Consider the following 576,716-nt stretch of genomic DNA (forward strand, 5'->3'; position numbering starts at 1 on the left):
CCTTCACCTAGAAGGACAAGGCAGAAGCAACAAGCTATGAGATCTCCGGTCAGAAAGGTCACACCTAAAAAGAAGCTGACCCCTAAGAAAAAGAAAAAGGCAAAAACTGACTTGGCACCTCTAGACATTTTGTTAAATGAGATCACAAAGGAAGGAAAACTAAAGAACATAGGAAAAATTTATGACACCCTATCGGCTGATGAGAAAGGGCAAGTTGAGGAGAGTGTAATATTACACATGGACATGTTTAAAAAGTTTTTGATGCAAGTCTTAAATGAAATTCCTGATGACTTATACAAAAGACTTGAGGCCAGAAGGCAAGGAGTAATTGAACTGGACAAGAAAATAAAAATAGAAAAACTACTTGCAATATATCCAGTAAACTCCCCAAAAGAAATTGATGATCTGATAGCTCAGGCTAACCGGACAGTTTTTTCCACTGCACACTGGCAAATTTCACTGATGGCCGGTAGAGTTATAGAGGTTTCAGAGGAAACAGAAGTTGGTTGGGACATATTTTTGGTTGAAAAAGAAAAACAAGAAGAATATAGGAATCCCAAGCCTATTAAGGTATATCAAAAGGACAAAGGGAAAGGGAAAGTTGGTGGACCTCTAAGCATAAAGATTAAAGATAACCTACCTCCACCTGTAAAAATTACAATCCCTGAAAACCAACCGGCAACTGAAAGCATGGATGCAGAGGATAGCAAAACAAATCCTGAAGTCCTATTCACTATAAATGTTGATACCCAAAAGATCAACATAACAATTGATAAAGACCCAAGTGAAAAATCAGATTACGGCAAAGAGCCTCCGGTAACAGGAAATACAGAGCAACTGGCAGCGGATACAAGGAAAAAGATGGAATCTGAAGCATAAACAGAGAAACCGACAGAGCTAAAGGCTCCAGAACAGATGCCAACGGTAAGAAATGAAGCAGGAAAACCAGTATTAAAGGAAATGCAAACACAAACTAACCTACCAGAGGTCAATACAAGCATGGTCACTTCCACCAGTACTCAGTTTGTTGGGTCACCATCAAAGTCAACAAATGTGACTGAGGTATTACTTGAATCCATCAAGAAAATAACTGACTATAGCTCACAAGCTTACAAAGCAATAGATGATTCAATACCAATTTTGAAAACAATAGCTCCTAATTGTAATATAGATAATAAAGATTCTTTAGGACAGTTGGATACACTATGTAAATACATTTCTGGAAATATTGAGCAAATAAAGGTAGAATCTGTAAAGGACATTGTAGAAAAGGAGAAACAGAATTCTTTGAGGAAGAAATTAAGAAGTGTAACAGAGATTTTGACACACTTCTACTGGAACTGTGTAGTTTGTTAAAAGAATACAAAAACCTGTACAAAGACACATGCAAAACAAACTTCCTGACTATAGATATAGACAAGAAGATAAGCAAGATACAAGAAGAAATAAACAAGCTTGCAGACAATTTTGTCAACTCACCAGATTCATTATCTGTTTTTGAAGGTAAGTTAGCAAATTTTGAGGCAGAATTACTTAAACAGGAGAAAGAGAAAGAGACAATAATAAATAAGGCAAAATACTTGAGATCTAAACTGAGTCCAAGATTGGATTATCTAGCATCTCTACATAAGGAAATCTCAAAGGCATTAACACTGGGAAGTAAAACACCGGCAGAGCAATTGCAGCATCTCACCGGCACTGTGAAGAGAACTGAAACAGCAATAAAAGATAGCAAAAAGTTTATGGATAGTATAAACTTAATTTTGGGCGATCTTTTTCAGATAATAACTACCCAACTACAAGGTTGAGGTCATGGACCGGTATAACTACAAAATCTACTAACATCTTGACAACCTTTGTCATTGATGCCAAAGGGGGAGTAGTAGGATGAGAAAATTCAAAACACAGGGATCATATGCTCAGGGGGAGTCACTCATTTTTTTGGTAAATTTTTGGTCTACACATTTTTGGACATCTTTTTGAAATTTCTCATGAGTGTTGCCATCAATGCCAAAGGGGGAGATTGTTGGCATATGAACACTCCAATGAGACATTGTGTGTGATTGAAGGTTTTGTCATTGATGGCAACCTTGCAATCCTATGGCACCGGCAAGACATTCTACCGGCAAAGCATTATTCAAGCAAGACAGTGCACCGACATCAACAAGACCACTCTACACCGGCACTGGCACCGGCACAGAAGAAAAGATGTATACCGGCACAGAGGCCGACAGGATTTTTGATATGTAATATTTTGTTTATTATTGTAAGCTGACTTGGCAAATTGTAAAATGACTCTTGTATATAAAAGAGATCATTGTAGACATTTGTAGGATAGAGAAAAGTAGCATAAAGAAAATTATTAGATAGACCTAATGTGCGAATTATAGGTCAAGGGTATATGTAAAGAACAGAGCAAGAACCGGTACTGAATCTGGCATTGGAGATGCTATTATAAAGCAGTACAGATCATTGGATTAGTTTAATCCTTATTGTAAGTCAGTGTGACTTCTCATTGAGCAGTGTGCTCTAGGCAGTTGGCCTTCCTGCATGTGCAGGCCCCTATTGTAAGTAATATTCTCTTATTGGCCAGTAAGTGAATATTGTGGGTCACAAATCCCACCGAGGTTTTTCCCACACCGGGTTTCCTTGTTAAACATCTTGTGTTATGGTGTTCTTTTCATGTGGATGTTTTTTATTTTGTTTATTACATTAATTCTTGCATACTGGTACATGGTTACTTTATGTTATGCATGTTTTATTTTAAGAAAACTTATTACTGGTTAGATACTGATTCACCCCCCCCCTCTCAGTATCTGTGGGAACCCTAACACATTTTATGTTATTTGGTGTTAAAATGATAAGTTAGGGCTCATTCCTCTTTATTTAATTATTTTTCCTTGAGGAATGAGACCCTATAAATGTATTTTTTACTAACCCAATGACAAGAATGCAGGGAAAAGAGATTGAATAGGTGATCATCAAGAAAAGTGACTGTTTATGTGAGAAAAAGCATGAAAATGGAGGCATGGGTATAGCAGTAGAAGAAGTAGCTTAACAAGGTGGTGTTTTTATGTTGGAATATGTTTTTTGGGGTTTAATAAAAGGTGAAATGACCCTTGGTTGATTCTAGAAATGAATGGAGGAGTGGTTTTGAGAAAGCCCTAGGCTAGAAGGCCTAAAAAGGAGGGTTTAGTATCTAACCTATCAAATGAGTGTTTCTTGTCTTGAAACTTGGAAAATCCATTATTTTAAAACATTTATCAAGATATTTTTTTGGTTTGAATTTGTGGTCGTACCATTTGTCGGTACTTGCTTTGGAAAAAAGGCTAATTGGGCCTAGTTGGTATGTAGCAGGGTGTTGGTCTACGTATTTCATCTAAAGGACCCATAGTTGATTTTCACATATATTATGTAACTTCCAAAAGGGTATCTGGAAGTCCAATTTTTTTTTTAATTGTTTTGGCAAAAATTGAATTAAGTCTGAAAAACTGGTCTGGCAGGGCTACTAGGATTAAGCCTAGGTTGCACCCAGGTAAGAGAGTTTTGTGTAAACCAAGCAAATGGGTATGTGTTGGTTGTTGATCCAATATTTTTTGGGAATGTGAAGACCCTAGGTGGTATTACATTGGGTTTTTTGAGTTGGTAACACCATTTGAGTCCATTGGTGAAAAGGGAAGACTTGAGAACCTTGAAAGTTTCAAAGGTCAAGCTGTGTAAACAACAAATATTGCCTAATAAAGTATCTGTAGACCAGTATCCTCTACATCAAAGATTCTTAGAACCAAGGGGAAACCTCTTAGAGAAATATGTCATCACTTTTCTCTTGTACAGTGGTTCATTCTTGGAACCAGAGCACGGTCTCTTGGAGTGAGATGATGCCACTTTTCTCTTATGCGGGGTGATTATTCTCAAAACTAGAGCAAGGTCTCTTATAGTGAGATATCACACCTTTCTTGACACTTGTACTATACATTCTATACAGGTTGTAGCGTACTCTAGCATAGACTTCTATGAGGCACTTTGAACCTCACTTGCACACACGCGCATGAGGTTGAGTGGAACCAATGGAGTTATCACTCTCTCTCTTTACATGGATCACCTAGGAAAGCTCTAGGGGCAAGATTTTCCATGTCCTTCTCTCCATGGATCACCTAATTTTAGGGGCAAGATACCCATGGTTTCTCTCTTCTTTGCTTTTCTTCTCATGGATCACCAAAGTTTGTATTCATGTTCTCTCTCTTCTTCCTCTGATGAACTCATAGTTTTAATATTGATAGTTCATGGATGATATCAGCTTTACTCTTTTATGTGGTTGCTTGTGTTTATGTGATGGCATTGGTCTTTGTGTCCTGATTAGTTTTTGATACATCTAAGCTTGAGATCTCTTTGGCTAGTTAGTTTGTCGTATTGTGTCTTGTTCTTGCTATGTGTCTTTTTGTGTTTTGTCTTTCTTTTGTGTGTCTTGTGCCTTTTTGTTTGTTGTACTCTTGCATATGGTGGCATGAGTTGAGACCCTAAGATTGGGGGATTTTTGCTCCTCAATATTAGTGGTGTCTTATACTCCTTGTGGTTTTACTCCACATCTCTCATCTTTCTCTCTTTCTTCTACTTTACCGGCAGTAGTGGTGTAATCCATACTCCCGCTAAGGCGGGGGCTAAATGTAGTGTCATAAAATTGTGACCGCTGCAAATTTAACCACATTTGGGGTTCTCACCTTGGTGACAATATCTACTTCCTTAAACGAGACCTATTTCTGCATTTCTAACCCTTCTCCCTTCCTCCTTCATGTCTTGTACTTTCTCTAGACCCTATTCGGGCCCCAAAATAGGGCAGGACAGGGGCGTGGTGCCCCTATCCCTACCTCCTAGGGTGGTCCTATTTGTGGGTTGCCCGATCTTCTATGCACTTCTTGTCTTCGAGGTTTGTTATTCCACTTTGTCGCCCTTCGGTGATTGAAAGTTAATCCTTAAGGCATGTATAAAAGGGAATTCAATACCCTCATTCAATGGGGGGAGGACAACGGATGGATAGCGCATAGATGGATAGAGAGCATAAGGAGAAGATACAAGATTTCAAGGTCATCATCAAGCATTCAAGTCTTCTTAATTCATCCATTGGAGCAACATTACAAAATTCATTTGCAAGTATGTGTGTGTGTTAGGGTTTTGTCATGTTACATGCCATTTCATACAACATTTATGATTACATTCAAGAAGCAAATCAATCATCATCAACAAGTTGCAGATCTACAAGGTATACATCTCCATTGTTTACATTCAAGCATTTGCAATTACTTTCTTTCTAGGTTGATTCCTCAACTAGGGTTTGACTAAGGCAAACCCCTATGCACAGCCCCCTTTTCTTCTCTTTTTGTGTGTAGGTTGTAGGTGTGCAACTATAATTGTAAGTTTGGGCTTCATTTGCAGAGACGAAAGAACCCTTTTCGTTTCACGGATTTTGTGGCGGACCATGTACATTCCCACCACGGTCCCGACGAATTTTCTCCAAATTTGCAAGGCAAATTTGCATCAGTTTAATTAGCTCATATCCAAAGTTATAGTGCGATCCCAAACTGGTAGCTCCTCATTTCACTCATTTTCTCTCTATTTTCCACATGGTCAACAAGTCAACTTTCTCATTTACAAAAGAGGGTAATCACACTTCAACCACTTGCAATCCACTCAAAATTCATATCCTTGTTTCCCTCGGATTTGGATCTAGTGGATTCAAGCCCCTCTTTTGAATGTAAATTGTATTCCCAAGTGAAAATCATCCTAGTGGGTTCCTTTCTCTCTCCTAGGTGGGGAGTCACTAGGATCCAATTTTCCACTTTACAATGCAATACCATATTTCATCAATGAGTAACAAATTCTTCCACTTAATATCAATAAACTCCTAAGCACTATGAGTCTTTTACCCAAATAGAGACAAGATGGAGGAAGAACACTACCAAAACATTAATGTATGCACACAAAAATTATGCATGAACAATTTGAATTTCCTAGACATGCCACATTTATCGCACCATGCAGCTACTTACATCATTTTCTAAGATGCAAATTCAACCTTTCATGAGGTCTCCTAACATCACAAATGTAGAATTGTACACATATATAAACACCTGATAGTTCTATTTAGTATCCATACTTCACTAGTTAACTTCCTTATATTTTACATAGGAGAATAAAGGGAAGAGAAGGACATAATTAAACTAGTTATTTACTTATATATAGATGCATCCCATACAAGTTCTTCAATTTAGCATCATGATCTACTTTATAACATTTCATCTTGCTATTCATTAGGAATTCAATGTATCAAGCTAATCTGATAAACATAACATTAGTGAAGAGAATACATGCAGTTTTCTCTCATTCTATAGCATAGTCATTTGTATAGGGAAAACAACCTCTAATATTCATATAAGCACCAAAAATTACAAAGCAACCAAGATCGCACAAAATCATATAGACATCTCTCGCATCTAGAGGCATGTGTTAGGAATGAGTAAACATATTGCTCACAATTATAATTTTTTAAAATAATTAGGGAGAAAACACAAAGCATAGACATATAAGATCTCTAAGATTCTAATGACCTTTTCTCAAACACAAATCTCAAAAATGACTCAGGCCAAGAGGACATCATAGCGCACCACAAAAGACTAAGAGCAACAACCATAACCAAAGATCCCAGTATTTGCAACATGTGCTCAGATACCAAATGTAATGCCTGCCAAAATACCCTAGGGAAAATAACTAAACTAACTAACAAATAGAGATTTTTTTTTTTGAATCATCTACTAATGCAACATAGTAAACTATCATAAGACCCAAACATATATTATCTCCATAAAAATGCATAAAACACCATGAACATAACCATAGAAAAATACAACATTTAATGCAAGCAGAATTAACATCCAAACCATAAACATATATCCATTCATTCTTCTCTAGGGTATCTCAACGTCACTACTTACTATTGCATCATAATAAAACAACTATAACATGAAATCATTAAAAATCATTTCATCTAAGATCTTCCCAAATACTTTTCCTATCGCGCGATTATGAACTACCAATGCATGTCCTCATATCCCATCAACTATCTAAGTTCATTTTAAATGACCAAATCAAATGTTCCTAATACCCATAATAATACATCATGAAACTTCCTACACCTTTCTCCTACAAATGGAGCTAGTTAATTTCCTTAAGGTTATCCTTTACTTAATGCTTCAAGATTACTAACCATACACATATATAAGATTATAATAGCAAGCACTATATACTATCCAATTAGGAACTTATGCCATTAAACCAAAATGAATCATATGATATAACAAGAATTAATATAATCCTAACATCCAATTCCTTAATCCATCTTAAGATCTCATTCCTAGCATAATGAACATTTATACAACATGATCCATATAATAATACATCATCTTATTCCATTACAAGATCATAGACTCCACATCATCAAGTCCTATTACATAAGAATACATGATACATTTACAAAGTCTTCTTACATATAGAAGTCATCATGATACAATGTTATCTCTAATACATAGAAATCAGCTACATAGAACATTCGCATAATGAAGAACCATAGAATCCATAGCCACACATGCTAGAATCCAATGAAGAACATCCCAATGGAAGAAGGCATCAAACCACCTGACCTTGTGGAACCAAATAGGATCCACCCCCGTGCTAGGAGATGACATGGGGTTCCAACTCACACTAAAGACCTAGGATGACACCTAAAAACCAAGGGACTCAACGTGACCACTACAAGGTAACATCAAGAATCAAAGATCAAATCACCTCACATGGCTAAATGATAAATCAATAAACTCCTAGAGGCAAAATCAACAAGAAAGGCATAAGGATAATGGACACGTGTAGGGAAGAGTGTCATCACATGCTATCCTCACAAAGAAGGGGCCAAGACACACCCTGATAGACATGTGGAACCATCTCCACCTTGGAGCCAATCAAGGGAGATCGGATTACCGCTCCAATGGTCTTCCCAAGCTCATCCCAAGTCATCACTCAAGGGCTATGAGTGGGGCACAAAATAACATATTCATTATCTTGTTTATGTGAACTCCTAATTACCCAAACTAACTAATCAATTGTTAAGGTTATCACTTGCAATTACAAAGGAAAACTCTTCGTGTGGCTCCATGACAGGTTTAGATCCTAAGCATCCTCTCTAGGAACCTCTTAGAAGCCTATTTCTAACGACCCCAGTCCTACACATGCAAGAGACCACTCTCCCTATCCATGGACCAAGACTTTAGGGTAGACATAACAATAGAATCACATGAAAATTTAATCTAAAGCACAAAAGATAGCCATAAACGTCCACAAAGAACTATGCATCAATAATCAAGCCATCTATCTCACAATGCCAAATCACAACAATAGTCAAGAGCCTCAAGAAGGAAAAATAAACACAAATAGGGGAAAAACATAATGCCAGTAGCACCACATAATCCTCTATAGTGAGGCACAACAAATCCTCTCGCTGGAGCAACAATAGTCCATCCACAAACAACAAGTATTCACTCATCTTGTTGGAGCTACAATACATCATAAATGATCAAGCAAGTGATAGAGAATCACAACGTCATATCATTTTTCCAATGAGTGGTATGACATCGTCTCTAATCACGAAGACACTAGAAGACAATCACAATCATCGAAGCATCAACTCAGTCATCCTAAACATAGAGTAGGGTTAGTGTAATCATAATATCATCAAAATCCCATAGGCAATATGATCCATCATGAAAAAACGAACACATATAAAATTTAGGTTCATCATCAATATAGTCCAAGATGTATCAATCATCCTCGTAAGTCATCAAATAGCATATGTCCATATAAAGTATCTAGCATCATCAATATAATCTGAGATAGAAATCAAAGCATCACATAAGAGTCTATATATGTCTATCAATGCATAAATTAAAATGCAAGTCTAGGATAGACTAATGTCAAAGAGACTATCACAACACAAATCCAAAAGTGTTTATCTCTCACAAAGGATAAGTCAAGGAGGGGCACTACAATAACTACTAAACCATTGAGAACTTGAAGATGATGTAAACTAGCGATTTGTGACATTTTGTCTGCAGATTTTAAATATATTTTTTTCAAAAAAATTGAATCAATTTGTATTCAATTTTCCATCTCCTTCGATAACTAGTGTTTAACAACAAACAACACTTTTAAAGAGTGATGTGCATTTTGTGACACATAATTTTTTTTATAAATGATAAAAGCTTGATTCTTTCGAAATTAGGTTTGTAACATCGATACCTAAGGCGTGCAGTTAGTTTCATAACAATATGTTGAATATTTTTTATTTGATTAAGTTTTGAAGTCAAACTAATTATAATTTAGACATAGGTGTACGTTTGAACTCATAGCTTGTTATGTCTATATCAAAATTCAAATTTTTTTTTGGTTGGAAATGAAACATTAATACCTAGGGCATATATATTTTTATGAATTAGTTTACTAATTTTCCAAATTCATTGAACAAAGAAGTTGATGTTCAGTGAAAAACCTATGTTTAGTAAAATTTAAAAAACAAGTTCATAATAAAATCAATATGTAATAAAATTATAGTCATTGGAATGCTTTCTTCGAGGGCTACCATCCTACATTGTGGATTGTCAATATTTTTCCATTTGAGCCTTTAACCAAAGGTTTGAAGGCTAAAAATCTACAGAAATTTGCAAAAATTGGGGGAGAGATGCATAGAAAGGGTGTTCAATCGAATTTGACCCATGTTTATCTTTTCCTAAATCATACGAATTGGCCAAATGAAACATTTATGACTCTATTGAACCAATTTGACCTTTTATGTTTTTTGTGGAGTCCAACCACCTCAAACAAAATTGGTACAATATTGCATCTTCATCAATACTTAGTCTTAAATATAGCATTAAATAAATAATCTAAGATCCATAGTGAAAAGGGTACTTAGTATCCTTGGACATTTGCAAATTCCCCATTCATTATTGTGTCAAAAATTTACATAGATTAAAATGTTTTCCTTCCTTGACCATTTGGTACATGGTGTGTATTATAGTAGAAAAGGTAGAACCTTGTTCGTTGCTTAAATAAATCTTATATGTGATGCCCATAGAGGCATACCAAACACACAAATTAACAATGTCATTAAAGGTAAGTTTCCTCTTATCAAACTATGCTTTGGGAATCTAGTAACCACATCATTCTTCATGGATTTCAGTGCAGGGACATCTCTAATAGAACACAATCTTTTCATTGCCCTAATTGCCTCATTCATTATCGTGTAGGGATGGTTTAACCAAATGAAGTGTTCATGTATACGGATCTATACAATTTTCATCATCTCCTCTTCATAGAACATGGGGAAATAACTCTATGCATCCAATTTATCTTCTTCTAGATGGACATACCCTAGTTTTAGCATGAAGTCATCATCCAACAAATTTTTGTCTCTCAAATTTGTCATTTTTGTGTGATTGTACTCTTCCATGTGGCCATGAATGTAAATCTTGACATCCTTAGTGTGAATAACATTGATTGCTATGTGATAAAAAGCCCCAACAGTGTCATTCATAGTGGATTTGAATGGCCATTTATTGAATGGGAGTCTTGGCTTATCTACAATGTCTATAACCCTAGGAGTAGCTATTTTCATTTTTTGAATTTAGGGTTTGTAGAAACTAATAAGAAATACCTAGATTTCTAATAGCTTGGGTTTGCACGAACGCACTTGGAAGTTCTCATTGCTCGTCAACTACTCAATTACTCTAGAATGCTTTGCTTGAGGTAAAAAATGACAAAGTGTGACATATATATTGTCCCTTCTACTACATCAATTCTTCATTAGGTTTTAGCATTTTTTAACCCTTCTATCATAATAGTGATCAATCAAACTCTCTACAATGAAATCATTTTCTCTAAAAATCAAACCAAATGACTCAACATCACTTCACCAATATGCCCCAATCACCTTTTACTAATATGTTGAATTTTTCAACATCTACACTTCACAGGGGTTTGGAAAAATATAAAAGTACAACTCCCCCTGAACTAATTATAATTCTTTGATTTAGTTTCTGGACAAACCATTTGCACCATCTTGCGGTACATATCCGTCCTTCACCTCATTGTCAATCTTTTATTCTAAATTATTAACACATATCTTTTTCATCTCTTTCTTCATTTGAATCGGATCAACCTTCTTTTGTGGAACAAAAGACTTGATATTCTTTCCTCTGTAAAATTTAGCAATATGTCCCTATATGTTGTAGTTATAACTGTTACCTATTTTTTACGTTCAAGTTAAAAATAACCCCCCAATGAGCCTTAGGTTTCATTTAAAAGTTTTGAAGAGACTTTAAAATCAATAAAAGAAGATAAAAGTTACTTCAAATACTTTGATCTATGTTGTTAATGTTTGAAAAGGGACAACTAATATCTCCTTAGTTTGTGTTCCAACTCTAAAAGGCTTCAAAAGATTACTCCATGTTGCATATTCATAAAGGGGGGTCAAAAGAGGGTCAAAGCCTTATTAAACTCAAAAAATTTATGTTGCATGAAGAATTAGAATGGTAAGGTTGTGTCTTGTACATGGGATAATATTAACATGAGGCAACTCTCCATCGAACATGAGTTGGGTTAGGGTTTTGCTAAGAGTGTTTGAGTTATCTTGTAAAGAAATCATACTCTTTCTACGAGTTTTCTTGCCATAACATATTCATCAGGGAAGCTAAAATTATTCCAAGATTTCATGGAGGTTTTTGAGGAAGAAATCATGCAGATCTCATTACTTCACATGCAGTCTATCTAAGGAAAGGGAACATCTTCAAAGATCTTCTCGTCTTCATGAACACCAATGAGTTGTCATAGTAGTTTCTAACGTGAAGAACTTCAGCAAGGGTAAATAGATAATTGTGAAGCTCAAGTGCATTTATTAAAGATCAAAATCAAGCCATGCAACAATATGATTTACATCATTTGTCACAGTTCCACCTTATTCCTATGGTTATTTCACCTTTTAATGAGAAATGAGGTCATTTGATGCATCTGAAAAGTTCTTTCCTATTTTTTTATTAAGTTTAGTCATAGTATGTGTAATGGGTGGAAATATTAGGGTTTCCACCATTAGAGGAATGAAACCACTAATTTGTCATTACATTCAAAACAGGGCAGAATCCAAAAGATCCAATCCCAAATCAAGAATGATAAGGACTGAATATTGATTGGATTTAAGGATGGTGGGAATGAATTGACCCTCTTTTGTGAGTTGAAATGTTAAAATTAGGGAAAAGTACTGGAAATGAAGATAAAAATGCAAAAATAGTGAGCTACAGTTGTTAAACTTTCACACGCACCTGGATCTAAGTAGTATATGTAAATTTGGATCTGACCCCCGAAAAAGCTCCAAAAATGTCGGGACCAATGTGCTCGTCATCCTGGTCCTCCTACTTTTTTGCATGCCAAAGAGGGTTGATTCATCTTTGCAAATAATGCCTATTCTAAAGAGTACAACTGTGTAATTGTTTCCTACACATAGAAAAGAAGGGAAATAGATTGGGAATAGGGGCTTGCCTAAGTTAAACCCCGATTTAGGAATTAACCTTGATTGAAATATTGCAAATACTGAAATAAATGATGGAAAGATATACCTCAGATCTACAATGACATAATGATTCTCTGCTTCTTGAATGTAATCACGGATGTTTTATGAAATGGCATGAACATGACAAAACCCTAATCACACACACATGCTTGCATAGGAATGATGTAAAGTTGCTCCACAATTGGTGAATGAAGAATATGCAACCTTTAAGACCTCTAGAAATGCTTGATGATAAATACTTGAATGCTTGATGATAATTTCATGCTTCTCTTATGATCTCTTGTATATCTCTATTGTTATGCAAATGAGAGGGGAAAACCTCCTTATATACTTGCCCATTGCAAAATGCATTAATTTTCCGACATAGGCCGCCACAGGAAGAGATTTCCTGTTCATTTTTTAAGATGCAAGAGGGGACGAAAATAGGGCCCAATTAAGGAGGACCAGGGCATGACACCTTGGTCCCAATGAGGACCAAAGCGCCACGCCCTAGTCCTACCCTATTTTGGGTCCAGATCAAAGGGTTATGTAGGTGATAAAGTGGAAACAAGGCCAAATTTGCATGGTATAAGCATAATCAGGCCTTACTAAGGCATAGGGATGCGAACACTAAGGTGAGGCCCCTAAATGCTGTCAAAATTGCAAAGGGGTGCGGTTTTAGGATGCTACATTTAGCCCCCAATTTAGTGGGAGGATAAGCTTACGCAAATACTCATGGTAAAGTAGACGAAAAAAAGATGAAGAGGAGGAATGTAGAGAAAAATCACAAGGAGTATAAGATGTCACTAATTTCAGGGAACCAAGCCCTCAATCTTAGGATCTTAACTCACTCAAACATATGAAAAAGAACACAAGAAAAGACAAAAAACCAAAAAGACAAACAAAGACAAAAAGGCAAATAACGAAAAAAGACTCACAATCAAAAGCTAAAGACCAAAAACAAGACCTCGAGATAAAAATGTCTCACAACTAATATCATTCTTAAAAAAATGCCATCTCACAGACACAAAAAATCACATAAAAGAGCAAAGCAAGCATCATCCATGAACTATCAATAGTAAAGCTATGAGTTCATGAGAAGAAGAAGAGAGAGAACATGAATGCATGCTAGATGTTCTTTTCCAGGTGATCCATGAGAAGAATGACAAGAGGGAACATAGATACCTCACCACTCGATGTTTGCATCTAGGTGATCCATGTTGGGGAGGAGAGTAGGAATAGTCTAGCCCTATTTCGCTAGTTCCACTCATCTTTATGCATGTGTGAAAGTGATGTCTAGTTTCAAGTATGAAACACCCTATTTTTTAGTTTGCATCAACCTATTTAATACATGTAATGTAAATACAAACGCAAGAGGAAACTGTGTGTGCAAATTCCAAGAGGCGAATGTGTGTGCAAATGTCAAGAGGCGAATGTATAAATGCCAAGAGGTGAATGCCAGATACATGCCTGGTTTCAAGGACATGTCGTGTAAGAGTTTTTCTTAGGTTTCAGTGATGTGTAACCCCGTCTAATACATATATCAATGTTGTGTCTGGTTTTGGGCATGAAGCATCTCGTGTAAGAGTTTGTTTCCTTTGGTTTCAAGAATGAACAACTCGTTTAAGACATGCAAAAATGATATGCAAAAATATAGTACAATATAGTACAAAGGGAGTGATATGAGTGCCCCTCCTTAAGATGTCAACATAGCCCTATGTTGATGTCTTAAGGAAGCTAAAAACAAGGATACCAACCATCAAAACCAAGGAGATATCCTTTAGGAAACAATGCCATAAATCCAACCTAGAGAGGGAATACTTCTTCAAGTAAGGATAAGATCGTTGAAAAAGAGATATCTTGCAACAAGTATAAAGGAGATCCTTGGAGGGGAAGATATCTTTTATCAAAAGAAATCTACCTCCAAGAAGAGTTTCTTAAAAAAATATAACATCTTCTACCAAAAGAAAGGAAGAAGAACAATAATTCATACCTTTCCCCTATTGCTAGGTGAAAGAGATTCTTGATGAAGGATGAAAAAATTTTGAGCCAATGTGAGGGGATAAGTTTATGATAGGTGTACATCACCTAGTGATAAAGAGGTTGTAGACAAGGACATACACCTCCTTTATAAGAGAGAATCATTGAGTAAACAACAACTTCACACAAGTAAATGACACCAAATCATAAAAAAAACCTAACTCAACAAAGGAGAAGTAGATACTTAGAGAGGGAGAGGGAAAGAAATCATTGCCCCCCAAGTGTAAGGACGATGAGAATAAATACACAGCCTTTAAGGAGAGATTAAATATAAGCAAATGTAATGTACTCACATGAATAAATATCCCATGCAAGAAAAGACATTAGTATATGTAAAATACAACTCTAAAGAAGTGGTAATCTTCAAGTACTAGAGAGAGAGAAAAAAGAAAGATCATTGATTCCCCTAAAGAGGGCTTAGTTATAGGAGATATACCATAATGCAAGAAAGGATATCAACACATGAAAAATGCAACCCCTAAAGGGAATAGAGATATTTTAGATACAAAGAGAGAGGGAAAAGCCATCCTTGCACCTCCAAGCAAGAAGACAAGGATAGATTAGGGGGAAGAATCACGAATTTCCTTAGGAGAAATTATCCATAAGAGATGTACCATTTCAAGCAAATAATAGATCCTAAAAAGGGACACATATGCATCCACATGAAGGATAACTCTATGCAAGAAAGGACATCAAGTGATGAAGAATGCAATACCTAAAGGAAATCGAGAATCATTTCTACCTCAAGATATCTGAAATTGAAAAAGCACCACCTCTAATGATAAAGAGTCCCCAATTTGATAGTTCTGATACTTAATATAAGTACAGATCTAATAGCCAACAAGATGAGAGCGGGGGGGGGGGGGGTGAATCATACAAACTTAATCATCCATAAAAACATCAGATTCAACCTCAGTAACATATATATTAGTCTTATAACCAAAACTGTCAAACATGCAAACTTAAAAGCATATGAACAATATAAACCTCATAACACTAGATTTAACGTGGAAACCCAAATAGGGAAAAAACCACTGTGGGATTTTGGACCCACAAAGAAATATACTCTTCTAGAGTATGCTCGGTTAAAAGCAAATCCTGTTAAAGATTACAAACACATTGCTAGATGTGACCCGGTTAAGGGATTTCCCTCAGATCTGTTAGGATCTTCACCTTGTTAGAAGTGACCTTGTTAAAGGATTTCAAACACTCAATAAGAATGTCACCTTGCTAGAGGATTTTACAAATAAGACTGTTAAGTCCACTCGGTTAAGAGATTTTCTACTACTTCTTCAAAATAACAGTAATAAAAATATGTCTGCAACTTCACATCTAAAAATGTTGAAGTAGATTCTTATTTGCTCAATACAATCAATTCATAGGACTTATCTTGTCCCTCTGTTGGGCTCTATACTCTGTTATCAAAATAGGTCTTCAAGCTTCTGTGCTCGGTAATCACTATGTAGCATCCCTATGCATACACTTGCCCGCATACATTGTTTATCAACAGTTTCCTATTTATAAACAATCTTCCAACCGCTTAATCTCCTTGATCACATTTCCCATGATCAATCATAGCCATCAGATCTTCAATCTTGTCCAGGTTCAATGTATCCTTCAATCTAAAAATGTTTTACCCCGCCTTGGAACTTGCATTTTCACCTTGGACTTGTGTTAGGGTATTGCGGTTCAATCTGAGCTATAGATCTTCCTGCCGATCTTTCTTTACCATAGATTCTTTAACAATCTTCATACACGGCTTACCAATCATTTAATCCACTCCAACTCATCAGCTTCCTTCATTAAATATCACATGTAAACATTTAATGCATTCTGTTATAGCTTGGTTACAACTCGGTGAATACTAAACTTCACTCGGTAGACATTCTGCCTTCATTAACCGATAGCGATAACCTTAGGGTTTACCAACTAGGTTCCTTAGGGTTTATCGACTAGGTTCTTTACTCGATAACATAGTATAGTATTAACCTTTCAAACAATAGCATATGTAGGATATCAAAACAATCTAAACATCATGATCTCATCATTGTCTAACTCGGTAATAGTTGCCCATTGAATAACTTATCCCCTTATTCATCATATTCTTTCTGCGTCTTTTACCAACATCTTTATACTCATCAAATCATACTTCTTAAGATATGGCAACATCATACTGAATTAGAAAATCAATTTCTTGAAATCAATGACAAAATAATAATATCAAGATAGTAAAACATCTTTAATCAGTTATATCCATAATCATCAACAACCTTCTCAATATCCTTATTGAAATGCCAACAATCTCTCATTGTCTGTTATAATGCAATATTGCCAACAATCTCCCCCTTTGGCATTGATGGCAAAACCAATTGATTTGACTTTATTGATTCAGATTCAGATTGCTGTGAAATTCTGAAATGCTCTCCCTCTATCATTAGTCTTCTCCCGGTTCTGAAATGTAGTCTTCTCCTTCGGTCAGTAGACTTCTCCCCCATACATTAGTCTTCTCCCCCTTTGACAACAATGCCAAAAATGAAAAGAACTAAAAACATAATTTCTTCCTCTGAGAAGTGAATTCCATGTTGTTGTGTATCAATTCAGTCTCGGTCAGAGCATTTTGTCTTCAATTCCTGTTCCCTATTTATTAGTTCTTGCACACCTTTAGAAAACCTCCTAAAGTGTGTAAATCAGCATCAACTCCTAAAAGATATTCCGTAGAGTCATCGAATTGATGCTTTCACCGAACTCGGTTAGTGAATGGAAGATAGGGGTAGGACCCCTAACTAACTTCTGAGATACTCAAAAGTGTCCTTTGGCAATGGCTTGGTGAAGATGTCTGTAATTTGTTCCTTTGTGCTAACAAACTCCAAAACCACTTTCTTCTCTTGAACTTCTTCTCTAAGATAATGATATTTGATAGAGATGTGCTTTGTCTTAGAGTGCATAACAAGATTCTTTGAAATGTTAATGGCACTAGTGTTATCACAGAATATAGTTACTGGCTTGGTAACTTGCTCATTTATACCTTCCAACAGTTGTTTGATCCATGCTATATTGGTGCAATTCAGTGCTGCACCAACATATTCAGCTTTTGTTGTTGACTGAGAAACACATCATTGTTTCTTGCTAAGCCAACTCACTAGTCTTTCTCCTAAAAAGAAAGCTCCTCCACTTGTGCTTTTCCTATCATCAATGTTGCCTGCCCAATCAGCATCAGTATAAACTTTTAAATCAAAAACATTTCCTTTCCAATATACTAAGCCATAATCTCCAGTGCCTTTTAAGTATCTAAAAATTCTTTTGATTGCCATCATGTGTGTTTCCTTAGGATCTGCAAAAAATCTTGCAACAATACCTACTGCATGTGCTATATCTGGCCTGTTGTGAACAACATATTGCAACTTTCCAATCATAGATCGGTAAAGTGTCTCATCAACAGATGCAAATTCATCATTCTTTGATAGTTTATAGTTGGTAGTCATAGGAGTACTTACTGGTTTTGAATCCTCCATTCCAAATTTCTTCAAGATTTCCTTTATGTACTTGGATTGTGTAATGAAAATCTCATCTTTCATTTGCAGTATCTACAGACCTATAAAATATTTTATCTCACCGATTAATGACATCTCAAATTCTTTACTCATTTCATTTCCAAAGTTCTTGCATAGAGAGTCATTTCCACTAAAGATAATATCATCAACAAAAATGGTTGAGATCAGTATTCCATTTTCATCATTCTTCATGTACATATTGTTGTTTTCACTTGTTCTTATAAAACCAATTTTGATCAAATATGAGTGCAATCTCTCATACCATGCTCTAGGTGCTTGTTTCAGACCATATAAAGCTTTGTTCAATTTACATACCTGATCATTATTTTCTCCTTTAACAAATCCTTTAGGTTGTTAAATGAAAACTTCTTCTTCTAATATACCATTCAAAAATGCAGATTTGACATCCATTTGATATACCTTGAAATTCTTGTAAGCAGCATATGCCAACAATGTTCTTACTCCTTCAAGTCTTGCCACAGGTGCGAAAGTCTCACCATAATCAATTCCTTCTTCTTGGGCATAACCTTTGCAAACTAGTCTTGCTTTATTCCGAATGACCTCACCTTTTTCATTTAGCTTGTTTCTGAAGATCCACTTTGTACCAATTACATTTTTGTCCTTCGGTCTTCGGACCAGTGTCCATGTGTCATTCTTCTTGATTTGATCAATCTCTTCTGTCATAGCATTTATCCAATCTTCACTGTTAAATGCCTCTTTCACTATTCTTAGTTCAAATTCAGATATTAGACATGTGTTCTGTCTCAGTTTGTTCCTTGTCATCACTGGATCATTCTTATCTCCTATAATCTGACTTGATGCTTGATTCCTTCTGACATACTTGGCTAATACAGGCTCAGTAGGCTCTGTATGATCTTCTTCATCACTCAGTAACTAGATATTCTCTTCATTTACTTCAACAGTCTTCTCGGTAGGACTTCTCGGTTGAACATAGACAAATCCTTCATAGTCTTCTGGTTCTTTGGAGTTTCCTTCATCATTTCTTTCTACAAATTCATCAATTTTCACATTTGCACTTTCTACTATTTTGTTAGATGATTTGATCAGACATTTAAATGCTTTGCTTCTAGAAGAATAACCTAGAAATGTTCCTTCTTCACTTTTCTGATCAAACTTACCATTTCTATCATCTTTGTGAACATAGCATCTACTCCCAAAGATTTTAAAATAACTCACATTAGGTTTCTTGTCATACCAAATTTCATAAGGTGTCTTCAAAGTACCTTTCTTCAATTGAACTCAATTCAAGGTGTAAACAGTTGTGCATATTGCTTCTCTCCAAAATGTTTGTGGCACCTTCTTCTCAATCATCAGTGTTCTAGCACAATCCACAACAGATCTGTTTCTTCTTTCAGCTATTCCATTCTGCTGTGGAGTTCTCGATGTAGAGACTTGTCTTTTTATACCATGATCATTGCAAAATAAGTTGAACTCATCAGAAGTAAACTCTCCTCCTCTATCCGATCTGAGACATTTCAGTTGTCTTCCTGTTTCATTTTCAACTCTAGCCTTGTACCATTTAAACATTTGAAAAGCTTCTGATTTTTCTTTTAAAAACATTACTGACATCATCCTTGAGTAATCATCCACAAATAATATGAAATATTTATCACCATAATAACTCTAAACTTTCATAGGACCACAAAGATCAGTATGCACAAGATCTAAAATTCCCTTAGAAGTGTAGGACTTACTTGTAAAGCTTGATCTTGTCATCTTACCCATCTGGCATCCTCGACACATAGCATTCTCAGGTTTTTCAAGACTCGGTAGACCTCTTACTCGGTGCTTCTTACTTATTTTGATCAGATTATCAAAATTAACATGACAAAACCTTTTATGCCATAACCAGGTATCATCTATCCTTGCATATAGACATTTATTCTGAGTTGAGTCAAGATGAACTGTATTACCTCTTGTTTGTGTCCCGGTAGCAGCTAACTTTCCATGCTTGTCATGAACTTTGACAATTCCTTTTTCAAACTCTATTTGGCAACCTGTGTTGTTTAGCTATGCTACACTCAACAAATTGTATTTCAAACCTTCAACCCAATAAACATCATTACATTTAGCATTGTCAAGAAGTGTTATGGATCCTTTACCTCTTACCGGACATGGTGCATCATTACCCAATCTTACATAGCCTCCATCATAATCATCTAATTTAATAAACTTGTGTTTATCACCTGTCATGTGATGTGAGCAACCACTATCTATGATCCAAGAATCATTAGTATTTATATGAGATATTAAAGCTTTTTCTTCATACCTTTCTTCATCTGATCCATCTTTGATAGCCACATAAACAACTTCCTCTATATCAGTTTCATCTGATTTATCACCATTAGATTCCTCATCGGCTATTAGGCATGTCTTTTTATCTCTTCTCCTGAAGTCTCGGTGGGTGTCCTCTGTAATGATTATCTTTCTGTCTGTCATCTTGGTAATCTCTCTTTTCACTAGATTCTTTGTCAGGACAGTTAGAAGCCATATGTCCTATCTTATCACAATTGAAACATTTTAAAGGTAGCTTTCCTTTATACTTACCTTTTCCTCTCGGTAGCCTTCTGGCTAATAGTGCTTCAAACTCTTCTTGCTTTCTGATTTCCTCATACAGTTTGTGTACCTCCTCCATGTTTTTGTGAAATCTTTCACTTGCTCCACTGTGATTCCCTTCAGAGTACTTATACTTTCTATCATTGTAATCATTAGTTTCATCAATATGAAAAGAACTGAATGCAAATTCAACGTTATTTACCGATGACCCACTGTTATCAGAGTTACTTAACTCAAATGCATGTAGCTTACCAATAGTAGCATCTAAAGAAACTGGCATATTGGATACAGACCTCAATTCATTGATTGCAGAGACTCAGATTGCATAGGCAGGTAGAAGGGTTCTCAGCATCTTATTTGTTACATCCTTTTCTTCAATAGTTCCTCATGCTCCTTTGATTTGATTGACAATCTCCTTTAGTCTTGTACTATACTGGGTTATGTTCTCACCTTCATTCATCCTCATAGATTCAAGTTGTCCTCTTAGACTATCCACTTTTGCTCTTTGAACATGTTCATCTCCACCATACACAGATATGAGCTTGGTCCACATTGCCTTTGCATCAGTACATCCTTCTAGATCATTAAACTCTCAGTCGGTCAATGTAGATGTTATTTCAATCATTTCTTGAATATGTTCTTGCTTTGCCTTTATCTCTTCCATTGTCAATGGATAGGTGCTCGATGTGACAAAATCATTCTCTAGATAGTAGACAGCATATTCTCTAATTCCTGATAGATGCAACTTCATCCTTTTCTGCCATGTAGAGAAACTTGACTTATTCAGCATTGGTGCATCCCTCTTATACATCTTTGGATATTTAACTCAAGTGCTTTTAAACTTTTCTTCCGAAGTCCAAAGCTCTGATACCAATTGATAGTTCTGATATTTAATATAAGTACAGATCCAAAAGCCAACAAGATGAGAGGGGGGGGTGAATCATACAAACTTAATCATCCATAAAAACATCAGATTTAACCTCGGTAACATATATATCAATCATATAACCAAAACTGTCAAACATGCAAACTTAAAAGCATATGAACAATATAAACCTCATAACACCAGATTTAATGTGGAAAACCAAATAGGCAAAAAACCACTGTGGGATTTCAGACCCACTAAGAAATATACTCTTCTAGAGTATGCTCAGTTAAAAGCAAATCATGTTAAAGATTACAAACACATTGCCAGATGTGACCCGGTTAAGGGATTTCCCTCAGATCTGTTAGGATCTTCACCTTGTTAGAAGTGACCTTGTTAAAGGATTTCAAACACTCAATAAGAATGTCACCTTGCTAGAGGATTTTACAAATAAGATTGTTAAGTCAGCTCGGTTAAGAGATTTTCTACTACTTCTTCAAAATAACAGTAATAAAAATATGTCTGCAACTTCACATCTAAAAATGTTGAAGCAGATTCTTATTTTCTCAATACAATCAATTCATAGGACTTATCTTGTCCCTCTGCTGGGCTCTATACTCTGTTATCAAAACAGGTCTTCAAGCTTCTATGCTCGGTAATCACTATGTAGCATCCCCGTGCATACACTTGCCCGCATACATTGTTTATCAATAGTTTCCTATTTATAAATAATCTTCCAACCGCTTAATCTCCTTGATCACATTTCCCATGATCAATCATAGCCATAAGATCTTCAATCTTGTCCAGGTTCAATGTATCCTTCGATCTAAAAATGTTTTACCCTGCCTTGGAACTTGCATTTTCACCTTGGAACTTGTGTTAGGGTATTGCGGTTCAATCTGAGCTATAGATCTTCCTGTCGATCTTTCTTTACTATAGATTCTTTAACAATCTTCATACACGGCTTACCAATCATTTAATCCACTCTAGCTCATCAGCTTCCTTCATTAAATATCACATGTAAACATTTAATGCATTCTGTTATAGCTTGGTTACAACTCGGTGAATACTAAACTTCACTCGGTAGACATTCTGCCTTCATTAACCGATAGCGATAACCTTAGGGTTTACCGACTAGGTTCCTTAGGGTTTACTGACTAGGTTCTTTACTCGGTAACATAGTATAGTATTAACCTTTCAAACAATAGCATATGTAGGATATCAAAACAATCTAAACATCATGATCTCATCATTGTCTAACTCGGTAATAGTTGCCCATTGAATAACTTATCCCCTTATTCATCATATTCTTTCTGTGTCTTTTACCAACATCTTTATACTCATCAAATCATACTTCTTAAGATATGGCAACATCATACTAAATTAGAAAACCAATTTCTTGACATCAATGACAAAATAATAATATCAAGATAGTAAAACATCTTTAATCAGTTATATCCATAATCATCAACAACCTTCTCAATATCCTTATTGAAATGCCAACAATCTCTCATTGTCTATTATAATGCAATATTGCCAACACAATTAAGTTAACTACTTGTGTCATAGGGTGAGGAGCCACATGGGAATGAAGGAAGTACTAAGGCACTGCCTTTTCACCGAGAAAGAGAGCAAGATTTGTTGAAAGACGTATAAGAGCACGATCATATTGTTCTTGAACAAATTCCTTAAATGATTTACATTTTCCAAGAGAATGAGAACCACCATGACGAAAAAGACAATATCCACTTCCTTCTTTATGCTTAGTGCTAAATTTCACAAAAGGAAAAACTACGTTCTTATTATACTTCAATTTTTAAAAGATTCTAGTTGCCATTTTTTCTTGATCGTCAATAGGTGTAGGCTTATTAGTTTGAGATTGAAGACAAGCATTATTACTAGAAGAAGAAAGATTGTTATCAATGATTTTAACTTTGCCACTATCAATAAGTTCTTTCATTGAATTTTGGAAATCGGGATAATCATTAGCATGATGATCATGAGTTTGATGAAATGAACAAAAAGGAGTTTTTCAAGAAGAAGCACTTTTACAAGAACGAATGGCTTGTTGTCTTACAAGATGATCTTTTAAGTATTTAATCCTAAGAATGTCATCAATAGGATATTTATTATCATGTCCTAGGCCTTATGTACTAATTTGTGTAGGAGGGTTATAGGGACTCAAATTCCTTGTTCAAATTTTCCTAGTCCTCATCCTCTAAAACCTTGTTTTGATATTACATGTTAAAGCCACTCCTATAAGAATCTTTTAATTGATAAGGTGGGGGAGAATTATAATAAATATCTTTGAAGTTTGTAGTGTAAGGATGTCTAGAAGGAATGAAGGGATTAGTATATGAAGAAGGAATATGCTTTGAAGGAAGACTTTCCTTTCTTGCATCATGCATATCCTCTCGTGTAGATTAGGATGGGAGATCCTTATCATCTAAAGCCTCATCCATAGTTAATGTTATGTGGGGAGAGAGATCATGAATAAAATGCATGGCATTATCTTCTCTACAAATTTTTTGATGTTTAAGATAGGCTCCAGGAGAATAAGGAGGATGTAGAGAGATGGAAACACCAATATTTTGATCTTGCCCCCCTTGTGCAAGGGTATGTGTATGAGAAGAATATGGGACCATGTTTCTCTTCAATTCTTGATCTCCATTACAAAGATCATTGATAGGAGTATTATCTCTTTCTTCATTTACACTAGATACCCTAGGAGAGGTACAAGTATTAGGTTTCCCATTAACATCTCTAGGATTGGGATCTACAAAAACTTTGAGGTGATCAACATATGAAATGCATTTTCCCAAAAATATCACCATAATACAATGTACATCATAAATAAAATCTTTGAGATTTAACTGATGAAAGGGAAGCAACTTGGAAACCCTAAAAATGCAATATGTCCAAGTGTTGTGCATGAAAAGAAGTAACATGATGTGAAAGAAGTCATTATTTGACACGTGATTATAATAAATGTATGTAAAAGCAATGTAATCATATGTGAAATAGCAAATAAATCAAATTCATTAATTGCCAGGATGAATATTTAAATTTAGATCCAAGCAAATTAATCAAAATAAAGTAGGGTTTTATAAATAAAACCTCTTAATTTGTGTAAATTGATAAAACCCACAAATTTATTTTTTTTTAAATTAAGATTTAGATTTTGAAAAATGTGAAATGAAAATTTGAAACTTGGAATTTGAAATTTGAAATAATTAAACAATGCAATTTTTTTATAAAATGATTGTTCAATTAATTTAACACATTGATTTGTGAAAGATAAAGAATAAATGTGAAAAATTGTGCAACCCCCTAGGAAATTCAAATTTAAAATTAGGGCTTTGCTAAAATAACCTCTTAATTTAAATTTAACATTACCCATTGGGAGATTTGAATTTAAAATTACCCAATAGAAATTTAAATTTAAAATTAGGGCTTTGTGAAAATAACCTCTTAATTTTAAAATTTAAATTTAAAATTTGATCCAAGATTGCAATTTTGAATTTGAGTTTGAATTAGATCTTAAATAATTAATTCAAAATTTAGACAACCCACAAACTCAATTTTAATTTTTTTTTTAAATTAGGGTTTTTGAAATTAACCACTTAATTTTATAATTTGAATTGGAATCTAACCTGTAGGTGAAAATTTGAATTTTGAAATTGAAAAACACTCAAATCTCAAAACATAAATCAGAATTAAAGGTGTAAGGAGTCGGGTTCACCAAAATATAATGGGTGGAAATATTAGGGTTTCCACCATTAGAGGAATGAAAACCACTAATTTGCCATTACATTCAAAAGAGGGAGAAATCCGTTAGATCCAATCCCAAATCAAGAATGATAAGGACTGAATACTTATTGGATTTAAGGATGGTGTGAATATATTGACCCTCTTTTGTGAATTGAAATGCTAAAATTAGGGAAAAGTGTTGGAAATGAAGATAAAAATGCAGAAACAGTGAGCTGCAATCGTCAAACTTTTGCACACACCTAGCTATGAGAAATATATATAGATTCAGATCTGATCCCTAAAAAAGCTCCAAAATATTGGGACCGATATGCCCGTCACCCTAGTCCTCCTACTTTTTCGCACCCCAAAGAGGGTTGATTCATCTCTGCAAATAATGCCCACTCTAAAGAATACAACTTTGTACATGTTTCCTACACATAGAAAAGAAGGGAAATAGGTTGGGAATAGGGGCTTGCCTATGTCAAACCCCACTTTAGGAATTAACCTTGATTGAAATATTGTAAATATTGAAATAAATGATGGAAGGATATACCTCGGATATAGAATGACTAATAATGATGCTTTGCTTCTTGAATGTAATCACATATGTTGTATGAAATGACATGAACATGACAAAACCCTAATCACACACATGCTTGCATAAGAATGATGTAAAGTTGTTCCACAATTGGTGAATGAAGAATATGCAACCTTCAAGACCTCTAGAAATGTTTGATAATAAATACTTTAATGCTTGAATGATTGATGATAATTTTGTCCTTCTCTTATGATCTCTTGTATATCCGTGTTGTTATGCAAATGAGAGGGGCAAACCCCCTTATATACTTTCCTATCGAAAAAAGCATTAATTTTTTGACATAGACCGACACAGGAAGAGATTTCCCTTTCATTTTTTAAGATGCAAGAGGGGACCAAAATAGGGCCTAATTAAGGAGAACTAGAGTGCCACGCCCTAGTCCTACCCTATTTTGGGGCCAGACCAAGGGGTTATGCAGGGGATAAAGTAGAAACAAGGCCAAATCTGCATGGTATAAGATAATCATGCCTTAATTAGGCATATGGATGCGAACACTAAGGTGAGGGCCCCAAATGCAATCAAATTTTCAAAGGGGTGCAATTTTAGGATACTACAATATGAAAGATATGCTATATCATTATTTCATGAGGATGTTGAGATAGCTATGATTGAAAAAGGGGCTTTGATATTGTTACTATTGTCATAAGGATTCTCTCTGTAAAACTTACATAGTTATCTCTTAGATATTTGAGAATATATAAAAAAAAAGGTAAAGAGGGAGATAGCACATAAACCCTCAATGGCAATACATAAAGAAATTCTCTTTATGACAATTATAGCAAATCCAAATAGTATTCATAGTGCTCATGAGCTTCTCGGGGATTGTAAGAATGAGTGTTTAGATCTATAATCCAAGGAGTAGTTTACAATCCCCCAAAACATAGAAAATCAGTTAATACAATCATCAATAATAATTTGAAAAGAGGAAAGCCTACAAGAACAGTGATCCATGTCCAGGGATAACTTTAAGAAAGCACCCCCTAAGCAAAAGTGTAAAACCCTTGTGAATCAAGCGTTATTTTGGGGGGCAAATTTTCATATTGATGGCGAAATGTTTTTTCAAAGTAGGGAAAAAAATTAATTTGTATTGGCGATTTTTTTCTAGGGTACGAAAATTCTAAAAAATTATGGCGAATAATACCTTGTTTTGTGGGCAAACTATATATTGTAGGAGGAAAATGTTTTTCATTTAAAAGAATAAATATATAAGTGTATGGGCGAAAATTTTTACTTCGATGGAGATTTTTATCCACCATTTGAAAATTATTTAATTTGTTTGGCTAAGATTTTGTTATTTATGAAAAATATTTTATTGGTGATGTCATGAATTCATTGTCATTAATAGACAAGGCACATCACATCACATTGAGTCTAGACTCAGCACAATGTATCGATAAGCGTGACCTAATTGACACATCACACGTACCTAAAATCCATCAATGATTTTAAATTGTTTGATGATCGTAGATCAATGACTGAAGTTTTATTTTGGTCCAAATTTCTGAAGAGAACGTAGTTCTCCAAAAAGTGCCCATAATGGAATTGGATTCAATAGAAACGTATCAAATATCACGATTGATAATGTTGGTCATTTAATACATGTCTTGTCACTAACTACAATCCACTCTGCCCCCACGACTTCCAATATGGTATTTGGTACTGATTTAGAGTTGTTTCCAATTTCGCACACTGGTGAAATTATGGGAAATATTTGCAAAGATATACGAAAGATTTAAATTTTTTTTAAGGAATTAATATAGTTAGAGAAGGAATGATTACAATCAAGAGCTTCAGCTATTTATAGACGATCTCTTCTTCTTTCATCTTCAATTAGCCTTTGGTAGATAAATCATCGAAGCTCACGGTAGTTAAATTTTTCCTCTTGTTTAGGTCTATAGGCTCAGACTGTATAATTTGGTATTCTGATTTCTCAAGATGGACACTCCTATCTGCTTAAGAAGCATGTCTACGGAGGACCAGAGTTTGTATGGGTTGACCACTTGGCACTGACGGGTCCCCACTGAATAAGAATGAACTCAACAGTGCAAACAAATATAGATAAATTCGGAATAATATTATAACACTTGAAAAATATGATCGCTCACCTTTAGGTCACTAGCAGTCGCCAATGTAGTTAACAACAATAATTTTCCTTGGTCTGAAACTTCGCTATTGATCCAAATTCAGAGCCTAGAACCCACCAGATTGTGTAGAGATAGATCTGATCTTTGAATGTATTTATACCAATCCTTATATGATGAATTCCATGGGAATTTTATATGGTATACAAATATTTGGCGAATCTCGCTTAACTATAACACGACTTATGTAATTTTTGAGGTGATTATGCATACTCAAATTAATTGGCAAATACAATAGAGTTGGCAAAAATTAAGGTCAATGGAGACACATGTCGGCAAAATATCATGCGAATTGGGTCCTCCTGGCCAACAAATCTTCATATGCCTATAGGCAAATTATGGTTGTCTATCAAGGCAACCTCAGAGAGTGTAGGCAGAAAAATTAAATTTACCGTGTGTCCACCGTATAGTGTATTGGTGAAATCCTTTCATAGAAACAATTAATTACATAAAGCATATTGCAATCGGGCCATGAATTTGATGGAAATTGATAATGTTATGGTGACATGGCCACCTCCAGTTGGTACAATATATTCGCCATTTCCCAGGTCGTCGACGTGAAAAATTTGCCATTGACGAATATTCGCCACTAAAGTAAACTCTGTCCATCTCTATGTTATGAGACTACAAAGTGTTAATACAAATAGCATCCCTCTGTCACAATGAAAGCAAGGAAAATCTATTATGTTTTTGATATTTTTTGGTATAAGAATGAGGGAACACAAAGCATTGAAATTTTTTAAAGACATAGCAGTCCTTAGGAGGCTAAAGAAACCAAGACATCAATGTGGTTGTCACAGTTTAAAGGAAGCAATAACCCTTTTCAAATGTTTTGAGAAGCATATGTTAAATATCAAATCACCAATATATGCCTAAACAACAAAGAACAAAGACGAATATAAGGAGTCTCAGTCACAAGACTCAAAGAACTAAATGAAGTCATAGTCCTAGACACTTTTGGCTCAAGCTACATAACACACAATGAACACTATGAAGAAGACCTCAAGCATTCAAAATGCAACCACAAGAGTAATGATAGAATACCAACGAAGGTCTTGAAGACATAAAAAAGGACAGTCATGAGCAACTACAATAAGAACATGAGAAAGCAAAAAGAATAGCTCATCATTTCAGTCATAAGGACCTCAAGACAGTGGAAATGAAATGTCTCACCTCAAGACAGTGGAAATGAAATGTCTCTCAATTTATTAATGTCTCAAAATGTTTCAGACTTAAGTATGAAACAATCCAAGTTTACAGTCCCCAAGGTCATCTAATAACAGTATCTTGATGTTATCAAGAAAAGAGTTTATTAATAGTTGATAAGGCTTAAAAAATAGTATGAGATCATGAGCAGGATATAACAATCAATCAAGGTCATTGTCCTAAGGACAAGGTCATAGTCTCAGAGATTGCTGCAGTCTATGGAAATAGAGAATAAACATGGCTACTATCCAATAAGACAAAGGTTTCAATATAAAGAGAAATCAATCAAGGTCATTGTCCTAAAGAAAAGATACAGTCACAGGCAAGGATAAAAATACTATCAAAGAGATCACTATCAAAAAAGAAGATTAAGATCTAATATAGTGAGTATGAGTTCAAAAATAGTGATAATCTTCATAATTAGAGTAGAAAAAAGGCCTAGGATTGTCTTAGCAGATAAAAGAAAGTTTGGAGTAGCCTATAGTGAATAAAGAACAAGTCACATGCATAAGCATCAAGAAGGAAAAGTGATACATGATTTTAGGTCACCCTGAATGCAATCACTATTATGTTCAATTCATAACATGGAGTTAAAGCATATAATAAGATATGGTCGCCATGAAAATGATAATTTCCAATAACAATATCAATCACATACTTTTATTGAACAATCTTTATGAAGGACAACATGTTTACGAAAGGTCCAAAGGATGATGAACAATGAAGTAACTAGAAAATGTTATTATGTCTAAAGTTCATGAGAAGTTGTGACTGTCACAGAGAAGAAGAAGATGACGTAAAGGATAGTTTTAGACCTACTATAAGACTGATAACCCAAGGTGTTTTAAGAGCATTCAAAGTCATAGTAAAGATGACAATTCTGATCACAATAAACAATGCAATGAAGGAGTGATGACAACTTATTAATTAAGTGATCAAGGAAGATTGTAATGAAAAAACTCCTTTATTACAGTCTGTTTAGATAGTACTATCATTGGAAACATGAAATCTCAGCCCCATAATGATAAAATCAATCAAAAGGATCAACATATGGCCCGATGACAATGTTGAGGCATTAGTTTTACAATCATTTGGAAGCCATGTTTTGTGATAGTTATCAAAGGATCACAAATATAGTAGTCCACAGCATGAATAAAGTGAAATGATGAAGGTTCATGGTCATTCAAGGAAAACTTAGGGTTAAGAAAAAGCCTTAAAGAGCAATAAACATAGTTATATTGTTCTTTTAGATAGAGCCATGATAGTCCTAAGCAGTCAAACTTTCAAAAGCTACAACAGTCCTTCACAAGTTTTTGGAGGATGTTATTCCAGTTTGAGCACTCAAGAAGCTAGAGGTTAGAGAAGTCATACTTACAAGTCTAAAAGGATACCTAAAGGTTTCACTATCAAATCAAGACCATATATGTTGTTAATGATAGAGTGTTTGATGTAGAGATAGAATAGATCTAAAGGAAGTTCCCTACCATAGAAGTGGGTGGCAGACTTATAGGGTTATATAAGACATTCATGATCATATCAAGAGGGTAAAACAAATATAGCAATGATGAAGGTGTAACTTGTCATAAGAAGTAAAAAATCAACAAAGAGACATGGCATGTCTGAGACAAGGCATTGTTATGGAGAATGCACAATTGATGTAGGAAGATATTGATTGAATTCTTATATTTATGAGCAATCATAGAAGTTTTATTTCTATGAAACATTGGTAATTCAGAGGCATTGTTGCAACACCTATGATCAAACCCTTCAAAAAGTCCTCAAATCAAGGACACATCATCAAGAGCTTCTTCAAAGAGGATAGTCATTCATGAAGGTAGGAGGAATAATCAAGACTTCAAATGTAAAACCCACGCATAATGAGTGGCTAGTTAAACTTCGGGTTCAAAACACAAACCTTCAATCACTTGACTCACCTGAGAGGGCACATGGAGGACACACAAATAGTAGCAAGATCATGCACTTAGGTTAAATATCAGTTCAAGGAGCAGTCATATAGGTATCAGGTGGGTTTTTTATTTATCATCAATAAAGGACCTGAAAAGAAAGATTTTAACAATAGATTCATGAGTTTATCTTCAGCTAATGACTCCACACGTGTATCTTATAACTCAAGACAACTCTTTAAGCAGTCAATCTTCAATCTTTGGCAATTATGACCCTCTATTTTCATGATTCTTGATCAAATTCGACCCAAAAATAATCAATCATGCAAGATGAAGATAGAAATAAGAAAGACGAGCAATAGTTCAAGTTGAGTTCTAGGAGTTCAAGCTTGGTTCCTTCTTTCAATCAGGAAAGAAGCCTCTTTCTATTTATTCTTCTATCTTCTTCTTTTCTTGGGAGTTCTTTTCTTTCTCTAAGCTTGCATTGTAACTTTTACAAAGCTCTTTCAAGTAGAAGAATGCAATTATAACTCAGCATTTCAATTCTAGAAGCATTGTTATAGAATTCTTTTCAGTATTCAATAAAGAAGCAACATTCTTTCTCAAATATTTTTGGTTTTAATTATTATTATGAATGATTTGATATGTTTTCTATGTTGTCTCTTCAAGAAACCTCTAAATATGTCTCATTTATGCAATGATAAGGTTAGGGATTTCATGTAAATGCAATTTACAAGTTGTGTTAGATTTTTTAAAGTAGTTTTAAGTTGTGAAACTTGGGTTTCCTTCACAAAAACGCTGAAACCAGAGGCCTTCTTGTGAAATATTTATGTATTTCTTGATTTTTCTAAGTTGTGAACATTAAAGCCTCTTCCATTGAGTTTGGTTGTGTGTTTATGCTAGCTAATAGAATTAGAATGTTTGGTGCATCACCTCCTAGGATAGGTTTCTATTCCATGTTAACTTTCTATCCCTTTACCCAAAAAGTTAGTTTTAGGAGGTTCATCAAGGGGAACTAGCTTTCTTTGAAGATTCACTTTCAATTTGAGAAACCCATAGGCTCAAAGGTGTTCCCATGTTTAACAATATTTCTAAGCTTTCAGCTTAAGTATTACGGGTACAATCTTCATGACAACAATAACATATATAGTGCGATGTTGTGAAGAATTTTCACTCCTCACCTTAGATTTACAGTTAGCAACATAATGGCCAAACATGTTCCATGTGTAACAGTAACCATTGAAATATTGAGAATTCCTAGCATTGTTCACATTCATGAAATCATTTCACATCACTCTACTTCTGTATTCATTTTCCTTATGACCAAATTTGTTGCAATGATAGAACTAACCATTAAATGGTTGAGGCCTAGAGGGCCTAAATATATTCGTGTTCATCCTGCTATATTTTATAGCCTTATGTCCAATCTTATTGTAGGAAAAATAATTGCCATTAAAAAGTTGAGAGTACCTAGTTTGAGCAGCTTGATTAGGAACTGACCTTTTGAAGTTCTTCCTCTTGTTCTGGACATGAATGATTTTGTTCTAATCTCCTTTGTATTCTTTGATTAATCTTGAAACTCTTATTTACCTTTCTCATTCATGCCATTTGCCTTAGATATTTCTCCCTTTTCAAAACCAAGGCCACCCTTATTCTTCTATGAATTATGATAACTAAGCATCTCATCAAGCATGACTTGTTTTACTTGGTTGTTGTTATTTGCATGTTGATCGGGGCAATTACTATGGTGAGGTGTGGGGAGAATATTATTTGCTTCATCAGCCCCTCTTCACAAGTTTGGTGAATTCAAGTGCTTGTGTTCAAATTTTTGGCAATCCACATTAAGATTTTTGTTATTGGCCTTTGCACATGCAAGGTATCTTCCTTGGTTAGTTTTCCACCTTTCATCAATGCTTGTACAACTCATAGGCTATTGTACATATTGTAATATATCTCAACTCAATATAAAATTTCCTAGCGAATCATATCATTTACCTATTTTTGTGGAAGTGTTTGTGTTCATGATCCTAGCTTGAGAGCATTGCTCCAACATGGTATCACCTTTAGGCTTAAATTAGCATTTTTCATCAAATGGCCATAACTTGGGTGTCCATCATCTATTTTTGACAAATGAGGTATTGTTGGAAAGGTGGCTTCATGCACTTTCCATTGGTGGAAGTAGTTTCTTCTTTTTTCTTTTTTTTTTATTACGGATCATTTAACATCTTTTCTTACCAGTTTCTCTTGTAGACACATTGAGATATAGTGTCACATTTTGTTAATGTATATTAAGGGATTTTGCACAGATATTGTGTCAAATTATTACACTTGCATTATATTATATAGTGTCATCCGGGTTGTATACTACCTTTTTTATTTGACAATCACAACTTTATCAAGTGAGTGTCCCTCCACTAAAACCATAGGATCTTCAAGATTCTTGCCTCATGCGTATGTGTAGCCTTGGTGAACACCCATTTCTTTAGTTGCATGTACTTTATCTTGGTCATTTTAGATGTTGTATGATCTATCTATTGATTCATGACACACAATTTTATTGGATTTTTCATATCCTTTGTGTGGTTAGCATTATGGGGGGCTATCATACTATTCATGCCAATGCTTCCTTGTATTTTCTTGGAGTGAATTGAGACACTCTTGCATTCCTAATTTGTGGAGGCAATTTTTATCCTTAGTTGATCATGGCTCTTCATACTATTGGACCTATATTTTCAAATTTATTGGTTGAGTAGCGATGACGAGATCACTCTTGTAGATTCATGTTTCATCTTTTTTTGAATTGGCAGATGTTTTTTCCAATTGTTATAATCTAATCATTGTTTGAGTAGTGTCATTTGGGGCACTCATACGGATTGTTTTCTTCTTGATCCTGATTATCATCTTGGAGGTTCTTCAGTTGTAGCACCATATCAGTCTTCTTTTGAAAGTTGTCTGCAACTTCTTCATGCTTCAATGATGTTCTTCATGTTAATAATTTTAGGACATCATTTTCGAGGATTCTTTGTCCTTCATGTTCTCTCTTTTGGAGAGGAGTTTTCTCCCACATTATTTTACCATTTTTCTCCATTTGTGAGAGATTTCTTTTTCATTGCATTGTAGTTGTATATGAGTACCTAATGTGGTTTTTTTGTTGGGATCTATAATGCACATCATATTGCATATTTTTACTCCCTAAGTTGCACTTAAGCTTGGGTGTTGGTATGTGTGGTTTAATCCCACTTACAATTACTTAAGTTTCACTTAGGTAACCAACATTTGATATTTGTTATCGAATAGTTGTTGAGTGGTGGTTGGACTCTACATACTCTCCTTTATGATTGTGACACATGTCCATATCTAGTGATTTGTTCTCTCATGCCTCTTACCTTTATAAGAAAGACTAATGTACATTTGTACTCACCTTTGATCTAAATGCAATTCATTGACTAGTGAAATATCATCTCTATTGTTGGTTCTCTCTTTGTTGTGAAGGATGATATGCAGATTGGCTCTTTGGGTTGGGTGAAAACCCTAACAATGCATACATAGTAATTTAATGTGGAGGCATACACTTTGCTATATGCTATACTTTGTGCACACACCATGAGGTTTGGTTTGTACACTTTGATCACAAACCATGATATGTCTGGTGCATAATACAACACCCATTTTGCAGTCAATTTTTATTCGGATTACTTTGCAAGCGAAGACTTTGTTTTGTAATCTTTGTGTTTTATGCACGCGGCAACATCCATTTTGCAGTCAAATTTTGTTAGATTATTTTGCAAACCAAGGTTTTGCTTTGTAATATCTCTTTTTCTAACATGACTCATAGTAAGTAGTTCCTTACTAGACCAAGAAGTCATGTCTCTTCTCTTTCTCTCTTCTAATATGGCTAATAGTAAGTAGTTCCTTACTAGACCTAGAAGCCATATCTCTTCTTCATTCTTTCATGCTCCATGTGATGATCATTTTCCTCTTTTTATCTTTATGTTTTCTAAGAATAATAAGATCCTATGCCCTTGGGGGCTTGGTGTTTCTTGTCTCTTTAATGTCTTTGTGAAACTATTTCAATGCTACCTTGTACTTTACCAAGAGTATGAGTGTAATATCACACTCCCACTAAATTGGGGGATAAATCTAGTGTCATATATTATATCCCCAAAAAATATTATACTCATTTGGGCCTCATTTGATGTTTCTCCTTCCTTGCCCCTAAGATTGCCCGATTATGCTCAAACAATGTCTAATTTTGGAAGATTAGTGCCCTATCTTTGTTTTGTGACTTAATTTCATCCTAGGAAGAATTGGACTAGGCTACCTAGTTCCATTGTCCAGCTAAAACAGGCCCAAATTTGAACCCTCTAATGGTTGAAAAATGTTAAGCAAGAAAATATTCCTGAAGTTGGCCTTCATAATTTTGCACATATTTCGTGAGATTGCGTATAAAATAAAGTCTTATCCCCTCGTTTGAAACATCTCTCATTAGGGAATTCAATTCACACCAATCAATACAATTGAACAAGCAATCAAACATCTTCAAGTAAGTGAAGGAGAGGTCAAGTATTCAATTTTTAAAGCATTCATCATCAAGTTTATATAAAAGCATGCATGATCTTCCACCTAGAAACATCAAACTATAATGAAGACTTGAAGGCAAGGATATTCATAAGAAAAGCTTACAGGTTTGGTAGAGAAGAATTGCAGAATCATAAAGTACAAACTAAGACAAATAGGTCCAGAATTTGAAGAAGTAGAAAACCCTGGACATTTTTTAAAGTCTAAAGTGTTTGACACATTTTTGACAAAATTTTGAGAAAATAATCTTAGCGACATCCTAATCCTGAATCTATTCCTGATATCTACATCAAACACCTCAATGACTAGGATGCATAGCCACATAGACTAGCACTTTCAAGCTCAAATTGCATCTACAAGGGTTTCATTTTTTATCCGTGTTTCTAGATCTATAGTCAAAGTCTACAAATTTATTCTATAGCTTACTATTTATGTTGATTACTATCAAATTTTTCATCTTTAGACCTAGTTCTTGCATTTAATCATTTTATCTTATCAATTCATATCGAAGCACAAAAATAAAATAAATCAGTCATTTTTCCCAATTCTCCCAACGATTTGAAGTTAGGCCTATTGGTTAATTCCCCAATGTAAGTTGACGTGAATGGGTTTAATTCCTAATTTGCATGTTTAGACTAGTGAACCCCTTTCCACCACTCTGCAAGAGGATATCATCAATTTCATATTTCCTTATACATCTTCCCATGATATTATCGAACCTTGTATAAAATAGGTAATTGGATATCCAATAGTAAATAAATCTCCTTTCAACAATTCAATGCTTCTCTATTAGTGAGAAGTGTGCATGTGTATTACTTTACACACGCTAATTGACAATGTTAGCATTCCATGGAGTCTAGACTATTAAGGCAAACATAATTCTTATTGAGAAAAGAATCATTAATAAAAGATTCAAATTATGTAGTTGTTAGTCTAGAAAATAAATCTACCACGACATTGGCCTTACCAAGTTTGTCCACTATGGTGGTATCAAACTCTTGCAATAATAATAACCATCTAACCAACCTACCACTAGCAACAGACATGTTCATTAAATATTGAATGGATGCATGATCTGGATGCAAAAAAAAATGATCGTCTGTTATGTAGTACATAAAATTTATTAATAGCATAGATAATTAATTTCATTTCTTTATCAATGATTGTATTTGTAGACGTCTAAAATTAATTAAATTAAATATTTAATTAATTTAAGCATGTCAACATAATTAATTAATTTAATTGTGTTGGTCCCTTTCTTCTTAAAATTAATTAAATCAAATTTATTTAATTTTATCACTATAGTCATATAATTAATTTATCAAAATTAATTATTCCCTCATTCTTCTAAATTCGTCTCAATAATTAATTCTTCTAAATCCCCTTTAAGTTAATTAATTTCAATTGACTAACTTAAGTCATGTGATTCCTACAAATCACTTCTTCTAATCCTCACTTAGCCTAATTAATTCTTCTAGAAGCATGCTTAGCATTATTCCTCAATTTTAAATTTCTCCACTCATTCTCTCTCCTCATGTCACATCCTCCTAACTTTCCCACTTGCACTCTAATCACTCATTAAGCCACCTAATCAATCTCCTTAATCATTTTCACATCCCTAATCACCTTGATCCTTTCAAAGAAATTCAAATTCTTTGAATCTTCCCATGCATTCTCTTCCCAAGGAATTTTTAATTCCTTTATCCATTTAGTCTTCCCACACATCCTCTTATTTTGGAATTTTTAATTCCTCTCCCCTTTCTCCAAGGAATTTTTAACTCTTTTTTCTCTTTCCAATGTACTTGGGAACTCTTTCCCATGTACCTTGAGGGGTGTGGAGACAAGAAATGCCTTTATGACATATCTCTTGAATCCCACACCTTGTCCTCTCAATCCTCTCCTCCATTTCAAATCAATCTCAACCCTTCATTTTGAAATCAATCTTGAATCTCTATTTTGGCTTCCTCCAATCTATAAATTGGAGTCTCCTCTTCTCACAAATTATCCACCTTTCATCTAATCTTATGTTGTCCATTTGAAATCCAAAATCATCCATCATGCCATCATATAAAAAAAATCTTGCCTCATAATCCAATCCATCACACCCGTGCTCATCATTTGAATCCAATCCCACCTTGTTGTGTAGTGGAGAGCATTCCACAATCCTATCAAAGAGTCAATCCAATCAAGTGGAGAAGGGGCACATTCTTCACTTCACCTAAGGCTCAATCTGAGGGAGGAGAAGAAGGTATAAGAGTATCATTTGCATTTTCATGATTTATTTGTGTTTTTATGATTAATATATGCATGTGAGCACCTTAACCGTTTTCTCATCTCTATTATTGTTAAGTTCACCTACTCGCAAGTTCTCACTAACATGATAGATGGCATATTCAATCATTCCTTTTTTTGTCCTAGGACTACACCAACTACATGATCAAAAGCATTAAAGTGAATATGGAAAGGGAGGTTCCAATTTGGTATTCTTAGAATAGGTGTATTGCTCAATGAATCCTTATGTATTTGGAAGGCCTCTTAGGATGCACTAACATTCAAACTCTGCATTTTTTTGTTAGCAAAACAAATAGTGGAGGTGCAAGTTTACTAAAATCCTTAATAAACTGCCTATAGTAGCCTGCATGGCCTAAGAAGCTTCTAACATATTCTTCCTTAACATGTTTTGGTATATTTTTAACTACTTCAATTTTGGTAGGATCTCCCTGAATGCCTTGTTTAGAGACATGATCCCCCAAAAGTTACCCCTTTTTCCACCATCGTGTACTACTTCTCATTGTTGAGTGATAAATTATAGTCCTACCAACTCTATAACTGTTTTTCCAAATTTTCTAATGTTTCTTCATAAGTATTACCATATATATGTGTTGAAGTCATCCATATAGACTTCCATGCAATCATGGGCTAGATCTAAGAATACGTTGAGCACTACTCTCTAGAATGTAGCTAGAACATTGTAGAGACCAAAAGGTAGGATTGCGTAGGCATAAGTACCCCAAGGACAAGTAAATGTTTTCTCCTAACATTCATGTGCAATCCTAATCTGATTCTATCCATTAATCCCATCCAAAAAGGAGAAATATTTATGGCTTTCTAAAGACTCCAATATTTTATCTATGAAATGAAGAGGAAACTAAATATTTTCTTGCTACTTAATTTAGCTATCTATAGTCCACATAGGCACTCCACTTGCTCCCCTTTTTTTTGTAGCATCATAAATTATGCACCTTTGTTTGGGTATGCTTTCTTAGCACCTGTTTTAGTAGGTCTCACTCTAGAATGCATTATATAGGACTTCATTATGCATTTATTTAATAAATATAGGTCCTTCTTCAATCCCAATATCAATAAAAAATTGCATGGGCCCTTAAATTGTAGGTGTGCCCTTTAATTCATTCATCACTTAATTAGGCCCTATTTTAACATGTGTGGTCTTTCATATTTGACCCTAATCTCAAAACCCAATTTACATTCAATCCTAACCTGTTCTCAGTATTCCAAATCTTTGGTTTAAATTTTGAACCGCATTGGAGAGAGCAAGGCACCTAGGTCACCCCGCTCCTCAATGTTTTGGCTCAAATTTGAACCAAACAGTGGTCAGCTAGATTGAAGAAGAAATATTTTCCCATGTCGGTTTGCTTCGTATTTTTCACCCCAAAATGCTTAGTGAGGTATAAAGACAAGTTATCTCATTTTAAGGAGGGAGCAATTGTGAAAGATTTAACTCTGCAATTTGAAAACATCCTATGAGTTGAAGATCTACAAATCAAAGGAAGAATCAACAAACATCAAGTTTTCAATCTATTTTTCATCATCAACATGGAATTATCAACTGATGATTCTCTAGCACCTCTCCCTTTGGGTGTGGTATTATTTCATGTTATTCTCATGTTTCTATTGATGAGCTTCAAGATCTAAATTTCATCATTTCAAGTTATGTGATTCATGCAAATTTAATTCAATATCATTTAGGGTTTTTCTCTAACACACTTGAGTAGATCTCTAGGTTACTTTATGCATTTTATCTCATAGCAATCTTAGACACACTTAAGATTCAAGAGCGTACACAGTTCCAATTTTCAATATTGGCTCTTTGTTGAGGTGGAAATCACCAAAACAGGGGGTTGAGTAAACCCCTATATAGCCACACACATACCCTCTTTCTATCTTGCAACTTCAGATATAGGTTTGGACTCAATTTCAGTAGAAGAATCTATCTTTTGACACTACCACAAGCTCAAATTTCAAGTTTCAAGAAAAGGCACAAGGAGGCAGTTGCCTAGGGTGCCCCAATCTTGGGACCAAAGTGCCTTGGGCACCATAGTCCCTCCAGAAACAATTCAAATTTTATATGTGAGTAATGTAGACCATCACAAACCCAGATCCAAAATCTCAGTTAGTTTTGTAGTCTCAAGAACCAGCCACCTACATTGGCTCAGTGCCTGCAAAAATAACTCAAATTTGGTCTATAGGTGCACTATCATTTCCTGCCTTGTTTCCAAATTTGATTTGTAGTTGGAAAAATTCAGTTACAGTGATTTTTAGATTAAAGTTTAGAAACCCTAGCTTTTTGCATTATTCCAATTCTCATCTCTAAGCAACAAAGTCCAATAGAAACCCTTTAAAGAGCATAGATACTGAATTGACTCCCTTGTAAAAAATGGGTTAGTCAATCATATTCATCTTTTGGTGGTTTTGTATTCTAATGTGATTGCAAAATGGGATTCCCCACTTAGTTTGGCCTATCCCATTTTCACCTAATTACACTTTCGAATAATATCGAGGAGTAAAACCCACTAGCTACCAGATATTGGAGAAAACCAACATCAAGTAACTTTTTTAACTTAGTCTTAAGAATTTTTCTAACAACAAGATTCATCTTCCTCTGGGGTTGTCCCACTGACCTAAAATCCTCCTTGATATATATTTGTGTGTAAAGGTTGGGATTTAGACATTTCATATCATGTTAATCCCAAGAAAAATATGTCTTATGATTCTGGAGCATTGGAACCAACTCTATTTGTTGTTGCTTATTCAGTTGGCCCTATATATTAAGATTTTTGTTTGGTGTTATTTCAATTTGAGTAGTCAAATCCATATAGGTAGCATTCATGCATGTAATATTCAAGCCAAAACTATGGGGAAACAACCTATGAGGTAAATGTGTAGTAGATAGATAATTTGCAGTTTATGTTATGGGAAGTATAACATGTAATGGACAAAAAAAGTAGACTAGGTAAGATTCTTGTTCTTGGTCCCTATCATAGTCATTTTTAATTCTTGATCTGGGAAAGTATTGTGTCCTCATATTGCAATTGAAGTATAGAGCTTCTACCAATAGTCATTAGACATTGCAACGTAATTTCATCATTGTCTCCAAGGTATGGCCAAACTCATTGGTCAACCTTATTGTGGAGTTGTACAGGTGAGTATAGGACTAACTTCTTAGTGATATTGTCACTCAAAATTATTATATTACCAAATTTGTATCCTAACATCTATAGTAGCAAGCCAAGGTCAGCCTAGGATAAGTGGATATGCCCCAAGTTGGCCTTAGGTTAAAGTATCATGAAAGTGATAGGATATTCCCATTAATCCAATGTAGTGACCAGGTTTTCTATTATACCTTTTGGTTTGACCATATAACTATCTACTAACTAAAGAACTGTGTGAGTGGGAATTAAATCATATAGTTACAAATTTTTAATAGTTTCTCTTGTCATAATATTAATGGCTACCCCTAAGTCAATCAATGTATTGAGTATCAGGATACCATCGATGGTTACATTAACTACGAGACTATCAGGATCATTATATTTGGGAATAATGACTTTCCCTAACATTGTATCTACTAGCCAACCTACAACATGGACAGTAGGAGGATCCTTTCTCTTCCTCCCAAGTTTTTTTCAAGCATAGCTCCTTAATGTTTTTTCTATAGATGGGCACATCCTTGATATCTTGGATAAGAGGAATCTTCACACTCACATTTTTTAATTGATCCAAGAAATCAAATGCTTGTTTGGGTTCGTATTTGTGAGTAGTTAACCTCTAGCTAGAAATGGAGGGGCTTGAGTAGCAACATGCTTTTTCTCGCACATTACTAATATTAAGATTATTGTGGTTTTGTGTGTATATAATACATTACACATACACACTTTCACATAGTGGTTTTTTGTGTGTGGGAATAATGGTCTAGCATGGACATATTTTACTGTAGAGCTTTACCAATGTTGAGTCTGGAGTGTCTATGTTGACATGTACTTATATTTTATTGTAGAGGTTTTTTCGAGTTTTGAGTTTAGGTTAGGTATCAACATGTTAGTGAAGTGTTGACACAAGACTACTATTAGTGGAGGTTCTAATCTATTGTAATTTTTTTTTAAGTAATATGTTAAGTTTACTATTAGAAGAGGTAAATAGTTTTCCCATAAATATATTATGTTAAATATGTTTTTTCCTTGCATTTTAGATTTACAAATTTCTTTACTTTTCATTGCTCCAAATTCAAAATTGGCAAAGCTCTACAATAGAACATAAATTTATTAGAAGAGGGTCGATATATTTGCATATGGGATGTGCAGGTGAATACATATGAAGCCCACAAAGCTCTCCAAATGCAACGGCTGAAATTACTTCCCTATGTTAGAAGTATGACTGCTGCCATCCATGAAATGGTATTTAGCGGCCAATTAGCTACCAAAAAATATAACAGAAACTAAACAAAGGTTGATATAGAATTTACTTTATAAAGTCAGATTTGATTTTATCCTTTTCTCTTGAAAATAGTTCTGGCCGTTATCAACCAAGAATATGGTTAAAACCAACTACAGATCCAAATTTACCAAATTTACGAGCTCAAAGGATAGACAAACGCATCCTGATATTTTTGGATTCTCTGTTTCATCTATAAAATTTTATTGTATGATTGAGTGATACTTATACTGCACTTCTTTGAGTCTTTGTTTCATCTATAAAATTTTATTCTCTGAGTGCTAATTTTCTTGTAAAGAAGATGGCAAAGAAAGTTAATACCAGCAGCTTGGTTGTTGTTTCCATCCTAATTTTCTTCCTCTTAACTGCAACTGCTGCAGAAGTAGAAATATCTGAAGGACCTGGTACTCAAGTTTAATTAGTTACTGAATAACATTTATTTGTTTGGGTTTCAATGTTTGAATGGTTATCTTAAAGTAATTGTAATATTATTGTCCATGATTTATGATTCATCATGTCACGTTCTATGATTTATGATGTTCATGATCTGTGATCTATCATTAGGATAAGAGAGCTGTTGAGAGGAAAAAAAATCATAGAATGTGATCCGAAACATTTATGCAAACAAATTATACGCAACTGAATCTAAAAATGTAACACAATAATCATAATGAACTGTAAAACATTTGTCTTGAATTATAATATTGTTTTTGTTTTTTTGCATGCAGGAACTTTCCATTCAGGTAGTGAACTGTCTGACTGTTGGAAAGTAGCTTCCTGCCATGAATGCCCCAAGTCCGAATATTGTCAATGTGTAGACAATGTGTGCTGCGTCATCGGAGCTGCTTGCGAAGATTGCAAATAAATTTTTTAGGTCTATTTGCAGGGAGAGTTTGTAATGACAATAAATGTTGATGAGGAAACATTGACAAGGGATAATATATATTATCGTATCTCTAATATCAATATTTACAAGGCATCTTTGAGAACCTGGTGAGATTTAGAGTAATAGGCGGAAGAAAAACATAACAATTTGTGATGGATTATAAAATTTTATTTTTATTTTATATCATTTTGAACAAATATTGTTGTGTTTCATTTGATTTATTAAGTACATAACTAGTTTTTAGAATTCATTAGTTATATCTTTTTAGAATTTATTTGTAAGGGATCTAAACGTGATATTATTGGAAATGTTTTTTTTTTTTAATATCATTTTAACAAATATTGTTGTGTTTGATTTTATTTTAGAACTCATTCATTATATCCTTCTACATACACATTTAGTTCAGATGAATCCACACTTAGATTCTCTTATAGCCTAGGCTGGGATAAATGATGCAATCTAATGCATAACACTCAAGTTTCATGTTTTATGCCCCAAAGCCAGCCCTTTTGGAATATAGACTCACTATCCCATTAGTCCACACACCAAATATTGAATTGAGTGATTAAGGACATGTATTTACAAGCATTCCTGCTTCATTATCAATCATTTGGAAATAAAGTGTAGACAAGGACCACTCTAATAACATATTTGACTAAAGAGTATCTAAAGCCACTCCTCTACATCATACACCAATCCATCAAGTTCTCTGTATGTTCATCATTTGTGTGACATGATTACAATATCGTACGTCATTATCTAGAGGCTTGAGTTTTGAACCAAACAAGTCTAGGTCTTCTCTTGCCTTGAAAGCAAGCTCCATTGTGCTTTTCAGAACAAACATGTTTTTAAAATAGACCAGGATGCAATAAATTGTAAAGGTTTAGTTGCTGTCTTAGAGTAGGTCACACCATGGAGACTAAGTTGCATGACACAACCCTATCCAAGACTACTTTATCTAGTGGAGCCATGTTGAGTATTGAGTTGCATGATGTGGCTTTACATCCATTAACTCAAATCATATTAAAGTTTTATCATAGTGTTTCAAATCAATTGGCTAACCATCACAACATATCAATAACTCAATTACAAATCCAAAGTTGTCATAGCACTAAAAACAACAAAGCACTAGATTATCCCTCTATAACTACTTAATCTTCAACTATTTGATTAGATATAATTGTTATTTATTATTTGGTTACTTTAATTAAATTTAAATCATATTCGAAGAACATAAATGCATATCCCAAAGCTTGGGGCTAACAAATTATTTCCTCTCAATATTGGTGAACCTTGCCATTTCTTACACCACCTAAAGTTTAATTGTTTTTGTAAACTTTTAAATATGTTATAGTGTGTTTCTTCTGATAAAATTATTCTAATTGTAATACCATTTTAGTTCAATATTTAACATAGATTCTATATTTAATTATTTAGTTATACTTGTGATTCTCATGTTGATTTGATTGAAAATCAAAAGAAGAGTAACATACTTGAAAACTTACAAGTTCTCAAGAAGGATGTTTTAGCCTTACATGATTATCAATATTCATCCTTTGTATTTAATAGGATTCAATGTCTCTTCATTATAAAATTGTATTATATATACTTTCTTGAATATATTGGACAAGTTGTTGAGGGTACCAACCAAGCACAAACCTAATGTCAATCTAAGTGCAAATATTTTTTACCAAAACATTTTAATCATAAATATTAAATCATTTTACCAACTATTATAACATTGACACCTATTTCCCTCCAATGCGAAAACATATTTAATGACTATCATTCGATAGTTGATCTCAATTCCTAATATATATAAAAATATCCAAGCCTGAGATTGACAATAAAATGATTCATGCAAGGAGGTTGACAATGGGGGCGATAAATCCTTGCTTCCCAAACTTAAAAGTAACCATCCTATATTAACCCCTTTTTGCCCAATCAAATAGAAGTCATTAATGAGCAATATCATCAATAGAACACCATGGTATTGTAGGCAACAACATTGAAGGAAGACTGAGAGGGGGGGGTGAATCAGTCTCCATCATATCAGCAAACTTAATCACAAAAATAGATCTGATAAACTGCAGTACTAACAAAGATGACCAAATTGAAAGCACAACACACAACACCAATATTTTGACGTGGAAAGCCCAGTTAAGGGGGAAAAAAATGATGGGAGCCTACCCATAGTAAGATGATACTTTGCAGTAGTATGTGAAAATATTACAATGGGGAATGCACATGCATTCAGGAACACTTCCTAGAGCTCACTGCTCAAAAGATAATGACCCAGAAGGCTACAACCCTAAGGGAAGTCTCACTAACTTACATCAAGATTCAGACTACAATTGGGAAGAAATGAACTGAAAGAATAGCATCTCAAAATGCCTGATTACAGTTTTGGTTAAGCATAATTGTCTGCTCTACAACACCAATCTCTCCTCAATCACAACACTGAAAGATGAATCACTTGATCACACATACACCACTGTCTAATAATACAAACATAACCTCTAACTCTAAATGACATGACAATATCACCTATATATACAAATCATCAACCTTGATAACAAGGTCGACTAAACCCTCAACTCACAAATACAAAATTACATCACACAATACAAAGATCGACCACTAGACCAATATAATTATTTACATGACATAGCATGGACCTAATTCAAATTCCCAAATTCTCAACTCCATTGAAAATCATGCCACGGTCAACCGCAACACACTACACCACCAAAAAAACTGCATAACATGAAAATCATCATCGGTTCATGAAAACCACCAATAACTCACACAACGATCAACATGGATCACCAAAACAAATAGGACACAATTAGGAAACACTAGCAAGTATGTTAGAATCGTCAGTAAGAGTTACACCAACACCACTTATCAAATATTCATTTGTCAACGTTTGAAAACTCAAGAACACAACCAACCAACAACTGTCACGAAGAAAGATAACTTATAGAGCACCGACTCATGATCCATCTGAAAAGAAGATACACAATACCATCCCAAACAATCTCCCAAAATCTCAACTCAAGATTTGATCACACCAGAATATACCAGAGGAAATACTAAACTCTGCAAAGCACAGATCAACAATACAAAACTGTAAACCGGATCATAAGATCTTCCCAATCTACAAACACCAGAGAAAATCATAGGAATATGTTGACATCAATGACAACAACATATCCTAGTAGCAACAATTTCCAATAATCTCAAACAATCTCCCCCTTTGGCATTGATGGCAACATATGAATGTGAAAAATAATCAATGCAAAGAAAGAAGATATCTCCAACAAACTCCCCCTAAGATCAAGACAGATAAAACAATTTTTCACATGATCTCTCTCCCCCTTTGATAGCAATGCCAAAGATCTCAAAATAGAAACATGAATCTCAGGAATCTCTCCCCCTAAAACACAAACTACTCCACCAAAGGAGCAACGTCAACTCATCAATCCAGATAAAGAGATAAGGCTCTGAAGTCCACCATATTGATACAATTCAATGTATCTAGTTCTCATCAGGAGGGGTAGATACCCTTAACTTGTCTCTTAAATAGACAAATTTCTTTGCAGGCAAAGGCTTAGTGAAAATAACAACTATTTGTTCCTTTGTAGATACATACTCCAACTTCACTTTCTCGTCACTCACTTGCTCTCTCAAGTAATGATATTTAATTGACACATGATTAGTCTTTGAATGTTGCACTGGATTATTTGACATATTAATAGCACTGGAATTATCACAATATATGATGGTAGGCTCATCATAAATAACTTTGATATCCTTCAACATTTGCTTCATCTAGACTACCCGAGTGCAATTACTAGCAACAACAATGTACTCAACTTTAGCAGTAGATAAAGACATTGAATCTTGTTTCTTACTACCCCATGAAACCAGTTTCTTCCCCAAAAAGAATGCTCCACCAGTAGTGCTCTTCTGGTCATCAACATCACCAGCCCAATTAGCATCAGTGTAAGCACATAGCATGGAATCATCATTCCTCGCATACCACAAACCATAATCCACAATTCCCTTCAAGTATCTGAATATCCTCTTAACAACAGTGACATGACTCTCTTTTAGATCAGCTTGATATCTAGCAGTCATACACATAGCATGCATAATGTTCGGCCTAGTCTGAGTAAGATATAGTAGTCCACCAACCATAGATCTGTAAAACCTCTTATTAGCTTTCAGAGATTCATCATTCTTAGACAATTTACAGCCATTCACCATAAGAGTTCCAACATGTTTGGAGTCATCTAACCCAAACTTCCTTAGCAATTCCTTCACATATTTAGTTTGAGATATAAATATACCTTTTCCAGTCTGTGAAATCTACAAACTTAAGAAAATTTTCATCTCACCAATCATAGACATCTCAAATTCTTTCTACATATCGCCAACAAACTTCATGCTCAAGTCATCATCTCCTCCAAAGATAACGTCATCAACAAAGACTTCAACAATCAAGATGTTATCATTCTCAATCTTAAAGTACAGATTAATGTCAGCAACACCTTTATTAAATCTCAATTTTAATAAATACTTATCTAGTCTAGCATATCAGGCTCTAGGGGCTTGTTTCAATCCATAAAGGGCTTTCTTCAATTTACATACCATGTCTCCATCATTTGATAATGAAATTCCATTAGGTTGCTCTATGTAGACTTCTTCCTTAAGATCACCATTCAAAAAGGCGGATTTAAATCCATCTGATATACCTTGAAATCCTTATAAGCAACATATGCAAGCAATAGTCTAACAGTTTAAAGTATGGCTACCGGAGGAAAAGTATCATCATAATCAATTCCTTCTTTCTGAGAATATCCTTTGCAAACCAGTCTAGCTTTGTTTCTGAAAACTTCACCGGCTTCATTCAATTTGTTCCTGAATACCCATTTACTACCAATAACATTCTTATCCTTAGGTCTAGGCACAAGCTCCCATGTGTTATTCTTTTCAATCTAATCTAGTTCTTCTTCCATAGCTCTCATCCAATTTTCATCTTTGCAAGCTTCAACAACATCTTTAGGTTCAACTTTAGAAATCAAACATACTTCTTCAGCGGCTAGCCTTCTTCTAGTCATCACACCTTTGTTTTTATCTCCAATAATCTGATTTTTTGAATGATTCAATCTTACATACCTCAGAGTCTTATGATTGTTCCGATTCTCAGGTTCCTGCACTTCTTCACCGGTAGCAACAACATCCAGGTTAATTGTCTCAACCAAATCAGTCTGCTTCGGTTCTTCAGTCAAAATAGGGGTTAGAACAATATGTTTTCCATCATCATATCCACATGCTTTGATCTCTTTTCCAAGGTTCTCATCCACCTTCACATTTGCATTTTCCACTATCTTTCTCAGTCTTTTATTGTAGCATCGGTAGGCTTTGCTCTTTGTTGAATATTTCAAGAAAATTCCTTGATCACTTCTAGCATCAAACTTTCCTATATCATTGTCTCTCTTTATATAATAGTTGCTACCAAATACTTTGAAATATCTCATAGTAGGAACATGACCAAACCATAGCTCATAAGGAGTCTTACCATTATTACCTTTAATATGAACTATGTTGAATGTGTAAACGACAGTGCTAATAGCTTCTCTCCAATAGATCTTCAAAACATTTCCTTCAAGCAGCACAGTCCTTGCAAAATCCAAGATAATTTTGTTCTTCCTTTCAACAACTCCATTCTGTTGAGGGGTTCTAAGAGCAGATAATTGTCTTCTAATCCCATGCTTCTCACATAATGAATTGAATTCACTGGAATAGAATTCTCAACCTTTGTCAGATCTCAAACATTTCACCTTCAATCCAAACTCAATTTCCATCTTTGCTTTGAATATATTGAATTTATCCAATGCTTCTAATTTCTCCTTCAAAAAGACAACCCACATCATCCTAGAATAATCATCAATTAGCAACATAAAGTATATGTCACCCTACACACTTCTAACATTTGTAGGTCCACATAGGTTAGTATGCACGAGATCTAGCAATCTATCTTATGTATATTGTTTGCTTTTGAAATAAATTCTTGTTTGCTTACCCAAATGACATTCCTTACATACCAGATTAACAGGCTTAACAATCTTAGGCAGATCTCTAACAACTTGTGTAGAACTTATCTTAATCTTTGAATCAAAGTTAACATGACACATTCTCCCATGCCACAACCAACTCTCATCTATCTGAGCAATCAAACAACTTTTCTCACTGGCATTCAAATGAAAAATGTTACCTTTAGTCATAGTTCTAGATCCAATCTCTATACCAGAGGCATTTAGGATATTGCATTTTCCATTCTTGAATTGTAGATCATAACCTTTATCATCCATCTGTCCAACACTCAAAATATTATGCTTCAAAACTTCAACATAAAAGACATCATCAGTATTATGCTTACCATCAAAAGAAATAGAACCTCTACCACAAATCACATAGGCTTTGTCATCTCCAAATCTTACTATTCCACCATCATACCTATCCATGCTCACAAATTTACTTTTATCACTGGTCATATGATGTGAACAACCGTTGTGAATCACCCATTCATCTTTCTCTTTAACTTTAGCAACTAAAGCTTTCTCCTCGATAATACAGCTAGTGGAATCAATAGGTACAGGTCCATCTTCCTTAATGGAAAGAAATACAACTTCATCCCCTTCAGATTTATCATTTGTAACACCTTCATCAGCAACATAATAATAGTTCTTCTGATTTCTATACTTTTGGTTAGGCTTGTAAGGCTTGTCATACTTGTCATACTTCTCATATCTATCATTCCTATCATTCTTATCAAACTTATCATGCCTATCATATTTAGCCATTCTCTTTGGGCATCTAGACGAAAAATGTCCTATCTTATTGCAAGCAAAACATTTCAAAGATAATTTTCCATCATAATTACTGGCTCCTTTAGGCAATCTTCGAGCAATCAATGCTTCAAGCTCTTCCAACTCTCTTTCTTGCTCTTCCATCTCTCTTCTCTCTCTTTCATATCTGGATATTTTGCATTCATCAATATCATACTTCTTCTCTCTGGATATAGATACTGATGTTGTAAATGTTGTCTCAAACTTTCCATGTGATTCTCCAAATTCACTTAGCTCAAATGCAGCAATCTTTCCAACCAACATATCTCTTGTCACTGTAGTGACACTTCAGATCTCATCAATAGAAGTTGCCTTGTGTTTATAAGTAGGAGGCAATGATCTCGATACCTTAGCAACAATTTTATCTTCTTCAAGGGTTCCACTGACACATCTGATACCTAGGACAAGGTCATTCACATTAGCCATAAAAGATTGTATGTTCTCATCTTCTCCCATCTTCAACATCTCATACTTTCTTTTTAAACTCTGCAACTTAGCAACTTTCACTTGTTTACCTCCTTCATACAAGGTCTCAATCTTCTCCTAGATCTCATGTGCGGTCTAAAGTCCCATTGCGTTGTCATCTCTGAATCAGTTAAGACACTAAGCAATGATTCCTTCACTCTGATGTGACATTCAACATCCTTGATCTTAGCAGCAATAACCTATCTATTTTGAGGAACATAATAGACATCCTTAGTAATCTTCCAATTATCTCCTCCAAGACATCTCAAATGCACCTCCATCCAGTTCTTCCATATAGCATAGTTACTTCCATCAAATCTCAGACCGTCCTTAAAGATAGTTGCCATCCTGGATCACCTCAAGTGGTTAAGCTTCTTCTGGAGGATCTAGCTCTGATACCAATTGTAGGAAACAACATTGAAGGAAGACTGAGAGGGGGGGTGAATCAGTCTTCATCGGATCAACAAACTTAATCACAAAAATGGACCCGATAAACTGCAACAATAACAAAGATACGAAAATTGAAAGCACAACACAAAACACCAATATTTTGACGTGGAAAACCCAGTTAAGGGAAAAACCACGGTGGTAACTTACCCACAGCAAGATGATACTATGCAGTAGTATGTGAAAATATTACAATGGGGAATGCACATACATTTAGGCACACTTCCTAGAGATCACTGCTCAAAAGATAATGACACGAAAGGCTACAACCCTCAGGGAAGTCTCACTGACTTACAACAAGATTCAGACTACAATCCGAAAGAAATGAACTGAAAGAATAACATCTCCAAATGCTTGATTACAGTTCCGGTTAAGCACAATATTCTGCTCTGCAACACCAATCTCTCCTCAATCACAACACTGAAAGATGAATCACTTGATCACACATACACCACTCTCTGATAATGCAGACACAACCTCTAACTCTAAATTACATGACAATACCACCTATATATACAAATCATCAACCTTGATAACAAGGTCGGCTAAACCCTCAACTCACAAATACAAAATTATATCACACGATACAAATATTGACCACCATACCAATATAATGATTTACATGACATAACATAGACCTAATTCAAATTCCCAAATGCTCAACTCCACCAAAAATCATGCCACGATCAATCGCAACACGCTACACCACCAGAAAAACCGCATAATGAAAACCACCAATAACTGGCACAATGATCAATGTGGATCACCAAAACAAATAGGACTCAATTAGGAAACACCAATAAGTACATTAGAATGATAAGTAACAACTACACCAACACCACTTATCAAATCTTCATCTGTCAACATCTGAAAACTCAAGAACACAACTAATCAGCAACTGTCACGAAGAAAGATAACTTGCGGAGCACTAAATCACGACCTATCTAAAATAAAGATACACAAGACCATCCCAAACAATCTCCCAAAATCTGATCTCACTTGATCTAATCACACTGGAATATACCGGAGGAAATACCAAACTCTGCAAAGCACTGATCAACAATACAAAACTACAAACCAGATCATAAGATCTTCCCAATCTGCAAACACTGGAGCAAATCATAGGAATATGTTGACATCAATGACAATAACATATCTTAGCAGCAACAATGTCCAACAATTTCCAACAGACATCTCCATTTAGTACATATAATGATTGTGTTAGTTTTTTAATCAAAGAGCAATCCAGCATAAATGATTTTCTTACCATCATGTTTGTTAACTTTCATATCCTAAATCGTTGTTATCACGAGTTATTATAACTTAAAGAATTTATTCAACATAATACTTCACATGAAATTATTGTAGATCAAGGGTTTTTATTTAATGTGGATGAAATATCTGCTTTTTAAAATTATTATTTACATAGGAAAATATAATCTCACCCTGATATAAGCATAAAGTGTTTTAATGGTCAAATACAATACACACACTAGTGTACAATATTAAACTTGAAACTAGATACAATGGAAGAGCCAACATTTTTCCATTATATTCCAATATCAAGCTTAATTAGCATGATACTATGTCATTGGATTGATCTATATGAATAATTTCCCTTGATATTTCATTAATTCAAAAATTATTGATAAGATAAAAGTAACCATAATTCCAAGACATAATTATCAACATCTTTTAGATAATGCAAATTTCATAATAGATAAATTTAATGACAAAAGAGGCATTGAAAGGAATAACATGATATACAAACTATATAATGTATCTAAGGAACAACAAATCCAAGAGCATCAATGTTTGACTACTAATTTATCAAATATTATCAAAAGAACGTAGAACTTGATTTCAATATTTCGTTTTCTCTTTTCATTTTGGATATTACAAAACGTCAATTGCACTCTTCTAAAATGAAATGAAAAATTGTGTGTAGTATAAAATAAGTATCATTTTATTTAATGGCTAAAATCTTGACACAAACTTCTCATTGTTAAATTAGGGGATGACATTGTCTCTTGCCCTATCGAAATTCTAGGAGGAGTCAATGCTTGCTTCCTCTTCAGAAAATAGGTGCATATTCGAAAGAATTGTCCCATTATTAATCAGAAAAAGGTGTGGAGAAACCCCAAAAGGGTGCTCACGACTCCTCGTCTGCCTCCAAGAATCATTTGCCCTTATCGGCCTCCATGCCTATCATGGATAAACTTCACTTTTTAAGTAAAAATGTTAAAAATGCTATGAGTGGAGCTAATAAAATGCTTCCCAAGTTTGACACAAACATAGATTTTGGGAAATTCAATGAAGTTCCCCCACCCCACTCTGCAATTGCAAAAGCCCTAGAACAAATGAATAAAGATCAACAAGAGGGTTATTAAATGGTTGGCAAAAACCCTAGAAAGAGGAGGAGGAAAAATGCCCAACAGTTGGCGCTCAAAAAAATTAGAGTGGCTAACCCCAATAGCAGTGAGCATGGTAAAGATAAAATTGTTGGGGAGAACAATTCTGGTTCTCCTATGGAAGATGATGCACAAGAGATGTCCCCCGAGAGGGGATTCTCAAGTATGAATACAAAATCTTTGGTTAAGAATTTTGAAGGGAGATACATAAACAATAGTGAACCGGGTAAGGGAGGGAGCTCTAGTAGGGCACTCATCAATCCTGTTGCTCGTAGAGACTCTGCAGATATGGATGTATCCAATGAGATCTCTCCGTCTAGTGACCCTAGATTGGATGAGGGAGCCCCTCCTCTTACAAAATTCACTACTGAGTCATCTATATCCCTTCCCCCTAAGAAGTTTATTGAGATTACAGATAATTGCGTTATAGAGGCCATTGTTGCTGACCCTAATAGAGGTGACCCCTGTTGGAAGTAACGAGTACTCTGAGAGGGGGAGGGGTGAATCAGAGTACACTAAATCTTTAATTACAAAAGAACAATACTAAGATGGCCACAAAAAACTGAAAACTAAGAGTCCATTTGAAAAGCTTGCATCAACATGTGACTGTGAAAAGAACTTAAGAGAAAATGAAATAAGTGTATCAGAGAACTAAACATAACTAAGAAACCAACACAATGACACAGTTTTTGTGCTGAGTGAAAACCCTCAAAATCCAACCAGATTTCATCATAGGAAAAAAAACACTCCAATCCTTTTATTAATCTTAACCACCAACCAATACATCCAATTTAGCAGCCCTGCTGCAAGGAGCTTCAACCCCTATCCTTTTCAATAATTTATGAGTGGATTCATGATGACATATTTTCAATCTGTTCTGCAACTATTGTATCATGAACCTTTATTACAAAACAAAAATATGATATCCAGTAAGTCCGCCAACAACAGAGATCTCAAAATAAATAATACAACTTTTCTTTTTTTTCCACCAAAGAACACACTTTGGCTTCTCCTACATTTACATATATATATCCCTTTCTTTTGAAAGTGACACATACATGTAAATGCACCCGAAGCATTAACTGAACCAGACAGTTAACCACTGCCCTAAAAAAAAAAAACTGATTTTGATTTAATTTATCAGACCACAACCCATGTAGGGTTTAATTTAAAAGTCAACTTCTCAATAAAACCTTGTTTAAAAAACTGGAGGGTGAATAATAAGATCTTCTAAAGTAACCATCGTATAGGGTAACCAACTGAAACAGTCTTTAAAACTGCTTTGATAAATCTCTAAAAAAATTCTGAAACATCCTGTAAAAACACTTGATATAATCATAGTAACAAACCCATAAAGGGTTAACAAGAATCTGCAACATGATTTCAATAACTACCTTAGAAACTGTAACAAACCCTTAACCTTTTGTCAAATCGATTAAACAAAAAAAAATGGTAACTATGCTTTTACAATGCCGGAAGATGAGGGAAGGACAAATAGTTATCTGCAACTAAAACATTAAAAAAAAACTTGCCTCATATTTCCTTTTGACACTCAACATTTCTCCTCAAAATAAATTTACTGTGCATGCCTGTAATTAAAGTGGACGATAAGATTACCAGCAATGAGCATGAGTAGAGATCTAACCGAAACAGTATGTATTGTTGACAAGAAGCCCATCAATGTCCAGAGCAAAGACGGGAGCAAGAAATAGAAGAAACCCATAATCATAAAGCATTCTCCCAGTTCCAAATCACAGAGCAAGTTCAGCTGAGAGTGGTAAAACAACACGGGCTTCAACAAAATAAACTGGTGCTTTCTTTGAAGTCCGGAATATCCCAAAACATAATAGATTTCTTTTTGACATCCGGAATGAACTCATAATGCCAGTCACATGAGTAAACTGACTCAAGTCAAACTCAACCATAACAATACATACGTGAGTTAAAAGTATGTAGTGATTAACATGACGTGGCAACTAAAACCCACCTACTACCACCGAAGATGCCTTGTCATCAAGGACAAATAGAAAAGTCAACAAACTCCCCCTTTGTCCTTGATGGCAAAAACATAGCCACCATTGAACAGAGGGATAGAAGTATATCAACCATATCGTGTAATCCAGACTTGGGAATCAAATAATCATCAAATTATTAAGTGAACCAGAAGCACTTCTGACATGCTCAAGCAGTTTAACGTACAAGTGCAAACTATATTGCCGAAAGAACTGAAAGTCAAACTGATAACCAAAATATCATTGTCAAGAATATGAATCAAAGAACCAAGATATCATTGTCAAGAATCAGAATCAGAGAACCAAGATATCATTGTAACCGTGTAAATCTGAAACTCATAATGCCAGTCACGTGAGTAAACTGACTCAAGTCAAACTCAACCATAACAATACATACGTGAGTTAAAAGTATGTAGTGATTAACATGATGTGGCAAATAAAACCCACATACTACCACCAAAGATGCCTTGTCATCAAGGACAAATAGAAAAGTCAACAAACTCCCCCTTTGTCCTTGATGGCAAAAACATAGCCACCATTGAACAGAGGGATAGAAGTATATCAACCATATCATGTAATCCAGACTTGGGAATCAAATACTCATCAAATTATTAAGTGAACCAGAAGCACTTCTGACATGCTGAAGAAGTTTAACGTACAAGTTCAAACTATATTGCCGAAAGAACTGAAAGTCAAACTGATAACCAAAATATCATTGTCAAGAATCAGAATCAGAGAACCAAGATATCATTGTAACTGTGTAAATCTGAAACAGATCAGCATGAAAAACATTACTGAACCAAAACACCTGTGTATAATATCTGAAACAATAGAAATAAGCAATAGAACCATCATGAACCAAAGCACAATAGAACCATCATGAACCAAAGCATTCTCCCCCTTTTTGTCAGCAAGGACAAAGAGGGCCTGGGTGGGAGCATGGTGAGAAGCTCCCCCATACTGAAGAAATCAGGTTGAAATAAAGGATTGAGAGTAAACTCCCAATCGATCACGCAACCGCATGAATGTATCCTTTGGTAAAGCTTTGGTAAAAATGTCTGCAACTTGTGCCTGGGAGGACACATGAACAAGAATGATTTCATTTGCAGTCACTTGATCACGTAAAAATTGTAATTTAAGTGCAACATGTTTGGTACGGGAATGCATCACAGGATTTTTTGAAATTTGAATAGCACTGGTATTGTCACAGAATATAGTCATAGGTTTTGATATCACAACACCCAGATCTGCCAACTGATAAGACATCCAAAGCATTTGAGTACAGCAAGCTGTGGCAGCAATGTACTCAGATTCAGCTGTGGACAAAGTGACACAGTCTTGCTTCTTGTTGTGCCAAGAAACCAGCCGGTCACCAAGGAAGAAAGCTGCACCACTAGTACTACGTTGATCATCAACACAACCTCCCCAGTCAGCATCAGTATACCCTATCAATGTAAAATCACCATGTTTTGGATACCATAAACCAAAATCCAGAGTACCTTGGATGTATTTAAAAATTCTTGTTACGGCATTTAAATGAGATTGTCTAGGGGCAGACTGATAGCGTGAGACCAAACAAACTGCTTGCATTAAGTCAGGTCTAGAAGTAGTTAGATAGAGCAAGCTTCCTACCATAGACCGATATTTACTTTGATCAACAAGTGGAGAATCATCAACCTTAACCAACTTACACCCAGTTTCCATAGGTGTACCAACATGAGTACACCGGTCCATCTGAAACCTTTTTAACATCTCTTTTGCATATTTAGTTTGTGAAATAAAAAGTCCATGTTCTAGTTGTGATACTTGGATACCCAAGAAAAAAGATAAAGGTCCCAGCATTGACATTTCAAATTCAGATTCCATAATAGTTGAAAAACTTTGTGATAATTCATCGTTTGTAGATCCAAATATGATATCATCTACGTAGATTTCAATAGCTAGAAGATCATCGCTAACAACTTTAGTATATAATGTACTGTCAACATTGCCTTTAGTAAAACCTTTAGAAATCAAATGTGAATCAAGTCTAGAATACCAAGCACGTGGTGCTTGTTTCAGGCCATAAAGTGCTTTCTTTAATCTGTAAACATGATCTGTATAATCAGAAGATTCAAAACCTTCCGGTTGCTCCATATAAACCTCTTCTTCTAGATATCCATTCAGAAATGTGGTTTTAACATCCATCTGGTACACTATAAATTCCTTAAATGAGGCATAAGCAAGAAACATTCTAATGGATTATAAATGAGCTACAGGAGCAAACGTTTCCCCAAAATCTATCCCTTCTTGTTGAGCATACCCTTTGCACACAAATCTAGCTTTGTTTCTAATAACTTTTCCTGATTCATCTAACTTATTCCTGAAAATGCATTTTCCTCCAATTACATTTTTGTCATCTGGACGAGGAACAAGTTCCCATGTTTTATTTTTCTCAATTTGATTAATTTCATCTTTCATTGCATTTAACCAGGATTGATCATTTAAGGCTTCAGAAACATTTTGTGGTTCAAAATCTGTTAAAAGACAAAAGTGCTCAGCCATCTGAGCTTGTTCTATTTGTTTTGCCTTTCTACGAGTTATTATACCAGCATCTTTATCACCAATCACAAGTGTTTCAGGATGTCGTTTAGCAATTATCTTGGAAGGTGTTTTCTGAGGTATATCTTCCTTAAAGTTAGGAACTTCCTCTTGTTTACTTGAGCTAGTTTCATCTACTTTGGTAATGACTGGTTCCTTTGATGTTGAGACATTGCCAACTTCTAAATTAGATTCCTCATCAACATCTTGAATCTGATTTTTCATCACATTCCGATTTTCATTGAAAACTACATTAACAGATTCAACAATTTTATTCAAGCGTTTATTAAAACACTTGTATGCTTTGTTGTTTGAAGAATAACCTAAGAAAATTCCTTCATCAGATTTAGCATGAAAACTATCAAGATTTTCAAAATCATTCTTGATAAAACACTGACAACCAAAGATTCTAAAATGCTTAACAGATGTTGTTTTTCCATACCAAAGTTCATAAGGAGTGCAAGTTGTTCTTATTCTGATTTGTACTTTGTTTAAAATATATACAGCTGTATGAACAGCTTCTTTCCAATATTTATCAGACAGATTAGATTCATTAAGCATAGTTCTTGCCATTTCTTTTACAGTTCTGTTTTTTCTTTCAACTACCCCATTTTGTTGGGGAGTCTGAGCAGCAGAGTACTGTCTTTTAATCCCATGATTTTCACAATACTCAACAAAATCTTGAGAAGTGAACTCACCTCCCTTATCTGATCTTAGGCATTTTAGTTTCAAATCAGACTCTTTTTCAACCATTTTTCTAAATATTTTAAACCTATCAAAAGCCTCTGACTTATGCTTGAGAAAGGTTACCCATACCATTCTGGTGTAGTCATCTACGAACAACATAAAATATTTTTCACCATTCAGTGACTGTGTTTTCGTAGGACCACACAAATCTATGTGAACTAATTCTAGTGGCCTTGAGGATAGAAACTCCTTAGATTTGAAAGATGACTTAGTTTGTTTGCCTTTTACACATTCACTACAAACAGAGTTTGTAAGTTTACTGATCAGAGGTAGACCTCGAACATTTTCATTTTTGCTGATTCTGACCATATTATCGAAATTAACATGACCAAATCTCCTATACCATAACCAATTTTCATCTATATAACTCATAAGACACATGTCTGCACTTTGTTCTTGATATTTGGAGTCTGACAAATGATACAAATTACCATGTGTTTTGAAACCATTTGCAATTATTTTCCCTGACTTTTCTTTAATCACACATCCGTAAGAATTAAATACAACTTGACGTCCACTATCACAAATCTGACTAATGCTTAGCAAGTTATACTTTAATCCTTCAACATAATAGACATCATTTATAGGAGTGTCTTTGTTTATCATGACTATTCCCATTCCAGTAATGTATAGACCTGTATTATCACCAAATTTAACAAAACCTCCTAGATGATTTTCTAAGGCTGAAAACTTGTTTTTGTCTCCTGTCATATGATGAGAACATCCGCTGTCCAAAACCCAAATAGAAGAATTGGTAGATATTAGAGCTGTTTGAACAAGCATAGATTGTTCAAGTTTTGGTCTCCACATTTTTGCAGGTTTTTGTAACTTTTTACAGTACTTAGAAGTGTGACCATATTGATAACATGTAAAACATCTTATGTCTCTGACAAAACCAAAAGACTGTTTATGACCAAAAATAGGATCTCTAGCAAATCTGCAAGTATTTACTTTATGCCCAAACAGATTACAAAAATGACAATAGCCATGGAAAAATCTGTTATTTGGAAACTAATTTTTGTTTGCTATTACAGAATTATGATGTGAAGTTTCTCCTTTTTCAGTAGAATGTTGTTGTTTTTCAAGAGTGTATACTTGTTTTTGTAGAGTACTAATTTCTTGTTCTTTTCTTTCAATAAGACTTCTCTGAGTTTCAATAACCTTGTTTGCATTTACTATATCAAGTTGTAAGATCTGATTGGAATCTTCATAAGAAATTACAAGTTTCTTAAATCTTTTTACTTCTTGAAGAGCACAAAGAAGTTCTTCTTCAAGATTTACATCTTCTATTTCAACTTCAGAATCTGATTCAGATTTTATTGCAACTGGTTTTTCAAATTCAACTTTCGTCATGAATAGTGTTTCACAACCATCAACATTTGACTCATCAGATTCGTCTTCAGTCTCTTCTTTTGACACAAGACTCTTCTTTTTAAAATTGTTCAACCTTTTATTAGGATTCCAAGGTTTTTTAAACGATTTTTCAGATTTATCTTCATCTTTACTTAGATCTAAATACGGACATTTTGCTGCAAAGTGACCGGTTTTACCACAGCCAAAACATTTAAACTTTCCTTGAAACTTCTTCCTAAGTTTCCTAACCAGTAAAGTTTCAAAAACATCAGATAATTCAGACTCACTCTCTTCCTGTTTCTCAATTTTAAAAGTTGTTTCCTTAGAGGTAGAAGGGGTATTACCAATTCTCATTTCATAAGCAGTAAGAGTACTTTGAAGCTGATGCACAGTCATTTTAGAGAAAATTTTCTTCTCTTCAAGAGCAGATATTTTAGTTTCAAATTTTGGTAATAATGTTCTAATTACTTTTGCAACCACATCATGTTCATCAATTTCTTCACCAAGACCCTTTCGGGCATTTACAACTTCATCAATACGAAGAAAATAACTTGCCACTGTCTCATCATTATTCATTTTCAAATCATCAAACTGAGTTTTTAACGTAATCAATTTTGATTCTTTAACCTTTTCATTACCTTGATAAATGGATTCAAGATTTGTCCATACCTCATTGGCTGATTTGAAGTACATTACTTTAACAAATACTTCTTTTGATAACCCACAAAGAATTGCAAAGCGAGCTCTCTTATCCAGTTCATATTTTGTCCTTTCATCTGCATCAGTAGGTACAATAGATGGTATATCATACTTGTTAGATACAACTTCCCACATTCTGACATCCAGAGAATGAATAAATGCTTCCATTCTAACTTGCCAAAAAATGTAATCTGTGCCATCAAATAAAGGAGCTCTAGTGAGCGAGGCACCTTCGGCTTGTGACATGACAACTTCCAAAATAACCAGGATCAATCCTAGGACAAACCTATGAGGACCCTACGCTCTGATACCAATTGTTGGAAGTAACGAGTACTCTGAGAGGGGGAGGGGGTGAATCAGAGTACACTAAATCTTTAATTACAAAAGAACAATACTAAGATGGCCACAAAAAACTGAAAACTAAGAGTCCATTTGAAAAGCTTGCATCAACATGTGACTGTGAAAAGAACTTAAGAGAAAATGAAATAAGTGTATCAGAGAACTAAACATAACTAAGAAACCAACACAATGACACAGTTTTTGTGCTGAGTGAAAACCCTCAAAATCCAACTAGATTTCATCATAGGGAAAAAAACACTCCAATCCTTTTATTAATCTTAACCACCAACCAATACATCCAATTTAGCAGCCCTGCTGCAAGGAGCTTCAACCCCTATCCTTTTCAATAATTTCTGAGTGGATTCATGATGACATATTTTCAATCTGTTCTGCAACTATTGTATCATGAACCTTTATTACAAAACAAAAATATGATATCCAGTAAGTCCGCCAACAACAGAGATCTCAAAATAAATAATACAACTTTTCTTTTCTTTCCACCAAAGAACACACTTTGGCTTCTCCTACATTTACATATATATATCCCTTTCTTTTGAAAGTGACACATACATGTAAATGTACCCGAAGCATTAACTGAACCAGACAGTTAACCACTGCCCTAAAAAAAAAAAACTGATTTTGATTTAATTTATTAGACCACAACCCATGTAGGGTTTAATTTAAAAATCAACTTCTCAATAAAACCTTGTTTAAAAAACTGGAGGGTGAATAATAAGATCTTCTAAAGTAACCCTCGTATAGGGTAACCAACTGAAACAATCTTTAAAACTGCTTTGATAAATCTCTAAAAAATTTCCGAAACATCCTGTAAAAACACTTGATATAATCATAGTAACAAACCCATAAAGGGTTAACAAGAATCTACAACATGATTTCAATAACTACCTTAGAAACTGTAACAAACCCTTAACCTTTTGTCAAATCGATTAAACAAAAAAAAATGGTAACTATGCTTTTACAATGTCGGAAGATGAGGGAAGGACAAATAGTTATCTGCAACTAAAACATTAAAAAAAAACTTGCCTCATATTTCCTTTCGACACTCAACATTTCTCCTCAAAATAAATTTACTGTGCATACCTGTAATTAAAGTGGACGATAAGATTACCAGCAGTGAGCATGAGTAGAGATCTAACCGAAACAGTATGTATTGTTGACAAGAAGCCCATCAATGTCTAGAGCAAAGACGGGAGCAAGAAATAGAAGAAACCCATAATCATAAAGCATTCTCCCAGTTCCAAATCACCGAGCAAGTTCAGCTAAGAGCGGTAAAACAACACGGGCTTCAACAAAATAAACTGGTGCTTTCTTTGAAGTCCGGAATATCCCAAAACATAATAGATTTCTTTTTGACATCCGGAATGAACTCATAATGCCAGTCACGTGAGTAAACTGACTCAAGTCAAACTTAACCATAACAATACATACGTGAGTTAAAAGTATGTAGTGATTAACATGACGTGGCAAATAAAACCCACATACTACCACCGAAGATGCCTTGTCATCAAGGACAAATAGAAAAGTCAACAACCCCAACCCTAGTGAGCCATCAGCAGATGGTTTGATGTCATAGGCAGTAGTGATAGTTTAAACACAAATGAACCCTGTATTGGGGATGAGGTGGCCCCAAGTTAACCTGAACCCAACAAGGTTTCAGACTGTGGGGATGACTCCCAATACGATGAAGACTTTGTCGAAGAAGGTGATGAGATGGTTGATAGTGAGAACACTGATCATAAACCCATAAGAAGGAGGGGTAGACCATTACAGTCCAAAAATAAATGATCTTCCAATAAAAGGAAGGCATAAGAGAAAAAAGATCTCCCCAAATGCTTCAGCAGTTTTAAGACTTCCAAAGAGTTACAACAATTCTCCTAGATATGATGAATTGCATTTCATGGAACATTAGAGGTCTGGAGTCGCCAGATAGGAAGCAGATTATTAGGAGGTTTCTTAACCAACATAGAGATTCAGATTTTGTGATGCTACAAGAATTGAAGGCAACTAAATTTACTTTGGAGGTCAATCTTGATTTCATTTGGAGAGACTCTATTAAGATTTGCTCGGATCATGATAAAGGGGGAGGGGGAGTTCTGCTACTCATCAAATCTAAGAGAAAAGATCACATTATTAGTCAGGGACACTCTCTACGTAATAGAGCAGTTTGGGCTTCATTCAACTTGAATAATTCTATCATAGGTGTTTGCTCAATTTATGCAGCCAATGATTATAGGGAGAGGACTGAAGTATGGGACTGGATTGCCTCTCTTCCTGACATTCCTTGGATTATTGGGGGTGACTTCAACATGATTAAAAACCATGGGGATAAGGCCGGAGGTATTTCTATGGAGCGGAAAGGGGCTGAGAAACTACATTGGGAAAGGATGAAGAATTGTAAGAAGGTCTTTGACCCCTTACTTGGTAATAAGCAATTTGCAAGAGGGATATGGTACACTTGGTGCAATTACCTGAAAGGAAAACACCGAATATATTGTAGGTTGGATAGATTTTATGTAGACAAAGATCATTTCTCCTTTACACCGGATGATTAGGGCAATGCAATAACAGTCTGGTCAGTTTCCCTCTTTGACCATCACCCTGTTGGTTCTCTCATTAGGCTTGAAGACACACCAGCCAAGAAGGGGAAAGGTGGAGACAAATTCATCCTCAACACCCATCTCCTTAAGGATCAGGATGTGTTGGCTACCATTAAAATTATTAGGTTTCTCAATAAAAGAAATAAGAATGTGCAATCTCATATCAGCAGATGGAATCAAAATGTTAAGAGTTGGCAAAACTTGCTTAAGAGTATTGGAAAGAAAAGAGCTAAGGATAGTAGATTTTAGGAAAGAGCACTTGCTGATGAGTTGCACTGGATTGAAGAGGATAAACAAAGCAATCCTAGTAGCCTTGAGTTATCTAGCAGAGTTGCATGGGCTAGGGATGCTTTGAGGAGGCACCAACAAGTTAAGATTAGAGGTGCAATGATTAGGGCCCGAAGTCAGTGGATGCAATTTGGTGACAAAGGGTCTAAGTTCTTTTTCAATTTGCTTAGATAGAAGCAGAAGAAAGAAAAAAATGATAGACTATGGGTTGATAACAAGGAGGTAGTGGAGGTAGAAGATATTAAAGAGGCATTTGCCCTATTCTACAAGGAGCTCTTCTCCTCTAAAGATTATCCCAATTCACAAAGAGCTAGAGAAAGATGTAGAGAAATTATTCCTTGTAGAATAACTGATGAAGACTCCCCCTTGAAATAAGCTATATCTGTGGACGAAGTGAAAAGTGCCATTAGAGCCCTTAATAATGATAAAGCATCGAGCCCAGATGGATTGCCTGTTGAGTTTTATAAAGCTAATGAGGAATGGATTAGCCAAGATCTCCATGAGTTGTATGTTGAGGCACTTGAGAAAGGATCCCTAGGAGACATCATCAACAAAGGGATTATCAAGTTGTTACCCAAAGAGGGGGATACGACACTTATAAAAAAATTGGAGACCTATTATGTATCTTAATGTGTGATATACCATCTTGGCCAAAGTTCTTTCTCTCAGACTAGAAAATGTGCTGCCCAAGTTTATCTGTCCTACTCAAACAGGTTTCATTAAGGGAAGATTCATTCTCGAAAACCTAATAACCAGTTGGGAAGTGATAGATTGGGCTCATGCTTCCAGGCAAAATATTGCTATGTTCCTCTTAGATTTCGAGAAAGCTTGTGATAGGGTTGAATGGGATTTTATATTGATGATGTTAGAAGCCTTCAGATTCCCTACAGAATTCTGTCAATTTGTGAGGGTTCTTCTCAAAGATGCTTCCACACAGGTTGAGGTTGATGGCTCACTCACTCAGGTCATTAAACTTGGAAGGTCCATTAGGAAGGGATGCCCCCTTTCCTTGGACCTATTTGTCATTGCTTATGATGCATTGTACTACATATTGAGAGATTGCACCATTTCCCCTAAAATCGAAGGTGTTGTGCTTCCTGATGGGTGAGATTTGGTTAATATTCAGTTTGCAAATAATACTGCATTATTTGTAGAACTCACCAAGCAGAATATGGAAACCCTTGAAAACAAAATCAAGTTCTTTGGTGAGATCTCAGGGGCCAAAATCTCTCAAACTAAATCTACCTTGCTTGGGTGGAGAGAGGACCCTCCGGATTGGTTACAACAATTGGGGTTCCAGTGGGGGGGTCCTAACAAGATTGTCAGATACCTGGGGATACCCTTCTCTATCTCCCCTTCTCTAAAGGAAATGTGGATATGGGTTAGAGGTAAACTATGAAAGAAATTAAATAAGTGGAACAATAGATATCTGTCGCTTGCTGGCAGTGTGCAAGTTTGTCAAAAGATTCTATCTTCATACAGCATTTATTATTCATCTCTCTGGATATTTTGTAACTATCAGATCCTTGAAATCCAGAAAGTTATAAGGAAGTTCTTATGGTTTGATGGGAAAGGAAACAATAAGTTACATTCAGTTAAATGGGATTGGTGTCATATTGAGAAGAGATTGGGAGGGCTTAGACTAAAGGATTTGAGACTCCAAGGGATTGCACTTGCTGCAAAATGGATCTTTCAGGTGTTTGAAGGCAGTGAACCATGGAAAGCCTTGGTCAGAAGCAACATTATGAGGGTTGTACCTAAGGGGGTTTGTGACCTGGTGGCTGGAGGTTTCCCAGTCTCAGTACAAGGTTCGTGTGTCTTTAAATCTATCTGGAGGGCCTGGGAATTAGTTAGACCATTCATCAGCAATAGTAGGGCCAACAACAATGATCACATTCGTGGAGAGAGATCTATCTAGCGGAACCTGTTCCACTCCTCCAAAACTCTTGCGCTTACACAAGGCTATTCTACCAGAGCATGGGCTAACAAAGGTATTTGTTGCTTTAAAGACATTATTGACAGTGACGTGCTTATGAGTTGGGAAGCACTTAGTGCTAAGTATGATCTTCTGACTTCCCCAAAAAGAACTTACAATATGGTTACAAATGCTTGTGTTGTTCTTCAGTTGCCTAAAAATTATAATGTGGATAATACCATATTTACTCATTATAAATGAAATAATGATATCCTTATTTCTAATGTTAAGTCTATCATTGTTTATAATACTCTCTCTTATGATGATTTTATTATGAATCATGCTAATACTTTGTGGTATGCAGATTTATCTTTAAAGCAATGGCAAAAAGTACTCACAGGATTATGGAACAGTCCTATCGTTCCTACTGAAAAATGTTTTAAACGACTAATGTTAATTAATAGGCTTCCTTTCAGGAAAGATCAATCCATTATTGATATGTGCAATATATGTAGAGTGCATGAATATGTTAGACACATCTTCTTTGAATGCATTATTGCTAAAGAAATATGGTTGATGTTTGGTATTTCTATTCCTAACCAGGTTAATAATATGGAATTTCTTACTGGTTGCAACCATGGTTTGAAAAAAGATACTAATCTATTTTGGCATATTCTTTCTACTGATATCTTATGGGACATTTGGAAAATTAGAAATGAAGATAAATTCCAAGGTAAAACTGAGGCCCCTACCTGAGTCATTTCGTGGACTCACTCTTCATTACATTATTTTGCAGGTCTTTGTAACTATGAGGATAGAGAAGAACAAACTTCTGCGGTTTCTCAAAGATGGTCATGCTACTATGTCAATATATGAGCTGGAGAATGGATTTGAATGGAAGCGAACTGCAAGAGACCACGCCTCTTTTGCCACTGCAATGGAGAATCTTGTTGCTGAGATTCGAAAAGCCATAAACCTAATAATGGAACAGATCCAGATGTTGACTCAGCCACATGAGGGAAGGAAGACAATCTAGATGGAAGGCCCTTTGGGGTGGACAACTTGGATGGAGCCCTGTCAGGATCATCTTCATGAGTGTTGAGATGCTTTTTGGTTCTTTTTATTCGAACATGATCATTATCTATGTATGCTCTTTTTGCTTGGACACATCATATAATAGGCTATGTATAGGATTATGATGTTTATAATGTACATGCAAAACTGTTAGTAGTCATTGATCAGATCTATGTAAGCTAGGATTGTTGGTTTTGTGGCATGACCTCACGTTATTGCTGAAGCTATACTTTTTGTAAGTTTACTCTCTATATTTAATATATAAAAAAATTGGCTAAAGTCTCGACACAAAATCCATGAAACATAATTCATGCCAATACTATTTCCAAGAAAAAACAACAGACCAAACAATAATGGGTTTATCAAACTAAAATATAAATGTCTCCTATAAATCAAGGACCTTATCACATGTGTAATGCCTCAAGCCATGCACCTAAGGAATTAGCCAAGCGATTTATTTTGAAGAATGTGAATGACTCCATTGTTCATGATATAACAAATACATGACATGCTACACACACATATGCACACAAGTACCATGTTCATCACAACAAGCCAAAGACACTGATGATACAACGATACACCTATGAGAGGGTGGAACAACACCGAAATCTTGGTTCATTTATTTACCCCGTGTGTTTCTTTAATTTCACTTGATTAATAACTCTATGTTCATTATAGTCAATCACTTCCAAGTTTAAAATAACATCTAGAGCCACTTCTTCCCACCCCTGTATCTCAATTTTAGGTTTCTTAAGCTCCAAATAGTCATTTAGATATGACACAAAAAGTAATGCACAAAAGTGTACTATCACATTTTTTACATAAGTTATAAAGATTATAAATAAAAAAACTATTGAGGAGACTTCTTTTCTTTCATTAAAATTCATCACAAGTCTTTCCCAATTTGAAATTTCAAAAATTATTTTGCAATGTAACAATCATAAAATCCCAAAACCACCATTAATGAATGTTTGAAGTTTTCAACTTTTTAAAAAGTAAAATTAAAAAAAATTTAAATATACCCTTTGGGTTCAAATATATATAACTACACTCTTTTGAAATAAAATTTCCATTTCCTAATTTTAGGAAAATGTTTCTGAAGCGGTGGAAATAGGAGTCTTAGCCTATTGATGTATACTAAGAACTTAATCAGTCACTATTTCCACTTTTCATTGGAGGAAGATAATCAATAAGATTCAACTTGAGCCCCAAAGGAGTGTTGGATTTTGTATGTGATTATTTTCCTCTTTTTTGTTTGTTGGATGTTGACATGCTTAGAAATTAGGTAAGAACTAGATGAAATATTAGGAAATTAAAAAAATTTAGCATAAATAGACAAAAATAAATAAAAAACAAACACAAGTATATACACAGTGTTAGAGTAATTGGGTCTTTATTTGATTAATTAAACAATATTTGTTTAATTCTTTAAGCTCCCTATTATCTTTTTACACTTAAGCTAACATTAGGTGCACAATAATTATGTGCAAGCCTAGGGTTTTCCCTTTTAGGGTTTCTTGACCTATTAGAGGTTAATTTTCTTTTCTTTGTATCATTATCTCATTACACTTTTGATGAATATTGAGCTCTCATCTTTTGAGCATATTTTCTGCGTTCTTTGATTTTCAGTTATTTTGCTTCCTTGCTTCTCCTTGTAACAGATTGTTTAGCTTGCAGAAGATCTTTAGGCTCTGGTGGTGTTGTGTTTCTCAGCTCTCGCATGGTATCAGAGCTTCAGATCTGCAGCTATTTGTTCTTGTTTTAATTTTTTTTGCATTGGAAGCAGATTTGGGGTTTTAGGAAGTTTTTTTGTACTTAGGGATAGGCCTCTTTTTCTTAGCACTTTTAGGCCTAAACAGACCTCACCATTGTGCTCAAAAGGCCCAAAAACCCCTATAGTCATATAAAACTTGCCTAGTTTTGACTCCTGAGCATCTGGGGGTATTTTTTCTCCAAAACCAGGTCGTACGACCCTAGCACGCAAATCGAGAAAAAATTCAAAAAATTTATTTTTGCCTTTTTACAGCATGTAGGCCGAATTTTTTATTTAAAAAAAAATCATCAAAAAAATCAAAAGTTAAAAAAAAGGTGAAAAAAAGCAAGGGTTACAACATTTTTTTTTGGAGTTTGGGTATTACGTAGGTACTGAAGACCTAACAGTCAGGTCGCCGTACAACGACCGAACCTATCAGTCCAAACCCCCTGCAGGCCCCACCTGTAGGTTCTCGCCAGTCCGACCTCCGGCGGCACACCCTCCAGTACCCACCGGCCAGGCCCCCTCCAGCCCGCTTAGCTCCACCCGACCCAGCTCACTCAGCTCCGCCCGACCTAGCCCGCTCAGCTCCGCCCGACCCAGCCCACCACCGTCATCGTCGCACGACCCAACTGGCCACCGCCGATCCGCCCGACCTCCTCCTCTTGCGCCCACCACTTCGCTGCTCCTCCCCAGAGTGCCACAGGAGTGCCGCCAGAGCGCCACCGAAGCGCCACTCGTGTGCCACCTCCTCCTGGCTCCTCCACCAGACCACCACCCTCTAGCCTTTTTGAGGGGGTGGTCATTTTTTTTCCATATCCTGAGCATCTGGAGTCATTTTTTGGAAAACGAATAGGCGTCGAAAAGCTAGTTTCGAGCCGGACGTCGTGGTGTTGGATTTTTTTTGACTCTGTTGTTTGACTGTACTTTTTTCCAGTCAAAGTCGGGCCTCCTTCCTACACTTTTGGGGCCATCGAATGGGCAAACAGACTCCATTTTTCAAAAACGAATAGGCGTTGGAAAGCTCTTAGCAAGATCTATTCAGATTTGTGATATTCTTTCTCATAATTTTCATCAGGTACATGAGATATCAATTTGAAGTTTTTTTGCTTATGCACTACTTCCTTCTCATTGGTATGTACTGAGGTTTGGGTTTATCTATTGTGGGGGGGTGTGTTTTTTCTCGCTTTCTATCATTTATATCAGAAATCAAGAACACCAAAACTCTCAAAACAAACAAACCCTTCTCCATTTTCTGTCTATTCTGAAAGATCGCATAATAAAAAAAAAAAACCAACAAGCAGAGATGCAGAGTTTTATTTTCATGGTAGATCCTTCAATTGAGTTGTTGACTTCACACAACTATCACACCTAGAAGCCCCGCATCACGAGGCTTCTCTGGGCACGAGGGTTGTGGTCTTGTTTGGATGAGGTTCAGCCTGTATTGCAGCGTCCTTATGAGTTTCTTCAACACATAAACAAGATGGATGAGGTCATGGGTTTTCTCTCGTTGCATGTCTCCAACAGTCTTTTATTTCACCTTGATGAGTTGCTCACTCCTCAGGCTATGTGGTTGAAGTTTGATCCTCTCTTCGGGAGGGTTAATGAGATTCAGGCATTACAGATTGAGTAAGAGTTGGTTTCTTTGTCACTTGATTCCTTTCCCACCATTGAGGATTTTTTGAACAAGTTCAAGACTACCAGATCTATTCTTCAGAGATGTGGCAAGATCAAGACAGACACAAAGTGCATTCATTTGATTCTTTTGAAGCTTTGGGGTCATTTTCAGTTTTTTGCCTTTGCTTTCTACTCCACCATGGATGGCTTGGGTGCTCATTTCAACATGCCTACCTTTGATGTCTTTTGTGAGCATTTGTCTCATGAGCAGTCTCATCTTTCTCAGTTGGATAAGCTCTCAGGCTCCAAGAACAAAGCATTTATTGCTTAGTCCTCTAAGGAGAAGCAAAAGCAGACACCGAAGCCCAAGAAGAATTTTGTATGCAGTGAGTCTTCCTCCAAGCCACCTCCTAAGTCTGATTCTAAACCTCCATTTCCTCCAAAACAAGGGAAATCTTCGTAGTCAAGTGAGTCTTCCTCCAAGACTAAGAAGAAATCAAGAGACACTTGCAGTTTTTGTGGCAAGGAAGGACATCCTGTTTCCCAGTGTTGGAAATGTTTAGAGGCTTTAGAGGAAGCCATGCAACAACATCACATCTCCTCACCTCAGGCATCTTCTCCTTCCACAGGGAAAGGTCATACTCTCACTGCTCGAGCTTCGACTTGTGGGTCCACATGGATACTAGATTCTGGTGCTTCTCACCATATGGCACACACTCAATAGTTGGTTACTTCTCTTGCCTCTTGTGGTATTTCATAGATTGCAGTGGGTGACTCAGTTCAGCTTTCAGTCTTGGGTTCAGCTTCTATCTCTTTGGATGGGGGTACTCTCCAGGATGTTCTAGTTGTCCCTGACATCTCAACGAACCTCCTGTCCATTTATCAGATTTTCCACTATGGCTCTGGTAGGACAGTTGAGTTCTCACCACATGATGTGGTTATTCGGGACCTCCATGACCCTGATTTGGTTGTGGCTACTGGGAGTGTTGATACTGCATCTCGTCTCTACAGATTTGGCTGTTCTATTCGACAGATACGTACAGATAATGGGGGGGAGCATGGTTTGCAGCATCAGTTTATTGTTCCCTACACCCCTCAGCAGAATGGTGTTGCTGAACGTAAGAACAAAATTTTATGGGAGATGGTGAATTATATGATTCAGTCCAGGTCCATGGATTTGTCTTTTTGGGTTGAGGCAGTCAATTGTGCCAGCTATATTTAGAATCAGATGCCTCAGAAGGTGATTCGACATATGACTCCTGAGGAGGCTTGGTCTCATGACAAGCCTGATGTTTTTTTTTTTCTGAGTGTTTGGCAGTCAGGCATGAGCTTTTATTCCCGATGCTCAGAGGAAAGCCATGGAGCGAAAGAGCCGACCACTCATTTTTGTTGGCTACTGTGAGGATGTTAAGGGGTACAGGTTGTTTGATCTTGATTCCAGAGAGGTCCTGTTTCGACAGGATGTTCAGTTTGATGAGCGCCTTCCCACAGTGGATACCCCGACTCCAGTGTCTACTCCTCTGCCTACTCCTTCCACTGCATCTCTTCAAGATATTTTTTAGGATGATTCTAATGATGGTGTTGATGATCCACCATCCCCACCTCCACCTGCTCCACCTCAGATGCCCAAGTGGGCTTGCCTTACTATTGAGGCGACAGGTCCTATGGCTGGTGATCCTTCAGATACTCGTCGCACCCGTTCTCATTCTGTGGGTTCTAGTCTTTTGAATCATACTACTTCAGATGATCCTCAGAAGTTTTTCAGAGGCTGCCAGACACCCTGAGTGGGATTGTGCTATGGCGGAGGAGTATTCTTCTTTGATGAGGAATCGTACTTGGGATCTCTGTCCTCTTCCTAAGGGCAGAAAGATGGTTAGGTGCCGTTGGTTGTATTGCACTAAGTATGTGGTTGATGGTTCCATTGATAAGTACAAAGTTCATCTTGTTGTGAAGGGTTTCTCACAGGTTGAGGGTATTGATTTCTCTGAGACTTTTGCCCCTGTCGCCAAGATGAACTCTATTCACTTTGTACTATCTCTTGCAACTTCTAGGGGATGGCCCATTTTTCATATGGATGTGAAGAGTGCCTTCTTGCATGGGGACCTACAGGAGGAAATCTGCATGGAGCGGCCTCAGGGATTTGTGCAGGACAGTTCTTTGGTTTGCAAACTTCGGCGTTCATTGTATGGTCTCAAACAAGCCCCTCGGGCTTGGTATGAGAAGATAGATTCTTTCTTGCTCTCCACTGGGTTCACCCGCAGTCATTCTGATCACACAGTGTACATTCATTTTCTTGAGGGTGAGATCTCGATTCTTGTGTTGTATGTTGATGATCTCCTCATCACAGGTGGCTCATCCTCTATGATTCAGCATATTCAGCGAGCCTTGATGGACCAGTTTGAGATGACAGATCTCGGTCTTCTACACTATTTCCTTGGTCTTCAGGTGATTCAACATTATGATGGGCTCTCCATTTACCAATAGAAGTATGCTCTAGACTTGCTTCAACGCTTTGGTATGCTTGATTGCAAGCCTGCTCCCACTCCTTTTCAGTAAGGGGTTGTTTTGATTACTGCTTGTCCCACTCCTTCAATAGATTCTACACTTTACAGGCAGTTGGTTGGTAGTTTGTTGTACCTCACTCACACCCATCCTGATATTTCCTTTGCGGTTGGCCTTGTCTCTCGATTCTCCCATGATCCTCATGAGAGTCATTGGCAAGCTGCCAAACGTATTTTGAGGTACATTCGGGACTCTAGTTCTCATGGCATTCACTACACATCAAGGGAACCTCACATTGTTAGCTACACTGACTCAGATTGGGCTTCTGATGTCACTGATCGGAGGTCTACTTTTGGCTTTATTTTCTATCTTGGCTCTACTCCTATCGCATGGTCTTGCAAGAAGTAGACTGCTCATGCATTATCATCTACAGAGGCTGAGTACCGCACTGCTGTGCTCGATAGTCATGAGATCTTATGGCTATGACAGTTGATGACTGAGTTGGTTTTTCCTCCTGATAGTCCCAGTGTTCTTTGGTGTGACAATCAGAGTGCTATTCATATTTCCCGCAACCCGATAGAGCATCAGCGGGCGAAGCACATTGAGCTTCACATGCATTTCATCTGCCAGTTGATTTAGGATGGTGTTCTCATTCTGGAGTACATTCCCACTTCCGAGCAGGTTGCAGACATCTTCACGAAACCTTTTGCATCGCCACACTATCTTCAGTTGCGCTCTATGCTTGGGGTGAAGGAAGTTGTCCTTGGGGGGTCTTTATAAGGCCTTCCTTCCTTGCTTCTCCTTGTAACAGATTGTTTAGCTTGCAGAAGATCTTTAGGCTCCTGTGGTGTTGTGTTTCTCAACTCTCACATATAGAAATGAGATACATAAAGGAACCTATCACTGAAATTTGAGCCTGAAAATGACAGACCAGTGTGCTAGTTGCCCTAGTCATGGAGGTGCCTCTGTTAGCTTAAATTTCAGATTAGGATGCTTTGTAGATTAATCTTAGAAAATCAGCCAAAAAGTGATGGACATGTCTACTAATCGACATAATCCATGAGTTTTCACTTGTTCAAAATTTGGAACTATATGTGTTAGTCTACTCTACACAAATCTGTAACTTTCAACGGTCCAACCTGTAACCTACACATAGAAAGAAGGAAAATGTTGTGTTGAATAGGTGCCCCAATGTGCTAGGTACTTGAAAATGACATACCAGTGTGCGAGGTGCCCTAGTCATCGAGGTGCTTCTATGAGCTTAAAATTCAAACTATAAATTAGGATGCTCTATAGATTAATCCCTCTAAAAATCAGCCAAAAAGTGATGAACATGTCTATTAAACAACATAATCCATGAGTTTTCACCTGTTCAAAATTTGGAATTGTATGTGTTAGTCTACTCTAAACAAATTTGAAACTTTGAAAGGTCCAACTTGTAACCTACGCATAGATAGAAGGGAAAAGTTGTGTTGTATAGGGACTTGCCTAATTAGAACCCCACATAGAAATTAACCTCAACTATGATTGATTAGAAAAAGAGAGCTTACACCTAGTAGGACAAGGACTACATTTGAAAGGAAATGTTAAATTGAAATGATATTACCAAGTAGGCTTGATAATGGTGGTGATGCAATGCTCTTTGGATAAGTCCCTTAATGTTTAATGCAATAAAATGGCATGACAACACACAATAAGGTCAATCATGAAAGCACATTTCCATGTAGGTTGTTGTACGTATGTTGATGCTCCATAATAATCAAGTATGAAGATACTTGCTAAAAAATGCTTGCTTAAGGGAATGCTAGGAGTGTGATAGGAGGTAAATGAATTAGAAATTATGCCTTTATATAGGGATCTCAAGGTATTTCCTATTTTAGGATGACTTCCAACAATCTTATCCAAATATTCAGACCATATAACAAATGACAAGAATGAACACTACGATATGTTTGATTTTGGGCCCTTTTTAAAGGGACTATGGTGGTAGGTTTCCTAGTCACCTAGAAAAGGAGTAGAGAAGGATGAGTACAAAGTACATAGCCCCGAGAAATAGCAAGTAGTCACCACATGAGTGTATGACTACAATTTGGTTGTGACAAGGCCAAAAATAGGCTTGAAATGAGCTATGAGAGAGCACACTAAATCAAAGGCCCTAAAAGGAGTGTGAAATTGTAAAGGGTTGTAATTTACAACACTAACATTTAGCCCTCACTTTAGTGGGAGTATTAACTTTTGCTCATACTCACAATAAAGCAGAGAGAGAAAGATAGAGAAACTATGTGCAAAACTAACAAGAGATAAGATGTCACCAAGTCAAGGGAAACAATCCCCCAATATTAGGATATTAACTCACAAAACAACAAACAAGACAATTGAAGATAAAAAAAAAAAGAAAAAGAAAAAAAGGCAAACAAAAAGACACACACATGAAAGGGGTTGGTAATAAAACAAAGGCTCCAAGTCAACTAGTTGAAGAGACCTCAATAATCAAAATGTCTCAACCACTAATATCATTCTCAAAATGTTATTGCAATAGCACAATCGAACTTATATAAAGACAAAGAACATACACCAACTGAAGAGAGAAGAAACCATGATCTAACAACTAGTGATGTATGTTATGTTAGGGCTCCATGGAAAATTTTGAATCATGAATTCTAGTAGCCCACCAAGTATGTTATGTCAATTGGGTGATTCATGATTACACAATGGATTCTAATGGCTAGCAAGTTGTGTTATGCTAGGCTATCCATAAAAAAGAGAGAAAGACATATACTTTATTGGACAATAAAGTGTGTTATATTGTACATGATCCATGTTAAAGAAGATTACCTAACAAAACCTTTTTTTCCTAGGTAATTTGAAAATGTGATTACAAAATAAGTGTTACAATTTGCATTAAGAACTAAGATTATAAAACAAAACCTTATTTGTTAGAAAATCTAAAAAATGTGACTACAAAAAGGGTGCTATTGTATGCACTAAAATATGAGATTGCAAAATAGGTGTTGCAATGTGCACCAAAATATAAGATTGCAAAATGGGTGTTGTAGTGTGCAACAAAATATGAGATTGCCAAATGGGTGTTGCAATGTGCACCAAAATATGAGAGTATGAAATGTGTGTTGCAATGACACCAAGTACAATCAACAAGGAGGCCTTATATTCCCCCCTGAAGATGTCAACTTATTACCATGTTGATATCTTAAGGAAGATAGAGATCTACATCAAGGATATAACACCTTCATCACCACTTAGGAGATATCTTCAACACAAATGCATTCTTTCCAAGCAAGGAAGAAGATCCTTCTAAAGAATACAAATCTTCAAGCCAAGAAGAGATAGTTGTAAAGCTATCTTACAAGCATAAAGGTATCCTATTGAAGGATACTATAATATCATAAATTGCACCCCGTGAAATTCCATGTCACATAAGCATATTCACTTCAAGCCGATTGGGAACATTCATCACTTGTTTGTCCTCTTGTCCACATGGTCTGCCTTGTAAGATAAGAACTTGGCTTCTACTGACCATGTTGACTAATTGACCAATGGACTCTAGTGCACCATGGAGATGTCCGCACGCCATGCTAGCATCTCGCGAATTTGTTAGTCCGCATGTGGCCATTTGAGCGTTATATCTGTGCCTGGAAGAGTTCGTAATGCCTCTGTTCGCGGCCACTGACATCGGGATTCCTTCAAATGCCTATATCTCTTGCATTTTGAGACTTTATAAGGACTTTTTGATCATTTAGCAAGTTTCCAAGCTATCAACATATTTTCCTACAACTTTACAGGTTTCTCCAATGATTATCGTCGACCGTTGTTGTAACTTTAAGAGCTTCTTGGTTGTTTATTTTCAATCCTTCAAACATCAAATTCTTAGGCGTTGAAGGGGAGTCCTCATTATCTTGTAATCTTATTGCCTTTCTTTATCATTTATCTCTCTATTGTTGCTACTATTTGGGTTGTCCATGGAGGTGGAAACATCAAAACGAGGTTTGACTGAGGTAGGCCTCTAAACACAACCCCCAATATTTTCCTTCCAAAGATAAATCCTATAGATCAAAAGAGATTACTATTTTTTTAGCAACCTCAATAAGCATACCTCAAACATAGAATTTAGGTAGTCAATGTTGTAGTAGCCATTAGAGGTCAACGAGCATTATGTGAGCTAAAATATCATGGCCTTGTACTGAATGACAATACTTCAATATGTTGAGAGAGGAACAAAGGTAATAAAGTAAAGATTGCTTGGATGTAGTTGGATTGAAGGCCATAATATGGTATATATTCCTTGTGTAAGTTATAGTTACAAAGCTTATAAGAGCTCCTACACTCTTAAGGCTTTCAATCACATGTCCTATAGATATGGAAGGCGGGTTTTTGATAGTTTGAAGGATTTGTGAATAGGTGCAAAGTTATAAGAACCAACTAAAATGAGTTGGAAGACAAATGAAGATACTATATGATAGTTTGAGGCCATTCACAAGTATCTAGGTGCTCATTAATATGGTCTTCATAAAGGAAATTCAAGGCCCCAATCTTTGACCTTTATCACATAGCAATTAAAGAGATGGAAAAAGCAAGAGCAATAGTTTGGTACCCACAAGTAGAGATAACTAGGTCATAAAAGATGTATGACATATGTCATTTCATCAATTTTCCCACGTTACAATGTTTTTGGAATTCAATCCTAGGTAAAAGACAATGCCTAGAAGCAAAAAAAAGTTAGTTAAATTTTTTCAGTTTTGTAGGCACTATAGCTTTTTTTAAGTTTCTCTTTAGTAAAACCTTGATTTGTAACTAAAAAAAATCATTCATTATGTGACTAAAAAGTAATATAATATTCAATTTTGAATGCAAAATCAGATGATATTGAGATTGATACTACTTTATAAGCACTTTCTACATCAATGAAATCAACATTTTGTCTCCTTTACATGTTGTTTAATTGTGTGTAAGCAAATGATCAATATATCATTTTAAGATTTGTATGCAAATCTTCCATTATAAGTCCCATTTTTAACATCTATAGGTAGAAAACACTTACTTAGTACAGGTTATAGGTTGTTTACTAGTTCAAATAGACATTAGATGTGAAAAAAAACTCATTTCCTTTTAAGAACTGTAAAAAATTAAACCTTCCTATGAAATAATGATGCATTAGTATGTAAAACATTTGAGTTGTGCAAGGAAAAGTTGGTCATTGAGCAACTATGTGTGAAGATAGTAGTATAGGTCTATAAAAAGCAATTTGGTGCATCATCACATTAGGAGATAGTTTTAGTTAAGTAATCCTTCTACCTATTTTCCTTAGCGATATCAATAATCTAGGTTAGTTTTAGGTGATAACAACACGAGAACCAACCTTTTATTTGAAGATTCACTTCAACTTGAGGTAATCCACAACCTTGAAGTTTGTCCATGCTTGTCAACTGGTGAGAGAGTCATTCTAAACGCTTTCTTAAGGGGGCAATAAATCATCAACAAAGTACTAAAGTCACTCATCTATTGTGAAGAATTTTTTTTTTTTTTGATTTTTCTACTGATATGTATAAAAAGTGGGAGGATTTTGCTATTCGATAAAGTTTAATCACTTTGTTTGGAATGGGCTCAAAAGGTGCTTTGAAGTTCTCTACTAGCAACTAGGATTGGATGTTGAAATGATATTGTGTTCCAATGAATAAGTGTCTTTGTTAAAGCATATAATAGTCCTTTAACATATTATGCGATTTGTTAAATAATTGTTGAACATTATTCTATTCAGTGATAACTTATAAAGATTGTGAACACTAATATGTCAATACATTTGAGATGAAAAATTCATATTCTTATGTCATAATTCTTTTTTGAAAACCATAAATCTAAAATTATAATCACAATCCTTTTGATTTTGGTAATCATAACATTTAGATATTTCAAATGAAATCAAAAAAATATTTCAAACATACATGAATTTCCTCATTTTACAAACTAAAAACTAGATACATATTTAATTTAATTTGTCAAATTGAAACATAATTTGAACCCTGAAGACATGCTCACCTCAATGTAATGGCACGCTTGCATGATCTCCTTTCAGCTAGATGTAGGGCTCAACGGTCTATATAGGCATCACCTATAGACAGATTGACTTATGGAAATTTGAAATGGTTGTGGTGTGATAGCCGTTTTATCCCAATTGACCATGTGCATTTTATGTTATAGTGACGAACCTCTTTAAATAGCATTGCCGAAACTAGGGACCACGATGTTAACGGTAAAACGATGTTAAAAATTGACCACGTGCATTTTATCCTAATTATAGCCTAATGAAGGCCACGATATTAACGGTAAAACAATGTTAAAAAGAGAAAGCAAATAAAAAGGGGACCATGTGCATTTTATCCTAATTATAGCCTAATGAAGGCCACGATATTAACGATAAAACAATGTTAAAAAGAGAAAGCAAATAAAAAGGGACCCACATGCCATAACACCAATAAACATTAGAATGTCTGAAGTAGCACTAAATTCCCGTCAGAATTATTGTACGGGACGGTGCACCTGCACTCCGAGCTTTCTGGATTGAATCTGCACGAAAATTAGGGCGTGTAATGAGTTGATTTTCAGGCGAAAAGAGACGGCGGAAAGGTTCAATACAAAGAAGAATAGTTTCTCAATTCCGTCATTTTTTGTCGTAGTATTATTATCTCGTCCTTTGGCGCGCTTGAGCCGCTCATTCAAAGGGTTTAAGCAGGTTACCCAGTTCAGTACATGAATACAAATCTCTGCGCTAAATATATGTAATGAACGAAAATGTACGGTGCATAATGTCAGTCTTTCAGTCTTTCATCTTTCAAAGACCTGCAGATTTAGTAAAATTAGCGCATTTCAGTTAATTTTGGAGAAGACGCTTTTCTTCTCTTTTGCTGGCCACCTATGGCGCTGTCCCTTCGCCAGGGACGTTTCTGTGCACCAAAATTTGATAGGAATTTAGTCTGCCAAATGTTGCAGTGGAAATGCAAATACGAGTCCAAGAAGTTTGCAAGGGACAAATTTAGTGGAGGAGATTTAGGGTATTTTTTGAGCAGAGCACTAACGACGATAAACTTAGAGAAGGCTATAGTGAAGCCTAGGGTTTCAACAGCTCAGTCGGTTGCCGTGCTTGAAAGTAAGGATGTTAAAAGGGAAATGGGAAGTTGCGGTTTAAATGAAGAGCAGGCGAGCGTGGTGGAAACGAATGACAAGTATGTGAGGGTTGTGGCGGGCCCCGGTTCTGGTAAAACAAGAGTGTTGACTCATCGCATTGCTTATATGGTTACATGCTGCAATGTGTCGCCATCCAGCGTACTGGTACACACTCTAATTGCCCCGTTTTTAACTAAACTTTCTTGGCAAACGGTGTTATTTTGGCAAATTGTGTTAATTTTCCTCTCAAATTGTGTGAGTTTTCTACGTTAATTGTGTGATTTTTTTTGACAATTTGTGTTAGTTTTCCTGCAAGCTGTGCTAATTTTCCATTTTATTTTTCTTTATATATTGTGTCAATTTTATATTTGATTCTTCTTTGTAGCTGTGTTGATTTTTACATTTGGTTTTCTTTGTAAATTTGTTAATTTTCCATTTTATATTTTCTTCGCAAGTTACATTGATTTTCCATTTGATTTTTCTTGGTAAAATCGTGTTGAATTTCCGTATGCTTTTTCTTTGTAAATCGTGTTAATTTGCCATTTGATCTTTGTTTAAAATTTATTGATCTGTCATTTGGTTTTTCTCCATATTAGCAAATTATGTTGATTTCTTGGCGAGCTGTGTTAGTTTTCTTCTTAAGTTGTGTTAGTTTTCCCTCAAGTTTTGTTAATTATTTTCCTTTTGATATTCGTCATAGACGTCATAGACGGTGGTACCTTTTGAAATTTTCTGTAATAGGCTGAGCTATCTGCCAATTTTTCCTTAACAATCTAGCTGTTGGTTTTTTGTCAAACAGTTGGTTGTCTATCGTTCAGGACTGATTTTTGTTTAACTGATACCTGGTGCGTTTTTGGTTTTACATTGAATCATCCAGGAACAACAAATACGCATATATAAATTTAAATATAAATGGCAGTAAGCTTCAAATTATACAACAAGTTCCTTTTGCAGACTAGCTAATTCGTAGTTTTCAGATAGCTAGGAAATATTCAACTAAGTCCACCAATCAGTTTAAAAAAAAAAATGATACTGTTAAAAGATGACAATATAATCCCAGTACAAAGCGACTAGAACCTGATTTGGCAGCACCATATAGCATTCTCTGTCCAGTCGCTGGAAAGTGTATGCACACTAGCTATGCCTTGCTGTTGGAAAAAGCCCACGACTTCTTACTTCCCTCTCACGTCTCAGCAAGCAAGCTACAGGTTAATGCTGGCGTTTTTCCCTAACGTGTACAGATTTCTTCAACCACGATATTGCTGGTAAAACCTTAAGGTGTCACGTCTTTATTAAGCTGGACTGAATGGATTTTCTGTGAACTGCGACAGGTAATGTGGTTGCTGTAATCACTGTGAGTGTATCCAGGGTTTGTCTAGTAGTGGCGTGGCTCTCTGGTACTTTCCCAAAGGTCTGCGAACTGATTAATGATCAACGCCTTCACTCCCAATATTTCTGCGATTAACTTAAGCCCCCCCAAAATGATAATCTTCAGAACTGAAAGGTTCGATTAACTTACAGCAAATGCCACAGCTCGTACCTTCCTCACAATGATCTTATACCTTCAGTGCATTCTTTAATCGATTGATGAGCTTTTGCAGTTCTTCCAACCCTGATACCACTATATTCCATCTCTGCCATTTAACTTCAAGATTTCCCAGGACTGATTTTCATAGGTGTAGGAAATGATACCCAAGAGGGATTTCGTCCTCAAGAGCCCAAGTTTTTCCAGAACTGAATCCAGAAATACAATTTCCAGGAAAATCAATTGCCAAGACACAATTCCCCAGATGTCCATTTCCAGCATTAAATGCCTTCATTTATTACTCCATCTTGGCTCTATTTCCAATGCATCACCAATGTGGGATAATAGAAATTTATAATAATACAAAATAACTTATGTCTCCCCTTTTTGAATGGGTACTTTTAATTTTTCCCACTTAAACTATAGTCTCCCACATTTAAAAGGTATTAAAGTTAAATATTTGAATTTAACTTTAGAACTTTTTCAACAATAGCCCAAATAAATTAATGGCACATTAAAATTGCAATCTAGGAGAGGAATAATATGCATCAAAATATCGCCTACCAAAATTGCATCAAAATTTAGCTGACACTGCGCCAAAAAAGATTTACTATTAATAGTAAGTTCCAGAAAACCCTGTCAAATCAACTCCGTTTGGCCCGAAACTGAATTTGCCTAGGTCAAAACCATCACGGATCCCTGCAAAGTCCTGGTTAGCCCTTGGGACCATGACAAAAATGGCTAACGACAAATCGCTAGACAACTGCTAAAAAGGGGAGATTACAGTCCGCCCCCCTTGAAATTGCTTGTCCTCAAGCAATCTCAGCTCTGGATGCTGTAAGATCTGCTCACTCTCCCAAGTAGCATCCTCTACCGACAGATTCCTCCACTTCACCAAATATTCCTTGGTGACCCGTCTCCGTAAGGTGCGCTCCCTAGTCTCCAAAATAGCCTTAGGAACCAAAATAAGTTTCCCCTCATCATCAAGAGGAGGTAACTCTGTTGAAGGTACTATATTATGACCCAACGCCTTTTTGAGGCGTGACACATTAAAAACATTGTGTACCTTACTGTCTGCCGACAACTCAAGCTCATAGGCCACCTCTCCAACCCTCCTGATAACTCTGAATGGGGCCGTAATAACGTGGCTTCAACTTTTCTGCACCACTCTTTTTGAGAGTGGACTGGGGGTAGGGCTGCAGCATGAGGTAATTCATGTCACCCACCTCAAAAGATCTCTCTATTCTATGGTGATCTGCATATTGTTTTTGCTGATTTTGAGCCTTCTGTATATTTTCCTTCAATTATCTCATGATATTTTGACTCTGTTGTAAGAGATCCTTAGCCTTTTGTACTCGGATGTCCCCAAAAAGCAAATCTAGGAAGCTCAGAGCCTCATTACCATATAGGGCCATAAAAGGTGACATCTGAATGGACATATGATAAGTGGTGTTATAACAATACTTCCCTAGATGCAACCACTTAACCCACGCCTTCTGCTGCCCTGCAATATAATTGTGGAGGTATCCTTCCACCCACTTATTCACAATCTTTGATTGACCATCTGTTTGTGGGTGATAACTGGTGCTCGGAGTAAGCTCTGTCCCACACAACCTGAAGAGCTCTTGCCAAAAATTACTCATAAACCTGCTGTCTCGGCCACTCACTATGCTTTGTGACAATCCATGCAACCTGAATACCTCTCTAAAAAACAATTCCGTTGTCTGCACTGTTGTATAGGTGGATGAAATAGCGAAAAAATGAGCAAACTTCATCAACCGATCCACCACCACATATATGCAATCCCTGCTTTGGACCTTGGGTAGTCCCGTAATGAAATCCATCGACACACTGTCCCGCTTCCTCTCAGGAATGGGTAGGGGCTGCAATAAACCACCAGGGAAAGAGTGCTCATGCTTATTTTGCTGACACACTGGGCACTCCCTCACATATTGTAATACTTTTGACTTGAGCCCTTTCCAAGTAAAGTGCTCTCTCACCTACCTGTAGGTTTTGAAATACCCTGGATGTCCTGCTAATGGCGAGTCATGGAAAGCTCTCAAAATATTTTGCTTCATAGTAGATCCTGACACTAAATAAATTCTCTCCTTGTAAATGATCAAATCATTTTCCACTGTATATCTGTCATCCTGGATAGTGCCATCAATGATACCAGTAGCCCACCTGTCTTTTGCATACTCTGCTGAAATCAATTCCCTCCAGTCATCCTCCAACACTCGCAAAGCACACAAATGTGGTCTCCTGGATAAGGCATCAACAACTATGTTTTTCTTGCCTTTGATGAAGACTATATCAAAGTCATAAGCTTGCAGTTTGCTGACCCATTTCTGCTGCCTGTCATTCAAATCCTTCTGCCCAAGGAAATGCCTCAAATTGTTATGATCTGTCTTGACGGTAAACTTATTGCCCACCAGATATTGTCTGAATTTCGCTAAGGCATGCATGATCGCTAACATTTCCTTGTCATAAATGCTGTAACTCTTCTCAAGCCCCCTCAATTCCCTGCTCTCAAAAGTGATGGGGTGTCTATCCTACATCAATACCGCACCAAGGCCCTCACCCGAGGCATCACAATGCAACTCACAAGGCTTGCTGAAATCTGGAATAGCCAACAATGGACATGTGCTCATCAACTCCGTAAATCTATCAAAACACTGCTGAGCGCTATCTATCCACTTAAATCCATCTTTCCTAGTCAAATCTGTAAGGGGTGCAGCAGTCTGAGAAAAACCCCTCACAAAGCGGCGGTAGAATTCACACAACCCAAGGAATCCCTTTAGCTGAGAAACATTCTTCGCTGGCGGCCAATCCATAATAGCCTTGATCTTATCTGGATCCACAGGATCACCCTCAACACTGATGATGTGCCCCAAGTACAACAACTCTGTCATCCCAAAAGCACATTTAGACATCTTCGCATACAGGGATTCACTCTCAAGGATACTCAACACAATATCTATGTGTTTCAAATGCTCCTCCCAAGTCTTACTATAAATCAGTATGTCATCAAAGAATATCAACATGAACCTCCTCAACTGATCTCTAAGTGTCCTGTTCATTCAAGACTAGAATGTGGCTGGCGCATTAGTCAAGCCAAAGGGCATGACCCAGAACTCAAAGTGTCCATAGTGACCCCTGAAAGCTGTCTTCTCCACGTCATCCTCCTTGACTCAAATTTGATGATAACCGGATCTCAAATCTATTTTGGAGAAGTAACGGGCACCATGCAACTCATCTATGAGTTCATCAATACGGCGAATCGGATATTTGTTTTTTTATCGTTTTATTGTTTAATTCCTTGTAATCAATGCACATCCTGAAAGTATCGTCCTTTTTAACCAACACCACTAAAGAAGCAAATGGACTTTTACTAGGTCTTGTTGATGTGTCTAAAGTTGCGGAACTACGACTTCATTCGGCCAACGCATAATAGAATTCTAAGTATCCTATCCTCTCTTGAGATAAGGAAATCCCTAATGCTGTGTTAAATTGATCAATGGGGATGAGCTCAATGTTTCGGTTGTCAGGTCTTGACTGCAGGATAGCTTAGTAGTTGATGTGTTTTGTTGGAAACACAAAGGGGACTTACGGTTAAATGGAATTGGTTTCACACAGGCTCCCTAAAATCTTAGAGTCCTATTTCATTTGATTTGCTTTTAATTGATGCTACTTCAGCTTGACTTGCGGGCTTCTTTTAATAAAAAAGGGAAAAAATGGGGGGATAAGGATAAAGAGTAAATAAGAACAACTAGCTAATTTAACTAAGACAACATATTTGAACACATAGACGGAAGTCTTAAAATAACTAGAAATTACTTTGCCAGCTAATTAGCACAACTAGGTAAAAACCAATGCAATCATCTAAGGATTTTGAATTTTCAAGCTGCTAAATACAAATGATGGACTCTTAAATACAAATGATGGACTCTTACACCCACTCATTCAAATCTAACAACCGAACTTAGCACAAAAGGGGCTCAGACTAACCATGCAGAGGGAATAATAATCAACTATTTCCTAATGGTATGAACCAACATTTACATCAAATACATGCATAAATAAACTGTCTGAAAATAAATACAGTTGCAGAAATATAAAATAGATGGAGAAGAGGACCATGCACTCATAGTAAAAAGACACAACTTTAACATCCATTAAATTCTGTATATATTTTGCCAGAGTTTTTGCAACAATCTTTTTTTCTGCCTAAAATAAAGGAGAAACTAACTCCTTTATATAGAGTTCTCAAAATGGATGAATGGCCAAGATTAAACTTAGATAAATGGGCCAGATTCATCCTCTATCAAAACTGCCCATACCCATAAATGGGAGGCAAAATATCAACAACAACAAAAGGGGAAACAATAACTACCAAAAAGGTAATCAATAACTACCCAAAAAGCTGCTCCAAAAAATGCACACGCACGGAGCTCAAAATTTACAACAGCTTTGGTAGTTAGGAATGAACTTTATGTTTGAAAAAGTGCATTTTAAGATTTAAAAAGGAACATATACTTTAGGAAAGCACTTTTTCCTTCTCTGCTGTGGACCCTTTTTCCAAAAATTCAGCCTCCCTGTGCAAATACTCCTTCCAGATGTCCCGATTTGTTGTACACTGTGCTTGAACGTAATCCTGAAATTTGATGCATAGTTGGAACAACACCTTGCTTGGAGGCATAGGAGGATGGCGAATTTTGTATTTGCATACCCTCCAGGTGGCGATCTACATGCTTCAATCCATCCTTCCAGTCGAACCGATGAGCCTGAAAATTTAATATGTCCGCATGCAGCCCACTGGCAAATTCCAGGTCCTTTATGGAGTATGCTACCTTATCAATTCTCAGCCTATCCTCCCATCTTGGTTGTACTTCATTCTCGGACATACTATTCTTCCAACCAAGGACCATTGATCTGAGGATCCTTCCACCAAGATCCCTCATGTTTGACAAAATTTCCTCGCACTCCTCTTGCTCTTTATTAATGGTATCTTTCGTATCATTTTTCATGTTGGCAGTCTAGTACCACTCCTTGAAAGTGCTGATGTCATATGGATCCGGGATGGTAGGCAATGTGGGAATCTGCATGTGGGTCCAGAAAAGAGCCCTTATGAGGGGAAGAATCACACCAACCACCTCATGGACCTTGAAACATTCCCTCTTCACTTCAAACATCTTGACGTGAATGGTCTCTCGATGGTGGGCCATTTCCTTCACATCTTCAATGATGTGCTCTCCCTTTTCTTTAATGTCCCAAATCCACTCCCTGACGACCTTGGCGGTATCACGCACCCCTTAAAACTCGATTGTAGTCCTTTGTGCCAATGGTAATGGAGGAACATGGGATTCAACGGCATGTTGCAGTGGTTTCAGCAGGTGATCAATGTACCCCTCAGCTTGCTCAACACGAACTCGGTACATGTCTCTCTTAGCAGTCATTTCGTCGAGCTGTCTGAGCATATTCTGCACGGAATCTTTGAACTCTTCCCCTTCCTGCTCTTTGGTGGCTCGCCCTATTGGGATGGTCGCAATACTATAATCAGCTAATGCAATTTGATCCGCTGGTTTATCTGCAGGTGGGGTGGCAATGTGAATGGCATGGTTCCTTTGCTCATCCTTAGTGATCCTGGAGTAGGTCTTGGGCTTTTTCTTACCTTTGAATTTGATTTCTCCTATGCGAGAGAAGATATCCTCCAGGTTAATAGGTGGCTTGACGACTGCCTTTCGCTATGCACGAGCAATTAGCCAGTCTTGAGGGATGGTCTGTCCAGATGTAATTGCCAAATTCCCACTCTGTTCCTTGGAGGCTTCAGCTGGCTCACTGCCTACCTGCAATTGATTGGTCATAGAAGGAACAAATGCAGTATCCAATCCCTTACTCATGGCTGAGTTCTCTCCTACCTCGCTGAACAACTGCCAGGTATCCTCCTGTGATGGTTGCTTTTCAGTTTTGTCGGGTTCCTGAGTCTCATCCTCCTTTTGTTCTCCCTCAACGGTGGTGTCATCCTTGCCGCCGCTATTCCATTGCAATTCATGCCTACTTCCCTGAGTGAGCTCATGCTTACCAGCCTCTTGATTTGGTGCAATCTCTCTCTCCTCAACTTGATTTCCAGGTTCATCTGGGCCAACGACCCTTACCTCTGCATCTTGTGCCTGAGGATTATTTGCCTCAAATGCATCAACATCACTCTATGAAGGCGGAGCGGGTATGTAGTCAAGTTCAACTACATCATCCTCCGAATTGGGGTCTCTGGATGATGAACTAACTTCCGGCCTCCTGATAGGGATCTTTTCTCTCCTTGTTCTTTTTGATGTCCGAGTCCCTCTATTGTCTCTTGCTTTCTTCCTCTTTTTTCCAGGTTTCTCAACCTCTTCTTTTGGTGCGCTTGAGGTTCCTTCATCCTCCGAAGGCTGGGAATCGAGATTGCCCATCAGATTGTATGTGAATTGGGTCCCTTCATGGGTCAGTTTCTCAATTTGTTGGGATAGCCAGTAATCGGTATACCTCCTTGGAGCTTCCATGACTGCCTCAAAATCAGTGATTGGGTCCTGAGTCCAATCAATGCCTGGCAAGAGGTTCTTAATTGCTTCAAATTCTCGGACCTGCAAGCAATTACCATAATCCGTTACTTGATCTGGGACCTAGCGGTACTCATAAAGCCGCATCTGCTGGACACTTAATCTAGAATACTCACGTCGTCGGACCTCAAAGTCATCGGAACAGTTGCTCCAATAATCCTCAATTGATGCCTTTGCCCTGTAGCGCCTGCCATAGGCTCTCTTTGCCAAATTATCATGATTGAAGCACTTCTTAGGGAAATGTTCCTGTAGGCCATATGACGCCAATTCAGCAAATGACTCCTCAGCTTGCACCGAATTTTTGAAATGCACATCAAGGGTACCCAAAATCATGGGGAAGGTGAACCCAGACTGCTTCTTATCTCTGAGTAGACTCCCTGCTGGGTGCGCCTGTCTTGCAACTTCCATGAGGACTATTTTGTCTGATGGATAGCGTGAAAGCCAGAATAGTGTTCCCTCAAAGCCTGCTATTCTGATGTAAGTGAACCTAGGGAATTGGATAAACCATGCACCATATTTTTGGATCAAAATGATAGCCTGTTCTGAAAGCCTTATGTGCAATCCTCCTTGCATTAATTTGACTAGGCGCATTGTAACGACATCATTAACACGCTCATACTGACCAATTGTGTAGGCAATGTTATTCTTTTCTCTTTGAACAATGTCATAATAATGCAGTTGAGGGTAGCATTCATACGCCTTTACCTGATTCGGCTCGTTCCTGATCTCACCTTTCTTGATTAACCCTGTCAGTAGTTGGTGTCGGACAAACATGTAAATCAAGTAGGAAGTCATGGTAAAGTACCTCTTTTCTTCAAGCTCGATCAGCTGTGTATGGATATTGTCGTTGATGATTTGAGCCCAGTCGAACTTGGACTTCCTAGCGAAGACCTGCTCAATAAAGTAGAACATCCATTCCTCAAAAAAATTAGAGTGAGGGAGTCCCATAACCCGGCTGAGTAAGGTGACCATATCACCATACTCGTTATGAAAATCACTTCTAGGGGTCTTTTTACTGATCCTAATGCTTGGGGGTCTTCTTTCTTTGTACCATTCTTCGTTTATCAACGTCTTGCATTTAGCAAGATTCATGTCATAAGCGACTTGCGCCTCATCAATAGTTGTAGCAATAGAATTATCGGGAAATGGGATATCAAATGCCTCCCCAATGGCCTCAGGTGGGAAATAAAATCCAACTGTGTATCTCGATAATGCATATTTGGTAGCATTTTGTGTTCTTGGTCTTCAATCCTGTTGGTGGATTTCAACTTGTCGTCCGATGGTGTGCTTCCTCGTGCTTTGCCGCTTCGACCCTGCGCAACACGCTCTTCAGCTTTAATCGCGATCTTCAGCTTTAATCGCGATCAGGTCTTCAATCTGAGCTTTCAGCCGTCACCTTAGTTCCTTTCGACGTCAATCTTCAAACAACCAATTTCAACCTGGATTAATTACTTCGAAAAATTAAATAAATTAATTTAACAAATATCAAATTTTACGCAATGCCGGGCTTTGTCTTGACGAAGAACGAAGACGAAAGATGTTTGTTTTAAAACAATATAAGTCCCCTCCTTTGTGAATTTAGGGTTTCTAGCCTAAACGTGAGATTTTAGCTCAAGTCGAAGCACCTTTGCTCACGATTTTCGACCAAATTCGGTCTTTTGCAAGACTTTCTTCTCAATGTTTATTTGCCTTTCAAGAGATTTGCTTTTAAGTTGAAATGCCTTGCACCTTAGTTTTCGGCCGATAGAGGTGAAATGTGAGATTTTATTTTAAATGCTCATTTGCCTCCCTTTTGTTTTTCAGCCGAATTTGGTCCTTTGAGAGATGTTAACTGTTAATTTAAATGTCTCTCTTGCAACCAAATTCAGACCTTTTCCCCTAAGTGAGAGATTTTAAAGAACCCCAAACGCCTACCCTATCTTAGTGAAATTTGGGCCTATGGTGGGAGTGTGCGATTTTCCTTTTGATCGCTCAAGTGATGATGCAACCTTTTCTCCTTTCGGGCCTATTGGGCATTTTAGAGGTTTCCTTTTAACGCATTTGCTCTTAACTTCGAGTCTTTTAAGCCCCTTGTGCGATTTTGGCTTGGGAAATGATTTGTTTTAAACTTCGCACATTTTACCCTACTCGCGCGATTTTGGCTTCTGAAGTCGAAATGCGACTTGGAGCTCCTTTGTTTATTTTCGGCTTGATTGGACTTCTTGCGCAAATATGTCTTGCTCTCCTTTTCGGCCTATGAGCCGACTTTGTGAACTTGAACTTGCTTTTGGTGTTTTATGCTCAATGAGTGAGATCGGGTGACTTAGAGCTTTCGGCTGAATGGGGGGGGAAGTTGCGTGGTTCGATTTTTACCTTCTTTAATATTTTTTTGGGCAAATGGGTCATTTTGCGTGAATTTAGATGGTTTTATTTTTCGGCTGAATGAGGTGAGACTGCACAAATATGAATCCTTTCAATTTTGGCTTTGAAGCTGATTTTGCGAGCTTGAACTCTTTTCGGCCTGTGGAGCTATTTTGTGAGTTTCTTTTTTTGCGGTTTTACAAATTTCGGCCATCTCAGGGGGTGTGCACGATTTTGGTTCATACTAGGCTGAACAAGGAGGATGATAAGCGATGGCCTTGTTCACAGAGACTCTTGATCTTCCCCTCTTCTACAAGGGTAGGGAAACACGAGGGGGGGGGTCCCTGTCAAAAGGACGGGGATGGTGTGTAGAACACACAACAAGTTGTTATTCCTATTGAAATCTCCGGTGCAGTCTTCAAGAGTTAGTTTATTTTCGACGAGCTGAAAGTTTGACTAGTTTTGGGAACAATCAAAACTGTTAACAAGGTTCCAATTCTCACAAAGCCGTGGATGAGTATTTGGACTTAGCTTTTTGGCGAAGTTTGAGGTTCAACCAGTTTTTGGAACCACCAAAACCGTTGGCAAGTTATGGTTCTTGGTGATTTTGTTGACAAAAGTGAGGGTATGCTTGGTGCTTGTTCCCAATCAAAGTCTTGACAAAGGCAAAGATGTATAACATTTTGGGAGTTCCAAACATGGTTAGATTCCCTACAAAGGATGAGTTCATTGGATTTTCAAGAGTTCCTATGGAGTTGGGAACCATCAACAAGGAGTAAGCATGAGTTCTTGAAGGGATGAAAACCCTCAACAAGATGATAAAGTGACAAAAAATTATAGAAGGGGACTTGAAATGGTTATAATGGCCTTTGGAGTGGATCAAGTGCTCGAATGAAAGCGTGACACATGTTATGACATGTCAAGATGTGGGTGGCCAATTTTCTTCTCTAGTTTCGACACACTATAGAGGTGGATCTTGTCTGATTTAGAAGAATCTTTTTGGGGGAAGTTGAGAAGAGGTGGGTCAAAGAGTCTCTCGTAGAATGTGCCATAGGGAAAGGCAAATTTCCTAGGGAAGTGGCATAGGTGAAAGGGTAAGGGTGTCAAAGAAAAAGTGACGAAGGAACGAGAGAGAGACTAAGAGAGAGGCCATGAGAGAAGGCCTAATTTGTAATGTAATGAATGTGTATTCCTAAAGCATGAATAAATAAAATATTTTAAATATTGTTGCATGTGTTGTTTTGTTTTGTTGCTTCCATTGTGTTGTGTGTGGGCTGCATGAATGGGTTTCGTCATAGGGCCCCCTAGTCACGATTTCATCATCAAACAACCAATGAGGTTTAATAAGAAAGAGAAAGAGCATATGGTTGTTGAAATTGCCATTCTTTTTGTGGATAATAATGTCCAAGATTTGCAAGTTGTCGATTTCTAGTGAATAGGAGAGGTAACATTTTAGTTGTTACACCTTGGCACAAAAAATGCAAAAGATGCTAGAAAAAGATGGTAGAGCATAGGCAAGGTTAAAGGCTTAAGAGAGCTTGGGCTAGTTGAATTTTTTATGTTGGGGGACCTTGTTAGGCCTCCTTTTTAAGTTTAGAGTTAAGGTATGTTTGTTTTTTAATTAAGTGTTTAAATTTTTTTATTTTTTATTTTCTCATTTTTTTTGGCACAAGTGAGGCCTTAATGTCCTTGGGATGGTTAAGGAATGCCTAGTTATCTCTTGGGATGTATCTCCCCTTCTTGTGGCCTGCATGCTATGGATGGTGAGTGATGCTTCATTCTTGTTTTGTTGCCTCCGAGACATAGGTCATGGTGCCGGGGAGATGTCCCCACGAATCCCTAGAATATATCCAATGCAAGATTGGAATTGGAGAAATACAACAAAATTTAGTTCCGTAATGATTTATTGTTCTTCATAGGTGACCTAAACAAGATAACTTTAGCAAACCAGTTTGTTTGTTTGTTGTCCTCATTTTGGATTTTCAAAAATGTGACAACCCCTACAAATTTTTGCTTAAATGTGTTGTTTTTGTCTCCAAGGCACGTTTTACGAGGTGCAAAAATCACATTTGTTAGTGTCAAATCATTGGGGGGTGTCTTTGCCATCATTGTCCAAGTTTTGGTCTTCTTTTTCCTAGCTTTTTGTGCAATTTCAGGTTTCAGAGCAGTCACTGTAGGTTGAAGATTTTACTCTTAAGGCATGCTTCCCGAGGCAAATTTTTTGCTTCTTGTTGAACTGGACCGATCTTTGGTTATCCTGAATCCGCGTTTCAAATTTCATCGCGTTTTGAGTTCGTTTGCTATGTTTTTCCTTCAAAATTGGGTTTTATTCTCTGGACTGCAAGTGGAAAATTTTCTTTCCTTTGCAAATTTAGAGTTTCCTTTATGTTTTAGTGTTGTAGGGGTTTTTTCTAGCAATTACAAGTGAACTTTTTTTTAAAAGATTTGTAACTTGTAACTTGCTTTTTATTTCCCCTTTCCCCTTTTTGTCTTTTAAGTTGTTTGTAGGAACTTTTTAGACAAATTACTTTTTTTAAAAAGATTTGTAACTTGTAACTTGCTTTTTATTTCCCCTTTCCCCTTTTTGTCTTTTAAGTTGTTTGTAGGAACTTTTTAGACAAATTACAAGTTAAATTAAATATACAAGTTTAATGAGAACTTGTAAGTTCTCATAAAAGTTTCGACTTTGTGCTTTTAGTTGTAATAGGGATTTTATTTCCCTATGACAAGTCTTTTTAAGTTTTTAAGTCTTTTATGTTTTTAGTTGTAATGGGAATTTTATTTCCCTATTACAAGTTTTTATGTTTTTATTCCTTTTAGTTTTAGGGGTTTTATTTTCCCATTGCATGTCGATTTGTTCTTTATTTTTGTGCTCTTCTTTCTTAGAAACCCCAAATTGGTCAAGTGAAGGAAAAGTAATGCAATTTAAAACTTGTAAAGGGGTTTTAAAAACCCGATTGCATCTTTGGAGGGCACATTTGCTTGTAGTTGGAGAGGAAAAATCGATCTGCATTCTTGTTCTCAAAAATCTGATTTTTGTGGCATTATTCCCTTGAATCCATCCCACATTCTTGCTATGTTGCTGGAGATTGATGGTTGGTGCCACGTTTTTGGGATTCAACAGTTTTGGCAAACATGTTGTGCGTAAATGTGGGGATTTTTGGCTTCGTTTTTTGTTGTGTAAGCTCCATGTTTTGGGTGCCCATATTCTGCCATTGTTGCCACATTTGCAACACGTTTTGCATCCTTCATTCATTGAAGAGTGTTTGACAACAAACGTATCTCTCCTTCCAAGTTGTTTTTTGTGGAGTTGGATGAATGGAAATCCATTTTTAGCTGCCAAGGAATATCAACGTGGTGGTTTCTCAATGTATTTATAGAGCATTTCGGTTCTTCCTAAGCTCATTTGTTTTGGTCTAGGGCATTCTTCAAGCAAGGTTCATTGAATGCAAGTTGTAAATGTGCATGATTTTCCCCTCTTTCATTTTTCCTATTTACTTGTATTCGGGTTTTCGAAACCCGATTACAAGTAACTGTGGTAATGTTGACCTTCCCCCTTTGGTAAAAAGAGTTAATCTTCTTTTTACAAAATTTACAAATGTTGAAGAATTGCCATTAGACTCATTCATTTGATTTCGGGATTTACAAATCTGATTACAAGTTGAAGTTTTTCCCATTTTCCAAGTTGTCAAGCTGATAATATTCCTTCCCATACATGGACATGGTCATAAGCTTCATTCCCATCATTTCCCACATATCAAAATCCCTATCCCACCATTTCATCGACTCATTTCACACCTTCATTGGTTTTTCCCATTTAAAGTCTACTTGTAGTCAAAATTTTAAAACCCGATTGCAGTTGTGACTTCACTTGCGGTCAGCCTTCCAGAACCCGAAATTGGTCCAAAATACACTCAAAAAACACTTGACAATGTGTCTTAAAGGTCCAATTACAAGTGCAAACTTGTGGTTACCCATTACACATATGAAGTTGCATGTTTGTTCTCCACAATTGCAAGTTAATGCTCTTGTTTTTCCACACGTGTAATGCAGCTTCCAGAACCCAAAACTCACTTGTGAGCCCATTTTTGCATCAATTTATCCCTTCCCTTGTTAGTCTTGTTTGCACACACGACCTACCAAATCAATAAATTAAGGCATGGGTCTTATTTTGCAAGCAGATTCCAAGATTGTAGGATGATACAAAGAAAGAACAACAAGATGATGGAGCCACAAAAGGAGATGGATAAGTGATGTGAATGATTGAAAGCATAGAATGCTTTCAAGACAGAGATAGGTTTCTTACTTCAGCCTTGCAAAGAACTTCCCTCTTGAAAAGCCAGTACTACCCCAAGCAAGAAGATAAGATTGAAGTTCGTTCGCCAAGGACACAAAGATCATTAAGGATGCAAATTCCTGTTCCGGTTCGAGATGTCTTCACCAATCTTGAATACTTCAAGTTCTAGCATCCTGAAGCAACATGAAGATTTTCAAAACAAAGGATGATGTAATTAAAGTCGTGTCTTCAGACACATACAATAGTTTCAATTGTGTATTTGTAATTTTGTTTTGACAAGTTTACCTGTAAAAAACAATTTTGTAACTGCAAGTTTATCACTTGCACTTTTGTAATTACAAGTAAGTTGATTACAAGTCAATTTAGAATAGGACTTGTAATTTTGAATAAGTCTTAGTTAGTAGTTGGAATAAGTCATGGTGGTTGAGAGAATTTCTCAAGTTAGTTAGGATCCTCCCACCTTTTTCTCAAGGCTCGTCTCCTATAAATACTTGAGGGGGTCTATTGTAATGGATATCTTTTGGCAATGCAACAAAACTCTGCCAATTTGTATGTACACCCTAAGACTTTGAGCTTAGTTGTAAATCAGATTGGAGTCAATTTGTAATGTCCCCTTCTCAGTAAGGAGTAATCAGAGGTCCATTGGCCTATTCCGGAGACCTGTAGGCCGATTGGAATGATGAATTAGTGTTTCCTATTTTCTAGGAGGATTCTTCGCAATTTTCAGGGATGTTCTGATTGGAGTTTGGCAAAATGAATCAAAGTTTCCTTCTGGGTTTTTTGTAAGCTTCGCAGTGGTATGACATGCAATCAGTTCAGGGGAGTTTGCAGAACTTACTATTTTTAGTAAGTTGATGTTAGTTGTCATGATTAATGGGTTTTTCTGGGTTTCTCGAGCTGAACTACAGGGTTCGAAGAATAGTCTTTTTGGAGTTGTTTTTAAGACTTACTATTTTTAGTAAGTGTCATTTCAGGTAGTTTTATTTTTAGTAGCTCAGTTGTGAGTTCAGACCCAGCTCAGTTTGATGGTTTTCAACACTTCAGTCCATAGCTCAATTTGGTACTGATCAGTATTTGTTTTGCTAGTGATTTATTAAATATTAATACTTTACTCTAAAGTTTAATATTTAATTATATTGCTTGACGTTTTAGAAAATGAAAGGAGCATTTTATTCAAAATTTATTTGTTCTCCTAAGTCAAGCGCCCAAGGATGGAATATACACTCATGTATAATGTTCTTTTATGTTGCAAGTTGAGACCTAGGAAAAGTTCGAATTTTGTGCCTAGGAAAAGCGGACGCCAAGACAAAGTCATGTTTGAGATGAAATGCAAATGAGGAAGTGTAATTTGGACACCATTTGGAGGTGAATTTGGGGTCTTAGAATCTATAAATATGAGAGCTTGGTCTCTAATTTGTGATCTTTGAACATTTTCATAACGAAGTGTTGCCAAAATTGTGCCAGACCTTTGCTTCAAAGTTGCGTGCTTTCTAGCTTGTACTAGGTTCATGCTTGAGAGATAGCACCTAGCTGTGAGAGAGCCTATTTCTCTTTCAGAGGAGTAGATTGAGCTTCAAAGTGATGGAGTTTGCTATTACATTTTTAGTTTTCTAATTGCTACTGTGTTTTTGGTGTGTGCTGGGCGTATAGTGGCTGAAGCAATATTTTGTTCGTACCTCCTTGTCTGCTGAGTGTATCAACATGGGTATTGGCTTTGATTTTCTCCATCCCATAGGCGATGATGTCCTACAAAGGGGAGATGATAGTTTGCTGATTTGAATTCTATATTGCTGATCGCGGACTTCAGAGTTGCAGGTTTGAGGTTTTGAAATGGTCTCGTATGCCATATTTGTCATTTGCTTTTGATTTGGTGCGATTTCGAGTAGATTTGTGTTAGTTATGAGCATTTTGGTGTTGCCGATAGTGGCTGGTCTGCGTGTTATTCTCTTTCAAAATTAAGAACAACAATAGTTGCTTAATGTTTGAGTTGGTTTTAGAGGTAGCTTTCATTTGTGATCACATTGTTCTTCTATTCTAATCATTTCTCTCTATATTGTAAGGTTGAATAGTAGTATTGTCAACCACTTCTGGACTATAAAGCATACCCCACTGAAAAGTGGAAGAGGTTGGCTTGCCGCCTACATTTGATATTTGTAATTCTGTCCTCCCGTTGCATAAGCGGTAGAGTTGAGCTTTGTTGTAAGCATTTAGTTTTCCCGCTGAAATATTGCGGTAGAGTGATTCGTGCTTGGTTTTGTTCTTGTTCTTCTTGGCTAGTTTACCGCCAAGCTTTCTAGTTTTCTATTCCCGCTGGAAAGTGGAAGGGACTGGCTTGCCGCCCATTACTGTAATCAGTACTTTCAGCAGTTAACATCTAACGACCCTCTGCTACCGTATGCTCTCACCCTCCCAGCTTGGGCTCTCGGTGATCAAAAGGTGCAAGGTTCCTTTCAGCTGGTTTAGTTTTCTTATTCTAATCCCTAACAGGTGTTGGTGTGATTGTAATCTTGTTTAAAAATAAAAATAAAATTGTGGGGATATTACACAATTAAAAGAGGCAAATTGCTTTCAAACTTTGTGTTGATTCAAGGTGTTATGTGACGACATTTTCTAGAGATTGATTGTGAGTTTTGGGCGTTATACAAGAGGGATTCAAGCTCAATGTTGTAGACTTTGAGCTGCTTATTGTGTTTGGAGTTTTAGATTGGTTTTAAGATTTGATACTGCAGACCTTGAGCTGCTTGTCACGTCTGAAACTATTGTAGGACGCTCAAGCAAAGGGGCAACTTGCAGACTTTGTGCTGCTTTTATTTTCTATGTTTGTGCATAAGAGGTGCATCATGTGGTTAGACTTTGAATTGCTACATATTGTGCTTAGTTACCAGAAAATCATCTACAAATGTTGATAGGACAGTAGAAGTGCTGAAGACTTTGTGATTTCATTTCTGTTTTCCCGTCCCGGGGAAGTGACAAAGGTCTTTGTGCTTTCATGGAAACTTTGCTTCCTTTTATGTTCCAAAAATCTTACAAAAAAGTCTCATTTCTGTATTTGCTATTATTTATTTCCAATTGCTATTACTTTTTTGTGAAGAGAAAACAATATAGTTTTTCTTGAAAGAAGAAGAAAGACTGCTGTCCCACCCATATTAGATTAGTTTAGTTTATAGATAGGGGGAGCCTTCCCTAAATTAGGAGAGTATCATACTCACACACTGTGGCTGAAACCACAATTTTGCACATCCCGTGGTTGTACAAAATTTTTAACCAACATTGTTGATGGCTACTTCATCTTTCTTTACATTTAGAGACTATGACATGTTGAACATAGCCATTAGTGTCAAGTGGAGTGGCTTAAGTTACTTATTGTCCAAGGTAGGGAGACCAGAATCATTACATCTCACTTGGTTCACATTTTGACTTAGCTATGTTTGCATGATGTGGAGAAGCTGGTTGAACTTTTGGGGATCAAACTAGTAGGATGACTTGGGCTTGGCAGGCTGATATTGAACTCAGTCTTCACAAAACCTGACAATTGTGAAGAAAAACATAATATATAACAAATTTTTGTATTTTACTGATTTAAAAGAACATGTAATCCACTCCATAAACAACTTCAAAGATGTAGAAAACTAATTGATTACGTGCTACTTTGTTAGCAAAACAAGTGTACATAAAAAAATAAGTAAACAAAACAGTTTGAGATAGAAAGAAAAAAATCATTTACATATTAACATTACTTCTACAATATATAATGGATTTGCATAACCATGGCATGAAAAAGCATAACATAAAATGGTGCAGGAGCACCCTTGTGCTCACAATGGTCAAAGTTGGGTTTTTATTTCATTTTTTGTTGTTTCATGTTAATAAGGCCATTTTGGGCCATTATTGTTCATTTAGACCCATTTGTGCAAGTTTGGGATCAATTGGTTCAAAATTGTAAAAGCTGTCAAATATTGTCAAAGTTATCTTAACAACTTTTTCAATTTTTTGTCGACTTTTCAAAAGGTTGTTAAAAGTTAGTTTGGGGTCCATTGGATGATGGAAACAACCTGTATGAGCATAAATAGGCCTCTTCAACACGACCCAAGGGTTGAGAAACTTGTATTGAAGTTTTGAATGAAGTTGGAATAAATTTGGAGACTATTTCTGTGTATTTTCCTGCAATATTGCTGCTCTTTCACATGGTACGGATTGTAAGGATCAAATAAAGACCTGAGACCTATTGGGAATGTTAGATATGTGAATCTAGTTTCATTTGCACTTGGTTTCATCATTTTCCACCCAGTACTTTAGGAGATATTGCAATTTTGGTAAAAAATGTCCAAAACTGTCTCAAACCTTAGGTAGGGTAACCAGCAGCAATAAAAATGCATATTTGGCTTTTCCGATGGTGAAAACTCACACAAATGGGTGGGAATACCTGTACTTATGTATTCTACCATTTCCCAAGTTTGCAGGTCTCCAACTTGAGGTTTGCAAGTGTTTTTGAAGGACTGTAGGTCTGATATCTTCATGTATCAGACAGAGAAGGACAGCAAGGTTGAAGAGTTTTCTTTGTAAAGGCCAAGAGATTGATTTGACTTGTGATTGGTGACAAGGAGGATGTGTGAGGACCCTACTCACCCAATTAAAATGTTTGGATGTCATAGTATCGAGGGATAAGCATTGTAGTGATGACTGTTCCAAGAGGACTGCTTGTCACAGTTTGTCTTACCAGTGCAATATGCCTTAAGTCACAGTCCTAGTGGGAAGTTTTGATGTTGTAAGTCTAAAGGACTGATCATAAGCCTTGTTTAGGGTCCTCCAAATCAGGTTAAGAGGGTTTTGTGTAGAGATGCATTAATTTGGCCTTTGGCCACCAATGATTTTCAATCATAATTGTGAAAGACAAGTGGTCATCAACTTTGTGAAGTGTGGCATTGTTGAGAGCCAACACTTTAGTGTTAATCCTGATTCTACAAGCCAAGGCCATTAGCCATGATGTTCATATTGTCCTTATAATGTTGGTTCAAACCCTCATTGAATGTGTATGCCTAGAAGCCCAAGTGGTGCATCCAAGAGCCTTTAAGAGGATGGGTTGTGTAAGCATGGTCCTTGTATGTTGATGCTCATTGTCTATACCCTTACCTCTGCATCATAAACTAAGGTTGAGAAGATTCTACATCAGTTGTGCCAACATCAGTTATTCCTTGGTGGCCTTTGCAAGTGCACTTCATTTACATCATCAGAGTTGCAGAGTCATGTTACCTAAACCTAAGGTGGTGACACCCTTCACGCTTTTTTTTCATCTCCTCTCCTTTTATCCCATTGCTATCGTCTTCACTTTATGATCAACAAGATTTACCCATGCCTGGATCTTATCTAAAAACACAGTCTCCCCAATAGCTATTTTGGGTTTTTATTTGTATTATAGTTCATTACTCCAGTGGACTCTCTCTCTCTCTCTCTCTCTCTCTCTCTCACACACACACAGTTTTCAAATAAGTGCAGGAGATTTTGTTGTTATAATATATTTTATAATTAATTCAGTGCTTTTTGGGCATAGTTTCAATATTGCTTTATCAAATTCCTATGTTTTTGTTGGTCATGAATGGAAGGATAGGCTTGAGACTTATACTCATTGTTGCAGTTCCCAATTAAGGTGAAAAGTAGATTCATATGGTACTTAAATTAATTTGTGAATATTTAGTCCATGCCATTGGTTCACATCATCTTGGTTTTTGATTATTTATGCTTTATTTGAGTTGAAAGGTTGCATTTTAACTCTTAACTTGTTTTGTATAGTGCATAACATTCACAAACAAGGCAGCTCGAGAGCTTTTTGAGAGGCTGAACAACTTGCTAGACAAAAATGTTTCACGCAAGCTTACGGTATTCCATGGACTCCCCTCTTTCATGCGTTTTTATAGTTAGTTTTGATGTTAAATGAGAGAGAACCTCCTTAAATATAGGATGAAGGGTGGCAACATAGTCACACCTTTTCAATAATCCCCATTCATCATTAATTAATAATCTAATATTTATTAGATTATAATTATTTCAAATTTGATATGCTTAATAAAGCATTTAACACATAAGGTTTTATCATCTTATATTAGAACAATATATAAATGTTATAAAAGTAATGACCCCGATTTGTAATAACATTATGTTCTAACAATATATAACCATGATTTCTCATCTTCTCAAATCATGGAGTCCCTTCTTTTTTGACACCAAATTTGATTCTATGGGAGAATTTTGTTGAGTCTGTTTTAGTCCTTTCACAACTCCCTTTCTAGAAGTTTAACCTGCTTCCTAAATCTAAGCTCTTCTTGCTCAATATTGTTCATATTTACTCATCCAGCATAAAGAACAAAGTTGGGAGCCATGGTTCCTCTTTTTTCCACTCATCTCATTGGTAGGATTTGATAGAGCAGAGACAAAGCAAAGCATGCTTCCTTTGGTTCCACAGGATCTTACCAAATGCTACTGAGCCACAACAGTCAATGCAAAATTCTATAATTGATCTCCAAGGGATTGTGTGATTTGTTTATAATATTTGGAATATTACAACTACTGATAAGAAGTTTTGAAAGGGTTTGTCAATGTTTGTGTTAAAACTGCTAGTGGATTGATGAATCAATATTGAATTTACGTCAAAGAGAAGTGATAAATTCACACAATCTTCTATTGAAGGCTCAATTTTTCACTTTGTTATCTTGCTGTACTTGTTTGATTTGTAGTATTGGATCTACTGTATGCTATGCATTTAGATTCTTTCTTTCAAGTAAAGCTTTAATTCTCCAATTAGAGCTAGTAACTCAACATTATTATTACAAATTGCTACCCCATATATAACATAGATTATTGATGTCATATTCTTGTTATTGTTAATATCAATTCTTCAATTCTACCTTGATTAGTCATAGAAGGAGCAACATGCTGTTTAGTGAGTTTAAAATTTTATGAATCATTTGCTTTACATTGTAAAGTTGTTTGATTTGTGTTCCTTTACACTGTTATTGAATTTAGATTTTTTTAAAACTCTTTGAAATTTGACTTTTCCACTGTGCCTGCAGGTAGGGACAATACATAGTTTATGTGCAAAGATTTTGAGGTCTGAACAAGTTTCTGATTATCACATAGATAATGACTACATAATCTGTGATGAGAATGACTCAGAAAAGGTTGTGAAAAGGATTCTTCGAGAGGTTGGTATTGCCTTTTGGCTTAATATTTTGATTTTCTCTAGTTGTTTTACATTGTGTCAGGATGAATTACTTTGATTCTCTTCTTCAGTGACTTGAGGCAAGCTGTTGCTAACTGTAAAATTGATTTTACTGTGCTTCTATTTGGATGATTCACATTTTCAAGAAAGGATTTTTTCCAAAAGAACTTAACTGTAGCTCATGAGCATACCTAGTCATTCCTAATTTGTCATTGGTGTAGTTTTGTCAAAATAAATTGCTGTTTTTGATCGGTTGTGAAGGTTGAGAGCTGTTTATATCAGTGCTTAGTTTTTGCAGACTCTCAGCTTCTTACTTCTTCTATTCTTTTTATACTTGTACAGGTGGTGGGTTGTTTGGATGCAAACAAGGCATCCAATGGAAACAAACCTTTGAATGCAGATGCAAATTTGGAAGGGATATCTGGTCAAAATATGGATGAAATAGTTATGCAAAGCTCTGAGAGTGAACTTTGGAAGGATTTGGCTCGATGCAAGTTTTTCACAAGAAATGCATCTGAGAGATTAGAATTATTGCAGTTCCTGGAAAGGTATGATACAGGGAAGTCTGAGAAAAGGAAGTCAGTTCCTGCAGGTGCTGTCAAAGGGCTGCTACACATTATAAGCAAGGCTAGACTGTACAACATGCAAACGTTTTTAGCAAGAAAACATCAAAGAAGCGTACCTGATCTCCCTTATGGACTTTATGGGTTTGGTTTGAAGATGGCTGAAATTTATGAGGTGTAAAGTTTATATTTTCTGTACAAAACTCCGTTGTTGTATTTTAGTGCATTTTGCATTGGTTGATTTATTCATAATTTTGAAAATTTCTACCTATACACATGCTTTAAGTATGAAGACTGTATCTTAAACAACAATCTCTGATGATTTAGAAGTTTTCTTATAATTTTGTCTTAACAGCATGAAATTCAGCTTCCCAAGAATATGAAATATCTAAAAACAACCTTATATTTTCTTTCTATTGCTGAATGGTCTCTTATTTTCATTTTTGAAGCTTGAACTTAGGAGATCCAATGCTGTAGACTTTGATGACCTGTTGTACATTGCAGCTCGCCTGTTGCACAATAATAAACACATACGAAAGGTGGGTCATTCTCAATTCTTTCATCTTGCACAATTCTTTTTATGTAATTTATATAGTAGTGCAAGGAAAATCTTTCTTTTAATGCCTAAAGAGAAAATCAACATATTAAAGTAAGACATGGAAAGGTTTTATCTTTGAGATTTAGAAATTTGTATGTAGTTTTGTACTTATCATTCTGCATGTTGAACTCTAGGCTCTGCTTGGGTGGTTTTATTATGTACTCTTCAAGAGCTTTCAGCCAATGCATTGTACAATATGCTTTATTTTATTCTCATCTTATGTTACCTGGTTTAATGAATAAGCTCAGCTTAGATATACTTTCTGAGCACTTCATGGTTGGTTCTTGTTTCTGTAAGCAACTGATTACTCCCCCAAACTGTTTTTGACTTCTTGCAAATTTTAGATCATCAGCTTGTTATTACCCCAATCGAGAGAGTCTGGTGTTTGTGCTGAGGCTCAATGACATTCACGAGGCCATTGAGAGTGTGATTGGTGTTAGAAAGGGCTAGATTGTAAGTTGTCTCAGAAGAGGAGGAGGGGTTAGCAGGCTGAGAATCAAGGTTTCTTGTTGGTTTCTCTTTGCAAGCAGTAGGAAAACAGTGGGGCAAGTCAATTCACAATTTCACAGGGAAATGGCACTAGCAGGGTCCATTTTTAGAGTGCTTGAATTTCTGGAATTAGGCTTGAAAACTAAGAGCTTGAAATAGTAGGCTGATTTGGTGATCAAGTATGCTGAGAGGCTTCTTTGTTTTATTGGAAAGAGTAAAATTGGATTGGTCATGGAGAGAAATTGCCAATATTTGCAGAACCATAAGTGTTCACTTTCTCTTGAGAATCAGCAATGCAGATTGGGATTCATCCCTCGTTTAGGGTTTTTATTTGTATGTTACCCTCTTAAGGTCCATTGTTTAGCAGCTAGCCATAGTGAATCTTGAAAATGTTGTGAGGGAAAGTTATCTCTATCCTCACACATTAGAATGCATGTTGTAGCCCTAATCTGGATTCTGGTGATTCTTACTAATTTATTATTTCTTCAATGATATTTTTTAATTGTGCTGTTTCTGTTGTAACCATATGATTATACCTTGTGTGACTTTGTGGATTAGTTGGAGGATTGGTATATATCCTGTAAATTTACACCTATTTTTGCTAAATCCGTCTATAATGCCCTCAGACTCCATTGTAGTCTGGAACAAAGAGGCAAAACCAGTTTAGATCTTTTTGGCTAGGGGGTGCCATAGCAACAGATGCTTAATAGTTTTTCGGTTTTCCTCATAGAGGCAAGTTGGGTACATATTGGGTCTTGCCACTCAACTTTTTCCAATTTAGGGGTTTGATCCTTCATTAGGATTTTGTCTTTGGCCACCAAGGTGTACTCCATTAATATCCCTATTTTTGATATTTTGACTTGAGGGTGGCAGATTGAATGAGGCTGTGGTCCATTTCCCTGAATCTGTGTGTATCCATTTGATTTGATCCTTTGCCTCTGAAATTTGAAGCTTTCTTTGAGATATGAGGGTGTAAAGAACTTGAACTTCTGTAAAGGGATCATATTATGATTCTTGTTTGCTTACCATGAGCATAACTGGTTTGGGAGACCTATTGGGGTAATGTAGTCCACCACTGTGTATAAATTATGACTCTTGAGGTTCATGTGAAGAATATTGAGTTCAGGTGGGTTGTGTCTCAGGTGTCCTTCCCAGCTGTGAAACCAGAAGTTTGTTGTTTGCCCATTACCAATCTGCTATGTGAGAACTTGCTGGAGATAGCATCATTCCCGATAAATTTGTTTACCAATCTTGGAGAGTTTCCTTTCCATAAAGTCAAGTCTGACTTGCCTCCAGTTGGTTGTATGTTTGCCTAATAACTTGCCAGCAGCTGATATAAGGTTATTGAGTAGTGTTTATGTGTATTTCAAAGCAAGAGTTTGATTGAAGAGGCCTAGAACTATGCAATCCACCTCATTTTCTCAAGATTGTGTTATCTTGTTTCAGACAGCCAAAGGATATTTGAATTTCATTCATGTACACTACCTCGTACCTTCATGTACACTACCTTGTACCTTTATGAACATAGGAAGAGAAATATGAGATGAAGTAGCTGATTGAGCAAGTGAAGAAGTTGTCCACTGAGGTTACACATTTGAGAAGAGAAATTAGAATAATTGGATTCAAAGAATGGAAAGAAATTACTAGGGACACCAAAGCAACTATCAAGCATATCAAGTAAAGAACCAGAATTCCCAAGGAAACAACTAAAACTTTCAATGAAATAATCAAGGTTCCATGGTAATAATCAAGGCTTTCAAAAGGGGACGCGGAACACGACACCTAACAACAGAAGTGGCCCTTAACCTTTGGACAACCTAACGACATCCGAGAATCAACCTGCTGATTAGGTTTTCCTTGTTGAGGCGGCATTGCCATGATGTTGTAGACTGCATTTCACAAATTTGGAGTTGCAATGTCGTGAATTCCAAGTGGCAGCTGAAATTTTTCAGAAGGAGATGAAGAACACAGAATCACAAGAGAACCATCCAATGTTTGGATATGAAATAGTTCCCACGGTGAGATATGATCAAGCAATGCTTTTAGAAGATTTCAAGTTTTCCCCCTAAGTATGAATGCTATAAGACATATGAGCCAAATGGAAAGTTTCCACCCGCATCAGCAAATGTAACCATGGAGGCCCCAAGTTATACGTTACCACCAGCAGTAGAAAATGAACCTGTTGAAGAACAAAGCTACACTTTTGCCCCATTGAACAATAGGTCCTAGTGCAAGGGATGACGGAAGTGCATGCATTTCAACAAACATCTAAAGTATACCAAAGGAATTATCGGCCTCAACTTTCAGACACTAGCACATCCTAATGCGAATGATACTCTAGGATATCCAAAGGACTCAATAGAATATAAGTAGAGAACAAATAATATCCCTCTTAAGGATGGATTGAAGAGGTGGGTCAGCTCATCGTGTAAGAGGTGAAAAGGGTGAAATTGAGTTTATCTTTGTTTGTGTTAATGAAATTACTAGAAATGAGGGAAACATTTTTCAACAACTTGGGAGACGACATCACTCAAAGTGTGGCTAGTTCTACACAAACTACAACTAAGATCTCGTAGTCCGTGCCTAATACAAATGTTGTTCAAACCATTTTAGGTGACGTTCTTGATTCACCAAAAGGTTTTCAAAGCTTATTCAAACCTGTTAACATTGTTCAAAGTTCATCAAATGCAATGCAAGAAACTACCAAGACGGAGAATCCTACTAGTGAGCAAAACGTGACTAAAGAGCACATTGCAATAAAAAATGAAAGTCTAGCAAAGATTGAAAGCACTAGCAAGATGAAGGGGAAAGAAGCTAAGCCGACTGTGAAGGAAGAAAATCCAATTGTCTTCTATCAAGGAAGAGATGAATCGGCTCTGTTACTTTTATCTCTTAGGATTTTTGGGAATCTCCTACACAATTGCTTGGTGGATTCGGGAGCTTCTACTGTAGTGGACACCCTAGAATGCCCAAAAACTAACCCCACTGCTGATAGGAATTTAGTCAAACAGTTTGCAGCCAACTCCTTATTCCTCCGTTTAATGTTTCAATGTTTTTTTTTTTTTTTAAGTCTTTGCACAGGTATGAAACCACATAACATGAACTAAAAAGAATTTACAATAATAGGCAAGCTGGAAATTGAACTACTGCTGTTATAATATTATTTCCAGAATTAACAAAAATCAAATACATAGCAGGTTATTTTCAACTCACTAAATACTCTAGCATTTTGACATAATGTTCCAACCAAAGTTTCTAATTCTGCTGCTACAGTAACATGAATAGTGCCAGGTGAATAGTGCCGTGTGAATAGTGCCAGGTGAATAGTACCCGCGGGAATAGTGCCGCGTGAATAGTGTCGCGTGAATAGTACCCGCGTGAATAGTGTCGCGGCCTGTCGCTGGAAATGCAACCAAATAATGCTGCTGCTTGTAGCTGGAAAAACACCCAATCTGCCTGTAAATGAAGCTGATAGCAAAGGATTCCAAAGGCCAAACCCCAAGGGAATGACGTCTAGAATGTCACAAGAGAGGATAGACGTCCTCTAATGCCAACTCACACACCAAATTCTTCTCATATTCCACCTCCCAAATGAAGCCACAAAAGCTCCCTTTTATTCTTTCTCCAAGGGGCGACCCAACTCACTCAAGCAATGTGGGATAAAACATGTTCAATATAAAACATATTAAAATATTCACTTATGTCTCCCTTGGTTGCCCCTTTGATTTACACATATCTCCATAAAATAAATATTAAAGTAACACTTTAATATTTTACAATTAAATTAAATGTTACTTTAATAAAACTTCAGGCATTAAAATATATTAGCAATCGGACTCCGAATAGCGCGAGTGATAGCTCGTCGGAAAGCTCTCGCCAAGGAGTATCAAATCCAATCACCAAAACTAGCCCCCGTTGTGTCCTGCTGACTTACTAAAAATAGTAAGTATGCCTGAAACTAAGTAAATCAACTTCGTTTTGGCCCAAACTGGAAATGACTAGGCCAAAACACTCCAGGATCCCTTTAAACCCTTCGTTAGCCCTCGGGACCATGTAGAGCTAGGCTAATGCACATATACTTGGTCAATCTGCTAGAGTGGGGACATTACATCTACCAACGTGATGCCACTAGACATTTGTAGAAGATTTGGATTAACTCCCACCAAAACAAGTAAGAAGGTGACTCAGCTGGACAAGACAGAGGTCCTGGTGGTTGGAGAATTGAACAACATCCACATGCAGTTGGAATCTTTTATTGGAGAATACAAAGTCAATCCAATCCACCTAAATATTCCTAAGATCTTGTTTACACCTGTTGTAAAGGATGACTTTGATTGTGAGGCAAGATGACACATAATATCGATTATGCCTTTAATAGTAATCCTCCTTTTGAGGAGTTATGGCCCAGGATTTGATATTCTTTCGAAAACAGGGTATGGAGGCAAGGGTTGTGGTCATGATGAACAAGGTATTAAAGTCCTATTAGAACCTGATCCTCATGGTTCTAAGACAAGACTTGGATACCGCCCCACGACTTATAAACCAAAACCATGGTTGAATGTCCACATGATTTATTTTGAGCATCTTCTACTTAAACTTGTTCATCTTGAGTATATCGAAACTAATGTTTTCTCTTTGGAGAAATCTCTAGAAGAATTCTTAGGAGCCTATGCTGATCTAACTTCTTATCACCATAAGCATTGATTCCCATGTTGCTTAAATAAATTGGCATACTTTGGAGAATCTGTTATGAATTTTGATGAAAATGATCCTTTATCTAATGATGGTGACAACATCTTTATACCGCATCTTGAAGATCGTAGTACACTTCTTAAAGGAGATACTGCTGATGTCTTTATGGATCCAAAGTCTTTCAAAAAGGTGAGTAAAATAGTGAAGCGCCTTGTTTTGGAAGAATAGTAATACATAACTTGTACTAATATTTTACATTGTTATGCTGATATCTTTGCTTGGTCTTATGAGGATATGCCTGATATTGTTGAATTTGTTGGGGTTCATAATATTGTCCTCGGTATTGAAGCCAAGCCTCCCAAACAAAAGATTCGTGAGATGAGTCCCAAGGTTGCATTATTAGTCAACACTCGGATAGAAAAGCTTTTAAAAGATGGGTTTATCTGCTCTATTGAATATTCACCTTGGATATCGAATATTGTTACTGTTAGGAAACCTGATGGCTGTATTTGTGTTTGTACTAAGTTTCGTAACCTTAACAAGTCTTCTCTTAAGGATGATTTTTCGTTGCCTAATATCAATACGATTGCAGATGATGCAAAGAAGGGGTTTAGAAATCCATTTCAAGTGAAAACAATTACTATTGGCTGCCCGTGCAAGTTTCAAGACCCTAACCTTGGTGGTTTCACACTCAAACCCTCATTTCTCCAATTAGCCCTCTTGAAGGGTTCAATAGGGCATAATTTCCAAACCCGGCTCCACCCCTACAACCTAAGACCAGTTTTCAGTACCCTTTTGGGAATTTAACAACATATCAAAAACTAAGATAGGGCTACTTCAGAACAAACGGCTCAAATCTTGACTGCTACATAGTAGATTAGGCCTAATTAGAGCAGCCAATGGGGTTTTTTGGGCATAACATTTCATCCAGATGAGATCTCCAAAATCTAAGCACATATTTGAGTACCCATTTTGGCCTTATAAAACACATCTTGAAATAGGTAAGGGGTGTTATGGAACAACAAAGCCAAAAATGGACTGGTAATTCTGCTACAAGGCCTAATTAGGCTTATTCCACTAGGTTGAAATGGGGTTTTGACACTCTAGGCCTCAAACTCTCATACAAATGGCTCAGACATGTCTAAAATGGTCTGTCCAAACATTTCCAACTATTACAAATCCTTCTCCAAGAGATTTTCTACCAACCCTAACTCCTATTCACTTCCTATGCCCAAAATCATGAGGTTTTCAGTAAATTGGCCATAACTTCTTTAAAACTTAACTAAATTGGATGCAACCACCACCAATAGTTAGGTAATTCAATTCTCTAAAGAACAAAACCACTTTCAGACCATAAGGAGGCCGTACACGTCCATACAAGTCTCCGTAACAGCGAAAAACCAATAGAAAGTGCAGGAAAAACAGTGCGTTTTATTGATTTTCTCTCCAATACAATATGTCCAACGGCCACCAACCTTGACCTCGATCATTACAAGGCTTATTTAAACATTTCTCACCATAACTAACCAACTACAACTTCTTTTCAAATCCTATGACTATTCAACTTCCCACCTTTTGCATTTTTGCAACTTTTCAAATAACACTTTTACAAGATTTTGCAATATTTGTAAGTGTGAAACCAAATGACTAGTTACATTCTAAATGGTCTATTGTGACCTTATTGGACCAAAAAAGACTCAAACACCCTAAAACTTAACATAAGACCTCATTTACAAAAATGGACTACCATGGTGCCCCTGCACTAGTAGACTTGACTGCAGGCCATGCCTTGTTGCCTTTCATGGATGGCTTCTCAGGCTACAGTCAAATCCTTATTAACCTGAAAAATCAGTAAAAGACAACCTTCACAACCCCTTGGGGCATCTTCTGTTATGTAGTCATGCTGTTTGGGTTAAAGAATGCTGGAGCAACTTACCAATTGGCAATGACCCCAATCTTTCATGATTTTATCCATAAGATCCTAGAAGATTATGTTGATGACATCTTGGCTAAGTATATAATTTATGGCTGAAAATAAAGTTATGAACTTTTCTCCAATTTTTCTTTTGTAGGTTCTCTGAATAATCCCTCAAAAACAAATAGAAATTTGTCATGTCCCCGCCTTAATAACGTCTACCTCACTATCCTTAAGATAAATTCAGATGTAGAAAATCGTCTTATTAAGACTTCATGATTTTCTTTGATCTGAGACCAAACAAATTAAATATATCAGGTGATACTTATCTTCATAAAGTAGGGACATATGCAATAACTCTAAAATTAATACATAAACCTAAGTATCTAAAGCGAACCATATATGATAACAGCAAATAGATTAAGGGCTCTTAAGCATTAATGGGATGCCGATTGCTACAACAATTCATTAATTAGAAGACCAAACAGTCAACATGATAATCAGTTATATAATATCAATTTAATATATTACAAATCATCGGTTATATGATAGCAAACCAATTCATATTCTAATCGAAGCATTAAGAGGCATATAGCATTTAACATTAAACAATAAAGTCATTAAATAAAGGAAAGTGCACCCTCCTAAGGTACGATCAGTATTAATGTAAGTCGAAGTGAAATCGATGAAAGGTCAAGGGACACGAAAGCAAGAGACAGCCCTTGTGCAAAGCATGGGCCAAAAGAAGAGACACACCTCTTCACTCAGTGGGCGAAATATTAATAGCAAGATCAATCTCCAAGGGAAGGGAAAAAAAAAAGGCTGAGTCAGTGGATGTCAGCGATTTCCATCTGGCTCCCAACGGTATGCTTAATATATGAAGCCTGATAATGTTTTTTATACAGGATTTAATAATGATATTAATATAGACTGCAATACGTAATTCATTTCATTTCATATATAGTGGCAGACCAGATCTGATGCGTGTCAGATCTGTCTGCCTCTACAATCACAATGAACACTGTTAATATGATATATGTGGAAAAGCCTTAACATAATATAATATTGTTAATATCGGGAATTATTTTATAGGAAGGAAAGAATTAAGGAGATCGCAGGACAGGTCACCTGTATAGTGACAACCTGGCTGGTTTTTCTGGTAAGTTCAATCCCCCTCACTGCTGACTGTGCATTTAACAGCAAGTTATTTCTGTATTTGTTATTCAATACAATTCAATATATGAAGGCTTAATAATATATATATATATATAGGAAGAATAATTGTAATCTGTATAAATATACATACAAGATTAAATCAGTAATCCATTCTGAAGAACAAGTAGACAATATTAACTAGATTCACAGTAACACAGATTCATCAAACATAAATAAAGTAAGGTATCAAGAACATGACTACAATTAATTAATTATAAGAATCCAAGATAAGAAGAGTGAAATAACAATCAATTATTGGTTTAAAAGAATGCCATAGAACTGTCCAAAACTATAATCAATTCCGTATTTTCCTATTCCCCAAGGGAGATGGGTGCTGCTAGGGAAGGGCAGAGTAAAACCATCCAATAGAAAGCCCCAAGGGTGAAAGATGACTCCTGAAATCTGGGCTGCAGGCCCCAAGGGTGAATGGACCGAGTCTGGTAATCTGGGCTACATTAAAGAGGTGGTGTCAAGCGCCCTGGGTAGCGAAGCCCTCTTCTGGGAAAGGGATCGGATTGGTTTAAGTTTAGGCCTAGATTTAAGAAGTTATGTTACAGGGCATTAGTTAGTTATACTTAATTAATAATGGAAGGCAGTAACATAGATGTTGCTTTTGATAATTGACAGTGTATAACTAGGGGACGTTACAAAATTCCTTTAGATGCTTCTTCATCTATTTTTGCGATCACTGTCCTATTGCTTAGTGAAAATGTCTATGGATCGTTTAGAGACTTTATCTTCACCAATGAACAAATGATATGTAGTTTCTTAAAACAAGTCCATCATTTGTGGCTTCTACCCTGAGTGTTCCTTGTAATGTCCCCACTCTAGTCAACATCAGTTGCTAATGGGTTAGCCTATTACTTGGGCTCTCGTAGGCTAATATGTTTGGATAGAGAGTCTCAGTGGTAGTTCCACTTGTTCAGTTCAGTCTTGGTTTCAGTTCCAGACCTTTGCAGTCAGTGTGTGGGCTTAGTTGAGGAACTTACTATTTATAGTAAGTCAATCCGCTATTAGTGCTATTTTTAGTCAGGGCACCTGGACACATGAGGGTTATACAGTGTTACCCAGCTTCAGACGACATGTCAAATCTGGCATTAGTGCTATTTTTAGTCAGGGCACCTGGACACATGGGGGTTATACAGTGTTACCCCAGCTTCAGACAACATGTCAAAAGACTGAATATTGAGGGAGATATTAGTATTTTAGTGGTTAAGTTATTCAATTAACTTATATGAATATTCTAAAGTCATAAAGTGACTTTATAAAATATTAAAAGCCACTTAAATGTTATAAAGTGATTTTAAATCACTTAAATCATAAAGTGCACCCAAGTTGATTAATAACTATGGAAAAACAAGTTAAATACATTTAATTTATTTAAAATTGCAATAGGGCATACTTTCTTGGAAATTGTGCCCTTTGGGGGATGTTAGGCAAAGCAAGTCAAAATCATGAAGATTATTGATTATTTGACATTGCTTGGTTTTGTTCTGTTGATTTTCTGAGACAAGGGTTTCAGTGGGTTTTCTATTGAAGAACGATAACTCTTCATGGATCAGTGATTTTGAGGCTGTGAAAGATCAGCTGAATTATTGGAATTGAGAGGGCTTCATTCAAGAGTCTTACTATGCTACATCAGAAGCTATTTCCTAAAGTTATTTGTAGATTTTGAATAAGTAAAAGGGGCATTCAAGTTTAGACGTTCCAATTGCAGCATATTTAATTCAATAAGTCAGCCATACTATCCTTTCTTGCTGGCCGTACAGTTTTCATCTTGGCACGTGGGTTCCAGAAAGGGGCGTTTGACCTGGTGTAATGTCCCCTACCTGATCTATTTCAACATATTAAAATTGATTGATATTCTTCAATTAGTTATTAACAAGTGCTTATCTATTTTCCTCATTAGATGATTAACATCATTATTAATATAGATATAATGAAGAGTTGCATTCTTTCAAAGGGAGCTAATGGTGAAAGGGTATGTCTCTTGCCAAAGGGCATACATGATGAAGAGGTGTGACCTCTCCCTCAAATTGAGAGATATAAAGGGAAGGAATCAAAAGCATCTAGTGACATCACCATTGATAAGATCAGATCATAATTGTTATCAAGTTACAGGCAGTAACATTTGTGTTCTTGGTGGTATGCATGGGGATGTGCTTGATATGTATGCTTAAAATATGAAGCCTGATAAAGCTGTTATGCAGAATCTAGTAATAATATTGTTATAAACTGCAATATGTTGACAGTCATACTTAATTTCATATATATTTATAATACATGAGAGGTTAGTGTACTTATAGTCTAAATCATGTAATTACTGTCAATATTTAAGAACTTGGGGATGAGATGTTCCAAAGAGGGGCAGTCTAAATCCAAGCAATAGGTTAAGTCCCAAGATAGGGTGGGGATCAGCGACCCATAAGCCTTGAGGGTATAGACCCAAGATAGGTAAAGGGCTTGGATCTGTAAGCTTTGAGGGAACCTATTGTAGTTGGTCTCTAAGTGCTTTGGTAACATACGTAAACCCTTCTCCCTTAAAACTGAAGTAGTAACAAGGTCTGATATCTATATTAATAATGATGTTAATCATCTAATGAGGAAAATAGATAAGCACTTGTTAATAACTAATTGAAGAATATCAATCAATTTTAATATGTTGAAATAGATCAGGTAGGGGACATTACACCTGGAGGGTTGAAACGCCTTCTTATTTTGTATTTTGGCTGCACCATTCCCAACGCCTAGGCTATTCATGCAACTCCATCAGCTTTCTGGCCTGGAGAATGCACATTTTGGACTTGTACACCTATTTTGGTTAGTTTCCTAGTCTTGGCTGGCAAACTCCAGAATTCTTTATTGAAAATAAGTTGAGGACCTACAAGTATGCAATTAGCATTAGAATTATTTGTAGTAGTTACCCTAGACGAATAAACGCGCGCGCGCCACATAGCGCCTTGAATTAACAAAACTATTTATTTGCGAAGAGAATGCATCATCCAAATAGATAACAGAAGATTATTGCAAAATGTCTCGAACAACTAGGTATAGACTGCTTTGGTCTGATAAAATTCAAAATTCTTTTGTTCATTTCTATCTTGTTGAAAATGATTTTTAACTATTTTGAGCCTCAATTAGAAGATGAGAAATATGTTTGATTTGTCTGGTAAATGAGCAACCTGTTACAGGCATACCAGTTGATGTTAAGAATTACTGAAAAATAATTTAAGTATGTTCTCTTAGAGATGAGTCAGATACAATGTTGATTCTACTTTCTAATGCTTACCAGTTCATAAAGCCCTTGACCCTACTTTGCAACATATTCATAGCAGACTTGATGACCAGGCATACCATGCATTTAATTTTTAAAAGCATATCAACTCACTACCATATCCTCTTCCACTATGGTTCGGCCCATAGCTTCTAACTGATCACGGATGTCCTCGATCTTCGTAAGATGTGCCTTGCATTTGAGACAAGTTTTGCAGAGATTGAGAGAAGAGAAGTTGTTGATAAACATTAAGAAGTGCAGTTTCATGAAGGAAGAATTAGTCTATTTGGGATTTGTGATATCTCGTAGGATCTGGGAAGGCTTTTCAGCGTGATCACTACCATATCCTCTTCCACCATGGTTCGGCCTTTAGCTTCTAACTGATCACGGATGTCCTTGATCTTCGTAAGATGTACTTGCATTTGAGACAAGTTTTGTAGAGATTGAGAGAAGAGAAGTTGTTGATAAACATTAAGAAGTGCAGTTTCATGAAGGAAGAATTAGTCTATTTGGGATTTGTGATATAGTTGCAGTTGCTCATAATTTCTTGTCCATTCAGTGTTATGTGCAATTCTTGGCTGGCAAACTTGTTATTTTTTGCTTAAAATTCTTCAAAACCTTTGAAAATACAAAAACAAGACAGCATTTGCATCAGTAGAAGAGTTAGAACTAGCAGGGTTCTTACATTTCTCATGTACTCTTCTCTTCAATTATTTTCTCATTCACAATTGTTTGATTCCATAATCATGTAGACTCAGTGAATGTATTTTACTTTTTTGGCATATGTTTGTCCATTTTGGATGTGTCCTATCATAGTCTCCATCAGGTGCATCTTGAAGATGTTGTAGGTTACCTAAAATGCTTTGATAATTTGACATGAAAGCTAGCAAGAGCTGTGTCATGTGATGCATCTTTGAGGAAAGCTAAGTATTGTGGTTGCTTGTTTTCTGGATAGAGAAAAAATTAGTGATAGTTGAAAATTTGAAACGATCAAATATGTTGTTTTTTGACAGTGTTGTTGATATAGCTTCGGTAGACTATTGTATTGAATTGTCCCTTGATCTTTGTAATATTAGTCACTACTCTTAGCAACAAAGGACCAATAAAAGTTGGAACCGTAGGCTTGATGGAGTCTTTTTTTGGTGTCATTGGTAGGGATCATGTCATTCTCTAGTTTTATTTATCATGAGTAGGCTTCATCTAGCTGACCAATTTCAGAAGTTTGACAAGAAAAGGCAAAATCTTCTATGGAAGAGTGTTGATGCAAAAAATCAAAAAAGTTTGTTGAGAATGTGTTAAAGAATTAGCTATTCTTCCAACAAGTTGGTTGAATCATGTTACAAACTCCTTCACAGGATCATTGTCATCCTTATTTGCATTTGACAATTGTGCTAAAAAAAGTGACCATCCTTAGCTGGTTTGAAGTGTGATAGGAATTTTGTTCCCTCTGTATCCTTCTTGGTGATACAACTTGTAGCATGATGGTGGAGCCACTTGGTTGCTACTTTAACCAAGTTTTCAATAATAAGTTTGACAACATCATCTTTATGTGAAACACGTAGAGCCAAGTCGTAGTAAAAGTTGAGGTTTGTTAATTGGGGTGTTGCATGCCATCACCATGAAGTTTTTGAAATTTCTTGCTTGAGCCTAATGGAAAATCATGGCAAACTACATGTACCAAGGGACCAATGTTGGCTCCCCATAGCAATGAAGTACTAGAGGATTATTGTTTTTGTGGGATTTTTTTCGTTATAAATATTCATAGGAAATACTTTGTAAATAATTGGAAAACAAGAAAGGAAAAGCAACAAAGTGTAAGTAAAGGAGATAAAAAGAAAAATTGTTTTTTGGGAGTTTTTCATCAATCTTCCTTTATTGAGTTTTTTGGTTTTATTAAGAATATAGGCAGAGATAAACAGAGAAGCTGCAAATAAATTAAACACAATCAATAAGGTGCTTCATTCTTTCATTCAATATAGGTTACATATTTATAGGATTCTATAGATCCTAAATTATAGGAACAAACTTATCTAAATATAATGAATTGTTTGAACAACTCAATATATAATAACAAACTAATTATTTTGACATCTAGAATAGCTACGTGTTGTTTCTATAACTCACTTTAGTTTTATCATAACCCATGCTTATTTTATGCATCCTATGTGAACACTAGTATTATATTTTCCCAACAGGTTTATATATATATGTAATATTCCCCATAATTTATTTCAATTATTTCAGTTAACAATCAACACAACCACTTGTTAGGGTTAGAAAATGAAATCCCAATACTGCTGAAAGTAACCCTTTCCACCCTTTGATCAACAAGAGCTCAATCTGGGAGGGTGAGAGCATACAGTGCTGAGGGGATCGTTAGATGCAAGAAACTGAAATTGATTACAATACTTGGGCGGCAAGCTAGCCCCTTCCACTTTTTAGCGGGATAATGAGAATGCTGAAAGATCACTTGGCGGTAAACCAGCCAAGGACAAGCCAAGCAACTGAAGAAGCAATCACTCAACCACTTATCTAGCGGGAGGACTAGAAATGAAATTACAATCAACTCTACCGATTATGCAGCGGGAGGATAGTATTACAATATTTAAAATAGGCGGCAAAGCCACCCTCTTCCACTTATGTAGTGGGACTAAGACCAATCATCCAATTAGATAGTTGTTAGTACTACTAACCAGCATTACAATGCACAATATGGATTACAATTTAAGGGAAATCACTATTCCAAAGATAGGCGGCAAGGCCAGCCTCTTCCACTTATGCAGTGGGACAAGAAAGAACAATAGAAACTGTTGTTAGTACTACTACCAACATTACAATATGAATCATGGCATATAAGAGTGATGAACCAAGTGAAATAACATGACCAACAACTGCAAATGAAACCAAGTCCTTTCTCTTCACACAAATGAACTCACACACCCCAAAACCAACTCCAAACACCAAAAACTCTAATTCTGATATACTCCCAGCATGCTCAAAACACAAAGACCAGCAACACCAAATCCCACTAAAACACTCACAACTCACCCAATTCTTAACCAAATGACGGAAAACTGAAAGCAAATGATCACTAGGAGGTAGGCGATCATTCCTAGGACAACCAGACGTGGCAAACCAACCCCAATAATTTATGCACGCATTCCAAAGTGCCCAGCCACATGGTATGACCAACTAAGGTACAATTTTGGAAAAATAAAATGCAAAACACCATTTTAAGCTCTATAAACTTGCAAAATGAATCGCCTTAACCATAAAGAAAGACAGATGAAATACCCAGAATGAGGAGAATGACACACTGAGACTTGCGACCAAAAATCCACTTGAGCACACTCTGTGACCAGCAACAAGAACACTCAAAAATCCACACAAATCTTCACCACATTGAGCCCAATCTGCTCCTCTGGACGAGAAACTATCATACATTCAGCTAGGTGCTATCTTTCAAGCATCAAACTGAGGCACTAGGAGGTATGCATCCCTCGATGTAAGAATCTGACGACATTTCGACAACACTTTGTTATCATAACAAGATTGGATATCCAAATGAGAGTCCAAGGCTTTTATTTATAACTTTTCGCTAGCCAAATTCAAATTCAAATTCCACTCAAATGGCTCCCAAATTCCATTGCATTTGATTTCACCCCTTAGGCGTTGCATTTCATAGTTTCCCCTTAGCAAATGGCGTCGAAACATGACCCCTCTTAAGTCAAACTTTTGGAGATAATATAAAGTATATAAAATAATAATAATGCATTGTATTTTGGCATCTAGCAAGGGGTTAAAATAATTCGCCCAAGTAGACTTAGGATAGAATTGTTATTTTCTTCTTTTCCCTAGTTGTCCATCCATAAACTAATCAAATATTATAACCTTATGCCTAAGGTATTAATATATTAAAAATACCTTCTCCCCAAATATTGATTATTGCCAAATTGAGCCGGAGACTGAAGTGCTGGAAATCACTAAAACTGAACTGAGTTAGAGCTCTGAACTGAACTTCTAAAAATATTTATCTGAGTTCAAACATAGGATTTTGTTAGAAATAACACTGCCAGACATAGCCACTGAGCTAAGCTGCAAAACCACTGCCAAAAATAGCACTGCTAAAAAATAGTACTTACTATAAAGAGCATACTGATAAAAATAGTGTGTCAAAACTCATTTTCATCACATTATGAGTAGCAGTCATGACTTACTAAAAACAGTAAGTCTGGAAATCATCTCCGAAGAATTTGCATGTGAAACCATGTTGGAGCTCTCAAAAAACCCAGAAAACCCTATAAAGAAAACAGTCATCGACCTGTCGCAATTTACTAAAAGTAGTATATTCAGAATTCTTATTTGATTGGAATGCCTGTCATACCATCCTGAAGCTCATGAAAAAGCCAGAAAGATTGTAGAGAGCAAACTGATGAACTCCTGCAATGTAATATCCGCAACATTTTTTTTTGATTTTTAAACACAACAAACACCTCAAGCACCCATTAAGGTTAGGAAAGATAATCTCAATGCTGCTAAAAGTAACCCTTTCCACCTTTTGATCATCGAGAGCCCAATCTGGGAGGGTGAGATCATACAGTGTTGAGGGGATCGTTAGATGCTTGAAAACTGAAATTGATTACAATACTTGGGCGGCAAGCCAACCCCTTCCACTTTTCAGCGGGATAACTGAAAGATCACTTGGCGGTAAACTAGCCAAGGACAACACAAGAAACTGAAGAAGCAATCACTCAACCGGTTATCCAGCGGGAGGACTAGAAATGAAATTACAATCAATTCTACTGCTTATGCAGTGGGAGGACAATATTACAATATTCAAAATAGGCGGCAAAGCCAACCTCTTCCACTTATGTAGTGGGACTAAGACCAATCATCCAATTAGATAGCTTTTAGTACTACTAACCAACTTTACAATGCACAATATGGATTACAATTTAAGGGAAATCACTATTCTAGAGATAGGCGGCAAGGCCAACCTCTTCCACTTATGCAGTGGGACAAGAAAGAACAATAGAAACTGCTGTTAGTACTACTACCAGCATTACAATATGAATCATAGCATATGAGAGTGATGAACCAAGTGCAATAACATGACCAACAACTGCAAATGAAACCAAGTCCTTTCTCTTCACACCAATGAACTTACATACCCCAAAACCAACTCCAAACACCAAAAACTCTAATTCTGATATACTCCCAGCACGTTGAAAACACACAGATCAGTGACACCAAATCCCACTAAAACACTCACAACTCACCCAATTCTTAACCAAATGACACGAAACTGAAAGCAAATGATAACTAGGATGTGGACAATCATTCCTAGGACAACCGGACATGGCAAACCTTCCCCAATAATTTATGCACGCATTCCAAAGCGCCCAACCACATGGTACGACCAACTAAGGTACAATTTTGCAAAAATAAAATCCAAAACACCATTTTAAGTTCTATAAACTTGCAAAATGAATCGCCTAAACCATAAAGAAAGATAGATGAAATACCCAGAACGAGGAGATTGACACATTGAGACCTGCGACCAAAAATCCACTTGAGCACACTCCGCGACCAGTAACAAGACCACTCAGAAATCCACACAAATCTTCACCACATTGAGCCCAATCTGCTCCTCTAGATGAGAAACAGTCGTACATTCAGCTAGGCGCTATCATTCAAGCACGAAACTGAGGGACTAGGAGGTATGCATCCCTCGAAGTAAGAATTTGATGACATTTTGATAGCACTTTGTTATCATAACAAGATTGGATATCCAAATGAGAGCCCAAGGCTTGTATTTATAACTTTTCGCCAGCCAAATTCAAATTCAAATTCCACTCAAATGGCACCCAAATTCCATTACATATCATTTCACCCCTTAGGGGTTGCATTTCATATTTTCCCCTTAGCAAATGGCGTCCAAACATGATCCCTCTTAAGGCGAACTTTTGGAGATAACATAATCTATATAGAATAATAATTCATTGTATTTTGGCATCTAGCAAGGGGGTAAAATAATTCGCCCAAGTAGACATAGGATAGAATTATTATTTTCTCCTTTTCCTAAGTGGTCCATCCATAAAATAATCAAATATTAAAACCTTATGCCTAAGGTATTAATATATTAAAAATACCTTCTTCCCAAATACTGATTATTGCCAAATTGAGCTGGAGATTGAAGTGCTGGAAATCACCAAAACTGAACTAAGTTGGAGCTCTGAACTGAACTGTTAAAAATAGTCATCTGAGTTTGAACACAGGATCCTGCCAAATATAACACTACCAGACATAGCCACTGAGTTGAGCTGCAAAACCTTTGCCAAAAATAGCACTGCTAAAAATAGTACTTACTATAAATAGCATACTGCTAAAAATAGTGAGTGTGTCAAAAGTCATTTTCATCACATTTTGAGCAGCAGTCATGACTTACTAGAAATAGTAAGTCCGGAAATCATCTCCCAAGAATTTGCATGTCAAAGCACGCTGGAGCTTTAAAAAAACGTAGAAAACCCAATAAAGCAAAAAGTCGTTGGCTTGTCGCAATTTACTAAAAGTAGTAAATTCAGAAATCATCTCTGATTGGAATGCATGTCATAGCATCCTGAAGCTCACGAAAAACCCAGAAAGAATGTAGAGAGCAAACTGTAGAACTTTTGCAAACATCTCTTCGAAAACCTTCCTAAAGACAAAAACCCTAATTTTGTCTCTGATTAGTCTGCGTGTTTCCAAAATAGGCTAAGATTCCATCCATCAGTCTAGGACTGAGAATGGGACATTACAATATATATATATTCTTAGTTATTTATCTTATTCATTTCCTTTGGTGTCTTTTTTATTATTAATTTGGCCACACATGCACATATTTATATATTATTTTTCTTTTATTATTTTCTTAGATATATCAATTTCTTGCCTTTTCTTCTTTTGTGTTTGCTTCTGTTTTTAAGTTGTTTGTTTTTTAGGTATTCTTTTTAATTTTATTAATCAATTAATTTTTCCGTCTTTCCTTGAACTATGTGTACACTACCCCTCCCTTCTCTCTTTTTAATTAGTCCTGGTCTGCATATTCATCATTTGTTTCCAACTGTTGACATTCATCCTGATGATGGTTCACGGAGTGTAATAAAAAACGTTGATGCAAAAGTTCTTACATAGTTGAATCCAGAAACTAATTATAATCAACAAAATAACCATTTAAGTTATAAGGTGTAAAAGGTGAGATGAGCCTTTAAACATTATAAAAACCCTATAACTAAGGGGAAAATCTGGTAAAAGGAATTTAAATTTTGAAAGGATGTTTGACCTTTTGTAAAGGGTGTGTGTAAATGTAATTACATAATCCTTAAGGGCTGTGATGGTTGGATGCCAGCCTCGATATATTTTCTAAAATTGTGAGGTAAACTTGGGAGGCAATGGTGGAGATCACTCAAGGAAGAGGGCGGTTTAGTAGGCTATGGCTATTGGATAAGGGTCATATAGGGTATGTATGCTTGGGTTATGCGCTGGTTTGTATTTTCCAAAATTTTGAGGTAAACTTGGGAGGCAATGGTGGAGATCACTCAAGGAAGAAGGCGGTTTAGTAGGCTATGGCTATTGGATAAGGGTCATATAGGGTATGTATGCTTGGGGTATGGGCTGCTTTGTACTTTCCTCTTGGCATTTTGGAATATTTTGGCAAATTGGACTGCTTTAGCGGTTATGTAAAGTGGCCGATCAAATACACTTCCTTCAATCATTTTGAATAACTTCATAACTCCCTATCAAATCGACAACCTTACCTTGCACACAAACTTGTTGATAGAGTTTTATTCACTGAAAGATTACTTCATGGAAAAAAGATAGCAAGTTTTGTGCTCCATGAGGTTGACATCCCCTTAAACAACATGCATGCACCTCAATATGATAAGCTAGACATGCTTCCTGCCTTGTGATAGGCATACATTGCTCAATACAAAATTGCTTTATTAAATTACACTCTAAGGCATGCTCTAGTACCCGAAGAAAATTTTCAATTTTGAATAACTCATTTACACCAGTGTGCCCCTGTGAGTGTATTCTGAATCTTGAATTTTCCTTGATCAGGTTCACACACCTCTTCATTGGATCTTTGACTTTCTTTTGCTTGGTTGCTTACCTAATAAGGGGATTTTGACTTGGATTTCCTTAATAAAATTGTGTGTCAAAACGATGAAAACATGTCTTCTCTGTTACTTTTATACAAAGGTATCTCAGATAGTACATTTCTGACCTGTTATAGGCTATAACATCTGACAACAGATTGTTTTGACACTAAAAATTTAAATTTTGTTGTGTCGAAAGTAGGCTAACACATTGTTATTGTTGAACTCTACTGTTTACCTTAAAAGTTAAAAATCTTAAAACTGTTGCCATATTTAATTATCTTTGTATATTAATTCTTTCCAATTATATCTCGGATGAAAATAGCTTTTCAATTGTTATGAGTGTTGTCACCCATTGCTTGGAGTGGTTCTTTAGTTTTGATTTCCTTCTAAAAAATTAACGAGGTTTCAAACCGTTGGTGAAGATGAACTTTAACTGGATGTGCTTGGATTGGTGTATGTAAGACATGATTAGGAAGCCCTGATTTCCTCTGTTATTCTCTTTTTTCAAATGCTTTGGATTTGAGATCAATCTTAGTGCTAAGGTAATTGTAATTGATGGTTTAAATCTGACTAGACTTTTTTATTTGTATCTTGCTAACAAATGTAAATGAATACTGAATTGTAATTTTGATGTTTATTGCTGTTTTCTTATTAGTAACCTCGTTTTTTTGTAATGACAGGAATATCGAATAAAATGGAGACATATACTTGTGGATGAGTTCCAAGATATTGATGAAGTATGAAATAATAAATGTTATCTATGATGTTTTATTCATGCATCCTAAATTGATGTTTATATGCGTTTGTTATGTAGCTTTCATTTTGTAAATGATTGGTAGTTGGTTCAACATATCTTTTATTTATTTTGCAGATACAGTATGAGCTGATTAATCTTTTGTCAGTTGGAAACCAAAGCCTTTTTGTTGTTGGTGATATAGATCAGGCAAGTAGATTTTTATATTAATTTGTACTAGGACATGTGCATCGTATATTGTTTTCATCCTCTTCCTGATGATGGATCATGAACAATTTAAAATGTAGTTGCAAAAAAGTGCTAGAAGTTCTACAATGCATTACAGGGACTGCGAATATCATGTGTTTAATGCAATATTTGTAATTCTGTTCAATGGTCAACATCTATTTGGCTACTCTGGTGTAGAGAGATAGGTCTTGATTATATTTGTTGTCTCATGTTCTCATGTAGCTATTTTTCCTTCAGGAGCTAAAGATTATTTGGTTTTCAATCATTGATATGTAATTTCTTAAGTTCCTACTATCCAAAAATTAATGCATATTTCAAAAATATGAGTAACTATTCCTACTTGAATTGAGTTTCAAATTACAGTGCTAGAATGTAGATTATGTTGAATTTGTCATGAATTGTTGTTTTACAAGAAACTCAATATAAACAGTAGAATTCAAATGAGCAGAACATGAGAACAGAGAGGAATTTAATCCCAGAAGCCTTGTTATTGAGAAATCCAGTTTATTAATGTTTACTGATCACCACCTGTCCTTTTAATTGGAGCAATTTAGGAGTACAAATCAGAGTTTGCTTACAGTTACAACATTCCAGTGCTGCTATGCTTATCTAATCTCTCTGGTACCTCTCCCACTTCCTCTTACAAATAACTGAACTGACTTACTACTCACTTTCTACTCTCATGCCATTGAGATTGGACTTTCTCTCTTACTTATGTAAGTACTGAAGGGATATATTTTGCAGTAAAGGGCCCCCAACCATTGGGCAGTGGAAGGCACCATTTCTTAGGTTGCTGTCACTTTGGGGAGGAGTGAGGACTGCTGGTGACATAAGTGGGACTGTGGGTACATTTCCCTTCCCAGAAGCTACTGCAGGACCACCACTGACACTTATTTGTCTGCCTATAACAGAAACATAACCACCAGAGTGGTCTTGTCACTGAATAGGCTGCACCTTGTTCTGTTTCAAAATGTGTACAACTCCTAGCTATTTTCTGAGGTTGTCTGTCTTGTGATCCTGTGTGGATCAATTCATATCACTGGTCAGTGAATGCTAGCATGAGACCATATGTGACTCATTGGAGAGAACATGAAGCCGTTCTCTATGGAATTGCCCATTATTTTTCTCAATTATCCTAGATAGTGTGGAGGATTTGAGACCCCAGTGTTGGGACTTAATCTAGCTGTTATCTAAGGCTAAAAGAACTTTATATTTTCTATATGTATTTTAATGATTTGAAATGCCATAAGCAACTCTGAGAACAGATATGCTATACTGGAGTGATCAGTGGGAGGACCCTTTAACAATTAAATGTGAGGACGATAAGAGCTTGTGTAGATAAAAAGTAGAGGTCAACCAAAAGAAACAAACTGCCTGTGTGTGGGAATGGGTGGGAATTTATATTCTAAACTTGGTCTTTATATTCTTCGCTTGGTCTGCAAGAAATATCATTTCTCCAGTGAAGAAAAATATAGGCAGAGGACACTTTTCTAGCTATTTGAACTTTGAACTAAGTATTTGAAATTATATGGTGACAAAAGTCTTTGGTGTTAGCGGATGAGATGAATGATCCATCATACAAAATGGCTAGGGAAGGATATAATATTGGTTAGACTGTTTTTATGAAATTTTTTATAAGCCACATATTCTATCACGCTTTCCGGACTTGTGCAAGTGGACGATAATCTAGACACTCAAAGTGAACAGCAGTGTTATTTATTCATTACTGTTATATATATTTATATATTTACATGTATGTGACTCATTAGCACTTTAAGCATATATATTGCAGTTATAAAATCTGTTCTATTGCATAAAACGTGAAGATGAAACCAAATTAAATGCCTCCACATGATTAGGTTCCAAAGTTTATCCTCAAGAACAACTCAGTGTTGGAATTTCCTAAGGATTTTAAACAAACTTGTAATTAACATTCAACGATTGATCATTACTTAAAAAGCAAGTTAAGGCTTGACTCATTTCTTTGTGAATGACCTGGTTAAACTAATGTTAGTTGTGTGGCCTCAATGGCCCAATCTTTGGTTGGAGGCATGTACTCTGTGACTCTTAGTGCGATCGCTGTTATTTTTGGGACTTACTTGGCTACGTTTCTAGAATCTTGTACTTGGTGGGTTGTTGAAGGTGTGAGATAGATTGAGGTATTGTCAATATATTATTATGCATGTCTTGTCTTTAATTGGTGGAGCTTGTGATGTTTAGAGTACATATATCTGCTAATATTCTTCTTTAATTGTATGCATTAAGAAAACATATTTAGTGGCATAGTTCCATTGAACAAAACTCCATGGGGCTCTAGGGGCAAAGCCCCTAGTACGGTGTAAGTGCAGCTCAAATTAAGGCCTTTGAGACCACATGGATATTCATGATGTATGCCATTTTCATAATTTTATCGCTATGTTTTCATTATATCAAGTCTGTATATTTTAGTATTTCTAACCAAATCTTCATTCTTTAGAAAATAAACAGTGAAGTTGAAGAATCTGATTGATGTAAATGTAAGGGTTATGTATTTTTTATCTATGGTCTCCCAAGTTTCTATGATGGGGATAGTAGGGGATGGGGAAACATGTTTTTGAGTCATGTTTATTTAAGACTATTTGTTAGGGGACGATAGGGGATGGCTATTAAAAATATTGGATTTTGTTTTTTAAATATATGGAAATTTCAAATATTCACACGACAACATTGATGAGCATGGGTAATTGAATAGGAATTATATATATAAAAGACTGCATATTTTGTTTTCAAACTCATTATCAAAAAATAATGGTCGAGTAAAATGATAACCGGTTATGTTCTACTTTCACCATATTTGGATACTAATAGATGATTTTGCTCTACAAGTTGTTTGTGTGTGGCAAATTGATACATTTTTGCATTATGAAACTGACATTTGCTACTGACTATGACTTAACTTATTTTCAACAATATAATGATTGTAGCATGCCGGCTTTGCTTATGGTAGTCCTTGTGTTTTGAACTGGTTGTCTAATGTATGAAACAAGATAATCCCTGATTGTGACTTCAACTGTGAAGATATAAAGATTTGCAATAAAGGATATATATTTTGTAGATTTTGTGATAATGATTAATCATTGGTCTATTAGTTGGTCAGAATTATAGTTGCGATTGTTGTGGACTCATGCTAAGTAATGATTAGCTTTATATCAAGATATAAATAAGTTTGGTGGCAACTAAGATGTGCTTGAGTACCTTCATGGCACACATCATTTTCATAATTTGCTAACTATTGTCTAGACAAATGATTTCAAAACTTTAGATAAATTCAAAGGTTTCAAACTGAATTTGACAATAAGGTTTTGATCTTTTCTAATGGTAGGCTAGTTTAGTATTGTTAAAGCCCTAGCTATGATATCTTTTAGTCTGGGGGGTATGAGCGTCGCACTTAATCTTGATTGATATAGGATTAATAAACATAAATGCTTCTTGATTTTTTGTAAATCTTATATGAGCATGTCAGAAACTAAACAAGCATTGAAATATTGCAAGTTAAAAAAGTAGATGAAATTTTCCTAGGTACGTTAGGGCACAACTAATGTACCTAGGCGTCCCCTAAAAATATTGTAAACATAGGGGACATTTTTCACTTTTTTTTTCGCAAAATAGGGGAAGGGGTGGGGAAGTTTCCTACCCATTCTTGCCTCATCAAAACATAATCTATGGGAGTTGGGGAAGATTCCTACTTATTTAAGTATTTGGTAAGTGACATGTCCCTAGGAAGCATAGGTTCTTATAACTTTTTTTTGAGTGTTTAGCACGTGGGTAGTGTTGATTAAACTATTAGGATTTGGGTAGGTGGACCAAATGTTAAAATAGCCTATTCTAAAAAATAAGTAAAGAGGGCTTAGGAAGGTTGGTGAAGGAGTTTAAGGGTGTGGGAAAGTGTTCGTATGTTCTCTTAAATTCGGTTGCGAGATGTGCACCCCAAGATTTGTTCATAATACATTCTTCCTTGGACAAAGTTGGCATTCCAAACTGGTTTCTGACTTGATTGATAGCCATTTCACATACTGAGCAAGTAAATTCAGAGTGAGGTGAGTTGTGAATTCTACACCACAATGGTAGCAATATGTTTTCAAGACGCATTTCACCGTCCAGAATGAGCTGACTCTCAATCATCCACATGAAGCTTAGAAGAGGATCCTTAGTCTCTGGGACACTGAAATTGCCTTCTTCCGTTTCTGGCTTGGGGACATCCCAAAAGAAGATTTTTCCCTGTGCTGCCGATTCCATCCTTGATAAGTATTTCAAGCAATGCATTTCATCATGTTCCTCTGTCTCGTGAACTCGACACTGCCCTTGTCTTGCAAACTCGGACAATCTTCGTGGATAAAGTTGTGTATCTAACCTCCACCAAAGTTCAGGAAAATCAACATGTTGCTCCTCGTGAAACTGTTGCCGCTCCATTGAGAAATCTTTCTTTTTGATTTTTTAATTTTTTGATTTTTTTGGATTTTCGATTTTTCACCTTTTTTTGGATTTTTCTATTTTTCACTTTTTTTGGATTTTCTGGAATAAGAGAGATCTTGAATATCTCGGATTCAACTTGAACGTTCAACTGGTTCCAGCTTGATTTCTTCTTGCGTAAGTCCAACTGACGATCCAGCGATCACCTTCCTTCTTTGTTTGAGAAAAAGCTTTCCACTGATCTTCCTTGGATTCAAGAGTTCGTGTTCGCTGTCAGGCACTCCTAATTCAATTCTGTCGAGCGTGGAGGAGGAGCAAAAGGTTCTTGACAAGATCGGACTTTCAAATGCTCAGCCCTCCTTCTAGCGCCAATTCTATTTGTCTTCATTATGTGTTTGGACGTATTAAAGGGACCATCGCCCTTGTCCCTTGGAGAGGGACAGGAGCGATCCACGTTTTCTCCTTGACCTTGGCAACTTTACAGTTTGATCTCCTTTGCGATGTCCTTCCAACGTCGTCCTTCGCACTTCCTAACCTCGCTTCGCTTTGATCTTGAAGGAACGTGAGTGTTTTGATAGTATCGCCTTGGTCCTTGTCCAAAGGACAGGAGCGACGTGAGGCTTTTACATTATTTGGCGATGTTTGGACGTTCAACACTCTTGCAAATTATCTTCAAACGATGCCTTGGACCATATGCTATCTTAAGACGTCTTGACTTAGCTTGATCTTGAAGCAAAACAAGGAATCCAAAGCAAATCGCCCTGGTCCCTTGGAGAGGGACAGGAGCGATATGGTCCCTAGGTCCATTTTGGTGATTATTTAACGTTTGAAATCTTCATGCATCACCTTTCTACCTTTCCGTGGACCCTCTAAAACCTTGCGAAATCTTGTCCTTACGTAAATCTTGCTCAAAATGATCAATACATCCAACATCGCCCTGGTCCCTTCCTGAGGGACAGGAGCGATCTATGTTATATGGTGTCAATTTCTTCATTTTAACGTCCCTTGAGTGTTTGCGCATGATGAAGATGCCTTGAAATGTCCCTCGCCACCTTATCTTGACTTGTGTCGACCTTGAACTTTGGAGGAACGACCTTGAACTTGCGTAGGGAGTATTATCATCATTGTATCGCCCTGGTCCCTTGGAGAGGGACAGGAGCGATCCTTCCCTTGTGGCCACTATCTCACTTTGCCAGGTTCTAAGTTTATATTCAACGGACTCGTCCTTCTTCACTCTATTCGTCCATGCCTTGACATCATTTGTAACTTTGCAAGAAAAGCAATTATATCAAAAATCGCTCTGGTCCCTTCCTGAGGGACAGGAGCGAACTAGGCATTTAACACTGTTATGGACGTCCCAAAAATCTTCAATTTATATTCAATGCATTCATCTCATGTCTTTCCTTGTTTTTGAACGTAAACTTGCCTTGACCTTTGTCTGGATTTTGCATAATTAAGGAAATCGCTCTGGTCCCTGGGAGAGGGACGAGAGCTACAAGGTACCTCGCCCTGGTCCCTTGGAGAGGGACAGGAGCGATTTAGTCAATATAGGTCATTTTCCTTCATTTTTGCATCTCAAATTATATTCATTTGGCAAAGCATCTTCCCTTGGACGTCCTCAAATCATTAAGCTCTCGAAATCTTGCAAGGACAAGGCGAAATTTGAATTGTAGCTCCGGTCCTTCATTGAGGGACAGGAGCGATTTTCCTCCTGGAGGCATTTCTGTGCTCATAAAAATCTTCAATTTATATTCAATAGAAAGATCTCGTCGTTCTCCATCACTTCAAACGTAAAATTTGTCTGAACTCTGCAAGGACGATGAGGTATTTGAAAATGAGCTCCCGTCCTTCACTGAGGGACAGGAGCGATTTTGCTCCTATAGGCCAAAATAACAAGATTTTTCACATCTTAACACTTCACGAGGCGAAAACAAATCAATTCCAATGCCCAGGATCAAAATTCAAAAAAGTCAAAATTTGGTCAAAATATTCAATCGGACAAAAATTCACATTTCACTTTCAACACTTAGACAAATTTAAGCTCTGCATTAACATTCCAATTGAGAATTAGACCATTTGGCGAATTTATTGCATTCAAAATTTGCATTCCAGAAAAGGAAGCTCAAAAGCTCTCAAAAAAGGACTGGATTTTGGCTTGAAAAGACAAAATTTAAAACCCTAAGGCTTAGCCCTAAATCCAGACAACTAACTAACTAACAAAACCCTAAAAACGAAAGCGAAAACGAGCGAAAAACAAGCAAAAAGAGGGGGTCCCCATTTGCGATGGGGCGATGTGTGAAATGATCACAACATCTGGCGACACCACTGAGAAATGTTGCAAAACATTTGGGAATCAATCTTTCTAAAGGAAAACTCAGAAAACTTCCCTCAACAAATCCAGGAGTTAAGAAACACTTACAAGAAGAGACCATCATATTGAGACAAAGTATCAAGTCCACAGTTACCCATGTGTGTGCAAATGCGTTAATTCCCCTCAACAAGACAATCATGATCTTCAGGTTCCCCTGTGATAAGCTACGTAGTTCGTCTAAACTCCAAAAGCATCCTGGATAGAGCCTCGCTGCCAGTCAGACGTCTATAGTCCCGACGAGGTTATCGCCGCAAACTCACGAACATTGCTCCATTGCCAGTCAGGCGTCCATAGCCCCGATGGAGTTATTCGTAAATTCCCTTTAGCCGATTTGATATTTTCTTTTAGCTCATTTTTTCTTTTTGATTTTCTCATTTTTTCACTTTTCTTTTGATACTGCTTTTCAGTTCTGTCAATTCTTTGGCTCGTGAGTAATGAAACTCACTGGGGTTTGAGGATTGCGGTGGCGCTGAAGCTAGACTTTAGATTTTTCACTGATCACAGCTTCGCCTGTAAACCATAATGACTCGGAGATTATAAGTATGTGAAAATATAATAACTGGAGGACAAAAATACGTGAGTTCAATAAGCTAATCTACTTCAATGCAAATACGTCCTGACTCAAAGCTTCATTAAAAGAAACTTCCTTGGTAATTCCAAAAGACCTCATGATTTTCCAAATGCAACCAACAACCTAGCAGGAAGTCAGAGCGTTACATAACAAAATCACCCAATGTCAAATGGATACCCCTCAGGACAAAACAAACTAACCTAAAACAAAACACCTAAACTAAAACAAAAACGAAAACAAAACAAAACAAACAAAAACGAAAAAACAACGAAAGCAAACTAAACTAACTATGTACAAGGGAAGGCCTTGGCATTTTTAGGATTGGAAATAATGTTTGAGATATCTCCCATTGACAGGCAACGGGATGTCTTCTCCAGTTAGAGTCTGCAACCTAAATGCATTTTCTCCCAATATCTCTGAAATTTGATAAGGGCCTTTCCAAAGTCTATCAAACTTATCATGTTCTCCTCTTTTCTCATGTGCTTTGTCCCAATACAGGACGAGGTCTGAAATTCGGAACGCCTTGACTCTTGCTTGTCGATCAAACCATCTCTTCACCACTCCTTGGTGTTTAGCAAAGTTCTCTAGCGCTTGATCTCTTTTCTCTTCTAAGTTCATCAACTGTGTCAATCTGGCCTGTACTGCATCAGTGTCTTCCATGTACTCCTGAATGAATCTCAAGGTCGGAATCCTGAGTTGCATGGGGAAGACTGGGTCTTGGCCATAAACTAGAAAATAAGGCGAAATGCCTAATGCGTTCTTTGTTCTGATTCTGTCTGCCCATAAAGCAAATCTCAACTGGATATGCCATTCTCTTGGACTTCTCTCTAATAATTTCTTGATAACACTGAGCAAATTTTTGTTGGTAGATTCTGCTAATCCATTACCCTGAGGATAATAATTTGATGAAAACTTGAGGGTTATCCCGTACTCAAAAGCCCAATTTGAGAATCTCAATGATGTGAACGCCGATCCATTGTCGCAAACCAACGCATAAGGGCATCCAAACCTCGTGATTATGTTCTCCTCTAGAAACTTGATTACAACTTCAGTAGAACAAACCTTAAGTGCCTGTGCCTCTGACCATCTGGTACAATAATCTGTAGCTGTAATGATGTACTTGTGTTGTGCTGAGGATGCGGGGTTAATAACACCGATAAAGTCCATTCCCCATTTAGCAAATGGTCTGGCTTCAATCACCGGATTCAGTGGCATGGCAGGATTTCTTTCTCTAATAGCTGCGACTTGACATGTGTGGCACGTCTTAATGTGATTGAATGTATCTTTAAAAAGCGTAGGCTAGTAATATCTTGCTCTTAGGATCTGGTGAGCTGTGGCGAGGTTGGCTCCATGTCCGGTTCCAAACTTGGAATGGAAATGTTCAATTATCTGCTTTGCTTCGTCTTTGCCAACACATCTCAGGTATACTCCTTCATAGTTTTTGCGGTATAGGACAGATCCTTGAAGCATGTAATGTTGACATTTTAATCTTAATGCTCTTTTCTGTGTAGGTGTCATATGAGCAGGACATCTGTGATTAAGCAAATATGTCACAATATCTTTGTACCATTCATCGTGTGTGACATCCTCTAATTCATAAATTTGTTGGACTAATCCTGGCCCATCCATTGCTAATATTTGCGCCAAAGCTTGTCCTCGGACAAGTTTCATGGGCTGTATCTCAATATCAAATTCTTGGATAATGGCGACCCACTTTCCTCTTCTCTCACCTAATTCATTTTGCATGAGAAGAGTCTTGACTGCCGCATCAGGCACTATTGCATAAATCTTGGCTCTCAGGAGGTAATGTCTGAATTTCTTAACTGCCTTTACTAATGCGTATGCTTGCTTTTCAACATTTGGATATCTGAGTTCCGCATCTTTCAACGGGGTGCTCATGAAAGCAATTGGGTTTTCATCCCTCTCTTCACTTCTTTGGGTGAGAATGGCGGCACAAGTGTAATCGGAAGCGAAGGAATATAAATAAAATGGTTTGAGATAATCAGGACTGATCAACACTGGCGCCTCTGAAATGGCGATCTTTATTTCTTCAAATGCCCTTCTGGCTTGAGGAGTCCATTCAACCTTTGCATCTTTCTTTAACATTTCATTCAATGGCCTGACAATCTCGGCAAATCCGGTAATAAATTTTCGGACGAAGTTGATCTTGCCGAAAAATGATTTGAGCTCTTTCTTGCTTGCTGGCAAATTGATAGTAGATATGGCCTTTACTCTTTCAGGATCAATAGATATTCCTTTCTCTGAAATGACATGTCCTAAAAGCTTTCCTTCTGTGACTCCAAATATGCATTTCTTTGGATTAAGGGAGACACCGTATCTTCTACATCTTTGGAAGACTCTTCTCAAATCGTCCACATGATCTTCTCTCTGTCTGGAAAAAACTGTGATGTCATCCATATATATAATAATACTTTTACCAATTAAATCTCTGAAAGCGATATCCATAGCTCTCTGGAATGTGGCCCCGGCATTTATGAGTCCAAAAGGCATTCTCTTATAGGCAAATGTTCCCCATTTGGTAGTGAAAGCAGTCTTTAGTCGATCTTCAGGTTCGACTAGAACTTGATTGTATCCTGAATATCCGTCTAGGAAAGACATCATCTGTGATCCATTGACGATCTGCAATACTTCATCTAATGATGGGAGCGGATAGTTATCTTTCTCTGACGCTCTGTTGAGATTTCTAAAATCAACACACAATCTGATCTCTCCATTTTTCTTTCTAACAGGTACCAGGTTGGCGACCCACGTCGAGTGTCTTACTGGAAAGATGATTTTAGCTGTGAGTAACTTCTTCACTTCTTGGTATATCAATGGTTCCAACAAAGGATTGATGGGTCTTTGTCTTTGCCTGAATGGCTTGCTTCCTGGCTTCAACGGGATTGTGTGAGTGATAATCGCAGTGTCGTAGGTCTTGAGATCTTCATAGCTCCATGCAATGACGTCTGGGAAGTCCCTCATGTTTTTCAGGATTCCATCTCTTTCAGTCGCTGTGCAGGACTTTCCAATGAAAACATTCTTAATTTGTGTCTCGTCACCTAAATTGATCGCGTCACACATATTGCCTTCTACACTGTGATTCTTCTTTTCTTTCAACTTGTCAGGATCAAAAATCCTTTCTAATTCAACCATTCCTTTTGGAATAGTGTTTGTCTTTAAGTTCAGGACTCCTTCGGCATCGAACTCAGCTTCACCCACTTCATCTTCATCTATGATCTGTGTTAAGAAGACGTCCGTGCTGGTTAGGAAGTCTAGAATGTGCTTGTCGTCTTCGAAAACTTGGAAATTGGTAATGTTATCTAGGACTGAAGGGACTGATATTAACTCGATTGTAAACTTCTTTAATCCTTCCATTGCTAATGGAATCAATGAGCTAGCGGCCTGTGCAAGTGAATTGGCCACTTGATTCTGATGTCTATAAATTGAATTGATATTGAAAGCATCAAAACTTTCAATTAGATCCCAGACTCGATTCCTGTACTTAGTTAGCCTTTTGTCATGGCAAACATATTGCTTCCTGATTTGCCTTATTGCGATTTCTGAATCTCCATATACTTGCAGTATCTTTGCCCCCTTTTGGATGGCTAATAATAATCCCTGAACCAAAGATTCATATTCTGCTACGTTGTTGGTGCAAGGGAACTGCAATCTGTGAGCGGCAAGGTATGTTTCTCCTTTAGGACCAATCAATTCATATCCGGCTCCGGATCCTTGTTTGGACTTAGATCCGTCGAACCTTAATGTCCATATCTGATTTTCTTGTTTTTCTATTTCTGGACTTTCGTGATTTTCATTTGTTGTGTCGGACGAAACTTCATCTTCCACCGATCCCTCGGTCTCTGTAAAACTCTCATTCTCTGAACCTTGAGTTTCTTCTATAATTAGTGTCTGTGGAACTCTTTTATATACTTGTTCCAATGCGGTCTGGCATAAAGCACAAGATAATTCTGAGTGGACGGCATTGTGAATTCTACACCAATTCGGAAGGAGCAAATCTCGGACAGATGCTAGATTGCCAAGTTGCACACTTTGCTGGGTGTTTCTTTGTACGAATCTCCTGAAATTTTCAAACATGCCTTCGTCCTCTTGGTCGGATCCTTGATCGCTTTCAATGACGATCTCAGTTGACTCTATGACTTCTTGCTGAATATTTTCATCTTGTATATCTTGTATCATCAAGATTTCCTCCACTTTGGGCTTGTACGTTCCTAAATCGGACTCTAAAAATAGGACTTCATTGTCTTCCCCATATTCAGTTATCATCAATCTCAACCTTGGGGTGCTATCAATCTTAGTCTGGTTCGGGACTCCTCTCCATGGTAGCCACATGTGTGCGAAATCGGTCGATACATATCCATTCAACTTTCGGGACCAATCTCGACTTAGGAGCATTCCATATGAATCTGGAATATCCACTACTGATATATCTATAAAATTCTGGACCCTTGGGTCTGCGGCCAATTGCATATGAATGTTGTTCAATTCTCCCATGACTGGAACTTCTGTCTTGTCAAGCTGAGTGACTTTTCTCTTGGTAGGTGCGGGAGTTATTCCAAGCCTTTGACAAACAGCCAGGGGCATGACATTGCTTGAGGCTCCGGAATCATAAAGGCAATTGTGTAATAGCTTTCCAAATATTCTGACTGATAACAGGAACGGGGCCGGTTCGTCCTTTCCTTGAGAAGGCCCTGAATTTTCTTCACTTGATTCTTGATGTTTGACTTGATTAATCTTTGAATGATCATCCTTCGTTGAGCTCTCCTCTTTCGAGTGACTGGCTTTGTTTATAAATTTTCCTTTCTTAACAACATCTTTCTTGATTGCGACTTCCTTTTCGGGAAGAACCAAGTTAGTGGTGAGGTTCTCTTTGACTGTAGGCTGAGCTTTCTTGGTCTCGCCTCTTTTGAGTAATACTTTTCCTTCCAACATATCTTCCTTTTTAGCTGGGAAGGTTATAGTTTGAACCATGCACTCATTTTGTTCGGGTTGTTCTTGAGAATCGGCCTCCTTCTGAGTCACATTGATAGTGGCTTGAACATTTGACCTTGTTGCACTAGGTTCACTCAAACTGTTGATCACCGCCTCTTTAATTTCAGACACTTTGAGCAACTCATAGAGTGGTAAACTTACCTTGACTTTCTTAAGTTCATCTATCACCAAGGCGGCCAATCTTTTCATTTCATTGCCAGCGGGAGGTGAAATATTTCTTTGTCTGTATTCTTGAGTGTTTTGCGGGTACTCTGGAACATTGCTGGCTTGGGGATCTGGCGGAGTTGAAAAATTGTTTGGGGGAATCGATGTTGTTAAAGGTTCAGGATTCCTCTGATTCCTGTGATAAACTCTTTGGTTCACTCCTCCTGATGATTGATGGAACACTTCCTTTATTCCCTCTACTAGGACACTGTCGTTCAATGGTGGGAAATAGTATTCTGAATCCTCTACAGGTCCATTTGCAGATGCTGGCGGAAACTGAGATCCTGGTGGCACCATCGGTCCATTGGCCGATTCTGGAGGAAATCTCCCATTTTGCACTTGATTAATTTCTTCTTGTGAATATCTGCAGGTTTCAACGATCATGGCTTGACCATACTGCGTGGTTGGAACAATTTCGTACCCTGTGGTGGGAGGATTTTCAGGTGGATTGGTGGTACGCATTTCCTGTTGGAAAATGTTGGCTGCAATTTTGAATTCAGGACACTGTAACTCGGAATGCTGGTTCGTATTGTGGAGTCTGCACCAACTGGACAAGGCTGCCTCGGCTAAAAACACTTTGCTTGAAGAGGGGTTCTCTTGACTTTGCGCGTTTGGTGGATTGTCCAAAGGCGTCACCACATTCCCATTGTTTGGAGCTGTATTCCATGGTCTTCTTTGGAAACCTTGATTATTATTTCCTTGATAATTGTTTCTGAATCCTTGATTATTGTTTCCTTGGAAATTTTGGTTGTGATTGATCCTTTGCATGCTCTGGAGTTGATTATTCTGATTCCTCAAATGGGTGACCTCAGTTGATAACTTCTTGACTTGTTCAATCAGCTCTTTCATTTCGTCTTTCTCTTCTTGTGTCCTTGACGAATTTGTAGCATTTTGCAGGTACACAGGTTGAGCGGGTGGGGCTTGAGAAATTGGAGCTCCTGGGTGAAGGACCAACTGATTTGCCGGCTGTACGTTTGGATATGTCGCTTGCGGGATTGGATTCATGACTGGAGTTTGGTTGGCCAAGGCTGTGCCAACTGCTTGCATCTGGTTAGGTGCTGCGACGGGTCCCATATGTAGTAGTGGTCCAGTGATGTTTTGTCCCATGTGCTTACTCACTTCAATGGCTCTTGTATAGGCCGCATTTAGATCATTCGGAGTTGGATGTGTCCTTACGAACATAGCTGTGAGATGATCTAAGGCTCCATAGTAAATTTCCCTTGGATCTGCAATAAGATAAGGAGGACGTAACATTGTGTATGCTCGGTGAAATCTGTCGTTGAAGGAAGTAATAGGTTCATGCTCTCTCCTTCGAACCTCAACAAACTGTCTGTATAACTCTGCTGGTGTAGTTGGGATGCCAAATTTAGCAATGAATGCGTCTTTCATCGCGTCCCAAGTCCTGATGGACCCTGTAGGCAAATGACTAAACCAAAAGTATGCCTCTTCTCCCAATGAGTAGGGAAAAAGCCTACATGCCACATCTCCATATTCAATTTGTCTGTTATGAAGAAGGTCCTCGAACATCTTGATGTGATCTTCTGCCGTGCGATGGAAATCACTAACATTGAACTTGGAACAAAAGTGTTCTGGATTCTTCAGCATATCATGATAAACTGCAAATTCCAACGGTGATGGATTGTTGACTAGCCACGTCGCACCATTAAGTACATGAGGAGGAGGAGGTGGAGGTGGAGCACGATGAGCCATTGTATTCCTTGAAACTGAACTTGATGAATTAGCTTGGCTCTTTGTTTGTGAAATTGCCTGGATACTAGATTGGATCGCCGCTTGGACTTGTTCTTGAAGAACTTGTGATGACTCAGGAGATCCTTCCAATCTTAGTTCGAACTCTTTGGGAGTGTCCTCTCTCTTAGCTCGCTTTGCTTTGGAAGTAAACTGAAGTTCGCTTAGATCTTTGATGCCTGGTGTGGACCTCAACAACCTTTGATGTTTCTCGGGCGAGAATGAACCAATTCGATCCAGCGTGAAGTCTTGCAAGGATTATTGTGGGTTCCTTTGATTGCGAAGATTCCTAGCTATGACCCTTTGATGTTCTTCAGCTCTCTCTTCCTCTTGCTCTAGGATGATTCTGACTCTGTTATATTCGACTTGACTTCTCCTTGTGTTCCAAGCTACTTGATTCAATTGGGAAATGATGTCTTCTTGGGTATTGCCTACTTGCAAATTGGGTTGTACTACTTGATTCAGTCCTTCATTCGGCAACACCATCGTACTTCATAATCATGTTTGCAATGTTTTTCCCTTTTCAAAATCCTCGGACTTCGAACTTCGGAAACTAAGAGCCCTCCTTCTAGCGCCAATTCTGTTGACGTGTATTTTGTACACAATCATACACAGAATAACATAACAATAGGCATCTTATCCTCTCTTGAGAAAATAGTCTCTAACTGCTGAAGATTCGCGTAAAGGATCAGTTAGGTAGACTCCAAGGTTCTTTGATGTAGGGTCTCTACGTGTGGACAAGCTCCAGTGGTATGATGTGATTTGCTGGAATCACAAGGGGACTTACATTGAACTTCCGATCTGCTTTGCTGGACACAGGCTCTTACTAACTTAGATTAAAAAAAATGGAAAAAGGATAAGGGCGAAGAGAGGATCTAATCCTAATACTAAGAATGTAGGAGCAATGATTTGATTTTTGATGAAACTCTAACTAGGTCTTGTTTTGACATCAATGGAACATCTACACAAGGCTAGTGCGATCTTCTAAGGAAGCTTTATGATGTTCAAATCATCACCGCAGGCATAGATACCATCCAAGTTGATGCATATCAATGAAGAGGCAACAATTTGAAATTGAGCTTAGGCTGAATGATCCAGTTGACTACGCAAGGCAAGTCTGCAATCAACAAACTGCTAGTAGTATGGATATACGAATTCCATCATCAATTAATCACATTTCCTCCATTCATCTAATCATCTACCATCTAAGATTGAAGACTTAACAAGAAACCATGCAAATTGCAAGAAAACGACATATTTCACCATTACTTCAATGAAAATGGAGTTTGTTTACAATCAATGGCAACAATTTCTTGCCTTGTCCTCCTATTCTACTCTCTAACTACTAACTACTTTCAACTATTTCTAACTATCTCTCTCTAATTCTCTCTAATTATTAGCCTTTACAAATGAAATGCCTGGGCTTATATAGTGCCCACAATACAATTTGATGGCTTAGATCAATTCAAGATCAATGGCCAAGATTTTACAATGAAAACCCTAATTAGGGTTTGTTACAACCATTACATAACATTTAATGCTTGACCAATGATAAAATTGTATTGCTTGGACACATGTCCCTTCTAGAAAAATCGACCAATGGATAGCCGGGGTAGGTACATCGGAGTTTGTGCCACCTTCCATGAGTTAAGTACATTGAATCTGGACATGCTGAGATGGACCTCACTGATTGGAGACGTGATGACTAGGATGCCACCTCATCTGACACTTGTAACTTTGGTAAATATTCAACTTGATGTTGTTGAGAAGCTTGCTTTAATTAATTCATCTGGAATTATTTGCTTCTTCAACGAGCCCTTGTTCTAACTCCTTGCGTCATTGATGTGCAGGAAGATGATGTACCTCGCCTTGGAACGCTGGATTGAAAGAGGTTGCCCATGTCTTGGCTTGATCGTCCTGGCGAAGACCGTCCTGGCGAAGACCGTCCTTGATCCGGCTTGATTTTTCTTGATGAGATCTCCATTTGATGCCTACACAACATTTCAAAATTAGTAACATGATTTTGCAATATAAATTAGAGAGCAAATTTTAGGAAACTTAATGATAAGTCCTTTATTAATCATTTCCTAAAAAAGACGATTGAGCTAAGGAAAAACAAAATTCCAAAATTCAAAATTAAGGAAATGACGATGAACAATTCAAAATCAAGACAATAAAACCAATATCGCCATACCTCAGGAGAGAGCTAACTCTAGAATGCAAATGAGAAAAAATTTGCCTAGGCAAAATTGACGTATAGATAGTCTTCAACGTGATTTTTCTTCAAAATGACAACTTCGCCACCTTTGATATGTCCTTGGCAAGTTCGCTCAAGTGAGATTAAGTTCGCACCACCTTTGGATAGATGTTTCGCCTTGGATAAAACTAGTGCCTTCTTTTGTTTTGAAATGAAATTCGCTCCTTCAAACACACTCGCACTCCCTTGATGATGTTTGCGCCTTCCTTGACAAGACCCGCACCTTGAAGATAATTTCGCACTTCTCCCTTTGAGATCGCATGAAAAATGATAATGTGAAAATAATGATTCTCACCTCCCTTTATAGCGCTCATCTCACAATTACCACCTTAGGCCGACTTGATAATTAATAATGCAAATTTAAAATAAACTTAAAAGGCCGACCTTCAAAAACAAATAAATACCAAGCGCTCCTTTTGATTTTTAATGATTAATTAATAATTAATTAAATGCCTTTATCATTTAAATTGACAAATTCGATTTTTACAAGGCAAAATAATTAATTAACATTAAGCGCAATATTTAAATGCTATTTTTAATAAAATATCGATTTTGTTAGCATTTAAATAAATTTAAAAAATGTGTTTTAAGCGCCAAAATGAAAAAGTGAGAAGATACGTACCTCATCGCCCTGGTCCCTGACTGAGAGACAGGAGCGATCCATCAATTTGGTCATGATTCTTGCAATTTTTACGTCCAAGGTCCTTATTTCCACGTTGGAATTGCCATTTTCGCTAGGTCCTTTGAGCTTAATTGACTTGTTCTTGCAAATGAATATCCTTTAGATATGATATCGCCCTGGTCCCTTGGAGAGGGACAGGAGCGATCTCCATTGTTTCTCCTTGATCTTGCATCTTTGAACTTCAATCTTCATTGTGGGGACAAACAACGTTATTCCTTCATTCCTTTCTCATTTCACTTGAATTTTACAAGGCGCTTTGATGTTTAGAAGATCATCGCCCTGGTCCCTTGGAGAGGGACAGGAGCGATCCTTGTGTCCTAGCTCAAATTTGCAAACTTTTGATCTTCGTTCTTCGTTCATTGCCTTCCAAAGGACGTCCTCGATCTTGCCCACCCTTGCATTGTCTTGATTTTGTCGGAACATGAGTGTTTTAGTAAAAATCGCCTTGGTCCTTGTCCAAAGGACAGGAGCGATATAGCCTCTTGGTACAAATTGGTGATCGTTTGACGTTTGAAGCCTTTGGTATATCACCTTCGAAGGACGCCTTAGACCTTTTATCACCTTGCAAAACATTGACTCAACGTGATTTTTGTATGAATTAGCCAATATATTCAACATCGCTCTGGTCCCTTCCTGAGGGACAGGAGCGAATTTCAAGATTTTGAGCTTGTCTTTGCCTTTTTCAACTTGCCATTGTCTTCATTGGGTAAAACGTGGTCCCTTGATCCTCCTCAATCACTTGATGCGTGATAAACTTTCAAAATTTAGAGCCTTTATACAAATTTCGCTCTGGTCCCTTCCTGAGGGACAGGAGCGAACTGGGAGTCTTAGTGCAAATCTTTCAATGTGACGAGCTTTGTAACTTGTTGCTTGATGGAAATGCCTTGAGACGTCCTTGCCACCTTGTTCTTCGCCTTGGAGTGGTTTTGAACTTGAAGAAAAGGCAACATACTTATTGTATCGCCCTGGTCCCTTGGAGAGGGACAGGAGCGATATAGCCTCTATGTTCAACTTGATGATCATTTTACATTCGAAATCTTGGTGCATCACCTTTTAATCAAGCCATGGACCCTCTATGATCTTGCAAAACCTTGACCTCACGTAAATTTCGCATGAATTGGCCAATATATCCAATATCGCTCTGGTCCCTTCCTGAGGGACAGGAGCGAACTTCAAGTTTTTGAGCTTGTCCTTGCGTTCTTCAACTTGCCATTACCTTCAATGCGTGAAATGACGTCCCTTGATTCCTCTTGGTGGCTTGATACTTGTTAAACTTTCAAAATCTTGGTCTTTATGGAAATTTCGCTCTGGTCCCTTCCTGAGGGACAGGAGCGAATTAGGATATTTTAGAGCAAATCCCTCAATGTGGCGATCCTTGTAACTTTGTGCTTGATGGAGATGCTTCGAAACGTCCTTGGTACCTTGTTCTTCGCCTTGGAGTGTCCTGATCTTGGAGGGACGGCAATATAATCATCATATCGCCCTGGTCCCTTGGAGAGGGACAGGAGCGAATTTGTACTTGTAGTCTCCATCACACTTCATCACCTTCGAAAATTATATTCAACGGATTCGCAATGCCTCCTTTCATTCATTCATGCCTTGAGATCGGTTGAAATTTGGCGAGAAAATCATCTACAACAAAAATCGCTCTGGTCCCTTCCTGAGGGACAGGAGCGAACTTAAGCATTTTGGTCCCTTGTTGGCGTTTCATAATCTTCAATTTATCTTCAATGAGTTCATTTTACCTCTTTTCTTGCCTTTGAACGTAAAATTTGCTTGATCTTTGCCCAGATCGTATCTTATGAAGAATTTCGCTCTGGTCCTTCAGTGAGGGACAGGAGCGAATTTGACCCTCTAGGCAAAAACTTCATCATTTCATCGTTTTTGATCAAGTCTGGATGCTCTATCATGCTCATTTCGTCCTTCACCATGCCTTTGATGTCTCGATTTGTCCAAACAAGGTCAGGAATGGCTCAACTAAGCATTTTCGCTCTGGTCCCTTGGTGAGGGACACGAGCGATTCGCCTTGGTCCCTTGGAGAGGGACAGGAGCGCTTTTCGCTCTGGACCCTTGGAGAAGGACACGAGTGAAATTTGACTTTTCGCACTCTCAATCAGGATAAATTTGATGGAATATAACATTTAAGTATAAGTGAAGAAAGATAGAAGGAAATGTCACTTATACTTTAAGTTATATTCCATATATACTTTCAGGATGTTTGAGAGTGGTTTCAGACCTCCAGGAGTTATATTGCACAATCTAGTTTTTGGAGGTTTTTTCAGTTTCCAGACTTAGTCAAATTTCAGGATCAGGACATTCCTGACTTAGCCAAATTTCAGGATCAGGACCTTACTCAAGCCGGACATGTTATCCTGTTGATCTCCCTGACAGCGCTTCAAGTTATATTCATTTGATAAAATGCACCCCTTTGGACCTTTTCACATCGTCAAGACGTTAAAATCTTGCAAGGACAAAGCAAAATTGGATTTGTAGCTCCGGTCCTTCACTGAGGGACAGGAGCGATTTTTCTCCTGGAAGCATTTCTGTGCTCATGAAAATCTTCAATTTATATTCAATGGAAAGATCTCGCCTTTCTCCATCACTTCCAATTCGTAATTCATCTGGATTCTGCAGGAATAGTAAGATATTTGAAAACGAGCTCCCGTCCTTCACTGAGGGACAGGAGCGATTTTGCTCCTACAGGCCAAAATAACATGATTTTTCACATTTTAACACTTCACAAGGCGAAAACAAATCATTTCCAATGCCCAGGATCAAAAATCAAAAAAGTCAAAATTTGGTCAAAAATATTCAATCGGACAAAAAATTCACATTTCACCTTCAACACTTAGACAAATTTAAGCTCTGCATCAACATTCCAATTGAAAATTAGACCATTCTGGCGAATTCATTGCATTCAAAATTTGCATTCTAGAAAAGGAAATTCAAAAAGCTCCCAAAACCTGACTGGATTTTGGTCCGAAAAGACGGTAATTAGAACCCTAAGGCTTGACCCTAAATCCAGACAACTAACAAACTAACAAAACCCTAAAAAAGCAAAGCGAAAACGAACAAAAAACATGGGTCCCCATTTGCAATGGGGCGATGTGTGAAAACGTCACAACATCTTGTTGACGTGTATTTTGTACACAATCATATACAGAATAAAATACCTAAAGGCATCTTCTCCTCTCTTGAGAAAATAGTCTCTAACTGCTGAAGATTCGCGTAAAGGATCAGTTAGGTAGACTCCAAGGTTCTTTGATGTAGGGTCTCTACGTGTGGATAAGCTCCAGTGGTATGATGTGATTTGCTGGGATCACAAGGGGACTTACATGTGATGATTGAACTTCCGATCTGCTTTGCTGGACACAGGCTCTGACTAACTTAGATTTGAAAAAAATGAAAAAGGATAAGGGTGAAGAGAGGATCTAATCCTAATACTAAGAATGTAGGAGCAATGGCTTGATTTTTGATGAAACTCTAACTAGATCTTGTTTTGACATCAATGGAACATCTACACAAGACTAGTGCGATCTTCTAAGGGAGCTTTATGATGTTCAAATCATCACCGCAGGCATAGATACCATCCAAGTTGATGCATATCAATGAAGAGGCAACAATTTGAAATTGAGCTTAGGCTGAATGATCCAGTTGACTACGCAAGGCAAGTCTGCAATCAACAAACTGCTAGTAGTATGGATATACGAATTCCATCATCAATTAATCACATTTCCTCCATTCATCTAATCATCTACCATCTAAGATTGAAGACTTAACAAGAAACCATGCAAATTGCAAGAAAACGACATATTTCACCATTACTTCAATGAAAATGGAGTTTGTTTACAATCAATGGCAACAATTTCTTGCCTTGTCCTCCTATTCTACTCTCTAACTACTAACTACTTTCAACTATTTCTAACTATCTCTCTCTAATTCTCTCTAATCTTTTTACAAATGAAATGTCTGGGCTTATATAGTGCCCACAATACAATTTGATGGCTTAGATCAATTCAAGATCAATGGCCAAGATTCAACAATGAAAAACCCTAATTAGGGTTTGTTACAACCATTACATAACATTTAATGTTTGACCAATGATAAAATTGTATTGCTTGGACACATGTCCTCTCTAGAAAAATCGACCAATGGATCGCCGGGGTAGGTACATCGGAGTTTGTGCCACCTTCCATGAGTTAAGTACATTGAATTTGGACATGCTGAGATGGACCTCACTGATTGGAGAAATGATGACTAGGATGCCACCTCATCTGACACTTGTAACTTTGGTAAATATTCAACTTGATGTTGTTGAGAAGCTTTCTTTAATTAATTCATCTAGAACTATTTTGCTTCTTCAACGAGCCCTTGTTCTAACTCCTTGCGTCCTTGATGTGCAGGAAGATGATGTACCTCGCCTTGGAACGCTGGATTGAAAGAGGTCGCCCATGTCTTGGCTTGATCGTCCTGGCGAAGACCGTCCTGGCGAAGACCGTCCTTGATCCGGCTTGATTTTTCTTGATGAGATCTCCATTTGGTGCCTACACAACATTTCAAAATTAGTAACATGATTTTGCAATATAAATTAGAGAGCAAATTTTAGGAAACTTAATGATAAGTCCTTTATTAATCATTTCCTAAAAAAGACGATTGAGCTAAGGAAAAACAAAATTCCAAAATTCAAAATTAAGGAAATGACGATGAACAATTCAAAAAAATAAGACAATAAAACCAATATCGCCATACCTCAAGAGAGAGCTAACTCTAGAATGCAAATGAGAAAAATTTGCCTAGGCAAAAATCAAAATTTAAAGCCTTTGACTTGATCTTGAAGGATAATGAACGTCCTCTTTATTAATTCGCCACCCTTGGAATCTTTGATGTGTTCTTCAATGCCTTGGACAAGTTCGCACTTCCTTGGATAGTACTAACGCCTTCCTTTGGATATAAATTCGCACCTCCTAGCTTGAAATGAAATTCGCACCACCTTGAACACAACTTCGCACTTCTCCCTTTGTCTTCCTTAAATCGCACTTGAGATGATAAAAATGATAATGTGAAAATAAAAATCTTTCACCTCCCTTATATAAGCGCCTCTCATCATCCACCCTAAGGCCGACTTTTGTGAAATAAAGCAATTTTTAAACGATTTTAATTAAATAATAAAGGCCGACCTCCCTATCTAAGCGCTCCTCTTGATTTTTATTAATTAATAAATAATTAATTAAATGCCTTTATCATTTAAATTGACAAATTCGATTTTTACAAGGCAAAATAATTAATTAACATTAAGCGCAATATTTAAATGCTATTTTTAATAAAATATCGATTTTGTTAGCATTTAAATAAATTTAGAAAAATGTGTTTTAAGCGCCAAAATGAAAAAGTGAGAAGATACGTACCTCATCGCCCTGGTCCCTGACTGAGAGACAGGAGCGATCCATCAATTTGGTCATGATTCTTGCAATTTTTACGTCCAAGGTCCTTATTTCCACGTTGGAATTGCCATTTTCGCTAGGTCCTTTGAGCTTAATTGACTTGTTCTTGCAAATGAATATCCTTTAGATATGATATCGCCCTGGTCCCTTGGAGAGGGACAGGAGCGATCTCCATTGTTTCTCCTTGATCTTGCATCTTTGAACTTCAATCTTCATTGTGGGGACAAACAACGTTATTCCTTCATTCCTTTCTCATTTCACTTGAATTTTACAAGGCGCTTTGATGTTTAGAAGATCATCGCCCTGGTCCCTTGGAGAGGGACAGGAGCGATCCTTGTTTTTTCTCCATTTTGAGCTCAAGTTGGTAACGTTTAACCTTGGTTCATTGTTTATTGCCTTCGAAATAACGTCCTTTACCTCGTCCATCCTCGCCTTGCCTTGACTTTGAAGGAGTATGAGTGTTTTTGATGAAATCGCTTTGGTCCTTGTCCAAAGGACAGGAGCGATATAGACTCCTTAGCTTGATTGATAATGTTTGGACGTTCAAAACTCTTGCATGTCATCCTCAAAAGACGTCTTGAACCCTTTACAACCTTGTGAAGCCTTGACTCAACGTAATTCTTGCATGAATTGATCAATATACTCAATATCGCTCTGGTCCCTTCCTGAGGGACAGGAGCGAAGTTCAACATTGTGAGCTTGTTCTTGTTTTTATCAACTTGCAATTATCTTCAAGGTGTGTAATGACGTCCTTTCGATCCTCTTGGTAGCTTAACACTTGCTTGTCTTTTGAAATCGATGCCTTAATGGAAATATCGCTCTGGTCCCTTCCCATGGGACAGGAGCGATCTGGGGCCTTAGAGCGCAAATCCTTCCAACGTGACGACCTTGATGCTTGTGTTCGATTGAAAATGCCTTGAAACGTCCCTCGCCACCTTGTCTTGACTTGTGTCGACCTTGAACTTTGGAGGAACGACCTTGAACTTGCGTAGGAAGTATCATCACCATTGTATCGCCCTGGTCCCTTGGAGAGGGACAGGAGCGAACTTGCTCTTGTGGTCTTTATTTCACTTTGCCAGCTTCCAAATTTATCTTCAACGGTTTCGTAATGTCCCCTTTCATTCGTCCATGCCTTGGAATTCATTGTAACTTGGCAAGAAATTCATCTTAGACAAAAATCGCTCTGGTCCCTCCCTGAGGGACAGGAGCGAACTTAAGCATTTTGGTCCTTTGTTGACGTTTGATAATCTTCAATTTGTCTTCAACGGGTTCGATTGACCTCCTTTCTTGCCTTCGAACATAAAATTTGCTTGATCTTTGCCCAGATCGTACCTTATGAAGAATTTCGCTCTGGTCCTTCAGTGAGGGACAGGAGCGAATTTGACCCTCTAGGCAAAAACTTCATCATTTCATCGTTTTTGATCAAGTCTGGATGCTCTATCATGCTCATTTCGTCCTTCACCATACCTATGATGTCTCGATTCGTCCAAACACGGTCAGGAATAGCTCAAATAAGTATCATCGCTCTGGTCCCTTGGTGAGGGACACGAGCGATTCGCCTTGGTCCCTTGGAGAGGGACAGGAGCGCTTTTCGCTCTGGACCCTTGGAGAAGGACACGAGCGAAATTTGACTTTTCGCACTCTCTATCAGGACACGAGCGAAGTATAAGTGACATTTCCTTCTATGTTTCTTCTTTCTTATACTTTAAGTTATATTCCATATATACTTTCAGGATGTTTGAGAGTGGTTTCAGACCTCCAGGAGTTATATTGCAAAATCTAGTTTTTGGAGGTTTTTCAGTTTCCAGACTTAGTCAAATTCAGGATCAGGACATTCCAGACTTAGCCAAATTTCAGGATCAGGACCTTACTCAAGCCGGACATGTTATCCTGTTAATCTCCCTGACAGCGCTTCAAGTTATATTCATTTGATAAAATGCACCCCTTTGGACCTTTTCACATCGTCAAGACGTTAAAATCTTGCAAGGACAAAGCAAAATTGGATTTGTAGCTCCGGTCCTTCACTGAGGGACAGGAGCGATTTTTCCCCTGGAGGCATTTCTGTGCTCATGAAAATCTTCAATTTATATTCAATGGAAAGATCTCGCCTTTCTCCATCACTTCCAATTCGTAATTCATCTTGACCCTGCAGGAATAGTAAAATATTTGAAAACGAGCTCCCGTCCTTCACTGAGGGACAGGAGCGATTTTTGTTCCTACAGGCCAAAATAACATGATTTTACACATTTTATCACTTCACACATTTTATCACTTCACAAGGCGAAAACAAATCATTTGAGATGCCTAGGATCAAAAATAAAAAATGTCAAAATTTGGTCAAAAATATTCAATTGGACAAAAATTCACATTTCATCTTCAACACTTAGACAAATTTAAGCTCTGCATCAACATTCCAATTGAAAATTAGACCATTCTGGCGAATTCATTTCATTCAAAATTTGCATTCTAGAAAAGGAAATTCAAAAAAGCTCTCAAAACTGACTGGATTTTGGTCCGAAAAGACGGTAATTAGAACCCTAAGGCTTGACCCTAAATCCAGACAACTAACAAACTAACAAAACCCTAGAAAAAGCAAAGCGAAAACGAGCAAAACGAGCAAAAAAACATGGGTCCCCATTTGCAATGGGGTGATGTGTGAAAACGTCACAACAGTGGATGACGGGTGGCAGGGGCATACATTCCCTTGAACATTTTTAGTGTATGGAAGAGTAAGAGCAATTATGGTTCGCCCTTTTTGCCTTTTTTGAAAGGGTTTCTTTTAGTCATGCTTGATCGGTGGGTTGCTGAAAGTGAGGAGTTGACTGAAAATATGTCCTAAATAAATGAGACATAGATATCTAGTCTAATGTTGGTAGAGCTTGTCATTTTCAGAGTAGGCTCTATAATTGCATATGGTTATTAAAGATATTAATTTAGCGTATAGAGGACAAGGAGCAGATATGTTGGCACTTATTTTCTATTTTAAAAGGGTTTCTTTTAGTTTTAACAATGCTTTCTTGGTAAATGAGGGTAAAATGCATGTGTAGATCTGATGAATAGGGTACACCAATAATTGAGAAACCATTTGCATAAAATATTTTAAAATTCATCATTACTCAAATGAACAGGGCAAGCTAATATTTGAGAAACTGTTTCTAGAAAATATTTGAAACTTATTTTTTATTTCCTTTTTTGAGTGTCAGTAATTGTAAAAAACAAAAACTGAAATCGTTGAATTTCTTTAGGCTATATATGCATGGCGTGGAGCAAATGCGGCTCATATGCAGTATACACTAGAACGAGACTTTCCTAACATCACCACTTTCAAGGTATTTGGCAATCGTTTAGATTTATTTTTTAATTATGAAGTATGTTAAGTTCTAGCAATTTAGATGTTTCACAGTTCAATTTATATGACATATTCCTTTTTGACTTAATATTTTAGATACATCTACATTTTTGAGAAGCTTTTGAAGAAATATTGCTGTGATACAATCTTTTGGGAAGTAATCAATTATTTAGCTATCATTTTTGTACCTCTGTTATCTATTATTTTTTACTGTTAAAAGGGCAGAATGCAATTTTTAATAATGTAGTTTTGAATTCCTACATATACTCCAAGATGATTTATAAGTTGAATTTTTTTTGGAGTAATGGGAGCTTCCATAATGGTTTTAGTTAGATGTTCTTATTTATGTGAATTCGCACTACATTTGAGAATTGATTATACATGAGATCTTGTTTTAATGACTCTTTTGAAATAATAGTAATTTGGATTAGGTCTTGAGAGGGCAAGCTTTGAGGTGCCTTGGGAGACAACTAGTCAATCCTCCATTGTTGTATTGTTATCACTCTCTTTTGGATTTGGCTTTACTTTGTACTGTTTGCTTCTCTTGGTTTCTTTGTTCTCTTTCTTGTTTTTTCCGAGTTAGGGGTTTTTTAATTGGGGTTTAGGTCTTCCCTTTTAGTTGATTTTTTTGTTGTATTTCTTTATTCCTTCGGGTTTGAGTTGATTGTTGAGTCTCTCACTCTCATTTGGGTTCCTTGCTCATATTGCGGTTTTCATTGCGATTGTGTGGGCTTTGTGAAGCCGACAGATTTGGACCCAACTTCCAGAATGATGTTAATGTTAATAATGGCAGCAAGGTAGAGGAGATTGATAAGAAATCCTACAAGAATGCTTTTTGAGATGGTAGAGAAGAGCTACTGATGGAAGCAAAGTTCAGGGTGCTGGAAGATGGAATGGGAGAATTTGGAGGAGGTGTGGAAAGTGGAGAAGAAATCGGTAAGCCTTCTCCTTGCCCTCCAAAAACTGTTGTTCTTGAACCTAATGAAGATATGTTAGTTGCTATTATCAAGGAAGAAGATACAATTAAACCTGTTGGTCTTTTCTTTGCTGCAATGGATAGAGATAATCTTCCCTCGAGGAAATTTTTTAATGATTAAATTTCCAATATTTGAGGGAAAAAACTAGGGATCCATGTTTCTTGAGCAGGATAATGCAAAAGATTTTGTTTGTTGTTTTTTATAAATCATTGTATGCAGAAAAGAGCAATAAGTTAAGAAAATTGGAATGTTGAAAATTCAATATTTAAGGTTGTCGGTTGGTCTCCCAATGTTATGAATGAAGAAGTCATGGCATGTACAGTCCTCCAATATGGGTTATATAGAAAAATCACCCACCCTAGCTGTGTGTTTTTATTCCTAAGGTTTTGCAATGATTAGGTAAAGTCCTTCAAATTGAAGAGACAAGGGCCACTCTTCCCCATATGGATGCTATGGTTCTTATTTCTTTTGGCACTTGCGATATACTTCTCAGAAAAAATTGGAATTAATGAGTCGACATACTTTTTTTTCAAAATCAAACTTTGAGGAGGATTGGGTGCATGTTTTCTTTGGAAATAAGAAGGGCCTTAGAAAAGAGTTTGCCCTGAAATTAAGAAGACAAATAAAAGGAGAAATCCCAAATTCAAAGAATATAGTGTAATGAAACCTTCTTCGGCCTAGGCGTTTAGGGAGATATTATTAGTCTATTTTATTCTCATAGGCTAGTTTGGACAATGAAGAAGGGAATATTTTATTTAATTAGATTAAGTTGCCTTAAGTTGCGGGTGACTTGTTTTTAATTAATTTTTGTAAAGTGACTAAGTAAAAAGAAAAAATAAAATAAAGTCACTTTATGTAGGCTGGAAGGTTATTATTTTAATAAAGTTGAATTTGAAAATATTACCTTTCGAAAGTTCTTTTAGACGTTATAAAAGGGGAACGAAGGAGCTCATTTTCATATCTTGGACATTTTTCTTTCTCATTGTAAAGTTTGAACTCCAAGATCAACTTCAAACCTTAGGATGAAAACCCTAGTGGTATTTGGCTTTGGAGATGAAAGATTTCTTCTTAGTCATATCTATGGTGGGTTGACTTACGATTTGTTAGTTCCCAAATCAGCAGATTCACTAAAAGATATGCCAAGTCTTCTCCTAAGTTTTAGTGCTGGATCTGGCCAATGAATAGGATTCAACAGAAGGTTGAGATCCTTTGCACTTCATGCTCTGCAAAACCTGGGTGGGTATCTTTCATTTTACATAATTTTCGAGTATTCAAGACATTAAGTAATGATGTAACAGCTTATAAACTTCACACAAAATAACAATGGTTTGTGTGATTACATTCGTGACTAATTTATTCTTTATTTTCCGTAAAAGCATTCGCATGAAGTGAAACAAAAAAAAAAACTAAGCAAAAAGTAGGAAATGGAAATACCTTTCAAATTTAGACCTGTTTGCTTTAGGGAGTGCACAAAAATATACTAGATTGATGCCTTATCCATAACAGAGTCAAGATGAAATAATCTAGATGATAATAGCAAAACCACACAATTAGTAACCATTAAATCATTGTTGCCTTATGACAAAGAAGCTTTTCATGGACATAGAAGTAATCTCCTTACAAATCCTGAAACATAACACGATATCCTTAGCGTTTAATTGAGAGCAAATTTTAACTTGCCTCTTAAACAAAAGCTATCAACCAAACACTTATTTCAGCAAATGTGCAACAAAAATCATAGTAATCCTTGATTATTTTGATTAAAAAGGCAAAGCATACATTCAAGAGACACTATCATATGACATTTCACATCCTAGCTACAAACTAATTTGCTTGCCATTATCAAAAATATCAGATTACAACATTCTGAAATTGAAATTTTAAGAAAAACCAAACCCTAGCATATCCATTTTGTACAAGAAATCACATTATACAAAAATTGGTATCTAGAATTGATCAGAACCAAAGAATGGAACCCAACTAACAAAGAAGTAGAGGAAGAATAAATAGAAAAAGAGAGCCCTAGAATAAATCTGAATTTGGCATCTGGCACATCTTCCTCCTCTGATCTTTAATCGTAAAAATTACTCTCCTCTCTGGTGTGCAACACTTGGCATATTCATCTTCAGCTGCCCCTTGCCTACAACTGAAAATTTGTCTTTATTTGCCCCACCTACAAGCTTGCGGGCTGTTTTAGATCCCATACAGTCCCTCTCGCGGGGCACAGGGGACTTCTTTAAATCTTTATTGCTAAATTGTTGGAACATCTAGGAAGTTCCAACATGTATGAGTGCAGGCAGAATGCTCTTTTGCGAACTAACATCTTGCATGTCATATGCTTTCCGCTTCCCTAGATCGTTGGAGGTCGAAAAAGGTTCCATCGACAGAACAAGCTCGAACAAAAGGTTGCCAACTGTGTTTGCAATAAAAACTGAGCCTCACTATGTCCTTATAAATCTTTATTGCTGCCCCACAAACACGTGGCATCTTGCCGCATGCCAACAAGGAAAGTTGGGCCCCACCATTTCTTCCCCGTGAGGGTGTGGGGAGTCATCATACACCCTTGTCGAAGGAAAAGGGGGTTTCCCCTTTTGAGAATTGGAGTAGTTCTCAAAACCTTCTAAAACGCCAACAATCTTTAACTTTGTCCTTTTTCCATTTGCCTTCGGAAAAAGAATTGGTTTCGAGTACCATGTCAGATTCGACAATGGTTTTTAACCATTCACTAACTCCGCTTCTTTTGCTTTGAGTTTTTCTCTTTTCCTCTCAGTGCGTTGGCCTTTGTTGGAAAATTAATTGGTTCTAAGAACCTTTTCGAAACCCGACGAAGGTTTTCAAAACCACAATAGAATGCTGCCAACTTCGATTTTTGAAAGAAATTAAACATGTTGGGGTCCGTATGGGTTTTGAGAACCCCGTCAGAATTCAATCTCAGTTTTGAAACCAATCATAAGTGCTGAAAACCTTTAACTTTTTGAAAGAAAAATATTAAGTTGGGCCTCGAATATTTTTTGAGAACCCTATCGGAACTCAACGGAGGTTCTCAAACTAAGCCCAAAATCCAACTACATGAAAAATTACTAAGTATTTGAGCTTTTTGAGGGCTTTTTGATGGAGACAAGACATTTTTTGAATTGTAAGGCTCTAGAATAAGCACAAGTTCAAAACTTAATGTAAATATATGGCAAATTTGCAACAAGGCATGGAACCAAGGTATGCAAAAGCCCTTGACATTTGCAAAATTTAATGGTGCTAACAGCATTCATAGTTGGGCTTAAATGGAGAAACAAGGGATTTGTTTGCAGTTGTTGACATCAATTTTTCTAGGTACAAATTAATTGAATTTACAAGCAAATAATAAATTTGTTATTGTGATGTGTGCAACAATGAAGATTAGAAAACCTAAGTGTAGTGTGTCTAGAGATTGAAAGAATTAAAATAATAAATAAATATTATCAGTTGGGTCTTGCCTAGCTATACATCTTTCTCCCTATCAAGAATCACACCATCTTATTTATTCATCACAACATACAAGGGATGGGTCGAGTGGTAGTAAGGAAGGCTTTGGAGACTGTTATTGATCCTATGTGACCTTCCTTAGGTCCCACCAAGCTCGACGATACCCCTTAAAACATGTTGTACCATATTCTATTCAATGCAAGGTGACCGATGGTCAAGGAAAGGTTTTGAGGCCATAACATACTCTAGTGCAGCCACAAAGTCAAACAAGGGTCAGCACAACTCATACAAGGAAGATTGCAAAATAAAAAGGTTGCCTTATAGTTTAAAGCTTGCTGTGCATCCCAGGCAAGTACCATACAATCCTTGGACTGCCGTACCTCTCCTTTAAGGAAGATTTGGAGTTTGTAAAATTGATTCTTCGTGTGTTTGAAAGCTTCAAGAGGTCAGATGATAAATTATTAATAATATGCATTTTTATAGTTGAGCTATGTGATATTTATGTATTTACAAAATTGCTACAGCAGAATAAAAATTTGTCAATGAATATTTGTTGCACACATTTTTTTATTATTAAATTGTTGAAAATAATGTTATTACTATCTCAATTCAAGTAATCAGTTATGTGGTTTTTTTTATGATATTATGTCACAAATATTACTTCGTGCAAACTGTTTGATGAATTGCCTGTCTAGCAAGTTTGTTGAATGCTGCAAAAAATTTGGTATAAAAAATTGGCATGTTATATTACAGTGGTATCAGAGTAGAGTATCCTGTTAGCTTGGGGAAATTTGAGTCACTTTTTGCTAGCAGAATTTTCTTATTTAGCCTTAGGTTCTTACAGATCTTACTTTAGGGGAAGGCCAAATGTTCTACCAAAGCGACTGGAGGTTGAAGAGGAAGTTACCATTGCAGATTTGTTTAGTGAAGGTGCTTCTAGAAACATGGGTCGTAGAAGAGGAAACAATGATGGTAGTATAATGCAGCTTTTAAATGATCTCGCTAGGGGATATCAACAACTAATACAACTAATTACACAAAGGATACATCACATGAACATAGATTAGACCAATGGAGGCAACAATAGCACTCAGGGAAGCAATGGAGAATGTAGTCATACAAACATATCTTTTCAAAACCATTCCTGGGCTAGTACTAGAGCTACTTCTAGACTCTTGAAGCCTGCTTTCTCTTCAAAGGATGCTGCAATAGGGGGAAACTAGTCGAACACGGAAGAGAGTTTTATGGTCTGGTTACATGAGTATGAAGCATTGATGGATTTCGTATTGCTGTCTCTACATAATTTTTGTCAGCTCAAGTTAATGAACAGGCCTAGGAGAAACAGGGGTCCCAATAGCCAAGACTTAAAGATAAGATTGGCTAAGCTCTTCATTCCCTCTTCTGTTGGCTCGAATGCACAGCTAGAGAATGGTTTCAGAAATTAGATACTTACTTTTCATTGAACCCTATGTTTGAGAATGAGGCTATCAAATATGCTACATTGCTTTTGGATTGTGAGGCTCTTAAATGGTGGTATCACAAATTAGTAGCACAAGAACATATTCTAATTAACTGCTATGCTGAGTTCATCCAGAAACTCATAGATAGATTTGATAAGAAAGGTACAGAGTTGCACTTTAAGGAGTTGCCATAGTTGAAACAAAGCAGTACTATTGATGCATATGTTTCAGATTTCCATAGACTAGATGCTATGGATCTGTATGTATCAGTTAGGAGGATGATAGTGCTTTTTATTGAGGGTTTATCAAAACCTTTTTGTGAATTGTTTTAGGCCTTTGATCCTCTTACACTTTGGGATGCTATTAAGAGGATTAGGAACACGGAGTTATCTATACCAAAAGAAAATATCAGTTTAATTTTCCCCCACCTAAGAAAAACAAAAAGACCTTTGTAGGAGCGGCCTAAGAAACCAAGCTTGTAAGAGGAGGCCAAGAATGATTTAAGGAGAAAGAAGCTTTGTTTTTCTTGTAACGAATTGTGGGAACTAGGGCACATGTGCCTAGAAAAAAGCGAAGTCACTACATAGAGGTGGTTTTTTTTAGTGAGGAGGAGGCAGTGGATAATGGGTCAAGCAGTGAATAGAGTGACATAGAGGGGACATAGATTGATTCTGCGGAATATTCTTCCGGGGGAGTGAAAGAAGGAACTATTGCTACACTCTTGGGTAATCCCATGTATAACTCTTTCAGAGTTAGAGGAGTCCTACATGGGTTGCGACGTATAGCTCTAGTAGATAGTAGGGCAGCCCACAAATTCATAGATGAGGCTTTAATGGCTAAGAGGGGATTATGGGTAGAGGACTTTGAGGGCTTCAATGTAATGGTGTCAGATGGGTTTACCATGATTTGCACCAACAAGATCCCCCTACTGAGCATTGCCTTGGGTAATTAGACAGTGATGGATGTTTTTATGTGGTCAGCATTGGGGAGACTAATGTTGTTTTAGGAGTCTAATGGTTGCATTCATTGGGCAAGTATTCTCATAACTAATGGAGCTGAAATTCAAAGCTAATGGAAAGAAATTGGTTCTTGTGGCATGTCAAATGATACACCCAGGATCATCACCACGAGTGATGTTGCTTGGGCAGCCCAATGCATTATTTCTTCTAAGGATCCTTAGGATAAAAGTAAGATATATCATGTGGACATTAGTGTATTTTGGGTAAGCATAGTATGTTCTCAACGATATTTCTCTAGGTAGACCACCAAAAAGAGGATTTGAGCATGTAGCTCGAGGAGGGGGCTAAGGCAATGATTACCACTCGTTATTGTTACCCAAAGATGCACAAAGAGAGGATAGAGAAGGGAATTTGAGAGTTGCTTGATATGGGGCACATTAGGACCAATTTGAGTTTTTGAGCTTCCTTTGTCCTTGAAATAATTAAAATAATTTATTGGGCACCTCAGTATTATAGCTTGTTGGAAAGATAACAAAAAGATTTAAATGATGAAACACTAAAAAGTGACTTTAAGTGCCAAAAATGTTTTAAAATTAAAACAAATCAAAATGTAAGGTGACTTATCTGCAACCCAACAACAAACCCAAGATTGAAAGTCTAATCCATTCTTTGCCAAGTAACACACCCAATAGTGATCATTTGTTTAGTGCTCGAATCTCTACTGAAAAAATCTCTCTCCAATTCATTTGAAGATGAGTAAATGGAATCACAAAATGGCTAGCAAGGAAGGGAACACATCACAAATTCTTAAAGTTTGATCCTTATCCCTCCAAAGATCTTCCGTGCCAATCCCAATAAGCTCCATCAATCCTTGTTGAGGAACCCAAACATGGATGCCTAACCAAGAATGATCTCCAACATACCTTGAAAGGAACACATTATAACTCCAAATGGCATCCAAAGCATCATTCTCATCATTAAAGTTGTGACCTTTTTGGTAATCTCTTGTAACCCATCCTTGAAAGTATGAACAACTAAGGTGCAAGGAGCAATTGTTGTCTTCAAAACCAACCCCAAAGAAAGAGATTGATTGTCAACCAAGTAGATGTCATGTTAGTCTCTCTAGACCTATAGAGGTAACCAATTAGAGGTGCCTTGCCCTTAATCGGCGGCCCGGGTTTCTTAGGGGGGTTGGGGTTTCCCTGTTGGCTCCTCCTCCCCCCCCCCCCTTTTTCTGGTTTTGGGGTTCTTCTTGTTTCTTGCTGCTTCAGCTTAATTTTTATCCGGGAACCATTTGGTGCCGTTGCTGTGGGTTGGGCCCTTGTGTTCGTATCGGATGTCCCTTTGACCCACTTTTTGGTCATTTGTTGGACATTAATACATTTATCTTCTCTTATCATAGGTTAAATTCCTAGCAATTTTGACATCATACACGATTTCTTCACAAAATTAAAAGCCATTCGATTGTAATTGGAATAGTGTGGAACCAAAAAGGATGTCAAACAACTAATCTTGAATATTGTTTCTAAGCTTGGTCACAACTATTTTGTATTTTTTTCTATATTCTATGCTACAAAATGTGCCCTAGGTTCCATCTAAAACATGCCTTTTTTGCATGAATTTGTTGCAGAAATCACTATGGAGAAGATAAATTGGTTGTAATGGGTAGAATTAAACCCTCTAAGTCACATTCCTTGGCTGTAAATCCAGGTATGAAAGAATAGAAAGGGCCTAGCAAATAGGAAAATAAACAAAAGAACTAGCAAGAGAAGAAGAAACTTGTTGCTTTAAAAGTAGATAATCCAAACTCTTCATCAAAAGATGATCAACCTATGATGTTGAAGGTCAAGTGTTTCTACCATAAGAGGTCTAACCATGATGAACACGAGTGTTTAAAGAAGTAAATTGATCATGTATGACATCTTCTAGAAAGGAAAGGCAAGGGACTAGTTGTTGTTGCTTTACAACCACTTGGATCATTGAATTGAGTGCTTTTGCTTCACACCATATGTCTTCACATGATTTTACCTTTTTAAAGCCATGTGAAATGCCTACCATACTAATGAGTGATGATATTCCTGTGAAGTGCATGGGAGAGGGTTTGTTCACGTGGGCTAAGGAACATTTTAAGATGTTCTTTGTGCTTCATCTTTGTCAACTAATCTCCTATCTGTTTATCAGATCACTCACAAGGTTTTTGGCAAGCAAGTTGAGTTCACACTAGAAATAGTGGTAACCGGTGAAATGCATAATGGGTCTATAGTTGCCATGGGAAAAGTAGATCATTAGTATAGACTATATCAGTTTCTCAATTTGTTCTTGAGTCTCCTTCAACAACATTACTCACTCATGTAGATGAGGTGAGTTGTTTGTGGCATCAACAGTTTGGCTAGTCTATTGTTACTTGCAACAACTCAATCAACAAGACATGGTTTCAGGGTTGCCTTCTATTCGATTTTCTCATAGAGTTTCCCAAGGATGCATTCTTGGTAAGCAAACTTAGGAAAACTATGATGAAGGAAAATCTTGGACGGCTACACAACTATTGGAGTTAGTACATAGTGACTTGGCAGGACCATTCTCACAACCATCTTTCAACAAGACTAAATATGTCTTGACCTTCATTAATAATTTTCGTCGATACACATGGGTTTACTTTCTCAAATAGAAGTCTAAGGTCTTTGAGCATTTTCAGGACTACAAAGATTTTGAAGAGAAACAATCAGGCAAGTTCAAGATTTTTCATATTGATAATGGGGGCAAATATGTTAACAATCACTTTGAAGAACTTTGTGCTTCCGATAGCAACAATGATGATGAGGATTAACATAGGCATCATTTAGAGTTTGATGATTCTCCTCTAGACTCTCTAGCCTCAACATTGTTTGGGCTCATCAGACATTTGAGTCTATAGGAGATTGGGTTGGTGATCCAATAAAAGAACAAGGTCATAGTTTCAGCAAGCTCCACATCTCTTCATTGCTTCAGCATATGATCCATAGTCTTTTCGAAAAGCTTAAAGTATTCCCAAGCGGGATGTTGCAATGCTAGAAGAGTTCAATTGTTTAGAGAGGAAGTGCACATGGAATCTTGCTCCATTTTCTAAGAACAAGAAACTTGACCGATTCAAGTGTATGCATTGAATTAAATTTGTAGTCGATGGGTCGATTGACAAGCATAAGGCTCACTTGGTCGTGAAAGAATTCTCCCAAAGACTAATTTGAGATATTTGTACTAGTTGCCAAAATGAATTCCATTTGACTTGTCCTTGTTGTAGGTGTAGCTCATCGTTGGGATGTTCTTTAGATGGATGTAAAGAGTGTCTTTCTTCACGATGACCTTCAAGAGGAAATCTATATGGAGCTGCCACATGGGTTCGTGGAGTTCCTTTTGTTGCTTCTTGTTTTTTAAAGTTTGTCTATGGCCTCAAACAAGCCCTTTGAGCTTGGTATGCCAAGATGGATTCCTCCCTTTTGATAGTTGGGTTCATTTGATGCTATTAGTATTTAAATCATAGAAATGGGACTCGGACTCGGCTCGGACTCGACAAGGCCGACCTGGACTCGGAGTCGGCACTCGGAGTCAGACTCGGCTTCACACTCGACTGGACTCGGGAAAGTGAAAAACTCAAGAAATTTAGAGATTTTTAAAGATTTAAAACTTTGAATACACCTTAAAGACACAATAACATCATCAAACTCGGCTCATTTGATTACATACACAAGTATACATCAATCATATAAGCATAAACACAAATTGTAGCTGAAGGAAATAACAAACATAGATATATAAATATTGTCAAATGTATACAATATTACAAAACTCATGGAATAAAAAACCAATGTCATCATATGATCATCATTAAATGTTCCACACAAATACCAAAGGTAAATACAACTACAAGCCTATGGCTTAGAGGAGCGTGCACCCTCTCGTCCCAGCCCCTTGTGAAGGCGTTTAAGGTAGGTCCTGGATGATTTGGCAGCCATAGTCTCTCTCTGTGACACCATGCCATGCTCACCAACATCAGGAACATCTGTGTCACTATCAGTATCTGCCTCTGAATCTCGTCTCTACTCGTGCTCTGCTGTTCCTCTGCCATGGCTATAGCCTTAGCCTCTATATCTACTTGGTCGATCCAATCAGTGTCATCATCACTAAAGACAACCGCAGAATCTGTCTGACTCTCGTTGGCCCACTATGCTTCAAGATCAACCTCATCTTGAATGATAGGAGAGATGTCAACTAATGCATTCTTTCTCATTCTCAGGCGGAGGTTGTAGTGAACAAAGACGAGATCATTCATCTTCTTCATAGATAATCTATTGCGCCTCTTGGACTGTATGTGCTCAAACATACTCCAATTGCGCTCACAACCAGATCCGCTGCATGATTGGCTCAAGATGAGAATGGCCAACTTCTGAATATTTGGTGTCATTGGGCCAAAAAAGCTCCACCAATGATCTGAGTTTGAAATGAGAAAAATAAATAAAATCAGTCTCACTCATTAACTCATTTAACAATACACAATAAAACTGAAATTAAGCCTTACAATTTATTTTTACTTGGCATCATAGTTGTCCTACTGTCTTCGGCAACAGGACGAGAGAAGGTCTCCCCTTGTGCATCTGAGAACAACTGTAGCTCTCGAATAAGCTCTATCGGAGTAGTACTAGCAAGTCCCATCTTCTCGATGATCAAGTATAGCCCATTAAGGACCTCCACATTAGCCTTGAAAAAAGGGATAAAATGGAATGCCGGATTCAGATAATAGGCCGCTGCATGGATGGGCCTATGAAGCTGATGATGCCATCTCCTATCAATGATCTCCCAAATGGGACCATACTTGCTCTCATCTCCTCCATCGACAGATTTGATGCCCTCCTTTGCCCTATCCATGCAGTCATATATGTAGCCCATTGCGGGCTTTTCTCCATCCGCAACTCGCAACAAAACCACCAAGGGCTTAACAAACTGCAAAATTGAAAATATTGTGTAATTTAGAAAAATGAGCAAATAAGAGAATCTATATAATAAGTTATAAAACAAAAAGTTAAATTGTAGAATTTATAAAAAATTTATCTTCACTATCTCATCACAAGGGACCCAAAAGTCTCGCTCATCAAAAGTGCAGTCTGCCATATCTTTCCTTGTAGGGGTGGCAGCATAGGATGAGGAAGACCACTCCTCACCAACAATCATACGTCTCAAGGCCGACTTAGAGCAAAGCATGGATTGCAATGTGATGAAGTTTGTGGCAAACCTTGTGATTCCTGGACGAGCCAACTCCTTCTGCTCTGTGTATTGTCTCATAAGAGCCAACACCCATGAATGATTTTATACAAATTTGCACACATTTCTCGCCCTTTCTACACATTTCTTGACCTATGGTAGTTTTCCAATATCCTCCAACATGAGGTCAATGCAATGGGCAGCAAATGGAGTCCAAACTATAGATGGGTGCCTCTCCATCAATAGTCTACCTGCAGCAACATAATTTGTTGCATTGTAATTAATGGAGTTACAAAATAATAATTAATTTGCAAACAAAATTAGTTTGTAATCAAAAGTTTACCCGCAACAACATAATTTGCTGCATTGTCGGTCACCACTTGTACCACGTTCTCCTCACCCACCTCATCAATCACCTCCTCTATCTGCTCACATAGGTAGGTGGTATTCTTGCAATGGGCGGAGGTATCAATGGACTTGATGAAAACGGTGCCCCCTGAAATAAAAAAATAAAGCTAGATCAATGGTCATTCAATAAACCATTAAATAAAAAATAAAAAATGAAAGACTAAATGAAATTAAAATTAATCAATCACCTGCCAAAGAAACAAGAAATTTAAGGAGAGTTCTATTTCTCTTATTTGTCCAACCATCAATCATGATGTTGCAACCTTTAGTGCTCCATATCTGGCATTGTTCATCTAATTCCTTCTTCACATTAATCACCAATTGAGACAAAATGGGTCCCCTCAAATCACACTTAGTAGGGGCTTTGAACACTGCCCCGCATATGTTAAGGGCATCAACCATTTCTTGCCAATAAGGAGACCTGTCACAAATAAATTCAATGAGATAAGTTAAGTATGTTCTATGTACTATGTATTATGTATGAGAAAAAATAAAACGAAGAGAATCAAAGTATAAAAATTAAAACAATCAAACATAAAAGCTATAAAACATTCACCTGGCTGTAAAGAATGGAACACTGCTGTAGACCCAAACTTGCCAACTGCCATTTTAGCGGCATCATGGACCTCCTTTGTAATGTCCCCTTTTTAGCAGACATGGAATTTTGGATGATTAGCCTATCATTCCTGACCCTTGTAGGCTAATGCGGATGGTTAGAGGGTCTTCTGAGGATTGTTTCATCTCCAACATTCAAAGATTTATGGATTTGGCCTTCGTTCGATATCATTTGGACTCCGTTTGCCATACTTACTATTTATAGTAAGTCAGAAGTAATAGAGATGGACCCTTTCTTTTTTCAAAAAGTGTATCTGGTCACATGGGGAATTATGAGGAGAGACTCCTATTTCAGACTGCATGATAAAATGTTTTGTAGTTAGGGAGATATTAATATTTTTGTGGCTAGTATAATATTAAATCATTAAATGATTAATAATAAAGTTATAAATTAACTTTATAATAAATCACTTAAGTGAGGGTCTTGGCATCATGAAGAAGGGGACCAAATATTAATTAATGTGAGAGCTCATTTTCCAAAGATTGGAGGCCATTATTATTAATTGAAAAGTTATATCAATTTTAATGTTATTAAATGCTTTTATGGGGAAATTCGAACTTGATGAAGAAGATATAAAAGGGCTTCATGGAGAGAAAACGATTCATTCTTTGGCATTTTTGATAAACTTCTTCCTGAGAGCATTGAGACTAGGGTTTTTGCGTTTCAGCTTGATTAGCCATTAGAGAACGGACAATCTTCAGTGTGGGACCATTTGAGGGAGTGAAATATCTTCTTAATTTGGTCTACAGGAGGGCTTCACATTAGGAGTCCATTTGGAGCTTACAGGTGAAGAATCAACATATAGTTTTGAAGCAATTTGAAGGTATATCTATTGCAGACCTATGTTTTTATCATTGGCAGCCTTTAAGGAGCAGATTGCAGGCTTTTATCAGCTGTTACAGTACCCATAAATAGTGACACTACAGTATCCATGAATAGTAAACCGCTACAGTACTAATGCATTTTAGAAGAGTTAATCTACAGAAATTCAAAGGGGTTTGAAGAGCAATTTCCAGATTGTTGGAGGCTACATTTATTGCTGTTAGTAACACTCATTGGCACGTGGGATTTACATGTATGTATGACAAGTGTTTGTGTTAATGACAATCTGTTGTAAGTGCATTCTGGTCTCTTAGAATGCATGCCAAATGTTCGTAGAAATGTCTAACAGCTGTAGATGCATATTTCATACAATTTCAGTCACACATTGTCATTGAAAGGTCAGCGGTAGGTGTTACATTGTATTCTCATTTAGTTTCAGACTTTGATATATGTCCTTTTGAGTTCAATGAATGCATATTATCATCTCTTAAATCAAAATATCAAAAAGAAACTACAATCAGCAAGTACAAAAGTTTCATGACAAGCGTTTGACAATATTCCTTGAGCATTTAAATCAGAAATTTTCAATCAGATTTGGCAAGGGATATTACAGTGGTATCAGAGCGGTTTCCTGCCAACCTGTTGGGTAGATTGATTCAGCTAGTTAATCATGGTTACTTCAAGTACCCAGAATCAGTGGGACCAAAATATGAAGCAAGTGTATTCCTCATTGGAAAAGTTAAAACAAAACTAGAAGAAGCTGGATGAATTGATTTCACACCCTGCAAAACTTGATAGAATTGCTCGGTATATGACATCTATTTTTAAGGGGAAGGAGAAACAAGAGGACTTTACAGGGGAAGTATCTAGAAACCTCTGTAATGAATTTTTAGCAACCCGTGACCAGCATACAGTTGAACCTATGGCGAGCAAAAATCAGACTTACATGGAGGAAGATGTTGGGCACAAGACACTTCATGATGACTCCCAAGAGTGAGGAGGCACATGTGCAAGAAGTTAGGGTCAGATTTGAAGAGAATGTTGACATTGATAGCACTTTAGAAGTCATTATCAGTCATGATAACAATTCTGATTTTTGCAACAGCAGTCATATTTCATTGCCTAATCGTGAGTTAGCAGCTATCTCAGGTGAAATTGATGGTTGTGTGGAGGCACCTAATGCAGACACTCAAGTTACGGGTGATGTTGAGGCCATAGGTGTTTTGGATTCAAACCACAAGAAGTCGGATTTTTCCAATCAGACCTTGGAAAACAAACCAGAAAATTTGCCTAATGGTGATGGTTTCGAGGATTGTTTGACCGATGTGCACACATCTATATGGATAGGGGACGTGAACATTGATATTGGCGGTTCAATAGTCTCTAACATGTTATTCAAGCCATCCTACGAGGTACATAGCAGCAGTACCTTAGATATTGATATGTGCACAATTGATTGCACACATGATGCTGTTGATCATGAGGTGAGTGATGTTGATTCAGCTTCATACCATAGTGTAATGTCCCCTTATGGGTTTAGGGATGCTTTAGCCATAATTAATCAATTTCAAGATACTTATGACTCAGACTGAATATATTAGGAGACAACTCCACCTTAACATGCATCAAATCAATGATATTTCGCAAATCAATCAATTAAATATTCATAAATAAATTATTCGTCCATCAAACATCCCTAGTTCTTAATGTAAGTATCAAACCAATTGTAATGTCCCCTATTAGGAACATCTCCTTCCCCACTTCTTAAATACCGATAGTAATAACATGTTTTAGACTATATGTATACTAATTTCTTATTTATTATGAATATATATATGAAATTAAGTATGACTGTCATACATATTGCAGTCCATATTAATATTACTATTTATTCTGCATAAGAACATTATCGGGCTTCATATATTAAGCATACTTATTAAACACATCCCCATGCATACCACCAAGAACAAGGATGTTACTGCCTGTAACTTAATAACAGTTCTGATCTGATTTGATCCATGGTGATCTTACTAGATGCTTTTGATTCCTTTCCTTTATATCTCTCAATGTGAGGGAGAGGTCACACCTCTTCATCATGTATACCCTTTGGCAAGAGATACACCCTTTCACCATTAGCACCCTTTGAAAGAGTGCAACTCTTCATCGTTTCTGCCCTTTGAAAGGGGCACAACCTCTCATAATCAGATCTGCACTTCTCATTTCCAAATTATTCCCCCCTCTCAAATGAGGTTCTCTTCTCCCTTTTATATCTCATTGTTGAGGGAGTCACAACCTTTCCTTTCATTTCTTTTGACTTTTCATTAACTTAATTAATTTTTAATTAATCATATTTAATTATATTTAATTATTTTACTTTATATTTTAATTTAATTTTAAATATTTTAATTTTATTATTATCATTTATTATTGAATTTTATTTCAAAGTGGGGACATTACACATAGTGCAGATTTGGGTGGAAAGAATGAGTCACAGGGGTATCATCATCTGGCTGGGTAGTTGAAGGTAATGATGATATGATTGCTACAACTTTGGAGCATTTTGATGTCGCTCGACAAATGTTGGCGACCTTTGGTTGGAGTACTCCTAAGACATATGAGCACGGTGATAGTAGCCTTTCCCTAGCAGAGTTCCATGCACTCCGAGTAGCTATTGGGATAATGAAACATAATTACTTGCAGTTACTTGCTGATAGGGATTATCTTCTCGAGTGGGATTGCACTTGCTACGATGCACTAAAGGGAAAAGAGGAGGTTGATGAGCTCACCCATGAGCTTGAGGTGACTATGGACTCGTTGGAGAGCACTCAATCAGGCCTTCGTGAGTCAATCACAGGTTGAGGAACTTACCATGGCGTTGAGTTTAGCACAGTCTTCACCATCTGTGGATATAGTTGAGTTTCCTATAGCAGTACTTGGTGATGAGTTTACACCCATGGGTTGTAGTGATGGGTGTGTTGAGGATGTGGTTGCATCTGTCACTAATGCAGGTATAGGTGACTTAGTTGGGATGAGTATTTGGGTTGAGAGTAGCAGAGAACCACTTGTTGTATCAGGTTCTCCCGAGGTTAGTGCTATGACAGATGATACAGGTCAGATTGTTGATAGCTCTTGTGTGGTAGTGGTGGACTGTCCAGAGAGTTGTGTGTTAGTACACGACGTTACTCCATCCACTTCACATGGAACTCACATAGTGTCATCTGGTTGGGAGTATGGCTCTCATGTAGATTTGTTTCCCTGTCCTGGAAGGAAATCTGTTACTTCATCCCATGCAGCTGATTTTGGACACCAGCTTGTTGTTCCTCAGAGTCGGAGTGAGCAGCTGCAGGTCTTAGGGGATAAGGTTGACTCAGCCTTGTATTTTTTTACTGCACATATTCATTTGTTGAGTACCTTCTTGAGAGTCTTGAGTTTCGAGAGGGTTCGTTTGGAGCCACCAAGGATACTCTCATTCGAGGTTCTCTCACCATCAGGTGGGGTGTGGGAGTAATTGTAGATACTTTGATTACAATGCTTTCTGATAGAGATTTTGTGATTGGGTTTGTAGAGAAGGTTACCAGAGCCCCTACCCAAGTAGCTATTCAGGATCAGAGGTTGGAGTCGTGTCTTGATTCCAATATTGTTAGAGATGAGCCCTTGATCGAGGTTGGAGTGTTTTGTTGCAACTTTACAGTGACGAACACTCATCATTTTCCTTTTGATCCGCACGTGGATGACCTAATGATGCGTAGGTGTGGATTGGCTCAGGGATTATATCATCCCTTGTGGGATGGAGGGTCACCATCTACTGAAGATGGGACTAGAGGCTGCAAGTACTTGATTTAGATGGTTGTAGGAAATTATTAGCAGGGACATCAGTCAGTTTTCCATCATATTGATTTGTATCCAACAGGGTTGGTCACTCTTATCTCACTGAGATTTCGTACGGATACATGGTTACAGGGTGATTATGGTGTTAGTAGCTGCAAGGGTTGTGTGTGTGTGTTTCAATAGTGCATAACAGTCCCTAAATGTAGTAAATATGACAGCATACAGCAATGCAAGTAAACAAAAGAACTCAGATATATGTATTCATTAATGTCAAATGCCAGTATATTCACATCACTTTGTTCCACAATAACTTCACGATGAAATAGGAAACCAAGTACAAATATATAGGTGTCGGTGTAGGTTGTCCGGTGCCAACTGCCAACAACCGTCACATAACCACCGACCCTTAACACTTGTAACTTTCTAATTACAATATGACATAATTACCCGACAACAGCAGTCTTAACTAAGATCCTCAATCTTGTTCTTAAGATGGATGGACTGAAAATAAGGTTAATGTTTTTTGTGACTGACTGATTAATTAATTCAGTAAATATTGAAATTGTCATCTGGAAAACTGGTTCTGGATTTACCAATTTTTAGAGGTAGATTGTAGGTCAAATATTGTAATAAGCGATTTTAATCAGCCACTTGATCTCTTTGCAGCTTATGAGGAATTATCGTTCGTCAAGGAACATTTTAAAGGTTGCTTCTGTGATGTTGAAAAATATTTCCTATAACCGGCAAGTTGGATCCACAAAGGCACTAAATCTTCTCCCAGTGAAAGTAAGACATCATTTGTCAGACAAACCATTTTTTATCTGTCATATTTATTACACCATATGAAAAACCATTTTTCTTGGTTGTTATTTGAACTACTGCAGCCAGCAGGGGAACCTATTTGTGTTGAGGAGTTTTCCAATGCTGTTGAAGAAGCAGATTTTGTTGCAGTTCAGATAAATAAACTTGTCCATAAAAAATTAGCCAAACTAAGCAGCTGTGTGATATTATATCGTACCCATGCTCAGGTATTTACTTCAATTTGCGACTTAACATATTTGTGTAGGTCGAAATGCCTTCTATAACCACAAACATTATCATCTTATGTTTAATCCTATCTGATGCTGGTTATGTTTTTTGATGCAGTCATTTTTGTTTCAATCCTCTCTTACAAGCAAGCAAATTCCTCATGCAGTTATTGGGTCTGTACCATTCTACTCTCACAAGGTAGAGATTTCTATGGCATACCGTCCTTCAGCCATTTTTTAAAACTTAATCACAAAGTGATTCTGTAAAATGCAAGTCAATATACAAATAAAGATGATTTTAATTTATAATGATATGATAATGTCATTTAACTTCCTTTAGGGCAACATGCTTTGGAGGATCTATCTAAGTGTTTGCTTTGGGTTTTTATGTTTATTTAGTTTAAGAATAAATTCTCTTGGCTTTCTTTGGATACAAATTTATTGAAATTCAAAGCTCTTTTCTCCAAAAAAAAAAAGATAACATGGAACTTAAAATTGTAATGACATGGTGAATTTTAATATCCTTTACCTTCAACATGGTTTGTAGTACCTATAAAGTGTCTTTACCTTTTAAAGAAATCGTAGAGACTATATATGCTATGTCCCCTTTTCTAATTGAATTAATTGAGAATCCATATCTTTATGCCCTATGGGTTTAAGGGGATAAAGGAAATAATGTAATAATAATGTTTAAAGTTGGTCTTAGTAACTTTATTTAAAAATATTGGAAAGTGACAACTTAAATATTATTTTTTCAATAAAGAAGCCTTATGGTAAATCTTTGTGTGAGATGCTCATCATTTTGTGTAAGCATTTCAATAGTAAATATCGGTATCGGATGCTGCTGTTCAGTATTGCATAGACAGGGATCTCAAAAAATTAGAGATTATAAAAATATTGAAAAGGGACGTTACAATATATGCCTTCTTTCAATATTGTGAAGCCTGATTTTAGGTTCAAACTTGCTTGCTATAGGGCGGAAAATGCAAGTCAAAGCTTAGACATGCTTTCGGTGGTCAAGTAGTGAATGTTTTGGTTGAAAATTTATGCATAAGTAGGTTGGGTTGTTTAGTTTTCACATTTTAATTATTTATGTCATTTTGACTTGAGTTGATATAGTTATAGCTGGCAATATCAAATTATGTATTTTTTTGAGGGTTGTGATGGATGATTTTTCACCTTAACTTTGGAACATGTTTTAAGTCGTGTTAGGAAGCTCCAAACCTTCATATTGAATTTCAGTTTAATTTTACTGTATATGAAAGAGTTATTCTTGTGTTGTGGATGTTGGTGTCCTTCCTCAGCCATACTAACTATAGTTATTTGAAACTCATTAGATGTCCTTCCTCAGCTATACTAACTATAGTTATTTGAAACTCATTAGATCCCCTATGTTTTACCCATACTTAACATTGTTTTATATGACAATGACACGACAAACTACAAGTTTTAATGGACTTCAGTTACATGTGTTTAAAATAGGAAAAACATGGCAAATTAAAAGATGCTAGAATACTCGTAAAAAACATGGAAAAACACTGCAGATGTCATCTCAAGCAAAATAGAGTGTGCAGATAGAGCCAAAAAAGTCCAAACTTTTCTCTTCCATCACTAGTATTAAGTTTTTCTAAAATGTTAGTTGGTAGTAGTGTGAAAGAGGGTGTGCCTTAAGAAGAAATAGAATCGCGCGTTAAAGATATATATTGTTTTGTCATGTATCTATGTAATGCTTAGAGTCTATGTCATTTTTATTACGTTTACTTTGAACTAATGGATGATTAGTTTCAAACACTGTGTTGAACAACTTTTGAAATAAAACATATGAAGCCATAGAAATACAATGCATGGTTTTGACTCTTGCATTGTATCGCATCATATAATTAGGGATTAGAGAATCTTGCTGATGACTTAATAATTTTTATGGTTATTATAAGTTGTACTTTCATTGGTGAAATTTACATGGTTTGCCTTGTTTAGCTTCATGTGTTAAAACAACAAAGAGATTTTTAAAACAAATCCAGTATAAGAAGCCATAGAAAACAAATATAATGAGATGAAAATACGAATATATTGTTTGACAATGAGTGCAAAGACAATACACACAAGAAATGTTGGATGTTGTCATTGATGTCAAAGGTGAGAAGTCAATGTTGTCATTGATGTATATGGATGAAATTGTTAGATGTTGTCGTTGATGATAAAGAAGGTAAGAGGAAATCGTTAAGGCCAAAGGCCACTATTCATTGTTCAAGGACAGATTCTATGCAAGGGTAGGTCACATCATTCTAAGTGTTCACTTGGATTTATTTTATGAAGCAATTCAATTGAATATCATTCCTATTAAAAGCAGACCAAGTGCAGAGATATAGAAGATGTGAAAGAGATATTGAGAAAGAAAATAAAAGGGAGCCATATCTTTCAATCAAGAGCAGAGATGATATCATGAAGAGCAGCAACTAAAGGATTTCCAATCAAAGTTTCAAGAGCAGATTGATGAGTTTTATGTGCAGATTTATGAAGTTCATTTGAGCAGACCCATGAGTCTTATAGGAGCAGATCTATAGAGTTGAACGAGCAGATTTGTTAAGTATTGGAGCAGATTTGTAAAAGACATTACAGATTTAAGAAGCATTAGGACATTCCTTTTGAAACATGCATGAGCAGATTTTTGAGCGAATTAAGAGGCATATTGGAGCAGAGATATAAGGTGAACTTGAGCACATTTTTAAGGAGATTTCAAGGCAGAATTATGTAAAGTTCTTTAGCAGATCAAAAAATAGTTTATAAGCAGAGTTGAAGAGCTTTATGAGCAGTTTGTTGAAGATGTTATACAAGACTTAATAAAATATGTGGTAAGAAATGAGAAGCTAACATAAATAAATCAAACAATATGGTGCTCTATATTTTTTAACACTCAATACATGGCTAATATATAGCCACTTACATAGCCAAACAACCTCCTATTTAATAGGGAGGTGTTATAACAAATATCCTGGAATATCGTTCACGGGTATAACACATTAACCACTAACCATATGTTAGTTCAACAATATATACAACTAACCATCCAAACCTATATTAGTGAGTTGTTTATTAACAACATCATTATTACAACAGTAATTACCTTTCTACATTTACATAATTACTAACACCACAAATATAATGTAAACTTTAATTTTCCTAAGATTCCCCCCCTTAATGTTTACATAGTAGAAAAACATTCACACTCTTCTGCAGTATGCTCACCCTTGTGGCATGTCCAACTATGTGACTCGTGACCTTGATCCAAAAGAAAAGCTCTCTCCTCCCATGGTTTTAAATAGGTTTACCACAAACCTTGACATGAACAGGAACCTCCACTCATCTGTTCACCTCGTGTGATTTTTTGGATCCTCCCACAAACCATTTCAAGATCCACGAACTGACTTAATCTGGTTGTTTTTTTCACCACTATGCTTGCACATTAGGGAAGTTACATAGAAATCACCATACATATCATAGATGGGAATGGAACATTGGTTAGATTTCCCCCTGCAATGTGAAATTCCGCTTATTCACACAACCAAAATATTGAAAATCAAAACATATCATGCTGCATATTAGAAAATAAAGTGCCACCAAAGATGATAAGCGGCCCCATCGTTGGTAACTGACGAGAGGTCGTTGAATGTCCTCCATCCTGCAATTTTGAAGTTATCTAAAGCACATATTCTTCATCACTAGGACATGATAGCTCTTCATCCTTCACATTGTTTTCCCTATCAGTTTCTTCAGCTAAGGAAGCATGATGATCCAGTTTATCATCTAATAGATCTTGTGCCCTCTTCTTGCAATTCAAGATTATGTGTCCCATTTCATTACAATAGAAACATTTAATTTTTCCTTTTGAAGGAATAGTTTGAGATTTGTACTTTGCTTTTCTTGCTTTATTTCATACAAAATAAGACCTCTTCAGATTCCGAGTCTTCATTATGATCAAGTAGAGTAGATATTACTCCTTCAAGACTAATAGTTACCTTGCTTAATGTAAACACCATTCCAAACATATGTTTAGGCAAACTATTCAGAAGTATTGCTTTACCATCATCTTTTACTTTCTCATTAATCCTAGCTAGCTGATTTAGAAGAGAGTGAAACTTACTGATATGATCTGCCATTTTTGTACCTTTCTCCATCTTCAATCCATACAATCTCTGCTTCAATGTTGTCTTGGCACTTTCTGCTTCAGATCTAAAAAGCTTGTTTAATGACTCTCAATTATCTTTTGCTGACTTCGCAAAATCTACATGGTGTAAATATGCTTTTGATAAGCCAAGACCAATAGTTCCCAAAGCTTTCTGATTTTTTACATTTCACTTAGCAAGTCCACCTGCATCAGTTGGTGTTACTGAGTTAGGTTTGACGACATCCCACAAATCTTTTTCAATCAAATGTAACTGCATCTGTATCTGCCAAGTATGAAAGTCTCTTCCTTCAAATTTCTCAATAAAAGTTATCTTGTCCATGATTTCATTAAAGGTGTTGGGCTCAACTGATAATGCACCTTGACTATAACAATTTGACACAAGAACAATTGATTTTCCAAAAACAATCCCACTTTAAAAACTATTAAAAATTTATTTTGAAATAATATAACTAATCAATAGGTAAAGACCTACCAAACTTCTCCTCCCCAACAATAAAAATGAATCTTCATAAATCTTAAGCCCCTTATTAATAATAGAACTCCACAACATCAAAATAAAGTCTACCCAAAAACCGTGCCAAGGATAGAAAAAGTCTCACAGACCACATGTAAAGGAGAAGTAATCACCAAGAACCCAACTCGAGCTCTGATACCAAGCAAGGAATGATACATTGTCACTAAAATGTTTGGACATGAAATACATGTAGACCATGGAGATTATGAAATTGGCTTCCAAGGATATCATAAGCATGTTCTCAACACACAGCTCTGCCTCTCACTAGCCTTCGACATCGGGCTTCTTCTCTCCGGCAACAAACTTAAAATAATTTCTTCGTATTTCAACTGATCTGACATCAATGACTTCTCATAGTCTAGAATAGCAAATGATTGCTTGAAAATGAAGTGGTTTGCTTCACAAGAAAAAACATGGCTTGATCTCCATGCAACAATGCTTCCAATAATGTTGGCACACTTCTTTCACAGATCGGTCAACTCAAGCAAAAAAAAATTAGCACACAAAGTTATACAACTCCAAACTCAGTCAAATCATATCAAACATAAAATAGTGCAGGTGTTAAAATAATATTGTTGCCAAAAGACAATACCACGCACAAAGCCTGCCAACAATGAAAACTGGAGGAGCCGCAAACCTGAAATCAAATGTGATCAATGTGCCAATAATCAAATCGATGCCAAAAATACATTATCCTCAAAATTGTGCCTTCAGGAATGAATTTGGGGGTAGCACAGAGACAAGAATAATATCAGAGTTTATTATTCTATGCAACAAATATGTTACCTACGCTACATTCATGCATTTTCCTCGATCAAATTGGAATGCTGACTCCAAATATTGCTTTCCCGCATATGTAGCACTTAGACTTGACAATAGAGGATAAGAGATATCTCAAGACTACCGGCAACAACATATTTACTCACGATTTAAATGTCAAAGTATGCAACGATCTAGATGTTAGTTTTAAGGTCAGAAATGTAAGCAAACAAAAATGTCAACTGGGTGCTCGTGTAACCATAGGCAACGACTTAGATCTGTTGCCTTCCCAACCGTAGACGATATCTTGCTATCCTTTCCCTCAAGCATATTTCCTATGTAAAGACCTACTTGTCCTGGTATGCAAACGGCTCTTCTATTATGTAATGTCCCTACTAGTTAGAGATCATTGTCCTGCAAAATAGATTGTTAGAATACAAGAAATATATATATAACTAATCTAACTTGCAATTTAACTTTAAAATACTTAATTCAACACTAATCACAATTCTTATCTAATAAAAAGAATACGAATGCCATATGGAGATATGTCCTTTGGCGGCCGTGAAGCTCGCCTTCTTGGAACCCATCTTGGTTCCAAGCCATCCAGGAAATTGAATTCACCAAGCCATCCAGGAAATAGAAGGTGAATTTGATTCCTGTCTTGGATGTAATTTCTTACACCCAAGCCATCCAGGAAATCGAAGGTTAATTCGATTCCTGTCTTGGATGTAACTTCTGTAATGGGCACCCCTTGTTCAGCACTAAATTTATGTGCTTTTTACTTAGTGTAATTTTGTCAAACAGTTGGCTTGCAAGCTGACTACTGGATTTTTTTTGGTTCTTGATTTGCAATAGGATAGATTGGATAAATTGATATTTATTGTAAAGCTTTCAAAGTTTATTCAATATAAAAAAACAACCAGACATATCAAATACCAAAACAAGAAGATTAATGCTGATGGTATTTATTTAATTCCAACCCCAAGCATACAAATCAGATCTGAAGAATATTATAGACCATATGATAATAAACAAATTCAAACCTGAACTCCACAAGTATAGAACCTGCTGAAAACACTGTTCACACACTGTAGCTGCACTATTCACGGCACTGTTCACATTACTGTTCACGGCACTGTTCATGTTACTGTTCACGCATTGCTCACAGCAGTGTTCACGCACTGGTCACAGCAACTCATATATCTTCACTATCACCTTCAAACTGCTCCAAAATCTTCTTAAATCTGCCCTGTGAAAATCTAATGAACCCAGTGTGTTTCCTAAATGAAAACACCATAAATTCTTCTGACTGTATCTCACAACAGCGAGAAGAATGTTGACCAAGAGGGATTTCGTCCTCCAAGCCCAACGAATCAGATTTCTCAAGAAATCCAACAACAAGATATTAAATCTTCTCCAAGCATACCCCAAAAGAGAGCTCTCAACCTCAATTTATATCTTCTTCTTGGATGCAAACACTTCATTTCCTAAATGTGGGATAATACATTTTAGAATAAAATATTATTTCCCACAATGTACACATTAAAGGGAACTTTTAATATTTTAAACATTACTTTATATTCCCAACCTTATAATATAACGATAAAGTTAAATATTTAATTTAACTTTACACTTTATCATTAAATATTAAAACATTGTTGATAATCCCTTTAAATCATTGTCGCCTTTAAATATTTTTTTACTGATAATTATGCCAACCAGGGAAACACTAGAAATTTCAAGTCACTGCTTGGAGACTAATTTACTATAAATAGTAAGTGTCTAGAAACCCTGTCAGAGCAGCACCGATTGGCCTGAAACTGAAAACACCTAGGCCAAGACACCTCAGGATCCCACCAATGTCCTTGTTAGCCTTCGGGACCGTGTCAGAATAGGCTAACGACACCCTATATCATGTTGCGCTAAAAAGGGGACATTACAACTTCTCACATCCAAGCCATCTAGGAAATCGAAGGTTAATTTGATTCCTGTCTTGGATGTAACTTCTCACACCCAAGCCATCCAGGAATTCGAAGGCTAATTCGATTCCTGTCTTGAGTGTAATTTCTTACACTCAAGCCATCCAAGGAAGACCATATGTGAATTCCTTGCCTTGGATGATGCATCTCATCATCCAAGTCCTCAAAGGGGGGACCAGCCAGATCCGTCTCTTCTTGGATGAACTTAGTCAACCAAGCCATATATATGCATATAGATATTCAGTATATATATTGCCTATCAGGGATTATCATAATCCCTCCCTTAGACTAAGGGAGTTTCCTCCCTATAGCCTGTAATCACATTTATAATACATTTTTGCATTTTGTTACTATTTTCCATTCCATAATCCACATTTACATATTCATGATTTAACATGTATTCCCTAACATATATTCATAAAAATGTTCATTATCCAATATTCACACTTATTTCTTAACATATATTCCTACTATTCATTGATATGCATTTATTGTTGAGACATGGACCAGCTAGGACTCGAACCTAGGACCTTCCATACGTCGCTGGAGTGCTCTACCACTGAGCTACTGGCCCCTCTTGGACCAGTCCATCGTCGGTTCGGGTGTGGCTTATTTCCAACACCAACACCCCCCCTTAAGCCACACCTCTCGTGTGCTTGGGGCTCCTAGCCTGGACCTGGCTCTAATACCATGTTGAGACATGGACCAGCTAGGACTCGAACCTAGGACCTTCCATACGCTGCTGGAGTGCTCTACCACTGAGCTACTGGCCCCTCTTGGACCAGTCCATCGTCGGTTTGGGTGTGGCTTATTTCCAACACCAGCATTTATTACTTATGTTTATACATATTCATTAATATCTAAGGACCTTTCATTAACATATGTATTCAAATGTTCATTATTTATATTCATTAATATATATATTAAACTATTCATTATATTCATTAATATATATATTAAAATATTTATTACTTATATTTATTTACACATACATCCCGTGACATCTCTTACTGTTAAATTGTTATCCTAATTAATTTAAATATTTAGTTCTTTTATTATGCATCTGACTGTATTTATGTTTGTAAATATTTAGTATAACATTGTATAGTTCACTGTTATATTATTTGATAACCAGTTAGTTCTCTTCTAAGATATATTTTTTATTATATTGCATTTATTCTGGAACATAATATTAATTATTTACTGAATTTTGTTCTTATCCTGGAACATGATTGTGTTTGAACAATATTCAATAATATTATTACCTTATAATATTAATAATATTAATACACCAACATTCGGTAAGGAGTACTTACAACTGTAGACAACCTTTCTGAAAGTCTGATTCCTTTGTCTGCTGATCCTCCTTTTTACCTCCCTCCTTTGTGTTGATGCACCTTTTATATACCCCGTGGAGGGGAAAGGTTGCATCCCTCCAGGGGCCCCTTTCCATGCGAAGGGATGCGATGGTAGGCTGCGACTACCGTCGCATCACTTCGTGCGGGGTGGGGGGAGGGTCGTAGTCTTCAGTGGTTTAATTTAAATATATTTCTTTTTTTATATATTATTTATGGTATTTTTAATTGTTTACTTTATAATACCGTTTACTATATAATATCATTTACTTTATTAAATCTATTAACATTTTAACCATTTACTTTATAATACCTTTCATTATTATTTAATATATTAAATGTATTACCAATTTAATTATTTGTTTAATAATACTTTTCCTTTATTATATTATATATATTAAATCTATTAATATTTTAATCATTTATTTATATTAACCTTATTTAATTAACAATATTTATTGATTTATTTCCTCTTTAGAATATTAACATTATTTAATAATTTGCATCAAGTGATATCATGGGGGTTATCACATATTATTCGATCTGCACTGCTATTTATTTGGACTGCTCTTGTATTGAATGAATAATCGAATGGTGGAGTGAATGAGGTTGCACCTCATATATATATACATGAGCGGTACCCTTTCACAAAGGGTTGGCCCTTAAGAACATGACTCATGCATTAATTAATAAACATTAATTTTATTTCATATTTAATATGAATTGTTCCTTCAAGGTCGGCTCATCCACTTAGACATTTATCTTCTCTATGTTGGCTTAAAGGAATTCGACCATAGCTACAATAACATCAACACTAGACGCACACAGGCACACAGGAATCATGCTGCTCTGATACCATAATAGAATATATGGAACGAAATGAGAAGCTAAAATAAATAAATCAAACAATACGGTGCTCTATATTTTTGAACACTCAATACATGGCTAATATATAGCTACTTACATAGCCAAACAACCTGCTATTTAATAGGGAGGTGTTATAACAAATATCCCGGAATATCATTCACGGGTATAACATATTAATTAGTAACCATTTGTTATTTCAACAATATATACAACTAACCATCCAAACCTATATTAGTGAGTTGTTTATTAACAACATCACTATTACAACAGTAATTGCCTTTCTACATTTACATAATTACTAACACCACAAATATAATGTAAACATTAATTTTCCTAACAAGACTTTTATGGGCAGATTTGTGAGAATCTTATGGGCAGACTTGTGAAAATTTATGAGCAGATTTGTGAAATCTTTATGGGTAGTTATGAGCAGATTTGTGAAATCTTTATGGGTAGTTATGAGCAGATTTGGTAAACCATGATTTGAAGGAAGGACTTACATTATTCAGATTCAGAAGTTGTGATCAAATTTGAGTGGAGAAGTAAAACTGTCTCATTAGTTGAAGAATTTGGATGTTGGTGCTTCCTAAAGGAGAGATTGGTGTCTCTCGCTAAGTTGTTGCTTAGTTGTGGGGGTTAGTGCCTACGAATTGGGGGGATCAGTGTGTCCTATGGGGTGGTGCCTACAAAGTTGTAAGAAGATTTTATATATAAGCAATATTGTGCTGTGGTTTTCTCCTATAAGGGTTTCGATGTAAATTGTGTGTTCTAATTGTGTTTCGTAATCGTTGCATCTTATCTTGTTGATATTGTGCAATTTCATGCCTATGGTATTAAGCTTGAAAAAGTAAAGCATTGTATTAAATTGATTCCTCCCCCGACCCCTCTTAGTATAAATGTGTGCTCTTCAATTGGTATTATAGCTGCTTCCTTTGAAAAAAGTTTAACCACTTGAAGGTTGGCCTCGAGGAGCACACTGTAATGTCCCCATTTTTGGAGTAAAATTAATTAATTAATTTAATTAGTTAAGCTGTCCAAATTATTGATATTTCTTATGGATAGCTTAATTAATAATTTTAATTAATATGAAGTTAATTATTTATAAAGTTATCAAATAAATTAAATATTAAGTTATCAAATAAATTAAATATTAAAAGATGACTTTATATTTAATTAATTTAATAAAGTGACTTAATTTAAATCTATATCATAAAGTCACTTAAGTTGAAATAATATTAAATTAATATTATTTCTAGAAGCTTTTGGATGATGGAATAAAAAAGTATAAAAGGAGGTTTAGCTCAGCTTGTAATCAGCTAGTAATTGTTATTTGTTTTGTGGAGTTTGTGGAGACTAGGGTTTCTATAGAATATTGTCTTTGGGAACGAAAACTCCCATTGATAGCATAATTGAGGGAGAGAAAGATCTCTCAAGGGATTGCATTGAGGAGCTGATACTTCAGTCATCTCATTTGAGCTTTCATTGGTGGCCAAGGGCCAATTTTACTTGGGTTCATTGGGAGATATTTTTAGCATATATCTGCATCGATTTTATTGAGAACATAAGGTGTTTCATCTTAGGATCCATTTGAAGACGAATAAGGAAAGTTGCAGGTGTAAATCAGTCTGAATCAAAATCAAAGTTCTCCCTCCATTCGCACAATTTGGCTTGTGTTACCTTGTGCAAGCATCAGACTTAACATTTGGTGTTAGCGCTGCAGTTGGAGGAGGACAGCGGACATTTTCAGGGATTGAGAGAAGACTTTAGAGCTGATAATTAATCATTATCAGACATTTCATCTGCAGCAGTCAGAGCAGTAGAAGACCATGATTTAGCTTATTCCTTCTTGTTTGGGCATCAAACTTTCCATTGGATCAAAGCGCTATGTTTGGAGGAAGGCAGCGATGATGTTTAGGGGTTGAGAGAGGACTCTAATGCTGGCAATCTATTATTAGCAGTCCTTTATACTTGCAGCAGGGGCGATTTTAAGAATAAATCGATTTAGCATTGTGAAGGCTCCAAAACAAAGGATTTTGCTTGCTTCTTCAGTCACAAGCTTTGGCGATTCTAATCAGGTTCATTTGGCATCATTACTTCCTTGTAATTTGCAGTTGTATGCAGACTTCAATGGCTGCCATGTGTCTTCAGACTTTCTGAGAATTCATTGCTAAGTTGTTAGGTATTTTGGCACTTGTTTGGTCATTTTAATGAACCAATTGTCTCATGAATAAAGGAGTAATAAGGCTGCCTTTCAATTGTACATTGTCACATGGTTTCATGCCAACTGTTTTCTTAAATTCCAGTTAGCTGTAGGTGTGTGATTTTGTATTCAAATTCATTGAAAACAAGTTCCATAATCATTCTAGTGTGATATGCTATCGTCTAGTAGTTGTTTGCAAGTCACACTTTGATGAAACTTTGTGGTTAATGCTTCCAAACATGTCTGAAATCTTTGCAATAGTCAAACAGCATAACACATGTAAAATTCCTTAATTATCTATTGGATATATGTTCAGTTGATCAGTAACATATTTTCAACATAGCTAGTGAGTTATTGGCAGAATAATGAACAACGTTCAAACAGTGATATTTTTTCATAAACACAATCTTAGTTTCCATTCCATTGGCTGGTATTTCATTTATTGACAAAAGAAGCATTCATTATTCAAGAGGAATACATAATAGTGCACCTGGTAACCATAGCATAACTGTAGATGCCCTTCACGTACTGTTGGTTATTGGATAACTTTCAGGAATTCACCGTAAAGCATGACAAGCAGCGGTTCTTCTTAGTTATATACTTCCTGCACCAGCCCACAGACCCTCTGTCTATGTGTTGAATGACTCCTTCAGGCCTAAGTTACCGGTTCGGGTTCAAGGAACCCGGTACGCCGGTACGGCAAAATTTTTGAAAGGGGTTTGGGTTCGTTTGGGTTCGTTAGTACAAAAAAATGTAATTTTTTATATATATATATATATATATATTTTGATATTTATGAAGCTTATAAGCATGAATTAAAATTTGCATGTCACATAGCATCATATAAACAACAAAACAAACATAAACTTGTAATCATAGCATCATGATCATACCATAATAGCATCATATACATCAAGTTTAATATCAAAATGACAAAATATTCAAGTATCATTGTTTCAACTTTCAACAATATAAACTTAAAGTTTAATCATCAAATGGATCATCTAATTCATCCTCGTCCTCGTCCTCGTCCTTGTTGACACTGACAATAGATGAGCCAATGCCACTTGCACTTGCACTATAAGTTGGCTCAATTTCCGAGTCATTGAGTGTCAATGCAAGAAGCAGGAGCATCCAAATCAGTATGCTCTGGCTCTATATCCCACATCTTTGTTTCCCCTTGTGTGTAGTCATGTTGTTTGTGTGAAAGAAGACATAGGTTGGAATGCACATATACTAAATTCTCCGCTCTTTTTGATAGCAGCCTATTGCGCTTTATTGAGTGGATGAAAGAGTATGTGCTCCAATTTCTTTCTGAAGCAGATGAACTAGCAACCTATGAAGACAAAGTAAACAATTAAAGTTATACATTAATAAAAATAAAATTACTAGCAACCTATGAAGACAAAGTAAACTATAAATAAACTAAAACTTGTAAATTTAAAATTTTAATTAATTAAACTTACTTGTGATGAAACTTTTATAGCGAGGGGTTGTAGGTGTTGGAAGCATGTGCCATGGAAGTACCACCAGCTATGAGCATCCTTCTTGGATCTATGACGAAGTGCATCAACACTTAGACCATTCCCATTTGCGAATTCTATGAACCCATTTGTAACAACATCTCGCAAATCATCATCGGGATATAGTCTAAGAAATGCTGCCTTGTACCCATCAAATACTTCTAGATCTCTCCATGGTGGAATCCTTTCTGGTTTAGCAAGAAACTGATTGCTATAGTACTTAGGTGTCAAGGCATAGGCAAGGAGGTGCAAAGGAGTGGTCATCTTATTCCACCTTTCTACAATAATTACTTCTAGTTCTTTGAAGAATTTCTCCTGAGGATCATTCTCTTTTTCATTTATAGTGACCTTTATTTTTTCAAGCATCGAGTCAATGCCATCATAAATCTCACCTATGCAAGGCCTATCCATGTTTGTATAGTGAATCGTGCTCATGATGGGCTCAGTGATACTTAGGAGATATGTAACAAGATCCCACCATTTCTCATTCAATATTCTATCCCTAAGTTTTTCTGCCTTGTCAGTGCTACTTTGCTTCCATACAACCCAATTGGTGTTGATCACCATATTGCATAGTGCCACTCTAACTTTCACAAGTCGTCTTAAGACGATTGTGTTTGATGCAAAACGGGTCTCAGCAACCTATAACACAAATTAATGCCAAATGATTAAAAAATAAAGCCAAACTTTAAAGAAGAATACACAATATAGCTTACACAATGATATTATGAACATTGAAAATTAAAAAAAATCAGAAAATGTAAAATTAAATTACTATTTCACTTATCTTCAATAGCTCCAAATTCGAATAGGTTCTAAAAATCCCTTGAGACATGTGGTGGTTTGTGATGAACATCTGGATGTCCTCAGCCTCTGCATACACATCTCTGATCCATTTGATTTTTTGCCCAATCCTTTGTAGCATAAGATTGAGTGAATGTACCGCACAATGTGTCCAAAAGATGTGATCATAGCATTGCTCGACCAACAAACCAGCAACTCTACAATTTTTTGCATTGTCCGTTATGACTTGGACAACATTGCGGGGTCCCACAGAGTCAATGGCAGAGATGAGAATTTCTGCAATAAATTGGCCATCTTTTATTTGGCCCTCACAATCCACAGCTCTCAAAAACATTGCCCCTTTAGGGGACACCGCTATGACATTGATCAAGGGACGGTTTTTAGCATCTTTCCACCCATCTGAAACAATTGTTACACCTGTCTCAACCCATGAATCCCTTATGGGTTTCAATGCATCTTCAACCCTCTTCACCTCTTTCTCCAATAATGTTCCACGTACCTTCTCATAACCGAGGCCCTTATACCCTCTTGGTGCCTCATTAACACTTTTTATCATTTGCTTCCAATATGGGGAGCGAACAACATTGAATGACAACCCATTTCTTTGTTTTGCAATTATTTGTTCATTGCCAATGGAGGAAGATGTAGATGCCATTCTAGTTCCTATGGCAAGAAATAATATAAACATATTCAAAAACAAAAACTAAATAATGAAAAAAGATTCAAGTTTCATGTTTGACAATTTGTGAAACAAAAATAGTTAGAAAAACATGTTTAAAAACCTACCTCTTGTAGCCAATGGAAGCTTGAAAATGTATGGAAATGATGCTGCAACACTTGTTGAAGCTTCAAAAATTAGTCTTCAACTCCTCCTCTTTGATCTTGGAAGCCAAATTTTGTTCACCCTTTCTTCAACCTGCTCTCATAAAACTTTTGTTTGCAACACAAATGAGGTGAAATGAGTCAATAAAATGTTTTAGAAGTCAATTTTAGGTTATAACTTTCACTTTTTACAAGGCGGAATTGAAAAAAACAAAAAAATTTGCATTGTTTTTTGACTTTACGGGCCGCCCGGGTTCGACTGGGTCCACCCAGGTTCAACCCCAGGTTCGACCAGGGTCGAACCCACTCTGGGTTTTTCGAACCCTGGTCGAACCCAGTTCAAACCGGACTCGTACCACGGACCCGGTCGAACCCAGACCCGTACTTGGGGGGCCCAGAGGCGAACCCGGTAACCTAGCTTTAGGCGTAAATTCCACTTCCGATATACCATGTCAATGTTACTTCTGCTATTCCACGATACTTCCGCCACACCATGGGTGACGTTATAATTCCTTCGTGATTGTAGGGACAACCGGAAATATACCCGATATCGGGTCTCTGTCTCATGTGAAGTGGTAAGAGTTCGTGTTGATTGCTACAACCGATACTGGGTATTTGGGAGACGATGAGAAAAGTGGATTCTGTGTGCCTCTCTGCTACGTACCCGATAGTCTTCGTGTGGAAGGAAATTACGTGCCTCCTTGCCAGACTTCAGATAGTCTCGTTTGGTTGATGCGTATGAACACGCTTATCCGCAATATTGATCAATACTCATGCTGTAAACCACCCCGTGGTTATTACTTCCAATAGGCCAGTTAAAGCTAGCGAAAGGAATTCATTTTTATGCTTGATATCTCACAGATTATCAAACTTCTCTTCAAACATTGCTTGTATAAAATCCCATATCCTCCATCTCGGGTGCCCATCCTTTTATTAACACCAGTTGGTTAAAAATCCCATAATAGTTAAGACTATTTATGGTGTTAAACAAAAATACACGTGATTAAAAGACATGCCTTTTAACCATAATATATGTAAATATTATTTATTTATATAAATGAATGGGAAGTTTATATAAAATAATTAATATTTTTTATACATTCGCTAATCATTTATTAGGGGACATGACAACACACAAGTTATACTATAGTTTAGAAACTGCATATCACGCAAATCATAGAGATTGAGAGTTAGAACAGCAGGTTGACAGCCTATTGTTTGACAATATTCCTTGCATATTCTTTCATTTATGAGCAGGGGATATTACACACACATGGCAGGAAGAAAAGTTAATACAAAGTAGAGTATTGATCAACATGCACCGACAAAACCTAATGCAAGTGATGACAAAGAAGCAAGCATAAATGTTGTAGAGCACGTGAATATACTGAGAGGGGTGGTGAATTAGTATATCCACAAATTTTACTTTTTAAAACTTGATTAGATACAATAGCAATACTTTATAAAGATTTTTCAACCACACATAGAAGATCTAGCAAGTATGAACACAAAAGAACTAAAAATTTACGTGGAAACCCTAGAGGGAGAAAACCACGCCTTAATATTGCTTAAATTAAGGTATTGTGTAGTTGGCCATTAGAAGGCATGGGGCGAATCAATGTATTTGGGTGAGCATTGCTTAAAAACACTCATCACATGAGCATTGGGATGACACCTTTTAGGGGCTTTATGCGGTTCGTGGACTTGATTATTGTAGATAGTAGAGCCCCTTAGGCTAGAGATTGGATGTAGGAACATCAAAACATTACGAAGGCTCTAAATGACAACCTTTAGCAAATGTAGAATCAACAAAAGATGTATGCAGATAGGCATAGGAGTGAGAGGTCCTTTGAGGTTGGAGACATTATATACCTTCTGTTGCAGCCTTATATGAAGTCCTCACTCAAGAGAGTAGTGGTGTGGAAAAATTGATACACAAGTTTTATGGCCCATACATTATTATACAGAGGATTGGGGAGGTTGCTTGTGAGCTAGAGCTTCCGAAGCACAACAAAATTCATAATGTGTTCCATGTCTTCCCTTAGAATGGCACTAGGGAAGCACATTACACTTTCTATAGAGCTACCATCATTATTGGATGAGGAGGGAAAAACAACCCTAACACCAAAATAGATAATTGATGTCAGAAAGAAAAGATTTACGAACATGAGTATTCAGGAGTATCGGGTTAGATGGAAGGATTTGCCTACAAAAAATGCCACATGGGAAGGAGAGTAGATTCTTTAGCATCTAAATCTGCAATTGCTCGAGGACGAGCAATTTTAGGGAGGGAGGAAATGTCCCCTTCTTATTCTTAGGTGTTCTAGGAAGTGACATATGCCTATTTTATTCCCATAGGTTAATGCGGAGAATTAAATAAGTTATTCCAGGTGACTTTATTTAATTAATTTTTATTAAGTGACTAAGTTTAAAAGTGGATATAAAATAAAGTCACTTCATGGGGTCAAAAAGTGATTATTTTATTAAAGGTGAATTTAAAACAAATTAAACTTTTCAAAAGTTCCCAAGGAAGTCATCTAAGAGAAATGGAAGCTCGTTTGTAGATGTTGGACTTTTTCATCTCTCATTTCTAGTTTGGGTTGCAAGTTCAACTACGAACCCTAGGACAAAAACCGTAGAGATGTTTGGCTTTGGGGATGAAAGATTTCTCCCTAGTTAGATTCATAGTAGATGTACATAGGATTCACATTTAGGCTTAATTGGAGAAATAAGATTTTAATTTGCAGTTGCTGGTATTAGTTCTCTGAGGTACAAATTTATTATTTGCAGGAAAATAAATATGCCATTTCAATATTTACGAAGGGTGAAGTATTCAAGGAATGAAAATGTAGTGTGTTCCTGTGAAATAATGGTTTAGAAATCAATATTTATCTTTATGGGCAAGTATACCATGCCCTAGTTTATAGTCAGACCAGCAAGGTTGTACATCTTCAAAGAATTGCTCGGTGCAATATTTAGGCTTTAAGTGTGTCTGGAAATCTTATGTAGCATCTTGGCGGTTGACTAAGGTCAATGTAGCATCCTCTAACTTGGCAACGGCAATACAAACAAGGAGTTGAGTCCCACCCCCTTGTAGAGATATTTATTACTGATTTCTGCCTGTTGGTCTGTTTTGCTTTTTGATATATTTGCAATGCTGGATAAAACAATATAATGCAGCAAAATAGAAGATATCGCAATAATAATTTTCAACTGAAAACTGAACATTACATAGGGAATACACAGCTGAAAATTCCAGATTTTATATCAGCTTAGATACTTAGTATTTTCACAAAATATTGACAAATCAGTTCATAGAATATTCCCTATTATTTAAAACAACAATACCCAGAAAATTTGGAGGTTACAAATTACAAACTCACAGGTAAGATATGCCTTGAAACCCTCTGAAATGGATGCCAGAATGAAGTATAAAGTTTGCAGCAGTATAACAGCACAAAAGGTAGGCTTCAATGGATGCTTCTTTAATATTTTGAAAATTGCTCACAAACCCTTGAGATCTCTTGAAGACTTTCACCTCCAATCTGCACAATATATTTCCCACGTGCCAAAGAGTGTATGCACAACCAGCAATAAATATATTCAATGATATTTATCTTCAATAATGCTGATCTGCACTTAAAACTCTTGTAAAATCCTTCAATGAAGCACAATGTTGACTCCTAGATGAAGCCAATCTGAAAGGCAAGCCCTCGGAAGATCTTTCGCAACCTCAGGTATGCTAATCAATGAGAGATTTCGTTCTCAATGATCAAAGAATGCAGAAACTCTAGGTTTCCTTCTCCAAGAGAAGAGCTCTCCAGAGTCCAAACACACAAGTAAATGATCAAAATGATCCTTCATTTACTTTTCGATGGACTATATATTTCTCCAATTATGTCAAACCCTTCTAGAAGTCTCATTTAAATCATTAAATGCTTTTATAGTTTCACTTAAGTCATTTAAATGACCACTTTAACCATAAAGTTATATTATATCATTGTGATGCACTTTATTAAATGACTTTTAAGTCATTAAGTGGCCCCATTCACATAAAGTGGAAATATAACATTATAATTGCACTTTATAATTAATTATTAATAAAGTATTATTTTATTAATAATTAAAATAACGTAACTCCAGAAATAATCATTATTTCTTGTTTCCGTCTGAATTTGGGAGTTAACCATTGTATCCACTGTGCATCCAATTGCCTTACTAAAAATAGTAAGTCCCTCTAAAAGAAACCAGAAACCTCTAAATATCAATGCCTCAGAACATATGAAGGATCTGGAGAGAAAAAAACTTACAACTGCCACCTGAAGAGCTCTATAACACCCAAACTAGACCCTCTAATCCACCACACTAGCCTACGCGGTCAACTGATAGGCTAATCCTTCGAATTCTGATGCTTACGCTAATGGGGACATAACAGTTTAGGAGCTGTACCATTTAACATTCAAAAGAAAAGGCAATGATAAAGGTTTGGAAGGCTTCTAAGCCAATTTCTCCCTTTAGGCAGTCAATGCAGTTGACAAGGAGTCAAAACAGCTGATGTAGCTTTTATTGGGGAGAACACAACTGTATCATCTACTCAATAAAATATTTTGCTGCTGCCGTACATGTGAATGGGAGCTTTGCCTTTTTAAGGAAGATGAAAGTGAAGAATGGATGAGTGTTTCAACTTGTCAAGGGTCCATGTCGGCAGTTGACAAATTTAATAATGAATTTCTGTGGATGTAATTTTGTAACAGCAAAGCAAAATTTTACACATAATATCTCTGTGACCATATCTTGCCAAAATTTTCATCTATGAATGAAATAGTGAATATTGTAAGCATGGGAAGATTATAAATATGATGCTAATTAATAAAACATTTTAAAATAAGTTGCAAAGAAACTCAGATCAGCCTGTTGCCAACTTTTTGGCAAATTGTCTGTGCATTTAAACTTGTTAAAATTGCAATATTTTGGTATAAAAAATTTGGACAGTATATTACATATTATTGTTTTTGTTCCTTCCCCTTTTTGAGCCCTATGTAGAACTTTCTATTGTATGCTTATGTACTCTCGAGTCACATTGGCTTACATTTGATCACTTGTGGACATTAATATAATTTCTCTCTTCTTTCTTTTCTTTCTTTATGATATTTATATTTGTACTTGTACTTTATGGCTAGGTATTATTGGGCTTGGGTTAATTCTCTCTTGCTTTTTTTTTGATTGTTTTTATGTTAGGCTTTAGTTGTAGTCACCTTTCACTTTCTAGAGTTATTCACTATCCTAGTATTGTTCTATTGTAACTAGATTGACTTTATATCTCATTTCCTACTATCTTTATGCTATGTTTGTATCCATTTCGATTCTTTTTGTGATTATAAACAAATCTATTTTGCGTGTCTCTAAAATTTCAGTGGGTACAGCAATGCTATCCAATGCTTAAAGTGTATGAAAAAAATATAACTGCCATGGATACCAGTATAGGCAACTGATGAGGGGACATAACAAATATTTTTGTTTACTTCAGAATTTTGCCTGATGGTTGTTCATAGACATCAGCACCAACTTGGGCAATCACAGATTTAATCTTGAAAGTTCTCACCCTTACCTTTAAAGCATACTGTTTGTTATTTACTTCATTGTGCCCCAAATCTTATTGCTTCACTACTATGTTGCTGTTCTACTTTCTCTCTTGATTTTGAAATATGTCCACCTAATGTTCCTGTGAAGTAGTCATTATGGACGATTTGGGCTTAGGAAAAATGGTTGGATATGTTCTCCTTGTACCAACTTCGGTCTTACCAAACTGAATTTAGGAATACAATGTGAGAGTGAATAGCAGTGCAAAACTTCACTCATTCTAGTGGCAGCATGATTTTTTTCATCCGCATACATCATCCATTATTATTATGTCCATCTAAATTAAATCTCCAAGTGAGTACTCCTTATTTTGGTCATAGAAAATCAGAAAGCTATTTTTTTTGAGATTTTTATAGAAAATGACTTTACAGTTCCTTGTTTTCTCTGTTATTACTTATGAAGTGAAATGATGATTATGAATGATATCTATCATATTTTAATAATAACATGCAAGTGGGTTTGGCATCATAAGTTCAAACGAAAGAATGTTGTTTCTTTGTTTCTTTGTCTCCTTGTTTGGTCTCCAAATTCATTTTCTGTGGTGAGAGTGGTTGTTTATAATTGCTTCAAGGGGCAAAAGACAGATTTTCACATCTGACATTGTTTATTATTTATTCTGTTCTCATATATCTTTATTCCGAACCTCTTACCTATTGCCATTTTTTTACGTAAGGGTGTAGCCAAAAGCAGCTCTGCCATATCCAATTAATTTTTCAATTTGGTGGTATGCTAAACTAATCTAGGATACACTGGTGGGTTTCAGCTGGTGTGTTCCTTTTGGTAGCTCTCACAGTCTAATTTGAGTTATTCTTGTCAACATTTTTTTTCTCACCAGCTGTTATTATTCAATTTTTTATGGGAGAATGTTTTAAATTCAGGTTTCATATCTCTAACATTTTTCTCTTTCTTGCTTTCCACATCTTATGTGGTGAAAAAGTGAGGCATTAGTTAGTTTTCTTCAGTACATTCAAGTATTGATCCTGTTTCTCAGTTGCTATACGTTGCTTGTGTTGCTTGTCACCAGTCTTCAATTCCTCATTTTTGGTCAAAATAAGTAGAAGTAATGTTTCCAACCGGTAGTTCCCTACCATAACTCAAACCTATCTCTTATTGGTGAATCTGTGTACATGTGTTATCAATTGGCAAGTAGTTATGTCCTCTGCTGGGAAGGAATTATTAAGGCAATGACTGCAGGCAATCTAGAGATCATTGCTTGCTTTGTCAAGACGGAACTCTGCAGATTGTCATTTGAAAGGAATATGTTTTCTTGTGATTTCTTCTTATTTGGCAGATTCTGAATTGGTATTATTCGACTGCTTGTTTACGCTTCTTACTGTTTGTATGCCATGTTGCATGCATTGCTTTTGTGACAGCATATCCACTTTTTTCATTTTAGTGGCACTTTACTGCAAATAATTCTATATTTTCATTAAGCTTGACCCTGCTGGCTCATTTTCACCTGTGAAATCAGTCGTGTGATTTTCAGGATCTAATTATTTATACAGACATGACTGGTCCTACATATTTGCTGCTATGTTGGGCTAATGAAATTAAGGTTTCTTGAGGTCCAAGTGTTCGAGCAACAACGAAATATAGGAAATCAAATATTACATATCACATGCATTATAATTTCTTGTATGATTATAAAATATGTCTCTTAACCATATATCTAAGCTAGGTACCTCTCAAAAGGGTGAGCTCTTCATGGAATTTTCACAACTATTTATGGAATGCTTCAATATGTCTTTCAGAGTAAATTGTCTTTTTGGTAATAATGATAAGAGAAAACATTTAGATTCACTAAAATTTACAAATGCTGTGCTGTTTGGAAAGGGCATAGTGGCTTTAGTTCTTGGATTTCCACAAATTTTTTAATATTTACTATGTCTTGAGCCTTGTTTAAAGTTTCCAATTATAGTCAATAATACTTCCTCCATTTCTTATTGTGACATTTTTGGATGCTTAAAATTACCGAGCTTACCAAAAAATTGAACACATGCCATGTGTCCTTCTCAGCACACTTCTGCTGATATCTGGCATTTAAAATTGGAAAACTCCTCATCGTAGGAATGTTGATATACTGATATTGCAAATACTTAAAATAAATATTAAATGGACCATATTTTAAAGATTTTTTTAATAAAATGTGTAATGTTAGGTTGAATTTTTCAATTGTTGGCTTAGACTAATGAACTAAAATCTTATCTTTGTGATGTTGCTTGATGTTCATATAATACTGTAGAAGCCTTATTTGACTTAGGGGTTGATATACATTATTGTTGCTTTTGGTTGTTCATTAAGCCTGGCATATTGTTTTCTATATGCATTATGCATATTTGTCATGTTTTTTGTTACTGATGAATACATGATACCATTGATATCATTCTTGGTGGGATGTAGCTTGGCTAACGCTTGTCTATTATTGTGAAAAGGAGGTACGTTATATCCTTGCATATCTACGTTTCATAGGGAATTGTGAAGATCAGATGGCCTTAGAGAGTATTATTAATGTGCCTACAAGAGGTAATGTTCATTCTCTTAGAGTGATTTATTTCCCCTTTTCAATGAAAATGTATATTGAGATGAAAACATATCTAGAAAGGAGGAAAGATTTTTAATCTTGATGGCCTTTTGAGTTTTAGAAAATTGCATTTTAGAACCTTAAAATATGTATTTCAGCAGCTAATATTTTTCAAACAGACAGCTATATAGTAGAAGACTACTTCAAAGAAGACATTGCAAACACTTGCATAGATTTGCGAAATAACTATTTAAATCAGAAAAATGAAGTTCAACCAAAGAGCTTGAACTATTCTTCTTAAACTAGGTGTTGGTACCATTTTTGGCACACTTAGAAACCTTGCATATGTTCAAAATTTTAGTCAAAAATCCTGTCATTGATGTTGTATTCTGTAATGTCCCCTTCTCATTGATGCTCTTTCAATGGTCCATTAGCCTATTCCTGAGACGCGTAGGCTAGGTGGAATGAAGAATGAGGGTCTAGCACTGATGAAACGAGGACTTACTATTTTTAGTAATTGAGGGAATGGCCACTCTAGTGTTACTGTCCTACTGAGCTCTCCTTGTTTTGCCTTTGGACGCGATGATCATGTTTTTCTGAGAAGTAGTTCTTGACTTACTATTTTTAGTAAGTGGCTGAGTGGCACAGTTCTATTTTTGGCATTAGACAGGGTTCTGACTCTACCACAGTTTTGTGGTCGTCCAGGCGCAATTTCACCTTGGTTGTGATATTAATCAGTACGGGAGTCATTTGCGACATAATTAAATATTATTTTTTTATCCTAAGGTTAATATTTAATTAATCTGATTATTGGCTACTGGTTTATTAAATTTGAGATTAATGCCTATTTTATCCTAAGTGGTGGCGAAATTCATATATTCTATGGGATGTCGAAATATTTTTAGGAGAACATTATTTCATGTTGCATCTCCATTATGTGCCAAGAGTTTTACATGGGCCCTCCCCCTTTTTGGCGTGAGTCTTGACTTAGGAAGAAAGTGGCGCTACACTTGGGTCCACGTGTAATGGAATGAAATTCAAATGCAAGGTGTGGAATTTGGAGGAATGACATTTGAATTTGAGGAGTGAAGTTATAAATATGAGGCTTGGGCTCCCATTTCCACATCTTTTGAAAATTGCATCGTTATGCTGGCGGTTTGGCTACTGAAAATTTGAGCTTCGAAGTTGGCTTCCTAGTTGAGTCTTAGTTTCGTACTTGCAATATAGTACCTAGCTGTGCCCTTGTGTTCCCATTGCTGATTGGTTAGTGAGTTGTAGATTATGGAGTGTTCGATGTTGGATTTGAGTGTTTTTGGTTGCTGGTCGCGAGATTGTTGAAAGTGAATTTTGCTCACATCTCTTAACCAGGCGACTCCATCCATGTTTCTAGCTATTTTGATTGAGCAATGATTTTATTAGACAAAATCGAACTTCCAGGGTATAGCGTGGGTTTTTGCATTTGCCTTGGGATGCGTGCCAAATGAATAGTGGTTTGTTTGAGTTGTAATTTGGTTGGGATGTTATTGTTAGAGTTATATTGGGAGATTGGGATTGATTTCATGTGATTTGGGTAAAAAATGAGTGAGTTATGAGTGTTTTGATGTTTCCATACGCTGTTGAATCTAACTTTCAGCCTGCAGATCAGTGTAACAGAAAATTACAGTCTTGTTGTAGAAATCTGCAATTAATCTTCTTATCTCATCTCTATATTGTAAGGTTGTTTCAGTAGTACTGATCATCCCTTCTTTTTGCTTTCATTTGTAACTCCCACTGCATAAGTGGAAGAGGCTGCCTTGTCGCCTTCTAAGTTTTGTAATTCAGTTTTTGTAATCAGTCCTCCCGCTGAATAAGTGGTCGAGTGATAAGTTCAATACAATGGTCCTCCCGCTGAAATATGCAGTAGAGTGATAGCTTAATGTAATGTCCTCCCGCTGAAATACGCGGTAGGGTGATTGAACTTCAATTTCTTGTAATTTTTCCCTTGGTCGGTTTACCGCCAAGAGTTTGGTTTCTATCCTGTTGGATAAGCAGAAGGGGCTGGCTTGCCGCCCATGCATTGTAATTTTTAGTTTGATTATTGTTGCTAACGATCCCCGGAAAACCATATGCTCTCACCCTCCCAGTCTGGGCTCTCGGTGAACAAAAGGTGGAAGGGTTCCCTTTTTAGTTGTTTGGATTATTCCTCTAACCTTAATGGGTTATTTGTTGTGGATGAATTGTTATTGGCCTAAAAAACAAAAAAAAATTACTGGGATATTACATATTCTTGATGGCGACTAAATTGTTTGTCCCTCCAAATCTTAAAGATTATTTTTGTGTTGTAAATGTTAGACTATTTGTCATTGATATCAAAATGCATCATAAGATCAGATACAATGCAGATATTATACTTTGAAAATGCAGGTTGTTTGGTGCTGGAGAACATACCTTTGATACACATACCTTTAATATTGTGAATCATTTCTAATAAAAGAGAAGACAAAAGATATTAAAATTCAGTCAGACGGTCTAGTTCGGCATTTTTTCTTATACACAGGAACACATTTGGAGCCGATAGACAGAATGGGCGCGTGACGACAGTAATGATTTTGTTTTAATATGAATACGGTACGGATGAAATGATATTAGAGTGTCAAATGATTAATGGTTCGTGTAGATTATGGTCGAGCAAACTCCTGAGAAAGAACAATATGTTGTTACCATGTAGTAATCACTGGAAGTTCTGTCTTCAAAACCCACGTGAATAGTTGTGTTTTGCATTAACCTGTACTAATATGCTTTTATTGATGAGGGAAGTTGGTATGCAACTTAGGGATCGGTTCATAACTGTCTTCAAACAACACCTAACTAATACTTTAGTCCCTGCAAACTTATTCATATGTTCTTGGCAAGCATTTAATATATATGTTATGTCATAATTAGTGGGTAAAGGAAGTTCGAATCTTGAGATAGTTACTAAGACAGTTTTATCTTTCTTAACTTGCACCCTTGTTTTATATATGCCTCTGAGGGAGTTCAATGGTAGTTTGGTGCAAGCTTGAAAAACTCGGATTTTGCAATAACTCGGCAAGGCCAAAAAATTTTAAAAACTCGGGACTTGCCAAAACTCGGCAAAAAACTCGGCAAAACTCGGCAACTTTATCGAACATTTGAAAATACATTTTTTTTTTATATATAATTCAAAAGCACACATTTACACCAAATTTGTATAACATATATGATTTCCATGATATATAAATCAAATTTTTTTGGTAATACATAGCAACAAATGCAAGTATCATAGCATAAACCAAAAACCAAGTGCAACATATGTATAAGAGTTCAATACATATCAACGTATCATAGTGACAGTCTCATAGAGTTATAGAGTCATAGACCACAAAACAAGAACCTCTGAAATTCTGATTACATATCAAGTTCAAAGTTTGGTATCAATGAAAATAAGAAATCATAAATTGCGTCTACGACTAAAGCTCAAAACAGATTGTGGCCGCTGGGTGGGTGGTGCTGAAGTAGTGGCAACATCCTCAACACTAACAGGTGCCTCTGCTGCATGATCAACCTCCTGCTCTTCCTCACGTGCTGCCACTTCCGCATCCCATTCCTCTCCTGCCCTCTCCAACTCACTCAGCTGCTCATTAGTAAGGAATGGATCCAAATCATTATCAACATCATCAGGAGAAGCAACCCATTCTGCTGCATATGGATCAATGTCATCCAAGTCAAGTGCTTCATGTGAATCTTGCCCTAGCACCTTCTTCTCATGTAATCGAATGTTGTACCGCACATAGACAAGATCATTCAAGCGTTGTTGAGTCAACCTATTGCGCTTTTTTGTGTGGATTTTCTCAAAAACACTCCAGTTGCGCTCACAACCAGAAGCACTACAAGGCTGTGATAATATGCGGATGGCAAGCTTTTGAAGATTAGGCGTTGTGGCACCATAATCTTCCCACCACAAATCTGCAAGGATACAAAATGTGATTTATAACTTGTAAAGATTTCAATAATCTTAAAGAGAGAAATAAATGGTAAAAATTAAACATATGTTTTTTTTTACCTGGTCGTAAGGTGGCTCTCCTACGTTTGCAATCAGGTGAAGAAAACAATTCCCCTAAGGCCTTCTTATAACTCTGCAACTCATCAAGTATCAGGTCTCGAAGGATCTCATCATCAACTAATCTCCGAATGCATGTGTCAAGGCCAATTCTAACCTCTGCATCTGCTCTGAAACTCGGAGAGTAAAAAAACTTGGGATTCAAGAAGTAGGCAGCAGCATGAATATGTTGGTGGAGTTGATGGTTCCACCTCCGATCAATTATGCGCCATATGGGTTCATACTTGGTCTTGTTTGACCCATACAAGTGTTGAATCGCCTCTTTGGCCTTATCCATGGCCTCATATAGATACCCCATGGAGTTATGATCCCCATCCACCATTCGTAGCACCCTCACCAACGGTTCCGACACCTAGATATAAAAAATCTAACAAAATCAGCAGATTGAAATATTAGAAAATTAAATAATAAATCATCAATTAAAGTTTCAAAACTTACATTGATGATCTCCTCCACTATCTTGGCAAAATTAGTATCAAAAATGGCAATCACAACCTTCTCTGCTTCAGGCTTTGTAGCATAAGGACTCCCCAACCATCTTTCACTCACGAACATCCGCTTCAGGTTGGGCAATGTAGCAAGTATGCTCTGCAAGGTGAGGAAATTGGTAGCAAAGCGTGTGACCCCCGACCGCACAAGATCCTTACCTTCAGTGTGCTCTCTCATAAGATTCAGGACCCATGTGTGATTGTAGATGTATTTGGTGATATTCCTTCCATCTTCAACCACTTTCTTTACCCAACTTAGTTTCCCTATGTCCTCAAGGAGCAAGTCAAGACAATGGGCAGCACAAGGGCTCCAAAATAATGTCGGATGTCTAGCCATTAGAAGTTTGCCGGCTGCCACATATGCAGCTGCATTATCAGTCACAACTTGGATGACATTCTGCACTCCCACATCCATCACCACTTCATCCAACATGTTGCACAAGGTCTCCGCATTCTTCACTTCATTGGAGGCATCAATTGATTTTAAAAATACTAACTATCCTCCTGAAGCAACTAGAAAGTTGATGAGTGTCCTGTTCCTACCATCTGTCCATCCATCAGAAAGAATGGTGCAGCCATTCTTTTCCCAAATAGTCCTTTGCTCTTCCACTAATGCATGAGTGTTTTGGACCTCATCCTGCAATAACGGTCCACTTACCTCGTAACGGCTTGGGGATTTGAACCCCTTACCTGCCACAGTCAACGCGGTGACCAATTGGTCCCAAGATGGACTAGAAATAGCATTGAACGGAACATCGTTGTAGATAAAAAATCTAGCACACGCCACCTTGGCTTGTTGGTGAGCCTCTTTATTCCATGTAGTGCCAAGCAATCCAGGTTGTGCACCAGGAGTGTTACGTGGAATAAAGAAGTTTTCCATGTTGCTGTCCAAAGTTCCCTTTGCTCGTATCCGTGGCCCAAGGGAAGAACCAGATGTCCCCACATCTGTATGTGACCCCATGGAACTCAAATCTGCCCTTGGGGCTGCCATTGCCTCTCCTGTTCTCTTTTTTGTTGCCTTCCTTTGATCATATGCTTCAAGCGTTGCTATTGCATCTCTCGTAGCCTCTTCAGTACATTCCGTACAGCTTGTGGTATCTCGTCATTGAATTTTTGCAAGGTGATATTTGAACCTATTAATGCCACCTTTTACAATTTTTTTGCAATGGTTGCAAAAAACATCTCCTCGTTTTGGACCTGGTCTCCCATGTTTCCAACAAGGGTCTCTCTTTTTGCCACCAACTTTAACTGTAGAAGCTGAATCCATTTTCTTTCAAAAAGATGTGGAAAAGAACCTAGCAAAAGAGAGGCAACATTTAGAGATAAATAACATTGTTACCAAAAAAAATCACAAACATCCAAAAATTACAATGACTGTATAACTGTATTTTATTTACAGTCATCTATTAATAGATGACTCTCTAAAATTAAAATTTTTAATTGGTTGTGTATTTTTTTAAGTTTTTAACTTCAAATTTAAATTTAAATGAAATACTTTAATACACATTGACATTACACAGTTGACAGTCATTTCAAATGACTATGAGTATTTCACAATTGACTGTGTAATACACAGTCATTAATTACAATGTACATTAATGATTAATGTATTACACAGTCATCAGTCATTTGAAAATGACTATGTATTACACAGTCATTTCAAAATTTCAAATGACCGTGTATTACACAGTCATCAGTCATTTGAAATTTTGAAATGACTGTAATGACTGTGTATTACACAGTCATTTGAAAATGACTGTGTAATACACAGTCATTTCTCATTTGAAATGACTGTAATGACTGTGTATTACACAGTCATTTCAAATGACTGATGACTGTGTAATACACAGTCATTTGAAAATGAATGTGTATTACACAGTCATTTGAAATGACTGTGACTGTGTAATGATGACTGTGTAATACACAGTCATTTGAAAATTTGAAATGACTGTGACTGTGTAATGATGACTGTGTAATACACAGTCATTTGAAAATTTGAAATGACTGTGTATTACACAGTCATTTGAAAATTGAAATGACTGTGACTGTGTAATACACAGTCATTTGAAATGACTGTGACTGTGTAATGATGACTGTGTAATACACAGTCATTTGAAAATTTGAAATGACTGTGTATTACACAGTCATTTGAAAATTGAAATGACTGTGATTGTGTAATGATGACTGTGTAATACACAGTCATTTGAAAATTTGAAATGACTGTGTATTACACAGTCATTTGAAATGACTGTGACTGTGTAATACACAGTCATTTTGAAATGACTGTGTATTACACAGTCATTTGAAATGACTATGACTGTGTAATACACAGTCATTTTCAAATGACTGTGTATTACACAGTCATTTCAAATGACTGATGACTGTGTAATACACAGTCATTTGAAATGACTGTAATTACTAATGATTGTGTATTACACAGTCATTTGAAATGACTAAGACTGTGTAATACACAGTCATTTTCAAATGACTGTGTATTACACAGTCTTAGTCATTCGAAATAAAACAATACAAAAAGATACCTGGTCGTGCGTGCAAATGCAAACAATACATAGTCATTTTGACTGTGTATTCGAAATAAAACAATACAAAAAGATCACGAATAAACAAGTAAAAACCTGGTCGCGCGTGCAAATGCAAACCCTACTGCAAATCGCGTGGCGTTTTTTGCCTTCCGGAGTCGCGCGAGCCGCGAAATGGAATAAAGACTTCGGTTTTTTTTTTGCCTGCGACTTAAGTCGCGTTTTTCTCGCATTTTGTGCCGCGTTTCGGGCGGGTTTTGGCCATTAACGGCGAGTATTTGCCAAAAAAATCGCGGCGAGTATATAAAAAAATCACCCCGAGTATTTCCGCGATTAACTCGCGCGGCATTATGGATCGCGATTACTCGCGAGTTTTTGAATTGCTCGCCGAGTTTTGCAAGTATGGTTTGGTGTGTATGTGCAAATTATGTGTTAGAGAAATAAAATTGCAGAAAAGTTATAATTCCACAGGAGGAGGCGAGTTTGAACAAGGGAAATCAGATTTCCAAGTCAAATACAATGAAGAAAGGAATGTGTGATTGACAACTAAGATGCTTATGACTTGACATTGAAAGTGGAGGAGGCAAATTGTGAAGGAAATACAGGTTATTCACACTTAGATCTGAGCAGATTTCCTTCACCAATTCAAGCATTTCCTGATTTGAGGCTTCAATCCACAATGATTCCAAGCGAACTCCAGCAGAGCATAAGCAAATGATAGCAGAGATAAGTGCGACATCTACAAGGCAAATCAGATTTCAAAGCCAAATATTGATGAAAATGAGGAGGAACCAAGTGAGTCATTGAAGACAATAAGGAGGATGGATTTTTGAAAGAGAAAGAATCAGTTGTTTATGTTCAGATCTGAACCAGTTCTTCTCCATTTTGTGAACTTTCAGATCTGAAACCTCATTATTTTTAGATTAGGGATGGTTAGTGTAACGTTTTTGAGTGAATTATTGAGGTTATTTAAAGCTAAATTTGTTTTGCAAATTTTCCATTGAAGGTTAATTTTGATGAAAATTCCTCATAAATGCAAGATATGAGCTATCATTTCCTATCAATTTCTTGCTTTTCTTTTTTTCAGGATTGATGCAAGGAAATGAGTGAACAATGGAGAAGGATCTCTCAACAACTTGAAGATATCAAGGACCAAGACAATGATGAAGAAGAATGAAAGACAAAAATGCAAGAGAGAAGACATTCAAGAAAATGACAAAGAGGGATTGCTCTACAATGTTGAGGACAAGATCAAGATGTTCAAGATGATGCATGCAATGCTGATTACAACATGGAGGATACAACTACGATAGGAAGATCAAGGTCAAAGATTTCTGAGGAGGATAGTAAAAGATGAAATGCAAGACATCACGAAGGATTTCAAGGACGAAGATGAAATGCAAAAGGAAAGATCAAGGAGAACCATTGAAGTTTCAGAAATGTTAATTAAAGTTAGAAACTCATCCGTTGGAGATACAAGGTATGATGGAGATGATGCAATTCAGAAATATGAACCATTACAATCAATCAAAAGGTCGGATGATGGTGAGTATTGTTGTGATGTTTTCACACATTGCCCCATTGCAAATGGGGAACTCCCATTTTCTGCTTTTAGGGTAGTCATTTTGTTTAGTTTGGCAATAGTTCGAGTCTTTAGCCTTTGTGTGTGAGAGGGTTTGGTTTGGTTAGTCCCAATTGTAGTGAGTCTTAGGTGTGCAAGGTTCATCTTTAGGGTGTGTTTGAGTCAAATGGCGTTGTTACATGGTGAAAGTTGCTCGATGTTGTAAAATTTGTCAATCTTGTTAGTGTTGCAAAATCTAGTTAGTATTGCAAAGTTGTCAAAAGTTGTTGTCAAAGCTGTTGAGTGCAAGATTTTGTAATGAGTATGAATTGAAGGAGTAGAAGGGGTGTTTTAATCATTTTGGGGTGGAATTGCAAGGTTTCCTTGCAATTTTGCCTAATCCTACATTTAGCCCTCAGAATGGATTTTCATTCTTAGAGGTTTTATTGCAGATACATCAGGAATTCATGATTTGGGGGTTGTCAATGCATGCATAAGTAGAAAGTTCGACCTTGATGTGAAAATTGTTGATCAGCTATAAATTCCTCTACTTTTTTGGTTAGAAGAGTGTAAAATCTTAATAAATTCTGCTGCAATATAGGTGTGAATATTGTTAGAAACTTCGCCTCTTTTGAACATGCAGTGCTAAACTCTTGCAATCTCCACCTTGTATGGGTGAAAAATTGTTGAACCCTTCTCAAAATCTGCTCTCATGAGGTTTGAAAATGTAAATCTTGTCACAAGTTCGACATCAAGGAATTGCAAAGATGATTCAAAGTCGAATCCACAGTACAAAGCCTTAACAAAGTCCTATCAGCATATTGCAAAACCTCGGCAAAGTCTGCCCCAAGGAGTGTGAAATGCCGATTGTCATCATTGTTCGACTTCACACAATGCATAACTTTTCTAAAGTCTGACCTCTTAAGAATGTAAAATGTAATCAAACTTTGCTCAAGGAAAGGAGAAAAATGCAAAACTCCTGAAAACTCTGATCAGAAATTGGAAGTCTTCAACAAAGTCGGCCAAGGGAAAATTGTTGAACTGCTTCAAACTCCAATCAAGAAAAGTGTTGATCACTCTAAAACTCTGCAACAAAGAAGTGCAAACTTGTCACAAGGTCTGACATTGAGGGTTGAAGACTATAAAACTTGATAGAAGTCCGCCAAGATGATAAACTCAGGTCTAAAAATCAGACTTGAAAACCTAAAAATCAGACATTAAATCCTAAGTGCAGGCCTAGAATTCGCAGAGCAGAACATATATTACATTGAAAGTTGAATGTGCTTGATGAAGGAGAGAACTCACTCATTATATATACTCCCTTTCAAGTTCATTGTAAATCAGGCCAACCTGATTAAGTGAAAACAATGAAATCCCTCTTAAGACATGTTGAAATACCAGAAAGCATGTATTAGGGCGTACCTTAAATATGTCCTTAAACACACTAAAGTGTGTTCCTCCTTGTTCCTAAACCCTCCAAAGCCCGCCTATAAGAGAAAAAGGCCTGAGATGGCTCTAATTGGAAGGGAAATGAAAAAAATAATAAGTAAAGCATGTGACTAACCAGCCTTAGGTCGGCTAGGTCTAGAATGAATGCAAAGTCAACAAAGGTACCGTATAAAGCAAGGACAACTTTTGTCATTCAGCACCATTCCAATTCAATTTAAAACACAAAAGCAAGAAGCAGAGCGAGCTAGGCAGATTCAGGGACATTGAAGAGTGGAATCCATCAGCATTGAGAGTGAATTACTAATCAGACATAGGACTGATTCCGTTGAGGGTTCATTTGGAATGAATTTCAGTGTTATTCCCATCTATTTCCAGTTCTAATCTGATGTGGAATCTGCAGTCTGTGGTGCAAATTTGGGCAGATATGATCCTGTTTACAAAACAATTTCCAGACGTGAAAATTCATGACCAGAGAGGAAAAGGTTTTAGAAAGTATGAATTTTGTTGAAATATGGTTTTTGTTTTTGATGTTTTGGCTCATATTGTGTTCTTTTTCAGGTTAGAGATCAGCAGTGGAGTACATGGAGCATGAGTATGAGAGATTCAACACATTCAAGTAAATGCATTGGATCAAATTGCAATATTATCACAATTTTTTGAAGATCAACTTGGAGAGAGAACTTCACAAGGAACAATTGGAGGCAAATTGGCATCAAGACTATGAAGGAGTCAATGTTCACAAGGACAAGATCAATTAAATCAGGGACATGTTCCTTGTTCGATACAAAATGTCATAACGGATGCTAAGCAAGTATACAGATCAACATAAGGAAGATATGGGACAATCTTGAATTTCCTCTAGAAATCCAAGAATCATTGCCAATATAGCATTGAAGTCAAGAACTACATCGAGGCAAGGTATTCAAGTTAGAGGTACAAGGTGGTGGTCAAGGTCTAGTATGTTGTGAACAAAGGAAGATCAACCATGGGCATTGCATAATCTATATCAAATATCATCATGGTTAGAGGCACCATGTAAAAGAGGATTAAGGCTTAAGCATCATGATATTAGGATCAAACACCATGGAGTTAAGGGCTACATCAAGGGTTTGTTTCACATTTCCAAACCAAGTGTTTTCAAGATTATGTCGGAATGTTCAAGAACAAGTTCAAGACATGACAAGAAGAGAGAAAATTCCCAACACGAGGAATGTGATCAAGGAAGCAGATTTCTTCAAAAGAGAATAAAAGATAGAGACTTGATCACTTAAATGATACAATCTGGGAATATGCCCCATCACATCACATCAGGCTTGGGTAATGTTGAGTATCAAGATATATGTCTTGATATCAAACACTTTGTGATGATGTAGTTGAGGTGGCATCCTATTCTTCACCAACCAATCAAGTTTTTCCAAGTCAATGCCTATAGATGAATTGAACCTGATTCATCCAAGAGTGGAGCAAGCGACACATGGTGATTCATCAAATATTATTTTATGTACCTAACCTCACCTTTCATTGGTTATAAATCAAAGAAGGAGAAGTGTCCAATTCCATGTAATTTTCTTATTGGCCAAGAAAGAGTTTGTTGTAATAAACCCTAATTAGGGTTTTATTGTTGAATCTCAGCCATTGATCTGAGCTGTTGAAATGTAATGAGACCTCTATATAAGGTTCAATGCTCTCATTTGTAAGGTTAATAGTTAATAGTTGATAGTTAGAAATCAAAAGTAGAGTAGGAGGAAAGGAGATTGTTGCCAAAGCTTGTTGCAATAAACATGCTTTCTTCATTGAAGTTATGGTGGATTTGGTGTGCTATTTCAACTTGTTGCATCGTCTCTACTTCTCATAATTAGATGTGTTGGATGGAAGATTTTAATGTTGATGAATGATGGAATCTATTTTCATACCACTTGGAGTTTGTTGTTTGCAAATTGTAGTGTTTGGTTAAAATGAACTTGATTAAAAGCTTAACTTCAATCATTATATGCTCATTGTTTGTAAAGTTGTTGTGCATGGGTTATACGAAAATCATTCGCTCATCCCTAGGAGATTGCACTATCTTTGTGTAGATGTTTTCACATGGCGAATAAAAACTGGGTTTGGTGTCACAAATTCAACAATCATTTCCTACATTCTTAGGATTAGTATAGGCTTTCTTAACCCGTATGTCTTTTATCTTTATTTTTCCAAGTAGTTAGTTTGGTTTCCATGTTCTAGCATAATTCATAAATGTAAATCCCCTTGTGATTCCAGCAAAATCATATCATAAACATTGAGTCTATCACAACAATTAAGTTGCATTATTCACATTGTAAAGCTTGAAGTCATCACATTTGATCATGTTGCATAGCATATGAGGTTTCTTTGTTCAAGAGAGGATATAATAGCTTGGTATTTTATTTTGTGTTCGAGGTGTCCTAAAAAACACATTAACAAGTATCAAGATATATTGCTACAAAAGAGAAAGGAAATGAAAGTTTACAACAAATGCAAGCTGATGTAGTGCCCACTCATCTCGAATCGATTCATTGAACCTGACTCCATCAACAAGTGGACATGTGGGTGCATTGACTTAAGTGTCATTATCTATTCCTTTGTAAATTGTGCCATTGAGGCTATGTTAATTTTCATTGGTCCTTCTCATCAAAAGGATGTGCACTTAAGGACTTGTAATTTTCTCATTGGTGGATTTTCAATGTAATATCCCCACAATTTTTTTTAAATTTTAACACAACAAGATTCACCCGTTAAGGTTAGAATGATCAAACTTGCGCATAAATGAAATGCTGAAGGTAACCCTTTCACTTTCTGATCACTGAGAGCCCAATACGGGAGGCTGAGAGCATACGGTGTCAGGGGGATCGTTAACTGAAATAACTGTTGGAATGAAATCTCAAATACAATATTGGGCGGCAAGCCAACCCCTTCCGCATATCCAGCGGGTGTAAGAAGTTAGAACTACTACAGCAGTATGGCGGTGCAGCGACAGGACTAGAAATGAAATAGCAATCAACTCAACCGGCCTCTTCCACTTATGCAGTGGGACAAAGAGCAACAATCCAAGTATATAGTTGTTAGTACTACTAATCAGCTTTACAATGCAAACATGGATTACAAAATTACTAGAATCACTGTCCAAATTAGGCGGCAAGGCCAACCTCCTCCACTTATGCAGTGGGACTAAGAGAGTTCAAATAAGTTGTTAGTACTTAACCAACGTTACAATATGATTCATCATGGATATTCAAATGCTAAAACCCAAACTAACAGCTGCAACTATTACCAAGACTCTTCACACCACACCAATAGACTCTCACACTTGAAAACCAGCTTCAACCCCCTAAAAACTAAATCTGATATGAATGAACAACAGGCTGGAAATACAGACCAGCAACATGAAAATCCTCACAAACACCTCTAAATCACTCCCAACACACCCAATTTATCTCTAAACACACTCCAAAGACCCTAGACATAAAGTGATTAAGGCAACACTGAGGAAATGACTCCAACAAATCACAATCAGCATAACACAACCCAAAACACCTCTAGCAAAAACGTCTACATCTGAAAAGTTGGAAGAGGTCGTCCTTGCCCTGGCCTGGTCTTCTCCCATCTGCAAAATAAACCAAAGGATGATTAAGCACATATGACATATTCATTTCAACATAGCATTTTCCACCTTAAATCATTAATGAGAAGACATCAAAATGGAATTTCGTTCAATATCCTCTCCAGGGACAGGCCCTATAAAAATTTCGCTCTGGACCCTTTGGAAGGGTCAGGAGCGATTTTGCCATTTTAGTCTATTTACTTCATCTTTCCATACGTTCACAATCTTGGTTTTTCACTATTCCATGCTCTTGTCATCATGACCTTGCAACTTGCGTTTGCCTAGCTCAAACAAGGTGAAAAGTAGGTCTTTCGAACGATTTCGCCCTGGACCCTTTGGAAGGGTCAGGAGCGAAATGCATCCCTTAGCTCAAAATCCTCACTTCTTGCACCCACAACCTACTCAAATGCATGCTTGTGGCAATCTTTAAGTTCAAACCATCTTGATCACTGTCTTGGCCTAGCACAAACTTGAAGGAAAAATGATATTTTGTGAATTTCGCTATAGACCCTTTGGAAGGGTCAGGAGTGAAATTCAAGTTTTAAGCTTGATCCTTCATTTCCTTTACTTCAATTCATCTTACAAGGCAAAATAACATCACTCCACCTTCAACCACGCCCTAGGAATCAAAGTCTTGGCTTCAAACAAGGAGAAAATAGGTGGTTTGAAGAATTTCGCTCTGGACCCTTTGGAAGGGATAGGAGCGAAATTCTTGACTAAGCTTAAATTCCATCATTTTATTGTTTCAAAATGCCTCTAAGACAAGCATATGCTAGCCTTCTCTTCTCCAAAGCTTAGGAATCCACAACTCGACCTTCATCATGAGCAAATTAGGTGGAATTGAAAATTTCGCTCTAGACCCTTTGGAAGGGTCAGGAGTGAAATTGAAATTCCCTTTGGACCCTTTGGAAGGGTCAGGAGTGAAATTCTCCCTAGACACTATTTTCTCCCTTGTTTGGGCTAACATCCTTGTTCCTTGGACATGGTGGGGGTAGATTGATATGTTCTTGCCCGAGGAAGTGATTGAAAGCATTGAGGAACGAGGATTTTGACCTAAGAAATGGATTTCGCTCCTGACCCTACTTTCTACAAAACCTTGAGCAATATGTCAACCTAAAGGGTAAATTTGCATGATCATGATGGAAGGAAGCCTAACAAAGTGTGTCCAAGGCATGAAAAGGGGGAAGCAAGTGAAAGATTAGCTCAAAACTAGAATTTCGCTCCCGACCCTTCCAAAGGGTTCAAAGGGAAATTCTTCTTGACTGTCAATTTTAGCCTTGGCCATCAAAATGAAGATCTTGGAGCCAAGTGGATGGCAAATAGACTTGATGGTGATAAGGAGAGGTGAATTTGATCAAGTTTGAAGGTGAATTGAGGCAATGGAATGTGAAATCAACCCAATTTATGAATTTCGCTCCTGATGCTTCCAAAGGGTCCAGAGAGAAATTCTTAGAAGACACCTTTTTTCGCCTTGTTTGCACTAAAAGTCTTTTTCCTTGGACATGGTAAGGGTAAATTGGTATGTTCTAACCCTAGGAAGTGATTGAAGGCATTGGAAAATGTGGATTTTGTCCAAGACAAGAATTTCGCTCCTGACCCTTCTAAAGGGTCTAGAGCGAAATTCATAAGAGACCCTTTTTTCTTCACAAAACCTTGAAGTGAATGCTAACTTGGACTGGAGGATGATCAAGAGAGGCTTAATGAGTTATATCCAAGCCAAAGAAGGGAGAAAAAAAGTGAAAATGAACCAAGAATGGGAATTTCGGTCCTGACCCTTCCAAAGGTTCTAGAGCGAAATTCACTTTTCCTCTATTTTGCTCTTTGATATGGCCAAGTTTTAGATTTTTTGAGGCATGGTTGAGGGGGCTTTGATACATATTTGCCTTCGAGAGAAGAGGTTTGAGGCGATGAAGTGGGAGAAATGAACCTAAAAGGAGAATTTCGCTCCTCACCCTTCCAAAGGGTCCAGAGCGGAATCCTCATTTTGACCTTCCTTTTTGCCTTAAGACCTAGGTTAGCCTTGTCTGGAGCTAGTTTGATGGTGGATTGCCTTGATTAGGCTAGAAGGAAGTTGGTTTGATCAAGTTTGAGGAAGGATTGGATGAATGAAGTGCAAAATCAACCTGGAAAGAGGATTTCGCTCCTGACCCTTCCAAAGGGTCCAGAGTTAAAATCCTTATAACTCTCTTTTTCTTCCTTGTTTTGGCCAAGTGTTGGTTTCTAAGGCATGTGGGAAGGTGAATTGGTATGTTCTTGCCTTGGGAGTTGATTGGACGCATTGAAAGATGAAGATTTTGTCTAAAAGACGAATTTCGCTCCTGACCCTTCCAAAGGGTCCAGAGCAAAATTCTTTATTAACCTCATTTGCTTCCAGGCTTAGGCCACAAGCCTTGTTCCTTGGGCGAAGAGTGATGTATTTTTGCCTTGCAGAGTAGATTGGAATTAAAAAGATGAAGAGTCAAGCCTAGAATGGGAATTTCGCTCTTGGCCCATCCAAAGGGTCCAGAGTGAAATCCCCAAAACCTCTCTTTTCTCTCAATTTTATGCCAAGACAAGTGTGAGTTAGGATGAATTGAGATTGGGGATATCCTTAGGCATGTTTTTGAGTTGCTAGGAATCCACAAATTTGGAGAAATTGAGCAAAAACTAGGATTTCGCTCCTGACCCTTCCAAAGGGTCGAGAGCGAAATTCCTAAGATCACCTATTTCCCTTGCAAAACAAGTCAAACTTTTGGTTTTTATGGCCTAGGGAGGAATGGAGTAGCGTTTCTTTGACCATTGAGGTAAATTGAAGTGGTGGAATGAAGGAATGATCCCAAGAACAAGGATTTCGCTCCTGACCTTTCCAAAGGGTCCAAAGCGAAAATCCTAAAACCTATTCTATCTTCTAAAATTTGTGTCAAGTCAAGCCTAGACCAAGGTGAGAGAAGTTAGGAGATGCCCATAGGATTGTCCTGGAATGGGTTTTGGCCATCAAAAATGAAGATTTTAGGCTAGGACAAGGTTTTCGCTCCTGACCCTTCGAAAGGGTGCAAGGCGAAATCTTAAATAGGTACTGTCCCTGGCCATGGGTTTTTAGCGAAATTGTCCTTTCTAGTCATTTTGAGGCCAAGCAAGTGTAGTCATGTTGAGAGATGAATCGAAAGATGATAGTCCAGGTATGGAAAGTGAAAGGGATAGACCTAGGTGAAGGAAAACAAGCAAGTCAGGATTTTCGCTCCTGACCCTTCCAAAGGGTCCAAAGCAAAATTTTCAATTCCACCTAATTTGCTCATGATGAAGGTCAAGTTGTGGATTCCTAGGCTTTGGAGAAGAGAAGGCTAGCATATGCTTGTCTTGGAGGCATTTTTGAAACAATAAAGTAATGGAATTTGAGCTTAGTCAAGAATTTCGCTCCTGACCCTTCCAAAGGGTCTAGAGCGAAATTCTTCAAACCACCTATTTTCTCCTTGTTTGAAGCCAAGACTTTGATTCCTAGGGCGTGGTTGAAGGTGGGGTGATGTTATTTTGCCTTGTAAGATGAATTGACGTAAAAGAAATTAAGGATCAAGCTTAAAACTTGAATTTCGCTCTTGACCATTCCAAAGGGTCCATAGCGAAATTCACAAAATATCATTTTTCCTTCAAGTTTGTGCTAGGCCAAGGCAGTGATCAAGATGGTTTGGACTTAAAGATTGCGACAAGCATGCATTGGAGTAGGTTGTGGGTGCAAGAAGTGAGGATTTTGAGCTAAGGGATGCATTTCGCTCCTGACCCTTCCAAAGGGTCCAGGGCGAAATCCTTTGAAAGACCTACTTTTCACCTTGTTTGAGCTAGGCAAAGGCAAGTTGCAAGGTTATGATGACAAGAGCATGGAATAGTGAAAAATCAAGATTGTGAAGGTATGGAAAGGTGAAGTAAATGGACTAAAATGACAAAATCGCTCTTGACCCTTCCAAAGGGTCTAGAGTGAACATTTCCTCGAAGAGAAGTGTTTTGCTAGGTGAGATGTTCAAGCAAGCCTCCTTGGGGGTGGTTTAAGCCTTTCTCACATTATGAACATTCTATTGATTATGAAGACTAGGTGTGCCTTCATCAAATTTTGAAGAAACTCTAACATCTTCTAGGTTTACCTATGTCTCTTTAAAGAATCCACAAGCGAATTTCTTCAAGGCACCTTTTTCCTATCTTAAATCGCTCATTAAGCCTTATGTTTCAATAAATAAAGCAAATCCGGCTTAACTAAACGATTGTTAAATTGGCTAAATTGACCTTTGAGCTTTGAAATTCAAAAAAGATCTAGTCCTTGGTGCCCAATTATATTTTTGTTAGCTTTATTGCTAAGTGGGCCAGCTTGGAGGTGATTTTATTTTATTTTATTTATGTATTTAAGAAGTCGGCCTATTGGTAAAATGGTGAAATCGCCATATAAAGGTAAGATGGTTTGAAAGCATCATTCATTTATTTGTACTCTTTCCTATGCGAATTTGAGGAGCAGGATTGGAGAAGCGAATTGCCACAGGTATAGGCGAACTTCTGATTTAGGAAGGCTGATTAAAGGCTAAATCATCAAGGATGAACCTGAAGTGCAGATCAAAGACCTTTTATCCAGCACAAATCTTCATTTTTTTTATCCATCTTTTCAAATTGATAACTCGAAATCAAGGATAAGGTATGTATAATCAGATTTTTGAAAGTGTATTGAAGATCTGATTCAAATTTCTATATCAATCTTTTTGAGGTTAAGTCTTCAATAATCTGGTTTGATTCATAGGTGTTATCAATTTGAAAATTCATAATTTTAAGGGTTTATCATTTTATTTTTAAATTGTACTCTAATCATTTCTTTAAAGGTCTCAAATTTCATATGTTCGGTACTATACTTAAACCTAACTTAAGCCTCTTTTTTGTAGATATCAAATGACGACCCCCAAGGCGAGTGAATCCGCTACCCGACAGGCTCTCATTAAAGAAGATCAAAAGAATGATGATTTGGAGACCAGGATCGTATCCAAATGGAGCAATATCAGAGACAACAATTTAGGGAACTTCAATGTGAAGAAGTTTCAAGAAGCACCCTACATCGGCAAGGCATCATCCATAGCCAAGAAGATAATTGAGAGTGGCATCATCAAGGCCGCAGGCTTCCCTCCCGCAGTTAAATGTCACGAGCTGATGATTGAATGTGCCCGACACTATGATTCACAATCAAGGACAATCGTAGCCGAAGATGGAACTGTCTTAGCATATCTTTCAGAAGAAGCTATTAGTGAATCCTTTTATCTCCCGAAGCCTAGAGATATGACCTATAAGAGCTTGGAAGTAGCTAGGTCTATCTACGAAGATGATCCTGATACCTGTCTGAACTTCATCAATAAGAATTGGTTACTCAAGAGTAGGCCTCGCTTCAACAAGATACCTAATACACCACATAGAATTGATTTCCAAGAGGAATTCAGGGACTTGATAACCATGCTCAATCGGGTTATAGGCACCTCTTAGGCCTTCTTCTTCGACAAGTGGATGTTCTTCTTTATTCAAGTGATCATCCAAGGAAAAGGAATGCTCAATTGGGCTAAAATCATTAGCAACAACCTAGACGTGCAGTTTAGGAGGCTAGTCCCTACTAAGCCATTCCACGTGAGTTCATATGTTATATATTCCTTAGTCAGAAGTTTTGAGTATGCAGGGTTACCACATAGAGGAGTTGTTGGGAGAGGGACATGAGAGATAAGAGCATGTGATTATTATGTTCAACTGTATCATACGCCTAAGAATTGCTACAAGCTAGTCAATGACACCTCCACGATGTATATCACGAGGACATTGCAAGGAGGGATTCACCATCGACTGTCTCCGGAAGCACAGGAGCTCGTGAAGAAACATGGTGCATGGTTCATTCAATTTCCAAAGTTCACCTACATCAAGGTCCATGGATGTCCTTCACCTCCCTATATGTTGCCAAGATATCCTACAGACAAAATAATATTACTTGAAGTGACTAGACAATTGTCAGCTTATGCTAAAGCATTAAGACATGGAAATGGTATCCCCGTACCTATTTTACTGGGAAATTCAATTGAAGTGTGTCCTAATTCTCAAGCCGCAGAAGATGCAGAAAAGGAATTATCTCTGTATTCATTCACATCCTTTGCCTCAAGAGAGAATTTCGATCCTCATGGTCATATGGAAGAGACAGTTGGGAAGAAGTACAAACATGAGTTTCAAGTAGAGGACTTCTGGATGAATATTCAAGATGATGTGGAGGTGAAAAGAAACATGCATTCTAGATTACCCTTGGATCTTATCAGGAAATGTAAAGTTTATAGAGTAGCCGATCAAGCCCAGGAGAGTGGTAGATATCTCCAATCATCCTATGAGAAGGAAGATAAAGAAGTGAAGATAGATTGGAATGAGCAAGAAGTTGTAGACCTGAGAGCTTTGATGGACCCTGTTTTAAATTGCACCCATAGATGGGTGGACGTACAACATCAAAAATTGAAGGAGCAGAATATAGCCATGACATTCACCCTAGAAACAAGAACAGAAGAAGGAGAAGCAAGTGTGAGTGAGAATACTTCTCATTCGAAAAGGGCCGAAGAGAAAAGGACCCGAGAAGAGAGAACCTTCCAAGAAGAAACAAAAGGTGAATCCTGATCGTCCACCGAGTACATCTTCTAGACATGAAAAGGAGATAAGTCAAGGAGAGGATCAAAGAGAGATAGTGTATGAAATTGATGAGTCTATGGAATCCATGGTTCAGAATGATAAACAAGGCAAAGGACAAACACCTCAACACTCATCAAGTCAATCTCTTCAGGTTGTAGCTAATGAACAACAAGAGGAAAAGAATGATGATGAAGCGACATCTCCTTTCAGAGACGATAGACCTCTGCCTAAGGAAATACAGGTAAGGGAAAGAAAGTCTTCCATTCTAGATTGGCTAAAAGAAAGACTGACGAGGGTAGTTGTAGTTGAAGAGGAAGAACAAGTATTTGATTTGGAAAGTCTCATAGGAAATTCCCACGAAGAAATCGAAAAGAAGAAGGCTACAATGATGTCAAAGGTAATTAGAGATGATGCAGGATCTAGGAAGATACAAGTAGCCACACCAGTAGTGGACAAATATTAGGATGAGATTATGGCAGAGGAATATGATCTAGAGACATTTGATCTTGGTCCACTTACCTCTGAGTAGGCCATGGAAGAAGCGACTGATTCAATGAGAGCACTTAATGACAAGCTCAGGGAAGAAATGGAAAAGAATAAGAGGCTAGAAAGGGAGATTAGCGCTTGGAGGAATTATTTTAGCCACCTGAATCAACCATTAAGGCGATAGGATCCAACAATATCGCCTTTGCATGCACTTCCTCCTGAATCAATAAATGAGTCAGAAAAGATGAAGAACTTAGCCCAACTCATGAGTTCTTGGATTGATGAATCTTACAAGGTAGCCATTGAATTTGTAACAAGAATGATGAAGACAGTCCATCGGGCTATCCAAGTCCTTGAGATCATTCACTGACACTAGAGACATTGTCATCCCGGTCTTACAAGTGATAAGAAGGATGCCAAGGCGGATTTTAGCACAAGAGAAGATAATGGATGGAGGAACCCATAACCTTCTGCAATGGTGAACTTTGCTCCAAATGTAGGAAGTTCTTTTCGAAGACATCAATACCAGATGCAGCCGAGTTGAAGGCACTATCGACCCGTATTCAAGATAAGGTGTTTGATTTATTGTGTACAATCCTTGATAGAAGGATAGAGATCGAGACAGATGTAGATGTCCAAGAATTGGAAGGCAGGATCAAGATTATTTTTTGCAAGGAGGAGAACATGGTCACAGAAAAGCAGCGAGATCAAATGTATGCTACTATGTTCCTAATTGAGAAAACAAAAGAGCTAGAGCTTGGATGGGAGATGACCCTTCTCGTAGCTTTTGGTCAAGTCCCTCACTTGGAAGAACGAATAAAGAACCTGCATGAGATTCCCATTGCTGAGATTGAGGGGATTAGGTCCAGATTCATTGAATATGCCAGAAAAGAACATAGAAAAGAAAACAAAATTTGAGATGAGAAGTTGTTGTAAAATGATGTGGCAACTTTATTCCCATTGGGCTATGTTTCCTCGTTATTTGTGCCAATTTCTATTGGCTATGGATTGATAATGTTTATCTAAATGGGGTCTTTTTTGTAACAAACCCTAATTAGGGTTTAGGTGTCAAGATCTCAACCTTTGATCTTCTGTAGATCCAGACCGTTCATTGTATTTGAGAGTGCTATTTAAGTTCTCACTCAATTCATTCTAAAGGGTTAGAGTTAGAGAAAAAAGAAATAAGATTAAGATTGTTAGCAGCAGAGAAAGAAGTAGTGAAGAGAGAAAGTTGAACAATTGTTGTTTTATTTTGCTATGAGATCAATGAAATATTGAAGTTATGGTGTTTCATTGCAATCCTTGTGGCTATTTTCATGGTTGTTTATCTTCTTGAATCACTCTCAGTAGAGATAGTACTTAAGTTTTAGAATTAGATTGAAGGACAAATGTTGTGTTTGATCTTTGGTAAAACTCGCAGTCCAAACCACTAGCTCCTTACTGATTGTAAGCACGCATTGTGCGGTCAACTGGAGATATTAAGATTGTTTAAGAGTTTTATTATTATTGGAGATATTGATATGTATCTTAGTGATAGTATTTATCCCATTGATGATTCGAAAATCATTGAATCCCCTTAGAAGATCGCATCAATTCCAGTAGAGTTGTAATCTTTTGGCAATACTGAAATTGGTAGAGTTTTATCAAGACCAATCCCCATTTAGTCGTTCCTAGGATTAGTTTAGTATCGCCTCCTTAAAACCTTTATCTTTTGCCTTTTTTTGAAACATCAGTTAGTATTAGGAGAATTCAGTTTTCTCATTGAAAAGTAGTTGCAAGAACAAGCTTTCCCAGAAAGTACATAAGGCCCCTTGTAAGACAACAAACACAACAACCACTGGTGCTTATCTCCGAGTAGAGAACCTACATAACAGAACCTTGGAGTTTCTTTGATTGATCCTTTTGCAAAATCTTCAGCATTTGGGGAGCTTTATTCAAGAGAGGATAAGATACCTTTAGGTATTTTATTCTGTGTTTGGTCGTGTACAAAAGACACATCAACATAATTGGTGCTAGAAGGAGGGCCAACCTACTTTTCTATACAAAAGTTTGATCATCAAGAGGAACAATACTATCTAGAAAATCTTGCGTCAAAAGAAATTCAGCAAAATTTGAGATGAACATGTATCACTTTGGTGTTCCTACATAGAGGATCGAACGAGGTAGTACGACCCAATTTGGAGATAGGCAACATTCAAGAAGACATAATTTCTGGATTGAATGACCTGGCGTGGAACCTGAGGGGAAGTGAAGCTGAGTATACTAGAGTTAGAATTATTTTGGAACAAGAAGCAGACAGAGTTGAAGAACGTCAAAGAGCTGCCGCTAGGGAACTTCGTAACGGAAGGAACTTGCAGTAGCAGGATCTTCACACTTGATCGTATTGGTCTACACCAAAGGATATTGAGGTCTACACCAAGCACAAAAAATTTGACTGAACTTCAGTTCACTTCAAGATTGAAGCGGGCTAAGAGAGAAAATACGTCAAGAGAACCTGAATCGAGTACTTCTGATTTATTACAAGCTCCATCGCTCCAAGAACAAGTACAAGCTGCAATTCAGGCAAGTATCCAGGCGATTTCTCAACCAATAAGTCAGGTAAGTTCATCAAGTTCTCAACCAAGTTTCCAACCTTTGGCAAGTACGATGGCTCACAATGCTACTCCTCCTACTTATGCACTCAACGACGGTACATGGATGATCGATAATCCATCACCATTAGAATTTGCAGTATATCATGATATGTCTAAGAATCCGAAGAATTTTTGTCGTAAGTTCAACACCAATGGTTTGAATCGTACAACAGAAGATCACATCAAAATGTTCGAAGACCTTCGCAACAGGCGAGTTGAATACGGAGACGAAGCTTGTAGACTTTTTCCCTAATCATTAGGAGAAGAAGCATACTTCTGGTTCATTCATCTACCAACAGGGTCAATCAGAACATGGGATGGAATGAAAGATACATTTATTGCAAAGTTTGGCACTTCAACCACACCTGCTGAGTTATATAGGCAATTTGTTGAGATCCGAAGGAGAGAACATGAGCCTATCACTTCTTTCAATAATAGGTTCCATAGACCTTACACGATGTTGTGACATCCATATCTCATTGCTGACCCAAGGGAGATTTATTATGGAGCCTTAGATCATCTCACAACCAGGTTTGTGAGGGCCTATCCTATCCCAAATGATTTAAACATAGTGTATGCAAAAGCTATTGAAGTCAATAAGCACATGGGGCAAAATATTACTAGGTTGCTAGTTCATATGGGACCTATTGCAACACCGAACCAAATTCAAGCAGTTAGTCTGGCTTTGGCACATCAAACCCCAGTCATGAATCCAATTCCGCAAGCAACATATCCTAGCATACAACCGTCAAACCAGTTGGTGCTTCATCTTGGAGTTGCACTTTCACAAGCCCCACCAACACAACCTGTGTACCTGCAAAACACAATAAATTCTTCAAGAACACAGGAAGAAAAGGACGAAATGAAAGAACTGATTGAACAAGTCAAGAATTTATCGACTGAGGTGACCCACTTGAGGAATGAAAATAACCAACTGCAAAGCATGCAAAGAATTAATCAGGGACAACAAGTGAACAATCGAAACTTTCAAGGAAACAATAATCAAGGTTTTAGAAACAACAATCAAGGCTTCCAAAGGGGAACATGGAATACGGCTCCTAATAACGGAAATGTGGTGACGCCACTAGACAACCCATCAAGTTTACAAAATCAATAAAATCATCCTACTAGTGAAGTGTTTCCAACAAAGGCAGCCTTATCCAGTTGGTGTAGACTCCACAGTACAAACCAACATTCTGAATCGCAGTGTCCAGAATTCAAGATTGCAGCTGACATATTTCAATAGGAAATGCAGAGCAATGATGCACCCGAAAACCCTCCTACAAAAGGATATGAAATGGTCCCGACCACTCGGTATGATCAAGCCATGGTCGTGGAATGTTACAAGCATTCACCGAAAGGAGAGAACGACCAAGCTCAAAATGGAAAATTTCCGCCGGAATCAGCTAATGGACCGATGGTACCTAATGGTGAGATTGTTGGTGTATGTTTTATCATATACCTGTTGTGACCTTTTTTACACATCGCCCCATTGCAAATGGGGACCCTCTCTTTTCTTGCTTTCTAGGATTTTGTTAGTATCCTGTGACCTTTTGCTGCAGTTTCACCAAGCCTTGTCCAGCTCAGAGCATTTCAGGCCTGATGATTGAAAGTTAGTTTTTGCAAGTTATGTGATTTCGAAATGCGAACACCACCAGAGTGCTTAGAGAGGCCAAAGGACGAAGATCGCAATTGATTTGGACGAATTTGGACAACTTTCTATTTTTAAAAAGTTTGCTTTTTTGCTTTTTCCTATGTTTTAGGAAGTTTCGTTTTTGGCCTTTTTAGCCCAATCCCCGGTATGGCTATTTTTAGAAAGTTTTCCCTATATTTTAGGGATGTCTGCTTTTTGCTTTTTCGGGATGCAAACCTAGGGTTTACACTTGCACCATCGACCAGCTCCAACCAGATCTCGAAAATTCCAAGTTTTGACCTAGAAAAGCTGAATCCCTAGATTTTAGGCTTTTTGCTTTTTTCGGGATGCAAACCTAGGGTTTACACTTGTACTACTGACCTGCTTTGACCGGAACCCGAAAATTCCAAGTTTTGATCTAAAAAGCGGAATCGCTAGATTTTAGGTTTTTTTGCTTTTTCGGATGATCCACCTAAGCACGGATTTCAAATTTCAAGTTAATCCGGTTAAATTAGATTAAACTGTGAAATTTTGAAATTTCTTTGAAAATTCTTTAAGTTTGGCTAACAAGGGTTTTGAAGTGTTTCCGCAAGTCCAAACCCCATCATGAAGGCTGAGGAGGCCATGTGGGCACCTTGCCTAAAGTCCGCCATGAGTTTGGAGGTCACATGGGTGCCCACTCCAAAGTCCACCCTACCTTGATGGAGACCATGGAGGAGCAAGGGTTGAAGTCCGCCCAAGTCTATAGAGGTCACATGGGTGCTAAGGTCAAAGTCCGCCCAAGGTTGAAGGGGCCAGGAAGGAGGCCAAGTCAAAGTCTGCCATGCCTTAGGAGACCATGGAGGAGCAAGGCTTGAAGTCCGCCCAAGGAAGAAGGAGACCATGAAGGCGCTAAGGCCAAAGTCCGCCCAAGGACGAAGGAGACCATGAAGGCGCAAGGGTTGAAGTCCGCCCAAGCAAGAAGAGGGGCCATGAAGCAGGTAACTTAAAGTCCACCATGGCTTGAAGGGGCCATGAAGAGGCCAAGCCAAAGTCCGCCAAAGCTTGAGAAGCCAGGAAGGGGCTAAGGTTGAAGTCCGCCCAAGAGGAGGGATGCCTAAAGTCCGCCCTAGGGGATGTCTCCAAAGTCCGCTCAAGGTGGGTGTGTAGTCCAAAGTCCGCTCAAGATGGAGAAGATACCAAAGTCCGCCATGGGTTGAAGGGGCCATGAAGGAGCTAACAACAAAGTCCACCCAAGCTTGCGAAGTGTTGGGAGCAATCTCCAAAGTCCGCCATAGGCTAGGAGGGTCCATGGGTGTCATAGCCAAAGTCCGCCCCACCTAGAGAGGCCATGGAGGAGTCAACACCAAAGTCCGCCAAGGTAAAGGAGGCCATGGAGGAGTCAACATCAAAGTCCGCCCCAATGCCTTAGTCAAATTTTCACGTTGATAGAGGCCATGAAGGAGTTCTAGCCAAAGTCCGCCTTACCCTGGAGATGTGTTTAAAGTTCGCCAAAATTTGAAAAAGATGGAAATAAAATTCCAAAAATCAACCTACACATGGGAGATCAAACAAAGTCAACATGATGTCACAAAATCCATAGAGATTTTGAAGAAATATCTAAATAAAAAAAAAAATCCTCAAAAAAAATCCAAAATGGAAAGGATTTTTTTGAATATTGAGGGAATATTGAAAAATTATTGAGATATTAATTCAAAATGGAAAGTTTTTTTTGAAAGGGAATATTGGAGGATTAATGAATATCTTCAAACTTAAATCAAAATGGAAAGATTTTTTAGAATTAGAAGTATGAGTTGGATGATTTTAGGTGTTTTGCTTAAAACTTGTCTACAAATACTTCATTATCAAATTCATTATTACACCCAGAAGTTCAAAATTACTAAGGAGAGCTTAGTAAAGTATGTCAGTTTGAAGATCACCTGGAGGAAATTCTAGATATTGCTGGAAGTGGGATAATATCTTTTTTTTTGGCAGAAGGCTTACAGGTTTATGGAGAAAGGCATCTTTTCTGAATTTTTTCAATATTTTGGAGAAAAGTCTAGCCTTATTCCTATCCAAGTCAGAGGTAAAATTAAAATTGTGAATTTTTTGAATATTTTCCAGATTTTAATAAATGATTTTTTTTTTTGGCTTAGTATGAAAATTTTCGAAAGTTTTAACACTTGATGGTAACTTCAACCGACCTCAACGCTGAGGGTCTGGAGGTGAAAATTCGATTTTTTTGGCTGAGTATGAAAATTTTCGAAAGTTTTAACATTTGATGGTGACTTCAACCAGCTTCAAGGCTGAGGGTCTGGAGGTGAAAATTCAACTTTTGTGGCTAAGTATGAGAGTGAAAAAATGGAAAATTTTCTAACACTTAGCCATTTTGCGGCCCTGTTATTTTTTTTCGAAATTCTACAGAATTTTTCTAACTTCAAGTTTTTATCATTCATCTGTAGGTTTTAAGCACCATGAAGTTCCAGGTAGATAAAGATGCTCCTCCAGAGTCAAGGATGACTTCCAAGTGGAAGAACATCAGCGACACCAACCTTAGACACATCAATCTGAGCGAGTTTAAGAAGCGAATGTTTGGTCTGGACAACCTTGTGCCTACCACCATTGCGCGGAAAATGATCAAGAGTGGTATCGTGCACGCTGCCGGCTTCCTCCCCACCATGCAGTGCAATGAACTAGTAGTTGAATGTGCCAAACACTACAACCCCATCAGTAAGGATATTGTTGCACCTGATGGAAGAGTGTTGGCAAATGTCAGCGATGAGGCCATCAGAGAGGCCTTCAGGATCCTTGAGTACCACAACACAGTATATATGACCAAGGACGAAGCTGACAGTCTGTACCATGACCACCTGGAAGAATAGGATGCCATAGTTAATCATTCTTGGCTAGACAAGCCGAGGAAGGGCGCCTCTAAACTCCAGAGAAAAAGCCTAGTGCGAGCATACTTCAAGGAGGACATTGGGGACATGATTGTCTTGCTCAATAGAATAATAGGAAATCCTCAGGGAGCTCCATTCGAACCCTGGATGTATTATTTCATTAATGAAATAATGAAATAATCAATGGAGTAAAAATGATAGACTGGGCCTGTATGATCAGCGACAGTTTAGATAGCCAGCTAAGGAATCTGGAGGCAAATAGGACTTTCTTCATGAGTTCTTACTTGTTCTATTCTTTAGCCAGGACCTACAAGTACAAAGGTCTCACTTGTAGAGGAGAAGTTGGGAACAAGGAGAAGCAATTTCCGTTATATGATTGCTATCCCCAACTCCATATGGAGGAGAAGTTCCATTTCAAAAGGGTGAATGATGCCTTCCTGATGCACATTACCCGGACCCTTCAAGGTGGCCTGCACCAGAGGCTCTCTCAAGAGTCTATGGACTTCATTGGTCGGTTTGGGTGTTGGTACATCCAATATCCAAAGTTCACTTACCTCCGAATTCATGGATTCTCTGGTCCTCCATACAAGCTTCCAGCTTACCCTACCAATCGAGTGGTGTTGCTCAAGGTTGTGAGACAATTGGAGGAGTATATAGTGATCCAAAGGGATAAGCAGAAGAAGGCAGGGACATCCTCACTTACAATTGGTAATGGGCTGGAAACATGTCCATCATCACAGGCTGCAGCTACCGCTGAGAAAGAACTGGCCTGGTATCCCTTATACCAATACAAGGCAAGAAAGGATTTCGATCCATTCCATAGGATAAAGAAGTTCGAAGGGACAACGTTTGAGCACAGACTGGATCTGGAAGACTACTGGGCTAATGCAGCCGATAGTTTCGAGATCCGGAAGAGGTTCTGGTCAAGAATTCCTTTAAGTATGGTGAGAGCAACGGAAGTGTTCAAAGTCGCCGATCAGGTGGAAGAAAGCCTAGAACTTCAGCAGCTGGGTTTTGAGAAGACGAAGAATGACCCTTTAGTCTTGATAGATTGGACAGAGGGAGAAAAATCAGACCTAGCAGACCTCATGAGGTCAGTGGTTGAGTACTCAAGGTGGTGGGCATCTGAAAAGACAAAACTGTTGAAGGCCAAAGGTATGGTTCTAACTTATGAATTAATGGGAGTGGATGATACTCTGTCCGTCCACCCTTGTACCTCCGTCGGTGATGCTCGGAATCCAGAAAGTGTTGGATCTCGAAAGAGAAAGGAGTTGGGTGGAAGCTCCACAAAGTGCACAGGGAAAAGGGCTGTAGTTGAGAGAAGAGAATCCAGCGAAAGTCACTCCATCCTGAGTGCTGCTTCCATTGCGCCTGATATAAGTACAATTGGGGAACAAGAGATGAACATCTACGTGAGTGATGATGAAGTAAGAGTGCTTTTTTAGCCAGTTGAGGAGGTGGTGGAGAAGGTCTTCCGAACTCCAGACAGAGGGCAGGAGGAAGCCCCTATAATCTTCTAGGATGGCATACCAGCGAACCCAGGAGAAGCAGACGATTAGTTTGATCGGAACACTGTAGAACAATCGACCATTCCTGATTGGCTCAGAGCAAGGATAAAGGCCAAGGTTCCCAAGGATGCCCACTCAATCGAGGAGGTTACTGCAGCATTCCTGGAGAAGGTGAATGAACCCGCCGCAGCTAAACCACCCAAACCAGCCAGGAAGTTCTCCTTGATCCAGAGAGACAGTGTCGGATTCAGGACATTCCAGATAGCAGTGCCCAAAGAAGGCAAGACTAGGGACAATGTCACCGCAGATGACTACAAGATCACCACCATAGAGATGGGTAAGCCTACCCAAGACTAGGAGATCCAATATTTTGATGACTCCTGTAATGTTCTAAAGACAAGGCTGGCTCATGAGAAAGAAAAGAGAAAGAAAGTGGAAGAAGAGAACCAGCAGTGGAGGAAATGTGTTCTTCACCTTACCAGTCCGCTCAACCATCAAGTCCCAGCTACTCCACCACAGCCTCTTCAACAAGGATCAATGAAGGACTATGATGAGATGAAGGGATCATACACTCAAGAAAAGGAATGGATTTCGGACGTTGTGATACGTGCTGACACCCTGGTAGAAAACTTAGTATCAGCACATGAGGCAACTTCTTTGTTGATTGATCGTATCCAGGATCTATCATCTAATTGGGAAGAAGTGGATGAAATTCAGAATGAAATACTCCCTCACCTGAAGTTTATCCGAGGCATGTCAAAGAAGAGCTTAGTGGATGCAGGCATCATACAGACGGGAGACAGTTACGACTTCGACACGTGGTACTATGCTCTGGTCACTCGGATTGAGGTTCTGAAGAAATCCGAGACCAAGTGTTTTGAGACAGAGGCAAGGGTTAGAGAAATCCTGGGCAAGGTATTCCGGGTGGCGTCAGAGATCTGGCAGAAGGAAAGCCTAAGGGAGAAGCATCTACAAGTAGAGAACCTGAGAGCCAGGATTCAGACAAGCTTCTTTCGAGATTCAGGGATGATTAACAAAGGTGATCTCTCGAAGATTGAAAACTTCCTCTCCATCGATGACAACTTCCTCACCCAAGCAGTGGAGTGGGAAGGCATCCTTGCCAAATGCGTCGACGATGTGGATCTCATCGACTTCCAGATTGGCGGTTTGCCAAGTGTCACCATGGAGGAGGTCAAGCTCGTAGTGTCCAGATACGTTTAATCTCTGAAAGAGGAAAGTGGCCACTCACCTCAGTAAAATTAGCAACTGCGCCACTTGTCACTCTTTCGTTTGCTTGAACTAATAGTATTTCGGGAAACCCTAATTAGGGTTTATAGCTTTCAATCTGGGCCCTTGATCACTGTTTGATCTCGGCCATTCATTAATTTTTGAGAACTATTTTAGGTTGCCTCCTCTCATTTGAAAAGGGTGAGGTTTTTGATGTATTGTTGCTTAAGGTCATTTCCAGATAATATATTGCATGTGCGCTGCTTTGTAATCTCTATTATTTGAATGATTTGCATGGTTTCAATTGCCTCAACACTTAGTTAGAAATAATTTAGATTTGCTTTCATTGTTGTTACTTTGAATGAAGGATTTGATAAGTATCAATTGATGGTGTATCTCCGTTTATACTTTTGGTAAATGGATGATTTCCATTCTACCGTGCAAAGTTAGTCTGAGGCCACCCCCTATGCATCCCAACATCTCGATCATAAGCACAACCCATTGAAGATTGCACCGGCCTTGTGTAGTTGTCCCTAGTGTGGCGAAGCAAGGTTTGGTTTCTCGAGAGCACCCAATTGACACCGTCTCCAGAATTCGTAGGATTAGATTAGCCTTCCTAAACCCTATCTCTTTTTCCCTTTCTTTTGAAAGTCTACTCCCAGAAAATTTCCAAAAAAAAAAAAGAAAGAAGAGCCTAAAATTGTTAAATCCATCTAAGTCCAACAGTTCAAGAATACTTGTCAAACGTAAGTCCCCCTTGAAAATTTCAGCATACACTACCCAAGAAGCTATTCCACTAAAGTCGATTGTTCGCACATATAGACCTTGGAATCAGTAGTGATTTTTCAGGAGAGGATAGAATACCTTCGGGTATCCTATCCTAATGTTTGGTCGATGATAAAACAGACACCAACATAAAATGGCGCTAGAAGGAGGGCTGAACAATTGACATTCAGATTCTATCAATTTATGCTTGAGGGAGTAAATTTAAGGACTTTTTAACCCTCCTCCCAAGCGCAACATAAAATGGCGCTAGAAGGAGGGCTTGATCATTATCAAGTCTTCACCAGCTGAACTCGAGTTTGTACTTGCAGAAGTTGTCCACAACTCTTTCTTTACCCTCCTAAGCAGTGGAACTAGAGATCATACCAATTCATACTTGTGAGCAATTAAGCAGAGTTTTGTTTTAACCCTCCTCTCAAGCGCAACATAAAAGGGCTTGATCATCGTCAAGTTTTGGCTAGCTAAAGCAACCTATTCTGGATAGTAGATATGAGGCAACATGGTATTGCCGCATGAATTCCCATTCAATCTGTCTCTTGGACAACCTGAACAAGGACTAGATCAGTCCTGCATTACAGATCAATTGCGAGCACTTGCTTGGAAGTCCAAAGTAAATTACTCTCAGTTCAGGCAAGTAAGTCACGTGGTTGCCAAAGAAGAAGAAGAAGGAAGACAAATAGAGACTGTGATCAAAGAAAATCTAGAGAGACAAAGGATTTCTACCCTTCGCAAGCAAGTTCTGAAAGAAATCCTACAATTTTCTTCTCAATCCACTAACATGGTAAGAGATGGGTCTGCCCATCAATCCTCCTGAACCAGGAAGAGACCCCGAACCAGTGATACAACCAGATTTGAGCTTCAACAACAAACAAGAAGACATCATCACTGAGTTATATAGCTTAGCCTTGTCCGTGAAAAGAAATTATCCTGACTGGTGTTGAATGTGCTTCGTCCTAGAAGAAGAAGAAGATATTGCTAACCGCATCGATGCACAAAATCAGAGAGAACAAGAGGAAGTTAATCCAGCCCCTGAACCTGCTCCTGCACCGCCTCAGCAAGAATAAACGCTACGCTGGATCGCATAAGTTCTTTCTCCCCGGATAAATTTCAGAGGATCCTCAGATCAGCACAAGGTTCATCCAAAGAGTTTGTAGAATTGGAATGACCCACTAGATCTAGACAGAAAAGAGAAGTTTCGCAAGAGAAAGGAGAGAATCAAGCAGAAGAAAATAGACCAGAGGTGGAAGACATTTCCAATTTATTCCGAACCCCCTCCCCTCAAGTCCCAAGCAGTTCACCTACAGTCTCCTCTACACCAATTATCCAACAAGTTCAGCCAATGATTTCCCTAGCAAACATCTCAATGGCGTGGCATCCGGCCAATGCGTCCCCTATGGTCTTCACCGCCTATAATGCAATGCCAAAAAGCCCTGAACACTTCTGTTCTAGGTTTCATAGTGGTGACCTAAGTCGCTCAGCTGATGAACATATCAAGATTTTTGAAGATCTCCTGCATAATAGAGATATCCAGCATGAAGATGTGGCTTGTAGGTTGTTTCCTTACACCTTTGATGAAGAAGCCTCTCACTGGTATATCCACCTACCAGCTGACTCCATTCATAATTGGCAAGAGATGAAAGATATCTTCTTGGAAAAATTCAGATCGCCAATCTTTCCATCTGAATTATATCGACAGTTTGTGGAAATAAGAAGACAAGAACATGAATCTATTAGCACTTTCAATAATAGGTTTCACAAAGCATATACAAGACTAAGAGATCCCTACAACTTGAATAATGCTGCCGCACTGCCTGTTTACTATGCAGCGTTGGACCGCCTCACTTCATGTTTGTAAAAACAAAAGGCACCCCCCCAACCAATTTGAAAGAAGCCTATGCTTCCGCTATTTCAGTCAGCAATGATCTGGAAGTAGGTGCCGCTACAGGACCCTTGAACTATCTGGGAAATCTTGTTGCACAAGGACTAGTCCAAAATATCAATAGAGCGTTGTCTCAGAATACTCCAGTGATGAACCCAATTCCTATGGCCAGTAATTAGTTGGTTCTTCACCCTGGAAATCCTGTCTCACAGGTACCGCCGCCGCAGCCGGTATACCTCCAAAACGCGACAACTTCCAGTCGGACCTCATAGGTGAAAGAAGAAATGAGGGAATTAATCAATCAAGGAAAGAAATTGTCGGCGGAGGTAACCTATTTGAAAGGACAAAACAACCAAATGCAGAGAAATTATCAAGGAAATCATCCAGGACAAGGTTCTTCCGGATATGCAAGAGACGGTCAAAATTTCCAAAGAGACGGTCATAACTACCAAGGGAATAATCAAAATTTCCGAAACAATAATCAGGTTCCCCAAAAGAGAACATGGAATGCTGGGCCCAACAACGGTACTGTACCATCCCCTTTGGATAGCCAACCTGTTGCAGATAGTCGTCCGACAGACAAGGTATTCCTAGCAAAAGCTGCACTATCAGGATGGTGTAGGTTGCACAGTACTGATCAGCATTCCGAGTTACAATGCCATGAATTCCAGGTAGCAGCAAACATTTTCCAAAGTGAGAAGGAATTCAGGAGCAGAAGAAGTTCCGCCGACTGGGTATGAGATTGTTCCTGTAACTAGATATGATCAGGCTTTGGTCATAGAAAACGTCAGGTCCCCATTCCAGAATGGTTCATCATACCAGCCTAGCCAGAGATTCCCACCTGTGTCTGCTAATAGCCCTGTGGAACCGCCACAAGGTCAAGTTAAGCCTGAAGTCCAATTAGTATCGAACCAACCAACCACCGTCAATGGCTATAACTTCCCCCCATTATACGATAGTGTTCTAGTTGAAGGCACGAGGGAAGTACAAGCATTCCAACAAAGGTCCGGAAATCAACCTCGTGTATACCAAAGGAATGCTCGATACAATGAGCCTTTAACCACATCTATTCCTCCCAACAACTTCCAAACCCCACCAAATCCCAATGCTACCAATGCACCAACACCTCCTAGGGATTCTCCTGAATATCACCAGCAGAATGTCCAACCCAGTAGTTCAAAACCTGTCAGTTCCCATCAAGTTGACCAAAGGCGACTAACAGATCCCCAGCTAGGGCCCGTTCACACCTAGACAAAAGACAACCCTAAGGAGGAATTAAAGAGGCTAAGTTCATTTGTGCTAAAAGAATTCAAAAGGATAAAAGTCAGTCTGCCTTTGATTGAATTGATGAAAATCCACGAAATAAGAGAAACAATCTTTGGTAGTATTACTGAAGCTGGGGCACCAAGAATCCCTCAACCAAATGTCGTACACAGAGGAATGGTCAATGTTCCCGCTAATACCAATATTGTGTCATCCGATGCCCCACAACAATCTCCAAATTTTGTAGGCATGATGCAGACTTCAGTTGAAGACTAGGAAAGCACCACACCAAAAGAAGTCCTCATGGACACAAACATAGTCCAGGAAGAAATTCTAGCAAAAGAATTGTCACAAAGCTCACACAGTAGGGATTCTCCCTTCAAAGAGCAAGAAGAGGAACCAAGAAAGAACCAATTAGTTTTCTACCAAGGGAAAGATGAACCTGCTCCATTCCTGTTGTTGGTAAGGATATTTGGTAAAATGTTGCATAATTGCCTAGTAGACTCTGGGGCCTCCAACAATGATGCCACTGGCCGTTTGTCAAAAATTAGGACTTGTTCCTGCAAAGACTAATAAGAAAGTCACACAACTAGATAAGACTGAGGTACCGGTGATGGGAGAGCTCAACAATATTCACATGCAATTGGCAGCAGACCCGAGAGTGCAAAGTTGCATCGATATCTCTGTCGTAGACATCCCAGATGGATATGGCATGTTGTTAAGTAGGGATTGGTCCAGAAGACTGAATGGATACATTTCCATTGACTTCTCTCACATGTGGTTGCCATGGAAAGGGGTTCCCAATCAAATCAAAATTGATAGTACCCCAAGACTCAGATTAATGATTACAGAATATGGAGAAAATAATGAGATATTGTTCCTTGAAACAGACCTAGGGGCCTATACACCTAGGATGAATGAAATTCTGACACTACAAACCTCCTCCATAGGGGAAACCAATGTAAACCTTTCCGACTTCACAGTGATGGACAATCCAGATAAAGAGAAGAGATTGTTCGAGAGTTTCAAGGAATTCATATGGACGAACGTGTGTCGGAGAGCTGAAATGAGAAGTAAGATTCATGAGTTGTTCTTGACCAATTGGTGTCGGGTTCACGACGCATCTCATTCAGAATTCACTTGCAAAGGATGTCACAAAGCAATCACAGAGGTTCGTCGGATGCTACAACAATTTGCGGATCCTGGAAGTGACACTGAGAGTAGACAAGTCCATCGGGGATTCTCCGAGCCTTAGCAGAATATTACATTTGACGACACTTGTCCTTCTTGCTAAATATAAACCAATAATAAAATAGAAGGTTATTCCATTGTGAAGTGTGCCTTCTAGAAGCTTCTGGATAAGTTAGGTTCGTTGAACCTGGATATGCTGACTTGGAACAATATGATTTCTCCAATTTGTGCCGAAAAATTGCCTAAGTATGGAAATTTGTTTGGAATAGTCCTCTTGCCAATATCTGATCTTGATTGGGATCTTGTCTTTGACTCTTTAGGAGATGAAATCCTTTAAGAAGTTTAGAATTTTCACCAAGCCTGAAGACTTTTTTTGATGCTTGGAAACACTTTCAAGTGCCCTTAATTTTGGAGAAGAATTCCCTTGTGCCTTCGCCACAATGAAGGAAATTGGAACTTTTTTTAAAAATTATTTCCCATAAGCCAAATTTTGGCTAGTCAATTTTATTTTGTGACACCTTCATGTGGATTCTTCAACACCTAGCCAAGATTTTGGCCATTTCTATGCTCAGACACACTGCTTGTGGATTTGCCTTCAATTCTGGATCTGGCTTGTGCTGAGTAGAACAAACTCCACCTTTGGACAAAATTTTTATTCATCTTCTCCTTACTTTTCCTCGTTATTCTTCTTCTTTCTTCCTGTTTCTTCTCCAACACTTAGTCAAAAATTGATTCAAAATTGATTCTTTTGGTTGTGGAAAATTCCACACAACCATTTTGCATGTGTCAAACTTTTATTTTCCAACCCATTCGTTTGTTTGACCCTTGATTTGATGTGCTACTTTTTCAAATTTCCTTTTCCCTTTAGCCATTTTCTCTCTTTGCCATGACAAGTTGATTGTCTTCGTGTCTTACACATAGGTCATGGGCGAAATTTCATCTGGCTTAGGCATCTTCACATATTCCATTTATGCCTAGGCAAAATCAACTTGTGTTTGTGCAATTTTAATTTTGTAAATTTTATTTTCCTTTGTTATGTCAAAACTCGCACCTTTCCTTGCCTAGGCGGACCTTGTCTTTGTTTGGACAATCTTCCTTTCATCTTTGTCTTTGCCAAGTTCATTGTAGCCTTTCATTCCTTCTTGGGTGAACTTTGCTTTAATTTAATTATTTTCCCAAGTGCTTGTCTTCTTTTCATGCCATGTTTTTTGGCAGACTTGTAATGTACTATGCCATTCTTTCTCAAGGCTTAGCGGACATGGAAGTTTGTTTGCCAACCTCTCCTTGTGCTTGGCGGACTTGGACAATCTCTAGTCAATGTCAAACTCGGCATGCTTTATTTGTTTCATGTCTTCTTGAGGGCAGACTTGAAGTAGGCTTGGACATCTTGTTTACTTTTGTTTCCTTTGCAAACCTTGTCTTTATTCATGTGTGTACTTGAAGGTTTGTTTGCCAATCCTTACATGTGCTTAGGCAGACTTCACATGTGCCTTGACATGTTGCTTTATGCTGGGCGAAGTTTGGACAACCTTGTACCAAGGCGAACTTGGCTTCATCTTTTCCATGCTCATGCTTTATTCGCTCTTCTTGGCCTAGGCAGACTTGGATGAATTCCAGCCGACTTTTGTTTTGGTTTTAATCCTTTTTAAGACATGGCGGGTAGTGAGGAAGTCTTGCCAATGTCAAACTTTACTTGGCGGACATGGCAAAGGCCTTGCCAACCATCCTTCTCAAGGCTTAGGTGGAGTTTATGCTTTTTATTTCATGGGCAGACTTCAACCTCCTTTGGCACATGACAGACTTTGCTAGTGCCTTGCCAACTTTATATCATCATGTGTATAGGGCGGACTTTGTCATGTCTAAGACAAGGCGGACCTGGAATAATGTTTCTTTTGCCACACACTTGGTAGGGCGGACTTGGAAGGAGTCTAGACATTATGCATAGGGCGGACTTGGAAGGAGATTGGACGAGTTGCCTTGGGCGGAGTTTGATGTAGCTTGGACATGCTCAACTTATGCCTAGGCGGACTCTGATCATTCCTTGCCTTAGATTTATTTTTTCCCTTCAACTTTGTCTTAACCTCAAGTAGGAGTTTGATTTACCATCGCCATGAGTTACTTGATTGAAGGTAAGAGTTTAGCATGTGTCGGACAACTTCACGTGTGCATGAGGCAGACTTGGAAGATGCTCGGAAGGAATTCATCTTCACTTTGTCATGCCAACTTCGAAGACTCCATGCCAAGGCAGACTTTGAAGAGTCTTAGCCATCTTAGACAAGGCGGACCTTGATGTGTCTTGGACATGCTTCCACTTCATGCTGCCTTTGCCATCCTTCTTGACATTGGTGGACTTGGAAGTCTATGTGCTATTCTTGAATGTGCTTAGGCCTGGACATGATTCCAAGCTGATCAAACCTTCTTCCCTTATCATGAGCGGATTTCAACATGGACAGCTATGTGCCATCTCCATGCTTGACTTTATACTCGATCAGCCATGTTAATGTCAAGTTTTATGTAGAACAAAAACCCTAATTGAGGTTTTACCTTGCATTTTACACTTAAAGACATAATTTTTCAAATCTGAGGACATGGGCATTGATCATATGTTTGCTCTTTTGGAACAAAACCCTAATTAGGGTTTCCATCTTGCTTTTTACCCTTCGAGACCAAAATTTTCAATTCTGACAACATCGGCAGTAATGATATGGCCTGAGAATCAAAATCCTAATCTCATAAAAAAGTAGAAAAAAGATAACCCTGCTTTTTGTACTTAGAGGCAAAATTTCTCGAATCCGACAACATGGGCAGTGATCAAATGACACGAGGAACGAAACCCAGGTTCTACTTTCAAAACAACGAAAAAAGCAAAAAGCAAGCCAAAAAAGTGTTTCCCGGATTGTGCCCAAAGTGCCAAAAACAAAACTTTCTATTTTTAGAAAAAAACAAAAAAGCAAAAATTCCTAAAAATAGAAAGTTGTTAGAAATGACTCAAAGCAATTGTGATCCTCATCCTTCAGACCTTCTAACAACTTTGAGAATGTTCAAACACTATTTAGAGCATGATTTCTCTAGTTGGCTCAGGATGACTTCTCAAAAATTCTAACTCCTCATGTGCAAAAAGATTGGTGATTAGATGTTGTGATGCCAAAGAAAAACCCCAAAAAGCAAAAACAGGGGGTCCCCATCTATGAAGGGGCGATGTGTGAAAAAGGTCACAACAGAGACTAGAACTGTTATCCCTGATTTTAAATAGGACTTGACTTAGGCACTATTTTGTGCATCATGGTTCGTGCCATTTTGACCATCTTTGTGCATATGACAACATATTCTTTTCATTTAATGTCACAACATATGACAACACTGGTTTTTGCTTACTGTCTTTACATGTATTAAGACTTCTTGCAGTCAGGTCTTGGAATCCCAATTGCAAGTTGCAAGAGACTTACTTGCAATTTGAAGACAAAGGGTTACATGCAAGTTATAGTGCAAAGACAATAGAAAGACTTGCAATTGGGTCCTGGAACCTCCATTGCAAGTTGCAAGAAACTTATTTGCAATGACATCAAAAAATTCCTACTTGCAGTGATTGACTTGAAACGCGAAATTGCACAAAAATCTAGGAAAATGAAAGCAAAAACCAACCAAAACTTGGGCAAAGATGAAAAAACCACTAATACATGACTAGATGCAAACAAAAAAGATTTTTTTTGCCTCGTAAAACGTGCATTAGAGAAGAAAACTATGGATTTTGAGTAAAAATTTGTAGGGGTCGTCAATTTTTTGAAAATTCAGAAATTGAGACAACAACACATACTGATGTGAAAGACCAAGTGCCAAACTACATTCATTTTTCAGACTTGAGAACGTTTGAAGAGGAGAGTGCATATTTGCTTTCAGGTGTGAAAGTTACCAATGATATGGTTGCTTTATTTATATCTTTCATAATTGATTGATTGGTTATTATATTTTGTAATATATTTGTTTTGGTTAAGAGTATTAGTTGAGTCGGTTGAAGCAGTTGAACTACGATTGTCACTGTATGAATAGTTAGAACCAAAGAAACGGGACTCGGCAAGGCCGACTCGGACTCGAACTCGGGACTCGACATCAGATTTGGTTGGACTCGGGAAAGTGAAAAACTCAAGAAATTTAGAGATTTTTAAAGATTTAAAACTTGTTTCAGACACCCTTTATTGAATACACCTTAAAGACACAATAATATCATCAAACTCGGCTCATTTGATTACATACACAAGTATACATCAATCACGTAAGCATAAACACAAATTGTACCTGAAGAAAATAACAAACATAGATATATAAATATTGTCAAATGTATACAATAATACAAAACTCATGGAATAAAAAATCCATGTCATCATATGATCATCATCAAATGTTTCATACAAATACCAAAGGTAAATAGTAAATACAACTACAAGTCTACAAGCCTATGGCTCAAAGGGTTGTCCACCCTCTCGCCCTGGCCCCCTGCGAAGGCGTTTAAGGTAGGTCCTGGATGATTGAGCAGCCATAGTCGCTCCCTGTGACACCATGCCATGCTCACCAACATCAGGAACAGCTGTGTCACTCTGAGTCTCAGTATTTCCTATCTTTGCTCGTGCTCTCTGCTCCTCCTCTGCCATGGCTACAACCTCAGCCTCTATATCTACTTGGTCGATCCAATCAATGTCATCATCACTAAAGACAGCTGCAGGAGTCCCAAGATTTGTCTGATTCTCATTGGCCCACTCTGCTTCAAGATCAACCTCATCTAGAATGATAGGAGAGATATCAACTAATGCATTCTTTCTCATTCTCGGGCGGAGGTTGTAGTGAACAAAGGCGAGATCATTCATCTTCTCCACAGATAATCTATTGCGCCTCTTGGAGTGTATGTGCTCAAACATACTCCAATTGCGCTCACAACTTGATGCGCTGCATGGTTGGCTCAAGATGCGAATGGCCAACTTCTGAATATTTGGTGTCGTTGGGCCAAAAAAGCTCCACCAATGATCTGAGCTTGAAATGAGAAAAATAAATAAAATCAATCTCACTCATGAACTCATTTAGCAAGTTACAATATACAATAAAACTAAAATTAAGCCTTACAATTTATTTTTACCTGGTATTATAGTTGTGCTACGGTCTTTGGCGACAGGACGAGAGAAGGTCTCCCCTTGTGCATCTGAGAACAACTGTAGCTCTCGAATAAGGTCTATCTGAGAAGTACCAGCAGGTCCCATCTTCTCCATGATTGAGTATAAGCCATTAAGGACCTCCACATCAGGCTTGAAAGAAGGGATAAAACAGAATGCAAGATTCAGATAATAGGCTGCCGCATGGATGGGCCTATGAAGCTGATGATGCCATCTCCTATCAATGATCTCCCAAATGGGACCATACTTGCTCTCATCTCCTCCATAGACGAATCTGATGGCCTCCTTCGCCCTATTCATGCCCTCATATATATAGCCCATTGTGGGCTTATCTCCATCCGCAACTCGCAACAAAACCACCAAGGGCTTAACAAACTGCAAAATTGAAAATATTGTGTAATTTAGAAAAATGAGCAAATAAGAGAATACATATAATAAGTTATAAAACATGAAGTTAAGTTGTAGAATTTATAAAAAAATTACCTTCACTATCTCATCACAAGGGACCCAAAAGTCTTGCTCATCAAAAATGCAGTCTGCCATATCTTTCCCTGTAGGGGTGGTAGCATAGGATGAGGAAGACCACTCCTCACGAACAATCATACGTCTCAAGGCAGACTTAGACCTAGGCATGGACTGCAATGTGAGGAAGTTTGTGGCAAATCTTGTTATTCCTGGACGATGCAACTCCTTTTGCTCTGTGTATTGTCTCATAAGAACCAACACCCATGGATGATTATATACAAATTTGCAGACATTTCTTGCCCTTTCTACACATCTCTTGACCCATGGGATTTTTCCAATATCCTCCAACATGAGGTCAATGCAATGAGTAGCACATGGAGTCCAAACTATAGATGGGTGCCTCTCCATCACTAGTCTACCTGCAGCAACATAATTTGTTGCATTGTAAATTGTAATTAATGGAGGTACAAACTACAATATAGTAATTAATTTGCAAACAAAATTAGTTTGTAATCAAAAGTTTTCCCGCAGCAACATAATTTGCTGCATTATCGATCACCACTTGTACCACGTTCTCCTCTATCTGCTCACATAGGTAGGTGGCATTCTTGCAATGGGCGGAGGCATCAATGGACTTGATGAAAACAGTGCCCCCTGAAATAAAAAAATAAAGGTAGGTCAATGATCATTCAATAAACCATTAGATAAAAAATAAAAAATTAAAGACTATATGAAACTAAAATTAATCAATCACCTGCGGAAGAAACAAGAAAATTAAGGAGAGTTCTATTTCTCCTATCCGTCCAACCATCAGTCATGATGGTGCAACCTTTAGTGCTCCATATCTTGCGTTGTTCAGCTAAATCCTTCGTCACATCATCCACCGTTTGAGACAAAATGGGTCCCCTCAAATCACTCTCACTAGGGGCTTTGAACCCTACCCCGCATATGGTAAGGGCATCAAGCATTTCTTGCCAATAAGGAGACCTGTCGCAAAGAAACTCAATGAGATAAGTTAAGTATAAAAATTCAATGAGATAAGTTAAGGATAAAAATTAAAACAATCAAACATAAAATTCAGTAAAACATTCTCCTGGCTACAAAGAGTGGAATACTACTGTAGGTCCAAAACATGCCAATTGCCATTTTAGCAGCATCATGGACCTCCTTGTTCCAACCCATGGGCTCAAGCGACGGTTGGGACCCAGGAGTAGTGCGAGGCACAAAGAAGGAATCCAACCTGGATTTACGAATCCTAGGTCCAATGCTAACACTCCCACTGCAACTACTAGTGCTAGGAGCATGAGAAGTGGCGGTGGCACTGCCACTTATAGAAGTAGAAGCGGAAGCACCAGCAGTAGCAAACTGAGTGGGACGATATGAAGGTAAGGAAGAACGGCGTCCAACACAAACTAACTGTGTCCCTCTTCCTAAATTTGCCTCTCTCCCAATGGCCGCTCCATCGTCCTTTTGTTTCTTTTTCCTTTCAATTTCCTCAACCATTACATAACATTCATGTACGGCCTCAGGGATTGCTTTTAGGCATGTTTCGACATCATGTCCACGCGCACCAGCAATATGGTACTTCAGTCTATATATACCTCCATGGAATATTGTTTTGCAAAATGTACATTTTGTTTGCCCCTTTCCTTGCCCTAGAAAATCCTCATGATATTTCTAAGCAGGGTCCTTTCTAATGGGGGGTCTAGAAGCTGAAGCAGACATTTTAGGATAGTTTTGTGAAACTTGAAGTTGAGGCAAATAATAAAGTGAAGTTTGCTACAATAAAACATTACAAATACAAAATAAAATTAATACATACATTCAAAAAAACTAAAGTAGGGTTTGTCAAACCCTACTTTTAAATTTTTTTTTTTACAAACCCTACAGAGTACAACACTACAACTACATACTACATGCTACATACAAACATACAAAATATTTTGAAGGAAAATGTAAATCTTTCAAAATAAATGATTAGAAAATGGAATTTTTGCATACAAGAAACAAAATAATCTTCAAAAAAACAATCTTACCTCTTACAACAAGCTTGTAGTGAGGTGCAAACTCTTCCTATCCAACTCTTGATGGACCAAATCCAAACCCAATGCAGCTCCAATGTGACAAATTGAAGAAAACTTGAGCTTCCTCCTTGCTGGTTTTTCTTCTATGCACCGTTGTTTTTCTTCCCAATTCACTTTACTCCTTTTTTGGCAAGTGAATGAAATGAAGGTCACTTTTAGGGATAGGAGATAATTAACAAAAAAAAAACGGAATTGAAAAAACCTTGCAAACTAATTTTATTTTTGGTTTTTTATTTGGCTTGACGCTGGCCGAGTCTAGGGCTCGAGACTTGCTGAGTTTGGCGAGTTTGAGCCAAACTCAGCGAGTCTGGCGAGTCCGAGTCCGAGTCCTAGGGACTTGCCGAGCATGACTCGGACTCGGACTCGGACTCATTGAGTTCAAGCGAGTCCGGGCGAGTCCCGTTTCTTTGGTTAGAACTGTTACAAAGTTCTTTTTAAAGCTTGAGGAGAGTCGATGGTGAGAGATGTTAAGGATGTTATTGTGAATGACTTAGATGAAAGGTGTATCACTTCAAAGTATTCGCTAAATTCAAAAAGAAAGTTACAGTGTTGAAAGTTCAAAAAAAGATATGTTGTAATCAAGGTCGTGGACTATCATTTTGCTTTGTGTTTTTCTCTGTCTACATATATACACAATGAGTATCATTGAAAGGCTTATGTTTCTCTTCTCGAAGTGCGGATATTGTTTTCTGTTCACACATGAAATACAATTTGTTTAATTTCTGTTCTAAGTTGAAGCATAGGGAGAGGAATAACTGAAGTTATGTGCTGTTTGAATGACAAACAGATCTGTATAGTTATGTTGATCACAGAATGCCATTTATACTTGAAGCTTTCTAAACATACAGAAAGAGAGATGTTAGAAGATTAATAAACTTTTCATGTAATATCAATATTATTGAAAGCTTCAAAGGTTGTTGTTTGTAATCTGCAATTGTTATGAAATTGAACTTCTGTAATGTACTGAGTGGTTGGTGCCACAAAAACTTGAGTTGGTGCTTAGATTTTGGATTGAAAGTGTTGGTGCACTTATAGACAGGGGTTTGGTAACTCCTTAGGGTTGGTGCCCTTAAACATTGTAATTGGAGTATAGATTGTGAGGCTGGATTAGGACAGTAGATTCTAGCAGCGTTCTCACCGTGGTTTTTCCCATTGTTAATGCATGATAGCTTCGGTAAGATAAATGATTGAATGAGAGATAAATGAAGTCTCTCATTCAATCATTTATCATATCGATAACTATGATAAAAAAACAAAAACAAAAAAAACCTTCAAGCAATTAATTCATCCTTGATAGCCATTCTACATTTGCATATAAACAACCTTTTGATAAATCACACTATGTATTTTGCTCATGTTAATCGATCTAATAAATCTTGCATTTAAATGTATATCGATTAACATAAATAATGATAACACCGATTAATATATATATATCGGGTTGCATATTATTATATCAGGCTGCATATTATTATATCGGGATGCATACGATATATCGGGTGGCAATATAAAGGTCATGACCGATCAAGGCATTGCTTGACCGTGTCCCATTTGTTATATACTTATATTGAGTGGCATTCGTGAGATAGGATATAGAAAAATAAATGCTCCTCTCACCTGCCATACAAAAGAAGATAGTCAGATTTATATTTTAATCAGTAATACATAGAACAAGATAATTTTAATTCTGATCCATAAATTTAACACCCATCTTGGGTTTCCACGTAAATCTTGCGTATTGTTTTTATTGTGCATCTCTTTTATGTCTTTCAGTTTTCAGATTGAAGCTTGTTAAAATTTTAAGTTGTTTAAGAAAGATTGAAGTTTTCGCGTACTATTGATTCACCCCGCCCTCTCAGTAGTACTTCTGTGTTCTACAATTGGTATCGGAGCCAGGTTTGTGTAAAGGTCTCATAGTGGATTTATTTTTGGGGGGCTTACACATGGGTATTTTGTAGTCATTAATAAAGTTTGATCTCGAGGGGCCTCACCCATAGGCTTCTAGTGTTTCTACACAACATGACATAAGCAAGGGATGATAGTGTAGTCAAATAACATGAACTATGATTCTACCTCCATCTTGATGAAACCTCACGAGTTGCATTTGGATCTTCTAGTTGTCTCTTCTCTAGATTTTTGTTATGATTTGACATCTTGATTCGCATCGGTTCGCATCTCAAATTGAGAGCACACGGTAGATGATCATAAATCTCTTATTTCATTCACAATAGATCACATCTCAAAATGTGAGTCATTCATTATGGTTAATGTTCTTGAATCGTCATGGTACTTGGTCCTATGGATCAATTTTAGGCACTATTTAGCATGAACATCGAAGTACACAAGCAACTTCTAGATTCATTCATCTTTCTCTCCTTGAAATTGAGTGTTTCTCCATGGGTTTTCTCTTTTCTTCTTTTGGGGTTTATTATCATTGTACCATTTTGTATGCATCTAATCAATTCTTTGGTTTCATAGCATTTCATTTCTTATCTCTTCCATGGAAGGTTGATTTGGCTGCAAGTATTGCTTGGCTATTGTTGGTTACTTTAGAATTCTTACAAGAATTCTCAAACATATGTCTTGTTAGGGGAGTTGTAGAGTTGCTACATGGATTATTTCTTGAATCTACTGAGAACAATAGAGCCAAGAAGCATTGCACTCATTTGATACAACCAGTGTTCCACGGGGATGCGTCCCCCCGTGAGAAACGTCTCGAGGACGGGGGGATGGGGACGCGACGTCCCCCGCCATCCCGCCACCGCCACCCAAGTGCCATCAGGACGCGGAGATGTCTCCGCGTCTCCCAGGGAGACGTGGAGACGTGAAGACGTCTCCTTGGGAGACGTTTGGGCGTCTCCCAGAGAGACATGGAGACGCCTCCACGTCTCCTTGGGAGACGTTGGCCGTCTCCCCGTCCTTTGAGAGACGTTTAGATGTCTCTCCAGGGACGAGGAGACGCCCAGACATCTCCTTTCACCCCCACGTATATGCGATGTTTAAAATTAAAATTTAAAAAAAAAGTGACTTCTTAAGTTTTTTGAGGGTTAAGGGGAAACCGCACCGATAGAAGTAGGGAAAATCTAACCTCCGAGTCTGATTAGGCTCCATATAACAACACAACTTAGAAATCTTGGTATTTAGATATAGTATTTCAAATTTCCTAGTCTGATTTGAAATGCAATTCTTATACTGCAATATTGTCATACATCTTTTCAAAACTAGTTTTTTAAGTACTATATGTATATGTATAACTATATCAGCACCACCAGCCCGCCACCCCCCCCGCTGTCCCCCTGCCGTCCCCAAACTTAGGCCCTTGGTCCCCCTGTCCCGGAGATGCGTCCCCGCGTCCCCCCGTCCCCAACGCCCGTGGAACTCCGGATACAACTGGTTGTTGCTCATATGGGGATGAATAAGTAAGATGGCGTTCATTTCAATATGTCATGTCACAATGCATAGCATTGGACTCAATTTCTCTATATGTGGTTTACATATTCTTTCTTTAACACTAAGTGTTCTCGCTTTTTTCACAACTAGGCTTGTCAAGGAAGACATAAATCACTAGTGTTTTCGTATCAGCTAATGTTCGCTAGTTGGGGATGTTAGGAGATCCTAGGGAGAATATTTGAGTTCCACCTAGTGTTTTCTAGTCATGAGTTATTAGCCTACATTGGTCTCGATTGTGTCTTCATTGTTGAGCTTTGGTACGACCATGACACCACTGGCCACTTGCCACTTGCCATGATTTGCCACTCTCATCTTCTTTGGCTTTATGCTTCATCCTCTTAAAAAGCTATTTGTAGTTTATATATTTCATCTAGTTTGGATCAATTGCTCTATGGTTATTCTTATCGTTTTCTTAAATATATTTAGTGTCTTGCATTTATTTACTTTTCACAACCTAGAGTCTTGTTTAGTCTAACCCCATTTATGACCGGGTCCTATCCTAGGGTAACGTGACCCTATCTTATGCACAAACAAATAACACACTATACAAAAAAATACTCACCATTTAATATTAGCGCCAAAACCCAAGGAGGCCGACTTGCATTTCAAGGAATAAAAGATGTATATATAAATAAGTGACAAATTGCAAGTTAAGACACATTCATTCATTTCTTCACCTATGCAAATGAAAACAGCTCTGCTTATCAAGTGCGAATTAACAAAGCAGAAGGCAAACTAATTCAGACTTATGCGAATTGGTGCAAGATAACCTAGGTGATGTTGTGCATCTTGAAGAACATGAAAGAGCAGATCTGCTACACAGATCAGATCTGATACAAAGGAGCTAAGTATTGTAATTGTGCATTTTAAGAGGAGAATATATAATCTGACCTGTGGGTCTTTCATGCTGGGTTTTTTTTCCTCATTAGAGGTTTTCCCAGGGTATGCTTGTTGTCTATTGCTTTTTATTTCTGATTTATGTTGACTAATTAAATACTGCAAATCTGATTACAATCTAGGGCATATTTAATTTCTGCTGGTCAATTAAAATACTGTGAATCTGATTACAAACTAGGGCATAGTTAATTATCTAAGTCTGATTAACATACCTAAGGTCTAAAATCTACATGGTATCAGAGCTAATGTGTCATTAACTTCTGATTTTAGCAAATCAATTGTTGCATATAGCTGTTGGTTGATTTCAGATTAAAGATGTCAGGTTTGAAGGCTGAAGATAGGCTTGAGGGAGCCATTGACTTTGCTGCTTGGAAAGTTCTTATTCTGTTGATCCTTGAAGAAAATGACCTCCTGAAATTTGTAGAAGAAGAAAGGCTGTCTCCTCCAGAAGATGCTGAAGAGCTGAAACTGTTCAAGAAAGATTCCCTCAAGGTTAGTAGGATCATAATTGAGTCTGTCAAGAATCATCTTGTCACTGTCATATCAAAGTTTACATCTGCCAGAGAAATGATCAAACACTTGGAAGGGGTCTACGAAGTCAACAATCTCAACAGGGCTCTTGCCCTAAGGCAACAACTTCTACACATGAAAATGAAAGAAGAAGACTTAATCATAGCCTACTTCATGAAGATCAATGAACTAAAGGACAAGCTTAGCACTCTTGATTGCCAAATCTCAGATAAAGACCTTGTTATGATTGCATTAAATGGTCTACCTGATGAATGGGAACCATTCATTCATAGCATTGGTGGAAGAGCCCATCGTCCCAACTTTGAGCGTCTTCAATCTGGTTGCATCGAAGAGGAATCTCAAATTGAGGTAAGAGGAAAACTCAAGAACTCTCTCAAAGATAATCATGTTCTCTTATCTAAATCTAGGAAAGGTGGTCATTGGAAGAAAGAAAAGAGGAGCAAAGATTTTAGATCCTCCTCTGATCCAAGGAAAAAGTCAAGAGATTCCTCTCACATTCGTTGCTTCAGATGTGACAAGTATGGTCACTATGCCAGAGATTGTCAGAATGACCCAAAGGAAAGGGAAGCTAACTTAAATGAAGTTGCCGAACAAAGTGAAGACTACCTTCTTAACTCTTCTCTTTCCAGTAATGTTCCTACGGACAGCAATACGTGGATACTTGACAGTGGTGCCTCCAGGCACATCTCAGGATTTCGTGAGCATCTCTCAGATCTGATTGAAAAAGACACCAATCTTCATGTAGTAATCGGTGATGATGCTCGATACTCGGTAAAAGGTTCTGGCACTACCTCTTTAAAAACTAGATTCTAGTATTTCCTTACAACTCTGTGATATTCTATTTGTACCTGGTATTAAAAGAAATCTTATTTCCATTTCGGCTTTAGAAGATAAGGGTTTGCAAATAGCATTTTCTGAAGGGAAAGTACTAGCTTGGTCTAAGAAATCTAACTTCAAATCTGCTCGTATTATTGGAAATAGATGTGATAGTTTATATAAGCTTGCAGCTAATCCAATTCAAGCTCTCATTCATGAGACCCCTGAATCATGTGAGCTATGGCATAGAAGATTAGGTCATCTTCACTTTCAAGCTCTTCCCACTCTCGGTAAAATGGTCAAAGGTATGCCTAAACTCAGTTTATCTCATGATGATGCTTGTAAAGGTTGTGCAATGGGTAAGAATGTAAAGAATCCCTTTCATAAAAGCGATAGTAGGGCTAAAGAAAGGTTAGAGCTTATTCATTCAGATTTATGTGGTCCTATGTCAGTAGCATCTCCTAGCGGTTTCCTATATTATGTTATCTTCATAGATGATTTATCTAGGAAAACATGGATCTATTTTCTTAAAACTAAAAGAGTCTGAAGAAGTCTTAAACAGATTTAAAGAATTCAAAGCCTTAGTTGAAAATACTACAGGAAATCGAATTAAATGTTTGAGGTCTGACAATGGAGGTGAATACACCTCAGGTAGCTTCTATGACTTTTGTGTTAAAGCAGGAATTAAGAGGGAGTTCTGTGTTCCCTACAACCCTCAGCAAAATGGAGTTGCTGAAAGAAAGAACAGGACCATTGTTGAAGCTGCAAGAGCCATGATACATGATCAGGACTTGCAAACTTTTCTATGGGCAGAAGCATCCAAAACCGCAGTTTATATTCAGAATAGATGTCCTCATCGAGTCCTAAAGGATGTTACACCTGAAGAAGCCTTTTCAGGAATCAAACCAGACATCAGTCACCTAAGGATATTCGGAAGCCCTGTGTATGTTCATGTGTCTAAAGAAAAACGAACCAAGCTGGATCCATCTGGAAAGAAAGGCATCCTAGTAGGATACAACGAATCTTCCAAAGCCTTCAGGATCTACATTTCAGGTCAAAGGTACGTTGAGGTAAGTAGAGGTGTAACTTTTGAAGAAGATATTGCTTTCAAAAGATCTAAAGGTTCATTAATCAACAATGATGATATGGTGATGGAAAAACAAGATTCAATTGTTGATGCTAACCCTAAGTTACAAGAGGAGTCTACTGATCTTCCAGATTAGGAAGCTCAGAATGACTCATCAGAACCCATTTAATCTACCAATATACCTCAGGATATTGTGATCTGCAAGAAGAGACCACTTTGGGTTAGAAATACGATTCAAGATGCTGAAGGGTTTGCTGCTCTCAGAGGAACCTTCAGAAATTGCAAGAGTTTCCAAAATCACACCAACTACATTTCTGTGATGTGCAATATAATTGAGTCTGAACCCCACAATATCGGAGAAGCTATGTCCCATCATGCTTGGAAATTAGCCATGGATGAAGAGTATGGGTCTATCATCAAGAATGATGTCTGGGACATTGTACCCAGACCCAAAGGTAAGTCTGTCGTTTCCTCTAAATGGTTGTTTAAAATTAAACATAATGTTGATGGTAGTATTGAAAAATATAAAGCTAGGTTTGTAGCACATGGTTTTTCTCAAAAGGAAGGAATAGATTATGAAAAAACCTTTTCTCCTGTTGCTAGATATACCTCTATTAGGTCTATAATAGCTATTGCTGCAGCCAAAGGATGGGAGTTGCATCAAATGGACGTTAAGACAACCTTCCTTAATGGTGTCACTGAGGAGGAAGTCTATATTGAGCAACCAAAAGGCTATGTAATCCATAAAAGAGATTCTCATGTTTGCAGGTTGAAGAAAGCTTTATATGGGCTCAAACAGGCTCCTCGCACTTGGTATGAAAGAATTGATAAGTACTTACTAAGTTTAGGGTTTTCCAAGAATGATGCTGATGCTAACATTTACTTGAAAGTTTATAATGATGAGATGCTTATTTTAGTTTTGTATGTAGATGATTTATTTCTCATGGGTGAAAATAAATTAATCATAAGATGTAAAAAGGAATTAGCCTCAGAATTTGAAATGAAGGATTTAGGTCTAATGCACTACTTCCTAGGGTTAGAAGTATGGCAAAGAGCTAATGAAATCTTTCTAAGTCAGGGAAAATACACTATTGATATTTTGAAAAGATTTAGAGTGATAGATTGTAAACCTATGCGTACTCCTATGGAATCTAACTTAAAGAAGTTAAGTGTTTTTGCAGCTAACTCGGATTTTGCAGATCTCTCTGAGTACAGGCAATTGATTGGCTCCCTGATGTACCTAGTCAATACTAGGCCAGATATCTGTTATGCTGTGAATGCTCTCAGTCAGTTCATGAGCTCACCTAAACATGTTCACTTGGTTGCTGCCAAGCACATTCTAAGATACCTACGTGGCACGATTGGTTATGGGCTGAAGTATTCACTTAATACCCCAATCCTCTTGAAAGGCTACTCAGATTCAGATTGGGCAGGAAGTGTCAAGGATAGGAAAAGCACTTCAGGCATCTGCTTCAACTTGGGCTCCGCAGTGATCTCTTGGGCATGCTAAAAGCAATCTTCGGTAGCATTAAGCACTGCAGAAGCTGAGTACATTGCCGCATCTATTGCATCCAGAGAAGCAGTGTGGCTTCGTAAGCTCCTTGTTGGATTATTTGGTCAAGTCAATGATCCTACTACCATTCATTGTGATAATCAAAGCTGTATAAAGATGTCAGTAAATCCTGTATTTCATGATCGGTCCAAACATGTAGAAACACACTATCATTACATTCGGGATATGGTGCAGAGAGGTGCCATTCATCTAAAGTACATTAGCACAGACGAACAGATTGCTGACATCCTCACCAAACCTTTATCCAGAGTGAAGCTCGAGTACTTCAGAGATAGACTTGGTGTCATGGAAAACGGAACCCTGATTGAGAGGGAGCTTCAATCTCAGTGACTATTGGTAGCACTTTGAGTCATTCTTTGCTTGTGTGCAAGAATGAATTACATCCAATCTATGCTTGTGTGCTAGATGGATAATTGTAATAATGTAAAGACCCACTGGTGTATTACACTTTCTATGCTTGTGTGCTAGATGGAAGATGTAATTCTATGCTTGTGTGCTAGATCCATTCTATGCTTGTGTGCTAGATGGAACTTAAAGGTTCAAATTATGTATTCTCCTCCTCCCTAGTTAAGAGGGAGTGTTCATTGTAACTAGGTTTATATGGGTTCGGATTGCCTTAAGGCAACATCTGAACCCCATTTAGGACCGGATCCTATCCTAGGGTAACGTGACCCTATCTTATGCACAAACAAATACCACGCTATGCAAAAAATACTCACCATTTAATATTAGTGCCAAAACCCAAGGAGGCCGACTTGCATTTCAAGGAATAAAAGATGTATATATAAATAAGTGACAAATTGCAAGTTAAGACACATTCATTCATTTCTTCACCTATGCGAATGAAAAGAACTCTGCTTATCAAGTGCGAATTAACAAGGAAGAAGGTGAACTAATTCAGACTTATGCGAATTGGTGCAAGATAACCTAGGTGGTGTTGTGCATCTTGAAGAACATGAAAGAGCAGATCTGCTACACAGATCAGATCTGATACAAAGGAGCTAAGTATTGTAATTGTGCATTTTAAGAGGAGAATATATAATCTGACCTGTGGGTCTTTCATGCTGGGTTTTTTTTATCTCATTAGAGGTTTTCCCAGGGTATGCTTGTTGTCTACTGATTTTTATTTCTGATTTATGTTGACTAATTAAATACTGCAAATCTGATTACAATCTAGGGCATATTTAATTTCTGCTGGTCAATTAAAATACTGTGAATCTGATTACAAACTAGGGCATAGTTAATTATCTAAGTCTGATTAACATACCTAAGGTCTAAAATCTACACTCTGTATTATAATTGAATGTAATTCCTTTGAACTTTTGTTGATCATCACTTTGACATTGATATAATTTTTTGTTTGGTTTAACTTCCTTGAAGGGCCTTGCTTTCACAGCATTGATTTGTATTTTGTCATTCTTATGGTATACAAATTTGGTTATTTCCCACCTCCAGTTGGCTTGGTTGCTTCCTAGCTTTAGCTTTTTATTTTTCAATTGCATTGGAATTCCTTTTACCATTCTTGATTAGCTATTGTAACTTGTAAATATTTTTTATTTATTTCTTTCATTTGCTTTCTATCTGTAGACTGACCACCGAATGGTTGTTAGTAGAACACCAATGGACCAAATACTACTCTGTCATCCAATGTAAGTCTAACTAGTTAGGACATATTTGAATAGGAAACTTGATTTTTTGATGACTTCTTTGCTTTTTGTCCTTTGCAAATTATGACTACCTGGTTCGTCTCTGTGTTACATCCAACAATTACTTTTTCATCTTGTGGGGGTCTTTTGCAACTTGCCATTTTGATTTGTAGTTTCACTTTTATCTTTGGTGAATAAACACAGGTATTGTTATAATTTATTTAATTCTTGTCTAATTGTAGTACAATACTTTGGTGGCTAAAGGAAGTAAAAAATTTGTACAAATCTCAATCTAAACTTGCTTAATTTTATTCATTATGCTATCTTTGCTTTCAAGAAACAAAATTGATGTGAAATTGTCTGTTATGATTGTTCTGAATTTTGTTTTGTCATCAAAGCTATTTAAAATAAGTAATTCACCGGATATGTTTACTATGTTTAAATGGTTGTTTCAACCATCTTGATGAAAGAAGAAATTGTGGATTACTTGAAGGCTAGACAAAAGTTGTCCTATAGCATGCCACTGCCAGATATTTTTGTCCAGCATTATAAATCTCTAAACCACAGATTAATGGTATAAAATATAAAATGATAGATATGTGCAATTCTCAGAAAGCAAAATTTCTGAACAGTAGTTTTGGTTTATATACCTGTACCTCAGTTTTAACTTCTTGCCTATTCACTAGATACTGTTGAATGCCCTTTGCATGCTAAGGGAATGTAAGTATTGCTTTCTATTTTTAGTTTCTTATGATGAACACAGCTTGAGCTTTTTTGTAGGCATTGGAGAACAGACATTGGCTGCACTCAAGCGTTGGGCATCTGATAGAAATTTGACACTTTCAAGTGCTTTGAAAGTAAGATGTACAACCAACAGTTTCCTAATGCGTTAATATCTTGAGCCATGTTGATATGTTCAAAATTATTTAATTTTTCTATGAACTATTGGAAAAGCTTAGCAGTGTACTACTCCAGATGGTTTGCATATATAGATTGCAGTATATTAAATTCTATAGAACAAGTATGCCATCTATCTAAATGTATGTGTGTTGTCAAATTAAACCATCGTTTATTTGTATGCCTATTACTGCAAATGGAAAAATCAATTAACTGACAATAATATGTTGTATTGAGTAGTACAGTGATCTTATATGAAGTCTTTGTTAGGTGTAGGAATTGGAATTAGGAAATTCTTAGTTGATGAGAGATAACCACTCAAATCTCTGTAATTGGGTCTCCTTATAATGATTGTAATAAGTACATTGAGAACTATTGTTGTTAGGAGATCGGTATTGGGACTGGACTGGTACTCGTACAAGGGATGAGGATGGGTACTGCTATGCTATTTAGAAAAAGAGAATGGGGCATAGATACTTGGAGATAACAAATTAAAAAAAAAAAATCTATTTAAATATTTAAATTTAGAAAAAAATACCCAACAGTTATACAATCTTCAAAAAATCTAAAATGCTTAAAGATTAGGAACATTCTAAGTACATAAATAAATGTCAACAAAAGCAAATATTTTATTGTTTCTCTTCCTACTTTGCACTTTGATAAGAAAATTCTCTACTAGAAAAAGCTTAATACATTTTCTGCTGAAAATAAGAAAATTACAAATCTCCCATATTCTTCAATTCATTTAGCACTTGTCAATCGATTATCATTACTTTAGGAAAAGAACCCCAAAAAATTATATGATAAATCTAATAAACTTTTATAGGAAATTTCCAAATTTTGAATGAAAATTTCTATAAGATGTATAGAGACATGAAGGAAATTCATCTGAAGTCTGCTGACATTTGGGTTGTCAGCATATGTGTCTCAAAATGGGTATTTTTTTTAACGCAGGTAACAAGTACTCGGGGACATGGTATGAATCTTGCGGAACTATATTAAGAACCAACAAGTTAGAACTTGAGAGTTAGGTGTAATTGTTGTGGAACTTTAAAAGGTCATTAAAACTATTGAGATAACCTGTAGTGAAAATAAGGGAATCCATACAGAAGATTTCATATACTGCTAGATCTCATTTAAATTATAAGCTAAAAGATATTTAAAATAAAGGAATCCTCATGAATGATTTCGTATTATCACAAATTTCATTAACAGGATTTACTTTGATGTGGTTTTTCTTATGGACCTAGGAGATGAATAAATAATGCAGCAATGATATTTTTAGTGTAAACTTATGGAGCCTTAATAATAACTCAATTCAATCAAATTTGTGAAAGCTATAGTGTTTTGCTTTCACTTAAAGTGAAAATGAATATAGGCTATAAAGAAATGGAACAAAAGTAAATGGATCAAATTATGTGCCTGTGTTCTTGTAATCTTGTTTTTTATTTTTATTAATTTTTTTGCATCAAGGAAATGAGCTCATATATGCCTTTTCACGAAAGTTTAGGAACTGATCTTCTTTTTTTATCAATAAGTGAAGGAATAGTGTGAGTACTTGGAGACTAGAGCAGCACTTTTTGTTTGAATAAAAGTTATAGTGTGTAATGCTGAAACCAGTGTTTGAATAAAAAGAAGTCAGCACAAGTCACATAAGAAAATCACCAAATCATGTGAAGATACGTGAGTCCACCAAAAGTATACTACCTAATGTACAAGAAATGGACCAAGCTTATTTCTAACATGGATATCCTTTTTCAATGATCCACTTCATAAAAGATGAGTCCTGAAGAATGACGTTACCAAAATATTAAATTAATGAACATCTTTGTGAAATGTGTTGTTTTAGTGAGAAAGAAAGGAGCAGATCTGAAGGCATTCCTTTGAAGTATTCATTTTGAGCAAGTTTACTGTCAAGAGGAGGTAACCACTTTTGCACATATGTGATCTACTTGTCAGCAGTAAGGGTGCCAAGTATTTAACAAAGATTAATACAAACAATGCATATCATGAAATTGAAATCAACTTCATAAAATTTTTGAAGAATGCACTCAATTGCAATGAAGATCTCTTTTAGTGACCATTTCTTACTTTTAATCCCATCAAAAGCTCCACGATCTTTATGTGCTTCATGGAAGACATCCTTGTCACCATGTTTTGGGAAGGACGTTTTTTTACATTTTAGACATATCCTCAACACCTTGGCCCAACACAAGATTTCATTAATCGATAGATGAAGGAGAGATTAATATAGTGTAACCACATCACACATGATAAGGATTTTGTCATTCTATTGGAAAACTTGTAAATCAATAGACATTACAAATATAACAACCACAATCTCTAGAGGGTCTGTAAGGCATGACAAAGATAGCAAGGACATTAACACGTCAACTGAAGCACTTGCACTTCAAAGTTTGTGTTTGAAGTGTAAAAGGTTTTAGCATGTGTATTATGACGAAAAGAATAAACTATCTTTGCTACATGTTGGACAATAGCAATGTATAAATTATTTGTAGAAGTTTTAGGTCATCTATGATTCATTGATGTCTTCATCCCTTAAAGGATTTTGTGAGTTCCTTGGTTGATAGATTGTTCTATAAATTTGTCATTGAATTCAGCTACATTGATTGGTTTTTACACTAGGTATTTTAATGGGCTTTTACTAATTGCATTTTTTCCTATGGTTACTGGATTATAATGTCCCCTTCCTAAGCACTTCAATTTGGTGGACCATTATCCTATTCAACGGGTTCCTGTATGCTAATGTGTTAGGGTTAGGGGACTAATGATGATAGTTTGATCCAGCAGTGATAGGTGTTTTATTGAGCGCAAGCGGTTGAGACTTGCATAATGCCCTTTTTGTAGTGATGTTGGTAAGTTTTCTCATATTATTTTTAGTAATTCCAGGCACCAACTAAGCCAGTTGTTAGTGTTACTATTTTTACAATTGCTGGTGGATGCAGTTAACATTGATATCTCAATACTTGATACAGTCAAGTGCTTTAATTTAAATAGCAATAAATTATAACTTAGTTAAAATAAATATTTTACTTTATTGTTTATTTAAATATTGACTATATTGCATCCAAAAGTTAAATTAAAAGGGGGCTAAGAGTTAATCATTAAATAAATGGACTTTATGGGTTTGAGTGCCCACTTTGGGAGACATAAGGGATTTAAAATTATATTAAAAAAGCAACCTAGGCTGGGTGTGGCTATTGGAGGGCCTATAAAGGAAGTTTGGGAGCTCATTATTGTATGCTTGGAATTGATATTTTGGAGACTTCTCTTACTGGTTAAACTTGTTCATCCTATGTCTTTGTGATGACACAAAACCTTGCTAGGGACATCTTCTACGTTGGTGAAAGATCCAATCTGAAATGTTAATAGTGATTTCATTCATAGGTCACAGTTGGGCTTCATTGTTGAGTTGATATCTTCACTTTGCTTCATAGAGAACTCAAAGCAGAATTAGAATGGATTATTAGGAGCATATTTGATAAGTTTGCAACTGTTTTATGTGCAGATTGCATCCTCTTTGCTACCTATACCATATTGCTTGTTGGTCGGACATGTCTAGCAGGCGTGCGACTTCATTTATTGCTGGCACTAGGGTTTTGGAGTTGTTTATTGCTGCATTTGTGATGCCTAGGATTGGGGAACATATTTGTTTTCATTTTGTGACTTCCAGTTTAGATCCGGAGGTATGGCGTCCCATATTGGAGGCTCCTATTGTTGGTGTTTTTTTGTTATTGGTATTGCTCAATATTGTATGTAATTAGAAATGGGTATGTTTAATATAAATTAATATTTGATTGTAATGTGATTTAGTCAATTGGGTATCTTTGAATTTGATGACATATTGTACTTTCAGTTATTTGCTGGTTGTGGGTATTGTTGACGGGTGTTTTATGACTACACCAACATAGAATAAAGTTTCCAATGGTCATTCTATCCTCTCTGGATCAAAGATCCCTTGTATGCTAAGATTGCGAAGATCATAGAGGCGACTCCAAGGTTCCTATTGTAACTTGCGACATTATGTTGGATATGAGCTCGTTTGGCTTGATGTTTTGTTGGTAATCCAAGGGGGAATTACGTGCAGTGAAGAAGACTTGAACAAATTGAAACTTTAAGGACTTATTACGAATGATTTAGCAATATATAGCTCTTTTCGAAATGTTTTCTCAATAAAATTTGTAGAAAGTAAATAGGAAAGGGTTGAGAAATCCTATTCTAAACCTAAGTACAATGACTTCAATGGATAGCGCTTTGATGGACAAACTCTAAATAAACTTAGGTTCTGCTTTGCCAAGATCAACTACAACTATTCTAGGATCGGTGCAATCTTCCAAGGGTTATGCAAGAGATTTTCAGATCGTAGTGAACACCATTTTAACGAATGATGAACATTAACAATTGAAGTTAAGCATCCATAAAGTGGGGAGCTCAGATCAACTTTACACTGCAACTAGAAATCTTCTAAGTGCAAAAAGTATGAGCTATAGAGATTCATCAGACACTATCACATTTTCTATTAAAATCTATGTGCTTCATCTAACAACTTGAAACAAATCTAATCTAAGTGAGGCAGAGAAACCATGCTTATAGCAACACTCTTTTATCTTGATAGCTTATAACAACTTGAAACAAATCTAATCTAAATAATCACTAAAATCAATGAATCACTCTTATTATCTTGATAACTTATAGCAACAATTTGTTACGAATTCTCCCTCCTTTACAAATGATTAGGTGAACCCCTTTTATAGGCCCCAAAATGAAAATGGACGACCTAGATTACATTGAGATCAACGGCTAAGATCTGCTCACATGCAAAACCCTAATTAGGGTTTGACCAAGAGTGACCATATGTGGCGCCAAGTAGTGGGGTAATAAATAAGGAATCACGTCCCATTTTCATTAAATGATCCATCACTCCTAAATTTTGCATCCACCTTGCATTAAATAACCCACAATACATCAAAGAGCCCACTATGCATTAAATGGCCCATCACTCCATCATGTATTTAATAGATTCTCGTCCAAAATAGGATGACCATTATGTCTCTCCCTGACGGCAAATGCGATGAATCTAGTCATGATAGCCTCGAGTTCTCCTACAGGGACACTTGGCGCAATCTCCAACTTGTATTCCAACATGGCAATATCCTTTTCACACTTGGAGAAGAACCTCTCCCACCTTGGCACAATCTCCTGGGCCCTATGCATTATGCTTGAGAACAAGGAAAAAATTCTCCAAATGTTCCCTCTAGAAGGATTCCACAAAGAAGAATTCATGCAATCTGTCCTTCAGGTTGTCCATTGTCAGCTCCTCGTCATTATGCTTGAGAACATGGAAACATTTTCTAGATGTTCCCTCGAGAAGAATTCATGCAGTCCGTCCTTCAGGTTTCCCATTGTCAGCTCCTCGTCAGTTAATCTTTTTGTGAATAATGCCTCGACAGTATTGAGGATTTCTTATTGAATTTTCTTGACCGTCGTCTTCAATAGATATAACTCCATATTAGATCTTTTGAAGAATTTCTTCCTAATACTTATTGCATAGAACCACCGAGGGAAGTCATATGCTTCATTTTCTTTGATGACTTATCCATCTATCAATTCCTGCCTAGGAATTTCCATTACTGCCTCAAGATGTGGAATAGTCAAGTCTTGATAGATATGCGTATCCTCCCATGAATTGTCCTTGCTTTCCAATCTGCCAAGCATAGCCAGGATCCTCCAATAGAACTGAGCCAAATCTTCAATGAATTTGCAAGTTGTAGTGAAGACGTTCTATACCCATGCCTTAGAACTTTGAGCAATTTTCTTTTTTTCTTGAAGTCCATCCACTGATTCCTTTGGAAGAGAAGTCGAAGGAACAAAAATCTGATCTTCCTCTCTGAACGAACACATTAAGCATCGTATATACTCACATAAGGCTTTGTTCTCACTCTTCAACTTCCTATTTTTCTCTTCCACTTTCTTTATCCGCTCCTTTAGTGCTAGGGAAGATTCAACAAATTCTTCTATCACTTGTGCCCTGGTAGCACACCCCAGGTCAATTGTTGTAACATCATACTCATTTGAAGTGATCTCATTTCTGTCCTTGTCAACCTTGGGCACAACCACATGCAAAGTATTGGATCCTAATTCATCTCTCGTAACTTTCGAGAATTTCTTTGTTGTGGTTCCTCCCTTGGAACCTCTTTCATTTTCCTTGCCTGTGAATTCTCGAGGACACTTTTTTGCTTTCTACGTTTTGTCCTTTCCTGAGGAATTGCTTCTTCTCTAGCCTAAGCTTGTGATGACCCTTTAGTGGCCTCATCTTGGGATTCCAAGTCTCCCATCAAACTATAAGTTAGGTGGGCGTTCTTTGCCTTCAACTTATTGATATGATGTTCAACCCAATGCCTTGTGAATTTCATAACTAGCCAGCTTAGGATATCCAATCATCGATTTATGGTTCTGAACAGTTAGGAGATTGGTTTGGCTTATCTTTTTCCTTTCCATAATCAGGGTGAACTATGTTCCCATCTTCTTCTATCTGATTGAACACTAGGATTATTTCACATATTCTAATCAACTTAAGAGGCAATCTGGAAAACATTCTTCTTCTGATCTTGTAATCATCCTTGGCGTTAGCCCAATAATCCTCTAGCTACATCCTAGGCTTGTGCCTCATGCTAGCCACCATTCTTATCTTATCATACGAATCAAAATCCGATCTTGCGGTGTGAGTTGTAAGGTGGTAGAATAGCAGTTCATTTGCTGACTTCTTTGCTACTGCCAGTGATGGGAACAATTCATTGTAATCTCCATGACAATCGAAAATTCGAGCTTGCCCTTCTTTTTTTAGTTCTAAATCTTGTCATAGGCAATCAACTATCTTGTTACTTCCAACAACACCATTTTATCTGTTGGATATCTTGGGAGCCTATAGGGTTGGGCAAAGAATCCTTAGACCTGGATGTAAGTAAATCTTCGAAATTGAATGTACCAGGCCCCACACTTCACCAACTTCCTCGCTTCTTGTGACAACCTTTTGTGAACACCTCCTTGTAAAGATCTGGTAATGTGCATAGTGAAGGTATCACTTTCTTTATTGAAAGAAGCAGTGTTGTACAAGTGTAATATTGGATAGCACTCGTAGACCTTCAACTATCCTAGACTGCATCCCATGGGTCCTTTGTCTGATAATCTGCTGAACTTGCCCATTCTCGCCAACATGTAGACAATATATGAGCTCATGTAGAAGGACTAGGACTGCTTCAAATTTCTCAATTGCTTGTCCAAGTTGTTGCTAATTATTCTTGCCCAATCTAACATCTTTATGGCATCCATTACTTCTTCAATGAAGTAGAACATCCAAGACTCGAAGATGTATGCTTGTAGACATTCCATAATCTGGCTCATCATCAACACAAGATCACCATATTCTTGTTTGAAGTCCATGTTGGTAAGCTGCTTGGCCATCTTTGAATGGTGAGGCTTTGGCTTTTGCATCCATTTTTTGTTGACGATTCCAGCAGATCCCTCAATGTCGGAATCATAAATCAAAGTCGCTCTTTCCTTAGTCTTGAACATCATGGATTGGAATGCAGGGATTCCAAACGCTTCACCAATTGCCTAGGCGGTGATATTTACCAAGAGTTTGCCTTTAGGTGCCATGATCGCTCTTCTCTCAGTGTCATAATGTTTTGCACGTTCCATAATTAGATCTGGGCACTGGATGGCAGGAGGGAAGCCGACAACTACAACAATTTCGCTTCTAAGTATCTTCTTGGCAGTAGTTGATGGAGGATGTTTGTATCTGAAGAGAACACGGTTATACTGAGGGAGGGAATCAGTATAACAACAATCTTTTATCAATTTAAACTTTTTCAACTTCAATCACAAGTATATAACTTATCTCATTAACATATTCATTGCATATCAACATTCATATGTGATCTAATTATTATGAACACAAATAAAACACAAGATATATATGTGGAAACTCTTACGGGAGAAAACCACTACAAATTAATGCTTTTATAAATTTCTTTTACACTGTTTGTAGGCACCAACCCTTAACACTGTTTGTGAGCACCAACCCACTGGAAGCAACAACTCCCACTTCTGAATTTTGTGAGCACCAACCCATTGGAAGCATCAATTCCCACTTCAGAATTCGTGAGCACTAACCCATTTCACTTAAATCTGAAATTCCACCTTGACAATGTTGCTATAAAAATGGATGATGGACAACTTTTTCTTCCACAAACTTTCGTCTTCAATTTTTTATAATCTTCCTCTCAAATCCTTTATAACATGATCATAGATCTGCATATACATCTCCATATAAATCTGTCTTGGATGCACTTATTCTTTTCTATAATTCTGGCATAAAACTATTTTAAGTCTGCTAAACTTTGCCTTATAAAGTCTTCACAAATATACTCATAGAGTCTTCACAAATCTTTTCATAAAGTCTTCATAGATTTGTCAAATAATTGTTTTTCAAAAATCTGCTCATACATCTGCAAAAACAATACCTTCACAGTTGTTAAAGTAGATTAGATTTCTTAGTAGATAGAAATAGAGGTATCTTTTTAATTTTATTGTCTCACAAATGATGCTCTCACTAACCTATGAATCTTGCAGGTTGCTGCAAGTATAAGGAGAAGATAGTATGTCCACAAAGTATGTTGATTCACCAAGTATTGATAATACTTCCAAGTGTTGCTGATTATATCACAAATATTGCTGAGTATTGAGAATGAGATCGATCTCAAAGGCTTGCACTAATAGATTGCTGTACTTACCTTTCACCGATCTATCTTAGATTATATATATATATGAGTGAGGAGACATATCGATGGATGTACATGTCTCCACACCTATGGAGACATGTCTCTCCATCAATATGTCCATTCATTAATCATTGCAAACACAATACATACCGATTCATAATCGATAGTTTATAATCCATTAACAAACCGATTCCTAATCGGTATGTTAGAATGATGATAACACAAGCATCATTAAATCGATACACATTATCGATTATAATAAAGATCAAGTAGTAAATCAATACACATTATCGATTATAGTAAAGATCAATGAAAGTAGTCGATACACAATATCAATTGGGTTTAGATCATTCACGATACTCAATGCAGATCGATTTAAACCCATATTTATACTTGGAAGAATAATAGTAATGATGATCAATGTGTGATCAGCCATTTGATCATTCAATCAAATCGATGCTTATTCATAAAATGATTATTTATTCCACATAGAATAAATCAATATAATGATTTATGAATTAATATCCATTTATAATTATGTATGTATGTATATTAATATGTGTCATAATAATAAACTCAATTATTATTATTATGTATATTGGTATACATACATACATATAACAAAATCATAAATCGTTGTATTGATGGAATTATCATCCATGATTATGTTTATCTGATCGAAGCTATCATCATTAACACTCCCTCTTAGCTAGGGAGGATAAAATCTATCCAAGAGTATAACACAATAGATCCATTAGTTGTGAAGGAAGAAAGATATCTCATCGTGATATCAGGAGATATGGTATAACCAAGAATATCAAGTCACATGATATTCACCATATCTCACAAATATCGAAATTTATGGTATGTGCACTTGGCATCACGTCTCATGACGCCTACCATAGTGGATATCAGATCATGGCATATCCACGGATATTAACACTCATAATATCCACCATGATGATCTCTTGTATAGTTATTATGGTTTATTTAATGATATCAAGTCTCATGATATCTACCATAATGTCTAAGAGATATTAAATATCATGACATGTCCACGGATATCAAGTCACATGATATCTATCATGATAGGGAAATTGATCATTGTAAAGTCGTCACCTTACAATATCAATCAGATACAAGTGTTCATTATTGAAAAGTCGTCACCTTTCAACAATGTCCATAGGGGGGCCATGAAGTCATGGAGTCACACACATGACGATAAAAGAGTTTACACATTAAACATCTTTAAATATTAGTACAAATAAATAATAATTGAGACTCAATCTCAAATTTAATTTACATTTTCAATTATACCAAGTTTATCCGGAAAGTGTTGAAACTTTATTGTGGATAGTGGCTTGGTGAGAATGTCTGTTGTCTAATTACTTGTACTAATATACTCCAACTGGATCACATTCCTTTTTACCAAGCTCTAGGGGCCTATTTGAGTCCATACAAAGTCTTCTACAATCTGCAAACATGTGATTCAGCCTTATGTATAACAAATCCTTCAGGTTGCTCTAGATAGGCTTCCTCCTCAATCGTGCCATTCGAGAATGCAGTCTTCACATCCATTTGATGGATATTCCATCCCTTTGATGTTGCAATAGCAATTACAGCTCCGACTGAAGTTTATTGGGCAACAGGGGCAAAAGTCTCTTCATAATCAATTCCCTCTTTTTGAGAGAAACCATTGGCAACAAACCGGGCTTTGTGTTTTTCAATGCTACCATCTGCAGTATGTTTGATCTTGAAGAGCCATTTTGATGATACAAATAGATTTTCCTTTAGGCCTTGGTATGATGTCCCAGACATCATTTTTTACAATGGACTGATACTCTTCTGACATAGCATCTTTCCACACTTGATGATTTAGAGCTTCTTTAACACTGGATTGTTTTGAATTTATGATCTCACTCATCAAGGCAACATAACTAGATAATCTGTGACGTCTCTTGCTTTCCCTGAAGGTTCCCTTTGGTGCTGCATAATTCTCGGCTTCCTGAATCATCTTCCTAGCCCAAAGTTGTCTCTTTCGGTTTACATTACTAGGTTCATTTAAGGGAGCGATTTGACTTTCACTTTCAATTTCTTCAGGAGTCTCCCTCGGAATCTCAGGAGCATGATCCTCTTCCATATTTTTAGGAGGATCTTGATCTTCTATCTCATGAGAGCTTTTGGATCTCCTGAAAGCAATGTCTTCCTCAAAAATGACATCTTTGCTAAGTTCAATTAATCTTTGTCCAGGTATGTATATCCTGTAGGCTTTAGATGTTTCACTATAGCCTACAAATACTCCTTTCCTGCCTGAGGGTTCTAACTTAGACCTCTTTTTGCTAGGTACATGGATGTAGATAGGACAACCAAAGATTCTTAGATGACTTATATCAGGTTTGATGCTAGTGAATGCTTCTTCAGGGGTTTTGCTTTCTAAAAGTGAAGGAGGACGTCAATTTTCAATGTAGGCAGCTGTCCTAGAGGCTTCAGCCCAAAATGAAGTTTCTATGTGTTGATCATACATCATAGCTCTAACAACTTCTACTATAGTCCCATTCTTTCTTTCTGCCACCCCATTTTGTTGGGGATTATAAGATACAGTAAATTCCCTCCTAATCCCAGCTTTTACACAACTGCTCAAAAATGTCTGAAGTATATTCCCCCCCATTGTCTTTCCTTAATGTTTTGATTTTCTTCCCTGACATGTTTTCTACAAGGGCTTTGAATTCCTTGAACCTCATAAGGATTTCTTCAGACTCTTTAAATTTAACAAAATATATCCAAGTTTTCCTACAGAAGTCATGTACAAATATTACATAGTACAAGAATCCTCCTATAGAGGTTACAGACATGGGTCCACATAAATCAGAATTAATTAGTTCTAATACATTTTTAGATTTGCTATCACTATTGTGGAAAGTTCATTTTGTATTCGTTCGTAGGGCACAACCCTTGCATGTTCCTTCATGATTTTGATTTAGCTTAGGCAAACCAATCACCATTTTGTCTATGGAGGGTAGAGCACAAAAATGGAGATAAAATGGAGATGCCCTAATCTTTTGTGCCAAATCTCGTTTGAAGTCTCATGAATTAGGGATTGAGTGGGAGTAGTGCATAGTTTGTAAATGCATCCATGTCTAACTCCTATAGGATGAGCCTTCTTGATTGTGGAGTTCTTTGGTCATGCCAGAACTTTGCCTTCCATAAAAGTTATCCTATACCCTTTGTCTTCAAGTGCAGAAATGGAGACTAGATTTCTCTTTATCCTTGGCACAAATAATAGCTGAAGAGATATGCCTAATTTCAGATTTATGTTACAGGTTCCAATCCCTTTGACTGGGTAATTAGAATCGTCTCCAATGGTTACTACCTCATCAGAATTCTCCACCAGAGTGTCTAGGTGTTATCTGAATCCGGTAATATGACGCGAGGGTCCACTATCAATCACCCAGGTGTTGAGGCTGGTTGAAACTTGGCTTGACAAGGCTGAATAGAAGACAAACTTCTCAGGTTCATTCTCCACGCTAGCTTTTCCAACTTCAACAATGGAGGCTTGTTGTTCTGGCTTATCCAAACACTTCATGGCATAATGTCCATACTTATCACATTTGAAACACTGCACTTGAGATATGTTCCTACTCTTCTTGGAAGAGCCTTTTCCATTGGTGCCCTTGTCCTTTTTCCTCTTGAAGTTCCTCTTCTTCCCTTTCTTGTGAGAGTGAGAGTTCAACATGTGAATATCTTCATTGGTGGTATTTTGGTTAATCCCCTTGGCGATCAATCTGGACTCTTCTTGAATGCAATCCGTCTTCAACCAATCTAACTTGGGGAGCTTTGAACGTGCACTTATTCCTTGAGTAAATGATTCCCATGATGTTGGGAGTCCATTTAGAGCCATCAACGTTAACTCCTTGTTGTCAATTAGATGACCAATTGTAGAAAGTTGGTCCCTCAATTTAGTGATCCTCATAAAATATGATGTGACAGTTTCTCCCTTATTCATCTTCACATGATGGAGTTGTCTTTTCAACGTGAGAGCTTTGCTGGTATTATTTATTTCATACATGTCTTCAAGTGATTTGAACATGCGGTATGCTGTGTCATACTTTGAAATAATTCGGGAACTATATGGTCTCTAACTGCATCCACGATCACTTTCATAGCTTTTCCATTGTTCTTGTTCCATTGAATTTTCTCAACATCATCGTTTGGTTCAGGTATGTTTCCCTTTATAAATGAATCTAGTTCATTCTCCTTCAAGGTAACCATGATCCTAAACTTCCATGCAAAGTTAGACGCTCCTTCAAGGCGATCTTTGAATCTGACTCCGCTTGCCATTATGAAGAAAGGAATGTGATTTTTCCTAAGAGCAAAATGACAGTCTAGATAAGTCTAGATAATCTACTATCTCAAATCTAATCGGATCTTCCTTAACCTCGCTCTAATAGCATGTTAAAGTAGATTAGATTTCGTAGTAGATAGAAATAGAGGTATCTTTTTAATTTTATTGTCTCACAAATGATGCTCTCACTAACCTATGAATCTTGCAGGTTGCTGCAAGTACATAAGAAGATAGTATGTCCACAAAGTATGTTGATTCATCAAGTATTGATAATACTTTAAGTGTTGCTGATTATATCACAAATATTGCTGAGTATTGAGAATGAGATCGATCTCAAAGGCTTGCACTAATAGATTGCTGTACTTACCTTTCACTGATCTATCTTAGATTATAAATATATATATGAGTGAGGAGACATATTGTTGGATGTACATGTCTCCACACATGTGGAGACATGTCTCTCCATCGATATGTCCATTCATTAATCATTGCAAACACAATACATATCGATTCATAATCGATAGTTTATAATCCATTAACAAACCGATTCCTAATAGGCATGTTAGAGTGATGATAACACAAGCATCATTAAATCGATACACATTATCGATTATAATAAAGATCAAGTAGTAAATCGATACACATTATCGATTATAGTAAAGATCAATGAAAGTAGTCGATACACAATATCGACTGGGTTTAGATCATGCATGATACTCAATGCAGATTGATTTACGCACAGATTTATACTTGGAAGAATAATAGTAATGATGATCGATGTATGATCAGCCATTTGATCATTCAATCAAATCGATGCTTATTCATAAAATGATTATTTATTCCAAAGAATAAATCAATATAATGATTTACGATTTAATATCCATTTATAATTATGTTTGTATGTATATTAATATGTGTAATAATAATAAACTCAATTATTATTATTATTATGTATATTGGTATACATACATACATATAACAAAATCATAAATCATTCTATTGATTTAATTATCATCTATGATTATGTTTATCTTACCGAAGCTATCATCATTAACAACAGTCCTCTTATTTCACTTCTTAACTCATCTTCTTTGTGGTATATATATATATATATATATATATATATATATATATATATATATATATATATATATATATATATATATATATATATATATGTACATGTGCAACTTAGTGCCCACCACAAACTGTCAACAGCCCTTTCTGTTCTCAGATTTATATTATCAGTATTATCTTCCTTTTTGTTGACGTGTATAGCTACGGGAGTATTCTTAAGGGAGCCGACTTCATCGAAATAATCAATTAGCCTTCGGCTTTGCTTATTTGCATCTAGCGATTATTTTCTATATACATTTATTTGTATGAACCGATTCTATTAACAAGAGCGACTCATTTGTTATGACAAATATAAATATTATTAAGGGAGCCGACTTGATATATCTCCGCTACCCTAATGAAGAGTCATATTGGTTCGAAGTGTGCCGACCCTTGATGGAGAGGCACCTTCGATAGGGTATGAAGGGAGATATGGTCTCCTCTCCTTGGATCGAATATACATAGCAGATTGTAGACAAACAACAGTAGTTCGCTCATTCACAGCAGATCGTATAACTTCGACATCAGTCTGATCATCTACAACGATCCTCATACACAGCCGTCTGCACGTCTAGAGCAGATCTACAGCAGATCATATTAGACTGATTCATATCCATTTAGCTTCAAGGAGTGAAGCCATTTATCTTGTAAAGATATCTTGCTATTTGACACATAATAAAAGATTTAGTTGCTGGTTTTTTCCCCTGATGTTGGTGGGTTTTCCCAGGGTATATATTGTGCAAATTTGATTGAATTGTCTTATATCTGCATTCTATTAATCTGATCATAAAAATAACATGGTATCAGAGCGGGTTTAAGAAGATCGTGATCAATATGGTGAACGGATTCAAGGTTAAAGATAGGCTTGAAGGTGCAACAAACTTCACTTATGGAAATATAGAATTCTAATTGTACTTGACGAAAATGATCTTCTTGAATTCGTAGAAAAGGATGATATATCTGAACCAACCGATGAAGCTGAAAAACTTCAAATGAAGAAAAATGGCATAAAGGCCAAGAAGATGTTGATTGATTCGGTGAAGGATCATTTAGTGCCACTTATCTCCAAGATGTCAACCGCTAGAGATATGTTCAAAACCTTGGAAGGACTTTATGAGATCAACAACACTAGTAGAGCCTTAGCTCTAAGGCAACAACTTCATCAAATCAAGATGGCGAAAGGTGAATCTGTCGTATCATACTTCATGAAGATTACTGAGTTAAGAGATTGACTAAGCACCATTGGAGATCAAGTTGTGGACAAAGACATTGTCATGATGGCATTAAATGGTCTCCCTCAATTCTGGGAACCATTTATTGAAAGTGTTAGTGGGAGATCCAAGTTTCCCAAGTTTGACCATCTTCGTGCAGATTGCATCCAAGAAGAATCTAGGTTGGTTGCAAGGGGAAATGGCCGAAACTCTCACAATGAAGACAATCATGTTCTAGCAACTCAAACTACAAAGAAGAAAGGAAGAGATGGGAGAAAAGGCAACTTCAAAAGAAACAGAGATATAAGTTCTGTTTCCACACCTAATTCTAAGAAGAAGAAAGATCTCTCCCACATGCAATGTTTTAGATGTGACAAGTATGGTCACTATGCAAGAGATTGTTTGACAAGGCCAAAGCAACATGCTTCTATGGCGGATGTTGGTGAAGTATCTCCTCAAAAGGAATCTAGGAACAACCAAGAAGGGTTTTTATTTATTTCTGCCCTATCTAGCAATATTCCAACCAATAGCAGCACTTGGTTGATTGATAGCGGCGCTTCTCGTCACATCACAGGTTATAGGGAACATCTTTCAGACTTGGTGGAAAGAAAGACCAATCTTCAAGTGATAATTGGAGATGATGCATGCTACTCAGTGAATGGATTTGGATCTTCCTCTCTCAACTTAGAATTTGGCATCTCTCTCCATCTAAGTGATGTCTTGTTCGTGTCGGGAATCAAGAGGAACCTTGTCTGCATTTCAGCATTGGAAGACAAAGGTTATCAAGTTGCATTTTCAGAAGGGAAAGTTTTTGCTTGGCCAAAGAATTCTAGCATCAAGACAACACGTGTGATTGGGAATCGCCATGAAAGTCTATACAAGCTTTCCATTCGTCTAGTTCAAGATCTCGTACATGACTCTACCAGTTCCAGCAAGCTATGGCATAGATGACTTTCTCATTTGCACTACAAGGGTCTCTCATTATTGGAGAAAAGAGGATATTGAGAAGGCTACTTTTAGGTGTCATTTTGGGCATTTCGAGTTTTTGGTAATGCCCTTTGGTTTGACAAATGCTTAGCCACTTTTCAGAGTTGTATGAGTCAAGTGTTTAGGAAACAGTTGAGGAAGTTTGTTTTAATATTTTTTGATGACATTTTGATTTTCAATAAGACTTGGGAGGAGTCTAAATGTGACTAATCACAAAGCTTCTTTATCTCGGTCACATCATTAGTGCAGATTGATTGAGAGTTGATCCTGAGAAGATCAGGGTCGTTGTTGAGTTGCCTACTCCTATAAATCTCACAAATGGATTCTTTGGTCTGTGCGGTTTCTACACGAGGTTTTGTTAGATTTTTTTGACAAACTGCAGCCCCACTTGTAGTCTTGACTAGGAAAGAAGCCTTTGAGTGGTTTGATTAAGCACAAAATTGTTTTAAACACTTCAAATAGTTAATGTGTACATGCCTAGTATTAGCAATACCTATTTTTACCAAATCTTTTGAGTTGGAGTGTGATGCTTCGGGAGAAAGGTAGGAGCAGTTTTGATGTAGGAGAAGCACCCAATTGCTTTTGAGAGCAAAAAGTTAAGTGGTGTGGAGAGGAGCTACTTTGTTTATGATAGGAAAATGTTGGCCGTTATACATGCGTTCGCCAAATTCAAACTATACTAAGTTGGTTGTTAGTTTATCATCAAAATGGACCACAACAACATCAAATACTTCATGGACCAAAAGGATGTAAATGATAAGCAACAAAAATAGGTTAGCAAATTAAAGGCATATGATCTTGATATTGTTTATGTCAAGGGGAAGAAGAATATAGTTGCCGATGTATTTTCTAGGAGGCCTCACATATGCTCTTTGACAAAGATATTTGCTAATTGGAGAGAAATAATTGTAGTAGATTATGCCAAAGATTCATGGGCAACAAGATTTATAGAGGGCACAATTCATGATGACAGGTACAAGGATAGGATCTATTTGGTGCCTTCTTCACAGCTTAAGGTGAAGATAATGAGGACTTTCCATGATGCTCCTATGGCTGGTCACTTTGGTTTCTTAAGGACCTATAGGAAGATCTGGGAGAGGTTTACTTGGAAAGGACTTAAAAATGAAGTCCTTAAGTATGTTAGAGAGTGTTCCACTTGCCAGTAAAACAAGAATGAGCATAGTTATCCAACTAGTCTACTTCAGCCCCTACCCATTCCTAATTAGAATTGGGAATCTTTCTATGGATTTCATGACAAGGCTACCTAAGGTATAGGGTAAAGATTGCATTTACATGGTGGTGGCTTAATTTGCACACTTATTCACCATTTCAATGACTAATACAATGGCATGGGTAGCTGATTTGTTTTTAGAGAGATTTTCAGGTTGCATGGGATGTCCAAGAATATTGTTAGTGATAGGGACAACAATTTCCTAAGTATCTTTTGGTAGGAGCTCTTCAGATTGAGCAGGACTGAGCTCACTCCTAGCACTAACTAACACCTATAGACAGATGGATAAACAAAGATAGTGAACAAATGGGTGGAGGGTATCTCAGAAACTATGTTTTTGGACAGTAGTGAGCTTGGATCAAATGGATACACATTGTTGAGTATTATTAATAATACTAGTCACATCTATTCGGATGATGTCATTCATGGCTTAATATGCATATGAGGCTCCCAACTTCATGGATCTATTGTTTGGGTATAGAAGAGTGCCTAAGTAAAATGATTTACTATAGTAGAGTCAGGACATCATGAAGTCATTGAAAGAAAACTTGCAGTAGGCACAAAATCAACGGAAGCTAAATGCCGATAAGCACTAGACAAAGCATAGTTTTGTGGGTGGGGACATGGTTTATCTAATGATGCAGCTGTATAGACAATCTACTCTTAAAAAGAGTGGAGCAGAGAAGCTCAAATCCAGATTTTATGGTCCTTTCAGTGTGTCTTGATGGGTAGGAGAGGTTGCCAATGAGCTTGAGTTTGCCAGCTAGTAGTAGAGTTAACAATGAGTTTCATGTATCAAGGCTCAAGGCACTTGAGCATGATGTGATTCCCTCATTTGAGTTGCCACTGTTGGATGAGGAGCGGAAGTTGGTATTGATTCTAGAGGCCATCATTGATACCAAAGAGCGGACTCTTTGGAAGAGGGTCATCAAGGAATTTTTGGTCAAATGGAAGAACTTGCTAGTAGAGGATGCCACGTGAGAGAATGAATAGATTTTGTAGCATGCAAAGCTGAGATTTCTTGAGGACAAACAATTTTGGGAAGGGCGGATTGTAATGTTCCCTTCTTAACCAATTGAGTTCGTGGAGCTTTAGCCTATCCAGTTGGTTCTCGTAGGCTAATGAGTTAGGGTTAGGGAACCTTGGAGAGAATTTATCTAGTGGTTTTACAGTATCACCAAAAAAAAGATAGCAATACCACTAGCGGGATTAGTTGAGCTCCAATCATTTTTTATGAGCTTAATGTTTTTTTTTTGGAGTGATTTTGAGTTAGTCTTCCAATACTTACTTTTTTTAGTAAGTCAGTTAAGAGAATTGACTAGGCCAATTGGTAGGGTTACTATTTCTCGTAATGTCAGTGGGTTCAATTTTGATAACTATTTTAGCATTTTATTTAGTCTGGTGGTTTTAAATAAAATAATGATGAAGTTAAATTAAAGATTTAATTTTGTCATTTTAATTTTATCGTTATCATTATCTTAAGTAAATGGGCCCTTTATATTTAATAAGACATTGAAGATTTAGAAGAGATGTATTTTATTAAATAAAGTGTGCCTAGAGAAAAAGTTTGAACCTCTTTGGGAGTCTATAAAATGCATTTTGGGAGTTCATTTTCATTCATGTTGAGTTTGATATTTTATATTGTTACTTATTCTGGGAGAGATTGCTCTCCGTTGGTTTGTGAGGAAGGATTTCCTTGCAGGCAACATCCTCCACATTATTGTAATGTCCCCTTTGTAAGAGACCATAGTTTCGCCCTAGATATGATTTTTAACCAATAGGAAGAGGGTTAGAGGGAAAGTACCGTTATCTCTTTAGGAATAAAGACCTGCAAAACAAAGTTAGGAAACACTCTACAAATCATGCTACATAAATAAGTAATCATAACAACACTATAACCAAGAAAAGAAATGATTAATGTATAAAAGAGAGAATGAAGTAAGCACACATTTGATTATAAATAATTGTTAATACAGAAGTTAGAAACCATGATTTACTAATTGTTCACACTGCTACTTGGCTACTAATGAAGCCTCAAGCACAGTAAGCTATTATGGATGCTTGATAGGGTGTCTTGATCAACCGCACCCCCTCATCAAGTCCAACCGGATAGGGTGTCTTAATCAGCCGTTCCCCCTTTCAAGTCCAACCGGATAGGGTGTCTTAATCAACCGTTCCCCCTATCAAGTCCAACCCGATAGGGTGTCTTATCAAACCGTTCCCCCTATCAGCCATATATGATAGGGTGTCTTATTAAACTGTTTCCCCTATCAACCATACACGATAGGGTGTCTTATTAAACCGTTCCCCCTATCTTCCACGTGTGATAGGGTGTCTTGATAAACCGTTACCCCTATCAATATTACAATCATCATGGATTGATTAACAGCGCTCAGATTTCAAGTTACAATAGGAATCAAATTTCAGTACTCAGATTATTAAGTTCAGTATTCAGATTATTAAGTTCAGTACTCAGATTATTTAATTTAGTACTCAGATAATGCTATATTGCTGAAATCATTGTATACCCAGATCAGTATTCTTAGTAGTACTATCTTTTATTACTGTATAATATTATCGTTGATCAGATTCATTGTATGATGCAGAAGATATCATTGCTTAATGCAAAACAACGTTATAGATTTCTCCTTATTATTATTATTGAATGCTTGATGCACATTTTGTGTTTCTATATTTTAGAACTTCTATTCTGATTAAGCTGTGCGTATAAACACTGACAGAGAAACATAATTTCTACTTACCTGTGTGTGCCAGCTACGTCTCATGATGCCTGCCTTTTTGTCGTGATAACACCCAATCCTTGTTTATTATCTCCTATTAGTCTTTCTTTAAGTATGACACCAAGAACAAGGATGTTACTGCCTGTAACTTAGCAACAGTTCTGATCTGATCTGATCGATGGTGATGTCTACAAGAGGCTTTTGATTCCTTTCCTTTATATCTCTCAATGTGAGGGAGGGGTCACACCTCTTAATCATGTATGCCCTTTGGCAAGAGACACATCCTTTCACCATTAGCACCCTCTGAAAGAGTGCAACTTTTCATTATTTCTGCCCTTTGAAAGGGACACAACCTTTCACCATCAGATCTGCACTTCTTATTAAATCTGATCTGCACTTTTTATTCCACAGTTCTCCCCTCTCAAATGAGGTAATCTTCTCCCTTTATATCTATTGTTTGAGGGAGCCCCAACTTTTCATTCCATGTCTTTTGACCATTCATTAACTTAAATTTTAATTATATTTAACTATATTCTTTTATATTTTAATTTTATTTTTACTTTTTTATTCTTGTGAATTTTAATTTTATTATTATTATTTATTATTAAATTCTATTTCAAAGTGGGGACATTACAATTATTGAGAGACATAATCTTGAGAATAATTTGCTGATTTCATTCAAAGGTAACAGCTGTGCACATTGGAGATCTTCATTTGAGTTTTGCAAGCTTTATTGAATATTTGATTTGTAGAGGATGATTTGGGAGGTGATTTGAAGGGTTGTTTATTGTTTATTGCTGGTTGTACATCCTTAATGCTGGCCGTACCACCTAATGCCAGCAGTACCATTCGTAGAGCTGGGACGTGAGGGTTCTAAGGCAGGAGATTGGGCTTTGAGGATTTAAATCTGCATTCTTCATGTTCATTATTTCCTGATAATCAGTTTAGCACCCAACAGTACCATTTTGGAGTCATTTGTTGAAGTACCTAGGGTTTTTTGGACATTGTATTTGTTTGTTATTGATGTTGTAGATGTTTATTTCATCAATCAACAAATTGGTATGTTGGATTTTGATATGTAAAATCATTTTATGATCTGGGTTGCTCTTACATTTGACAATTTTTAAAAATCAGATCAGAAATTAATTTTGGAATTTTTGGAATTTTTAGCCTCTTATATTTCTGAATTTCATTAGTTTTCTGAGTTGTTCATTTGTCGCAAAGTACTTTCTTTTCTGCATTTTAATTGCCTTCGCAAAATCATTGCAAAAACACTCAAAAATGCAAAAAAAGCCAAAAAAAAACAAAGGCAAAACAGGGCTGCATAGTACAGAGAACTGCAAAATAATATTGATAAAGGTGAGCTCACTACGAAACTCAATAAATGACGTTCTTTTGCTTTGGGAAACCTCTTCGTTGCTCCTTTTCTAGATAAACAATAACACCTTATTAGTAAAAAACAGCTAAAAAGAGTTAAGTTGAGCAGAGAGACCATGCATATAACCAAAATGAATTTCAAACCAATTAAAACCATTTCTACTATCTCAACCCAATTTATTTTCGAGGGATAGAGACCAAAGAGAAAAAGAAAATTGACATTCAAAAAATAAATGTTCAAATGTCTTAGTTTGGCCACAGAACAAACAATTTCTAACAGGGATGCCCATAGATTGTAGTTCTGAATTAACAGCAAGTTTCTTCATTATGAAGAGCCATCTAGAGCTTTCTTTCTTGGGCTCATGGGACTTGGACCAAATACAGTTAAAACAGCTAGATCATTTAGAAACAGAACAATCACCATTCCAAGATTTATTAAACCGAAGGAAAACATCCCTTGTATCAGTTAGCATGAGATAGAGCTTCTTAACCGTGATCTGATCAAACACAGAACCATCTTTCCAATAAAGTTGAGAGAGCGGCTGAGAGTCCTCTTTTACAATAATAGGAAAAACTACATTAATCATAGCAGCTATCAACAACGAGTAGGTTCGTTTATGAGAATCAGGGATGTCAAATTCTTGCTTCAGTTTATCACAACCTTTGAGAAAACCTATTTTCAATGATATTCTTGACTTCTGAAATACCCTTCAGAGCCCAAGTTTTTTCAGAAGAGCACTGAGTAAGAGCGAACAACTTATCATTCTCCCTGAGGTTCCCAAGTTGACCTACAGTCAACCAAGACTTGGACTTTAAGAAAATGCAACTTAGGTTTTTAATAATTCATTTTCTAGTGGATTGTAATGCACTAGAACCCTTTTGATCTAGTCGAAGGAGGACTCATCTTTGTGCTAGTTTGCTCACCATAAGATTTTTATTATGATTTTGGAATTGAGATGGGTGACTCCAGACAGTCGTTTTTGGTGGTCTATTATTTTGTTAATTTCCTAAACAGATTTCCAATATGTAAACAATGTTTATAAATTATGAGTCATGGAATTGTTGGATTAACATGGAAATGGAGATCCTGCGTCCTCAGTAAGATGGTCATCCAAACATATTACTAAATTCTTTAGTTTATTAAGATGTAGCACACCTCAATTTGAAATGGATGAGCTTGTTAATTATATTTAAATCCTTATATATACCTTGTATAAAGACATTTTACAAGGTAATGGTGTTGATATTAGCTGGAATCATAAAATTTACTTTAGTGTTGAGACTCTGCACTTACAAGGCTAGCTGAATCTGCTAAAAGTTCAGGAATACAGAAAAACACTTCAAATATAAGAGAGAAGACCATCTAAAGCAATTTTCATAATATCTAAAACGATGTGCTGAGTTGTGTTGCCAAGACTAAGTGAAAGATCAACTTGTTGAGTACTTTCTTATTCTGAGTATCAACTCTATGATTTGCATAGTCTTTGTGGTTTGCACAATACTGCACTGCCTATGGTGATGATTAACATGTTTGCACCTTAATAGTTTTAGACTATTTAAGCTTATGAGTTATGCCATTATTGATATATAAGCTGAATTGTGTTTCTTGCAGTTTATTCGTACTGATGGTATCAACCGTAAGGAGTTGAAAATTAGAACTAATGCAAGGTTACATTCTGGCATTATCTGTTTGTTATGAGTTATAGTCTTATAGATAGTGAATATAAATGTTCACTGTTTTGGGAGGCTGGTCGTAGTGATATCTAAGTTGTCTTATGTAGAACTGCATTGCTGCAATTCTGGGAACTGATTGAAGGGTTTCAGAACCTAATTCATACTGAGACAATCGGAACGATTATAGAAGCTATTATTGAAAGGTATTTGTTTTCGCATTTACATTTCTTGCATTGTTTACAAATGTTAAATTACAAGCATTCTATTATGGAGGAATGTGGCTTATGTGATATATCAGTATTTTTTCATTGCTCTGATTCTCTGATTTCTAACTTTGCTTAGATTGTGTATCTGATATTTAAGGTAATTGCTCCTTAGGATAGATTGCAAAGTTGCAACAGGATGTTCAAAATGTCTTTTGTCAAGGTCTCCTTTGTAAATCTAAAACATATTTTTTTTTGTGACATGTTTGATTGCAAATGTTTTACTATATAGCGGGGAGATGTGGCATGCAATGCAATTTATCACTCTAAATTTAGTTTTTACGTTCCTGTGCTTTCCTTGTTTATTTATGTTTGCTTAATTTTTATTTATGATAATTGAGGTATTTGTTAAATATCATGCATTGTTAAATTACAATGCTATATTCTAGGTATCTTTGAAGGTCTCTATTGTAAAGTCAATGCCACAAAAAATCTTGTATGTCTGAGATTTCAAAAGGTTTTATAAAGTTATTCTATCTGCAGAATTTTTTTGACATAGATTGAAATATAAAAATTTGCATGTAAATTTATTTTCTGTCCCCATTGTTATTCCAACCGGAGACAGCTTTTGTTACCTGAAATCAGGTTATTTCAACTGATATAGTGTTAACTCAGGGAAGCACCCTTCTATATCCATGATATTAACTTCATCACCAAATTGTGGTATTGATTATATTTACTGAGGGTAAAAAATGTTGTTCACAAATTGATTCTTTTTGGAGCAAAAGCTTCTGCAATATATTTCCTTTTGCTTTTTGATAGTGCTATCTGCCTTAAATGTCATCTTCTGCACTTTCTTACATCTAGTAGTCTCTTACGTAGGGATAATCAGCAAGAACCCAAGTATTATTCTTCATTTTTTGTATCTTATGCTGCTTACATTTCTTTTTTCTGATTTTCATGTGTATTTTTACTATTTTCACAAGAGCCTGGCTTGTGTTGATTAATAACAGAACTTATCAACGCAACATTTGCCTGTATAAACTATCTCTGGTGTATCTTTTGGTTTTGTGGAATTTCTTTCTTAACTTAATTAAAGGTGATTCTTTCAATCTATCATGGTATAATATCACTCTACTTTTTTTTAATGATGAGGAACTTCCTTTTTCCTGGAACTTTTATTTTTAATATTTCTTCATCTCTAATTGGTGAAACCAGAGTTACCGGATTTTTGTAGGATATCTTTTTTGAATTATTGGAGCTTTGTATTGCACCAGATTGGCTCTCGACAATTTAATGGAAAATGTCTGATATATGGAAATTTTTTTAGAGCAAAACAATTTTCCTTGATATTTATTGTGAAACCTTGAAGGCTTCTTTAATTAATTATTCCTGTTATAAAAAGGTTGCATATTTATCTATTAATTGTTACAGACTGATGGCAGGCAGCTTATAAAAGAAAGTATCAAGACTGAAACAGTCTAGTCCCTTTCTCTGCCAGGATGGTTCCAAGGGTCTGCAAAAGTTGGAGTATAGGTCTTTGCATTCTTCATGGATCACAAATCCATAAGAAACTCAGACTCTATAACTAGGCTAATATCTGTCAGAAGACACATACAGAAATATACAAGATTTAGTATACATTTGCATTAAGCAACCACACTGGTGGACCAAGTCATTACCCTTCAAATAGAGTTTGCATTTTTCGTTAAATATCAGTTTCAGCCTATAACAAAAAAATACCAGACCTTTGTAGTAACAACCTTCACAGCAGAGATAACTTGAGGCTTTTTGGGCCATTCATTAGTTTTTCATCATGCAAGAGGGTTTGGCAATATTGGTTGGGCTTTAATTCATTATTCCCACACTCATCCACATTGGTTGCATGCTAACATCACCTGCATGGAAATTAATGCCATTGGTGGAGGGGTATTCTCATGCGGTTAACAGTGTTATTCCATCCCATAGCTTTTTCTTTATGTCCCTAAACGATAAGATCCATACATATGATATTGGCAATATGATTATACTAACTAATTACTTAATCTAATTTAATCTAATATGGGTGGGATAGCAACCTTTTCTCTTTTTTCAGAAAAGATTATGTTCTTTCCTCTTCCTAGAAAAGAAACAACAACTTTTAAAAGATAATAACAGTAACTTCAAGTAAGACAAAATCAAGAGAGGAAATGAAGTTTCCTAAAAGCGCAAAGACTTCCATCACCTTCTCCGGGACAGGAAAACAACCACCAAGCACATAGTCTTGAGTTTCTACAATCCTATCTACCCTTTTCAGAATGATAAAATAATGACAATTTGCAGCATATAGCAGCTCAAAGTCTCCGAGTATGATGCACATTCAAATCACTTAAAATGGAATAGCCACAAGCACAAAGTCTTGGAACTTCTCTCACATTTTAACTACTAACTAAACTAATTCAACCTTCAATATTCGCAGCACAAAGTCTGCAAATAATCAGATCGAAGCTCTTCTCAACAACTTTCCACAATTCCAAGTAAATACAAAATAATATCTCACTATAACAGAAGAACGCAATGGATACAAAGTATGCCTTCAACACAAAGTCTGAAATCCCAAGCTCTTTGATATTACTTGAGAAAAAACAGTTTACATATATAAAGCTCAAAGTCTCTATGATTGCAGTTTTCTGCAGAGTTTTCTTGCTTGCAAAAAAATAAAAAATTACATAGAGCACCCTCGTGTATATATGGGAGAGAGGCTGAGAGCAAAATGTGGGAGAAGTCTAACTAACTAAGACTTTTTCCACAACTAACTAATTAACTATGACTTATTCAAATTACATTTCTATTGCAAAACAACTCGTAATTTGTTTACATGTAATTACAATTTACAAAGTTACAAGTGACATTTCACTTGTAATCATGAATCCTGACATTACATGTAATTTGTCGAAAACAAAATGCATAAACAAAATGTAATTGTTGAAAGACACTTTTTATTCTTTTCCATCTCTGGCCATGAGGGATTGGAAACTGTTGATGGATTTTTGCAACTCATTAGGATCAGGACCCGCCGTATTCCTGGCAACTGCAACAGTCTTGATGATAACATCGGAATATCTTACTATTGCCTCTCTGTGTTTCTCAAGAGTAGTTTGCATCTCATCAAAGAACACCTGGTAACATAGCTTGACTACTCGCGACTCAGCTCGACTCGCCAAGCCCCTGAGAAAAAAACTCGAGAAAAACTTAGAAAAACTCGACGAAAAACTCAGCAACGTAAAAACACGCTTAATTTTAATAAAAAATGCATTTTTTTTGCAAAATTTAATGAGAAGATGCATCCAATGAGTCAATAAATGATAACACAAAAGAAACAAGTTGATTCTAGATATATTTAAATGCAAAGTGTCTACAAAATCTTATCCTCATGAGGAAAACTGATGGCTGGAATCAAAATAGTAAATAGTTTTTGTAAAACCAAAAGTAAATACATCATTACAAATTACAATTACAACTTCCTCTTCCCAGCTCTAGCTAAACCTATTTACTATTCCTCTTCCTCTTCCCAGTGGAGATCTTCCCAGTTCGTGAGAAAAAGAGGGGTAGAGAGATAGGTCTAGATCTTGGTGGAGATCTACAAACACGCAATATTTGAAATTTCATCATTCACACTGATAGTTTCATACTTTCAACTCTAAAATGTATAATACCGAGATTTCTTCAATGCTAATTATGTTGTTATATGGAGCCTAATCAGACTCAGACTTCCATGAGCGCAGTTTCCCCCTATATTTTTCGACGGGGGTTTGGGGGCAGCGCCCCCAGGTTGGGGTCAAGGGGCATCGCCTTTATTATTTTATAAAGGCGTCAGGTGTTATAAAGTATAAGAAAGGAAAAAGACATATTGAAATGCCACTTATACTTAAATGCTATATTTCATGTGTATATTCTGATGAAGAGAATGAAACTGACCTGAAAAAACAAAAAATGATAATTTTTTGACATGTTTGGGGCTCTTTTTTTAGTCTAGTCGAGTTTCTTTAAGAAACTCGCCGAGTCAAAAACTCGCAGAGCTCAAATACTCGACGAGTTTTTGAAACTCGCCAAGTACTCTGCGAGTGTGCCATCTATGCTTGGTAATTCACAAACTTGCGAATCGAAGCTACAACGAACTGCTCTGATTCTAGCTCCTAGCGAAAGCGTGACACTAAGTCGGTAAGTATCAGATTTTCAGGAGTTTAAATCTTGCAGGATATTTTGTCAAAACTAGAGAGTATATCTTGCTCAACTTCATCACTCATTTCAAGAGTGGCTTGCACATCTTGGATGAGATCTTTGATGACTAATGACTTATTTGTCATAAGCTCCTCAAATTCTATGTATCTCTCCCTGCTCAAAATTACCATATTGTTGCACAGAATTTCCAGTTTGATCTGGTCCATCTCATGCCAGGTCTTCAAATCTTTCCCAACTAAAACTAGACTTTGGTTGAAAACTTCCAAGGTCTGATTCAACTTCAATTTCACTGCTCTTATATTGCTCATTGCATGCAATGCTTTCTTTATCACTTGAGTACTTTGATCAATTAGCTGATCTACCTAGGAATCAGCTGCATTGGCCTTCTGAGTAGCTTTTCCCTATTGTTTTATAGATTCTTCAGATGTGGAGGAAGTTAAAGGATCAACCTGTTCTGAAGAATTTGTGATCTTTTGGATCACTGTGATGAGCTGTAAATTCTTCTCTTTGAGTTCATTCTTCTTCGCTAGTAGCTCATCATAACTTTGAACCAACGAAGTTACTGAATCCTGGGCATCATGCATGAGACCAAAATGTGTTTGTTTCCCAAGCTCTACCCTTGTGAGCCTATAATCTGACAACTGCATTTCTTCTGACGGTTTCTCAACTAGAGGCTCTGCCACTTCCGCATATTTCATTTTGTTGCTATATACTACCACTCGCGAGACTGTCTTGGCCTTCTTACTGGCTCTTGTTTTAGATCTACTGAGCTGCTTGAAATCAAATATGTCGGGACAGATTTCCAACTTCTTCCTTTTGGGCATGATTGAACTCAACCAAGGGGGTAGTTCTAATGAGTTCATATTTGTGATCGCAACCGTGGTTTGTGAAGAAACATGTTCATCCTGTACCACAATTGTCACTCTAGGAGGAGCCTTTGTCTAGACAACAACAAGCATCTGTTTGGACGACAAGTCGTGACTAGCTTTTGTCATGGATTTATCAAAACTCATAGTAGAAGTATCAATCTCAGGAAAAGATACACTAGACAAGATGGCATATGAGGGATTCACGTCGAAGACATTCTCCAAGCCACCATGAGAAGTCTCAACAAGTACTTCTATGCTACCACTAGCAAATGTGCTTGGTTTCACAAATTCCACATGAACGGTGGAGAAAGAGTCCACATTTGTGTCTAGTGGAGACATGGGTACGTCCAATGACAATTTGGGAAGGGCTATTCGAGGAGAATCTGAGCATATAGAAGGAGGTGATCCTATTGTATTCTCCTGATGAGTATCATTGTCAGCATCAATAACATGTATTTGCACCTGTTGTTTTTCCTTCCCTTTCAGTGACACTTCAGGTGGAGGAATAACCAAAACCCTGTTGACCCTCAACTTGATTCCAGTGCCGAAAGAGGAAGCACCTTCTTTGGATTTGATCCTGACTTCAGATCTTTGCTTAACAGGTCCAGCTGAATCACCTTTTGTTCCACCTTTAATCTTGATGATCTTGACATTATTGTTTTTCAACCAAGCATTGGTGTTAGCAAGAATGGGCTAAAATCTGTCAAAGATAGAATCACACTCCTTTGACCATTGAGGAGAAGGAAGAGGAGCTTTGGCAATTCTTTGCTCTATGTACTCTGGGTCAAGGATTTCTCCATTGTCCGCCATTCCTTCTAGGATCTTGGTCAAATCAAGATCTACAATCTGCTCCAGGGTAAGCCTGTTGTAGTCCATTCTTCTGATATCAAAATCTTTCCTCTCCTTGAACTTCCTCAATTTGATTTCCCGAAGTTTTGTTTCCATTGCCTTAGCGTTTGCTGAGGTGGTCAAAGAATACCGACCAATTTGCAATGGATTATGAGAGCAAATATTGATACCCAACTTGTGATTGGTGAGTTGTATTGCATGAACTGCCATCAGCTGTCTTGCCAACTCCATTAGGATGATTTTGTTAGTAGGGTACCTCGGCAACATGTATGGTTGGCCTTCAAAACATCCAACTGTCATGTAAGTGAAAGTTGGGAATTGCAGAAATAAAAACCCACACTCATTCACTTTTCTCCAAGCTGCCTCATAAACTCTTCTATTCTTGAGTGTTTTGTCAAAAAGGCAAATAAATTAACTAAATAACGTATCCTTCACCCTCTTGTCATGAATTTTGCTGGGTCTCTGAGCGAGTTGCTCATAGTATTTCCATACTAGCACCAGTGACATGTCACCCTTGGTAGAAAGACCAAGAAATTGTCTGAATGACGCCGCGATATACACCAAGTATGAATTCTTGTAGAAAGTGAGGGTGGTTGGAACTTGTGACATCTGCTCACACAAGTTGTCGCTGATATTTTCTCCCCAGAAAATGTGAGATTGCCCCTTCCACATGATCATAATATACTTGTACATCAAGATTTCAAACACATTAGAGTGTTTCAAACCCATTATTCTACTCAAAAGATTGATCATGTCTCCAACTTCTTCAATGAAGTCATAGCAATACAACTTGGGCCATCTTGAAAAGCAAGTCCTTGGAGTATTAAGCCATTTAGCATTAATGTGTCTAATGCAGTCAGATCTTCTCCGGTTATAATAATCCAGAGCACTCTTCATAGTGATGTCCGCATACTCGGGCGTTGCAGGAACTTTGAAGATTTTATCAATGGTCTCTGAATCTAACCCGATCATGACATTACCATTATCATCCTTGATTGTTCTAGTTTCCTTATCAAAATGAGAGGCACAAGCAAGAACGAACTCAGGTTCCAGGGCAATCACTGGGAAAGAAGAGACTAGATGGATATGACTGTTAAAGAGCAACTGCATACCATGCGATGGTGATCCTTCTTTTCTTTCCAAGAACTCAGACATTTCAACATGTCCGATCTCTGTGTCTCGGATCTCATCAATTAGAGAGACCACCTAAGTGGGAGGAATCTCATTTTGATATTTATCATATTTATACTTCGTCTTCTTGTTTGGAGATGATGTCGGCTCTTCCATCATCGAACAGGAATCTGCAACACTGTGATGAAATCTCAAGAGAGTAAGAACATCTTTAGCAGCTATTGGGGATTCCATGATGCCAAACCTTTGAAAACCAATGTTCATACCAAGACTTGGGTGGGCTTTTATTATGAAATAACTTGGACTGACTCAAAGATGCTTTGTGGATAAGTTTGGACAGTGATAGGGAGGAAATCGGATCTCGGGGAGATGACTGCAAGTAAAATGAACCTTTACAACTCATACTTGTAATCGGTCCAAGACTCGATTGCAAGTGTAAGTGTAAAATTTAAAGGCAAGTGATAATGGATACTTGTAATCAGGTCTTGGAGAACCGATTGCTAGTGACTAATATGCAATATAGTCTAGTGGAAAGCACTTTAAGCATAGATAGGTGGGGAAATATTGCATTCCTTAAACTTGTAATCAGGTCACTATGACCCGATTTACAAGTTGCCAAAACTTATAAAAACATGATTGGGATAGACGTGCAATCGGGTCATAGTGACCCGATCACAAGTATGCTTTCTTGGGGTAAATGAGCTTGTAATCAGAAAACCTGATAATACATGCTTCATGATATAATGAAAGAAAAATCGTCATTCACTTGTAATACATGCTTGAAAGATAGATTTTGACCTTGGAAAGTATGCATTAGAGACGCAAAAGCATGAATTCTAACGAAAAATTCAAAGGGCGTTACTGGTGCAGGAGCACCTAATTGGTCATAGGCCTCTATGAGGCCAATCTGAGATTTTAGTCTCAGTTCATGTTGAATGTGTCTAAATAAGGTTCTATGAACCATTTGTTTAGGTTTGAGTCCATTTTTAGTGTTAGGTTGTTCAAGAAGTCTATATAGGTGGATATTGTCATGATGTGATCAAGAATGTCAAATAATGAGATCATGGTATGTAATATTGTTCAAAGATCTATTTGATCTCATTTAGGCATGTTTGGGATGAATAGGAGTCCTGAAGAGTCAATTTACAAAGTTTTTGTAATAGATGAGCAAAGTTGCTTAAGTTGTCAAATTTGTAAAATTGTCATTATACAACATTTTTTTTTGCCAAATGTGAAAACCAACGGTCATGTAGTTTGAAAATTGGTTGAAGTGGTTGTAACCATTGAAGAAAAGTATAAAATGACCTTGGAAAGGTCGAATGGTGGTTGGATGATATTTATTGAGAAGGAAATCAATAAAATTTAAAATTTTCCCTAACTGTCACTGCAAATTCTGAATGTACAGTCTGAAAATTCTCAATTTTTCCTTGTGAAGATTGTCTTGTTCCAATTGAAAATCTATTGGCAATGAAAGTGGTGTGAGTCCACTGTATTTGATTTTTGGTTTCATTGAATTTCAATCTATTTTGTGAAAGTTACATCAAGTTTATTAAAAACTGTTAAAACCCTAGATCAGGGTAACCCGAGACAGTCCTAAATGGATTGGGGGTCATTTCCACATTGAACAATCCATGGCAATGAGTGGAATGACCCTAGATACCATGTACTTTGTTTTCCTTTTCAGTCCAGGGCGCCAACACATGAAAAACACTTTGCTGAGTGGTGGAATTCATCAATTTTCTGAGTCTCTGTCTGCCAAGACAGTGAATTGAGAGGGTTTGAATGGAGAGAATGCAAGGGCAGGGTTACCAAGAGTTGGTGAAGGTCTAGAGTGATGCCTAAGGATGCCACAAACCTGTTCACAAGATTGGAAGCCCCTAGAACAAGTTGAATGTCAAATGGCTATGACTGTCACAGTATGACAGTGAGTTAAGTTTCTGTGTTTGGTAAGGCTTGAAAGTGAATTGTTGTTGAGTTTGATGGTAGTTGAGGGAGTAGAGGCGTTCACCATCATTGTGACAAGCATTTGGAGTACTAGTAAGAGGGTATGGTCCATGAAAGCCTGACTGTTCTTGTTGAAGTTTATGACTGTCTAAACCAGCATTACCACAGCAGGGTTCCATTTGTCTTCTAGGGTGGATTGGAGGGTGAAGTCTGGTGTTTTGGCTATAAAAGAGAGTCTCCTTAGAGTTGTCATGTGATATCTTGGGTTGGTGTATGCCTACTTGGTATTGGGAGTTGTGTCTATGGGCAATTAGAAGTCCTAATTGGAGATAGACTTATGTGAGTAAGGTTTGAGAGTTTGGTGTGATCCAGGGGTTGGAAGGTCTTAAGTTGGCCTTGGGCAAGTTGAATAAGCCTAGACTGAGGTGTGTCAAAGATTGGATGAGGGTTGATGAGCATGGGTGTATTTTGGGGGTATCGAAGCCTTGAGTAACTAGTGATCCTGTGAGCGGTCTTGTGAGTCACTGAAGGGTTGACACCTATTTGAATAGGTGAGTTGGGAGAAAGATCTCCCTAATTGGCTGTGTTTTCTGGATGCTCTTCATCAGTTACCCACATTTTTGTAAACCAAAAATGGGGACAACGCATAGAAATAGAATAAACCCAAAAAGTAGGGTTGTAGGATAACACCATATAATATTCCTTTTGGAAAAATTCGCTCCATGAGATATCTCCAAAAGTTCCCAAACACATTATTGTACTTATCCCATATCCTTACAATAATATTCACCTTGTTAATATAGAACTTCTCCTAGTAACATAAAGGAGGGGTAGACCATTAAACTTAATATAGGCCTGCTCATTACCTAATAAAATCAATTAAACAAGTTGTCCTCATAACTGCATATAACTAACTTAAAGGATGTGCATCACATGTTGACTTATCCAGCTATAGACATTATAATATCATAATCATAGGTACATAGCATAGCATGCCATCCATCATTGACATATTTCATCGTTAAAATATGAATATAAGGCAAATATTGATGTTTAAAAGCTGAGTTTTACATTGTGGCTTGTTTGTCTGATCCTTCAACTCTAGAAAAAAATATTAAAGAATAATTTGCAGCCATTTGGAAGATACAGGCAAACCTTAAAAAATAAGGGTTTCATTTTCACTTTTGCCCCAATTGTAACTTTGATACCACTTGGTAAGATTGGCACATGTAATAATGGCAATATGATAATGTAGAAGATAGATCATACATAACATGAGATGTTTATAGGCCAATATGTCCTTGCATCCAATTTATGTAGAAATAGAATAAACCCTTCAAGTAGGGAAACACAGTACAATACTCCTTATGAAAAACGCTACTCCATGCCTATATCTCCAATAGTTCGCGAGCATAATATCATACTCATTATATCTCCTTACAATGATATTTACCTTCTTTGTATAGACCCACTCATTATAATGGAAGGGTCAATGTTGTCGGCATAAATTGCCTTTTGTTATGTTTGATAATATTTGTTATCCGACAACATATTAATTAATTGTATTGAGTGGTTTGTCAGTCTTGGGTAGTTATGTGTCGATTGGCTGACGGTTGTGTACCTCTCGGCAACTGTCGGGTCCTTTAAATATGTCGTGTACTGCCAAGGAAGGGGCATGGTATTGTCGGATTTATTGTAATCCTTGGCCGACCATCTTTGGTCTCTTCTCTGTAATAATTGAATGTGCGAATAAAGATATATTTTACTGCCGTGTCTGGTATGCATTGTCATGTACATTATTATTTCTTGTATTTAATTTACCAGTTTTAGCGGTAAACATTTTGGCACCGTTGCCAGGGAATGAACCCGGGTCACCCGCGTGACAGGCGGGAATACTCTCCACTATACTTCAGGGACCCAGTGAATGGTTCAAAGCTGAAAATCTACAAAGAATGGAACAAACTGGTGATCGAGATTAACATGATGGGATACGCTACCAAAGGGCACTGGACCATTGGCTGGAGCAAAGAAGTTGACGAAGACCCGGTGGTAAAAGTTGAACCCTACCGGAGAGATGAAGAGTGGGCAAAGCCTTTTGCAGCCATGGAAGAGCGGCTTGTGCCAAAGCAGGTGGAAGGTGTTGCGGTTCCCATGAACCACAAGCACCTCACAAACGCTATTTCGGGGAGCTAGTTGTATGGGTGCGGGTTTCAGGACATTGGAAGAAGCAGGCCCCATATGACGGCCTTCGAGAAGGGTACGTAGCATACGATATCGATGAAGAGGCTGAAGCCCGAAGGAAGGCCGAGAGTGCAAATAATTTGAAGGAACCTGTAGACTTGGAGGCGGAGCTTGACTTAGAGGAGTAAGGGGCAACCCTAGGCCCCTGTTTAAAAATGGTGCCGAAAACAAAAGACTTATTCATCATTGCCTCCAGCTGGGGGAAGCGGAAGCCGGACCTAACTCATTATACCGGGTGATCGCTAACCTCGCGGGACCATCAGAGGTTGACAGAGAGAGTAGAATGGTACCAAATGTGTGTGTGAAAAGTGGACCTGTATCTGTAATACACAACACTTCAATTAAGTCATTAGATGCATGGTTAGTAAATCAATAATCAATGAATAATTAGCAATTACAAAGCAACCTATTGCCTTCTAGTAGATGCGAGTTTAGATTGCTCTAAGATTGCTAAGCTATCCAGTGACTAGACGACATCTAAACGAAGGATTTAATCTATATGAGCATGGATTTGAGCTAAATGAATGCAAGATTAAGCTAGATGAATGCAAGATATGCAAGATTAATGAATACTTAAGCAATATTAAGCTAGATGATTTAATAAGTATGCAATAACTAATATGTAATATCTTAATGCACAAATCTCAATGAAACTAGAGCAAAAACAACATGATAACAATATATTCTCTAGGATCCTTGAATGAGAGATGAGAGCCCAAATTTATAGAAAATTCAGAAAGAAACCAACGGCTGAGATCAAATGATGATGAGCGGTCAAGATTTTCCAAGAGGAAGCACAATTCATGTGAATTGATGTGATTGGCTGCTTTTCTCAGTTTTAAAGGAAATTGAACTAAAATTAAGTTAAAATCAGAAAAAAAAATAATTTATTCTCTATTTCATTCAATTTTAATATTTAAATGTTTTAATTGCTTTCTCTGAGATTTTTTTATCAATTTTTAATTTAATTTTCAAGATTATCTCCAATTGATTTCTTTTCTCAAATTTTAATTCTTTTTTGGTCAATTAATTCTTTTTTTGATGATTTAATGGCAAATTGATTTATTTAATTAAATATGCTAGGATATTTAATAAAAATAAATTGGATAATTGTTTAAAAATGATTTACTTGGAATGATCAATTAATTAAATATTTATTTAATTAATTCGGCTGATTAATTTGCCATGTGACATTTAGTGATTTACGAAATTAACTGTGCTCAAGATTAATTTAGTTGCCTTTGGTTAGGACCTTGGTGACGTTGTTGAGACTAGGGGGCCTATGGTTTAGATGACCATTTTTAGGGTACTATATTTGCCCCTCTTTGAATTAATGTGTGAGCAACGCGTTGGTTCAAAGAATAGTTGATGTCTAGGAGATACTAGTTCTAAACTTGATTGATCACAAACCAAATGAAGAGCGAGGTATTCTGTTTGATTTGAAGCAATGAAACTAAATAGAGTGATTGATTAAAGCGAAACCGATCCCGAACTTGCTTGAACTAGGACCGATGAAGAGAAAAGATACCGAACTTGAACTTGATTGATCAACAAGCGGATCTTACTGATCTAAAACTTGATTGAACTAGACACAATGAGTAAAGAGAAAACCGGTCTTGAACTTGATGGATCAAGACACGATGAGTGAAGATAAACTTTCCAGCTTGATTCAATGCAATGAAACTGAACACCTGCTCATATTGAGCATGTGATCAAAGAAACTCTTTAAAGCCTTGATTGAGTTTAAATGAATAATCAACTTGATGAAAAAGCGATGCAACTGATTAACGTTAAGAGACTTATTCAGACAAAAACAATATCAACTTGATATGAAGCGATGAAACTGATATGCCCCTAGAGATTGATTTGATGAGGCTTAGCTGCTCGACTTGTTACGAAGGTTCTGAAAGAAATTCTCGATCCCGAACTTGATTGAACTAGGACCGATGAAGAGAAAAGATACCGAACTTGATTTTGATTGATCAAGAAGCGGATCTTACTGATCTAGAACTTGATTGAACTATACACAGTGAGCGAAGAGAAAAACCGGTCTTGAACTTGATGGATTAAGACACGATGAGCGAAGATAAACTTTCCAGATTGATTCGATTCGATGAAACTGAACACCTGCTTAGATTGAGCATGTGATCAAAGAAACTCTTTAAACCCTTGATTGAGTTTAAACGAATAATCAGCTTGATGAAAAAGCGATGCAACTGATTAACGTTAAGAGACTTATTCAGACAAAGACAATATCTGCTTGATATGAAGCGATGAAACTGATATGCCCCTAGAGATTGATTTGATGAGGCTTAGCTACTCGACTTGTTACAAAGATTCTGAAAGAAATTCTTGACTTTGAGGTCATGAGTATGCCCCCTCGGGAGCGAAATCGAAAGATAGCGAGGGTTGCGCAGTGATTTTAAGCAATTTATTTTGAGCGATTATAAATTATTTCAGCACAAAGATTAATTTTGATGAGTAAAAATGAAGCGATGAAACTGATATGCCCCTAGAGATTGATTTGATGAGGCTTAGCTACTCGACTTGTTACGAAGATTCTGAAAGAAATTCTTGACTTTGAGGTCATGAGTATGCCCCCTCGGGAGCGAAATCGAAAGATAGCGAGGGTTGCGCAGTGATTTTAAGCAATTTATTTTGAGCGATTATAAATTATTTCAGCACAAAGATTAATTTTGATGATTAAAAATAGAGTTGATTTGAGAATTAAATTGAGATTTAGCGTTGATTAACAAGAAATTGAACGCAAGTTGAAGAAGAGAATGAGCAGGTGATGAAAGCGCTAAGTGTCTTAGTTATGCGAAATTGACTAGGAGGAGGATCTCAGATTTTGATTTCGATCCCAAAAATGGAATCAGCACCGTTGATTTAGTTTAGGGTGGAAGTTTGATGTCCATCGAAGCAAGTTGAAAAATTAGGGTTTTGGCTATATAAGGGGTCCATGTGTCATTTTCAAGTCATTTTCACCTCTCCAAGTTTGAAATTTTAAAAGCCCTCTGTGAAGAAACATGGCCATTCCGATCCAAGATTACCGTTTTGAGTGCTAGAGACATCACAATCGACCTCGAAACTACGACCCAACGGTGAGTGATCGATCTTAAGCCTGTTTGATTTCTTAAATTTTGAGTTTTGATTAATTTTTTTGCATTATTGAGCCATTTGAAGTCATCTGCCATGTTTTGTCGTACGGTGAGACACCGTTTCTCATACGATAAACTATCTCTTGTGTAGTTTATCGTATGGGCATGTAGGGTTTGTCGTGTGAAGTGGGCCCACGTCTTGTACGAACTTGTTCTTAAGTGCCCCTTTTGTCGTGCGATGTTTAATGTTGTTTCGTATGGGAATGTTTTGTCGTGCGATGTCTAAATCCTGATTCGTATGAAATTCTGCCCTTCTATGAAAACTCTTATGAAAAATAGCAAGGATGTTTGAAGGTCACAACGTCAAATTTTGAATTTGCATTTTGTATATTTGGATTCGCAAGCATATTTAGCATCTTTTTAGCATAATTTGGATCACGTGCTGATAGTGTTCATGTTTGATTTTGCAGAGTCGGTTGCCAAATGTCTTGTTTCGTTGTGTTTATCCATGTACTATGGGATTAGTGTGGAATTTGTCAGACATAGACAGGTCTCATATTCAGGCATGTGGATTTGGATACCTTCTTCAGATGCCAGATATCCCTGTTAGTCATGGGATGTTGACCGCATTAGTCGAGCAATTCCATTCAGAGCATAATACGTTCCATTTGCCCATAGGAGAGATGACTATCACACCTAAGGATGTCTACTGTAATCTCAGGATTCCATTTGCTGCTGATAAGGTAGATTATGATTCTGCTCAGCGGCCTGGGATTTCAGCTTTGAGACGTATATTTCACGATGAGACCATCCTTGAGCGGGGCATTACATGGCATGTTATGATGGCTAGATATAGCGAGCAGTTTCCACTAGCATGTGTGTTAGCAGGTATGATAGGTTGTTTTGTCATGCCGGACAAGGGACACCAGGGCTTTCTATGTGGCTGGGCTAGGATGCTCAAGAGACCACTGACTCATCCCAAGAGATTAGGGTGGGGATCTTGTTTATTAGCTCACATGTATCATGAGATGCACAAGGTTGCATATAGGGATGGGAAGAGGATGGCAGCAGGAGTCTTAGTTTTATAAATATGGGCCTGAGAGCATATCCCAGTATGTCGGCCGGTAGTAGATGATGCTAGAGAGCCTCACCAGCCTATAGTTTATTGCTATTCAGGTTATGTCACTCAGCCCCATCTAGGCAAGACAAAGTACTGGAGGAGACAACTTGATGATTTGATTGCGCTAGTAGGGAGACCGTACAGGGGCTTGGAGCTATGGGATGACTAGAGAGCGTAGAGGAAGGACATGTTTATGATACGTCCTCTTATCGGCAGATCAATGTCCATCATTGAGCGGTTCGCAGTTTCGAGGGTTATGAGGCAGTATGGTAGACCACAAGGTATGGCACAGGAGTTTATAGCCTATGCCCGATATGGAGATGAGGAGAGACGACGATGGGCTCCGAGGTTATCCTACGTGCTGAGCATGCAAGAGCTAGTCGGTATACAGCGACTGAGATGGGATTACTTGGAGGATGTCGCGGATGCAGGGGTATTGCCCCAGTACAGGGATTGGTTCCAGAGTCACCAATTTTGAGATGCAGCTGATGAAGTCAAAGAGGCGTGTGGAGACAATCACCTAGTATGAATTCAAGTGAATCAGTTTGAAGTGGTCAACACTTAACCGGTATTGGTGTTCTAACCGTTTTCCCAGTTTGTGCGATGAGTTATCACCGATTTTGAGGTGTCACCATTGACTGACACTTTGGCGGTGATTTGTGTCGTTTAGATTGCACGGTCCTGGTTGGTTGATGCGAGTTTCCCTAACACGGAACCTGCCACTTCCAGACGTAGCAGAGGAAGATCTCGCTGACTAGGCCCCATACTCGACGTCGAGTGAAGAAGACTCTAGAGCCGAGTCGCAGAGCAACCCGTCAGAGTATTCTTAACAAGGAGAGGAGGCGGTACGAGACGTGCGCGAAGAAGTCGCCAATATTTTGGAAGCAACATTATTCCGCATCAGGAATTTGTCCTTGTTAGAGGAAACCAAAATAGGAGGGTCAGATCCAGAAACCCTAGGAAGGAGGGACTATAGGAGCGAGGGTGACCAAAGCTCTGCGGACAGGGGTTCAACCAGGTCAAGAGCGTACGGTACCTTCCAGACACATAATACCTTTCGGGCATATAGTAACTTCCAAGCGCTACATAAAACCCTCCAAACAAAAACAATGGCACACACCCCGGAGAAACAAAAGCTTCCAAAATTAATGGGTGACGGGTTGGAGGATCCCGTACGACATTGTAAGACATGCATGACCATTTGGGAGGCAAATGGGCAGGACGACCAGGACTACTGGTTGAAAGCATTTCCAGCCACTCTGCAAGGAATAGCAATTGATTGGTACATAGACCTGGATGCCCAGTATAAAACATCCTGGAAGAATCTGAAGAAGGCTTTCCAAGAGGAGTTCAAACTCCTACGAGATGACAATGAAATCGTGGCAGAGATTTACAATACCAAGCAGGGAAAGAGTGAAAGTGTGCGGGCGTATAAGAAAAGGCTGAGGGAACTACTCAACAAAATGGAGAACCAGTCGGCTGATGGCCTAAAGAAGAGATGGTTTTTTGAAGGACTGGTACTGTCTCTCAGACGGAAGATGAAGGTGGCCCCTCCGCTCTCGTATGACGAAGCATACAACCGCACGATGGATATTGAGAGTGAAAATAAGACATCCCGAGGGAAGCGCCGGGTGAGCAATGGTGATAGTATGGATGAAGACAGCGATGGGGAGGCCAAAACCGTGCAAGCACTCCAAAGGGATTTGATGAGAATGATGAAAGAACTAAAGGCTAACAAAGAAAGCGGCAAGGAAGGAAAGGAACTATGGTGTACCGACTATAAGACAGAAGGACACACTAAGGGGAGTTCCCCTCGAAAAGCCTTAGGTGACATCTACCAAGTAATGGGATATTCCATTAAGGAATGCCCGTACAACTTGAAAGAACGGAGCACACCAGTGCTCTATGCCCAACCCGACCAAGTCACACCGCCAGCGACACCTCCGAAGCCGGCAGCAAACTCTGACGCCTCTCCTGGAGGGTACAGAAACAACCGGCGAGGTAGCAACTGCCCCAATAATAACACGTCGAGGAGTAGAATTCAATGTGCCGCAAAGGGACGACCCATGATCTAATGTCGGAAATGCTGACAAAGAAAGCGGCAAGGAAGGAAAGGAACTATGGTGTACCGACTATAAGACAGAAGGACACACTAAGGGGAGTTCCCCTCGAAAAGCCTTAGGTGACATCTACCAAGTAATGGGATATTCCATTAAGGAATGCCCGTACAACTTGAAAGAACGGAGCACACCAGTGCTCTATGCCCAACCCGGCCAAGTCACACCGCCAGCGACACCTCCGAAGCCGGCAGCAAACTCTGACGCCTCTCCTGGAGGGTACAGAAACAACCGGCGAGGTAGCAACTGCCCCAATAATAACACGCCGAGGAGTAGAATTCAATGTGCCGCAAAGGGACGACCCATGATCTAATGTCGGAAATGCAACGAATGGGGTCACTTTGCATGGGAATGTCAAAATGGAGATGACGCACGAAGTTTGTTGTGGAAATGGTGTGGTCCGGGGAATCATGAGGACATAGAGTGTCCAAAGCATAAAGGGGTGAATATGCTAGAGGTAGAAGAACCAGAAGAAGGCGTACTGGCAATCACAAGATTGCAAAACAAGAAAGCCATGTATCCTGACCCTCGCACGGAGAAGGAAAGATTCCAAGAAGCCTAGGCAGATATTGAGCGGGCGATGGCAGAGGAACGGAGGGCCTCATGCTCGGCTGCCAATACCCCACTCCGGTCAAGATCGGAAAAAGCTATCATTAAGTAGATGTTAGAGACCACTATACCCGTACGGGTATTTGACCTTCTACAGACCATGCCACAGTTGAGGATGGCCCTAACAAATGTAGTCGGTGACACTATCGTCGGCCAAGAACACCAGACGATGACAGAACCACAAGTATGGCTCCGGTGAAGGAACCTAGCACCGATGTCATGGACCCTATGCTACTCATGGTAAGCATTGGACGAAAACCTGTCGTGGTGGAGATGGACATATCAGGACGAAAACTCACAAACACCATTGTGGATGGCGGGTCCGGAGTCAACGTGCTACAGAGACTTGGCGAGGTCTTGGCAAGCCTACTCTTTAGCCACCAACATTCCATCTCGTCGGTTCGGATCAACACGACATCAAACCCCTTGGGACCCTCGTGGCACAAAAGGTGGTGATCGGGACACAACAATTCCTTCTGGATTTCGTAGCCATCCCATTGGAAAGAAAAGCATACGACGCCCTCCTGGGAAGGGGATGGCTGATCATGGCGAGAGCCAATCATAACTGGAAGAAGAAAACACTCTCAATCGAGAGTGAAGGTCATAAGTATGTGATTGACCTGAGGAATCAGTCAGTCAGTGAAGAGCTCGTGTTGTTCAATTCCAACTCGGATGACTCAAATAGATGGGAGTGGGGTTCCGAAGGAGACAGAGGAGGGAAGGAATCCAATGAAGAAGGAGTGCTGGAATTGGACGGATGCTCTGAAGATGGAACTAGTTCTCTGGCCGGACTCTTCCATTGGTAGATGGAAGACTACAAGGTCTTCCACCCGGAGTGCCACATGCTGCAAATATGTGAGATCAGGGAATCAAGTGATGGTATGGAAGAACAAGTACTCTTCACACAGGGAGAGTCCAGCCCATCGAAATCACATAACGTATCGCCAAGTGGTTATGGAAATCAGCGAGGGTGAAACCAAATACAGTACGACTCTAGAGGACATCCTATCATATAGTGTCGACAATGTAGTGAATGGGGACACTTTGTGAGAGACTGCATAACAAGAAAGACAACATACAATTATTGTGCAAATGGTGTGGACCAGGTGACCATGAAGACACCAACTGCCCGAATCAGAAGGGTATTAATATGCTGGACGTGGAGGAACAAGAGGATGTAGTTTTGGCAATCACAAGAGCACAAACAAAGAAGGCGATGTATTCAAACTCTCGTATGGAAAAGGAACAAGCCGAAGTAGAACAAGTGTTGGCGAAGGAACAAGTAACTTCCAATGGAACTGCAAGTATGTCATTGCGGGAGTTAGAGAAGAACATGGTCCAACAATTGCTACAAACAACCGTACCCATCAAGGAGGCAGACCTTCTTCATACTATGCCGCAATTGAGAATGGCAATTGCCAACACAGTCAATAACGACACAGTCATCCAAAAACAGTGTAAGCAACACGAGGAACTGACGGGAAAACCATCAGTCGAAGGGAATGAGTCCAGTGATCCAATGTTGTTGACTGTGAGCATCGGGAGGAAGCCAGCGGTCGTCGAGATGCAAATAATGGGGAAGTTGACAAACACCATTGTCGATGGAGGCTCGGGGGTAAATGTACTGCCAAAAGACACATGGAAATGTCTGGGAAAGCCGAAGCTTTGGTCGCCAACCTTCCACTTGGTAGGTGCCGACTAGCACGACATCCAGCTGTTGGGAACATTGATGGCACAAAATGTAATGATTGGGATTTGGGACACAACAATTTTTCTTGGACTTTGTAGTCATCCGGTTATAGAAGAAGGTGTACGATTCACTCCTCGGGAGGGGATGGTTGATTACTGCCAAGGCGAATCATAATTGGAAGTGAAACACACTCTAGATCGAGAGTGACAGGAGGAAGCACCCTCGGACTTTGAGTCTGAGGGTGGACAGTTAGGTATGGATGGAGGGACGAAAGGCATGAAACCCAACAATGAAGCGGTGCTCGAACTGGAAGATTGCTTTGAGGATGAGACAAGTTCTCTTAAAGGATTATTTCACTGGCAGATGGAGGATTATGAAGTCTCTGACCTCGACTATAGCATGCTACAAATTGGCCAAATTGAGGAAGTGCAAAGTCCGTTGTACGATATTCATTTGTGCACATCCGACGTTGGTGTGTCTTGGCCGTACAAACAGTTGCCAAGTGAGCCTGTACCGTATGAACAGAGGTCGCCGAGTGGGAATGGGGAAGTATCTAAGGTGTACGAAGAAGACTCACAGGGCGAGGATCAGAAATTGGATGTTGTAGAGCCTAGTGGAGATGCCCTGAAGAAGTTAATGATATACGCTAAATGGTTCACATTAGTCAAAAGTAATTCAGCCGTAGGGTTCAAATCAGCCGAGAGTAAGTTGACCATACAACCCATAAGAGCCGAGAGTACATGGAACGTACAGTCCACAGGAACCAAGAGTGAACTTATCGAAGGATTGTCACTATACACCAAGAGTAAATTTTTTGAAGAATTGTCATCGTACACGGAGAGTAAAGTTGTCGAACGATTGACTAAGTCCATACCGTACGCCGTATGGTTCAGAGCAGACAAGAGCAAGTTGGCTCCTGAGTGTCCAAGTTGCGTCGACGTGATGAGGTTACCACACGAAGCTAAGAGCCCCAGCTACACCTTACAAACTAGAGAAGCCGAGTGCTGGAGATCTGTACGGTCAAGGGAGAGTCGGGGAAGTAGACTTGATAGCAGGACAAAATCGAGAGAGGGAAGGAACATTCCCATCCAGCCACAGGAGAAGTCAAATCCGTACGGTGCAGGTGAAGAAGAAGAAATACCATACAGTGTACGATCAACGCGTACGGTCAACATACAAGCGCAGAGCAAGGTGAGGAGTCCATACAGCGTATGGCAGAGCACCATTCCGTATGGCGTAGCTCACTCGTACGTTGTACCTCGGTCAATCAACCCGTACGACTTAGCTCATCCACCCATTCCGTACGACATACGACATAAACTGCATAGAGAACAGGGTACGGTGTATGGTGAAACTGTACAACGGATATCACACGCGAGGTGTCGTACGACGTACCGGGAAGCGGTACGGACATCGTATGGTATACAAGGAAGCAATTAGGGAGAGGTCGTTCGACCACGCTACAGGTACGACAACCAAAGGCGGAGGCCGTACAACAACCAAGAGAAATCCGTACGAGGAATATCGTATGGTCAAGGAAGCAATATATAAAAAACTCGAAGGCATCAGCTTTGAGTTGGATGAAGGGAGTCTCAAGCCAAACACCTATGCATCTTACAACCAAGAGAGAAGCACAAGCCACAAGCTTGTACAAAAGAACAAGTCTGTACGCAAGGAGGATAAGCCCATATGGAAGGAGAACAAGTTAGAAAACACAATACCCGTACGGGAGAATACGCCTTAATCATAATTTTGACTTCATTGGCCTTGTTCCTAACGTCTTAAAAAAGCAGAAAATTGATGCACGCCATTGAGTACCGCGACAGGGAGTGCGCCCTGGGCGTTGCCTCGGGACCCTGCGAGGGGCTATGCCCCTCGACCCCACAAGGGGCTCTGCCCCTTGACCCAGCTGAGGGTGCTGCCCCTAGACCCCCGCAAGGGGCGCTGCACCTTGACCTCGTTAGGGGCGTTGCCCCAAACCCCCATTTGATTTGGCATGTACACTACAAGTTGGGGTTGTCCACTCGAAGTAGTTGTTTGTCGTTAGTCTTCTCGAATATTACTTGATGTTTGCTTGTCGTCTAGAAGACGACTTTTCTTTTTGGGGGATGATGTTGTTGGCATAAATTGCCTGTTGTTATGTTTGATAATATTTGTTATCTGACAACGTATTAATTAATTGTATTTAGTGGGTTGTCAGTCTTGGGTAGTTATGTGTCCGCTGGTTGATGGTTGTGTACCTCTCGGCAACCATCGGGTCCTTTAAATATGTCATGTACGTCCAAGGAAGGGGCATGGTATTGTCGGATCTATTGTAATCCTTGGCCGACCATCTTTGGTGTCTTCTCTGCAATAATTGAATGCGTGAATAAAGATGTATTTTACTGCCATGTCTGGTATGCATTGTCATGTACATTATTATTTCCTGTATTTAATTTACCAGTTGTAGCGGTAAACAGTGAACCACTAAACCCTATGTACACCTACTCATTACCTTGTATAATTTACACAAGTTGCCCACATGATTGATTGTAACTAACTTGAGGAACATGTGCCACATGTTGGCTTCTCTATCCACTTATATACATTATAATATCCCTTGGTACATAGTATAGGACTAAATGTAGACACATCGTGTTTTGCATAAAAGCTCTTATTCTATTTTTAAGAAAATGCAAGTTATGCGCTGTTTCAAAATATTTGTTAGTTGATGTGGTTTCCCTAAGCCATTTTATCCAATCTCTCTTTAAGGTCTGTTTTATTTAAAAATTACTGCAGTATCAAACTATTAGTTATAATTTATAAGTATGATTGACACAATGTATGGTGAGCACTAAACAACATACACCCAATGTAGAGAACAATACTTTAATTGCATTGGTAGTGTTTAGTGAATTGTTATAGATTGAATTAATCTTTATTAGCTACTAATAAGTAATAAGTTATACCACAAGATGCAAGACACAACCTGTTGCATTGATCGGACATGCCCTATCAGACTTGGCCCATAATCTGTATGTAAATAGCACTATCACCCCATTCATTAATTTTAAACTCTGTTTTTATATTTTTGTTCCTTTTTCAATATGTACATATTACATAGTTATTGTGTATGTAATTACTAAGTACATAACATACAATGCTTTCCTAGTCATGCAGTTCTGTATGAGACTTTCAATGACAAGTCTCTCTTGGGCTGATTATTTTGCTAAGTTGTCATGTATGTAATGTCTAAACATCATTGATATGCCCTTGACTTGTCTAGTTTTTTCAATGATGTCTTGATCGTTCACCAAATATACTTTTATAAGGAGACAATACAAGTCTATGAAATGAAGGAGATCTGCTTTAATGATAGTAATGATAGGTGAAATAGGTACCTGAGAGTGGTCTGAGCTGATTGACATAACAAGGGTGGATGTTTTGGGTGGACCAAATTTTATAGGCCTAAATAGGGCCAATCTATCTTTTTTGAAAGAGGTAGTTATGTATATAAATTAATAAAATCTATCATTATTCATCACAATCATCTGCTAAGCAACATATCAAAGCAAAAAATTGTACCTTATCCACACTCCATAAGCTGCGTGTGAGAGGTTGAATGATGTTGGAGCAACTAGAAAACTTCTCGAAAGTGGGGCTCGACAGAGTGGGGGGCTGCAATAACCTGATTGTCTTTCTCACCAAATGAAGATATTATTTTTTGTGGTTGCTACACCACCTTCATGTGAAGAGTTTATTTAGTGGGCCAACCTTTAAATAGGAAGATTCTTGTGAACTCTTCGTCTCATCCTTCCTCCACAAATTTTTGGATGTGATGGGCCTCTTGCAGGACTAGAGAGGAGTGAGCAGTGTCCATTTGTTTGGCGATTTCTTCCACTTCACTCATAACCATAGCCATTAGCTCCAATTCCTGTACATATCTCTGAATGATAGCTAAAGGGTCCTCTGAATTTGTGGTGCAGGAGCACCTAGGTCCTAGCTTTCTTATTTTGCAAATTTTGGCTTCTGACTCTAGCCAAGTCAGTGGTGAATAAGGACTCCAGGAGGGTCCAAGAGTGAGTATTTAGTGTCAATGTAGGCCTAGGTTGAGTTCATTTTACTTAGGTTTGCACTTTTGTGTAAATAGTGTGTTTGAGTAGGTTTTTGGCCTTTTTGTTGGTCAAAGGTGTCAAAAGTTGGTAAAAGCATTTGAGAGGGCTAAATAGGTTTTAGGCATGTTTGAAATGCCATATGTGATGATTTAGAACAGGTCTCATGAGTTGGAGAGGCCAAAAGTGGAAAAAACACAAAGTTGCAAAAAGTTGTCATGACAATTTTTGTCCTGAAATTGGTCCCACGTTGAAGCTAGGGCTTTCTCAAAGCCATGGAAGGACTCCACACGTGGGAAGGCTATAAAAACCCTCTCTTACACGTTTACCAAGGTTGGTGTACTTGGATTTTGGAAGCAATAATCAAAATACAAGATTTTTGACTGCACTTTTCATTGTTTTTGTCAATTTTGCATTCTTTGAAGGTTTAATGGATTGAATCCATGAATCCAATGATGGATTGAGGTTTAGTAGTGTGTTGCAGGGTAGGCTGTTCATTTTCAAGCTTTTTATTTAGCATTTACTACTGTTTTGGTGATTTGATTCACAAGTAGCCAGTTTTGGCTTGTAATTAGCAGTTTTTGCTAAAATGGGTGCCCCACAAAATCCCACCGTGTGTTCATCACGGCCTTTTGGGACATGGTAGGCAACCCATTGTATAGTGTACATATGAAAGGAGAAAGTCTGAAAGTGTCATTTGATATTTTTAACATCTTGCCTTAGGCGAGCCCAAGAGCAATTCGGCTAGAGTTGGCAAGATGAAAAGTTAGCACAAAGTGCAGAGGTGAATGTAAATGAAAGTCCCAAGCTTTTGGGAAGTTGTAATAGATTAGTACAGGTCTGCTTGTGCAGGAGGAAGCCTCAAGAGTTCCATTTGAAGGTCCAAAGACAAGATTTACTTGCTGCTGCCAGTCAAGTGCCTAGAAGCCCTTGAAATTCTCATTTTGGGGTTTTGGTATGCAAAGAAGGGTTGGAAGCTTAAAATCACTGAAATCCTTTGGGGTTGAGTGAATCTTTGAAGAAAATCCATTTTAGTTTGGGGGTCCTTTGGATCGTTTTAGGCCAAGACCTCAAAAACTGGTTCTAGGAGGCCTAATTGGGCTCTTTCCCTTGTAGCCTTTTCTAGACCAATATTTGAAATCGGTAAGAAACCTTTGGACAGCAAACCACAAATGGACCTTGAAACCATCTAAAACATGAGAGAATAACCCTCTACACCTCTGCAACATCTCAAGACCATTGGAGGGCATTTTGATGAATTTGAGCCAAGAACCCATCTTTGAGCATATGGGAAACATAGCAAATTGGTAGGGTTCCTAGCAAGGACACTTGAAGCAAACACCTTGGAGTGAGTAAGAGCAAGCCCTAGAAGAGATTGAGAAGGACTTGTAGGTCTAGAAAGCAACTAGGCCTGGTGAGTTGGTGAAATTGAGCAACATCAGTTTGGCATAGAAATTTGCATAGTGATGTCTTCAAAATTACTGGAATCTTCCCTCTGAGTGTATGATTCCCTATAACAATTAATAATATGAATCAGCAAGGTGTATTTAACGAATGGGATTATCCTTTATCAAGCAATTATTTTTTGCAAAAGGTTGCTTTTAATTATCGATCAGGAATGTTTACTTGAAATTAAACCAGTACTTTATGTACAGCTAAGTAGTTTCCAAGAATCCATAGATGATACATATAGTGAGGAAATCATTGAATTGGAAACTAACCATTACCGAACTAGAGAGTGACTGAGAACACTAAAAATTTTTGCTGTTATTTATACTATAGAGTTACAACTAGGGGTGATTGTAAATTCAACCGCAAGTTCTACAGTTATACCAATTAGTGATTGCTACATGAACTGCCAAATAATCCTTAACTAATGATTGAATGCAGAATATTAACAACTAATAATAGAGTGATAATACATGAATCAAGCTGGATTTTAATGGCCTATGGAATTTGGTAGGGCTTGATTTTTATTAGGTGCAATATTTTAATGTAATTTTTTTGATGTTTTGACTAGTGAAATTTTAAACTGTCCCCAAATGCTGAACGACCTTGCATAATTTTGCACTTCATGTGTTAAGGGTCACATCAACAAGGAAAACTAAAAAACAAAAATACACATTTGTGTTTTGGAGTTGCAGTAATAGAAGACGGTGAATGTGAATATTATTTTCATATGTTGTTGGCTCATGGGATCAATGGGAGAATTTTCACTTTTGAATTGTTCATTATTCAACATCCTTCCTTTTTGTGTCTGTATTGTGTTCCATATTTTGTAATCTGTAGGCTATGTTTTAATATCCCCTTCTTAGCCAGCATCAGCCGATCATGGTTAGTCTATCACCCGTTCCTTGTAGACTAACAAGTTGGACAGAGGAACCATTTAGGGTTGGTTTTCACAGGTTTCAAACAACATATCTGAGTGTTCAAGAGATATCAGGGCATTATTTTGTCATATTAGAAAAGTTTGCTAAGTTAAATCAACATTTAACTTATTCAAGACTCATCGAAAGTACATATTATGATACGATTCTAGAGAGAGTATGGAAGTCCGAGGAGAGAGAAAGTGGAGCTCACTGCATTTTGTCGTTATTTGTAATATTACAAATGATATTAAAGGTGATTTTGAAAAGTCAGAATTATTAAATTATGAAAATGACTTTATAGTAAAGTCATTGGGAATAATTAAAGACAAATTTAACTCAACGTGGACACCACCTTATTTGGGACTATTATGTCATAAAGTGAAATAGTAGAGGGAGAAAATAAAAGTAAATAAAGTTATAAGTTGGGCACTAGAGTAAACCCTAATTAGGGTGTACCTTTTGGGAGACTATTTAAAAGCAACTTGGAGCTCATTTTGAACATGTCTTGGTGAAATATATTTTTACTTTGCCTCTTGAGAGGAGCTTATCTAAACCCTAGGGTTTAGAACTACTTGTGGGGACAAAAACCTCCATTGGTAAACACACTTGCAGTTGTGAGAGATCAACCCAAAGTGTGCAAGGAAATCCTATTTGCAGGGATTTCATTTGGGCTTCAAAGAAATCAGTTTTGAAGTGATTTGCTGTTTGTGGCTGAGTTAGTTCTCTTCTTGGTAAGACGACCCCTTATTGGGCACATTTGGAGCAAGGCAAAGCCATCACCCTTGCAGTTTGGTATTGGTTGTTTTAGTTTTTCACCATCAATTCAGATAGAGACAATTTTGTTGAGAGTTTCCAAGCTTTTTGAGATTTTGAATCAGATTTCTGAGTGAGGTGCTTGCTTGTGAGGCCAACCCCTCTTGGACAGCTTTGGAGGCTAAGGAAAGGACTACAACTACTATTTAGTGATGTTACCGGCCAGTTTCATCTTCTATAGTGGAAAGTGTAGTTTTGATCGCTGGATTCAAGGGATTTCAGGGGTTTGTGGAGTAATTTTCTGAGTCAGCTGCCTACTTGTCTAGCCGACCCCTTTCTAGGCCACATTTTGAGCTAGAGAGACTATTTAAATACTGTCCAGCCTTTGGGTTGCAAGGCTCTATCATTGACAGCAGTTTATATAAGTATTTCATCATATTTCAGAGTGTTGGGGTGATTACAAAAGCAAAAATCAGAAGCAGATCAGTCTGAACCAGCTCTTATAGAGGAGGGTTTCCTAAGGACAAATACTCAGTTATTGAAAGAAAACTTCTACATCTAGAATGCCTTGTGAAGACTTAACTCTTGGAAATAGTTTGGGAGTGGAAAGGACAGATTTGCAGCTGCTGCAACTCATTTTCTGAGTGACCTAAGTTGCTGCCACCTTCAGAATCAGATCTGCAAACTCTTCTAGTCCATTCTTCTTCAATCATTTGCCTTGTAAAGGGGTAATGCTTCATACCCTAACTTAGAACTATCAACAGCTATGTCCCCTTACATTTGTACTTTCAAACTACGAAACCCGGGGACGCATCCCTTACCTGAAAACCCCCGTCCTAGTCCCGGGGACGTTTCGGGGACTTGGGGACAGCCAGGGGACATCCCCCCCCGTCCCCAAATTGCCAGAATTTTGAGGGGACGTCCCCGAAACGGGGGGACGGCTTCCCTAGCTGTGGGGGACGGCTGGGGATGGCTTCCCTAGCGATGCCCCTTGACCCCAACTTGGGGGCGCTGCCCCCAAACCCCCGTCGAAAAATATTGGGGGAAATTGCGCTGATGGAAGTAGTGAAAATTTAACCTCCGAGTCTGATTAGGCTCCATTATGTATGTTATTTCTTTAATATCTATTATGATATGCATATTGACAATGTGAATGAATTGAAATTTTGAATTATGAGTGCATATTGAGTATTGAGTCTATTGATAATGTTGTATGTTCGATGTTTGCATTCTAAAATGTTTTCGTAGTATCATACACATGCTATATCCATGTTTTCATATGAATATAATGTATAGATGCATGCTTTATCCATGTTTTCATATGAACATTTAGAATTTTCCTATATATTTTAAATTTTCCCTATATTTTATATAGCCATCCCCTTTGCCGTCCCCTCCCGTCCCCAAATTTGGCAAAAAAATTTGCCGTCCCGGAAACTTGGGGTAACGTAGCTTTCAAACTCTAAGTATTTAAGATTAAATCATGAGTAGTTTCAGTCTGACTTCTATATCAGACCTGAAACTTTTGTAATCAGATCTAGATAGTAATAAATTAATTTATTTAAGGTCAAGTTATCATATCTCTTGCAAAATAGAAGTGCTTGTTACTATTGTTGTTTATACATTGAAAAAACGCTCAAAACATCATACAATCACATGAAATCAGTGTATCAGTTCCAAACCAGAGGCAGTTCATAGTGCCCCACACCAAGGTGGGACATTACATATGTGTCCAACTTTCTTGGGTAAACTTTATTGTTTATTGTTAAACTTGTGTGTTAAAGTGCACAACTATGGATTCTAATCACCTAGTTTAGATTGCATTGTGCAATGCATGTTATCTCCTTACGTTTGTTTGATCTCTATAAGTACACTTGGCTGTAAATTCTTAAACTAAAAGTAGTCACTCTAAACTTGAAACTTTAAAAGCAATCTAATAACAAAAACAAGAGGAGAAGTGTTGAATAATATTTGAACTAAGTGTTAATGATAGTTGTGCAGTGTCAACGGAAAAACTCATTTGTTTCTCTGGATTACATTAGTTTTTAATTTCATTTGGTTTAATTATAAATAATCATTATAATTTTGCGTTTTTGCCTACCTATATATTGTACTATTGCATTTTTGGATGTATAAGTTTTATGTATAGTTTAATGTTAATATTATCATTAAATTATATCTAAATATGCATATTTATTATTTTCATTTCCAAAAATATGTGGTTTCCCTCTTTAATGTACCTTAAAGAAGTATTCCAGCATGCCTACTTCTTTGTATGTGGAGCCAACAACTACTCATCATCACCACATACTATTGAAAATAGATAATTATTTTCATAGTTCCAGAAGGTTTTCTAACAAGGGGATGGGGGGATGAGTATTGCGATCAGGGTGTGGTCAGGCAATTACATATAATATTTGAAAAATTAGTTATAAAAAGATGTGTAACGAATAAGTATGAGAATTACAATTGAAACTTTTGCATACTAAGTGCATTTTAAACTACTAAACATTACAAATGTTAGTAATGATTACATTCAACATTAAGAATGGTGGATAGAGGTTTGGGAGCAAATCCCCCAATAGGTCAAAGGGTAGTGCTCCTCATGGGGGTTTGGGGACAAAGCCCCTAGTGGGTTCAAGGGGCAATGACTGTTGAAAGGGTCTGAGGGTAGAGCCCCCATTGGGGTCAAGGGCAGCACAAATTAAGGCTTTCAAAACCACACAAACCTTCACAGTGTATGCATTTTCACACTTCTATCAGTTAATTTTTGCAACACCAAGTCCTTGGGATTCAGACACTTAGGAGTAATTTGAAATGAGGTTCGAAGGCAAATTTTTAGAGTGTTTGGGGTGTGGATGGGGCCTATAGGCCATTAGGGTTCAAGCTTGGGCACGAGTTTCAAAATTAAAATTTGATTTTTAAAAAAATGCACTTTTTCATTGATTTTCCTCGGGAGATGCTTGGTGTTTACTGCTATATCTGATAAATTAAATACAAGTAACAATAAAGATGGCAATGCATACCAGATACATGAGTAAGATATATCTTTATTCGCAAATGAAATTATTACAGAGAAGAAGACCAGAGATGGTTGACCAAGGATTACAATTGTTCCGACTCTAGCCTCCTACAAATTGGGTATTTTATTCTTTATACAAATTACAAACCATGGAATGCTGAATCTCCTCAAACAGCTACCAATTCCAAATCCCTTTAAATGATTGCACAATTTCCTTTTGTTAAAATCGATGACACTCTGAATGGCCTCTTAAAAGAAATAGAGATCTAGAAAACTCATCAAGGACAGTCAAGAAATCTGAAGTTTGCAATTAAACAACTTCCAAGGCATTATAGATGGCCAACTCGCTATAATCGCTACCTAAACAAGTGAGAGGAAGGCCTAACAATTCCTAGTTATAGTTATTAGAGTGCATTCAACAGAATGGAGGCAACGGAAATAACTCTTAGTGGCTGCTGGAGAGATAGCTCAATTACAAATCAGCATATTTAGGAATTTCATACAACTTAATGGTTACCTGGTTTCAAAAAATTCACCTTCAATGAAACTATAGGCACAACAGAACAATGAAAATGTGGCCAGGTGGGTAAGAAAGAGGACCAATCAAGTGGATTTGGAACAGTGAAAGATAGATGCCATCTGCCCCGCACAATGGACAATGAAACTGCAATCCCAATCAAAATAATATGTCAAGCTGAGGGTTACCTTCATGGTTATGTTTTTGCTTATTTTGTGAGAGGTCTATGTATGTTGTCTTGATTAGATAACAGTATTGTAAGCATCCTTGACAAGATTTTTTGTGGAATTTTGTAAAAATACTTGATTTGTGTTTGATCTGATATAACATCTTTACTGTTGAAATAACATTGATTTTTAGCATTTGCATCGGGCTTTTACTGGATTGCACGTTGTTTGCCATGGTGTGGAGAGGGGCAAAAATAGTTTTAATCTTTAATGGCAGTTAACTAGATTTGCTATTTTATTGTGTTAATTGATACTGCTAGCTGACAGCTTGTGCAAAGTAAGTCTGCATTGTCACTAGGAGAAAATCAGATTTTAAAAAAAAAATCATGTATTGCTTGTAATGGCATTTGCATTGAAATAGGAATTTGGTCACTCATCTCTAGTAATGATGTTATTAATATGCAAATAAGTTGTAATATCATCTTGATTTCTAGAAATTTATTCGTTTAGATTTACGCCCTTTTTCAAATTTGCCCGTAGATGTCCATCATTTATTTGAAAATGTAGGTGGTTATTTTGGCATAAGAAGACCCAATCCTTGGAGTAACTTTTGCTAGGTAACAAGGAAACAGATTTTTTCCTTTTCACTCTTGATGATGGAATCACAGTTGCTTAGCAACAATTTATAGGGAAAATGAGATTCGCCAAGAATGAGCTGGATTATTTGTTTGTTTAAGCTGTGCTGGTTGACATCCTTCAAACTGAATATTTTAACTCTTCAACGCCTTGGCAAATTATGCCCACTAGAATATTAGAGATCATGTCTATTGTTTGCCTTTGTGGCTCCCTTGTACATACACATTTTAATACACGATTGGTGAAGATTTGGTGAAGATTTTGTATCCATTTTGTTTTGACATGTTGGACTTTGGAATAATCAATCTCGCACAATCAAGTTTATAAGGACATTGATTATCAACATTGCTCATTATTTTCTTAACTTTGACATTTTTCTTTGCAGGACTGATTTTAAAACCTATTTAAAGAATTCAGACAATATGAAGGATGCATCTAAGAAACAATTGGACCGACTTTCTATTTTGCAGGTATTACATTCTGTATATATTCATTTTTATTTAAATATGTAAACATTAAAAACATGACTTCAAACTATCTTATCTGTAATCACTTTTCCTAATGGGCCAGTTTCCTAACCATTTTGACTTTTTCTAAATAAAAGATGTTGTAGAATAGCATGTTTTATGTATTTCTGAAGCTCTGTGACATGATCTTTGAATATTGTCTCATCTGACATTTTTACTGGCTTTTGAGACCTTAATGATGTACTTTTCTTTTATTGATGCAAATTTTATTGTACTTTGAAAAAAAAATCTTCAAGGTTTATGTGAATGATGATAAACTAAGGTTGATATATCTGCATGACTAACTACTCTGAAAAAACGAGAGTTTTAAAGCATCTTGTTACAAAATGTTCATAAATAGACTAATAAAAAACTTAGGTTGATAAGTCATGAACTGATAACGAGCAATGACATGGTCATTGTTGACTCTCCATTGGCATGGTGATGGGATACAAGATGCGTGGGACTAAGCATTGAAGCCTATATGGACTGATTCCCTTTGTAGTGGATTGGGCCTGTTATCATTATATGCTGGCAGAAGATGGCAAAAAAAAAAGACAGTCTTGTTGTGATCTCTAGTATCAGGGGCTATAAAAATTGCACACAAAATGATTCAAATGGAAAACACAAGCTAAACAGGGTGGACAAATCGATTTATCTGATAAATTGATCTTTAGTGTATGGTTTTGAAAATAACTTGTTTTCTTTCATTAAGGTGTTGATACTTTAAGATCAATAACTTTCTGAAAAGACACGAATGTTTCAGACACTTCCATTACTTTTCTTTAGTTGAACAAACTGTGAAGGAGAGTGATTTTCAAGCATGGAGGAAACATATTCAATCTAGTTGAGAGCAAGGCCTTTTTAAAAACATCAGTTCATGGGAGGTAAGTATTTCACTGAAGTTTGGGAAAGAAAGAAAATCTGCTCAATATTATTGTATCAGATTATTATGTATCTGATTTCAGAGATGAATCTTGTTCATTTTTTGGGGAAATATACTATTGATGGCAGTTTTGAGTGTAGATATGGGTTGAATTTAATTACACTATTGCTGCCCATCTTCTTTGCTTGCTCCCATTGAGGGGCATAGAGACCATTAGAGATACCTGCAAGACTTTTTATATATACAATATTGTTGTCTACATTTGATTTTCCATAGAATACAAGATTTGAGGCAACCTTTTAGGAAGATTCCTCCTCTAGTTAGTATAGTTGAGGCTTTTTAAGTGGGACTCTTGCGAATGCCAAAATTCAGAGGCAATTCATAGTGGCCCACACTAGAGTGGGACATTATAATGGTATCAAAGTGGTTTCCTGCCATCTTGTTTTCTAAATATTCCAGTTTGAGTTGTGGTTGCTTCCAGTCTTCAGATACTTGATAGTTTTGAGTAGCTCATCTTTCAAATCTCTCCTGAATTGTGCACAACAAATTGAAAGATGAATGCTGATAATTCTAGCTTTGAGTTGATTCAAGAACTCTCCACTCTTATGAAGGACCCCGGCATCAATGGGTACCTAAAAAAGGTGACAGGGCTTCAAGATGGTTCTTTGGACAAGCATATTGTTTCTATGGTTGAGGTCATCCATGATAAAGAGGATAAAACACCTGCCTTGGATCCAATTTCTGATTTATCTAGCAATGCTTCTAAGATTAGTGACTTCCATGATGTTTCTTGTGATGAGCTCATTAATGTTCTTTTAGATGAAGGGCATGATGAAAGTATTTTTCAGATGAAAGGCTTGGAAACAAACCTGGTTTTTATTTGCCTAGAGCTGATTTTTAGCAGAGGCTTCATGAGACTATCAATTCTTTCACACACCATCATCAAGTTGGCATTGAAGAGCACATGAAGATTGAAGGAGATGGCATTAAGGAGGTTGACAAATCAGGAAATCAGTAATCTATTGCAACCCTAAGCGAGGAGCAAACTCCAAATGAATATGCAATTTTCAATCTTGGGAAAGATGCTGCAACAGGTAAAGAATACTCAAGCTTTTATGTGGGAAATTTGGAAATCAATATTGATAAGTATAATGAAGGGATGGATTTTGTTCACAATGCTATCCCACCTTCCGAGGATTATATGGTGCCTTCTTGTAAGTTACTTTCTATTGATGGAGATACTTGTTGACGTGTATTTTGTACACAATCATACACAGAATAAAATACCAATAGGCATCTTATCCTCTCTTGAGAAAATAGTCTCTAACTGCTGAAGATTCGCGTAATGGATCAGTTAGGTGGACTCCAAGGTTCTTTTAGTGGGGTCTCCACGTGTGGACAAGCTTTTTTAGTGGTATGATGTGATTTGCTGTTTCCTCCAAGGGGTCTTACGTATTCAAAGTTCGAAGATTTTACTAAACTAAAAGGAATTTTCAAAAAAAAAGCAAAAGATAGGGTTTAAGAGGTCTAATCTAGCCTAACCCTATGAATGACTTAGCATGGACGAGATTTGGCAAGACTCAACCAACTTCAATTTTGCCATAAGATAACAACTCAATTGAAATTAGTGCGATCTTCTAAGGTAATATAATGGTATTCAATACATCAAAGATCAAGGACACTACTACGAAGGTACATATCCAAGACACAATGATAATTGAAGATTAAGGACTCAAAGTGTTCTCCAGTCGACCACGCAAGGCGTTCCTACAATCAGCAAGAAGCTAGTGGTTTGGATTGCAAATCCTACCAAATATCAAATCTCACACTTAGTCTTTCAAATTAACAAACTACTTCGATTGAGCACAATTCAAGTGTATCAAACAACCATGAAGATAACTCAAGAAATTTGCAACAAAACACCATAACTTCAATATTTTATTGATTTCCAAGTCATCATGTACAACAATTGCTTGAATTTCTCTCTTCAAGACTCAATCTTACTACAAAATAAAATTGCTTACAACTCTAATTACATCAACTATTGACTATTCGACTATTCTCTATTGAAATGAAAAAATGGGGGTATAAATAGCATCCCCAGTTACAATGAAAGGTCCAGATTGAAAACAAATCAATGGACAAGATCATGACACCTAAACCCTAATTAGGGTTTGTTACAAATGACCTCCTTTTTACTGAACAATATTAAATACATAGCCAAATATTAAATTTGGCACAAAAATCTAGGAGGTATCAACCAATGAGAAATAAGATGTCATGTCATCTGTAACAACCTTTCATCTAGAATCTTATTCCCTTTCCAATTCTCTTTCTTAGCATATGCAATGAATTTTGTCACGATTCCTTCGATTTCTGTGATTGGAATCTCGGGAAGATTCTTGATACTCTCTTCTAAGTGGATGACCTGATCGAATGCATCTAGAAGAGCTGCGTCCCAAGTAGGTTCAAGTTCCTTCGTTTTATCAATCAGGAGCATGGTGGCATACATCTGATCATACTGCTCATCTGTAACATCTGCGTCCTTGCGAAAGATGATCTTGATTCTATCCTCAAATTCCTGGATATCCACATCTGTCTCGACCTCGATCCTTCTGCCAAGAATGGTACGAAGTACCTCAAATACTCTGTCCTGGATCGGGTTGATCACCTCCTCAACTTGACCACATCTAACACTGATGTCCTCGAAGAGAACACTCTTTATATGGAGTAAGGTTGACCACTGAAATAAACTGTGAGAATCACCTTCCAAGATCCTCTCCTGCGCTAAAATTCTTCTGGATGTATGTCTTATTACTTTCAAGACAGGGATGACAACGTCCTTGGTATGGGCAAATGCAGCTACTGTTGCCATCAATCTGTGGATTATCTCAAGAACTTGGATAGCCTAATGAATAATCTTCGTCATCCTTGAAACAAACTCTATGGCCACTGTATGAGATCTATCCATCCAACTACATGTACGCTGGACCAGGTTCCTGAATCTTTCTGCTTCATTGATCGATTGAAGGGGCAATGCCTGCACTGGTGATCTAACTGGATCCTGACGTCCCAAAGGTTCATTGATGTGACTGAAATATGTCCTCCATGCACCGACCTCTCTCTCCAGTTTTCTATTCTTTTCCACTTCTTCTCTAAACTTGTCCTTCAATGCCTCAAATGTGTCGGTGGCATCATCTAAAGTCTGCTCTGCTATGGATGGTCCTAACTCAATAGTCTGTACATCATAATCCTCTGCTAGGATCTCACCCTCATATTTGTCTGCTGCCAGTGTAGCTATCTGCAATTTCCTAGATCCAGTCTCATCTCGAATCATCTTGGACATCTTTGTAGCCTTCTTCTTCTCTATTATTACATGTGAACGTCCAACAAGGCTCTCTAAATCAATTGCATTGTCCTCGTCCTCAATTACGATCACCTTGGTTAATCTTTCCTTCAACCAATCTGGAATATTCGATCTTGTCTCTTGAACTTGAATTTCTTTATGTACTATTTCTTCTTGTCTGGGAGGAGATGTTACTTCATTATCTTCTTCTAAATCATAGTCTTGGAGAGATCCATCTGACGAAACATGCTGTGCCTGTCCTTCCTCCTGTCTGTCATTCTGTACCATAGACTCCATGGACTCTTCCACTCGAATTGTTCTATTCTCTGGTCTAGAAGAAGTACCTGGTGTTTGATCTTTGTTGGCACCTTGCTTTTTCTTGGAAGACTCTTTCTTTTCTGATCTTTCCTTTCTCTTCGAACCTCTCGAATGGAGATTGCCCTCACTGGCACATCGAAGGTTACCTTCACCTGAATTCCTAGGATTAGGATTGCCTTCACTAACACTGGCTCCACCTTCGGCTGGTTTCTCTTCCAAAGTAAAAGACATAGCTACGCCTTGTTCTCTCAACTTCTGATGCTGAACGTCTACCCATCTGCGAGTACAAGACAAGACTGGTGCCATCAAATCATCTAAATCCACGACCTCAGGCTCATTCCAATTCAAACTTATTGTTTTGCTTTCTCTATCATATGAAGACTGAATGTGCCTGCCGTTGTCCTGAGCTTGGTCGGCCACTCTGTAAATCCTGCATTTCCTGATGAAATCCAAAGGCAATCTAGAATGTATCTTTCGTTTCACTTCAAGATCATCTAGGAGGTTCATCATAAAATCCTCAATTTGGTGCTCATGTCTAAATCTTCTACTGACCGTCTCCTCTAAATGTCCATGTGGATCAAAGCTATTTCTCCAAGCAAAAGATGAAAAAGAATACAAGGCTAACTCCTTCTCTGCGTCATCCATGGCTAAGACATTAGGACATATCTCAACTGAATTACCCAAAATAATAGGTACCTGAACTCCATTCTGATGTCTGTGTCTGAATGCCTTCACATATGCTGCCAACTGCCTTGTTACTTCAAGTAACACAATTCTGTCTGTCGGGTACCTCGGCAACATGTATGGGGGTAAAGGACATCCATGCACTCTAATGTAAGTGAACTTGGGAAACTGAATGAACCAAGCACCGTACCTCTTGATGAATTCCTGGGCATCCTGAGATAATCTGTTGTGAATCCCTCCTTGCAACGTCCTTGTGATGTTCATCGTAAAAGTATCATTAACTAACTTGTAGTTTTTCCCTGGCGGATGATGCAAGTAGGCATAGGATTCACAAGCTCTGACCTCGCCGGGTCCTCTTCCAATCATTTCTCTGTGAGGTAGTCCTGCGTACTCAACACTCCTGATCAAAGCATAGATGACGTATGAACTCATGTGGAAGGACTTAGTAGCCCTGAGTCTCCTCAACTGTACGTCTAAGCAATGGCTAATTATCCTAGCCCAATGTATTGTACCCTTTCCTTGAACAATCACCTGGATGAAGTAAAACATCCACTTCTCAAAATAGAAGGCATGAGGTGCTCCTGTAACTCGGTTGAGCATAGTAATCAAATCTCTGTACTCCTCCTGGAAATCAATCCGATGCGGTGTGTTCGGTACCTTGCTTAGACGGGGACGACTCTTAAGTAGCCAGTTCTTGTTGATTATGCTAAGGCAAGCATCTGGATCATCATCGTACACTGATCTGGCTCCTTCAATGCTCTTATATATCATGTCCCTGTGCTCTGGAAGATGGAAAGCTTCACTTATGGCTTCCTCTGAAAGGTACGCCAAAGTGTTTCCCTCATTGGACACAATCGTCTTGGACTGTGGATTGTAGTGACGGGCACACTCGATCATCAACTCGTGGCACTGAATAGCTGGAGGAAAACCGGCCGCCTTGATGATGCCACTCTCTATTATTCTCCGGGCGACAGGTGATGGCTTGCCAATGTAAGGGACCTCTCGAAACTTCTTCGTGCTAAAGTTCCCCAAGTTTGTATCTCCAATGTTACTCCACTTCGACATGATCTTGGTCTCCACTTCTTCAGTCTTCTGATCTTCTTTCATGAGAGCCGAGCGACTGGTGGATGCTCCCGCCTTCGGGGTCGCCATACCTACACAACATTTCATTATAAGAACTACATTTTGCAATGAATAACGTAAATAAGAGAGAGAAGTTTTTAGGAAACGTCATGATAAGTCTCTAGAGTTATCATTTCCTAAAAATAGCAACGATTGAGCCAAGAGATTCGAAATTCAAAATTTCAAAATTTAAAATATGACGACGAATGAATAAAACAATAAAAATTAAATCGCCATACCTCAAAAGAGAGCTAACTTCTAGAATGCAAAAAGGAAAAGATCGCCTAGGCAAAATTGAGATATAAATGATCTTCAATATTATCTCCTCAAAAGATCGACTTCGCCACCTTTGGATTGAACGTGATCTTCAAGTCTTTAGCAAATTCGCCTTTGATGTGATCTTCAAACTCGCTCAAATGGGTCTTCAAGTTCGCACCACCCTAGATAATTAAGCGCCACCTTTGGTCTTCAACGTAATTCGCACTCCACACAAGATGATATTAGCGCCACCTTTGGTTTGAAATCGCACTTCTTTCCTTCTCCTCAAGATCGCATGTGAAAGGATAAAATGATGATGTGAAAATGATAATTCCACTCCCCTTATATAGCGCTTGCAATCGATTTATCCCTTAGGCTGACTTGGAGATAAAAAACACTTTTTTAAAAATGATTTTAAATGATTTGCAATAAAATAAGAAGGCCGACCTCCTTAAATGAGCGCTTGAAATCGATTTTATATTAATTAATTAATTAATTATTAATGCCTTGCGTTTTTTTATTTGCAAATTTCGATTTTAATAAAGGCAAAAATAATTAATAAAGATCAACGCCATATTAAATGCCAATTTAAAATAGATTTTCAATTTTTATCGATTTTAGCATTTAAGGAAAATTTGAAATGTTTATTTGGCGCCAAAACTATGAAAACAAAGGGGACGTACCTCATCGCTCTGGTCCCTTGGAGAGGGACAGGAGCGATCCATGATTTTGTCTTGATTTTTGCATTTTTTACGTCTAACTCTTTCATCTCCACGTTCAATATTGATCATCATGATGAGTCCTTCGAATTTGATCATCTTGCATGCGTTCATAGGTGCCTTTTGGATGTTCATCGCCCTTGTCCCTTGGAGAGGGACAGGAGCGATCTCCAAATTTCCACGTTTAATATGCATCTTTGTTCCTCGATCTTTCATTGTTGGCGAATAACATCCTTTGTTCGTGTCTTCCACATTCGTTCCATTTGTTCGCATGAGGTTTTTGGGCGTATTAAAGGGATCATCGCCCTTGTCCCTTGGAGAGGGACAGGAGCGATCCATGTTTTCTCCTTGACCTTGTCAACTTTAAACCTTGATCTTCGTTGTGATGTCCTTCAAACGTCGTCCTTCACCTTACCTAACCTCGCCTAGCTTTGATCTTGAAGGAATATGCGTGCTTTTGATAGTATCGCCTTGGTCCTTGTCCAAAGGACAGGAGCGATGTGAGTTTTTTAGTATGTTTGACAATGCTTGGACGTTCAAAACTCTTGCATGTGGTCTTCAAACGATGCCCTGAACCTTGTTCAACCTTATGAAATCTTGTCCTTACGTAAATCGTGTACAAAATGACCAATGCATCCAACATCGCCCTGGTCCCTTCCTGAGGGACAGGAGCGATCTAGGTCTTAGGGTGCGAATTTCTTCATTATAACGTCCCTTGAGTACTTGTGCTTGCTAAAGACGCCTTGAAATGTCCCTCGCCACTTTGTCTTGACTTGGATCGACCTTGAACTTTGGAGGAACGACCTTGAACTTGCATAGGAAGTATCATCACCATTGTATCGCCCTGGTCCCTTGGAGAGGGACAGGAGCGATCCTCCTTTTGTGGCCTTTATTTCACTTTGCCAGGTTCCAAGTTTATATTCAACGGACTCGTCATGCTCTACTCCATTCGTCCATGCCTTAACATCATCTGTAACTTTGCAAGAAAATCATTTATATCAAAATCGCTCTGGTCCCTTCCTGAGGGACAGGAGCGAACTAGGCATTTAGGACCTTGTGGACGTCTAAAAAAATCTTCAATTTATATTCAACGCGTTCATCTCATGTTCTTCCTTGCTTTTGAACGTACACTTGTCTTGATTGTAGCTCGGATCTTGCCTAATGAAGGAAATCGCTCTGGTCCCTGGGAGAGGGACAGGAGCTACAAGGTACCTCGCCCTGGTCCCTTGGAGAGGGACAGGAGCGATTTTAGCATTCTAGGTCATTCTCCTTCATTTTTGCATTTCAAATTATATTCATTTGGTAAAGCATCTTCCTTTGGACCCTTTCAAATTATCAAGTCATCGAAATCTCGCAAGGACAAGGCAAAATTGAATTTATAGCTCCGGTCCTTCACTGAGGGATAGGAGCGATTTTCCTCCTGGAGGCATTTCTGTGCTCATGAAAATCTTCAATTTATATTCAATGGAAAGATATCGCCGTTCTCCATCACTTCCAACTTGAAATTTGTCTGGACTCTGCAGGGATGATGAGATATTTGAAAATGAGCTCCCGTCCTTCACTAAGGGACAGGAGCGATTTTGCTCCTACAGGCCAAAATAACATGATTTTTCACATTTTAACACTTCACAAGGCGAAAACAAATCAATTCCAATGCCCAGGATCAAAATCAAAAAAAGTCAAAATTTGGTCAAAATATTCAATCGGACAAAAATTCACATTTCACTTTCAATACTTAGACAAATTAAAGCTCTGCATCAACATTCCAATTGAAATTTAGACAATTTTGGCGAATTTATTACATTCAAAATTTGCATCCTAGAAAAGGAAGCTCAAAAGCTCTCAAAAACGACTGGATTCTGGCCTGAAAAGACAAAATTTAAAACCCTAAGGCTTGACCCTAAATCCAGACGACTAACTAACTAACAAAATCCTAAAAACGAAAGCGAAAACGAACGAAAAACAAGCAAAAAGAGGGGGTCCCCATTTGCGATGGGGCGATGTGTGAAATGGTCACAACAATACTGCTCACTCAAATGAAGTGGAATTAGGAAAAAATTTAAGTGGCAGCTCAAGTTACTGAAATGAATTTGATCATGAGCTTATGGCACTGCAAGGTATTGAGAATCAATGTGCAGTTTCAGGTGACAAGGTAATCTTCATATTTACTTACAGTTGGGAATAATAATAAAGTGACCTCTTATATAATTTTTAATTAGCATAAAGTCACTTTATGAATTAATTTTTATATTCACCTTATGTCTCCCTATTTTTATTAATTTTTATATTCAACTCTTTTAACCCCTTCGCATAAAGCCATTTAATATAGTTAATAACATTAAAGTCAATGCTTGATAATGCTTTAATAAATTAACTTAAATCATTTAACTCTAATAAATGCCAATAACAATTCATGAGACTAATCCATCCACTTTCCAGATATGGATATGATGCCTATTGACCACCCTTTTGGTTTACTATAAATAGCAAGTATGAGCAAAACATCCAAGTGACTTACTAAAAATAGTAGGTGTGAATCAAAGTGTCTTGAATGATCTCCGAAAAGCACACCACAAATAAACTGGGACATTGAGATGAAGAACACTAAGATAAGCACCAAAAGGTCAGCTGAAGAGCCATAGAACATGATGAGGAGGCAACAGACCGGAAGGAGGGGTAACCTTGAACCAGCCAATCTCTAAGGCATACAAACTCGACCAATAATCCCTAATTCCAAGATCCTTACACAACACCAAGTCAAGCAATGGTTCAATGGCACCAAACAACACCTTGGAAAACCCAAAGACTCCACTATGTCTGTAGGTCCCGGGGACAACTGAGAGGGGGGGGTGAATCAGTTGTCCAATAAATTCAAACCAAAATCTTATTAACCAACTTATTGCTTAATACCGGTAAGACAGTTAATTGTGCCGGTAAACAGTGTTAACAGGAAATGTTGTACCGGTAAGAATTAATGCATGAAACATAAGCACAAAGTCAACCACAACACATGACACAATTATTTGTACGTGGAAACCCTGTAAGGGGAAAAACCACGGTGGGAAACCTTACCCACAATCAGATGATACTACTACAGATAGTAAGTGTACAAGAGGGGTCTGCACATGCAGAAAGGCCAACAGCCTAGAGCTCACTGCTCAAACACAAATGGGAGTCACACTGACTACAATTGGATGGTTAAATCCAATGAGAATGTACTGTACAAAATAGCATCTTCATATGCTGGATTCAGTACCGGTGTAATGCTGATATGCTTTTACAAAAACCTAGCTTCACCTTCAAATGATGTCTTCGTGTATACCTCTGCTTAATCTCGCATATACCTTCTTACAATTCTTTTTCGCATTCCACACTTGATCTTACATTTATACCATACCCTAAGACCAATTTTAGTAGGTCGGCTCTACAAGATATTACAATAAAACATTTTACAAATAATACAATATCCGATGCAATAACCGATTGAACATGTCGGCTTAATGCATTTACAATAATAATAAATCATCTCCATAGCGTGCCATGCTGATCTAGAAAAGATAAACCTGCCGGTGTAACCCTAGATAACCTGGACCTATTTGCCGGTAAAGGCAAATATGCAAATAAGAATATTCCAATGATATTACTTCAAGGAAAAGTGTCCACATGATGTCTTCGACATTACCAAGTGTCTTCCATGTCATTGCATGTACCGGTGAACATTATATCCTGCCGGTTAACCATATACCGGTGAATGTTGAACAGTTTACTGATTGCCGGTGAATGTTGCTGGATCTCCAAAGTAGGTGTATTTAGCAGGTGTTGACATCAATGACAAAACCATACCAAAATACCAACAATGTCCACTTACAAACAACTAACACTTCTCAAGTTCTTGTGTGACGACCCACACCCTTGCATACAGAGTGGGCTACTACTAGACTTTAGGGTTTGAATGGCCCACTTGACCAATTCAATACAACGATCCTTGGAGGGGTGTTCTCACAACACCTTAACACAAATGAAACAGGATTTCATGGTTTAGACCCACCGAAAACATCAATTTTGTCTCACTAGCCCACAACTCGAACTGGTTGCAATTAGGCCTCCATTTGAAGGAATCGGGTGATAAATTTTGACAACCTAAGGATCTAAGCAAACAAATTATATTTTCAAATACCCTTTTGGGAGTTCTCAACAATATCTTAGTTTTTGGTACTGGACCAACTTGCAGATATTCCAACCAATGCTGCACTAAGAGACCTAATAGGGCTATTAGACCTATTTGATTGAACGCCTTTCACAAATTGGTTTGGTTCTCCTAATGGGTGACCATCATTGACCATGAAATGTTATATAAACCTCCAAAGTACTCTTCTACCACATTCAAACCCTTTTCCAATGCTCTACCACTCAATTCTCACGCACTGCACTCATCAAACTGGTCTATCACATAGAGATGCCAGACCTAGGGTTAGTTCTCCATCCTCTTCGCCCTGTTGTATCCTCTTAATGGCTTTTGGAACTGACATATGATACAGTGGCCTATCATCTCCGATAACAGCAAAGTGTTCAGTTAAGGATTGATAGGCCAAAACCCATTATTGCAGTCAAACCTAGAGGTTCAAGGGTTTTAGGCTACCCGGTAGAGATTTGCTTGTAGAATGGGGCAGCGAACGCTTCAAGACTTCACACTGGAAGAAAAATAAAGGTAAAACGATCTAGTTGCAGGAACTATGCCATGAGCATTCTTGCCAATCCACCTTTAGTATGCAATCAATAGAAATTAGACGGTTTTTTCCAAGTTTCCAACAGTTCTTGATGCTTCAATTTCTTTCCAAATCAACCAACATACATCCTTCGGTGTTTGGGGCCTTTAAAGGTGTTTCCCAAATGACCACAACCTCCTCCAACTGTTTTTCAAACTGACTGACCGTTGGAGAATCATGACTTACAAAAAGTGCAAAAGTGTCATGACAACAAATTCACAATATGACAACTTTTGCATAATTCAACCAACTTAGACTCTAGACTGTCATAGTCCCCCAAAATGATTACATTTGATTCTAAAACATCATAAAAGACTCAAATAGACTTGTGGTCACTTGATCCCTCAATTTAGACCATTATGACCCTTATTGACTCAATTTGCTCTACCAAACCCTAGATGACAATTTGACCCAAACATGGACAAACTTGTTACACTCCTAGGACATTGCATTATAAAAAAGGACCCATAGGGTCTTATTACATTCCTTCTAGCTAATAGAAAATCATCTTGTTCTTGGTTCGTGTCTTCATAGATAGGTGCTCCTGCACTAGAACACCCTCAGAAGGGTTCCCTAATCACCATGTTAGCCTACGAGGACCAAAGTCATAGGCTAACTTCTAGAAATAGCTAATGCTTGAAAAGGGGACATTACAAACAAATTGCCCAAATTCAATCTAGAAAAGGGTGTTATGCAAATCTCAACTGATTGAACTCAATGGCAAACTTGTCATTGTCAAATAAGCTAGATTAAACTATCACCTTGAGTCCCCTAGTCCTAACTCATTAGCCTACGAGAACCCGCTAAATATGCTAATGATCATAATGCTGAAAGTGCTTAGAAAGGGGACATTATAGGTGGATTCACTAAGACAAAATTGATATTTTTTGGGGTTGGGCTGGATTAGATCCTAAGTAATTGTATTCAATTCATACTTTTGATTTGTTGAGTCAATAACAATTGTGTTATGCTACTATGGTTACACTCAAAGCGTTTAGAGAGCAAATATAATGATCTTAGTGAGATGATTGGAGTTTGTACATGTACATTAGCATTGCAACTTGTTCCAGACCTCTTTGTCAAGTTCTATTCTACTACATCCCTTACTTGGGAACATGTTGAAGATCTTGACTAATAATGGCAACAAGTTTTATCATCTTTGAAAACAACTTTGGAAATAGTGATAGAATTTGTTCAAATTGTTTGCAACATTACCCACTAGTGCAAAAGTTGATCGTACTTCCAATTGTGGAAGCTTGGTCAATGGTACTATTTCCACTCAAGGTAGGGTGTGAAGCTAAGTTGTTAGTATGGGTACAAGAACCAGGTATGCCGGTACGAGCAATTTTCTTGCCCTTGGGTACGTGTGTGTGTGTGTATAAAAATTTAAAGAAATATATTGAATTGTAAAACTAAATACATTTGGTAGTATGATCAATGCCGAATGCCAAAATGGTAGTGATAATAATAAATATTAGATGCCAATTGATAGTTAAATATTTAATAGTTATCTTTATCAATTGACATTTAATAGTGATAATTCTAGTCTCCACTCCTAGACCCCCTCATTGTAATCAAATTTCTTATATGACAAGAGATTCAAATAACTAATGGGGGTTTGGGAGTGGAGACCCTAATGGGTTTGAGGGGCAGCAATGATAAGCTGCACAAGGTGTTATATGTGAGAAAAACACAATGATAGAGGGGAAAAAACAATTTAGAGAAAAGAGAGAATGAAGAGAGAAAAATGATCTTTGTATTGAGAGAAATGATTCTTTTAGGGGCATTTAGGGTTTTTGGATGCAAAAAAAGTCAAAAAATGCCTTTTTTTAAAACTTTTTGGCACAGCGCCTTTGGATGTGCTTGGTACATACCCTGGGCATACCCAAATGCTTGGATATACGGATGTGGGAGCCTTAAAGGTGTACCCAATAACATAGGTGTGAAGACAAGAAGACTCGTTGTCTTTGATGCAAAGTCATACAGCATTACAACTTTGTATAAATTTTGGCTTCTTTTACTCGTATTGTATGTATAAATGATAAATTGCAATTTCTTTTATTGGTTTTTGTAATTAATTTTTCAAATATTAATTTTTGTATAGTATTTTATCAGCTTTCCCCCTCTCTTGTCTGCCAAAATCACAATCCTCAAACTTATTCCCATGTCATACAATCTTAGAGAAACATAGAAAAACAAAGTCACTATTAGTCTAGATGTTAAAGAACTAATTTTTTGTAATTTAAATGCTAACTAGCAATTTATTAGTTGTATGCTAGAAACTAATATTGTAGTTTCTTTGAAGGATGATGGCTCTAGTTCTTCTTGTACGCCATCACAGTCATTAAAATTGTAATTTTTTTTTTGTAATTAATTTTTCAAATATTTAATTTTCATATAATATTTTAACAGCTTCCCCCCTTTATTGTGCCCCAAAGCTACAACCCCCAAACTTATTCCCATGTCTCATTATCATAGAGAAAAATAGAAAAACAAAGTCATTGTTAGTCTAGATTTAAAAGAACCAAAACCCTTTTCTGATTTAAATGCTAATTAGCAATTTATAGTTGTACACTAGAAACTAGAGTTATAGATTCTTTGAAGGATGATGGCTCTAGTTCTTCTTGTACATCATCACACTCATAGTGCCAGATTCTGATTGATATCTATTGTACTCCGCTAGCATATTAGCTATGAAGACTATAGGGGGGACTTTCTGAAGGGCAGCTTCTACTTTCAGCCATACACACGATCACTTGCTGTCAAAAGACAAATCAGATATGACAAGAACTTATGCTGCTTAGCTTGCCCAACTCAAATATGCTTTATGAAAGCAATACCAACAAACACTATCCGTATTAATCAAAATTCAGATACATCCTTGCCTGAAAAGCACATAGTCTAGCAATAGGGACCTACAAACAATCACTCACTGATGTAGTAATGGGCTCTTTGATATTTGTATCTCATATCTCATTCTATTCTCTATTACGATCTCTCTGTTTAATCTTTAACAACCAAGGAGGAAAATCTTTTGTATTCCTACTCTTTGTGCTTTCAATTTTTTCATTGAAGCTCTCAACGTATATATGAATTCAGACTTGAAATGGCCAAAAGCCATCCATGGTAATGAAACACATTTGTCTAAAACAAGAAAATCTGTTACAAAGAATAATTTATAGTTAAAGGAGTAATCTATAGAAACCATCACAATCATGAGGAAAATAAGTCTCTTCCTAGAGATTTCTTAATAGACCTAAACATCATCGGTGAATACTAACATGCATCCTATTCTGGCTGGTAGCTAGATGTTTAAAAATTGCCCAACAATGTGAAAGAAAAAGCCTTCACTTACTGTGGCCTCTTAAGGAAAGTTTTCCTCTATGAGATCCATTGGCCACAAGTGATTTGTCTCATATAATATGGTCGACATGAAAATCAATACCAAGAATCTGATGGGTTTAATAAAATGTTGCAGTTGCCTTCATGTGTCTTTGTCCAGGTTCAATAAATGAATTGCGAAGAATCTAATGCCATGCGATTATCACAAGCCAGAAAATATGAAGATATGTGAACCCCACATCCAGCTAGCAATAGAAGGAAATTTCTTTGCAGCCTGAAGTCATAGCAAGGAGGAAATGGATCAAGACAAACAATTCTACTTAAAAGGATGATCTTTTAGTTGCAATGAGAGCTCAAGAAGTAACTAGGATTTTAATTTATTAAATGCATTTGCAAAGGCTGTATTTTGTAAATAATGTTTTATAAATTTGTGAATTGTAAGTGAAAATGACTAAGAATTTGCTTCTTGCTTGAAGACAATTGGAGATTCAGCAACCCAAAGGCATGGAATTGGGAAGATGGCCCTTGCAACATTTCTTCAGGAAATTTCTCTTGCATCTGACCAAGAGAACATAATGGTATGAAAATAAAATCTTCTCAAAACATGGTTGGTTCTTCCAATTCATTATCTTGTTCCTTTTTCTGTTAAAGCTACCTTGCATATGCTTTTAGCATACTTTAAGACAGATAAGTGTGGTGTATTTTTAATTAAATACGAATCTGTTAGATAGAGATGTAGGTACCAAGTATCATCCTTATTAATCTGGGCATTTCATATCATCTTATGTTTTACACAGAGACTAAATATTGATTATGTTTTGGTCAAAGCAAAGTAATGGTTACTTCTAATTTTCCAATGTCTAATCATCTTAATGTGCGTCAATAGAATTTTTGGTTAGCATATTCATTGGTGGGTTGGTAAGGTTTGTAATAAATGTCACATGTCTGCCATTCTTATATATGGGGTCATGGTGGAGAGAGAGAGAGAGAGAGGTGTTGGAAGATTTACTTCATACTATTTATGGCTAGAGAGAGAGAGAGAGGTGTTGGAAGATTTACTTCATACTATTTATGGCTAATGAAGTTAAAGGCAAAGGAGCAAAGGAAAAGTATTGGAAGGTTCAAGTGGGATCTAGACATGTTGAAACTTGAAGCTCTCACTGTTTTGCAAATAAAATGTAGGTTATGCATTCATCTTAATACATAATTAAGATATATGTTATTACATCATTATAAGCACTAAACACCAATGTTATCACATTATATCTAATACCTTCCTTAATGATCAAATTGGAGATGACTCCAAGTTTGTTTCAAGATTTGACAAACATAATAAAACCAAGATGTTTAGTCATTAATTCTGCAAACTGCTGCTAAGATGTGCAATAGAAGAAAGAAATGAACATCACATTTCCATACATAGTGATAATGAACCTACATTTGTTTGGTGTGAGTATGATAAACTGGATTCAAAGAAATGTTACTAGTTTCAACCACATTTCCATACATAGTGATAATGAACCTACATTTGTTTGGTGTGAGTATAATAAACTGGATTCTCTGGAAGACATCTTGATTGTCATAGGAGTTAGTATAGTTTGAGAGAGTTAGAGATTGTACAGACCTGGATGTAGCTATATTGCTTCACAATTGAAATAAATTAGAAACTTCCTCTTTCAACTAGAGTGCTCCACTTGGTCTTGTCCACCTTTATGGTAACATGTGCATGCCAACTAGAGAAGAGAGCTCAAATACAAATTAGAAACTTCCTCTTTCAATTAGAGTGCTCCACTTGGTCTTATCTACTTTTTTGGTAATGTGCACATGCAAACTAAAGATCTTCCTTATCTTCTCCAAGCCCACATTTGACTCCTCATTTTCATGCTCACTTTAATCTAGCAACTCCACACCTTACAAGTTATCATGGTTGCATTTAGCAACCCTTATGACAACTACGTGATAGTACAAATTCCCAAATTACAAACTACATGTGACAGCTAATGTCACTCCAAGTGGAACCACTCAAAATATGTGAGTAGATAATAAGTAAATACAATTAAATAATTAAATGTGAAGATTAGAAAAGCAACATTGAGACACCTTTTTCCCAACATCCTCTCATTTGTCAAACACCTTGCAAGAGCATAAGGAGAATGCTAGCATCTGATTGTTAGGGGTTGTGAGGCCCATAGACCAACTGCATCATTTGAACTTCGCTATGCTCACAAGCTTCATCAACGCATCTACAACATTCACCATAATGTCAACCTTTTCAATCATCGGCCTTCCATCATCCATCATGTCATGAATGAAATGATAATAAACATTTATATGTTTCATTTGTGTGTGAAACATTAAGTTCTTTGCCACATTGATGACACTCTAGTTGTCACATACAATCTAAATTGATTCCTAATTGGGCTCAATATTTGAACACAATCTCTAAAGCCAAATTACCTCCTTATAAGCATGAGAAGCTGCCATGTACTCTGCCTCGTAAGTGGATATAGTGACCACAATGTTTTTTATTTCTTATCCAACTAATTGCAAATTACCAAACAAGTTAAGGACATAACCAATATTGTAGCTTCTGCCATCCACGTCTATCGCTCAATATGAATCAAAGACCCTTTGGATCTCCAGGTACTATGAGTATTCACCCTAGGAGAAAAAAAATAAAATTTTGTAGTGCACCGTAAGTTCCTAAAGACACTTTATCGTTACCTAGTGCTCTCTACTAGGATTAGTCATATAACAACTTAAGACTCCCACTTCTTGGGCGATGTCGAGTTTGGTGCAAACCATAACATACATTTGACTATTGACTACACTAGTTTAAGAAACATGAGACATATCCTCAATCTCTATAGGTGACGACAAACATTGCTCAACTAACAACTTAGTCACCACCAAAACTGGAACACTCATTGATCTATAGTCGTCTATGCTAAAACATTGTAACACATTCTACATACTTGTTTTGCCCAAACTAGAGCTTTCTATTAAGCTCGATCTCATTTGATTTCAATGCCTAAGATGAACTTAGTAGCCCCCAAGTTCTTCATGTCAAATTGTAATGAAAACTTAGATTTCAGATCCCCAATCATCCCTTTACTATTACCAAATATCAGCATATTGTTCATATATAACGTGATAACAACAAAATAATCACCATATTGTTTAAAATATACACAATTATCTGATTTGGACCTTACAAATCCCAACTTCAAAATATATAATCAAACTTCTGCTACCAGATTGTGGGAGACTGAGATCATATAGAAAATTGCTTCAATCAACAAACGGATGACTCCTTACCTTTTACTACATAGTGCTCAAGTTACCATGTAGATTTCTTCTTCCAAGATGCTATGTAGGAAAGTTTTAAGCACACAAATATACTGAGAGGGGGGGGTGGTGTGAATCAATATATCCTAAATCTCAACTTCAAATCCAATCCATCATTAGAACTATTTCCAAATCTTACTTTAAGATCTATGCAGCTAAGGAAATGATAAACACAATCACACATCAACACATAAGAACAACAAATATATGAGGAAACCCAAAATGGAAAAACCACGGTGAGAATAGTTGCTTGGATCTCCTATCCAAGTCCAGCTTCACAAAGAAATATGAAACTTACATATGTTTATGGGCACTAACCCACCGGAGACCCCTATCCCCTTACAATGAATTTGTAGGCAGCAACCTACAGGAGACACCAATCCCTTGACTCAAGACTGAGCACCAACTCAAATTATGAGGCACCAACCTCCAATACAATTAAGATAGAGATTAAACGAACATTCCAAACTCGAACTACACCATCAGCCAAATCTAATCTGCTACAAAACTCTCTTCGTGTGTATAGGATCTACAACTTGATTCACACACCTTAATTCTAATAGAATAAGCAGTTTGTACAATATTTTCGTCATAGTCTCTCTTAATGGGAGACCTTGGAAAGAACCTAGATCAACAATATATATGCATTACAATGATAATTACATTCACATGTCGGCCTAGAACATGATTACAATATCCACAAGTCGGCCACAAGAATAATCCTTAAACCAAACATGTAATAGGTCAAGTCCAAAAGCCCACACATTACACTAGGAATAGGGACATGCTATGTGTTACCCAACATACACTCTGCTAGCCCCAATGAATATCCACACGCTACCTCTGGCCAGCACATGTTACAATCCTTTGGCGCATCAATCCAGAACATCAACACAATCGGCCAACTAACATGGTGAACACTGTCACTTCTAACTTTCTGTTTGTTGGAGCTCAAGCTCTGATACTCTAGAATATGATACTTCATATGTAGTTTTACTTAACTTACAAGCTGCAAGCCATAACTCTCAATTGTGACAGAATGCAGAGCACAACATCATGACAATGCAACAAGGTGCACATACAGCTTCTGAGCAACAAACCTTGAAAACCTACCGGAGACACTTCCAGACCTCCACAAATATACTAGACAAGCAGGAACAACTGATATCGTAACACTATGATATCATTAAGGGGTCTATCCAGCATATTTGATTCTAAGTTTCTAACTGTGTTGTCCCCATTTTTCTAGCCTCTTATGAAGTTTTAGCTTTCTTGGCTAAGTGGAGAAATAAGGAGAAATTAATTAAATTAATTTCTTATATAGTCATTAAAATAAATTAAAAATTAAAAAAGTGACTTTATATTTAATTAATTTAATTAAATAGTCACTAAAATAAAATAATATTATTCTATTGCAAATGGAATCTTCTAGAAGCTTCTGGATGTTAGAGTAAAAAAGTATAAAGAGAGATCAAGATGAAGCTTCAAGGCAGATTGGAGAATTGATATTGGAATTGAATTGGTTTTGTAGAACCAAGTGGTGTCTGCAGACTACAGTCTTTGGGAATGGAAACTCCTATTGGCAAGCATAACTGAGGGAGTGAAAGATCTCTCAAGGGGTTGCGTTGAGGAGGTGATATTTCAGTCATCTCACTTGGACTTCATTGGTGGCCAAAGGCCAGTTTCATTTGGGCTCATATTGGATAGATTTCTGGCATCAAGTGTCTTCAACAATTCTACTAGTTGGAGCTGATTTGCACCTCCATTCACTGAGTTATCTCGGTAATTTCTCAGGTTTGTATCAGATTAGGATTGGTGCCACTCTCAGTAATTTTCAGATTTGTATCAGCTTATATAATACCTCAATTTTGTATCCCAAAGTTCATTCTGTTCCATGATTGTATCTGCATTATGTGAGGAGTTGGGCGATTCATGTAGAAGCTTTTTGGAGGTGGTTTGAGGTGAATGCATGCCAAAACCCAGTCTGAAGCAAATCGACCAGTCATCTTAACCTCCACGATTTTGCTCATTACACATCATTGAAGCATTGAAGGTTCATTTGGAGATTAGCGATTTTAACAAGAGGCTTGGGCGATTCTCTTTATGGCAATTTGGAGGTGAATTTATAAGGGATCGGCTTCCAATTAATTTCAAATGAGAAATCGAACCTGACTGTCATTACCTTACATTTGGCTCCTAGCTCGAGCATTTGACTTCCAAACTTCACATTAAGGAGAGCGATCAATCCTAGTCAATAAGGTGACCATCTTGGTGGAGTCTTGAGGAGATTTCGGCTATCATCTATTGTGTTCTCAGTCGACATATTGCAGTAGCAGGGGCAGCTTAGATGGGGTTCAATTTGGCATGGTGAAGAGTCAAAGACGTCAATCATTGTATGTTCCTATAAGGCATTTTGACCGGGTTCTTATTAAATTGCTTTCATTGAGAAATTTTCAGTATGTGTCTAACTGCAGTCCCTAAGTCCTTAGAAGTCAGAAAGTGACAGTCCATGTAATCATTATTTAGTCATGTTCATTAGGCTGTCATTGTAATGCAATTTGGTACACCATGTGAAATCAAGTAAGCAGAAGGAAGTTTTGGGTTTGCATCACATCATACTATCTTTTCTGAGGACGCATGACAAGTGTTTGATAAAATGTCTATTTGCTGTTATCTCCTGATTTGATGATTAGTTTGGAATATAAGTCAGTTGGTTGTACATCTTTTGAGCACTAACAGTGTTGAGGATCATTTAGGATCATTTTGAAGATGTTTGTCTTGAAACATTAATGTGTATTGGCCCACATTGCAAATCTGAAAACACAAAACTGCATAACACACAATTTTGACAGCAAATATTGTTAAATTTAAGTGCTCAGATGTTAAACAAACTAATTAACCATAATCAGACTGTGAATAAACAGTAATAGTAATGTAACACAAGACACAAGACACCAATACCCTGGAAAAACCTCCCTCTTGGAGGTGAAAAACCCAGCCTTAAACTATAAGATGTATTATCTCAATGGTAGGCAATTACAATATAACAGACTTATCTCTGATTGCTGTCCAAACAACAAGTTGCCAAGATGATAGAGGATGCAGCCCTAACCAGCAGTAGATGACCAAAGGAGCAAATCAGCAGAAGATGACTTCAACAGGCTGAAGCAGAATCAAAGACAATCTTGACAACTTCGCTTGATAATGTCCTTGAGGTTCGCCAAAGTGCAGACCAGCAGATTTGCTAAGGGTAGAAGAGCAGATCGCATTTTGCAAGTAATGAATATGTTTTACTTCATCTTGAAGTTGTTATATATATATCCTTCTTTTGGCGGTAGACCTCCTTAGGTCGGCTTGCAACATTGTTAATTTAATGTTTTATTGTTATTGATATTTCCCACGTTGGACATTTGGGTCCAGCCCAATGTCTTAGCACGTTACATTTTGGGCCCAACCCTATCACACATTGAATTGCCTTTCCCACGTTACATTTGGGTCTAGCCCAATAACAAGTACATTGAAATAATACATACATATATGATTGTCATTTGACAACATCAAAGTTCGATAATCAGATATCCAAACTTAGCTAATATTTTCAACACTCCCTCTTAGCTAAGGAGGATAACTACCACATGTCATGATCCATTCATGACTTTCATCTTGCATTGCCCGCAAGAGTGAATGTATAAACTTCATAGAGTATACCTGCAGTAAAAACACATAAATATCATGAACTCATTTCATGATGTCCGTCTTACATTGCCCGCAGAGGATGGTACCACCTTGCATTGCTCACAGAGGGTGGGAGAGGTTTTACACCTCAACCTTCTCTCAGAGAAGGATACACTGTCACCTTGCATTGCCCGCAGAGGGTGGAAGATGCAAACTGAATTGCATCACTAAGATTGAGACTCCCTCTCAATCAATGCTGAGTTCTCCACCATTCCAAGCTTCTCTCTGAAGTACTCAAACTTTACCCGAGCTAGAGGCTTGGTGAGAACATCAGAAACCTATTCATCGGTGCTGATATATTTCAGCTGGATAGCACCTCTTTGTGCCATATCACGAATATAATGATAATGAGTTTCCACATGTTTTGACTTGTCATGATACACGGGATTGTTAGACATTTTAATACAACTCTAGTTATCACAATAAATAACAGTGGATTCCCATGGTTGTCCAAACAACCGAGCAAGAAGCTTGCGAAGCCAAATTGCTTCTCTAGTTGCCACACTTGAGGCAGTGTATTCAGCTTCTGCAATACTTAATGCAACTGAGGACTGTTTCCTACTGGCCCAAGAGATCACAGCGGAACCCAATCTGAAACGGATTCCTGAAGTGTTTTCCCTATCAGTAACACTTCCAGCCCAATCAGAATCATAGTAGCCTTCCAAGTTGATTGCTGTGTTGATTGAATACTTCAGTCCATGGCCAATAGTTCCTCACAAGTATCTCAGGATGTGCTTGGCTGCCACCAAGTGAACATGCTTTGGGTGGTTCATGAATTGGCTAAGTGCACTCACTGCATAGCAGATATCTGGTCTAGTGTTGACTAGATACATCAAGGATCCAATCAACTACCTGTACTCTGAGGGATCTGCAAAATCAGAGTTAGCTGCAAAATAACTCAACTTCTTCAAGTTAGTTTCCATAGGAGTAGACATAGGTTTACAATCCATCATACCAAATCTTTTCAATATATCAATAGTATATTTTCCTTGACTTAAAATAATTTCATTAGGTCTTTGCCACACTTCTAACCTTAGAAAGTAATGCATAAGACCTAGATCCTTCATTTCAAATTTAGTAGCTAATTTTTTCTTACACCTAATGATGAGACTATCTTCACCAGTTAGAAATAAATCATCAACATATAAAACCAGAATTAGCATTTCACCATCAAATATTCTAAAGTAAATGTTAGGATCAACATCATTCTTAGAAAATCCTAGACTAACTAAGTACTTAACAATTCTTTCATACCAAGCTCTAGGAGCTTGCTTGAGGCCATAGAGAGCTTTCTTTAATCTGCACACATGAGTTTCTCATAACCTTCAGGTTGTTCAAGATGGACTTCTTCCTCAATAACACCATTAAGGAAGGCAGTCTTTACATCCATTTGATGTAATTTCCAACCTTTAGCTGCAGCAATAGCTATAATAGTTCTAATAGAAGTATATCTAGCAACAGGAGCAAATGTTTATTCATAATCTATGCCTTCCTTTTGAGAAAAACCACGAGATACAAACCTAGCTTTATATTTCTCTATACTACCATCAGCAGCATGTTTAATTTTAAACAACCATTTAGAAGAAACAACAGACTTACCTTTAGGTCTAGGCACAACATACCAGACATCATTCTTGATGATGGATTGATACTCTTCGTCCATAGCTAGCTTCCAAGCTTGCTGGTTCATAGCTTCTTTTGTGCTGGATGGTTCAAACTCAATGATGTTGTACATCACTGCAACATAGTTAGAGATCTTCTGAGGTCTCTTACTTTCTTTGAAAGTGCCACTAGGAGCTGCAAACTTTTCTGCATCTTGAATTGTGCCTCTAACCCAAAGTGGTCTTTTCTTGCTAACTGCAATATCTCTAGGTCCAACAATTGGAACCAGAGGCTCAAGAGGATCATCATGCTCAATAGGTTCAGGAGCCTCATTAGGCTCCCTCTGGATCTCAGGGTTAGTATCAATATCTATATTTTGATTATCATTAACTTCTTTATCATTATCAACAAGAGAACCTTTAGATTTCTTGAAAGCAATATTTTCTTCAAAGGTGACATCCCTACTTACCTCAATGTACCTTTGACCAGGAATGTAGATGCGAAATGCCTTGGAAGATTCACTATACCCAACAAGGATGCCCTTCTTCCCAAAAGGCTCTAATTTAGTCCTCTTTTCCTTTGGCACATGAACATAGACAGGACTCCCAAAGATCATTAAGTGGCTGATATTTGGTTTGACTCCCGTGAAGGCTTCCTCGGGGTTATGTTCTTCAAGACACGATGAGGACATCTATTCTGAATGTACACAGCAGTCTTGGATGCTTCAACCCATAAGAAGGTCTACAGGTCCTGATCATGAATCATGGCTTTAGCAACTTCAACAATAGTTCTATTCTTTCGTTCAGCTACACCATTTTGTTGAGGATTGTAGGGAACGCAAAACTCCCTCTTAATTCCTGTTTCTACACAAAAGTCATTGAAGCTACTTGAAGTGTATTCACCTCCATTGTCAAATCTTAACACTTCAATTCTTTTGCCAGACGTATTTTCAACTCGAGCTTTAAATTCTTTAAACCTATTTAACACTTCATCGGATTCTTTAGATTTTAGAAAGTACATCCAAGTCTTTTTAGAAAAATAATCTATAAATGTAACATAGTATAGAAATCCACTAGGTGAAGGAACATACATAGGTCCACATAGATCAGAATGAACAAGTGCTAATTTTTCTTTAGCTCTACTTTCGCTTTTATGAAATGGACTTTTAGTGTTCTTACCTAATGCACAACCTTTGCAAGCATCATCATGAGATTGATTGAGTTTAGGCATACCTTTAACCATCTTTTCAAGTGAAGGAAGTGCCTGATAGTGAAGATGACCGAGCCTTCTATGCCATAGCTTGCTAGATTCAAAAGCTTCATGAATGAGTGCTCAAATGGGGTTAGCTGAAAGCTTATACAAACTGTCATATCTATTTCCAATAACACAAGCAGATTTAATACTAGATTTCTTAGGCCATGCAAGCACTTTACCTTCAAAAAATGCTATTTGATAACCTTTATCTTTTAGAGAAGAAATAGAAATTAGATTCCTCTTAATTCCAAGTACAAATAAGATATCACTAAGATGCAAAGACATACTAGATTCTAAATTTAAAGAAGTGCTACCAAAGCCTCTTACCGAATACTAAGCATCATCACCAATTACCACATGAAGGTTGGACTCTTTCTCCATCAAGTCTGAGAGATGCTCTCGATATCCCGTGATGTGCCTAGATGCACCACTGTCGATTAACCAAGTGTTACTATCGGTTGGCACATTGCTGAACAAGGCGGAAATGAAGAAGTAGTCTTCATTGTCCTCTAAGTTTGCAACTTCATTCAAGTTGGCCTCTCCTTGCATGGGCGAATTCTGACATTCTTTGGCATAATGTCCAAACTTGTCGCATCTGAAGCAACGAACACGTGAAAGATCCCTTGGCTTCTTCCTTGAATTGAAAGCTGAAGGTCTGAAGTCTCTATCTCTTTTGAAGTTGTTCTTCTTCCAATGACCTCCCTTTCTTCTAACATGTTGAGATGCAAGCACATGTTGATCTCCTCCATGAGAGCCTTTGTGCATTTCTCTGGCAGCAAGGCGAGACTCCTCTTGAATACAATTTGACTGGAGGCGATCAAAGGAAGGGAATTCAGCTCTTCCACTTATGCTTTGAATGAAGGGATCCCAAGAGTCGGGAAGACCATTCAACGCAATCATGACAATATCCTTGTCCACAACATCGCTTCCAATGGCGCTGAGTTGGTCGTTCAATTCTGAAATCTTCATGAAGGACATGACTGAATCTCCTTTGCACATTTTGACTTGAAGAAGTTGTTGCCTCAATGTGAGTGTCCGGCTGATGTTGTTGATCTCATATATCCCTTCAAGATGTTTGAACATCTCTCGGGCTATCTTCAACTTGGAGATGACTGGAACAAGGTGATCGTTCACGGAAACAATAAGAAACTTCTTTGCTTTGAGAGCATTTTTCTTGAATTGCTTTAGCTCTTCCAAATCCAAAGGTTCAGTCAAATCCATATCTTCCACAAACTGTAACAGCTCTAATTCTTCAAGAGCAAGGAGGACACGAACCTTCCATGATGTGAAATTTAGGGCACCTTCAAGTCTATCCTCTACTTTCAGACCTGTAACCATCTTGCAAAACTAAAACAACAAACTAAAAGTGGAGCAACTAATAATCTGATTATTTGAATGAACCTAAAGCTTTGATACTATGTTAAATTAAAGTGCTCAGATGTTAAACAAACTAATTAACCATAATTAGACTATGAATAAACAGTAATAGTAATGTAACACAAGACACAAGACACCAATACCCTGGGAAAACCTCCCTCTTGGAGTTGAAAAACCTAGCCTTAAACTATAAGATGTATTATCTCAATGGTAGGCAATTACAATATAACAGACTTATCTCTGATTGTTGTCCAAACAACTGTTGATATGTGGCGACTGATCAGCAAAGTATTGTTATTAGCGGTTGGGATGCTTAAGGCATTGTAAGGTTGATGTACTGTTTTGCTGGATAATAAGAAAGATTGGACGACTGTGTATGGTGGACGTAACCCATTCTGGGTGAACCACATTAAATCTCTGTGTTATCTGTGTCCTATTTTATTCCTTTATCTTTTGTATTTAAATCTGCATATAATTGTTAGTTCATATTTGCTTCGGATCTATTAGAAACCCTAACAATTGGTATCAGAGCGAGGTTTTCTGTAAATTGGCAGGACTTTCATATTTGAGTGGGAGCAATGGAGGATTCCAAATTCAAGGTCGAAAAGTTTAACGGCCAGAATTATCAGTTATGGAAAATGCAGATGGAGGATTACCTGTATCAAAAGGATTTGTGGCGGCCATTGGAAAGAAAGGCAAAGAAAGCGACCACAATGTCAGATGGAGAGTGGGACATTTTAGATAGAAAGGCACTGGGATCCATTCGATTGTGCCTTGCACCGTCTGTAGCATTCAATATAACAGAAGCAAAAACAACTGTAGATTTGATGGCGACATTGGCTAAGTTGTATGAGAAACCCTCGGCTTCGAATAAGGTATTTCTTATGAAGCATTTATTTAATTTGAAAATGAGTGAGGGAGGATCTGTAGCGGAGCACTTAAATGAATTTAATACAATTACCAGTCAATTGTCTTCGGTAAAAATTACCTTTGCAGAAGAAGTTAGGGCTCTCTTGATTTTATGTTCTTTACCAGAAAGCTGGAATAGCTTGGTTATGGCTGTAAGTAACTCTGTCTCTGGTAAAAATACTTTGGTATTTGATGATATTGTTGGTGTTATCCTAAGCGAGGAAATGCGAAGGAAAAGCACAGGTGAGACTCCAACATCATCAAGTAGTGTTTTGAATGTAGAGAAAAGAGGAAGATCAAAGGAAAGAGGAAAAGGCCCTTGGAATGAGAAGTCACGAGGGAAGTCAAAGAAAGGATGCTCTCAATCTAGAGGAAAGAAAGATTGCTGGTACTGCAGAAAGCCTGGTCATCTAAAGAAAGACTGTTGGTCTCGGAAAAACAAAGGAGACAAAAATGAAAATGATAGTAAGGAAGCTAATATTGGAAGTAATACTTTACAAGATGCTTTAATCTTATGTTTGGATAATGTTAATGATTCCTGGGTAATAGATTTTGGGGCTTCATTTCATGCTACACCCCATAGAAAATATTTTCTAGATTATGTTCAAGGTGATTTTGGACAGGTATATTTGGGTGATGATGAGCCCTGTCAAATTGTTGGAAAAAGAAAGATAAAGATCAAGTTGCAGAATGGAAATGACTGGTTTCTGCAGGAGGTAAGACATGTTCCTAATTTAAGAAGAAATTTAATTTCTACAGGGCAACTAGGTAGTGAAGGTTGCATAGTTACCTTCTCAAACAGTATCTGGAAGGTCAGTAAAGGATCATTAGTAGTAGCTAAAGGTGCGAAGGTAGGCACATTATATCTGTGTACTGGTAACACTTACTCTACCCTAGCTACTATAGATAAAGTTACTGTAGGGACAGCAACAATAGATGTTGCAAGAACAGATTCGATAATGTGGCACCATAGGCTTGGGCACATGAGTGAGAAAGAGATAAAAATCCTTCACTCCAAAAATCTATTGCCAGGACTAAAGAAGATTGATTTATAGTTCTGTGAAAACTGTGTTTATGGTAAACAGAAAAGAGTCAAATTTCTCGAGGTTGGGAAAGAGGAGAAGAGTGAGAAGTTAGAGCTTGTGCATTCAGATGTATGGGGACCAGCTCAGGTATCATCTCTTGGTGGCTCTTGTTATTATGTTATTTTTATTGATGACTCAACTAGAAAAACATGTGTATATTTCTTAAAACAAAAATCAGATGTTTTTGAAACTTTTAAGAAATGGAAAGCTTTGGTTGAGAATGAGACAGGAAAAAAGTTGAAGTGTCTCAGATCGGTTAATGGAGGTGAGTATTGCAGCAAAGAATTTGAAGATTACTGCTCCTTAAATGGGATTTGAAAGCAGAAGACAGTTCCAGGAACTCCACAAGAAAATGGCGTGTCAGAAAGAATGAATAGGACTATCATGAAACGCGCGAGGAGCATGAGATTGCATGCTAGATTGCCCTTACATTTTTGGGCAGATGTTGTACAAATTGTTGTCTATTTGATAAATAGAGGACCTTCAACCCCTTTGGATGGTGGTATTCCAAAGGAGGCATGGACTGGTAAAAAGGTAAATTATTCTTTTCTGAAAACCTTTGGTTGTGAAGTTTTTGTCCATATTGATAAAGAAAACAGAACCAAGCTTGATGCTAAATCTCAGAAATGTACCTTCATTGGATATGGGATAGATGAATATGGCTATCGGTTATGGGATTTTGAAAATAAGAAAATAATTAGAAGTAGAGATGTTATATTCAATGAGAAGGTTATGTATAAAGAACAGATGCAGGAAAAGAAGCATGAACAGGACAAACAAGAATATGTGGTGTTGGATGAGATTCCTGAAAATGAAATGCTACAGGTACCTAATGCTCAGCAACAACAGATTGTCCCACAAACTCCTGCAAGTGTTAGACGTTCTACGAGGTCAAATAGACCCCCTGAAAGATTTTCTCCTTCTTTGTATTCTATTTTATTAACTGATTCTGGTGAACCAGAAGAATATGAAAAAGCAATGCAGGTGGATGCCAAACAACAGTGGGAGCTAGACATGAAAGAGGAGATGGACTCCTTGATAAAAAATAAGACTTGGGACTTAGTCCCTTTACCTGCAGAAAAAAGAGCCTTGCCTAACAAATGGGTTTATCAGCTGAAGGAGAAGGAAGAAGGTCAGAAAAGATATAAGGCCAGACTTGTGGTAAAAGGTTTTGCACAGAAAAAGGGTATAGATTATGATGAAATATTTTCTCCGGTTGTAAAAATGACTTCAATTAGAACTGTACTTAGTCTTGTGGCTGCAGATGATTTACATCTTGAACAATTAAATGTCAAAACAGCTTTTCTCCACGAAGATTTGGAGTAGGAAATTTACATGCTGCAACCACAGGGATATGAGGTCAAAGGTAAGGAGAACTTGGTGTGCAGGTTGAAGAAAAGTTTGTATGGCCTAAAGCAAGCACCCCGACAATGGTATTTAAAATTTGATAGTTTCATGGCTGAACACGGTTATCATAGATGTCATTCTAATCATTGTGTATATTTTAAGAGATTGGATAATGGCAGTTATATTATCCTGTTGCTTTATGTTGATGACATGCTTGTTGCTGGGTCTAACATGCAACAAAAAAATGATCTTAAAAGAAATTAGCTAGGTCATTTGCTATGAAGGATTTGGGTGCAGTTAAGCAAATTCTCGATATGAAGATTGCACGAGATAGGAAAAATAGAACCTTGAATTTGTTCCAAAGCGAATATATAAAAAAGGTGTTGAAAAGATTTAACATGTAGGATGCAAAAGCAGTTAGTACACCTTTGGCTAGTCATTTCAAATTGACTAAGGAGATGTGCCCAAAGGCACAGGAAGAGGTAAAGAAAATGTCTAACATCTCGTATTCATCAGTTGTTGGTAGTCTGATGTATGCAATGGTTTGCACAAGGCCAGATATTGCACATGTAGTGGGAATTGTGAGCAAGTTTATGGGTAATCCGAGTATGGAACATTGGAATGCTGTGAAATGGATTCTTCGGTATTTGAAAGGAACTACTACGAAGGCATTATGTTTCAAAGGATCTAATGCTGCTCTGAGTGGATTCATTGACTCTGATCTGGTAGGTGATATTGATTCATGGAGGAGTACTACAGGGTATGTTTTTACCATAGGGGGAACTGCAATCAGTTGGATTTCTAGGCTGCAAAAGGTTGTTGCACTTTCAACCACTGAAGCTGAGTATGTTGCTTCTACAGAAGCCAGCAAGGAGATGATTTGGTTACAATGTTTTATGGAGGAATTGGGTCAGACACAGGAGGATCGCCCATTGTATACCGATAGCCAGAGTGTCATTCATCTTGCAAAGAACTCTGCTTTTCATTCAAGGACAAAGCACATTCAGCTCAGGTACCATTTCATCCGGACTGTTTTGGAGGAGGGTCAGTTACAACTTGAGAAGATTCACACAAGTGAGAATCCTGCCGATATGTTCACGAAGGCAGTTCCACATGAGAAGCTGATTTCTTCATCAGTTTCTATTGGTCTTCTTGATTGATAAGTGTGGAATTTATACCAGTCAAGTCCAAGTGTTTTATCCAGTGGATGTTGTAAGTACAGTGGTGTTGTCTTGTATCAGTCTCCAAGTGGGAGATTGTTGATATGTGGCGACTGATCAGCAAAGTACTGTTATTAGCGGTTGGGATGCTTAAGGCATTGTAAGGTTGATGTACTGTTTTGTTGGATAATAAGAAAGATTGGACGACTGTGTATGGTGGACGTAACCCATTCTGGGTGAACCACGTTAAATCTCTGTGTTATCTGTACCCTATTTTATTCCTTTATATTTTGTATTTAAATCTGCATATAATTGTTAGTTCATATTTGTTTCGGATCTACTAGAAACCCTAACAACAAGAAGTTGCCAAGATGATAGAGGATGCAGCCCTAACCAGCAGTAGATGACCAAAGGAGCAGATCAGCAGAAGATGACTTCAACAAGCTAAAGCAGAATCAAAGATAATCTTGACAACTTCGCTTAAAATGTCCTTGAGGTTCGCCAAAGTGCAGACCAGCAGATTCGCTAAGGGTAGAAGAGCAGATCGCATTTTGCAAGTAATGAATATGTTTAACTTCATCTTGAAGTTGTTATATATATATCCTTATTTTGGCAGTCGGCTTGCAACATTATTAATTTAATGTTATATTGTTATTGATATTTCCCACATTAGACATTTGGGTCCAGCCCAATGCCTTAGCACGTTACATTTTGGGCCCAGCCCTATCACACATTGAATTGCCTTTCCCACGTTACATTTGGGTCTAGCCCAATAACAAGTACATTGAAATAATACATACATATATGATTGTCATTTGATAACATCAAAGTTCGATAATCAGATATCCAAACTTAGCTAATATTTTCAACAAATATCCCCTTCTTTCAAACTTCAAAAGGATGAGGGATATTACACTAACCTTCAAAAGCTTTGCAAGCTGTAGCCACTTCTAGATACCTTAACATCATTGACAACACTGACAACACTACGACCAACAGAAAGTTGTCTTCACATCCATCTGCTCAATATCAAGATCAAAAGTTGTTGCAAATGATGAAAAGAATTGAATTGATGTTAGCTTGGCAACTAGAGAAAAAAAATCACCATAATCAATTGCCTCAACTTGGGAATATTGCTTTGCAACCAATCTAGCCTTGTACTTTTTAACACCACTATTTGAAAAAATGAATTTCTTCTTGAAAACCCATTTGCAACCAATAGACTTTCTACTCTTTAACAACTATACCAAGTCCTAAGTGTCATTCTTCTTTAAAGAAGCCATCTTATCATTCATGGCCAACTTCCGAGACTCTTTATCATCAATCTCCATTGTCTCAGTCACAGTTCAAGGCTCACTAGTGTCAGTAATGAAGGCAAAAATGTATGTAAAATTAGGCGAACTAACCTCTTTGGTTTCGTCCTTCCTTGAGTGGATCTTTTCAAATGTTGAGGTGGAGTTTCTTGTTGTGAACTTTTTGAGCTCTTTGTACTAGCTTCCTTGTCAAATCTATCTTCAACCTTTTGGTTCAACATCAAGTGCAGTTATCTTAGTCTTTGGTTGTAACTACATTGTAGACTTGCATTCCCATCTGGTTGCTTAACTACAGAAAAAGGTTTGACCTCTCTAAAGATCACATTTTGACTATGCAATGCCAATATACACTTTACTACCTTATGATACAACTTGGACCTATTTTCTTTGGGCACATAAGCATATGCCTCACAACTAAATACTCAAAGATGTTGAAGGGAGGGATTTCTGCCCATCCAAACCTAAATGTGGGTTTTATCCACACGTGTTGATGAAGGCAACTTCTTAATTAACATGTGCTAACTGCCTCTCCCTAGCAGAAAAATAATACAAGTCTGGAGAAATTTCAACAGCATAACCTTCTATGAAAACATACACATACAAGAAGCGAGGGTGGACACCTTTTGCCATCAATCTCCACACAAGAAGAAGCAAGAATCAAAGTTTCACCCTCGTCTATGTATACTAAGCAAGCTTTATTCTCCCAAAAGGTAGAATCAAACTGCACTAATATCATTATAGGAGCATTGAACTGTGCTTTCCATACCATCACTCCCTATCAAGTCGCACACTGGCTTGAATACGCAAACATGAATAATCAATGAGAAAGCATGAAAGATCCCATGCTACATTATTTCTATAATCAAAATGCTAATCATGACCATCTTAACTAATGAAAAATCCCCCAAAGCTCAGCAACAGGAGGATATCACCACGAAATAGTGTCACTGAAAGAAACTGTATGTAATATGCCCAAGGGACTGTTGTGCGTAAGTTTGGTACTTGATCATATCAATTCCTACAATATCACCATGCTGCAAGGTGAGCCGAGTTTATAATGAAATACTAGTCTGTATCGAGTATATGTAACTTGAGGTCTGCCATCTATCTGTAATTTCTTACATTACACATACATCAGTTGTGTGTAGATTTATGCTTGACATGGTAAAACTTCAAAGTAACAAAATCCCTATTACACTTGTCTTATTGCTATGGTTGCTGATTGGTTTTGTGATTCTTGCAATCAAAACTTATTTTATTGCTTAGTGCTGAATAGTAATAGGATCTAGGTCTACGTGAAGATAAGAAATGGCATACCTGTGTTATCCAGGTGCATATGATATCTTTAACAATTGAATTGTTGGTTTTATAGAGTAATAAAGATGGCAACTGTGTAAAGCTGATGACTCTGCATGCTGCCAAAGGCCTAGAATTTGACTCGGTGTTCATCACTGGATTGCAAGATGGTTTGCTTCCATTACAAGATGCTAATATTGATGAGGAGCGTCGACTTTTCTATGTAGGAATAACCAGGGCAATAAAACAACTGTAAGTCTTCTGGAAACCTCTGTCCTGCAATTTAATTCTAACAGCCTAACATAGTAAGTAGTTTGTTACGGTTCAATAAAAATCTGAGCATTATTCTCAAATGAATTTTAATTTCTATTGAATGATTACTTGACATAGGTACATAACCTTTTCAAGATCAACGTTTAGACAAGGAAAGACAGTTGAAGCAAAGCCATCAAAATTTATTATGGAGATACTGAAGTCACCTGAATTAACAGAGGTTCAGTAGAATGTTGTCTGTACATTTTTTGTTCATGTTCATGTATATATAACAATGTTTAAAATTTGACTCAACTTTTTGTCCAGAGAAGTCAGTAGTAGTTATTAATTCTGATGACCTTTTGCCCCTTAGATCTAAGGTCTGCATTTAGTGCGAAGTTTTAATCTATTGTCAGGGTCCATTGATTAACTATTGTAACATGTATCTTTTAGTCACGTTGACCTACATTGGTTATTGGTGGACATTGCTAACATTTATTTTTATTGTCCATATCAATTTTTCTTGTAACGAGGCAATTTTAACAGAAAAAACAATTTTGTTCATTAGATCATCAAATGCAGTAATTTGGATATTATAATTTAAACAAATCAAATCTTACTTTTATAGCCAAGTTCAAGTTACGAGTGGGTGTCGCATGTTCTTGAACTTTTTATTTGGACACCCAATGGTAGAACTAAACCCTAAAAACAAAAATTGAGAGCCTTTGAAGGATTTTAGGGATTATCCAAAAGTTTATGGTTTTGGTACAAATCTCTAGTCGTATGTTGATATTGGAAATTTTTTATTACATTAGTTATTATTCGTTTGCATCTTCATGGCTGATTTCTTTTGTTATATTTACCTTTTTGTGCTGCAATCTTTTGGTAAACAGCTTTCTTGCCCCCCTTTGTAATCTTCCAACCAATGTTCTGGGCAGAATCTAGGGTTTCTATATGCCATGCCCAACCTTGGTCGATTTACATAGTTTTTGGTGGTAAGATGGCTAAAATGTCTTAAGTTGACAAGGATTTTGCATTCAAGGAACGTTATCTGTTAATAATTTAACTATTTTGTAGGTAAAGATTCTATTTAAAATATTTTTTTAAATTTCAAAATATAGATCTATATAAAGTCAGCTAGCAAGCTAGAAGAATGTAATAATTCATGTTATCTTTGTAAAATGAGTTGCGGTATAATATTGCACTCATAGAATGAATTGAAGAAGTTCCATAAATAAAAACTTTATGTAATTTAAATCATTTTAATCATTTATTTATTTTTAATTATTATTTTTTAATTTTTAATTTTAAATATTTTATCTATTTAAAAAACTATCTTATTTTAAGAACGCATAAGAATTATATTGATAAAGATTTCCTAAAAAATGGATTTTTCTTTAAAATATTAAATAATAAACTATCTATTCTTTCGGTGTAGATGTTGTAACATTCTAAATTCATATTTAAAAAATATTTATTTCTATCTTTAAATTTAGATTTGTACACAAAATTTATAAGATTTTCTCAATTAATTAAAATAAAATAAAAATTATTTAAATAATTATAGATAAGATTAAAAAGAATATTCAATAAAATTATGATTGTATTTAAATCAAATATATATAAAATTGAAAAATTCAAAACAATTTTATTTAATTATGTAACTTTCTACATATTTGATTATTATTTATTCAATTAATTATATTTCTTCTAAATCATCTAAATTTATATATAGATAAAAATTTACATTTAGTTATATTTATTTAAATAATTGTCTTAATTTTGTTTTATAATTCATTTCACTTGCACAATTTTTGCTTTTAATTTTTTAATTTTAGTTTTTTTCTTTATTTCTAATAATGCGAGTTTTTGCGCAGTCTTTAGATGTATACAGGGCAATTGTATTCATTCATCATTGTTTTTGTTTTTTACTTTTTAATTGGCAAATTGCTACCAAAGGGTAGCTCACGGGGCCTTCACTTAGTGAGCCTAGGTTATAGCACGTGTGTTCATGGAATACTAAAGAAACCCTCTATTTTTAAAAAATATTGTCCTAAACTCTTTTTTTGTTACCCCCTCCCAATACATAGCTTGAATTAAAACACCCCTATTTTCACCAAATATTGTATTTTTTCATAGTTGGAATTAAAGACCCCCATATTTTCATGGATAGGCAATATATAGCACCTTTATTTTTGAGATATTAAACCCAATTAATACACGTGATATAATATTGCCTAGCTAGTGAAGCCCCCATGGGGTAGCTATCTTTCATTGAAAATAGAGAAATTACATAACTAAGTGTATAGAGAATGAAACAAGATCTAGATAGCCTCTATGACTTCCATGGACCTCTCAAGTTGGCATTAGGGAGTAGACTCCCTTGACCTCCATGCTTTGTCTGACTTGATCTTGGATAGTAGACCATTCCATGCCTCCACTTTCTCTGTGCAAATCTCTTCTTCGATCTGGTCAATCACATGATTTGATAGTAAGTGCAACATCGTTTCCCTCCTTGTAGACATGTGAGACAAAGTAACTTTGAAATTTGCTCACGGTATCCTTGATATCAACGAGCCACGTCTGGGACTTCAAGCTTGGTGCTTTACCTGTGGAAATGGCTCGAATGACATTAAGAGAATCCCACTCGATGTCCAAGACCATTAATCCTTGTTGCTGACAATATCTTAGCCATGTCAAGATGGCAGCATACTCTGCATCATTATTGGTGCCAATCGGCAACTTTATAGATTTGCCTAAAATCACATTTCCCTTATGATCATGGGCTATAAAGCTAGTGCCAGAGGGGCTTGGGTTTCCCCTTGACATGTCATTGAAATTTATTTTCAAACGGCCTTGTTTAGGGGGGATCCAATGTGTTTTTGTTTCGTTTTTTTAATGTGACGCTCAATCTTTCGCGGGATGAGGTGCGACCAAATCTGCTTTCGTCCCAAGACGTATATACTATGTTTCTTCTTGAGCCCGCATAGGTGTTGAGGTGTTCTGAGATAGCTATTTTGAGTTTATTGAAAAGTGTTTCCATGCTCTCCTCCTCCTTGAAGATACGGTTATTTAATTCCTTCCATATAGCCCACAATATGGTTGGCAGAATAGCATGCCATAGGCCTGACCATATCGCCCCTTTATACAATGAAGACCATGAAATGAAGATCTCTTTCAATTGCTAGCAGTGGACATTGATAGTTCATTTTGCCAAGGCAGAATTCCCAGCATTTTTGTGCCATTACACAATGTAAAAACTAATAATCAACAGTTTCACCTTCACATTTGCATAGAGGACATCTAAAGGGGTCAGCATAACCAATTTTCATCAACCTCTACCCTGTTAGGAATTTACCTTGCACTGCTAGCTAAGAAAAACCTCCTGATTTGGGCAAAATACTTGGATGTCAGCATAAATCCGTACGCCATTCACATTTCTCCCAATCTCTCCAAAGAATCTCATATCCCAACTTAACCAAATACTCTCCTAACTTGGACGCACACCAGATGATCTCATCTTGTCCTTTAGTAATCCTAACATGTCTTTTATTTAATTTCGCCTTGAGCACTACCCAAGAGTCTTGGTCTAAGCATTCCAAATCTTTCCATCGCACTCTCAACACGCCATCCCTATCTTCTACACTAAGGTTATCCCTAACCTTATTGCCCCAAAAGGTGTCAATTTGTCCCTTATGAAATCCATTCTCTGGTTACCCGTCAATTTTTCGAAGTCGTTCCACGAGTCCTGCCACATATCTAACGATAAACCATCCCTGACTCTCCATGATAAATGATCTGTGATTATATATCTACTTTGCATCATGTGGTTCCATATCGTTGAACCATTCAGTGAGTTTGCAATTGTAAGAATTCGATTAGGATCGTTGGAGTCCAAATATTTCGCTTGTAGCAATCTACTCCATAGAGCTTCAGGATCTTTGTACATATGCCAAATCAGTTTAGCCACTAAGGCCTTATTTTGAGTTATGTCTTTTATGCCTATTCCTTCTGCCTCCTTTGGCTTCTTCGTTGTATCCCATGCGATGAGAGGTATTCTATGCACCTCATTGGCATCACCCTAGAGAAAGTTCCTTAGAATTTTTGTGAGGTCTTTTTTTCGTTTTCCTTGTCACTTCCATGATTGAAAGCATGTATATTGGGATGGCTGAGAGTACATATTTAATCATTGTTATGTGTCCTAGCATAGAAGCCAACAACCTTTCCAACTAGCAGATTTCTTGTCGCACTTCTCCTTTATGTCCTTCCATAGCTTACTCTTAATGGCTCTATTGAATAATGACACTCTAAGGTAGGACGTTGGCACTTTATCCAATTTGAATCTAAGTTCCATTGATATTCTTCTTTGTGTCTCTGCTTCCGTGTTGAAGAAAAAGATGTTGGACTTATCCATGTTAATTTCATGACCTAAAACTTTGCAATAGTTATCCAAAGTCTATTTGATCTTCCTAGCTTCCTCTAAGGAGGCCACCCCATATAGATTAGTATCACCAGCAAATAACTGATGGGTGAAGGGAGGAAGAGAGGGCATCGCCTAAATGCCCTTCCAAAGCCTTGCACTATTGGGTTTTTGTAATTTTCATACTTAGGGTGTCCGCCATGATCACAAAGAGAAAGGGGGATAAGGGGTCTCCTTGTCTCAGCCCCCTACCTCCTTGAAAGTATCCACAAGTTGATCCATTGATCAATATGGAATATGAAGGTGAAGAAATATAGCTAAAGATCCACTACATCCACATTTTGCTGAAATCAAATTTCTCCAAAACTAGCATTAGGAATCTGCATTGGACATGGTCATAAGCCTTTTTTATGTCCAATTTCAATATCATACATCTCAAATGCTCTTTCTTGATAGAGTGTATTAGTTCATGTGCAATGATAATCCCATCTGATATGTTCCTATGTGGTACAAAACCGCTTTGCTCCGGGGAAATAATCTTAGGGAGATCTTTATTCAATCGGTTGGCCATTACCTTTGCTACAATCGTTTATATAGTATTACATAATGAAATAGGCCTAAAGTTAGCAAAAGACCATACGTTATGTTTCTTGGGAATGAGGGTGATGTTTGTGCAGTTCATTTCTCTCAGCATCAATCCATGCTTCCTAGATTCCTCCACCACGTCCTGTATGTCTTTAGCCATAAAATGCCAGCATTTTTGAAAAACGTCCGCTGTAATTTCATCTAGGCCGGGAACTTTGTCTTGGTCCATTTGAAAGGTAGCTTTCTTAATTTTCTCCAAGGTTGTTGGAGCCATCATCATCAAATTGCCTTCTTCTGTGATCAAACTGGGAATATTATGTAGAAATGCTTCACACATGTGATCAGCTAGACCTTCACCGAGGAGTGCTTGAAAGTAGTTTACTCTTTCCTCGCAGATTTCCTCTTCTATCAATATAATCCCATCGTTTTCTATCTGTGTGATCTTATTCCAACTGTGTTTCATCTTAGTAGAATTATGGAAAAAAATTATACTTTTGTCACCCTCCTTTAACCAACTCTCCCTCGATTTCGATCTCTAATAGCTTTTTTCACGCGCCACAATATCTTCATAATCCTTCATCAACTCTTTTTCTTTCTCATATTCTAAGTTTGTCATGCCATCCTTCATAATTTTCTCACTAAGAGTTACTAATTTAGCTTCTAATCTTTCTTTTTCCACAAATATGTTCTTAAACACCTCCCTGTTCCATATTTTGAATTTCTCCTTTAAGGATTGTAACCTCTTACAAAAGACCATTCTCGTACCTCTAAGGTGTTTCGACTCCTCCCACCATCCCGCCAAGATATCCATCATCCTATTCCATCTGAACCACATTTTTTCATATTTAAATTGATGCTTACTTGGCTTTTTGTTTTCCTCTATATTTAAATCAACAAGGAAATGATCAGACATGGGAAAAGGCTAGATACAAGATGTTGGGATTTGGGAGGACTCCAACCAATCTTCTGTGATCAGGAATCTATCCAAACGTTCTGCAATATTCGAGAAGCCTTTTCTCCTGTTCGTCAAAGTGGAGATACCATTGCTCAGTGAAATATCAATTAATCCACAATTTGAGATAAAGTTGGCAAAGTCTACCTGAGTCTGAAAAATTCTTCCTCTACCACCCGCCTTCTCACTAGATTTTTGAATGGTATTAAAGTCACTCGCCAGTACTGCTTTACAGTGGTTAGAGGCCAAATTCATTCCAAGGGAAGACCATAACTTCTCCTTGTCATCTGTTTTGATAGGGCCATAAATATTGTATAAAAGAAAGTGCAGATTTGATTCCAGACTTAAAACGTCACACTTCATCCAATTTTGTTCCAACCTCAATATAGATTTAATGGCCTTGCCTCCACATTATACCCAAACCACCAGTCGATCCCACCACACCTTAGGTTGCATGTTCCATCCATAACACTTCTTGAAGAAATCTTTTGCATTCTCCTTCGATGTCTTGGTTTCATGCAATACAATAACATCAGCGAGTTGACATTCTATTTGGTGCTTGAAAATGTGTCTTCTATTATTCCATGTGAGAACCTGCATAGCTTACTAGAGGGGCCCTTTCTACCTCTGGATCTCAGTATATAGGTTTTGATTGAAGTTTGGTCTGTAATAAACCGTCCTTCGCCCTCTTTTTGTTGTTGGTTTTTATCCTCGTTTTTTTCTTGCTAATCATAGTTTCCTTCGGGCTCATAACCGTTTGACTAATCGTTCTGGTATCTGTTATGTCCAATTCATGTGGTTCTAGGCCTTCAATTAGCAAGGTCTCTATCAAGGGAACATTAAAATTGTGTATACCTAATGCTCTTTCTTCCTCCTCAATTGCCTATTGATTTAAAGCCCCAGCATCTTCAATCATCAAAGGTTGATTCTCAACCTCTTCGGTGTCTTTCTTGTCAAGTTCTGATAACACCTCTGCCTCTACACCTTTTTGTCTCCAAACTTTCCTTGCTAGGGCTTTACAACCTTTTTCAAAATGGTTTCTCCTTCTACAACGAACACAAAAGAACTTTGGTGGTTCTATATCGATCTCTTGTCTCCATTCTCCCACAAATGTTCTCATATTTACAAATTTTGGAATTCTTGTAATGGTCAGAATTTAAATTCTAACATAATTTATTTGATCATCCTTCCCCATATCGATTTGTAGAGTCTGACCAAGGTTATCACCTATGGTTTTGAGAGCCACTTCGCTCAAAAATTCAAACAAAAGGTTATATAACTGTATCCACACTGGGTTGTCATTGCAAACCATGTTTTTGGGATCAAAGGAGGGCACCCATTTTTGGGTATAAACATAATTTCCTTCAGACTCCCATGGGCCTTCCTTCAACACTTCATTTCTTCTTTCTTCATTTGTAAATTCCGTTATAAAATGTTAGAGTAATGTTTTATTAGCTAATAATTATTTATTTAATTATTAGTCTATTATACTCTATGCTTAAGCTAAACTTAGGAATTTTATAATTCTTCTGATTTTTCAGGTCCTCTGGTAAATATCTTGGATGTTTCAGGTCCTGGGATTTCTTTCTTTGAGTAGGATGTCTCGTCTTTGGTTGTTCTTTCTGTTTCCAATCTTCTGTCTCTTCTGATCATTGTAGCATTTTATTTAAGCAAATGCACTGAGATAAAGTGCCATCATGCATTGTATACTTGGGATTTTGCACATCTTGTGCCTTACTGTACATGCACTACTTATAAAGTGTCATGGGGGGATTGATGTTTGTCATCTACCTTTGTCAAGTGAGTGTTCCTCCCACACCATTAACCTCATGATGTGTGTCAAGTGAGTGTTCCTTCCATGACACTATGTACTTTCCCTGCACCTTTGATGTTCTTGGTTCTTCATCATGCAGTTCTTGTTGGTCGTTCTTTTCAGTGTACTTGTCCCTCTCCCTTTTCAGCATTATGGGGAGGTTTTTCTTGTTCTAATACTTCCTTGGTTCGATTGATCAGCTCTTCAGGCTTTGGTGTTTCACGTCATTTGTATCTTCAAGTTCAATTGTTTGTCTTTGTTTGCCATCTGATTCGAGTAGTGTCATTTGAGGGCATTCATGCAGATTGCAGTCTTCTCTACTTCGTCATGTTCTATTTCGGTGGAGGTTCTTTAGATCAGTAGTTACTCTTTCACAGTGTTTGCAGCTATTTCATGTTTCAGTGGTGTTCTTCATTCTCTTCTTTTTGTTCCTATCTTTTGGAACACTCTTGTTTGGAGGCTTCTTAGTCCTTCACTTGAGATTTCATCTCTTCTTGGAGAGGAGTTTTGTTCCCACTGGGTTTTCTCTTTTTTTTCCACTTTACAGAGATTTTTATTGTACTTGGGTACCTCATCGGGCCTACTTGTTGGGACCCATTGTTGTTTTCCTATATTTTTTTACATGTTTTTTTAGTCCTTAGTTGTTTTTTAGCTACTCCCTAAGTTAATCTTAAGGGGGGGTGTTAGAGTAATCTTTTATTAGCTAATAATTATTTATTTAATTATTAGTCTATTATACTCTATGCTTAAGCTAAACTTAGGAATCTTATAATTCTTTAGGGTTTTCTCCTTTAGGGTTTTGAGTATCCTCTTATAAGGATTCTCTCTTTGTATTTTAATTAACAACTATAATTATTGAATTGCATTCTTGTTGCACAATCAATATGACTCCTCTTTTCTGGATCTCTGAATTCTAGCCTCCATAGCTTTTTTGCTTCTCTCCTTTTGTGACAGGTTTGCATGCAAGTGATCTTTGGGAGCTATAGAGTTGATTTTTCCTCAACTCCAATATAAAAAATTGTCTTGACATGAAGTAAACACCTCTTACCTCCAACCAATTTCCTTTGATCCATTCTCTGATTTCTTCTTTGGTTTTATACTTCCCCTGAATCCGCCCAATAATAGCCACTTTTTGTAGGTTTCTTATGTCTATGTCTACCAATTCAACCATATCAATAGCCAAGCCACCCGTGGTTTTGGCATACTCGTATTCCTTTGAATCGGGTTTGTCCCTGGACCAAATCCCTTTCCTTGCTTGTGAATACCTCTCGCTCTGCCTTCACCTCATGGCTTCATTTCATCATTGTTTGTGGTAACCTAATAACATTCTCAAATTGATGTCTCTCTCCTTTTTATATATAAACTAGCATATCTATATTTTATAAATAAAATTTATGTAGAAGATGTCAAGAGATATTAAATTTAAAAAATCTTTACCTTTACATATGATTAATATTTATTAGAATTTTGTCTTATTTTAGAATATGAAATGATTTGCATTTAAAAAATAGAAATTTCTTTTAAATCTAGATTTAAAAACATAAATTTTTAAATTAGAAGATTCTCTTAAATCTAGATTTAAAAATATAATTTTTATAATTTAGTCTTATTTTAGAATATGAAATGATTTGCATGAAAAAAATAGAGAACATAATAATTTAAATTATAAGTTTTATTTAAATCTAGATTAAAATTATAAAATAAAAAAATTGCATTTCATAAATAATAGTAATAGGAAGTGTTTTTTAGTTTAGATTTGTTTATTTTAATTCTATATTTAAAAAAAAAAAAAACGTTTCATAAATAATAATAATATGTAGTTTTTTTTTAATTTAGATTTTAGTCTTTAACTTATTTTTAAATTATTTATTGTCTAGTCAATAAAATAACACGATAAGAAAGTTGGGTGGGTGTCGTTGTAGTGTCACATGTCTCTCGTAATAATTTTAGTCATCTATTTGTTTTAAATTAATTTTTGTAATTTTTATTTTAAATTATTTTATCAATATTCAAATTAAAAATTTATATTTAAAAAGAAAAAAAAATGATATGGATAAAGATATCTTTCCAAAAAATAATTTTAAAAAAATATTAAATAATAAATTGTCTAGGATATTCTTCCCAAAAATGGATTTAATTGTAAGGAAATTAAGTAGCAGAACAACTTCCTATACTAAACTTGAGAGGAGGGAAATGAAAACACTTTTATAGATCGTTACAACAATTACAAAAACTTAACAAAAATAGATATAATATCATGCATACCACAACATAGTGATTTACATAGGGAAAACCCTTCCGGGAGAAAAAACCCACACTCCAAAAGAGGTCTAATATATTAATCAGAAATCAATAACAGATTACAATATACTTTCAGAGCAAACTCTTCGTAGAAGTACCACCAACCAGAGACTTAAGGTAACTCAATAGTCATAAGACTCTTAAACAACTTCTATCTCACGCACCTCATATATAGGAGATACAATTCATGAAACCGTCAAACAATATTACAAAACCATTGGCTAAAACCACCCATTAAAGTGGAGCTAACCATATCTCCAATCTAGATGCCCTATGACGTGTCAAAACACACATCAACACGTGTACCTCCCTTTTAGAGCTCATTTATGTGTCTGATGCATTTTTATATTTCCTATTTCAGGAGTCCAAACTTTTAGAGGCCATAATGTGTGAACTAGGTGTTCGATTGACGAATTGTTTGAAGCGTTGGAAAGCATGCAAAGTTCTCTATCACTTTGTAACCCATTACACCAATTATGCCCAATTTTTGAGGTATTTCGAAGGGTCTAGAGTGCTCAAAATTAAATTTAAACTTTTCATCGCATCTTTCAAAACTAGAAACTTTAATATCTTCAAAACTAGTTGTGATCTTGCGATGAAAATTTACCGACATGCTTATCTGGCCAATCCAAAGTTTTGGAGAAAATTTCACACCATTTTGTGCTCAAGCGAAAACTTACTATAAATAGTAACCTCGTGTAAATGCAAGGTTGAGACACCGTTTTCCCAACATTCTCTCACTTGTTGAACACCTTGCAAGAGCAAAGGGAGTATCAACACAGTAAATTAATTGCTAGGAGCTATGAGACCCATAGACTTTGAACACCATCTTAACTTTTCTGTGCTCACATCCTTAGTTAAAGAATCAGCAACATTCATCAAAGTCTTTACCTTAACCAGCTCTACCCTACCATCTTTGACTATATCTCTGACAAAATGATATTGAACATCAATGTGCTTGATCTGAGCATGAAATGTTGGGTTCTTAGCTAGGCAGATCGCACTCTAATTGTCATAATAAACTGTCATTGTACCTTGTTTTATTCTAATATCTTAACACGGTCTCTTAAGTCAACCCCTTTCTTTACAAGCATGAGTAGTTGTCATATACTTTGCTTCCATAGTGAACAAAGCAACCACAACTTACCGCATACTCATCCAACTAATTCCACCACCAAATAAAATAAACACATAAGCACTAATGGGTCTTCTACTATCAATATCATCTACCCAGTCTAAATCCACATAACCATGAATATCGAGGGAAATCACGTCTCCTATCAAATTACCATGATAACACAAAGAATACTCTGAGGTACTTTTCAAATATTTGAAGACTCTTTTGACTACATCCCAACGAACTCTACCAGGATTAGACATATATATGGAAAGAATTCTCACTTCTTAGGTAATGTTTGGTCTAGTACAGACCATAGCATACATCAAACTTCCAATTGCACTCTAGTAAGGAACTTTGCACATGTCTTCCATCTCTAATGGAGATGTAGGACAATCTAAAACAGATAAGTTTGTTCCAACTGTAAAGGGAACACACAATGGTCTACAATCCTAGATGTTGAACATCTATAAAATTGAATTCACATACTTACTTTGGTCTAGCCATAGCATTTTGTTCACTCTATCTCTCCTAATTTTCATCCCAAGAATGTGTTTCGTTGCACCAAGTTCTTTCATTTCAAATTTAGCAGCAAGCTGAGACTTTAGTTATGAAATCATGCATTTCCCTTTACCAATGAATAACATATCATCAACATATAATGCAATGTACAGAAAATGACCACCATCAAATTTATAATAAAAATAGTGATCTGATTTAGAACATTCAAATCCCAAATTCAACACATGTATCAAATTTCGGGTACCACATCCTAGGACTCTGTTTGAGGCCGTACAAAGATTTCTTCAATTTATAGACCAAATTATTTTTACCTTTTACCACATAGTGCATTGCCTGTGTCATATAAATATCCTCCTCCAAATCACCATGAAGAAAAGCAGTTTTCACATCCATTTGTTCAACCTCTAAATCATAAGCATTAGCAATAGAAAGCAAAAATCTAATGGATGTCATTTTTGCAATGGGAGAAAATATATCACCATAATCAACACCCTCAACTTGAGAGTAGCCTTTTGCAACCAACCTTGTTTTATACTTCTCAATGCTTCCACCTGAACCAATCTTTTTCCTGAACACCCATTTACAACCAACTGGTTTTCATTCTTTAGGAAATGGTACAAGATCTCATGGGCCATTGTTTTTCAAAGCTTTTATTTCTTCTTCCATAGCAATCTTTCAAGATTCAGCATCATTCATAACTAATGCCTCTTCTATAGATCTAGGTTGATCCACATTAGTATTCAAAGATAAAATACATCTCTAATTATCAGGTGAATACCTTTGGGGTGGTTGTCTATGTCTTGTAGACTTTCAAACAAGCTAATTTGGAGGTTCTTCCTCCTCTTTTGAAGATTTGGAGCTAGATGAGCTCTCCTCAACTTATTGCCTATCAAGTGGTCTAGATTCAACTCTTTCAAATGTATAAAAGAATTGAATCGCATATTTTTGCTTAGTCTGTTCTAATTGCAATGTAACAAAAGGAGACTTAATTTCTCTAAAAATAACACTTCTACTATGAATTAACTTTTGTGCAACAGGGTCCCAAAGCTTGTATCCTTTCACACCATAATTGTAACCGATGAAGATAAATTTCATAGCCTTGTTCTCCAACTTTGTTCTCTTCTTCTTTGGCACACATGCATATGCCTCGCAACCAAAAACTCTAAGATGTCTCAATGAAGGCTTGTGACCTGACCATGATTCCATAGGTGTTTTATCAACAAGAGCTGATGTAGGAGACTTATTAATCAGGTAGCAAGCAGTGGCAACAGCTTCAGCCCAAAACTTTCATTCTAGACTAGCACCACTTAGCATACTTCTAGCCTTCTCCATCAATGTCTTGTTCATTCTTTCTACAACTCCATTCTATTATCGAGAATACGAACTTGTCTTCTATCTATTAATGCCACAATCTTTACATAGTCTATCAAAATCATTAGAGAAAAATTCACCGCCATTATCAATTCTCAAACATTTAATTTTATTTCCAGACTGCAACTCATTCATTGCTTTAAATTCTTCAAATTGACTGAAAACTTCATATTTACTCTTTAAAAAATATACCCATGTCCTACTAAAATCATCAATAAAGGAAACATAATATGTGGATTTTCCAATAGAAGGAACATCTACAGGACTAAACACATCAGAATGAATAAGATACAAAACACCGCAAGATTTATGAGAACTCAGGTAAAATTGAACACGGTTTTGTTTTCCATAAATGCAATGCTCCCAGAAATCAAAGTCAAGATTGCAATTATTCAAACTCTCAACAAGGTTTTTATTTTTTAAGGTCCTTAGACCTTTTTCTCCAATGTGGCCAAGTCTTTGGTGCCATAACATAGTCTTTTCTGCAAGTAACTTTGCTTCAGAAGAAAGAGAACCCTTAGATACCCAAAACCCATGTCCATTTGCTGAAGGTGAAACCCTCAAATCTTCCAACAAAGTATCCACAAATTTATTTTTTACAGAAGTTCTATTAAACTCAACAGTGTATGTCTCTAGCTTATACAAAATGTCGAACCTAACACCTCTACCAATCACCATAGCACCCTTAATCATCTTGCATCTTGCATAAAAAAAGACTACCTACACACTCGCATCTATCAATTTGCTCACAGATAATAAATTTCATTTTAATCCAGGTATATGCAATACACCACTAATCCTTTTTATTCTACCATCAAAAAACCTAATTCTAATGTTTCCACGACCAACAATATCTAAATGTGAATCATCACTCAAGTACACCTTACCTCCATTAAATTATTCATATTCATAAAACCGATCTCTATTGGAAGTCATATGAAAAGATGCACTTAAGTCAATTAACCATGCATCATTACCTGCATGAGTAGCCAAAGCTAAAATGAATGCATCACCATCTTCTTTCTCGGACTCAGAATTAGAATCAAACTTCTTTTTTTTCTTCTTTTCCTTTTTGCAGTCCTTACAAATGTGTCCTAGTTTACTACAATTCCAACAGATGACTTTGGACTTTCCAGGATATTTCAATCTCTCCCTAGACTTCAATTTATTACGCTTCTCATTCTTTTTGCCCTTTTACTTAGGTCTTCCACAGATAGTTAGGGCTTCCTTCAAACTAATGGATACCTTCATCCACATCTCTTCACCAAGCAGGGCACCCACTATATCTTCAGACTTCAAAACAACAGAATTACTACCAATAGCCATAACAAGAGAATCCCACGAATCAAATAAAGAACAAAGAAAGATCTAGCATTTCTCTTCCTCGTCCATCTTAACACCAACAGATACCAATTGAGCATATTAAATGCTTCCAAGTGGTCTATTATCCATCCACCCTCGTCCATTCTTAAGGAATACAATTTTTTCCTCAAGAAAATCTGATTCAATAAAGATTTGTCTTGATACATCTCGCCAAGCTTAGTCCATAGCTTCTTTGTAGAGGTCTCTTCATGGACATTGATTAGAACAAAGTCTGCCAACAATCTAATTAGACCCTTGGCTTTATGGTCCATAACATCATATTGGGCAACCACAATAGGATCTGAGGGTCTTGAGACATTCACATCAACAATATCTCATAGATCTCTATCTATTAATAGATCGTCCATCTTCAGCTTCCACATCTCAAAATTACTTCCAGAAAATTTCTCCACCTATATTCTCTTTGAAGAACTTGCCATTTGAAAATTCCTACAACAAGATCAGAAAATGTCTTCTACACAAGCTCCCACTCAAATCTGGATTAGTTCAAAAAACCCAACCCTCAACTGGAATCAAAGGTGATCAGGCTCTGATACCACTTGTAAGGAAGTTAAGTATTGGAACTTCCTACACTAACCTTAAGATGAGGGTAATGTAAAAACTTGTACAGATCGTTACAATAGTTACAAAAATAGATGCAATAGCATGCATACCACAACATAGCATGGGGAAAACCCTTTTGGGAGAAAAACCCCACACTCCAAAAGCCGTCCAATATATTATTTAGAAATCAATAGTAGATTATAATATACTTGTAGAGAAATCTCATCACAGGAGTACAACCAACCAAAGATTCAGAGGTAACTCAATAGCTATAAGACTCTCACACACAACCTCTATCTCACGACCTCATATATAAGAGATACATTACAAGAAACTATCAAACGGTATTACAAAACCATGGGATAAAACTACTCAATAAAGTAGAACTGGCCTTATCTCTAAACTAGATGCCCTATGCTGTGTCAAAACACACATCAACACGTGTACCTCTCTTTTAGTACAGTTCATTTATGTGTCTAAAGCATTTTATATTTCCTATTTCAGAAGTCTAAACTTCTAGAGGTCATAACTTGTAAACCGGATGTCCAATTGATGAATCGTTTGAAGCATCGGGAATCTTATCAAGTGCTCTATCACCTCATAACCCTCTATGCCAGTTACACCCACTTTTCAGGGTATTTTGAATCCTCTAAAGTCCTCAAAATTGAATTTAAACTTTTCATCGTACCCTTCAAAAATGGAAATTTTAATATCTTCAAAACTAGTTATGATCTTGCAATGAAAAATTATCGACATGCTTATCTAGCCAATTCAATGATTTGGGGAAAATTTCACATCATTTTGTGCTCAAACAAAAACTTACTATAAATAGTAACCTCATATAAATGTAAGGTTGAGACACCATTTTCCCAACAGTGCGTACCTCTACTAAGTTGGATGATTTACATATTGAGATATAGGATATAATGAAAGATCATATGGACATTGTGGCAGCATATTTTTCCTAATGAGTTACCTCTCATGAGGAGAGTTAGTCACAATATGGATTTGATTCTAGAAGCTAGTCTTACAAACAAGGTTGCATATAGATGAACTCCTAAGGAGAATGGGGAGATTAGGAAGAAGGTTAAATAATTACTTGGGAAAGGATTGATAAGTGAGATTCCTAGCCCTTGTTTTGTTTCTATAGTCCTGGTACCTAAGAAAGAAGGTGAATGGAGGATGTATATAGACTCCAAAGCTCTTAACTAGATAACTATCAGATATAGGTTCTTTATTCCAAGGATGGATAACTTAATGGACTATTTGAGTGGTTTTATATACTTTCAAAGATATGAAAAGTGGTTATCATAAAATTAGGATCAAACATAGGGATAAGTGGAAGACAACATTCGAAATGAATGATGGACTTTATGAATGGTTGGTCATTCCCTTTGGGATCACAAATGCACCTAGAAACTTTATGAGACTTATGAATGAAGTCTTAAAACCATTTTTGGAGAAGTTCTTTATAGTGTATCTTGACAATATATTGGTTTTTAGAAAGTTTAAGGAAGAAAATCTACAACACTTAAGGCTAGTTATGACAAGGTTGCATGAAGAGAAGATATTGATCAATCTTAAAAAGTTTGTGTTTATGAAGATTGAATTGGTTTATTTGGATTTTATAGTGTCTAAGGATAGATTTAAAATGGATAAGGAGAATATCTAGGCTATTATTTATTGGCCTACAACCAAGAGTTCATCTAAGGTAAGGAGTTTTCATGGACTTGCTAGTTTTTATAGGAAACTTATTAAAAAAAATTAGTCATATAGTTTCTGCTATTACTTGAAACCATCAAGAGTCACAAAAATTAGTTTGAATGGACTCAAGAGGCTAGAAGGAGTTCAGATTTCTGAAACAAAAATTAATCGAACAACCTATACTCATATTACTTGAAATCTTTAGAAAAGTATTCTAGCCTGAATGTGATATTAGTGGATTGGCAATAAGGGTCGTTCTTAGTCAAGAAGGAAACCCAATTGCATATTTCAATGAGAAACTAAATTATATTAAGAGGAAACATTTAGCCTATAACCTTGAATTTTATGCATTGGTAGAATATTTAAAGAAGTGGAGACATTACTTGCTTCCCAAGGAGTTTGTTGTCTACACAGATAATCATGAACTACAATTCATTAGCAGTTAGCACAAATTAAATTAGAGGCATGCAAAATGGGTGGAATACCTTCAAAGTTTTAATTTTTTATAGAAGCATAAGAGTGGGAAAGTAAATAATATTGTTTATACATCGAGTCGAAGAAGTTTATTGTTACATGAGATTCAAGCTAACAGTGTTGGGTTTGAGAGTTTAAAGAAGTTATATGTGGATGATCTTGATTTCAAAGATACATATGAAGCTTCCAGCAATCCTATCAGTAGAGATAGAGGACCATGGACTAATTTTATGAGAGAATTTCTATAAGAAAATGCATTGTGGCAACTTCGCAGAACATTTTGGACAAGATAAGACTTACCTACAACTAAGTACACATTATTAATGGACAAGGATGTAGGCTTATGTAAATAATTATGTGGAGAAATGCAGGGCATGCTAGCATGAAATGAGTAGCAGTCAAAACACTAGTTTGTACCAACCATTACCTATTCCACATAGACCATGGCATTTTGTAAGTATGCATTTTGTTGTGTGTTTTTTCCTACGAAAAAGAGGAAATGATTCTATATTTTTAGTTGTGGAAAGGTTCTCTAAAATGGTTCATTTCATTCCTTGCAATAAGACTAGTGATGTAACAAATATTGCTAAAAAAAATTTCAAAGAAGTGGTGAGATTATTGTTGACTCTTAATTTTACCTTAAATGTGAGCAGCCTTATGAGAAATTCAGTGATGGGGGACCTGTTGCGCGAAACTCACTGAATGACCTCCAGGTTTGAGAAGTCGACTCTTCATACAATTGGGGGAGAAAAGGGGAAGGAAAAAACTTTAAAACAAATGATCTACACTACTTAGGTGATATGCCAGAGCATTTTGGAAAAGCATTAACAACATATAAAACCCAGAGACATGCGGTTTTAAAGCTCATTCAACAATCCACATGCTCAAAACCATTCAAGAGAATAATTCAGCAAAAACTCATTCAACATAAAATGACATTTAACCATTCATCCAACATATAACAAGTCTCAGAACATAGTTTAATCCACGGAGTCTCACAACAAATATCATAGAAGTTATTGAACTTGAAAACAACATAGAAGTCAATATATTAAGCTTCAAATAAAAAAATCATAAGGATCGTGGGCACAATCTGACATGTCTATCCTTCACCAAATTCAATCAACATAAAGGCCTCTTTAATGAGCCAAAGTCTAGAAAAACTCTCTAAAATTCATAACACTTCTAAGAAAGGAAAAGGAAGCATAAATAGAGCTCTCGGCTCCTAACTAACAGTTCGCAGCATCAGCAACATCCTAGCAACCGCTTCTGACAAGAAAACCTGGCATGGCACACCGCGAGATACTACCCAACAAAACAACCTTCAAAGTTGTTATGTCCACCATATCTTGGTGATCCCTGCACCTGCCCACAAGAAAATTGTGATGCAAACCACATCCTAGTTCACGAACTACCATGGAAGACATGCGGCGGCTCGGGGGACTTCCGAAGTCGAGCACAGAAAGAGAACCAGATCATGCAACACGGGGACACCAAGTGTCTTTACCTTCACATGATGGATGGTGGGGCCGAGAAGAGTACAACACCATAAAAACCCGAGCCAGGAGGCAGCTCCGTGTTCTCTCAACTTTGAACAAGAAAAGTGAGCGACTAGAGGCAACGCCGAGATGCCACCTAGCGCACACATTGCGAATGGGAAAAATGGTTGAAAAATCAAAAGGAATCGATGCCACTTGATCAAAATGTCACCTTTGTGCAATCCCGAAATAATGTTAACATTTCTTGGCGACTTAATGGGGAATTCTACCTGTGGAATGCTAGAACCCAAAATTGTTGGTTCGAAGACCAGAATTCATGCTAGAACAGGGGCAGAGCAGATCAAAGATCTGCTGCAATGGGAACCATTCGTTCTCGGAGGGAAACACATGCGCTTCGAGACTCTGGTAGTGTTGATCTAAAAAAATTACTTCGTCGATTGGCAAGTTTGTTGGTTCATCATGGACCAATTTCAAGAGCGCATAGAGTTGGGCCAAGAGATGCAAGAGATGCTCGACCTCCTCCGCTAAAAAAGGATTGTTCAGCCATTGTAGGAAGGTCCTATCTTGCTGTAATTGCTCTATTTAGTTCAACACTTTCTCAATCCCTAACACAGAACCATCCGCAGGAAAGGGGGAAGGCAGAACCAAGGAAACAAACCTCTCTATGCGCTACTTGATATTTGGAACCAAAATCTGTAAAGGCTCAAGCACTCCTGATACATGCATGATCACCCTGTGCTAGTTGATGAAGATATTAGTCCCCCTGATTAATTGTTTGTGGTTTGCAATCCCTTTCTCTCTCAACTCTTCATTTTGAGCATCATACAGCATTTGAATTAAGCCCTGGGCTACGGGGAGCTTGGGACCAATAAAAAGCACATAGTTGTTAATGAGAATGCCCACTTCAGCACAGAGAGATTGCGCTTCTCTTAGAAATATCAACACTGATTGCAGTGAAGGGAAATACTACTTAATTATTTCCCAATGGGAAATGTGCAACACTAAAATTGGAGAAAAATCTTGAGGAACCTCCATGGGGGAGTAATGATTGACAACCGTGAGACTTCCTCATCCTTTGTTGTTATCTCATATTGCAACTCCTTGCACTTGTCTTGTTCAAGGACCACTTGACTCTTCAGAGTGAGGATTCTAGCGCTTCCATCTGGTACAGCTTGTTGGAGTCGCAACATGCGATCTCGTTCTTGCTGCAACAAACCTTCCATATCCAAGAATTTCTTTTCAGCTTGCTCCAGGCTACTCCTTTTTTCACGCAACTCTGTTTCAAACCTTGTTTTCTCCTCTGAAAGTGCGACCTATGCATCACTCAATTGTCGAGCGCACTCTTCTTTTAGGCGGATCTCCTCATGCAGATGTGTGTGCATTTGGGTAGCACCTTTGGAAGTTGCCTTTAGCTATTGTATTTCTTTCTCCCTCTCCTGCAATTCTTTCAAGGCCACATTCCTTGTTGCCTCCTATCCTTTCAATTGAGAACTCACATTATTCAAGGTGGACTGCAACTTTTCTTTTTCAAAGTTAGCCTATGTCAATAATCCCTGCACGCAGTTGATTTCATTATTCCTAGCTTTGTCTTCTTTTGTCTGTTGGTCCAAAGATTCTCGGAGATTCGCATTTTCCACTTGCATTTTCTCTAGACGACGACTCTTTTTGATGAAATCTGAAGACAAAGCCTTTGAATTTTCTTCCATCATTTCGACTTTGTCAGATGTCGTAGCATTCAGGAGATTGACCTTGATAGCATGCAAAGTGTAATCATTGGGTCTCATTTGGGCCTTCGTCTTGTCAACCTTAGGGAACATGGTCGTAGAGAAAAGATTATCCTTCTCTTCGCTAAAATGTGTATGTACGTGCAAATAGGCTGGCCTGGCACCATCTTTCTCCTTTCTCTTACTATTCTTGCCAATACATGCAGTCTTGGAATAGGTAACCTGTTGTTGATAAGCATCTGATTTTGCAATAGCTTGGCCTGCAAACGTTGCACCATGAGGGATTGCAAAGGGGAATTGGGAAATAGGACCAACAAAAGAGGTCTGAATGAGGTATGCAAACATGGTTGGAGAAAACAATGAGACGAAAGGAGAGGCTCCTGAAGAAAATGGATCAATGGACATTGCCTGAACATTTGGGGTAGGAGTGGACTCTCCAAAACCAAGCCTACACGAGACAGTGGTTGCATCAGGCATCTGCGAGGAAAATGTTGTGGGGATAAAATCAGGGGTGGGGAGCGAAATGGAGACCTGCAATAGCGCAACTTGAGGGTCGACCAGAGCCCCGGCATGCGCTAATGTGAGAGCAGTGGGAATTTGGGTAGGCATAGATGCGATATGGGGAGCAAAAGAAGGTATAGATTGAACAGATAGAAAAGGAAAAGCAGGGCGTACCTAAACTATGGAAGTCACCGGCTGTTGAGAAACTGAGGGAACCTCTGGGACCCAAGAAGACAAACCCTTCTTGGAATAACCTAAATATTGCTTCTTACTGGAAGGGGATTCAAGTGTCTGCTTCTCAGCCGGTCTCTTGGCAGTTTGGGAATGGGGTTTTTGAATTGAATGGGCGAGAGGAAGAAGAATATTAGGCTCGGTCTCTTGCTCTTCTATACTTATAACTTTTACCTCCTGTTGTTGGGCCACCTCGGGGGATGAGTCACCACATGGGGAGTCATCGTCTGTCTCTTCATCAGACTTGTTGTATTGATGCCATTCAATCTCAAAACGCTCATCAAAAGAAGCATTTCCGATGTTAGCCCTGGGTTGATTCACTTCCTGACGGTAGATCCAGAAATCCTCCCTCTTTTTCTTAGGCCAAAAATCCAACCTCATTGCTTCTAGCATACTCCAGGGAATGGGTTTCACTAGATTGTACTTTTGCATGATAGAGTAAAAATTCAACCACAAGGGTCGTTTTAAAACGGGAAAATCATTGAGACCCACATAGAAATTTGGGTCATTCACTTGTGAGTTAGTGCATCCTTCCTACGAGCTCCATGGTTCATGCTTTACTACATTCTTCCTCTTAGACAAGCACCCATCTGGGTCATAACTCCACATATCATCAATTACTATTAGGCTGAGTTGCACCAGAGATGTCAAGAAGTTTTCTACAATGCTTCTCTGAATGGGAGTGATCGGGCCAATATCTTTATGGTCCTTTGTAATGGAGGTATCATGTTTCCCCGCCCCTATAGCTCTGTCGATTTGCACCAACTACCGTGAAATTTCAAGGGCGAGGGTTCTTTCTATGACATAGGTAGGTAGGCAGAAGGGCTCTTGAAGGGCTCTTCTGAGAATCCATGCACTCGGATAAAGGAAAAGTCACTACCTAAAAACTAGTCACAAGGAGGGTGCTCATTATACATCCAATTCATCTGAATTTGAGAAAATGGGAAAGAGGCTCCTCGGGGATTAAACCGAGGTCTCTAAGGACGAGAGTTAAGAAACAGTCTGAAAACTAGTAGGCATCATAAGAAGCCAAAAGGATGGGTGTCCAGGCCGATACCCACATCTTGTTTCCTAACTCATCATAGGTAGCCAATCGCATGAATTGGCTAAAAAAAAACATCATTTTGATGCAAGAAAAGGTGAACTAGGACTGAGGCAAACTTGAACCACCGAAGATGTTGGAATTCAACTAGTTGCTTTGCCATCTCTCTGGCTATAAAAACAGAGAATTCAAAATGGAAAGGCCCTTGCTGCTTCTGGCATTTGAATAGGAATCCCATCATGGCAATAGTGATCTCTCAGTTGTTGTCACGACCGCATAGTCATGCAAGAGTCGAGGAAATATCCTTGAGGTCATCATGCCTCAAGTCACTGTAAGAGACAATATCTCTTCTAGTACTCCAATATTCCTCCATGGCAATTTCAGTGAACACCTTCATCCCATCAAAAATGGGACAACACATCATGTCCCTCACAGCTTCTGGGGTTATCATCACTTTCAGAAAAGAGCCCTTAATTGAGAAAGAAACAGGGTCAAACCTGTTAGTGCACGCAGCCATGAACTCTAGATAGTGTGGGACCATGAGGACCACAGACTGAGGAGCACCACTATTCCAAAAATTAATTGTTGTAGATTGCGGCTTCATTCTGTGATTTACCATTCTGTTGCAAGCGGCCTCTCTGAGGTTATTAGGTTGCTTTTGGATTTCGGGCTCAATAACATTTTCTAGAGAATCTATCACCGTCGTCGAGTTGTGGGTGGTCGTCTTAGATTTAGCTTTAGTCCTCTGATATTTCGGCTTTGGGGGAATGGCATGAGAATAATATGAGATCTCCCCAAACACATCCACCCACAATCTTCCTTGCATAGAACCTGAGGGATTTGCTTCTGTCTCCATCTTCTGGAGGAGAACTTTTCTTTCTGACACTTCTACATCTTTTTGGTGCTTTAGGTTGTAAAATGAACAATATGATGGGCAACTTGTGACCTTCTTCTTTAAATGTGTTGCATGCCTAGATCTTCATGAAAGAAGGCATTTAATGACGAGTGCCTGTTTGCACGTATGCCAGTTCATTTTCTAGTTGCAATTAATTATAAAAAAGAATGAGTACCGCTGGATGTGATTCCCAAGAGAATACTTATTCATTTCGTTGTTAATTAGAGCCACTTGAGACGATCTGCTTGTTCGGACAAATCTCCCCATTAAGGAGAGTATCAGCAGCCAGTAGGGCTCACACAAGTTATAACAGACATGCGGGTGTTATGGCTTAAACACGATGTACCTATTCATACGTGTGTCATCTGAGGACATCACTTCTCTTTTCGAGGTATAGGGCAGGACTTTCGCCACGTTCGAACCGGACTTTGCCTACTTGTGTGAATTGATGAGGGAAGACAAATCATCAAAAATTGGGAGCACTAGTGTTTTACTTCAATTATCATCTGGAGCTGAAAATCCACTATAAATATGTCTTTTCAGAACATTCTTTTTGCACAGTATCCAGCTCAACGATGGAGTTTCTTGAGGAAATGGATACCCCCGTCAGGCTCAACAGTAGTAAGGCTCAGGTCACTTTCTTAGGTAATATCTTGGACCAGAGGCTACAAAGGATGGCACGACGCAAAAATCCCCTGATCATTCTTGCCATAAAATGGGTTCTTGGCGAGGATTTTATTGACGACGTGGACAAATACCGTGTAAACACGGATATGTGCTCACGTTTTGTAGCTTCATTACTAGATATCAGGATGACTGGTTACTTGACCTCAGAGGTAGCTAAAGCTCTCTTCTCCTGGGATTATCTGGGTTGCTTAGAAGACATTGTGGTGTACCACATCCCTTTTATAGGCTTACCTCTGGCCTCATATCTGCAGTGCTTCATCACTTTTGGTGAGGAAGTGACCTGGTACCCGCTTATCGGTGGTCTAAAGACTATATCACTATCATCCCATCGCTTCTGAGCGGAGCTTGTTGCGGAGTTCCTCCTCTGGTTCCATCTAATAGTGCCTCTTCCGGTTGGCACTGAATGGTACACTAAGTTCAAGGACTACATATTCCCATGGATCTTGATGTTGCATGTCCAACCCAACCTGGTGCTTGTGTCAATATCTCAGGAGCTTGGCGACGACTCTGGCCATGAGTGGTCAGAGGGAGAAGATGTCGAAGATGACACTGATGAATCCGATTTCCAAATGGATGAGGATGAAGATGAAGAAGATTCTTGAGATAGTAACACCCTATCTTTAGAAAGCTTTTTCTCCCTCTTTTTCTTAAAAATTAGGTCGCATGCCTTCTGTATATATTGTAACAAGATACCTAAATATAATGATTTATTTTTTTTTGGTCAAGGTATATCTTGTGATTCATTTTACTTCGGGAATGCAAAAAATAAATTTAAATACATAAATAAGGCACACGAAAAAACATTATTTACATTATATACATTAGGAAAAAGTTGCTAGTGAAAAGGTTTAAGGTGGAACCCATTGACCGAGATTCTGAGAGAATCTCCCTACATATCCTTGAGATCAAAAGCATTGAAACCTTTGCAATTTATAATGCGGAAGGGTCCCTCCCATAAACCATCAAATTCAGCATGATGATCGAGCTTGGTTTCCCTCTCATTGTATTTCAAAACAAGGTCACCTTGTTTGAATGTTGGGTCATAACTTTTTTTATTATCAAACTACCTCTTAACGGTTTGCTGGCGGTTTTGAAGGGATGAAAAAATTTGCTTCCCTTGCTTCCTCTAGTTCCATAATTTCTGCCAATCTCACCTCCATGGGACCATTTTCTGCTACCTTGATAGATTTGAGTAATTGTAAGGCGGGGATCTCCAAAGACACAGGGAATAATGCATCCTTGTCATAGACCAACTTGTATGGAGAATTATTTAGGACCTATTTGGTTGTTATCCGATCTACCCATAATGTGCTCCTCAAGTGGTGATGCCACTCCCTTTTGTGCTCAGAGCCCATCCTTTTAATGAGCCTTATGAGATTCTTGTTAGTGGACTCAACTAGGTCATTTCCCTGTGGATAGTAGTTTGAGGAGGTCTTCAAGTAGATTCCTCTATTGACAGTGACCTAGGTGACTGGTGAGCCTATGAATGCTTGTGCATTATCCAATATTATGGTCTTTGGCAGAGCATATTGACACATGAAGTCTTCTAGAAACATTAATATTTTGGCCTCTGATGAATTCCTCAGGGGGACAGTTGCAGTTAAGATCCACTTGTGTCCAGCTAAGCTTGGGGATTGATCATCCCTATGAAATCGAAACCCCACTGAGCGAAGGATTCTTCCACCATTATGGGCCTGAGTGGCATTGCTGCTTTTCTACCCCTACGACTATAGTACTGGTATTCTTTGCACTCTCTTACCAAAGTGTGCACATTTTTAAACATAGAGGGCCATAAGTACTTAGCGCGAGTGATCTTAATGATGGTGGTTTGTGCTGAATAGTGGCCCCCTGATAGACCGTGATGGAATTCATGTAGAATTTTACTAGCTTGGCCCTAGTCCATGCAACGAAGCAAGACTCCATCGAAATTTCTCTTAAAAAGAACTCCTTCCAATAGATGAAAACCACTGTTCTGTATCCTATAGAATCTCCTCTTTTTGGGAGGGAGACCTTCCAGAAAAATCCCAGTCCTCATAAAATGTTTCTGAGCCTCCATCCAACATGCTTCTGTTGGTTTGAAGGTAACCATTACAACTTCCCCTGTATCAACCTCGGCTTCTTGTGGTTCAAGCTCTTAGGCTATGTACTCACACAAACCTTTGTCATCGATCACCTTAGTGGGTTTGACGTCAATGTCATATTCTAGGATTTTGGTAATACAGTTTGCTGACTTCTCTGTAATGTTGCCTTCCATTATATATTCCCTGACTAAAGGGTGGGCAACATATATAGTAGTCTTATTACAGGCAATAAAATGCTTGAACTTTTTTAGACCCTTGATGATGGCCAAAGCTTGATTTTCAACAAAATTGTACTTAGCCTCATATTCTTTCAGAGTTTTGGAATGGAAGGCTATGGGGTGCTCACTTCTTTTGTCTGCATCCTTTTGGATTAGAACCACAGCAATGTTGTAATTACTAGAGAAAACATACATTATAAATTCTTTAGGCATATCAGGTTTGGAGAGCACAAGAGCTGAAGAAATGGCATCTTTGATCTTCTCGAAAGCCTCTTTAGCTTCAAGGGTCCATTTAAAATGTGTCTCCTTCTTAAGCATTAGAGTGATGGGCCTCACCATGCCACCAAAGTCTAAGATAAAGTGGCTAACAAAGTTAACCTTACCTATGAAGGACTAAACTCCCTTTTTATTGACAGGAAGAGGAAGCTCCTTTGTTGCCTTCACTCGATCAGGATCTATGGAGACCCCTTCCTTTGAGACTACGTGCCCTAGTAATTTTCCTTGCGGGACCCCAAAGATGCATTTCTTTGGGTTTAATGAGATGCCAAATTCCAAGCACTTTTGGAACACTAGTTCAAGATGGTTTAAGTGGTCTTCTTTGTGTTTTGAAAACACGGTTAGGTCATCCAAATATATGAGGATGGTTTTTTTAATGAGCTCCTTGAAAGCTAGATCCATAGCTCTCTGAAAATTTGCACCAACGTTTGACAACCCAAAAGGCATTTTCTAGTAAGCAAATGTTCCCCATTTGGTTGTAAAGGTTATCTTATGTTGATCTTCTAGCTTTACCAACACCTGGTTATAACTTGAGAAACCATCCAACATCGAGAACATCTCTGACCCTACCACCATGCTCAACAACTGCTCCATTGGTGACAAAGGATAATGGTCTTTTAGAGATGCTTGGTTCAAATCCTAGAAGTCTACACAAAGCCGGATATCTCCATTTTTCTTCCTGACTGGAACCAAATTGGATACCCATGTACTATTCTTGATAGGATAGACAATTTTTTATTCTATCATCTTTTTCAATTCCTAAGCCATAAGGAACTCGATCTTGGGATTGATAGATCTCTGCTTCTACCGGACCCGCTTGGCCCCATCATTAAGCTCAATAATGTGTTGAATGATGCTAGAATTATATCCTTTCAAATCCTCATATGACCATGCTAGCATGCCCATATATTCATCACAATATCAAGCCAATCTCTCTCTATCTTCAGAGGGAACTTCCTTCCCGACCTTGAGTATTCTCTCATTTCCTAATGACATTTCGGTGTAATCACCCTTATTAGCTATAAGCTTTCATTTTTCATTCTTAGCATCATCATGGTTGAACAAATTTTCTAGGGAGATCAATCCATTTGGGAGATTGTTGGATTTTAGTTGAATGATCTGATCTCCATAAGATTCCTTTACTTTAGGTTGCAATTGGTCAGCAAACTCTCTTGAGTTTTGAATGAACAAAACGATTTGCTCGTCGCTCTCAAAAACTTTCTAGTGGGTATCATTGTCAGGAATAGTTGGTTGCACAATCACACCAATCACCTGGGGATTAACGAGCAAGTCCACAGCAGGGTCAAATTGTAATCCAATAGTAGCCATCTTATCAGGGGATGCATTCATCCTTAGAGGAATCCTCTGGATGTTAAAAGCATCAAAGCTTTTGATCAAATCCCATGTCCTATGGTGGTAGGATCTCATACGAATGTGTTTGGTACTGGATATTCCTCAGACTTGATGTACTATCAACTCGGAGTCGCCCAAAACTTTCAACTGCTTTATACCCATCCTTTCTGCCAAGCTTAAGCCTCGGATCAGCCCTTCATATTCTGCTTCATTGTTGGAGAAAGAAAAGTACTAGAGAAAAGAATTCAAAATATGCTCACCCAAAGGTGAAGTAAGGCAATTCACAACACCTGAACCTTCTTTGCATCTTGCACCATCAAAGTGCAAGGTCCAAAGCTCAGAGGACAAATCTTCTTGGGTCAAAGGATCTTTAACTAGTTTTGGGATGACTTGATCTTAATCAAAAATGCAGTAAGTACCAAGACCTATAGCATGATAATTGGAGTATGGATCAGAATCTATGAATTCATTGATAAAAGCCTCCTGTTCTGGTGGGATATCTCCAATTACCTCTTCATCTGCAAGAAACTCTATCGTTTTTCTCTCTTTATTAGAGATGGAGGTATGAGTTGGCTCAAAGTTGATCATAGCCTAATCTGCTACATGCTCAGTGTGAAGGGGTTCTAAAAGAATTTTGAGTTTGGCACTACGTTGAATACGAAGGATAAGGTGAGACCAGTCTAAGGATAGGTAACCTCCTATTTTGGTGGTGAAGTCTGGAGAAAGGCAGAGGCCAAAAATAAGGTGAATGTTGATAATTACTACCTCTTGAGGCACAGTGACACCAGGACACGTGAACAACGTTAGCGGAAGGATTTTGATAAGACCCGCGGTCTGGATCTTATTCCCATCTAGTTGCATAACACCCCAATTTAAAGGCTCATATTTGATATTCAAAACCTTAGCAATTTGCTTAGGTATGACGATAGTGCTGGCACCAAAATCTATCATAGAATTGTATAAAAGCTTATCTCCTATTGTGAGGTTCAAATAGAAAGGATTTGGTTTAGGCTTACCCTCTTCTTGGGATTTAGGAGGTATGGCCTCATTTGTCAACGCCATCAGTGAGCACGATCTATCTGCGGGGGGCTAAAATCTTTCTTCGCTGACCCACGGAGAATTAGCAGCATTTCTTCCTGAGGGTTTATCCACCTTCGACAAATCTTATTTCAACTGGTTCTTCTACTCTGGGATACTAAGGAGATCACATAAAGAGATGTTGGTCGAGGCTTTCCTTAACTGCTCCACCACGTCTAACACTGATGGCACCGATGCCTTTTTCTCTCTCGGCTTCTAGGGGATAAATTCCTTTCTTGGGTATGTGGCAGTAGCTGCAAGTTGTTCAGGAACTTTATCTGCAGTGAATCTCCCATGCGTGCCTACATTTTCTCTCGTGAAGTGCCTCTTTGACCGGAGGTTGTAATCTGATTGCACTTGAGGAGCCCCCAAGCTTGATGGGGCTGCGTCATTCTAAGTATGACACCTTCGTCCTCCATCCAAGAGAATAGTGCATGGTCTGGATCTATCTTTGTTTCCTACTCCATTGACCTACCTTGCATCTGTGCAATGAAAGACGCATTGTCCATGCCAGGGGGTGCGTAAACTATCATCTGAAGCCATGCCTTGGCTCTGTTGATCTGCAATTTTTTGTTGTAAATTGCCTCTTGGACAATTTATTGGGGCATGGACGTTGTTACATGGAAAACACCAAGAATTGGTATCATCCACTAGATTATTTTGTCCCACTATCAACTCTTTACCTGTGTTAGGGTAGAGAGTCTGCAAAGGATTAGGTACCGGAACTATCTGGCCATTCGGCTGACTTGAGGAAGTTCGGTTATTTGCATATTGGTTTTGCAGATATGCAGGCCTATTCCCTTGGAAATTTTGTTGGAAAGGGGGTCTAGATAGTGGGATTTGGGACCTTTTTAGACTGACAATTTTATTCAAGAAAGATCTCAACAAATTTTTCATATCGCTGACCTCAGCAGCCAAAGATGAGGGAGGAGGCAGACTTGCTTGTTGGGGGTTGGGATACATGTACATAGGAGGCAAACCTTATTCGATATCTCAGAAAAGACCGGCATGAGCGGTCATGGCGCAAGCTTCCCAATGTCGATTAGATTATTTTCTGCTCCGACTCCCAAATTAAATGCTTGCGGGAGGGTATTGCCTCCTAGAGATTGAATCATCATGGATATATTAGAGTTGAAGGCCTTCAGATAAGAAGCGGATGCCATATTCATGGGAGGATGGGCGGACAATGGTATTCTTTAACAGGTCCTCTGAAACCTTAAATTGAATTCTGTCACCGCTTTCTGAGGGGCTCTCTTTATGGTAATCAATTGATGCATTAAGGATGACCTATCACCCTTGTCAGAGAATCTCTAAAAGAAGTGGTCACCTAGCTGATCCCAGTCGGCTATAGAACTTGGACCAAGGGATCTGTACCAGTCTAGAGCTCTCCTTTGAATGATGCCATGAGCAATATCAAAGCTATATTTTTCTCAGTGATATTATGGACAGTGTAGACATTGGCTACATCTTGTAGGTGCTCCCCAAGGGCCTTGGGACATTCTCCAGTGAATTTAAGGACAACCTTTAGCACGACAGAGGGAATCAACCCCCATACTACAAGTGGAATCGGAGGAATGAGAGGGATTCTATTGTTCTATGTCACGAAGTTTCTAGGAGGAATCTGAGCCATTATTATAGGAACAACCGCAGGGAAGATAGGTGGGTTCTGAGAAGAAGAGGTTACAGGCGAATGGACGTTTATCAGGGGTGGAAGGAGCAAACTGGGATTCAAATTTGTGTAACTCCTGGAAATGGTTATGTGACTCATTAACTAACTTAGGCTTATTCAAAATTTGGGTCCCATCGGGCGTGCCAGAAAAAGAACTGTTGACTCTTAATTTTACCTTAAACGTGAATAGCCTTATGGGAAATTCAGTGATGGGGGACCTGTTGCACAAAACTCACTGAATGACCTCCCAGTTTGAGAAGTTGGCTCTTCATACAATTGGGGGAGAAAAGGGGAAGGAGAAAAATTTTAAACAAATGATCTACACTACTTAGGAGATACGCCAGAGCATTTTGGAAAAGCATTAACAACATATAAAACCCAGAGACATGTGGTTTTAAAGATCATTCAACAATCTACATGCTCAGAACCATTCGAGAGAATAATTCAATAAAAACTCATTCAACATAAAATGACATTTAACCATTCATCCAACAAATAACAAGTCTCACAACATAGTTTAATCTATGAAGTCTCAAAACAAATATCATAGAAGTTATTGAACTTGAAAACAACACAGAAGTCAATATATGAAGCTTCAAATAAAACAATCACAAAGGTCATAGGCACAATCTAACATGTGTATTCTTCACCAAATTTAATCAACACAAAGGCCTCTTTAATGAGCCAAAGTCTAGAAAAACTCTCTAAAAGTCTGAACCTTTCTAAGCAAGGAAAAGGAAGCATAAATAGAGCTCTTGGCTCCTAACTAACAACTCGTAGCGTCAGTAACATCCTAGCAACTGTTTCTGACAAGAAAACCTAACGTGGCACACCGCAAGATACTACCCATCAAAACAACCTTCAAAGTTGTTATCTCTACCGTATCATGGCAATCCCTACACCTACCCATAAGAAAATCATGATGCAAACCGCATCCTGGTTCATGAACTATCATGGAAGACACGTGGTGGCTCGGGGGGCATCTGAAGTTGAGCACAGAAAGAGAACCAGATCGTGCAACACGGGGACACCAAGTGTCTTTACCTTCACATGATGGATGGTGGGGCCGAGAAGAGTACAACGCCATAACAACCCAAGCCACGTGATAGCTCCGCGTTCTCTCAACTTTGAACGAGAAAACTGAGCAACAAGAGGCAGCGCTGAGATGCCACCTGGCACGCACGCTGGTGAATGGGAAAAATGGCTGAAAATCAAAAGGAATCGGTGCCACTTGATCAAAATGTCACCTTTCTGCAATCCCAAAATAATGTTAACAATTACTATTGGCAATTTGGAGGAATTGATTATGTGTTGCATTGATGTTTTGTCATTGATGGCAACACTGGCTGTTTTGGTTGTTTACCGGTTTTCGGTTGATTCTGATAGAGTGGTTGGATTATGATATTGATCTGGTATGCTCCGGTATGCTTTGGTTTGTGGAATTGATTTGGATTTGTCATTCATGTTATTCAGATGTGTATCACGATCAGTTGGTTCGAGATTTAATGACTCGGATACTATCATTTGTTCTAGTAAGCCTTTTGGTCACCGGTAAGGGTTTTACTAGCAGAGCTTTGTTGAAGATCTTTTGATGCAAATGATAAGTGGTTTTGTCGCGGCTTCTAAATGGCTTTTGGGATGCTATTGGTTATCTTGTTTGTGTTTGTGTTGATTGGTGGTGTTCATTTAGGACCTAACCTAATGTTGTCTTATTCTGCTAGGTTATGGACCGGCTTATGTAACGTGTTGATGGGTGATCCCGATGCATTACCAAATGGATTCATTGATTGGATTATGTTGTTTTGTTATTAGGCCGACTTGGTTGATCATTGGATTGTGGGTTTTATGTTATGAATTTATTGTATTATCTTTTAGGTGGCCAACCTAATTTTTTAGGTCTCGGGTTGGTATAAATATGATGTAAGATCTCTTTGTAGATCATGGGATTATGGTTATGGGATAGTTATGTGATTACCTATGCGAATAATGTTGTAATCATATGCAGGAGTTTTGGTTGATCATAGGTGATCGAATTGGGTTGGTAAGAGAGGTTTAAGACCTCTGGTACTGAGCTTAACTGGAACTGTACTCAAGCATAGGAGATGTTATCTTTGCAGTTCACTCTTCTTTCCGGATTGTAGTCTAGATTTATTTTGTAGTCAGTGAGGCTACTTTTGTGATGAAAAGTGCGCTCTAGGTTGTTGGCCTTCCTACATGTGCGGGCCCCTCATTTTGTAATCACATACTTACTGCATAAGTATTATCTGACTATGGGTAGGCTTCCCACTATAGTTTTTCCTTCACCAGGTTTTCCACATACAAATCTTGGTGTCATGTGTTCTAGATGGATGGTAACTGTTATGTGATTTATGTTTATGCTTAATTTATATATCAATTATTCTAGTATTTGGTTTATGCATTTCGGTATTGATTTTATGTGTTCCAGTAATAAGGATTTGAATGCTTAATTTTGTAATTCCTTGACAATTGATTCACCCCCCCCCTCTCAGTTGTCCTCTAGTTATTTGAGTTGTCTAACAATTGGTATCAGAGCTTGGTCCTATTTGTAGAAGCTTAACTGCTTCAGGAAGATCCTATGGCATCTAACAGATCAAGTTCATCAAATACATCTGCAGTTGTTTTCTAGAGATAAATTCCTAGGCTTTATGGAACAAATTACAGAGTATGGAAGATTTGGATGAAGACTCATCTGAGATGTCTTGGAAAGGAGATTTTGGAGATTACTGAGAATGCCTATACACCTCATAATCCAGCATCTGGTAATCCTCCTCTGGTAGGCTTGGAAAAGGGCACTGAAAATGATTGTAGAGCTAGAGAAGCCCTTTTGTGTGCACTTTCTAATCAGCAAATAATGGGACTAATTGATAAATCAACTACAAAGGCTATATGGGACAAATTGAAGACTCTGAATAAAGGTGAACCTACTATTAAAATTGCTAAACTTAATGGTTATCGGGTGAGGTATGAGAACCTGAAGATGGAAGAAGGTGAAAGGATTACTGCTTTTATGGAGAGAGTTAATGAGATTGTTATGGGAATTCAATATTGTGGTGGATCTCTAAGCGAAGATGTAATAGTTTCTAAATTACTGAGAGCTTTGCCACCAGCTTATAAGCTGAAATCTACTACAATTAATGAGCTGAGAACTATGACAAACACCTATGTTAATAGAGATACCTTGGTTGGGAAGTTATCTTCTTTTGATCTTGAGGAATTCGGACCTTCTGGAGCTGTAAAATTTGAACCTGCTTTTCATGCATCTACATCATCTAATGGCAAGAATGATTGGAAAGCTTTATATGCGAAGGAACTAGAGGATATGAATAAATAAGATGAAGAGTTTGAGAAACTTGAAGCCTTATTTTCTAGAAGAGTACCTAAAGGACCAGCAGGAAGTAAGTATGAAGGAAAATCACCTTTTAAATGCTTTGCATGTAATAAGATAAGTCATTTTGCATCTAGATGTCCTAAAAGGAATTCAATATTTGAAGAAAGAGATAGAAGATCTTTTAGGCCTAACCATGATTATCAGAACAAGCATAAGTACAAGAAGAACAAAGACAAATCATGCTACTTTGCTGATGAGGAAGGTGTGACTGATTCTGATGATGAACCGACATAAGATTCAGCTAGTGGATCCAACAATGGAAAGGAATGGGTATTATTGGCTATCAAGGAAGATGATCCAGTACCTGAAGAGAAGGCCCTTACTGCTAAAATTGAAGACAAGGGTGAATGGGTGATTGATAGTGGATGTTCACATCATATGACTGGAGATAAAAGGAAGTTCTTATCTTTGCAAGAATTTGATGGTGGTCTAGTTTGATTTAAAGATGACAAAGCATGCATAATTAAGGGAAGAGGAACAATATCATTGGATGCTAAGCATAACACTGATAATTTTTATTATGTTGAAGGTTTAAGGCATAATCCTTTGAGTGTAGGACAGTTGGTGGATAAGGGATTTCAATTACAGTTCAAGGATAGAAAATGCAAGATTATCAAGAGATCTGGATTGGAGATTGCAATCGGTACATAGACTAAAGGTAACACCTTTCATTTGAACTCTGATGAGAAGACATGTTTGATTGCACAAATTGATGAGAGTTGGTTATGGCATAAAAGGTTGTGTCATGTGATTTTTTATTGCATTGTGAAGATCAGATCTACTAAGGAAATTAGAGATATACCTAAGATTGTAAAGCCCTATAATCCGGTATGTAAGGAATGTCAAATGGGAAAGTAAATCAGAACTTCTTTTAAGAGTATACAAGACAAATCTAATGATGTTCTTGATCATATTCATACTGATTTGTGTGGTCCTGCTAGAATCAAAAGTTTTCAGGGTGATAGATATTTCATGCTAATCATTGATGACTATTCAAGAATGATATGGGTTACTTTTCCAAGGGAGAAGTCTAAAGCACTTGAAAAGTTTAAAATATTTAAAGCTAAAGTTGAGATAGAGACAAGATTGAAGATTAAATGCTTAAGGTCAGACCAGGGTGGATAATTCACATCAAGTGAATTTAACAGCTATTGTGAGAAGAATGGAATAAGGAGACAGTTGTCTACACCCCAGACACCTCTGTAGAATGGAGTTGTGGAAAGGAAGAACAGAACTATCTTGGATGCATCTAGAACTATGATGATGGAAGTTAGTCTGCCTCATGTCTACTGGAGAAAAGTTGTAAGCACGCATTATACACATTCAACAGAGTTCATATCAAAGGAGATATTGGTAAGACACCTTATGATTTATGGTTTGGTCATACACTGACAGTTAAGTATTTCAGAATCTTTGGTAGTAAATGCTATATCAGAGATGATTCCATTGGAAAGTTTGATCCTAGATGTGATGAAGAAATATTTCTTGGTTATTCTAATGAAAGAAAAGCATATAGATGTTACAACAAAAGATTGCAGAGAATTGTGGAGAGCACAAATGTCAAGGTGGATGAGCACCAAAACATAATGATGAACTAGTTACTCCGGCAGTATCAAAAAATTCAACAGTAACTGAAGATTAGGGCAGAGGAACAGAAAATCAGAAGACTCTTAGGTATGTAAGGTTGAAACATTCAGAAGATTAGATCATTGGAGACAAGAACAAAGGAGTGATGACAAGAAGAAGGTTGGCAACTGATGAGGTATGTTTAATTTCTCAACTTGAACCGGCATCAGTAATTGAAGCTTGTAAAGATGAATGTTGGATGAAAGCTATGGAAGAAGAATTAGATCAGACAGAAAAGAATAACACGTGGACTTTAGTTCTCCGACCTAAAAATAAGAATGTTATTGGAACTAAATGGGTTTTTAGGAATAAATTGAATGAAGATGGACAAGTTGTGAGGAATTAAGCTAGATTGGTTTGTAAAGGATATTCTTAGAAGGAAGGAATTGATTATGATGAAACCTTTGCACCAGTAGCTAGGATTGAAGTTGTGAGATTATTTCTTGCTTATGTTGTGCATAAGAACTACAAGGTTTATCATATGGATGTTAAGTGTGCATTTCTGAATGGAGATCTTGAAGAGGAAGTGTATATTGAGAAACCTGGTGGATTTTCACTTTCAGAGGACAAAAACATGATTTGCAAGTTAAAGAAAGCTTTATATGGATTGAAACAAGCCCCTAGAGCTTGGTATGCAAGACTGGATAAATATATTTTGAAGTTTGATTTTACTAAAGGTAATGCTGACAGTAATTTTTATTATAAGATCACTGATGATGACATATTGATTATTGAAGTCTTTGTTGATGATATCATTTTTGGAGGTGAAGATAAGTTGTCCATGGAATTCTCTAACAATATGAAGAATGAATTTGAGATGTCTATAATTGGGGAGATGAAATTTTTCTTAGGTTTGTAGATTACTCAAACAAATAAAGGTATTTTCATCTGTCAAACTAAGTTGGAGAGTTGTTGAAGAAATTTGGTATGGAAAATTCTAAACCGGTTGGTACTTTGATGGTTACCAGTGAGAAATTGACAAAGAAATATGCATTTGCACCAGTAAATCCTACAAGGTACAAGTCTATGATTGGAGGTTTGTTATATCTGACTCAGACTAGACTGGATATAATGAATGCAGCTTGTATTGTATCAAGATATCAGAGTGATCCTAGAGAAAATCATGAGAGTGCGGTGAAAAGGATTTTTAGGTATTTGCAGGGAACAACTGAATATGGTTTGTGGTATCCTAAAAATGATGACTTTACATTATATGCATATACAAATGCAGATTGGGTCGAAGATGTTGATGACCGGAAGAGCACATCCGGTGGAGCTTTCTTTCTTGGAAAGAAACTTGTTTCATGGATCAGAAAAAAGAAGTCATGTGCCTCCTTATCTACTGTTGAAGCTAAGTATGTTGTTGATGCTACCAAATGTACACAATTTCTATGGATGAAGCAAATGTTGAAGGATATAAAGGTGGATTGTCATGAACCGGTAGTTATTCACTATGATAACTCTGCTACTATTGATATATCAAAGAATCTGGTATTTCATTCTAAGACAAAGCACAAATATATCAAGTATAATGTCTGGAAGGAGAAGGTGGAAGCAAAGGAAGTCAGACTGGTTTATGTGAACACTAAAGAGAAGATTGCAAACATCTTCACTAAACCTTTGCCTAAAGAATCATTTGAGTACTTCATAAACAAATTGGGGGTTTGTGCCCCTCTGGTAGAGACCTGAGTGATGTTGATTGGCATCAGTCTGGTATGCATTATCAAATATATTACTCATTTTGGATTGATGTGGTGGTGCTACTACTCGGGGGGAGTAGTTAGTTGTAAGAATTAGAGGATTTATGATTTTTCTTTGATATTTATGTCAAATATTTGGCATTGATGTCAAAGGGGGAGAGTTATTCTTGTGAAAAACATAAGGGAGAGATATATTCATTAGGGGAGTTTGGTTCAAGGCTTCATTGCTATATCATTTTGTGGGAGATTATTGGTTGTCTTCCATAGGGGGAGACTTGTTTGGCATTTCTTGGCACTTGGATGTTTTTCACATCTAGTGTTGCCATCAAAGCCAAAGGGGGAGATTTTTGGAAATTTGGAGGAATTGATTATGTGTTGCATTGATTTTTTGTCATTGATGGCAACACCAACTGTTTTGGTTGTTTATCAGTTTCTGATTGGTTCCGATAGAGTAGTTGGATTATGATATTGATCCGGTATTCTCTGATATGCTTTGGTTTGTGGAATTGATTTGGATCTTTAATTCATGTTATTCAGATGTGTTTCATGATCAGTTGGTTCGGGATTTGATGACTCAGGTACTATCATTTGTTCTAGTAAGCCTTTTGGTCACTGGTAAGGGTTTTACCGGTAGAGATTTGTTGAAGATCTTTTGATGCACGTGATAAGTGGTGTTGGTGCGACTTCTAGATGGCTTTCGAGATGTTGTTGGTTATCTTGTTCGTGTTCGTGTTGATCGGTGGTATTGCATTTAGGACCGGAATTAATGTTGTCTTATTCTACTAAGTTATGGATTGACTTATGTAACGTGATGATGGGTGATCCCGATGCATTACCGGATGGATTCATTGACTGGATTATGTTGTTTAGGTCTTAGGCCGACTTGGTTGATCATTGGATTATGGGTTTATGTTATGAACTTATTGTATTATCTTTTAGATAGCCGACCTAATTATTTAGGTCCTAGGTTGGTATAAATATGATGTAGGATCTCTTTGTAGATCATGGGATTATGGTTATGGGATGGCTATGTGATTACCTATGCGAATAATGTTGTAATCATATGCAAGAGTTTTGGTCGATCATAATTGATCGAATTGGGTTGGTATGAGAGGTTTAAGACCTCAGGTACTAAGCTTAACCAAAACTATACTCAGGCATAGGAGATGCTATCTTTGCAGTTCACTCTTCTTTCCAGATTGTAGTCTAGATTTATTTTGTAGTCAGTGAGGCTCCATTTGTGATGAGCAGTGAGCTCTAGGTTTTTGGCCTTCCGGCATGTGCAAGCCCCTCATTTTGTAACCACATACTTACTACAGAAGTAGTATTTGACTGTGGATATGGTTTTTCCCTTTACCGGGTTTTCCACATACAAATCTTGGTGTCATGTGTTCTAGATGGATAGTAACTATTATGTGATTTATGTTTATGCTTAATTGCTATAACAGTTATTTTGGTATTTGGTTTATGCATTCCAGTATTGAGTTTATGTGTTCCAGTAACAAGGATTTGAATGCTTGAATTTTTGTAATCCGTTGACAACTGATTCACCCCCCCCACCTCTCAGTTGTCCTCTGGTTATTTGAGTTGTCTAACAATTACATGGTGTACCCAGGAGTATGGTATCTGATAGAGACACTAAATTTTTGGTTCAATTTGGGAGAACAGTTTGGAAGAAGTTGGGCGCACATCTTAGTTTTAATTTAGCTTACCATCCCCAAATAGATGGTCAAATTAAGGTAGTCATAAAATTATGGGTAATATGTTATACATATTGTTGGGAACACATTTGAGAATCGAGATATGACCTTCACATGAGTTTTCTTATAATGATTCTCCAAACAGGAGTACAAGTTTGAGCCCAGTCTATATTGTCTATGTCATGCATCCTAGGGGTGTATTTGAGCTCAAATATATTGGTAATCTAGAGAGGATAAGTATAGATGGAGAAGAATTTGCCAAATTCATTCATGACCTTCATGAGGAGGTTAAATTAAAAATTGAAAGCATTAATTAGAAAGACAAACAATATGTTGATAAGAAGAGAGAAGTTAATTTTCAGGTGGGTAATCTTGTTATAGCTCATCTTAGGAAATAAATATTTCCTACATGTGAATATAACAAACTGAAAGTGAAAAAGATAGGTCTTTGCATGGTTCTTAGGAAACTTTTAGCTAATGCCTATCATATCGACCTTCCTCCAACCATGGGTATCTCGCCTATCTTTAATGTAGTTGATTTGTTTCACTACAAGTGTGTTGAAGTTGAAGGTAGGTAGAGTTGAATTACAGTTGGGAATAGAAAGTGAGCAAGTCAACTCAACTAAATATTAAGTGTATTTTGGAGAAGCAATTGTTGAAGAAGACTTGCAAAAAGGAGTACTTCAAGTATTTGGTGAAATGAATGGATCATACTTTGGAGGATGTCACTTGGTTTTTCATGACTGATATCTCCAAATATGATCATTTTGTTGATGAACTCATGAGCCAGAGCTCATCATTTATTTTGTCTCTTGGGGAGCCTAATGCAGGGGCATTTGCCCCACTTGTTTCTTTTCATCCCCCATCTTTGGATGTTCCCTTTTGGAAAGATTTAATTAATGGACTGAAAGGGAATTGTGCTTTTTTGTGTGGGAAACAGTAGAGCAAGAGATAGGGGGTTGATTAGAGGACACCAATCGGAGAGAAGAAGAACTTGCAAGCAATGGAAGTGAATTTGTGCAGGTTATGGAAGTCGTACAAGAGGGCATGAATAAATGAAATAATAAGGTTGTGTCTATTTTGGCTCTAAAAAAGACAAATTTGTCAAACTAACAAGACATGTTATGCATTCTTCGTCGTCGGATAAAAAATCAACAGTTGACATTTACAACTAACATCGTGTGTTAGTCACGCCGTACCACCTTTTGGAGCCAAAATAGACATGTCCAAAGAATAAGATGTGTAATCATTTTTTCCTTATTGAAATAATAAGACATTTATTTTGTTTTTCTTGATAGTTGTTATCTCCATTGGAATTTAGTGATACCATTATGATCAATCCATGCTAACTTCAAATGTATCCCTACAAAATTGTGAAGCTCCAAAAAATAATTAATTCACAAAAACAAATAGAACAAACAAGACCTTTATCAAAGTTTCAACTATAGAATTAGGAACATAAGCATTACATCATGATCTAAGATCTCCTCCTAGGAGAATATATGCTCCAAAGAAAATATCATAAATTGACACCTCCCCAAAGACTCAAGAGTCATCCATAGAAAACCAAGATGTCACCAACTCCAAACCACATGAAGATAACCATTCATCATCAAATGATGAATCCACGTCACTACCAAAGCTCCCACTAAACTATGTAACCAAGCTCTCAAAAAATCATTATAACCATATCCTAATTGAAGATCCTATTTGGCTCCAACACAATCAATAAATCGACACCAAGATCTCTCAAATGGAAGAGTCAACCCATGATCTTCAAACCAAGAAGTTAAAAAATTGTACATCTTTTGTTAGTAGTTCACCAAAGGTGTCAAACTCTTATTGCAATATAGAGGAATAATATAATATCTCCACATGACACCAAAAACCATTGCAAAATATTTTCCATCTTCTAGTCAAATTTTGTCAATGGCTCACTACACATTGCAACACAATATCTTAGAACCAAAAAGTTTGAAATAAATAGATAGAACACATTATGTAATTTTATAAAGCTCCCATTGAAAGTGATATCAAGTTATACATGGCATCATGAACAACATCGGTATCAAAACACCATTGAAAGTGAACAAAACTTCTCATGCACCATAAACTACTATTGAGATTCAGAAGAACAACTATATCAAGTACTCCCATAAAATCATTTTCTCACTACAATCAACATACAATTCTAATAATGATGACCAATAATAAGGCCTACTAAATTAAATCCTCATTAGACAACTTAGAAGATCAGCACATATGCAACATCTCAAAGGAGAAATGCATAGTCAATGCTCCAATCTCAAATAATTAAAAGATTTAACCCTATATATGTTGGGATTGGAAACTTAGATATTATAAAATATATAAGATTCGGCCACTAACACCTAGTTCTACAATGAAACCAACATAAACCAATGAAGAACCTTAAAAACATACAAACAACAAAAATGAAATGTGATACCTTCACATGCTCATAGGGTTTGACCTCTATTGTTTCCTATATCCATTGATCTTGCTTGATATTATTTATATTTACTCTCATGTTTGTATTGTGCACAAGAGCTCAATAAAAAATGGATTGTGGTTGTGTATACAATTTGGTAGAGTGTAGGTACTTCACTTGATTGATTGATATTAAAGGGAGGGAAAGAGGTCTCTTTTATAGAAAGAACCCTAAAAATGGACGGCTAGGATTAAGAGGTAAAAGGATAAATGATTGGCTAGGATTGAAAGGTAGGTATAGAAAATAGGAAAATATTAGAGAGGTGGTTAAAGGTAAATTAAGAGATGAATGACACTTTCATGGAGGGAAAAAGCTAATGAATTAATTAAATAAATAAAGATTTATTTAATTAACAAAAGAGGTGGGGCCAATTAAATAAATAAAATATTGATTTAATTTGGAGAAAGGATAATTTAAATAAATAAATAAATATTTATTTAAATTAGGGAAAAGTTAGAAGACTTAGAAAATAGGTGGGAGGCATAAGGAGGATAAAACACAGTAATTGAGACAACAAAGATTATTTTATTATTGTTTAAAATCTATTCTATACATGCAATTACAAACAAGAGAATAAATCTTCACAGGTTGCAACACATTACAGCTCACAAATTTTTTGGAAAATACCCTTTCTCAAAATCCCACTTTTCCCACCCCAAAATTACTACAAGTTTCCCCAAACTGGGTCCTAACTAGCCTCCCTACGGTTTGGAGACAAAATAACAATTTGAAATTTGAAATTTGGCAATCTGGCACCAAAACTTGAAATTAGAAATCTTGAATTTGAGCCAAATTCAAAAACTAGAAAGTTTCTGAAAAGTTATCCAACTTTCGGCAGCCATAACTTTTGATATGGTGGTCTGATCGGCGCGTCATTTGAAGCGTTGGAAAGCTCTCGAAGTGAAGAATATGTTAAAAAATTGCTCTACTGATTCCCACCATTTTTGGGGTTGTTCGGGACTGTTTAGTGCCTCAAATTTGACTCGAATGAGACTTTGGGGGATTTTTGGGAAACTAAAACTTGAATAAAAATCAATCCGTAAATGATTTTGACCTGATTCTTTTTCCAAAGTGCTTAGTTTTCTATTATGAAGCTTCCCACATTTTTTTGTCTTCATCCACCTTCAAATTGAAACTTTCTAAAAATAGTAGGTTGGCTAGAAAAAGCAGCAGGACAATTTTGATAGTTGGAATTTCTTATTTGCCCAAATGGGTATCTAGAAATGAAAAAACATTAAAAGAAAACTAAAAAAAAAATTGGGTGATTCAAGATTGCCCTTACACAATTGGATGCCCCTACATCACAAAACCACCAAACAAGGCATCCAAAGATGGATCTTCATTTGAAATGACCCCAACCCTTGGATTGCCTCCTTAGAAGTTGAAAAGACACTGACTTTGGCTCCAATACTTTTACTCCAACTCGGGCATTCAAATTTGCAAGAAAAATATTCAATTAAATGTCATAAATGGTGAAATACCAAGAGAAAAATGTTGCTCCTTTTAAGCCCCCACTTCGAGAATCTGAAAGGTCACTCATTTGTCTTCTTCTTATATCATTAATTATCCCATTATAGGCATCTGCATGTGAGAAAAATAATATTAAATAATTGTGTTTACAACTCACCTTTACCATTGCTAGTGGAACCCATCACCCCTTATGAATGTATTAAAACACAAAAGTTGCAATAAATATTAAAAAAATATCTTCCCAATACACCCTAAATTCTATAGGACACTTTCTAAGGATGTTGGAACCATGCAATATGACATATGATTACAAAGTAGATGACACCTTCATCCTAACACTCCTTAGGCCCATCAAGGAGAAATACTTAGGAAAATCCTTCAAGCTCAAAGTTAAAATTGTTATTTTTTTATTCAGTAGGTGATGTGCGAGGAATTATTATGGACAAAACATATTTATAGGGTAAACTCCAATATTTTGTTGATATTTTTTTAGGAATCTACTAGGATTGAAAGTGGGGGAAGTTCATGTGATGTCCAAAGCTCTACCCATTATAAACGATGGGTGGTTTGGACTCTGACCTAGATGTTGTGTAATGAAGGAAATTATTCCCACTACACTCCTTAGATGGTGGAAAAAGGCATTGTTATGGGCACACAAATTCCCTTCAAAAACACTAGAGAGGAGAGGAAAATGACAAGATGGAGGAAGTTTGACAAACTTATAATGTTTCCTAAAAGAGATACTAGATTATCAATCCTAAGAGTTGTAAATAAGATATTTTATTGAGAGCTTGCACAAGTTGTTATATTTTAAAAACACTAGAATATGTTATATTTACAAGAAATTTTAAAAAAATCACCCTATAAATTTTTTAGTTGTCCCTTTTTATTATAAACTGTGACTCGTTTTATGTTATATGCTCATATAGGAAAATGATGTACAATCTACCTCCTTAGTAGAGGTTTTTATTTGTAATAAAAAAAAGTATTATTAGGTTTCAAGCATATACTTTTTTAATACCACTATATGAAAATGGTTCCCAAGACCACAATTTAATAGCCAATATTATATGATAAATACAATGTGTCTATGATTTAGCTTACTCAAATGGTGTAGGTGTCTCTTTTTCAAGTAAGATACCACAAAAATACAAAGAAGACTACTTGAACCTAAATAAATGTATAAAATTTTAAATCATTATTTATTATATCTATAATGGTGGTAAAATTAGGGTTACGCCAATTAAGATAATAAAACCACTATTCTTACCTAAGGGACCATTACATTCAAAAGGAGGTGAGCTCAATAGATCTAGCCACAATTCAATTAGGAAAAGGGCTAAAATACTGATTAGATTTACTTGTTTTGTTTGTCTCCCCTTTTTGAGGTGAAATTGGATGTTGATTGTGAAGTTTGGGTAAAACAATGGACAATTGAAGTGAAATAGTATTAACAAACTGCCACAAATATCAGACAAATCCACAGATAGGGATCTAAGAAAAAGAATAAGATCAAAACCTATTCCTAAAAGTTCGAGCAAAATTGTCAGGATCAGGATGGTAGGCCACCCTAGTCCTATAACTCTAAGGCAAGTAAGTGGGATATTTTTTAAATCAAGGAGACGAACTAGATTCACTATTAGAAGCTCGAGTAGAATTCTCAAGATTGGAATGGTAGGTCTCCCTAGTCATCCGCTTTTCACTCCATCAAGACTTGTTTATCATCATCAACTCTATCAAAATCTTCAGCCGCAGTTCTTGTGCCAATTCCCTACACACAAAAAGAGATTAAAAAAAAGGTTGTGGATAGGGGTTTTCCTTAGGTCAAACCCCGGTATAGGAATTAACCTTAAATTGAATAATATAAATACTTAAGTAAATGTTAAGAGATATACCTTGGATTTGCAATGTTTGATAAGAAGATTGATGATGCAATTCTCTTTAGGTATGGTCACAAATGTTGGATGTAATAACATGACAAACACATGAACATGAATGACCTAATGAAACACACATGTTTGCATGAGGATTGATGTGACTTTGCTTCATGATGCTTGAAGGATGAAATGTTGCTTTGAATGCTTGAGAATGCTTGACGGGTGCACAAATGATGGGGTATGTGTGTGATGGAGTCTTAGATCTAAAATAGATTGATAGGATGTCCTTATATAGGGTTCCCTAGGTAAATTATTGATTAAGATGACCTCCAATGGTCAAGTTTAGCCACGCAAACCAAAATCCATCAAGGAGGGAAAAAACTTGGCCCTATTTCAAACCAGGGCGCCACCATGTCTTGGTTCTCCAAAAATAGGACCAAAAAATCAGAAAATGAGGGAGGACAACTTCAGGATGGGGCCCACTCAACAATGTCAAAAAGTGACATCAGAGTCAAAGAAAAATGGGGGCAAAACAGGCCTATGGGTAATGAAAATAGGGCACGCTAAAGTAGGAGCAAAAATATGAGGTGTGAATTGTATCGGTTACAATTTACAATGCTACATTTATCCCCCACTTTAATGGCAGTATGAGCCTATGCAAATAGTCACAGTAAAGTAGAAAGATGAGGAAGAGAGAGAGGAGAAAATAGGAGCGAGATCACAAGGAGATAAGACATCACTAATTTTGAGGAACCAGGCCCCCAATCTTAGGATATTAATTTACACAATCACATGCAAGGACACACAAAACAAGATAGACAAAAAAAACCAAACAAAGAGAAAACCAAGACAAAAGAATCATAACACAAGGTGTTAGTACTAAAAACAAAAAGCTCCAAGTCAACTAGTTGTAGAGACCTCGATAGTCAAATATCCCATCCACTAATATTATTCTCAGAATGTTATTACAAGAACACAAATGGTCACATGAAAAGAGAAAGAGCATGCATCAAGAGATAAACCATGATCTAACAAATAGAAAAGTTATGAGCTCATGGGAAGGAGAAAGGAGAGAGCATGGACACCATAGGCTAGCAAGTTGTGTTATTCTAGGCAATCCATGAGAAGAAAAGCAAGAGAGATCGTGAAATCCATAGGATAGCAAGTTGTGTTATTCTAGGTTATCCAAGAGAACATGAATACTCACAAGACAACAAGTTGTGTTATGTTGTGTGATTGATGTATAGAAGGAGAGTCGAAATAGTCTAGCAAGTTGTGTTATGCTAGTTCCACCCATCTAAAATGTCGCACAAGGAGGGTTGAACAATCTAGCAAGTTGTGTTATGCTAGTAAACCTACCTTAAAGAAGTTAAAAAAGGGAAGAGTTTAATGGTCCATCAGGTTGTCTTATGCTAGTCAACTTACCTTGTTGCATATGTCATCGTCTAGTTTCAAGAGTTAAGCATATCATCTAAGAGTTAGGTCTTGTTTCGAGCATGTAACAACCTATATAAGACATGCAATTGAAAAAAAAATGGCTAGTTTCAGGAACATCTCATACAAGAGTTAGGTTTGGTATTGAGCATGTATACCATGTATAAGATATATAAAAGGATTGTGTCTGGTTTTGGAAATGAAGCATCTCATCTAAGAGTTAGGTCTGGTTTTGAGTATGCAAAAACCCATATAAGACATGCAAAATCCAAAAATATAGTACAAAGAGGTTGTGATGTGTGCCCCCCACTTAAGATGTCAACATTGAGGTATGTTGATGTCTTAACAAAGCTAGAAACAAGGATAGACACCTTCATCGCCAAGGATATATCCTTTAGCCAACAATGTACATAAATCCAAGTTAAAGAGGCATGACTCTTATAAGCAAGGAAAAGATAGTTGTAAAAGAGATATCTTGCAATCAAGTGTAAAGGGAATCCCTTGGAGGAGACAGGGGAAGAGATCTTTGCTCAAAGACACCTACCTCAAAGAGGAGATTTAAAAATATATATATATAATTAACCAAAAGAAAGTAAGGAGAAAATTATTTCATAATGTCCCCCTATTTCTAGGTAAAGGGATTCTTGATGAAGGATAACACACTTTTGACCCTAAGTGAGGATTTTGTTAATAATAGACATGCATTGCCAAGTGAAGAAGAGGTTGTATTTAAGGATACACGCCTCTTGCATAAGAGAGAATTCTTGAGAAAACAAACAACTTCACATAAGGAATAGCATTGTATTATAAGCAAACACCACTCATCTGAGGGAAAGTGGATCCTTACAAAGGATAGGAGATAGAAGATAGAATTAATTTCTCCCAAGCATAGGGGCGAAGAGAAGGATTATACTCCTACCAAAGAGAGTTCATACATAAAAGATGTACCACTTCAAGAAAATAATAGGTCCTTACCAAGGAACACATGTACTCACATGAAGGACAATTCAATGGGAGAAAACACATCGTTATGAAAAATACAACTCAAAAGAAGAGGCAATATTCAACAAGGAGAAAGAATTGAATGTATTGTCCTTGCCTCACAAGCAAGGAGACATGGAAAAATTATGTTGTTGTCCAAGTATGATTGGAATTTAATATGTATCACCACACATTACAAAGAGCCCCCAATAAAGTTAAACTACTAATGTCATAGGGTGAGGAGCAGCATAATAAGGTGAATGGAGTACTAAGGCACCACCTCTTCACCAAGAAAAAATGCAAGATTAGCTATAAGAGCTATGTGAGCTCAACCATATTGATCTTGAATAAATTATTTAAAAGCTTTACAATTTCCAAGAGAATGAAAATTATAATGATGAAAAAGACAATACGAGCATCACCTTCTTTGTTCTTGTTATTATATTTTATGAAAGGAGATGCAACATGCTTATCGTACTTCAATATCCAAAATATTTTTGTAGCTAATTTTTCTTGATTGTCAACATGGCTTGATCTTGTCTCATGAGTTGGAAGAAAAGATGTGCTAGTGGAAGGAGAAGGATTGTTTTCTTGAGGCAAAATAATTGGTAAAGAATGAGGAGGATTACTTGGTGTAGAAGCATGTTTGAATGGGCAATAGTTTCAATGTTTTGCAAAATAATATTTAAGCATTTGAACCTTACAAGCATCCTCCATAGATTTTTGAGAACTAGGATATCTTAGGCCTTATTTAGTGCATTGTGTGGGAGGGTCTATAGGGATCTTAATTCCTTGTTCATGTTTTCCAAGTCATTGTCCTCTATAGCCTTGTTTTTAAATAATGTCATATCCAACTTCGTAAGATGTTCTCAATTGCGAAGGAGAAGAACTTTCATTATAAATTTATTCAAAATTTGTAGTGTAAGGACACATAGAAGGGTCAATGGGAGAATTATATGAATAAGGAATATCCTTTGTAGGGAAACTCTCCTTTCTATCATTATTCATGTCCTCTTTGGTTGGTTGGGAAGAAGGGTCATTATCATCTAAGGCTTCATCTTTTCTTAATGTTATGTGAGGAGATAAATCATGAATAAAATGCATAATATCATCTTGCCTACAAATATGTTGATGATTAAGATAATCTCTAGAAGATTAAGGATGATCTAGATGTTAGGTCCCGGAGACAACTGAGAGAGGGGGGTGGCGGGGGTGAATCAGTTGTCAAATAAATTTAAACCAAAAACAACTTATCCAACTTAATGCTTAATACCGGTAAACCAGTTAAGTATGTCGGTAGACAGTTATAACAGTTAATTGCTATACTGGTAAGGATTAGTGCATGAAACATAAACACAAAGTCATCCACAACACATAACACCAATATTTGTATGTGGAAACCCTGTAAAGGGAAAAACCACGGTGGGAAACCTTACCCACAATCAGATGATACTACTAAAGATGGTAAGTGTACATAAATGGGGTCTGCACATGTAGAAAGGCCAACAGCCTAGAGCTAACTGCTCAATCACAAAATGGGAGTCACACTGACTACAGTTGGATGGTTAAATCCAATAAGAATGTACTACACAAAATAGCATCTTCATATCCTGGATTCAGTACCGGTGTAATGCTAATATGCTTCTACAAAAACCTAGCTTCACCTTCAAATGATGTCTGCATGTATAGCTCTGCTTAATCTCGCATATACCTTCACACAATCCTTTTTCGCATTCCACATTTGATCTTACAAATAAGATCTTACATTTATACCATAACCTAAGACCAATTTTAGTAGGTCGGCTCTACAAGATATTACAATAAAAATATTTTACAAACAATATAATATCCGATGCAATAACCGATTGAACATGTCGGCTTAATGCATTTACAACAATAATTAATCATCTCCATAGTGTGCCATGTTGATCTGGAAAAGATAAACCTGCTGGTGTAACCCTAGACCTATTTGCCGGTAACAGCAAATATGCAACTATGAATATACCAATGAACAAAACTCTAGGACAAGATGTCCAAACAATGTCTTCGACATAACCATGTGTCTTCCATGTCATTCCAAGTGTTGTTGATCATTAAATATTGCCGGTGTACCAGATACCAGTAACTGTGCAATAGTTACTTGGTTGCTGGTGAATGTTGTTGGATCCCAAAGTGCCAGAGTTGATAAGAGTTTAGTAGGTGCTGACATCAATGACAAAACCATACCAAAATACCAACACTAGAGAGACATTTTGATCTTCCCCCCTTGTGCTAGAGTATGTGTATGAGAAGAAGATGGTATCATTTTTCTCTTTAATGCTTGCTTGTCATTAGAGATATCATTGGTAAGAGTATTGATTCTTTCTTCATTCTCATAAGATACCCTAGGAGAGGTACAGGTGTTAGCCTTTTCAATGTCATCTCCAGTATTATCATTGTCTACAAAAGCTTTTATGTGATCAACATATTCAATGCATTTTCTTAATAATATCATCATAAGACAGCATACAATATATATAAAATCTTTAAGAAATAATTTACATTTAGGAATATATTTGAATTTCTAATGATGTCATTTGCAATAGTACTATGAATTAAAAGAAGTAATGTAAAGTGAAAGAAACCATTATCCAACACATGATTTTGATAAATGTAACCAAGAAGAAATGTAGTGACGTGTGAAATAGAAAACCAATCAAATTTAGTAAATTCCATTATGAGACACTTCCAAATTAGATTTGAAAATACCATTGAAAAATTATGCAACCCACAAGTCAATTTTAGAAGAATAAATTTAGGTTTTCTTTTTGAATTTAAACTCTAAATTTATGTAAATCAATTGCAAATGAGTGCAAAACTTAATGTTTAAGTGCATATGAATCAAATCTGAAAATGAAAACCAGAAGTATTGAAAGCATGAGAGTTAGGGTTTCACCAATTAAGATAATAAAACCACTAATCTCAATTAAGGGAGAATTACATTAAAAGGGGTGAATCCAATAGATCTAGCCACAATTCAATTAGGAAAAGGGCTGAAATATTAATTAGATTCACTTGTTTTGTTTGTCTCCCCTTTTGAGTTAAAATTGGTTGTACATTGTGAAGTTAGGGTAAAACAATGGACAATTGAAGTGAAATAATAATAAAAAACTACCACATATATTAGATAGAGCCACAGAAAAGGATTTGAGCAGAAGAATAAGATCAGAACTTGTTCCTAAAAGTTTAGGCAAAATTGTTGGGACTAGGATGGTAGGTCACCCTGGTCATGTAACTCTGAGACAAGCAAGTGGGGTCATTTTTAGATTAGGGAGACGCACTAGATTCACAGTCAAAAGCTCAAGAATAATTCTCAGGACTAGGATGGTAGGTCACCCCAGTCCTTTGCTTTTCGCTCCCTCAAAATCTAAACCTATTCATCGACATCAACTCTATTAGAATCTTCAACCATAACCCATGAGTCAATTCCCTACAAACAGAAAGAGCGGAAAATGGGTTGTGGGTAGAGTTTTTCCTATGGTCAAACCCTAGTTTCAGAATTAACTTTGAATTGAATAATGTAAATATTGAAGTAAATGTTAGGAGATATACTTTAGATCTGCAATGGTTGATAGGAAGATTGATGATGCAATACTCTTTAGATATGATCACAAATATTGGATGTAATAACATGGCAAACCCATGAACATGAATTACCTAATGAAACATACATGCTTGCATGAGGATTGATGTGACTTTGCTCCATGATGCTTGAAGGATGAAATGTTGTCTTGAATACTTGAGAATGTTTGATGATGAATGCTTGATAGATGCACGAATAATGGGGTATGTGTGTGATGGAGTCTTAGATCTAAAATAGATTGATAGGATATCCTTATATAGGGTTCCCTAGGTAAATTACCAATTAGGTCGACCTCCAACAATCAAGTTGAGCCACAAGGACCAAAATACATCGAGTGGCGGAAAGCCCACCCAAAATTAAATTGGGTCTTGTTTAAGGGGGACCAGGGTAGTGGGGCGCCCTAGTCCTCCAAAAATAGGACCAGCAAATTAGCAAATGGGGAGGACAACTCCATAATAGGGCCCACTCAGTGATGTCAATAGGTGACATCAAAGTCGAAGCAAAATGGGGCCAGAACGAGCCTAGGGGGAATAAAAATATGACATGCTAAAGTAGGAGCACAAATATGGGGTGTAAATTGTACGAGTTACAATTTGCGATGCTACAATATTAATAATTTATTTATATAATCTTTGATGTAAAATGAGATAAAGTAATATATTTAGAAGAGGTTTAAAACAAATAGAAGTGTATTTTTCCTTATGTAACAAATAATAAAATTATTGACAGTGAGTAGATAAGTGATAGTATCATGTGAAGAAACTCGTGAATATTGAGTTTTTAAAAAATTTAAATAAAAGTATAATAGTAGTAAATTATTTTGAATATAAAAATAATAGTTTGACTTGGTAATTAAAAGAGGATTAAAAACGGTGATATTTTAAATATAAAAAATAATAAATAACTTATTTTATAATAGAAAAGTCTAAGAATTTGAACATGTAAATATTAAGAATAAGCTAGGGTTAAAAAAGAGGATTAAATAATCACATGATTATTATATTTTATTGAAGGAGTGTTAAAAGGTAGGATAAGTTGTTTGAATTGTTAATGGGTCAAGCAACATGGGATCAAACATAAATTGAAACATTATTCTTTAATTCTAGATGATAAATAAAAGAAACTTGACTCTAATGAGAGTATTTGGGTAGTCTAAAAGGCCATATAATTAATCATGAAATTTAAATAATTATTGATTATAAAATTGATCACTCTTAATGATTAATACAAGGATGTTATGATCAATGATTAATACAAGGATATCATTTAGCTAGTATACCTATATTTTATAAAATTTATGTAAAAGACGTCAAGAGATCAAATTTAGAGATATAAAATTTCAAAATATTTAACATTCATAAATTAGAAACTAAAGATAATATCTATATGCATGTTCCAATTAAATTAAATTAAATTAAAGATAATATATATATGCATGTCTCAATTAAATTAGATAGTATAATCTTAATTAATTGAATAGACAATGAAAATTTATTTTCTTTTAAAGAAAACAGAATTTTATTTTAAAAAGTTACTAAAAGTACCTATCAAACATAAAAGTTGTAGAATTGAATTAAAGATATAATTTGTTCAGCTTAATCAAATATATCATAATAGAAGAAAAACTTGAATTAAGATATGATTAAAATTTACTCGTAGAAACTAAGATATACAATTGTATGTTTAAAAAAGTACAAATAACCTTGTTAAACAATAAAGAATAAAAAAAATATAAAACTAATTTTTAATCACTACAAGATAATGTATAACCAAAAGTAAAATATAGAATCTTATTAATTAAATAAAAATTATGATTTTGTTCCCTTTAAATTCTCTTTGTATTAAAAACATTCACTCTATATATCCTCTTTGTGAATTATCTCATTTTATCTCCATGCATCTAAAAAAATTTATTTCTAGTTTTCTCAACATAACATTAACTTTTTGCTATTAAATTATAAATAGAATTTATTGAAGAAAATAGTCAGGCAAAAAGAGGCTTCAACTATAACTAATTGTCATAGGATCGTATTTAAATCAATGATGTTTAAACATTGGTTCTTATAATTTTTCATTTTTAATTTAATAATTTATATAAAAAATTAAATCATATTAATTATATAAAAATTAAGACATTTTAATTTATCATAAATATTCATTGTTTTTTTATATTGTAGATCATGCCAATCATTTATTCTATTTTTTAATATGTTGAATCATATAGAATATTAAAAATCAAAATACTTACTCAATACTAATCTAAAATTAACATCCATTTAAATGTACAAAACGCTAAAAATATAATATTAAAAAAATTCATCATTTATAAAAATGAATATTTTAAAAAATTATTTAAAGATAATTTTTTTTTAAATCTATAAATCCTTATCAGCTCATTATTTATAATTTATTTCTTTAAGAATTGACAATTTAGCATTATAGATTTGCAAATTGATGTTGCATGCATGTCTATCTTGGGTCTTTCTTTTTCAAACTATTGAGTTTTTTCTTAAACTTGGTTGAGTATGTGAGGCCCTACCCCGATTCAGTTTGACATTTTCAGTTATTTGCATATTGAGACTATTATGGATGCTTTATTTTATGCATTATGGACTTAGAACACATATGATACCATGATTTGGACCGCACTGACATTTGTTGATGTTTTATTTCATGCATGATGATTATGGAACCTTAGATATGTTACTAGAATAGAATTACATTATGGTGGTGAATGTCATTTGCAGGATTTTATTTTGATGAAAGAAAAATGATGCATATTTATGAATGGTTCATTTTTGGGAAATTATGTTGGTTGCTTATGTGAAATTGAATGTGAAAACAAATGAGGAATTGAATTATTGTTGCCTAATGTATGAGTGTTTGATTTGCAATAGAATCCATGTATTTGATTATGAATAATTGTGATTATTTGGAGTTACTAATGTGTTAATTGAGATGCGCAGGAAATTATCCATGTGACCATGGAATTTATGGAGAATCAAGCCTAGACCAATGTGCGTTTGTTAAGCCGGGAGTTGTCTATTTGGAGAGACAACACCCCTCCCCTTGTAACGTATTTTATTTGTGATGTGTATAATGCTTGAGTGTAAAATTTAATTTATGTGTAATTATGTAATCCTTCAAGAGACATATTCCATGTGTAATTTTTATATTTTATTTTTGTTGTGTCACTTGACACATGTGCTAATTAAGTGTCATTGAGTTGACTTGTCTCTTGGAGGGAGTTTTGTTTCTACCAAAGCCATTCAAAAACATGTGTGTGGTCCCAAATTTGTCTTGGGTAGGGAGTCATGGGAGTGGTCAACTCATGCTTGACCCGTAGGTAAACTTCAGTGGGGTTTCCAAAGGGTTTAATGGACTCCTAGGGTAAGTTTTTAGGCTTTTCCAAAGGTCCTAAGGGTATACCTATGGGTTAGGGGTGTTTTGCAACATGTGGCTTCTCCCATGTGACTATGAGGTCACTTCAAAAAGTGATAATTCCAAGATGCACGAAAATTGAACTTAGAAAGTTCTCCCTAGGATAGAGAACCTTCCCTTTAGGAGTCAAACTCTCTTCCCCATCTTCTTCCACCTTTTCCCTTTCCAATTTTGGTAGTGTGTAAGAGTTTGGGAAGGGCAACCAATGGGAACTCACACCTCACCCAAGGGGTTGGGAAGTGTGTGAGAGGCCTTCTTAGGCAAGATTTTTCAAACTTAGTGAGTAATCACCCACTCTCCTTTCTGGGAGATTTTGCTTGTTGTTGAAAAGTTAGTAGGAGTTGGCACTTTTAGTGGAATTTTGGGAGAAAAGATAGTGGAAATTGGGCAGCTCATCCCCAACTAAAGTTAGCAAACCTTTTGGCAGAATAAGGTTGGTTACTCCCTTCTTTCTCTTGTTATGTTGTAAATGATAATTTGTGTTGTTTTGTGAAATGAAAGAGTTGTGTAAGATTGTGCTTATGTAGTTTTTTGGTTGAAGTTATTATGTGTAGTTTCTTTTCTATGTATTTGTTAGTGTTCTTGTGGTATTTTGGGAGTGTCCAAGATCTCCTATCCATGGGAGGGTAGGAAGGTCTTGGGGTGGAAGGAGTTTGACAGCCATGGGTGAGAGGCTCTCCTTTTGGAGAGTGTTCTCAAGGGAGTCCTTGGTGACCCTTGATGCATAGCCTTGTGTATGCATTTGGGGGTCATAAGGGGAGCATATATGGCCTTGAGCCTTTTTGGGGGGCATAAGGTTTGTGAAATGTTTGGGTTGCATTTGTGTTGCCATGAGGTGGCTAGTGTAGTATTGTTGTTTGGCATGCATTCTCCCCATTGGTACATGGTCCACTTCCACCCATGGGAGAGTCACCATGAAAGTGGTGAATGTGAAGCTTGGGAAGGGGAATTTTGATTGTAAATGTGTTCCTATGTTTTGTAGTGGTTTTGTGTGTGTGTAACCCGTCTAGTGCTTGGTTCTCCAAGCTCGGGGGTGGCTTCTAGTAAGCCTAGGCTGGGAGGTGAGCTTCCCATGGTCAAAACATGTTTTTATTGCAGGTTGCATGGAAATGGGAAAAGATGGATTAAAAAGCTATGTGGCTGATTTTTGTTGCAGCAAAATGTTTTAAAGATAGGGGAGAAATGGAAGCATTCAATGTTGTAGGATTTTCCTTCAAAAAAAAAAAGGGGTTGTATTATTTTAAGTAACTATGTAGAGAAGCACCTTGTAGGGTGCTCAACCCATTGTATTCAGAATTGTTTTTGTGTACATGAAATTACTTGATTTCTACTTGATAATGAAATAATTGTTGCTTTCTATCCCTATTTCTAGTAGTTGCTAATAAAAAAGTAATGTATGTGATTTTTATGAAAATTTTTATGTTGCAAAGGAATAGTAAATGCATTCTATATTACATGTATTCTGCAAATAGATGAAAACTAAGCTGCTGTAAAATTTAAATGAAAACAGTCCATTATTTATCTATTTAATGTTGCCCAGAAATTTATTAAAAAAGTCTTTTAAAGTTGATGTTTATTGCAGATATCAAAACTGATTAAAATAGTTCCTTCCCTTCAAAAGAATATTTAGTTTTTTCTTTTTTTTTAAAAAAAATTTATTGCTTTCAAATAATAGTTGGACAATCTGGTTTTAGATACAGTTCAGATAATATTTTAAAACAGCAAAGAAAATCTGTTAATTTAAACCATTCCTTCTAAAATATATATATATATATATATATATATATATATATATATATATATATATATATATATATATAATCATTAAAGAATCTGTTGCAAAAGGATATATTGGTAAATCTGGTTTTACTTCAAAAAGGGACTAATATATTGCTAAATCTTTCAGTATATATATATATATATATATATATATATATATATATGTTTTTTTTTAAAAAAAATTCTGCCAGATCAAATGAAGATAAAACCCTATGTATTCTGTTTTACAAATCATATATATATACATATATATATATACATATATATATATATATACATATATATATATATATATATACATATATATATATTTAAATATATAAATTTAAATTTAAATATAAAAAAAAAAAGATCATGCAAAGTTTACACCACGAAAATAGTTTTAACGCACAGAGAGGGGGCGCCGTGCCCTTGGTGGCGGTGGCCGCAGCCTGCGGCACCCGCAGGCCGCGGGCGGCGACGTCCGCAGACTGCGGGAGCCGCAGTCTGCGGGCGGCGCCGTCCGCAGCCGGCGGTGGCGGCGCTGCCGGCTCCCCCTTTTCCCCCGCTCCGCAGTCCTTTGAAACCCTTGTGCTGCGCTGTGGGGAAAACGCTCCACAGCCGCGTTCAGACCCTCCTCCGCACGCGATGCGCTCCGCTCCGCCCAGGTTGGGCTCGGCCGGCCTGCGCGCAGTTTGCTCGGCCGCCGTCTCCCCTCCTCTCACCCTGCACGCGATACACACAGCGAAAGACAAAAAAAATAAAAAAATAAATAAAAAGGGGTGTTATCATATTTCGCCCTAACCCTAGCTCGGGTTAGGGCAACACCCAATTAAGTTTAAAATATGAGCGGGTATGTGTGTGGTGGGGAAAGAAATGGGAAAATGTATTATTTTAAAAAAAAGGGGATTATAGTTCTTCACCCATTTGAAGTAGCATTTAAATAAATGGTAAAATAAAGAAAAATTATATAAGTATATGTATAAATATATATATATATATATATATATATATATATATATATATATATATATATATATATATATATATATATATATATATATATATATATGTATTTTTATTATTCTGTGAGTAAACATTTATAAGAAGTTTTATAATTGCTGGGGATGGCTAAACAAACAATTCGCTAAGGGTATCTTTAGGAATATTTTAGAAGATATAGAAAAGACACTTGCGTAAATTTATATATATATATATATATATATATATATATATATATATATATATATATATGAGTAATTTCAAAATTTGTTGTAGACGTAGATAACTCGAATTTGTAGTTGGTAATGTCATCCAGAGTTCATTTAAATTTTAAGTGAGAAGCATTATAAAGATGGAGGTTTCAATTAGATAAAATGTTTTAAATTGCGAGGTTAATTAAATTAGGATATCTAGTGGAATAAGAAAAAAAAAAAATAATAATAAAAGATAGGTTTTAAATGTTCATAATCGAGATTAAACCGTCTTTCTTTTGAATTGTAATTATCTGTTAAGGAAGCTTAGTGGATTTTCCGGTTAGGGTGAAATTTTAGTTCATTGATAACTTAGTCATTTTTGCTACCTAAGCTGAATTTAATTACCCGATTGTCACAAATATAGTTGAGACCTAATCTAGAATGCATTATTTATTTAAGTTAATCGCACTAAGTTGCATTATTTTAATTTAGTTAGTCGATAATTAGTTAAATATTTTTAAAAAAAAAATTTCGTTCGTGCCCTAAAGTTGGGCATGACATTTTGGTATCAGAGCAAGGTTGCCAACACTAGGGAACCTTACTCCATTACGTTTCGCTACAATTATTTAATTAATTAAATTGTATTTAATTTTATTTTTAAACTAGCTAAAATATTTTCTCCTAAAAATAGTTATTTATTTCATTTTATTTTATTCTCTTAAAAAGGATGCCTCCAGCTACGCGACAAGCTCGCAAACGTGGTAGAGGCCCTAGGCGTGCACGCATGGCACGCGAAGAGGTCATTAGGGAGGAATCGGTTCAGGAAGTGGACCCAGCAGCTCCTCCCGAGCAACCAGCTGACCCGAACCGAGACATCTTGGTAGCTCTTCAGAACCTGATTGGACTAGTACAGGATAGGCTTCCAGCAGTAGATCATAATGTTGAAAACCAGAACTCAGGAAGTCATAGGACAGTGGAACGGGAACGGAGTAGGAGTCCACCTCCTAATCCCGTAGAGAGTCAGGCTGTGCATGAGCCCGAACCCATTCACCTACCAGCACCACCTCCAGCCGTAACACCAGTGTATATTGAGAGGGCACGTAGAGATCCAGGGGATCTAATCAGAGAGGTTATGCGACTTCAGCCACCATCATTTGGAGGATCTACCGATGGGGTAGAGGCAGAGGCATGGCTTTTAAGCCTAGATAGGTGCTTTGCATTGCGCTCTTATGAGAGCAATCTAAAAGCACGTGCAGCGGTTCACCTATTGCGAGGAACAGCCTCCACATGGTGGAGACAGGAAGAATATAAGTGTGGATTAGAGATAGAGACCCTCACTTGGGAGATTTTCACAGAAAGATTTAGGGAGAGGTATTTGTCAGAGCATTTCAGACAGCGTAGGGTGGATGAGTTTCATGACCTCCAGCAGAAGGGTATGTCAGTGACACAGTACGAGAACAAGTTCTTTGAACTATTACCTTATGTAGACTACCTGAAAGATGAAAAGCTTCTCGTCAACCGATTTATCAGAGGATTGAATTCCGGCATAGCAGGTCCAGTGAGAATGGCCGCTCCAGGGAGCCTCCGGGTTGCCGTGGAGAAGGCTTTGATAGCCGAGGAGATTCAGGCCAGACCACATGACTCGAAGGATCGGTTTCAAAACCGTAATCCTTCACCACAGACTTATGGGTTTCAGAAACCCCATTGGAAAGGTAACAACAGGCACTCATCGGGGTTCTCCAAACCCCCTCCTCCGCAGCAGTCACAGCAGAACCAGAGGCAAAAGCCTCCGCAGAATCAGCAGGGCACAAAGCCCAAGCAGTGGCAGTCACAGGGTCAGAGGCGAGATCAGAAATCTCAGGCTCCTTACACACCTCCGGCTAGGACTCAGCAGTCCTCTAGGGGTGGGTACAGTGGTTCTAGTAGGACAGGGGGACAGTCTTTCTCCAGACCACAGGGAGTACAGTTTCAGGCACGAGGCCCTTGCTTCACATGTGGAGCCATGGGACACATAGCGAGAGAGTGTCCTCAGGGTCAGATGACAGGAAATCAGAGGATGGCAGCATCAGAGCCGACAGTTGGGGACATGGGCAAGTCCCACAGAGTCTACGCAGCGGTTGACAACCGCCAGGCAGAGCATCAGGCCACGGTTATTGAGGTAGCAGGTATGATCAGAGGTAGCAGTGTATCTATCTTATTTGATTCAGGAGCTACTGATTCTTTTATATCTCCATTGGTTGTGGAGCGTTGCGGGCTAGTGGCAAATAGGCAAGAGGTCAGTTGGGAAGTGGAATTAGCTTCAGGGGCTAGAGTGTCAGTGGAATCAGAGGTTAAGGGATGTCAGCTTCAAATTGGCAACATCACCACCTTAGTAGACCTTAGAGTTACACCACTTGGATCCTATGGCGTTGTACTTGGCATGGATTGGCTTTATGCCCACAGAGCCAAGATGGATTGTCGCCTGAAGAGGATCGAGTGCGAGGATGACCATGGCTCTCCTATAGTGATCACTGGAATTCAGAGACCCGTGTCTCTTCGTATGATCTCCGCCATGCAGCTTAAGCGGAGCATGCGAAAGGGATGTCAGTTATTTGCCATCACCATTAGTGATAGAGAAGAAGAAGAAGAAAAGGAACCATCTATTGACGACTATCCTATCCTTAGAGAATTTGCCGACGTTTTTCCTTCAGAGTTACCTGGTATGCCGCCCCGTAGAGAGATTGATTTTCATATAGACCTTGTTCCAGGAGCCGAACCCATTTCTAGAGCACCATATAGAATGACTACAAATGAGCTTAATGAGCTCAAGATTCAGCTTGAGGAACTCCTAGAGAAGGGCCACATTCGCCCTAGTGTATCCCCTTGGGGTGCACCAGTCATCTTCGTGAAGAAGAAAGATGGATCTCTCCGACTATGCATGGACTACCGTCAGTTGAACAAAGTAACCATCAAGAACCGATATCCATTGCCCAGGATCGATGATTTGTTTGACCAACTTCAAGGTGCCAAAGTATTTTCCAAGATTGATCTAAAATCAGGATACCATCAGTTGAGAATAGTGGAAAGTGATATCCACAAGACCGCATTTCGCACTAGATATGGCCACTATGAGTTCACCGTGGTCCCATTCGGTCTTACGAATGCCCCAGCAGTTTTTATGAGTCTCATGAATGGAGTATTCCGTACATTCCTCGACCGATTTGTGATTGTGTTTCTTGACGACATTTTGGTATACTCACGGAATGAGGAGGAACATGAGGAACACTTGAGACAGGTTTTGCAGTGTTTGAGGGAAAATCAGTTGTATGGCAGTTTGTCGAAGTGTGCTTTCTTTAAAACTGAGATCAAGTACCTTGGTCATGTTATATCCGGTGATGGGATCTCAGTAGACCCGTCAAAGATCAGAGCCATTATGGATTGGCCAGCACCTACCAGTGTGACAGAGGTCAGGAGCTTCATGGGCTTAGCAGGTTATTACCGACGTTTTGTCGAAGGATTCTCTAGAGTCGCTCATCCTATCACTTCTCTTCAGCGCAAAGGGAAGAAGTTTGAGTGGACAGAGAAATGCGAGAAGGCCTTTCAGGAACTTAAAAAGGCACTTACTACCGCACCTATTCTTGTAGTACCAGATCCTTCAGCAGATTTCATGGTTTGCACAGATGCTTCCCTAGATGGTTTAGGAGCAGTACTTATGCAGAATGGCAGAGCTATAGCGTTTGAGTCTAGGAAACTCAAGACTCACGAGCTTAATTACCCCACTCATGACCTTGAGCTCGCAGCCGTAGTGCATGCACTTGTGAGATGGAGACATTTCCTTTTGGGTCATCATTTTGAGTTGCACTCAGACCATCAGAGCCTTCAGTACATATTTACTCAGCCGAATCTTAATGCACGTCAGAGGAGATGGATGGAATTTTTGTGTGAGTATGATTTTGACGTTCACTACATCAAAGGGAAAGAAAATGTAGTTGCAGATGCTTTGAGTAGGAGACGTCACGAGGTATTCACCATGTCTATGAGCACGGATTTGAGAGATCGGATCATGCAGCGACTGCCAGAGGACAGATGGTATTTAGAGGTTTGTGAGGCTATTCGATCTCAGGAAACTTTAGAAGGGAAATATGTGGATTATTCCTTAGAGCCCGATGGTTTATTACGCCATAGAGGGCGCATCTATGTACCTTCTTCCGGGGGATTGCGAGAGTTCATTATCACAGAGGCTCATAGAGCTCCTTATGCGGCACATCCCGGAGTCAAGAAGTTGCATGCAGATTTGAGAGAACTATATCATTGGCCAGGAATGCGACAGCTTATCGCCGAGTTGGTAGCCCGATGCCTGGAGTGTCAGAGAGTCAAGGCGGAGCACAGCCATCCAGGTGGGTTGCTCCAATCTCATGCTATACCAGAGTGGAAGTGGGACACTATATCTATGGATTTCGTCATTGGTCTCCCTATGTCATCTCGCCGCCATGATGCCATCTTGGTGACGGTTGACAAGTTGACCAAAGTGGCTCACTTTTCACCAGTTCGTACCACTTTCACAGCACCAGCAGTAGCACAGGTGTTTTTGCGAGACATTGTCAGACTTCATGGTGTTCCACGTAAGATCATTTCCGACAGGGATTCCCTCTTCACTTCCTCTTTTTGGAAGGCATTACAGGCAGCTATGGGTACCAAGCTCAATTTCAGTACAGCCTATCATCCAGAAACGGATGGCCAGACAGAGAGAGTTAACCAGGTGTTAGAAGATATGCTTCGCATGTACGTCATGGATCACCAGTACAGATGGGAGGAGTATCTTCCCTTAGTGGAGTTTGCCTATAACAATGGGCATCACACGTCCTTGGGAATGCCACCCTATCAGGCATTATATGGCAGGCCTTGTAGGACACCGTTGAGTTGGGATCGCATAGAGGACAGGGTTGCTATTGGTCCAGAGATAGTTCGGGATATGGAGCAGCAGGTGGATTTGATTAGGCAGCGTCTTAGAGAGGCACAAGATAGACAGAAGAAATATGCAGATGCAAAGAGGGTTGATCGTAACTACTCAGTTGGAGATAGAGTCTTCTTGAGAGTGCGACCGCATAAGAGTCCAATCCGATATGGAAAGGGTTCTAAGCTTGCACCTCGATTTGTAGGACCATTTGAGATCCTTGAGAGGATAGGGCCAGTTGCCTACCGTCTAGCATTGCCACCTAGCCTGTCACGCATCCACGATGTGTTTCATGTTTCAGTTTTGAGGAAGTATATCTATGATGAGTCTCATATTTTAGATTGGGATGCCTTGCAGGTGGAGTCGGACGGGCAGCTAGCTTTGGAGCCCATTCGCATTTTGGCACGCCGGACGCTGAGCCTTCGAGGGCGAGAGCTGGACCAGGTTAGAGTCCAGTGGGATTGCTATGATGAGGTCACAGCCTCATGGGAGGATGCAGCACTTATGAGATCACAGTACCCCCACCTTTTTGATGAACTCCAGGAGGAAGTTCATGCCTAGAGGGGGAGGGTGTGAGGCCCTACCCCGATTCAGTTTGACATTTTCAGTTATTTGCATATTGAGACTATTATGGATGCTTTATTTTATGCATTATGGACTTAGAACACATATGATACCATGATTTGGACCGCACTGACATTTGTTGATGTTTTATTTCATGCATGATGATTATGGAACCTTAGATATGTTACTAGAATAGAATTACATTATGGTGGTGAATGTCATTTGCAGGATTTTATTTTGATGAAAGAAAAATGATGCATATTTATGAATGGTTCATTTTTGGGAAATTATGTTGGTTGCTTATGTGAAATTGAATGTGAAAACAAATGAGGAATTGAATTATTGTTGCCTAATGTATGAGTGTTTGATTTGCAATAGAATCCATGTATTTGATTATGAATAATTGTGATTATTTGGAGTTACTAATGTGTTAATTGAGATGCGCAGGAAATTATCCATGTGACCATGGAATTTATGGAGAATCAAGCCTAGACCAATGTGCGTTTGTTAAGCCGGGAGTTGTCTATTTGGAGAGACAACACCCCTCCCCTTGTAACGTATTTTATTTGTGATGTGTATAATGCTTGAGTGTAAAATTTAATTTATGTGTAATTATGTAATCCTTCAAGAGACATATTCCATGTGTAATTTTTATATTTTATTTTTGTTGTGTCACTTGACACATGTGCTAATTAAGTGTCATTGAGTTGACTTGTCTCTTGGAGGGAGTTTTGTTTCTACCAAAGCCATTCAAAAACATGTGTGTGGTCCCAAATTTGTCTTGGGTAGGGAGTCATGGGAGTGGTCAACTCATGCTTGACCCGTAGGTAAACTTCAGTGGGGTTTCCAAAGGGTTTAATGGACTCCTAGGGTAAGTTTTTAGGCTTTTCCAAAGGTCCTAAGGGTATACCTATGGGTTAGGGGTGTTTTGCAACATGTGGCTTCTCCCATGTGACTATGAGGTCACTTCAAAAAGTGATAATTCCAAGATGCACGAAAATTGAACTTAGAAAGTTCTCCCTAGGATAGAGAACCTTCCCTTTAGGAGTCAAACTCTCTTCCCCATCTTCTTCCACCTTTTCCCTTTCCAATTTTGGTAGTGTGTAAGAGTTTGGGAAGGGCAACCAATGGGAACTCACACCTCACCCAAGGGGTTGGGAAGTGTGTGAGAGGCCTTCTTAGGCAAGATTTTTCAAACTTAGTGAGTAATCACCCACTCTCCTTTCTGGGAGATTTTGCTTGTTGTTGAAAAGTTAGTAGGAGTTGGCACTTTTAGTGGAATTTTGGGAGAAAAGATAGTGGAAATTGGGCAGCTCATCCCCAACTAAAGTTAGCAAACCTTTTGGCAGAATAAGGTTGGTTACTCCCTTCTTTCTCTTGTTATGTTGTAAATGATAATTTGTGTTGTTTTGTGAAATGAAAGAGTTGTGTAAGATTGTGCTTATGTAGTTTTTTGGTTGAAGTTATTATGTGTAGTTTCTTTTCTATGTATTTGTTAGTGTTCTTGTGGTATTTTGGGAGTGTCCAAGATCTCCTATCCATGGGAGGGTAGGAAGGTCTTGGGGTGGAAGGAGTTTGACAGCCATGGGTGAGAGGCTCTCCTTTTGGAGAGTGTTCTCAAGGGAGTCCTTGGTGACCCTTGATGCATAGCCTTGTGTATGCATTTGGGGGTCATAAGGGGAGCATATATGGCCTTGAGCCTTTTTGGGGGGCATAAGGTTTGTGAAATGTTTGGGTTGCATTTGTGTTGCCATGAGGTGGCTAGTGTAGTATTGTTGTTTGGCATGCATTCTCCCCATTGGTACATGGTCCACTTCCACCCATGGGAGAGTCACCATGAAAGTGGTGAATGTGAAGCTTGGGAAGGGGAATTTTGATTGTAAATGTGTTCCTATGTTTTGTAGTGGTTTTGTGTGTGTGTAACCCGTCTAGTGCTTGGTTCTCCAAGCTCGGGGGTGGCTTCTAGTAAGCCTAGGCTGGGAGGTGAGCTTCCCATGGTCAAAACATGTTTTTATTGCAGGTTGCATGGAAATGGGAAAAGATGGATTAAAAAGCTATGTGGCTGATTTTTGTTGCAGCAAAATGTTTTAAAGATAGGGGAGAAATGGAAGCATTCAATGTTGTAGGATTTTCCTTCAAAAAAAAAAAGGGGTTGTATTATTTTAAGTAACTATGTAGAGAAGCACCTTGTAGGGTGCTCAACCCATTGTATTCAGAATTGTTTTTGTGTACATGAAATTACTTGATTTCTACTTGATAATGAAATAATTGTTGCTTTCTATCCCTATTTCTAGTAGTTGCTAATAAAAAAGTAATGTATGTGATTTTTATGAAAATTTTTATGTTGCAAAGGAATAGTAAATGCATTCTATATTACATGTATTCTGCAAATAGATGAAAACTAAGCTGCTGTAAAATTTAAATGAAAACAGTCCATTATTTATCTATTTAATGTTGCCCAGAAATTTATTAAAAAAGTCTTTTAAAGTTGATGTTTATTGCAGATATCAAAACTGATTAAAATAGTTCCTTCCCTTCAAAAGAATATTTAGTTTTTTCTTTTTTTTTAAAAAAAATTTATTGCTTTCAAATAATAGTTGGACAATCTGGTTTTAGATACAGTTCAGATAATATTTTAAAACAGCAAAGAAAATCTGTTAATTTAAACCATTCCTTCTAAAATATATATATATATATATATATATATATATATATATATATATATATATATATATATATATATATATATATATATATAATCATTAAAGAATCTGTTGCAAAAGGATATATTGGTAAATCTGGTTTTACTTCAAAAAGGGACTAATATATTGCTAAATCTTTCAGTATATATATATATATATATATATGTTTTTTTTAAAAAAAAATTCTGCCAGATCAAATGAAGATAAAACCCTATGTATTCTGTTTTACAAATCATATATATATACATATATATATATACATATATATATATATACATATATATATATATATATATATATATATATACATATATATATATTTAAATATATAAATTTAAATTTAAATATAAAAAAAAAAAGATCATGCAAAGTTTACACCACGAAAATAGTTTTAACGCACAGAGAGGGGGCGCCGTGCCCTTGGTGGCGGTGGCCGCAGCCTGCGGCACCCGCAGGCCGCGGGCGGCGACGTCCGCAGACTGCGGGAGCCGCAGTCTGCGGGCGGCGCCGTCCGCAGCCGGCGGTGGCGGCGCTGCCGGCTCCCCCTTTTCCCCCGCTCCGCAGTCCTTTGAAACCCTTGTGCTGCGCTGTGGGGAAAACGCTCCACAGCCGCGTTCAGACCCTCCTCCGCACGCGATGCGCTCCGCTCCGCCCAGGTTGGGCTCGGCCGCCCTGCGCGCAGTTTGCTCGGCCGCCGTCTCCCCTCCTCTCACCCTGCACGCGATACACACAGCGAAAGACAAAAAAAATAAAAAAATAAATAAAAAGGGGTGTTATCATATTTCGCCCTAACCCTAGCTCGAGTTAGGGCAACACCCAATTAAGTTTAAAATATGAGCGGGTATGTGTGTGGTGGGGAAAGAAATGGGAAAATGTATTATTTTAAAAAAAAGGGGATTATAGTTCTTCACCCATTTGAAGTAGCATTTAAATAAATGGTAAAATAAAGAAAAATTATATAAGTATATGTATAAATATATATATATATATATATATATATATATATATATATATATATATATATATATATATATATATATATATATATATATGTATGTATTTTTATTATTCTGTGAGTAAACATTTATAAGAAGTTTTATAATTGCTGGGGATGGCTAAACAAACAATTCGCTAAGGGTATCTTTAGGAATATTTTAGAAGATATAGAAAAGACACTTGCGTAAATTTATATATATATATATATATATATATATATATGAGTAATTTCAAAATTTGTTGTAGACGTAGATAACTCGAATTTGTAGTTGGTAATGTCATCCAGAGTTCATTTAAATTTTAAGTGAGAAGCATTATAAAGATGGAGGTTTCAATTAGATAAAATGTTTTAAATTGCGAGGTTAATTAAATTAGGATATCTAGTGGAATAAGAAAAAAAAAAAATAATAATAAAAGATAGGTTTTAAATGTTCATAATCGAGATTAAACCGTCTTTCTTTTGAATTGTAATTATCTGTTAAGGAAGCTTAGTGGATTTTCCGGTTAGGGTGAAATTTTAGTTCATTGATAACTTAGTCATTTTTGCTACCTAAGCTGAATTTAATTACCCGATTGTCACAAATATAGTTGAGACCTAATCTAGAATGCATTATTTATTTAAGTTAATCGCACTAAGTTGCATTATTTTAATTTAGTTAGTCGATAATTAGTTAAATATTTTTAAAAAAAAAATTTCGTTCGTGCCCTAAAGTTGGGCATGACAGAGTAGATGTTCTAGTTTGATGTCAGTCATATCATGGCTACAAATAGTGTCCACTAATATAAATGATTTTCATTTAGGAAGCTAGAAACATTGTATGGGTTTTCTTAATGGGGGCCTTTCTCAGGCCTGCAAAGCATTTTAGTTGCATTAAATCCAAGTAGATCAATGCATGAGGAGATGGAGCAAAAACCAGAGTAATGGAAGTACAGAGAAGGAGAAATCAAAAGTAGAAATCAAAAGTACAGATTGAAATGTTGATTTCCAAAGAAGAGCATCGGATTGTGTCTAATTGTCCTTTATACATTAGTTTATATCAAAAGAATGGAATCTAAGCCATTTCTAAATAAATATATGTATAATTTTTTAATTAGTTATACATAATAATTGGTTTATGAATATGAATGAATTAGTATAATTATTAGATAAATAAAAAAATTAAGTCGTGATGATTTATATGTGATTGTGGAAAGAAGTTATGAATACATAATATATTTATGTACAATTGGTGAGACTATATGAATCACTTTTATTTGTGGGAAGGAATGTTTTGGAAAGATACTTAAAAAAAAATTGGTAGATAACTAATTGAAATGTCACTATATTAGAATTGATATAAATAGGTATGATTATAGAGAATTGAAGTTATTAAATAATGGTAATACTTTTTTAGGTATGGCTAGTTAAGGAATAGATTTCTATTATCAATGAAAATATAAAATAATTATGAGAAGAATGATATGTTGTCATGAATAAAAACATATCAAAATTGTGAATAATGATTCCTTAATAATGTAGATAGAATCTAACAACCATTCCTGATTATGTCAAAAGTAGACAATTAAGTTGAATGCAAATCTTTCTTATTCTTATTAATAATGACCATATGAGAATCTCGTGAGAAGGAACTTGTTTGTGTGCTTTAAGAGACTATTTGATGTTTATTCAAATTGATCATTACAATCGTTAAAGATATTGGTAATGAAATGTGGTCAACATTTAATATACTAATGTTTACCAACAAATACATGAATTAGAAATAATGAAAATAGATGTCAATTTAATCACCATAAGTCAATTAGAGAAATTGTGAGTGTATCTTATAAATTGAGATTGAAAATTAGACAAATAAATATTTTTCTAGGAATGTTATAGTGAAGCCAACCACAAAGGGTCCAATAATAATCTTAGAGGAAGGGTCATAACATTTGATGAAAATTTGATTTCTAACTTGTACAAGAGATTCAAAATATATTTAAACTTCATTTTAACAAATCTACCATTTTCTTCCCTTTCATATCTTTCATATTTTCTTTCAAAATCAACTTTTGTTTTAAATTTCTTCTTTTATGTTAATGAACTTACTTTCATAATAGAATTGTATTTTAAAATAGAAGAATAAAATAGTAATTGATCTAAACATTGGTAATGGTTGATTTTAAAAAGAAGCCAATAACCTACTTTTAAGTACCTAAACCTTGGTTTTAATCATTTTAAGGGATAAATTTTCCTCATATGTTAGTGTGTTAAAACTCATAATCTTATATGTATCTATTGCATCCATATTTTTACCAATTTCTACACATGTATCATTTATCCATCTATGTTTACACATTCTTCCATGCATTTACTCCCTATATCAAGATAATTATCTCTTTAGATCATTTTTCATGACTTAGATTAGTTTGTTTAGTTCTACAATGTGAGGAATTACCTCAAATTCAATGTTCTAATTCTAATATTATTATTTTCAAATCATCTTGCTATTCATTATGAGCCAACTTGGCACATGTTTGTGTGACATGTTCTTATGTTATGGTATATGAAGACAATCAATATGCAATTAATTTATATGAGAGAACATTTAGAAACATTTCAACTTGTAAAGAAAAAAATAATATTTTTCAGATCATTTAAATATATTCCATCTATATGTTGGTATATGTTATTTTCCATACTACTTGTCCTTAATTTGAACCAAAAGGGTTGACCTAGGAGAACATGACCATCTATCGATTTTGTCATCTCTTATAGCGTGTTTCCAAACACCTCCTTGAGAAGTCCAAATGGAAAATAAAGTGAATTTGAAGGTGATTACTAGTGCACATTCTAGCACAATATTATCACATAGTACATACCAAATTTTCTAGAGGGATCAAATCTATATGAGAGACAATTATAACAAATTTTAATTTGTAAAGGGACAAATAATCTAATTCGGATCATTTATATATAGTCCATCTACATAGTGGTAAATATTATCTCCTATTCACTCATTATCCTTAATTTTACCTACCAAAAGGATTGACCTAGGAGAACATAATCATCTACCAAGTTTTTCATCTCTTATAAAGTGTTTCTAAACACATCCTTAACAAGTTTTGATGGAAAATAAGGTGGATTTGAAATTGATTACTACCACACATTTTAGCACAATATTATCACATGTACATGCCAAATTTTCTAGAGAGATCATACATTATCTTTGTGTCATCTCTTGTGCCTTGTTCCTTGTGCCAACCCCCTCTCATCCCCTCTCTTTTTATGTTATCTTGGTCAGCCACTAATCTATTAAAAAACACTCCATCATCCTAAGGACGTATCAAAGAGTAAAGAGTGGGACCTAAAACATTGAAAGAAAAAACAAACAAACAAACAAACAAACAAACAAACTATCACACAATCCAATCTAGAAGTAGTTTCACCAATTGCAAGGATTGTGGAAATTTGCAATCTTTAGTTTAAATATGTGGTAGTTGAGATTGATCTCACAAAGCACAAAATTGATTGACAATTTTTTTAGGCTTATTCAGATTCTACTACACTCATCAAAAATATATTAATTTTTGAACTATGAATTAATTCTACATGACATAAACAAATTTTCATTAACATTGATTCTAGAACTAACTACCCCTAACTTCTACATTTAGTTTTCAACATTTATTATATTTATCAAACTCTATTATCTAAATTAATTATTTATCAAGTGATTACAGTTTTTTTTTTCAAAAATTATTATCCTACATATATATAACTGTAATTTAAAAATTTGAACAATCATTCCACAATTATAATTTTTTAAAACTATGTTAATTAACAATACTTTTTTAATCAAAAACTATAATTTTTTAAAACTAAACATTAAACATTTCAAATTCGTGTCCACTTAAAATTAAGTCATAAGAAATATTAATGTGAAAGATTCAAAGGGCCCGCACGAATTTCGTGGGTGCATTAAACGGAAGTAATATTAAAAATAAATTAATATAATTTATCCAAAGACATTTACAACAAGTGCGCCTGTAGCTCAGTGGATAGAGCGTCTGTTTCCTAAGCAGAAGGTCGTAGGTTCGACCCCTACCTGGCGCGATCTGCGTGAGTTTTTGTCTATTTGTTGGTTTTACTAGTTTTTAACATGTTTTAATAAATGTATATATTAATGATTAAAAAAATTACTTCAAATATTGTCACTAAATTAATTGAAAATGAGATATTAAAACAAAATATAGATATGACCTCTCTTTTTCTATTGAGAATACAGAAGTATTATTTTTCAGCTAATAATTTATACATAAGTTGGTCTTAAAGAGTAAAATTTGAGTGTGGTGTAGTTCAAAATATGTTTTCTTAGAAGGAAATAGGACATAAAACAAAAGACTTTAAATATTAAACACTACCTTTCACAATGATCACTCAAAAAAAAAACATTTATTATAGATTCTATATTATAAAATGAGTTATCTTTATCCAAACAATAGATTGAACATCTTTTTTCCAATTTATATATTTCTCTAAACATCTATTAACAATTAAATAACCAAATTGTTGTTCAGGGGTAACAATCAAATTCTAGGGCGAGGACATACATCATCAAAATTTGTCCTTCACTCCAAAAAAGAAAATAAAGTTGTTACAATCTTATTAAAAAAAATTAAAATTGTATCTTTTGCATGGATTTTAACTTGTTATATTAAAGTCATCTATGATGATTTTCCATGAATTGTCATTAGTTGTTAATTATATGTATAGGAGTTATAATCCTCTAGTTCTTGGCCACTATTTAGAGATGGTTTATTTCAAATGTAATAATTTTATCATCTGATCTATATATGTGAGTATATGTTAAAAACTACAATTATTTCATCACTTCGATTTGAAGAAAAGAATACAAAGAGGAATATTGATGATTTTTTAGAATGTTGTTTTTTGTAGTCTCTATAGTATTGATATTAAGATTGTTGAAAATTTAGTTAATTAGATTTTATTTATCTCAATATTCAATTTAAGGTTTTCTTTCAAGTTTTAGGCTCAGACTTCTATGATTCGTCCATGGTACTAATTTTCTATTTGTAAAGAGGTACTTTTATTGTAAAAACATCTTATTAATTTTTAAATTGTGTTGATTTTTTAAATAATTGTTTATGAATATTTCCCTCTTAATTTAATAAAATATGTCAATTCTACAGGTCATCCAAGCTGTAATAGTTGTCTACCTTTTACCAACCAAATGAACATACATGATTATATATATGTTGCTAGTCCATTTGGTTGTCAGTAAAAGGATTTTTGTAGTTCATTTAGGAATTTTCCAATTCCCAAGTTATATGCAAAACTGAGTTTCAATCTAAACTGTGTTCTTTGATGTGTTGTGGACCGAATGCTCTTCTTTGTCAGATAGTAGTACAAATATGTTTTTCAGACTCCATTGATTCAGTCAAACCCAAACTTCCACATTCATTTACTGTCTAAAGTTAATCTATATTGATTTTCTTATCTAGCAAATCAGCACTGAAAAATGACCATGTTGGGTCATCTAAAACCCAATTGATCCAAATTGTCAATTGCATTCTGATACACCCTTATCCTTTGTGTAATAACATGCTAACTTTAGTCCATGCACTTCATTTACAGGAAGAAAATGAACAGAGTGAGTTGTCCTAGAAACAGAGTATTGAAGAAAAGGGCACCATACAAAAATATGAAGCTATAAACCCATCTGTACAGAAAAAAAAAAAATCCATGAAATATTCATAATTTGAAAATGGGATATTTAAATAAAATAGAAATAAATATATGGCATCTCTTTTCTATTGAGAGAATAGGAAAGTATCTTTTCCAACTATTTATTATCTTCACAATACAATTAATTCATAAGACAAGATTTAAAATCCATCCAATCTTCATAATTTGAAAATGGGATAATTGCATAAGATATATAAATTAAAATCAATCCAACTTTCATAATTTGAAAATAGGATAATTTACTAAAATATATAAATGAAGGTGTGGTATCACTTTTTTCAATTTAAATATTGAAAAAGGGGAAAGTTATTAGTACTTGTAGTTAGCTCTTATTTATCTTCACAATACAATTAATTTATTGTCAAGACAAAACTTAAAATCCATTCAACCTTCATAATTTCTTTTATTTAAATAATGCAATGATAGATTACATTAAATAGACAATACAACTCCTATCAAGGAGAACACAAAGAAAATATATTATAATCAACTTGCAACCCATAGTCATAACTAAAATGTCGTGATCACAACATGAAATTACAAATGGTATGAATAGCATTTAGTAGCTCACAATAGCCCAAGAACAAATCAGCAAGAAAAACAACCAGCCCATAACCATAAGAGATATATCATGAACAATACATGAGATTACAACTGATATGAACACAACATTATAGTAAGGGTGCAACAAGAAAAACAACCAACTAAGTAGTCAATTTTGTGGGAGAGGCTTTAGTCATTGAGCAATACAGAGCTTCCTATTTCTAAGTAGTTGGTCCACTTGGCATTTAATGCTTAGAATTTGAAAATCCATCTTTAAATTCCACCTGAAGATAAGAGAAAAGAGAAGCAAGACAATAAAATATGTCAGCGTAAAGCTTTAGAACTACAAATTCTTAATGACTGTTATGATTATTAAAATAGCATGTTGAACTCCATCATTAATAACATTATTATGAAGCTCGGCCCCAAGCAAGGCCTCTTGCCAACTAAGTTTATGTTGAAAAATGGTTGGCAAGTCACAATACATGGAATTCCAATATTTCTCAACAAGCTCCTGACCCCAAAAAGCATGCTTCATATCTTCATATCTCTAGAAAAGGGGACAATTAGAAGGTTGCACCATAATACACTTCAACTTGCCTCTAATGGGCAGTTTGCAATGTAGTACCTTCCAAGCCAATAATTGAGACTTAGCATTGATTTTTTATTTCCATATTTGAGAAAAAAAAAAATGCCTTGAATTTGTCACTAAATTTGCAATTCCATTTGATATTTAGGAGAGATTTCAAGGGCAAATCATGAAACAACTACAGATATATATATTTTTTAAGGAAAAAATAAGAAAGGATAAGCTGACAAGCATAGCTAATCTTTGAAAAAAACTGCATTTAATAGGGGTGCATAGTTTCATAGACAATTCTAGTGGCACTAATTTGCACAATGATGTAGGAGCATCCCCAATTCACAACAATCTTGCATCAACCAAAAACATTTTCTTTTTTGTTTTGTTTTATGTTTGCAGTTTCAGTTTTCCTTTCTGTGTGTCCTGATTTTGGCTCACCGGATCCTATAGAGTTGGATTCTACTTGAATACTTGATCGTCTTTCTTGCTTTCAAACTGCATCTCATTTGGATCACTTTTTGGCAAGATATCGCTACCGGATTCCTTGACAGTTTCTTGTTACCAGTTGTTCCTTTGTTACTGATTGCCTGAGACCTATTCTAGTGATCTACCGGAACCCATTCCGAAGCTTGCGGAACCTTGGACATTGATCTCGATGTTTCTTGGCGTGTGGCCGACCTTCTACATTTCATCATTTAGATTTTCCAGAGGAATCTCTTGGCGGAGGTCGACCTTGTTCATTTTTGCACATTAGGTCTTGTTCTACGAGTTTTGATCCTTTTTGGGCCAACCGGATCCTTTGGATCGATATATATATTTGTAATCATGCTTTAGAATGGAATCAATTGGAGAATCAGGGAGTGTCAAATAGATAGACTATTCCTAGAAGATAGATCTTTCGATTCAAGGTCCCGATGTGACCTATTCTACCAAGCCTGTGTGTCGGTATGTTGTAACCCGATTGTTACCAATTGGATGTAATCAAATTTCATGCAATAAAACTATCTGTTTTGCATTACCTCCATCATGTCTGTGTGTTTCCGTTGTGTTTAGTCTTGCTGACCAGTTTGGACTGATCTCCTTGAGGTCCCTCCTCACCGGTGACTGCTTCACACAAAGATCGCAAATGGTCTAAATATGTTTCTCAAATTAAATTGAGATTTAACTATATGCCAAGGTAACAAATTCAGCATAGTAAAATCACAAAGGTCCCCAATCTTATTGATTCCTTTTTTATGTAAGAAATAAGATTGTTTGTACAAAATATGTTTGTTCCACTAGATAGACGGAGTGGAAAAGTTGAACCCATGTTGATGTGAGGCATCTTCCCACCTTATAAGATGACTAGTATGTTGTCAAGCTTTCCAAATTGATTGGAAAGAAGAAGAGGCTTCAATGGAGAAAAAAGATGCATAAAGGATTTTGTCTAAGCAACCCACTGTCTGCCATTTGCATTTACCTAAGGAAAGGTTAATTTTGTTTCATATAAGGATTTTACAAGGTTCATCTCCTTTTACAACTCTAATAATACATTTAATTGCTTAATAGATCCCTTGTGTTTTTAGGTCAATTTATCCTAACCCTCCTTTGCATTTAGGCTAAATGTAGTGAGTCCAAGGAGTGGCAATAAACCCAATATTGCCATCACATTTAGTCCACAAAAATCATCGAATGATTTTGATTAACTCCCCATAACCTTTGTCGAAAGGCATCTAGCAGGAAGAGTTATAAATATAAGTGGCAAGGAAAATTATGTTACCAGCTTATATTTTCTAGCTAGAGAGAGGAATTTATTTTCCCAATTGAAAATTTTAATTTTGACTCTATTAAGATACTAGCTCCACATATCAGAGAGAGGAACCCCAAGACCAAATGGTATCTTGAGATACCTCATAATTTCCCCATGTCTAATATGTTTCCATTCTCAAGTATTCAATAAGGAATGGACCCATCTTGTATTATAAAGAATATAGTTATATCATGAGCAAGCTTGGATCCAGAAACAACACAATACAACTCCAAAATATCCATAGTGTTGGAGATATCCTTTTTAGAGTTTTGTAAGAATAACAAATTGTCATTAGCATAATGAGAGTCAATAACAATAGCATTTTTGAGGGATTGATATTCTTGAAATGAGTTTCATTATGTTGGCACTCTGCAACATATAATTGACTGCATCAATTGTAATCACATATAGATATGGAGCTAAGGGACATATTTGACGAATAGATCTTTGTAAAGGGAAGGGGTCAATCATTATATTATTGATTATAATTTATTCATTTGCATCTTGAAATAACATTTGAATATGAGCTCGAATTTTAGGACTGAGCCCCAAGCATCGAATTATGTTAAGGATTAAATGCCATCGAATCCCATCATGTCTTATCAAAATCGAGTTTGATAAGATGACATTTTTATAGTTTGTTGAGCCCATTCATAAGTTTCCCAAGCCAAAATTAGATTGTCAATAATATATCTTTCATTGAAATAAAACTTGTTTGTTTAGTTTGAACAATTATTTGCACCATAGGTTTTATCCTAATAACTAAGGCTTTTGCTATGATTTTATAAGAGGTGTTAAGAAGTGTTCTAGGACACCAACTAGAGATAGTATCCTCCTTTTTTCCTTTGGATATAAGCTTTATTATGCCTCCATTAATGATTGGCCCTAAAGATCTTTTTTCAAAAGCTTCTAGATAAACATAGTAAAAATCTTCCTTATGTGATGCCACATGGCTCAGTAGAATTCCATAGGGATCCCATCATTGTCTGGAATTTTATAGGAGGCCATAGAAAATAGTGTCTTTTCCAACTCTTCCAACCAGAGGGCTCTATCTATATGTCTTTTATAATCAACATCTATTCGATTAGGAATATAAGCTCTAACCATATCCTCGAGGGCATTTTGTATATCCTACCATTGGTTATCTCTGAAAAGATCTTTATAAAATTGTTTGAATAAAATAAATTACATTTTTTAGCAGGATTAGAATGAAGAGAACTACATTCATCTTTTATAGCAACAATTATTTATTTCTTATGTTTATAATTGAGATAATTAAAAAAATATCTAGTGCCCTTGTTTAGTTTTTTATCCAGTGTAACCTAGATCTAGTTTTAGCCCCCTTGACCTTTGCAATTATCAATTTTGTGTTGTTGGACTTTAGTAGCAATAATGGAAGCTTGTAGATTAATATTTCTAGGATTGGTATTGAGAATTTTTATGGCATGAGGGAATTTTCCTTGGAGTGATTTTACCTCATGATTTCATTTCCAATCCATTTGTTTACCAAATGAGTAAAGGAAATTAGTGCATTGAATAATGGCCACACACCACCAATCTGTTGAACCCAAGGTAGGACTAAGAGGGGGGGTGAATCAGTCCAGAACTTCAAAATATATTCAATTATAAACAACATTCAATCATACAAAACACTACTGAAAAACTTATAATCACCAACACATGAACACCAGAATTACATGGAAAATCCAAACTGGGATAAACCAGGGTGAGAATCTAACTCAGAATATGAATAACAATAATTACAAAGTTTTAGGTTCACTGCCAAGGAGCAACAACACTTGATGGATTTTTAGAACTAAGGAGCACAACCTTAGGCAAGATACAAGATAAGGACTTGCTCAACTGAGGCTCACTACTTCAGGGCAAGATATATAAATTGCTACTAGAAGAAACAATGGCATTCAGCAATAGTAGAAATAGTAGAATTGATATGAGAAGGATCTCTTGAACATGAAATTATCCTTGAACGACAGAATCAAGTGACCATTTTCATGAAAAACATCTCTAAACAATGTCTATGTCTCTGCACACTATCTTCCTGAATATATCAACTTCAAGCTCTTTACAATCTGACTTTCGCATGTTCACAAACTCAAATCTGATTGCATATCATTCGCATACACTCCCATTAATTCACCCACATTCTACACACTCTACTCATTCACTGCACTCCTCAAATATGAAATAGAACATCAAAAAACCTAATTGAGGGTCGGTCGAGATAGAATGAACATAATCGCACAAAATAAGCCACTTGGCCCAAAAATACTCAAGGCAATCCACTCCAGGAGAAAGAGAGGACCTAAATACATCATAAAACATTCTTCCAAGATGGATCCAATGATCAACACATGCTAATACATCCTCCAAGTTTGGCACCAAACATAATCTGTAGATAGGCATTAAAGCTTGTCAAACAGTCAGCCAAAAAAATATCTTTCGATGCAAAATACTCCATGTGGATCTCCAGACACCAAGGTGAGACCCATAACAATATTCAAAATTGACATCCAAAGCATATCCAAACCAAAAACATGATCCAAATAAGATAATCTAATCCTATGCAACAAACCACAACATAATTGAACATATCACACTCAAATCACATAACTCACTTCCGAAACACAAACACCACAATAGAATCATATTGAGAATATCATAAGAACCATATAGTCACATCCATTGAACCACAACAAAATATTCAACATACCCAAAAGCCACCAAAGACTATTTGGACCAGTCTGATAGACACTCTACCTGTCAAAAAGCAATAACAACTGACTTCTGCAAACCACGAACTAGAAAACCAAACTATCAATGAGACATTAAAAACTCTTTCCTACATATTGCCACAACCGACACCAAAATATTTCCACCAACTGCAACACCAATACAACATACATCTAGAGCGGAATCGATCTAGACAACCAAGTTTGACATCAATGACATTCATACAAACTCATATTTCCAACACAATTAATCCAGGAATCTCCTTCACCAAGTTTAGGAAGATAATTTCAAATCCCTTCAAGAGTAGCCAAGAAAATAGGATTTTTTAAGTGAAATACATTAAGCTTAAATGGGAGAAAAATATCAATATTTGAATTTTGTGAAAGGAAAATGTTGCAAAAAGTTGGATAATGATCCAAGAGGGTAGAAGAAAGATCCACCTAAATAATACAACTCAAGTGAATCTTCAATCAATGAGAGATTGGGAGAAACATAAAATCTATCAAACCTGCTTAATTTTCTATCTCCCCCCATTCTACAATTAGACCAGGTATACCAATTTTTTGAATGGCCAGCAAATTTGTCATGAACAGGATCAACCATTCCCAAATAACTATAACAAAATAGCCAGCTATCAAATTCATCTCTATTGAGATTTGTAGGTTTATTCCAGCTATTGTCTTGAAAATATTCTACCATGTTAAAGTCACACCTAAGATCCAATCAATATTGGGTAAATTATTCATCATCTAATCCCAAAGTTTAATTCATTCTTTGGAGAATTTGAAGGCATTTATAGAGTTCAAAATCCAATGAGTTGGCCAATGATGATTGTGAGAATCTAAACACAACTGTGGGAGGGGTATTCACCCTTGTCAATGGAAAATGTTGAAACCCATGATGAAATATCGATGACAACACCACCTTTACCATCTGAATGGGATGTCTTTTAGAAAGTGGTGTCTTTCCAAAAATAGCGTAAGACAGCCTCAAGTTTAATGCTACTCAGTTTGACTTCTTGGAGAAACAAAATATTAGGCTTTCACTTCATATTCAACTCTTTAACTTTATAATTACAATGTGAGAGATAAATCACTTTGACATTCCAAGAAAGGGGTTTACAATTCATGATGAAGAATAATAAAATCATCACCTTGGGCCAAAACATTGAAGCTGTTGTCAAGAGTAAGTTATTATTCCTTGCATTCATGGTCTTTAGAGGTGGAAGAATGAGAACTAGGTTTGCGGCAAGTGTGAGATGAGGGGGATAAGGAGTCACAAGAACAAGATTGAGGAGAAGAATGAAGAGGAGGGGAAGAAGGTTCATGAATAGGAGATTTAGAAATAGGAGGAGAAGATGGGAGAGTGATTTTATGGGGTGAAGGATGGGAAACAGCGGTAGGGGAAGAAATTGGTGAATATTTTCTCTTTATAACCAATCTCTATTCATTTGTCATAATTGTGTCTTTATAAGAAGGGACAATCTCACCAAAAACATTAGAAGGGATGCAAGGAGAGGGAGAAGAGGCAAGGGTATTATCAATGACAGGTGAAGAATGAGGGAGGGACTAATTTCTAGGATGAGATTTGTGAGGTGGTTGTACCTGATGCACATGAAAGGGTCCAAGACGTAAACACAAGTCCAAAGAGTTAGATGTTAGTTCCAACCAAAATAAACATAATCAAAATGGACAAAAACCTCAAAAAGCATACCAAGAAAGATTAAAAAGCATGTAAATGAAGCATGAAACAAAACGAAGGGAGAAGAGACTCCCTTAGATGCTCTCAATGACTCTCCTTAGATAGCTCTCCCTTGTCTTTCTCCTCTCCAAGATCCAAATGAGTGTAGCTCTTATTTTTTAGCACTAACCATGGATACCAAATGGAGATTCAAAAATGGTTGGAAAATGATCATCCTATTGCTATTGAAATGCTATAAATAAGATTGCTATGAGAAAGCTTAAGTGTCTATGCTAATGCAAGTATAGTAACAATGTTCTAATGCTTCCTTTCTTCGCTTGAGGAATCAGGTCCCTTTTATAGGCAAAATAGTTGAATGGATGGCCAAGATTGATTGGGCTTGTGTAGGAATAAGATTGCATGATTCATGATCCATGTGATGGTTTTCAACCCAATGCAGTGGTGACAAGTGTCACCATGAGAAGGCTTGAGAGGAGAGGGAAGAAGCATTTAATGCTTGAGCTGACATGAGGGTAACCCTCCATGGTTGGGGTTATAGGATAAATCCCTTATCCAATGGTAATGCTTTTTCCCAATGGGTAAACTTTTGTGCAAGGTTTACCCATGGTTAAGCTTTGACTAAAGAGTCAAGACCCATGTGGGTTAGTGTATTGAAGAAGGGAAAGCCTTTAAGGCTTTATAAGAGCCTTAAATGTCTTTGGAAGACCTTGAGGGTTAACTTGTTGGAGAGAAAATGGCATTAAATGTTTTTGAGAAGGGACTCCTTAATCCTTTGTTTAGGAATGTGCAAATGATTAACAGTGGTTTTAGGCTAATTAGAAGGGCTTAGAAGAATCTAGAAGGAGGTTAATGAGCACGTGGGTGAGGATAAAGGGAATTTTAATTAAAATAAAATTCATTTATTCCAACTAAATTGTGCAACTTGCATTTGTAGGAGAATGCAAGTGGATGGGGAATTTTAAATAAATATTGATTTATTTAAATAGGGATTTGGTTAGGGTTTTTAAATAAATGTTTAATTTATTTACATAAGAGGAAAGGGGGATTAAATAAATTTATTAATTTATTTAATAATTTAGACTATAGTTAGCAATTAAATAAATTTATGAAATTTATTTAACTAGAATAGAAGAATAGGCTAAGGTGATTTAATTAAAAATTAATTTAACTAATAGAGGAATATTAGTGTGTTAAATAAATATTAAGTATTCATTTAATTAGTGGACAGATTTATGTGTCTACATTTGCCCCTCTTTGAGACAGTGTTGTTTATCGCGTCGTTTCAAAGAAAAACTAATAGGCATGAGAAAAATGCCTCAGGGATGTTAGTTTGTGGGTTGGTATGCCCCCTCGAGAGATGGGCCAAAAATTTTGAAAAATCGAGCAATCTCTCAAAAAATAGAAAGGATTGGGGGGATAACAGAGTAGAAGAATTTGGATTAAATGGCGAAAGAACGAAGAAAAACGAGCTTAAAATGGAGAAACAGTGAGCCTCAGAAGCTCCCGGGATGCATAGCAGTGAGCGGGGTGAAGCAAGGATAGGGTATATTAGGGTGAGAAGAGGTAAAATGGCCTCATTTTCACACTCCTCCATAGCAATCCAAAGCTCTGATAGTGACCTTTTTGGAGCATCCTATGGAGAGAAGATAGTGTTTCCGATTGCAGATCACCAATTTGAGCACATCCAGAGGTACCAACAGCCAGCCGACTATGGACCCCCTGTAAGTCTAGTTCAAACTTTTGTTATTTGAACTCATTTATTATGTTTTTTAGCTAGGAAAAGAATTCAGACGACAAAGGCGCTAAAAATGAGTTTTAGCGCTTTTGTTGCGCAAAGTAGCACTTTTGCTCCGCAATGGCGCTATTGTTATGTAGGTTTAGCGCTATTGTTAGTGTAGCGTGTTTGTCCATTAGTTTTAGCGCTATTGAATTTTCTTGTTGTAGTGCATTTGTGGTTGCATTTTGTGTGGTGATGGTTTAGCACTTATGTTGCACAATGCAGTGCTACTATTTGATTGTAACGCTTGTGTATAGGTGTTTGAGCGCTTTTGTGTTTGTGTTGTTATAGCGTTGTTGATAAGTGTGATAGCGCTTTTGTCCATGTGTGAAGTACGATTTGTTGTTGATTGCCCCAGTAGGGTTTTGAGATGATGACAGTTGATGTCAATTTGCTTTGTAGGCTTGGTTGTTGTGTTGTTTGAGACCTAGTATACCTGTTAAGACTAGGCAATTGATACAAATGCATGTTGTAGTCTAGGTGTGTGTGAGTTAAGTTACCTATTGAGACTTGAGATACTTGATAAAAAGTATCTGATGGTGTCTAGGTAGTAGCAGATTATGTATAGCAAATAGGTTGACATTGTCGTTGATTGTGTTGTAGGAGGACTTTCATGTGTTGCAGATGCGAGAGAGACATCCTGCCACGTAGTGCCTGCGTGACCAATAGACGGACCTTGAGATTGATTGTGTGTGTTCGACCAGATTGTTTCATATGATGTAGTTACCCGTGATTCGGATAAATCACGGATTGCTGACTACGTTGGTCGAGCGATGGCACAGTAAGATGTGCTTCTTCCATCTACCAATGAGAGAGATGACAGTGACCTTGGAGGAAGTCTGGAGGATCCTTCACATTCCCAACACTAGCGAGTTGGTTACATATGACAAGGCGATGGGTGAGGCGACGCTACGATAGATCTTCCCATATCCCGAGCTACAGGTGTATGACGGATCAGTACCGTGGGAGGACATTGTAGATTTGTATGAGCCATTGCCGACAGTTTTATCTGGGACTGTTGGAGGGCTACTATGCCCTGATCGGAGATCTCATGGACTTGCGGTCAGCTGGGGAGAGGTTATTGAGCGAATGGTCAATGAGGGCACCCAATTTGCATGGGGGCCATGTATCTTAGCACATTTGTATAGTGATATGCATGATGTTGTGTACCATGGGATTACTTCACTGGGAGTTGCTATTACTTTGTTGCACATCTAGGCATGCGAGCTTGCCCGTTACATGACCAGTGTGTATGAGGTTCAGGGCCATAGATCAATCCTATGTGTATATGTATGCTGGGATGATGACACAACCCTAGTTGGGGAAGCTAGATTATTGGAAACATGCCTTAGATGATCTAGATACAGTGGTTTGGCACCCATATTTAGATTGTGAGCCATGGGAGGACGACGTTGAGGCCATGCCTTATGTTTATTTGGTTCAATTTTTTATCGGGCGGACATCCTACATTATCAAGAGACATCTGCCAAGCCGTGTTATGAGACAATTTGGTCAGACGTGGGGTATGCCTCGGGGTTCGGGGGAGTATACGTGAGTTGTTCGGAAGAGATACCAATGGGGTCTTATGTTGTCGTATGATTAGGCATTGGCAGAGTTCCAGGGCTTACAGTAGAGGCCATGGACGTACAAAGCAAATGTGGCAGATGCAGGGGTCATAGATGAGTATGCACAGTACCTACCAGTGCATCCCTTTCCATGCATTTCAGATCCAGCAGAGCAAGTACCACCTTTTGAGGATGACCAGGCACCAAGACAGGGGAGGAGGAGGAGGAGATTAGATGTGGGTGGGGGAGGTGGTGGAGGAGGAGATGGGGGAGGGGGAGGTGGTGGAGATGCAGGAGATGGGGGTGGAGGAGGAGGTAGGGGCTTCATGAGGGACAAAGTTGGTCACCCAGTGTGACACTTATAGGCTCCACCTGGATAAGTACTAGCATCAATAGGGGGAGAATGGAGGTTGAGGGAGCAGCGAGTACAGATATGGGCGAGGATGCAGGTGCAGCAGGTCCAGAGATGGGTGGAGAACAGGGAGACTTGTGTGAGGTCATGATACTGTGTCTATAGACCCGACTCACCACTGCAGAGGATCAGATTTATGTCCTAGAGGCAGAGTTAGATGAGAGAGATGTAGAGATAGTTGCGAGGGATGTTCAATTGTTTGCCCGAGGAGCTGAGATGACTGTAGTTTTGAGGGAGAGGGATGATTCCATGGACATATAGAGACAGGCCCAGGATAGGATCTGCATGCTAGAGAAGGTATAGGGACAGTGCCCTACTATGGATGTGATGAGAGAGATGCGGTGAGTCAGGGGTGAGATTAACTACTGGTGAGGGTTATATGAGCAGGTAGTTCCCAATAGTCAGTGGTCTATGAGTTATTCATAGATGTGGTGGGCTAGATCAGAGTGCTCACAGAGAGGCCAGAGTAGCGAGGGTGTTATGGGTTCTCCTCGGTGAGGTGGTAATGGGGGTGGTCCTTCTACATCTGATGAGAGTGTCGCTTGATTTGTATCTTGCCTTTTGTATTTTGACATTGTTACATTGTTACTTACCAATACTTGGATGGCTCTTGGTAGCCAATTTTGTTGACATCATTGTACTCAAATTCATGTATGTTTTTTATGAGAGATATATGATGAGATCTCCTTTTTGGCGGCGATGATATGAGATGTTTTTTATGATGATTTATTGTGTATGCAGGATGCATGTGATTTTGTTGATTTGATATGTATGATATGTGATGGATTTTATATGTTTTTGTGATGATGATTGTTTTCATGATGATTGTATATATGTATGTATATGTGGAGAATTTATGATAGATGCAAATAGTTTTTATGATGATGGATGGACGTACATGTATCGGTTTTACGATGTAGATGATTTTTTATGTATGTCATGATGTTAATAATATGTGAAATGTTAATGATTGTTTAATGATGTAAAACATGTTAATGCAATGTAATGATTTGTTTGATGACGATGGTAATATGTGAAAATGATAAATGATGTAATAATGATAATGATATGTACGATGATAATGGTAGAATGTAAAAAATGGTAATGATGTTATATGATAATGATGTGTACGATGATAATGGTAGAATGTAAAAAAATGATAATGATGTGTATGATGATGCATATTATTAAATGAAAATGGTGATAATGATATACGATAAATGAAATGATGATGTTTCTAGGAGTAAATTCAGTCATAATTAAGATAATCAGATTATAAGAGCGAATCACAACTCTAATCTAATTAGAAATACTCCTAAATGACAATGAAATAATGCTAATCAATTGAATATTAAAATGAAATCTAGTTAAACTCCCTCAATTGATGTAACAAGGCTTCCATTGCTCTTCTCTGAATTGTGTATGTAGGTGGCTCTCAGGTGTTGCACTGGGATTTCCTACATGAGATAGACAATTGTTTTAAAGATTATAATTCTATGATTCTACATTGAAATTGGGAAATAAGCCTTGCTTTTATAGATTTTTCAGGGGAGATGGGGTGAGAAATTGAACTAAAGTGTTGATTGATAGATAATTGGTTTTGATTGATCATTTAAGTGGATTGATTGATCTGTTAATAGAATAGATTGATTTGTTAACTCATTTGATTGATTAGTAGACCGAATTGATTAGGGAGATGACTGAATTGATTGATTAGTTAGAAAAGGTGATTTGGAGTGAAAATGGGAGATTGGAGAGTTAACTGAGTTAACTGATTTGATGAATCGGTCTTGATTTTCAACATGTGTTGTAGGATTTTGAATTTGAAATTCAATTTCATTTTTATTTGAATCTGAATTTTGATTTTCGAATGTTGAAATGCACATGAGATTTACTGAAATTCATTGAAATTCAGATTTGGTGAAATGTGAATTTGAGAAAATGAAATTAGATGAAATGAGAGTTTGAGGGAAATGAAATTGATTGAAATTTGAATTTGGGGAATTGGAGGAAAAATTAGAAATAGGATTAATTAAATAATAAAGATTATTTAATTAAGAGAATTAGTCATTATTTATTAAATAATTAATATTTAATTAATATTTGAGAAAGGGGTTAATGATGAATTGATTAATTAATGAGATAGATGATGATGATTAAGTCAGAAGAATAAAGATTAATTAGATTAATTAAAAAATTAAAAAATTATTTAACTAATAGGACGAATAATTAGTACATGATTAATGAGATATTTTTAGGTGTCTAAATTTGCCCCTCTTTGATGCAATGTCGAAACAACGTTCTTTCAAAGAAAATGAAAAAATTATACCCCAGTATGCCTCGGTGATGTATTAGGTGTAAATATGCCCCCTCAAGAAAAGTGGTCGAAAAATTGTGGAATTGAGACTGTTTTTTCGATACAATGCTAGTGAGCTATAATTTCAAGTTTCGCGCAATTTCAACTTCATTTGATCTATCTAAAAGTGTGTTGAAGTTCAGGGGGACCACGACCGTCGGAGTGACAAAAACCCTAATTTTGAGGTATAAATAGTGATTTTGACCTTTCATTTGCTCATTTACATTCTTTTGAGTTCTAGGAGTTCCTTTTGGACTTTCATGCAACTTTGTGAGCATCATGGTCGGCTTTCGAGCATGATTGTACTTATCTGATCGAGTCCAATCATACTAGAGACCACCCGGGATTGGAGACATGGTACGTATTCAAAAAATTTACTCGTTTTTGCATGTTTGTGCTAGAGTTTTCAAATTTTGTTCAAATGTCCAAAAATTAAGTAATTTGCATTTGTATATTGATAAATGTGCAATTGTCTTTATTGATTCACATTTGCTTTAACTGATACGCATTATATGATGGCATGGATAAGGTACATGCCATAAAAGTTTGATCAAGAGGAAGGTGGGCCCCTACTTGAGCTAATACCGGATCTCGGCCTATAATTTGATGAGGTAGGAATCCTGAACCAGGCCCTACAACTTATCATAGAGGGGGTAAAGGGGCCATAGAATTCAGAGGACAGAGGCTTCAGTCAAGAATCTACTGATCCCCTACAATTCTATGGGGGATTATAGCAAGTGACAAAGGAATCAACTATAGCACGTACAGGTAGTTGAACCATTGATCCAGCACCACCTGAACCACTTAGGTTTGTTGCAGCACCCCTACTATTCGCCTTCTCGCAGGTTTATCCAGCTGAAAATAGTGGGGCCGAATTAACTGACTAATAATAGACGATGACCTTTCCAACGCCATTCTCCAATAATAGATGCAGAGGGGATTCGTTATTTCAATTCGTATTTGTCTTTATGAGTTCACATTTGTTCATGTTGATGCACAATTGTATTTGTTACTGTGCATTTGTCATTATTGATGCGCAATTGCTTTTAATGATTCGCAATTGTCCATATTGTTGCATATTTGTTACAATTAATTCGCATTTGTTGTAAACTTTAATTTTATAAAATGTATGTTTGATTTTTTTGTCATGCGAATACTTGTCTGACTTTTTTCATGTTTTCCCTTGTAGGAGAATCTGAGTGTACTGGTGTGCAAACAGATGAGGCATGATAGTCTCGATCTTCGATTCGATTTGAGTGTCGAGGATGTTGCCTTGGTTCGACATGCTGGTTTATATCATGTATTGCACTTGCCCGAGGTTATAGCCAATAGGGCCATGATCACAACGTTAGTTGAGCGCTAGCATTCGGAGACATGTTCTTTCCATTTACCTGCTGGAGAGGCATCGATCACTTTAGAGGATGTATGGTGCATCTTTCACATTCTCATTCATGGTACGAGGGTTATATATGATCATCTAGTTGGTACAGTTGGCATGTGCGAGTTGCGTGAGTTTACAGAGGAGGAGTTCCAAATCAGAGGTCGCTATGAGATTCCTTGGGAGGTGATGGATTATGATGACCTCATGATTGTATTATGCAGTATAGTAGTAGGTCTACTGATTCCCGACAGGAGGACACATGGGTTCCCAGTTAGTTGGGGTTGAGTTATACATGACACAATTGTGCACAGACCGGTGTTCGCATGGGGTCCTTCCCTGCTTGCCACTTTGTATCACTAGATGCATGACATTGTGTATCTTAGATAGGGATCTATCAGATGTGGGGTTACACTACTCCAGGTTTGGATATGGGAGAATATTGCTATTTCTCAACTGGTTGTGCATATAGAGCTTCAGAATGAGCCTCCATACGCATACAGATATACAGTAGGGACTAGGCATAGGGGTGTAGGGAACACCCTATATTGGAGGCATCGGTTTGATATATTGTAGTAATTTACTTTGAGGACTTACCTTGGTTGCCTCGGTTGGAATGATGATGCGCAACACTTACCTTATTGTCGACAACAAAGATATTTGATTGGTCATGACGTTGGTCGCTTTAGGATCATTGATATTCATCTTCCATGTCGTGTACTCCGATAGTTTTGGGAGATATAGGGCATTCCTGATGTGACAGCCTATTTTGCTTGGATATGTCAGGAGGTTGGAGATTGGGGAGCATGTGTTCACCCACACATTGATATCATTAAGTTTGATGCTCTTCTTCCTATGCAGTGGGGTTGAGGAGTTGGGTCGACGGATCCAAGGATTACGCCTCAATATGGTGGTTGGTAATTGCCACACAGACCTGTTCCTTTGACAAATCCTATTGTTCCTATTTCACCACAGCAGATTCAGCACCAAAGGTCGTGAGGAGGGAGGGGGAGAGGAGGACGAGATAGAGGAGGTGGATGGAATAGAGGAGGTGGATAGGTTGCAGCCATTGCGATAGAAGGTGCGAAGGAGGAGGTTGAGGAGGAGGAGATTGAGGAGGAGGAGATCGAGGAGGATGAGGATGTAGACATCGGTGGAGACACCGAGTCTAGTAGCGAGTATGATGGTGCATCTTTTGGATCATCTAGCAATGAGGGAGATGAGGGGGAGAGCTCCCATGACAGTGACATGCCTGAGCTAGAGGATGCTCCTGCTGCAGAGGCAGGTGCATAGGGAGGGGATGATGATGACGATGATCTACAGGTCTTGAGAGCATGGATTCAAAGTTTAGAGGATGAGGTGGCAAGCTTGAGGTAGCGACGGAGTGATGAGAGGGAGTTATTTTGTAGGGATTATGCTACCTTAGAGAGAGATAGGGATCAGGTTGCTGCAAAGAGGGATCAGGCCAGAGTTAAGTGAGATGATGCCCATCGATGTGAACAGCGAGTTCAAGATGCATATGATCAACAATTCGCTTCGGGCACAGCTATACAAACAGATTCTGATAGACTTTACTATGTTGCTCAGGAGGCATTATACTACAGACAACTCTATCATGGTGTAGTTCCTGAGGGACAGAGGGCTCCTAGTTTTTGTGAGTTCAAAGGTTGATCGGGCTCTAGCAGGTCTACATCGCAGAGGACCAGCAATGGTGGTGTTATGGGTCCACCTCGGGCATCGTTAAGACATCCTGGAGCAGGATCTAGTAGGCAGGATCCTCCTGGTGATAGGGGCAGCGTCAATTGACACTATTGCTAATGTTACTTGAGCCATTGGTCCTTTGTTTTACATTGTGACACATTATCATTTTTGAGTTATATATGATATGCAGTTTTGGTGGTGATTTATATGCTTGTGTTCTCTTGATGATGCATGTTTCTATTATGCAGTCTATATGATTTTATTTGTGCTTTCTATGTGATGCATGATTCTATGTGATGCAGTTCTATGTGATGATCTTATATGATGTTTATATGATGTATGATTTGAAAATGAATGCAATGTTATGTGATTATATGTAATTACGAATTAATGCAACTATAAAAGTAGTTAAAATGATAACGCACTTAAATGAAATGCAACTAATATGATAATGCAACTTAATATAGTAATGCAATTAAATGAATGAACGAACTAAATATTAAATGAATTAACAAAATGAATCAACCAGATGAATGCAATTAATGTTTTTGTTTCAAATGTGCAAAATCTTGTTTTATCCTTTTGACTCAATTAAAGTAGAAGAAATGTTAGTAGGATGAAAGAATTGACGAGAAAGAGAGAATGTTAAATGATCAAATGATGAGAAAGAAAAATTAAGTCAATCCACTAAAAATGATGATCTTGATTGATACAATCAGCATGATGGGAAATGAAATGATATGATAGATGATTAATGATCCTTTGTGTCTTTATTCATAGTGCAACATATTTTCATCACTGAGCCTTATTTTGTAACAATGAAGTTGCGTACATCAGGGTATAAAGAACCAAGACATAAAGATATCTCATTGCAAGAACAAACACTTAGCAGACAAGGAGTGAACCCTCCATTCTGGGAATGATGCTAGGAGTCGAGGTATGTGTGGCATTCAAATATTGAACACTCTTATCACAAACACCCATAAAACCATTACCCCATAACTTCATTGGTTCACACCACAAACAACAAACAAATAAAAGGATCATGCTCATCATAGCTCCTCTAGTCACTTTTCGACATCCTTGAGTTACATAGAAACATGATCTTCACCAATTGATAAATGATAAAAACTAAATTATACAAAACTCAACAGCTTTACTGACTGTGCCTTTGCTTTGATTTGTTTGATGTGATGGTTGATAATGTCTGATCTCATAAAGTTGCGGACCCCGTTTAAGACTGATCTATCTGATTTCGAGTGTATCCTCTTTTGTTTAAGACAAGATAATGATCACATTGATGTGGATATTGATACGATTGATAAGACAGTTTGATCAATTTGGTTGCAGATGTTTGATAACATAGTTATATCATTTGTTGAACTTCGTGCAAAGTGTGATGGATATCTGCTAGGGTATTTGTTTCTCGCGAGACATTTTATTGCAAGTTTTATGATTGATTGATTTTTTTATGTTTTTTTATTTTTTGGATCATTTTCGAATGTTTTTGGTACTTTTTCGATTTTCCGATGTTTTTGTGCTTTTTTCGGGATCGTTTTTCGAATGTTTTTGTTTTATTTTTGTTGTTTTCTAACGTTTAATTTTGTTAGGACTTTTTTTTAAATGTTTTTAGTATTTCGCTTTTTAAAGATTTTTAGAAGTTTTTTTAGGACTTTGTACGATTTTTTAGGTTTTTCTCATGATGTTATATGATTTTTAGGGCTTTATCTGATTTTTTAGGTTTTTTTCAATTATGCCCCCAATATGTAGACCTTTGATGATGACCTGCAACATGCATATGGAGACAATGAATTGTTGGCATGACTTATGCTAATGTAGTTTGCATGATGAAGATGCAGTTCCTAATTTGAACAAGGATGGTTGTGTTTGTTTAGCATTTTGCAATACATCAATTGAATTGGAGGTGCAAAAAATTTCATAGATAAGCAGTCAATCGATCCTCAAGATCCCTTGGAACATACAAATTAACACACTTAGTGACTAGGATTTGCAAATGGAGACGCAGAAAACTTCCCCATTGATTCTCAAAACTTTGATCTTCTTTTGCCCATGTGTGTGCAAGTGAGTTAATTCCTACTCTTGTGTTCACTAAAGATCCTTGGCATCCTATATGACTAGCTAGGTGGATTATTCTAACTTCAAAAGCATCCTGGATAGAGCCTCGCTGCCAGCAAGATTTAAGGGCTCAGACGAGGTTATACACTGTAATCTCTCAAATATTGCTCCATTGCCAGCAGGCGTCCATAGCCCTAATGGAGTTATTCGCATGTTCACATAGTCAAGTTTTGTGTCGCACTTGTATGCATGATATTTCAGTTATATATCATTACTCCTTTTCCTTTAGATGGAGATTGGCATAGCACTTTTTCTTTTTATTTTCTTGCCTTGACTTGTAAGTAATGAAACCTACTTGGGTATGACGATTATAGCGGCGCTGAAGCATAATTTTAGATTTTTCACTAGTCATATGATCAACTAGGTGTCTAGAATGAATTAGAGATTTTGTTAATGTGTGAGATATAGCAATTGATAGATTTTGGGTTAATGAGTCACAAATAGTGAAATTTGTACCCAACCATAGACAAAGGGTCGTCATAGGGTGATGTTGAAAATTAATGACTTCAGGATCTCAAAAACTTCATTTCTGAATATCTAAGAAAGGAGATGACCCTTGTTTCTCTTGAATGGAAACGGATGATAAATTTGGACAATTGCCTTATTTTATTGATGCAACTACATGAACAAGTAGAAATGATATGTGGCTACCTGAAAAAACACTAATGATATGCAGCTACATGTTGTGCAATGATTAATATGCGATGCAATGTTGTAAAGAAAAATGCAAATGCAATGTTGGATTTAAAATGAACCCATCCCTTAGATGTAATATCTTTTTAGTTGCATATTATTCATAGGATCGAGGATTGGATCTCCTTCCATGGTGGATAAACCATAGGTGCCATTGTCAACAACTCTTGTGATGATGAACGGTCCTAAACAGTTAGGTTCAAACTTACCTAGTCATTCTCACTCTGCTAAGTTTCTTTGTTTTTCCTTAAGGACAAGATCTCCCACTTCAAGACAATGTGGTCTCACTCTTTTCTTGTAGCTTCTTCTCATTCAGTTTTGATAACCTTGTGGGTGAATTAGAGAATCTTGTCTCTTTTCATCTAATAATTCCAACTCTTGCAATCTGGACACTATGTAATCTTCCTCAGATATGATGTTCTTTAGAGATACTCTTAGGGATGTCAATTCTACCTCAATAGGTAAAATAGATTTTGCATCGTATACCAATGAATACGATGTAGCTCCTATTGCAATTCATACAGCGGTGTTGTAGGCCCAAAGAGCAGGATTGAACTGAATGTGCCTATCACGTCTTGTTTCAGTGACAACTTCCTTCAAAATTTTCAAGATTGTTTTGTTTGTTGCCTTTGCTTGTCGATTTCTTTGTGGATAATATGGAGTTGAAAATCGCTACTAGATGTGAAACTGCTCACAAAGTTCACTTACTTCTTGGTTCTTGAATGGTCTTCCATTATCTATCACAATGCACGTTGGGACTCCATATCTGTAGATAATGTAGTTCAGAAAGAACTTTTCTATTTGTTTGACCATAGTGTAGGTCATAGGGATTGCCTCGACCCACTTTGTGAAATATTCTATGGCATTAATAATGAACTTATGTCCATTAGATTAGGTAGGGTTGATTTTCCATACTAAATAAAGTCCCCACTATGAGAATGGCCATGGTGATGTGATGGGTTGAAGGTCCTGTGTAGGTGCGTGAATCAGATCCCCATGAATCTGGCATTGTCTTCATTTCTATACATATTTGTAGGCATCCTTATCCATTGTTGTGCAGTAGTATCCTCTTCTCGACAGTTTCTTGGCTAAAGTTGGGTCATTGACATGGGCGCCACAGATTCCATCATGAACTTCCTTTAGGGCTTGTTGTGCTTCTTCAGGATTGAGACATCTAAGCAAGGTGGTATCCAAGCTTCTTATGTACAATGCATCTGCAATAAGTGTGCATTTATATGCTTTCTGTATGAGGGTCTCTCTCTGATTGGATGAAATATTTGGAGGCATATACTAATCATGTAGATATGAGTAGACTTCTTGATACCAGAAGGATTCAGGTCCCGTCATGACACAAACATATTCTAAAGCAGGTATTTCATATGAAGGTACCATAAAATTATCTACTATGAACTCAAACTGAGTTCCATTGTTGGGCATATCAAGGAGAGATCCCCCAATTACCATTGCATTTGCTGCTTTGTTTCGAACTCTGGGGATTTTCTCAAAAGAGATGTTGGAGAAATTTTGCTTGAGTTCTTCTACCAACTATTTGTAGGGTGTGATATTGTCATCCTTGGTGTCATAATCATCATTCACTTGGTTGATGATAAGTTGAGAATCCCCATAAACTTTTAGTTCTTTGATCTTCCATTGCACGACAGTCAGAAGTCCTATTACTAGTGCTTCATATTCAGCTATGTTATTAGTGCATGGGAAACTTATCTTGAATGACTTGGGAATAGAATCACCTTGAGGGGCGATAAATAGGATTCCCACTCATGCTCCATGATTGGTGTATGGTCCATCAAAGTATATTTTCCAAGTGCTTGATGTCATGATTGTGAAGATAGATTCATCTAGGAAGTCTATCAGCATTGGATGATAGTCTTGCATTGAAGCCTATGCCAATTGATCTGCAATTATCTGCCCTTTGATTGCCTTACTATCAACATACTCAATGTCAAACTTGCTTAGGATCATCACCCACTTAGCTAACCTTCCGGTTAATGTAGCTCTACTTAATAAATACTTGAGTGGATCAAACTTTGCAATGAGATGAATCTTATGACTGATCATATAGTGTCTGAGTTTCTATGAAGCAAAAATAACTTCTAAACATGCATGCTCAATAGGAGTGTAATTCAGTTCATAGCCCGCAAGGGTTCTACTGATGTAGTAGATTGCTCTTTATTTCCCTTGATCATCATGTTGTGCTAAGAGAGCACCCAAAGTGGAGTTTGTGGCAGATATATATAACAATAGTGGTTTTCCATGAATTGGTGGGATTAACACTGGTGTGGTGAGTAGATAGTCTTTCAAAGCTTGAAATGCCTCCTGGCATTGTTCTAACCACTTGAATGTTACACCTTTCTTTAAAAGGTGTTGGAAAGGGTGGCACTTATCTACCAATTGTGCTATGAAGCGTCTTATAGATTGGAGTCTCCCTTGTAGACTTCTCAATTATTTGAGTGTTGTTGGTGCTGGCATTTCTAAGATGGCTTTCACCATTTTTGAATCTACCTCAATGCCTTTGTTTGACACAATGAAGCCCAAGAGCTTTCTAGTTTTTACACCAAATACACACTTCTTAGGATTAAGCCTTACTTTGTACTGTTCTAATCTATCAAATATTTTAGCTGGAACTTCCAGGTGATCTTCTCTGGTTCATGATTTGGCTAAGATATCATCAACACAATACTCCATGATATCATGTATAATGTCATGGAACAATGTTGTCATAGCTCGTTGATATCTTGCACCTGCATTTTTTAAACCAAATGGCATGGCATTCCAACAGTATGGTCCCCAAGGATGTGTGAATGTTGTCTTTTATTTGTCTTCTGGTGCAATCCTGATTTGATTATAACCAGAGAAACCGTCCATGAGTGAAATAATTTCATTTCCCATTGTAATATCTACAATCATATCAATATTTGGAAGTAGAAAATCATCTTTTGGGAAAGCCTTGTTCAAATCGCTAAAGTCGGTGAAAATTTTGGTGCCCCCAGTGTGCTTAGTTACTGGGACTAGATTGGAGATTCACTCTACATAGTCTATGGGTCTTATGAAACCCACATCTAAAAATTTTTGCAATTCAATTTTGACTAATAAGGCTATTTGTGGATGCATTTTCTTAACTTTTTCTTATAAGGCTTTGTTTCTGGTAATAACGGTAGATGGTGTAAAACCAATTCTAGATCCAGTCCTGGCATATTTTCATAGGATCATGCAAAGTTGATAGGTCTTTGTTTGATAAATTCAATGAAATTCTCCTTCTCTAGAGGGTTTAGAGATTGTGCCAAGTGAATTTTATGTACATTCTCGGCATCTCCTATGTCAATCTCTTTAGTTTCTTCCATTAGGAGTGTCGATTGCTCTTGATCTATTGGGAGATCATCAAGTCTACCTCTGGTCATACTCTCTACTTCTTCTAAGTCATCTAGATTGGAGGAAGAGCTTGCCTATCCAAAATTAGCTTTTATCCAGATCTATGGTGAATCTTGCCTTGTGGTCATCAAATGGGAATCCATCTCTAGCACCCAAGAACTCTGCAATAGCCTCATAATTTTCAAAGCAATCTAGCTTTGGTTCGTATTTTTGCCCCCAGTCTATTAAATCTGGGTACATAAGACACAGATCTCTTTCATCATCAAAATTTGGGCTTATTGTTATCATGTTGACCTGATTATCAAATTGGTGTGTGATGGAATTTGGGTCTATTCCTATATCTTCATAAACAATGCCATCATCCATAGGTGGCAGGTGATCATAATATTTGTCCATGTGTTCTATGATGCTGCTATGGAGAGATAGAAACTCATAGTCATGTGAACCAGTGATTGTCTCAACATAGGTGTATATATTGATCTATCATCATATGGTTCCTCTTAAATTGGAGTTAGAGGGAACTCTACAATATTGATGATGCATGGAATACTCTCATGACTTGATGATGTATCTTCATTTATGAACAAATTGGTCATTCCTTGAATGACTGATTCTTCTACTATATCTATGATATTTGTTGGTGCTATGTCATTATCTGTTGATGTACTTGAAGATTAGGATGAGGCCAACCAGATGTTGATCTCATTTGGTGGTCTTATATTTGAAGAAGTAATTCATGTGTTGTTGTCATTAGTAGGTGAATGCTTGTTTTTATTACTGCATTGGCATGTGAATATGGTGGACATACATTTGTTGACAAGTTTCCAAGTGTAACATTGTCGGGAACTCTGATTTTGCTGGTTGACTATTGTAGTATTTCTATGGCATGTTCACAATTACTGGAGTAGCTAATTTTTTAGACTTTTTTGTTGTGTGGCTATATCCCAACCCTTGGTGTTTTCGGTTGTCTATAGGTGAGATGGGTTCTATGATGCCTTTAGCATTTAGTCCCAATCTTGTTGTTCCATTATAGCCAGGTTTTGTAACATTGTGAATCCATTCCCATATAGGTCTAAGGGAAGTTTGATAACATGGTAGTCTTCTCCATGCTTGTATAGCCAAGCATTCACGTCTTCTTCTAGGGCTTCATCTTGTATGTTTCCCCATCTAACAAATGAGCAAGAGTCTAAATACCTAATAATATCTTTTCCTTTATCTTTCTTGGTGATAGTAGATGAAGTTCATCCAAAAGTTCTAGGAGAGAGAGATACGAATCTTGTTGATGATGATCTAGCAATAGAGTATTCCCCACACCCTTCATCCTTGATTTGCAATGGAGGTGTGGTAGGAATAAATGGTGTATACTTTTTTGCCTCTGATGGTACTATAGATCCCAACTATGGAATGATTGTAGATTCTTGATTGATGGGGAATTGATTGTTTGTACCTTCTCTTAAGTTGTTACAATGTTGAAAAGGATCAGGGTCTCCATGTACTATTATTTCAATTCTATTGAATTGAAACTTGATGCATTGATGGAATGTGGAGGGTACACCCTGCATGGTATGTATCCATGGACGACCCAATAACATATTGTATCCCAATTCTTTGTCTAATACTTGGAACATAACATTAGCAGTAATAGGTCCAACTTGTACTGGTAGCATGACCACCCCTTTTCAAGGACGTTCTCAATCATCATATGCCTTTATGATGATCTTGTTTGTAGGGTCTATGTGTAACTGAAGATAGCCTAGTGCTTGAAGAAATTTGAGGGTACATATATTTAGCCCTACTCCTCCATCAACCAACACTCTTTTGATCCTTTTCTTATGAATGTATGCTACCAGATGTAAAGGATCATTATGCATGAGTTTGTCTTTGGGGACATCTCATTCTGTGAAAGCAGCTCAGGATGAAGCAACTAGATTTCCCACCATTTCTTAAAATGTAGACTCGTCCATATTTCTTGGGACAACTGAATCTTGGAGTGCTTTGTCTAATATTTTCTTATGACTTGGTGATATGCGGAGCAATTCAAAGAGCAATATTTGTGTTGGAGTCTTCTTCAATTGATCAACAACATTAAAGTTGTTCACTTGAGGAAGTGCATGAGAAGGTACTCCTTGTAGTGTAACCTTTGATCTATGGGTTACAATGGCACAATCTATATTCCTAGGATTGATAGTGATGGTGGCTACTACTTCATCCCCTGCATTGAGTGTATTGATCATGTAATCATAAGAAACCTTTTTGTAATTGGTCGTGTTGTCTTGTGTTCTCGAATTGGAAGCTTGATTTTGATTGTACTTAACAAATGGATCCTTGTACATGATGTGATCCTGATTTGTAGATCCTTTGTTGGAATTAACTATGACATCCCCTTGGTCTATGAGATATTGAATGAGGTGTTTTAGCTTATAATAGCTAGATGTCTTGTGGACTTTTGATCAATGGTACTCACAAAAGTCATTGTCATTCCACCATGTTGGTTTGAATGGACCCAGTCCATACTGTCGTACCTCAAGCAATGTTATTGCATTGATTTGCACAAGCTTCTTTAATGCAAATTCAATTGGTTCTCCCAACGGTGTGAAATTTATTTTGGGTGCATTATTCCTTGGAGGTTTGAAGATATTGGGTTGCACTGCATTTGTATTGGTAGTTGTTGTATTGTTCACTTGTGACTGATTCACATTTGGCAAAGAAGTTATTGGCCCTTGCAATGATATTGTTGGTTGAACTCTATTTACCACATGGGCATCTACCACACCATCATTACTTACATTCTTGTTTCTAGACCAAAATTTAGGCTTGTCTGCACTTGTTGTGTTGGTTGTACCATTGTCCTTGTTGTTTTTAAGGATTCCTTGCTCTAGCAATCCTTTCTCACATTTTAACCCTTTTTTTCAGTGATCTCCTTGAAAGTGCTCAAACATTACATTTGTAAAGGATATTTTACATGAAGTATGAGGTTTTCACTGAAAATATCTACTTGCTGTATTTTTGGTATATGACTTGGATACCGATGGTATAGAGATCTCCACCTTTGTAAAAATGTAGCAAAGGTTTCACTTTCCTTTTTCTTTGTGGAACACAAGTCTATGAGGGTTATAGGGTTATCAATATTGTAAGAGAAGTTTGTAATAAAAACTCTTCTAGCTCTCCCCATGAAGTAATCTGTGGTGGTAGATGTGAAAACCACTCTAATGCAGACCCTCCAAGACTCTTGGGAAAGAGTCGTAAAAGGTATGTCTCATTATGTACTATTTCAATGCATGATATGAAAAATTCTCTAATATGATCTCTTGGATCATCCTTTCATCTATATTTGTCAAACTTCAGTGTTTGAAAATGAGGAGGAAAGGGTGGCATGTATAATGATCTATCAAAAGGATAAGGTCTGAGATCCTCCATGGTGTAACTCTTTTTATCTTTGCTTGACTGCATTTTTACCATCTACTTTTGTAGATTCTCTACTTGTTGGGCCAATATATTTGTTTGGGTTAAAGGTGTACTGACCCTGTAGGTACTTCCCACAAAAGGACCAGTGTTTGAATATCTTGGAGCTTGTTGGAATGTTGACTAACCATGCAATTGTGTGTCATGAATTCCGCCAGGTGGTGTGAAAGATGCAAATTGTGTACTTATATTTGGCTAACTTGAGCTATTAATCCATGTTGATCCTTGATTCACATTTTTACCATGGTAGGTGGATCTCATGGCAATTGATACTATAGGTTAAGATGTACTTGTAGAAATGGTATTCTAAGCCATTTTTGTTACAGCTTGGGTTGAAGCATTCAACATGCTTGACATCGGTTGAGATGTAACACTCAGTGTAGTTTGAGATGTGACACTAGTGTTTGAAGATGCATCTATTGATTGAGCTGAAACATTTGTAGTGTGGGTTGTTGTTTCTTGAGTTTGTACAACACTGGGTTCTTGACTTTCATTTTGGGTCAATGTTACTCTTGGCGGCAAAATTGCCGAAATTTCCACATCTGGAGGCAACTTGGCCTCGTTTTGAACTAAAAGTGTGAGATATCGATCTCTATCATTATTGATGAGTGAATTGAGAACCATGAGAGGTGTTGGGTCTTGTTGGGCTGCTTCCAATTCCTCTTGTGTCATATTATGTTGGATTTCATCTATGGAAGGCATTTTGTTGGTGTTTGTTGGTAATGTTGCAGGTCTCTTACCTTGTGGTTGTTGATATGTAGATAGATCTATATTCCAAGAGGGATTGACCAAGGGTTCGTTGTTCGAATCCATCTTATCTTTTTGTGATCTTGTTAATGGCATCAATGTATCTCCAAAGTGATCTTGACTCTCTATGACTCACTATGACTCTAAAATGCAAATGGTAGACTAAGATGAATGCAAGACTTATGGGAGAACTAATTATGTATGTAATCTAAAAATGATGACACTCTAATGATGCATCTGATGAGCAATTGGAATATCTACCATAATTTTTTCGACAAATTGTCGAAATTCTTCTTGTTCTCTTTGTTCCTTGATTTCTTCTTCTAGTTTTATATCAAGGCAGACAAATTTTTGGATTTTATCATCCATAACAGCTTCAACTTCCTCGTATTGGGGAATATCAATTCTCACTTCCCAAGCAAGATTATCCAAACCATCAATTATTTTTAATTGATCATAATTTGGCTCCAGATTGGGTTGTTCAAATGGAAAATCACCATCTCCTTTTAAACCCATGCAAAATATATGCTCTTAAGACTTCGTGATGAACTAAAATGCAAACTATGCAAGGGTAAATCTTGAAACTAAGATGGTATATGTGGATTCTAATGCAACCTATGGTGATATACATGACCAAAGTAGGTCCTAAGATGAACTTAGATGATGATAATGCAATGACTAAACGGCTACGTTTTGACAAAGATTGAAACTATTCCTACGTGAAGTGAGGACTTGTGCAAGGACTAATGAGACTATGTATGGACTAAATGCTTAGGCCCTAAGATCACTGAAGGTATTATATTCTTCATTCCTCTTGAATGTGGCAATGTTTGGTTTGATTTTGTTGATTGTGGATACTTGGAGTTTTCTTCGAATTTTGAGATACTTGTTGATGGTTTTGACAAAACTTGGTTGATATTCCACTTTGTTTTTGGTAATGTTTTGGAAACAATGTTTGATCTCATAGCAAAGACACAGCAAAAAAGTAAGAAAAATAATCTTACATAGAGAGAGAATTGTTCAAAGGATTATTTCAAACCCCTGTGAATGTTGGAATCTTTTTCAAGAACCCATTTTGTTTTATAAAAAATTTCGTCATTCGATCATACAACAGTCAGACTCTACTAAGGTCAAAAGGTCACGAATAATACCACAACTCACATCTTGATACTCCGTCATCTCAAATAGCCCTATCACACCTTAAGGTGGGCCCATTTTTTTTCCTTTGTCCGGAAATTAAACTAAAGAGGATTGCTCCTCATTTGGCTCGTTATCTTGGGAGATATATGGTGAGTGTCCTAGGGGTAGATTCTTCCCCACCCTTGCACTGTGATACTATAAGTGTCTGGTTACTGACTTGGATTGGCCTCTAATTTTCTAAAGATATTAATCAAGGTTTTGTTCGAGTGGTCATAATCAGCAGCGTTTTCCACTTTGTTAAGGAGGTCTCCCAGTCTATAGAGGTTACGCTCTATAGATTTTTTCGTACCATATAGGTACTGAGGGAGGCATGACGTTGTTATGACAGCAGGTAACACTCATTGCTTACAATTTTCATTGCAAACACATTTATTTATAGTGGCTTGGATTACTTGGCATTAGTTGTTGCCACTTAGGTCATTCCCTCTCACTTGGCCTTATGGGCTACTTGGGAGGTAGGACTGCTAAGGGTTTTATCCTACTACAAAAATTGACAGAAAGCATGAAAGGTGGGTCTAGATTTTTGGTCACCCAATTAAGGGGAGAGCATATGCCTATCACCTTGAAAACATGGAAAACAAGAGTTCTTTTTTATCCCTTCATTGCAAAATTTTCTAAACTATTTGGAGATGTTGCTCCAAAAAAGCATGGTGTTCATTTTAGCTAAAAAAGCAATGATAAGATAAATAAAAGCATGTTTGTTTTTCTCTTTATAAAGAGCACCAATGAAGCAGTCACCGATGAGGAGGGACCTCAAAGAGATCAATCCATACCAGTCGGCAAAAGTAAACACAACAGAAACATAAAGATATGATGGAGGCAATGCATAACAGATTGTATTATAACATGAAAATTGATTACGACCAATCGGTAACAACCGGGTTACAGCGTAACCGTCTCACAGGCCTACTCAACCATGCTCAAAGTACAAAATAGGTCACAACCGGGGCCTTCAATCTTAAAATCTATCTTCTCTGCTTGATCTAGCTACTTGATTCTTTTATTGATACATTCTAATGCATAATTACAATTATATATGATCCAAGGGATCTGGTCGTCCCAAAAAGGGATCAAAACCCAAAGAACAAGACCTAACGTGTAAAATCAACAAGGTCGGCCTCCACCAAGAGATTCCTCCGAAAAATCCAAAGGATGACATGTAGATCACAGGAAAAGGTCGGACGCACGCCAAGGAACATCTGAATCAATGCCCAAGGCTTCACAAACTTTGGAAGGGGTTTCGATAGATCACCAAAATAGGTCCAGGCAACTGGTAACAAGAAACTATCAACCGGTAACAGGAAACTGTCAAGGAAACTGATAGCAATAACTTGCTGGAAAATGATCCAAATGCAATGTGGTCTGGAAATAAGAAAGACAATCAAGTCTTCAAGTAGAATCCAACTCTAGAGGATCCAGTGAGCCAAAATTGGTACACAGAAAGAAAAGCTGAAACTGCAAACAGAAAGAAAAATAGAAAGAAAATGTTTTTGTTTGATTCAAGATTGCAATGAACCGGGGATGCTCCTACATCAGAGACATCCGAGGTTATTGAAAAAGTGAGCCTCTCACTTTTTTGGGGTCAGAGGAAAACCAAAGCGGTCTACCTTTTCCTAATAAATCCAAGATGAATCTTCAACTGGTTTATCCTTCCACTTCACAAGATACTCCTTATACTAACTGCTTCGAGTACTACGCCCAATCCTACTATCCAAAACTTCTTCAATCCGATCTGGTTCCTTCCGGGGCAACTGATTCTCAAATTCTGTAATATTGTCGTCACTGAATTCTGGTTCATGATACTCATGAAGATCTGCAATATTAAACACAAGTTAAATACTTAGACTATCTGGTAACTCCACTTCATATGCATTTCCAGAACTAAACTTCCTCAAAATCCTGCAAGGTCCAAACCTTTTCATCTACAATTTGTTATAAGTTCCAACTGGGAATATCTCTTTTCTCATATATACCATCACTTCATCACCAACTTCAAATTCCTTATGTCTCCTCTTCTCATCTTCCTTCTCCTTATATTTGATGTTCATGTCTTTCAAATGTTGCTTAACCTGAATATGCAAGGCTTCCATGTGATCTACAAAGTCTTCCGCTTCTGAACTTCTCTGGTCCTTAATTCTGATATACCTCTAGGATGCACTCTGGTAACAATCTCAAAAGGTTTTCTTCCGGTACTCCTATTTACTGAATTGTTGTAGGCAAACTCTACTTGTGCAAGGATCAAATCCCAACTTTTGGTTTTATCTCCAGTTAAACATCTCAACAAATTTCCCAAACTTCAATTAACTACTTATGTCTGTCCATCAGTCTATGGATGAAAAGTAGAACTGAACTTCAAATCTATCTTCATCTTCTTCCAAAGTGTTCTCCAAAAATAGCCAACAAACTTAGTGTCTCTGTCTAAAACTATGCTCTTAGGTAATCCATGAAATCTCACCACTTCCTTGAAAAATAGGTCAGCTACATGTAATGCATCTGATCTCATCTTACAAGGCATAAAATGAGCCATCTTCAAGCATCTGTCCACTACCACAAATATAGAATCATTTCCTCTCAGTGTTTTAGGCAATCCAAGTACAAAATCCATGCTTATATCCTCCCAAGGTCTTACCAGTACCATCAAAGGTTTATACAATATCACATTCTGACTACTACCCTTTGCAACTTGACAAACTCTACAACTTTGCACATATCTCTTAACATCCTTATGAATATGGGGCCAAAAGTATTGCTCACTCACCAATGCTAATGTTTTGTCAATACCAAAATGTTCAACTAATCCTCCACTGTGTTTCTACTTTATTAGATTCTCCCTCATAGAACGCTTAGGTATGCACAACTAAACTCCTTTGAATAACATCCCATCCTGAATGAAGTAATCCAACCACTTGCTTCTATCTACCATAACCGGTTCTCTACATGATTTCCAAGGTTCTGCAAAATCCGAGTCATCCTCATACAAGGTATTCAATTCCTCAAATCCTAATATTGTCACTCTCATCTATGTCAGAAAATTCCTTCTCCTACTCAATGCATCAGCAACTTTGTTAGATTTCTCACTTCTGTGCTTGAACACAAAGGTGTAACTCTGCAAGAATTCTACCCATCTCATATATATCTGATTCAACTTACTCTGACTGTTCAAATACTGCAAATCTTGATTATCTGTATACAACACAAACTCCTTAGGCAACAGGTAATGTCTCCACTTCTTCAAAGCTTGAACTATGGCATAAAACTCCTAATCATATACTGAATATCTCCTTCGGGTATCATTCAATTTCTCACTGAAATAAGCTAATGTTCTCACTTCCTGGCTCAAGACTACTCCTATTGTTGTTCCACTTGCATCACAATCCACTTGAAATACCTTATTAAAATATGGTAAAGCTAACACATGTTGCTCAGTCACTCTCTACTTCAACAGTTCAAAACTTTTGTTTACTTCGGTGGTCCACTTGAATTCCTTCCAATCTCCTCTCATGGTCTCATTCATAGGGTTACAAACTGAACTGACATTTATGATGAACTTCTAGTAAAAACTATCTAATCCATGAAATGATCTTACCTCTCCAATGCTTCCTGGTGTAGGTCACTCAACAATTGCTTTTATTTTCTCAGGGTCCATCTTCAAACCATCCTCAAATATTTATCAGCAAATTTTCTTCTCTCAACCTTTGCAAAACTTATCTCAAATGCAACAATTGCTCCTCTTTTGTCTTACTAAAAATCAGAATGTCATCCAAATACACAATAATAAACTTACCCAAGAATTTCTTCAATACCTCATTCATCAGCCTCATGAAAGTACTCGGTGCATTAGTTAACCCAAAAGGCATCACCAACCATTCATATAGTCCTTCATTTGTCTTAAATGTTGTCATCCGCTCATATCCTTCTTTGATCCAAATCTGATGATATCCACTCTTCAAATCTATCTTTGTAAACTATTTGGCTCTGCTCAAACAGCCCATTATGTCATCCATCCTAGGCAAAGGAGACGGTATTTCACTGTGATCTTGTTTATTGCTCTAGAATCAGTACATTCTCCACTCTCCATTCTTCTTAGGTGTTAATACTACTGGTACTGCACAAGGGCTCAGACTTTCCCTGATCAAACCTTTCTTCAACAACTCCTGCACTTGTCTATTCAGCTCTTCATTCTTTGTTGGTGTCATCCAGTGTGCAGCTTTGTTAGGCAAACTAGCTCTGGGAACCAAGTCCATGCAAAGACCGATACTTCTCACAGGTGGCAATCCATCAGGTACATTATCTGAAATGATGTCTTTGTATTCTATCTGTGAATCTTTTATCTCATCCAGTTGTTCCTCCTCATGCTCCAGATTCTTAGTCTTCTTAGGAATTAAGGCAAAACACACATTCTCATATCTCAATCCATCCAATAATTTCCTTCCATCCACCAAACAGATTCTAGCATTTGTATAGACTTCATTATTCAAAGGTTCCTCCAAGGGCAACAAGGTTTTCTTCATCCCATTGGCCACAATAGTTTATGTATTCTTCATCCTATCATGTACTGCATGTCTATCAAACTGCCAAGGTCTACCCAACAAAAGATGACAAATATCCATAGGCATAGTATCACACAAGACTTCGTCATGATAATTCCCAATTTTTCAATTTCACCAAACATTGTTCACTTAATAACAACTTATGTTCATCTTGAATCCATGCTACCTGATAAGGCTTAGAGTGTTTCAGTCTCTCCAAATTCAACTTATTCACCATCTCTTATGAAACAAGATTATCCAAACTACCACTATCAATAACAACTTTACAACACTTACAGGATACCTTACATTTGGTCTTGAACAAATTCTTCCTCTGCAAGGGCTCTTCATCTCCTCTGGTATGACAGAAATCTCTCCTCATCATCAACAGTTCTCCATCTTCTGGATTACTGTCTAATCTAGTGGGGTTTTCTTCCACCATTGCTGCTCTTTCAGTATTCTCTATCTTCTTACACTCGAAAGCACGATGTCCTTCTCCTCCACACTTATAGCAAGTTCCTCTAAATGTTCTCTTGTCTTGTCTTCCAAAATTCTTATTCCGGTAGCCATTTGGTTCTCTCCTCCGGTAGAAATTCCATCATCTTTCTGGTATGAATTACCTTCTTTGTTCACTTCCTTGTCCTTGTTCTGATCTATACAAGTTCCTCTACCTCCATTATATCCTCTTCCTCCTTGAAATCTTCCTCTAGTAAACCTTCCACCTCTGCCTCTTTGCCTCTGCTCATGTCTTTTATTTAACTTCTCTTTTTCTTTTAGGAATACTAGTAAGCCTCTTCAACACTCTCCAATTTGATCAAACTGAGTTCATCTTGTATAGACATCTGCAATCCATTCAAATATCTTGCAACTTGTTCAACTTCATCATCAACATGTCTCGATCTGATGTTCAACTTGTAAAATGCTTCGTTGTATTCCTTCACACTAGATTTCTTATGCCTCTAATTCTGCAACTTTTGGAACAGATTCACTTGATAATTAGCTGGCATAAAATTTGACTTCAACTTAGCAATCATTTGATCCCATATCTTACTCTTCTCTTTACCTCTTCTCTGTCTATCAACTTGCAAATGTTCCCACCAAAGAGATGCATGACCGTTCAACCGGGTACAGGCATATTTTACCTTCCTCTCTTCTGCAGTGTTTTTAAAATCAAAATATTTCTCCATCTCCGAGATCCAATCCATCGATTCATCTGAATCCAACTTCCCATCATATTTTGGTGGGGTAAAATGAGGTTTAGTATTCGCCCTACTCAAAACCATCAAAAACCTTTCCTTATATAGATCAACCATTGGTGGGTTTACTTGTTATGCTCGGGCTTCTTCTCCTTCATCTTCACTTACATCTTCAATATGTTGGCCTCTTCTTTAGGTTGTCTCCATGGCTTCCAAGTGGGCTACTATACCTTGCAACATTTCCATCACAGCAGGGTCTGCATTACCACGTGATCCACCATTCCTAGCTCCTCTTCGCGCCATCATTCATGTCAGTCCTCTATAGCTGCAAGTTGAATCCACAGTCCTCCACCCTACAACAAAATCTCAAGACACGCAACCTCCAAAATGAAACTCGCTCTGATACCAATTGAAGCAGTCACCAGTGAGGAGGGACCTCAAAGAGATCAATCTGGACCGGTCAACAAGAGTAAACACAATGGAAACACAAAGATATGATGGAGGTAATGCAGAAAAGATTGTATTATAACATGAATATTGATTACAACCAATCGGTAACAACTGGGTTATAGCATAACCGGCTCACGGGCCTGCTAAAACATGCTCAAAGTACAGAATAGATCACAACCGGGACCTTCAATCTTAAGATCTATCTTCTATGCTCAGTCTAGCTACTTGATTCTTTGATTGATGCATTCTAATGCGCAATTACAATTATATATATGATCCAAGGGATCTGGTCAGCCCAAAAAGGGATCAAAACCCGAAGAACAAGACCTAACGTGTAAAATCAACAAGGTCAGCCTCCGCCAAGAGATTCCTCTAGAAAAACCAAAGGATGAAGTGTAGATCACAGGAAAAGGTCAGCCACATGCCAAGGAACATTGGAATAAATGCCCAAGGCTCCACAATCTTTGGAAGGGGTCCCGGGAGATCACCAATAGGTCCAGGCAACCGGTTACAAGAAACTGTCAACCGGTAACAGGAAAATGTCAAGGAAACCGATAGCGATAACTTGCTGGAAAATGATCCAAATGCAATGCGGTCTGGAAATAAGAAAGATGATCAAGTCTTCAAGTAGAATCCAACTCCACAAGATCCGGTGAGCCAAAAATGGTACACACAGAAAGAAAATATGAAACTGCAAACAAAAAACAAAACAGAAAGAAAATATTTTTGGTTGATGCAAGATTGCTATGAACTAGGGATGCCCCTGCATAAACCAAAGTATTAGCTAAACTAAGTCTAGCTATTCCTGCAAAAACTCATGAAAATGTTACCACATTGTGGGCTCACAAGCCTAATTTTCTCTTCAGTTACAGTATTGACTTCACGGGTTGTTAAAATAGAACATTGTGATAGCAGAGAATTGAGAAAAGACGAAACAATGATCTTCTTTATCCTCTGACAAATGCAAATTAGGATCAGAATAAATGTGAATTTCTATGTAGACAAATGTGAATTGTCATCTGCACAAATCTGAATTGCCCTCTCTGAAATGTGAATAAACTACACAAAAATAAAAGACAGAATCAATCAATTATGACATAAGATGGATCCATTATCATATTCGCCATGATCTCAATATCATTAAACACGCTAAATTTGTCCAGGTATTTCTACACAATATGATAATATCGGGATAAAGCGACCACTTCTTCGAGATCTTGGAACCTCTTTTCTGCTCTTATCTACCGTCGATGTGCTCGTCTTTGTCTTCTATGTTTTCTAATCTCTCTGAAACCTAAAATTTTGAAGGTCACTTTTCCTGCCATAGGGTTAGACACATCTTATGCATATAAAAAAAAAATTCTAGAATTGAAAATTTTTCATGGGTTAGCACTGCAAATGAATGAAAAGCAGGAACGACACCTAAAATTGAAATTTTGAGTTATCCCTACAAATGTGAATTATATTAGACAAATGTGAATTGTTGTGTGGACAATTGCAAACTCTCATATGAACAAATGTGAACTATTGTTGACAAATGCAAATTTATGCACATACAAATTTGTAGCTCTGTTTTTTGTCCGTACAGAATCTGAAAATCATGAAAAAGAGATCAAAAGGTTAGTGTTCACGTTGGGTTCACTATTGTTTCTAGGGGTAAATTCAGTCATAATTAAGATAATCGGATTATAAGAGCGAATCACAACTCTAATCTAATTAGAAATACTCCTAAATGATAATGAAATAATGCTAAATCAATTGAATATTAAAATGAAATCTAATTAAACTCCCTCAATTGATGTAACAAGGCTTCCATTGCTCTTCTCTGAATTGTGTATGTAGGTGGCTCTCAGGTGTTGCACTAGGATTTCCTACATGAGATAGACAATTGTTTTGAAGATTATAATTTTGTGATTCTAGATTGAAATTGGGAAATAAGCCTTGCTTTTATAGATTTTCAAGTGAGATGGGGTGAGAAATTAAATTGAAGTGTTGATTGATAGATAACTGATTTTGATTGATCAATTAAGTGGATTGATTGATCTGTTAATAGGATAGATTGGTTTGTTAACTCATTTGATTGATTAGCAGACCAAATTGATTAGGGAGATGACTAAATTGATTGATTAGTTAGAAAAGGTGATTTGGAGTGAAAAGGGGAGATTGGAGAGTTAACTGAGTTAACTGATTAGTTATAAACTGATTTGATGAATCAGTCTTGATTTTCAACATGTGTTGTAGGATTTTGAATTTGAAATTCAATTTTATTTTTATTTGAATCTGAATTTTGATTTTTGAATGCTAAAATGCACATGAGATTTACTGAAATTCATTAAAATTCAGATTTGGTGAAATGTAAATTTGAGAAAATGAAATTAGGTGAAATGAGAATTTGATGGAAATAAAATTGATTGGAATTCGAACTTGGGTAATTGGAGGAATAAGTTAATTAATTAAATAATTTAAATGATATCATTCAATCATTAGAAATAGGATTAATTAAATAATAAAGATTATTTAATTAAGGGAATTAATTATAATTAATTAAATAATTAATATTTGAGAAAGGGGTTAATGATGAATTGATTAATAGATAGAAATTGATCAATTAATGAGATGGATGATGATGATTAAGTCATAAGAATAAGATTAATTAGATTAATTAAATATTTAAATAATTATTTAACTAATAGGACGAATAATTTTAGTACATGATTAGTGAGACATTTTTAGGTGTCTACAGATGATATATGAATAACTAAATGAAAATGATGATAATGATATATGATAAATGATGTGATGATATATGAAAAAATAAATGAAAATGATGATAATGATGCATGATAAATGATGTGATGATATATGAGAAATTAAATGAAAATGATGATAATGATATATGATAAATGAAATGAAAAGGATGATAATGATGTAATAATGAGGTAAAATGATTCAACGTAATGTAAGGATATGTATAATGATAATGGTAGAATGTGAAAAATGATAATGATGTAATAATGAATGAAAATGATAAGGATGATGTATGATAAATGTATGATAATGAGGATAATGAGTTGAAAATGATAAATATATGGTAATGATAAGGATAAATGAATCGGATGATAATGATGTATGATAAATGATAAATGATGTTATGATATATGAGAAATTAAATGAAAATGATAAAAATGATAAGGATAAATGAATCTAAAGATGATAATATGAAATAGGATAATAGTAATAATCCTAAATGATAGATGAATGAGGAAATGAAATGCACTAATGCAAATGAGCCTAAATGATAATGTAAGATAAGTGATGTATATCAAAGTACTCTGTCGGGATTTGTCTTAGCTTTCTCATAGAAATCCTATTCAATTTTATATGCATGCATACAAAAGATATTGACAATGTATGTGTGAACACATGAATGAGTGATATGAAATGGAATGCAGTATAAACAGATGAGATGAAATGGCAATTCATAATGTTGTATTTCATTATTGAGCATGGTAGTACTGAACTTGGCCGAGGTATTAGAAACCCAGGTTGAGTATTGTATTTGTAAACATATATCGCAGACAAGGAAAGTTCCCCTCCATTCTGGTTCATATACATATGCTTGAGGTATACATTGTAGTCAGTAAGCCATAGTGATCCGTGACTTGTATTTTTGCATAGGATCTTGTATCTTAGTGAACTTCCCACGTAGACACCATTAGTATTTGCCCCAGAACTTCATTGGAACAATCCATAGACAAAAAATAGAGAAAACGATATCATGAACCATCCTGGGCACTTTAATCACTTGTGGATATCCTGGAGTAGCATAGGAACCTAATACATAAAAAGTAGTAATCTGACCAAGTGCTTGTCAGCCAAACACAATCTTCTTGTCAAAGAGATATGTTAGCATGTCTTGTTTTGAAGGAAGGATGTATCCATGTTTAACACAGCCTTGTGTATGTGTTGTTCAGATGTTTGATTGTTTGTTGATCTGATAGCTGGTCATCTTTTAGGTAGCTCAAATGTTGTTTTGCGTCTAGCTTGATGTTTATGTACAATAAACAAGTGTATTGCAATGTTTTTGATTGATTTTGATGTTTTCTCATGTTTTTGGGTTTTTTGAATGTTTTGAATGTTTTTGGAATTATTTCAGGACATTTTTTGAATGTTTTTGGTCTTATTACAAGACATTTTTTGAATGAGTAACTCGACGAATCACCAATATTTAGAATCCAATCCTATCATATAGTAAAAAGTTGCCCCCAGTTAGGTGTCAGTGTGAAAGCATGATGGGGGACACATGAGGTAATAACCTTTATTTCAAATCGATAACAAGCCATGATAGATATGATATATGAGTGAATGCAATGGATGTGATCGCAACAATTCTGAAAGACAATAAAGCCACAACCTTTACGAATGCCGCCTATTTGCTAGGTTGTCACCATCGTACTTATCCAAGGCACCACCGAAGTGGTTTTCACTGTTTGGATAAATGATTTTTCTTTACTATTTTCTTGATTTTTTAATTTTTTCAGGACTTTTTCTGCATGTTTTTGGTAGTTTCTGATATTTGATGAGCCTGATGCTCTGCACAGTTTATGTATGGAACTTTTTGAGATGCATGTTGTTGATTAGATCTTGATGCAGAGCCCTTAGAGGATTGAGTAACTTAGACCAACTTCGGTCACCACTTCCCAAATCTATTTGGGACCACTTAGATCAAAATCACAACCAATCTTAGACTCCTCACAAGGCTCTAGACATCAACAAAAACATACCAAACATGATAGACCACACATCATGTAAAATCAAGCCTACACCCCTCTAGGCTTCAATGCTCAAGCATGAGACAACCATAAACTTGATGTGGAACTCTTAGGTAAAACATAAGAACACCTTGGCAGATGTTTATGAAGAAAATTTCAGGCCCCAAACAATTTTGTTTTGATCCTAACTTCAAACTATGACTATCCACCATGTAGACCAACCCCTAGGCCTAGTAGCCCTCAACATAGGACAACACCAAAACACACAACCACAAGGTGCTTGAACCCAACTTATCTAAATTAAATGTGATGTCTCAAAAATAAATTAAACATAGTAAAAAATCAGACCTTGACTCTTTATACAATCCCCCAAAGTGTAAATTTGACCTACTAGGCCTAGAGCCCCAATTAGGTCACTTTTACAAAGCAAGTACCCTCAAAATGATTGAAATCAACATGCCACAACTTTTAACACCTCATAATATCTCTCTATCCACAAAATCCACAATATTTTATGGTCCAAACATCTCCAATTCTACCCAGCACTCAAAATAGCAGCAAATTCACAACCTATCACATAGACATGCCAGGTTAAAACTTCATGAAAATCACTCCTCCCTCCATGGTTTCCCCTGAAAATTTTGGAATCCTAAAATAAATAAATGGAACTTAAATTCCCCCAAGTGGAATAAAATTTTCAATGAGAAATGTCAAGTTATTGACATTTTTTGTACAAAACCCTAGGAAATGAGGGTTTTCATACCCAATTTTAGAAAAATAGATGGATCTCAGTCAAATCTGCACCAAAAGACTTGAAAATGGTAGGAAAATAAATATATCTCTCTATTATAACAATCCATACACCTTCCTTTTATCAATCAATCCATACAATAAAGATATAAGGTCTGCAACACGTATTTTTACAGCAAATCTGCAGGGAAACAATGAAGTTTTGTATTCCAATCACCAAAAATTATATCAACAACCTTCCTCTTAGTTTGGGATAGGTTTATATATACCACATACATCCTCCCAACTGACTATAACCACCATTTGAACCTTATGGTCATTGGCAACCACCTTTTTTTGCAAAAGTTGTCAGCAAAAATTGCAAAAATTGTCATGCAACTTTTTGCAACTTTGACAACTTTTCAATCTAACCTATCAAACTCACCTAGAATCATCAAAATCATTAAAAATAGGAAAAATTTGGCTCAAATATTCTAAATACATTGATCTCACCCACTTTGACACCTTTGGGTGACCATTGACCACTAGTTGACCAAATAGGTCCTGATAGGTTACATAGCATGAGATGGCATAAATTCCTTACATAGTTGACAATACATCATGAAATTGTCCAATAAACCGTATTACATCATAAGAGTATGAAACAACACAAAAACCAAAAGATCAAATCCTTTTGAGTCATGAGGTGCTCCTGCACCATATTCCCGAGGAATAGAAAAACTCAAGTCCCTTGAGGAACCAGATTAGCAACAGAGGTACCATGCTTCAGAATGTCATCTTCACTCATCCATGTGGCATCTTCAGTAGGTAGGCAACTCCATTTGAAAAGGTACTCCTTGTAGGTCTACTTTCTAGTTTTCTTGACCACATTGGTGTCCAATATGCTCTCCAACTTCAAGGGTTGGCTAGGTGGTAGATCCTTCACCCAACCTTCATCTCCATCTGATTTCTAACCTACAATAGCACCTTTGTAAGGAAACAAATCTGAGACATTAAAAATGGGAGATATTCCTAATCCTTGAGGAAGTTCAATCTCATAGGCATTAGGACAAAATTTATGCACAATCCGACAAGGTCCAATCTTCTACATCAGCAATTTAGTTGGATGTCATTTAGGGAGTCTCTCTTTTTTCAGGTGTGTCATCACCAATTCCCCTACCTTATATTGCACATCTCTCTTCTTCTCATTAGCCTTCTCTTTGTACTTTTTAGTGTTCTTGTGAAGGGTTTATCTCACCCTATCATGGATGTCTTTCATAGCCAATGCAAAATCCTCTCCTTGAGCACTCCTTCTTTCCAATCCTTGTAGATCCCTTAATTCAAGAATTACCCCTTGGATGAATCCCATAGACCACTTCAAAAGGGCTTCTTCCTATTCTTCTATTGATAGAATCATTATAAGCAAATTCAGCTTGAGGGATGATCATATCCCAAGCTTCTCCATGTTGCTTTGTAAGACATCTAAGAAGATTTCTTAAGGATCTATTCACTACCTCAGTTTTGCCATCAATCTGAGGGTGATATGCTGATGTAAAGGACAATTGAGTCTCCAACTTCTTCCACAATGTATGCCAAAAGTGGCCCACAAACTTAGAGTCCCTGTCGGTCACAATGTTGAGAGGCAAACCATGTATTCTAACAATTTCTTTGAAGAATAAGCCAGCAATAAGGGAAGCATCATTAGTACATTTACATGGTAAAAAGTGAGCCATCTTACTAAATCTATCTACCAAAAAAAAAATGCTATCAAAACCTCTTTGAGTCCTAGGAAAACCCAAAACAAAATCCATGTTGATACTCTCCCATTGTCTACTAGGAATAGGGAGTGGTTGATATAAAAATGCATTTGATGATGTTCCCTTATCCCTTTGGCATATGTTGCAACTTTAAACAAACTTCCTGACATCTGATTGCAACTTGGGCCAAAAATAGAACATCTTCACATGTTCCAATGTTTTATCAAGTCCAAAGTGACCCCCCAAACTGCCACAATGCTTTTCCTTGATAATGTTCTCCCTCATGGAGCATTTAGGGATACACAACTAACTCCCTTTCAACAACAACCCCTACTACAACAAAAACTCAGAAAAATCAGAATGACATGAATCTGAAAACTAATTGCAAACCTCATAGTTTTTCTTGAAATCTTCATCATCTTGATACATGTCTTTGAGGGAATCAATTCCCACACTTTGTAACTGAATTTCTTGCACCATGCACACCATTCTTGGTGCAGAGGCACCTAAAGTACAAGAGATAAATGAGTTTAAGAGTCCTTATATCATGTATTAAAATATATTTGATTCATTTGTGATGTATTTGAGTCTAAATGTAAGGCTATGTGAAGCCATTTATATGACATTGTTAATATTGTTATGTTAAGGTCCTAGTTTGATCAAGAAGACAAAAATATGAAAGAATGTCTAATAAAGGCTAAAAATCATGTAAAAGGTCTTAAATAGGTTATTTGGACATGTCTAGGGTGATTTTACAAAGTGTGGAGTCATTTTTATTAAGTGTCATAAAAGTTGTCAAAATGCATAAAAATTGTAAAGCATGAAACAATGCAAAAAGGCATTAAAAGTTGTCAAAAGAAAGATGAAAGGTCATAAGGGTGGTTAAGTGGTTTCTAACTACCTAAATATGTATAAATATGATGTATTGGTCGAACCAAATCATATTGGAGAGAATAGAGAAAGAGGAGAACATTTTGGAGCAATTGAGTGAATTTGAATCTCTTATTTTGATTGGTTTTTTTTTTAAGTTGTTGTTTCCAGGCCTTGTACGGCCATGTACGGCCTGGAAACCCTGTAATATAGTAATGTTTAGATAGTATATTGAATCCTCTTTCCTATACTTTTGTTTTGATCAATTTGTATTAACTATGGAGGAAGTTATGAGATTTTTCGTGAAAGTTAGTATTTGCAGATTCAGGATTTCTGAGAACAGTCATAGTGAAATGTGTGGTAAGAACGCATATGGAAGATTCAAGAACTCTAATTATATTCATTGGAAATATATTTGAGTAATATTTCATTTCCTTTTGGTTTGGTTCAATTTCATGATGATTTGTGGAATCTATGACATTTTTAATGAAGACTGGTTTTAAACCCTCTTCAATGGAGTTGCAGGAAAAGAGTTGTGATGGTATAATTATTTATGATTGGTAAAAATAAATAGTTTACATATTCAAAAACTAGATTCATATATTCTTCAGATGGAATTGGTTTGGTATCATTTGAAATTGTTTTGAGAAAGATATATGATGCCCTAGGCAGGGGTTGGAGTTTTAAATCTGGATTATGACAGAGACATGGATCAGAATTTATAGTCTGAAAAATAATTGTTTGGGAAATCAAATGAGATTATCAGACCTTAAGATTTTATAAGATGATAGATAATGTAGTTATCTACAAACGTTGTATTTTCCAGAAATTTTGGTTTGGAGTTTTGGTTGGTCAAATAATTCAATCTTTAAAGACTGTCTTGAAGACAGCAATGTTGTGGTTTTCTTTATAAGTTGCCTTTGTTCAAAGATATTATTGAATGAATGTTGAAAGGATCATAAAGGATCCTATTGATCATTTGGTTTGTAAGATGCTCTACATCAAATTGGTATCAGAGCTTGAAGATCTTGAGTGTGTGGGTAGAGCACCGAGGGAGGCAATCCACACCAGGACCTTGGAGATTTGGTATTTGTTTTGTTGATGAGTTTTGGTTGCAGGTGCTCATCCATCTTGCTGCATATGAAGGTTGGGTTGTGTAAAGGGCCAAGAGAAGGTCCAGGGCCAAGGAGTGGTCCAGTTGATTGCCAAGAGACTAGGGAGAGAGGCATAGAGAAGGACTCCTAGGTGAGGCATTTGGGAGAGTTGTTTGTGGTGAGTTTGAAGCGGCAATTGAAAAGGTGGATCTTTGACTGATAAGGCACCATGGAGTTGCAGCCATTAATACTCCACTGATAGGAGTATTTGAGAAGATAATTTTGAGGACAGTCCTATGTCCTAAAGGGAGAAGATGATGGTGATAAAGGCATGAAGAGGAAAAGGCAAATGAAGGTAAAGATGAAGATTTTTGTCACAATTTTTTTTGCAGGTTATGGCACACCTTTCCAAGAGACTTGGAAAATTTTCAAGGTTGGCAGTATGGTGCAGAGGCACCTAAAGTACAAGAGATAAATGAGTTTAAGAGTCCTTATATCATGTATTAAAATATATTTGATTCATTTGTGATGTATTTGAGTCTAAATGTAAGGCTATGTGAAGCCATTTATATGACATTGTTAATATTGTTATGTTAAGGTCCTAGTTTGATCAAGAAGACAAAAATATGAAAGAATGTCTAATAAAGGCTAAAAATCATGTAAAAGGTCTTAAATAGGTTATTTGGACATGTCTAGGGTGATTTTACAAAGTGTGGAGTCATTTTTATTAAGTGTCATAAAAGTTGTCAAAATGCATAAAAATTGTAAAGCATGAAACAATGCAAAAAGGCATTAAAAGTTGTCAAAAGGAAGATGAAAGGTCATAAGGGTGGTTAAGTGGTTTCTAACTACCTAAATATGTATAAATATGATGTATTGGTTGAACCAAATCATATTGGAGAGAATAGAGAAAGAGGAGAACATTTTGGAGCAATTGAGTGAATTTGAATCTCTTATTTTGATTGGTTTTTTATTTAAGTTGTTGTTTCCAGGCCTTGTACGGCCATGTACGGCATGGAAACCCTATAATATAGTAATGGTTAGATATTATATTGAATCCTCTTTCCTATACTTTTGGTTTGATCAATTTGTATTAACTATGGAGGAAGTTATGAGATTTTTCGTGAAAGTTAGTATTTGCAGATTCAGGATTTCTGAGAACAGTCATAGTGAAATGTGTGGTAAGAACGCATATGGAAGATTCAAGAACTCTAATTATATTCATTGGAAATATATTTGAGTAGTATTTCATTTCCTTTTGGTTTGGTTCAATTTCATGATGATTTGTGGAATCTATGACATTTTTAATGAAGACTGGTTTTAAACCCTCTTCAATGGAGTTGCAGGAAAAGAGTTGTGATGGTATAATTATTTATGATTGGTAAAAATAAATAGTTTACATATTCAAAAACTAGATTCATATATTCTTCAGATGGAATTGGTTTGGTATCATTTGAAATTGTTTTGAGAAAGATATATGATGCCCTAGGCAGGGGTTGGAGTTTTAAATCTGGATTATGACAGAGACATGGATCAGAATTTATAGTCTGAAAAATAATTGTTTGGGAAATCAAATGAGATTATCAGACCTTAAGATTTTATAAGATGATAGATAATGTAGTTATCTACAAACGTTGTATTTTCCAGAAATTTTGGTTTGGAGTTTTGGTTGGTCAAATAATTCAATCTTTAAAGACTGTCTTGAAGACAGCAATGTTGTGGTTTTCTTTATAAGTTGCCTTTGTTCAAAGATATTATTGAATGAATGTTGAAAGGATCATAAAGGATCCTATTGATCATTTGGTTTGTAAGATGCTCTGCATCAAATTGGTATTAGAGCTTGAAGATCTTGAGTGTGTGGGTAGAGCGCCGAGGGAGGCAATCCACACCAGGACCTTGGAGATTTGGTATTTGTTTTGTTGATGAGTTTTGGTTGCAGGTGCTCATCCATCTTGCTGCATATGAAGGTTGGGTTGTGTAAAGGGCCAAGAGAAGGTCCAGGGCCAAGGAGTGGTCCAGTTGATTGCCAAGAGACTAGGGAGAGAGGCATAGAGAAGGACTCCTAGGTGAGGCATTTGGGAGAGTTGTTTGTGGTGAGTTTGAAGCGGCAATTGAAAAGGTGGATCTTTGACTGATAAGGCACCATGGAGTTGCAGCCATTAATACTCCACTGATAGGAGTATTTGAGAAGATAATTTTGAGGACAGTCCTGTGTCCTAAAGGGAGAAGATGATGGTGATAAAGGCATGAAGAGGAAAAGGCAAATGAAGGTAAAGATGAAGATTTTTGTCACAATTTTTTTGCCAGGTTATGGCACACCTTTCCAAGAGACTTGGAAAATTTTCAAGGTTGGCAGTATGGTGCAGAGGCACCTAAAGTACAAGAGATAAATGAGTTTAGGAGTCCTTATATCATGTATTAAAATATATTTGATTCATTTGTGATGTATTTGAGTCTAAATGTAAGGCTATGTGAAGCCATTTATATGACATTGTTAATATTGTTATGTTAAGGTCCTAGTTTGATCAAGAAGACAAAAATATGAAAGAATGTCTAATAAAGGCTAAAAATCATGTAAAAGGTCTTAAATAGGTTATTTGGACATGTCTAGGGTGATTTTACAAAGTGTGGAGTCATTTTTATTAAGTGTCATAAAAGTTGTCAAAATGCATAAAAATTGTAAAGCATGAAACAATGCAAAAAGGCATTAAAAGTTGTCAAAAGGAAGATGAAAGGTCATAAGGGTGGTTAAGTGGTTTCTAACTACCTAAATATGTATAAATATGATGTATTGGTTGAACCAAATCATATTGGAGAGAATAGAGAAAGAGGAGAACATTTTGGAGCAATTGAGTGAATTTGAATCTCTTATTTTGATTGGTTTTTTATTTAAGTTGTTGTTTCCAGGCCTTGTACAGCCATGTACGGCCTGGAAACCCTGTAATATAGTAATGGTTAGATAGTATATTGAATCCTCTTTCCTATACTTTTGTTTTGATCAATTTTTATTAACTATGGAGGAAGTTATGAGATTTTTCGTGAAAGTTAGTATTTGCAGATTCAGGATTTCTGAGAACAGTCATAGTGAAATGTGTGGTAAGAACGCATATGGAAGATTCAAGAACTCTAATTATATTCATTGGAAATATATTTGAGTAATATTTCATTTACTTTTGGTTTGGTTCAATTTCATGATGATTTGTGGAATCTATGACATTTTTAATGAAGACTGGTTTTAAACCCTCTTCAATGGAGTTGCAGGAAAAGAGTTGTGATGGTATAATTATTTATGATTGGTAAAAATAAATAGTTTACATATTCAAAAACTAGATTCATATATTCTTCAGATGGAATTGGTTTGGTATCATTTGAAATTGTTTTGAGAAAGATATATGATGCCCTAGGCAGGGGTTGGAGTTTTAAATCTGGATTATGACAGAGACATGGATCAGAATTTATAGTCTGAAAAATAATTGTTTGGGAAATCAAATGAGATTATCAGACCTTAAGATTTTATAAGATGATAGATAATGTAGTTATCTACAAAAGTTGTATTTTCCAGAAATTTTGGTTTTGAGTTTTGGTTGGTCAAATAATTCAATCTTTAAAGACTGTCTTGAAGACAGCAATGTTGTGGTTCTCTTTATAAGTTGCCTTTGTTCAAAGATATTATTGAATGAATGTTGAAAGGATCATAAAGGATCCTATTGATCATTTGGTTTGTAAGATGCTCTGCATCAATTCTACTCAATGCATCTGCCACTTTATTGGCCTGCCCCTTCTTGTGCTTGATGGTAAATGTGTAGGCTTGAAGATGTTCAACCCACTTCATATGCTTGTGACTAAGCTTCTACTGTCCATTCAGAAAATTGAGAGCATGATTGTCAGTATAAAAAATGAACTCTGTAGGTAAAAGGTAATGCCTCCATTTTTTCAAGGCTTGTACCATTGCATTCAACTCCAAATCATATTTAGAATACTTCCTTTTAGCATCATTGAGATTCTCACTAAAGAAAGTCACCGGTCTGCCTTCTTGACTCAAGACAGCCCCTATGGCTAAATTGCTAGCATCACACTCTATTGTGAATAACTTATTGAAATCAGGTAGAACAAGGATGGGCTGATGTGCTACTCTCTTTTTCATATATTCAAAAGATTTATCTTCTTCGTTTGACCAAAAAAACTTACACTTTTGTCCTCCCTTAATGGTTTCTAGGATAGGTGCACATATGTGACTACATTTTTTGATGAATTTCCTATAGAATGTTGCCAAACCATGAAAGTTCCTTACATCACCTACTGACTTGGGTGTTGGCCATGACAAGATAGCCTCCACCTTTGTTGGATTCATCTTCAAATCACCCTTTAAAATCACAAAGCCAAGGTAGACAAATTCCTCCTTCATGAAGACATTCTTTTACATGTTGATCATCAACTTTTCATCATGCAACCTCTTCAAAACCAGGTTCAAATGCTCCAAATGCTCCTCCTTTGTCCTGCTAAACACAAGAATATCATCAAGATAAACCATAACAAATTTACCAATGAAGTCTTTCAATACCTCATTCATGAGGTGCATAACGGTGCTTGGGGCATTGGATAGCCCAAAAGGCATCACCATCCACTCATAAAGACCTTCATTTGTTTTGAAGGTTGTCTTCCATTCATCCCCTTCCCTTATAATGATTTGATGATACCCACTCTTGAGATCAATTTTGGAATAGTAACAAGCCTCTCCCAAACAATCCGTTAAATCTTCAATTCTAGGCATAGGAAACCTATATCTTATGGTAATCCTATTGATGGCCCTAGAATCAGTACAAAGTCTCCATTTACCATCATTTTTAGGAGCTAGGACTGTTGGGACAGCACATGGACTGAGACTCTTTCTCACCAACCCCTTATCCAACAATTCTTGCACTTGCTTGGCAATCTCCTCATTTTGAGATGGAATCATCTTATAGGCTAGTTTGTTTGGCAATGTAGACCCTGGTATGAAGTCAATCTGATGGCTTATGTCCCTAATGGGTGGTAAAGTGTTAGGCATTTCCTCCACCATTATGCTCTTATACCTATCCAACAATTGTTGCACCTCTTTGGGAACTTCTTCCTTACCATGACTAGGCTCATTAGGACTGTTTTTAGGCTTCAAAATCATAGCATACTTGGGGGTTCCTTCTTCTTTTAGGATGTCTAAAAACTCTTTTCCACTTACTATCATGACACTTAACCCAATGTTCTTATCTACACCCCCATCCGATAAAGGATTCATCTTGTATTTCCTCCCATTTTTGGTTATGAGAAAGGAGTTTGTTTTCTCATCATGTTGGGATTGTACATCATATTTCCATGGACATCCTAACAACATATGGAAATCATCCATGGGGATCACATCACACAATATTATATCTTTATACTCCCTTATCTCAAACTCTACCCAAGATTGTTCATCCACTAAGACCTGTTGCCCTTTATTCAACCATGACACCTTATAAGGGTTAGCATGAGGTAACCTTTTCAACTTCAATTTGTCTACCATCTTTGTGGAAACCAAATTTTTAGTAGAACCTGAATCAACTATTACTTTACATAGCTTACCATAGGCCTTGCACATGGTTATAAAAAATGTCTTCCTCTGAGGGGGTTCTTTCACTTGAGGCGCCTTCAACATGGTCCTCCTCATCATCAAGCTTTCTCCATCATGGTTGGGGTTGCACTATCAATTAGGGAATTGACACTTTGGAAATCTTCTTCTTGAATCAACCAGTTCCTTCTCTCTCCTCCATGAGAGTTTGAGGCTTTCTGAGGACACTTTTTTTGTAGTGTGCCCTACTTGGTTGCAATTGAAGCATTTCCCTATGAAGACACTAGGACCCCTTCCTAGTCCTCCAAACCTACCCCTTCCATTGGGTCTCCTTCCTCTAAAGCCTCCTCTTGAACCTAAGTCTCCACTTCGTTCTTGTTGGCTAGACTCACCTTGGGGTTTTTGAGATTGTCCTCTTCCCCCAAAATTTCCTTTTCCTCTAAAGTTCTTGTCTCCTCTTCCCCTACCTTGTTGTTCACCTTTTCTTCTCAATTTGTTCGTTGCCCTTAAAGTCATTTGAAATCATTCATTTACTATTAAATGAGTCATCAGACTCATCTCATCTTGAATATTGAATTTAAGCCCATTCAAGTACCTAGCAACCTTCTCCTTTTCATCTTCACGATGCCCTAATCTCAAACTCAATTTGTGGAATAACTCTGTGTAGGAAGCCACATCCAAGTCCTTTTGCTTCAAGTTTTGCATTCTCCTATACATCAGCACTTCATATCCAGCAGACATGAATTGGACCTTGATTTTGGACACCATCATGTCCCAAGAATGAATCATACTCTTTCCCATCTTCACCCTTTCACCTTGAGTATAGTTCCACTAGATTAAAGTAGCACCCTTTAGTTTGGTTTCTACAAACTTCACCTTCTTCTCCTTAGCCACTTCCTTGTATTCAAAATAATTATCCAGGGCATCTATCCAATCTACAAGTCCTTCAGCATTCATCTTCCCACTATAGGTAGGAATCTCTATCTTGGCTTCAGAAGAGTCTTTGCCAATTGTCTTTAGGGCTTCAATGAACGGTCTTTGATCAGCACGTATCTCTAGAACCTGCCTTTGGGTTTATTCTTCTTCATCCTCTTTCTCTCCTTCTTCATCAATCTCCTCACTTGGCCCTTTTCCTTTCTTCATTGCCTTTAGTTCAGCCTTGAGTGCTCCTTCACCCCAGTCTTGATCATCTCTTCCGTCTCTTGGAATTTCTTAGCCACCTCTACGTACATCCCCTTTGGAGGCATTATTCTAGCCTCTACGTGGTTCTTTTCTGCTGACATACGCCAAAAATTTTCCTCCCATAAATTAGACTTACTCTTATACCACTATGATGCAGAGCCCTGAGAGGATTGAGTAACTTACACCAACTTTGGTCACCACTTCCCAAATCTATTTGGGACCACTTAGATCAGACTCACAACCAATCTTATACTCCTCACAAGGCTCTATATATAAACAAAAACATACCAAGAATGATAGACAACACATCATACAAAATCAAGCCTAAACCCCACTAGGCTTCAATGCTCAAGCATGATACAACCATGAACTTGATGTGGAACTCTTAGGGAAGACATAAGAACACCTTGGCACATGTTTATGAATATAATTTCAGACCTCAAACAATTTTTTTTAATCCCAACTTCAAACTATGACTATCCACCATGTAGACCAACCCCTAGGCCTAGTAGCCCTCAACGTAGGATAGCACCAAAATAAACAACCACAAGGTGATTGAACCTAGCTTCTATGCATGAAATTTTATGTCTCAACAAGGACTTAAACATAGTACAAACTCATACCTTGACTCTTTATGCAAACGCCCAAAGTGTAAATTTGACCTACTAGGCCAAGAGCCCCAATTAGGTCACTTTTACAATGCAAGTATCCTCAAAATGATTCAAATGAATATTAAATCACTTGGAACACCTCCTAATATCTCTCTATCCACCAAATCCACAATCATTAGGGGTCCAAACATCTACAATTCTTCCCAGCACTCAAAATAGCAGCAAATTCATAACCTATCACATAGAGATGCCAGGTTAAAACTTCATGAAGCTCACTCCTCCCTCCATTGCTTCCACTGTAACTTTTGGAATCCTAAAATACAAACATGTAACTGACATTCCCCTAAGTGGCATGAAATTTGGAATGGGTAATGTCAAGTTATTGACATTTTTTGTACAAAACCCTAGGAAATGAAGGTTTTCAGACCTGATTTTAGAAAAATGGATGGATCTCACTCAAATATGCACCAAAAGGCTTGAAACCAGTGGGAAAAGAAAGATATCTCCTTTTTATAACAGCCCATATTCCTTCCTTTGATCAATCAATCCATACAATGAAGATATAAGGTCTACAACATATGTTTTTACAGTGAATCTGCAGGGAAACAATGAAGTTTTGTATTCTAATCACAAAAAATTACATCCACAACCATCCTCTCAGTTTGGGAGAGGTTTATATAGACCACATACATCTTCCCAACTGACTATAACCACCATTTGAACCTTATGGCCGTTGGCAACCACCTTTTTTTGCAAAAGTTATCATCAAAAAATGCAAAAATTATCATGCAACTTTGACAACTTTTCAATCTAACCTATCAAACTCACCTAGACTCATCAAAATCATTACAAATAGGAAAAATGTGGCTCAAATATGTTAAATTAATTGATATCACCCACTTTGACACCTTTGGGTGACCATTGACCACTAGTTGACCAAATAGGTCCTGATAGGTTACATAGCATGAGATGGCATAAATGCCTTACATAGTTGACAATACATCATGAAATGGTCCAATGGATCTTATTACATCATAATAACATGAAACAACACAAAAACCAAAATATTAAATCCTTTTGAGTCACTAGGTGCTCTTGCACCAAATTTGCTAGTGGTTCCCCTTCTGAAGTTGCTAACTGGTATGCTCTAGACCCGAAGACAGCGGTGATGACATATGGACCCAGCTAATTAGATTCAAATTTTCCCCTATGTTCTTTGTTTAGTTTATTGTGAGGATTTTCTTTGAGAACAAGATCTCCTACCTCAAATGTGTGAGGTTTGGCCCTATGATTGTAACTTATGCTCATGTGTTGCTAATATGCTTTTAGGTGATTGTAGGCAACTTGTCGCTTCTCATCAAGCAATTCCAAGCTGTGAAGACGTGAGACTCGATACTCTTCATCATTTATCAAATTTTGTAAGGAGACCCATAGGGATGGTAATTCTACCTCAATAGGCAATATAGATTCTACTCCATATGCAATTGAGTATGGGGATGATAATGCTTGTAGGGATTCAGACAAATGTGCCAATCATGACTAACATGATTGACTATCTTCTTGAGGATCCTCAATATGTTCTTGTTTGAGGCTTCTACTTTACCATTTCCTTGTGGGTAATATGGGGTGGAGAAGTAGTGTTGGATATGAAACTTCTCACAGAGTTTGCGGACATCCTGATTTTTGAAAGGAAGTCTGTTATCTGTGATGATGGACATAGGTACACCATACCGATAGATGATGTAGTTTAAGATGAATTAAGTGATCTGTTTGTCGGTGACTTGGGTGAGTGGAATGGTTTCGATTCACTTTGTAAACTATTTAGTAGCACTAAGGATGAAGTTGTGACCATTGGATGAAGATGGATGGATTGTACCCACAAGGTCTAGTCCCCATTGACAAAAGGGCCATGATGTTGTGATGAGTTGTATTTCTTGCGCTAGTGCATGTATCAAATCTCCATGTATTTGGCACTTACACTTTCTGAAAAAGTAGTAGGAGTCTTTTTCCATGGAGGGCCAATAGTATCCTGCCCTCATGATCCTTTGAGCTAATGAAGGACCACTTGAATGAGCCCCATAGATACCTTCATGTACTTCTTCTAAAGTTGTGGTCACTTCACCTTTCTCTAAACATCAGAGGAGAGTACCATCGAGAATTTGTCAGTATAGGGTTTCAGCAATGATAGTGTATCGAGCGGATTGGCGTATGAAGACTTTTCGTTGATTGTTTGATTGGTGTGGTGGAAGGATTTGGTAACGTAGGTAAGTGTAAAACTCACCATACCATGGGGAATCAAGACCTATGAGTTTACATACCATCTCAAATTTTGGGATATCATAGGCAGGGACCCAAAGCTATTCAACTAAGAACTCGTAGCGTGTTGAGTTCTGTGGAAGATCTAGGAGAAAGGCTATGGTAGCCATTGCATCTGCAGCTCGGTTCTGATCTCGAGGAATCTGATCAAAAGTGATAGTTATGAATAATTCTTTGAAGCAATCTACCATTTTTTGGTAAGGCATGACCTTATCATCCTTAGTTTGGTATTCATCATTGACCTGTCGAATTACCAATTATGAATCATCATAGACATGTAGCTCCTTTAAGCTCTATTGTACGGCCATTCTTAGTCCTGTAATCAAGGCTTCATACTCTGCTATGTTTTTTGTGCAAGGAAATGTTATCTTTTATGACTTTGGGATACTGTCACCTTGAGGGGTGATGAAGAGAATGCCAACTCCCAAAACATGCCTAGTGTATGATCCATCAAAATATAGCTTCCATTGTTGTGTTGGCATGACTATGAATAATTCCTCATCTGGAAAATTTGAGATGAGTGGATGGTGTCCAATGAGTAGCACTTCAACCAACTGATCTACAATGACTTGCCCTTTGATTTCTTTTCAGTACACATACTCCATGTCGAATTCACTGAGGAGCATAACCCATTTTCCCAAGCAACCTGTTAATGTTGCTTTACTGAGTAGGTACCTAGGTGGATCTATCTTGGCAATGAGTTGTATCTTGTGTGTCAGCATGTAGTGCCTCAATTTGGTTGCTACTAAAATTATAGCAAGACAATCTCGTTCAATAGGGGTATAGTTAGGTTCATATCCTACCAATATCTTGGAGATGTAGTATAATGTACATTCTTTTCCTTTGGCATTATGTTGTGCTAGTAATACCCCTAGGGTCGTACCTATAACTGATATGCATAATAAAAAAGGCGTGTTGGGAGATGATGGTGTTAGCAATGGTGGCGTCATCAGGTAGTCCTTAAGTTCCTGGAATGCTTGCTGGAAATTCTCTTTCCATTTTAAATGGACATTCTTATGGAGCATATATGTGAAGGGATGACATTTATCGGCCAATTATGCAATGAACTAATGGATTGATTGTAGCCTTCCTTGTAATGTCCTCAACTGACTGATGTTCTTAGGAGGTGGCATCTCCATGATTGCTTTTACCTTCACAGGATCAACCTCAATTCCTTTATTGGAAACAATTTATCATAGGAGCTTCCCATAGGTCACTCCAAGACACACTTCTTTGGATTTAGGCATACATTATATTGCTCGTCTTGAAAAAAATTTCCAGCACAGTGAAGTGACCCTCTTGTGTTAATGATTTAGCTAGTAAATCATCCACATAGTCTTCCATCAGTGTATGCATCATGTCATGGAAGATGGTAGTCATTGCCCATTGATATGTAGCTCCTGCATTCTTGAGATCGAATGGCATCACGTTCCAATAGTATGTACCCCATGGGCATGCAAAATTTATTTTGTGTTGATCCCCTAAAGCGATCTTGATCTGGTTGTATTATAAAGTCCATCCATGAGTGATAGCATTGCATCTCCTGTTGTGAGGTCCACGATCATATCAATGTTTGGAAGAGGGAAGTTGTCCTTAGGACGTGATTTGTTTAGATCTCTAAAATCCATATAGATATGGATGACCCAGTTGGTTTTTCCACTGGTATAATGTTGGAGATCCATTCTGCATAATCAATGGGTCTTATAAAACCCACATCTAATAGATTTTTGAGTTATGCTTTTACTAACAATACGATCTGAGGATACATATTTCTGAGCTTTTGTTTTACTGGTTTAGCTCCTTCTACTACTGTCAAATGATGCATTGCTAGCTCTAGATCTAGTCCTAGCATGTCTGCATAGGACCATGCAAAATTCATTTGTTGTTTTTGAAAGAACTCTGCAAAATCAGGATCTTCGATTGGAGTTAATGATTCTGCTAGATGTATTATGTGTGGAATTTTTGGTGTTCCCAAATTGACTTCCTTTGTCTCTTCTATAAGAATGGATGATCTCTACTGATTAGTGTTGAAGGGGATAATGTCAAACCTTCCATCTTCAGGTGCCTTGGAGAGGTTTTCACCCTTGGATGTGTCCTTTGTTTTTACTTTTTTGGGATCCAAAAGTGCCACAGTGTGATTTTAACTTGAGGATCTTGTTTTGATTGTAATATTTTTGCGACTAAAAGGTTTGGCATTCTCTCCAAAGTAAGTTATGATATTAAGTTCAATAGCATACCCATCTTTGTGATCCCTACATGGTATGTTATCCTGTAATTCAAGAAATTCTATTATCGCATCATCATTTTGGAAGGTATCAAGGTATGGGGAATTTTGCTAGTCCTAGTCAATGAGGTCAGGGTGGATTATTGGCATTACCTCATCAATAAGGTTGAGTTCAAAGGATGTGTCAATCACAGTTAGGATGGAAGTATTGAGGTCATCATCCCTACTCTCCTCTTCATAATAAGGCTTGGGAGGTGACCTATTTCTTCTAGAAGTATCTTCAGTATCTGGATCCCAAAACGTTTTGATCCAAGCCTCTCCTTCAACTCCTTTGTCTTCAAGAGTATCAAGAGAATCCTCTTCAGATTCATGTGAAGCTAAAGAACCCCATTCATATTCATGTGAATCTGTCTCGGAGCCACTCAGCAAAACTTTGTCACTGTATATTATAGGGATGTCACCAAGTGTGAAATTTTTGGTGACGACTGCTATAGGTGTTGTATCTAATGGAGTTGTTGATGTTTCTTGTGTATCTGAAGTGGACAAGAGTTTTTTTTTAACATATAGTACCACTGAGAGGGGGGTGAATCAATGGTTCCTAAACTTTTTGACTTTTAAAGGAACTTCAAAATACTGGTTATTATCTCAAGCACCAAACTATCAAACTGGTAAAGCAAAAAGGAAACTAAAGAGAACAATCACACAAATGCAACTCACAACACCAGATATACGAGGAAAACCTAATATGGGAAAAACCTCGATGAGAAATGTTGTTGGAGAATATTGCTCCAATCCAGCCTCACAAGTAAAACATTGGATTACAAAGATTTAGGGCACCAACCCAAGGAGCACCAACCCCTACACCAAGCTCTAAATTGGTGATGTATATATATTGAAATATAATTTAGATACAATTAAGGCTTCTTGTTGCAAATGAATTTTGCAACTCTTGATCAAATATCTTATTGTCGGTTGACAGTCTTTTCTTCTCCACTGGATCTCACACTACCAATTGTGAGATCACTCTCTCTAATTATTGGCCTTTCTTATCTCTCTCTCTCACAGTCTCACAACATACTATGTCACACTTGGATGTTGTCTTTCTCTATCACACCTCACCAGTTTGCTTAATTGTTGGACCTGCTACAGTTATACCGGTACTCAATCACTATCGGTTAAACCCTCTCACCGATTTTCTTGCTCACTCACTCTGCAACTTTCTTAAAATAAATTCTAAGGCAAAAAGATCCTTCTCTACACTTAAACTCTCTTTTTCTTCTCTACCCACATCAACTTGCTCTGTTTCGAGCTCATATATTTATCACCATAGTTTCTCGCCAAGAATTCATTCAAACATTGTCGTGTTAGGTTTTCCTTTTCAATCTCAATCTGTATCTTCTCTGATGCAATCTGCTTTTTAGAGATATGATCTTTATGACAACATTCAATCACCAACTGAACTTCGCATTCCAATATGCATTTTTTTCTAAATTTGGAGTTAGGCACCTTGCTTTTATGCTTTTCTCTATCACTAGCCATTAATGGCTTTGTTGTTTCCTTCACCTAATAGATACGAAGATCAAATATTCTTGCAAGATTAGTGTGATTGCTTTTCCATCTTGCCTTCCTTGAGACGTAATCCTCTAGCATCCTCTGTGACTTGCGGGCTCCTCATTAAAGTCGACCTGCATGCAGATTTGTTTCATCGATGCACACTCCACCAACCTATGCAATACCTCCACCTGGCATCCAACTATCATGCTTGTTGACATCCTCCTTTGCTTGGATATCTATGTCGGTTTGACATAATTTTTCGACCCAGGTTGACTACCAGTTTAGTCTATGTTACCGATATGACCATCAAACATCCTTTCTGTTTTGTTCACTGGTTGTTGTGCCTTCATAACACACAAACATCCTTCATCCCAGTTTATGCCTTACCGGTAAGCCTTCTTTACTAGTAGATGACCCAAGGCATGTGTACCGATAGCCTTCCTTCTATCTGGTCACTCTTATGTGTATTGCCATCATATTGGTCACCCCTTCTTACTTACCGGTGACCTCACCAAACCGGTTGACATCAATGACAACTTAATGCCAAATTGCCAACAATCTCCCCCTTTGGCATTGATGTCAACTTATCGCAAGACATTTCATACCAATACATTTCTCCCCCTTTCACACAATGAAAAAGGGTACGGTACACTCCCCCTTTGATCCATACCGAGCTCCCCCTTTGACTGCTTTGAACTCCCTCTTAACCAAATAAATCCTTCCTAGGTAGATGACACAACTCCCAACATGTGTCAGAGGTACTCAAAAGTGCTTACCGGTAATGGTTTGGTGAAAATGTCTGCTACTTTTTCTCTGGTAGTGACATAATTCATCATCACCTCCTGTCCTTCAACCTTCTCTCTAAAAAAATGATACTTGATAGCAATGTGCTTTGTTCTAGAATGCATCACCGGACTCTTTGCTATGTTGATTGCACTCGAATTATCACACCGGATGAGAATAGGATCAGTGATGTCCACCTATATATCTTTGAGGGTCTACTTCATCCAAATCACCTGAGAGCAGCATGTAGCAGCAGCAATGTATTCAGCTTCAGCAGTGGATAGAGAGACTAAGTCTTGCTTCTTGATATGCCATGAGACCAACCAGTCACCTAGAAAGAATGCACCACCACTTGTGCTCTTCTGGTCATCAATGCAACCTACCCAATCAGCATCAGTGTATGCTTCCAAGATAAAATCTCCCTGTTTAGGGTACCACAATCCATAACTGAGTGTCCCTTGTAGGTACCTCAAGATTCTGCTTACGGCATTCATATGTGACTGCTTAGGTGCAACTTGGAATCTGGCCACCATGCATATTGTTTGTATTATATCCGGTCTAGAAGCAGTTAGATACAAAAAAGTGTCTATCATGGATCTATACAAAGTCCACCACCAGTGATTTATCATTCTTGCTCAATTTAGTATCAATCACCATGGGGGTACTTCCTGGTTTACAGTCCTCCAGTTGGAATTTCTTCAACATTTCCTTTGCATACTTTATTTGTGAGATAAAGATTCCCTTATCTTGTTGTAATATCTGCAAACCAAGGAAGTATGTCAATTCACCAAGCATTGACATCTCAAATTCTGACTGCATCTGATCAGCAAATTCTTTGCAGAGGGTGTCCTTGTTGCCTCCAAAGATAATGTCATCTACATACACAACCACAATGATCATGTGGTTCCCATCTTTCTCTATGTACAAATTATTGTCAGCACTCCCCTTTTTGAATCCCTGCTCTTTCAGGTACTAATCTAATCTTGAATACCATGCTCTAAGAGCCTACATTAGACCATACAGGGCCTTCTTCAACCGGCACACAAATGTTTCATCATCATGCAACAGAAACCTTTTTGGTTGCTCCATGTATACTTCCATTTAGGAAAGTAGATTTTACATCCATTTGATATACTTTATAACCCTTGTAGGCAGAGGGCTAGAAACATTCTAATTGCTTCTAATCTAGCTATCGGTGCAAATATTTCTTCAAAGTCAATCCCCTCTACCTGAGAGTATCCTTTGCACACTAGTCTAGCTTTATGCCTAACAATCTTACCTTCTTCATTCATCTTATTTCGGTCGACCCATTTTGTGCCAATGATGTTCTTGTCCTACGGTCTAGGGACTAACTCCCAAGTCTTGTTCTTCTCAATCTGTTGCAGTTCTTCTTCCATGGCATCCATCCATTTTTGTCTTTTTCTGGCCTCGTTGAATGTTTTAGGTTCTACTTCAATCATGAGGTAGAAGTTGACTTATTCATCATTTCGGGAAAGTCTTCTTCTAGTCTGCACACTATCACTCTTATTTCCTAGAATTTTCTCTTCCGGGTGATTCAACTGCACATATTGATTGGGAGCCTTCTTGGATGCTTCTTCTATTTCATTGTCTGACTGAGCTTCATCACCTTCATCACCTTCATCATCGGAATCATCATACTGGATAACCTTTGGTTGACATCCTTTATGCATATCCTCATCAACATTTGCATGCACACTCTCAATGAGTCTTCTTAGTCTTTTGTTGTAGCATTTGTAGGCCTTGTTGTTAGATGAGTAACCAAGGAAGATTCCTTCATCACTCCTAGAGTCAAAACCTCCTAGACCATCCATATCTTTCTTGATAAAGGACTTGCTTCTGAATACTTTGAAGTATTTGACTGATGGCTTTTGGTCATACCACAACTCATAAGTTGGCATTTTATTGTTTGTTCTTAATTTAACCCGATTCAAAGTATATGCAATAGTATGAACAGCTTCCTTCCAATATGTGTCTGGCAGACTGGCCTCATTTAACATGGTTTTGGCCATCTCCTTAACTATCATGTTCTTCCTTTCTACCACACCATTTTGTTGTGGTGTCCTAGGAGTTGAGTATTGCCTTCTAATTTCATGTTTTTCACAATAATATTCAAATTCATTTGATGTAAACTCTCCACCCCGGTCTGATCTTAGGCATTTTAACTTGCACCCACTTTCTTTCTCCACCATCTTTCTAAAGATCTTGAATCAGCCAAATGCTTGTGACTTATCTTGTAGGAAGGTGACCCATGTCATTCTTGAGTAATCATCAATAAAGAGCATAAAGTATCTTTCACCGGCAAGTGCTCTTGTTCTAGTTGGACCACACAAATGTTTATGCACAATTTCAAGTGGTCTTGAGGTGTTGTGCTCTTTTGTCCTGAAGCTCACCTTAGTTTGCTTACCTTTCACACATTCATCACAAAATGTGCTTACCGGTTTGATGATGGGTGGAATATTCCTCACACACCCCTTTCTGCTTATTGCAACTAGATTATCAAAATTTATGTGGCCTAATCTTTGGTGCCACAGCCAACTTTCATCAACCTCCCCTAACATGCATTGGGACTCATAACATTCTTTCAGATTATAAACATTTCCACATGTTCTCTTTCCTTCTGTCACAACCTGGCCGGTATTGTCTTTCTTTATTTGGCAACCGGTTGAGTCAAAGGTGAATTTATAACCTTTGTCACACATCTGACTCACGCTCAGCAGATTGTGCTTTAGGCTTTCCACATAATATACATCATGTGCCTTCAATTTTCCATCAATACTTAGAGTACCTTTTCCCTTTATTTTGATGGATGATTATTCTCCAAATCTTACTGAACCACCATTCCAATCTTCAAGTTTGATGAATTTCTTTTTGTCACCAGCCATGTGTTTGGAGCAACCACTATCCACAACCCATAGATTTTTCCTTTCAGCATGTAAGGTCGTCTGCACTATGAGACTTGATTCTGCCTTTTCCTTTTCTTTCTCAACCCATACCAGTTTGGTTTCCTTCTCCTTGTCAGCTGCTATATTATGCTCAGATTCAGTTACCGATTCTTGATCAGGATTTGTCTTCTTCTGTTTGATCTTCCTATTTTTACACAACCTTGCTATGTGTCCAAACTCTTGATAGTTATAGCATTTCACATTTTTATTTAAATATAAATCCTTAAAATTATTGTAGGGCACCGGTTTATTTTTCCTGCATTCAAAATTGTTGTGACCATATCCATTGCACTGATAACAGACAACATTCATATCCCAGAATGTATTAAATGGATTTTTACTTTCATAACTCATAGAGCACTTATTGATTAATCTGCAGTCAGCTATTCTATGCCCAAATTTGTTACATCGGTAACAGTAACCATGAAATTTTGAAACATACCGGTTAGGTTGCCTTGGTCCTGCAAGGGACTGCCTCATCGGGGGTCTTCCCTTCATGTTGTTGATTCTGGTGAATCCCTCATGATCAACTCTTGCATTTCTCCTTGGATCTGCATGTTGGTACAAAGAGTGTGGCCTCTGGTTCATAACTTGTGTATACCGATTTGTGTGGCGATTTCCAACAGCATCTACATATGTCTTTTTACTGGTATCCTTTCCTACAGTGAATGTCTTCTTTTATTCGCCTCCATTTGAAGAGGTGAACTTTATTTCTTTGTTGGATGTATCTTTGTTGGTTGAACTTCGACCTTGTTCAAAGCCTAAGCCACCGGTGTCTTTGGACTGCTTCTGTTTGCTCAACATCTTGTCTAAGACTTCGGTGTTGCCTTCATATTTGCTCCTTACTTTTATTTCTTCCTTACTTTCTTCAATCTCTTTTTGAGCTTCACTATTTTTTCTTCCAAATATTGATGCTCCTTTTCCTTCTTTGTCAGATCAGAGGATGCAACTTCACATATCCTCTTGGTTTCTTCCAGCTACAATTTCAAGTTAGATATAACTTGAGTGGACTCATCCAGGGATTGCTTCAAGAGACCTTGTTCATCTACTGCAGCAAGCTTGACCTTTTTGAGTTCTCTTCTTGTTTTACTCAATTCCTCAAGAGCACTGATAAGCTCACCTTCTAAATCCACTTCAGCTTCAATATCCTCCTCTTCCTCATCTTCATCATCTGGTTCATCAAGTGCCATAAAGAGATTGACTTTTCTGTCATTCTCATGGCAATCATCTTTTGATGCATTTTCTTCATCTGTTGTATCATCCTCAATAGTATATAGGTTGTTCTGATTCCGGTAGCCTCTTCTTCCTTGCTGGTAGACATTTATTTCTCTATATTTTCCAGTAGATTTGTTGAACTCTCTTGACTCATCTCCATTGGTTTCTTTGTAGGGACATTTTGTAGCAAAGTGTCTGACCTTACCACGATTGAAACATTTAAGTGGTAGCTTTCCTTTATACCGGTCGGATCCTCTTTTGAGCTTCCTGACAAAGTTTGCTACCTTTGCATCAGAGTCTTCACTGGATTCTTTATGAGTAGCTACTTCTTTGCCCTTTTTGGTGGTGTTGAACGATGCTTCTTTCCTTAAGGAAGTATCACCAGTTGTTCTCATTTCATAGGTTGTCAGTGAGCCAAATAGCTCATCCATTGTAAAAGTCTTCATATCCTTGGCTTCTTCTATAGCAGACAGCTTAGTATCATACTTGGGTGTGAGAGATCTAAGTACCTTCTTGACAAGAATCTTATCTATAATTTCTTCTCCATGTCCTCTGATGGTGTTCACAGTTTCATCAAATCTGTGAAGGTGGTATGCAATCTTTTCATCATCTTTCATCTTGATGCCTTCAAGTTGGCCCCTTAGTGCTTGCAGCTTGGCTTCTTTGACTTTTGCACCTCCTTCAAATAACCTCTACAATTTATCCCAGGTCTCCTTGGCTGATGCACAGTGCATGACTTTGACAAACTCATTATCAGACAGCCCGCTCAAGATAGCATGTTTGGCCTTTGCATTGTTCTCATACTCCGTTTTGGCATTCGGATCAGTGGGAGGAACACTAGGAATAGCATACCCATTCTTCACAAACATCCACACATCAAAACCAATGGAGGAAATATACGTCTCCATTATTCTGCTCCAGAAGGCATAGTTGGATCCATCAAACATGGGGGCTTTTGAGGAAGCAGGCTCATTTCTTGCCATTGTATTCTAAGTCTAAAATCTACCCAAGGTTTAAAAATAACCGAGAACCTAGGCTCTGATACCAATTGTTGAACACAAAGTACCACTGAGAGGGGGGTGAATCAGTGGTTCCTAAACTTTTTGACTTTTAAAGCAACTTCAGAGTACGGGTTATTACCTCAAGCACCAAACTATCAAACTGGTAAAGCAAAAAGGAAACTAAAGATAACAATCACACAAATGAAACTCACAATACTAGATATACGAGGAAAACCCAATATGGGAAAAACCTCAGTGAGAAATGTTGTTGGAGACTACTGCTCCAATCTAGCCTCACAAGTAAAACACTGGATTACAAAGATTTAGGGCACCAACCCAAGGAGCACCAACCCCTGCACCAAGCTCCAACTTGGTGATGTATATATATTGCAATACAATTTAGATATAGTTAAGGCTTCTTGTTGCAAATGAATTCTGCAACTCTTGATCAAATATCTTACTGTCGGTTGATAGTCTTTTCTTCTCCACTGGATCTCACACTACTAGTTGTGAGATCACTCTCTCTGATTCTTGGCCTTTCTTATCTCTCTCTCTCTCTCTCACAATCTCACAACATACTGTGTCACACTTGGATGTTGTCTTGCTCTATCACACCTCACCAGTTTGCTTAACTGTTGGACTTTCTATAGTTATACCAGTACTCAATCACTATCAGTTAAACCCTCTCACTGGTTTGCTTGCTCACTCACTCTGCAACTTTCTTAGAGTAAATTTTAAGGCAAACAGATCCTTATCTGTACTTAAGCTCTCTTTTTCTTCTCTACCTGCATCAACTTGCTCTGTTTCGAGCTCATATATTTAGCACCATAGTTTCCCACCAAGAATTCATTCAAACATTGTCGTGTTAGGTTTTCCTTTTTAATTTCAATCTGTATCTTCTCTGATGCAATCTGATTTTCAGAGATATGATCTTTATGACAACGTTCAAGCGCCAACTGAACTTCGCATTCCAATATGCATTTTTCTAAATTTGGATTTCTGCAACTTGCTTTTATGCTTTTCTTTGTCACTCACCATTAATGGCTTTGTTGTTTCCTTCACCTAACAGATACGAAGATCAAATCTTCTTGCAATATCAGTGTGATTTCTTTTCCAGCTTGCCTTCCTCGAGCCGCAATCCTCTAGCATCCTCCGTGACTTGCGGGCTCCTCATTAAAGTCAACCTGCATGCAGATTTATTTCATCGATTTACACTCCACCAACCTATGCAATACCTCCACCTAGCATCCAGCTGTCATGCTTGTCGACATCCTCCTTTGCTTGGATTCCTATGTCAGTTTGACGTACTTTGTCGACCCAGGTTGACTACCGGTTTTGTCTATGTTATTGGTATGACCATCAAACATCCTTTCTGTTCTGTTCACCGGTTGTTGTGCCTTATTAACACACAAATAACCTTCATCCCAGTTTATGCCTTACCGGTAAGCCATCTTTACTAGTAGATGACCCAAGGTACGTGTATCAGTAGCCTTCCTTATGTCTGCTCACTCTTATGTCTATTTCCATCATATTGGTCACCCCTTCTTACTTATCGGTGTTGGTCGTAAAATGGCTTTGTACTACTTGTTAAGCTACGTTGGTTAAGTATGTTAGTGTCGTCGAGGGTAGTTGTCTGTTGCACGACGGTTCCCCACATGTGGTAACCGCAACCCTCGACCATGTCTTTATATATTCTCTTGTACTTGTTGTTGGATACATTTATGCAGAGAATGATTATTGTACTAGACATTTTGGCATTAATGAAAGCATTTCTCTGAGTTTTTGGTAACTATTCTATCCTATGGTTATCATCTGACTGTCAGTATGCAATATTAATAACACACCCCACGGGGTAAACAATCGGTGACCTTGCCAAACCGGTTGACATCAATGACAAATACTGCCAAATTGTCAACATTTTTATCCTTGGAGTGACGAGTTTTTGTGTAACATAACTCTTTTGCTTGTTTGTTATATGTGTGGACTTCAACAGAGAAGCGCTTATGTGATGTGGATTTTCTGATGTTGTAGATTTGTCTGCAATGGACATTAGCTTGATTCTAGGAGTGAAGGATTTAGAAGTTGGTTGTCTTTGTTTTTTGGTGAGCTCGATCTTAGAAAAGCCCCTTGAACTAGAATTGAATCCAAGTCAGTTGTATCTCTTGGTTTTAACAAGGGTTGTAACAGCTCTTGTACACCTTTCTTGTGGGATCCTAATGCACTATGGCCATCATAGCCCATATTTTGCATCATGGTAAAACCTTTACCATACTTCTCTGTAGGGATATTGATTTGTTGTTTACATTTTTCTAAAGGGTCCTTGTAAATCCATCATGCCAAGTCTTCATCAATAGTTTCTTGTTCTCGTGATCTTCCTGGGATGAATCCATTAAGTATGTCAGTATTGGCTGCAATAGGTGGCTTGAGCGACCTTTGTGGTTTGCCATGAGTCCTAGGTGAAAGGGGTAGTTGGCCAACATAGAAAATTTGACTAATATTATACTCTCCTAGGCCTTCATCCTTTACTTTCCTTTTCAGCTTCTCCTATTTGGGTGTAGGGATTGGTGTACTAGTGAGAGAAGTTGGGTGGATGTAGGATGATGAGGTGGTGTCTTCTTTTTTGTTGGGTACTGTGATATCTGGTTGATGCCTTATATTGTTACAAAATGTGAATGGATTGGTATCACCAATGATGGTAATCTCTACTCCATTATATGGAAATTTAATACATTGATGGTAGGTGGATGGTGCTACTTGCATGGCGTGAATCCATGGTCTACCCAATAGGAGATTATATGGAAGAGGGAGGTCTAAGACTTGACAAACCACACTCTTCACCACAGGTCCTACCCTTACTGGTAAAGTAACGCACCCTTTAGAGGAGCATTTTGCATCATCATAGGCCTTGATGGTGATCCTCTTTTTGGCATCAAATGTTGCTTCTACATACCCCAATGTTGTGATTAACTGCAATGTGCAAAAGTTAAGGCTGTTATTTGTGAGGAACCGGTTATTACTGAGAGGAGGGGTGAATCAGTAATAACAATAAACTTTAAAACTTTAACAACCACCACAAACTTCTTTCAAAACAACTCATAAATAGTACCGGTAATAACTGAAATCATACTATTGATCAGATTTATCAAATTGTTCTTCTAAGTGTTCATCAACATGCATGTAATAGAAAGATATCAACTAAACACATAAGAAATCAATCAACACGTGAACACAGGATTTTCACATGGAAACCCAAATGGGAAAAACCACAGTGGCAATTGGTACCCACAATATTTTTGCACTCTTTTGGAATGTGCCCTGTTAGAAGCCTAGCCCGATTAGGAGCAGACCCTGTTAGGAGTCCCCCAGTTAAGGGATTTACCTTAGCCCTATTAGGAGTTTTACTTTGTTAGGAGTAACCTTGTGAAAGGATTTAGAACCCAAGTTAATGAGTCACCCGGTGAAGGGATTTATGCAATCAGTCATGTCAGGACCTACCCGGTTAAGGGATTTTGAGTCTGCTGCAACTATTAGGGAACAACATATGTATGATCTGAAAATAGCACTCTCTACTTGCATATATAGATCTTTTTCTATTCCAATTTTCTTCTCTCTTGCAGACACACACACTGGTTCGGCCATACACTCTTCCTTTGATCACTGACACAGTAAATCATCACAGACTTACCCTAAATAGACTTTACAACTTAGTCGGTTACAAAACCCTAACCTCATACTAATATTTACATCATAGATCATCATAGATATTTACAAGTCATTACAGATCATCATATGGATCATTACAATCAATTACAAATCAATTGCAGTCGTTGAATGATTATCACACATCGATCTGATACACTTTCAAACCCTTAGCTCATTCTACTAAGCACTCCGCTCATTCCCAAGAAATTTGCTCTTTGATCGCACCAAAACATCATTTAAACACTTCACGCAGATCCATCCATGTCATCACCAACTTACAAACATAATGTAATACACCGCTGAACTCAAAATTATTACTGGTTATAAGATTTAAATACTGGTTCTTATACCCTACTAAAACCCTACAGAAAATACATCAGTAAATCACAAACATGACTTGCGATAGCCAAAACATGATGCGGTTCCAGTCATAACCTCATTATAATGTTACAACACATATGCCAAACCACAACACCAAATTTCTCATCAATATCAAGATCCAATTACTTAAGCATAACACAGTTTTACATTTACCAGTTAAAGTCCTATTTGCTAGTTAACTGTCAAATCCATTCCATATCTTTTTGGTCAATCATAGATGACTTAGATAACATGATAGAACAATGTAACCATAGTTGCCAACAATGACAACACAAACTGATCATCAAGTCATCAAACAACATCTCAACTATATCACCAATAGTCCTTATACCGGTTCATCAATATCATCAATAGTTATGCCAACATTGTCCCCCTTTGGCATTGATGGCAACACTAAAAAACCTCATCATGTTGAACTTAACTAATTTGTTTTGCACTTGCTCATCCTTCTCAACATCTCCTCTTCTATCGGTTATCTATTTCTTCTTCTCATGGTTATTCTTCAACTAATTCTTCTCCTCCTTTGATAGCAATGCCAAAGGTGCAAATACCTATGTTGTCTTCATCTCTGCTTATCTCATCATAGTTGCTCCCCTTGAGGAGTATCCCACTTCACATCACCAAATATATGCATTACCAGCATCTTAGTTGATCTTGTGCAGGGGTACAACCCCTAATCTACCTCTGAGATATTCAAAGGTTTAGTGAATATATCTGTTAACTGTTCTTTGCTAGACACATACTCCATTCTTAATTTCTTCTCTTGTACTCTTTCCCTTAGAAAGTGATACTTCAACTCAATGTCCTTTGTTCTTTCATGTAATACAGGATTTTTTGATATATTAATAGTACTAGTGTTATCACAATGAATAGTCATTGATTCAAACATGTCTTCCTTAAAACCTTCCAAAATTCTCATCCATATAGCCTGAGTACAATTCATTGATGTTGCCACATATTCTACTTCAGCTATAGATTTTAAAATACAATATTTTTTCTTTCTTATTCAGGACACCAATCTTTCTCCTAAAAAGAAAGCTCCACCGTTGTGCTTTTCCAGTCATCAACATTTCCAACCCAGTCTACATCTGTGAAAACTTTTAAAGAAAAATTATCATTATAAGAATACCACAAACCATAATCAATTGTTCTTTTCAAATACCTGAATATCCTTTTTACCACTATCATGTGTGTCTCCTTAAGATGTTTTTGAAATCTTGCACCCAATCCAACAGCATGTGCAATGTTCGGTCTACTGTGAACAACATAATGCAACTTTCCAATCATAGACCTATATTATTTCTCATCCACATACGGTGAATCATCTTGTTTTGACAATTTACAACCTGTCACCATCGGAGTACCAACCAGTTTACAATCTTCCATGCCAAAAAAATTCAAGACTTCTTTTACATACTTAGTCTGACAAATAAATATTCCATTCTCCAGTTGTTGAACTTGTAAAACCAATAAAGAATTTTATCTCACCGATAAGAGACATCTCAAATTCTTTCTTCATTTCATCTGCAAAAAACATACACGTCATCATTTCCACCAAATATTATATCATCAACAAAAATATCAACAAGTAACATTTTGTCTCCATCAGTATTCAAATATATGTTACTGTCCTCATTGGTTCTTCGGAATCCTATCTTGATCAGATGTGCATGCAATCTTTCAAACCATGCTCTTGAAGCTTGCTTCAATCCATATAGTGCCTTGTGTAGTTTGCAAACCATATTTTCATCTTCACTCAATGCAAAACCATTTGGTTGTTATATAAATACTTCTTCTTCCAAGATACCATTCAGAAAAGTTGATTTAACGTCCATCTGATATACCTTAAATCTTTTAAAAGTTGCAAAGGCAAGCAACATTCTAACACCTTCAACACTTGCCATCGGTGCAAAGGTTTCACCATAGTCTTTGCCTTCTTCTTGTGCATACCCTTTGCAAACCAACCTCACCTTGTTTCTAACAACTTCACCATCCTCATTAAGTTTGTTTCTGAATACCCATTTTGTCCCAATAACATTTTTGTCTTCTGGTCTAGGAACAAGAGACCATGTATTGTTATTCTCAATGTGTTCAAGTTATTCATTCATTGCATTCAACCAGTATTCATCTTTCAAATCTTCTCTAACAGTCTTCGGCTCAATAGTTCAAATCGGACAGGAATTCTCTCTATTTTTTCTTCTTGTTTGCACACCAGCATTCTTGTCACCTATAATCTGGTCTTCTGAATTATTTAGCCTTACATATCTTGGGATTATTGTTTCTAGTATAATGCTTTCTGCTTCATGTTCATCATCTTCTTCATCGCTTACCAATTGAGCTCCTATTTTTGCATTGTTATGCTCATCTTCCTTCTACACTTATGGTTCAATATACACAAGTTTTTCTTTATCATCAGCAAGATTGGATCTGCTGGACTCATCAGGATTGTCAGAAAATTCATCAATCTTAACATTCACACTCTCAACTATTTTATTTGTCCTTTTATTATAACATTTGAATGCTTTAATCTTGGTAGAATATCCAAGAAATGTCCCTTCATCACTCTTCGCATCAAACTTTCCAGTAAAATCATCTCTCTTAATAAAACATCTACTACCAAAAACTTTAAAGTAGCTGACATTAGGAATCTTACCATGCCAAAGTTCATAAGGTGTTTTATCATTACCTTTCTTCATAAGAACCCGGTTCAAAGTATAAACAGCAGTGCTAACTCCTTCTCTCCAAAACATTTTTGGAACATCTCCTTGTATCAACATTGTTCTAGCAGCTTCCACTATTGCTCTGTTTCTCCTCACTGCAATGCCATTCTGTCGTGGAGTCCTAGGTGCTGACATCTATCTCTTTATTTTGTGTTCTTCACAATACTTAGTAAACTCATCAGAAGTAAATTCTCCACCCCGATCAGATCTTAAGCACTTCATATTCTTGTCGGTTTCCTTTTCAACTAGGGCTTTAAAGATCTTGAATTTGTTGAATGCCTCTGATTTCTCCTTCAAGAAAGTTACCCACATCATCCTTGAAAATCATCAGTGAAAATCATAAAATATTTATCATCATAAAAACTTTTAGTCCTCATAGGACCACATAGATCAGTATGCACTAAATCAAGAATATGCTCTGAAGAAAAAGATTTACTCTTAAAAGATGTGGAAGTCATCTTAGCCATCTGACAATCTTTGCATAATACATTATTCGGTTTAACAAGTTGGGGCATACCTCTCACCATACTTGGTTTTCTGACCTTTATAATTATCAAAGTTGACATGACATAACCTTTTGTGCCACAACTAGCTATCTTCAATTTTAGCCACCAAACAACTATTCACATTAGCATTCAGATGAAAAAGATTACCTCTAGTATGTTTACCAATAGCAATCAAATCTCCATTGCATCCCATGATCCTGCACACTCCTATTTTAAACTCAAGGTGATATCCTTTATCATTTAGTTGTCCAACACTCAACAAGTTATGTTTTAAACCTTCAACCCAATAAACATCATCTGCATTATGCATACCATTCAGTAAACTAGATCCTTTACCTTTTACCATGCAAGGTGAGTTATTACCAAATCTTACCACACCGCCATCAAACTCTTCAAGGGATTTGAATTTGTTCTTATCACCGGTCATGTGATGTGAACAACCATTGTCTATTATCCACTCATCACTAGAGTCAAACTGAGATACCAAAGCTTTTTCATCAGTCAAATCTTCCTTCACAGCAACAAAGACAATCTCCTCATTGTCATCATCTTCAGATTCCTCATCTGTCACACCTTCATTAACTACAACATAGCAGTGTTTCTTCCATTTTCGTTTATATTTCCTAAACTTCTCCTTACTATCACTGTTAGGGCAATTTGCAGCAATATGTCCAATCTTATTGCAAGAGACACTTAAGAGGTAGTTTACCTTTATATTTACCAATGCCTCTTGGAAGTCTCTTATCCAGAAGAGCTTCAAACTCCATCAGATGGTCTTCGTCATCATTATCTCCTTTCCTACCGCCATGACTAGATCTGCAGTCATAACTGTGACATACATCTTTCCCTTTTCTTAGTGGTGTGTCAATTACACATGCTTTAAAAGTTGATTCAGATGTCTTAGAAATATTGTTATCAAAAATATTTAATTCAAATGCAGTCAGTTTACCAATAAGAGAATCAACAATGACTTTATCACTACTTACTGACCTTAACTCTTGAATAGCAGAAACTCTTATTGCATAGGTAGGTAAAAGAGTTCTAAGCATCTTACTTACAATAGTGTCATCTTCAATCTTTCCTCTAGCAGTTTTAATACCACCAACAACCTCTTTGATCCTTTATCCATACTGAGCTATATTTTCACCTTCTACCATTCTCATATCATCAAATTTACCTCTAAGACTCTCTTCCTTAGCTTTTTTAACATGTTTGTCACCATCATAGATTAGTTCTAATTTCTCCCAAACTTCAAATGCAGTTTCTAATCCATGTACATCAATGTATTCAGTATCAGACAGTGCACTTACAATAGCTTCCAGTGCTTGATTTTTTTCATGTTGCTCCTTAAGTTGATATGGAGTTAGAGGATCAATAGGAGGTACATATTTAGTAGTAACATGTTGCCAAAACTGAGAACCCATACCTTTGATATAAGTCTTCATTTTGTCTTTCCATATTGTGTAGTTGTCCTTAGTAAACTTCGGACCCTCCTTCATCATTTTCCTCTGGATCTTTTCTTCAAGTGGTTAAGCTTCTGCACACAAAGGACCAAGGCTCTGATACCAATTGTTATTTGTGAGGAACCGGTTATTACTAAGAGGGGGGTGAATCAGTAATAACAATAAACTTTAAAACTTTAACAACCACCACAAACTTCTTTCAAAACAACTCATAAGCAGTACCGGTAATAACTTAAATCATACTATTGATCAGATTTATCAAATTGTTCTTCTAAGTGTTCATCAACATGCATGTAATAGAAAGATATCAACTAAACACATAAGAAATCAATCAACACATGAACACCAGGATTTTCACATGGAAACACAAATGGGAAAAACTACGGTGGGAATTGGTACCCACAATATTTTTACACTCTTTCGGAATGCACCCTGTTAGGAGCCTAGCCCAGTTAGGAGCTTACAAATATGCTCGGTTAGGAGCTGACCCTGTTAGGAGTCCCCTAATTAAGGGATTTACCTCAACCCTGTTAGGAGCTTTACTCTGTTAGGAGTAACCTTGTGAAAGGATTTATAACCCAAGCTAATGACTCACCTAGTGAAGGGATTTATACAATTAGGCCTGTCAGGACCTACCCGGTTAAGGGATTTTGAGTCTTCTACAACTGTTAGGGAACAACATATGTATGATCTAAAAATAGAACTCTCTGCTTGCTTGTACAGATCCTTTTCTATTTCAATATGCTTCTCTCTTGCAGACACACACACTTGTTTAGCCACACACTCTTCCTTTGATCACCAACACAGTAAATCATCACAGACTTACCCTAAATAGACTTTACAACTTAGTCGGTTACAAAACCCTAACCTCATACTAAGATTTACATCATAGATCATCACAGATGTTTACAAGTCATCACAGATCATCATATGGATCATTACAATCAATTACAAATCAATTGCAATCATTGAATGATCACCGCACATCGATCTGATACACTTTCAAACTCTTAGCTCATTCCCAAGAAATTCGCTCTTTGATCATGCCAAAACATCATTTAAACACTTCACGCAAATTCAACCATGTTATCGGCAACTTACAAAAATAATATAATACACCGTCGAACTCAAAATCATTACCGGTTATAAGATTTGAATATCGGTTCTTAAACCCTACTAAAACCCTACAAAAAATACATTAGTCAATCACAAACATGACTTTCGATAGCCAAAACATGATGCGGTTCTGGTCATAACCTCATTATAATGTTACAAACACATATTCCAAACCGCAACACCAAATTCCTCATCAATCTCAAGATCCAATTACTTAAGCATAACATAGTTTCACATTTATTGGTTAAAGTCCGATTTGCCAGTTAACTATCAAATCCATTCCATAGCTTTCCAGTCAATCTTCAATGACTTAGATAACATGATAGAACAATGTAACCATAGTTATCGTCAATGACAACACAAACTGATCATCAAGTCATCATACAACATCTCAACTATATCATCACCAACAGTCCTTATACCGGTTCATCAATTTCATCAATAGTTATTCCAATATGCCAACAAAGGCCAGCTCCATTGTCAATCAAGACTCACTTGATTCTGTGTTTATGTATGAATCCCTCAATATGGACAAGGGTGTTATGCAATTGTTGAAAGGATGCATCATCATTCTCAGCAAAAGTGAGACATGGTGATGATTTGAGACTTCCAACCATGGCTTGAAATTGATTTGTGTTCAAGTTGGATGGAACTGACGCATCTTGGAGAGTGTGGTCTAAGATGGTTTTATGTGAGGGTGATAGGTGCAAAATCTCTAGTATGGAGATGAGTGCGAGTGTCTTATCCAATTGATCCACAAGGCTATTTGGGCACGTATGTCACTCTAGATGGTGCTCCTTGTATAGTAATCTTGCTATGGCGAGTAACAACGTTGCATGTGGGATCTTTTCCTTTGATTGTAATGGTTGCAAATTGTTCATGGGAATCATAAAGGTTATTGATTGTATAGATATATGGTGCGCGTGTATAGTTCATCATGTCATCTAGGTTCTTACCTTGATCGGAGGGACCTCCTTTCTCATATGATGAGAGTGGATTTTTGAACATGGTAGGATCTGTATTGGAAGTTTTTGCATTATGGACATCGACCTCTATGTCACTTCGATCAACAAGGTCTTGAACGTTATCTTTTAACCGATGGCAGTTATTCACAATACTCATTATCTCTCCATCATGAAGGTTTAACCTATGGTTCATAGTTGGATGTTTTAGCCAATGTGATGAGATTGGAAGATATGAGTTGTAATATCTTTTCAAGAGGTTCTCCTGAGGGTGTGTACGTTCGATTGGGTTTGTAGCTAGGGTAGCTGTTTTTAGGTGCCTCTTGTTGCATGTTGGGAGTTTGATTGCCTTGATTGTTTTAGGGATTACCTTGGTTGGCATTGGGGTTGTTATGATTATTTTCTTGTCCGCAATTTTGACAATGGGTTGGGCGATTTTGACATTCCTTGCATCTACAACACCATCGTTAACAATATTTTTGTTCTTGGCCCAAAATTTAGGTTTGTCACTGTTGTAGGTTGGTCGTGGACCATCCTTTTTGTCTTTGTATATTTTGACAAGTCCCTTTTTGATAAGGGCTTTCTCGATTTTAATCCCTTGGGCTATCACGTCTTTGAAAGTGTCATAACATTTGATGTCTAAGTAGAATTCCATTTCTTCAGTTAAGTTTGAAATGAAAATTTCAATTAATTGTTCCTCCGGAATAGGAAAAGAACGTCTGCTAGACAGGTGTCTCCATCTTTGCAAGAATGTTGAGAATAACTCTCCATTTTTTTGTTTTGTATTGCATAGATCAGCCATGGAGACATCACATTCTATGTTGTGCGCATGATGTGTAATAAATTTGTGTACTAGGTCCTCAAATGTTCTTATTCCGTTGGGCAAGCGTGAAAACCATTGCATGGCCGATCCGCCTAAACTTTGGGGGAAAAGGTGCATTAAATATGTTTCATCATATGCCACATCTAAGCATGTAGAGTAAAATTCTCTCACATGGTCCCTTGGATCTCCTTTCCCTTTGTATTTATCAAATTTTGGTGTTTTAAAATTGCATGGGAAAGGAGGCATGATCATTTTCATATCAAATGGATAGGAATAGATATCTTTGAGAGCATATTGCTTTTGTGACCTTCCTGAATTTACTTGTTAGGCGAGGTCTTTTATTTGTTGTCTTAACATGTCCATTAATGTGGGAGGAGGTGGGATATTCCCTTGTTGATAATTATCGCCATAGTTGTGGGTATTCCTCGCCCTCCTGTCATCTTGATTTCTTTCTTGTCAATGGTTATGTTAAGCTTGTTCTGGTGCATCCCTAAGTTGTGATACATCAAAGTCTGGAGGGATTTTTTCTCCCTTTTGAGCAAGTCTTAGGAAATGGGCGTCAGCATTCCCCCTGAGAATTTCCTCAAAGAGTCTATTGAATCTGGGATTACTAGTGGATTATTCTATTTGTGCATGTGTAGGAGTGTCTGGGTCTTCTCTTCCTCCAAAGGGTTTAACGTCTTCTTCCTCTTCCCATATTTCATTTTGTGTTTGTCTCTGACTTTGAGACCTAGTCCTAGCCATGTTTGAAGCGTGTATTCGTTGAAGTGAGGTAGGTGAAAAGTGGGTGGTTGATCCCTCCTATATTGCCAAGATGATATGATGATGATGATGAGTTTGAATTATTTCATGGATGTTTTATCTCCTACACTAAAGGCGGGGTATCAATAAATTCCTCTGTAGAATTGCTTGTTTGGGGTTTCAATAATTGTGAGATGAGGTGTAGCAAGGTTTGTGTTTATAAATCACAAGCTACCTAGCTTTGAGAGAATGCACTCAAAAACTAGTTTTAACCTATCTAGATGCTTAGTAATATCTTTTAGGATGATTTATCCTAGATGTAGAGACCCACTAGAGAGTAATTTTGTTGGTATGATTAGCAATATCTTGAAAGAACTAAGGACAATACCTTTGTATGTTGAGAGGGGAATGGATTTTTGATGTTTGGATTATGGAATGATTGTGAACCTTGGAATTTCTACCAAGGGACTATGAATTTGAGGATTGACTTTGAAAATGATTTTGAAGTGAGAAGGATGGAAGAAAATATGGAAGATGAGCTATGGTTGTGAAGTTTGAATATATTTTTTTGGAAAGACTTGAAGTGAATGACTAGCCTATATGGAGAGTAACTTAATAAGTGATTTCTGGTTGAGGTAGATATGACAATGAGATTTTACCACTTTTATTGAGAGATTGGGACAACGTAGACCTTTGTTGAAAGGCACATGTTTTTAAAGATTCCTCGTCAAATTCATGTCCATGACCATGTAGGTAATCGTGAAAACAGTGAAGGAATGTTCGATGTTTGAGCAAGAGTTTGTGGTTTATGTATAGAAACTTTCTCTTCTTTAAGATCTCTTTTTGGCTCGGTTTCTTTTTCTCAAGACGATGATATATGGATTTCTTGATATGCTTGAGGGATTTGAGGATATGACGCATTTATAAATCTTGTGGTGTTTTGCTTGTTAAAATTGTTGTTGGGGAGTAACTTAGGTTCAAATGTTTGATGATCTCTTTGACAAGAAGACATGGCAAGCACACAAGCACATATAAACACTTTTTTTCTTTTGATAATGGTTGATGAAATGTGTATGTTTAGGATTTTTCAAATCTGCTCAAGGGTATTTTCAAATCCCCTTTTGTTTTCATAGGTTTTGAACAAACAAAAGATAAATCAATCAGACTTTACTATTGTCAAAAAGGTCATTCCTAATATCAATAGCCCACACTTGATACTCTGTTAGCTCAAACAGCCTTGTCACACCCTAGGGTGCGCCCGTTTTTTTGCCTTTTGCCAGAATTTAAAGCAAAGAGAATTACTTCTCAATTGGATCGTTTTCTTGGGAGATATATGGTGAGTGTCTTGGGGGCGGATTCTTCCCCACCCTTGCACTATGATATTACAAATGTTTGGATAACTGACTCGGTTTGGCTTCTATTTCTTAAAGCTTTCTAGTATGGATTCCATTCGAGTGGTCATAATCGGTAGCATTTTCCACTCCATTAAAGGAGGTATCCCAACTTGTAGAGGTTATGCTCTACAAGTTTTCATGTACCGTATAGGCATTAACGAAGACATAACACCATTATGACAGCATGTAACACTCGTCGCTTGCAACTTTCATCACAAACGCATTTTTTAATAGTGGCTTGGATTGACTTGGCTTTAGTCATTGCCACTTAGGTCGTTCCCCTCTCACCGACCTTATGGGCTTCTTGGGAGGGAAATCCTGCTAAAGGATTTATTTTTCTACAAAAAATGAAAGAAAGCAAAGAGTGAATCTGACTTTTTTATCACCCAATTAAGGGGAGGGCATATATCTATCACTTAAAAGTCACAATGAACACTTGTTCTTTTTATCCAGTCATTGCAATGTGGTGTATTTGCTACTTGAAGATGTTTCTCCTATAGATATGGTGTTCTTTTTAACCAAGATAGCAAAATGTTTGACACTTAACAAACTTTGGAAAGTAAACCCTGGTCAACAAAATAAAATCATGTAGCACATGTCAAAGCGGTTTGTTTTTATCCTTTGCAAGAAATAAAAAGAGATCCCTTTTAAAACACCAAAGGGAATGTTGAGTTCTTTTTGACTTGCACCAAAAATAAAGTGAGATTCTTTTTAAGCTTGCAAGAACGAAAAATGATTGTAGTTCTTTTTAAACCCTTTGTAGCAAAAAGGAAAGTGAGATTCTTTTTTAAGACCAATGAAAGATGAGGTTCTTGTTAGGTCATTGTAAAATGAAAATGAGTTCTTTTTAAATTCCTTTGTAAAAAGAAAATTTGTGAAAAGAAATCAAAATCTATGCTAACTTCTAGGAACCTGCAATAAATGTTAGGACCTGCAAAAACCTCTCAAAAAGTTAGTCAATATGGTGGGCTCACAAGCTTAAATTTTTCATTTTTGTTACAATTTTGAGCTCTCTACCCAATACAAAAGCGCTAATCTATTGGTACCCAAAAGCGCTAACAGAGAAGCAAAAGCGCTATATTGAAACAAAAGTGCTAGTTTAAGACAAATGTGCTAGAATGGACAACAAAAGTGTTGTTTTATGACATAAGGGCTAAAATAGACAACAAAAGTGTTAGAGTAAACAAAAGCGCTAAACTGAAGGTCCAGACAAGGCACAAAATCCAAAACAAAGGCGCTATATCAGGCATCAAAAGTGCTAAAGCTACATGTGTGTGAAAAACCTGCAAGTTTCAAAATATATATATATATATATAATCTAAACTTGTTAGAAGATGAATGGGACATAGCCCCACGGTGGGCGCCAAAATGAAGCACATGAAAGGGTCCAAGACAGAAACATAAGTCCAAAGAGTTAGATGTTAGTTCCAACTAAAACAAACATAATCAAAATGGACAAAAACCTCAAAATGCATACCAAGAAAAATTAAAAAGCATGTAAATGAAGCATGAAACAAAAAGAAGAGAGAAGAGACTCCCTTAGATGCTCCCTAGATAGCTCTCCCTTGTCTTTCTCCTCTCCAAGGTCCAAGTGAGTGTAGCTCTCAGTTTTTAGCACTAACCATGGATGCCAAATGGAGATTCAAAAATGGTTGGAAATTGATCTTCCTATTGCTATGCAAATGCTAGAAATAAGAATGCTATGAGAAAGCTTAAGTGTCTATGCTAATGCAAGTATAGTAACAATGTTCTAATGCTTCCTTTCTTTGCTCAAGGAATGAGGTATCTTTTATAGGCAAAATAGTTGAATGGATGGCCAAGATTGATTGGGCTTGTGGAGGGCTAAGATTGCATGATTCATGATCCATGTGATGGTTTTCAACCCAATGTAGTGATGACAAGTGTCACCGTGGGAGGGCTTGAGAGGAGAGGGAAGAAGCATTTAATGCTTGAGTTGACATGAGGGTAACCCTCCATGGTTGGGGTTATAGGATAAAGCCTTTATCCAAGGGTAATGCTTTTGTCCAATGGGTAAACTTTTGTGCAAGGTTTACCCATGGTTAAGCCTTGACTAAAGATTCAAGACCCATGTGGGTTAGTGTGTTGAAGAAGGGAAAGCCTTTAAGGCTTTGTAAGAGCCCTAAATGTCTTTGGAAGACCTTGAGAGTTAACTTGTTGGAGAGAAAATGGCATTAAATGTTTTTGAAAAGCGACTCCTTCCTAATCCTTAGTTTAGGAATGTGCAAATGATTAGCAGTGGTTTTAGGCTAATTAGAAGGGCTTAGAAGAATCTAAAAGGAGGTTAATGAGCAAGTGGGTGAGGATAAAGGGAATTTTAATTAAAATAAAATTCATTTATTTCAACTAAATTGTGCAACTTGCATTTGTAGGAGAATGCAAGTGGATGGGGAGTTTTAAATAAATAATGATTTATTTAAATAGGGATTTGTTTAAGGTTTTTAAATAAATGTTTAATTTATTTACATAAGGGGAAAGGGGGATTAAATAAATTTATTAATTTATTTATAATTTGGACTATAGTTAGCAATTAAATAAATTTATGAAATTTATTTAACTAGAATAGAAGAATAGACTAAGGTGAATTAATTAAAAGTTAATTTAATTAATAGAAGAATATTAGTGTAAAATAAATATTAAATATTCATTTAATTAATGGATAGATTTATGTGTCTACAGTACCAATTTGTTTCTTCTAATGAGGCACTAACAAATCAAATGGTCTTCCTTTTGATAGTAAAAACATGAATTTGGTTTATTCAAGTAAACTACATGTTGGTCTATAGTTCAAAACATGGATCAATAAGTTTAATATTTTTGGGTAATGGATTATTCAGGTCAACTTCCACACAAGCCCTTGGATGGATCTTCAAGCTTGAAAATTTATTTGAATTATTCATACACCAAATCACCCTACCTAGTTGTGCCACAATATCTTTTAGAAAGGGTCTAAATGTCATATTAAGAAAGGCAACTCAAACCGTAGAGGGTAATGTGATTGAGAAGGCCCTCAAGGGTGAAAATTAAAACTTTATACAAAGTTGCCCACAAATAACCAAAGTATCGTATTGTAAAACAACCTTAGCATGGTCTAACGATTTGAACATGCATGAAGCATACCCTTTGCCAAGACCTCTTAAATTTTCTCTCTCCCAACCTTGATTTTCCCAGTTTAAATGAGCCCATTAGTAAAAATCTACCTCAATGGAGATGTTTTTATTAAAAAATAAGATAAGATTTTTGTTTTGGCATTTAGTAATAACATCAATAACATCATCAAGAAGTTATATTTCTAAATTTTACCCATTTTAGTGTTCATTTGTTCTTCTGGTAGCGACTCATCCATTTCTTTGCCCATGTTTGCATCATTAGCAATTCTTTCTTCTTGAATCTTATCAATTTCTTTCGTTGGAACTGGATTATTTATCTCATTCTCTTCTATGGTATTCACTAAATCTTCATTAGAGATCCTGCAATCTTCCTGGCTATTGTTGTTTAAGAACATTGTAGTCTCCTCCACCACAAGGTGTAGAGGAACGATTAAAGTTCCAACAACAATGTTCAGAATTTTCATGCTTCTTCTCTCACTTTTTTCTCTTAAATTGCTCACACTCAAAATGGGATATCTGCATAAAATATATAAATGAAGGTTTTGTAACACTTTTTTTAATTTATATTTTGAAAAAGGGGAAAGTTATTAGTACTTGTAATTAGCTCTATTGCATTCACCAAAACCTTAATTAGTTATTAATAAATTGGTTTTCCATCAATTATAAGATCTTATTTATTTAATTCTTTTAAATTTAATTAGGTTGAGAGGCATTCTATGGTGAGAGCACCAACCAACGTAACAAAAAACTATTTCAAGAATAATTTGTTGGTCTCATGCCTATTTGAAGAATATTCAATGTCTGGCACCACCATGACCTCACTTGCAACGCACAACTCAATTACAACAAAAGGTGTTCTAAAGTGACAGCACCAACCTACATAACAAAAAATTATTTCAATAAGAATTTGATGATCTCATGCCTATTTGAAGAATCTCTAGCTACTTGGAACCACCACGATCTCACATACAACACCCAAATTAACTGTATGAAATGAACAAGAATTTTAAATATGATTTAAATGGAGATTGGGCCAAAATAGGCTGCAAAAGGAAGTGTAGAAGCAAAAAGTGACCCCCTGGATGCCCAAATTTGGTGGAGAAGACTTTGTGGAGACTGAAACCAAGTGTTGGTACCCTGGGTTGAGAGTTTGTATGATCTTTGGAGTGAATCTTGTGTTGAAGGCCTGATTTTACAAACCTAAAACGGTGACAGTTTTAGGACAGTCATAAGTATCCTTTGAAAACCTTTGCAAAACTCCTTTGGGTGGCTTCTCTTATTGAAATCAACACATATTTCCTGCTATTGTGTGTCCTTAGATGGTTAAGACCTTTGTTTGGATGCAAACTTCACTTAGAGGGCTATTAGGCCTAGGTGCACCGTGTGGAAGAAGACACCTTGTAATTGGCTTCCAAGCCATGCCATGGTTGGAATAAGTTGTTTGGGGTTTGTGCTAGTGTCTTAAACATGCCTATGTCAATGGCCTCTTGGAATTCATGTGTTAACCCTTTGCTGCCCTTAGAAGTTCATTTATCATGCATCCTAGGAACTCAGGCACGATGGTTTGTGAGGGGTTTGTAAGCCCAAAGGTATTGTGATTTTGTAAGGCCTCATTAGTGATTGAGATCATCCTTGTGCCTCTACATCAAAGGGCTTAACCATAATAGTGCGGTAATTTGATGGATTATTTATATCACTGCTTTTGTGAAGGGGAATCACAACGTTGGTCGTCCAAGTTAGCCTCTTTATGCCCTAATTGATATCTTTAATAGTGAAAAGTTGAGTAGTAACATTGATTATCAAGGGACTATGTTTATCGTGTTCACATTCATATAACATCTTTGTATATTCAAGCCATTGAGACCCTGTGATACTATTTTCTATTTCTTCTCTCTTTTGTTGCAGCTCTTTCCAAAATCTTTTGGGATTTTATTTCCCAGGGGTAATCAACTCCATCTTTCTTATATTCACATATTTTTCTTTTTTACACCTTAATAGCTTTTTGTACTCTTTCTTGCTTTCTTTACCCATTCCACCTTCTCGCAATTTTTTTTGCTAACTTGCACTCATCATCGAATCAAGGATTTGTTGGGAAACTATTTGTTGCCTCCCTTTTGGGTCTTGCATTCATCTAATGCCTTGTGAATTAAGGGACCAAAGTATCTTTACTTACAAGATGGCGTTCACATAAATCTAAATTATTCTCATATTCCCTAAAAAACCATTTAAGGAACTTCTCAAGACATTCTGATTTTCTTGAGTCGTGAGGATTCTACCATTTGAAGATGCCTTCTTTTATTTGAGATGGATTTGTTCCCTCTCTTACATGTTTATATGAATGGCCAGATTTTGTAATATAATTTTAGCTCTATTGGGCATTCTCTTATCTCTATCTCCTTTATTCTTGAGGTGTAATCTTGTGAGCAAATAACATTCTACAACACTTTGACCGTTTATGTTTTACAAGTGATGTTTCTTAAATTTGGCTATGCCTTCATAGCATTGTATATGATCATGTTATACAAATTGCTAAGCCTAATAATTTTGCCCCATAGTGAATAACATTGCTAAGCCTTCATAGCATTGTTTATGACCATTTTTTACAATTGCCATGTTATACCATGTTATAAATTTGGCTATGCCTTCATAGCATTGTATATGACCATGCTATACAAATTGTTAAGCCTAATAATTTTGCCCCATAGTGAATAACATTGCTCTTCTTGTTATGTGAAGTTCTTTCCCAAAATTGATCATTCTCTTCATCTAAGCATAGCGGTTCACTTTTTTCTTTGAAGCTTATTTTCAATTTGAGGATCTGATTGTTTGTTGTCCTAGCATTAAAGTATCCTATTATTGGGACTTTCCCCAAGGTGTTAAAAACATATATTTCCTTTTTAAGTGATGTATAGGGATCTTCCCAATCTAGTTTCCTTTGTTTATATGCTTTTTAAGCTTTTGATGCAAAGTAGCATGCTTCCACCCTCTTATCAAAACTCGATTTCTTGTTATTTTCAACCTTGTGTACTGTTTGTTTGAGTCTTCTTTCTCTACTTTTTGTAAATTTGCCCAAGTTTCATTAATTAGAATACTAATCTCTGTGTTATTTGCAACTATTAAGGCAAGTCCCCATGTTGTTGCTTAACTTATTTTGGCTAGCAGCAGCTGCTCAACTTTTTGAGAAGCAATTTGTGGAGTAGTTGGCCCCATGGAAGGTAAAATGGTGGCTTATTTTTATGCAACCCTCTTAAATCATTTTGTAAATGAAATTATTAATAATATTTCTTACAAATAAAAATTATAGGCAAAATTGTAGGCAAATAAAAAGGAGGGGAAAAAAATGGTGAAGCCAAATGTCGGTTTTTTTAATAAGCTATCACTGCTTAAATTCTAGCCCCCCTTTTTTTCAAAGCTTATTTTCAATTTTTAAGCAACTATTGCTCCACTAAAATAGGGAAAGATTCTAACTTATCCTTTTCCCCTGATTAGAATTTTATATGGGAACACTCCAGCTGCTTAAAATTAAGCAGAAAATGCTTATAAGCAGCTGCATGCACATGGGGTTATCCTTCAAACTCTGGAACTTTACACCCGTAATGCTCATGTGTCTCTGTAAGAAAGATAATATATTTACCTTCTGTTGTGAGCCCTAAGCCAGGTCCTCCTCCATGGATAACCTCTATAACTCAAACTTACCATTGTTAAGTACTCGTAGGGGGGCCCAAGTTCCTATTTTTTGTGTGTCATTTTGACGCTGATTTGGGCCTTTCCATTTTGCAGCCAATCCCATTTTCCAATATCTCTTGCTGCTACTTTTTCCCACTCTTTTCTTCTCTCATCTCGCTGATATATGGTTAAATCCTCATCAAGACATATTTGTGTACCCTTTGAGGAACCTTTTATTTCTTTTTATCATGTTCTTGTCTTCTATATTCTCAAAGTGACACGTGTCTGCTCCCGATATCTTTTTTATCCATTTTCCAATCCTTTATGCTTGCTGAGTAACTCCGGACCATTGTAGTTGCTCTTTAAAAAAGTCCCTTGTTTGCTCTTTCGCATTTTCCTTCTCCCCACGGTATTTTAACTCTTTAATGATGATGTTTACTGCCCTGTCATTTGTGTCCTTTCCTCTCTTATATGTCTCCTTATTTGTTTTTCTATGAGTTCATTTGGTGTGCCTGATGTCTGTCCTTGCGTCTCTTGTCTGCCTCTTTTTTTGCTTTTCTATGAGTTCACTTGGTGTGCCTGATGGTCCCTTCACCACTTGAGTCCAAGATCTGACCTTCTAGTTGTTCTCTTAGTTGGTTTTCTTTTAACTCCATGTTTCCACTTCCATGTTTCCACTTGAGTCCAAGATCTGACCTTCTATTTGTTCTCTTAGTTGGTTTTCTTTTAACTCCATGTTTGCCATTGCAAGATCTGACCACCTATTTGTCCTCTTAGTTGGTTTTCTTTAACTCCATGTTTGACATTGCAGATTGGGTCTCCTTTATATGTAGGTCACTATTCCCTTCTCCTTTATATGTGGGTTACTATTCCCTTCTTCCCTCTTTATATATGGGTCGCTATTCCCTTCTTCCCTTTTTAACTTGCTTTACTCTACTGTTTTGATTTCCTCTAACACCTGTCTTATTGAAAAGAGCTCTTCTTCACCTTTTTCCATGCTATTACAATAAACATGGGGTGGATACACCCTACAAAATCTATTCTATAGATAAAAGATGGGGCAGGAATATGAGTAATGGGAAATGAAGATTAGGTGAATTTAAAGCACTGATCAAATAAACCATTCCTTCAAAGTGGTATTCGGTAGCTTCCATACCCAAGTGTGATCTCTTAAAATGAGGTTTGCAATTGCCTGTGTAAGTGACTATTATCCACAAAATCCATTTAGTTTCTTTATGCCACAATAGTATCCTTGGGCAAAAGACAGTTTCAGAGGTAAACTTTGGTTCCAAATGGTTAGTCAGTTCTCCCATTCTAATAGCTAGAAGTTTGAAGAGTTTCACTTTGTCGGTTTCACAGATATCTTAGAAAGAAGCCTAGGACAAGTGGATTGGAACTAGTTTTCTCTCATTGTGGATTTCCAGATATTTGCAGGCCTCAACAGGGAACTCTTCAACAGTGCAAGCGTTCACAATTCCTCAAGGTTCGCTTCATTTCTTATAATACAAAGAAGCCTAGGCCCCATGGATTTGAACTAGTTTTCTATTTCATTGTGTGGGTTTCCAGATGTTTGCACTTAAACAGAGAACTCTTCAACAATGCTACGTGTTCCGAATTCCTCAAGGTTTTAATCCTTCATTTCTTACTAAAAAGGAGTCTCTCACTGAAAGAGCACTTTACCACAGACCAGATTTTTAATTTTTAGTTAAATGTATTAGACAACTCCCTCCGTGAAAAATCTACATCTACTAGACTTAATATTGCTGGTCGCATGTTTTTTTTTTTCCAAATGCTTCAAATAACTTTCTTTCTTGCCTAAGTGCTTCGTTTAGACCGGACTTCAAACTTTCATACGAATGTCTTCTACGCAAGAGGTTCACAGAATTGGATTTCAACACGTACTTATCTTCGAAAATCTAATTTAATAAGCAGATTTTGATTGCTCTGTTGTGTCAGCTTAAAGATACCCTATTATTTGCGTGGCAAAGAAAATGAATCCAATTGCTCTCTTTTGATATTACTACTTCGTTTGCAAAGAATGTTTATCCCTTCTGATTTCTTATTATTTACTTTTTAAGTCTTTATTACTCAAGCCTATTTTTCATTCGCCTGTCTACAATTTACTACATTTTGGGTTTTCAAAATAGCACGTCTGATGAAATTAGTAATTCATAAATCCATTTAAGTTACCGATCTGCCCTTATCACACTTTTCTACCTCATGAGAAACTTAAAAACGTCCGCTTTTAGCATATCACTTCTAATGTTACAATAGAAGAACAAAATACCTGATAACTCGGGCATATAAATCTGTAGGAGTAAATATTCCTTACAATAGAAGAACAAAATACCTGATAACTCGGGCATATAAATCTGTAGGAGTAAATATTCCTTACAATAGAAGAACAAAATACCTGATAACTCGGGCATATAAATCTGTAGGAGTAAATATTCCTACCAAAGAACGTAAGAGTAAGGTGACCTAACATTACTCCTTGATATGGAATAAAATCTTTAGCCATATGAAAATTCTGACTTGCATCATTAAATCAGTGACAATCATAGCTCTCGCTAGAGAAAAAAACAGTGAAGTGTTACAGAATTCGAGTTTAGACATTATACAGAAAATGCCAGTAAGGATTGAAGTAAAACGCATGCAATTCATTATAATTCTATAGATCAGATGTCTTTTAAATATTGTCACCGAATTAAAAGCAATCAATGGCAGCAGTTTAAGTGAAAAAAGTATGCGAACAGTAAATAGACACTAACCTTAGAAAGTTATTACGACAATTTAATAATTCTATTAGGCAAAAAACAACAGATTTTATATCCCACAGTCAAAAGACTACAAAAGCTAAGGAACAAGAATATTTCCGTAAGGCCATTCAAGGATAGTAACATTATCGGATGCATTCACTAACTTCTGTAAACAGATTTTAATTCCTAATGATCCGATGCCCTATTTTGCACTACAACGTATAATAAAAATGCAACCGTTCTTCCCAAAACAATGATGGTATTCGAGAGCATGCAATGAATAAAACTTATAGTCCATAGTTCAAATGAAGTCTCTTTGAGTTTAAAACTCTTCGGATTTCCAAGACGGTCCCCATGGTTGCAATTAGTCAGCCTCTAATGATAATGCCACTGTTTTAGAGATCTTTTCATGAAAGTAACTCAGCCCTTCCAATACTTCCACAAAAACCAAAGTTTCAATGATGTTTATTTGAGATTAGCCTAACTATCAAGATTTGCAATTCAGTACATGGTTGCAACGTAGTATTGACATTTCAGGTGGCATACAATGTTAATGCAACACTTAGTCCAACAAAAAAATAAGCTTTTCTAGCATATAATGATAATGCAACAGTTAAATCCAACTAAAATAATAGTTTTTTAATGAAAAAAACTCAGCCTCTTTTGTTGTTTCCACCTGTCAATAGTTCAACTGAATCTTCAACTTATATCGTCACTATTGAGGTTTCCGATTCAGTCCATGGTTAAAATTTAGTATCCTGAGTTCCGTCCCGTACATTTCTTGGTCAAATATAGGTGCTTTGAAAAAATAGTCTTCAAATATATTTCACTAAAAATTTTGTTTTTAGCAGGTAGTAATAGATCTCTCAACAGTTTGCCCCAATTTTAAGAAAAATCAAATAAAAATAACTAGTTAAACCAACAGTCGCAGTTGGACTAACAGAAAATCTAGGGACTCGCACTTCCAAAAATAATCAGAAGCATGCCAGCACCCGAGATAACTATTTACGAATCTTCTTCCAACTACTTAAGTTATGACCACTACTTATCAAAAGCCTGGACATGCTACTCAATAATAAACATGCAAAGCACATTTTATCCTAGCTCTTGACATGCAATAAATATTTACTAATATGTTCAATGAGGATACCTAATGAAAAACAAATAACAAGGGAATGGCTGCAACATTTATGTCTAAAAATGCATGCTGCGAAAGAAATCTTCCTCTGAAAGGTACCAAATAAAAATGGCCGAACCCCTACAACAAATTACAATGCCAGAAGAGATTATACACAATTGCAACAACATCCCATACATAACAAAGCAATAATATATAACATAGAAATACATTTTCCCTTGGCTTGTAACCAACAACAAAGTTTATGCACCCGGACTAGCAATATTACAGGGTTAGTAATGAAAGGAGATAACAACAAAAATCAATTTATATCCTAAGAGACTTAGTCTTGAGAAAATACTAGCATCAAAAAATGCCAATCATAATGCCAGAATCCCCACACAATTAATGACAACTCACATAATCTAAGTGATACAAAATTTTGAAGGATTGCATCCCATACATAATAACAGTGCAAAAGACTAAACGATACAGAGAACCAATAGAAATCCAAGAAATTCCTGTTGTCTTTAACCCTAGGAACTTCTTTGAAAATATCAATATTCAGAAAACTCTAAAAGTCAAGTCCCTGTGGGTAAATATATTTTTTTTTACCACCCAAAACCTAATCAAATACTCAGAAACCTGAGATCCATATAATCCTAAGTTAACTACTTAAATAGCTCACTTGTTCTGAGGTAAAATAAAGAATCGTCTGACAATAAAATGATAATTAGATATTTTCTCAGACACTTCTTCGAAAATCCTTGCACAAAACCTCACAGAAGATCAGCAACATTGGAAGGAAGTTCTTCGATAGTCACATTATAGAACCTTTGAATGTCTGCTAACATTCTCTCATCATCCCTAGTAACAAAGTTGATTGCCACACCTTTCCTTCCAAATCTTCCACTACGACCAATTCTGTGGAGGTAGTTCTCTGGCTGAGTGGGAAGATCATAGTTGATAACCAATGATACTTGTTGCACATCAATGCCACGAGCCAACAAGTCGGTCGTGATCAGAACACGTGAAGATCCTGAACGGAACTCCCTCATAATAATGTCCCTGGTATTCTGATCCATGTCACCATGTGTAGCTGACACAGTATGATCACGAGCTCTCATCTTATCAGTCAGCCAATCAACCTTTCGTCTGGTATTCACAAAGATAACACTTTGAGTAATGGCAAGAGTCTCATAGAGATCACAGAGTGTATCAAGCTTGTAGTCCTCCTTGTCAACGTTGACATAGAACTGCTTAATACCCTCAAGGGTCAACTCATCCCTTTTCACCAGGATCCTCACAGGTTTATTCATAAACTTCCTAGTGATCTCTAGAGCCTCTGGAGGCATTGTGGCAGAGAAAACACCAACTTGAATCTTTGAAGGAAGCAGCTGAAAGATATCATAGATCTGAAAGAGAGCAACAGTCATTATACTGATCAAGGAAACAGACAAGTTCACAATCAATAAACAAAGAATCAAATAAAAAAACATTTGGTTTTACCCAATAGAATCATTCAGTATAAACTTGCCTTGGCTTCCTAGGACATGAAAAGGAGAAACATTTTTTGTTATAACCTATAAAATTCAGGTTATCTATAATTTTGTATTTAACCAAAAATAAACAACCTTTCTGACAGTTGCTATTGGTCGAAAAATAACTCAGATTTGTAGAATTAGAATGTATCTCTGAAATCATAACATAAATACTTACTCTTATTTTTTGTCATATTATAATAAATTGGCCAATCCCTTAAACTTGCTGTACGCTTAATATCGATCAAGCAACTACACAAAGCCATCATAATGTAGCAGCATATCAAAAAGCAACAGCACATGATACTTGTATTAATGCAAAAAAACCAAAAAGGACGTGTGCTTTTAGACAGAAGTCTGTGCTGAATATCTGTTTGTTTTCTTGTTTTCTTGTAGTTACCACTCAATGTAATAAGATGTTCACAAGTGCATCCAATATCTCTTTGCTGCCAAAAGAATTATTAATGATGCCCTTCGTCAATCCAAATCAGACCCCATAGAAATAGCATATAGCATTCTACAGAAATAAAGCTTTTGCAAAGTTGCCATCTTTGTAATCAGTGGTGCTATGTTCTATGGCAGATTGAGATTTTTTATCCAGTGCAATCCAACCATTACAACAGATCGTAAAATAATTGTAATATAGTTTAAAAAATTTGTATTCTTCTATAGAAAAAACCAAAAAGAGGTGTATTTATAATTTTATAGAGAGAAATCTGTGCTGAATGTTTTGTGTTTTTTTGCAAAACTTGGCAATTTCAACTCGACATAAAAACATGTTCAAAAGTGCATATAATGTATTTTTGTATAACAAATGCTGTCATCCATCAATTCAAAATCAGAGCCCATGGAAACTGGAGCACTCTAGAGGAACTGTTCTTTCACATTTTTTGCAGTCAATAGTGCACATGTTCTGTGGCAGGTTTATGTTCCATTTTAGTCCATACCTTAACAAAATTTGTTGATACAAAAGGAAAACAAATTAGGTGATTGCAAACTTAGTCAAACAACAACAACAACCAAAAAAAAAAAAAAAATCGATCCACTGAAAAATTAATCTTTAGTAAAAACTCAAAAGACATTGATGGTGATAATCAATGCAAGTAAAAAAAACTAACAATCTTGATATACCCAAGGGCCTTTCGAAAACACTATATATGTGGTTTCTAAGGCAAAGACATTATGAGAACCCTAATTTATATGAATAATTAATAAAACATGCAGAACATAGTTGAGCATGTTGCATCAGTTTGTCAGTAAAAAAGTCATTAACAAAGGCTGAAACGTCTATCTAAAATATTTATGAAAACCTAGATTCAAACATATCATGTTACCTGATAGCCACTCAGCTGCTGAAGGAACGGCCAACTACACAAAAGCAGACACATTGGAAGTGGGAATTGTAGATTCAACTCAAATCCAATTTAAAGTATGTGTACTACATAGGAAGGGTGCAGCCAAAACATGATATAAGTTTCAGAATGACCAATCGCAAAGGTATTTTCAGGCAATCCATAATTTAAATTGAGTCTGCAAAAGTTAGAACTCGATCAAAATTCACAAATTCTCCAATGGAAGTTCATTACACATTCAAAAAAAACACGAGTTACGTGCAGGTACCTCAGTGAAAGCAAATAAGCGTGAGCATAAGGGTGGTCCTAGATTGAATCCCAGCATGCAAAAAGTATGTCCTGGTTTAGAACCATGACTAATCTAATTTAAACTGAAAAGACAATTTTGGCTAACAGTTGACTGTCAAACCAAGGAACCCAGGAAATAGAGAAACAAAACACTAAACGACTTTATAATCACCAAATTACTTGAAAAAGAAAACTCCTCACCAAGTATCAACATAAGAAAAATACCACCAAAATCTACAGAGAGAGAGAGAGAGAGAAAGAATTCAAAGGACTAACCTGGTCCTTAAAACCCCTGGAAAGCATCTCATCGGCCTCATCCAGCACAAACATCTTGATGTATTCAGCACGAAGAGAGTGCCTTCGCAGCATGTCAAACACACGACCTGGGGTCCCAACAACAACATGAACACCACTCATGAGAATTCGCTGATCCTCCCTAACACTTGTTCCTCCCACGCATGCATGAACTTTGACCTGCAAATAATCGCCAAGCGCCCTCATAACCTTTTCTATCTGCTGCGCAAGCTCCCGTGTGGGAGCCAAAACCAAAGCCTGGCATTCCACCAAGTTGTAGTCGAGTTGCTGCAAAATCCCAGAACAAAACGTCGCTGTTTTGCCAGTTCCGGATTGGGCCTGCTGGATCACATCCAATCCCTTACAAAAGGGCACTATCCCCCTCTGCTGAATTGCAGATGGCTTCTCAAACCCTAATCAGAAGAATACAGAACCCTAATCAACGAGCAAAGTCATTTAAATCATAGCCATACTAGACAAGTAAATTTATCCAGCAGAACCTTCAAAAACCTATATATATATATATATATATATATATATATATATATATATATATATATATATATATATATATATATATATATATATATAAACATATATATATATATATATATATATATCCACGATATGTCCTCCCTCGATTCAATCTACAGAAAAATTATTTGACTCGTCTATGCACTAACTCATTTGCTCAGTATAAACAGGCGCAGATCCACTCCAACAACATTGGAATGCATCTGAACCGACTCGTACAATCTGTAGCTAATAATATGACATACAGTTGAATTTATTACAAATGTTTCTAAGTTTCCTCGTGTACATATTTTTTTTAACAAACAAACATAATTATTGTAGCAGTTGGAGATATCTACCGTAGGCATAAATGCCCCTCAGCAGATTTTCATGCAATCCCATTGAATCAAAAGTGTCATGCACTTCATCGTAACTGGCGAACAGATCGTCACCCTCAGTTTGCAGTCTGTAAACATTAAAACAAAACCAACCAAAAAGATAGCAACCACCGTCAGCATACTTCGATCTAATAAATACCGAAAACGCCGAAAAAAAACAGATACAGAGAATTTAATAAATCAAAGGCCTTACATTTCGTTCATCTTGGCATCATACTGACGACCATCAAACTGGGTTCCTTCAACTGCCATCCCTGCCATGATTGTACGCCCTGTAGACACCAAAAAAAAAATTGTTAACCATCAAGCACAGATGAATAAAAAGCCTGCAACCCTCAAAACCCTAGAAACCCTGAAAACTCAAAATGATTAACAAAAATCTTAAAAATCAGATCGGCTCTCCACAAAATCGACGTAAAGCCAATAACCAATTAAATCTAACATAGTAGATGAAAAATGCTGGGGATCGAAGCCCTAATCCTACAAATTTCCCAAAAAAGAAAAAAAGAAAACTTACAAAATGGATACTGAGAGAAAAAGTTTCCGACCTGAAATACGGTAGCGCTAATGAGATGAGACTATGGAAGACAGAAAACGAACAGTTATTGTAACCTTGAGCAGCGCTGATGGCGTAAGAGGAGTGGCTTAGGGTTTTCCTTCGCTTCTTCTAGCCTTATGCTGCAGCAGGTAATCCGGTTTTCGTTACCGACTACAGTCAGTTGACACCTTGCCCTAATTTTTAAGAATTAAGAATGGCTCTAAACACGTCGCTAATTTGAGAAGAATTATTTAACAAAGTTGCTTTTTGTATGGGGGAGAGTTTTTATTTGTTTGTTTAGAGCTACCTACATTTGGAGTTTTGTTAATTTTAGACGAGGGGAGTGGCTCTTGTTTTGTTTATTTTCCTTGCTAAATATAGGTTTATAGCAAAATAAGTTTCTATGATTTTAAAAATTTGGTCTAAATAGTTTAAGAATAGTAATGAATAGGGGTAGTGTGTTGGTTAAGTGGTGGTGTTGTTCTCATCACTAAGGTACAAACCTTCGTTGGGTTATTGTGATCACAAGGCTTGTGCATTCGTTGATCCAATGTGCTTGTGGATTTAAGCGTTGGTATTGTTTTTTATTAAAAAAGCAGTGAGAACTAGGGCACTGACCCTTTACATAGCAAAACTATTAACAAGACCACAGTGCAAAAACAGCACTATAACATCATTAATAGCAACTAACAGCAAAAAGAGACCAAGTCTTAGAAAATCAAAAACAGCAGCAGAAAACACAAAAACAAACTACAGGGGCGCCTTTCGCACCCCAGTGGCATCAATGGCACTGTTCCATTCATTGGACAGGAACTTATACAGGTCCCTATCCTCCTCTGTGTCTGCAGTACATTCCCTCAGCAGAGAGAGGGTGAGCGTCGAGCTATGTAAAACCTGTAGATGAAATTTGTTAAGGCCCACAATTTGGGCACCCAGGCCTCCATCTTGCTCTTGAGTCGATTGACATTATCCATAATAGCTTGCAATTCAAGCACAGGGCCCAGGTTCTCAATCCTCTGCGTGATGTCCAACACATCCGTGCGTAGCTTTTCCATTTGCTCCAAAGTAGGGACACCCTGGGGGTTCACAGTAGCCATGTCATCCATAGTCTTATCCATCTCTTTGGCCATATCTTCAGCAGGGGAACAGTCAATATCATTGCCCATGCCCATCAGGGGAAGAGAGTTCATCACCTGTTCCGGCATCTTTAAATCCAGGTTACCAAAGTCCAGGGCTTTGTTATCAGAATTTTCCTCGCCCATGACACCGTCAGTGCCCATGTTCATAGGGGTCGTATCCTTAACATCAACAGATTCTTGGGTTCGCATCTCATAATTGCCCATGTCAACCACCAACAGTGATCGGAACCATGGGGTCCCTAGTCATATCCACATCCACAACATCCCCATCAAGGGCCCCCGTAGTGGTATTAGGGTCCTCTCCCTCCTTGTCCCCAATGGGGTCCTCCTCCAAGTCAATATTTTTGATCACAGGGGTCTTCTTTTTGCGCAAGCTTTTGGAAGCCAATCTAGAGGATCTCCTTTTAACCTCAGAATCAGGGGAAGGATTATCATTCTCAACATCCTCAGAGGATGAATTGTCATCAAAAACAATACGTTTGCGTTTAACAAGGGTTTTGCCTTTGCCCTTGGACAAGGAGCGGGAAGCGCTGGGAGAGGCAGACAGAGTCAAATTGGGGGAGACCACAGATAAGGAAACAATAGAGGCATAAGCAGGTAGAGACATGGAGAAGTTGGTTGTAGCAAAGCCTTCATGAGGATACTATAAAAATCTGGGGAAGGCCATAGATAAGGCGGCAAGCTGTTGAGGAGTAGGCATGGGGGGCTGAGAGAGTGAGAGGTTCTGGGGGGGCAAAGGGCCCCATGAAATTTGTACAGCCTGTAAATGAGGCCCTGGTGAAGGAGGTAGGGTGGCTTATCCCCATGCTTGGGATCCATGGTGTCTTTAACAGAGCTTTCAATGGAATGCAGTAAATAAAAGGGCAGACAAAGCAAATCATTATTGCGGAAATGATTCAGAAGGGGCAAATGATAGTAGTAAAATACCTTGTGCCTGCCCTCGAGAGTGAAGTACTTCATGATCATAAGGCAGATCATGTTCCACAGGTGTTTAAGCTCCTCCTGAGCAAACCCACCCTGGAGTTTGACAGGTTCCTCGTGGTTGTGGAAGAAGCGTTTCAAACCTTCATTGTTGGCAACATGGTTGGTGCAATTCCAACGTTGGTCGTCGAGGGCCAATTTCGTAGCCTGGGAAATAGTCTCCTCGGAGACATCAAAAGAAATGTCGCCCACCGAGACATGCCTCCTAGACCAGGAGGAGGCAAAAGCAGTCGAGAGCTGCTCATCGTGGCCCTGCAGACATTCCAAAAAATCGACATCCCCTCCTTCAACGCAAAAATTCCAGACCAGGGGGTCATTTTTTAAATCATTTGAATTGTTCGGTTCGTATCTAACTATCACCCCGTATATCCTCCACCAACTGAGCTTCTTTAGTCATGAAAAAAAATTGCAGAGACCCTACGAGAAGCAAGCCGAGAAAAGCCAATGGGAAGTGTGTGAGCCCGGAGTCATTAAATGAGACATGAGGTTGGGCGCATGGGAAAAATTGAAATCACTTTTAGAAATGATTTCCTGGTTATGAGGCATGAAGAGCCAACAAATACCGACAGTAACCAACACGTTACCAATCCAATCGTACCTCATCATGACGTTGTAAGCCCAAAGGAATTGCCAACAAAGAAGCACGTCCATCACCGCCAACTTGGTCGAACGAGTCACCACCACATCGGAATAGATCAAAGGGATATTCTCATAATTTGAATTATGAAACCAACACCTCCAAACGACCCCAAGGGAATAGAGGAGAGTAAGGAAAACACTTTGCAGCAACTCAATAATTGGTAAGAATATTAGATTTATCTTCTTGAAGAAGGAAGTTAACATGGTATGAGAGGGAATTATGGCTCCTCCAACATCTCAAGCCTGAAAGATTTAGGCCAATGGCCGCCATGGCATCCGCCACTCTGTTGCCTTCCCTATAGACATGCATAATTTTAAACAAATCAAGCCCAGAGATGAGCCTCAAGGTGTCCTCGATGGTTCCCTCAATGTTCCAATTAAGCCTATTTCACCCTTTAACAACATCAATGATGAGCTTGGAGTCACCCTCAATGTCCATAATCTTGATTCCCATGGTGAGGGCGAGACAAATTCCCCAGGCTAAGGCCATAGCTTCAACCTAATTAGAGGAATGCCCATTCAGGTTACTCGCATAAGCAGCAACAAGGGCCCCCAAATGGGTTCTGATAACCCCTCCACTAATAGCCAAACCCCCCTGGCAGCCCCATCAAAATTGAGTTTGAAATGTGTAGTTGGAGGGGATCGGACCGTGCTTTGCCTTAGGAGTCTCTTAGAGCAATCAACAAGAGAGAACGAGGGGGGGATGTTCCAACATCTATCAATTTCCCAGTCCTAGGTAGAGGGGGGCTTGGAGGCCAGCCGAGTTTTAGAAACAAAGATATTCTCAAGAATCAACTTAAGGAATCAAGCAAACATAGTTTCCACAGAGGCCTCTTTGTCTCTGAATATCTTGTCATTCCTTTCCTTCCAGATACTCCAGCTCACATGAGGGGGGATCTGCTTCCACAGTTGTTGGATAAGGGGGTTGGAAGAGGGGCCCCGAAACTCCTGGGACAAACTTAACAAATTGTCATTCATAATCCAACAGATATTGAGCTTGTTGTAGACCATCCCCCAGAGCTCCCGAGTAAAGGCACAGTGGAGGAAGAGATGAGCAGGACTTTCCTCATCATTTTTGCAGAGGATGCATCTATTAGGGAATTGGAATCCCCGCTTGACCAAATTGTCTTGGGTCAAAAATTTGTTGAGGAGAGCAGTCCACCAAAAGATATTAACCTTGGGAATGAGTTGGGGATTCCAGACCTCTTTCCAAATAGAGGTGTAATCATGTTCTCTTAGCGAGATGTTGTAGGTAGTTCTGACAGAGAAGTCTTTAGAAGGGTCCCACTTCTAAATGAATCTATCTTCCCTAGGAAAAAGGGGGAGGAACGTACCAGCCAAAAGCTTCTGGAGCTCTCTAGCAGCAGGGAGGAGGAAGGGATGATCAATGTAGCAGTCCTCCAAAGCCCTCCAAGTGTTGTTGCTAAAATAATCACCGACCCTTTCTCCAAAGAAGCTTTTGGCAGCATCCTGTAGCCTTCTAAGGGAGAGGGAATAAGAAAGGGGCTTCTCTCCCAACCAACAATCCTCCCAGAAGAGAATATTCCTTCCATTTCCAATAAGTCACCTCATACCATGGGATAAAGGGTCCCTGTAGTTCAAGATGATGTTCCAAATTTTGGAACCCTTGGGGAGGCCCTCCTCTTTCAGAACAGAGGAAAAGTCTCCATTACCCAGGTATTTAGCCCTGATGATCCTGCTCCAATGCGCATCCTTATTCAAAAGCTTCCAGGAAATTTTGGTCATAAGGGCCTTATTGAACCTAGAGATCTTGCGGGTTCCCAACCTGCCCATGGCTTTCGGAAGACAAACTTTGTCCCAACCCACCAAGGTGAGCCTCTTCTTTTCTTCCATTCCCGTCCAAAGGAAAGTATTTTGGATATTCTCTAGCTTAGCAGCCATAGTCGCATAAATCTTAAAAAGGGAGAGGAAGTACACAGGGATCCCCTGGAGGGAGGAGGAGAGCAACTGCAATTTCCTAGCACTACTAAGGAATCTACCTTTCCAACTAGCCAGCTTCTTCTGCATTCTTTCGAGGATAGAGATCCAAAAGGAATTAGAGACATCTTTAACAGTCAAAGGGAGACCAAGGTAGGTGCCAGGGAGGGAGGCCCTTTGACAACCAAGGATTCTGTAGACTTTTGGAGTTGGACATGAGTGTGAAAGAAGTAAATGTTGCTCTTCTCATAGTTAATGTGTTGGCTAGAGGCCAGAGCATAAGAGTTGAGAAAGGATTTCCAAGTCTTAGCTTCCCACACAGATGAGATACCAAAGAGAATACTGTCGTCGACGAACTGTTGCAGAATATTAGGAGGCATCGTAGAGGCAGTGTTGATTCCCAGGAGAGCTCCCCTGCGAACCATGGAGTTCAAATTAGAAGCCAACACTTCATCAAGGATGATGAAAAGGTAAGGGGAGAGAGGATCCCCTTGTCGCAGATCTCTGGAGACCCTGAACTTCTCCAGGGGGCTCTCGTTGAGAAGCACATAGTAGGTGACTGTAGATATGCATTCCCCAATAAGTTTGATGAGTTTATCTCCAAAACCCATTGTCTTGAGAACTTTGAAAAGGAAGTTCCAGTTGACTCTATCATAAGCCTTGGAGATGTCAAGCTTGAGCACCATCCCCAGCTGACGACACTTGTCCATGGAGTGAATAATCTCATGAGTAGAGATGGCTGCATCAGGAATCTGTCTACCCGGGACAAAACCTTTATGGGAAGGGCTAATCAGAGAATCTAGGAAAGGTTTGAGCCTATTAATAAGAACTTTGCTGAAGATTTTATAAATAGTGTTGTAGAGACTGATAGGGCGAAAGTCCTTGAGACTAGACGCCTCCTGAATTTTAGGGACAAGGGCAATGAAGGTGTAATTGAGCTTGTTGAGAAGCCTTCCAGATCTGAAAAAAATCCCTAGTGGCCAGAACAACATCAGAGCCCACCACATCCCAAAAATCTTGGAAAAAAGCAGGGGGGAAACCATCAGGACCCCAGGCTTTGAAGGAACCCATAGCAAAAACAACGGACTTGACTTCCTCCTCAAAAACAAGGGCCAAAATGAGGTTGTTATCTTCCATCGAGAGGGGTGGCGGGAGGCAATTGAGAAGATCCTCCCCAACAGGGGCCCTAGAGTCACCATCTTCCCTATTATATGGGGATGAGGTCCCCTGTTTGTGACCTCACCAGTTCATAGCTTTGGGTCAAAAGTATTTCACGTGAAGTTGGAGGACGTGTTGTGTCAAATCCATCGATCATGTTAAAAATTTTGCCATACACTTATTTAACCAAAAAAAAAGGAATAGAAATGAATTATATATGATGTAATATATTGTTATTATTTTATATCGATTTATAATTAAATATATAATGTAATATATTATTATTATTTTATATCGATTTATAATTAAAGTATATTTGATTTGTAAGTGTATATGATAGTTATTAGATTAGAATTGTATTCATTTAATCTTGTTTGTGTCATTTATCACATTCAATCTTATTATACTATTCTTACAATTTAATCTATTCATCTTTATAAAAAACCTTTTTTAAAAAGATTAAAGATAGTCAATTGGTCTAAATCCTCCTTCTCAAGGTTCTTTATAGTGCCCTTGATCCCTTGATCCAATATGATATGAAGTTGAATGTCAAATGGAAATGTCATTTCTCCAACCAAGATGAATTAAATCAAATAATATCATTTGAGAATTTAAGTCTCGACACTCAAACTCAATTATTAGTATGAAAACTTTGATTTCACAAACAATAGAATATGTGTCTTTCAAATCTAGCATATTCTCTACCATTTTCTAGACAGAAAGAAACCCCATTAAACATGTCTTTGGGGTGATGTCATTATGCCCAATACACATGGAATTATGTTTTTTTCATCCTTCTTGCTATGTTCAATACATTTTTCTCATGAAAAATCAATCTACTTAGGATTGATGTGTCTAATAACTTGGTTTCTTAAACTTGGAAATAAACAATTCATAAACATTTTGAGTTTCAAATGTCTAGTTATTTCTTTTTAGTTTAATTCATCTTTTCAAAGTTTACATTTTAACATTTTATTGTAATATCTTGTTTCAAATGGCAAATCTTATTTGTGCTTTGCAAAAAAATTATTCAAACCAATTCAAAGCTAATAAAACAAGTTACTTCTTTCCAGAAGCAACAACTCTTGGTCCTTGCCTAAAACTAGAAATTCATTCCAAAAATATGTAAGAATTTTTTGGGGGAATGATTACCTATTCAGTACTGTGTCAACCTTGTATAATAAAGGTTATATCAACAAAATAAGGTTCTATTATTATGTCGAGAGGCATCTACAATGACATCAAAATGTCCGTAAACAAAAATTCAACTTTGAAACAATTTGACACGCAAATGACCGGTAAATGCATGAAATATGTCATCTTTTGGTTTTTGTGGAGGTGTTATTTTATTACTCCAAATAAAATAGAACCCTTACCACATGTCTCCAACTATGTGAAAGTGTAACATTCAAATGACAGTGGAAGAGTGCCATACTTAAGCAACTCTATTATTATCCATATTTTTGAATCTCCTGTATACTACTAATATTGTTGCAATCGTCAAATTCCCTTCTATTATAAGATATCTCTTGGCATAATTTACCTACATTTTTAAAATATAAATATACTAGTATTCGAAATATTCACCAATTTGTTAACAAGATAGCTAATGATTCACCGCAAAGCTATATAAATTTGTCTTCGTAGATTGTGTTTCAATCATTTTTTATGAATTTCCTTAAAATTGAGCAAAACTTTAATTATTTTTTAATAATTTTTATAAAGTGGAGAGTTATAATTAGAAAAGAAAATATCAAACATAATTTATTTTATTTGGATAATTCATATAAATAGACAAATTTTCATGTAAGATTTAATATATTAAATCAACATTTTATTTCATAATATATATTCCTCTCTTGATGATGAATTGCATGTTATAATTCAAAATGTTAATATCCATAAAATTACTCCATATACATATATGTGGATGTGGGTGTGGGTGGAGACATATACACATGTATATGTATACGTATACATCCACACATTTATAATTATATATGTATATACATACATAATAATAGCTTAAAATATATGAGAGTATTCCATTTTATTTTTTTTATTTATTTTTGATAGGTAATTGGCCGAAGCCTGAATAGCTTTTGACTGGAGCTATGAACCAGTGGGGCCACAGTAGGGGGCCCCATCCCCATTACATATCTTTGAATTATTATTATTATTATTATTATTGTGTTTGATTAGATTGACCCCAAGACCTTCCCCATCTTTTGGAAGACCAAGAGTCACAACTTAGAATTTCACTTTAGATGTCCCTATTGGGAATTGAACTTGGGTCTCCACAATGAGAACCCAATGTTTTAACCAGTTAAGCTCAACCCCTTGGACATTCCATTTAATATTTTTAATCAATATGACGTAAATAGTATTTTTGAAAAAATAAGCTAGTAATTACAAAAAGTTGTATGAATATTAGGTGGGTTGTTGTTTAGTGATTATGAATCTTATGTTAATGCATTCATAGTTAATTTGTTAAAATGTTATTTGGAGTTTAAATTTTTATAACATCTGATTTGTGTTTTTTTTTTAAATTGTTTTCAAAATAGATTCTATAAATAATTTTTACACTAATTATCATCTACCCCACTGTGATTTTCTCCTTCTAGCCCCTTTTACTATTAGGAGAGCTTTTCAGCAAACAATTTTAAATAAAGTGGGATTAACCCAAGTATAACCTAGTCATTAATATAGAAGTCTTTTATAGGTAGTTTGAATTTTAATTTTGATATATGAGCATCATTTCTAGATGGCTTCTACAATTGTCATTTATACTAATGACATGTTTATTAACACACGAGTACATATAAGCTTCAAATTACTAATAGTGTACTTTAATAAATTATTTGTAGAAGTGCAAGTTTCTATTGTCAAACAGAATTACTAATTATGGATTTTTCATTTCATATGAAATATTGTAGGGAGAAGAGAGAATAGATATATTACATTCTAAATGTTAAAATGAAAATTTGAAATGTACATTAAAATTATTAAAAATATTTATAATATTTTCAAATGTAGATTTAGTTATGGTCTCTTGAATGAATAAGACCTCATAGTTGAATTCTCATTTATTACAAGGTATGACTTGAAAGAGAATGAAAGGCTCGAGAGAGTAATGCCTTATAAACTCTCAACTTATTTTTCCTTGATTTTGCTGGTTAAATAGAAGTCATGAAACCCCAACCCTTGAAGACAAATTATACCTATATGTTAGGGACACCAACTCAAGGTGGATAGCTTGTGGCTTATGATTGAAATAAAAGTTAGACAAATGTGTGGAAACATTCTAAAGCATTGCAAACCTTTATTAATGGTCTTCTCTTGTTTCATGTGGGTTATTGGAGCTTTGAGATGGATAATCAATTTATGGTTAGTTGCAAAAGGCTTTTATCTAAATGATTTGTATATACAAGTCTAGTTCCATTTGTGATATGCATGTGTGTTCTCTTGTTCCTTTTAAGTTGTAACTATGTTGCCCAATGAATCAAGCATCGATCTAAGAAGTTAAAGAACAAACATATTCCAATCATGCAACCTCTTGACCTCACTAGTCTAAGGGTGGAGTTAAGTCCCACAATGCTTATACGATATAGTAATACAATTCAAGATATATCTCATGTGCATGTGAAGCTAAGTACACTCATTTACTAAAGAATAGTATTGTTGTTATTTTTAGGTGCATATGAAAGAAAGTCTGTATCTACTTATTTGGAGGTATTAAGGATCTAATTATAGGACCAACACTAACATGAAACTAATTGTCATGTTTTGGAGTTTATAGTGCATTCGTTATGGTTTTTAGACCCATGAGTTTATTTATCCATTTCTCTTTAATTTTCGTGTTTCAAAGACATATAGGAACGAACTATTAGTCTAGTAGAGCCCAAATAAAAAGGAGTTACCCATCCTTATTGCTTGTCCAATTATTCTCCTTGGCTAATCATAAGCTATAAGATATCTACCTTACTTGGCATCTCTTTCACTTAGGTTGGTTTGTCTTTATGGATTTGAGATTTCACAACTTTGAGATTCAATAGATCATGTACAAAATTAAGACCTTCTTATAATTAAGAGAATCTCGAAGGAGTCCACTAATCATGCTTATTTTGTTAAAGAATCTCCAAATGTGCTTGAGTGTCTTTATTGCGAATAAAAATTTATTTAAGATGTCCATAATATTTCCATATTCTAGTGGATTTTTTGTATACATATTCTACATCCCTGCAACACAAAACATATGTGAAGTTTACCTTATGAAGCAAAGTTATAGTAATTTTTATCCTTGCTAATTTATTTCAACAAGCATTAAACATGAAAAAAATTATACATAACAGATAATTATATTAGAAGATAAATTTGCACAAAAAATATTTACAAGTTACATAAATTAAACGAAGTAGAGGATAGAGTACATTTCACTTTAAATTCACTCACTAATATTGAGCTCAATTACACATATATTTACAACAACTCAATATTTAGAGGGATTCAAGTTAAATCTTTAATTAATTTCATAATAATAGTATATTCTTTATATGATCTTATAGATACCTTGTAGACAATCAATAATTTTACTTGAAATTTTTTATTTCTAGATCAAATAATCTTCATTAAAATTTTATAATTGTTAAAACTTCTTTCATCTATTGAAGTTATTTTGTTGATCTTATTTTTTTATCAAACATGAGGTAGACGATGCTTCATAACATGGCATTTTCTTTGTCATTTATTGAAAGCTCAAAATCAACATGCTTATTTTATAAGTTATAGTAGTAGTATTTGTATGCATTTATTACATTTAAATTTAAGCAATTGATAAGAATATACTTCAATAGATTGAAACCTCTAAAATAGATAGATATTTTATATTTTATTATTATTTAATTAAAAATAAGATTGAGATATATATTAATGTGCATTGGTATTGACCACTAGAAACTAAATTAAAATCATATTTATTAAGAATATTTAAAAAAATATATATATTAAAAGTACTTACAAATATATTATTCACATATACCTAAGTGATAGAAAAGTATTATTTACATACCACAGATGTTCGAAGAGCTACTAGGTCAACCCTTCTACATATAAAAAAATACCACCTCAATTACTTCATTATCTTGTTGTGTCTTGATTTGTAATAAATTTGAAAACCAATATCTTGAAAGCTCTACAATTCACTGTTAAAGTAAATTTCAATGGTTTTGGTGGTATAGTTGTTTTCGAGAGGAGCTATTGACAAAGTTGTGGGCTTCCTTGGTGGTTGATATTTATCATTGTTGTTGGTTATTTTTAGGTCACTTGCAAAGTCTAATTAATGTTCTCATGATGGTTGAATTTGACCCACCAATTTTGTGCATATTCAATCTATTACTTGTGTTATGATCGATTATGTTCTTTTTCTACTATCTATATTAGCTAAAACTAGAGATGTTGGTGAAACTTTATCCTCGACTTTATCTTTGAGGATCTATTTTTTGTGTTGGTCTATGTTTTAACTTTTTTTGTTTAGTCTAGTTTTTGTTGGTTGTAGCCATTTTGGCTACCTGGTCTCCTTTCAGTGACTTTTCTTCCTCCAATACGAGGCCAAAGATAATTAATAGATAAATTGTTTATATATTTTAATCTTGATCTTTTGTCAATTAACTTGATGATGGATTTCCTTACTTTTCTAATTGACTTCCTTTTAAATGAATGTTATAAAAAGATTGTTGCTAAAGAATTTACATATATAATTTGAATGTTATTATATGAATCACCTTTCAACAAAAAAAAATTGTAGAACTTAAAAATCTCAACTATACAAAAATACTTATTCTCATCTTCTTAACTCAAAATAAATTATGATTGAAAATGTAGATGTCTAGTTAACTCACCTAACTCACTTTATCCTCAACTACAAATAAAAATATCTAAATTCTTATTTCCATCTTCATTCTTTATTACTTCTTGAACTTGATCTAGAATGCAACTCTATATATTTTTTCCTCTAACAAAACTTTATGCATGTCAAAAAAAAGTTTGAAATACAAAACAACTATCATGCCATGTGATGGTGTAAGAATCTCAGTTCTACAGTTCTACTGTAAGAATTTGTAATGTGTGCTCAATTATGAAAGTTTTGCAAGGTGTTATTCTCTTATGTTTTGCTACCTATATAGCTTATATTATTTGTAAATTTGCTTTGTTCAATAAAAAAAAATGATTATAAACATCACAATAAAAAACAATATGTTGCATTTGACTTGGTGACCTCCATTTCAATATACCTTTCAATTCACATAAATAGATTAAATCACATCTACTCTTCAGAAAGTCTTCCTATCTTTCACCTATCCTTCATAAATCATAATCACAATAATCTAATTCACATGTATATAAAATCTTTACCCACTTTTCAAACACTCTTCCTAACATTTTTAACTACCTTCCTAACTTTTTCAGTACCCTTCATAAATGATAAATATAATTACATTTATCATTAGCCCTCATTAACAACCCTAATAAACCAAATTAATGATACTAGCTTCTTTTATTTTTAGAAAGATCATATAAGTTCACCATGCACATGCTTGAATTACATATGAAGTTTTATAATATTTTATAAGGTCCATCATTTTTATTGTGATGTATTTTTTATTTATAATATAGATTTGTTATATATATATATATATATATATATATATATATATATATATATATATATATATATATATATATATATATATATATATAACATATGAAGTTTTATAATATTTTATAAGGTCCATCATTTTTATTGTGATGTATTTTTGTATTTATAATATAGATTTGTGATATATATATATATATATAATCAAAAGTATTATGGATCAGATTTATAAAATATATATACATAAGCACAATTAACATAGATTTGATAGGTGACTATTTATAGGTCAATATATTTTGTAATCAATCATAAACATACAAAAAATAAATAAGAAAAAAATTGTGTTTAATTTGTTGACCAAATAATATTTGTCATTGGTCAAGATTTTGAAATCTAATAATGTTTGCTTCAAGAAATATGCTACGTATATTTGTAAAGTGCCTTGGATCTTGTGTTGAATTTATTCTTTATTTGAGATCATGTTTATAGGTCTAAGTCAAATCAACAGTCCTGGATTCACCTTCAATGTTTGAATATGATTATACATGATATATAGTTCAGCTATGTTGCTCTTCTAGTTGATCTCTACCCACTCTACTATTCTTTTGTATTTGATGATCACAACATTTTAAAATATATTGGAATAGTTGTCACAATGTTATAAGGAGATGTGTTCTCCTAGGTCAGTGTTTGGAAACATGTTAAAAGATTGAAGACACTAAGAAAGGGCCCTAGAATGGTGTATTCAAATTTATTACTCATTTTAGTGCATCCAATCCAAATGCATCACTATTGATTACTCCTTTAATGTTATAAAATGACAGAGGACTTATTGATTTGAGATGACATAAAATAAATGATAATCAATGTCTGTAAGTAGCAACACGTGACATTTACTTTTATAAAGGGAGTTAATTCATAAGGATTTGAATTTGAAATTTAGAAATACAAGGGTCAAGTTTGTGACTACAAAAATGATCATGGCTGGGTAAACTGTCCTATCTAGGTCGACATTAACTATATGGAGATAGTAGTATGCATAATTATAATAAATATCAAGATTATATTAATGAATTGGAATATTTATACATAAAAATAAGATGGATACTGCACAAATACATTTACATATACACATAATTCTATATATACATGTACACACACACACACACACACACACACACATACACACACACACACATATATACATATATATGTATATACATATATTTATACATATATACACATATATGTACATAGATATACATATATATGTACATATGTATATGTATATATATATACACAAATACATTTATATATATACATGTACATGTACATATATATACATGTATGTATATATATATACATGTATATATATATACATGTATATATATATATATATATATATGTATATATATAGATATATGCGTACATATATATCTATATGTACATGTATATATATATACACAAATATATATATATATATATATATATATATATATATATATATACATTCGATTAAATTTATATCAAAAAATAAAAAAATAAAAATCTAACTCAAATAAAATATTAACATAATTATTCGACATTAATATATAAACATTCTATTCTATTTACATCACAAACAAATTATAACCCTAAGAAAAAACGAAAAGCTACTTACCTAACACCAATGAAATGAAAAATAGATAAATATAAACCACAAATATTAAATATTTATTATTTGGATAGAAAAAGGAGATACTAAGTACAAATTGAAATATTATATACTTTTTCCACAAATAAAAAGAAAGAAGATACTCAATGCACCCAACATGGTACCTAAATTCCATTTCCCTTTATTTATTCCAAATGCTATGCCCGTGCCTTTAAATTTTAGCCACTCAATATTGATACTTTCAAGATAGTGATTTACTTGGACTTGTTTTTATCACATATTTCAAGTTCCTTTTCTTTTTATGGAGAATTTGTCCTTTTCTTTTTTATTGTCTAGGTTCCTTATATTTAAATCTAATTTAGTCCAATTTGGTTACACCATCATTATTCAATTAATTTTTTAAAAAAATTAAAAAAATAGTGTATTGTCTTAATTTTTATGATGTTTAATTATAATTTGATTGTGTAGTTTCAAGATAATTTTATCGAAAGTGGTTTATAAGAATTCATTTTTCTAAATGTAAATGGTTCATTTGATATGTTACATCAAAATGGTTTATTTAGTACTTACTGAAAAAAAAAAATTAAAAAAAAAATATTTAACAAATTATATGAGAAGATTCTTTCTTTTTAATTTTTAATTTTTTAATTAGTTAAACTCAGTGGGCCAAAGAGAAAATGTGTAGAAATACATAGAGATGAGAGGTGAAAAACAATAACAAAGAAACAGAAGACAAGAGAGCCTAAGAATTTCAATTTATGGGATTCAAATCACAATTAGAGTTAACATTATTTTGTCATTGACCAATGTGATAAAGTCAATGGCGCATCTAGCAATCCAAGTTCCTCATAACCTGTTCAAAGATTTCAAGCTACGATAAATGTCCTCAAGATCTCCCATGTTGGCATTACTAACATTAAACATTTCACCTTCATCATGTTTTGTCACCTTCCATTTTTTGTTATAAAAAGTTGATTGTTGGAATTTTTAAACAGATCTTTGATAGCAGTGGTTAAATCCTACAAATTTAATTACTCAATACAAATCTATTGGATAAAAATGTTTCTCATGGCTAATTAACTTTGTAATATGTGTAGTAGATCCATACATCATATTCCTGGTAGAACATGCAACTCTAACATCATTTATGTTGCCAGAGTTAACATGTAAAGGCCCATTCAAACAACGAGCCTTATTGCAAGGCACAAAGTCCTTTAATTTTTCCTTTCACATACCTTTAGAAAACATCCACACTTATTTGCGTCATAAAATTGGGAATGTGCATATGGTGAGTAGCATTCAAAATAATAATCCTCTCTTTGGAAACCTAGGAAGTAGAACCAAGAAGAATAATATAACAACTCAAACCATCAGTGTGCAAAAGAAAAAACTTAAGGGGGTGTAATTACTTGTAGTACTATGTTGTATCTTCCCACCCTCGTGTGGGAATCTAAAAATAGAATTTAAACACCTAGCAAGGAGAATGAGTTTACGAGTAAATAAAATATACCTAGATGAATAGAACTTGAAAAAAAATAAAAATTATGCCTACTACAAGAAGAATAGTCTAGCAATAGAACATAGATGAACTAATCATCCAAAAGAGAACTATTATAACCTAAAATTGTACATTGCTAGAACTAGCCCAACATTCCAATGATACAATGGGAATCATCTCAAGGTTTGAGGCCTTACAAATGAGATCAAACTTTTGGAGAACGTTGGTTTCCTTTCTAACCTAGATGCAGAATGTTGACCCAACTCAACACATAACTAAAACTAAAATCCTAATCCTATTATACTAATTTACCAAGGAAAAGGGATATAAGGAATGTATGAAAGACAAATGGTGGTGATGCATCTAGATTAACATGATCTTCTCTTTTTGTTTACAATAACACAAAGAATCAACAAAAGTTGTTAGGGGAGCTCACATAGGTCTTTGCTTCACAACTTTTGAAGATAGACGTGGAAGTGAGGCTTTTTATAGGCACTAAGAGGGAAGAAGATATCCACAAATAGCCCCTACAATTAGATTTTACACCACGTATGTAAAAAAAGCATAGAAACATACATACAATCATAAAGGAAAATAAATTTACATAATATATTAATAATAAAGGTGATTAGAGGTGAAATATAAATTTTATTCATCCACAGGCATAAGGAACATAAAATTAAATAATTCACGAGTCTCTAGTCTAAAATAAGAAGAAACTACTTTACAAAATGAGTCTTAACATGTTCTATAAATAAAGGAAGGTGTACAAGATGTCAAAAGGTTATAACTGCACATTCCACCAATGCACATGTATCTTATCTTTATTTAATCGATGCAACCAAGAGGTGTGAAAGGATGTCCCTAGACATGACCATGCCTGAGCATTGATGGATTGTGGATTTGACTGTAGGAAGGAAGAAAACCATCCAAGAAATTTTCTGAAAAGGTGACTTGGATATGGATATCTAACTCAAGAAATATTTGTAGTTCATTAAGTAAGGCGTGGGCATTGTCTTCCTTCCTTGGATTCATACCAAAACACATCAAATATCCTTTTAGGGTTTCCTTATGTTTAGGTTCAATGTTTATAAGAATTAATGGCATTACATAATGGTTGATGGGAGAAAACATGCTTTTGGAGTCGACATCGATAGACCATCAGTCTATCGAGGTTGACCATTGATGGGGTTCACCTAGTTTTCTCAACACTTCACCCAGCTGGTGTTGCTCAATTCCACCAACTCACCAGGCCTAGTTGTTCTCTAGACCTCCAAGTCCTTCTTAGTCTCTTCTATGTCTCGATTCTTGACCTTTCTAAGGTGTTTACTTCAAGTGTTTGGGCTAGGAACCCTACCAAATCACAGTGCTTCCCATGTGCTCAATTATGGCTTCTTGGCTTCAAGTTGTCAAATTGACCTCCTACCATTGTGAGATGATGCAGAGGTGTGGATGTGTCTTATTTTATGTTTTGAATGCATTTAGGGTCCGTTTGAGGTTTGAAATCAATAGGTTTCTTATCGATTTCAAAATCTTGCCTAGAAAAGGGCTACAAGGAATTAGCCCAATTAGGCCTCCTAAAACCAGTTTTTTAGGGCTTGAGTGAAAACGGTCCAAAAGACCCCCTAACAATTTTGGATTTCCTTAAATGATTCACCTAACCTCAATATATTTTTGTGGTTTGGGCTTCTTGTTCCACCATTCAATGTGCTAACCCCAAAATGAGGGTTTTGAAGGGTTTCCTAGGCCTCTAACTGATAGTGAATGGTCAAGTTGGGGTTTGAGAATTAAATGAAATTTTCAAGGCTTCTCCTTGCATTGGAAAATCTGTCCCAACTCCTTGGACCCCTCCAAAATCTTGGACAGTGATTTGGTACTCACCCCTGCACTTTACATCACGTTTTCACCTTATTTCCTCTAGTCCGGTTGCTCCTGGACTCGCCTAGAACAAGGTGACAGTTATGCTTAAACTCATCTCCAGCACTTACCCCTGCATATGTAAACTGTACAGGTGGTTTCCCTCCATGTCCCAACAAGTCGTGATGGCAGCACGTGTGGAACTCATGGGGCAACCATATTTACAAAAAAACTGCTATATACAAGCCAAAACTGGTTGTTTGCAAACTAAAGCAAGAAAACACAAATGAACAGTATGTAAAAAGCTTTAAATTGAACAACAACACTGTAACACACTAGAGAAACTCAATCCATTTTTGGATCAATGGATTCAATCCATCTTTAATTACAAAATGAGTAAAATCAAACCAAAATACTGCCAACTAGTCTGAAAATGAGTAGTTTCAGACTGTTGAACTTACATAACACATTCTCCAACCTTGGTAACCGTGTAAGAAAGGGTAATTATATATTTCCCACGTGTGGAGACATCCTAGGGCATTGGACAATCCCTAACTCCATCGCTAACCAATTTAGGACAAAAGTTGTCATGACAACTTTTTGCAACTTTGCACTTTTGCACTTTTTGATCTTTTCAACCTATAAGACCTGTTCTAAGTCATCACACATGACTTTTTAAAATTTACTAAGACTAATTTGACCCTCCCTAATTCCTATACCAATTTTTAACACTTTTGACCATCAAGAAGGTCAATTACCTACTCAAATCCACTATTTACACAAAAATGCAAACCTAAGAAGAATGAACTCAACCTAGGCCTACATTGACTCAAAACAATAACTCTTGGACCCTCCTGGAGTCCTTATTCACTACTGACTTGGCTAGGGTCAGTACAAGCCAAAATTGAAAAACTAGATAGTCTAAGTCCTAGGTGCTCCTACACCATTATCCCAAACAAAAGAAGATCATGTCACCTGCTTGGGAATCAGATTCTGATCAATTCCAAGCTTCTTAAACTCTGTCTCAAGGACCCATGTAGCTTCAACATCATCCATACCCTGCCATTTGATTAGGTGCTCCCAATAGACTTGATGCCTTGTCTTCTTGGCGATCCTTGAACTCAACACCTTCTCGGCCTTTAGATTTGGTTTGGCTAGTAACTGAAGGTTGTTCACATCATCTGAAACCTCTGAGTGACTACAATCTGAACCTTAAACTTGTCCCTTGTATGCAATTAAGTCTGCTATGTTAAAAATCGGTGACAACCCTATGTCACTAGGTAGATTCACATTGTATGCATTTTCTCCATTCTTGGCTAGAATGGCACATGGACCTATCCTCCTCATTTGAAACTTGTTTGGAACTCCTTGATGTAGCCTTTCTTTGTTTAGGTGCACCATGACAATATCTCCTACTTGAAATTGTAGGTTCTTGCTTCTTTTATCAACTTTTTGTTTGAGTTTGCTTGTATTCTCCATCAATGCTTGCTTGACTGATTCATGGACCTCCTTCACTGATTGAGCAAATTCCTTTGCATGTCCACTTCTTGTTGTTGCACTTCCTAAGTCGCTCAACTCCAAAATGCATCTTGGGTGCACACCATAGACCACTTGAAAAGGGCTCTTGTCGGTAGTCCTATTTATGGTGTCATTATATGCATATTCACCTTGTGAGAGTACTTGATCCCATGTTTGGCCATATTCCTTAGTAAGGAACCTTAATAAGTTTTCCGAGCTTCTATTCACCACTTCGGTCTGCCCATCCGTTTGAGGATGGTAGGCTGATCCAAAAGAGAGATTGGTGCCAAGCTTTTGTCATAGTGTCTTCCAAAAATGACTCATGAACTTTGAGTCCCTATCCAAAACAATGCTCATGGGTAAACCATGTATCCTCACTACCTCTTTGAAGAACAATTGAGCAATTTGGCATGCATCATGAGTAGTCTTGCAAGGCACAAAGTGAGCCATTTTGTTAAATCTGTCCACAATGACATAAATGTTGTCATATCCCTGCTTTGTCCTTGGTAAACTGGTGCCGGGGCACAAGCCTCAATTTCATGATTTCTTGATTGAAAATTTCATGTTTTTGATAGAAAGGTGTTGGGAAGGATCAAAGAATCCTTTGTTTATGTTTTTTTTTTTGTAATAAGATCCTAAATGTCCATTTTGTAAGGCCTAGTGACCTAGGGTGCATTATAAACCCTATGGTAAACTATGGTCAAAGGGACTTAGGATGAGTAAAATTAGGGAGTCAAGGTTGTTTTTTTCTATTTAGATCCATTTCAATTCATTTAGGTCCCTAGGTTGATGATAAAATTGCGACACTTGAAATTTTGACTGCATTTGGGTCTTCACGATGGCGACGCAACACTAAACCTGAATGGAGACCCCGAAACTTGTTCATGACATCAAAACTGCATTTTTCTAGCACCCTGCTTGATTCCTCCTTGCACCCCGCTGTCCCTGGAGGTGGGACCATGGCGCCCAGCGCCCTGGTCCCTGGCCCTATTTTGGGCCCGGTCTCCTATGGGACTTCGGGTCTTTTTGTTTGCAATTTGGAAAATAACATTTCCTGGTCGGCCTAAGGTCGGGAAAATCAGTCTTTTAACCCTAATTGGCAAGTATATAAACTACTTTTCCTCTCCCATTTTGGTAGGGAGGAAAAAGGTGGAAACGATATTCAAACTTTCAAGCATTCAAGCATTCCTTCAAGCAATTGATCATTCTAAGTCTCCATTCAAGGCTAGGTGTTGCGTTCAAGACAAGGATTCAACCATTGAAGAGGAGATCACATGCTACAACATACAACATACAACACACAACAACATCTATACCTTCGCATATAAGGATACAAACATCCTTACAACAAGGTACTAGTACTTGTTTTACATTACAGTCATTTACATTTACAGCATTTCTCATTTCTTGGTTAATTCCAAAACCGGGGTTTGACCTAAGGGCAAACCCCTAATCCCTAACCCCCCAATCGTCTTCGCTTTTCTGTGTGTAGGTTGCAGGTACGCGGCTGAAATTGAAGATCTGGAATCCTTGTGCAGAGACGAACAGATCCCCCTTCATTTCGCGGATTTTTCGGAGGACCGTGTGCACGCCGGGCACCATCGTCCCGTCAACTTTTGCTCAAATTTGCAGGATAGCGTCGTCTCGACATTTAACTGCTAATTCCAGGTCCGCAGCTTCATATCATATTCCTATCTCTATTTATAAGCAAATATTTCCTACTTTACATACATTCCTAGTTCAATCTTTCTATCTACATTCTTTACAAAAGAGGGTATCCTTGCTATCACAACCCTTGAAACTCATATAGAATCCAATCTCGCATTGCGTGGGATTGGATCTTGTGGGTTTCAACCCCTCTTTTGAATGTAAAGTCCCTCCTAAGTGAAAACCATCAACCCTAGTGACTCTCCCTTCTCTCTCCTTGGAGTTGGGGAGGGGAGAACGACTAGGGTTCGATTTTTCCGCTTTACAGGAAGGATCAAAGAATCCTTTGTCTATGTTTTTTTTTTTGTAATAAGATCCTAAATGTCCATTTTGTAAGGCCTAGTGACCTAGGGTGCATTATAAACCCTATGGTAAACTATGGTCAAAGGGACTTAGGATGAGTAAAATTAGGGAGTCAAGGTTGTTTTTTTCTATTTAGATCCATTTCAATTCATTTAGGTCCCTAGGTTGATGATAAAATTAGTTTGAATGGCAAAATGCAAAAATTATCAAAAATTGACAAAAGTTGTCAATTTGTAAAGCAACTTTTCAAAAAAGTTGTTGTAATTGGTTGCCCAATGTTCATAACCACCTCCCATTGCTTTGAAAATGTTTTTAAAACTATAAAATGCCTCAACAAACTCATTTGGGGGTTGTTGTGGGTGGAATTTGTAAACTTGTAACGGATCCAAACAGCCTGTGAAAGTGCCCTTTCCTAGGGTTTCAACTTCAATTTCCCATTTCTTCCAAATTCACCATGGGAAAATTCTAAAACTTTGTGAAATGGAGGATTTGGGAGTTTATTTTAATATCCAAAAGGTTTCAGACTGAAAGGATGCATTTTGGGTGATATTTTGTTAAATTTGGCCAGGTATCTCTATGCGACTGGTTGTGGGAATTGAATAAAATTCATGAACAACCCCCATAACTTTAGTTTTAATGCAAACCAGAAGCTATAACTTGGTATTTGGTGATTATTTGGATACCCCAAGGTTCTCCAATGGTTAATTTGGTGGATTTGCAGGTTTGGAGGGTAGTTCCTTTGTTAAGTGCTTAAATCAGCCCTTATTAGCCTAGATGAGGGTTTAATAGAAATGGTACTTGCAAGAGGTTCCAGAACTTGTCCTTTGGTAGAAAGTGCTACCCCAGGTTGGTCTTCAATAAAATCAAACAATATTGGCCTATCCTTTGGATTTTTTGGGTGGGAAGCCAAAAAGTGAGTTTTGAAGGCTAATAGGTCTAAGCCAATTTGTACTTTGTGACTTTTGGGACTTGAACAACCAAATTAGAGGGTTTTTTGGCATCATTTGAGTTTTTAGGAACCTATAAAACCTATCTTGAGCCTTTTTTGGCCTATAAAACCATTTGGAGGGGTTGTGAGCAATTTGAGCCATTTTGAGCACTTTTGCCTATGGGGTTTGAGACCAAATATTGATAACCTTGCACACTGTCCCATTGTGGGGTTATGGGGATGGAAATAGGTGATATGGGATGTTGAATTGATACTCTTAAAGGTGTGAGGCTTTGTTGGAGTGAATCCTTAAAAGGAGTGTTTGTTGTTTGTTTGAGCAAGTGAGTAACTTGGAGCATTTTCAAGTTGTTTGAACCATACCTCTACATCAATTGGTATCAGAGCAAGTGTGATACTTAGGAGAAGGATTGTTTCAGTTTATCCATGTTAGGGGAAGAAGATGAGGGTGATTTGTCCTCAAGGATGACTAATGCACAGATAGTGAAGTTTTTGAAGGATCAAAACTTGGTTCACAAGATTGATTCCTTGCAGAGGGAGGTTGATAGACTTAATGGGGAACTTCGTAAGAAAAGTGGTGGAAAATATGATGTTGTTGAAGAGGGGAGTTATGAGTAACCCCTTGGGCAGATTGATGAAGAAGAAGTGCCTGCTGATTAGAGACTACTTGTGAAGACCCTAAAGGCCATGGAGAGAAGGACCATGGATGTTAGGTTGGACCTACCTTCCTATGATGGAAACTTGAATCCAGATGTTGTTGTGGATTGGATTGATGCCCTCACAAGATTCTTTGAATGTGAAGACATACTTGAAAGTTAGAGAGTTAAGATCTCTAAGTCTAAGTTGAAGGGATCAACCCTTACATGGTGGAATTTCACTCAAGATGATAGGGTGAAGGGGAAGAAGAATTCAATGACCACTTGGAAGAAGGCTGCATTTATCAGGGATGCATATGTTCCTGATGATTATGAAGTCCAACTTCATAAGAGGAGAATGAGTTTGAGACAAAAGGAGATGAGTGTCTCAGATTATACTCAAGAGTTCCATAAATTGGTGATGAAGTCCAAGGCAGTGGAGCTTGAATGTGTGAAGCTTGCAAGATACTTGCAATGGTTGAGAGTTACCATTCAAGATGAACTCAGTCTAAGCAGCCCTCCCACAGTCCAAAAATGTTTTCAACTTTCTTTGAAGGTTGAAGAAAAACTCAAGAGGAAGAGTGATCAAGGTGGAAGAGGGAGAGGGCAAAAAGACTTTGGAAATAGGGGCAGAAATATGTCTCAAGGAAGAGGACAAGGTTCCAAAGACCTTGGTGAATAAATTCAAGGGAATGAACAAGGGGAAGGCAGCTCTAGAGGATCTTTCAGAGGAAAGAGAGGAAACTTTAGAGGAAGAGGTGGTGGAAGAGGCCTAGAAGGCATAAAGTGCTATAGATGCCATCAAATGGGGCATGTTCATTCCAAATGTCCAGAGAAGGCAAACAAACAAAGTGAAAGGAGAGAAAATTTGGTGAGAGATGAGGACACACATAGTGTTCACTCTCATGGATCCTTTGTGTAGCCTGAACAAGGAGAGATCATGATGATGAGAAGGACATTGATCAAAGCACCTAGTCCACCAGAGCCACCCTAAAAGAAGGCACTTTTTAGAACTACTTGTAGAAGTGGTGAAAAAGTATGTAGTGTGGTGATTGATTTAGGTTCTACTGATAATTTGTTGTCCATTGAGGGAGTAGAGAAACTGAAATTGAAGAGGATTAAGCATCCAAGACCCTGCAAGGTATCATGGCTTACAAAGGGGCAGCAAACAGTCATTGAAGAGCAAGCATGGGTGGAGTTTTCTATTGGTAAGTACAAGGACAAGGTACTTTGTGACATTGTACCCATGGATGCATGCCATTTGCTGCTGGGAAGGCCATGGAAATGTGACATGAAGTCAAAACTGTAGGATTTGAGAAATACAAATCCACAGAACCCAAAGAAACCTGCATGCAAGAAACCTGTCATAGAGAAAGAGAGAGAACGAATACAAGGGTTTTGGCTCTGACAAAGTGAAAGATTTATTATCAGAGAAAAAATGAATAATACAAGAGATCAATCCTTATAAAGGAGATCACACCGAAAGGAAAACCTAACCCTAAGGTGTGTGCATTTAATAATTAAATATTAATTATTAAATGACTAATATGTGCATAAAGAGAAATCTTAAGAGGAGAGTAAAGTTAATTAATTACTTTACTCTAACACCCCCCCTTAAGATGAGATACAATGCAGCTACAAACAATGCAGAAGAAAGCAAAGGAACTACAATGCAAAAGAGGGTCCCGGCAACAAGGCCTGATCAAGTACCCGAATACAAGAAAATCTCTATAAAGCGGAGTAAAGGAGAAAACCCAGTGGGAAAAAACTCCTCTCCAAAAAGAGATACAGAAACATGCTGAAAAGAAAAACATGAAGGAAGGAAGGTCTCACTGAGACCCCCCAAGGACAACTTCCTTCACCCCAAGCATGGAGCGCAACTGAAGATAGCGCGGAGATGCCAAAGGTTTAGTGAAGATGTCTGCAACCTGCTCCTCTGTAGGTATGTACTCCAAGATGAGAGAACCATCCTGAATCAACTGCCTGATGAAGTGCATGTAGATTTCAATATGCTTTGTCCGTTGATGCTCCACTGGGTTGCGAGAAATGTGAATGGCACTCTGATTGTCACACCAAAGAATAGTGGAACAATCTAGAGGAAACCCAAACTCTGTCATCGACTGCCGAAGCCATAAAACCTCCTGACTGGCTAACACTGCTGCACAGTACTCAGCCTCTGTAGATGATAATGCAATAGCAAATTGCTTCTTGCCAGACCATGTGATAGGACCAGAACTGAGGCAAAAAATGAAGCCAGAAGTAGACTTCCGATCATTGACATCACCAGCCCAATCGGAGTCAGTGAAGCCAATGATGCGAGGGGATCCTGAAGTGTAGTGAATGCCATAATGAGTGGTGCCCCGAATGTATCTCAAAATACGTTTGGCTACTTGCTAATGGCTCTCATGAGGATCATGGGAGAACCGAGAGACAAGGCCAACCGCAAAGGAAAGATCAAGATGAGAATGTGTCAGGTACAACAAACTGCCTGTATAAAGTGGGGTCTACTGAAGGAGTAGAGCAAGTGGAAGACAAAACAACACCTGACTGAAATGGAGTGGGGGCAGACTTGCAATCAAGCATGCCAAATCGCTGAAGCATATCAAGAGAACACTTCTCCTGAAATATGGAAATCCCATCCGAAGACTGAATAACCTGTAGACCCAGAAAGAAGTGCAAGAGACCAAGATCTGTCATCTCAAACTACTCCATCAAAGCTCTCTGAACACTTTGAATCATGGAGGATGAGCTACCTGTAAGGATGAGATCATCTACATATAGCACAAGAATCAAAAGATCACCCTCCTGACACTGAATATACATAGTGTGATCGGAATGACAGCGTGTGAAGTGAGAGGAAAGCAGGAAAGAGTCCATCTTCTCATACCAAGCCCTGGGGGCTTGTTTGAGACCATACAATGAACGACAAAGTCTGCAAACCAAAGAAGTGTCCTGCACAAATCCCTGAGGCTGCTCCATATAGATCTCCTCATGTAGGTCTCCATGCAAGAAGGCACTCTTCACATCCATCTGAAACACTGTCCATCCCTATGAAGCTGCAAGTGACAGTACCAGGCGGATAGAATTCATCTTGGCGACAGGAGAAAAGGTCTCAGAGTAGTCAATACCCTCTACCTGAGAAAACCCCTTCACAATAAGACAAGCCTTATACTTATCAATAGAACCATCTGCAGCATACTTGGTACGATACACCCACTTGCACCGAACCAACTTTCTTCCCTTAGGAAGAGGACAAAGATCCCAAGTATGATTCTTCATCAAAGAAGAATACTCCTCATCCATGGCCCTATCCCACTCAAGGTGTCCTGTCACCTCTGAAAACTTTTGAGGATCATCTGAAATGGCATGACTCAAAAGACTAGAACTAGATGTCTGAGCACGAGTGCGATGAGTATCTGAAGGATCACCTGCCAAAGAACCAGCTGCATCAACAGTATCACGGGCCCACTTCGGCAAAGACGGAGCAACTGGTGGTGGTGGAGAAGGTGGATCATCATCTACATCATCCTCAAGAGATAAGTAATCCTCAAGAGATGAAGAGGAAGGAGTACGCAATGAGGGAGAAGCTGGTGATAGAGAATCCATCTGAGGATAGAGCTCATCAAACTGGACATCCCGCCGAAATAGGACCTCTCTGGAATCAGGATCAAACAACCTGTATGCCTTAACATCCTCACAGTAGCCAACAAATATGAGTGGTCGGCTCTTCCTCTCCATGGCGTTTCGCTGAGCATCAGGAATAAATGCCCAAGCCTCACTACCAAAAACTCAGAATGTAGAAACATCAGGCTTGACATGGGTCCAAGCCTCCTCAGGAGTCATATGTCGCAATGCCTTATGAGGCATCCGATTCTGAATATAATTGGCACAATTGACTGCCTTAGCCCAAAATGAAGAACTCATAGCTCGAGACTATATCATACAATTTGCCATCTCCCGTAAGGTTCTGTTCTTTCTCTCAGCAACACCATTCTGCTGAGGGGTGTAAGGAACGGTAAATTGACGCTGTAAACCATGCTCAGTGCAAAAATCTCTGAAAGCCTGATTAACATACTCCCCCCCATTATCTGTGCATATCCGCCTGATAGAAAGTCCAGATTGCTTCTCCACAAATGTCTTAAAAATCCTGAAGGAGTCAAAGACATCAGACTTGTACTTAAGAAAGTACACCCATGTACGTCTGGAGAAGTCATCAATAAAAGTGAGCACATAACGGGCCCCTGAAAAAGAAAGAGTCGGAAAGGACATAAGATCACTGTGTACCAACTCTAGGGCTGCCCTAGCACGAGAGGCTCGCCCCTTAGGAAAAGGATCTCGATGATGTTTGCCAAGGACACAGCCACGACATACACCATCCGTACAAGAAATCTGTGGAAGCCCAATCACAAGTGCCTGTGTACTCATCTGCTGTAGATATCTGTAATTGACATGGCCAAAATGCTCATGCCAAAGCTTGCTCACTGAATCTGCATGGGCTATAAGAGAGGAACCAATAGTGTCTGAACTCTCAAAGCCATCAAAACTATATAAGTGAGATGCAGAATCCACACTCCTAGTAGCCACAACCAAGTCAGGATCATGAAGATCTTGAATAACCACATCATGAGGTGAGAACTCAACTATCTTACCAGAGCCAGAGTGGCAAATCTGATAAATGGATAGAAGGTTTGTCGAAATGTCAGGAACCAAAAGCACATCCTGAAGACAACCACCATCCAATGAAACAGTACCGGAACCTTGAACGAAAAGTTGTGCTGAGTCACCAACTGCAATATGTCTAGTGCCTGTAGGAGCAAGAGCGGTGACCAAATCCTCTATGTGTGTCATATGGTGAGAGGCACCAGAATCTAGAATCCAAGTGGATGCAGAGGACAATGCTCGTGCAGAAAGAGCATGTCCTTTCCCTGTGGGCTGTGAAGGAGGCTGAGGTGCACTGATACTATGCTGCTGCATTGCTTCCTCCAAAGCCTCTAAACGTTTCCAACACCTGGAAACGGGATGTCCTTCCTTGCCACAAAAACTACAAGGATCACCAGAGTTCTTCTTAGTCTTGGAGGAAGACTCACCAGACTTTGAAGATTTGCCCTTTTTAGAATTGAACTATGGTTTTGAATCAGACTTAGGTGGTGGCTTGGAGGGATTCTCACTAGCCTCTGAATCTTTCTTAGGCTTCGGTTTCTACTTCTGTTTTCCTTTGGAGGACTAGGCTACCAATGCTTGGTTCTGTGAACTTGAAAGTGAATCCAACTGCTTAAGCTTAGCTTGCTCACGAGTCAGACGATCACAAAAGACCTCAAAAGAAGGCATGACATGTCGAGCACCCAAGGCATCCATGGTGGAATAGAAGGTCGAAGAGAAGATCTGAAATGGACCCCGAAGCTTGGAGAGGATCAGGAAAATGCACTCTGTATCAGTCTTAGTCTTACCACAACCCTGCAAGATAGATCTTTGTTGTTTGAACTTCATCAGAAAGTCCTCAATAGAAGGAAACAAATCAAGTACCAAGGAAGTTAACTCTACCTCAAGCTGCAAAGCTCTGAACTCGTTGACAGTACCAAAAAGTCCCTCAAACTTGGTCCAAATGGCTCGAGGAGTGAGATGACCCTCAAGATGAAACTGGAGACTGTCGGAAATGTGTAAAGCCATCAATCCCATAGCCTGATCCATATTGTTCCTGTGCTGCATAACCTCAAAGGGACGTGTCAACTGAGGCTGAACCTCATCCAAACAGGACCATAACCCTCGAGACTGGAGAAGAGTCATCATGCGACCCTTCCAAGTGTGGTAATTATGCAGTGCGAGAGAGTCAATAGGTCTGTCGGCCATCCTGTGAACTGTGCCTCAACTGCTCTGTATTTTTTTAATATTATTAATTGGTCTTTCAGAACTAGATAGAAGATGCAGAAGGGGTTTGATTGTTTTGTTTTGGTGTCTGTAGATTCTAGTTTTCTGATGTAAAGAATAGAAAACAAGAAAAAACACCCCCCACAATGCAAAAAACAAATCCCCAGTACAAACTGAAAGCCGGAAAATGATAGAAAGCAGTAACGGGTTGAGACAAAATTATGAGCACTTAAAGAATTTACTGATGAAAATAGACTATAGATCTGGAAAGAGCACAGAACCACCTTTCCAACGCCTATTCACTTTCAAAAAACGGAGCAAAAACGAGCAAGTTATGCCCCTCGGAGTGCAAAAAGGCTTATTGGACTTTGACTGCGAAAAACGGAAATCAAACTCGAAAAATATGAAAAAATTCCTGCACCATTAGAACGGGATTGGAGTCAGCTTTCCAACGCCTATTCGTTTTCGAAAAACGGAGATCGGACGCCCGATTTATGCCCGATTTTGTAAAAGAGCTCCAAAAAGACCCAGATGGGCCCTGCTAGCCCTCAGGGGCTTAAAAAAAATGGGCCCCTGGTCCGCTGGGCGACCAGGAGCTTGTGCAGGGCCGGTGGCGCGGTGGCGGCGCGGGGGCGGCGTCGCTGATTCGGGCGGACGGCGGGAGGAGTGCGGGTGGCGCGGCGGTGGCTGCCGGGCTGTTCACCGGCGGCGCGGGCTCCAAACGGCGGCGCCCGTGTTTTTTAAAACACTGCGCGTTTTTTTTGAAAAAAAAAACTGTGTTTTAAAAAAAAAAAAATTGATGTTTTTTTTGGATTTTTGCGCCTCGTGCTGCGTGCCCTGGGGTCTTACGGCCTTGGGGCAAATTTTTTTTGCCTTCTGGAGCAACTGTGTCCAAATCGGATGAATTTTATATGAAAATAGGGGTTTTTGGGCGCTACGAGCTCAACGGCGAGGTCCGTTTGGGCTCAAAGTGCTCCAAAAAAAAATACCCCTATTTCAAAATAAAAAACAGAAGACAAACACAGATCTGATGCAACCAAAACTTAGATCTCAAAATCTTTCAAAAGTCTGAACAAGCTGCAGCAGATCTGGCTCTGATACCATGTAGGATTTGAGAAATACAAATCCACAGAACCCAAATAAACCTACATGCAAGAAACCTTTCACAGAGAAAGAGAGAGAACGAATACAAGGGTTTTGGCTCTGACAAAGTGAAAGATTTATTATCAGAGAAAAAATGAATCAAGGAGAATGAATAATACAAGAGATCAATCCTTATAAAGGAGATCAACACCGAAAGGAAAACCTAACCCTAAGGTGTGTGCATTTAATAATTAAATATTAATTATTAAATGACTAATATGTGCATAAAGAGAAATCTTAAGAGGAGAGTAAAGTTAATTAATCACTTTACTCTAACAAAAACATGATGGGTACAAAGGTGAGAAGGTAACATTACTAGCCCTACCTGATAATGGTGAGGAACCAAAAGACTCTTGAGTTTTTGTTTGTAGGAGAGAAAGAGTTTTTATAATGTTTGAAGGAGGAGGATACTCCTTGTTATGATTTGGTTGTATTGCCAAAACAGGAAGAAAGAAAGGTGCACAAGAAAAAGGAACAACCTAGGAGGATAGGACCAAAAGAGGTGGCATATTTGCTTGAGACCTATAAGGACATTGTAACCAAAGAGTTGCCTGATACCCTACATCCAATCAATAAAGACATTGTAACCAAAGAGTTGCCTGATACCCTACATCCAATCAAAGAGATTAGCCATAATATTAATCTAATCCCAGGGGCTACACTCCCAAATAAGGTTGCCTATAAGTTAACACCCCGACAGAATGAGGAAATGGCAAGACAAATCCAGGAACTCTTAGATAAGGGTTTGATTTCTAAAAGTTTGAGTCCATGTGTTGTTCCAGCCGTGCTAGCACCTAAGAAAGAAGGTACATGGAGGTTATGTATGGCCCCAAGGGCCATTAACAGGATCACTATCAGGTATAGGTTCCCCATGCCTAGGATTGAGGACTTGTTGGATCATCTAGGGGGTGCAAGGTGGTATTCAAAGGTGGATTTGAAGAGTGGGTACCATCAAATTAGAATAAGGGCTAGAGATGAATGGAAGACAACCTTTAAGACTAATGAAGGCCTTTATGAGTGGAGAGTGATGCCATTTGGCTTGTCTAATGCACCTAGTATATTCATGAGACTCGTGAATGAAGTTCTAAAACCTTTCCTTGGTAAATTTGTTATTGTTTACTTGGATGATATTCTTATTTTCAGTAAGAATAGAGATGAACATATGCATCATTTGAATTTGGTCCTTAAGAGATGCAGGAAGAAAAGCTCCTAATCAATGTGGACAAGTGTCTTTTTATGCAGGAAGAATTGGTGTATCTTAGTTTCATCGTTTAAGGTGGAAGCATCAAGATGGATCTTGAGAAGGTGGAGAGAATCTTGAATTGGCCTTCTCCAAGGTCAATGACTGAAGTTAGAAGCTTCTATGGCTTGGCTTCCTTTTACAGGAAGTTTATAAGAGGTTTTAGCCAAGTTTGTGCACCTATCCTGGAAACAATCAAAGGGGGGCAAAAGTGCAAGTTTGTGTGGACCAAGGAAGCTGAGGAGGATTTTCAAAGTCTAAAAAAAAAGGTAGCAAAGGAACCTATACTTGCTTTTCCAGATTTTCAAAAGGTTTTTACAATTGAGTGCGATGCATCTAGTGTTGCTATAGGGGTTGTTTTGAGCCAAGAGGGTAGCCCATTGCATTTTTTAGTGAGAAAATCAATGAGGAAAAGAGGAAGTATTCCTCATATGATTTGGAAATGTATGCCTTAGTTCAAGCCTTGAAAAAGTGGAGGCATTATCTCCTTCCAAAAGAATTTGTTGTTTTTACTGACAATCAGACACCGAGCTTCTTGAATAGCCAGGAGAAGTTGAGTCACAAGCATATGAAATGGGTAGAATATATCCAAGCATATACCTTTACAATCAAACACAAAAAGGGAGTTGCAAACAAGGTGGCAGATGCCTTGAGTAGAAGATCCTTGACAGTGCGAGAGGTGAAGTTGCAAAGTGTGGGGATTGACTCCTTCAAAGGTATGTATGAAGGTGATGAAGACTTTCATGAAATTTATAAAGTTTGTTCTAATTTTTCTGAAGCATACCATGTTGAATATGCTGATTACTTGATCCAAGATGGTTTATTTTTCAAAGAAAATCAACTATGCATTCCTAGGTGTTCAATGAGAGAGAATATTGTGAAAGAAAAGCATTGTGGAAGCATGAGTGGACATTTTGGGTTGGATAAAACCCTTGAGAAGGTAAGAAGACACTAATATTGGTCTAAGATGCAACGTGATGTGAGAAGATTTGTTGAAACATGCACTATTTGTAAAAAGGCCAAAGGTACTTCCACCAATGCAGGTTTGTACCAACCACTACCCATACCTACAAGGCCTTGGGAAAGTTGTAGTATGGATTTTGTAATGGGATTGCCTAGGACTCAAAAAGGCTTTGATAGGATCTTTGTTGTTGTAGATAGGTTTAGTAAGATGGCACGTTTCTTGTCATGTAAGAGTACTAGTGATGCAACCTACGTAGCAAATTTGTTTTTCAAAGAGATTGTGAGGATTCATGGACTTCCTCTAACAATTATGTCTGATAGGGATGTGAAATTCATTGGCCATTTTTGGAGAACCTTATGGAAGAGGTTGGGAACAAAATTGAACTTTAGTTCAGCCTACCATCCACAAATAGATGGGCAAACTGAAGTTGTGAATAGGTCCTTGGGAAACCTATTGAGATGTTTGACAAAGCAATATGGAGAGAAGTGGGATGTTGTACTTCCACAAGCTGAATTTGCATTCAATGATTATGTGAATAGGAGTACAGGAAGGAGTCCATTTCAGATTGCGTATGGGCAGAATCCAAGGGGCATCTTGGAGTTGAGAGACCTTCCACATGATGGGCAAACAAGTGCTCATGGTGAACAATTTGCTGATAGCATGAAGGAAGTGCATGATCAAGTAAGGCTATCCCTCCAAAAGAGTTCACAAAAGTACAAGGAACTTGTTGATAAGAAGAGAAGGGATGTACAATTACAGATTGGTGATATGGTGTGGGTGTACCTGAGGAAAGAAAGATTACCAAAGGGGAAGCATACAAAGTTACTCATGAAGAAAGTGGGTCCTTGCAAGGTTTTGAAGAAACATGGGTTGAATGACTATGAGATATCCCTTCCCTCTAACCTTGGTATTTATCCTATCTTTAATGTACGTGATCTAACACCCTATAAAGGGCATATTGCTGCAGGTACAAACTTTCATGTGGAGGAGATTCAAGAGGACATTGCTGATATACCTCCTCATGCACCAAAGAAGCCTGAAAAGATCATTAATGAAAGGGTCATCAAGAAGACCATAAATAAAGAATACAAACAATACCTTGTGAAATGGGTAGGACATCCTGTTGAAGAGGCAGTATGGATGGATGAGGCAGAAATTTTGAAGCAGGACACTTCATTGGACCAACTTATCTCATGTGGAAATGAGATCAGCCCACCCCAGGAGTATGGTGCAGGGGCACAAGCTTCAATTTCACAATTTCTTGATTGAAAATTTCATGTTTTTGATATAAAGGTGTTGGTAAGGATCAAAGAATCCTTTGTCTATGTTTTTTTTTGTAATAAGATCGTAAATGTCCATTTTGTAAGGCCTAGTGGCCTAGGGTGCATTATAAACCCTATGGTCAACTATGGTCAAAGGGACTTAGGATGAGTAAAATTAGGGAGTCAAGTTTTTTTTTTCTATTTAGATCCATTTCAATGTGTTTAGGTCCCTAGGTTGATGATAAAATTAGTTTGAATGGCAAAATGTAAAAATTGTCAAAAATTGACAAAAGTTGTCAATTTGTAAAGCAACTTTTCAAAAAGTTGTTGTAATTGGTTTCCCAATGTTCATAACCACCTCAAATTGGTTTGAACATGTTTGGAAAACTATAAAATTCCTCAACAAACTCGTGTGGTGGTTGTTGTGGGTGGAATTTGTAAACTTGATATTTGAAATCAATAAAAAACTACATTTTTCCAGAAAATTTGTTGTTCTTTCGGTTGGTACGGAATTTCACGACCTCAAAATTGAAAAATTATTTCATGGGTAGTTAGAGGGGTGAAATAAATTTCTTTTGAATCCAACAAGAGGTCTAGATGTGGAGTATTGAGGGAGAAAAGTTGTAACAGATCCAAACAACCCGTGAAAGTGGCAATTTCTAGGGTTTCAACTTCAATTTCCCATTTATTTCAAATTCACCATGGGAAAATTCTAAAACTTGGTGAAATAGAGGATTTGGGAGTCAATTTTAATATCCAAAAGGTTTTAGACTGAAAGGATGCAGTTTGGGTGAGATTTTGTTAAATTTGTCCAAGCATATCTATGTGACTGGTTGTGGGAATTGAATAAAATTCATGAACAGTCCCCATAACTTTAGTTTTAATGCAAACCAGAAGCTATAACTTGGTATTTGGTGATAATTAGGATACTTTAAGGTTCTCCAATATTTAATTTGGTGGATTTGTAGGTTTGGATGGTAGTTCCTTTGTTAAGCGCTTAAATTAGCCCTTATTAGCATAGATGAGGGTTTAATAGAAATGATACTTGCAAGAGGTTCCAGAACTTTTCCTTTGGTAGAAAGTGCTGCCCCAAGTTGGTGTTAAATAAAATAAAACAATATTGGCATGTCCTTTGGAGTTTTTGGGTGGGAAGCCAAAAAGTGAGTTTTGAAGGCTAATAGGTCTAAGGAGCCAATTTGCACTTTGTGACTTGAACAACCAAATAAGAGGGTTTTTTTGGCATCATTTGAGTTTTTAGGAACCTATAAAACCTATCTTGAGCCTTTGTTGGCCTATAAAACCATTTGGAGGGGTTGTGAGCAATTTGAGCCATTTTGAGCACTTTTGCTTGTGGGGTTTGAAACCAAATATTGATAACCTTGCACACTGTCCCATTGTGGGGTTATGGGGATGGAAATAGGTGATATGGGATGTTTAATTGATACTCTTAAAGGTGTGAGGCTTGGTTGGAGTGAATCTTTAAAAGGAGGGTTTGTTGTTTGGTTGAGAAAGTGAGTAACTTTGAGCATTTTCAAGTTGTTTGAACCATAACTCTACATCATAAACCTACTACAAAGTCCATGCTAATGAATTACCAAGGTCTATTTGGTATGGGAAGAGGTTGGTATAAATCAACATTTGTAGAAGTACCCTCGGCCTTTTGGCAAACTATGCAAATCTCCACATATTTCTTCACATCTTGATTCATCCTTGGCCAATAATAGTATCTTTGAACCAACTCTTGAGTCTTATTCACTCCAAAATGTCCACTAAGGCTGCCATTATGCTTCTCTTGAATAAGGTTTTCTCTCATTGAGCCTCTAGGCACACAAAGCTGCTTTCACTAGGCTTATGGTCCTTTTGGAGTCAATGAGAGGAAGTGGACACACTATCTCCTCCCTAAAGAATTTGTAGTCTATACAGACAACCAAGAGTTGAGTTTAATAAACACATGAAATGGGTGGAGTATATGCAAGCCTATACATTCACCATTAAGCACAAGAAAGGGCAGTTAAACTAGGTAGCTGATGCACTAAGTAGGAGGCTTTTGACAGTCCAAGAAATCCAATCGAGAAGCATAGGTGTGGACAGTTTTAGAGAAAACCTTTTAGGAGGTAAGGTGGCTTATGGTCCTTTTAGGAGGTAAGGTGGTTGGTTGTCCTTCACTTACTATGCCTTTGAATTTCTTCAACAAATATTGCACCTTTAATGGTAAATCTATCTGCTCTTTCTTGTCTTCCTCTTTGGGCTTCATCACAAGTGCAAACCCTATACCTTCAGCTTCCTCAAGTGTCTTTAAGAACTATTTTTCACTCACCAAAAGAACATTGGGACCTATTGCCCTCTTTTCACCTTCTTCAAGGATAGACTGAATCTTGAATGTGACTCCCTCTTTCTTGAATGAGTATGCATTCTTAAATCCATCATGGATAGCTTGTCTATCAAATTGCCATTGTCTTCCCAATAGAAGATGGCATGCATCCATGGGTAGGACATCACATAACACCTTTTCCTTATACCTCCCAATGGTAAAATCCACCCATGCTTGCTCATTGACTAGGACATGTTGACCTTTGTTCAACCAAGTGACTTTATAGGGATTGTTGTGAGATATCCTTTGCAATTTGAGCTTACTCACTACCTCTTTTGACATAATATTGTCTATAGACCTTGAATCAATGATTACTTTGCACACTTTGTCCATAATCTTGCATTTGATCCTAAATAAGGACCTTCTTTGGCTTGGCTCTTCTCCGACCGGTTCTTTGATCAAAGTTATCCTTATCATCAAGTTGTCACCTACCTCTGACTCTAAGGCAACCTCTGAAGTCTTGCTGCTTGAAGACTCTTCTTGAAGATAGCTCACTCTTCTTTCACCACCATATGATGATGAACCCCTCTCTGGACACCTATAGGCTGGATGACCAAGTTGGTTGCAATGATAACACTTCATTGTTGCAAAATATGAAGAACCTCTACCTTGGCCACTAGATCTTCCTCTGAAACCACTGTTGGATCCCCTTCCTCTATTGAATCCTCCTCCATTAGTGCCACTCTCTTGCTATTTAGTGAGTTTATACTCTCCTTGTATTCTTTGTTCACAACTTCTTCCTCTAAAGCATCCTCTATGGCCTCTATTGTCTTTTCCTCTACCCCTGCCCCTATTGTTGCTTGAGTCATGTCTTCTTTTCAATTTTTACTCCACCTTAAGGGAAAGTTGATAGGTTTGATGGACTGTTTTTGGGCTCATTAAACTGATTTCTTCTTGGATGTTCCACTGTAGACCATTTAGGTACCCAGCAACCTTGAGACTCTCTTCTTCCTGATAAAATCTGAAACAGACCCTCTCCCACACACCTCAACAGGAGTGTCATCACCCATCAAAATAGAAGGCATAGTACATGGCTCCAAAGATGCAAATTATTCCTTAGATGAAGCCATGTAGTGTGAAGCACCTGAATCAAGAACCCAAGTGGATGGCGAAGAAGCAAATGCAACAAGGGCCTTGCCCTTTCCTTTCCCCTTGCTGTTTCTTTTGCCTTGTTAGACCCCTCTCTAGAACTCTGTTTAATTGACTCGGGAACACTGATATTATTCTTCTTAAGAATGTGTGTCAAGTGATTAATTTGTTTCTTCAGACATTTATGTTCATCATGACCAGGTCTTTTACAATAGGCACATTGGACCCTCTCCTTCTTAGGCTTGTCGCCCTTGGAAGATTGGGTCTCATTAGTTGCTTTTAAAGCAAGTGATGTCTGATCCTTCTTCTCCTTGCTATTCTTTTGTTTCTTATCCTTACTATTGTTATTACTACTTTGTCCTTTCTGTTCTTTTGTGCCTTGGTTGGCAGCCAGGGCATGTGACTTAGAGGACTTAAGAGTGCCCATCTGAATTAGCTTATCCTGTTCCTGAGTGAGAGAGATAGCAAAATCATCTAGAGATGGCATGGTAAATTGTGTACCAAGTGCACCCTTAGTAGCATAGAAGGTAGAAACAAACACAGAATATTCTAAATTTAGCTTGGAGAGAATACTAAGAATCAATTGTTCATCTTTCTTTTCAATTTCACATTGTTTTAACTACAACCTTAGTGATTTCAATTTAGTGAAGAAATCCTGGATTGTGTTGAAATTGCCTGGACTTAAACTAATTAGTTCATTTTCCAACATATGACCCCTCATTGAATCTTGTGTGCCAAATAGTGTTTCTAACTTTTTCCAGATTTCATTTGGTGAATTTAAAGACTCAATATGAAAGAGCAAGTCAGGAGAAATATACAAACACAATGTTCCATATGCCTCATCACATTTGTTAAACCACTTAAGCTTATCTTCATCTTTAGTAGGTTCAGTTTCAAGCCCCATAGTTATCCTATGTAATCCAGCTTTCCTTAAGTAGATTGTCATGCGTGATTTCCACTCAAAGTAGTTATATGGAGTTAGGATAGGCACTATTGTTTGATCCATGATGAAGAAGTGCAAAAAAAAAATGTCGAAAGGAAGAGAACACAATCTATACAACCCCCCTTTTCACTCAATCAAAGACCCCCCCAATAAATTATGATTTGGCACTTTATATTAGTGCGTTTACAAATACCACTAGCAATAAATACTAAGTGGTCTTGATTTCAATGCATTACAAAATCCTCATGAAAAGCATATGCTGAGAATGAAATTTTGGCACAATATCCAAAAAAATAAACAACACCACTACAATCTACACAAAAAATCATGCACTTTCAAAAAAAGAATCACCTCGATACAAGGTCATATGTGAAAGTTATGATCCTTCGAAGTTCACAAAATGAGAACTGTGCAGTGTCATGACTGAGAATCTGCAATTTCGGAAAAATCTCTGCATCAAAATCAAAAAACGGCTGCACTAGTGCCTAGAGCACAAAAAAAATCCAAAATCCAAAAAAATTTTGTGGAAAAAGGAGTCCGTATGAGCAAGAACGAAGCATTTGAAAACGACCTTCAAAACTGCAACAGCCAACGGAGAGGGGTCCTGCTATAACTTTCTGAGTGTGTTTTTGCAAAATATATAGTCTACATGCAAAAACTAAAAGATACCTAGATGGTTTTTTTGCGCTACGAACAAAACCCAGAAGGCATTTTTGTATTTGATGTATAGAAGATGTAGATCTAGTGTAAATATAACGACTTTAGATACAAAAAATGACCCCAACAACCAAAAAATGACATGCAAAGGCTAAATCAGCTACCAAAGTCAAGAGAAGGAATGCTGGAACCTGGAATATTGATTGAAAACACCAAATATGCAAGATGGTTGTCAGATTTGATCTTGAAACCCTAGTTTTGCAATTGTGTATGACAATCTCTGATTTCGGTGAAACAAAAGCCAGATTTTGACTTTCTCAAGCCTCCTGGATGCGTTGGAACAGCCACAGATGTTTCCAGTATAACTAGAAATGCTGCAATCACCTAGATTTCATAAAACACATGTGCAAACCCCAGCGATAAAAAAAATTCGTCAAACTTTTCTGATTCTCAAGATCATCTAAAGATGCAAGAGAAGAGCATACTGAGTTTTTTGAAAAACTATAATAAGATTTATTAGCCCCCCCCAAATCTCTCAAATATGGAAACTAAAATCTACTCTTGCACATAGAATAACTCTGATACCATGATAAAATCTGAAAAGATTATAAACCCAGAAAACTAGTGCAAATAAATAGATATCTAAACTATGAATGCAAATGATATGAAATCAAAGTAGCAACACAGAGTTAGTCTCCAAGAGAGTAATGCAAATGCTAGAAGCAAAATAGCATTAAGAGGATGCAAAATCAAGAGATGTCAAATACAAGCCAGGTAGCATGCTTTTATAGACCAGGGAGAGGGAAGAGGTGGCAATACCGACCAATCAAGAGCAACCATCTCTTGGACTAAAGATAGCAAGTATCTTCCCAAGATAGAAAATGGATGCACACATGTAGGAAGGTGACACCTCATAACCACTCACCTAATTAAGCATGATTTATTAACCTAAGCAAGATTAAAAGAAGTGTAGAAAAAACCTAGGAATATAGGGAAAAAATAAATAACCCACTAGGAAATAAAAACCTACACTAACACTTCCACCGCATGAGATCTAAGGCTAAGTTTGTGAAACTCCTCCGTATAGATACTAACATCAAGGTCTTTTTATCTTAAGTTTTGCTTCTTCCTGTGAATTTGCACTTCATAGTCATCGGGGAGATAGACTTCTTTGATTTTGACTAACATCCCTTTCCAAGAAGAGATGGGTGTTTTGCCCATTTTCTTCCTTTCATCTTGCACAAATTTCCACCATGTGAGAGAACTCCTCTCATCCTTGACTTGGCTACCTTGACTCTCTGGGCTTCAGTTATACCTTCAAATTCAAAATGGTTCTCCATGCCTTCTATCCATTCTAGGACTACTTCTGCCTCCATCTTACCAGTGAACAATGGTAATCCTTCCAGTGATTTGCCTTCTCAAGGCCTTCAATGCCTTTAGGAAAGGTTCTTTCTCTATGATAGGATTAGGTTCAGGTATCTTGTCTATCTCTGACACTTCTTTACCCTTCCCTTTTGCTCCTTCCACCTTTACCAATACTTCATCTGCCTTGGTTTCTACCTCTCCAAGCTTACTCTCCAATTCTAGCAACTTCTCCTTCAGGAGTTTATTCTCTTCCTCCTGATCATCCACTTTATTTGCCAACTTTGAATTGGTCACCATGTTTTTATCTCCTACAGATTCCACTGAGGACATCTACTCACCTAGCCAAAATCTTATAGGCTCTGATACCTATTTGATGGGGTTCACCTAGTTTGCTCAACATTTCACCCAACTGGTGTTGCTCAATTCCACCAACTCACCAGGCCTATTTGCTCTCTAGACCTCCAAGTCCTTCCCAGTCTCTTCTAGGGCTTGATTCTTGACCTTTCTAAGGTATTTTCTTCAAGTGTTTTGGCTCGGAACCCTACGTACCAATTCACAGTGCTTCCCATGTGCTCAATTATGGTTTCTTGGCTTCAAGTTGTCAAATTGACCTCCTACCATTGTGAGATGATGCAAAGGTGTGGAGGTGTCTTCTTTTATGTTTTGAATGCATTTAGGGTCTGTTTGAGGTTTTCAATCAATAGGTTTCTTACTGATTTCAAAATCTTGCCTGGAAAAGGGCTACAAGGAATTAGCCCAATTAGGCCTCCTAAAACCAGATTTTTAGGGCTTGAGTGAAAACGGTCCAAAAGACCCCCTAACAATTTTGGATTTCCTTCAATGATTCACCTAACCTCAAGATATTTTTGTGGTTTTTCCTTCATGTTCCACCATTCAATGTGCTAACCCCAAAACGAGGGTTTTGAAGGGTTTCCTAGGCCTCTAACTGACAGTGAATGGTCAAGTTGGGGTTTGAGAATTAAATGAACTTGTAAACGCTTCTACTTGCATTGTAAACTCTATACCAACTCCTTGGACCCCTCTAAAATCTTGTATAGTGATTTGGTACTCACCCCTGCACTTTACACCATGTTTTCACCTTATTTCCTCTAGTTGGGTTACTCCTGGACATGCCTAGAACAAGGTGACAGTCATGCTTAAACTCTTCTCCTAAACTTGCCCCTGCATATGTACATTGTACAAGTGGTTTCCCTTCATGTCCAAACAAGCCATGATGGTGGCACGTGTGGAACTCATGGGGCAACCATATTTACAAAAAAACTGCTATATACAAGCCAAACTGGTTGTTTGCAAACTAAAGCAAGAAAACACAAATGAACAGTATCTACAAAGCTTTAAATTGAACCAACAACAGTGTAACACACTAGAGAAACTCAGTCCATTTCTGGATCAATGGATTCAATCCATCTTCAATTACAAAATGCGTAAAATCAAGCCAAAATGTTGCCAACTAGTCTGAAAATGAGTAGTTTCAGATTGTTCAACTTACATGACACATTCTCCAACCTTGGTAACCATGAAAGAGAGGGTACTTATAGCTTTCCCATGTGTGGATTCATCCTAGGGCTTTGGACAATCCCTAACTCCATTGCTAACCAATTTAGGACAAAAGTTGTCATGACAACTTTTTGCAACTTTGCACTTTTGCACTTTTTGATCTTTTCAACCTATAAGACCTATTGTAAGTCATCACACATGAATTTTAAAATTTTTCTAAGACTAATTTGACCCTCCCTAATTCCTATACCAAGTTTTGACACTTTTGACCATCAAGAAGGTCAATTACCTACTCAAATCCACTATTTACACAAAAATGCAAACCTAAGAAGAATGAACTCAACCTAGGCCTACATTGACTCAAAACAATAACTCTTGGACCCTCCTGGAGTCCTTATTCACTACTGACTTGGCTAGGGTCAGTACAAGCCAAAATTGAAAAACTAGATAGTCTAATTCCTAGGTGCCCCTGCACCAAACATAGTATTGTGAAATGAAAATGAGAGCACTAAATCTCTTGATGCCCCATTAAAAGCCTCTACTACTTACGTTGGCTAGGAAATTGGGTCACTGGGCTATTGAACCTATGTTTAATCACATATCGATTGAACTTGGGATGTGGTACATCCATCATCATGTCCCAACAACAAACTCCTTTTTCAAGCATCAAGCATTAAGCATCTAATGTATTGCCTACCAAGAAAAAGAGGGGAATAAGTACTTTGAAAGTATAACCCTTGATGATGATGTTAGCAAAATATGATGTCAACTTAAATGAAAATGCCTTAGGATGGATGACGTCAACAAAGGGGAATGATAGTAAATGAATGGTGGAGCTTCAAGGTTTCAAGTTGTTATTGATGTCAAACTTGTTGTTCCAGATAGTTATTGGTTTATAATGCCTATGGTGCAAAGATATCTTATTGTTTTGATATTGCAGTTGTTCTATTGGTTGTTATGGAAGTGTTTGGGTGTGAAAAGTGTTGTTGATGTTATTTTATGGTGTTATCTTCTTTGGTTATGTTTTTGGCATTATGGATGAGTTAGTTTTATGGTCTGGAAATATCTTTGTGTTCTTCGAAAGTTGTGGTATATTTTATAGCAGGTTGAGATATTCTATGTTAACCTATATTTGGGTCTGGCTATGATTTATAGAAGGTTTTTTGATATGTTACAGGTCTCACCATACCGTGTGGAAATCCGGATAAGAGTTGCATTGGAGAGTTTGTTTTGACCATTAATTATCTATTTGGATGCACTATGTGTTGGGATGTTAAATTTTTTGTTCTGGTGATTATGGATTGGTGGATTGATCTTTGGAAGATGTGTTTTGGTCCCCTCTTTCTCCTAAAGTGGATCAGTGTGTGTATTTTTGGTTCGGAAGGTGTATTGTGTTTCAGATCAACTGGGTTCAAGCTTTGATGATCTATCTTGTATGTAAAGGATGTATGTGATTAAGTTGTATGGACAACAAAAAGTAATAGGATGAGAAGAAGTATGTGATGCGAGGATAATCAATGAAATTTAGAGCAGAGAAGAAGATTTGTGTTTGAATGATATGTGGGTTGTTTGAGACTGTGGCAGAGTTATGAGATAGAGTGTTGATAGATGAGGTCTGAGTTGTTTGTGTTGTTGTTGGTCATTTGGTGCAGAGTTCAAGGATAGCTTCATGATTAGGAAAACCTTCTTTTCGAATCATTTTTGCATCTTGCCCTATTGTAGTTAGCATCAGGTTTGCAAGTCTTGTTTTTGTATCTTGCCCCAAGAGCAGTGAGCTTATTCATTGTAATTTGATATACATAATAGATATATTTTATGGGAAAGTGCTCACCATGGTTTTTCCCTATTTGGGTTTTCTACGTAGAAAATCTTGGTGTCTATGTGTTGGATATGTGTTGTTGATTAATTGTTTATGTGTTGCATTAATTTTTATTTAGATTGATTCACTCCCGCATCTCAGTCCTGCCTTGGGTTCAACAATTGGTATCAAAGCAAGGTTCCTCTTGAGTAAGCTTAACCACTTGAGGTGGATTCGGTATGGCGTAGGACGTGCATTGTAAGTTTCCAATCTTTGATGGTACAAACTTTTGTATTGGAAGAGAGAATGGAATTGCATTTGGAGACATTGCAAAATGGAATATGGGAAATCATTTAGACTGGATATGCACCCCTGCAGGGTGGTCCTCAGACTTTAAATGAGATAAAGTTGAAGGAGACTAATGCGAAATCTATAGCTATAATTTTTAGTTGCATAAGGGTTTCGGTGATTGAAAGAGTGAAAGGATTGAAAGAAGTTAAAGTGGTATGAAACAAGTTTTGTTTGGCATTTGAAGAATATTCGAAGACAAAACAGGCTAGGTTGATGAATTTGAAGCAGACGTATGAATATTTGATAATGCTTGAAGATGAAGGTGTTGAGAACTATATTTATAGAGTGAATGAACATGTTGATGGCATTAGAGCTGATAGTAGACATTTGTATGAATGTGATGTTCTTCAGAAGACCTTGCTGACCCCACCAAAATCCTACAAAGCAACAAGGTGTGTCATACAAGAAATCAATGACTCAAGTAAGTATACTATTGATTGGCTTACCGGTACCTTAGCAGCCTTTGAAGTTTTAGAAATGGAGGAAGATAAAAGAGAAAAGAAAGAAGTAACATTTAATATTTCAAGACACGATGATCTGGAATGTAGTGGAGACTTGGATGAAGTTGAAGCAAACTTTGTGAGAAGATTGCAATAAGAAAATGGAAAATACAAAGGTAAGTTACCTCTATAATGTTTTTTCTTATGGTATAATTGGACATTATGCTTCTCATTGCACTTACAGGGAACATTATAAGAGACGAGATGATGATGAGAAGAGAAATAAAGCTAGGAAGCACAAATTCAACATAATAGAGAAGAAAGGATTATGTTCTATAGAGGAACATACATCTGAAGATGAAATTGTTGTTGACTCAAATGAAGAATCCTTGTTTTTAGTCGTAGAAGAAAAGAAGAATGCATCAGAGAAACCAGAAGAGGAGAAGGCAATCAAGACTGTATTGCATGCTAAGATAGAACCAAATACATGGATTATTGACTCTGGATGCTCAAACCATATGACTAGTGATAAAGATTGGTTTATTAATCTTAAAATATATGATGGTGGTTAGTGAAATTTGTCGGAGAAGATAGTGCAACTATTAAAGGTATTGGACTTGTGTTTCCATTGATGGTAAGCATAAAATAGATGATGTTTATTATGTTGGAGGGTTAAGACATAGTCTATTAAGTGTTAGTCAGATGTGTAGAAACGGTAATGAAGTTTTGTTCAGTAGCACCATATGTGAGATTAGAAAAAACAAGATTGGTAAAAGAGTTGCAAAAGGAATTAGAACAGGTAGAAATATATACTACATTAAGGATAACAAAGAAAGTAAATGTTTTATAGCACAAACAGTTGTGATTGTTCCAACAATTACAAAGAAGACAAGTGATCCAAAGAAGGAGAAGGAGAAGGAGAAGGAGAAGAGTAAATTACAACAACATCATGGTGTACTCAGGTAATGTGGATGAGATGGACTCTTAAAGATATCAAGGTAACATATGATGAAGAAATTCATATTATGCGTGACAACACAAGTGCAATAAACATTTCTAAGAATCTGGTTATGCATTCAAGAACAAAACAAATTTCAATTAGATATCACTACTTAAGGGAGAAGGTTTTTGAAAAGAAAGTTCGATTGGAATACATTTCAACAAAGGAACAGGTAGCATATATTTTCACTAAGGCATTAGAAAATCACACATTTGAGTTTCTTTAGGAGAAGCTTGGGGTTATTGCCCCTCCTTCTTCTAGCTAGGTGCATTATGGAGGTGCATCTTTTTAAGGGGAGCTTTCATGCCTATTCCTTTTGTTGGATTGATGTTGTGGTTTCTCTTAGGGGGAACAATGGAGTGTGTAGTTTTGATGTGGCCTTTGTCTTTGATGGAAAAGGAGAGATTGAACAATTTTGGGAGAGATAAAGTAGTATTTGAAATTTTTTCTGACAAAGCATTGCAAATTGGTTCAGTGTTGAGTTTAGTCAAGTGTTGCCATCAATGACAAAGGAGGAGATTAATGGAAGTATGTGTTGTTGTGGTTGTCATTGATATCAAATTTGTTATTTCAAATAGTTGTTGGTTCATAATGCATATGGTGCAAAGATATCTTGTTGTGTTGGTATTGCAATTGTTCTATTGGTTGTTCTCGAAGTGTTTGGGTCTGAAAAGTGTTGTTGATGTTGTTTGATGTTGTTTATCTTCTTTAGTTATGTTTTTTGGCATTATGGATGAGTTAGTTTTGTGGTATGGAAATATCTTTGTGTTCTTCAATTAAAGTTGTGGTATATTTCATAGAAGGTTGTAATATCTATGTTAAACCAATCTTTGGGTCTGAAAATGATTTGTGGAAGGTTATTTGATATGTTATGGGTCTCATTGTAGTGTGTGGAGATCCAAATAAGAGTAATTTATGTTGGAGAGTTTGTTTTGACTATTAATTGTCTATATGGATGTGTTGCGTGTTGTGATAAATTGATTTTGTTGTTTCGATGATTGCAAATCAGTGGATTGATCATTGGAAGATGTGTTTTGGTTCCCTCTTTCTCTTGGAGTGGATTGGTGTGTGTAATTTTGGTCGGGAAGGTGCATTGTGTTTCAAGCTGACTTGGTTCAAGCTTTGATGATCTATCATGTATATACAGGATGTACGTGATTAAGTTATATGGAAAGAGGAAAGTAAAAGGATGAGAAGAAGTATGTGATGTGAGGATAATCAGTGAAATTCAGAGCAGAGAAGAAGAGTTGTGTTTGAATGGTACGCGAGTTGTTTGAGACTGTTGCAAAGGTATGAGACGGGGTGTTGACAGATGAGGTCTAAGTTATGTGTTTATATTGGTCACTTGATGCAGAGTTCAAGGACAACATCATGATCAGGATATCCTTCTTTTCCTATCATTTTTTGTATCTTGCCCTGTTATAGTTAGTATTAAGTGTGCAAGTCCTCTTTTTGTATCTTGGCCCAAGAGTAGTTAGCCTTGGATTGCAAGTTCAGAGAAATGAGCTCATATATTGTAATCTGATATACATAGCACAAATGTATTTTGTGTTTAAGTATTCACCGTGGATTTTCCTTGTTTGGGTTTTCCATGTAGAAAATATTGGTGTCTATGTGTTGGATATGTGTTGTTGATTAATTGTTTGTGTTACATTAATTTTTGTTTAGGCTAATTCACCCCCCCTCTCAGTCCTGCCTTGGGTTCAACTATATAGTTAGTTAGTTAGTTAGTTAGTCAGTTAGTCATTTAGTGAGTGAGTTAGTTGGGTAGCAGTAATATGGTTCTAAGGATGATAAAAACATATAACAAGTTTTATATGTGATAAAAGTATGTCCAAGTAGTAGGTAGTAGAAGAAAAATAAATGCATGACATTAATAGAGCTCTTTATATCCCCCAACTTTACCCCTTGCTTGTCCTCAAGCAAACCATCCTCTAAGATTATGACCTAAAATGTCTATTCTATAATCTATAGTCTGGGTTACCCCAGAAATCTGGTTTGAGTAGAAGCCTTTATCATCAGTAATTTTTCTCCAATGCTCACATTCTTTCTCTGCATTAATTTTTGTCCAATGTTGACAAATAAATTTCTCTTGCAAGTAAAGTGCATATACCCAAACAACATGGTGGCAACTTCTCAATTGATTGGCTAAATCAGCCATTTGTGCCAAATTAACAATCAATTTCTTAACCTCTACAACTCATTCTTCCAATTCTACCTCCTACCTCTCTTTGGGAAGTTGTTTTCCCTTTTTCCACTGTAATATATGCCATTCAAACTTCAACTGTAGCTTCCATAAGGCATAACCTAGTGTAACTGTAGTCAATGGTGCAAGTGTGACCTTGCTAGTAATAGGAGCATATTGTTTCCTTTGTAACTATATAATAGCCATGTTTGCTAAGTTTTGTAACCCAATTCTTTCTTGTTGGTGCATAATCAACTGCATTTCCAATTATTGCACCCTACCCTATAATCCAATTTCTCTTTCCTTGTATTTCGCTAGTTGTTGCTCTAAAATTTTTATTTTCTCTAGAGGTGTTTGTAGCTCTACTTTTTCCTTGCCTTCGAGACTGTACTCGAGACCAATAGAAATATTAGGCTCCAATTCTTCTTCACTATGCTCATGAAATTCATCCATAGGGGGAATTATCCCCTATTCCGTAGGACTAGATGGTCTCATTGGTATTTTCCTAGGGTCAAAAGGATCTTCATCCTCCATTTCTTGGTCAAAATCATGTTGACCAAGTTCCCCCTATTCTTTTTCCTTCTTAGTCTCTATTTCACGCTTTTTTGTACCTTTTTCCTCATTCCTTCTGCTTCTAAAAATATATTCTCTCTCAAAATTAGTATCTTTTACATGGACAATCTCTTGTATTAGGGTTTTCTACTGTACTAAGGGTTTCTTTTTGTTGAGTTGAGTAGAACGTCTATGTGAATCTTGCTTCTCTGGAATCCCCTTATCTTTCTGCTTTTACTTCTTAGATTGTCTCGTAGGCCTTGAACTCTCACATTCTTTTTCTAACCTTTTCTTCTTGGCTTTTTCGATAGACTTGTTCTGAGATTCCTCCATAAACTTGTAGCGTCCTAAAATTGTGACACTTGCAATTTCGACCACATTTGGGTCTTCACGATGGCGATGCAACACTGAACCTGAATGGAGACCCCGAAACTTGCTCATGACACCAAAAACTGCATTTCTCAGCACCCTGGTCTGATCCTCCTTGCACCCCGCTGTCCCGGGAGGTGGGACTAGAGCGCCCAGCGCCCTGGTCCTTCAGGATGAGGGCGCCTAGCGCCCTGGTCCCCCAGGACCATGGCGCCCAGTGCCCTGGTCCCCCAGGACCATGGCGCCCAGCGCCCTGGTCCCTGGCCCTATTTTGGGCCCTGTCTCCTATGGGACTTCGGGCCTTTTTGTTTGCAAATTGGAAAATAACATTTCCTGGTCGGCCTAAGGTCGGGAAAATCAGTCTTTTAACCCTAATTGGCAAGTATATAAACTACATTTTCCTCTCCCATTGGGGAGAAGATAAAAAAAGAGGAAGGACATATGTGTACAAGATGTGGAAACTCTATTCAAACATTCAAGCATTCAAGCATTCAAGCATTCCTTCAAGCAATTGATCAATCTAAGTCTCCATTCAAGGCTAGGTGTTGCATTCAAGACAAGGATTCAACCATTGAAGAGGAGATCACATACTACAACATACAACATAGAACAAACAACAACATCTATACCTTCGCATATAAGGATACAAACATCCTTACAACAAGGTATTAGTACTTGTTTTACATTACATTTACAAGCATTTCTCATTTCTTGGTTAATTCCAAAACCGGGGTTTGACCTAAGGGCAAACGCCTAATCCCTAACCCCCCAATCGTCTTCGCTTTTCTGTGTGTAGGTTGCAGGTACGCGGCTGAAATTGAAGATCTGGAATCCTTGTGCAGAGACGAATAGATCCCCCTTCGTTTCGCGGATTTTTCGGAGGACCGTGTGCACGCCGGGCGCCATCGTCCCGTCAACTTTTGCTCAAATTTGCAGGACAGCGCCGTCTCGACATTTTACTGCTAATTCCAGGTCCGCAGCTTCATATCATATCCCTATCTTTGTTTATAAGCGAATCTTTCTCACTTTCTATGCATTCCTAGTTCAATCTTTCTATCTACATTTCTTTACAAAAGAGGGTATCCTTGCTATCACAACCCTTGAAACTCATATAGAATCCAATCTTACATTGCGTGGGATTGGATCTTGTGGGTTTCAACCCCTCTTTTGAATGTAAAGTCCCTCCTAAGTGAAAACCATCAACCCTAGTGACTCTCCCTTCTCTCTCCTCGGAATTGGGGAGGGGAGGACGACTAGGGTTCGATTTTTCCGCTTTACATTTTGGTGAACCCGACGTGAACATCCTTTCTGATTATTCATAATTAGATCTAAAAATTGGATTCCTTGATTACATTTCCATGTTTGATCTTTTGCAAAATTTTAGAGGTTAATTGCATAAAAACCCTAAATTTTCTTTTTAAGTAATTAAACTTGTGAAATGTTTAATTGTTAATGCTTGTTTCAGATCTACCCTTCTATTGCAAATTATGAATTCATATTTGTGCTTTAATTTTGAAAATTAAGTGGTTAAGTGTCAAAACCCTAATTTTTGAAACTCTCTTGATTCAACCTTTGTCCGACAATTTCACTGATCAAAACATCTCCAAATCAGCTGTAACTTTGGATTCCGCAATAAAATCACAATATCTTTCATCCCTGAAAATTTGGAAAAAAGTTGCGAGGACCGTGTGCACTCCGAGCACCATCGTCCCTGACATTTTTTCCAAAATTTTGGGAGCTAGATCTTACTGTATTTTTCTGCTAAAATCCAGAATTTTGGCTGATTTTATCAATTTTAACACCTTCAAAATTAAAGTAAAAGTTGGTCTAGTGATTGCTTGGATTGAGGCTTCTAATCATTCAAAAATTGTTGAAATTGAAATTTGTGTCAAAATTGTGTTTCTTACAGTCCTAAATCTGAAAAGTGTGTTATCATTCATTCGAAATTTCAGTGATTTATTCAAATTTTTGCAATTTGTGACTTTTGAAATTAAGTGCTTAATTACAACAACTTTGATTTCCGCTTTCAAAATTGAATTTTGCGTGAAATTGAGTCAACTTTCAAATTTCAAAACTTGCATTGCTTTTGGTATTCCCTCTAAAATCATAAAATTCAAAATTTCAGTTTCCCTCTCTTTTTCAAAATTCAAAATTTGCATTTTTTGACAATCTTGGTAGGGTTCAATTTTGAGATTACAACTTTAATTTGGCCTATCTACAGATTGTAAAATCACTCAATTTTTTTCAGGTTAGCTGTAAAATCATCATAACTTTCATCCCTGCAAATTTTGAAAAAAGTTGCGAGGACCGTGTGCACCCCGAGCGCCACGGTCCCGGACATTTTTTCCGAAATTTTGGGAGATTGTCCTGATTGTATTTAACAGCTTAAATCTAGAAGATTGGCTACTTTTACTGAAATTTGCTACCTCTAAAATTCAAAATCTTCTCTCTTTCTTTAGTGCATGAGTTTTACAACAATAAGCCCTACTTACACTATTCCTGTTAGACGAAGCCTTAGAATTAAGTCCTTCCAAGGTTTAATTACTGAGGAGATGGAACCTAATTTGAATGGTCTTTTTAACGAGGACATGGGTAATTCCTCTAATCCTCTTAATGATGAAGAAGCTCTCCATGATGTTTCTGTAGAACAACTTTCAAAATTGGATAACCAATTTGATGATTTTCGACAATGGATGTCTCAAGAATACCCTGATAGTCAAGCTCTTCCTTTAATTGAGGGTCTAAAACGTATGCTTCAAAGTGATAAGAATGGAATTGATATTTTGCGTGGTATTGCACACATTGTGGATTCAAATGTGATGCCTATGAAAAGTTGTGCCGAAACCTTAGGTTATACACAACCTCCTACTCAAGACAATCATTCTATTCCTTTGACGACTCCTATTGCTAGTATACCTACTTTTACATCAAATATAATGACTACTTCAACACAAGACATTCCTCCTATGATCACCAGTCATGGGGGCAATCCCTCTTCTTCAATCAACCCTCTTCCGTCATTCAATCCGACTTCTTCATTCATTCCTTCAATGAGTGTGCCTATTATATCACCACAAATGAACATGACGCAAGGGGGCAATTCATTTAACCATTCCATTCCTCCTTGTCGTGTTCCTCCTTTCCAATCATCTCCTATGACTAACTATCATAGTGTCCCACCACCTTACTCTCTACCTTCTTTCAATAACATAACACCTCCATCACAATCTAACACGTCTAATATGAACTCTTCGACTGAAGCGACCATTAACAACCTTGCACAAACTGTCTCTTCTTTACAGCAACAAATTGCCTCTATGAATCAATCCAAGTTTAGTATGCCCACATTTGATGTTGCGAGCCCACTTTCTCTTGATATTGTTCGAGCTATTCCCCCTAAACATGTTGAAATTCTGCATTTGGAGCTTTATAATGGTAAGGGTGATCCTCTAACACATGTTAAGACCTTTCAAACAATATGTACCAATTTTGCTTATGACCAAAGGTTGCTTGCAAAACTGTTTACTAGAACATTAAGAGATAAAGCCCTACAATGGTATTGCTCGTTGCCTTCCTATTCTATTACTTCTTTCGAACAACTTGCAAATGCTTTCATTCAACAATTTCAAAACAATATAAGTCCTAAAGTTACTTTGATTGATTTAATGCATTGTAAACAAGGTGTTAAAGAAAAAGTGACTGATTTCATTGGTAGATATAAGCATTTGTATGCTCAAATTTCCTTTCCAGTGCCTGACAATGATATTCAAAGAATCTTTATTTCTAATTTGCAAAAAGATATTAGAGAAAAACTCCTATTTTTTGAGTTTACTTCTTTCCAACAGTTGTGCGCAACTCTTCACAATTATCAACTGACTGTGAGTCAAATGGAACAATCACATCCTATGGCTCCGAGTGATAAGGGTGATAGTAGTCAACAACCATTTGGGAAGTTTAAACCAAACAGAGAGTCCATTAAATTCAATGAAAACATCATCAACAACAATGTGAATGCAGCATCAGGTGTGTCTCCTATTTCTAAGTTTTTCAAGAAAGAAAGAAAGTTTACTCCTTTGAATGAATCATTGCATAGTATTATGAATAAGTTATTGGAACAAAATGTGCTTACTCTTCCTCCTATAAGGCAAATTGATCCTGCAAAGATTAATTCACCTTATTTTGATCACAAATCTTTTTGTCAATTTCATCGTCAACCTGGGCATGATACTGAAAAATGTTTTGCTTTAAAAGGTAAAATTCAAGATTTGATTGATAATAATACTATCTCTGTTTCTGGAGTGAATGATAAAGGCAACACATCTGTAGCTCCTCCTAACCAAAATCTTCAGATTTTCACTGATCCATTGCCTTCTCATACCTCTAATGCGATTGATACTACTATTTCCTCTGTCTCACCTGATGATCTCGTGTCTATGACTCCGAATGTGATTAATTTTGTGGAGCAACAAAAACTCCCTAAAGAACCTTCCATCACATTTGATTCCAGTGAAACTATCAGGGCACCTGATGGTCCTTTATATATAGTTGCAAAAGTCAAGAACACACCTTGCCGTGGGGTGCTTATTGATCCTTCTTGTATGGTTAATGTCATTACTGAAGAATTTCTTTTTACTTTGCAATTGAATCAAGTTATCTATGACGAAACAAATGTGGTTGTGAAACTATTTGATGCATTTTCTTCTCCTGCAATTGGTTCTATTACATTACCTATTGAGGTCCATAACAAAACCCTTGATGTGGACTTTGCTATTATTCCATCATCCGAACAATTTCGTGTGAAGCTAGGCTATCCTTGGCTATCTTCCATGAAAGCTATTGCTTCTCCTATTCACAAGTGCTTGAAATTTCCCCATAATGGTGAAGTTGTTACTGTCAATCATAGTCTCTTTAAACCAGCTGAAAGAACTTCTAGCGTTCCTCTTGATTACTTTTGGCCTAAACAATTCCAATCTCTTCCTCCGCGAAGTGATCATCTTTTCAAATCTTATCAAAAGTGGAAAAAAGATATGATCCTTTCTCTAAGTGAACCTAGAACACCCAAACTTGATATTCCTATCATTCTTGAGAAGGAGGTTCTTCCTTTGAAAGATAAAACTAATGTATTTCCTCAAGAAGATTCCCAACCCATCCCTAAGGATGTGACTATGCCTATATCTAATAAACTTCCTAAAAGTAGACCTATACCTCCTCGTCATGATGGACTTGGTCTCCTTCCTAAACCAAATATTCCTCTCTTATATGGAGCAGTTCCTCCTCCTTTCTCTTATGGAGAGAAGAGACCTTCCTCTTCTCCTATTATTCAACCTAAGAGACCACAACCTAAACACCCAAGTGATAAGGATGAGAACATTCCTCCTCCTCAATCTCCTAATCTTCCTACTAAGACTAGATGAAATCATTCTGCACGTGAACGCCGACGAAAGCGTCGTCTTAGAGCTCAGGCAGCTGCCTCTCAAACTTTGCAATCCCCAAAAACACCTTCAACAAGCATTATTCCATTTTCTCCTCAGCCGACGATTGAGCCGAAATCTCCTAAACATAAGATGCATGATGGTCTTGATCCTATGCGAGTTAAAGATCCTATTTTTATAAATCTTGATGATGATATAGATGAAAATGTTATTCATGATAAAAATGCTACTTCTCCTGTTCATTCTGATAGTGAATATGAACTTGTTGATATTGATAACCATTTATCTAATGAATTTTCTAAAGCACTTATCCTAGCTTCTAGACAAGAACAACGTGGCTTGGAACATGAACATAGCCCTTGTTTGGATCTTGTGATAGCTCCATCTGCTGTGTTGGATGTTCCTCCTCTAGCGTGTTCCCTACCTTCCCGAAACATTGATTAGCAAGATCGGGGGGTAGATGACGTGCTAGACTAGTTTCATTAGCATAGCAGATTCTCTCCCCCTCTCTTTTGTTACTTCTTCTATATGTTATTCTCATTCTTCTATTTGTTGTCCTTAGTGTTGTCTACTTGAGGACGATGCAAAGCATTGAGATCTCTCGATCTCTCTCATGTTGACTCAAAAGACACATGTGTTCCATTCTTCTAGGTGACCTTCCTTGATTGGGGAATGAAGAACAATTATGCATACATACATATGATATACATGAATTATCATACAGCATACTGACCCCGAGGAAAGCGAAGTCACCTTGTGCTTTGTGTTTTGTGTCTATTATCCTTGGGCTTATCTCACACTTGGGGGCTAAATCCTTGTGATAACATGCTCCTTTCCTTTCTCATTCTTATATGTATCACTACCTTAAAGCAATCACCCCCGGTGAGGCGTGTGCGATCGCTTTAACGTAGGGGGGCATACATCCCGTTCATATCTTTTCAAGATACTTGAAAATTTCTTGACAAATTTAGCTTTGCCTTGAAGATTTTTGATATCTTTCTTGCATGACTCATAGTGAGGGAACCTTACTACTGACAGTCATGGTTCTCCCTCGTGATCTTCCCTTTTACTTTGTCAATCGAAGTCGTAAGATCCTTAGTCCATTGGGGGCTTGGTGTATCTTGCCTCCTTGACGTGGTGAAATTTTTTCAATGTTGTTTCCTTGTACTTTATCGAAAGTATGAGCGTACGCTTATACTCCCGCTAAAGTGGGGGCTAAATGTAGCGTCCTAAAATTGCGACACTTGCAATTTCGATCGCATTTGGGTCTTCACGATGGCGACGCAACACTGAACCTGAATGGAGACCCCGAAACTTGCTCATGACACCAAAAACTGCATTTCTCAGCACCCTGGCCTGATCCTCCTTGCACCCCGCTGTCCCGGGAGGTGGGACCAGAGCGCCCAGCGCCCTGGTCCCCCAGGACCATGGCGCCCAGCGCCCTGGTCCCTGGCCCTATTTTGGGCCCGGTCTCCTATGGGACTTCGGGCCTTTTTGTTTGCAAATTGGAAAATAACATTTCTTGGTCGGCCTAAGGTCGGGAAAATCAGTCTTTTAACCCTAATTGGCAAGTATATAAACTACATTTTCCTCTCCCATTGGGGAGAAGATAAAAAAAGAGGAAGGCCATATGTGTACAAGACGTGGAAACTCTATTCAAACATTCAAGCATTCAAGCATTCCTTCAAGCAATTGATCATTCTAAGTCTCCATTCAAGGCTAGGTGTTGCATTCAAGACAAGGATTCAACCATTGAAGAGGAGATCACATACTACAACATACAACATACAACAAACAACAACATCTATACCTTCGCATATAAGGATACAAACATCCTTACAACAAGGTATTAGTACTTGTTTTACATTACATTTACAAGCATTTCTCATTTCTTGGTTAATTCCAAAACCGGGGTTTGACCTAAGGGCAAACCCCTAATCCCTAACCCCCCAATCGTCTTCGCTTTTCTGTGTGTAGGTTGCAGGTACGCGGCTGAAATTGAAGATCTGGAATCCTTGTGCAGAGACGAATAGATCCCCCTTCGTTTCGCGGATTTTTCGGAGGACCATGTGCACGCCGGGCGCCATCGTCCCGTCAACTTTTGCTCAAATTTGCAGGACAGCGCCGTCTCGACATTTTACTGCTAATTCCAGGTCCGCAGCTTCATATCATATCCCTATCTCTGTTTATAAGCGAATCTTTCTCACTTTCTATGCATTCCTAGTTCAATCTTTCTATCTACATTTCTTTACAAAAGAGGGTATCCTTGCTATCACAACCCTTGAAACTCATATAGAATCCAATCTTACATTGCGTGGGATTGGATCTTGTGGGTTTCAACCCCTCTTTTGAATGTAAAGTCCCTCCTAAGTGAAAACCATCAACCCTAGTGACTCTCCCTTCTCTCTCCTCGGAGTTGGGGAGGGGAGGACGACTAGGGTTCGATTTTTCCGCTTTACAAAACTTTTGTCTTTTTGTCATACATCTCATTTGATATTTCAACTCTCAACCCATTTCGTTTAGAGGTAGAGGAATAGACGTTTTTTCTTTTCTTTTTGACATAAGATTTTGGCTTTGAAGATAAAGCAGTAACCTTTTTGGAGGCTATAGATGTGTCTAGTGATGGTATGGATGAAGGTCCTAACCCACTGTCACTGGCATTTTCTTGTTTTGCATTCTCTTATCTATGCACACTAGGGTTCTAAAAGGGTGAGGAAGAAGCGTCTAAATTATGCTTTCCAACTACTAAGGTTTCCCCAATGAAGGTTTTAATTTGTCCATTCTTAGGTGCTTGTTCCTCGTCAATTCTCACAATAGCTTCTCCTTCATCCCTTCTCGACTCTAGAACATTTCTTAATAACCTACTAGGAATATTGTCCCATGTATTGAATTCTCCTAGGTTACATTGGGAAATTGCAAAGATAAAATTCTTTTAATTAACATAACAATCTGGTAATGGTGGGACAGAGACATAGGCTTCCTTTTCTTCTTATATTCTACTACCATAGTGGCCAACATATGGTACAAATAATTGGGTACATTAACCAATATGTTATGTCATTGTAGACACCTAAAATTGTCATGTCTAATTAAATAAATATTTTATTTATTTAATTATCTAAGCCTAATTCTTCTATTAATTAAATAAATCTTTATTTATTTAATTAATTCATTTATCCTCTTCTAGCCTTATTTCACATTTAAATAAATACATTTATTTATTTAAATTATCCCTTTCCTAAATTAAATAAATATTTTATTTATTTAATTGTCCTACTTCTTCTATTAATTAAATAAATCTTTATTTATTTAATTAATTCATTAGCTTTTTCTACCCATGACACATGTCATTCATCTCTTAATTCATACACTACCTACCCCTTTCATTATTTTATTATTTCCTTTACCTACCCTCTAATCTTAGCCGACCTCTCTTTTTACACCTCTCAATCTTATCCCTCCATTTCATATTGTGTCTTCTATTTAAGGAGATGCTTTCTTCATTGTCAAACCCTAATGACTGATTTTGGAGTACTTGGCTACACTACGATCTTACTTGCAACCACATTCCGTTCTTTGTTGAGCTCTTGTGCATACAAAAATCTGAGAGCAAGCATATCAAACAAGATCAATGGAGATAGGAAGAATGGAGATCAAAACCCTATTGGACATGTGATGGTATAATCTTTGTGATTTTGAGTTATTTTGCATTGTCTTAGGTTATCTTCATATGTTATGGTGGATCTTTGTTCATTGTTAGGCTAGGGTTTGGTGGTTGAATTCATTTAGCCTTTCAATATTGTTATTATTGTTATCCATTTTCACCATAAACATTTTGGCACGCCCCGTGGGACATGGATTTTTCTTAGATCTGTGTTTTTTGCAGATTTTTCTAACCCTATATTGCTATTTTGTAAAACAATTTGGAGAATAACCTTGTGCAGCTAGGGTTTTGGACACAAAATCAAGATCTTGGAGAGATTCGATCATATCTCACAAACGGCTTGGAAATTTTGCACCAAATTTTTTTTGCGGGTTGAAGAAAATATCAGGAGCTCTCAAGTCAAAATTCAGAATTTTTGGAGTACACATTTTCATTTTCTATGAATTTTTTATGATTTTTCATAAAAAATTAATTTTGAGAGCAAATGAGAGAATTTTTCGGATTTTCTTACATTTTTGGAAATATTTCATAATTATACACAGGATCTATTCTTTGTGATTTTAATTTTGATGCAAAATATTTCCCTAAAAATTAGATCTTTAAAAATTAGGGTTTTTCGTTATTTTGATCAGATATCACAAACGGCTTCTAATTTTGACATAAAATTTTTTGTGCAAGTCAGGAAAAGTATCAGAAAGATTCAGTAAAAATTTCAGATTTTTTGGATCGATTTTGCATTTTATATGAATTTTTTATGATTTTTCATAAAAAATTAATTTTGAGAGAAAATTAGCAAATTTTTCGGATTTTCTTACATTTTTGGAAATCTCTCAAAATTATACACAGGATCTATTATTTTTGATTTTAAATTTGATGCAAAATTATTCTTCAAAAATCAGATCTTTGAAAATTAGGGTTTTGCATTATTTTACTTATATCTCACAAACTGCTTGGATTTGTTGCAGAAAATTTTTTGTGCAGATTTGGAAGACCATAAGGACTCTCCAGTAAAAATTTCAGTTTTTTTGAATTGATTTTGCATTATATATGAATTTTTTATGATTTTTCATAAAAAATTAATTTTTGGAGCAAATTAGCAAATTTTTTGGATTTTCTTACATTTCTGGAAATCTCTTGAAATTTTACAGTTGGTCTTTTTTTATGATGAATCAGATCTTTGAATTGGTCAACAAAACGCATTATTGAAGGCCCCTATTTCACAAAGTCTTTTGGATCTAAAATTTACCTAACTTGTGTGCTTGCAGGAAGGGGTGATTATTTCAAAAAATCCAAACTACTAATAAATCTTTGTTGCAGATCCTTGGCAAGGGTTTTTGGATTTTTATTGTGTGCCTTGTTTTCATAGACTAGCAAACACTTCAATTGGTGCACTAAAATTGAACCATTGTCTTTTGTGTCTTGAGCAATAGGCTCTTTTTGTTCAATCTTTAGAGGGTCTGTCTTCCCGTGTGGTCATTAGGACTACTAGTGAGAAGAGAATGACCCAAGTGGTAGCGAGGAAAACCCACCTCATCTGAACCACTATAATCAAATGTATTCATGGTGAAAACTATGAATAACGTGTGCTGATTAGTTCATACCGACACTATGTCTCCCCATAAACCCGTTTGATCAAATTTATTTGATCAGTTGTAGGGCGTAACCCCTACCGGCTGGGAGCCTTCTGTATTTACAGAGCTGAAAGTGCCGCATGTATGGCCACACGAGCGGATGCCCTTACTAGCACCATTTTGTTTTAGAGGCCCAAATCCTTCTAGTTGTTGGGGCAGGAGGTCGGACCTCTGGTAGCGGCCCACACACATACGGTTCTTAGTAGAGATACAAAGTTCACCATGGGGAGTTTTCATGGGGACTGATGCTTGGCTGACCCGAGAAGTGAGTGCCGAGGGTGGAGCCAGTGAGGTCAAGCATCTAAGTATCCGCTCTGAATAGCGTAGCCTCGGGGGTAAAACCCCATGTGGGATCAACAACTATTGTCTTGGCCAGCCATAAGAATTGTGCTTGACTTATGTTAAACATTCAAACAATCAAGACCAAACAACAAAACATTGTGTCTTTTGTGTTTTCAAGTGTATGCAAAACAATTTTACATCAAACAACACACTTTCTTGGAGTCATTTTGCAGTCTAAACACTTGCAAACATTGAGTCCTCATCAACATTGTGTCCTCTTGTCACAAAAAATAGTCAAACATTCAGATTTGGTCACAACCAAAAACTTCACAAATTGGAAAAATTTCACAGTCCAGCAAACAAGAGAAATCAGTTTCGGAATACTTGAGCTTCCTAGGTTGTTTCTTCAGGTTTCATCTAGCATTCAACCTGTCCTTGGGTCTCACATAGTCCATCATTGCTTCACATCTCATTTTACATTCACATTTGTCTAAACTTGAGTCAAAAGGTCACTTGCTTGTCCTCATCATACTTTGTCAACACACTACATACAACTACACATTGCTAAGTGGTCCCTCATCAAGGTTTTTTACCTTTGGGTCTCATTTGGTCTTACTTAGGGTCAAGGTCAACTTACCTCATCAAGAGAAACTATCCTCTCTTTGGAAGTCACACCTACTCTACTACTTACATACTTGGTCTTACACTTTGGACATTGCAAGTACACCTCAAGATTCATTTACACTCCATACAACTCTTGGTCTTCCATACTCTTTTCATTTTTCATCTAGTTTCTCACATCTTGGTCTAATACCTAGTTCATGGTTGAAACCTGCCTTCAAAAATCTAGGAGAATAGCTAAAGAAGCTCAAGAATCCGCCAACATGAGTTCTTATGAGTATGACAATGATTTATTCTTCAATCCTGAGCACACTACATTACCAGATATGAATGTTTATAGACACAATCCAAATGTGGAAAGCGCAAACACTATAAACAACAATGCTACACACAATGACACAGTTGACAATTCTTCAATACTATCAGCAGACATACAAGAATCCATAATGGATCCTCAATTCAATAGATTGGTTGAAGAGATAATGAGGAGAGATCGTCAATACTTTCTAAACATGATGGCACAAAGTGGAGCTAAAATACCGCATGATTTTGACTTATCTCAACTTATGGAAAGTCGACCCTCACAACAAACTCAACCCAACATGGATCAAAGGAGACCAAATAGTGGAGGAAATAGAGGACCAAATAATATGATGCCGGAGTCACCATCAGTTTTGCTTCAAAAACCAGCAATCCCACATACACAAGCTCAAGCATATGATACTTACACTCAAAGACCCTCATGGAGGCCTTATGCTCAATCACATGCTCAAGGTATGAATCAATCAAAACAAGTGGATACTCAAGGACATCCTCAAAATTTTGACACAAGGAGACCTCATGCCAAAATTGGGGGCAACACAATGGAAAATGAAAGGCCCATTGAATATGGTTTATACACACAAAACAGATATGGGGTTGCCCAACAAGAAGTTATGCCAAGTGCTCCATACATGTCGCAACAATATAGACCTCCATATGGACATGTCTACGATTAGTATCATCCATACATGCAACAAGCTCCTCCTCAAATGGGTGTTTCAAACATGGGGTATGCAACAAGAAATCAATCTCCTCCCAAGAATAATTTGGAGCAACAAATTAGAGATTTACAAAAGAAAATGGAGGACATGAGTACATCAAAACCTACATACACTATGAGAGATATATGTCCTTATCCCTTTGATAAGAGCATTCCAATGCCTCCATTTCCTCCACACTTTGTAACGCCAAAATTTGACAAATATAGAGGGAGAGGAGACCCCAAGGCACACATAAGACAATTCTTCACAGCTTGCATTGAGGTAGCGGCAGAAGAAATATACTTGATGAGGTTATTCCCACAGAGCTTAGGCGATCAAGCTATGGAATGGTTTTCTCAATTACCTCCTGGTATTAAGTCATGGGGCGACTTAGCAGAGGCATTCATTCAGCATTTCTCCTACAACATAGAAACAGATGTCTCAGTTACTACCTTGTGCAATACTAAACAAAAGGAAGGAGAATCTTTTGCGTCATTTTTACAAAGATGGAGAAACCTAGCTAGCAGATGCTCTTGTGAAATCCCGCAGAAACAAATGGTGGAGATGTTCACACAAAATGTTAACAAGGCTATTGGCTATGATCTCAGAAAAGCTTGTTTGTCTACATTCAAGGATGTCATTGAAAAGGGCCTAGCAACAGAAAAGGTCTTAATTGAACAAGGAGTTATCAAACTATTCAAAGAAAACAAAGAGGACTTTAAGGGAAAGGACAAACCAAAGTTTTGGAACAAGAACAAGAACACAGTTAATGATGGCGTTGTTGATGCCAATACAGTGAGACCAAAGTTCGTCTTTTCTGGATCAAGTTCTACCAACAATCAGGTGAACACTCAAACAACTTCTAGACCACGAAGGAAGTACACTCCATTGGGAGAACCACTTGAATCAGTATTCAAAAAGCTTGTAGCAAACAAAGTAATTACAGTTCCAGATTTTCCTCCTTATGAACCAAAGGTAAAACCAAATTGGTGGAATGATGATGAGTATTGTGAGTTTCATAAGAGCAAGGGTCACAAGACAGGTAATTGCCATCGATTGAAAAACATTGTGCAAGATCTCATTGATAGAGGCGACATTGAGATTGAGGGACATTCATCTAATCAAGAGCATGAGGTGTTTAAGGAACCATTCCCAAAACATGACAAAGGAAAAGGCAAAGTCACAGATGATCAAGCCAATTACACTAGAGCATCTTACAATTATGATTCTACTATCAATCACATCTCCATGGACAATCATATCTCTACTATTACCATCAAGAACAAAAATCCTGAGAATTCTTCTCAGAGACCCAAAATTGTCCTAAAAGGTGTGGGATCCTCGTCTACATCTACCTCTGAATGTCATGTTACAACCCGTCGAGGTAAGATTACATTGCCAGGTGCCTCCACTAAGAATACCAATCCTTTATCAATTAAGCCTGAGTACAACCTTGTAGAACAACTAGGGAAGACACCTGCGCTCATCTCTATTCTTGAGCTCTTACGTATATCTCCTGCACATAAAGCTATCCTTGACAAAATCTTTAGAGATACTGCCGTCCCTACTGATCTGAACGTGGACCAGTTTCAAGCCATGGTGGGATACCTATCCGTTCCACACTCCCTCACATTCATAGAAGCTGATGACGCCTCCATAAGTCAGCCACATAATGCACCTCTACATGTTGAAGCCTTCATACATAAACATCGAATAAAGCGAGTCTTGATAGATGGAGGAGCAGGTCTTAATATTTGTACATTGAGCACCATCAGACAATTGGGATATTCTGACAAAGCTGTGAATTCTACAAACCAAATCACCATTAAGGCTTATGATGATGAAGAGCGCTCGTCCAAGGGCACGGTCACCTTACCACTAAGAATAGGGCCAGTCACAAAGGATGTGGTTTGTCAAGTCCTAGATCTAGATCTCACGTATAACGTATTGCTAGGACGTCCGTGGATTCATGAAATGAGGGCAGTCCCATCAACATACCATCAGTGCATTAAGTTTCCTCACAATGGAGCCGAGGTAACCGTCAATGGTGATCCAAATCCATTCATATATTGTAATAACTTGAGATCACATACTGAGACTATCATTCCCAGTAACCGTGAGGCTACTCCCTCTTCGGCATACATTGACCCTGAGTCATTAAAACCCTCGACATCCAAACAAGGTGAACTTAGAGGTAAGTTTCAAGACAAAGGCATGGGAGAATACACTTTGAATCAAACAATGTTTTTACGACAAGTCATGACCTCTCCCAAGGAATATGGGAGGCCACATCCTAACAAGCAAATCTCTATCATGATGCTCAAATGGGATCCTACCATCTTTCAAAAATGGGGTGAACTAGAAGAATAAAATTTGTATAAAATGCTCTATAAGGACGTTGAAGAGGACACACATGATCAGATTATTATACCCTGTGAGAACTATGGCAAAGGCTTCAAAATTTTGCAAAGATTCGGGTATGATGGAAAAAGCCCTCTCGGACTACGCAAAGAAGGTGTCATGGAGCCCTTGCAACCTGAGCTAACTACAAGAAGAGAACGCTCCAAGGGGCTTGGTTTTCTAAATCCCAGACTACAAAATAAAAGAACAAAAGAGGTATGGCGAATTAAAGTTGCCGAAGTTCAACAAGAAGATTACTATTCCACAGATTCCAATGAGTGGGAATGGGGTTCAGACAAATCCTCCAGTGACTATGAGCTCACTGAAACATTCAGAGAGCCAGATGAACCCACAGAGGAGGAGGAATTTTACAAAAAGTTCAGAGTTGGTCAAGAACCAACCCATAAGGATCCCGCACAAGCTTCGTTTCAAGGTCCTAGGTCAAAATCACATAGGATGAGGACACCTGTCCCAGAAGGCTCTACTAGTGATGACAATTTGGATTCGCTCACGATCGAAACTGATGAGGAGAGTCCATCGATGACCTCGACGATTACCTTGACATACCCGAATATAACCACATCTTCACTATTAGTCCTGCAAAATCTGAAAACACTAAAGACCTTCCCCTTGTTCACCCCCAACTCATTGACTGGGATCATGAAGGACCAGCACAATTTGATACATTTCAAAATGACGAAGCTATTATCGACTACCTTGGCATTCGAGATGATCTTCCCCCTGGAGACCACAAAGCAGGATACGCCATAGAGCTCAACAACATAGCATACTTTGGTGAGGGTGTCGGGCCTTCTAGTCGCAAAAATGTGAAAATAAAGACAAAACAAGGGTCTTATGGCGAAAACCACACTGTGGCGCTATCTGACTCCAAAAAGGTAAAAAGAAAGGACGTATCTGAGGGTGAAAACCTCTCTGAGGTGCCCGAAGATGGAAGGCTCGACATTCTCCCAGCATCATACGAGGAAAAATCATCCATGTTGGTAGAGGAGACTATAAAGACAAACATTGGTACAACAGAGGTTCCACACAACATATTTTTGGCTCAATCATTGACAGAGGCCGAGAGAGCAAAATTCATAAGCTTCTTTAAGGGACGACAAATCAACTTCGCATGGTCTTACGTGGATATGCCTGGGCTAGACCCGGATTTGGTGATGCATCATTTAACAGTCAAACCGGGGGCAAAACCAGTAAAGCAGAAATTAAGGAAAATGCATCCACAGGTGGCATTGCTAGTCAAGGCAGAGCTGGAGAAATTATTGGATGTCGGATTCATACGCTCAATTGATTATCCTGAATGGATTTCCAATTTAGTACCTATCAGCAAACTGGATCGCAGCATCCAAATATGTACAGACTTCAGAGATATCAACAAGGCTTGTCCAAAGGACGATTTCCCATTACCAAACATTGACTTGATCGTTGATCTCACAACAGGCCATGAAATGTTATCTTTAATGGACGGATTTTCTGGATATAATCAAATCAGGATTGCACCTGAAGATCAACATAAGACATCATTCACTTGTCCATGGGGAACCTTCTGTTGGAATGTCATGCCCTTTGGGCTGAAAAATGCAGGCGCCACTTATCAAAGAGCGATGACCACTATCTTTCATGATCTCATGCATGTAACGGTGGAAGATTATGTTGACGACCTTTTGGTTAAATCAATAGACAGAAATACACACTTGGACATACTTTCAGTTGCTTTTGATAGGCTGGAAAAATACAAGGTAAGATTAAACCCAAAGAAATGTGTCTTTGGAGTAACCTCCGGGAAGCTCCTAGGATTCATTGTGTCTAAAAGAGGAATAGAAGCTGATCCAGCAAAAGTCAAGGCTATCTTGGACATGCCGCCACCCAAGAATATCAGTCAACTTCGATCTTTACAAGGGAGACTCCAATCCATACGAAGATTCATAGCACAACTTGCAGATAAGTGTAACCCTTTCCAGCACCTGCTACACAAAAACATCAAGTTCAAATGGGATGAGAACTGTCAACAGGCTTTTCAGGCGCTCAAAGACTATCTTTTGAACCCGCCAGTTTTGATGCCACCAATTCCAGATCAACCATTGCTACTTTACATATCAGCTACTCCGACAGCACTGGGGGCACTCCTAGCACAGCAAATACCTGACGGCAAGGAAAAAGCAGTCTACTATATCAGTCGCACATTGGTGGGATATGAGCTAAACTACACACTAATCGAGCATGCATGTCTCACTGTGGTCTTCGCTTCATAAAAATTACGACATTATATGCTCACTCACAAGACTAAGTTGATTGCCAGAATTGATCCACTAAAATATCTTCTCAACAAAGCTACACTTACTGGGCGGCTGGCCAAGTGGGTAATGATTTTGAGTGAATTCGACATTGAATACGTGGACAGAAAAGCAATCAAAGGACAAGCCATTGCAGACCAATTGGCAGATGCTCCCATGATAGATGATGCTCCTCTACAGTCAGAATTTCCAGATTAGTCCATTCTAACAATATCACCTGCAAAGCCATGGCAATTATATTTTGACGGCTCATACACACAGCACGGGGCAGGAGCGGGTATACTCTTTATAACTCCTCAAGGTGATTCTATACCAAAATCATACCGTTTGTCATTTCCTTGCACTAACAATATAGCGGAATATGAGGCATTAACAACTGGGTTAAGAATTACAGTTCAATGGAAGATCCAAGAACTTTGTGTTTTTGGGGATTCTCAACTTGTCATCCGTCAAGCAACTGATGATTACCAAACAAAAGATGAAAAGCTAATGCCTTACAAACAACTGGTAGATGATCTGAAACAGCACTTTGCAAAGATAGAGTTTGAGCAAATACCAAGAGAACAGAATCGCGCTGCTGATGCCATAGCTACAATTGCTTCGCTCATTGATCTACCGCAAAATGAGACTTGCTATGAGTTCCTGGTAGACAACCTGCTGATTCCTTCATACGAGATCACTCCTACTGAAATGATATGTGTTGTTGGTCCTGAATCCCAGTTATATGGTTCCATATTCACATACCTTCGTGACAATATCTTACCTCCCGATCTATCGAACAACCAACGCCGCACTTTCATTCGCCAATCCTCCCGATACGTTATCCTAGCTGATATCCTATACCAACGAGGTCTAGATGGCACCCTTCTTAGATGTTTAGAGAGTGACGAAGCTCAGATTGCGTTACGAGAAGTGCACGAAGGGATATGTGGTCCGCATACTAGTGGTCCTACCTTGGCTAAGAAACTCATCAGGACTGGATACTACTGGCCTACTATGGAAAAAGATGCATATCAGTTTGTCAAGAAGTGTAAGCAGTGTCAAATTCATGGAGACCTTATACATGCACCAGCACAGGAACTACAACCACTTGCGTCTCCTTGGCCCTTTTGTCAGTGGGGACTCGATCTCATAGGCAAGATTCACCCTCCTTCTTCCAATGGACATAAATTCATTATCACAGCCACAGAGTATTTCACAAAGTGGATTGAAGCCGTGCCTCTCACACAAGTTACTGGGAAACAAATCGCTACTTTCATCCTGAACTACATCATTTGCCGATACGGGATTCCTACTTCCATTATTACTGATAACGGGCGTCCTTTCAAAAATCAGGATGTTCGTGAACTCTGTGAGCGCTTCCATATATCCCATCGTTTCTCCACACCATATTATCCCCAAGGTAATGGCCAAGCTGAGGTGTCTAATAAAACAATTCTCAAAATCCTTAAAAAGACAGTCGACGACGCTGGCCGTAACTGGCATATCCAACTCAATCCTGCACTTTGGGCCTACCAAACAAGTGTCTGCACGCCTACAGGAGCTACACCCTACTCACTTGTCTACGGTGCTGAAGCCATCTTGCCTATTGAGGTCGAGCTACCTTCTTTACGGGTCTCCTTGAGAAACATAATCAACGATGAAGACTACAGGGTTTCTCGCTTACAAGAACTAGAACTGCTGGAGGAACGAAGGCACACTGCTTTTAATCATCTCAAGGCTTACCAACAACGAATGAGTCGCAGTTACAATCACAAAGTTAAGCCTCGCACATTTGAGGTAGGTGACTTAGTACTCAGACAGAACCCCAAGAATCAGCAAGACAGAGATAAGAAGGGCAAGTTCGAACCAAACTGGCTTGGTCCTTACATCATCACAGCAGTATATGGATCTGGGGCATACCAGCTCTCAACTACAAAAGGTGAACCCTTGGAGGATCCTATCAACAGCATGCACCTTCGTAGGTTCTACACATAGTTTTTTAGAGCATCTTAACGCAAAAATACAAAAAAATCAAAAAATTTCAAAAATACAAAAAAAAATTATAAAACAAAAAAAATCGTTACATGGTGAAAACCTGGCCAACAGGCGCCTTGTGACAACAAAAAAATTGAAAAATCCAAAAAAGTAAAGAGAAATAATTTCATCCAACGGTGAAAACCACTTCGGTGGCGCCCTGGGCAAGTACCATGGTGAAAACTGGGTCACCAGCGCCATGCGTAGGGACTTTGCTCCTCCCTCCTTCAGGATTCACTTTCATCCTTTCACTTTGCACACACTCACAACTTATTCGCTCACAATAAACTTACCCATTCCCATCATGGCTTGTTATTGATCTACCTAAGATTGGTTAGCCATCCATAACCCTCCCTTTTCACTCCCTTTCCATCCATAATAAATCAGATCCTATCTGTGGCTAAGGCAAAATCCTACGTCTAGTGATGGGTGTGGAACTGAGAACATCACATGTTTCGAGGAGTACAGTTTCTTCCAGCTTCCTTCAGTCTATTCGCGCACAATCTGCAATAAAGCAACATTTGCATCACAGATCCGCAATAAAGTTTCATCTTCTCCGCAATAAAGTATCAGTTTCATGGATTCAGTCAGTTTCAGATAAGACACAGCAGCAACAATGGGCTTCAACAAATCAAATCTTTCAACAGACTCAGACAACATATGGTTCAGTGCTATCTATCCTTTTTGTGAAAGTGAACATTGTGACCACAATCGAATAAGACTTAAACAAGTGACAAGAGACACTAAACTTGAGGACTACAGTGGATGTTGGTGTCGAGTCTTGGTTTTCTTTTGATTTTATCTTTTTGGTGACATGTCTTTTAGCTTTTCCAGGATGTCTTTGACTAGAGATTCTATCTCCAGGATGTCTTTGACTAGAAAGGCGAGGATGAGGTATCGTCACCTATTTGTATTTGTTGTCTGTGGATTGTCTTTTAGTAATGCTATGACTGGTCCAAGGATATGAGGACACTATGAGTCTAGTGTAAACTGGGGCATTCCTTGTTTGTGACTGTCTTATCTCCATGCAAACAGGTACAATGACTTTCTGGGTCGAACATATGCCTCGATTGTCATAACCTACTTGCCATAATAAAGCTCAATGATGATAATGCACAAGAAGCTCTCTCACTTTCATATCTTCTGTCTTTCATCCCCCCTTTCTTGATTAACTTCCATCATCCTTCTCGAGTCCGCGTAGCCTGCTATCATATGACTGAGTATAATGACACACCAAAAACATTTGCATTTCATGTAGCTGCACCTACATTACCACATATAAGCATTTCATACATACATATAGATATCACAACTGCATCACATCCTGCACACAACACTTGTTAGCACAATTTACATTTGCATTATCATATTCATCTGCATTACTTACATTCACATTTGCATCATGCATACACATATAGAATCATAAAAGAACAAAAATATTGCATTGCATCATGTAAATATTTGCATCCATATCATAAGCATCACATAAGAACATCTCATCACATAGGTACACATGCATATAGCTGCCGCAAAGATGCATCATCTCATATATATATATATATAAAGTGTCATGATACAATGATGTCAAAATCATATGGCTACAATCACCCGCAGGTGTCTACATCATTATATAAAATGGTACAAAACTGATATAGAGGAACTCACTGATCACTCCTGCCAACACTATTGGTAGTGCTAATCCTATCCATGTCATGGTATCCCATGCCACGTGTCCCACCCTCATCTCCAGTCTGGGATCCTAGAACACTCGTCTAAGGGCATCCCTGTCTCCGTCTCGATCGTACGGAATCAGCTCCCCATCGATCGGTATCCACATAATCCTATATACATCCTCCAGGGTGACTGTCATCTCACCCATCGGCAAATGAAACGTGCACGTCTCAGAGTGCCATCTCTCAGCCAACACAGTCAGCAAACCCATGTTTGCCCGAAACTCAGACACAAATAGCACATGTGTAAGACCCATCTCCTCAATCGCAATCATATCCTGAATCGACAACTCTGGTCGCAACCTCTGAGTCGACGGGAATCTCTCCCGTGACTCCAACATAGGCAGATACTCCTGCAGTCACACAATCAATCTTGTCAATTATCGTGGCATTCACTGTTTATCACAAAATGCTACTTACTACCTCAATGCATACGCTTACCTATCCTAGTGACACTCACTGTTCATCACAAAGTGTTGCTATCTATCCTAGTAGTACTCCCTGTTCATCACAAAGTACTACGTGTGTGACACTCACTGTTCATCACAAAGTGTTACTCACATTTGCACTCCCTGTTCATCACAAAGTGCTGCTCATATTTTAGTACTCCCTGTTCATCACAAAGTACTTTATCTTGGTACTCACTGTTCATCACAAAGTCCCTTGATCTATCCTAGTCTTCCTAGAGGACCTGTTTGAGTGTATCCTCTCAGCAGCTTATCCAATCGACAGCGTATGTTCATCACAGAACTGCCGATTTGACCTAGAAGATGCAAATTCATACTTTTCAAATGCAAACGTGCTTTCCTGACATAAACGTGCATTTATTACATTACCTAAACATGCATTTATGACAAAACTTGAAATGCGTGAAAGTACGAGGAGGTTTTCGGGTACTTACCGGCTCTCCTGCATTGGCTGGTCGCTGGAATCGGCGAACACGGTCGAATCTATGAATGGAAGCCATCGCTGCTGACTGCTGCTGCTCTTTTCTCGCTCTGCACTGTGATCTTCTAAGGGTGTAGATGACAATGAGGATGTCTTTTGCCCGTGGTCTATCTTATAGCCTACCCTAGCCCTCGCCCTCATTTCCCGAGTCAGTATTCTTTATCCTGTGACTTTGTCACTCTATCCAGTCAGTCCATTCTAGCCTTTCCTTCTTATCGAGAGATTGTCTGCAATCTTTTCAGACATTTTCATTCAATCTCTCGAGGGGGCATATAATTCCCATCTTGGGGCAACTTTGTATCAGTTCATCTTATCTTCTTTGAAACAACGCGACAAGCCGCATTGTCTCAAAGAGGGGCAAAATGTAGACACCTAAAATTGTCATGTCTAATTAAATAAATATTTTATTTATTTAATTATCTAAGCCTAATTCTTCTATTAATTAAATAAATCTTTATTTATTTAATTAATTCATTTATCCTCTTCTAGCCTTATTTCACATTTAAATAAATACATTTATTTATTTAAATTATCCCTTTCCTAAATTAAATAAATATTTTATTTATTTAATTGTCATACTTCTTCTATTAATTAAATAAATCTTTATTTATTTAATTAATTCATTAGCTTTTTCTACCCATGACACATGTCATTCATCTCTTAATTCATACACTACCTACCCCTTTCATTATTTTATTATTTCCTTTACCTACCCTCTAATCTTAGCCGACCTCTCTTTTTACACCTCTCAATCTTATCCCTCCATTTCATATTGTGTCTTCTATTTAAGGAGATGCTTTCTTCATTGTCAAACCCTAATGACTGATTTTGGAGTACTTGGCTACACTACGATCCTACTTGCAACCACATTCCGTTCTTTGTTGAGCTCTTGTGCATACAAAAATCTGAGAGCAAGCATATCAAACAAGATCAATGGAGATAGGAAGAATGGAGATCAAAACCCTATTGGACATGTGATGGTATAATCTTTGTGATTTTGAGTTATTTTGCATGGTCTTAGGTTATCTTCATATGTTATGGTGGATCTTTGTTCATTGTTAGGCTAGGGTTTGGTGGTTGAATTCATTTAGCCTTTCAATATTGTTATTATTGTTATCCATTTTCACCATAAACAGTCATAAATGACTTAACATTTTGAAATGGGTAGTATATAACATGGAATGTCTTCCATCACAGATTAAATACCTAATAACTTACACTACTACCTCATGCTAGAGTTGAGGAAGAGACATCCACGTACTGCCTAAGTGGATAAGTTTAAATTATCATTACAAAATGTTAATTTCACCTTTGCTGATCTAGGATATGGAGAAGTCAAAAACTCTTCTCATGTCCTTGGAAGGCCACTCGCTTTGTAATGACAGCTTCAAATTCTTCCACCCTCGACCCTTTAACAATTACTTCATTATTCCAAAAGGTGGCTACAAATTTCTCTGTCATCTCATCATTGTACTCAATTAATCGCAAGTATCTCTTGCAAGTTGTGCGCCCTTGGTCTCGTTATGTTGTGCAACACAACGCTTAGGTTTGTGACATGGATCAACCACCTCTTGTGGATTCATTAAGTCTCGCAACTGTATCAGGCATCAACAGGTCAATCTTTTGATGCAATGACAACCAGGTTTCTAAAAAGTGGTATTAGAGCCTGGGTCATGGGTTTAAACCTCTCGCTTGCACTTGGGGGATTGTTGCAAGGTGTGCACCCTTAGTCTCCTTGTGCTATGCAACATGGCACTCAAGTTTGCAACATGGCTTAACCACCTCCTATGGATTCATTAAGTCTTATGGTTATATCGAGCATTAACAGGTCAATCTTTTGGTGCAACAACAACTATGTTTCTAACAACAATAGAATATCCATCCTAACCTCTTAAAGAAAAGATGAACATCTGCATCATTGAGAAATAATATATGTGTATATGGTGAAAATGGATAACAATAATAACAATATTGAAAGGCTAAATGAATCCAACCACAAAACCCTAGCCTAACAACAACAAAGATCCACCATAACATATGAATATTACCTAAGACAATGCAAATCACATGAAATCACAAAGATTATACCATCACATGTCCCATAGGGTTTTGATCTCCATTCTTCCTATCTCCATTGATCTTGCTTGATATATTTGCTCTCAGATTTTGTGTGCACAAGAGCTCAACAAAGAATGGAATGTGGTTGCAAGTAGGATCGTAGTGTAGTCAAGTCCTTAAGATGATTCATTAGGGTTTGATAATGAGGGAAGCATCTCCTTATATAGAAGACACTATATGAAATGGAGGGATAAGATTGAGAGGTTTAAAAAAAGAGGTCGGCTATGATTAGAGGGTAGGTAAAAGAAATAATAAAATAATGAGAGGGGTAGGTAGTGTATGAATTAAGAGATGAATGACATGTGTCATGGGTAGAAAAGGCTAATGAATTAATTAAATAAATAAAGATTTATTTAATTAATAGAGGAAGGAGGATAATTAAATAAATAAGAATATTTATTTAATTTAGGAAAAGGATAATTTAAATAAATAAATGAATTTATTTAAATGAGAAATAAGGCTAGAAGAGGATAAATGAATTAATTAAATACATAAAGATTTATTTAATTAATAGAAGAATTAGGCTTAGATAATTAAATAAATAAAATATTTATTTAATTAGACTGGACAATTTTAGGTGTCTACATTTTGCCCCTCTTTGAGACAATGCGGCTTGTCGCGTTGTTTCAAAGAAGATAAGATGAACTGATACAGAGTTGCCCCAGAATGGGAATGATATGCCCCCTCGAGAGATTGGATGAAAATGTCTGAAAAGATTGCAGACAATCTCTCGATAAGAAAGAAAGGCTAGAATGGATTGACCGGATAAAGTGACAAAGTCACGGGATAACGAAGACTGACTTGGGAAATGAAGGCACGGGCTAGGGGTAGTCTATAAGATAGACCACGGGGGAAAATACATCCTCATTGTCATCCACGCATCCACAAGAGCATATTGCAGAGCGAAAATAGAGCAGGAGCAGTCAGCAGCGATGGCCTTCACTCACAGATTCGACCGCGTTAGCCGATTCCAAAGGCCAGCAGAGGCAGGAGAGCCGGTAAGTACCACCAAACCTCCTCGTACTTTGACGCATTTAATTTTGTCATTAATGCATGTCGAATAGGGTAATAAATGCGCTTAGACTAGGGTCCAAAAAGTGTCAAAAAATGTTTAGGCGCGTCTGCGTTGGTGCCAGGCGCGTCTATGTCTGGAACCGTGTCTGCGTCGAATGCGGACACGTCTGCGATGTGCAGGGGCGTCTGCGTAGTCTAGTCGCGTTTATGCCCGACATAGGAATGTTTGTGTTATACAGGCACGTCTGTGTTGTTCAGGTGTGTCTGTGCAGTCTGTAGGCGCGTTTATGTAATGTAAGCGCGTTTGTGTTGAAAAATGCAAGTTTTGGTCTTCTAGGTCAAATCGACAGTTCTGTGATGAACATATGCTGTCGATTGGATAAGCTGCTGAGAGGATACACTCAAGCAGGTCCTCTAGGAAGACTAGGATAGATCAAGACACTTTGTGATGAATAGTGAGTACCAAGATAGAGTACTTTGTGATGAATAGGGAGTACTGAAATATGAGCAGCACTTTGTGATGAACAGGGAGTGCGAATGTGAGTAACACTTTGTGATGAACAGGGAGTGTCACACACGTAGTGCTTTGTGATGAACAGGGAGTACTACTAGGATAAATAGCAACACTTTGTGATGAACAATGAGTGTCACTAGGATAGATAGCCATATGCATTTAGATAAAAAGTAGCATTTTGTGATAAACAGTGAATGCCACTATAACTGACATGATTGATTTGCTTGACTGCAGGAGTATTTGCCGATGCTGGAGTCACGGGAGAGATTCTCGTTGACACAAAGGTTGCGACCAGAGTTGTCGTTCGAGGACCGAGCTGCCATCGAGGAGATGGGCTTGAGACATGTACTATATGTGCCTGAGTTTCGGGCAAACATGGGTTTGCTGACTGCGCTTGCTGAGAGATGGCACTCTGAGACGTGCACGTTCCATTTGCCTATGGGTGAGATGACAGTCACCCTGGAGGATGTATACAAGATTCTGCGGGTGCCGATCGATGGGGAGCTGATTCCGTACAATCGAGACAGAGACAGGGATGCCCTTAGACGAGTGTTCTAGGATCCAAGACTGGAGATGAGGGTGGGACACGTGGCATGGGATACCATGACATGGATAGGATTAGCACTACCAATAGTGTTGACAGGAGCTATTATTGGGTTCCTATGTATCAGTTTTGTACCATTTTGTATAATGATGTAGACACCTGCGGGTGATTGTAGCCATATGATTTTGACATCATTGTATCATGACACTTTTGATTATATATATGAGATGATTCATCTTTGCGGCAGCTATATGTATGTGTACCTATGTGATGAGATGTTTTATGATGCATGTTGTATGCTATGGATGCAAATATGTATATGATGCAATGCAATATTTTTATTTTTTTGTTCGTTTATGTTTTGTAAGTAATGCAGATGAATATGATAATGCAAATGTAAATTGTGTTAACAGGTGTTGTGTGCAGGATGTGATGCAGTTGTGATATCTATATGTATGTATGAAATGCTTATATGTGGTAATGCAGGTGCAGCTACATGAAATGCAAATGTTTTTGGTGTGTCATTATACTCAGTCATGTGATAGCAGGCTACGCGGACTCGAGAAGGATGATGGAAGTCAATCAAGAAAGGGGGATGGAAGACAAAAGATATGAAAGTGAAAGAGCTTCTTGTGCGTTATCATCATTGAGCTTTATTATGGCAAGTAGGTTATGACAATCGAGGCATATGTTCGACCTAGAAAGTCATTGTACCTGTTTGCATGGAGATAAGACAATCACAAACAAGGAATGCCCCAGTTCATACTAGACTCACAGTGTCCTCATATCCTTGGACAAGTCATAGCATTACTAAGAGACAATCCACAGACAGCAAATACAAATAGGTGACGATACCCCATCCTCGCCTTTCTAGTCAAAGACATCCTGGAGATAGAATCTCTAGTCAAAGACATCCTGGAAAAGCTAAAAGACATGTCACCAGAAAGATAAAATCAAAAGAAAACCAAGACTCGACACCAACACCCACTATAGTCCTCAAGTTTAGTGTCTCTTGTCACTTGTATAAGTCTTATTTGATTGTGGTCACAATGTTTACTTTCACAGAAAGGATAGATAGCACTGAACCATAATGTTGTCTGAGTCTGTTGAAAGATTTGATTTGTTGAAGCCCATTGTTGCTGTTGTGTCTCATCTGAAACTGACTGAATCCATGAAACTGATACTTTATTGCGGAGAAGATGAAACTTTATTGCGGATCTGTGATGCAAATGTTGCTTTATTGCGAATTGTGTGCGGATAGACTGAAGAAAGCTGGAAGAAACTGTACTCCTTGAAACATGTGATGTTCTTAGTTCCACACCCATCACTAGATGTAGGATTTGCCTTAGCCACAGATAGGATCTGATTTATTATGGATGGAAAGGGAGGTGAAAAGAGAGGTTTATTATGAATGGCTAACCAATCTTGGGTAGATCAATAACAAGCCATGATGGGAATGGGTAAGTTTATTATGGATGAATAGGTTGTGAGTGTGTGCAAAGTGAAAGGATGAAAGTGAATCCTGAAGGAGGGAGGAGCAATGTCTCTACGCATGGCGCTGGTGACCCAGTTTTTACCATGGTACTTGCCCAGGGCGCCACCGAAGTGGTTTTCACCATTGGACGAAATTATTTCTCTTTACTTTTTTTCGATTTTTCAATGTTTTTTGTGTCACAAGGCGCCTGTTTG

At 37.2% G+C, this 576,716-nt stretch overlaps 4 protein-coding genes and 1 non-coding gene across 8 annotated transcripts; 3 read left to right on the forward strand and 2 right to left on the reverse strand.

Moving 5' to 3' along the window:
• Positions 1 to 60,055: 60,055 nt before the first annotated feature.
• LOC131026856 (uncharacterized) lies at positions 60,056 to 61,264 on the reverse strand. Its single transcript, XM_057956860.2, has 2 exons — positions 61,036 to 61,264; positions 60,056 to 60,954 (listed from the first exon to the last, which is right to left on the reverse strand). Exons 1-2 carry the CDS (start codon positions 61,262 to 61,264, stop codon positions 60,056 to 60,058), a joined length of 1,128 nt encoding a protein of 375 aa, XP_057812843.2.
• Positions 61,265 to 79,743: 18,479 nt separating this feature from the next.
• Positions 79,744 to 337,091, forward strand: LOC131026808 (uncharacterized). Of its 3 annotated transcripts, XM_057956785.2 has the most exons (19): positions 79,746 to 80,546; positions 100,927 to 101,013; positions 102,204 to 102,335; positions 102,695 to 103,090; positions 103,365 to 103,454; positions 123,920 to 123,976; positions 124,111 to 124,182; positions 150,198 to 150,281; positions 168,729 to 168,848; positions 168,947 to 169,090; positions 169,209 to 169,289; positions 192,175 to 192,265; positions 246,656 to 246,732; positions 270,191 to 270,246; positions 270,360 to 270,455; positions 302,288 to 302,372; positions 318,326 to 318,427; positions 336,352 to 336,527; positions 336,666 to 337,091. In XM_057956785.2, exons 1-19 carry the CDS (start codon positions 80,133 to 80,135, stop codon positions 336,775 to 336,777), a joined length of 2,472 nt encoding a protein of 823 aa, XP_057812768.1. In that variant the 5' UTR covers positions 79,746 to 80,132; the 3' UTR covers positions 336,778 to 337,091. The 3 variants fall into 3 exon arrangements, with proteins under 3 accessions (XP_057812769.1, XP_057812770.1, XP_057812768.1); XM_057956786.2 differs by lacking the exon at positions 100,927 to 101,013 and having other exon boundaries at positions 79,744 to 80,546; XM_057956787.2 differs by lacking the exons at positions 168,729 to 168,848; positions 168,947 to 169,090; positions 169,209 to 169,289 and having other exon boundaries at positions 79,745 to 80,546.
• Positions 337,092 to 406,903: 69,812 nt separating this feature from the next.
• TRNAR-CCU (transfer RNA arginine (anticodon CCU)) lies at positions 406,904 to 406,976 on the forward strand. The gene has a single exon. It is a non-coding gene; the product is annotated as a tRNA-Arg (tRNA).
• An 89,563-nt stretch (positions 406,977 to 496,539) lies between these two features.
• LOC131026807 (eukaryotic initiation factor 4A-10) lies at positions 496,540 to 501,220 on the reverse strand. Of its 2 annotated transcripts, none has more exons than XM_057956783.2 (5): positions 501,053 to 501,220; positions 500,698 to 500,776; positions 500,466 to 500,572; positions 499,576 to 500,006; positions 496,540 to 497,533 (listed from the first exon to the last, which is right to left on the reverse strand). In XM_057956783.2, exons 2-5 carry the CDS (start codon positions 500,763 to 500,765, stop codon positions 496,898 to 496,900), a joined length of 1,242 nt encoding a protein of 413 aa, XP_057812766.1. In that variant the 5' UTR covers positions 500,766 to 500,776; positions 501,053 to 501,220; the 3' UTR covers positions 496,540 to 496,897. The 2 variants fall into 2 exon arrangements, with proteins under 2 accessions (XP_057812766.1, XP_057812767.1); XM_057956784.2 differs by having other exon boundaries at positions 501,022 to 501,175.
• Positions 501,221 to 530,097: 28,877 nt separating this feature from the next.
• LOC131856669 (uncharacterized) lies at positions 530,098 to 545,245 on the forward strand. The gene is made up of 2 exons (XM_059208533.1): positions 530,098 to 530,267; positions 544,918 to 545,245. Exons 1-2 carry the CDS (start codon positions 530,098 to 530,100, stop codon positions 545,243 to 545,245), a joined length of 498 nt encoding a protein of 165 aa, XP_059064516.1.
• Positions 545,246 to 576,716: the final 31,471 nt, after the last annotated feature.

This window comes from Cryptomeria japonica, chromosome 1 (assembly GCF_030272615.1).
Source record: "Cryptomeria japonica chromosome 1, Sugi_1.0, whole genome shotgun sequence".
Lineage (NCBI taxonomy): Eukaryota > Viridiplantae > Streptophyta > Pinopsida > Cupressales > Cupressaceae > Cryptomeria > Cryptomeria japonica.

Coding starts and splice junctions, on each gene's coding strand:
- LOC131026808 (XM_057956785.2), top strand. CDS start 80,133: ATGGCGCTGTCCCTTCGCCAGGGACGTTTCTGTGCACCAAAATTTGAT. Junction 168,849..168,946: donor TAAATCTTCTCCCAGTGAAA/GTAAGACATCAT, acceptor GAACTACTGCAG/CCAGCAGGGGAACCTATTTG. Junction 270,456..302,287: donor ATAGAAGCTATTATTGAAAG/GTATTTGTTTTC, acceptor TTTTCTTTGCAG/GACTGATTTTAAAACCTATT.
- LOC131026807 (XM_057956783.2), bottom strand. CDS start 500,765: ATGGCAGGGATGGCAGTTGAAGGAACCCAGTTTGATGGTCGTCAGTAT. Junction 500,573..500,697: donor GATGCCAAGATGAACGAAAT/GTAAGGCCTTTG, acceptor TAATGTTTACAG/ACTGCAAACTGAGGGTGACG. Junction 500,007..500,465: donor GAGGGGCATTTATGCCTACG/GTAGATATCTCC, acceptor TCTTCTGATTAG/GGTTTGAGAAGCCATCTGCA.
- LOC131026856 (XM_057956860.2), bottom strand. CDS start 61,264: ATGGAAGCATTTATTCATTCTCTGGATGTCAGAATGTGGGAAGTTGTA. Junction 60,955..61,035: donor TCTTGAATCCATTTATCAAG/GTAATGAAAAGG, acceptor ATGATGAGACAG/TGGCAAGTTATTTTCTTCGT.
- LOC131856669 (XM_059208533.1), top strand. CDS start 530,098: ATGGGCCCCTGGTCCGCTGGGCGACCAGGAGCTTGTGCAGGGCCGGTG. Junction 530,268..544,917: donor CTCCAAACGGCGGCGCCCGT/GTTTTTTAAAAC, acceptor TTGCACTTACAG/GGAACATTATAAGAGACGAG.